The 576716-nt window shown below is 36.3% G+C and overlaps 2 protein-coding genes across 8 annotated transcripts; one reads left to right on the forward strand and one right to left on the reverse strand.

The window, feature by feature from the left end:
- Positions 1 to 77142: 77142 nt before the first annotated feature.
- CCDC102B (coiled-coil domain containing 102B) lies at positions 77143 to 363331 on the reverse strand. Of its 7 annotated transcripts, none has more exons than XM_070512883.1 (10): positions 363023 to 363215; positions 358455 to 358605; positions 320791 to 321412; positions 319214 to 319434; positions 310208 to 310316; positions 278189 to 278302; positions 243740 to 243949; positions 141500 to 141670; positions 107872 to 107975; positions 78968 to 80432 (listed from the first exon to the last, which is right to left on the reverse strand). In XM_070512883.1, the coding sequence occupies exons 3-10, from the start codon at positions 321394 to 321396 to the stop codon at positions 80429 to 80431; spliced, it is 1539 nt and encodes a 512-aa protein (XP_070368984.1). In that variant the 5' UTR covers positions 321397 to 321412; positions 358455 to 358605; positions 363023 to 363215; the 3' UTR covers positions 78968 to 80428. The 7 variants fall into 7 exon arrangements, with proteins under 7 accessions (XP_070368980.1, XP_014720624.2, XP_070368984.1 ...); XM_070512885.1 differs by having other exon boundaries at positions 319214 to 319356; positions 363023 to 363152; XM_070512879.1 differs by lacking the exon at positions 358455 to 358605 and having other exon boundaries at positions 77143 to 80432; positions 363023 to 363211.
- Positions 363332 to 421901: 58570 nt separating this feature from the next.
- Positions 421902 to 465849, forward strand: TMX3 (thioredoxin related transmembrane protein 3). Its single transcript, XM_014865137.3, has 16 exons — positions 421902 to 422147; positions 423185 to 423239; positions 429264 to 429303; positions 430533 to 430656; positions 438265 to 438310; positions 439886 to 439966; positions 442102 to 442201; positions 442877 to 442954; positions 447400 to 447466; positions 450696 to 450794; positions 453602 to 453659; positions 453846 to 453899; positions 454735 to 454791; positions 458756 to 458885; positions 460290 to 460358; positions 461865 to 465849. The coding sequence occupies exons 1-16, from the start codon at positions 422102 to 422104 to the stop codon at positions 462123 to 462125; spliced, it is 1365 nt and encodes a 454-aa protein (XP_014720623.1). The 5' UTR covers positions 421902 to 422101; the 3' UTR covers positions 462126 to 465849.
- Positions 465850 to 576716: the final 110867 nt, after the last annotated feature.

A 576716-nucleotide genomic window follows, 5' to 3' on the forward strand; every position in this document is an offset into this window, starting at 1 on the left:
CAGGCCTTCACCAATGCCAACTGTAGGTGGCTTTACCATTTTTTCAGCTATTGTGTGTGCTTCTCCAGCCAATACAATAACTTACTTTGTAAGATGCTTCGGTGGCTTTTTCATTTCTAGTTTGAAAGCTATAACAAATAATTTTTGAATTTTAAAGAGCTTATCACATCTCTGTTGGAGAAATTCAGTTCTTTTTCTTTAAGGTTTGGTCTCAAAATGATACCACAACTGAACTGGTGCAGTAATGCCATTCAAAAATGTTCTGTTCCATAACACACAATCAGTTACATTTTAACACTCGTAAAGCCTAGGGAAGAAGAGATTTTATTATACTTCTGTTTCTTGTTCAGAGTTTTGTTCATTTTCCTTGGAGTAGATTCTTCTCTTCCATGAGTCAGAGCACTCTGTTATCCCAGTTTCTTTTTCAGCATCTTTAGATGTTAATCAGAACGGTTGGGCTGAGAAAGCTGGTCGTCTACTCTCTTTTAAAAGTCTGCAATGCAACTTTAAATATAAAATAACCAAATTTTTTCATTTATTTTGTAGGGAAATATTAAATGTTAATACAATAATTGTGTAAGTATATAATATATGTTGTATAATTATATATGATAATTATATATTTTGGGGAAATTTTTGAAAAAATAAAAAATAATATTGAGAAACAAAACAACAGGGTATATGTGCTTTTTGTAAGACTAAATGATTAGTTTAGGTGTGGCTATTGGTTCAGGAACCAGTGAAGAGTTTTAGAATAGGATTCACATTTTATTGAATCTTATGTTCATATGGAAAGGGTATATTATTTCCTCCTTCATCTCTTCCTCTACAGAGAACAGACAGAAAATAAAGGCATACCTAACAAAATATCTACTCTAGGCCAAATGAAGGAGATGACGATTTTGTTTCCCATGGCCAGACTCACTTAAGTATATTAGCCAGAACAAAGTCATGCACATACACACATACCCATGAAATACACACACAAACAGATACACACACACTCACACACGTGCTCACAGGCATCAAGGATGCTCTGGTTCCCACTAGACATTGTTCTTAAGCAGCTGCCAACTCCTTCTCATTAATATGCTAAGTGATATCATTGATCCCTCAGATTCATCTCAGGAAAATCTATATGTAAGTACTGGATTCTTCCAACCTTAAAACATACTTGTGATGAAAGGAACATTTTATTTCCTAAAGTAGGATTTAGTAAGTGGGAACAAGTAGTGAGAACTTTTAATAGGCAAGTCTTTGAGCCTTTAGATGCAATGTTTATGTATAATTTTGATCAAAGAAGGGCTATCAATAAGAATATAAATTATATGTATGTTAATATATATATACATATATATGTGATTATGTCTAGTCACATATTTCTAAAAAAATGTTCTCCTGCTGTTGTTTCCTCATTTATCAATTTGATACGACTTATAGGAATTCCTGCTAAAACATGGGAATTTAGCTGCCTTTTTTCAACTCCACTCCAGATGACTTTTATTTTCTCAATACAACCTTTTGTTTTTAGTTCAGTTTATTATTTGACATATTATTTCTTATGTAACTTTTCATTTAAGAATTTGTTGTAGGGGGCCGGCCCTGAGGCCGAGTGGTTAAGTTCGCGTGCTCCGCTGCAGCGGCCCAGGGTTCCCCTGGTTCGGATCCTGGGTGCAGGCATGGCACTGCTCGTGGGGCCACGTTGAGGTGTTGTTAGCTCACATGCCAATCTTTGCAAAAAAAAAAATTTGTTGTAACATTTGCAGTTATTATCAAGACAAGGTTTACATTAATTATTCAGACTTTTTAATATTTTAAGTTTTCTGTGCTCAAAATTAGTTCTTTTATACAATGATTTCCCTATTTTGAAAATTAATATTGCCTTTTCTCTTCCCTGCTGGTAGTAAGTTTTAATAACTCTTTTTCCCCCTGTGAATATGATATGTATTCTACATTTTGATCATTGCATCTGAGAGTGTCTCTTTGTCAACAACATATATGAAAGTCGCCAAAATTTTATATTCTTCATTCATATTATTCCTCTTCAAACACTGAATGAATAGATCTATTGCCTTCTGGCATTTAGTTCTGCATGGAGACCTTTGAAACTAGTATACCCAAACCTCCTTCCCAACATCTAACAGAATCTTTATAGAATTCCTTTAATCTCATACATACAGTTCATAATTATGGATATCTTTAGATGTAACTTTTATATCTAATTTTGATCAACCCAGGGTCATTCTTTCATTTTGCTTAGATATGGCTTTCTTTAGCATAGAACTTTTCTTCAGACATGACTGAGATTATTTATTTTGCTCTATTTGATGAAATGACTCCACTGGGAATATAAATTATTTATTTGTTGGCTTTTTGTTCCCTGACTTTAATATTCATTTCTTTCTCATCAGTTGCATCTATTGTTCTTGTTCCTGTTTGTAAGAAATTTCATCTTCCACAATGTTGAGTCTATTTTTTAAATATTTTAATAATCTCATAACTATCAGTTGAACTTTAATTCTGCTTTTTGAACTTTTAGTTTCCTTGCAATGTTTTATTATTTCACCCTATTGCTTTTTATTTCAGTCCATGCCTTTTCACCTTGATCTGTGCTCACTCGGCTTTCTTGATTAACTTTACAGAGAACACATCCTTGTATACTTTTCAAGGATTCCAAACAACTTCCTGAAATTTTCTTCTAGATTTTTCAGAACACGAGTTTTAGAGAAACTTTTCTTTAATTCTTAGAGATAATCATTTACTTTAATTTATTCCACAGTACTTTCCCCCCCAGAGGCCAATGTTAATATTTTATCCTTATTTCTAATTCTTGAAAAATTGACATGTGTTAAGACTATTGTCTGTCAACAGACAATGACTCTCTTTCATTTATACTGCTGAAGGAAACATTTTTGAACTTTTTAAACACTCAATTTACAGTCTAATTTGAAATTATTTGTAAGCTGAACAAGGACACTTCTCTTTGAGAGCAATCATATCTTTTCTTGGCCTTATTCCCTAAATATTTTAAAAGTCATCTTTCATTGTAGTGTAACAAAGATTGTGGGTGTAAAGCTTAAAGAATTTATAGAATAAAGACACCCATAAACATAACTAGGAAATAAAACAGGAACATTAGTAAACCCTACAAGACTTCCTTGTGCCACTTTCTGGTCACTGATCCCCCAACAGAAAATATCTGACTTATAATGCCATACATAACTTTTGCCTATTTTTGAACTTTATATAAATGACATATTCTAGTTTAGATTCTTATATCTGGCTTCTTTGACTCAAAATTATCATTCTGACATGTTGCATGTGGGCGTACTTCATTTATTCTCATCACAGTGTGGTATTCCATTGTGTAATACGCTGTGGTGGACTGAATGTTTGAGTCCCTTACAATTCATGTGTTGAAGCCCTAATCTCTAATCTGATGGTATTCGGAGGTGGAGATTTGAGGAAGTAATTGGATTTGGATGAAGACATGGGGATGGGTCCCCAGTGATGAGCGTGGTGCCCATTTAAGGGGATGAAGGGATCAGAGCTGTCTCTCTCTCAGCCACTCGAGGAGACAGCTAGAATAGGGCTGTTTGTGAACCAGGAAGAGGGTCCTCACCATGCTGGCACCCTGATCTTGAACTTCCAGACTCTAGTACTCTGAGAAATAAATTTCTGTTGATTAAGCCATTCTGTCTATAATATTTTTGTTATAGCAGCCCCGGCTAACTAAAACAATACAATGATTTATTTTTTTAATCCATTTTTCTGCTGATGGACGTTTGAGTCATGTATAATTTGGGGTAGAAATGTTTGCTTTTCTTTTGGTTACATACCTAGGAGTTAATTTACCGAGTCATTGGGAATGTGTATATTTAGATTTAATAAGTGACTAATTAGTTTTAGCAACTTTTCTCATACTATTAGCAATTTGGATGTCTTCTTTTGTGAAATGTATTTTTAAGTCATATACCCATTGTTTTATGAACCTGCATCACTTTTACTCATGATTTCTGAAAGTTCTTTACGTGTCTTCAGTGTACTAGACACATGTATGGAAAATATCATCTCTTGGTCTGTGGTTTGTCCTTTCAATCTCTTAATCATAATGATGACTTTTGATAAGAAGTTGTTAATTTTAATACAATTCCATTTATCATTTTGCCTGTATGGGTAGTAATGTTTTCATCTTGTTTCTGAAATCTAGTCTGACCTCGCTCACGAGGTTTCCGTCATCATAGGCATTGCCGCATCGCACAGTATTTATCACGCTGCTGGCATTCTGCCCAATCAAAGCTGCTCTGCATCCTCAGTGTCCTAGATGCTGGTAACAATTGGCAGAAAACTTCTCAAATAATAGATGTTCCACTTTTTCTCATCTTACCCTTTACTTTCAGCCTAGTTATTTTGGGGAAGTTGCTGATAACAATTAATATTGTAAAATTGTGGGGACAATGGAAACATGGAGAGTATGCAAGGAGTTGGACATTATTGGCTGCCTCACAAATAAGTTCCTGCAGGGTAGGCTGATGATTATTCAATTTTTTAGTAGTTAAAGACCCTAGGTCTCCAAGTCGAAAATCAGGAAGGTATGAAGAATTTTAATACTGTGCTGTAAACTCTCTGAGTCAAATGAAACAAATCTTAAATACACTATTATGTAAATTTTGGGTAAAGTTATTTAAATCTTGTGCCTTCTTTTTACTGTAAATTTCTTACAGATATTCAAATTGTATGTTGGTATAGTTTCCACTGTATTTGAATTATATCTTAGTAGCACAGTTTCTGCCTGTTTATTTTTAAAATGTCCTTATAGTTATTTTAGTTGGAAATGTCTCCCCCATTTTCCTTAATGCCAACGATTTCTGTCTCTAAGGATCTCTGTGAAATATTGCAAAGCCTGAGGCACTTCGTGTGTGTGTATGTATTTGCCAGAACAGATTCTCAAGAAATGGTCTGATAGATGATGATGTGAGCCTGAATGAAAATCGGTCTTATAATTTTAGAAGTACCAAAGAGAAATTTAAGCATTACTTCATCAAGGTAATTTAGCAATAAAACTTTAGGGGAGGCTAGTGTCCCGGAAAGGAGTCTGACAAATGCCGTGAAGATATACAATTTAATGTAGCTTTTGATTGGATAAACCACATTAATGTCAACAAGGAAACACTCAGATTAGAGCCAATGCTTATTGAAAATCTAAAATGGCATTTAACCCATTTCTATGTATTTTTGCTCTGTCATTGAATTAAAACACTAAGCGATTGGAGGAGGTAATCAAGAAGATGTGACTGCTGGTTGATCCACAAGCTGGACCCCAGCAATCAGAGCCTCCTCCCTGGCTCCCCTGTGCTTGAAATGCACGCGCTGCCTACTGTCCCACAGTGGGAGCTGTTCAGAGAACATAGCCTTGAAAGAGTAAGTTGTTGAGACCATTTGGACTGCGTACCTGACTGAAGCCAGTTAAGGCCTCCATATAAACTTTTCAGATTCTGGAAGGCAAGTGTGGAGATCGATTTGTTTTGCCTCCGCCCAAGATAAGCCCTGTAAGTAAGTTCCCTTGCTTATTAAACCTGCCGCCTACCAGTCTGGAGTGGTCTGCCTCTTTCTTTGGTTTCTCCTTGCCCTCTGTGCAACGGGGCCAGTTTGCAAACCAAAATAAGCCAAGAAAGTTAAAATAGAAGTTTCCTCTATTTTTTTACAGGGTAGAGGAGGGTAAGTGAACATTAAAATGAATTATGTTTTATTTATGTTCTTTCACAGGAGACTGAATTAATTAAGACCAATAGATTGATTTTTAAGATTCTAATGTATGCAATAATATTAAACCAAGCAAGAATCAGTTTATGCTATTTGCCAATATTTTCTTTTTGTTTTCCAATACTTAGTATCCTATTCAGATCATGACTGCAATATATCTGATAACTGTTCCTTAAAAGAATATGAGAAATACAAAATCTAACTGCTGTGTATGTCTAAGGATTTTTATACATTTCTTTAAAATTTTTCCTCTAGATATAATATTTATTTGACTTTTAAATCAAAATCACGATGCATTTTACAAGAGGTTTGAAACAAGCTTCAGTTTAAATATGAATTTTGAAATTTTAAAAATATTTGCATTTGAAAGTTAGTTCAAATAAAAAATAGCATTGAACATTTATGGAATAACGCAACAGAGTCAATATTTGCTTGAAATATTCCATGGATAAGAGTTTACTTCTTCCAAGTTGATCTTTAGAGTAATGCGTTACTAGTTGAGCTGTGAGCCAATGCAGTGATAATCTCAGATCCATTACCTCTCTCTGAGAGACCAAACCAAGGCTTCTTGACAACCAAATGCCAATTACCACTCCACAAGGGCTGCTGATCCTTAAAAAATATTGGACACGTTCCATGAACTATTTGATTTTGCTGCTTTCTCGGTCAATTGCATTGATACCTCTCCTTATGCAAGCTGAAACACATTCAGAGTCGAATCCTCCAGAAAATTCCTCTATAAGCCTGCTTAGGAGGGTAAGTGAAAATTTTGAAATTTTAGAAAATTTTGAAGCCAGTAAAACTATGTGTTTTTCAACAATTTTAGAGTTTTCAAATTAATTGACTCAAAGTCACTTACTTTGATGTCTGATCCACTTGAACCATTTTAAGGATAAAATGTATTATTAGTGTTGAACAGACAAATAAATTGGATAATCAGAGTTAGAACAAGGAACAAAATTAATTGAAAAATAAAACATCCCCATAGCCCAAGTGTGTGGAGTTGTTGTTGTTGTTCTATTTATTTCTTCTTCTTCTTTATTAAAGGAATTAAAATGCTATCCTGGAAAATATTGACTTAATGCAAGAGAAAGCGGTTAATGACAGACAGAAGAACATAGAGGACAGGAGATATATACAAAATACAAACTAAACTACAAGCCATAAATCCAACTATATATATAATAACACTAAATGCGAATGGATTAAACAATCCAAACAAAAGGCAGAGTTTGTCAACATAGTTAAAGTAAACAATATCTGACTATATGCTGTCTGTAGGAGACACAATATGAATTAGAAGATACAAATAGGTTGAAAGTAAAATGATGGATGACATATACAAATAGAAAACTAGACTGGCTATACTAATATCAGACAAAATAGAGTATAAAACAAAAAATGTTACTAGAGATAAAGAAAAGGCAGATGAAAAGAATTCATCTGAACATCTGTGGGATCAGAGAAACAAAAATTGAAGTTCATGGTATACCTAGGCGTGAATGGTAAAGGCTTGGTAAAACTCCTAGAATTTTTGCTAGGAATGATTTATCTAAAGATTTCAGGTGTAACAGGAATAGACATGGCTCAAAGACTTAAATCCAACTTAGAACCTTCTCAATAGTTGTGTAGATTAAACTGATTGAGGGTTGCCAGAATCACTGGCCTCTAATGTGGAATGCAATATCATTGAGGGCCTAATAATTTTTTCCTACTGTTTTTCTTTGGCAATGCCTGCAACTCAATTAAAAAATCACACATACAAGGAGAGAAGGCAGCATGAACAAACTCAAAATAGATAATAGAGCAAGAGGAATCAGATAATAGTTTATAAGAACATATTTTGAGCTATTTTATGGCAACATATAGGAAATTTTAGATTTTTAAAAAATCTCTGGTAAAATATTAGTGAAACTTATGACAGGAGAAAGAAGAATCTGAATTATATCTAAAGCCAGATTCAATTAATAGTCAACAGTTTGTCCAAACAGAAAACTTCAGACAGTTGGATTCATTGATGAATTCTGTCAGACATCTGCATAAAAGTTATCCCAATCATATACAAACTTTCTAAGATTTAGAATAAAAATTGTAAAATTTCCTTTAAATATTTTATGATGCTAATCAGCACCTTCAAAAAACCTTAACAAGTACAGCAAAATCAAGAAAAATCCCAAAGCCTATAAATTTCAAGAATGCTCATACAGAAATCCTAAGCAAAATATTAGATAATAAAGTGAACAATGTATGAAGGATAATTCATCATGACTCAGCTGGGCTCATACAAGGAATGCATTAAAATTAATGTAATTTTGCCACACTGCAGAGTAAAGCAAAAAAATTATCTTTTCTACACAGTTTTCATTGCTTCCTATTCAGCCCATTGTTAAGGAAATAATTCCTGCTGTAGGGTTGTGGAGATGACCAAACACTGCTCGGGGAGGAGGACATGGCAACCCATGCAGGGGCACAAGGGTATTGTGCTTGGGAACAGTGAACAAGCAAGGCCTGTGGGAGGTGGGTTTTTGCAGTACCAAGAGGATGAGGTGCCTCCTGGTTCCCATGGGAAGATGTAATGGGCTTGTTTGAATAATGTCAGAAGCTTGCAGAGAACTCGCACCCACACTCCGGGATGTTTTTGGTAAGGAGGGTTGCTTGGCTAGACCTTATCCTTGGGAGCAGAGTGGGGACCTTGCAGTTAGGCCATTTGAAGCCCTTCTGATTTTACCAGATGACAAGATATAATATTGAAACTTAATTTTAGGCCTTATACCACAAATACATGAACAGGATGTTTATATAGAGTATCGTTATGGTAAGCTGTTTACTTAGAGTAAATCCTACAGCGATGAGTTATTTTTAGCTATAATATGAACCATCTTATTGAAACTCTATGTGATGCAGTTTTATTCTGAAGCAAGTGAGAAGGTCCAGATAGGGTTTAAAAGAAATGTGTAGGTTTCAACAATAAAATCATAACCTGTTGGTGCTTCTCCGCTCTTCACTTTTCTATCTCCATTTTATTCATTGTCAAGAGTTTCCGGTTTTATCAATATTTTCTGTAAAACTTCCTCTCATTTCGTAAAGTGTCTGTGACTCATGTAACCTGAAGTGGATGAAAATGAGAGCAGGTGAGGCTTGAAGACATCTGGTCCATGCCTTTTGATGTGTTGGACAGGACCAAATGTCTGCTACTCCAGATGAGGCAGGTAAACAATCTTCACTTTCTTTCTCTGACCTATAGACCAGGTGAGATATAACGTTACTACAGCACACTGACTGCAGACAAAACCACAGCCAGGTTTAAGCAAAATATTGAAGGAGATCAATTTTGATTTTCTCAATCCTTGCTAAATTGATCTCCTTAGGACACTCAGGACTGTCTCCACATACCAGCATCTCTTCTCTTCACTATTGTTAGGCTAATAATAGTTGAGGTCATCTGATCTTCCTAACCCCAAATTGATTAGTAAATCTTGGAGATGTGGTTTGGAGGATTAAGCATCAGCATTTTCAAGATATTTTAATAGTTTATAGGAGAGTGAGTAAGATTCCTTGAAATTTCTATTTCTTCTATTATTTGAGAACTTAGCATACCTGAATCCCAATAAATTGCCTCTTTACTTATCCTTATCAAAAATTAGCTGACCTGAGATTCGTAAACTAGAAATTAATATGAATAGAGAAACCTCAGTAAACATTACTGGTTGTAGGGCTTTCAGAACATTTAGAATATTTTACTTGTTAACTGTGCTGACTCTCTGATTTATGAAATTTATAACAAAGTGATGTTACAAAGCTGTGTTTTCCTGTGGTTAGAGGTTGAAATGTTTCCAAAGATAACTTTTTTCTTTTTTTTCTGGTGAGGAAGATTAGCCCTGAGCTAACATCTGTGCCCATCTTCCTCTGTTTGGTATGTGGGATGCTGCCACAGCATGGCTTGGTGAGTGGTGCATATATTCGTACCCAGGATTTGAACCTGTGAACCCTGGACCGCTGAAGTAGAGTCCATGAACTTAACCACTACGCCACTGGGCCAGCCCCTTAAAGATAACTTATATTTTATCTGACTTCACTAATATACATATCCCATTTCAAGAATGAGTTCATGAGTACTCCTTGACCCACAATTTTAAAAATTATCAAAATATTTATCCATTAAATATAGTTTTAAATTATTTTGTATGTAAATTCCTTTGGTTTTATTCCTTTAATAATCATAACCAGACATAGCTTTAAGGACTATCTAATTTTACAAAAGCGTGCTACAGAGTTTTTCTTCCTTTTAATGCATGTTTTATATGTTCACTTGAAAAATAATTAGATCAGTGATTAAATATTAATAATTAAAATGTTGAGAGGAGTACCATTGAGGACTAGAAGATGGTTTAATTTTTAAACAAAGACTTGCATATTTACTCTTGGGACAAAGAAGTATTCTTCAACTTATTTTTACTATGTATGAGGAAACTGAAAGCACTTTGAGTAATCACCATCCACTGTTTATTTGTAAAATCATGAATTGTTATAATGACTGGCAGAGATATGTTCAAATATACTGTGGATTATTGGTCTCTAAAATTGCCTTGAATTGGGTGCAAAATGCCAGATGAGGTTCATACAACATGCCACTATTAATTAGGTGGAAAATTCCTGCTGAGTAGCTTATTGTAGGCAAAATAAATGGTTTTCATTAACTAGTAATTAACCTGGCTACATTATGAAGGTCAAAAATTAGTCTATTGCATACAACACCTTACCCACAGGTTTCAAAAGATAAATTTATCAATCTAAATACTCTCTGGATAATACAAGTAATGACAGAGGCAGAATCACAGTAGGTCAATAAACAACAAGGGCAAAATTCCAAACGGAATAGAGTTACATGTTACATACAGTTGGAAGAAAATGAACTTTTGTTGACCACTCACTGTGTATCTGGTATTATCACGTCATTATCTTATTTAACTTTCTTTAGAAACATAAAAGATGATTCTGTTATTTCCAAGTTTAATCCAAGTAATTAGAGCTCCAAAGATGTCACTTTTCCTAAGTCACAAGCAATATAAGAACTAGCTGAGATATGATTCCTTTTGGCAGTCTACTAGCTGCCAAATTTGCGCTGTCTTAGTAGCAGGAAAGAAATAATTTAAAAAGGAAATAGATGCAAAGACTGGTATATGAGTACTTGATCTATGAATAAATGAGCAATATAATTAATGTATATGTTAATGTATAAGTTGACAAGCACACTTTTTCACAACCAATTGACCGCTAATTCTATAAATAAAATTTTAAGTAATGGAAATTACAGTGATGGGGAAAACTAGGGAAATGATAGAATAGAGAGAATGAGAGTTAATGCCATGGTTGTGCAACTATGAGAAAAGTGAACATTTGGGCATTGTTTTTAAGATTTAATCTAAAAATGGTGACTATAAATAACCTTAGAACTTATTGGTTTATTTGTTGAGACTACAGAAAACATGCATCTCTATTTGTTTGGAGTAGAATATTTTCATGATGTTAATTAAAAATATTATTCAACTTTTTCAAAGTTGCTAATTTTAGGAAAGAACTTAGGAAGGAGGGATTAGTTGTTTTCTCTGAGGTTAAGAAGGGTGATGGGAGTATTCACTGACAAGGAGAGAACTGAATTCTGGTATTGTGGATAAGCTAACTGTTCCTTGGTATGTGGGGAAAAGTGATGGCATCTTTATGAGTTTATTTTTCTGTGTGTCTGCACTATAATGGAAACAGAGGGAGTGGAGCTGCAGTAATAGTAAGCTGAACAGAGATTCAGCCCATAGTTTGAACATTCATTCCCTGAGGTTATAGTATTGAAGTCACTTAGCATCAGCAGGACCAGTTGGGCAGGGCATAAGTGTTGGTCCATCCTAGCACCCAGCAATAATGATCAGGCCAGAAACAGACTCCCCCTCCCCTCTGCAAAAGAGTGAGACTATGGAAAGGCAAATAAGGTATTCATGTTGGTGCAAAACTTAAGGGGCCCTGAATGATTCCAGCAGTCAAGACAAATAATATTTTAATGCATAATTTTAAAAAATCAAAATTAATGCAAGAAATCTAAAATCAAAAATTTAAAGGTTGAAGCTATTAAAAATTTTAATCAAGTTAATGAAAATTTAAAAAGTTAACTGCAATCTATTATTTTAAAAATACTTTGAAAAGTATTTCCTTCAGAAGAAAATAACATTATCCAGAATCTCTGTAATGTATCATTCACAATTTCAATGGTACAATTTGTATTAGCAGGGTTTTCCAGAGAAACAGACCAATAGGGTATATATAGACATATAAGAGATTTATCACAGGAATTGGTTCATGTGATTATGGAGGGTGAGAAGTTCCATGATATGCCATCTGCAAGCTGGAAAACTAGAAAAGCCAGTGGTATAATTCAGTTTGAGTCCAAAGGCCTGAGAACCAAGGGAGCTGATGATGTAACTCCCAGTGTGAGGCTGAAAGCCTGAGAACCAGGGGTCTGGTGGTATAAGTACCGCAGTCCAATGGCCCAAGAACCAGGACCTCCAATGTCCGAGGGCAGGAGAAGATGGATGTCCCAGCTCAAGACGAGAGAGAAGGAACTCCCCGTTTCTCTACCTTTTTGCTCTGTTCGGGCCTTCAGCTGAATGGATGATGACCACCAACACTGGTGAGGGTAGATCTTCTGTATTCACCCTATTGATTCAACTGCTAAACTGTTTTGCAAACACCCTCACAGATACACCCAGAAATAATGTTTTACCAGCTATCTTGGCATCCCTTAGCCCAGTCAAGTTGACACATAAAATTAACCATCACATTATCCAAAATCACTAGTCATATGAGCACTAAGAACAGATGATTCATGCTCAGGAGAACAAGCAATCAATGCAGACCATCCACAAGATGACCTTGACGTGGGAATTAGCAGACATGGGTTTTTATAACAGATAGTATAACTATGCATAAAAGTGTAAAGAAAAATATTCACAAAGTAAATGAAAATACAGGAAAATTCAGAAGTGAAATGGAAACTGGAGAAAGCAATTTAGTTTAAGGGATTGTTTCAGGTGTTATGGTGCCTGGCAAGTCCAAAATCTGTATGGCAAGCAGGCCGATGGGCTGGAAATTCAGGGAAGAGTTGGTGTTGCAGTCTTGAGTCTGAAATCTTTAGGCTGGAAACTCAGGTGGACTTATTATATTGTGATCTTGTGGCAGAATCACTTCTTACCCAGGAAACCCCAGTCTTTGCTCTTAAATTCTTTAACGGTTTGGATGAGGCCCAGTCACAAAAGGAGGGTAATTTGCCTTGCTCAAAATCTACTGATTTAAATGTTAATCACATCTAAAAAATACCTTCACAACAAAATCAAGAATGTATTTGACCAAACAGCTGGCACCATGGCCTAGCCGAGTTGACTCATATAGTTAATCACCACAAATTGTTGTCTTTATTTTTTTAAGTATAAATTTGAGCAATGTGCATCAGTGGAAGGGGTAAATAAATAACTGCCTGTTGGGGACAGTGTTCTGCTATTCTTTATCAACCTGATGTTTATTGATAGAGAAAAGACACACAAAAAGTGAAATTGGATAAAGGTGATTTTTTAATCGATCGTGTATTCAGTATATTTTTAAGATTTTAATCTTCAAATACATTTAATTGTCAAATCAGTTATTGACATCAAACACTGTTAAATTATATGGCTAAGAACACCCATCATTGGAGGTGTTAAACATACCCTAGACGGTGTTAGCTCTCATGCATCACTTTCTGACACGTTCAAGTTGAAAGTCCTAAGCAGTTTCTCTTGGAGAGAATGCAAATCTTAGAAAAAGCCGTTTCCTTTTTCTCCTCTTTGTATGTGTCTTGTCCTTTGCATGTGTAAGATGAGTACAGTGAAGTAACTGCTTGTAAGAGTCGTGCATTAGCATTAGGAGCTTTGCACTTCTAAAAGGCAGAGAAGAAATTCTCATTAACTAGATTGCTGGATGGGTCCATTACACTTCAGAAAACCTCACTGCCTTTTCTTTGTTTGTGAGGCAAGAGGAAAGAACATTTTTTTTTTTTCCTTTTTCTTCCCAAAGTCCCCGGGTACATAGTTGTATATTCTTCGTTGTGGGTCCTTCTAGTTGTGGCATGTGGCACGCTGCCTCAGCGTAGCTTGATGAGCAGTGCCATGTCCGCGCCCAGGATTCGAACCAAGGAAACACTGGGCCACCTGCAGTGGAGCAAGTGAACTTAACCACTCGGCCACAGGGCCAGCCCCAGGAAAAAACATTTTTAAAGAAGAAATAAGCTTACCCACAACCACAGAAAGGAATGCTGTATAATTTACCTCAGAAAAGTTTGCTATCTCCCTACAAGTCAGTTATTTGAAATTAATTATTCATTTATTTATTTGGTAATGACACAGAAGAGAATATATTATGAAGATAAAATTTTCATGCCCTTTTTGTTTATCAGAAGATTTAGCAGTTTTAGAAGCAGAAAGTAATGACCCTATGATCCAAGAATTCCCCAACTAGAGAAAACACGCTGTTGAGGAAATCATGTTTGCTTGTTTTAGGAGAAGTACGCAAAGATCTCCACCCAACATTGTTTTTAGTAATCTGGAGTTTAGTAATCCAAACATTCACCCATTGAAGAATAGATAAATTACAATGGTCAAATAATGGATTAAAGCAAAATAAATAAAGGGTACATTTATCAAAATCAGTAAACTTCAAATATATAATTTTAAGTGAATAAAAAGCCTGTTGCAAAATGATCAGACAGTGCTACATTACTTCTAAATTCTTGACAGACACACATATATGTAACTATATGTGTGTGTGTATATATGTCTGTGTGTATGAATATATATATATACCCATGCATATACATACGTACACATAACTGCAAATGGAGAAAAACACTCACTCAGCATCTCTGGCTAAAGATAGAAGAGAATATGATGGGGGGGGATAGAATTTCTGCACTATATCTGTAAAGCATTTTGTGTGTGTGTGTGTGAGGTTTGTGAGGAAGATTGGCCCTGAGCTAACATCTGTTGCCAATCTTCTTCTTTTTGCTTGAGGAAGATTGTCACTGAGCTGACATCTGTGCCAATCTTCCACTATTTTACACGAGATGCCGCTGCAGCATGGCTTGATGAGTGGTGTGTAGGTCCACTCCCAGGATCAGAACCTGTGATCCCCCGGCTGCTGAAGCAGAGCACACAAACTTAACCACTACACCACCAGGCTGGCCCCTGTAAAACGTTTTTTAATACATGGAAAATATATGAGAATATACATTATACTAGTTAAATCTGGGTAATCATTATATGGCTCTCTGCTATATTAATCTTTATACATTCTGATCTTTGCAGAAGATCACAGTAAAACAAAAAAAGATGATACTAAGATAAAATAAGCAGAGATAGCAGATGGCTGTTTGGGGAAGGAGAGTCGTAGCTACTAATTAGAGACATTTGCATCCTTTCACAAAGGAAATCAGCAACAGGCAGTTCTATTTTATTGTAAATCAACACTGCCTTCCTCCCTGAAAAATATTTATTTTGTTATCTATCAAAACTCCTTAAGCTTTCTAAAAAGAAAGGCTATGAATGCTACAGAGTAAATAAGATGTTTTGGAAATCTTAAAGTGTAACCAGTATACTTTATGACGCAAACTGGGTATGTTACACTGAGTAATAGTGACAAATTAGCAATCAATGTGCATTTATGATTCAATAATAAATTCAGGTGCATGTTAATATTTATTCCAATGTGTATCCTTAATTAAAACAAATAATTACAAGTATGTTCAAAAGCAGTGTAATGTTGTTCTCATAAACAGTACCATTCACAGAATTATAAAATAGATGTTTCTTGAGAAAAAAAATCAGCGTCCAAAGAAAATGTTTGCAATGAAGCAGAACTATCTAGATCCTTGTGCATACCTATAAGAAAGTGAAATTCTATAAACTGGAGGAAAAAACCTATAATGATGAAACTGATGAAATTTCTCAGCTTGCCTAATATAGAGTTGCCTGTAGAGAATGAGGATTGAAGCCTTATTTCTCCTACAAACATATACTTTAAAAATGGGATTACTTAATAGCTCCCTGCTGCTTTTATTGGAAAGGCAGTTAGAAATCATACAAATTCCACTTCATATTTCATCTCTGATGGTGCATTTAATAATATAATCTCAAATAAGGTCACATGATGGGGCATAATTCTGCTGCTCATAATAAAAAAAGTGCCATTTTCAGAACATAAAAGTGAAGTTATTCACATATACTCAAAGCTGGCTTTATGTATATATTTTTTGTTGCTGGAATATGGAGTAGGCAAAGCTCAAGCTATCATCAAAAAGGTGTAATCACTGGAAAAGAAATAAGGCATTTTCTTTGTAGACAAATTACTTAGAAATGCTATTAATGTGACTATTCTACTATTAGAAATTAGCTTAATAATCACAATATATTTGTGTTTTCTGTGTAAACGAAATGATTCACCAGATTAGAATAACAGAATGTAGAAATGAACAGAAAATAAATGGACAATAAATCAATAATTGGATATTTCCCAGGTGCTTTGTCACACTTCTCCAGAATATTGTTACAGTCCTAGAATATTTAGTCAAAAACCACCAGGAAATTATATATGAGTTCACAATCACACATAGCTTTTAGAAGTATTTACAATGTACTCTACCTTAATTTTCAGACTAGAATATTCTATTTGGATGGAATCTTAATCACCATCTGTCCATGTCTTTGATTTATAGATGAGGAAACTGAGGCCCAGATAAGTCCGTGGTCACAGGTGTTTGGAGGTGGAACCAAGAGCAGAAACATCTCAGGTTTGTGCTCATTCTGAAACATCTGGACAACTTTTCTCTTTAAGAAGCATGAAGAAAAAACAAGTCAATAGAACAAATCAACTATAAAGCTTATTAAAAAACAAATAGTTACTATATTATTAATGAAGGTCATTGTTATATAATAAGGGTCATGTCAAATTATCATATAGGAAGAATGTTAGAGAAAGATTTTGGAAGTCAGAAACAATAACAACAGTGAGTCTTGAAAATGTCATTCTTTAGTTATGTTTAATAACAATTTATAAAAGCTTTCATGTAAAAATAGTTTTATGCCAAGAATTGTGCTAGTCGTTGAGAATACAAAGATGAATAACACATTCCTTACTCTTAAGGCTGTCTAAAACTTTGGTGGAAGAGAGCAATATGTAAAAATATATTAAGGGCAATGAGGAAAGGCTATAAAGTTAGTAGAAATTGCTATGGGAATATTTTATTACAGGTGGAAATCACAGAAAACTTTACAGAGTAAGTAATAATTTAGTAGTCTTGAAAAGTGGGTAGTTAGCAAGGTGTAAAAAAGTTGATGTGCAGTTTAGGGAAGACTATAAATATGGAAAACCGAAGAGGGTTCTAGAAAAAGAGAGGAGGACAAGCAAGAGGGGTGTGAGAGACTGTGGAATTGGTGGTGCACAGTAATGGTTTGGCAGGTAGGCCAAGGATGGGAGAGGGCAATAGGAGATAAGACTGGAGACTAGATATCATATCCAATGGAGAGCACACGCATGCCAGCTCCTCTCCCAAGACTGGCATACAGTCAGAAGAACGGGGGCAAGGCCCCTGTCTCATCTCTTAAATGCTGCCCCCCATATTAAAGATTGTAATATATGTTGTGATGTATGAAGAGGAGTTGAATGAGTCTGGGTTGGGCAGTTACTTGATCAGGTTTGAGTTTTAGAAAGCTGATTCTGGCAGTTCTGATAAGGGTGAACTGAAGAAGGATGATGTTCCAAGCAGAGGAACTCAGTTCTCAGACTGAGAATTTCTTTTCAAAATAGTTCCATAGTCTCTAGGAAGTCTGACAGTGATTGGGATGCAGGAAATGCAGGCCATTCTTGCCCCCCACCACGCTCCATCCCCCAAAACCTCCCTGGATTGCAGGGAAAACCTTTGCTATTATTCTCTAAGAAGGTGTGGGAAAGGAGTGAATATAGTTTCCTAATGACAAAAAGGACTAAATGTTGGCGAAGAGGTAAACAGGGTCACTGTTTCTATCAGCTCTGGTATTAAGAAATGTTCTGTTGATCCCAGGAATGGGACATCCCACTCTGGTGATCGGCCTTCCTCTGCCACTTCTCAGTGGGTAAGTGCCTCGTTTGAGATTCAGTGGACAGTTCTTTGTCTGTCTCACTAAGCCATAATCTCCAGCAGAGACTTTGTAAGTTACAGAGCTGATGGTTTAGCCATCATATGCTGCTCTTTTTCACTTCTTTACTTGTTCAGAACAAAGGAAGCAGAATGCTATTTACTGGCCAGCTAGATACCTGCCACTTAATGAAGAGTAGGTATTCACTAGATTTTTGCTAAATGACTGGAGATAACACTTAATCGAACTCAGTAAGTGAGAGGAACATTTAATTAGCTTTAAAGTCTTATAAATACAGCTATACTTTTTTAAAAAATCTTTTTGCTTGCAAAAGCTGTTGATTTAATGAATCATTTTCTATGGAATGGGCTTTGTGAATATTTATCTCTTCACTATTATGCAGCAGGCATATTAGTAAAATAATGGACCACACAGATTTGGTGGCAAATCTAGAGATTTTAAATGATTATAATCATAAATGTAGGCAGCTAGGAAAACTTCTATGTTGAATGAGAAAGGAGAAAAAAGTGATGCCAATTTCAGAATAAGCCAATTATAGGGTATTCTGTCTTGGGACTGTCACAAAATCTTTTGTGCCTCACTGTCCTAAAAGATCCCTTTGAACCACATTCGGCCTTGATACATTTATTTTTAAGATAAAGTCCATTTTATTTACATGGTTGAAATTTTGGGGCTATTTCTATTTACCCATAATTTTACTGTTAGGATGTGTCTTGGCTTAGCAGGTGTCTACAGAGCCAACTTTTGTATCACTGAACGCTTTGAGGAAGACTCAAGGCAAACTGAAGTGTTGCTTTCACCTTAGGCACAAATTTTAAAATTCAGTTATTTAGCTCTTAAATAACACATTTAATTTTTACAAGTTTTTTTGAGAAAATATAACAGGTGCTAAGTTGAAATTAAGATTTGTTTTAAGAGACTAACATTCATATGAACTATATTTCACAGTTAGGAGATCAACTCAAATTTTTATATACAACTAAGCATGAAAATTCCTTGTGAATCTCCCAAGAATTAATGTTTCTTTTACATTCAGTCCAACTCTGAGGTTTACTTTATTTATTCCTTGTTGCTCTCTCAGATAATTTTGTGTTGCTCCTCATTAGTAACCACACACAAACACACACGCACACACAATGCACAGATGTTCTATAGACTGATTGTGTACTACTCTTCCTCTTCATGATCCACTTCCATGAAATCCTCACAGGTGTTCTTGGTACTTAGCTTCCAACAGAGATTTTTGTCACTTTTCTAATCTAAGAGAAGAAGGGAAAATATGACTAACAGACTAAGTACTGAAATCTAGAATAAACCAAAAATGCTCTATAGTAATCCAAATAGCTGAGAACACTTGGCATTTAAAGAAGTAAATATTATTTGAATGTGAATTATATTCCAAGCAAATGCTGCCAACCATGTACATTATTGGATTATTTGACCCTTGAAAAATTTCCTCCTGCTGAAAAGCTTTCCATTACTGTCAGTACAGTCAAAAAGTGGTCCATAGCTTCACTTAACAGAGGCTGATTGGGTTTCATTTTATCTCCCCCATGCTTATACGTCTCCCTCGCCACAATCATTTGGTGGAAGGGGCAGATCACCAAATATAACCATATTAAATTCCTAAGAGAGTTTTGTGGTTTAAAGTATTTAAATTCTCCAAAATTGTTGTATAACCAACTCACTATTTTTTTCAAATGGCTTGGACTTGATGTTTTTCAAGGCGTATTTCTCCCTTGCAGCTGTCAGATCCTTGAGCTCAGTTGCTAAGACCACCATGGAAAAGACCACCGTATATGCTGTGGTATAGGATTGTCTATGAAATGCAAGTTGAGCCAAGCACGAGGACATCAGAGTTAAATCTGTTTTTTGTTGTGGTTGTTGTTGGTTCCGTTCGTTCATTAGACAAATATGTGTTCAGAATGTACTGTGTTCCCAGTACTCTATCAGGCTCTGGATGGTTTTCTCGTGTAATGTAGATGAATTCTAAAATGAAGTCTTGTTTCTTCTGTCATGTCAGAGTAGGCTTGTTGAACATTTTAAAACCACAAACTATACTGTCTCTAAAACTACCCTTGACTACCCCTCACTTCCCTGTCTGCATTGTCACTGTGAGAGTGTGTGAGTGTGTGTGTGTAGACAAATGACATGTGCCTACTTTTTGTAAATTCATCTTTTCTTCTAGACTGTGAGCTATTTCAGAGCATGTACTTTTTATGCCCACCATTTAGTCAGTGACTAACATGTAATAGTTGCCCAGAAAATGTCTAGGAAAAGAATGAACCACTTCATTTGGTTAATAATTTAAACATATAAACCTATTTTAGTTGAAATAATAGACTAAATGTTACCCTACAACCATTAAATTTTAAAAATCAATTTGACTTATTAGAATTTATATGTGTTTTATAGTAATACATTTTTTAATATGAGTAGAGCTGATTTTCAAAGTAAATTACATAGTATCTGTCCCTGAAAGGCTGGACTTCATGTTCTCTACAATTCAATACAAATCATAGTTAATAATGTTTAATTAAAACATCTAGCAAAGTCATCAAATAGTGTCCTGGAGAACTTTATGAAAGCTTTAGTTTGCATTTCCATTAATATTTTAACTAGTACAAATCAATTTCAGGTGATGGTATGGAAATTTATTTCAAGTCATCAGAGTTCAGCTTCCAAGGCAACAAAACTCCGAATACACAGCACCATTCATCCTCTTCTCTGTCGCAAGAGATGCAGAAAATTAGAGAATTAAAAGGAAAATAGGCAACTGGAAACTCTACATAAAAATGATACACCCCAAATCCTGGCGAACGTTCTCCTTGGGGTACTTATAATCCATGTATTTCGCAGCAATTACCATTTTTTCTCTTTCTCTTTATTTTTTTCTGGTAATGATAACCCCCATTTAATGTTAACACCCAGACATTTTTAACAATAGTTATATCTTTCTGTTTTAAAATTTCAATTATTATGGTTAATATGCCCTCCCCTGGATAGAGGGGGTTAAAAAAAAAAGGGAGGTAAACATATATTTAGTGTCTCTGATTAATAGAGACACAAATTAATCTTAGTCAAATGTTAGTGGGGGGCTGTTAAATTCATGAACATGGCATATGTTGCATTTTGAAAACAACCATTCTTGATATTCTTTAATTGTATAACAGTCCTAGGTAATTGAACTTTTAGATTCAGTTGTATGAAAATAAATAAAAATTAGGAATCTACTGGAAAATAGTTCTGAGAGCAATCCATTTATTCTTTTCTGAGAGGGGAGTTAATAGTCTAATGCACTGAATACGCAGATTTCTGTTCCTTTTAACAATATGAAACAGGGCTATTATCTTAAAAAATACACTTCATGAAAACATCCACACTTCTTCCAAAGAGACAGCGACACACATGCACACAGCGTACACAGGATTCGGTTATTTATTTAGTCATTCAGAAAATATTTATTGAACGCTGACTCTGGGCCAGTGATGGTTGCAGTTACTCAGCTAAAACAGACCTGTTCTCTCCTTCCTGGAGTTTACAATCTAGTGAGCAAGATGGTGGGAGGGATACAAATGACTATCGACTTTTGCTGAAACTACAGAACAAAATGCTTCCAGATACCTAGAACCTTCCTCATGCTATACATATACGCATAACTAGTCTTTCTAAAAATATTTTTTCTTAATATGCCTGTGTTAAATTTTTTTAAACTATTTTCTGTGCAGACTAAAATCCAAACATGGTTATTCTGGTATTTAAGACCTTTCAAAATCTCATTAACCTACCTGACCTCTGACTACTCTCCTTCCTGACCTGTTACCTATTTTACCTTCTTTCACTTAATGTCATCAGGAGTTATTTGATTTACTAAAATGAAGCTCGTCAGGGCATAGACTTAGTTTCTCTTTTTCACTCCCACTTCCTAATGTCTTGGAGTGGATCAGGCACATAGGTAAGGCTCTTTAAATGTGCCCACCCGCTTCCTACCTTCCATAATCTCTCCTCCAGGTGGCTAGTGGTTGTTCCTGAAAATACCTAATTCTGTGCCGCCTCAACTTTCACGTACGCTGTAACTGCCTGGAAAACGTGTGCAGCAATTCTGAACTTGTTTTGTTCAAACTATCAAGTGTTTGCTCAATCACAACTTGAAATCACATTACCTTTAAGTAGTATTTCACAATTAATATTGTCCTACCTCATGAAAGCTTACTATTTTTTTCAATTGTTATTTGAATATGCTGTTACTCTGTCTGATTATGTTGTGGTTTCTAAACTAGAATATAATCCTTTAAGTCAGGGATAAGATACCACTTTATTTTAGTATTAACAACAAAACTAATTGTAAAATAATGTTTTCAGTATTGTATTTATTGTGTGATTGCTCTATATCAGGTTAATAAAGAGCCATTGAAATTGATCCCTAAGTGTTTGGCTTATCATATCACAGCATCTTCTAGTTTGTATTTCCCACCGTCTCAAGTAAGTCTTTTTTTTTTTAAAAGATTGGCACCTGAGCTAACAACTGTTGTCAATCTTGTTTTTTTTTTTTCTGCTTTATCTCCCAACGGCCCCCCCCCCCCCCATATATAGTTATATATCCCAGTTGCAGGTCCTTCTAGTTGTGGCATGTGGAATGCCGCCTCAACGTGGCCTGATGAGCAGTGCCATGTCTGTGCCCAGGATCCGAGCTGGTGAAACCCTTGTCCACCACAGCAGAGTGTGGGAACTTAACCACTTGGCCATGGGGCCGGCCCCTCAAGTGAGTATTTCTTAATGATTGATTTTGTTACAAAATAATATAGTAGAAGCCCTGCTGACAGTAGAAAAGAAGTAGCAGCTAACAGGTAAATAAGTAGAATTATATAATTATAACTATTTCAGACCACTTGGGGTGGGGAACATATTTGTATCCCTCAGAGTGGTGTGAATATCATACCACAATCATTAATGAGATGGGGTGGCTCTGCATCATTGGTAATTATGGCCATAGGGTTTAGTGTGCTCTGTTTAGATCATGGGATTATAGAACACATTTTTAAAGTTTTCTATTCAATAACATTTAATATATCAAGAAACAGTAAAGTCTGAAGGGACTATAAACTATGTAAAACAAAAAACTATGGAACCATGAACTATTGTAACAATCGGGATATCAAAGCTGAGCAGCAACAGCAGTAATACTTTATTGCCAAGTAGAACAACTCATTTCTGGACATACTGGATTTTCCAGTTACTTGTTCCTTCTCAGCTTCAAATCCCCCCTTTTTGTCTTGCTCTGTGATACAGATACAGGACCTGGATTCTGCAACTATGTCTTTCCTTTGTCCACTGTCTCCTTGTAAGTGTTTGCCTATAGGGGGTCCTCTGGGGAGACTGCGGGACTGGAGGAGGAAGGAAGGGTTTTCTCTTCTTCCCGCTTTGTTTTTGTTTTTGCATTTTCCAGTGTTGGGTGCTGCATCTCTTAGTGTTCCCGATGGCACCAGGCAGCTGTGGGGGTAGCCCCCCACCATAGCCTCAATACCCCACCAGTGAGTGGTGTGTTCCTACAGCAGCCACACCAGCCCCTAATTTAGGAGTTTCAGGCATCTCAATCTCTACCGTGAGGGCCCTCCTCTAAGTTTCTCAGACTTCCTTGTGAACATTTGCAACTGGTGTGCAAGAGGATCTCTTTGTGGTCTAACTCCAAGAAGCAATTCTTAGTTAGAACAAGTTTTTTGTTTGTTTATTTTCAACCTATCCTCTCAGTCCCACTGGCATTAGACTCCTAATCTAGACGTTGAAAATGGCAGGGTTTTGTCCCTGAGCACTAAATTAAGAAAGATGCAGCATGTCACTTGTTAATCTTGTGCCCACAAAACAGGTCGTGGCCCATGTACTTTTTTCTCTTCCTCCTCATACTCTGCTATCAAAAGAGGCGAAGACTGATGCTCAAGCAAATTCTGACCTTGTCTAGAATCTCCCTGGGGCTCTTTTTCAAAGAAAAGGATGGTAACTTCCGAGTCCTGTTAATTCATGCCTTCTGGAAAATTTGTAAAAGATATTTGTTCAGATTAGTTCTACTTAAGAACTTCTTTTAGCATTTTACATCTTGAAATCCAAAGATTGGAGAGAGGGCTTTATATTCTAATGTAGCATGGACAGCCATTAAGGAACTAAATAGCTTTATTCTTCAATTTTTTAAATTGCAGTCATACTAAAAGACCATATTTTAAACTATTGCTTAAGAGAGTATGCAAGTCACAGGTAACAGAATTCCTGTCACAAGTTGATGACAGTCAAGGAAGAGCATGTAAAATGTCCAAGAAGAGGTCCTTCTGTAGAGAAGGGTTTTATAATTACATCTTCATATTCACAGCTGGCAGCAGATTAATAGTAAATAACTGTCAACCAAGTGTAGGATGGAAAAGCACCACTAAGGAGGCAAAATACCATATGTCTTCCAATATTCAGGTACTACGAGGACATTAGGAGAATGATTAAGGTGCAACTGCACAGTGTCCAGGTGTAATATGGCATATGGCACATTTTGTGCCTAACTGTGCATCTCAGTGCTCTTGTCAGCTAAAACTGCTAATAAATTTTTATTGCCACTTGTGAATGTGCCAATATGGATTTGTTGTTTAAGTAAACTCTCAATATTGCGATGACTCCTTTCTTACTTATTTCATTACTGATCATCATAATAAAATTACTTTAAGGGGTATGAATATACAGAGATATTCATAAATTAAAAAATTTAAAAGTAATCATAATAGCTAATATCTATTGAATTTTTTCTAAGTCTTAGTCACTTTTCTAATTTTTTAACATGTATAAACACAGTTAATTTTCACATAAATGTCATTATTGTCCAGGATTTACAGAAGTAAAAAACTAAAGTAAGTAATTTGCGCATGGTTACATTTAATAAGTGGAAAGGTTGAGATTCATTATCAGATATTCTTAATTATAAGGGCTGTGCCCTTTCTACTATATCATCCTCAATTAAAATATTTCAGATATTTTTATAAATTATAACATCTATGAAAAGAAAACATACTATGTACACTGATTTTGCACTATTTCTGGTAATCAAAATAAGAAGTGAGTTAAAAATAATTTACTGTTGGTGATGATTTTTAAGACATCAACCAGTTCTTTGATACTTCTCCCTTCAAGAGACAGAGCTTAATTTCTCTATCCTTAAGAGTGGACTGTGCTTAGTGACTTACTTTTATTAAATAGAAATAGCAGAAATGATAGCATGCCACCTCTGAGATTAGGTTATAAGTAGGCTGTGGCTTCCATCTTGAGTGCACTCTCTCTCCCTCTGATCTAACTCAGAGGGAGCCCATGCAATCTGCAGGAGAGAGCCACATGGCAAGGAATTGAATCATCCAGCTAACAGCCACAGAATTGAGCTTGGAAGCAGAACCTCCTTAGCAGACTGAAGTGTTGAGACTGCAGCTCAGACCTACCGTTTGCCTATAACCTCCTGAGAGAGCCTGAGTCGGAACCACTAGATAATCTCATCCTCATAAACTAAGTGAAATAATAAATGTTTGATTTCTTTAAAGTGTTAAATTTTGAGGCAGTTCTTGCACAGCAATGTTCAATAATACACTCTGTATAGAATTTAAAATTTACCTCAACATAAATAAATCAGTTCATGATTGAATGAATGAATGAATGAATGAATATATGAATGAAAGCCCAGGGCATTGGAGAGGGGTAGCTTTTAAATTCCCAATATACAGAATGCATTCTCTTTATGAGGACATTAAACACATGTATATATGTATATGTGTATGTATATATATAGCAAATGTTTAAAATAAGTGTAGATATATAGAATGTATTCAAATTTATTCAAAATACATATATATACACACGTGTCGTACTAATATACAGAATGCATTCTCTTTATGAGGACATTAAACAAATATATATATATAATAAATGTGTTTAAAATAAATGTGTATATGTAGAATGTATTCAAATTTATTCAAAATATGTATATATGTGTCACATTATCTCAAGGGTCTAGGCAATGCTTAGCATAGTTTATGTTATCACATGTACTTGAAAATAATAAAATTGAATTTCTTTAAAGATGATCTTTCAATTCTGTTAAAAAAATGACATCTGTTGATTTTGTCACAGACGTCAGTTATATTTTTATATCTCAAAAGACACAAGAAGGAATTTAGAAAACTCTTGTTCTGTATTTAATTTTGGCTAATGAGGATGACTAAGTTCTTGTTGATGTAACTTAGTTGACTGACTTATTGATGATGCAAACTTGTAAAAAAGTTAATCTATATAAAGATCTGTGCTAGGGACTGAATTATGAACCCCTCAAAATTAATATGTTGAAGCCCTAACCAGCCCCACCCCCACCCCCATATGGTGGTATTTGGAGATGAGGTCTTTGGGAGATAAATAGGTTTAGATAAAGTCATGAGAGTGGGACCCTTGAGATGGGATTAGTGCCCTTAAAAGAAGAGACACCAGAGGGCTTTCTCTCTCCCCCCATTTGTGAGGAAAAAGAAGGTGGTAATCTGCAAGCCAGTAAGAGAGTCCTCACCAGAACCCAGCTATGCTGGCACCCCCATCTCTAACTTCCAGGTTTGAAAACAGTGAGAAAATCAACTTCTGTCGTTTAAGCCACTCAGTCTATGGTATTTTGCTATGGCAGCCTGAGTTGGCAAAGACACTAAGCACAGTTATTGACACATAGTAGTTTAAGTGATGGTAATGGTAGGAGTAGTAGAAGAATTAGTATTAGTAGTATCAACAGTATTAGTAATAGAATTAGTAGTAGTATTAACAGTATTAGTAGTAGAATTAGTAGTAGTAACAATAGTAGAAGACAGTATTAACAGTACGAGCAGTAGTAGTGGTAGAATTAATATGAGTAATAGAATTAGTAGTAGTAGTGTCATTATTATTTTTATATATCATTCCTCCACTAATGGAACAAATTCTGGCAGAAAAATGGATGTCAAATTAGTTATATCCCCTACCTTTCTTTCAGTTTTATTCCAAATTTCATGGCTCTGCTGATAGACACCTTCCCACAGCCTCGCAGACTCACGTGACTTGGTCATCCCTTCCTTCTCATCTCTGGTTCTATATAATATTCTTAGAGAAGCTCAGGAAAGAAAACACCTACTCCTGCTCCACCCTCACCCACTTCCTATACCCCTTAATTTGTTCCGCTTTTCTCCGTAGCACTATGACCATTTGAAATACTGTATGCTTATGTGCATGCGTTTCCTGTCATCCCTCACTAATGTAATGATTGGAGAATTCAGACTGTTTCTCTTTTGTTCACTGCTGTTGCCTCAAGGCCAAGAATATGCATAGCATGCGTTACCATTTTTTGAATTAATAACATATCTGGAACATCTATAAAATTCAGACTAATCTAGATCTACTTCATTCATTTTTAGTGGTTTTGCATTTTATGGAAGTATATTCATTTATTTACCTAATTTCATTTGGTTCTCATTTATCTTTATTCCTAACTTTAACTGAATTTTTAATTTATTTTAATTTATGTTTTCAGATTTAAAAGCTGTTCTCTGCTTCAGCTTTCCCACCTCTAATTCTTATTTTCCAGAAACAACTATTTTAATTTCTTAGCTTTTTCATTTGGTATTTACTTTCATAATTTTTTCCAAGAATTTGCTTATATTGATATTTTAATTTAATTTCTCATTTTTAATATTATTATGAAAAAATTGTGCACACGAGCACACACAGACACCATTCTATCTATTTTGTAGTTGGTTTTCTGAATTTATGGCTGTGGGCAAGCAGAATTCTAGTGCTTTTCTCTTAAATCAACATGTTCATTGATACTTATAGAAATATTTGGAGGAACTAAATATTTTTCTTCCTCTCCCATTAGGTTTTTTTGTTTTTTATTGTTGTTGTTTTTGTTTTTGAGAAAGATTAGCCCTGAGCTAATGTCTACCGCTAATCCTCCTCTTTTTGCTGAGGAAGATTGGCCCTGAGTTAACATCTATCCCCATCTTCCTCTGCTTTATATGTGGGATGCCTGCCACAGCATGGCTTGCCAAACTGTGCATATGTCTACACCTGGGATCCAAACCGGTGAACCCCGAGCTGCCAAAGCAGAAGGTGCGAACTTGACTGCTGCGCCTCTGGGCCAGCCCCAGCTCTTGATAAAAGGACAATGAGAAGTAAATCCTTCTAAATTTATCAGTAGAGGGAACATTCAAAATTGACATTGTGAAGATGTCTCCATTTATAGAACACAAGCTCTGCAGACATTACCTATGACTTGTAACACATTTTGGAATACACAGACTTGGGTAGGATTTAAATGAACAAATATTGGATTCTCCATCCAGATGTTACACAGTAAGATTCCAGGGAGCATTATCTCTAAGGTCATGAGGTAAAGATGATGTAATGTTGCTTCTATATGTGTGCAGTCAATCAAATGAGCATGCCTTTGTAAAATATAAGAAAAACCAATGTGCCTCATATTTTTATTATGTATATGCAGGCCTTGAGTACAGGTGTGTGTTGTCATGCACATTTTTCTTGTACATGACTCCTTGATTTAAATATGCATGGAAGGTACAAGTACTATTATCTTTTATTTGGCATCATTTGGTAATGAAGAAGGCTCAGATGCTACCCAACAACAGGAGAGGGACTTCCAAGGATAGCATCTGTCTCATTGGCAAAGCCTGCTCTGCTTGTGAGTTTAGGCTTGGAATTACCATTGGGTTTGGCATTTCTGAGATGGACTGACTTGGTGAATCTCTTTTTTTTTTTTTTAATTTGAAGAAATCACTGATTTCCGGGTCAGGTTCACGTTATAACAAACGTAATTGTGTTTTGAAAAAGGCAAGCAGGCCTTCTTTACATTCTTCTGCATCCCACCATAGAGTCAAGCCCTTTATTTGATATATGGTAATTGGAACAAGACAGACAATAGTTGCCACATTTTTTGCATAGAAATGTGCTGTGTGGGCTCGGTGCCACTCACTCTCCCACCTGGCTTAGCTATCTCTCCAACTCACTCATTTCCTTTCTTAATTAGAACTAAAATTTGCCAACAGTTTTCCTTGCTGTGAAAGTGTCTTTTTCTTTCTTCTTAGTGTGGGCATCTGCATGTTATCTTATTGTGAATAAAACCTTGGATCTTTTACTGAAATAAGGTCTTTCTGACAAGGAAATTGTATGCCTATCTAGCAACATATCTCATTATTTCAGGTATCTTACTTAATGATGTACCCCTATGCATATCTATTGAAAACTGAGGGGTTTTTTTCATAATGACAAAATTGAACCAAAGGAAGGATCTTTATATTCATCTTAGTTTACCTAAATACAGATTTCATAAACTTGGAATGAGCTGGATGTTACGAGAGAAAAACAGCAACAACAACAACGTGTAGCATTAGTTTCCTCAAGTCCTTTAAGGCATATGGAGTTTAAAAAAGAAATAGAGAACAATGATTAAAAACAAAAGTGTACAAGCTCATTTTAGCTCACTAGTATTTAGTAAGGAATGGTGACATAATACGAAATCTGGATTCTGGTTTAATCAAGTAACAAATAACAAATAATCTTGTGAAACCCCAAAACTAAGTCTAAATAATGTAGCCGAATGGCTTGGCTGATACTAAAGTCAGTTTTTCTCCAGAGGCAATTGTATAACAACATGGAAATACCAAGATGGTAAGTGACATATAAATTTGCATGTGGATCGTAGGTTCTTTTTGATAAGTTCTTAGCCATTAGGTACTTTGATATTTGGTTATGTGTTTTCCAGAAACCTGAGTATGCACCCTTCCACTAAGATGAATAGTCAAGAAAAGTGGTCTTTAACCTAATTGGAAGTCCACAAGCTTAAGAACAAATCATTACCTTTGGAAAGTACAACTTTGATCCACTTTTTAACCCAACTCCAACAGAGAATGCATTGCCTTGATCTATTTTGAGAAGAGGTGACTATAATATCAACTGCCACCTAATGATTTCTTGGGCAGAAAGAAGTGGAGAGAAAGAGTGGACAGACTTTTCAGAACTGGTTTTAAAGAGTGCAGATCTATAAAGTCCAGTTCAATTCATAAGGAGAGGAAGGTATTGAATCCATTCCAATTTCCACCAATGTATCACCTGATGTGCAGGCCAGAGCAGCTTTAAGACATTATCTCCATGGCCATTAGGAGCAATATTGGAATGGAATCCCTTGGAATATTGCAATAGAGTTTTTGATGGATGCTTTCAGTCCTAAAGACCAATTGAGTAATACTTTTAAAAAAGAAAGGCAACTAAGGATAGCCCTGCTGAAATGCTAGACATCAATAAATATTTGAAATGCTTAACGTGTGCAAGCATACTAAAATATCTTTGTTCCAAATAGGAGACAAACATAAATAATTGTCATCATTAGGCATAGGAACTAGGCAGAAATTGAACGTTTTTTGTTGGCTCTTTAAGAAGAAACTTGGAGCATTCTAAGTTTTCTGAGACTTCACAGAGATGATGTCCCTGAGGGACACGCTCATGTCATTAAACTGCTAAAATTATATAGGCAGGCCTATTTTTTTTAAGTCAAATTACCCTCCTCATCCCTGCATTTCAGCTGAGACTGTATCAGCTATCTGTTTGGATGTCTGGTCTAATGAAATTTGCTTTCCATTAAGTGGCTGGTGACAGCTTGAGAGTCATTGCACTGTGATGCAGAAAATGACCCTCTTTTAAATGGGTTAATGATCAAACATTAATGGGAAACTCATTGAAAGCAAGCCAAGTTCTATTAGCACTATTGACTGCACAATGGCCAACTGACCCCTTCCCACCTTCTAAAATAGAATGCTTCTTTTTTAACATCGAATTCTAAAATTTCTAACTTCCAGATTATTGTCCATTCCGTCCCTGTTTTAAATACTCTTATATTTTTAAACCAACCTACTTGTGCTCTTTCCTTTCACATGTGTATGTCTCCTTGCTGGAGTTCCTGCTCACCACCATGTTGAACAGGTCCCCCTCTTCATGTAAATCTTCCTGATTTGACTCCTCTCTAACCTTGCACATCTGGTTCCTTCTAGCATCTCCATTTGTTGGCATACCTAAGTAGCACTACCAGATTTTGACTCACAGGCTGCTATCCTTTCATTTGGCTGCACATCCAAAAGTCTGGAGAAAAAGCTCACACTGCTTTGATATGACCAGTGCTGATGACTCTAACTTGTGGATGTGTTTCTGACTTACGTTAACAAGGTAAACATCCAAATGAAATTTTCTTTTTCCGAACTTGCCATATTTTATACTTCCAAACACGGCGTTCTACCACACACACACCATTTCTCATCATTTTGCTTAAAATGCCCTTTTTAGGGTGAGAGACCTGGTGGAACAGGGAACAGAAGTCCTTGGTTGGGTGGTGGCAGGTGTGGGCTCAGACAGTTGGCTGCGCGGAAGCATTTAAGAGGCACAAGGTGGGGGCAAAAAAAAAGCAGCTTTTTTTTTAAAGCAAGTGAGCAAAAAGAGCACCCTTCTATGATCTCTTTCTAGAATGATATTTGAAAACTCTATTGTTCGAATGTCATTCCTCACTAAGAGAATTTCTGATGCTATACTGTGGTGAGAAAGTCAGTATTACCAGTGACTCCATTCTCCTGGTTTCCTAAAATATAGCAATCTCATTTTCAAATGGAGTTACTTTCATTAATAGATATGAAAGTTAAACCAGCACACTTACTTTCCTTTAATTAAATGCACCACGATACAAAGTATTTTAATATCTGGACTTATGATTTTGCCTTTTTAAAAATCATGCATACATGACCTCTAACTCACAGCTGTCTTTCCATTTTCATTCTGTATTATAAAAAATTTCCTTACTATATTTTTCGTTCTTTGTATCATAGAATATATATTCAAGAGTGGCTAAAATATGTTAGTAGATTCAACTCTTTTTTGTCTTCCTGCTAAATTAATTACTTCCTTGGATTTTGGGGTAAGAATAAATAGACTCAGCTATGCATCCTTGGTTGTAAACGTCGGATCCCTATTTTGGCTATTGTAAGCAGAGATGGAATTTATGTTAAGAATATCAGGATGCTCATAGAATCAGCAGAAAGCTGAAAAACCATGCTCAGAAAATGGGGAAAAACAAATAAACAAGAGACACTGGGCTACAGAAACCACATTCAACTCATGCTTCAGGAAACCTCTGAGGTCGCTAATGCCTGCATGCTGACATGGTGGCACTGCTAGTGACCACGGTCAGTAGGTCCTGGCAGGAGCAGGTCTGACTGTCAGAGAGTGGATTATATGGTTACAGCCTGGCCACCAGGGGGCAGAGTGAGGGAGTTACAGTCCGTAATAGAAAGTGGAAAATCCTTTTGTTGATAGTCTGCCTGTTGTCAAATATCCACCGCTATGAAAGGAGTTTATAGTATGAGAGGCAAACAAAGCAACTCATGACCAATGAATGTATACTAAGCAGTAGAAATCCTCGGGACCTTTCCTTTCCACCAAATAACACAAACTATGTGTTGTCCTGTTCATTGTGCACCAAGTTAAGAAAGGACTGACTTCTAACAATTTGATTCCCTAGACACTGTCTTCAAATAAGTATTTGAAAATATTTTCATAATGAATTTGTTCACTCATTTTCAAAAGCTTCTGATCCTAGGATAACACGTTAAAATGCTTTCTTGCTGTAGTAGGCAGAATAGTTCCCCCCCCACCCCCTTCAAAGATGTCTATGTCCTAATCTCCATACCCAGTGACTAATCTGACTTTACCAGCAAAAGGGATTTAGCAGATGGTGTTAATGTTAAGGACTTTGATATGGTGAGAGTACTCTGATTGTCTGGGTGGGCCATATCTAATCGGATGAACCCTTGAAAAGCAGAGAACCTTTCCCAGGTGTGGTCGGAGATGTGATGAGAGAAACAGGCTCAGATAGATGCAACAGTACTGGCTTTGGAGATGGAGGAGGGAAGCCATAATCCAACAAATGTGGGCAGCCTCTAGAAGTTGGAAAAGGCAGGGAAAAGGATTCTACCTAGAGCGGCCAGAAGGGAATACAGCTAAGCCCGGTGAGACTTGTTGAACTTCTGACCTCCCGAACAGTGAGATAATACATTTTTCTCTTTAAGATGCTAAGGTTGTGGTAATTTGTTACTGTGGTCAGTTGTTATGGCAGTAATAGAAAATAACACAATCGTTCTTCTGTGAGTAGTGGCAGCAAGTCTTTCTCTCCTCACTTTACATACGGACCAAGTGAGGCCCAGGAAGAGTAAAGGATTTAGTAACAAAATGAATTCAGCTGTTAAGCAGCTAACAACCTAATTCTCCTGCTTTCCAGCAACAAGTTTGCAAGAGATAGATAATAACAGTTATACTGCATACACATTATTGTGAAACTCTCAGTTTTGAGGATGACACATTACAGAGCATTAGAAAGATTTTCAGAAAAATAAATTTTGAAGTTGCTTATTACAAATCCAAAATTTCTAAGGATGAATATAAATGTTAACACCAAGAGAAAGGCATTGCTGATATGCATAGTGTGTCTTTGGTTTCTATTTGAAAACAAAATGTGCACACAAAAATCTTATCTGGAATCGAGGCTAGATTTTCGAAGTCCTAGTTATCTGATCATGGAAAGCTTACATCATTTGTTATGTAAGAATTTTCAAGCATATAAAATTGAGAGGAAATCTCCATCTCCGGGTGAAGGCTGCACTGCAGGTCACACTCTATAGGACAGGTAAAGAGAGTGGAAGTAATTCTCTAAAAGCTAGAAAAGGAAATATTAACGAACATTGCATTTAACCAATCCTAGAATTGGAAGGAAACTTAATGACAATTTGTTTTCAGTTCATCCCCATACTAAAATTATATTATAAATCAATAACTCTACTGTCCAAGAGAAATGGAATGTGGACAAGTAATCCTTCATGATTGTCAGTCTCGGATAATGTAAAATGTTGTGAATGGGTTCAACTTAACGCAATCCTATGTGATGGCATTGTTAACACTTGAGTCCATGAATTTCCATTCTGTTTTATGAATTGGTAGTTATACGCTTGTTTCTCAAACTCAGAGAAAATACACATGAAAAATACACATATTGAAGTTGTGGACTTTGCCTCATTGAAGAAAGAAAGGTAAACATATAGATGAAATATTGACATATGAACTCCATTCTTAATATAAAAATTAGTGTTCTAAAAAATCAAATTCCATTTAACAAAAGTTCACTTCCTTATAACTGAGAATAAATCTGTAGAAATTTAGTGAAATACACCAAAAGATTGTTGCTGACATATTTTTCCCACTGTAACAATTATACTGTCTGACGTGTCAAACCAACTTCCACAACATTGAAACAAATAATATTTTTGAACACATAGAGGCCTCTATACACTACAACAGCAACTACAATTTTTCCATCTGTACTATTTGACTTAACTGTACCATTAGTTTGATTGTCTTTTCCAGTTAATTGACTTAAAAGAATTTTAAAAGAGCTCTTATGTATAAATTCTGGGGAAATACCGTATGCCTCTGAGATACAGAATGCCAAGCACTTTATAGCTTCATATTTTAATAAACGTCTTTTGGAAGTATGATCTATATAGACACAAGAGCAGACATCATGGCTGTATAGCTCAAAGAATTCTAACAACAAAAAGACTATCTGGATCAAGGAGTAGAATATTTCAGCATCATATATCATCCCCACGCCTTCTTCCAGTTGTCGCTTTGCTCTTCCATAAAGGTACCCACCATCCTGATTTCTAATATCAGGGATGAATTTTGCTGATTTTTGAATATTGTATATATGTCATACATGTGTCCTCTCTCACATCTGTCATCTTAAATGGAATCTAGACATCATGTTGTTGCTTGTAGCAAAAGTTTTTAATTTCATTTTTATTGTTCTTATTCTATTTTATGAATACACCACAATATATTACCCATTCTACCTTAGTAGGCAATTGTGGTGTGTTCTATTCTTGGCTCTTGCTTTATAATCTTCTCAATCACATATGTCTTTTGGTACAAATAATATGTATTTCTGTGCATGTATAACCCGAGGTACAATTACTGGATCATAGGGTATATGTTCAGATTTAGTAGATATTGCTGACAGCTTCCTAAAATAGATGTAGTAATTTGCATTTCAACAGCAGTGCATAAGATTTCAGGTTACTCCATGCCCTGGGTGACACATATATTCTGTCTTTTTAATTTAGTCATTCTTTTGGTTGCATAGTGGAATTTTGTTATTAATTTAACTTACCTAATGGCTGAGTTTGAATGTCTTTTCATATGTTTATTTAGAAGCGCTGAGCAGAGTATTTAATTTAAGCCGGATAGTGGGTCATGGAAGGTTGAAGAAGATGCTTCAAGAAAGGCTGACTTTTTGAGTTGGCCATGGAAGAATAAATATAACAACTTGTCTGGTAGACAAAAATGAGGTTGAGGTGGAGAGAGAAGGAGGAATTTAAATGTTAGTTGGTTCAGAGTACTGATAATTGGCAGAAAAAGAAACAGAGTCCTGAAAATATGTTAATACATAGGACTACTGATGAGTCCAATGTACCTGGAGCATAAAATAAATGGAGGGGAGTAATGGAGGGAAAGACTGTGAAAGAAGATTCAGGCTACACTGGGAAAGGGATCTGAATGTCCTTAGTAAGGAGATGGGGCTCTATAATTTAGGAAATACATAAACATGTGAACTTTGATGTAGTTGTAAATAGCATCAATTATAAAAATAATCATGATTGAAACCTGATATAATTTCTAAAGAAGAAAGAACACATTTTATGTTTCTGAAATATTAGATGTAGTTTGCTGCATATAACATTTTTATCTTGTAGAAATCTGTGCATGCCCATAAAGTAGACAGATTTAGACCTCATTAATAATTAATGTTGCTTTAAAATTGAAATCCATGATTCATTGTTTGTACAGAAGTGAGCTCTAATATCATGAATGAATAATACAAAATATTACACAAAGGAATTCATACTCATTCTGTGAATAAAATGGTAGACAGCTTTTGGATAAGCTGCACAAATTATTTTACTGAGAAATCAGTCCGTATACAGAAAAGGCAATAGATTACAATCACGAAAGAAGTAGAATTTTATATTTTAAGAATATTTGGACAAGTCTTGCTTCCAGAAACAACATTATTTCATTTTAATTTGTCACGGAGCCACAGTTAGACAATCATGAATTCAGTTTGAAATGCCATGTGTCAGTCTATGACCTTTAAAAAGTTGTTTAATCCGCATAAGCCTCGTTAGTCCTATGTATAATGTGAGACCATCCCCATGTTACAGAAATTTTTTTAATTTTTAGAGAAGGAAGGTCTGGCACAAAATAATATTATCACATTAGTTGATGGTTCAGTTTTCTAATTGCTACTTATTTTCTCTGATTCTTCAGGCTACCTCCTGTCCCCTTTCAAATATTTGGGGATTCTTGTTTGAAAGGAAAATGACTGTACCTGTCCTTCTTCTCATTCCACAATGGAAGTGACAGACTGGATATGTTGAAATTTTAGGGCTTTCTATAAAATTCTGTAACTTTTTTTAAGTGTCATGGAAATACTGTAAGTTAAACACGTGTTGATATTTGCCTGAACTTAAAGGATTCATAAAAGTTCTAGGCAATTAATATGTTTTCTCATTTCCTTAAAATTCTTGACTAGTAAATAGCTGATGCTTAGTTTTGTACACTGATGAAGTGAATTTATAGATTTTCATTTTTAATTGCCAGTGACAGTGTTTTTTTATTTTCAAAAACAATGCGACCAAATGCTTCCCATTTTTTAACCACTGGCTTATATCAGCCTTAGGATCACATAGGTTTTAATATTTTGAAACCAACTTAATTTGTAATAAGTGAAAGTGACTTCTGCTGATGCATGGGAGTATTTATTGTTTCCTCATTATCGAAACACTTCTGGGTTTGTTTCTTTTCAATTTTCTAGCACACCTTCTCGGTGTTCTCTGCCCAGACCATCTATATTTGCCTCCTCTGAACTTGTATTCTCACTTTACATCATCCTGTGCAATCTCTTTTTTAGCAAATACACTTAACATCTATATACCAATGACCCTCAAAAATGCACTGACTCACTCCTTTCTCCTGGGATCCAGCCTTTATATATAGCTATCTTTGACACACATCCACCTGGGCAGAAGAGTCTAACTGAACATGTCCACAACAAGAGCATGACCTTTGCTCTTATTGGTGAAGATCTTTACTCCACTTGCATGGTTTCCTGCCTTAGTGAAGGACATCCTGTCTATCATGTGATTCAACATAGAAACCTTTGACCAGACTCTCTTCATCCCTGCCCTGTCCATCCCTGTCTGCTCCATTTTCTGAATCACTAACTCCCATCTGTGTCTCTTGGACCTCGCTGTAATTGGCCTAGTCTTCACTACACAATCCCTTATCAAGAATTTTGCAGTAGAACACTATCCATTATATGCATCCACACTTGGCATCCTACCCATATCTTCTCCTCTCAATAGCCTGAGTAATGGTTATTACCTGAACAATCAATGATCTATTCCTCAATTTAAAATATCTACAGTAATTTATTTTAAAACTATTATGACATATAACTAATGTACAAAAGTGTTTCAAACACTAAATAGAGGTAAAGAGCAGCAATAAAATAAATAGCTGTATACCTACCACCAAGTCAAAGCAGAGAACAGTGAGTGAAGCTTCCAGAATCCACTACCTGACCACTTCTTTTCTTCTTTCATCTCCCTATCAACCACCATCTTGAAATGTATACCCACAACTCCCTGCTTTTTCTATCATCTTCATTATCCAATTATGCATCCCTAATTAGAACTCTATTAAATGTCTATTTTGGACACCCTATTACTGGGAATCATATTGTATTTATTTTCTAAGATGTACTTCCTTCAGTTGGTATTATGTTTCTGAGAGTCATTGCTATTAATGCATGAGGTTTTATTTCATTTATTATGTTTTATTGAATATTTCACTATGATTTATCCATTCTGGATTAATGTACCTTCTGATCGTTTTCAGTACTTTGCTATCATGACCATCGCTACCAGTAACTTTCTTGTGATTGTCCTGTACACGTGCAAGAGATGCTCTAAGGTACGTTCTCTGTAGTGTGGGTCCAGCATCACAGAGAATGGCAGTGCTTCCCAAACATCACCGCCCTTGAGAATCACCTGGGGAGCTGCCCAAACTCCCAGTGCCCAGGTCTCACTTCATGTCAATTAAATCAAACTGGCTAAAGGTGGAGCTGGGCATCAGGAGCTTTTAAAGATCCCCAGGTGACTGCCCTACTCCCCGATTAGGCTAAGGTCCTCAGCTCTACTAGGTGATGCCAAAATGTTTTTTGAAGAGGTTAAAATCCGTTTCCCACCACCAGCTGCAGTGGGCGTTTCTGTTATTTTACACCTTCACCAAAATTTGATACTATCCGACTTAAAAAACGCTGACAAAGCTGGAAGATGAGAAATAGCATTTACTTGGGTTTTTTCAGTTTGTATTTCCCTTGGTTACCAGTGAGGTTGAACATTTATTTTAACTTTTATGTAAGTGGGCCACTTCTGTTTTTTTCATTTGTAAAAAGCCGTTTCATGTTTTTGCTTGAAACTGTTTATTTTTATAGGTTTATTTATTTTCCTCTTTTTAATTTTTTGGTAGAAAATGTTGATGTTTTCTTGAAAATCCTTTGGTAGATATACATCTTTGGCCATGAGAATTCTGCCGTATTCCTAGGTTGCAACTATGAACTTTAACACTTGTGTAGAGACAACAGCAACTCTTTGAGTTGATTATATGTTTTTTTCCCCTTTAATTCTCAATGGAGTCTAACAGTGTTTAATTGAACTATCCATGTATTCTTTGAATAAGCCCTCTGTGTTCAAGTTCTATTATTTCAATCTAAAGCTAGATTTAATTTGCTTTTTTTTTAAAAGAAATAACTCATTTTTTTTTTTTTTTTGGAAATCAGGAAGCTTGGCCTTGAGCCAACATCTGTTGCCAATCTTCCTCTTTTGTTTTTTCTCCTCCAAGTCCCCGTGCTTAGTTGTATCTATTAGTTGTAAGTCTTTCTAGTTTCTTCTATGTGGATGCCACCTCAGCATGGCCTGATAAGTGGTGTATAGGTTTGCATCTGGGATCCAAACTAGTGAACCCTGGGACACTGAAGCAGAGCATGTGACCTTAACCACCATGCCACCAGGCTGGCCCCTCAATTTACTAATGTTATATTTAGTAAATTTGCATCTGTTATTTTGAAGTGAAATGTGTTTATACTTTTCTGTGTATTTATGTGTGGTGTTACTTTTGTTCAGATTTATTTTAACGTGTATTTAATATTTTTTAACTTCAGAAAGTTTTTATTCTCTATTTTAAGAAAACATTTTCCCATGTGGAGTCGTTTTGTTTTTAAGGCAGTGCAGTCAAATAGTTAAGTCTGCCTCATAAGAAATGTCCTCACTCACTAGATATAAATCATCACTTTGCTATTGGCTGGTTGGGTAATCTTTGGCAATTAATAAACAGCTATGTGTGGGAGGGTGTGTTTTCTGATAACCAAGGAAGAATATTACTTAAAATTATTCCCCATGCAGGTTTCATTTTTATTTGTTCAATCTTGAAAGAGCAAGCAAAGATATAACCTGGCATATTTTAAGAAATGACTCCGTAGAAGCAGAATGGCCGAAGTTAAGAACACGGACAGTCCAGCCACGGTGCCTGATGTCAAATCCTGTCTCTGCCTGCAACAGGCTGTGTGATCTTGGGAGCTGGAAGACAAGTTCAAGTATGTGGCTTTTATGTCAAGTTCTATAGGCGTAGACCTACTAGGGACATTTTTTGTACCGAGATGAGTTGCTTTCTGACTTTGTTCTTTGGTTTTCTAAGCATTTTAGAGGCAAAATAATATCCTTCTTATATGATTCTTTTCTCCTTTCTTCCATTATTTCTTAACGATGCTATTAGTTCTGGGTGGTTATTCCCCTCTACTCTTTCTCACTTTTCTCCCTGAAAAGCACAATAAAAGTGTTCTGGCCATTTTTGTGACTTCTGAGTGTCCACAATCCATCGTTGATGCTGAAGAGCAACGGCTAGTTTGGAGAGAGATCCCACATCTTTCCACCTGGCCTGCGTCTCCACCCCTACTCCATTTAGTTTTCTTCCAAATTTAGAGATGGCATCATGGCATGTGTTAAAATTCCTTATCTTGGTATGCTCTCTGATGAGGGATTAGAGAAGCTGCTTGTTAGTTCTGTCAGCTTGATCCTGGGATAAAACCTGTATAAAGCACTTCCACTGTGAATAATGCATGGGAGATGCACAAACATGCACAAAGAAACCAGTTACAGGTGTGTAAAATATTAATTTTTATATCAGTTCCTCATTAAAAATGGCTAAATCTGATGATGTGTGTAGATGAAATTTTTACCTAATATATATGGAAAAGGAGATCTTTCTTTCCCAGTAGCTAATTGCTATGCTTAGTTTAAACTTAAATATGCACAAGTTTGTTGTCAGTCAAGAATAACAATATTCTTTTTTATCGATTATACCTCTAAATAGAGCAATGTCACAATAATATGGAGTTTCTGGCTCCCAGTGTATGATCCTGCAACTCACATTTTTTTTAACTCATACTATGGCTCATCCTGTGTGCATTTCATCCCAGAAATAGAAATATACCACATGAAAAATACCTTGCCTGCATTAGGCATCTTCAGAGTAAGGTATAATTATCTTTCATTGTTTCTTTTCTGAATTAAAAATAATATGAGCTCATCTACAAAAGCTCCAGAAATTTCCACTTAATGGTAAAGGTCAAGGAAACAAACAACCAAGAGAGAGATACTTAGATAAAAACAAAAACCTCTTTCACATGGGAAAGTAATCAAAACTTTCTATGATATGCCAACGGTTACAGAAAATAATCTGTTTTGAAAAGGAAAGAAGAGAAGTTTCATCATTTCAATTCTTACATGGCACAGTATATTATCAAGTCTTTTATAAAGTGTCTCACTAAAGTTCATTTTAATCTGTAGTCTAGATTTCAGTATTATTTCCATAGTTCTTGAATATGGGGGCCCTTTTTTCATTCTTAGCCTAAAAATGGAGTTTTCAGAACAGCAGAGAACATAGCAACTGACAGAAAAGTAGAAGCCAAAGTCATTTCATTAACTAAAAAAGCTCCCGCAGGTATAAAATTATGCATCGAAATCCCCTTGAGTGAAACTCTCCTCGGTCTGGACAGGAAGGAAAGTGAGGGCTCCCCCTGCTCTTTGAGGTGCAATTGATCTTTAGATATCCATTTTAAACAAAATAAGTGATTTTCTTGAAGACTCTCAGAGTTTAAAAGTTACTGTTACCTTTTTCAGTTCATGAACTACAGAGTTTGTTCTTCTTACAGATACACAAACAGCTTTTGTTTTAACTGCTCCGGGAACCAGACGCAGGGACCATGATGAAGCTCCCCCTAGGCTTTACATTTTAGAAATCAACAATGCTCTTGATTGGCTTAAATAAGGGCTCCATGGAGTTGCATATTTCAACTGTCTCACCACACAGCTGCAGGTTCTTTCAGGAATATTTTTCTACTCTAATCCCCAACCCCGGTCCACAGAAATAGTGAATGCCACAGGCAAGAAACATTGATCTGGGCTTCCAGAAAATGATGGGAGAAGTTCTTTTCTAAAAATCTCTATATTTGAAGACAGTTTTCTTATGTCACTATCTACACCATTTTGTATTTCCTCTTAAAATCTATTGGGGCCGGCCCAGTGGCATAGTGGTTAAGTTTGCACACTTCACTTCAGCAGCCTGGGGTTCATGAGTTTGGATCCTGGGAGTGAACCTCCACATTGTTCATCAAGCCATACTGTGGTGGTGTCCCACATACAAAATAGAGGAAGATTGACACAGATGTTTGCTCAGTGACAATCTTCCTCAAGCAAAAAGAGGAGGATTGGCAACAGATATAAAACCAGAGCCAATCTTCCTCACCAATATATACATATATTACTTGAGATTCATAAAAGTGAGTTTATATACACTTTAATGTTTATATAAAGTTCAAAAAAGACAAATGAATGGTTAGGAATACGTATTTAAATAAGAAAAACATAAAACAAGGAAGGGATCTATTAAAGATTAGGAGAGTGATTGTAATTTAGAGTCTGTATTTAGTAGGGGCAGGCTAGAATATTCTGGAATGAGAGCTGTTTCTACTTCTTGACTTGGGTCATATCATAATGATGTTCTCTGTGTACTAATTTGTTAAGATGCACTTTTTTATTTTGTTTTCCTCTATGGTATTTTCCCAATTAAAATTTTAATATTAACAAAAGATTACCTTGGCAGAAAAATTCTAATAAATGCAGAAGCAAAAGAAAGATTAAAAAATGTTGATATTTAAAATGTTTTATTGATTAAATGTAAGTATAAGATAGCACATTAATACTGAGATAAAATTTCCAGCTATATTTAATTTTAAAGAACAAGAAAAGTAATCAAATGCTCTTTTTTTCTCCAGTTGTTGCTGATCCTTAAAGTGAATTGGAAAAGTCAAATTTATAGATAGAGAACTAATAGGAAACAGAACCATTATTGTTGTTAATCTTGGCTATACATGTGCATATGAGATTCAATACGCCTAGACTGGAATTATGGGCCACAGTTTAATGATTTTCATAAGATAAGCATCTCTTATTATGGTTTAATTCCCAAGTCAAAAGAAAGAAGCTTAAATCTAGACAAATTTTGGTTAATATTTGTAAAAGCTTGTTCATTTAGCATCAGGTTTCTAGGAGCTAAACTGGAATGCCTCAAACATTTTTATATTTGTTTTCAATTGGTTTTTCATAACTATAACTTTTAACAGACAGGTTATTAAATTAGAGATCCCATGATTGATTAATAAAAAATGTAACAAGCATTTCCAAATGTATACATACTTTATAGATGATATTTAGAGTAGAAATTATTGGTTTATTTGAATTAGTTATTTGATGTTATTATTGCATATGTTATGGAATATTATTGATATCAAAATAGCACATTTTAACATTTTAAAATGAAAATATGGAATCAGTGATTTGTGACAATTTAGACATTGAATATTTTAAAAGTTAATGATTATCCTATGTTTAGATTCAAAGAGTAGGACACATTTTCCTTGGCTGACTCTGGTTCATGTATTTGCTTCTCTTGACTGAAAGCTGTAATTAACTCCTGAAGGATTTATAAAAGACAGTGAGGCAAACATAGTGTTTATACTTAAGCATTTTGGGCTGTTCCTACAGGCTATGTATTTTACTTGATATTCATTTAGGTAGGACTTCGAATAAGAATTTTTAAGTGAATTGAAGGATCTAAATTCAAAATATTAATTCGTTTTAAAGATTTTAAATTATATCATTGGTATGGACATCAAAAAACAGCTAATGACTAAATAGGAGACAATTAAGTCTGTTTGCCTTCTGCGACAACTGTCAGAGTAAAAATGAACTCTGCACACATTTTGGGAAAGGTTCACATGGAACACTGTACTTTCTAGTTTCATCCACAAACATAAGAAGCAAGACATGATCAGGAATAAATGAAGATATTTTCCCTATATTTAAGGACGATTTTTCCAAAAATGAAAGTCGCATTTTTACTTTCACTTGAAAAAATGATCTCCATGTCTTTCTTTAGTATGAAAATTAAGAGGAAAAAAAAAGGGGAGAAATATCAGTGTATTATTGAGACTGCCTAATACAACAGCAAATGCTAAAAGTTAACTGTATTATTGAAAAAAAGAGAATTTGCCTTGAGTCAAATCTGAGACATTTCAGCAGAGATGAAGGAATCTCCTTCTTTGAGACATCATGCTTAGAGGATACAGCCACCTCACGACCTGAATCGAATGTCCCAGAAGCAGTAACATTGCTGGTAAGACGGATGCTTACCTCAGTCTAGAGTAAGTAGCAATTAACTAACAACAAAAATAAAAGACAAATGAACAAAAGAACCCTGAAACATGAATGGGGTTCCTTACTTTTTTCCGTGCTTGCTTATTCTTTCAATCATGACAACTAATGCTAATTAGATAATAAATGCAAGTAGTTTATATCTAAAGAGAAGAGGTTTTTAATCCAGCAGAAAGGAATTGAGGTGGTGTTCATTTCTATTCTATTGCTTTGTGTCAAATTCTTCAATAATTTTCTAAAGCCTTTCACCGATACTCTTCATCTGCTATGACTAGTATCCTTATAAGAACAGGAGAAGACACAGGGACGGTGGCCACATGGAGACAGAGACAGAGATTAAACTCATGTGTCTACAAACCAAGGAATGCCAAGGCTGGCCAGGAACTGCCAGAAGCTAGGGCGAAGCAAGGAAGGATCTTCCCGTGGAAACTTCAGAGAAGGAACCAACCCCGCTGACACTCGTAGTTCAGATTTATAGCCTCCAGAATTCTGGGACAATACAATTCTGGTGTTTGAAGCCATCTAGGTTTTGGTACTTTGACTTTTTGTCCTCATTATGTGCCATATGAAACTAACCCAGCACTGACATGGCAGCCATAGGAAACTAGTACAATATATATGGGAAGATTATCATTGGGAGGAAAAAAGGCCCAGCAGGGTTGTGTGGATGCATCCCATCCCTTCGGTGTCTTGATCAGGCAGTAATTACATAAAGGAGGTCATCGTTGCTCTTTCAGCCCAAGCTTGAACGCTTACGATGACTGAGCTCCCCACAGGGTGAGCAACGCTATCATAGTTTTTTATTAAATAGATTTTCTGATATTTGTACCTATGTGCTCTTGTTCTGAGTTTGGAGCCACAGAGCATAAATTTACTGCCCATTTACAGCTCTTAAAATATTTGAAGGAGCACATTCCCTATGCTCTAAATCTTCTCTTTTTCTCAGAATATTTGAAATGTAAAGGATTGAAATGTTCATAGTCACGTGTTAAGAAAGGTAACTTTCTCTATCATTATTATAAGCACATTTTCACACACAAACACACACCCCCACACCCACATCCATCTGCTTTGTAAAGCAGATTTTGAAGGAAATTCATTCAGTCTTAACAAGCGATATGACAACATCTGAAGGGATGGCATGACGAAGCTTAAGTCACAAAATAAATTCTTAAAGGATGTTTCCAGTTATAAGAAGCTGCTGCTAGACTGAACAGCATGGAGTCAAGATTAAGACAAACCTTTGAAGAGCTCTTGGTGAGTATAATGGCTTGAACTGAGCAAGCTCTGCATAAACACTAGTTCAAATTGATTTATAATTTAGGTTGTAGTTGGGAAAAAAGAAACGCGAAGCAGTCTTAACTCTCTCCTTTGCATGATTATTTTTTAGAATCTATAAAGAATGAAACATCATTCAAACAAATCACAACACTCTTAAAATACATGGATATGGAAGTGCTACCAAGGCAAATCGAAGCCACGCTACTTTGCATTGTCCTTGGTGCAGGCAGCTGTGTCTCTGCTGCGTGGCACGTCCAGATGCAGAAACATAAAGTGTGAATGTGCATCTCTATTAACTACCAGATGGTGTTCCTTCACATTTTTTTTCATTTTTCTGTTTGAGATTCATGATATGTTCTCTCTTACTACATTAATCTCTTGTAAAAGTTCTTCAAATTAAGAAGAAAGAAACTGTGTGTGTGTGGGTGTGGATGGAGGGATGCGTCTGTGTTTTATGCAATAAATAGTCAAATAGTCTTTGTTACAAGCAGTTCCCTGCAGGTTTATTTTAGGACTGTCTGACTTGTGATCCACCCCCTGTATGGATCTGTGGTTTAATGTCACGTGCTCTGATAGTCCGTCCTGCCTCGCCTTCATAAGGTCTACTTCATTCTTAGGTTGTGCATTTTGACATTCCATCTGGTGTTAAAAGCTTTCACAGTGCTCACAATAGAAAAGCCTGTCTTTTTGGTAGCTGACAGTTTAGAATAATCTGTGTCTTCCCTTCTTCAACCTTTTGGATATTTGTTCCCCGTTCTCATAATGGTAGTAAGCCCTCAATAGCAAGGCCTGAGGATGGATCCTTATGGACCCTCACACATCCTATGTATCACACTGCTAAACAGCAGTTACCAACCCACCTTGGATTTCATGAAGAAGCATAAAACCCAGAGCCCTTGAAGGAAGCAGTCAATTAGGTATACACTGTAGATTTATCCTAGTTTCATATTATGGCATAATGGACGTTATTTCACAACAAATGCCAGATATTCATTAGCTATCAAAAAAGCATTTGTTAGAGGCTGGCCCTGTGGCCGAGTGATTAAGTTCGTGTGCTCTGCTTCGGTCGCCCTGGGTTTTGCTGGTTTGGATCCTGGGTGCGGAACTAGCACAGCTCCTCAGGCCATGTGGAGGGGGCATCTCATGTGGAAGAACTAGAAGGACCTACAACTAGAATATACAACGATGTACTGGGAAGCTTTGGGGAGAAGAAGAAGAAAACAAAGGATTGCCAACAGTTGTTAGCTCAGGGCCAATCTAAAAAACAATGCATTTGTTTCATAATTAATCTTTACTTCCTGGTTGAGGTCATACAGATCTTAGTTTAGATTGTTGATACATATGAATGGCAGACTGAAGTCTTTGATGATCTTTGGCTATTTTCTTTCATTATTGTATCAAAATATATAGGATGCATAATGTTCAGAATATTCACAATATTTTCTTTTATTCTTTGTGTACTTTTTAATTTTAAGACACGTTAACTAGCTATTCAATTCCATAATAAGTTGCAAGTTCGGATTTTTTATAACATACATTAAAAGAATTTGTTCTTTGCTTATTATCCTTTTAACCTTTGTCCATTGAATTGATTATTGCATTGAACCATTTCTGCAGAAACTTTGTTGGGATTTCAATACAAATGTTGCATACAGCTTGTCATTTAAAATTTACAAAGTTGCTGAGGGTATCCTTGCTTAATTTTACATGAAGAACGTCAGAGTTTGTCTTTTCATGAATTTTATATTTTAACCATTTGCCAAATAAAATGCTGCATGAGCTTTCTCAGGTTTTGCGTATTTCATTATATAAACATTAATAGAAATATATCAAGGATCAAAGGGATGTTTCAAAAGAAAGTGTTTTTATTATTTTTTATGTAGTTACAATGTTCTTGATTAAAAAATGTAACTGCAGAAATGCAAATGACATAAGTAAAAATTGTCCTGAATAGTTCCACTCAGTGTTTACCTCTATAAATCTTTTAGAAGAGTGTTTATTTTAATTGTATACACAAGTGTGTGTGTATCTCTATCTGTTTATATGTTTGTAATTCCGGACTCTTCTGAGTGCTTTAAGAACATTTACTTATGGGGCTAACAGCAGAAGTTAGTTAATAAAGCCTAAGCTAGAGATTTTGGACGCACAAAAAATCAATGATTATATGTCCTTAGAAGATCATTTATTTTCTTTCAATTTTGAAAAATTAATCCTTGTAGCTCAATATTTTTAATGGCTGGATAAGTGATATATGCGTACACTCATGCACACTGAGCGTCAGTCTTTGAAATCATCTGAACACATTTCTTGATGATTTGCTAGTGTTCTTTCACGGTACGTTTGAAGGAACACTGGCATCTCCATAACGACAGAAATCAGGAAGACCTGATATGGAACTGAAGCAAGTACTAGAGTTGTGCTTCCTAAACATGCGGATCACCTGGCCATTGTGTTAGAGTGAAGATTTTGATTCAGCAGGTCTAGGGAGGGAATGCAGATCTGACAAGCTCCCAATGATGCTCCTACTGATGGTCCTGATTCAAGGACCATATCTTAAATAACAAGGTGCTAGAGCAAAGAAGTCCTGTCTGATGGACGCTGGCGAGACATGCCATGCTCAACTCTCCTTATAACCTAAGGAGATAAATAAAGGTATCACAGGCATAGTTTTATAGATATAAGTGAGAATACAAATAAATGCAAAGTATAGTGATATTTCCTCATTTTTATTATAAACTATAAACAATGTAATAAGTTGGTACACATTGCATAATATGAAACATGGAAGTTAGATCTAGGTTTTATGTCTTACAAAAGGAACATTGTGGATACACATAAGCTAATTTTGCTGAATTTCCAGAAAGATTCAGTTGGAATCACAGTTGATCTAACAAACACCCTTTCAGTGGTTTTCATTTACCTGGTAGGACTTCATGCTGCGTAGAGAGAACGTCACTGAGATCCCCAGCAGCCTGCCTCCCGGCAAAAGCTAGGGATACTTGAGACATCAGGCTTCAGTAGCATCCTCCATCCAAATGGTATTTGAAAGAGTGCAGCCTTTGACTTTATCACAGTCAAGTATAACGTGTAGGTTTGTATGGCAGATGCTCAATTTTGGCAAGACTTAAATCCAGTTATTCAAGACACTTCATTAGAAAACCAAAAATGATCCCTTGGTTTAAGCACTAACAGGCTAAAAATAGAGAGGTGGCCTCCCAATTTTTGGAGTGGACATCAGTCTGAGACCTCTGATAGCTCAAGATCTTAGAGCCTTATTGGTACCATCTGGGGTGGAACAAAATGTATGTAGGTTATTTATGCTAGACACTCAGTGTGATGCCTTTTAACATGGATGTTCCCATTTAATATCCATAAGAGACATATGGATTTGGTTCTTTTTTTTTTTCTTCTTAAATTACTTGTCCAAACAGCATGCCAAGAATGAGGAGAGCCAGAACTTGATTCTCTGATGAAATGTTTCACATCACACATGCTAGTGCTTCTATAAATGCAGCATTCATTCCTTTGTTCATTCATTCAATCATTTGTTTGCTTGCTTGTTGTCTGTTTGCATATTTATTTATTCGTTTATCTGTTGGTTTGTATTAAGCTTTGCTGTCTTTCCCAATCTGATAGTTGAATAATTTTTGATGATATGTTTTTTTATCAGGGTACTAGTATGGTAGTTGGGTTCATTTAGAGGGAAATTGCAGTTTGCAAATCGCAAAACGACACTCATCCCTAAACGTAGTTATGTTACAGATACATTTTGTCTAGTTAGAATGTATGTGCTGCTTGGTTAAGGGTTTTCAGATGATCTGTTGAGTTGAGAGATTCTATGCATGCCTAAGACATCCAGAATAGGTATTTGGAAAAAAGTCATGAGGAAGCTCATCAGAGTTCCTTGGGCACCCAGCCGCCAGCCAGTGGGGTGAGAGAGACCAGGGAGATGTCCTCAGACAAGTGCTCCTGTGCCACTTGACCTTACCCTGAGGTGAGTAAAATGTGACGCTGGAACTCTGACAAAGGGCTGTGTGTGAGAGCCTTGTCATCAGTGTGCAGTCCTAGAGTCAGACCAACTCTGCCCTCTTTCTACTAGATTCCTTTTTAAACATTAAATGGTGCAGTATTAAAGTGTGTTGAGTGAAACATTTACCAAGAGGCTATATGTACAATGGAAAAAAGATAATGTGGGGAAGTACATTTGGCAAAAGTGTAGTAAAATAAACTCAATTTTCATAAATGGCTAGCATTCATTTACAGTGGTTTTATTCTCTTCAAATGCTGTAATGCCATTTCTTCCACAAGATTCAACATGTAAAAATTTGAAAGATGAGCTGGAATATTTGAGAGGCAGTTTGAAGTTTTAAAGGCAACTTTTGAAGGGAGCTGAAATAATTATATCTATTATCTGTACACTATTTAAGCAGAGAATAACGATCTCAGAAGAATGGTAAACTTGGAGTTTCAATGGCGTTATGGAAGCAAACAATATAAAATAAACTTCTGAGGTAAAATTCTTAATCAGGAAAATGTTACCAAATGGAAAAAATTATACACATTCTAAGGCTATTTTAAGTTTCTTCTATTAAAGTTTTTTTAAGAGCAGATAAAACTCAGATTCATCCATTTTGATATTTATTGCTATCTTTGATGAAATATCTAATAAAGAATATGACTGACAAAGTGAATTTTCAGATACTTTGTGACTATCAATTTGAAATTAGTAGAAGAAATAATTCCCTTAAATCAATTTAGAAAAGAGCATTGCATAATAAATATGCAAAATATATTTGACAGTTTTCATCAGTGGTGCTAAGAATTCAACTCGAATGAAAGTTCCTACCTGTGGTTTGAGTCTGCACGGAGGAATCCAAGCATCTGTTGTTTACAGTCAAGATATTTTTACTCAGAGAATATTAACAAAGTTAGTACTTCTTAAAAAACAATTTAGTACAAGTTGTGAACATTTTATTTTATACTGCCACACCATTTTTATACTTCTCAATCACAAAAATAATAAATTGTCATAAATGATTTCCAAAAATCTTGATTATTTTTTCTTACAGCAAGGAAGCACTTGCCCAAGCAAGAAAAACTTTCAATTTTTAATATTAATTCTAATGAGCAAGTGAACAAATCTAGGCACAAAAGTTCAAAAGTAATATGTTAGCAAGTAAGCACTGTGTTTAAAGAAGGACTGCAACTTTCCTAGGATACCAAGCAACGTTATACAGCCATAAAGGATTTAGATATCTCCATTGTAATGCTAGGAGTGCCTAGGAACCCTGTGACATTGGCTGTGTAGTAGAACATGATTCTTGTCATGTGGCAACTTTTCTCCATCTAGAAATGATAGATTTATTTTTATTTTATGTTTTCCAGCTTTATTGAGATATAATTCTCATATAACATTGTGTAAGTTTAAGGTATACAACACGATGATTTGACACATGTATATATTGTGAAATGATTACCACAATTAGGCTAGTTAACCCAAACTGATAGTTTTAGTAACTATCACTACAACATGGTGTTATGGCTTGAGCTAGTCCATTGTGTTCCAGTGGCTATAAAACAAATCACTCCCAAATTAGTGCCATAACACAACCATTTATTTTGCTCAGATACCATTGGTTAGAAATGCAAGAAGGGGACAGAAGGGTGGATTGTCTGTGCTCCGTGATGTCTGAGGCCTCATTGGAAGGCAGGAAGACTGAAGTATGTGATCTTCTGAAGGCTAACTCACTCTTGAGTTTGGTATCTGGCAGTTGATGCTGGGCAGACTAAACAGCTAGAAACTGGGCTGCTTGGGCATCTGTCTTTGTCTGTTACAGTCTCATGATCTCTCCAACAGGATGGCTTCAGGGTAGCTGGATGTTGACTCAGAGCTCCAAGGTCCTAAGTTGCAAAAGAGAGAGCAAGTCAGGAGGAACCTGTTTCGCCCTTTCTAACCTAGTCTTACAAGCTATACAAGATCACTTCTAGTGCTTTCTCTTTGATAGAAATGAGGCACTAAGGCTGGCCCATATTCACAGGGAGGAAAATCAGACTCCATTTCTTTATGAAAGGTGGGTCAGAGATTTTGTGGAATGTTTTCAAGCTATCATACATTGCTAAGAGAAAATTCATATATAATTACCAAAAAAAAAAAAAAAATGGGAACAAAGACATGAGATGTTTTTCAGTCTTTATAACGTGTTCTCTTTTTCACTCGACTGAAAAAGCAAAAGTAATTGCATGACATCACTGACAATCTTCTTGAGATAAAAGAGAGAGGCAAGTTATTTTGAGAGCAGAGAGCTGTGATTAGAGCATGCACAGGGAGAGGGCCGCGTTTCTGTCACTCCCTCCTAACAGGACTTGGGTGGGAGGATGGGAATCTCCAAATTCTGCTGGAAATCTTTTAAGAACATTTTAAGGAAAGCAGAGGCCTAAGAAGTCAGGAGAAGTAATATCTGATCCTTATCCTCTGTTACCCTGAAAAGAAAATAAAAGCAATTTATTCAAAAATCCTCCTGGCAGATGTACGTCTGACTTCCTGACTTTTTTATTCATTGCCTTTAAAAAATATACCGATCAATTAATTTGTAACTTGCCAGCTAGACTGGAGTTTCTCCTGAACTTTGGTGATAAATTTCCATAAAACATGAGGGAGATTGACTAACATATGTATCCAGAATTTCTCTCCAAAGTCAGCCATTTCTGGGACTCATTTTTAAATGTCCCAGACTTCACCTTTCTCCTCTGCTAGGCATTGTAGATCTATTTCCTGGTCAATTCTAAGTGTGCGTATGCTAAAATTATATAGTTAATTTGTATCTCAAACAAAATAAGCAGAAATATCTGGGAAGGGCTATAAGAGCATGGAAGCTGAAAAATTAAAAAATGGTAAAGACATTGTAGAGTTAAAAAGAAACAATCTTAAATGTAGATACATATACATTTACACAATTTAAAAGATAAGTTCAATATATGCCCTGATAGTAGAATAAGAACTTAGAAAAATAAATTAATCTCTTTAAGCAATTTATTAAGAAGAGTGAATTATACCCTTGAATTGAAATCCTATTAGACAAATGTTACAAGGAAGAAAAGGGATGCTTAAAGCATTTAAATGCAGATTATCAGGGAAGTGGCAGAGTTGTTACAGGAATAAAGTTTTTAAAAAAGTTCCCATATATGCACTGTTTCTAATGTGTTGTGTGCCCTCTGACATTCTAAATTAAATACCACAAACTTGGGTAATTTAAGCCCGTTAGTTTTGCTGAAAGAATATATGTGTACACATACTGTGGCCAAATATGTGTTTGTATGTTAACTTACTCTAAATAATTGCATTTGTTTAAATGAGTTTTATACTTATAAACAATTCTGTATTTTTTAACTGTCAACTTTTAGTTAAATGTAACAGCTAACAAATATAATAGTTAAAATAGTTTTACAAGAAGTCATGTTAAAAAATAGTACTCCTAATAAGAAGGGAGTACATTAGTCCTTTTGCCATTAAACTGTGGGAGCACAGACCAAAAATTACGGCACTTTTCCCTACACATGTTGAGTATACAGGAAAAAAATATAAAATTGGTATACTTCACCTTTGTTTTAAATCAGGATACAAAGTCTATAATGATCAAAATATTAGATAATGATACTCCTCATGCTAGTAATACTCTTTATGATGAAAACTTCTGGAAAATCCAGTATTTTAAAAGAGAATTCTCAGAGTAGCAAATGAACTAATGTAACCCACATGGCTTACTTTTCTACAAGCGTTACTTGACTGTTTGCTCAGAACCCACAGCTGTATTTTTACATCTAATTCCCACCCTTCAGTGAGCTGACAGAGACCTGAATAGCCACAGGAAGAACAAGTGTTTTCGTCTTAGATTACCTGGTGGCAAACACCTGTCTTGTTCTGGTATGCAGCCCGTCTCTTCCATTTTATCCTCACCACAATGATCCTATTCTTCAGCTTAATGGAGCACTTACAATTTTCCTGGAAAAAAATTAAATTGATAAGATTCAAAAACCCTTTAGAGGTGGCATTATTGCTAACAAATGCTTATTTGTATAAGCATTTAATGACTACACAAATATATTTAAAATTTAATGTATTAAGAATTATTACTAGTTTTCTGAACAGAGCTTGATTTGTTTAAAATGATTGTGTGTGTGTGCATGCGTGCGTGTGTATGCATGCGTGTGGTTTCCTCTAAAGATGACTTGCAACATTTCCTCCCATTCCTGTCTGAACAGCCCAATAAGTGCTGTCTGGTTCCTAGCCGTTGATACTTGGTTAGCCTCAGGGTTTGTTTGGACCTATAGCATATGGCAGAATTGACACACACTGTGTCGTTTTGGTGCCAGCCCCCTTAAAAAGCCTGGGAGCTTCCCAGTTTGCTTGGATTCCGGAGCTACCTTGCAAAAAGTTGAAGTGCTCTCTTGTAGAGAGAATCCCAGGCATTCTGGCTGTCCCTTCTGAGGAGTCAGATGTGTGAGTGAAGCTTCTTGGACTCAGCACCAGCTGAGCCCTCAAGTGATTGCAGACCCCTGTGTGCCCCATGTGAAACCATGTGCTGAAGAACCATCCTAATGACCCCTTCAACCCAGGGAAACATGAGGAATGATAAGTCAATGTTATTTTCAGCCACTTAGTTTTGTTTTCATTAGTTTCTTCAGCAGCAATAATATATATACATACAATATAATATATATATATCATAATAGATGTAGTAGATATTTTATATATATTTATATATCTAAACAGAATGTCCAAAGACACTAGTACAATGTATTTAAAGATTTTTGAACTTAAACACAGTGATAAAAATGGGCAGCATTCATAAATTTGCATTTGGGGAAATGAGGTAGAAATAGTCTCTGTTAAAGTTCCTTACCATGAAATTTCCTCTATCCGCATGTACTCCTGCTAATCTGCAAGCCTTAGCTCCCTGTTGGTTTTCTGCCTGGAACTTTCCTTTTCCAGATACTTGTATGGATTCTTCTCTCACTTCATTTAGATCCCTTGAAATCAGTCTTATCAGAATGTCCATGTCTCACCACCGTACACGAAATACTAGCTCCAATCACTTTCTCTCCCCTGTCTTACTTTTCTCTTCATAGCGCTGACCTATTGTTGCCAGGTAATATAATGCTGGTGCTTTTCCCCTCTCACCACCCCATGGGAATGTAAATTTCAAGAGAACCGGAATGCGATTGCTCACTGCTGTATCTGGTTGCATTGAACAATATCTGCCATATAGTATGAGGATATAAATGATTAAAAAACTGAGATGATTCTACAAATGAATCCTTTTATGTTTTCAATAACTCATTTTTACCTGATTAAACATTTCGGAAATTAGAGAGGCTGTTCAATGGAAATTTTTATTATGAAAACTTGAGCTGAATAATAAATTCCGGATTCCCCAATTCGAGCCTGGAGCAAGGTGTCTGGGCAGGGGTGCTGAGCATCAGGTAGACCCTAACAGTTATTGTAATTGAAACTGTGACCTTGTCAGATGACCAAAAGTTGAGCCGTCAATGAAATTCACCTAATGAATGTTTGCCCTAAGCGCATGCCTTTCTTGCTTTTACAGAATATGGACTCGATTATTCTTAGTTGTGTCTTTAATACAAACGAAGAGCAAGGACGTAGTGCAGCGTGGGCTTCAACAGGAGGCAGCGCTTCGACCGGGTGCTCAGTGGCCCTGTCACCATGAAGGTCACTTGATTCACATCAGGGGGTCCCAAAGGACTTGTTCTAGGCTTATAATTTAAAAAAAAAAACAAATTTAAATGATTGAGAAAATTGCCTGACCATAAAGTAGAAACGATATTTAAGATGATAACATATTATGTATGAAGATTTAGACCTTGAAATTTATTTTACAAAAAAAGTGAACAAAATAGGTATTTAGGGAAAACTGTGTCTCATATGTTGTCTCCCATGTGCTTTGTGCAGAATTAACTCAAACTGCTTCTTCAGATGTGGGGAGAGGTGTTCGTGCGTAATTAAAGACCAGAGATGTTTCCTGATAATAAAATGTTTGGATAGCTTCATTTTTGTCCTAAGCAGGGTGTCGTTTTAAACATTAAGGCATTCATTTCACATTTTAAAATTAATTTTGTTCCTGTTAGTGGTGATTCAAAAGCAAATAACACTTTTATGCAATATTAATCCATTGTGGAAATATTTGCTTTAGATACAGGCAATTCTTCATCAATTTTTTTTTTTTTTACCAAGTTATGAAGCAGGATGGTAAAGGACTAGAAGCCTCCTAAATAGAAAATAATATATGAAGATCAAGTATGTGTGTGAGCTGTTTACAGGTATTTGCCGATATTCTGTGGGGAAAGTATCTCAAACTCATCTAATCATATTTATAGTAAAAAGCAACTTATAGTTCCTCTGACTGCTATCCTAAATTAAGTGGCTGGATTGGACATGATATCATTTTAACTTTCTCAGCTGGAACTCTCAACCCTGTTACCTATTGACAAAAAATTCCCTTAAAGGGAAAGAGAGCAGTAAATTCCTTGATTATAGGGAAGACTTGACGAGTATATGCCAAAGAAAATTCACACATTGTATGAATACATTTTACTCACAGAGTAAAAATTCTGGAAGTGCTCTGTTGTCATGCGTATTAACTCATGGCAGGATACAGAAGGGGCAATTAAGGGGGAAATAATGAGTAAAGAAAGATTGGAAGTTCTGATAGATTACAAGGACTTCCCAATGTTCAACAATCTAAATCTGTGCAAATACTTTCTTCTTCATCATTGATCGATTTCTGTGAACACATGCACACACGCATCTGTAATGGTATTCAGCTGGTGTTTATAAAGATTATTTCTTGATGGTAGAATTTAAGTGTTACTTGTTCTCGGTGTGTCTCAGCTCAGAACTGCGTTGTAAGAAACATACACATTACTCTAAAATTGTATAATCTTATTACTCTTGAAAAAAAGTTTCATTTTAAAAAAGTTTGTTTCCCATTAACGTGTGCTAATTTTCATGCTACTACTCCCTAGAAGTTTTCATAAAACTAGCATAAAATTCATTGACAAGTACAGTTGGTACCAAACAGGACAATGAAGATGGTTTTATAAATTTGCGGAACTTTAAGTGCGCTTGGCTTTCAGTGAAATAGGCATGCCCCAATACCTCTGGTAATTAGAAATCTTGTAAGTGCCATTATAGTTATTTTGAAAATATCTTTATTAAGATAGAATAAAGCACAGAATAAAGCACATATTTAAATTTTAAATGACAGAATAAAGCACATATTTAAATTTTAAAACTTGACAAGTTTTGCCATATGTGTACACTTATAAAACCATCATAGCAATCAATTTAGTGAACATATCCATCATGGCAAAAAGTATCCTCATGCCCCTTCCTTCCAAACCTCCCCACCCTTCCACCACCAGGCAACCACTCATCTGCTATCTTTCATTATAGATTAGATTGCACCTTCTAGAATTTTATAGAAATAGAATGATACATGTGTAATTACATACAGTATGTGTGTAAAATTTAATGTCTTATTTCATTCACCAGTATTTAAAATAGGTTAGTGACACCTTTTTTTTTTTTTTTAAAGATTTTATTTTTTCCTTTTTCTCCCCAAAGCCCCCCAGTACATAGTTGTATATTCTTCGTTGTGGATCCTTCTAGTTGTGGCATGTGGGACGCTGCCTCAGCGTGGTTTGATGAGCAGTGCCATGTCCGCACCCAGGATTCGAACCAACGAAACACTGGGCCGCCTGCAGCGGAGCGCACGAACTTAACCACTCGGCCACGGGGCCAGCCCCTAGTGACACCTTTCTTAAAGCACGCCTTCAGTATTTTTGAAATAGCATAATGGTAACTTTATTCCCTATTCATGTTAGTTTTGTATATGTTGGATTTTGCACAGGCAGAAAAATATCATGATATATTATTCTCCTGGATAGAACAAAGTGTTGAAATACAACAGTTTTGTAGCTACATAACAGGTTATAATTATATTAAGAATAACATCAACTCTACCAGATGATGAAAGATTGGTTCACTTTATAGCAATGACTGTTTTTTTCTTAATTTAAAATCATAAGGTTTTTCAGAATAATGTGTGGTTTTGGAATTCTGTAATTAATTTATTGGAAGACCAACATATATGAATGTAATTTGATCAGGCTTATTTGATAATAAAACCCACAAATGTCTGAGAAATAATAAAGGATGCTGCCTATAACCCACAATTTCTGCCTGGTTATAATCCTATTATATACATAACATATTATGTGTAAGTATATATAGTACGTATAAATTAGTATCATATCGATTCTCAGTCTGTGCTCTGCTACCACACACTCTCTCTCCTTCAACGCCATCATAACCTTCCTACTGGTACCCCTTCTTCTGCATTTGTCTCCCATGCTCTGTCCTCAGACAGACCGGTTAGGTCATGTCACTGCTCTGCCCCAAATCCCGCCGCAGTAGCTCTTCTTTTCCCTCTGAGTAATAGTCAAATTTTGGCACTATCCTTACTTTCACCTATGTTAATTTTGGCAATAATATAGTTAGGTTTGACTGAACAATTTTGTCAAAAGATGTAAGGATCTTAAGCAAGGTTGACTAGCTAGTATCCTTTCCACCAGGTGAGATTTATTATTTTGTACTTTTCACGTGCACTTAAACAATGCAGAAACATAATTTAACTTCCAGAGAATTCTCTTGCGTTGCTCATGGAGGAATAGAAAAGTTCATTATGCAAATTAATTCACTTTTGATTCATATTAAGTATTTTTCCCATTTGCAGAACTTTGAAAGCTAGCTTGAGGTCATTAATGGTGACCTGGTTCTATCCCAGGGAAATGTCACATTATCAATGATTTATTGACAGAAGACAAGACTGAAAGCAGCCCTCATTAGAATTAACGCAGCCTTTACTGATGCTTTTCCTTTGTCTGATCAGGAGTCCGGGGCTCAGCAGCTACATGTTCATCCAGGCCAGCCCAGTTACAGGTGGGTAATGATGAAGCACTGCAATGGAAATATCACACTCCGGGAGAAAACCGTAATAGAAAATTTGCTTTTAGGTTTGTTTACCTCTTATGTATTATAAAGCTATACATCTGGGAGTAAGGAAAATATCAGCTTGTGAATGAAAAATGGAATCTATCTTCTCTAATTTCCATTTATTTACCTCTCAACACATACATGTGCACACATCATACACATCTGTTCAGACTCATATGTGCAAGGACATGCAGACTGAAAGTGGAAAGAATGAAATTTTCTTTAAGGAGCTTAATTTCATAGGGTCATTTCAAGGACTGAGGCGTACAAGCACAAAAAAAGCTCAATTTTGTCTTTTTATTTTTTGACTCATCTTCTTTTCAAAATTTCTCATTGCTATAATTCAAATTATTGAAAAGGACAACAAAACACAAATACATAAGAAACATTGACTAGTTAAAAAAAAATACTGTGGTAAAGCAGAGATTGGGATTTCATTAAAAGATGTGGGATTTTAAAGGACTAAGAACGGGGATCGTTGATGCCTCAGATGGCAGAAAGGGCTTTCACTTTTGAGCTCATAGAATATTTTCTAACCATGTGAAATCAGGGATGACTTTACATTCTACCTTTGCTTTTCAGTGTGTTTCAAATACAATTTTAAAAAGCCATCCCCTAGTTGCACTCTTGGTTTGTAGCATGTTCTGTGATGTTTAGTTTTCTGAGTCTTGGAGAGAGGAGCTATTTTCTTTATCCAGGGTGTAATCTCGCCGAGCTACACTATAGAATTCACGTGTGATGGGAAAGTGTCTTTTACCAAAGTCCTCAGTTTTGTCTTCAATGAGAGGTTAGATGAGCTCTAAGGTCGATAATCGAGACAGTGAAGGAGCCCTGGAGTCCAGTTTAAGCAAAGTGGCGATCCCACAAAATGCTTGAAATTTGCACAGGTCATTTAATTTCTCTAGGTCTTTGTTTTCTTACTGATAAACCTTAAATGATGAGGAACAAATGGTCTCTAAGGCGCCTTTCCAGTTGGAATACCCAGAAGTCCCTGATTGTGCTGAAGATTATCATGCCATTGATACTGGCTGTGCTGTGTCTCCCCAAAGGCTCGGGTTCTAATCTGCCGTGAAAGTTCTGTGTGTGTGCTGGGGGTCCTCTTCCTCCCTCATAATCCTTCTGATCAGGGCCAGAGCACCTCAGCGAGGATGCCCGCAGATATCCAGGCCTTCTTTTTATTGCTTACAAACAGATTGCTTGTTATTATGGGAAATGAGGGCATGGAGCTGAGAGAATTCATTAATTCTATCTCTGAATTAGAATTCACACGTCTGGATAGGGCTATTTTTTTATACAAATCTTCACATTTTCAGACAATCCCTATACCAGATTGTGTCAATGTCACTGACTGAAAAACATTCTTCTTCTTATTGGCTAAGCATTTTCAAGGATATATTGTATGCAAGATTCAAAGAGGTATGAAGCTGATCCTCCGAAAAGGATGTACAATTTAGTTACATTTTAGAGATTTTATATATCAATCCAATGTAGCTGCAGGAATAACAAAATCACAAGAATTACTTTCTTGTTTAGTTAAAATGATGAAGAATTTAAGAGTTGACACACCCTTAGAGGAGGTAGGTGCTGATAACGTGCTGTAATTCTAGCGTAACGTGCTAGTTACACTGTGTTGCAGATGGAAATTGACTTAGTCTGAGTTTAATATGGAAGACTTACTTTATATGCCATTATAGCAGGTTCACAATTACAATCCTAGTCTATAGTCACATTCTGAATTTAGATGGCTATCTCAATGAAGTCATCATTACGTCCAAAACTGATTCAGAAATGGCATATTTTCTTGTTTTTTGCTTTTGTATGATTATGTTATCTCTTAAAGGTCATAGATATTTCAAAAAAGAGGAACATTGAGAAGTCATCCAGAGTAAGCCAACCTCCCTCATTTTACAAACTGGAAAACTGAAGTGTCGAGACATAACTTAGTAATTACCTTATAGAGCTTGTTCCTGGAGTATGGGCCAGAACACAAACCCTGTCCAGAGACCTCACTAGTGCATGCATTCATGTGCGTGCCCCCACACACACACACAAATAGTCACACACATGGGCTAGTTTCCTTGGGTATTTTTTCCATATGCTTCATCTGCTTATATATATTTTATCTATAGCCATAGTTACCTATCTATAAATATAATATGTATATTTTTATCAGTACATTAAATATATTATTATACTTATACACATATATTTATTACTTCTAAATATTCACCATCTTACCTATTTTCTGAAAGATGCATTTACTTATACGTTTAATTTTACCACAAGCAGTATCTTCGTTAGAAACTTCTAAGCCACATGCAAATATAGGCTGACATAATATACCCTTAAGACTAATACATATTAAATATACATTATATATAATGCATCTATACATATGTGTATACACGTATACACACATGAATGCATTCACAATTATGAACCAGCTATCAAGAACAAGAGTAAAAATGCTTGATTTTACCAAACAACTCTCTGTATCAAGGTGCATAGCCAAGATTAATTCACACAGATACTTATAGTATCTGTTTTCTACAGACTTCCGCTGTAGCAGCAATGCAGAGCTACATAAGCTCTTAGACTGTACTGGGCTTACTTAGGGTTACTTTGCCCGCTTGGACATCCGCAGAGCCTGGGGTACTGTCTTATCCACACAAGAAAAACCACACACTGGATTCACTGGATTTTGGTGCTGAGGAATGATGATGAAACCGGTGCAAACCCTCTTCATCCTTTCCATTTTGTTCTCTTAAAAAAATGAGCACAGCAATGCTAAATACTCTCTGTTCTTTTACTAAGTTAAAGGCACAGATAGCAGAACAAACTTGAAGACACCAGGAACCCCATTCTCTGCTGTACAAACAGATGGGCAAGATTGTTTAGAATACATTAATTTTCAGAGGAAAGGGCATGAAAATTGCAGCCTTGAAAATCGTAGACTTTGATATTCCGCCAAATAGACCACAATGTCTTGTAGTTAAACATCCAGAGAAAGAGACCTAGAAAAGCAAATGGGGCACATTCTGGCTGGTAGAGAAAGGTAGTGGCAGAGACTGTTCGTGAGAGGCAGGATTTCCTTGCTGAATAGGAAGATGGGGAAGTTCTTATTTAAGCGAGGGTAGTGAAATTCTTTGGTGATAACAAAATGCGTATTCTTTATATGTGATACGGCAAAAGTAGGAACAACCTCAAACGTTAGTTGTGATTATTGTATTTTAATACTAATTTTAAATATGCCCAAATGGAATGAAATTGCTTTGGGAGTTTGATAAAGATTAACACTATATAATAAAAAGAGATACACTTTTGATTGTGCCAGAACTCCTGTTGCCTCTCGACAGTCATTTTCACTTTCTTCTTTAGTAATAATGTCCCATTTATTATTCCTGCACATTGTCACTTGTAAGGAGGACAGAATTTTCAAAATTTTCAGACTACCTTGCTGCTACATGTGGCTCTGTAACTAAAATCTGGCCCATGAGATATCTGCAGCGTCGTCTGGGAAGTTACCTTGGAATAGGGTACATTCTTCTTGCACCTCCAACCTCCTTCTCTGTGAAACAGACATACGAGAGCTGACTGTCTAGCAGTTATCAAAGATTATAAAGATGCAGAAATTTAGAAGCCTGGGTTCCTGCCAAGAATATGAAACTATCAGAACTGGACTGCCAACTTAGAGATTTGTTCTTATTGTAGAATGTCCTTTCTTGTTTAAGGAGCTTTTGTTCTTTCCCCTGAAGGCACACTTATCCTAATTAGGTGTTACTGTTGATATCTCAAAAGATACAACAATTATTCGGATGATGATAATTCTCTAACAACTTCATAGGAACACAAGGATAATATGGTAATTTATATTTTTATAGGACTCGAGAATTTTGGGAAACTGGTGAATACATAAACTTACGAAAATGCAATCAAGTTTTACAGACTCTGTTTCCCATCAAAAACACACCTCAGAAGGGGAATTCAACTCAAATCTGAATAATTACCTCTTTATGGTGTCAAGCGGATTCCATCTAGTAGATAAAGCACAGTTATCACAACTTGGACTTCTCTTTCTTGAATGCTCTAAAAATACCCGGTTTCCATGCAGTTGATGATGCCATTGTCAGAACAGCTGCACATCCCTACAGGTGGAGGGAATTGTCATTCCCTGTGGATACAGATCAAGTCTCTTGGGTCATCATATAGAACAAAATATGGTTTATTTGCATAACTAGGATTAACCAAACAGATGCTGACTCGTGACAAAACTCTAGGCACTAAGATATTTCTTGGTAAAAATTCAGTATAATCATGAAGCATAAGATATAATATAAACAAACAGCTTTGATACTAATGGGATTGATAGAGCGCTTTACGTGATTGTCTTATACGCAGTTTTGCCTGTCCCTGCTGGAGAATATTTTGCTTGAGATTTCAACTCAATGCAAAAGACAAAAGGGACTTTTGGACTTGATTAAAGTTAAATCTTCTCATATCACAGTACATTTACTATCATCATTAGGGTTGTTTTCAATACCTCAAGCAGAACATTTCCATCTTTGCTGGTTCTACAGAGGAGATCAATATTTTGGGTGCATATTTACATTTAAATTGACACTGTGGAAGGCAGAGACCCTATCACTGCTCAAGTATTCCTTTTACTAAAAACTCTTGTTATCTCTTTTCAATTACCATGGTGCCTGTGCCATTAGGAAAGTCGTACAGTTAATTAATTAGATATTTTAATAAAATGTGACTTTCTTAAAAGATAATTATTAAATGGAAAATCATGGCTTATCAGCAAAATATTAGCTTTTCCTCTTGACATTAATTTCAAAGTTGATTTGTCTTAATAAAAGATGCTCGAATACTTTTCATGTTCTTATGTGTTAGTTTTATTGTAATTTCCATTCTAAAATTAGACTAACTTTTTTATCCCTCCCTAATAGCAATTCAAAGGATGTAAAACTACTTAAAAACATACATATATTCAATCTCCTATATCTTTATTTTGTTGAACAATTATGTTTTCTAGTTGTACTAAAGTAAGCTTTCTTGAAAAACCAATGATTGGTTAATAGGCATGAAACTTGTTCTGTAGCCTTTGAAAATAATATTACTTTTTCCATTTTTGTCAAGTAAATATCTTAATTCCTTAACATTCAAAGATTTATTTCTGGTCATTCCAGTGATTACTAATGCATATCTACATTTAGGAAAAAAGTTATTCTATAACATTAAACACTGATTTTCCAAACTGGTAGAGCATAATATTTAAAGATGATAAAAAAAAATCCACTGATTCTATATCCAACTAAATTTGTCTACTTCTCTATTTTTTTAAACAACTTTACTGAGGTATAATTTACACCCTATAAATTCTCTCATTTGAAGAAAAATAATTCAATGATATTTAGTAAATGTGTAGAGTTATGTAACCATTTCCACAATCTGGCTTTATTTATCAACCCAAATGATAGAAGTAATGAGCGAGTGAAGGAACTGGGTGGTAGAAAGCCTTGTTAAAGCAAAGTGTAGACCTGGGGAGATGGGAAATCATTATCATTTGATAAGTCAATGCATCTAAATATTTGAAAGTTTTACTTCAGTTGATGCCAACTTTAAAAAAATAACGTTTTCATTATTAGAAAAATTCAGTGACCAAGTATTCTTTAATGATTAAAATACAAAATTAATCAAATGATGGACTTCCAGTTTCTGGTTCCTCATGTAAGGAGCTCAGAAACCGTCACTCCATCCTAACAACAAGTGAAAAGCTGAGCGGACTGAAAAATCAACAACCTTCTTGGATCAGTAAGAGAAAGGAGGACACAGGTCAAACCATTGCTCCCAAGATTGAAGAAACAGGTGAATACAGTGAGTCAAGGCTTCCAGGAACAGACTCAAGAGTGGAAACTCCCGTGGGAACTGGAGCTGGGAGATGAAAACCCACACAGTAATTGGCGAACTGCTGGAGGCTCAGTGCAGACAACTTGGAGTTATAAACTCCAGCGGACCCAGTCACAGCAGGTCCCAACAATGTAGTGAGATTTACCTCCAGGAGCTTGACCAGATTCCCACAGTAAAAAGTGGAGAAAAGTCCCCTCAGACTTCTGGCAGGGAGAGGGAAAAAGGAACCATTTGAAATATGCCAGAGCACTGGAAGATCCTAACAAGTCCTGCCTTTAGGGGAAATTAGGTAACCAGAGCCTAAACTGCTAGGGTATTATCAGAGCCTACCTGACCTGTGAAGGGAATAGGGAAATTCCCTGCTCTGGCCCACTCTAGCCACCTTGTCCCACCCAAGAGGGGAGAAAAAAAACCCTCAGAGACTCTTGCGAGGTTCACAGTCCGGAGGCGTAGGCTCCCTAAAGGACTGAGACCCAATCACAGGACTGTAGAACCATTCCATTCTCCCTACACCTCACCACCACATTACTACAGGCCTATTTACAGCAGTTCTTTTATCAGTACATCATGCCCGGCTATCAATAAGAATTACAAGGCATGCCAAAAGGCAAAACCCACAATTTGAAGAGATAGAGAAGGCATCAGACACAGACATGGCAAGGATGTCAGAATTATCAGACCACGAATCTAACACAATTAGGATTAATATAGTCAGGGCTCTAATGGATAAAGTAGACAGCATGGGAGAACAGGTGGGCAATGTAGCAGAGAGATGGGAATCCTAAGAAAGAACCAAAAAGAAATGCTAGAGATAAAAAAAATTGTAACTGAAATGAAGAATGCAGACTGGACACAGAAGAGGAAAGAATCTCTGAGCTAGAGACCATATCAAAAGAATCCTTGAAAACCAAAAAGCAAAGAACAAAAACTGAAGAAAAACCCAGAACCAGAATATCCAGGGACTACGAGACAACTACCAAAGGTGTTGCTACAAGTTAAAGGACTACCAGAGGGAGAAGAAAGAAAGGAACAGAAGAAATATATGAAACAATAATGATTGAGAATTGCCCCGAATTAATGTCAGATGCCAAACCACAGATCCGGGAAGCTCGGAGAACGTCAAGCAGGATATATGCCAAAAAACAAGAAGAACAACAAAATTACGCACAGCTCATACAGCGTAATGAAGTTACATAGAAGAAAGTGGGAAAATATTGATTTTCTGTGTATTTAATATCATATGTCCATTTCATAAAGGCAAATTTAATTTTATATAAGGAAGTTGAACCCCAAATCTTAAAATGTTGAACAATGGTCTAATCTGTGATACAGTGCTTTTAAATTATCACATGAAAATAGAAACGAATAAGTATCTTCACTCAACAGTTACCGTTCTAGTTTCTGGTTTCAGTGAGGCTCCTTGGATGTTGATAAATTAAATGACATTCATGCACTTTTAATTGATCATACTTGAGAGGGCTTTGTGCACCTGGTGAAATTCTAGGCAACATTTAAATGGTATGAATCTTCAAGAATATAAATTGACAAGCAGCTGCCTCCAAACACCACTTACTAACCAAGCTGATTCACAGAGTTCTAACACCTCCACTCTTTCCCAACTTTCCTGCTTGTCATTTATTCTCGTTATAATAAAGTAGATAAAAATAAATTAACACTTCATCTTCTAAATGTGAATTTACAGACTCTGTCCATGTGTGTCATATATTATTTAGATACCTCTATTTTAACATCTTGCATAAAACATGAACTGAATAAACATATGAGGAATTTAAATAGGATGTTATGAATAACCTCTTCCTTAATTGTACGTAGACAACTTTTGTTATAGGTGTTAATTCTTAAACATTATGAATATATCTGTGTTTATTTAAATGTGATTTATAAATGGACTTGGAAGATATTTATGTGCCATATTGGCTAGATCTCAAAATTAGAGAATTAGAAGTGTAGGTAATTATAAGAAAAGCAAAATAAAGTGCTGCGATGTAGGTTGAATCACAGAGTACATTTTGAGAAGCAAGACTGGGTGATGGGAAAAATAAACTTTGGACAGTTGACCTCGACTGTAAAACCTGGAAAAAAGACGTCAGGGCAGGAGGAAAGGGTGGATAAAGGAAGTAGCTTTGGGTTTGGGCTGGTTGTCTGAACACAGAGTCGTGGCAGATGGCAACCACAAAGGACGATATACTCCCAAGAAGGTTAAGATGGAATAACTTGGTTGAAAGTCAAAGCAGAGAAAGAATTTCAAAGAACCTATCTTTCTCAGCTGAATCTAACCAAGCAGGTTTCTATGACTAAAATACGAACTTTTATGGTTCATAGTGCAGTTTGTGTACCAAGAAAATGGCTTCTTATACTCTAAATAATTGCATGAAAGATAAAAATAAGCACTATACCTTCTAAATTTGAATTTATGAATTTCTGTCAATGTGTATCATAGGTTGTTTAGACACCCCTATGTTAAAACATGAGCCGAACAAACACAAAGGATGAACTGCGGTGGACAGTATCGCATTCCCGAAGGCTTCGGTTTTCTCTTGGGGAGTGTAGAGAGAACTCTGTTTGTATGGAAGCAGCTCTCATGTTTCCTAACAGGGAAATCATTTCTACTTGATTGTTTATGAGGCTGGCATTGTTTACAGGCTTCAAGCATTTCTGCATTTAATTAGACAGGTACATAAATGAAGAAAATGTAGGTGTATTGCTTGATGACTATTATTGGATATACTTATACACCATTCAGTGGAAATGGTAGAAAAGCAGTTAAATTTCAGAAATGATCTCTTATGACCCCATGAAAGGAACAGATGGCAGGTACTGTGTGAATTCATACTGATGCTTCTGACGGTTGACAATGACTGCTCAGTTTCGGGTTTTGAAGTAAACAATAATCACCAAAAATGCCTGCCCATTACAATAAGAGGATAAAGTGCAATGGGACAGAGCAACTTCATTTTCAGGAACAGCTGCAGACACTAATCAAACCAAACAGAGCTAATTAAAATTGGGAAGGAACAGAGCAGGGACCAAAAACTGGATTCTGTAGAATAACAACCATCGAAAACTGGACTCCAGCCGACAGAGGACAGAGAGGTAGCCAAAGACACCATATACCACAGGAGCACGGGAGACCAAGAAACATCTTTATGACAACTAAATGAAGGGGGTTAAGCAGTAGTTTGCAAGTGGAAAATTCTTTTGAAGACAATATTATACTCATTACCGAAGAAATTTTGAAGATTAAAAAATAAACTATTAAAAGATAGAATTCTATAAGCACTAAATGATGTCATCAGCAGGCTTTATAAGAGTAGGGGGAAGAGAGCCTTCAGGAGAATCATACAAGGAAGTTAAAATCTTCAATAAATATTGGAGCAATTCTCAGTTCTTAGATTCTCTGAAACTGTGCTATTCAAATCACGGTCTACAGATTAATGCTGGTCCTTCAACAAGATGAGGAGTTTGTGCTGGAATATAAAGCACCTGCAGAGAAAGCAACCAGTATAGTGTTTACTTCAGCTTTAAAAAATTATATACCTGTAGATATGAAGACTTTATGCTTGATATAGATGTTAGATGCAAATTTCAAGACTATATATATCAAGATAGATATCAAGACTCTATTGATGAAGAAATTAGTGTGTTAACTTACATTTCAGAGGAAGATCCAGATCTTGCTGCAGACCAGTTTCAAAGCAGTTGCCTTAGTAGTACCTCTTAAACTCATTCCACTTAGTAAGGACAGTAATAACACTAACATATGCTGCTTGCACTAAAATATAGTCTTGATTTTGAAATAGACCCATTAATAATACTTTAGATATTGTAGCTTTTGTCACTATGAAGATTCGTTACAAGGGCTCTGCTGTATGTTGTAAAGAAACAAACGAACAAAAGAGATCAGTAGTTAGAGAGAGCATTTATTGAATATATATATATACACTCACATCAGGTAAAAGCCAGTCAAGAGATAAAAACCACACCAGTATTTGTACAGGAAATTTAGGAATTCTAAATTTTTATATAAGTATAAAATAATATATATATATATAATATAAGTATAAAAACAACATTTTTAGGCAGTTACAAAAAAATTTAAAAATTTTGATATCTAATAAATTTAATTTTATAAGAAAAAATTCACCATAAAGTTTTCTGGTCACCTATGTTTCTGATACTTTTAGTTCCAAAGCTAATCATCATTGTAAAATGAATATTCAATTTCTGAGAGAAAACCAAGGTGACACTGTTTCAGTTCTGCTTCCAGGGTAAAACTTGGTAATTATCTGATTTACAATTTCCATGTGCCATATACTGAGCTTCACATTAAATACATGGTATCTCTCAGTCTTGCAATTATTTCTCCATTTTCACTTTGCTTTAGTTGGAAAATCCTGATAACTAAAGTCAATGACCACAGACCAGGCAGATCATTCTAGATCCAACAATGACATTCATTGTACCAACTCAATTCCCCACCTATTCAGAAGCAATCCATGGCATTCTAACTCAGTCCTTATGCTCCTTAATTACCCCAGATTTTGTACTGGAGCAGATAATTTATTCATAAACAATCTTCTACATATTTATTGTAATAAATCCATCATCAAGCCATACAAAATGAGTTTTCTATGACAAGATTTTTGATGGGAATATCCATCATGTTTAACTGATTCTCTTAGATTAAAAATTACCAAGTAAAACTTATGCATGTCAAGTGAGTAGAAAATTATCATCTTAGTTATGCAATCATTAATTATCACTATGTATATATATATAATACCTACTCTTTGACTGAAATATATGTAGAATTAGATCACTAGGCTTTCTTTTAAAATTAGTTACTGAATTAATATGCAAATATATAACTCATTCTCATGGTCTCATCTAAACCACACATAAGAATGGTGTCCACAGTTTCATAGTAAAAATAGGAACACATGGGATACCGTTCTTGCTCCAATCCACTTGCCTAAGGCTCACTCTTTGTTCAAGTCCCCGTTAAATTATTCACTCTTTATTGACCCTTGCCTGAGTACATCCATCCTTGACAATTTACCATCCCTTCACATTTTTAAAAATTTTTAAACTTCCTAAAAAGTTCTACTTTTTACTTACCAGACTAAGTCATGTGCCTTTTAAGGCTAGGGGTAATGTTATATGTCACATTGTCCCCTAAGGACCTGTGTCCTATGTAGTTTATATGTGGTAACCGTTATTGAGCAGAGCCTGGAGCAGACTATCACACAGCTAAGCCGCAGACTCAGGACCAACAGACCCTTTGATTTCCACACTGACACTGAGAGACATTGTGTGATGGGAGATACTATACCCATGGCAGACGAGCGGATATTTTTTGTCTACATACACAGTGACCTATATGTAGCCACTGCCACCGCCATTGTAAGTGCATGACAAGGAAAGGGAAACTGTTGTGTGTCACTAGTCATTGCTACATTACATGCATTTAAAGACTAGCAGTAGAAAAGGACAAGAAATAGAGGTAATTATCTCTGTGTAATCAAGGCAAAGAGCTTCTGTGTTAAGCAGTGAATTCTAAGCATTTAAACAATTCCCAGAACATTCTCATAGCATAGAGATTCCCTCAGAGCATCCCTTTATACAAAAATCGATTCTCTTTTCTAAACACAAAGGAACGTAGAGGAATATTTTGAACTGTTTTCGATACATGTTAGGTGCTATATAAACAAGAAGATCAAAGCAATGTGTTTTCATTTTTTTTGTAAAAGAGCACATAAAAGCAAACTTATTATGTTAGATATTGCAGACCTAAACCAATCAACCGATGAAACAAAAGCAAAATATTTACTGGCACTCATTATAGCGTGGATACCACTTACCAGTCATTGATTTACACGTGGATTTTCTTTTTATTTCTCTGAAAGGAGTTAAGATCTCCTATTTTGGGTTGGGTTTTATTTTTATATTACAACAAAAAGAAAAATATCTATGTTCAAAATATATAGACCTCTCAATATAACAATCTACAAAACAGTCAACGACATAACTCTAAGGTAACTATTTTAAAAGTAAGAAGAGGGGCCGGCCCCGCGGCTGAGTGGTTAAGTTTGCGCGCTCCGCTGGGGCCGCCCAGGGTTTTGCCGGTGCGGACATGGCACCACTCATCAGGCCACGTTGAGGCGGCATCCCACGTGCCACAACTAGAAGGACCTGCAACTAAGATATACAACTATGTACCGGGGGGATTTGGGGAGATAAAAGAAGAAAAAAAAGAAAAAACTTGCTCTACTTTTTGTATCCCTTTACACACACACACACACTCACGTAGTGCAATTGTGAAATGGGTGAATTATTCCTAATGCAGACTTCTCCCTTCTTTTTTCTCCCCACTCTCTCCCAATTCAGTGGTAATAGAGTTCAGGGCATTTCAACGCCTAAATATTTTCTGAACCCAATTTCCGAAGACGACTCTCTCTCTCCTAGAGGCTGTAACAGTCTTGTAAGTGGCAGCCTTCCTTTAAATTCCTCTCCCTTGACTGAGCCCTCATGATGCTAAACTTTCCCAGTCCTAAACCTGTACAACCGAGACCACATTTCATATTTTTCAGATTTCTAGGGTACAACAGAAAGCTAAAATGAAAAAAGAATGTGTCTCAGAGGTTTAACTGGCCTAAAATATGGGTTAGTAAAGTAAATTTGATATATTGCTCAATTTTGTCATGTTAAAGTTTTCTGAAATCATTTGAGTCAGAATTTACTGATGGAGGAGCAAACATGAAAAATTATATTGTTTTTTCATTAAGCTAGCTAAATTAATTGTAACAAGGAAGACTTCTAGCCACACAAGAAGTACCATGTGTTTTTCTTTCTATAATCTTTATTTTGTACTCCTGGGACCAAAGCCTTGAGACAGGATACCTTTTTATAAGTAAATCACATCAATTATGTGGGGATAAATTATTTGTCATTATTAAAAGTATAACAGAGCCATGTGGGAAAATGTTGATTTAGGAGCATTATGTATATTTAAAATCAGAGGCATATGTGTCTGCTTAATGGGCATTGCAATATAAGATTGGATTTTGTGATTGGAAAAATACATAATCTGAAAACTATGAAAAACTGGGGAAAATATGTTTTCTTACCTAGGGATATATGGAAACATGATAATAAGCGCAAATAACTGAAATATTTACAGTGCTCCTCCATTCTTTCATATATATAGTTTTATTCCCAAAAGAATATAGGGTTAATTCATAAAGTTCGTCTCCAGATATAAAAACCAGATTCTGGAGCCAGCCCCATGGCCAAGAGGTTAATTTTGTGCATTCCACTTCAGTGGCCTGGGGTTCGCCAGTTTGGATTCTGGGTGCAGACCTATGTACTGCTCGTCAAGCCATGCTGTGGTGGCGTCCCACACAGAAGAACTAGAATGACCTACAACTAGGATGTACAACTATGTACTGGGGCTTTGGGGAGGAAAAAGAAAAAAAAGAGGAAGATTGGCAACAGATGTTAGCTCAGGGCCAATCTTGTTTGCCAAAAATCGTGTTTGTTATATTAAATGTTAAAATAATATTGTTTAAACTATAATTAAAATTTGAGCAATGTGATTTAATTTCACATGAATTTAAATATTACCAAACATATTGCAACATAGCAATGAGCTTTAAAGGATCAAATATCTATTATAAGAAAAATAAGGAAACAACTTAAAAAAAAAGAGACTTTGATATTGCAATTGTTTTCAATTTGCACTTATTGTGAAAAAGGAAATAACCTGAGAAAAATAACCCCTAAATTGTTGATTACATCTTCTGCCATGTGCACCCACGTATGTGTATTTTGTCAACTCCCACTCTTACTGGCTTCTGCTCCTTAATTTGATTTATTTCACTTGTATTTATATAAGATAGAAGATATTTAAATACAAAGGATAAAATAAAATTGCTTAATGTTATTCTTCATTTGTTGATTCAACTAATGCCCAAATATATGGTGATTCTTACCACAAGATAATGACTTTGTTTAATTAAATCTCTGGGAAGGAATGTGCTCTGCAGCCACGCGGTTTGTACAGATCTGGGGGTGGAGAGAGCTTAGTATTGGAAAATGTATGGTATTCCATTTACAAATATCCTGTGGATAAAAAAATACATAATTTCAGGTCCACAGTATTCTGTGCAGATTTCTATCACATTTTACTGAAAATTTGTTTATATATCTTCCATCTCCACTAGAATATAAGTTCCAAAAGCATCAAAATTTGTCACTTTGTTCACTGTTCATTTCCTAGTGTCTAGAAAAATGCTTGGCTTATTGTAGTCTCGCAATAAATAGTTATAGAAGGATGAATGAATTAATGAATTAAATGTATTATGATGTACTCACAATCCAGATGTTTCCCACACATTGTGGCCAATAAACGTTTTTTGCACTGACGTTGGCACTTGTATCAAACTGCAGAATTCTGGGTTGATTATAAAATATTGAGCAGGACCTCAAAACACAGCTTTAATCTACTGTAATTGTTTACTTATTTAATTAATTGTTAAGTATTTATAGGGAAAATTTTGTTGCATATATAGTGTATTTTTTAATATACGTACATTATTATGAGAGATGTTGTTGAGTTAGGTATCTTTTGCTTATTTTCTTAGTGCCATCAATTAGTCCATTATAATCTGTAAGTTGGAATAGTGACTATTAAAATTATTAAAATTGGCATTTCACAAATGTTTTTTAAAGTAGATTTTAGCTGTTGAAGGAATATGTTCATTTATTTATTTTATTTAGTGTTGGCTTTACCAGTTTGCTTTTGTTTTTTTATCATTTACTCCAGTTGGAAGAATAGACAACGTATATTTGGGAAATTATGAAAAGATACAGAAAAAGCTCTGGCAACTTTTGGCTCAAATATTTGGAGATAAAAATAAGGAATAGAGGGAAATTGTATGTTTTATTGTATATGTTCAAAAATTGGATTTCCTGCTCATTTCCAGCTGCATATATTTTAAACAACATGTCTGTAACCAAATTATGATTCTGAGCCAAGCACACACTGCGAGGAAAGGTCATCCTGCGGAAATCATAGCATTTTAACTTCCTCTTCTCTGGGTGAGTAACGTCATGATGCAGATGCCGTCCCCATTTAGATAAGAGAAGATAAAGGAAATTGTGTTGCAATTTTAATGTTTCCTTTGTCACTTTGAATAAAATCCTTTAATGCTAAGGCTTTTACAAAGCTGTCCTATGTGAACAGAAAATACATCCAGGTTATTGCCTGGTGATAACAGACTCTTTGAGTCTCTATTTGACGCTTATTTAACTTCAAAAGGCTTTCAATTAGGACACCACATTTAAAGCAAGCAGGAAAATTATGCGTGGACATTTTTAACAAAAAGGTGACACTTTCATAAAACAGTACATATCATTTTAAAATACCAAACTCATACTTTCGTATTGTTTAAAAATGAAAGAACTTAATACATTTTTTGGTCCCCTGTGCCAAAAGGCATGAGGTAACTCAACATGCCCAAGCCTCAAATGCTGTGTAGAATACATACGCACAGAGTCATATTGCCCCTAATCCTAGTGAATCTGCCCAAACAATTCAGATGATGACTATAAATACAGTGCGTGCGTGTGTGTGTGTGTGTGTGTCTGTGTGTGTTCTGTGTTCCTGACAATGGAACATGCTAATTTGAACATTGACAAGTGAAAATATCATTCATTTTCTTTATAGGTCCGAAACTTAATCTTGAAGTCCTTAATCCAGAGCATTTTGCGTTCAATGATATCGTTCATATTTGGGTTTAGGGAGGGGTAAACCACGGTGGAGAGGCAGTGGTGATTAACAGAAGACTGCCTTCAACAGAGACCTGAGCCCAAGTCCCCAGCTCTATCAAACCACTTTCCTAAGGTAATAGTTTTGAGGGATTCCTCTGGGACAGGCACTCTTCTCAACACATGGTAGATACTATATCAGGAATTTAGGCACTCGTTTACTCTTTCTGGGTATGAGTCTCTTCTGGTACAAAGATATATAACGACATAGTTGTGGGAGAAGTTCTCATTAGTCTTACTCACCATGGTTCTTCCACTTTGCTGTTTTTTTTTTACCATTAAAGAGGAAACTTAATCTGATCAGTCCTCTGTGCAACCTCCATATTCAACAGAGACACTATATGTTCAGAGATCAGTTTGAGATTATGATTTCTCTTCCACTTGTGCCATCTCCTCCATTTACTGTTTCTTTCTTATGCGCCAGGCATCATGCTTATCAATGGATGAACCATGATGAACAAGATGACGCGGTCCTTGTTCTCATGTGTCTTGCAGTCTCCCTGTCTCTTTCTTCCTTACAGTGACACTGGTAAATTGACCCCTGAACTGTTTCTTTGGGATACAACTGATGGTAATCTTTCTTCTTTCCATTCCGTTCAGTAAGAAAACATGAAGGCCACTGATTCATCATGTTCCCTTTTTACCATGAGTGGGCCAGACCATGAAAGACAAATCTGAGAATCCTTATCTTTGGCAGGATTAACAAAATGAAGACATTTCTTAATAAATATTTCACACTTGAAATTGGTACATACAATTTTCCTGAGCCATAAAAATGAAAGGAAAACTATTTCTGAGCATTAGTTTGATACATTTTATTTCAAAATCGTTTTATGTTATGCTTTCCTTTTGAAATCTGATTTCAGCTTAGTATCATATCTTCATTTTCTTTCCAAGAGAGAGAATACGTGCTGCATTTTTCCAGCTGAACAACTTTAAATTTGAACAAACAGTAAAGTAGCTTCTGGTAATACCTAGAAGGGCACTTCTGAATCTTGTACAAAAAAGCCCCAAATCTCAAAGGAATTAGTCACAGCTTCTAGAACTGAGGATGAACATTCTAATATTTTAGGACTAGGGTAGATCTGTAAACCATTCCAGCCTGCTATTTTTGGAGAAAGCTTCTCCCCTCTCCCTTCCCACAAGCTTCTGGAGGGATTCTCAGCCCACCCTTAGAAGCAGAATAACCTATGACCTCCACCATCTGCCTTCAATTTCCTATTCACCAATTGCATGTCCTGCTATTTCCCAAGCACCACACTGAAACTATCTTCTGTTGCCTTGTCATGCCTTGTGTGTTCTTTCTTCATGTCTTTGCTAATGGTCCCATCTTTTTATTTATCCAAAACTTTGATGCTTAAGTGCATAGCTCAAGCTCACCTCTTCCACGTATCCTTTCTGAAACTGTCCATTTCGTATAGATTATCTTGTTGCTGAATTCCTCTAACACTCATTCCACGTATTTGACACACAATAATCTATTTCTCTGTGATATGTCTTCTTATTCTGCCTTGTAGTAGAGTTGCTGCACTGTGAAACTTACACACCTGTATATCTCCTCTCTACTACTATCAAACTCCTTGAATGCTTCAAATGAGTATCTAGAATATGGTGTGACACTATGATATTTCAGTGATTTTGAATTACTGATTCCAGATAACATTTTTCCAAGTCTTTTTGATGAGCCATTCTCATTATTCATATCATGCTTGTGAGAGTCAGGCATAAACTCTCACAGTCAACATGGAGGCAGAATTGATGCACATTTGTTAATTTACACACTCAAATAATACAATTTTCTAAACATTAATAAGAGCTAACATTTACTGAAAAGGGACAATGGGCCAAACTATTCTCCATTTTTAGGGTGAGGACGCTGAAGCTTAATACTGTTTAAGTTCCATTTCTAAGTCACTCAAGTAAAAGAGGAGTCAAGACTCCAAGGTAGGTCAGACTTTCTCCAAAATATTTGTTTCTCCTTAAAACTAGTTATTAAGGGAATAAATGTGTTGATTGGTAGAACACAGGACACCAAATTTCCTGCTAATATTTTAAGCCATTAAATCTGTCTAAAATCCAAGATAATATTTACAATATTGGCTGTTACTTCTTTAGTGGTAGCATGGACACCTATCATTAACCCAATTTTGTAGATGAGGAAACTGATCAAACAGTCAAAGAACATGCCTACTCTGACTTTGCAGTCTGAAATCTTTCCACAATTCTATGCATTCTTCCAGCAAATTGATGTACTTCCTGTATTTCAAATGTCTTTTTGCAATCTTACTTACCTAGCGATTGCCTCCTCATCCCAAAAGAACTAACCAGATATCATTTTCATTATGTAGCTTTTCCTGAACAATTTCTCTAAAAAGAACATGTTTCATTTATTTTTGTGTTGTCAGCATGTAGTAACTCCATAATAGGCTCTTTTGGTTAAAAATAATTTCAGTGTTGTATATTTAGTTAAAGTTCACATTTATCTTTTCTCATTTTTATTTATTTTTGTGGCAAAATCTTTCTTAATCACAGCTTTCAAATTTGAATTAAGGTTGTTATTTCCCTTTAAACATTACTAACATTTTATTCAGGGATATTTTTTCCCTTAGTGAGAAACAGTAGAAATTGGCATCACACCAAGCAGGCTGATTCAGCAAGAATGCACCTGGTAAATGCAAATGATTTTGTTTCATACTTTTAGGTTTTCTGCTGTGAAAAGCTATAATGGCTTACACAGTAGCTGGGGACAGAATGCTCATGCAAATTAGATTTTAATTCTTTACCGTCTTATGTCACCTATGCTGATTTTTTTGTAGATATAGAAGGCTTACATATCTCTTGGCTATATGAATCATGTAAGTAAGAGTTCTATTTCATTTTAATTATCTCCTTGTATGTTTCTTTATTTATAGAATTAAGAATTAAACCTGCACAGATAAGTCGATGGTTTGGCCAGATCACTATAGGTAGTTGATTTTAAAAACAGAAACATTGTTTTATAAATATAGGATTAAATTCAATAAGAGACCATGAATGCTTTAAAATACATTTATTTGGGAAAATTCCAAAAGTCAAAACCTTAAAAGCCATTATCTATCGTAACTACGTAAAATAGATCAAATATTTTTACCAGCTCTTGGCTGAGATATATGAGTTGTCCTTGTCCTCAGAATAATAGCAAACTAAAATTTATTGGGTTCTTACAATGTCCTAGCAATTATGCTAAATTTTATACATTTTTATGCATTTCACTCTCAATAATTCGATGTAGTGGATATGCTATCCATGTTATAGATACGGAAGCAGGAGCTAAGATCCACTTCTCCAAGTCACACATCTCGTAAATAATAAACCAGATGTGTTGGACTCTCTAATCTATGCTTAGTGTACGTCCTCAGTTTAGTAGAGAAAATGTGGTACAGTTGTGAGACTATTAGGACAATCTTTAGAGTTTTTTTTAATTTTTAAAAATTTTTTAAAGATTGACACCAGAGCTAACAACTGTTGCCAATCTTCCTTTTTCTCCCCAAATCCTCCCAGTACCTAGTTGTATACTTTAGCTGTGGGTCCTTCTAGTTGTGGCATGTGGGACGCCACCTCAGCATGGCTTGATAAGCAGTGCTATGTCCATGCCTAGGATCTGAACCAGCAAAACTCTGGGACGCTGAAGTGGAGCATGCGAACTTAACCACTGGGCCATGGGGCTGGCCCCTGGAGTTTTTATTTTATGTTTTATTTAGGTTTTATGAGCATAAAGACTATGACTCTATAAAATTATTTTTTTGGAAATATGACCCTCAGAATGGTCACATATGATATACATAAAACACCATCCTGCAAAATCCCATTATGTCTTTTCTGGGGGAAGAATAAATGTGGTTAAGAATGTCTTGGTCATCACTAAGAGTGCTTAGAGACAGTATGTCACAGAACCAGAAGCTTAATGAAATCCTAATATTACCCAAATAATTTAACTGTTAATAATTTTTACCATTTCCAAACAGAAGTGAGTGTGAAATGGTGGCTTAAAAATGTCCACCTTTCATGCGGCCGGCTCCGTGGCCGAGTGGTTGGGTTTGCGTGCTCCGCTGCGGCAGCCCAGGGTTCGGATCCTGGGCGCGGACATGGCACCGCTCGTCAGGCCACTTTGAGGCAGCGTCCCACATCCCACAACTGGAAGGACCTGCAACTAAGATATACAGCTGTGTACAGTGGGGGGAGCGGGGCGGGGGGGAGGTTGGGGAGATAAAGCAGAAAAAAAAAAGAAGATTAGCAACAGTTGTTAGCCCAGGTGCCCATCTTTACAAAAAAAAAAATGTCCACCTTTCCGAGTTTTTGTTTTTTAATGTATGTGAGGGTGCTGATAACATTGAGAGAGACTTCACGTTGGTATCAAAAATAGCAGGTCACTGTTTGCCATAGGGAAGAGAGGACATATATTTGGCCAATGGAAAAGAATGTTGATATATATTTTACTATCATACCCCTGCAGAAAAAAATGTCAGTTTGTCCAATTTTGAATAAACAAGGCAATCTTTGGTTTATGTTCCTTAAAAAATGACAAATAATGCTGTAAATAATAAAGTTACTCATAATTTTTTATCAACAATAATCCCAAACTTCTCTATCTGGACAAAAATACACTGATTTCAAAAATTTCTTCTGTAAGAAAACACTTAAGCAGAATGTAAACTGAATATAAATTTAACATTTTTTGCTAAGTTCTATTAAAAAATTTCCCTTTAATGTAATTTCCTTGATAAAACCCCATGTTTTTAAAAGATCATATATAAAAATACTAAAGAACGTGAAATTTCAAAAATAAAATTAAATGTGGTATAAATTAATATAAAACACCAAGGATTAACAATGTAAAGGATGATAAAATACCATTTATTATAATCCCTAATAGTGAAAATGAAATCTATGCTATGTATATTGCAATAGTTAAAATTTCAAGCCAGAAGTAATTATGCAATCTTAGTGCTGAAAGACTGTATAAATTTTGTATAGTTAAATGTTAAATGATAATTTTATAGGTTTAAAAGCAAAATAAAAACAAAATCACAGCTAAGATCCCAAGTATAATTCTCACCAAAAGTTATGACAAAGTATTTGCAATAACTATAAAATATTCTGAAGCAGAAGTAGATTTACTGAATTCAATGGTTACCATGTCGTAGGGGCATCTCTGATGAAAATAAAATTGAGCAGCAGACTTCCCACTATTCTCCTCCAAATATAGCAATCTTTATCCAAGAGCCCAGGATTTAGTGTAACAAGTGGATAGAAAATGGGCTGTAGGATCCAGCAGACATGAGCTTGAAAGTCAGTCCAGCTACGTTCTACCCATCTATAAACAGACAAGTTCCAAAACGTATGTACTTCAATTTGTGTGTCTACATAACATCAATAATAACCCCTCCCCATGAAACCCACCCAGTTCAGTGGACAGCACACAGAAAGAATTAAATAAGGGTAGTTATTTAAAATAATCCGTTGCAAAGTTATATGATGAGGTCAACTTGCTGCATGGACATTTCATAGTTATGACCCGTGTGAAAAGCACACAGAGGACTAACTTAGTCACCAGGCAAATTCCTAGTATGAAACTCTGTTCCCAAACCTTGACTTATAAATAAGATTTTTGTGAGTCTTTCTTGTAGAATATTATAAGTATACAGTGAGTTTTATGTTTATATTTGGCATGTGTAGCTGGACACGACTTCCAGAAACACCTCTGGGTCAGTTCAACTCAGCATCCTGTGATCCAGGGGGAAGGCAGAGAAATGGAAACCATATTATCCATTGATTAAACAATATACATATATAAAATCAAACACAGAGTTAACCGTATTCTGCTTTTAAAGCAATATGAGAACCGATGTAAAATCATTTAAATATAAATGTGATATACCATATGAAATAGACAATATCTGCTTTCGTGAGCAGAATAAAATGGTTAGAATAATTAAATACGAGAGAACCATGGAACCCTACATAAAATAAGATAGAAAACAAGATAAAATAGTAACAATAAAGTTCATTATTGAGACACTAACATAAATCATTAAGCACACAGTTAGAAAAACTCTCATGTAATTGATCAAAACTTCACCTAAATGCTTAGGTTGTCTGAAAAGAGTAAAATATTTGCATAGAAGAACGTTATTTGACACGCATGATTTACAAAATAGTGAATGTAGGAAGGTAACAATTCCGTAGGGCAGACAATGACAGCCAGGTAACAATCAAAATGAACAGAATTTAAGCTTTTCTATTCCACTTTTAAACTTTGCAGGATGACTGTCTTACAGGCGAAGGCATCATCTAAAATAAGAAAAAGAAAAATGACCATTAACATACACAGGAAGCCAAAACATTAGTAATAGACAAAAATATCATTTCTTTCCTTTATTGCCTTCATGAGTCAAGGAAAAACTGAATTTCACTGTAGCTTTAGCATATAAGTGGTCACAGGAACAATGGTTATCTCCATCTGGAAAATATTCTCTGACAGCGAATCTCACACAAATAACCTGAAAGACATTACTGAATATATTAATTCATAATTGTATATTTTGTGGATAAATGTACCTAACTTTGGATTTTAGCTGTGTCTAAAATCATGTGTCAGAACGAAGCATAATCTTATGCATACAGCCAGATTACTTGAATTTATGAATGCATCATAAAGACAGGAGTAAAGGAGGAGTGAGAAGTTGGGCCAGGGCACTCTGTCAGAGCTGCAGTGGCTTCTTGCTGCTTTGCTAGAAGAAATGCAGAGCTGCTGAGGCAGTAGTGTCAGAACATAGCAGGAGTCTGCTCAGCTACAATTCTGGCATCTCAACCTCTATCAAATGCTACTTACATCTAACCAAACCCTTAAATGCCTTAAACAGCACTGGGCAGCCTTGTGATACTACTCTGCTGGATGCTGGTGCTGCCAGGAGAGACAGCAGGAGAGCAAAGAGGCAGGGATCTAGGGAGGATACTGCTATGGTCTAAGTGCTTGTGTCTCCCCAAAATCACAGGTTGGAATCCTAAGGCCCAATGTGATAGTGTTAGAAGGCGGGGCCTTCGGGAGCTCATTAGGTCATGAGGGCAGAGTCCTTGTGAGTAGGATCAGTGCTCTCATAAGATACCCCAGCCAGAGAGCTCCCTAGCCCCTTCCACCACCGTGAGATACAAAGACAAAACTCTGCCATGGTAAGAGGGCCCTTTCCACATGGTGCTGGCATTCTGATCTCAGACTTCCAGCCTCCAAAACTGTAACAAAGATTTTTTTGTTTATAAGCCACCTAGTCTGTGGTAATTTGTTATAAGAGCCTGAACAGACGAAGACAGATCTAGAGGGGTGACTAAATGTATTTTCAGGAATAAAAGCAGATGGAAAATGGGATGCAATATAATTCGTGTTAGCTGGTGCCCCCCATCACCCCAGGATAGAAACAAACAAAAACAAGGGAAAAATGTACATTTTTAATGATACTAACTTTTTAAAATTAGTTTTCATCTTCACTTTAGATTGAAGAAAAACCTATTCATCTTGTTACTAGGATTTTTTTTAATACTCTAAGTAAGTAGTATCTGTTGATTCGAGAAATGTTAAGATCTTTAAACATTTCTGGTGTTAAGCCTATATGTTTTAGACAAAGACAATATAACTAGGAAAAAGCTGAGTAATAATATGGCTGATTCTGGACGATTGAGTAAATGAGTTTATAAACATTAACAGTGAGATCCTGTGTCCTAGTGGGACACCCACGAGGCACTCTTTCCTTTGGTTTGATTCAGACGGCTTGGATTCTTTTTGTAGTTCTGTGGTTCTCTCTCTCTCCCTCCCTCTCTCTCTCTTTTTCTCTGCCTCCCTGAAAAATAATTTCTTTATGCTCAGTCATGACACAATGTAATTTCCTTACAGATGGGAGCTTGTCTTCTGAAGAAATTAAAATATGTTGAGCAGATTCTCACCCATAATCAAAAGCTATCAGAATGTCAAACTGCAATAGTATACTTAAGGAAATAGATAAAGCACATATATCCTTTTCCAGCTTAGTATGGAAGTATCGAGAATAGTTTCTTGCTTCATAATTCTGAACATAAACACCATTTCCCTTTACAGAAGAAGCAGCATATTAAAAAAATTAAACATCACTTTTCGAAGAATTTTTGTGGTGGGCATTTTACTAGCCCCACAATGAATGTTTTACTCCCCTTGAATTATGTAACCACTTTCAGGGGATTTGAAAATAATTATTTCAGTAAAAGGGTGTAGAGCTCCTGAACTTGCATAATTTCCCTAAGAAAAATTAAATCAGAATTATGTAAGTACATCTCTACAAATCCAGCTGGCCCTGAGGCTCTGCCTGGAAGAAATAAGAATGCAGTAAGCTACAAAGGTCGGGTTAGCCTCTGGTCCTTCTTGTCCTCAGCAAACCTACCGCAATGATCATTTGGAGTAAGACCACAAGATACATAAACTATCCGCGGTGTGGAAAAGATTTAAAAATGAAAAGCAGTAGAATATTTTAGCAAGAACCCAAGCACAGGGGAAGAAAGTGAAGGGGAAGAAAATAAAAGCAAGAGAGGTTGAATAGTATCTAATGAGTTTAGGCTTGTCCTTCGGTGAAACTGAATGATTGATGGAAGAACAAAATTCGCAGTGAAACTAGGACGATCTCAGTGGGCAGTCTACATTTATCAAATTATTGGTAGGAGAGGAAATTTCTCCTATCCAAACAAAGATCCTTGGAAGGGCTTTATAGAAGCCCTTTACAATATTTAGAAGCACTTTAGATTTTCTGGTCAAACTATAGCTCTCAGCTATGATACTCTTTATATTATGACAAGTCGTAGAGGCCATAAAGTAGCCTCAATCATCCCACTACAGTCGATACAGTATCCTGACGTTTCCTATTGAGAGCTCAAAATAGTAGATAATTTTGTTCAATTTGCATCCCTTTTTTGCTGCCCTGCCCCCTATACACACACTCACAGTTATACTCAAATGTCCGTGACCTCGTTAGAGTACAATGTCTGCCACAGAGAAGGTGCCAATTACGTATTTGTTTATTTGAGAATGCCATATGATAGACCAAAGGCTAATGCCCTAATCTCAGTGGAAATTAAGACACTTTTTCTTGAGAGACTATTGATAATATGTGCCATAATTTATTAGCTGTTTCATCCTTCCAAGCAGAATTTTCATTTTTCCAGGAGTGTCTCTTAAGTTAATAATGAGAAATTAGAACACAAGTGTATACACACAGATGTTTATTGCAATAGTACTAATAATATTTAAAGATTTTAAAGCAGAAAAAATGTTTAACAATAGGAGAATAACTTCAAATAATAGTATATGTATACCTTAGAATATTATGAACCATTAAAATGGTGTTTAAAAATATTTTTAAATAGCAAAACATAATTTTAGTGAAAAAAGGGTGGCTCAAATCTGCACAGACATCATAATTGTGATTATAATATATTCATCATCATGTATTTAGCATATAGGTATATATTTAGCATATGTACGAGACTATGAGAGAGAGAGGGAGAGAGAGACAGAGAGAGAGTGTGTGTGTGTCTGTCTGTCCAGAGAGAGGTGATAGAGAATAGACATCAAGACATTATGAGTATGGACTCCAGAGTCAGGCGACCTGAAGGTGAATCCCAATTTTGCCACTTAATGAACAAATTAGTAATAAAATATAATATTTTTACAAGAAGCAAAGTATCTACACGTACTTTGCATTGAATCCTATCTAAATAAGTTTCTCCAATATATGACTAATTAGTAACGAATTTCAGAAATTAAATAGAAACATCAACTGGCCATCCATAACTTTTAATATCCTAATGTGATAAAGTCTCTTAGTATCCTAACCAGTGTTAATCAGATCTTCAAATATAGTGCTAATAAAATCCACCTGACACTCACTGGCCCTTCATTGAAAATATTTGTAGGAATTCTTGGATCTGTGAAATTACGTCTGCAAATTTTATTAATGCTGAGTCAACATTTCAAATATTTCTTTATTTAATATTTTTAAATTAATAAAGTATACACTAGATTTTAGATTCTATAGAAAAACCCTAAATTTTACATTCTGTGACTGCATTTAATCTTTGACTATATGATTTAAATGGATGAAAGCATTTATTTTTATGCACCCAGAAGTAATAGACTCAACTTTAATAAATCTGATAAATAAAGCCAACATTGCTAAAAAGTGTCTTTAAAAGAATAGAGTTCGGGTACATTTAATGGAATGAGGTATAATATAGCAGAAGATTTAATAGTATTAGTGGATTTTAATTTTTTATTTTACTATTTTAAAGAGGTTAAATAAAAGGAGCTTAGCTAATTTTTCCTCCCTTCCCTCTTTTTCTCACCCACCCATCATCACATTCCTTTCTTTGTTTCTGCACCACCAATTCTATAATACACAGATGAGGCACAAATATTGTAATATAGCTGACATTTTCCATAAAGAGATAAAAAGTGATAAGCTGAATAAAATACAATTTTGTGGGAGTTATATGACAAATCACTTCCATTTATGAGCTTATCATTATTTTCCACGAAAGGGGAAATTCAGGTTTTGTACACATCGCTGAGATCTTTCTTTTTTACTTAGTGTTAAAAATGCAAACTCTGTCATCAACTTCCTGTTCATAAATGTGCAAATTTACTACATAAGTAGGTCCACTATTTATTTATAAATGTATTTATAAATTTGCAAATTTATAGTACTTTCCTTTTACTTACTATCAACACTTTTCAAAGTGACAATTTCTAAAAATGGAAGACATGTTCTTAAAATTTGAATGCCATGTCACATTAATTTTTGCTATTTGAGGTTGTCAATTAGATATGTCATAGAAATGAGTAATTGCCGAAATTTAATAACCAGAAGTAAACATGGAACATCAACTGTGCTACTAGAAAATCATCTGTGATTGAATCAATATTTTTGTCCTCACATCTGACTACGTAAGTAAGTTTTACAGCTTGAGTTCTACAATGTTCTTGACAGATGTGGCAATAATAATGTTAAGATAATATTGCAAATTTTTAAGTAAAGAGCTGTATGACTATTGTACTCGAACTTTCCTTAAGCACCAACTCCGATGTGCCTATTGTTGATGTAAAAGTTAGAAATATGAATCTGTGTAGTATAAATGCCAAAGTTAAATATTAAACCATGAAAATATGCCAACAATGGAGATCACTTAAAATGGAAAAATCATCAACAGAAATATTTTAGTTCATTGACATGATCTGTATTTACTCCTACTCAGGGGAACTTTAATAGAAATACCTAAATTATAATTGAAGTTATTGAACAGTCATAGATATGGTAGGGAGAATATATCTTATAAAAAATATTTAAATAAGGTAAGAAAAAATGGAAACCTACACATAAAGGGCATTATCAAAGTACAGAGAATATGTGGAATTTATTGGGAAAATAAAAATTTATAGAGTTTCATTTTAAGAAGAAAACCAAATGTAATGAAAATATTGTCACAAATGTTATACAATATAATAGATTACAATTTAATAATCTACATTCTAAATTCCTTAAAGAAGGATAGATGCTGGGAAAAAAAGAAGGATAGAATATAGTTGAGTGAAAATAGTTTCTTTTTTTTTGATATTAGAATTGAAAAGCTATATAGAATCTAAATGTTTTATTACCCTGCATAATTTTCAGTTAGCTTAATCTGGTTATTGTGAAGGGCCAGACACTTATCCTTGAATTCAAGGCCCTGTCTCTCATCTTTAGAAATTGCTATCGGTACAACAATGGGGAGATACTTTTTCAAAAGATCAAATGCACATTCTGAAGCACATTTCTATGTAAAAATATAGTAATGAGCTAAGATATTATGAAAAACAATGAGAATAACATAGAGAGCAGTATTTAGAAGATATAACTAAATACCATATAACATATGACAACAATCTGACTGATAAATTAATTCTTCTATAGAAATATAAATTATATAGTAATTACATATATAAAGATTTTTTACCTGCCTCCTATCTCTCACTTCGCAACAAATTATACTTAACTTTTACGTGTTAAAAGAATAGAAGTAGTGACTACATGTGTGTGTACATTTCTGTAGTCTGAAAATAGAACATTTAAAAATACTCCTGGTAGCTGTGTTTTTGTTTTTTTCTGAAGATTGGCATCTGAGCTAACGATTGTTGCTAATCTTTTTTTTTTTTTCCTGCTTTGTTCTCTCCAAATCCCCCCAGTACATAGTTGTGTATATATATATATTTTTTAGTTGTGGATCCTTCTAGTTGTGGCATGTGGGACGCCACCTCAACATGGCCTAATGAGCGGTGCCATGTCTGTGCCCAGGATGCGAACTTAACCACTCAGCCATGGGGCTGGGCAATGGTAGCTGTGTTAAGAATGCTATGAAAAGTGTAGCTCCATCGTAGCTGTGATTATTAATTATTTGGCTATACTATAAAATAGCAATTAGATAAGATTTAACACACAATGTGGGTGTTCATTCGTGAGATTGATAAAATTTGGTTTTAATTTCCTTTTCCCCTGTACCATGAAGAATTAAACAATCATAGAGTGTTTGTATATTTTATAATCTTCTCATTCATGGAAATAAGAAAAGATTCAGAAATGTATAGACAACATGAAAAAGCAGATTTGCTCATTCACATTGAAATTTGTCTTCTCTAAATCAAAATAAGAAAAAGACTGAGAAAGTCTATGGAGAAACATTATAAATCAAAATATTAAATGCAAATAAATATATGAGGTGACCATCAGCTTATTTTTTAATACATAATGCAAACACACCCACACATCAAAAAAAATTAGAATGTTTGTTGTCTTTGAATTCCATCTTTTAAAATGTCAAGACTTTCCCATTACAATATTACCCTTGCCTCTAAAACTTAAATATATGGCTATGGTAACATTAATATTTTGATTCTTGACTCAGAAACAAAAGAACGAAGATCATACATTTATTTCTGTAGACCTTGCAGATACTATATTTTCAATCTGAATGGTGTATTTTTCAAAGATTCATTAATTTACAAGTCTAGAAAAATTGGCAAGCTGACTCATAGAATAATATTGCCTTGTTTCTACTCTATAAAAAGTCTTATTCAGTCCTCCTTCAAAGAAGTTATGTTTAAAAAATGGGAAATATGCCAAATGACTTCTTTTACATGTTTTCAATACAAAATTTTTTAATCCAGCTGCCATGACAAAGTGTTTTTAAATAAATGGAATGAAATTAAGGGAATCTACCTTATTGTTTTAATGGAAAGCTAGTAGTTTTCATTCAAGAAAATGTTTCTGATATGTGGAGTATGTTCCGGATATTGTTCTAGGTGTTGGTCACAAAGCAATGAGCAAGACAAACAATATCCTTGACATCATGGGGGTTACAGTCTGGAAATAGGTAGAAATATAGGCATATATATATGTACCATATGTGTACGTATAATTATTATTTTATCAAAACAGTGAAAACATTTCATCCACAATAAATTTGAAAAGACCATTGGTATTTTGGTAGTTGGTTATGCTTACTGTTATTAGGTCATTTATAAGGTAATATAAACTGGCAGAAGACATAAAACTCATTGCCTGACCTTGTTTCCAAATGTGAATTTTAAAATAGCTAAGAGAAAAGTTCCTAGAAAAATGTCACAGGAATTCTTATGATGTATTCAGTTTTATTTAATAGAAAATACTATTAAAAGGATGTTTCTCTATGAATTAACTTAAACACATTCTACTTGATATAAAATTTTCCACAATATCAGTAAACATGGCATAATATCCATGAAACCGATAGGCATTCTTAATCATCGTGGTGTTAAATGACTGTCTGTATCTAACGATGATTGAAGTAACCTCTTTTTTAAAAATATGCTTTCAAAAATAGCATAACTATTCTTGAAACTTTACTTTCTTTCCTCTCCTCAATGTGAATTTTAGTACAATATGACAAGTTTCATGCGTATTTCTGTGGCTATGCTGATTGGAAATACACAAATTTAAAGATTAGTTTGGAATTAAGTAACATCGTTATTATAACATATTATCCATGAATAATATAGCCCCTTATTTATTCAAGGGTCCTTCAGGACCTACAAAAAATTGTGTAAACTTCGCAAAAGGAATTTTGCATACATTTGATTTATTCAAAGACATCTTTTAAAATTTTTATTAATAGATATGGAATTATTTGAATTTTTCCATGTGTTTATAAGTTAGTTTGTTAAACTTCTACAGAGAAAATTTATTTAACTTTTCTTTTTATATAAATGTTCTGTACATTGTCTTGGATATGCATTTTGCCTATGTATAACAGCAAAATTGTCTCCTTTTTCCAGTATTTACATCTTTTTTTTCTTGCTTATCATATAATCTTGTTTTACCGAGGTACGACACTGCAGAGCAAATTTGCTGGTCACCTTTGATGTTTTTTGTTTGTTTCTGAACTCGATGAGGGGTTTGGTGTTTCACCAGAAGGATATTTGTATAATTTTCAGATAGAAATGCTAAGTAGTGAAGGACATTCTTTTATGTCTCCAGTTTTGATCATGAATAAGAATTAATAATTTTAAATTGTTTTATTATTGTTATGTAATAATGATACCATTTTTCTCAGTTGAAGTGTTGAAATAAATTAATACATTTCTGATAGAGGACCTTCGTTGAATTCTGAGAATAAACACCATATGGTCCTGATGAATATTTTATAACACTTCTAGATTCCACTTGCCAAGATTATCACAAGATTTTTGTGCCCATAATCATAGATCAATCTATAATTCTCCTTTCTTAGACTAGTTTCATCAAATTTGTTTCAATACTTTACTCTCTCATAAAATGTGTTGGGAAATGTGCTCTTTTGAACTTCTCTATAACATTTTTTTATCTGTTTCTCCAGATTTTGATAAAATAGCTATAAAACTCAGCTATAACACTTGGTTTATTTGTTTCAAGGAGGAATAGGGAATTTAATGCATAAGTGAAGTATTTAATAATAATTATTCTATCCGGTTCCCTTTTTATTTTTTATGGAGTACTGGAAATTATTTTCTAGAGAATTTCAAATATCTAAATTTATAATTTTTATGGATTAAAAATTTTCAGAATCTTCACTTGTATTTTATAAACGTCAACTATAACTCTGGTTATATTCTATTTCTAAATGCTTTTTAAGTTACTTGGGGGTGTTCCCTCTTTTTTTCTTGGTCAATTTTAGCTTTTGATTTGATGGGGAATTTGGGGGCGTCTGTGGTTGTTGTGAATGTCTTTCCCCCTTCCCTCACTCTGCTTTATAAGAAGCGACTTGGGTCCATGTCACACTGCCAAGCCCCATGGCCCACATTTGGATCCAGAGACAGGCGAACCCCTGGCCGCAGTGACACTGTCGTTTTGTGTTTCTGGCCCATGAAGAGTTCTGTTTGTGCCACTGAACATGCCCCTGTTTCTTAATGACTTTTTAAAAATAGGTCTGATTTCTTAGCTCAATGTTTAGAGCAAAGAAAAGATGATCAATGCATAATCTTACAGTATCCTTTTGACAAGGATTGCTTACATATTCTTCTGGCAGCAGTCATTTCATATATGAATGTAAAAATGAGTTGTCCTATTAGATTGTAGTGTAATGTGTAAACCGTTTTATCACATTTGGTTTCTATTTTTATTCAGCCAGAATTTTAAAAGGATCAAATATGTAATGAGACCACCAAACACTTCCATTTTCCTAGATTAATGATGGCCCATAGGCAGCAATTCGGAAACTGTAATTTACTGTGCTGAAACAATAACCCATGGAGTGATATCCGAGCGACCCATAAAAGTTAATGCAATTTTAGAGGTGTCGAATATAGTCCCAAAGAAGAGCTAGGAGAAAGTGGGTCACTCTGCAAGCAAACCTCTACATCTCAAAGAATAGTGGTAATAAAAATGATTCAGAAACAGGGACCAAAGGACCACAATAAAATAATTCAATTTTGCAAATTTCTTTATGCATATAAAAGTAACTGTGCCTGTGAGTGGTGTTTCATTTTATTTATATTCTTTAAATAATACCAGTTCTTTAAAATTATTTATGGCTACGATGTGCAGTATTAGGACAATTCACTTAAAATTTCTTTTAAATGCTTTCAAATATATTTTCTCATTTGATCGTCCTTACCATTCTGTGGCATATACGTGCATACACACATGCTGAGCTAAAGCGAGTAAGCGAATTTTCCACATTACATATGTCCTCTCATTCAAAACAGGTACTCTATTTACTCTAGTGTATACATTCACACAGGAAGATTTTCATTTCTTTTATGATAATAATATAAATGGGCAAATGTGAACACTATAACGACTTAAAACATTTGACATATCTTTCTTAATGTTAGCTAAAAGAAAAGAAGACTGCCTTCTTTCCATAAACTTGGTTTTTTAAAATCTATATTACTTTCATTTTGGCTGAAATTCAAAATTTTCTTTATTTGTAGTTCATGCAAATATGTGTCATTAACTGCACACAAGGATGATGATACAGATCTAATTCACAGCTTGAATAATTCCAATGATGATAAAGCATCCAAAATGGAATGTCATTCTTTAACATTCAACGAAATGTAAAAGTAATTTTTATTTTGATCTGTACCTTTGAATTTCAGAAGAAATCACAAGAGGAAAGAAAATGTATGTATCATGGTTTTCAGAAGTCTTCGGAAAAATGAGAGAACTATTTCTATAAGATTATAAGTAAAACAGTTCAATATCAGGCTTAAAATATTTTAAATGTAATGATAAAGACATTTTTTTAAATAACAGGAATTCTTTGAAAATAGACTATAATTCCTTGTGAAATAGTGAGTTCCCTCCCCCTGGAATGATTTAAGTGCTGGCGATGCTATCAGAGGGGCGATTCCGTCATCATGATGGGATAGGTAATCTGGATGGTTTCTTCAGTTCCAATGCTCTAAGATTCTTTGAAAATTTTGACTCTTTTTTGAATCCCCAAATGTTAATTTTGAAAACTTTTTCTCTGAAGTTAAATATGATATATTTCTTCATTAATTCAAGGAATATTTAACACCTATTATATGCCACATCCCATGTAGATGCACTGGGCATAGAGTGGTAAATTAAACAGAGCATGATGTCTGTCCTCGTGATGCTTACTTCTGGGAGAAAAAACAGGTGTGAAACAGAAGCCTATACCTGTCTAAACGGGGAAATCCTATTTTGGTATGTGACATGAATTAAAAGATCAGGTTGATGTGAGATTAAGGGTAAAGTTCTATGCCATCAGGGAATGCCTCACCAAGGAAGTGACATTTGAGTTGTCACCTAAAACAAGTGAAAGAAGTCAGGGGAAGAATGATGAACATAATGTCATGGTCATAAAAAACAGACTCTTCAAAGGATAGCTCTGGGTAGAGCTTTGCAGGTTCAGGAAATTAAAAAAAAAAATCGATGTTGCTGAAGCATAAACGAGGAACAGGGAAGAGAAGAGAAAACCACTTAGAAAGCTGACATCATCCCACGTTTTATAGGTCATTGCGAGGAGTTCAAATATTTATTCTACGTTTAATGAGAAGCTATTGAAAAGTTTTCACCTGGAGAGTGACATAATATAAATTGTGCTTGTAGAATACCGCTGTTCAATGGAGAGGATGTCGTGGAGCTGGAGCTAGGATTTGAAAGCCAGTGTAGGAATCCACGGAAGAGATCATGGTAATCTAGACGGCAGCAGTAACAGAAAGGTGGAGGCAGCTGTTTAGCCAAAAAGAGATTTAATTGAATTTTCTGATTTACTAGGGAGTGGCTGAAGCAGATGTCAAGAACTTAGTAGTTTCTGAACAAGAAAAAGAGCTGGTATCAGGCATACCCAACTGCTGTAAACAGTTATAAAAACAGGGCAAAATGTATGAAAAGTGTATGAAAACATATTTGAAAGCAACTGGCTATGATATGAATTTTAAGGGAAGGGGAGCGTATGGAGCAAGGTCCACATTCACCCAGAATTTCTCACTAGGATATTTTTCAAAATGCTGTGGGGAGGTAGAGGCAGGCAGGGAGCACTGGTTTCCCTGAGCGTAGAAGTGGGGTTCAGAGTCTGGGGCTGTGAAGGTGGCTGCGGTCTGGATGGCACAATATTAGAGGAGAAAAATAGAGAGAAGGGCTCCAAACAGCTGCGTGGAATGTGGCCTAGGTCCTGTGGCTGTTCCTGAGCTGACCGTGAGCAGGGCGAGATGCTCGAAGGGCAAGCAGCAAACATGAGGAGAACTGAAGCGTTTTCAGAGGTCTCCCGGGACTGGGGAAATGTTGCAGTTCCTTCCTAGTCATTCTGCAGGGACCTTGGTGCACACAGTAGGCTTTCAGTCGAGACACCAGAAACACTATTCCCCACAAGTAAAATCATGCCTTAGGAATAAGGGCTCTGCTCTAATGGGGGGATAATTAAAATACACCTGTGCTAACGTGGATTACAACCAGGCATCCACAGTGTCTTAGTCTGTTCGGGCTGTTAGAACAAAATGCCACAGACTGGGTAGCTTATAAACAGCAGAACTTACTGAAGTGGCTTATACTGCACCAACGTTATGAAATTTGAGAGGGGCACAAAACATGAAATGGAAAATATACTTAAATTTGAGTAACATAATTTAAATGATAATTCTGCATTTAAATAAGTATTTGTAAGTAATGCACTGCAAAATGCTATTGACATGCAAAATTTCCTTTTCCACACAGTATGTTTGTTTTACTCAGAAAACAGACATTCCAGAAAGTCACTGGTAACACTAAAACAATTAGAGTGGTGTTATGACTGATAATATTTCTCAATAGAAATAAAAGTAATTGCAAAATTTAGTTCTGTGTTTAAATTTTAGAGGGGGGCCACTGGATACAAAGTTTGGGAAAACAATGGCGGCTATTTTTAACTTGTGGCTTGGGATGAAAGACGACTATTTAAGTAGTCCAGATGGAAGCCAAAATAATAATAATAAAGGAACATAAAATTTAAAAGGTAGTCATAGCCAACAGACTTCCCAAACAGGAATGATCAAACTGTCAGAACGTAGGCCTCCGTCTCTCACTCTGTCAGTGCTAAAATAAGGCAAAGGTCACTTGAATCATAGAAGAGTTTAACAGGGAAAATATATTTCCACTTTATATCTTGACAATCTCTATTTAATATTGGTGAAAATACATATTCAACAGGAAATAATTAAGGGAAAACCATATAATAATGTGATATCCAAGGATATATTACAATTATGTTCAATAATTATTGACCCATAGACTTCCATTTCACATAAGTAATACATAAAATGAAGGAAGCATAGACAATATCTTTCATAAATTTATTTGTTAAACAGAGACAATTAGTTTTTAAGTTATTGTGAAGATTATTAAAGTTAATATACGTGAAGGCATTGGTGCACTGGCTCAGTACATAGTCAACAATACGTGGCTGCTGTTACTTCCTTCATTATATTTTCCCAGAGGCTCCACCATGTCAACAAACCATTTGTCAAGTTTCATCTTGATGTTGCCTTTCTTAATTTATTAGAGCTTTTGTGATGTAACAGGAGCTTTCTACTGTGTTAATTATCAAGTAAGTGCCCAAGACTGTGCCAGTTGGTATAGATATATTATTTCCAATCTCCATAACAACCCACAAAATCAGTAGCATTGCATTTTTAAAAAGATGTTAAGTAATTTGTCTAAGATCAAAGAATAGTAGCTGCTAGAATTGAAATGGCGATTAACTGAGATCCTTTTCATTACAGCCTGCCGTATACAAAGGAAGGTAAAATAAAGCTATTTGAAAGGGTCACAATTAATCACAGCTATATATGAGATTTTAAAATATGTGTGTGCGTTTTCCTATTACAAACGCCTAGAAGTACTGTAATATGCCATAAAATTATTTAACTTAGTTTATCTAAAATAGACATTGATGTATTTTTTGCTTTCTCTTTTATTAATTATAATCTGCTTAAATAGATAACTTTAGATGGAATATACAGAATTAGTATCAAAATAAATGATGCCAGGGCTGGCCCGGTGGTGTAGTGGTTAAATTTGCACACTCAGGTTCGGCTGCCCGGGGTTCATGGGTTTGGATCCTGGCTGTGGACCTCCACATTGCTCATCAAGCCATGCTGTGGCGGCATGCCACAGACAAAATAGAGGAAGATTGGCACAGATGTTAGCTCAGGGACAATTTTCCTCAAGCAAAAAGAGGAAGATTGGCAACAGATGTTAGCTCAGGACCAGTCTCCTTCACACACACACACACACACACACACACACACAAATAATAAATAAATAAATCAATCTTGCTTTTCCTCAAATGTTTATTACTATTTGTAGAAGGAAATAATTTAAATATTCTGTATCTCACATCTTATTTCTGCACTTTCCAATATGGTAGATGCTACCCGCATACGGCTACTGAGCAAGAGTAACGTGGGTAGTACAAATAGAGATGTGCTGCTCTAAGTGTAAAAGAAATACAAAAAACATGCTCAATTTTTTTGTTGTTGAGGTATGATTGACATATAACATATTAGTTTCAGGTGTACAATGTAATAATTCTATATTTGTACATACTGCAAAATGATCACCATAATAAATATAGTTAACAACTATCACCATACATAAGTTACAAAATTTTTTTCTTGAGATGAGAAATTTTAAGATCTATTTTCTTACAACTTTCAAATATGCAACACAGTATTGTTAACTATGGTCACCATGCTGGTCATTACATGCTCATGGTTTATTTACTTTTTAACTGGAAGTTTATACCTTTTGAATCATTTCATCCATTTTGCCCACCCCTCCCCCTTGCCTCTGGCAACCATTAATTTGTTCTCTGTATTTACCAGCTTGCTTGTTTGGATTCCACATGTAAGTGAGATTATATAGTAATTGTCTTTATCTTTCTGACTTATTTTACTTAGCATCATGCCCTTTAGGTCCATCCATGTTGTCACACATAGCAAGATTTCATTCTTTTCATGGCTAAATAATATTCCACTGTATATGTATACCGTATTTCCTTCATTCATTCATCTATCTGTCAATGGACACTAAGGTTGCTTATATGTCTTGGCTACTGTAAATAATGCTGCAACAAACATAGGGGTACCAGTATCTCTCTCTTTTTTTTTTTTGATGAGGAAGATTCTCCCTGAGCTAACATCTATTGTCAGTCTTGCTCTTTATTTTGCTAGAGAAAGATTAGCCCTGAGCTAACATCTGTTCCAGTCTTCCTTTATTTTGTATATAGGTGGCCAGCACAGCATGGATGATGAGTAGTTTGGGTTCACACCCAGGATCCAAATTCAGGAACCTGGGCTGCCAAAGCAGAGTGCATGAACTTAACCACTACTTTGGTTGCCTTCACTTTTGGTATCAGATCCAATAAATCATCACCAAGGCCAATGTCAAGGAGCTTACTGCCTATGTTTCCTTCTAGGAGTTTTATGGGTTCAGGTCTTACATTCAAGTCTTTAATCTATTTTGAGTTAATGTTTGTGTATAGTGTGAGACAGTGGTCCAATTTCCTTCTTTTGCCTGTGGCTGTCCAGTTTTCCCAACATTATTTATTGAAGAGACTGTCCTTTCCCCACCGTATATTCTTGGCTCCTCTGTCATAAAATAATTGACCATATATGTGTACTTATTCTGGGTTCTCTATTCTGTTTTATTGATCTGTATCTGTTTTAATGCCAGTACCACACTGTTTTGGTCACTATAGCTCTGTAATGTAATTTGAAATCAGGGATTGTGATTTGTGATCCAGCTTTGTTCTTCTTTCTCAAGATTACTTTGGCTATTTAGGGTCTTTTGTGGTTCCATGCAAATTTTAGGGTTTATTTCTATTTCTGTGAAACATGCCATTGGAATTTTGATAAGGATTGCATTGAATCTGCAGATTGCTTTGGGTAGTGTGAACATTTTAACAGTATTAATTCTTCCAATCCGTGAGCACAGAATATCTTTCCATTTATTTGTTTATATCATTTTTTATATTTATTGCATGTTAACAATGGTAATATGTTGGATATGTTAGGCTAAATAAGATATATTAATACATTAATTTCATCAACTTCTTTTTCCTTTGAAACATGGCTCACATGTGGCTCACATTTTATTTCTGTTGCACAGTGCTATTTGAAACTTTAATTTTCAATGCTGGAAACTGAGTAGAAGAGAGAATGGATATTATTCTGGTTAGCTCCTTTTCAGAGAACTCTTAATATTCTTTAGTAATGTAAATCTTCTGATCTAATCTACCGTAGAAGCCACAGGAAAAGTCCTCTTACAAAGAGATTATTATGTACATTGAACAATTTTTCTCTATTTGCTTTTAAGATAACTTATTACACTGTTTTATTAGCAATTATTCTGAATTGGCAATGCATTGTGTTAAATCCCAAGTAACATTTTATTGACCTATATCAACCACAGCACAATTCTAGACCGTAAACCAGTGAAAAAACACGTCTTTGCATAATATTTACACATTTATGGCCATAAAAGATTCAAAGGACAGAACTCAGATTATTATACGATTGTATAGAAATTGTGGTACAAAGCCTACCACAATCAGAGCCAAGTAGAAAACTTTTAACACAGAGAATCTGAAGTCAACTATTTACGCTATGTGTCCTGTGGTAGTTCATGTTCTTTTTCTTCCCTGCCAAGAGTTCCTGTCAGAACAGGAGGAGAGAATTACTTTGGCAGCAAAGGATAGAGAGCAAAGGTGGGAAGTGGAAACCATTCATTTGGTGATAGAAGAACTGCCAAACACAATGAGGTACGCTCTTCTGAAATAAAGGGTGAGGAGAAATTAAAAGTAGGACAGAGAATAGGGACGTATGTAGGACGGAACTAGAGAGAAGGAAACCAAGGATCCAGGTCATGCTTGAGTTGGACACTCAGGTCTGCCACTTCCTGACAGAAACCTTGTGCTTTCTCCATATCAAAACATTACAGCACACTACTTTCCAGTGCTGCTGAAGTGGGTTAAGCGTTTGCAGTGTTTAATAGGCATTTTAATAGGAAGGTGTCAGAGCATTTCAAATATGACTACCGTAGGGCTGCCAAATTGCTATATAGATCCCGGTGCTTGAAAATCAACAGCTGGAACAAATTTTATTCTTATCCCTAGTCCCTGTGACTCACTGTCTAAATTGTCAAGGTAACTGTCATTTTGTTATAAGTTTGAGCAAGTCATGTTTTCTCTATTCCATTAGGATCACATATTATGAATGCTACAAAATTTGTAAAAAAGGATTTTATAATGTAGGTAATTTGACCTGAATAAATATCTCCTCATATAAGAAAAATGAAATTGACAAAACAGTTAACAGAAAAAAATGAACAACAAGGACATTTGATAAAAGAAAAATGTAGTATCAGAAAAGGAAATGGAATAGTATTGTGAGAAGTCAGAATAAAGTAAACATTTGAAGAAAACTTAAATTTTGAAATCGTGTGTGTCTAATTCTGTTAGGCATCTCCTACAAGATGTAGCATGAAACGGCTTTGTGGCGGAGGCATGAGCCATGCCTGTGTAAGGAGAGGCTATGTTTACTTAATGACTAAAATGAAACAAGAGCTGTCTCATATAAGAGAAAGATAAAAAGAAACCCGTAAAACAGATTTTAAAATTGTCTTGAATGCAGAGTACTAGCAACAGTGAAAATTTAACAAACTTGAAAAGCTCTCCCAGAATTCAGAGGAAAAAAAACTCTAAGAACTTAAAATGCTTAGAGAGAATAGAATTGAGATAGCAAAAAAAAAAATGTCAAGGTAAACATATATTGCCGTTGCTGAAGAAATAATTGATGATTATGTGGTGGAAAGAAACAGAAAAATGAAAACATGTAAGAAATAACATTGTATCTGAAATCTCCCTCAGCTGAAATGTCAAGACTTTAGCACACAGATTGAATGTACTACTCACAATTAAAGTTATTAACTACAAATTTACATTAGGACATTGCTGTTCACATTCAAAGTTAAAGAATAAGACTAATTTTAGTACTTTTGTACAGAAAAAAAGCATATTTCAAGGGGCAAAAATTAAACTGATGACAGATATCTCTTCTGTAACACCAAGAGAGTAGAATGCACTAGAATTCTATGCGATCCAAGTTGTTGTTCACATGTAAAAGAAATTGCACCTGCTTATCATTCTTGGAAAAAATTACTGAAATATGTACATCAGATCACTGAGTGAGGAGCCAAAATAAAGAGGTCAATATAGCAAAAGCTAGATCAAAATGTCAATAAAGCTTTAAAACTAATTAAGAGTTCAAATTAGAATATTTAAATATGTTTTTATTTTTAAAATGCAAATACCAAAACCATCTTAAAAATATGTATGGTTACAAAAGAAAATACTAATCTGGGTTTAATCCCCACTAAATAAGTTAATAAATATGAATTGGGGGTAGAATCCTTATTAGAAGTGCAAATGTATAAGAAGTTATGACTTATTTTAACTGGAGAGAAAGGATAAAAAATTACTCAGGGAACTGTCCCCCACACACATACATGCACACAAAAATAGACTAACCACTTGAAAAGTGACAGAAATTTAGGGATTCAAGAATATGGAAATTGTGGTGCACGTTGACTATTTATGAACATAAAAAATGATTAATCATTGATTTAAATCTAAAGCATAACAGGTACTAACTGAAAGTCAGGATCAAACAAAATTTATTTAATAAAACTATGAATTTATATCTCCAGTTTATATATTTTTACTCACATAATTTCTAGAAGGGCAGGAAGAACAAAGGCAAATATTAAGATAAACATTCTTTATATAGAGGGATATTTAAAATGTAACTTTATTCTTAACCTTAATTACAGAGATGTAATTAAGAGATTCAAGATATTAAAAATAACTTAAATGACTCCTAGTAGAAACAAAACCAAGATACAGAGCTCCCAAACCAAGTGCAGAGGATAAAACACAAAAGCAGCCCTGCCCAGCGTAGTCCCTACAGGAAAAGGCAGCGTCATAGACAACATCAAGCATGCAAAGCAATGAAGAAAAGAAAGCATACTAATTTTTTATTTATGACACTTTTGTTAATATTTTATAAGAGATAAAACTCTTAGATTGACTTAAAGTAACATCCATTTCTATTCTGTATAAAAGAGGCACAGAAGTGAATTGGAGCAGTGGAAGGTGGTAATTGGAGCACAGAGCCTGTGCTGCTCCTCGTACCTGCCCCACATCTGCTCCCCCAGAACCCTCCCCTCTCTCTGTAATGGTACAACATTGTGGGCACAAATGTGGCACTCCTAGAGGGTGCTTCTTATGTTTTGATTTCCACCATAATCATGTGCGTGAAAACCAGTGTGGGACCACGTGGCTGATGGAACTGGGTGGATGCAGAAGGGAAAAGACGCAGACTGGCCTCCCTTCTGGGATTTTGGTTCCCTGCAGCAGGTCTCAGCTCAGCCACCTATGAATCCTTTAGTAGAAACTGTGTGTACCTCACTGTGGCTTTTGTTCATGAAAGGCCCTTCTAATCCTGAGGGTCTAGCGAATTGAAGGGGGATGTCGATGTTGTTGCCTGTCTCAAAGTGTCCATGGTTGGGAGGGGGACACAACGTGAGTGTATAGGCGCCTGAGAGCAAAGAGCTTTCTCCCTACGATTCACTCGTGTAAGAGTTTTCCTGTATCTCCACCATAACACACTGTTGGGCATTTCACGACCATCTGGTTTGCTACAGCTAAGAAACTCTGATATCCTCAAATAAACAGCTACTGAGGGGACAAAAAACTCGTATCCAAATGATGATCCAAATGAGTACTTTGATCAGTAGACAGAATAATCCTATGAGGATGAAATCAGAGTATAAAAATGAAATTTTGTAACAAAAAAATAGTCAAATCACATTATAATTTAAAATTTAATTGACGGGAACTGCTAAGAGACAATGGTCTCCCCAGGTCAACACTACATATCATTGTTCATTTGGAATTAATTCATAGAGTAATAAAAGTAGTCTGAAGGAAAAAAAATCAAAGATGGATACATAGAAAATTATACAAGGAAATAAAAATAGGCGATGATAAAGTTTTTTAAAAAAGAAACAGGTGCCGGACAGAACATTTAATTATAGCGCTAGGCTTTGCCATAAATAATCTTAATATTCTCATGAAAATTTACCTTTATTTGACCCCAAATTTGGCATCAACTGACTATGCTGGCACGATGAGATAGAAGAGTGGCGGAGCTTGCAGTGTTGTAAGAGTTAAATCTCCATTTACTATAAAGCGTTCTTAAAGGATAATATAAAAAGAATAGTAGGAAAAGTATATAATACAGAAACTTGAGCATATATGGCAGGAAAGCATTTAACATATTTAAAAGCAGTTCCCTTGGGGAATGAGTCTTTGATTAAAATGAAATATACTTTACCCTTTCATAAAATTAAGGATGTTGTAATTTATAGCTCCTGAGATTTGTGTTTGCTTAAAAAGGCCATCCCCAAAATGACAAGAATCTCATATTATATTATTGGCACAGTTTACTTTTGTTTGTTTGTTTGTTTTTTGCTTTTGAGGACGATTAGCCCTGAGCTAACATCTGTGCCCATCTTCCTCTGCTTTGTATGTGGGATGCCTGCCACAGCATGGCTTGACAAGCCATGTGTAGGTCTGCAACTGGGATCCGAACCAGCGAATTCTGGGCCACTGAAGTGGAACATGCGAACTTAACTGCTACACCACCAGGCCAGCCCGTACTTTTGTTTTTTAATGTTATCTCATTAATTTACTTGTAGTTTAATTTTGTATGATTTAATATTGATGGTTTAAAAAAATTTTTATCTAACTCTATACTTTTACAGATTTGCTTTTTAACATTACTAATTTAAATAAACCTAGGTAGAAGTCTAATGGACTCATGCACTGTGTTCAAAATCTTAACTCCATTATGTTGTAATGAGGGAAAATTATAAAAATTTATTTTTTAATGTTTTAGACACCATTTTCTAGATGTCTTAGATATCACAAAAGCCATTGTCATCCCCAGATAGAATTTAGTCAAATTAACAGATATTATATACTTCCTTTTCTACTTTTCGTAGTTATCATAAAAGCTTGAATTTTTAAAACTTAAAGGGAATTTCATACAAGAGGAATTAGTAGTTCTTCCTTAAATTAAAGGCTTTATTATAGTTCTTAATGCACTACTATAAAAGTTCCTCATATTGATTAAGTGTTGGTAGAATAATAAAATCTTACTGAAATGAGTATTATTCATACTTTCTCTCTAGACCTCATCCAATCTCTGAGACTGGGGCATTTGACAGCATTGCTAAATTGTCATGTCATAGTCATTGATATCCAAGCATGAGTTGTGCTAAGAACAATCCTATGCTCTGTGAATTCTGACAACAGGAAATGCATACTAGTAGGAAAGCATTGGTGCTTTTCAATTCTGAAATTCCTGTTGTTAAAGGATACTTTACACTTCATTTTTTAATGCTCTGATGAATTTCTGAAATAAAAAATACCAAGTTACCTTGGCATTAGTCAAGACATTTACCAAGTTACCTAGGAATTAGTCAAGACCTTTGTTAACCTCTCTCCTAGTTTTCAAATATTGGTAATAACTACTGAGCTTTTGATGATATAACTGAGATAAAGCACCAGCTTATAATTAGAATTACTAAGTTATTGGAGTCCCCTGAAATGATTCTCATTCCTACCCTTGATTTGAAATAAGTATTGTCTGCTCACATTTTCAGAAATTATCTCATCTTTCGTTAGTAATATCTGTGTAATATCTAGGCTCAAAAGAGGGGGGTTGTGATGTGTGTACGTGAGTATTTTGTAGCCTCCAAGTAAACATTATTTTTTCCCTTTTCTAAATAATGAGTCAGATTCTGGAAACATTAGCTTCATCATACCACCTCCGGAATCACTATTAAAATATGGCGTCAAAGTACTAAGTTCTCAACAGTGCGACTAACTCACCAGTTCAACTAAAGAAATCATTTCTTGAATATCACATTTAACATGAAAGAATTTGGCCCAAAATATATTTCATACCTAGGGAAATTAAGTCAATTCAGGATTTATGTAAAAAACCTGTATCTCCATTGAGCCATAATATTCTCTGAGCTATTACCCAATCATTCACAGAGAGTAAACATGTAATAGACCTAAAGGCAAGTTAAAGAGAACTGATCAAATCTGATTTCATGTAACTGAACGAATAAAAGGTCTAAGAGTATAGTAATATATTCATTCACAAAATTACAATTTATAAATATGAATATTATTTTCTCACTCTTTATCCCAAGTTATAGCTTAAAGTTAAAATGAAATATTTTACTTTTTCAGTTTTAAGTTCACATTCTTCTACTTCGTCATCTCTTGCTACAGACGTCTACCCAGGGTCTTTCTCTGAACGAAATTTGATTTGTTTGATGATAGTCAAATTGGAGCAACTGTTAAAGTTGTTCCTTTTAGCAGAACCTTAATTCTTTCTAATATCCCTTTATGGAAAATATTCTCAAACCTATTTATCATTGTCATTCTTCTTGAGATCCTGTTTTCATTTTTGGTGGCCAGAAGTGAAAAGTGTGGTCAATTTTAAGTAGTAAAGAAATACGTATTAAATGAATAAATAAAAAAATTATTAGTGAAATCCTGGCCAATGAAAAACATTTTATTGGTGTATTTCTCATCTTTATTTAATCTACCCTTAATTCAAGCCTCATAAAATAATCATTAAACACGTTGGCCTTCTTCAAAATGGCCCAGTTAGCATACAGTTAATTATGGCTGCAAGCTCATGATTAAACAGGTATTGTTATCTCCATTTTACATGTCAGAAAACAGAGACTTCAAAAGATCAAGTGATTTGCTCAATGACTTATGCATGACTGATGGTTTCCCAACCCTCTCCTCTACAATGCTGACAGGTCAAGGAAGCAGAGGTTCTTTCCAATCCACACACATGCATACAACTTGTGAGCAAATCATGTACTCATCAAAGCCACTGTTTCTCACTTGTAAGACGGAGATGCCAATTTCTACCTCATAACGCAGGTAGAATAGTGCCTGTCACATGGGGAGAAAAATGAGATCCACTGTTAATATCACATTTGTGCTTCAGCAGCCCTTTCTTATTTCACTATGTTTTATTATGTGAGTTATTCCGTAAAATTTTTCCTAATAAATTACATTCTCTTCCATTAGGACCATTTTTTGTTTCTGCTTCTCTTCTAACACAAAATAATATAGAATTATATAAGTGCTATTTCTTTATCCAAGTCATCAATGTGGCTATTGAATAGCTTATTTAGGACAAATCTCTTTCACATTACTTGTTGCCATAGATGGTACCTGACCCCCAGAATTTGGTTCAAGATGAACTCAGGAGCATTTTTTCCCAACAGAATACATTCAAATAAGAGATGTGTTCCTCTTGTGAATTGTACTTTGGAGGTCCAAATAAGAGCATTATTACATTCAATATAGAAACTGTTTTCCTAGTTAAACTTGCCAAGCTGTTATTGAAGAAAATAATTATGTTGGTCTGGTAGAGTTTGCTTTTGAATATGTCTCTTTATTGTTTATTAGATTTTTTTGGTGAATATAGTGGATAAAGATGTACTGAACACATTTCTAAAGACTACTCTCTTCTAATCAGCAGAATCATCTTCAATGAGAGTAGAAAATTTCAAATGTTCCTTCATTAGTTATGCCCCACAACGAATATAAAATTTAGCCTTCATTTGAAGATATAGAAACCAGATTTTTGGAGGTGATTTCAGAAAATATTACTATATTCACAACAATATCTAATGGGAAGAAAAATATCATGTGTTCTTTAGAAGTGGATCGTGTCAATAAGATTAAAATTAGAAATAACTGTTCTCATGCTTCCCACTCGTCTGGTGTGACGCACCCAAAGTTCGGCCACAGTGAGGAGAGCCGCGTGCTACCGAGGCAAGAATGCTTGGGGGTTAGTTCATTTCCCAGACTGCTCACAGCCTACATTTTTCTTCCTAAGAATAAGCTAGGGCCAGACCAGCTCAGGACACAAAAGGCCTTTGCATTTTGGAGGAAAACGTGCACAATATATGTGTTAGCTCTACACTAATCTTTAAAGTCTGTGTAACAGCTCCACTTGGGTTATGGAGAGAATACTGTATTTCAAAAGTCTGTTTCAAAATCAACTGTCTTTCAATCAGCTCTTTTCTTTCACATATTTTTATTAAACTCTATAAAAGCAATGTCATAAGATAGGCATTTTTGGAAATATGAGGATAAATAAAGGCAAATTATTTTCCGTATGCATTGCTTCACATTTTACATAAATCTCTGACACTTTGCAATAAAATATTAAATTTTCTCTATTGTGACATCTTTTTCTTTAGGTTGTTCAATATAAACTATGCTTAAGTTACTACTGTTGTATTTTAAAATGTTTATATTTCAAGTTGGTTGATCTACCAAAAATAATGCAAAGTGGTATATTTAAAACAATATTGGGATTTCTTCTTTAATATGGTTATGAATATTAATTCTAATTTAAGTAAAATATTTAGATTTCAATTTCCTTTTATTCTGAGAGTTCTCTAGTATTTATAATTCTAAACATTTTCCTTAAAATGATAGCTAATAACATTTAAAGAGAAAAATTCAGACATTTACTTTACTGGTTAATGCATATATTTTTATATCACAATATTCTGTCTCTGACTTTTTTTTAGTCTAATAAACAAGAGTTTCAGGTGTGTGATATCAGGATTATTATTATAAAATGCTTTTTAGTAGAAGTGTGAATAACTTTATAAAGAGATTTCAAAAGAGGTAAGAATGCATACCCAATAAAAGGATACAGGTTTAAGTAATTGAAGTCAAGGGCAAGCATCATTACAATTTTAAAATTTTCTGTAAGGCATTTCCAAGATTTCTTAAAAAGCACATTTTCCTTTTTGCATAGAAAATTTACTTTCTAAATCTATTTGCTCTGAAGGAAATTCTCTCTTAAAAAGTAGAGGGAGATAGTGTTTGTTGACTATTTATTAATGTCAGGTGCTGTGGCAGGTGTTTCTCATACATTATTTCACTCAGTCTTTGAGGGAGTATTACATAGTTCTTTTGTAAGTAACATGCTCAAGGTCAGAGAGATAACAAAGAGCAAAGCCTATCTTCTGATTTAACTGGAGGCATAGGGCATGCATAAAGGCTAATCAAAAGATATTGTATTTGTGGTGAATTGTCTGCAAAGACAGATGGCAGCAATATCTAGGATGTCCCTATAGAGCATATGGCTCTTTCCATAAAGCCATGGGTCAATTTTTTCTCCTCTTGAATGAATCCACATCCTCTGGGATGGCCTTGTGACCTACTATGACCAGTAGAATCTGGAGGAAGGGGAAATGTGTGACTCCCCAGAAATCCTCTTGGAAGCCAACATCCACGTGAAGAAACTCAAGCTTGACTACTGAGTATTGAGTGAATACTTGGAACAAGGGAGTGGCCCAGCCAATAACTGTCATTCCTCACTCCAGCTGAGGTGTCAGATATGTGGGTGGGCTCATCTTGCACATTCTGGCCCCAGTGAGAGCTCTCTGTGGAACACAGCTGCAGGAGTAACTGCAGCCACCTCCATTTAAAGCAGAAAAACCAGCCCAGTGAACCCAGAAAACCCACAGAACTGTGATACACAATTTACAAGTGTTCTAGGCAGTTAGATATTTGGGTAATTCATTTTTCAGCAACAGATATCTTGAACATATCTTGGTACCTGGAAGTGAGGTGTCGCTATAACAAAAACCTAAAATAAGTGGCATCAGTTTAAAGGCTGCGGACAAGTAGATGCTGGAAGGGCAGTGAAGAGATGGTTCGTGTTGGCTGCAGGGACAGTGACAAGATAGTATTGGAGGCTGGAAAAAGGGAAACTCGTGTTATGAACTGGGTCAACAATCAGCAGTGTGTCACCTGTGAGCCATGTGTGATAAGCGATTGTAAGAGAAAAATAAGTGTAATAAGTGAAAAAGTTAACTATTCAATTTTCAAGTAGATTTTACAGGAAATAGAGAAGGCAGTCTTGAAGTGAGAAATTGTGCCCAGGCAAAGATAAAATCAAATTGGCCATAAAACCTTTTTTTAACAACTAAGAAAGACTTAAGACAGGGTTTAATGGAAGTTTAAAAGTGGACCAAGAATGTAAAAATCCTGAGTATTGTGCATGACAACCTGACAAGCACAAAGGAGAGCTCCATCTCAAAAGGAATATAGATGTGGTTTGTGGGACATGGATGTAGTAAGTTCTGATAAGATTCATACAACTGTGAAAGGTTTAAAGAAAGTTCTACCAGGAAATTCACCACCAGGTTGAACTAAAATAAGCAGAGTTGAAAATGAAAGAGACCTCTGCCTCCCCATCATTCTATGTCTAGGATATGGGAGAAGAAAGCTCATTGACAGCCAACACGACCATGACCATTTCTTTTGAAGAAAGGATGACCAAGAGGGCAAGTAGGCATCAAGAGGGTAAAGCTGAAATCCATTTTACCCTCTTGGGAACCAGCTGGCCTTTAAGAAGCCTAGGCTGTACTACAGATTGAGGAGAAAGGAAGTTCATGGAGCGGAAGGCCCAGGATGCCGTCATTCTGGCCCATTCAGACATCAGAATGAAACCATCTTACACATTCCAGCCCCAGGTGAATTCCCAGCTGAATGCAACCTCAAGAGTGACACCAGCCAATATCACAGAACGGAAGGACCACCCTTTCAACATAGCCAACTCACTGAATCTCGAAGGGTAAGAAATCATTGTTTCAGCCGCTAAGTTTTGGCATAATTTGCTACACAGCAAGATATAACTGAAACAACATTTTTGTTCCCAATATTTAGTAGGGAAATCAGTGAGGCAGTTAAGTCTTAACCCATTACCTGTACAAACCAAATCCTACAACCCTGTCCACTTAACCTACTGCACCTCAATTTCCTCATTTGGTTTATGAAGATAACAATAGGTCCTATCACATAAGTCTTATGAAGGTTATTTGAGTTAACATATGTGAAGAACCTAGAATAATGCAAATCTTACAAATCTCACCTTGCCCCTTCAGTCTCTTTATAATACAGATCATATTGTTTGACGCCTCTGCCCAATTTTTGCCTTGTATCAAGAATTACGCCAAGTTTATTGTTACCACTCTCGGATGAAAACATTTTTCACACAACATACCACCGCTACCACATAGACAAAAAACACACGGGCACAGGTCTATCAATTACTTAAACAAATAGTTACTTTTACTCGAATACAATGGTTCTCTTAGCAACCACCCAGCACATTGTGTGGCTTACAACTGATTTTATTTTGCATTTATTCTCATTCAGCTTTACATGAAATGTATTCTGAAAATTCCGTTTGCCTTTCAGAAATTTAACACATTTCAGAATTAAAGTTTTAAATAATATTTAAATTGTCTTTACCATAACATGCAACATCCATTAGGCAAAAAAAAAAAAATAAGTTAAGAAATCCAACAATTCAAGTATTGAGTGTCTATAAGTTTCTTTCATTAATATTTCTAGTTAATGAAAATAATCTTACTGATATTTAAGAAAACGTGAAAAAAATTGGATATCAAGATTTTCTTATCTAAGGTCTTAATGTTGAATTCAATGTATTTTGTAAAATAATTACCGGTCTTGTAAGTGCCTGAGTTTAATCTCCAAGTTTTCATTTGCTTCTTTCTGCTCATCCAGAGATCTCTGGAGCTTACGGATCTGATTCAGGAAATTATCAAGCTGCAAAAAAACAAAATGCTTGAGTTAAAATGATTGAAATGAGGGACTGTTTTTAGAAACAAGCTTTCTTTTTTGCATGACATTCTTATCAGTAGTTCAAGCATGGGTTTCTTCCGTATATACGCATGAGTATACGGGACTTTTCAATAGTAGAATCAATGCATATATTCAATAATAAAACAAACATCTACGTGGACTCTACAACATTTGACAAAATCTTTTCTAGCTTGGCATTCTTCTCCCATTCCTACCCTTGCCTCCTCTTCCTATGTAAGTGACTGTACTGGAACTTGTGTTTATTATTCCCATGATTGGAAAATACATAATTTTAGCATATATATATGTATATATTTATATATTTAAACATAGCCTATGTGTATATATACATATATGCATGTACATATGCTAAGTGTATATATATTGATATAAATATAAATATTCTTTAAAATGTGGGGTTTCTTTTTAGTTGTTTTTAACTCAAACTTTAAAAAAAAATGGGTATTGTGCTGTATATAATCTTCTGATGCTTGCTTTTCTATTTGAATTGCTAAGATTCATCCATAACAGTGTCTCACTCTAGCCTATGTGTTCTGCGTTTTGTTATAGCATTGCATGAATATGCCGTGAATTACATCACCCTCCTGTCCATGAGTATTAGATTGTTTGCAGCCTTGTGCTGCTCTGAACATTCTTATATGTGCTTTCCGATGCATATGTGCAAAGTTTTCTCTTGAGATATACCTAGGAGGAGAATTGCCATACTTTTCTAATGTTTTATTTTACAAAATAATGCCAAAATGTCTCCCAAAATCGTTTACTAATTTACTTCCCAAAGGTGATTAGAAGGGATCTTGTTTGAGCGCATCTCCGCTGACACTTGATGCTGTGAGATAGTAAAACACGCCAATCCCTGATTAATAATGTTCAGTGTCTGTTTATATTTTTATTAGCTTAATGTTTTTGTTCTTTTGTGCATTTTCAGATCTCATTATTTTATTTGGAGCCTTTCCTTTTCTTTTCATCTGTACATTTATGTTATAAACTTGATATTAATCATTTGCCAATTATGTGTTCCCAGTATCTTTGGTAAATATGTATTAAGTTGATAACTTATTTTTCTATTTTATTTAAGATATCTTTAGATGAATAACAGTCATTTTATTAAGTAAAATTTATCAATATTTTCTCTTACAGTTGGGGTGTATTAATAATGCTGAAAAAATACATCCTTAATCAAAGTTTAGGGAAATATTAATCTATATTTTCAACTAAAATTTGTTAAAGTTTTGCATCGTTCATTTAAGTCTTTGATCAAGCTGGAGTTAATTTTTATAAATAATGTGAGGTAGATATCCAATTTTATTTTTTCTCTATAGAAATACCTTTTAATAGGTGTAAATATTGAATAAACTTTTCCCTATTGATCTGACATATCAAATCTGTCATATATCAACATTCTATATATTCTATGCATAAAGTTTCTTTTATAAAGTCTGATCGTAGGTCCTATTTTGGGGTGTAATTTATTTGGTCCTCCACAGTGTGAACTACTACAGCCTTCTTCATGAATCCTGATATGCAACAGGGCAAGCTCCCTTCCCCCAGCTCGTTTTCCTCAGAAGCATCAAGGATATTCTAGACTTTTCGTAATTTAGAAACAGCATAGTAAATTTCATGAAGAACTCTATTTGTATTTAGCCTGGAATTTCATTATTAATTCCATAGAATAATTTAAGTATATTTGACATCGTTTCAATATTTAATGTTTTGTCCATGAACATGATGTATTTTAAATTTTTTAGGTCATCCTTAAAGTCTCTCAATCATTATAATTTATTCACTAGAAGTTTTGTATTACATTTTATTAGATTTATTTCTAGTAATTTTATATTTATGATATTAAAAGGGATATTTAAATTTTCTAAATTTTGTTGTTTATGTATAGTAGTTAAATTGTCTTGTTAATTGAACTATTATTTCACAAAACTTATATCTCACTGAACACTCTTTGCATTCCTAAAAATTAATCTGTATTTTCCTTTTTGTTCCTGACCGACATAATTATTTTAAAATAAATTCTATTTTATTTTGAAATGTGACTTTAAGCTTTGAAATCAAACAATTAGAGTTCGTATTACAGTTTTCTGATTCGTGTCTTACAGCAAGTTTCTTATCCACAGTGAGTCTCAAATTCCTAATCTTTAAAATGGGTGTAATGCTAGCACTTATTTTACAGGCTAGTTGAGAACATGAAGTAAGATAACACATAGAGAGCACATTGTGCGGTACTGGGTATGTAGTAAGTATCCAATATATTGGAACTAATTTAAACTTGTTTTATTAGAAAGCTAATTAGGATTGAAGTCTAGGGTAATTCTGAGGACTGCAATTGTGAGCGATGCTTGGCTACACAGTGATGGCATCGTCACGATTCGGAATGTTAATGCAGTAAAATGAGCACATGCACCTAAAATGTGGAAGTCAATTTAAAGGCAGACTATTCAGCAAAGCAAAAGTCGAGAAAACAACATTTAACTTAACCTGAGGTGACGACTGGAATGTAACAGAAACGGTAGAAGCAGAAGTTACACGTTTTCAAAAAGTGCAGCGCACATGAGGATCTAAGCTTGTTGAAATGATATTTTCTCTCTATATTAGCAAGTTGGACTGTGCAAGCCTTGTGAGTTGGAGTAGCACGAACCGGTCTGCAGGACACTCCCTCCACTGCTGGTTATAGACCTATCAAGTTTCTGGAAATGCAAGTTGAAACAATGGACCCCAGCACAGTGTGAACAAGCTGAGGTCTTGGTTTTGAACGGCCCTTCTTGGGAAAAAATATCTTCCTCAAATATTGTTAATTGTGTTCCTCCAATTTGACCAGTAAATATTTCTAAAGTGTTTTATTTAAGTTGCCAAACTGTCTTCTTCTTAGCCTGAGTGGAAGTTCCGTGGGGAAGGTTTACATAGTTTTACTGTCCTCTCGTCCTCACAATAATTTCTAGCAACTATATCCCTCCAAGTGAATATTTTAAAATCTTACGGAAATCTCCATGCATATGCAGCTTCAAGACAGAAATTTTGCTTCTCCAAGAAGATTGCTGCCCTATGGCACCACAGTAAAATAAAATTAATAATTTTAGTTTTTAATAAAACTGTAAGGATAATCAAATCTTCCTTATTATGTAGAAAGGCAAACTACTACTCAGGATGAAACCTGGTCCCAATTCTCTCATCCCTAGGCCAGTGTGATTCAAGTTAAATAACTTTAAATATGGCAAAGAATTATAGTGAGTTAAGTTGGTGACATTATTTTCCAGGGAGAAAAAAAGATATTTTTCTTCATGCCGTCATGGAGGAATACCATTCTATAAACCCTTTTCACCAATTATTTGTGCCCATGTAATGAACATTTTATTAAAGTATATTAAATGAACACCCCAATATCATTAATTTTATTTCTGAGTTTCAAGTATTCAGATGTTTTGGTAATACCCACATTTTGTAGACATCCACAATTCTCAGGTTCACATACATCTAATAGAATTACTGTTGTATATATAATCCAAGTTTACTTTCTTACCATAAAAGCTCTCCCTTATCAAACTTGTACAGGTCTTTTTTAGAGCCTACTTTTCTTAGTTTCCACTTTATAAAGATAAATGTTGAATTAGAAATATACAAATCTTCTACACTTCTCCAGTTCACATTTTTTCTGCATTTTTTACTACAGTATAACATGTATTTATTAATATTAGGCTTATGTTGCATTTAATCATTATATATGACCTGAAGTTAATTCTTCAAGTTAATGGACAAAGACTGTTGTCTACTTTTGGATAACTATTATAAAAGTATTTATTAGAATACAATCATATCCTATCCATTGTTTAAAAGGTCTTATAAAATTCCAGGAGGCTAAATATACAGATTACTTTTTGCTTCTTTGGATATAGTCTTGCATATTTTCATTATTCGAGGAGGAATCAGAATGTTTAGCATTCATGCCTCATTAAAGATTAATTTTCAGAAAGATTTAAATTCTATTCTATATGATCAAAATAAAAATTACATCAAGAAAGCTAATAATAATGTTTAACTAATATTATTCTGGAACCTCAGATAATTTCACATTTTCATCTTTTTCCCTAAATATCTACTTGGAAAAAACTCACTTATTTGGCATTACAGTGCCAGTTCCAAGGACAGCTCCTAAATGATTTAATTTTGAATGAGAAATGTCATCTTTCAAATTTTTCTCTTCAATTTACAAATTTCCAGCTTCTACTCTAACATATTGGATTTTAATATATGAATACCAATATGAGATACATGATAACTACTTGGGAAGCTTAATCAAGCACAGACAGGTATTACTAGATATTTAAGGAATATTTTGGTCCAACTATATGAAAAAACAGTAGAGTTTGAATAGATTACGATACTTAAAATAAGTAAAAGATATTTACTATATTCAAAATTGGAGTAATTGGAATAAATTTTGTAATGTGTTTTGGAAGCATACCAAAAGTCTTAACATTCAGGTTTTTTCATTCATCATGTATTGAAGTATCTTTAAAATGATAGCAGAAACACATAAAAACTCTTTTTGTACAAATATTTTTCATTACAATCATGAAAAAGTCAAACTGACCTGAATGGTTACTAAAAGTACTAAGTTTAATTATAACCCATCACTCTAATAGAACGTTCTGTAGACATTAAAATGCTTATTTAGAGTTCATAACACTATTTTGTTACTTGGGTTGAGAAAAAAATTCTCACAAAATTCTAAGTAATGCATGACATTTCTTATATAAAATTACATATAAAGAAAAAACAAAAATAGTACCAAAATACTGGTGGACGTGTTTAGACCTTTTGATATTTTCTAAATCTGTGCCAAGCTTTCATAAAACTTACAATAAAAAATAAATGAACTTTCAAATGAACTTGAAGGATATTTTAAGCACAATGGAAAGTGCCCTAGGTGTGGTCTAGGCCTTCACAATCTCTCATCTGATTGCCTCCAAGACCTGGCTCAAATGCGATTCTGACCACATCATCGACTTGACAAAACCCTCAATAGCTCCCAGTGCCTACAGATTGAATCTCAGGGGCCAGATTAGCGTGTAAGCTCTTCTCTAACTTCCTCCCTTGTAGTACCTCTACCAGGGCAATCCTGATCTTGTATTCTCCAGCAACGCTGAGCTTTTTGTAATTCTCAGCATACAACAGAGTGGGTTTGGTGGTGGTGATATTCATTTTACTTTTTTCTTCCCGCATACCTTTGCTCACATTCTATCTTCTCTCTTAAATGGATGGTCGCTCTACTCCTCAAATCCTTTAAAATAGGCTTCTTAAAATTTAACATTCTTATGAATCATTTTAGGATATTAGTGCAAATAACGATTCAGTTGGTCTCAAGGGGTCTCAAGATTTTTGCGTTTTCTCAAGTTCCCAGGTGATGATTCGGAGCTGCTGGTCCTTGGAACACGCTGAGTAGAAGTCAGTCCAATGACCCTGGCCTGAATGACGTAGCTTTCCTCAGATACTCTGTTATACTGATTGCACACCTTTATCCTCAAACTTATTGCACTAAATTATTTATAACAGTTGTTTTCATTCTCTGTCTCATAGACTGTTAGCCTCTAGATAGTGCTGTAGCCATATATTCTATTCACACATGTATGTATATGTATATATGTGTGTGTAAATATATAAACTTTAATTTTCCCTGTCCTCACTAGTGCACCAGATCCTCTCCTCTTTCACCTGCTCAAGGACATCCATAGTTTCATCAATAGGCAATGCTCTCTCATATATCATCTGGTTTCTTTCTCTATTTGATCATCATTTTATCAAGGACTTTATATTGACCTCCCACTGCCTGGAACTCTCATTCAACAAATATCTGAATGATTAACTTTCTATAAAATCTTTCATATATTTACTCAAATCTGAAGCCAGACACCATATTTAATATTACAACCTGTCCCCAAAGCAAGAGCACTGATTTTTTTTCCCCTAACAATTACATGGTTTATATGTTACTTGCCTCAGTCTCTTTCCACTGGAATGCAAATTCCATGCAGAAAGGATATTCATTTTATTCATGCATGTATTTCAAGTGCTTGGAATAACGTTTGCATGTTAAAAAAGGGAAAGATTAAATGGATGTTGGATAGGCTAAAGCAACAGATGCCCTTCCACTTTCGTTAAAAATCTTTGCCAAGAATGTAGGCTATAATTTGAAAATTTTTATATCAATAGTATCCTAAAACTCTTACATGCCAGATAAATCCAATTCACTATTTACTGTGAGCACAGAGTAATTGCTTTGTTCCTGTTATTACTCTGGTAAGGCCCCAGGCGGCCTGGCTGAAATCTGGGTAGATTCCCCAAAATTTATGGTTCAAGAAAAATATATTCAAATATACTCAAACCATATCTTATAATCTGATCAAACTGGCAGTAAAACAAGGTCCTAGTTATCATCTGAGCCTTAGTGATATGGAGACAATGATTTTCACTAAAAAGGAGTTGCAATTCCTGAAAATATTAATTTCTATCATTGAAAAGAAAGGAAAATAAAATCAAACAGAAAAGATTAGAAATGGAGGCCTGTTAGATGCTGCTGATAACAGCACATAAATCCCCTTTTTTGTATTATAAATCTTTATCTAACTCTAAATGGAGACTGTTGATAATCAGTTTTGAACATCTTTCCATTAGCAATTGAACAGGACCCATTCCTGTCACAGAAATTGAAGCGACATGTTGAGCGTCGGGTATCCTGGCAAGTCCTTCTGGCCAATCTGCTCCAACTCTGCTCCAGGCATCTACAGTGGGGTGTCATTATAATCTCTCCAGCTTGGAATTTGATTAAGGTAATGAGCAATTATGGCACAAACTCAGATAAGTGTCCTGTTCACAAATTCCCTAAGCCCAACGCATGTGATGCAGAGCCTTTGTAAGGAATGAGTGGGCGTGACAACTTGCTGACTTCAAATAATTCACAGACTAAATTTTGCACAGATACTTATAATTGGAACTGAAATATTATGAACCATTTTATTAAGGATTATACTCTTGTAAGCTCTTCACCCAAAAAAACAGTCAGCAAATTCAATAGGAACATTTTACTAAAACGTCTTGGTGATCTCTGATGGAAAGTGGTTGCCTTTTGAGAAATTTGCTAAGTATATGGCTTTTGTTACATGAGTCTACTTATTTTTCAATGTCAGAATCAATTTCAAGTCTTTAAATATGATATCTTATTATTACCTATATGGAAATTATTGGATGAGTTAAATTCAGTGATTCCAAGTAATTATTACTAAGGTTTTCAAAAATAAGACATGATCTCATTTTAACAGAATATAAAATGTTCTGTGGTCTTGTGACCCATGATGATTTACCAGAATTATTTATTAGTTTCATTACTGGCTTTCTTTTTTTATACATACGTCATTGAATTTCATAAGACTCTCAAGCTTTCATGAAACTGGCTACAAAATTTCTACCAAGTACCTTCCATTTAAAGTAAGTAGCCTCCTTGTCTACTGGACAATTGTTAAAATGTTTAAGAAATGTTAAACAGCTAGCATTGGATAAATGTATTGCTGAAATAATTTATTGACCTTTGAGGTCTATAAACTAACTTTCCTAATAAACTAAGGTAACAATGCAGTTGTTGTACATATAGGGTTAATGAAACTAATATGAGTATATCTCAGCTGAATAATTCAATCTGTGAATTAAATTCTATACAGCAAAATGTATAATGTTTGCTTATAAGTGAATTGGTTTGAGTAATTTTATATAGAATGACACAAGGTTCAGATTTGAGAGATTCTCATTTTAAGGAACTATATTTTTGGAAACCTGGAGACAGTATTCTCTAAATGGACCTTACAGTGAATGGAATGATGAAAATTACATTCCCAATGATTTTAATCAATTATTTTCCCAAAGGTTTTATTGTCATCTTAGTGACAAAAAGCCAGAATAACTTTCCAAGTGGCTGTGCTTTACTGACGGTGTTTCTTTCTCTTTGAGAACACATGTAGGTAAATCTGTGGTAAAGCTCAACATTCTTAACCAAAATAAATTAAGTATGAAAACAAGAATTAGAAAAGAAAAACAAATTTGGAAAACTAACACTTCCTGATTTTAATACTTACTAAAAAGCTATAATAATCAAGAGAATATTTTTTTGGCAGAGAATAGACATTTAGGTTAATGGAATAAAATTCTGTCCAGACTCCAGAAAGAAACTCCTACATTTGTGGTCAACTGGATATTGACATGGGTGCCAAGATATTTCAATGGGGAAAGAATAATTTTTTCAACAATTAGTTGTGGGACAACTATATATCCATAAGCAAGAGATTGAAGTTGAACCCCTAGCTCACCTCATTTATAAAAATTAACTCAAAATGGATCATAGACCTAAATATAAGAGCTAAAACTATAAAACTTTTAGAATAAAACATGGAGGTAAATCTTCATGGCAATCAGTTAGGTAACGTATTTTATATACAACACCAAAAGCACAAGCAGCAAAAGAAAAAAACATAAATTGGCTTGCATCAGAATTATTTTAAAAAGTTTTAAGCCTCAAATAAAACTATCAAGAAGTTGAAATGACAATCTACGTAATGAGAAAAAACATTTGCAAACCATGTATCTTAGAAGTGTTGTGTATCCAGAATATATTAAAAAAAACACAACTCAATAACAAAACAACAAATAACCCAATTTAAAAAATGGGCAAAGGATCAGAATAAATATTTTACCCCAAGAAAGTATACTATTGGCCAATTAGTACATAAAAACATGATCGGTATCAGTAGTCACTAGGGTATTTCAAATCAAAACCACAATGAGACATCACTTCACCTCCCTGAGGATGGATATTATCTAGTGTTGGTGAAAATGTGGAGAAATTGGAACCCTTGAACATGGCTTATAATAATGTAAAATAGTGCAGCCACTTTAGGAAATAGTTTGGTGGCCCTTAAAGTGTAAACATAGAGTTACCATATGATCCAGGAATTCCAAGGGAAATAAAAACACAATCTACAGGAAAACTTGTACATGAATGTTCATAATAGCATGATTCATAATAGACAAAAAGTGGAAACAACCCAAATACCCATCAACTGAAGAGTGAAGAAAAATGTGGTTACATACAATGGAATGTTATTTGGCCATGAAAAGAATGAAAAATTGATCCGTGCTACAATGTAGATGAACCTTGAAAACAGTATACTAAGTGAAAGAACCCAGTCACAAAAAGTCATACATTCTATGATTGCATTTATATGAAATGTCCAAAATAGGTAAATCTATAGGGACAGAGAGTAGATTAGTGATTGCCAAGGGCCTGGGAGTAAAGGGAGAATGGGGAACGACTGCTCATGGATATGTGCTTTCTTTGGAGGATGATGAAAATGCTTTAAAATCAGACTGTAGTTGTTGCACAACACTAAGATTTTACTAAAAACTGTTGAATTGAACAGTTTAAATGGGTGAATTTTAAGGTAGGTGAATTATATCTCAAAGCTGTTAAAATAAACAAATAATAAAAACAAATATGACATGCATTTCAGTTGTTATAATACTTATATATTAAGCCAAATCAAAATTAATTCAAGGGTATCTACAAAAGAATTAAGTCAATTGAATATATGCAGTAATTTCAAAGTTCTTAAGATTATCTTAAGTAATTCCATCACTTGAATCTAGACTACTTCACTGCTTTATATCTATATAAAGAATTTTTAAAGTATTCTTTAAGAATTGGATGGATAAATGGATATTGATGTCTTAATAAGTCTAAAAAGTATTGATATTGCTTTAAAATGTATTAACCTAGATAATCTTCTGATTATTGATATTTATATACAAAGCATTCTATTAAACAGTTTATTCCAGTTCAGAGGTATTTTTCTTTTTCTTTCTTTTATTTTCAATAAATTAAAACAGCATCATGGCCAGTGGGAACTAAGCACTTGACATCCAACAATGCTGATGATTCTTAATTTATACCCTGAAGGACTAATACTGAGAATTCGTTCAGGGTACCATAGCAACTGCAGAATCAAAGCAATGATATCATGTGGCAAATTTGTAGCTGAGAACACTTCAGGATTCCATTGGATCACCTGGGGCAGCAATATTACAAGTGTTTATGGTGTGGCATCTTGATAAGGGACACTTAATTGGTGTTAATTTTATCCAAATTAAAGACAACTATAGAGCCCCTCTTTCTATGATGAGTAGAATATTCTCATCAAGATGTGTGACAAAATGTTAAGGGTGTTTAATTTGTAACCAGTATCTCACAATGGTTTTAATATGGATCTTTATTAAAACTGACTTCAAGTTGCATTAACCTGAGTAACATGCTAAAGAGTTTGCACAGAGAATAACAATATTGTCTAACATCAAAGGAAGACAAAACATTGTCAAATAATATTAATATTAATTTTCATGACAACAGCCCTAGTATTTGATCATCTCATGATATACATATTTCCCACTAGTCTCTTTGAGAATCTAAAGAGAAGAGAATGCTAATAAAGTACCCAGGGAACGAACATTCCTTCCTTCCTTATTTTATTTTACTCAATTAACATACAACAGATGTCTGCTTTCAGTAGGAAGCTTTTTAAGAGCACTGGGCTATGTGCCTCTTTGCCTTTGGATATTGGAATGAATTCCAGCATCATGAAACTCAATGAAAGAAATGAAATTGCTATTTTTGTCCCAACTTTCAATCTGTTATCACATGTTATGAACCACTGGGATTAATCTTCATCTAATGTTGAATATAGGTATAAAAATCCAGTTATTCCTCCTTATTATTTTAACCAAAAGAAAAGGAAATTGCAGAAATATCAGTTATAGAAATGCAAGGATGGAATGTGATTAAAATTATAAAACTCTTTAAAAGAATTGAAAAAGTAAGAACAAAAGATTCAGTACAAAACTACTCAGTTTTACTTATTATAACATGATTTGGAAACTCTTCCTCATGGCTCTGTACTCTAGCAATTGAGCCCAGTTATTATGACAGTGCCTGCCAGCCCACAGGCCCTCTACACAGGTGACAATCTGCTACTGAGTCAGAGAAGTCAGTTTCCACAAAGATGTGCTGAAACTTTCATAAAACACAGGAGATGGCAGTTTTATTAAGAGCCTCATGACCTGCATCCAGAAAAAAAAAATGAAAGGAAAACAAATTAGGACCTAATGAAATATTTAAAAACCAGTAAGTACTCTTGGTAATTGATTACAACTAAGACTCAAGCTATTATTAAAACAAAAAATTAGATATCCAAACTAGAAAGAAAAGCAATGTTATTTCAAAATAAAATTCATGAAAAAAATAAGCAGAAAAGAAAAAAAGTCTTCAAAAGGTGTTTTATAAATACACAGACTATGAGAATTAATACAGTAAGAAATACAAATTGTGTGACAGAGAAATAAGTGATATTGTGATTGGCTTAAAACTCAAAGGATTAATGCTTAATTTCCCACAGATAAAAGGGAAAACATTATAATCTAATATTTGACTTTTTTTTAATTTAGAAGAGAACCCCTAGCTCTCTAAAGAGTACTACAATGATAAGAAGGTTAATATATGATAAACAAGAAGAATTGTTTTCCTCTACAATGTAAATATTTGTCTAGATTACAATTTACAAAAATGACAAAAACATATGCAGGGGAAATTACTTATCCTGCAACTTCTTCATAAATGAAGACCTTTGGTTCATAGGCACCTAAAACCATTTATATGGGTTTCTGTCCTCCGATAGAAAATAAGACAAAAAAACCCTAAATCCTTGACTAAGATTCAAACAGAAAACCTTTCAACAAAACATATACTCTTCCATTTAAAGAGAAGATACGTACTGAGTTAGGTATAAACTTTTGTATATATTACATATAAGCATGGTTATTGGAATTTTCTTATGGAACTTTCAAAGAACCAGATTTCTAAAAATGTTTCTGAAACAGAAATGGGCACCTTATTATTTGTTGAATTATAGTTGAGCTTCTGATTTCCAAACTTCCTGCATATGTCTACTGTAATTTTAGTTATTTTGTAACTGGACCGACAGCCATATCTTTCCAGGTATCTCTGCACCAAGGAACTTCGGTTAATTTCCTCTGAATAATAATTTTGATGACTATTATCTGAAATAATCAGCAATTAAAGCAATAGCTGAATTGCTTAATATGAGAAAAAAGGAGTTAACTAGTACATTAGGATAAGTGTTTAAAATATAGTAAAAATATTTAAATATTTTATTTTACATACTTCCTATTGAAAATAAGTTTATGATCAAATTAGATTTTTCCCTATCATCACTATTAAGCTCTTTTAAATAACAGCAAGGAATAGTAAATGGAAATGTACTCATGATTTATACAATTTATGTAGTATCGAAATATAAAGAGAAAATTTCTTGCACTAAATAGTAAGTGAAATAACGTTGGCACACTCTTAGTTTAATTTAATTGCAGCATATCACTTCCAGTCATAGCATTAGTAATATTACAAAAGTCAAACGGGACTCATTAGTGCTGATGGGATGAAGATGGGTAACTAGTATTTAAAGCACATTCCTTAAAATGAAATCCCAATTCTGTACATATGAAAACTAATGAGAAATAGTAAGCATTCTTTCACTTGAGTAAAATTCAGATTCTAATATTTCAAAATATTTCTTTGCAACTTTCTTTAAATTTAGTTGTTGCCTACCATCTGAGTCACTGGAACCAGCTGTAAACAGCTTTATCTGCCATTTATTTTGCATGATCAATACAAAATCAATATAGTGAAAAAGGCAAAACAATCTTAAAATTATTATGAATGTAGTTTTGACCACACAGACCATACCTGGAAGCTGTGTAACCCAGAAACTCTCCAGCCAATGGGCAGGCGAGCAGAATGGATTATCCCCAGAACAAATCCAATGGCCCTGTTCTGACAGGGAACTTGGAGTATGGGCCAGCTTGAGTCAAGATCACAAACAAAAAGCATTAGTGGCCCTGGAGTTGTGTCTCCCACTGTACCCAGGAAAAGAAACTAATTCATAGCCCCACTTATTGCTGAATTCAGCTTTCAGCCTGACTGACCAGGGAACCTTATCAGAGTACTCAGGAAGCTGCATAGTCCATCCAACAGCCCTGCTTACCGCAACAGGGGAACAGACAGCACAGTCCATGGCTTCCCCCATCTGCAGAGCAAAACCAGTGGCCTCACCTGACCAGGATATTCAGTGCACTCTATTCTGATTTAGGTCTCCAAACAACAAGCTGTGCAGGCCCTGGGTCCTGTCCTGCTGCCATTCCAGGGCAGGCAAGCTCATTCATAGCCCCACCTACTGCTGAATAGGGTAGCTAGTCTTGACCATCTAGAAAGCCTAACCAGAGAATGCAGGCAACCATGAAGACCATCCTACCATCTCACTTGGTCAGGGAACCAAGCCAGCAGCCCTATCCAGCTGTTCTCAGCCAGTGGACACCCCACACCGCTGACCTTAGAGCTTGAACAGTTGCCTTGCCCAAAAACAGACCCTAACAGCAAGCCACAGTGACCCAAAGATGTTATAAGCAGACGTATCCAGAAACTCAAACTGAGCTGACTGGTGAAGAACTGTCTTTGCCAGAGTGAACCTAGAAAGTCTGGAAAAGGAGACCACTTACTCACCACAGATACCAATGTAAGAATCAAAGATTACGAAAAACCAGGTAAATAAGGCATGAGCAAAGAAAACTGATAAAGCTCTACTAACTGATCCTAAAGAAATGGAGATCTGTAAACTGTTAGACAAAGAATTCAGAATAATCCTCCTAAAGGACCCTAGTGAACTATAAGAACGCATGGACAACTAAACAAAATTAGGAAAAAAATACATGAACAAAATGAGTTCAAATAAGCAATTGAAACCATCAAAAGAAGAAAAACCCAGAAATACTAGAGCTGAAAAAAACAATAACTGAACTGGACAATTCAATAAAGAGTTTCAAAATAAACTTAACCATGCAGCAGAAAGAATCTGCAACCTGGAAGACAGGGCATTTGAAATTATCCAGTAAGAGGAACAAAAAGAAAAAAGAATGAAAAACAGTGAAGAAAGCCTATGGGAATTACAGAACACAATGAAAAGAAACAATATTCACATTATGAAAATTTCAGAAGAAGAGAAAGAGAAAGGGACAGAAAGTATATTTAAAGCAGTAATGGCTGAAAACTTCCCAAACATGGGGAAATAAATAGACATGCAGATCCAAGAAGCCCAAAGAATCCCAAATAGGTTGAAAACAAATACAGCCACACAGAGACACATTACAAGCGTCAAAAGTCAAAGACAATGTCAGGATTTTAAAAGCAAGAGAAGGGAGAAGTTACAAACAAGGGAACACCCATAAGACTGTCAGCGGATTTCTCAACAGAAACTTTTCAGGACAGAAGAGAATAGGATGACATATATAAACTCTAGTTTATGGTTAAACATAGCAAAAATAACCATAACTACTATAATCTGTTATTAGTTACACAATATAAAAGATATGTAAATTGTAAGATCAATAACCTAAAAAGTGAGGGGAGAGGAGAAGTAAAAGTGTAAAGCTTAGGAATTATATTGAAGTTAAGTTATTATCGTTAAAACAGAATGTTATAATTTTAAGATGTTTTATATAAGACTCATGGTAACTACAAGGGGAAAACCTGTGGATATTACACAAAAGAACATGACAAAGAAATCAAAGCATGCTGATATCAAAAGACATCAAAACACAAAAAAAAGACAGCAGGATAAGAAACAAGGTACAGTGGATCTACAAAGCAACCAGCAAACAATTAAGGAAATGGTAATAGTAAGTCTTTCCATACCAATAATTACTTTAAATGTAAACAGATTATATTCACCAATCAAGAGACACAGAAGGGATGAACAAGATCAAACAATATGCTGCCTGCCAAAGACTCGCTTTAGCCTTCCACACGTATGCTGAGAGTGAAAGGACAGAAAGATATTTCAAGCAAATCATAACCATAACGAAACTCAAAAGAGGAAGCTAGACTTATATCAGACAAAATAGACATTAAACTAAAAATAGTAAAAGAGACAAAGAAGGTCATTATATACTGATAAAGGAGTCAATACATCAAAAAAGACATAATAATTGAAATATTTATGCACCCAACATTGGAGCACCTAAATACATGAAGCAAAAACTAACACAGCTAAAAGAGAAGTAAACAATACAATTAATAGTTGGGGACTCTAATATCCCACTCTCAACAGTGAATAGATCATCCAGACAGAGAATTAATAAGGAAACAGCAGTTTTGAAAAACACTATAGACCATATGGACTTAACAGACATATGTAGAACATTCTACCCAACAACAGCAGAATACTCATTCTTCTCAAGCGCACATGAAACATTTTCTAGGATAGGCTATGTGTTAGGCCACAAAAGAAGTCTTAGAAAATTCAAGAAAACTGAAATCATACCAAGTATCTTCTCTGACCATGATGGTATGAAACTAGAAATCAATAACAAGAGAAAAACTGGAAAATCCATGAATATGTGGAAATTAGATAAACAAAACTGACAAACTTTTAGCTAGACTAAGGAAAAAAGAGAGGACTCAACTCAACAAAATTATAAATGAAAAGGAGACATTACAATTGATACCACAGAAATACAAAGGAGCATAAGAGGCTACTGCAAACAACTATACACCCAGAGAATGGCAACACAGAAGAAAAGGAAAAATTCTTAGAAACATTCAAATTACCAAGACTGAATTAGGAACAAATAAAAAAGTTTGAATAAAGCAATTACTAGTAAGGAGATTGAATCAGTAATCAAAAATCTCCCAATGAAGCAAAGCTCAATACCAGATGGCTTCACTGGTGAATTTTACCAAACATTTAAAGAAGAACAAACACCAATCCTCCTCAAACTCTTTCAAAAATTGAAGAGAAGGGAACACTCCCAAACTCATTTTACAAGGTCAGCATATCTTGATACCAAATCAAGAAAAGAACACTACCAGTAAAGAAAACTATAGACCAACATCTCTGATGAATATAGATGCAAAAATTCTCAATAAAATTCTAGCAAACTGAATTTAGCAGCACTTTAAAAGGATCATTCATTATGGTCAAATGGGATTTATACCTGGGATGCAAGGATGGTTCAACATCCACAAATCAACCAACATGATACATCACATTAATAGAGTGAAAGAAAAAATCATATGACCTCAATAGATGCAGAAAAAGCATCTGACAAAATTCAACATCTATTTATGATAAAAACTTGACAAATTAGGTATAGAAGGAATGGACCTCAACATAATAGAGGCCATATACGATAAGCCCACAGCTAACAACATACTCAATGGTAAAATGTTGAAAAATTTTCCTCTAAAATTAGGTAAAAGACAAGGGTGCCCACTCTCACCATTCCTATTCATCACAGTACTGGAAATCCTTGTCAGAGCAATCAGGCAAGAAAAAGAAATAACGGGCATCAGAATTGGAAAGGAAGAAGTAAAACTGTCTCTATTTGCAGATAACGTAATTTTATATATGGAAAATCCTAAAGACTCCACCAAAAATCTTTTCAATCTAATCCACAAATTCAGTAAAACTACAGGGCCTATCTTCCTCAGCAAAAAGGCGAGGATTGGTGGCAGATGTTAGCTCAGGGCTAATCTTCCTCAAAAAAAAAAAAAAAATGGACAAAAGACCTAATAGACATTTCTCTAAAAGACATACATTGAAAGACCAACAGGTACATGAAAAGATGTTTAGCATCACCAGTCATTAGAGAAATGCAAAACCACAATGAGGTATGACCTCACGCCTGTTAGAATGACTAGCATCAAAAAGACAAGAGATAACTGTTGGAAATGAAGTGGAGAAAAGGAAACACTTGCACCTTGTTGGTGGGAATGTAAACTGGTCCAGCCACTATGGAAAATAGTACAGAGGATCCTCAAAATATTAAAAATAGAACTACTGGGGCTGGCCCCGTGGCTGAGTGGTTAAGTTCTCATGCTTTGCTTCAGTGGCCCAGGGTTTCGACGGTTCGAATCCTGGGCGCGGACATGGCACTGCTCATCAAGCCATGCTGAGGCAGCATCCCATATGCCACAACTGGAAGGACCCACAACTGAAAAAAAATACACAACTATGTACCAGGGGGCTTTAGGGGAAAAAAGTAAAAATAAAATCTTTAAAAAAAAAATTCTCAAAAAAAAGAAAAAAAAATAGAACTACTATGATCCAGCAATTCCACTTCTGGAAATATATCCAAAGGAAATAAAAACACTAACTCAGAATCTTATCTGCACCCCCATGTTCATCACAACATTATTTACAATAGCTAAGACATAGAAACAACCTAAATGTCCATCAATGGATAAATGGATAAAGAAGTTGTGATATACACAGACACACACAGAGGAATATTATTCAGCCATAAAAAATGAGGAAATCCTGCCATTTCTCACATCGTGGATGAATCTTGAGGGCATTATGCTAAATGAGATAAGTCAGACAGAGAGAGAGAAATACTGTATCATCTCACTTACATGTGGAATAAAAAAACAAACAAAAAACCAAACTTGTGGAAAAGGGGTTAGACTTGTGGTTACAAGAGGCAGGGGGTGAGGGGAGGGGGAATAGGAGAAAAGGTGATCAGAAGGTACAAACTTCCAGCTACGAGATAAATAAATACTAAGGATGTAATGTACAGCATGATGACTTAGTTAACACCGCTGTATGATATATTTGAAAATTAAGAGAATAAATCCTACAAGTTATCGTCGCAAGGAAAAAATAAATTTTTTTCCTTTTCTATTTTTGCTTTCTCTTTTTATTGTATCTGTATAAGACAATGGATGCTAACTAAGCTTATAGCAATAATCATTTCACAATATATGTAAGTCAAACCATTATGCTCTACACCCTAAACTTATACAGCGATGTACGTCAATTATATCTTCATAAAACTAGGGGAACAAAAGAATAAATTAGGGCTAAAATCTCAGAGTGCTGGAGACTGACAATAGCTGTGTAAATAACAATAACGAGGAAGGGTGGTGAGTGCCATATCTATCTATTGTCTATCTACCTATTATCTATCTATCTATATCTATGCAGAGAAAAGGACAGAAGTCTGGAGGTAGACATGAATAGATAGATAGCAACGAGGTCACCTACCTCCCCTCCAGATCCAGGGCACAAGGGACTTGGGAAAGAACACAGTCATCACTGAGAGGTGGTAAACAGCCATATCTCAGACCTGCCCAAAATACTTCTGTGGTTTCCCTCCAGACAAGACTTACAATTCCCCTCACTTAGTTGTCAAGGCCTTGTGCTGGCTGTCCTAGGTTCCTCTTCCAAATTCTCTCCCCACCACCCCATTCCATTGCACTGAATTTCATGCACTTCTTCACATTGCCCACCACTCTTTCATCTTTTAGCCTTCACAGATGCTGCTCTTTCTCCCCATTCCCGTCATTCCCTCTTGCCCTGGCTAAATGCTCACTCCTATTTATTCTTTTTTTTTTTTAATTTTTTTTATTTTTTTTATTTTTTTTATTTTTTTTTAAAGATTTTATTTTTTCCTTTTTCTCCCCAAAGCCCCCAAGTACATAGTTGTATATTCTTCGTTGTGGGTCCTTCTAGTTGTAGCATGTGGGACGCTGCCTCAGCGTGGTTTGATGAGCAGTGCCATGTCCGTGCCCAGGATTCGAACCAACGAAACACTGGGCCGCCTGCAGCGGAGCGCACAGACTTAACCACTCGGCCACGGGGCCAGCCCCTGACTCCTATTTATTCTTAAAGTTTCAGTTTCTTCCTCAGTTTCTCATGTTTCTTCCAAGAAGCTTTCTGACTAGACTAAGCTAGCTGCCCCCAGTTTCCTCAATATGGTATTGATTCAACATATATTTGAGTGTCTTCTAAGTGCCAGTAACCAATGTTGCATTTTTATATAATCATTGTATTACTGCTACCTAATTAAAGACCTGGCACTTGTTAGGAACTCAGTACATGATATCCTTTCATTCAAAAATGTGTGTATAGGATGAATGATACAATTCCCTTCTTGGTATTTTACGTAGTAGTCACTGGTTAACTGGCAATCAAAGCAATATTGCACATACACATTCCTTAAGGAAAAAGAAATTCTATTTTTCTGACTATAGAATAGTTTTACTACAAAGTAGTTTCAGTTTGCCTAAAACTTAAAAAAAGATTACCTTCTCCATCAACATGTCAATAATCTAAAATTTTACTGATGTCATAATACATAAAACCAAACATTAAACAAGATTTTAAACTGTCGGAGCTTTAAACTGAATGTGTTAACGTTCCAAATGATTTGCACCTGGACAGAGCAAGCTAATCCATCAAAATTAACCTTTCCTGTTGCATCTGGAAAATTCCATTTCTAAAAGTACATACATTGACATCACACAAATTGGATGAGTGAAAAAAGATAACTATGTGCTTGTCTAATGCCCATCAAGAAAATGTGAAAATGCATTTTACATTGTTTTATGATTTATTAGATTTGGAAAACCATTTTGATAACGTCAAGAAGCAAAACTGTTTCCATAGAGTCATGGATATGAACATCACCTGCTGAGGTCGTCTAAAGCATCATATGGCCTCAAGGAATGGGTCCCCTAGTCCACCTCTAATGAAGGAACACTTGTCTTAAAGATCTTCCAAGCCCTATTTAAAATACACTACGGGACGTTACAAAAGGGACATCTGTGAAAACTTGATGATTTTTGAAGTTTGACTAGTATGTGTTTAAATTATATTATGCCTGAATAATAGACTTAAAGAATAGTGCTGGAGGTGAAAATTGAGCCTCATCTAATCCTACTCTGTCCGTTTCTGACTAAGGAAGATGAGGAACAGAAAGACCGAGTCATTTCTCCATCATAACCCAGCAAGCTGGGTGGGACTCTCCCAGACGACTTTCCTGATACCTTCCTATCTATGCTTGTTTATATTACTTATTTGGATGCTTACTACTTCTAGGCATCTATTGTCCTTTCATAGAACATAAGTTCTTAGAGAACTGGGACTTCAGATATGTTTCTCTGCTCAATACAAAGGAGATAAAATAGCAGATAAATACGCAGCAGAAAAAAATAAATGACATTATTTCTGGCATTTACAGCTGTCACGTTGGAGACCCTAACAGATTCTCAGTCTCTGTTTCCTTCTTCTCCCACCTCCAGGGTTATTACATCTCTAAATCTATTTCCTAGACCTTTTCCTGAGTTTAGTGAGGAGGATTTTAAGGAGACCAAGTTCAGCACTCTGGGACTTTTGCTGATCATCTGTCTTTAGGCTGAGCCTCAGAATACAGTGTTTTGCTTCATTCTGAGAGCAAGACATCACCTGTCTCCCAGCTTGGAGACCAGATTCCTCTCTTGATACACGGTAAGTATCTCAGTTCCTCTCACTGAGACCCTGAGGGAATCACAAAAGTCTTCTTAGAACCCCATCTGAATGACTGTATGAGGGTTCTATGATGGATGGTGATGATTGTACGCCAACTCAAAGGACTGCCTCCTCCTGGATTCTTCAGAATCATTCCGACAACACCCATTTTGGAGCTCTCTTTTGTAGACCGCCCTTCCAAATGTCTTCAATCTCGATTTGACATCCTGGCTCTGGCTTACCTCCATCCTAGCCTGTACATCAAGTTCTGGACCCCAACTCTCTCACTCAACTCTATTCTTCCATTGTTAATAGAGTCACACCTCATTGCGTTCTGAAACATGATTATCGCCTCAGGAACATACAAGTCAGACATTCAAGGCACTAATTTAACTCTTAAAAAGTGGTTCCTTCCAATCAAATGTGCTATTACCAAGTAGTGACAGAACTATCTTTCTCCCTTTCCTAAGCTAATCAGTTTCTTTAAACAAAAAAATCTCTGTCTGTGCGTTATTATTTATAGCTTTCACCAAAAATAAAATATTTCCTGCTTGCTAAAGCAATAAAATGTGTAGCTATAGTAAGAACATAGATTTTATATCATTAGGAGATGACTATAAAAGCAAATGTCGTATACACTCACATAGAAGCTCACCTGCTGTCAACACTGCCAAGCCTTAATAGCATTGAACAGTCATAGCCACAGCAATAGTCTTCCTTGGCCTTAAGGTAGGTGCCAGAGTCTCTCATGGCATCTTGCCTCTGAGCTCTGGATCCAGTTTCTTTAACTCTATTTCCTAATGAACGACATGGTCCCTTTGCTCTCCAAAGTAGTCTTTTGTTGTGGTTTTAAGGTTTCTGCCAATGTCTTTGTCTAATTCTATTCTGTTTCTTTAAAACAAATGAGTGTACATAGGTTCCTTGGCTATTATATTAATCTACTCTAAACTGCTGGATCTTTTTTCACACTATTAGAATTTATCTTTATGTATTAATACTTCCTTTCTATTACAAGCCAGATTACCTATTTACAACACCTCTAATAAGATTTCTCTTCTCTCTTTTCCTTTCCCTTTGGTGTCCATTCGTGGGAAATTGGCTTCTACTCCATGAATAATACTCCATCTTACCGCCTGTAAGAGGTAAGAGCCTCAAGCTCATAAGTGTGTCACAAATTCTACATGCTTGAGGTTTCTTCCACCCTGCCCTGACTACCTCACACACCTGTTTTCTGTTGCCTGGCTTCTGGCTCTAGGACATTTGACTGCTGACTTCAGATAGTTATGCTCAGCTCTGGCCTTTGGCAACCTCAGAACCAGTTGTACCTTGACTCTTGCAATCCAAAAATGACTCTCCTCACCCTTGCTGGTCTGCCTCCATTTTCTAGGAAATCTACTCTGAGGATCTGGAATTCCCTTAATTACAAGACCCACAGAAGATAGAGGACATCACAAAAGAGATATCCAAATGTTTCCTAATGATGACAACTGCACTTATTTTCCATGTTTTTTAACTTTGTTCCTCCACACCTGATATGGTGACAGACAAAAACCTAACTACTTTCAGTCTATATGAAGTAACATAGGTTAATTTAACAGACTGTTATGTTTTCTAAGCAATTACCATTTATGCGGACAATTGTTTGTAATAGAAATTGTGGAAGAATGTATGTGCATACACATATATACATATTTATTCACACACATATAAAATATGTAGTTATACTTTTAACACAAATTTATAATTCCATATTTTTAATATAAAGCCTGATTCCTGAAGACTTATTTGCAAATACACGACTCAATACAAATTAATAGAATAAATACCTATTCTCTTTCCCCTCGGTGTATTTTTCAAGTTGATTTATGTTTCCACTTCAGACCATGGAAGATAGTTCTTTAGATTGCAATTAGGGTGCATGTTATCTATAATTCTTTACTATTTCCAATGTGTTCTTTGGTAGTAGATGTACAGAAGAATTAAATAGCATTTTAAGCCTAAAGTGTCATTTTTTTGTATTTCCATGGCAACTGACATCAACACAACAAAACCACTTTTTCCATGACAATTTTGTCTGCCTGTGTAAGTGGTTTAAAATAATATTTATCTTATCAATACATATTGTTTAAAAATATTGCTATAAACCTTTATAATAACTATATAATGTTTATTCAATACTTCAAAAATATTTGAGCTTTTCTTAAAATTCTCAGTGTTACTGACTGATACAGGGGAAACCAAATACAGTCACCCCTCGGAATCCATGTGGGATTGGTTCCAGGGACATTCTCCCTCCCTGCCACCCCAGTGCCAAAATCCCCGGATGCTTGTGTCTTAGCTCTCCATACCGCAAATCCCTGGGTTGGCGGAATCCTCGGATGTGGAACCTGAGGATACAGGAGGGGTGCAGGCGATTGTACTTATAAATGTCTACTGTAGAAAACATGTATCATATGCTTGTAACTATTATTCTGATACCTTTATTCAAATATAATTAGCCCAATTTCTACATAATTCAAAAGCATAAAATTAGTTATGTTTATTCATCTTGAATCAAAAAACCTACTCACTCATTTTCCCTCCACAGAAAAGTTGATCTGTTTGTTGCGCCAACTGATAATTTTTGCCAACATAAATTTTAGTCTTGTATCTGTAGTTATTAAGTCAAAATGCATCAAATTACAAATGAAATTTTAAATATATCTAATTGTGCGGTTTATATTTATCATCTGATTTTTCTTTTCTTTTTTTTTGGTTTGAGGAAGATTAGCCCTGAGCTAACATCTGCTGCCAATCCTCCTCTTTTTGCTGAGGAAGACTGGCCCTGAGCTAACATCCGTGCCCATCTTCCTCTACTTTATATGTGGGACGCCTACCACAGCATGGCGTGCCAAGCAGTGCCACATCTGCACCTGAGATCCAAATTGGCAAACCCCAGGCCACCAAAGCAGAATGTGCGCACTTAACCACTGTGCCACCGGGCTGGCCCGTATCATCTGATTTTTCAACTATAGTAGAGCCACACAAATGAATAGTTATGGATCTGGCATATATATATATATTTTTTAAATTTCAAAAGTTTTCAATTTTATTGTAGCGGAATGCAGAAATGACTCATCTAAGAGTTTCATAGCCTTAGAGCTCTGAGGGTTTAAATATAGTCATTGCTTTCTTAATAGTTTCAGTTTGAGGAACCCTAAAAAAAATTTAACTTTCCACATTACAGTAGTTCCCCCTTATTTGGGGGATAGGTTCCAAGACTCCCAGTGGAGGCCTGAAACTGCAGATAGTACCGAAACTTACATTTACTATGCTTTTTCCTATACATACCCGCCTATGGGAAAGTTTAATTTATAATTTAGGCACAGTAAGAGATTAATAATAACTAATAATAAAACACAACAATTACAACAAGATACTATGATAAAAGTTACCATAGATCTTAGCAACCTCAGCATATGGTTTTTTCTTTCCTTATTAAGTAGAGAACTTTCACCGTTTCACTTAAAGGAAGCACTTTATGGCTTCTCTTTGGCATATCTTAATTGCCAGCATCGCTATTGAGCTTTGGGGCCACTATTAAATAAAATAAGGGTGACTTGAACACAAGGACTGCCTGTCGTCATGATGGTTGGATAACTGAGATGGCTACTAAGTGACTAATGGGCAGGTAGTATCTGGATACATTGGACAAGGGGATGATTCATGTCCCGGGCGGGATGGAGTGGGATGGCGTGAGATTTCATCATGCTACTCTGAACAGCACATAATTTAAAACTTATGAGTTGTTTATTTCTGGAATTTTCCATTTAATATTTTCAGATTGCAGGTAAGTGAAACCATGGAGAATTAAACCACAAATAAGGAGGGACTACTGTAGTCAGGTAGCCAAATTATCCTGTAATAAATGACGTGTCTGACAAATCTTCAAAAAAGACAGAATTTCAAATATTACTGGTGAAAACTAGTAATATGATTCTTATTTTAGAAAGTTAGAAAACATAGAAATCTAAAAATATAAGTCCACCTGACATTGGTTTTCTTCTCAACATAATTTTAATAACTTAAAAAGTCACTCTTTCCCATTATCATATATTGCATATAAAAAAAAATTGAGAAAGAATTTTACTTCCTTAAACAAAATAAAATGTCCCTTGTTTTATCTTCTTGGGACAGCGTTTGAAATATTTTACTATTGAACTCAATTCTTATTTTTGCATGAAGAGTACGTTCTAATTAGAGCAAAAAAAAATATTGTCCCTGAGTGTTCCCTTTGATATGGCTCACCAGGAAGTTGAAACACCAATCATTTATCAAGATGTTTAGTAATCCAACATGGAAGCCAAGATTCTAAATAAAATTTTCTCTTTAAATTTTCATTTGCAGGGAAAAATAGTTCTATGCACATAAGTATTGTCCTCATTGTGTAAAGAATATGATAATGTATAAAAACAGGATATGTTTTTAACATATATTTCAGTGCTTGAGCTGGTATCTTAGCTCTTTTCCCATCTGCGACTATGGTCATGTCATTTACTTAAGTCTCAAATTTCTATAATTACTGTAATTACGATACCTAATTTCAGGGTTATAGTAAGACTTACATGAGATAATAATATAATTATATTAATATTTATATTAATAAATCACTATAATAGCCAACATTTATACTTTATAATAAAGATTAGATAAAATATAACATTATATGTTAAATACTGGAACATTCAATTAAGCATTGTTATATACTGTGAGATTGAATTAAATGCTGAACATTCAACTCGAGACCTAGTTAGATAAATTATGCATAAATTTTCATATTTAAACACAGAGTGTTTCTTTACTTCCCTCAAAGGTTTCATTAAATCCACTACACACATTTTAATGGTTGAATGTATGGAATCCCGCTCATTCTTCTTCATTTCATAGGTGAGCAAAGTGTCTCCCAGAGTGGTGAAATGATTAGCCGAGATCACACCAGTGAATGCACAAGCCAGAGGTTACTTCCTGATCAGACTCCTTTCCTTTATCTTGCCCACTACACCAAACATTGTGTCAAAACTTCAGAAGCTAGGTTGAAATTACATTTTTCACCTGCCTCTTCTAACATTACTCAGTCATAGTCACAGATCAGAAAGATATTACTTTTTAAAAAGTCTCCAGCTTCTCTGTTTTCACTAACCACGGTTTTTAAGATCCCTCGGCATTATGATGTCTTCGCGGAATCTGCTGTAAAGTAGAGCACGCCATGGTGCATGTCCACAGAGTTGATCCCTCCGCTCTCCCAGTGACCAAAGGCCCGGATGCATCCATCTGTCAGCCTCAGACCCAATCCTGCAGCAAATATCCTGTACCCACCCTCTCATGGACCTATATGAGAAGTTCCCTGGGCTACAGACCAGGAACAGGGTGAACATTAATTAAAAGACATACACACAAAACGAAGGACATAGTGGGTGAAAACACATTTGAACAAAAAGATACACAAAATCTCATTGAAATGGCTGCACGTGGAAGAAGGGCATGGGACTGAGATGTGAATATAAAAGGGAATATATAAATAAAGAGAATGGATTGGCACGGAAGAATGAATGCGCCCAGGAATAAGTGAGATTAACTCAACTCTCAGCACCAGAGCGCCGAAGAGAGAAAAAGAAAGAAAACAAAAAAAGAAAGATATTTTTCTTTACTGAGTTTTCTATTGGCTTTTTTCCCCTAATATAATGAGGTCTATGTCTCTTCCATCATTTTTCAGAGCATAAAGGAGTGGACAACGACAAAGCTGGATGAAGAGAGGGAATAAAATATCAGATACTGTTAAATACACATATAAAAAGGCTAAAGGGCGGTGGTCTAATAAATGCTGCCTAGAGTTAAGAGGAAAAGCTAACAAACGATCACGGGCTAAACCTTTCCACATAACCTGTCCCTGAAACATCTTGATTTTACTCAGCCCCTATCTGAGGCTACATTTTCAACTCACACTCAATGCATAAAAGTTTTAGCTGAGAATACAGCACACACGTTGGGTGTGGTTTGTCATCAAATTCTGAGGCGGAGCAGAAGTGCTAGACAAGGGAGGCGGTTGGTGAAGTGAAGAGAAAGCAAAGACGTGATAAATGACTGCAGGAAATGATAACCTTCCAATTAGCCACAGAAGCGGGAATGAAATTATTAGAATGATTTAGATTAGAAATATAGAGAGACCAGGTTGCTGGACTTCTGTTTACATTGTTGTTGTGTCCCTGATGTCTTCATCATGGAGACATCTGAGACAGCTCTACTGAATGCTGGCACTGTTAGAGGCACAGACTGCGCCAGTCCTTGCCCATAGACTCCAGTTGGGGTGTCAGACAATAAATAATTAAAACAAACACATAATTACAAATAGCCATTAAGCCTTGGAAGGAAAAGAAACATGGCAAATTGTTTCTGGACATCCTCGGAATACCAGTCTTGACATTTATTTTGTTATGTTTAACTTCGTATATTTATGTTTGAATATCCCCTGCTCCACTAAAAATCTCTTCTTGGGAGTAACTCAAGTACATCCTAACATCTAACATAGATGTTAGGAAGCAATAAATATTAAATGAACTGGGCTGGTTTTTACAGTTCAGTTTGAATCCTGGGTCTGTGGTCACAGCTGTGTCCCCATGTGAACCAGCAGCTGGCCTCTTTCTTTGTTATTTCTTTTTAATATTACCTGAAACACTTACCACATCTTTTTCATAGATAAATGTGAATTTCAGTCTACCACTATTCTCACAATCTTAAAATTACCAGGGTGTAAACTAATGAAATTTTAAGAAAATATATTTAGGGCTAGGAAAGGATTTCTGAGTCCTTCTAAATAAAGACTTGCTTAAAAATCAGCAGTTAATTTAGATAATTAATGTTCTGTAGGTTTAACCAAAGTGTCTCTCACATTCATCATTGCTGATGACATCAGACTTGAAAAGATTCACCTTTGTGACACCAGAGGCATTAACATGTGAGGCCAGAATTAGCTAAGCTGTAATAATAAAGTGATAATTGCAAAGTGTAAAGCCACACCGACAATGCATTTAGCAAAACACTAACACTTTTGGTGTGAACTTACAGTGTTCACTAGTATCTTACTCTTTCCATTTGCTTAAGTGATTTTTCACCTTTTGAATTTCAAAACTAGAAGACGTTATATTAATTTTGCATTGTACCATACTAACAGGTACCAATTACAATGGAATACGAGCCTCTTTTTGGCAGCGTCATTTTGTTTATCCTCTACCTATACTGTTATCACAAATATATGTGTTCAATGGAGACCAAAGCTATGAATCTGAGACTCAATGGTGGCAGCCTTTTCTTATTAGATCAGTGGTTCTGACCTTTGGCTAGGCATTAGAATCATTTAGGAGCTTTAAAAAAATGCTAATGGACAGGGTCCACCCATAACAATTGACTCAGATTCTGGAGGTGAGACTTGAATATTAACATTTTTTTAAATCTTCCAAAGTGTTTCTATTGTGTAGCCAGGTTACAAAATCATTGCATTAGACTTTACCCCTCATGGTGGAAATATATTTTATGTATGTCTTTAATCTTGTACCTCGAGTTCTACTGAGGACCTAGATCAATAAATGTCAGCTCAATGAAGAAATCGATGAATTACTTAAAGCAAGAATGTCATCTTAAAGTTAGGCAATTCTTCCTCCCTTGACTATCGAGCCTTTACTTTTTAGTTACTATACGGTAACTCTCATCCTCTGTAGTTTGCTTTGTGAATTATAGGCATCTCTAGGCTAGGCTTACTTTACCTCTGATTTACTTCTCTTTTAAATGTTCACTGAATATTTCGAAAGTCCTCTTATTTACAGAAGCTATTACTAAACATAAACACAGAGAACAAGTCCTGAGTAAGTATTGAATTACGCTCAGGGAAAAGAGTTCAACATAAGGAAGAAACTGAAATGACAAGTAAACCTAATGAACAACTCAGCAAACTGAGTGATTAAACACTTGTTAATTTTATAAATAAATCATTTGAGGTTTAACTCACTTTCACATTTCACATCAGTTAAGGTGCAGTTAAGATTTTGTATTAGATGACTATCAATATTTCCACAATTTGACCTATCATTGAGAAGCATAGAAAATTGGTAATACTCTATATGTAAAGAGCCATATTATATTCATATCCTTTAACCAATCATTCCACTTAGAAAACTTCTTTCCAGTGGGAAAAAAAAGGTCTGTACATCAAAGCATTCACAGTAGAGGTATGTTGGGAGAGCAAAATCCAAGTGATCTTTAATAAGGGACGATTGGTTGATTAAATAAATTTATATCCAAGGAAATAAATATTACACCTCTCTTGAAAGACCAACTATGAAAACTACATAGCAACATGAAAATTGGTTATGGTAATTGATAAATTTGTAAATAATGACTGCAATTATGCATAAAAGTGCCTAGGTGTTTGAAGTCCATATACCAAAGTAATATGATACCACAGTGGGGTGATAGTTGAATTTTTCCCTCGATTTTTCCTTTTTTATGTGATATGGTGTTGCGTTACCAAATTTAAAATATCCTTTGGCAAACCTTTTCTCATTCTGTCCTTTATCCTTCCTGACACTAGTTCTACAGTGCAGAGCAGCCACAGGTCTTAGTAATCATTTATATTCTACTCCATGCTTCCTAAGTACTAGGGAGGCAGAAACTCTGGAGTTCAGTTTACACATGTTCTGTCTCGACCAACTTTGCTTATTGCATTATTATATTATTTATTAGACTTTTCCCACCATATTTATTAAAGCGGCCAATTATTTTGGTATTTTAATGTGGATACACTATATGTAATTGGTCCTGCATTATGGTAATGAAGTCTTAATTAAATTTTGCCATTATATAATGTAATACATATTCACAGAAAGACTTCAATGAAATGATGAGAAAAGAACGTTTAACTTCTAACAAATATACATCAAATTAGATTTTTTGGTGTGTCAATTGCTTGAAGAAAAGCATCTCATCCAAAAAAGAAATTTTTTAATTTGCTCATTTCTTTAATTAGACTCTGGGTTTTCTCTTATGGGCTCCAAATATCTATTCTCTCTACAGTATAGAGGATTAATATCTCATTTTCATTTATTTAAAATCTGTTGGCTTGTAGGAGTTAGAAAATTCGTATTTGACAGTTACAATTAAACATTAATTTTAACTAATTGCAATTTGAGCAATTTGCTACTATGAAATTAAAAAGTTGAGCAGTGAAACTGACAGAATTTTCTTTGCTTCTCAGTGATAAGTCAAATTGTGGAAATGTTGACTACTATCTAATGCAAAATCTTATTTCTGTCAGGAATATTTTCATTTGCAGCCATCAAAATCAGTGATGACCTTTAATCAGAGAAAACTGAAGATGTGACAACTGCAATCAAATAATCCAGATTACAATCCCATATAAATTGATAGTGCTTTGGGTGAGTCCTCTCTGTTGATCAACTGATTGGATGTAGAGGTGCAGAACATTGAAATATTTTGTGTGTTGAATGTATATTTCAAAGCATCTATTTATAGACTTCGAATATAAAACATACCCAAATACTTCTGCACATGGAGCTATGGTTCCAAAAGATTCTGTTTTAAAGCCACACAAATTCCATTTGTGAAGCAAGTCACAGGACTGTGCCCATCATTCATGCTTGGAAACTATATTCTTCCCACAGAAAATGGCAGCAAATATTAAAAGACACGCATGCTCACACACTCACTCATTCACACTCTCACCTACAGTATAACACAGCCCATCCTCTTGGTTACAAACTATTTGTCTTCCTCCTTTCTTTGTTCAAAAATTTTCACCCTTTCCCCAAGAGAAGTTCCCCAAGTGACTTTCCAATCACAGCATAGGTCTCAAAGTCAAAGATCTCGTGATAATATTTACATCAGATCTCAATATGTCTTCTCTTGCTCCAGAAATCTATGTGCTCAAAAGACAAGTAATTTACAACCCCCTGCACACCCAATATTCTGTAGTGAAACTAGGAGAATAAAATTGCAATAAAACTTCCATATAGAAAAAGAAATAGAAAATATTTACGAAATCTTAACCTGGCAGATGTTGCAAGGAACTTCTGTTCTGCCCAAGGGGGATGTTCCTTTCTTTACCTCAGGTTCTGCTCCTTGAAAATAGTTGCCTATCTGTAGTTTTCTATGGTCCTTGGCTTTGCTCTCTAGGAAGCCCTTCTTTTTTTGCCCATATTTGAATATGGCAATGGGCGTTATTCCCTCTCAGGGTGTAGACAGCATATTCAGCCAGCTCCCTGTCCATGGAAGTTGGGAGGAATGAAGGATCCTTTCAAATCTTAAGAAACCAGTCTCTTTCGTCCCAAGCTGGAAACTCATTTGCCAGTATAACTTTCACAAAAACTTAATAGTCTTTATTCTATTTGATTCCGGTAAATTACACAGGTCAACTATCACATCTGCAATTCTTTTGGAGACATTCCATTGTCACTGAGCTACCTGCAGTTACCCAGAATTCGTGAGATGTTCTGGTAGAGCCATAATCATGCTCCTTTCCCTGTGCCACGTTGTTTAAAGAATTTACAGGGAACAACCATAGTAGATTAGGAAGTTTTAACAACAGGCTTAATGGCCACATCATTGATTTGGTCCTTGCCAGAAAGCTCAACTTTAATTTATATCTATGTTTCAAAGGCATCCTCCACTTTATATTTTACTATTTGAAAATGAAAGTCAGACCCTGGAAGTCACAGAACTACTTACATTTCTATGTTTCCTTACATATCTCTTTGAAAATTGGCAGTTCTTTTCGGAGTTCATCTTCCTTCCAGGCACTTGTCAAATGGACCAATAGCAAACAAGAAATACCAGTCACATACCTATTCACCTAAAAACCACAAGCTCATGGTCTACACATTTGCTTTCCAAAGTACTATAGGAAATATGTACCAAACTTTTCAAGACTCCGTACAGTGGGTTGCCATCATTCTAGCCCCCAGTAAGTTTTCTCACCACCTACTTTGGGCACGGGAACCGATGTCATACAATTTCAAATTTTGTTGTCATTTAATGACCACATCAGTCAGCTTTAACTGAGTTTTCCTGTAGTAACAAACAAATCCAAAATTTCAGTGGCTTACCACAATAAATCTTGACGTTTTCCCCGTGTGGATCCATTTGTGTCAGCAAAGGCTCTGCTCTATGTCCTCTTCATCAGGATTCATGCTGACCGAATGTCTATTTTGGACATGCTGGCCTCACAACATGAGACACGGCAGAAAAGATATGTGGGGAAAGAGGCACAGCAGAGCCATTTTGGCTCTCAAAGCCCTGATGGTAAGTGGCACACATGGCTTCTGCTCATAAGGCATTGGCAGAGGAAATGTCACATGGCCAAGCCTGATGTTGATGATGTGGGAAGAATAAATCTCCTACACAGGAGGGCAAACAATATGACCATCCTGAAGACCACAGCCATTTAAATTACACGATTGGAGAGCTGAATCAGATCTTTGGAACTACTACTTCATTATCCCTTGAATCTTGCATGGTTTCACCATTTCCCTGCTGATGATTCAGTCACAAGCAATTTCTTAAAGCCTAGAGCAACAAACAGTGATTTATTTACCACCATCTCCAACAAATACTCACATATTAAAACTATTCACAGGAATAATGGCTATGATAAAATAAAAACCTAAAGCCATTCTCTTGAGCCTTTCTACTCAATTCCTCCCTGACTTACTCTTCCACAGTCCAGCCTCCCTACACAGGTACATTACTAAAAAGTGCATACATATCTTCATAAAAAGAGACACATCAAGAATGCAATGCCGACAGACAAGTCCACATTACTGGGATCAGGGGACTATGTATAAGCCTAGTTGGTCAAATGATTCTGTATTTACTTGATGCTATTGGAGAAAAGAATCAAGTTTGTTTGACCAGACTAGTTTTAATTAAAAATTAAATCTTAAAATATGGAATGTGTTCTGTTATTGAACCACCTCTTGGAAACACAATGCAGTTTTCTTCTTCAGTTTCCAACTGTTTGGCGTTATCTGGAAACAGTCTTTCTACCAAGGGAACTAATGATTTTTGCCTCAAAGTTGTCCAACAGGAACAGATGCAGTGATGGGAACGCCATCTGAGGTAACTGCCGCCATGTGGTGACAGTCGCACAATCTCACTGACATTTGAGATGGTTTTTTAAAAAAATGAAGCTCTTTGTTGCTTGTAATTGCAGCTGAAATCACTTCCCTATTGCAGGTGTGCTGTCAGGACATCACAGTGAGGCCTCTGCCTTCCAGAAACCTCTTAAATACTCCATACTCCATTAACAAGTGGACCTTACACAACCAAACAAGAGGCCTACATTCTTTTAAAGACCAGAGAGCACTGGGGAGAATATATATTGTAATATACAATTGTGATATATATCATACTTCTCTAATATACAGGCCCAAAACAGCAAGCTTTAATGATACCATCCCCATATATAAACACATACACACACACAGGCCCATGATGAAACATGTTTGAAGCTATAGAGTACACGTAAAAAATATACTATTAGCACCATAAGGATGAGCGTGTTGTCTATGAAATAGTTTTCTCTTTCCTTACACTTACAATTCTTTTATTTCCTTTTTTTTCCTGCTTTCTTTTGTCCCCAAGTGCCCCCAGTACATAGTTGTATATTTTAGTTGTGGGTACTCTAGTTGTGGTGTGTGGGACACTGCCTCAGCATGGCCTGAGTAGCAGTGCCATGTCCTTGTCCTGGATCCGAACTGGCGAAACCCCGGGCTGCTGAAGCAGAGCGTGCAAACCCCACCACTCAGCCACGGGGTCAGCCCCTTATAATTCTTTATTAATTTTAGGGTTTAAAGTGTGAAGTTTTTATCTCAATTAATGTGATATGTTAATAAAGGAGAAAATGCTTCATATATGCTATGACATGCTATTCTGAATCTATCCAGCGTCTGTTCGTTCATGAGATACCTCGTCTTCTTTTTGGATGAGTCCCTGTTTTAGGTCTTCCACTCGCAACCTCAGTTTCTTTACTTCGGCCTCGCTTTGATCCAGGAGGTTGTTTGCATGAGTCAGTTCTGCTGTTTTTGCTTGGTATTGTCTGCTTAGTTTCTGGTAGGCATGTTGAAGGTCCACCAGTTCCTTTCAAAAGAAAACAGGGATTCCATTATTGATAACTTACTCTGATACAGTCAGAACAACAGTAATTTCTTTTGACAAAGGAGAAAAGCATTTTAGGAAGAATTCCAATGAGGCATCTCTTCATCTGGAGCTCTACATTTCTGCAATTAAATATTATGATTAGCATATAACTGTAGATGGAAGATGTATTTGTATGTGGCTAAAATGGCTAAAACACAATGCAACTCTTTACGTTCTTGAGTGAATGATCCATTTTCCAAGTTATGAAAATTTAGTTTTTATGTATGCTTTCCAAAATGAGAAATAACATATCCACAAATGAAGAATAAAATATAATAAAAATAAGTGCAAGAAGAGCTATTCATCTGCTAAATCAGCGTGTGCTAAAAGTTAGCAAACTATCTGCTTTTAATAAATAAGTAAATAAATTATTCTTATTGTTTCGGTGAGGAGGATTGGCCCTGAGCTAACATCTGTTGCAATGCTTCTCTTTTTGTTTGAGGAAGATTGTCACTGAGCTAACATCTGTGCCAATCTTCCTCTATTTTATATGTGAGATGCTGCTGCAGCATGGCTTGATGAGCAGTGTGCAGGTCTGTGCCGGGATCTGAACCTGTGAACCTGAGCCACCAAAGCAAAATGGGGGAACTTAACCACTATACCACTGAGTTAGCTCTTTAATCGTTTGTTTAAGAGAAAAGGTTTTGTGCTGCTGGAATCTTGCTGGGAATGGCATCCTTCTGAAAACACTTGCATCTAGCTCAGAGACCTGGGGTAAGGGGTCCATCCTGCGAAGAAACAAAGTGAATCTATCACAAAATGACTGGATCTCCAGTCAATCTTGTTATACTCAATACCATTCAAGAGATGAATTAACAGGTTATATTAATTGGCCTCAGATTATTAATAATGTAGCTTCTTATTTTTAGTTAAAATTTGCTGTGCAAAATTAAAAGTACTGTCATTGTAGAAAACATCTTTATTAAAACCATAATAAAAGAATAAGCTCTAGTTCCTCCTAATGTTATAATACTTTAAGAAAATCCAAGGATATTTCTTTAATTTTCTGAAAGATATTGTCATAATACCTTATATATGAAAAATCACACGGAATGGCAGTAGTTAAAAATGTGTAGTTAACTACTTTTAGGACTAGTTAGACAATTGGAAATGAAATATGTCCTCACATCTTATACCAATAACAACAACAATAATAGTAAAAATGAATCAGAGATTCAAAAGTAAAAACTAAAAGCCATAAAATATAGGAAAACACTGGAAGAAAATTTTGGATACTGTTTTTTTAAATTACCAAGTAGGGAAAATTTTTCTACGTATGATCAAAAATCATGAGATCATAAAATGAAAAATTTAATCACAATGAGAATACGTTTTGTGTATAGCAAATAAAGTAGAACGTCCTACATGGAAGATGAAGAAGGACAAGTCTCACTATCGCAAGAGTGATATCAAGTCTGTACAAATTGACTTGTTAGAAAATGTGAAAGGACAGTGTTTACAGGAAAGATAATAGAATCTCTCAAACATTGAAGGTTATTCAGCTTCACTCAAAATAAGAGAAAAATCTTTCCAATTTACGTAATGTTTTTGACATGAGAAAATGTATAGAAGTGGAGAACAGGTTCGTGGCTGCAGGGGGTTAAGGATGTGGGCTGAGAGGAGTCTCAAGAAGGAAGTGGGCATGGTTAATCGCAAATGGGGATCCTTGTCCTGATGAAACATTCTGTGTTTTGACTGTATCAGTGTCAATATCCTGTTAATCATATCCTACACTACCGTGCTCTAGTTTTGTAAGATAAGATTATTGGAGAAACTGGAGAAAGGATGCACAGATCTCTCTGTGTTATTTCTTACAACTGCCTATGAATCTGCAATTATCAAAAATAAAAGTTTAATTAAAAGAAACACACCAAGATACCATTTCTCATATCTTCAGACTGGCTAGATTAAGTGTGATAACACAATCTGTTGGTAAAATGTGAAGAAACAGAGATTCATTTATGGAGGAATATTAGCCAAATTCTTTGAAATTAAAATGCACATAAACTCTGACCCAGCCATTCTGCTTCCAGGAATGTATCCTACAGGTATGCACAAGATTGTGTGAAATGCTGCATGTGTACGGTTATTTAGTGCAGCATTAGTTCCGTTTATTAATAGTGAATGATTGGAAACTAATATCCATCATAAGAAGCTGATTAAATAAAAATCATTAAGTAGAATATGGTAGCCTTTTGTATATTAATATAATGATATCTCCAAATATTCTATTAAGTAAATCAAAATGCAAAACAGTGTGAAGAGCAGGTTATTATAGGAAAAAAGCTGACGTAAAGTGAATTTTGATATAATGTCTTTGGTAACTGGCAGGCTCCTGGCATCTGTGAAAATCAGAACTCTAATCAGAGCGGTAGAAATCCTGCCGAGGTGGGAAGAAGATGTGGACAGGAGGGCAGGACCTGGTGAGAAAGTGCTGGCCACCACTCCCAGGAAGCCAGGAGGAGGACAATGCAGAGGAAGGCTCCCATTCGGACCAGCCACCACCACCCCTAACATCCAAAGATGCGCCTCCCAGTGTCTCCTGACAATGTGAGTGTCAAATAACTGAGGGATTCCTGGAATCTCACTGCTGTCCTGCAAACCTCAGCCCCTCATAGGAGTCAGATTCACACCCATTGATACTTAAACCTGAGTAGTGCCCATGGGCAGCTAGGAACAGACAGATTTGGACAGGCAGCTAGACCCCAGTGGGCTGGGCCATAGTCCTTTCACTTGCCTCCCAGTAACACTGCACCTCATAGCAGTGTTTTACCAAATTACATCACAAACCACATCTAAAATGTAAACAGATTTCTCCTTCTCTGCAGAATACAATTTTCTTTTTTTTCTTTTTTTTTTTTTTTATTAATGTTATGATGGATTACAAGCTTGTGAAATTTCAGTTGTACATTTTTGTTAGTCATGTTGTGGGTACACCACTTCCCCCTCCGTGCCCTCCCCCCACCCCCCCTTTTCCCTGGTAACCACCGATCAGATCTCCTTCTCAATATACTAATTTCCACCTATGAGTGGAGTCATATAGAGTTCGTCTTTCTCTGACTGACTTATTTCGCTTAACATAATGCCCTCGAGGTCCATCCACATTGTTGTGAATGGGCCAATTTCGTCTTTTTTTATGGCTGAGTAGTCGGAATACAATTTTCAAATGCCAAATTATAGGTCTTATTCTTTTACAGAGAGATATGTAATAGGGAACACAATTCTGTTATTTAGAATGACAATAGAGCATTTAATGAAAGATTTTCTTGATCTGTCAAACATAAAGAATTTGCCGCAAAAATAATGCAGAGCTTAATGGAAAAGTTATGACAAATTTGCAAAGTGATGGCTTTTTCTCAGGAGTTATGCACTTAGTTACAACTACTTAAATACCCTTGTGACTTAGCAAAGTTATTTCTCAGATACGTAATGCTGTGTCACTAGGCTTGTACAATTCACTTGGATTGGTTTAGATGTAGTTACCTAAACAAAACAACCTTTGAAAGTACAGGTAGGAAGGAAGACAGGGGGGAGGGAAGAAGAGGGGGAAGGAAAGAAGAAAAGAAGGAAGGAAGCAAAAACACTGTTGTTTGACAACATGAATTCCACCCCAACCATGTGTCATCCTTGCAGGCAGAGCCCTCGCATTCATGTTCTATTGCTTGGCCATTTGCTCAGGGAAGGTCACTTTATTCTCACGCCCAGGAGACAGATCTGTATTAGTCAAAGTCTATTCTCCATGAATGGTCCCCACGCCTGTAGCATCCACATCACATGGGACCTCCATCCGAGATCTACTGAATCAGAAACTCAGGGTTTCACTTCCAGGAACCTTGGCTTGAACAAGGCCTCCAGATGCTTCTGACTCAGTGTAAAGTTTGAGGACCACTAGTATATGCCACTTGTAGTAAGCTTTACCCTTGCCAGGAACTGTTTTAGGAAGATAGATGTAACCTAACTAAGCAATGAAATATAAGAAGTCTCCTTTGGTGGAAGGAGATGACCTAGAAGTTTTTTAGCACTTAAAAAGATGCAAGGAACAATTGGGCCAATAGGAAAATTCTGCTTACACTTGAAGTTGGCAGGCCTGGCCTGGCCATGTTTTGTTACTTGAGAAAATATATCAAATTTTATCTATACCCAAATATATTTTACTTATGTTCATGGGATACCTTTTACTTTCTATTCTAATAAAGACAAAAATTGGATTTCACTTTGGTGAAAATATTATTTCATTAATACAAAGATATTTTAATAAAATCAGTATAGGGTGGAAGGGATTAATATTAGTCACATACCAACTATACACTAAATTCCTCATATACCTTCTCTCTCTGCTGTATTTTCTATTTTCCCTGTTCAGTCTCGGAGCGGCTATGCAAATTGCTTACAGCCAACCTAGCTGTAAATTACCCCTGCACTTTTCATTTTATCAAAACTATATCCCACAGCTGGCTTTAATCTTGTTATGAGGCCTTATCTCCCAAAACTTCACAAGTTCTTTGACATTTTAATCCATTAATTCACCACCGCCTCCGTTTTACTTTCTGGAGAGAGATAGATTTCTTCTTTAATTCTCAAAGATATGACCTTTGCTACTATACACTCATTTTTTGTTATTCTTGTAATGAGATTTCCCCCCAACCAGTTCTTTCTTTAATACATGTTACAGGAAAGGATGAAGGCACTTAGGATCACAAACCATAGTCCTATGCATATGTTTGATGCTTTTACCTGAAATCTCAATTTGCACTGTAACTTGCTTATAGACATCCAATTGGGAGGCATCCAAAAGGATGTTCATTTGAGTTAATGACTTCTATTTGAAAAGAAAATTACATGGGTAATAAAGATCCACATGGACTTCTAGAGCAACTTATTCTACTATATTTTTAATGGTAGAAATACATAAAACCATGATGTGATATATTTGAATTTTATTTGGGCAGAGAAAAATCCAAATAGAAATTAAAAATACATAAAAAAATACACAGTACTACAGATTATACGTCAATGTGTAATCCTCCGCAAATCCAAAGCCATAAAACTGAAAAGTAAATATAACTCATAATCCTTTTATAAGTGGATATAAATAATGGTATTGGGCTTTGATATAGAAAATAAACATAGACAATGTGTTTATATACAGATATTTTTGGCAGGATATTAGTTTCTCAAATAGATTGACTCTCTGTTTCTAGTGATGTAAGGGATTTAATCGCAGGGTTTAAATTTTGTATATGGCTTATCAACTCAGCATTAGTTTATACGCTTATAAGTAAAGATAGTGTTTCTACCTAGAATTAATTTTGTAGCTGATAATCAAGTATTGAGGCTTAAATGATTTTGATCGTGCCAAGCTGACAGAACTAAAATACATCTTCTTACAACTTAAAATGACATAATGAGAGGCTAGTACAAATGAATCAAATATATTTATATGCATCTATTTAAAGGAAAAATAAGATTACATACAGGAAATTTAAAAGTATTATTGTATATGTTATTTCTGTTTGTTCACTTTTTTTTTTTTTTTTTGGAGGAAGATTAGCCCTCAGCCAACTACTGCCAGTCCTCCTCTCTTTGCCGAGGAAGCCTGGCTCTGAGCTAACATCCGTGCCCATCCCCCTCTAGTTTATACGTGGGACGCCTACCACAGCATGGCTGCCAAGCAGTGCCATGTCCGCACCCGGGATCCGAACCAGCGAACCCCAGGCCGCCGAGAAGCGGAACGTGCGAACCTAACCGCTGCGCCACCGGGCCGGCCCGTTTGTTCACTTTTTTAAAACATCTAGAGAAAATTAGAAGTTTCTACATCTGTAATTTCAAATGTGCATAACAATAGGGTATTGATATGTAGACAACCTGACATTCACAATATAACATATGGTCCAACTATGTTTAATAGAGAGAAGCACATAGAAAATTGGAAATAACTTGCTCAAGGTCTGTTGATGGCTTTGTTAGACTCCAGCTGTGCGTAATAATGCTATCAACAAGGGCATATTTTCTCTTCTCAAAAGTTGACTCAGATACATTGGATTGTGATCACAAAATCATTTTCTACTTAAATATGTTAAAGAACTCACAATCTCATCCAAATTAAGCATGTTATAAAAATATCTTGTACCACCTGCCTATTTCTTAGGATAAATGTTAATATCTATCTATCTATCTATATATATATAATAATTCTGACCTTAAGAAATACAGAAATTCAAAGGAAAGTATATTTCAACAGGAATAAATTCAACGTTATTTGTAAACATATTTATAATACTTGGCAACAGATAATAGCTTTAAAATGAGAGCATTTTGGTGGTTTTAAGTAGCATCTTTAGAGTGTTCATTTAATATCTTATATGTTAAAAACAAATTCAGTGATTTTAGTGCTAGCTATAGCTAGCTATAGTTGAGACATCTTCAGTCATGCATTCAACAAGCATTCACTGAGTGTCTGCCATGTGCCAATGACTGGGCTCTGCATGCTATACATAAAAGTAAACAAGGCAGATGTGACCTCTAACCTTATAGAACTTATCAAATTCAGTAGAGGTAATAGATTAAAGACAATAAGCAAATTTTTCAGTTGTGACAAGTACTAAGAAATAATCAAATGAATTGGTAAGATAAAGGATTGGGAATAAATCATGAGGGGTGGACAAGAAACAAGGATGATCTGGTGCTGAAAGATGTTGTCCTGTGTCTTCCAGATCTGCCTTCAGGATGGGAGGATACGTTCCACCAGCTGCTGGAAATGTTGAGTGATGACAGCCCTTTCCCTTTGGTTGCAAAGAGGCTCCTCCCTAACTCCACATCCCCTTTTTGGAGCAGCGAGTGCATTTTAGAAGTATAAAGAACTGCTCTTCTCACTAATTTGGGACAGCTCCACAGGTCTGGCTCAGCTTCAGAGATTTTCCGAGGATCAGCTGAAGTATTGTTATTATTTCACCCCAGCCCTACTTCTCCCGCTGCCCCGTGCTGCCTGTCCCTTTCCCCATAGATGTTGTACTCCCTAATAAACTTCCTGCATGTTGATATCTGTCTCAGAATCTGCTTCCCAGGCAACACAAACTTCAACATCCAGTGCCCCATGGCTATCATTTGGGGAGATCTACCCTACAGAATTAAATATCGTAGCAAAAAGCAATGGATGAAAAATAGACGATGGAAACTTTATAGAGAAAGAAATGTAAAAAGGGCGCGAAGCCACAATATTGTGTTCACAAATGGTATATATATGTAAATAACCCTAAGTGATTGAAGAATATACTTGAGTTTATTTGGAAAGGAATATTGGAACACAAATTATAAGTTCATCAAATATCATGCTAAGCCACTTGAGACTTAGTCCATAAGCAGAGAATCAGGTTTTTGAGGAAGAACAAAAATATTCCCACCAGAGATTCAAAGATAAATCTGATAAAGAGTGGAGGAAATGAGGCCAGTTAAAAATATATTGCAATGGTCAAGGTGAGAAATTAAGAAACAGTGAACTGGGGTAGGGAAATGTAGATAAATAGCAGTGGAAAATGTTAGAGATGTTTTTGAGGAAGGTTTTACAAATATGTGGTTAGTTCAGGGTAAAGAATAAGTCAAAATTAAATTTGTTTCCTATAAGATTGCAAAGATGTTGCTTAAATTATCTCAGGCAAGAATATTGGCAAAGAGACATGTTTGAGAAACGAGAAAAGCTAAGGAGTTCAACTTTGCCATGTGGTTTCAAGGTATTAGTAGGCCACCTACATGCATATTTATGTCAAGAGATAGGACTTCCCATCAATAAGTCTGAAGATGGCGTTAGTTTCTGGAACCTTCTAGGTAGAGATAATGCTTGACTATGTGTAAAGTGAGTCACATGTGCTAAAGCCTACAGATTGAAAATCAAACTTTAGAGTATGAATTTGTGTTTATTCAAGGCCATAGATAACCAAGCAGTTGACCAAAAAATGTTTGTCAACAATCCACTAATGTCTTATCTAGTCAGTTATGTCTCTATTACCAATAATATTCGTTTTGAGAAAATATAGAAAAGCTTCACTAATTTTAATTTCTTTCAAGTCATAGTTTCCTCATGTGTAAAAATGCATATAATAATAGCAACTTTACAGAATTGTAACTTTTAAGTGATACAATATGCGTCAGTCATCTGTGATACATTAATTACACATAATAGATTAATTAGACTGACTGGCTAGAATAGATAGGTTAGTTAGTTAGCTTGCTTTTATCAAATGCAATATTAAGGCTGGGCGTCAGTAACCCAGAGTAGACAGAGCATCTCAGCAAATGCCACCAGGAATGGGGCTCTCTTCATCTTTCTGATTTTCCATTCTTAGCTATACATGGCTTTGCCCTTCAACTTGTTGTATTATAATCACAAAATACCTCCTGAATCTTGCTGAGTCGAAAGTAGGAGGGAAAGGAATTAGGATAAAAGTGGTTTTCTCCTGGTGAGATTTTGCATTTTTGTTGATAAGATAACCTCCCAATGCTATGTTATTCAGGGAAAGAAGAAGGATAGAAAGAAAAACATCGTGCAAAATGTTGAGCAGAATATGTAAAAATATATTCAAAACCAGATATGTTATAAACAAACTGAGAAACAACAAAGACTAAGAGATTATTAAAGCACAAACAGATTGGGAGAAATGAAAACATATAAAGAAATGAACTAACAGTAAATTTATAATCTGCAACAGCAAGAAACCTTATTAAATAAAATAATGTCTTCAGTTGCTGAGTAACCTAGAATTCTAAACCCAGCTAAACTAATATGTAAGAGCCAGGGCAAAATCAATTTCAGTTTTAGGCAGAGGCAAGATTTTTCATTCCCATATTATTGATGAAAGAACTCAGATAGGATATTCTCCATGAATTCACCTTTTTACAGTTTGAATTCATCAAATCCTTCCCTGCCTCAGAGTGTTCAGACATGCTTTTCCTTTTGCCTACAAAGACCTTTTGCAACTCCACACTCATGTCACTCTTAATTATCATCCAGGTCGTAGTTTAAATATGATTTCTTCTGAGATGCTTTCTTGATTATCCATATGTGAATAATAATCCATTGTACTATTTTGAAATTATCTTTCATATAACCTGTTCATTTCCTTCATAGACTTTATCCCATGTTGAAATTTATACCCATTTATGCATTTATTTAAGATTCTTTTTCCTAATCAGTAAATATTTAATGCATCTATATATGCAAAGCAGAAATCATTTACAGTCATGTGGAAAAATGAAAATTAACCAAACTAGCTGTCAGATCAACAGAAAATTACAGCTCCTCTTGTAGAATTTTGGAAATAATAATGAAAATACTATAAAAACCTTAGAGAAAGAGAGTCAAAGCTGTTGCTAGCAGAAAAGATATGACCTCAATTTAACTACAATAAAAAATGGAGATAGATAGATACAGATATAGATATGTATGTGTGATATATATATCACAAGCATTCAACTCAAATCGTTGGATAAATATACCAACATTATCTGAAGAAAAGAGAAGGAAAGAATTATAAAAGATAAAAATAATTTATTAAAAACAAATACAGAAAATTGAACTGATGAAGAATTGGTCTGTTGGAAAACAAGCAGAACAATATAAAACAGAAAACCTATCAGTTAGTCTAATGAAGAAAGAAATACCTTGAAAATATACAAAATTGAACACTAACAGACATTTACATGACGTTAATAAAACAGAAGCAGTTCCGGTAAGCCTTGCTTGAGTAGGACACTGTGGCTAGAGTTCCTCCAGCTGATGGAATGTGAAAGGAAGTGGCTTCCATCTCCCCTGGATCTCGCAAGTAAACATCCGTTGGGAACTTCTATGCTGTCCCTCTTCCTAACCTGTGTGCCTGGAACTGAAGGACTATAAAATGATGAAGCTGAAAGCTGACAAGTATAGATCCCATGAGTCACCACATGGAGAAGAAACACCAAGGAGAGCTTCCAAATGAGCGAAAAAGTAAACTTGTGTGGCTGCAGCGACTGGAGTTTGTTAAAGAAGTCTATCCTTACTAATAGGCTAGTACAAGACTAGGTTAAACCTTTCGACATGCCTAAAAAACACCGTGATTGACTAATCCATTGGCAATTTTAGTGCACGTCAAAGGTTACTGGTTCTTAGTTTGTGTGTTAATCATTTTTAAATTGACTGTACTCTACAAAAAACACAAAATGATCTGTCTTTGTTTCTCCAATACACCATAAGGACAGGGCTTCTTTTTCTTCTAACTGTATAGTTCACCGATTATCCAAAGTATGTAAAATAATGCCTGGAATATGGAAGGTGCTTAATAAATGATATATGGATCTATGAATAAATACATATACTTACAATATTTCTTATTGAGTGCTTAAGCAAACAATAAAATGTTTGTGCTTTATACAGCATGCAGGCTAGATTGTACAGTATGTGGGCAAAAGGAAGAAGAGATTTCTTTAGAGGGAATGAGGCAAGTCAGCACGGAACTCGTTATTTGAAAGAAAGAAATTAAGAATGGGTACTTGGTAAATGATAGTAGAATGACAAACATTATGTTGGTTTTATTTTCCAGCACCAAATACATCGAACCATTTTTCTCAGGATGATCACTTTTCCAACTTGCCAGTACATAATTTAATATTATTTTCTAAAACATTGATTATTTTTAGGTTTTTAAACTAACCTTACTCTTCTTAAATTTTAATTCTCTTATCAATTCTCAATTATCTTAATTTTATCATTACCTAAAAAGATATTTTTAAGTCCATGACTGTTTATGAATACCTGAAATAATTATTCTTCTCCAGAGTCCAAAATATAAATAAGGTTTTTAAAATATCTTTTTTAGGTAGAAAACTAAATTAGGATTTTTCAAGTAATAAATAAAAAGAACAATTATGTTGCTTAAAATATATGCTTTCTGTACATATTTAAATAATCATAAATTGTTGAATTACTACTAAATTATGAGACCATAATAATATTTACTTATAGTTATATATCAACTGCTAATTATTTTTGTCATGTTCTGGAGTTAATTGAAAGACTTAAACTACTATCTTTGTGGAAAAATATATTGAGACAGATGCTTGGGGGAGTCTATTCTTTCTTACACACATTTTTTTATGGACAGGCTTCCATTAGAAAGCGAAAGGCTGAAGAAAGCACTGAATACAAGAGGACGTGAAGCTGACATATAGGAGGGAGGAGGGTATTACAGCATGTGGGGAGCTTTTAATAGAGTGAAAAAACAGCAGTAAGAATTGAGGAAAAGTGGGGAGAAGACAAGGTTATGGAGTTGTGGGCAGACGGGTAAAAATCTTAAAATCCTGGTATAAAGAGATTGAAATTCTAATTTGAGTTTTAATGCTGTGAGAGGGGCACATGGAAAGAGAAGGAAAATATTGATCAAGAGAATGAAATAGATACAGTTTCCAAAAGGAAAAATATCTTGTCTCACTTGAATATGTCATGACAGAAATAAAGAATCCAGTGAGGAGAAAATTACAATACATTTCAACCAGTTAACATATTTCAGTCTGAAACTAACAGGAAAAAACAAAACAAAAAAACAAGAACATGTTTTATCTTACATAATAAATCCAAGAGTAGAATGACTTGACGGTTGATTAATGTGACAGCTCAATAACCTCGTCAAGGACTGGGTTCTCTTCATACTTCTGTGTTGCTAACTTTGGTAACCTGTATTACTTTTCACAAAGGTTTGACATTCCTTTCTAAGAGGGTGATTGTCCATCCACTTCCTGTTGAACTCAGGTGTGGCCCTGGGACTTTCTTCGGGCCATGAACTTAAGTAGAAGGAGTGTGGTCACTTCCGGGTATCTGAAGCACGCTGGTTACCATGGCTCCTGTCTTCTGCCTTTGCATTTGTGCTGAAATGAACCCTTTGTTCTCCTGGTCCTCCGTCACTTTGTGTCATTGGAAGGACATGTGAGATGAACAAGAAACAGACTGTGCACTCTGAAGCCATTGTGCTTTTCAGGCTTCTTGTTGTTGTAGCACATCCCAACCTGTTCTAACCGATAGACTCTTCTTGCTGTGTGGGCTTTTCTTCAGCTGGAAATCACGTGTAGTTATGACAACATCCAGAGGGAAAAGGGAATTCTCTTCCTGTAGGAGCTTCTCAAACGTGAAAAAACCAATTTTTTTTAGTATCTCCCCAGGATTTCACTTCATGTTTAAATGGCTAAAATTGTGTCACATATTAATTCTTATACCTATGACTGATCAAGAATGCAAGTCTACGTGACCAGATTAGACTAAGTACACTCAGGTCTTGAGGCTGAGGATAGGCTGCTAAATGAAAGTCAGCAAAGCAAGGTGGAGGGAGAGCACATGAAAAATTAGGATTCCATCAAGAAACAGACAGTGGATAAGGGGCTAGATATTGAGCAACCAAGAACGCCTGCTCTCTGAGGTACCATTTCTCCATGTTTCCTCCTTCTCTCCTTCCTTCTCTCCTTCCCTCTATACCTCTCTGCTTCCCTTGTTCCCTCTTTTCCTCCTTCCCTCTCTCCATTAATTCAACAAATATTTATTGACAATGAGCTATGTACTTGGTAATATGATAAGCACCAATGATAGAAACATAAAACAACCTATAGGCTAGTTTACAGAGAAAATAAAAACCCAGAAAAATTAGATACTCACCTTAGAAAGGACTATGTTAGAGTTTAGCCAATGAAGAGATATACAAAGCAGCAAAAACAGCATGGGGAAATAAGGCAATATTTCCCAGAGAAAGGAACATGGAGTCTGACATTTGAGAGTTCAGTAAAAACACTACACGAGGAGGAAAGATTGGAAAAGTTTCACCAGACAGAAGTATCGGCACATGCCAAGACCGGAAGTGAGGAAGAGCATGGTGGCAAGGTGCATTGTGGAGATGACTGGATGTGTTGAGTGAATAGAACTTCATTCCATGTATTTCTTTTTTCAATTCCCAGAGGACATGTACTATATCCATAGGGAAAAACACATATTCTTGTCACCAATCTCAGACAAGTCTACCTACTAAAGTGATTTAAAAAACACATTTGAGCTTATTCTGTGTTGATGCACTGCTAGATGCTGGTGGTGTGAACCAAAGAGTCACTGTTTCTACCCTCATGGACAAGGTTTTAAATGCAGGCAACTGAACAAGCAACAGAAACAGAGTTCAGTGAATACAAGGATATCTGTAACACGGGCACATTTGAAGGTAATATAGGACAAACACAAAAGATTTGAGAAGCCTTAGATGTTCACTAATCACAACACTTACCTAAGAACCTTGCCTCAAAAAACAAAACAAAAACAAAAACCCAGAAAATTCATTTGATTTCATGGCCAATTCAAGATAGAGCTCATATTGCTATTTTCCTTCAAAGTAAAACTTTCTAAAAGAATTTTCTGTAGTTGTTTTGTCTACTTCATCACTAATTATTTCTTTAACTCCTTCCATTATTACTTTTTTACAGGATTCCAGAAAAACTGCTTTTGTCAAGGTCACGAATGGCTTCCAGATAGTCAAACACATTGCTCACCTCCGTGCCTTTATCTAACTTGAACTCTCAACGATGTTCTCTATTTTTTGAGCATCATAATACTATATATATCTATCTCCAATTCAATTGAATACTGAGCCCTAGACTTGTATACTCAACTATCTACTTGATAGCTACATTTGGATGTCTAATAGACATTTTAAATGTAACAAGATTTATTGTACTAATAATTCCCATGAAATGGGAAACTTAACCAACACCTTTTTTGCTACAAACACATGGAAATGTCATTATAACCCAAGAAAGTAAGGAACGGGACCAAGATATAAGCTCTAACATTTAGTGGTTGGATTTTAATGCTCATGTTAGTACAAGAGATGTGCTATTAAGCCAAAGTGAAAGAGCAAGCTCACTTCTCCTCATGACAGAGTATAAACAAATTACCCTCATAAAAAAAAAAATCAAAAATCAAAGTCTAGGGCAGGCACTGATATGAAGGAGCCAGTCGTCACCAAGCTGGAAAATCAACCTAATTGTTGAGTGAAAGCTTTGGAATACATGGAAGAAACAAACCCCAAATGACTCAAGAGCCCAAGGTTTATGGGCCCACAGAAACATCAACCTGATATGAAACCTAGCTCAAAAACAGTTTCAAATCTTAACATGTAATGATTCAATGTGAAGAGGAGTCAAAAAACACAACAGGAACATTAGCATCTCAAGAACTTGAGCTACAGCAATCTGAAAATGCTACAAAACAATCACAATATCTTTAAAATATAAAAAGGACTATAAATTATAATAAAATAACAGTAACCAGTGAAAACAGAAAGGGCAGGTTTGAAAAATAGCCAAGTAGAACTTCTTGAAAAGCCAAATAAAGTTCTGGAAATTAAAAAGTCAATGGATGAATTTAAAAGAAGTTTAGATACTACTGAGAAAGAAATTGATTAAGAATCCAGCAGATCAGAATTAAATTAAACAGAATACAGCAAATAATTATGAAGAAATTGTAACTATGATAGAAGGGTTAAAAGACAGATACGGAGGTCCAGCCTTGCCTAGCCGACTGTCTACTTGCTATATGCATTATAATAGTGTTTTACAAGCCCACGATGACCAGCCCTGAAGTGCAGCCATCACTTTCACCTACATCCGTTTGGCTACAACTCAGGAACATGATCACCTATAAGTGAAAAGTGACTGGGAAATTCATTCTACCTATGTGCCCAGGAAGAGGAGGAAATAGCTTCTATATCCACCTGCCAGTCTCTGCCAAGAGAACAACCACAATAAAATAGTAAATGTATGGAAAATTCAAATGACAAATTGTAAAGTTTGATCTACTATAAAACATATGTGTGGATGTGAGGATGTGTTTATAGATCCCCAAGAAAGAACCAATAAAGAGGGAGCATATTCTTTTTTAAATATAACATATTTTAGTTAATTGACTATTTACAAAATTGGCGATATACTTGCTCACAAAGGAAGTCTCAACAAATTCCAACAAACTTCTATCTGAACAAATTTCAACAAATTCTAGATGACGGTTTGTACTCACAAAGCAATTAAAGTAGAATTCAATTTTTAAAAAACAGTTTAAAAATTATTTGAAAATTTATGTGAGTTGAAGGAAATCACAATGAAAATTACAAATACAAGTTCTATATATATATATATATACACTGTGCAGGATTCAGCTAGATTAGCATGTAGAGGCCAATTTATAGCATTGGATAGATTTAGTAAATGAAATCAAGATTGAAAATAAATAGCTAAATGAGAAATCATGAAACTTGGGACAGTTGAACAGAATAGATTTTTAAAAATTGAAAGCACAAAATAAAGAATTAACAAAAATAAAGAGAATGAAGAATAAAAAATGTTCCTCTAAAAATTAAATATAAATTGAGCAAAATATGAACAAAATTGATTTGAAAAAGTGACAGAAGAAAAAAATACAAAATATCAGAAACAGATGCAGATAAATATTTATAAGTGATTTGAGAACACTATGAAGTATATTATGCCAACATATATGAAGATCTAAAACAAATGAATCATTTTTGGAAAAATACACATTTATCAAAAGTTGAACTGAGAAAAATCAGGAAATTAGAGTGAACGAACTGCTATTAAAAAGTTGAAAAAATAAGGCTCAGAAAATGTTTTAGGTAGGTTTTACGAAACCTTAGAGGATAGATAATCTGCTCCTATGTAAATTATTTCAGAGAATATCCAAAGATCTACCAAAATTGTATTTAAAAATATATGTAAAATATTTTAAATATCTATAAATATATATTTACATTTATATAGATATAAAATATCTACAAAATTATTTTTAAAATATAATAACTAATGTGGATGCCCAAAGCAGGAATATCAATTGTCATAAACACTTGCGAGAGCAGAGTGGTGATGTCCATCAAATCTGAAGGGGAGCATACACAACAGTTCCCAGGACCAAGTGAAAAGAAATGGAAGAAGCTGAAATTGACATGTGAGTCCAGTCAGAAGGCTTCTGAGCTCATCTAAGAGGTGACTCTGACCTTCTCCCTAAACTCATTGCCAGTATATTTCTGATTTGGCTTTCGCAAGGATAGTGGTTGATAACCATTCATTATCTGATGAATGACACAATGAATGAGCATAAGGGAAGTATTTGGGGCTCTATTCTATAGGATGGAGTCCAAATTTCTTTCCCAAGCAATTGTATAGATTATTTAGATGTTGGTACATAGTGACTGCTGGTTATTTCCTTTTAGTCAGAGAACCAAATCAAGGAGAAAGTAACAAGAAAAAGAAACAATCAAGTTATTCTAATTGGCAAAACAAGGCCTGTAGATTGGTGTTCATATGCACCTGGAAACATTGCAGAAAAAAATTATAGGGCCTAATCAGCAAGATTATATTTATTTTGACATCACATTTATGTATGTGTTTATATATCTGAGTGTATCTCATATGTATCTCATACACAGATATAAACTAGTTCTTATGATGTAAGCTAAATCAAAATAATGTCTCTTTAGACTCATTTTCTTTTCATAGCATGCATTAATCATCAATTAAATCTACAAATAATAAAGTTCTATAACAGTAGGCAATACAGTTCATCTGTTATAATACTTATTCTGACTATGATATTTAAAGATTTCTAGAGAATTGCAAATATGGCTATTAACCTTACAGTTAAACCATAACTATAAGTTACAAATACAATTTAGAGTTCATATAGCATTCTGTGTCTCAAGAGAGCATACAAACATTAAGTTAAACCCTTAGTGGTTAGTCACCAAATTGTAGATGGAATCACAAGCTCTTTTTCTATCTTACAGGTCCCCATGGGGAACAGAGAGAGAGATCACTGACTCATTCTCAGTGGGGAACGCGTAGTTTTACTCCTACACAGTTCTTTCTTAAAGCCATGCACACTTAGCTAAGTAATGCTTCATAACTAAAGTTTCCAACCTTTTCCCTACCCACACTCACAGCCCTGTAATTGCGCAAAGATACAAATGTTCAGAGAAAATACATTTTTTGTTGGAAATGCTTAATTTCCTTTGATAAATCAGGCTTTTCCAAGTCCTCCATGCAGCCTTTTTGTCTGAAAGTGGTTCTTCACAGAGCCAACTCTTCTGATAGATAAGGCTATTGCTTTTGCTCATAATTCTAGAGAAATAAATAATTTAAATAAAATAGACTCGTGTATCGAGTTTTACAGACCCAATATCCAAATAGTTCCTACTTCCATCTACATAAGAGAAAGAGCAGAAGGACCAATAAAGGAGAGAATAAGGAAGTGATCAGAGAGGCAAATAGAAATAAAACTGTATTAAGTGTTCATAAAAATTAACAAGAAATAATCCAGAGGTTAAGATAAACAAAGGAAAGAAAACTCACAGAAGAAGGAATATAGTAATCCAAAACATGAAAAAACTGCTAATAAGAATATTGATACGGAAATTGTAAGCAAGATGCTCTTCTACATTGCTGAAGGAAAATATACATTTTCATGACATTTTTGAGAGAGAGGATAATTTACCAAAATGTATCAACAATTCTTAAATCTTTCCTATGTCTCATAACAAGAAAATTATTCTAGAAAAATGTCAAGATATATTGAAAGTTTTATGTTCAAAAATATTCATTCCATGTTACTTCTAAGAATAACAAACATAATAAATATTGGGAATAATCTATATGATTTGGCCCTTATTGAATAAATTATAATTAATCCTTAAAGTGTAATATTATAAACTCCCAAATTATATGGGAAGAATTTTGACAACACAAAAATAATGAGGCTAATATAATGTGGAATAACAAAGCACAATGCACAATTTTACGTACATAATGATTCCAATTATGTATGTATACACCATGCAAACACATGGCAACAAGATATTTAAGGAATAGAGTTTTTCGTTTGGTCCGGTTTGACCTGGGCACTGAGAACAAAGGATTCTTAGGCTCCTTTCCTCCTAAAACAAGCAGATAACATGATGAACAGAAAGAAAAACAAAAGGATGGGAAGACAGAGAAATCTGGTCCTGTGCCCGTTATGTCCTCCCCACCTGGAAGTATGCAATGGATGGAGTAGACATTGATAAGGAGCTACTGGAAAGTCTTGTTATCTGAGCCCTGAGGCAGTTTCTCTCCTCTTTCCTGGAAACAGAGTAGGGTCACCTGCCCCAAGTGAAGCCAAATCAAGGTGGCTTCAGAGAACCATCTTAACATGTGTCACCTGGCATTTGGGGGACAGATGGGTGCCTCACTCATGCAAGAAAAAGTAAAAGCATCCTGTTGCCACAGAGCAGGGAGATGGCGCTGCATGGGTAACAGCCTGCACTTTCAGAATTTTGGGGAATAAGAAGGCTTGAGTGTTTGGGATGAGTCATGACTGGACCCTGCAGAGAGCAGCTAAACCTGGATCATTAAAAAACAAAACAAAACAAAACAAACCCTGCCGTGGATGGCCAAGATGATGCCAACAGAATGCTATACGGAAGGGATTATGGGAGAGCTCAGGCTGATGGTGGAGTGGTTAGTGGCTAACTGGAAGATGAGCGCTGTGGCAGACAGAGCCAGCACATGAGCATCTAATGACCAGTGGAGCACTCATGGCCGAAACAACTGTACCAGTCCATAGGACTTTCCCCTCCTCTTTCCTCTCCTCCAGCCAAATACTCCAGCCTTGAAAAATGTGAGGCAGCCTAGTGAGTGGGGGAGACGGGGTGGTAGAGCAACGTGGGAAAGAGTGAAGAAGCAGACACAGCTTATTCTCACTGCAAGCTTTCCAGGCTGAGGCCAAACTGAAGAAACGCAGAAGCTTTGACACAGATGAGAGATTGAAACTTTGATAATTTGTAGGATCGGATTTCTTAACAATTAATACAATAGACATTTATTGACATCCAATAATAATGCAAAACAGCTCTACTATTCCCAGATTTTAATCAGGAATGAAGAATAGAACTTGTCCCAGGCAGTACTACAAAAAAAAAAAAAAAAATTGCTTCCCTTCCCATTTGCAACTCGTTCAATTAACCAAACATTCCAACATGTAGACAGTTTTTTTCTATAGGTTTTAGAATTATGGTGATTTTTGTTTTACTTGATATGTTAATTTTCATTTTCAAAGGATTATAGGAGAACAAAAAAATCCAACATAGTTTTGTCCAAGGATGTCAGTCTTTCAAAGGGAGTCAATAATTTCAAATGATCCAGAAACGTAGAGAAATATAAAAACTGAAAAATGTGGGTTGCCTATGACACATAGGCATTCATTAGTGAACTGTGAGAGAAGCCTTTCAGAGGGATGGAATAAGACAAAACATGGATTTCCAAGGATTAAATAGTGCCAAGTAGTAAAGAATATTCAGTAAGTACAGTGTGTAAGAGTCAAGAATGGCCGTGAGAGGAAGCAATAGGAACAGTAGCCTGCCCTGGGAGAGAAAAACATTCAGGGAAAAAAACATTCTTAATATTATATGCATTACCCATCAAATGTAGCACCTAATAAAGTATTAGTTATCTTTTGATACAAATCCATGTGGATATCCTGCTACCATTTCTCACTCAACAGGTCCAAAACCAACCTGATTTTAATCTTTCCTAAACTATAAATTCATATTTCCAAGACAGAATGGTACAATTATTCTTCTGCATAAATTATGCTGAAACATGTTTGCAGGTATTGGTACCTAATCCCAAAATATCTTCAATGATGTAGTCATGTAGATTTTACTCTCAACTATATCATTGACTCCAGCTTTGTCTTTCTCAGGTATTACATTTTTGAATTTGTACCTATTGTCTTGGAGTAATTATTAAAAGTGCCAGCCTATATTCTTTAAACTTTTTTGGTTTAGATCGTAAATAATATGTTCACTTTAATCTTGATCCACGTCAAATGCTATCTACTCTATCAGTTTAAGTCTTATTTTTCATTTTATCACCTGAGTAATTGTTTTATTCTTCTCTCACAGCCTTTTCCATGCTCCGCTATCCTAGTGATTTGATCATTTGGGCTGACCCTTGCTGTTTGTACACTTGCTTATCTGCCCTCAGATCTCTTTCTCCCCCTTCCTGTTCTCTTTTGTTTTTCAGGGAAGTCTATTTCCCAGGCCCCTTGCCAGTGGGCTTCCAGGTAGCTTCCACCAATGGGAGATCCTGGCAGATCTTTTGAGGGCAAGTGGAGGGGTGGATCCAGAGCTCTTCTCTTGTTCTATCTAGAGTTGCATCTTTCGTGCAGTTGCTTATCCGCTGTGGCTCAAACTTCCATCTGAGAGCCCCACCTTCTGAGAAGGGAAGTATCAACAGTAGTTTTAGTTCTTATCAGAAAGCTCCAGCTGCAGGGCCTGGCAACACTGCTTCATCTCTTGTCTCTCTCCACCCTAGCAGCCTCTCACTGCTGTTGCTAATCTATGGGTGACCCTGCAGCAGTCTACCCAGCTTCTCAGCTCCTCAATTCCTGTGGAACCAATTCCCTATATTAAGTCCTCTCTGTTGGTAGACCTAGAGTATTTTCTATTTACCAGACTGGGCCCTCACTGGTAAAAAGTGTATGTTTCATCTTATTCGTTTTCATATCTTTTTCAGTACCTACAATGTATTACATGTGGATGATATCTCAAAAGGAGTATATCAAATTGACATATGAATTCCTGATGTAGAAAAGATTGAAAGAGTTGCTATTACAGTGAATCCAAGTGTTCCTAAGAATATTATGTAATTTGTTATTAAATAAATACCATCCTCTGAAATTTTACTCTTCCATGGAATACCAAAATGCACCATCATTTCTAACAGAGCATTTGCTTTGGGAACAAGATGAGAGATCACAGATATACAAATTGAGGGGGCCTCTCAGCCTTTTACTTTCTGTTGAAATAAACAAACAGATATAGAACCACACAGCTAACTCAATCTGATTTTTTCAATCTGATCCGAGAAAGACAGTACACATTTTGTTCACAAATTCAGATTCTCTCAGAACATGGGCATCAGATGCTCACTCATAGTATTTATTAACACTTAATTCTCCAGATAGTCTCCATATCCAGGAACCAATATCTATTAGTTAATGAAATTATCAAAACTATCCTGTAAGTCAACATGAATTGATATATTAAAGTGCTTTCATAGGGAATCTGAAATGTAAAATGGTTTAATGTGGTGATAAATTAAGGCACATTAGTAAGTTCTTCAATGTGGAACATTTGAGTTTCCTCTCTCCTCTCACTCTGTGCTGGTGTTTCTAAAAGAGAAGCACTGGAGGGCAAAGTTAGGCAAAACATAAAAACAAAATTAGGAAAACAAGTAAGTTTATCTAAAACTAAACATATCCCCACACTTCAGTTCCAAGGGTTGCCTGTTGTGCAAAGTGGGTCCCTTTGTGGTGCCATCTTCAGCTTTGCCCCAGGGCTAGTGGAGCAACAGTGAATGCAACAGTGTGGTATTGCATGGGGTGAGGAATAGAGTTTCTTGGGAAAAGAGCAAAGTTAGAAAGCCTGAGTTAGCAAGTGGAGAAAAGAAATCGGTCCCACATGTTTCAAGAAAAACTGCCAGAGCTTGATGCTCTGCTGGAAACACTGTCAGCCTGTCCTCCAGCAAAGCTCCGGACTCCTTCTTATTGCTCTACTCCAGCAGTGCCTGGTGATGAGAATCTGTGTGCTAGTTGTCCACACAAATATTAAAAGCCAGTTGCTCAGAACCTGGGACGCTTAGGGCCTGAAAGGACAAGGTTGTGTTGGAGCCAGCCTGGAGTGGCTCACAAAGAGCCGATGGTTGACTTTTCTGAATTTTGTGAGCCCTTGCATTACAAAACTAACACAGTCCTGGCCTTAGGGAGCTCACATTCTACCAGAAAGATAAAATGAGTTAAGCTACATTAGAATAGAACATGATGAATGCTATGTCAGGGCTGGGAATTGTTGCTATAGATAAACAAAGAGAGAAAAATCTTAACTTTCCTACAGAGGGAATTTAATCCAGCTCCTATTAATCATGTTAATTTTATCTGTGTAACTGGTAGCTATAATCCCTTTTGTCCTATTTATTTTTGACAGTAAAAACACAAATTTAAGAGATGTTACTATCCTCTATCACTACCTGCTTAATGCCCTTTATTTGGACATGTTCTCATCATCTTTGCCATATGAAAAGGGCTAAGTCTCTGGAGGGAAAAAGTCAATCTACAAATATATTCTTGATTTTTCTTGGCACCTCTAAGTATCCTCCCCAGTCCATGATTGACAATAAGGCCGAAGATATGGGTTTTGTATTCTTTTTTGTATTTCGATGCTGTGGCTTGTAAATACAGATCATTCATGCAAAGTTTATGTAGCAAACAAAACCCTTTACTTACAAAACTGAATAAGCCTAAAGAGTCATACACTAAACATTATAAGCATTCTGAGCTCTAAGTATTGCTTTATCTGCACTGTTTATATGGCATGTCATAAATATACATTCCCTTAAAATATTTGATAAATTTAGATAAACTGTCAGTAGATTCAATATTTATAATTTGTGTATTGAGTCTTGAGTAAACATATTTATTCCATAGTTTTAATGGAATTCTGCCCATGATTTTTAAATAAGTGAAATAAATTGGTGGTTATTTCAGTCTGCGTAAGCCCAAGTGTTACGCACACACACGCTGCCTAACATAGACTAATACAATAGCAAGAAGAAGTTCCTTTCATTGTGAAAACAGCACATTTCTGCACAAATGCACCTACAGATGCAAGAGTAAGGCAATGATAAACACAATTCTGTTACCCAAGAAGGAAATTTCCTTCTAAATTCTTTTATATGGAACTTTTTCTTGAAAAAGCTATAAAATTAATATCATTGGAATTTATTTTCTTATTTTGGTGTTATTCTCCAGAATAATTTTTTCACTCGTTAAAACATATAGCCATATCAAGAAATTTCCCATTTATTTCTCATTTGTTAAGGGCTTTTTATATGATTACACTTATATGTGGAGTCTGAGAAGGCTGAACTCATGGAAACAGAGGACTGGTTGGTGGTTGGCAGAGGTGGGATGTGGGAGCGTTGTGAAAATGGGTGAAGGTGGTCAAGGGGCACAGACACCCAGTTTAAAAAGAATAAAACTTTTGTCATGAATGAATATTGAAACTTCATCAAGTGATTTTTCTTCATCTATTTAGATAATCATATGCTTATTCTTCTTTATTCTGATCATGGTGAATCACATTAATTTGCTAATGTTACATCAATCTTGCAATTATTAAATAAACCTAAGTTAGTATGATATATTTTCCTTTTTTGAAAATATTTTCAGACTTTTTGCAGCTATGTTTATGAGTAAAATTGGCTTGTAATTTTCCTTTTTTTTTTTTTTTTTTTTGCTGAGGAAGCTTAGCCCTGAGCTAACATCTGTGCCAATCTTCCTCTACTTTATACATGGGTCACTGCCACAGCATGGCTGATGAGTGGTGTAGGTCCACACCTGGGATCTGAAGCTGTGTACCCAGGCTGCCAAAGCAGAACATGCCAAACTTAACCACTATGCCACAGGGCCAGCCCAAGTAATTTTCCTTTCTTTAAAAGTCCTTGTCAGGGGGCCAGCCCCGTGGCCGAGTGATTAAGTTTGTGTGTCTGCTGCAGCAGCACAGTGTTTCGTCGGTTCGAATCCTGGGCGTGGACATGGCACCACTCATCAAGTCATGCTGAGGCAGCATCCCACATGCCACAACTGGAAGGACCCACAACTAAAAATACAGAACTATGTACTGGCGGGCTTTGGGAGAAAAAGGAAAAGTAAAGTCTTTAAAAATGAAAAATTTACTTATCACAAAAAAAAAAAGTCCTTGTCAGATACTGATATGGTGTTCCTTCTAAGCTCTAAGATACTAGTTGAGAATATTCACACTTTTTCTATTCTCCAGAAGAGTTTGTGTAATATTTGTCTAACTTCTTCTTAAAATGTTCTGAAGAATTCATCAGATAAGCTATCTGAACCTGAGCATTTTTTATGAAAAAAGTTTCAAGTAAAGATTTGATTTTTAAATAAATATAAGAAAATACATTTTAAAAAACATACACTTATAATCATTCCCCAGTCAATAGTTGTACAAGATCAGTTTCACACCATCCAAAATTCAGATCACTAATTATCTAATATTTTGCTAAATTTACTTCAACCTGTAAATCGGAGGTAAAGTTCATCTTAAGCCTAAAATAAAATTCAGTCAAGAAATTTTCTGTTTATTCATCAAGAATAAATGTTAGCTCCTAGTAAACACCTTATAATGAGTATTTTAGCTGATACCTTCATAAATAATTTTTTTCAGACTTTTCAGTTCAAATCATGAAAGTAGAGATCTCTGTTATTATATTGTTACACATGCACTTGAGAAAAAATATGCATATCGTCACATGTGTAGTTGAGATGGATCCAATCTATCTGATGAAAGGCCTGTAAAATAATAAAGTTGAAAACATTTGCTTGATTTCATATGTCCAACTCCTCCCCTTTTCTGTGAGTTTCACAGGGTAAGTTCATACAAGGTAACTATCCCTCGGTTGCATCCAACCATTTGGTCCATTGACTTTACTTAAGCTGCCAAGTGACATTTTCTTCTGCATAATTTTTTTGGCATCTGCATTGATCAAATTAACTGGTAACTTGCCAAATGTCCACTTCACTCTGGCACATAGATAAAGATTATGGGAGGGAAAGAATGATTTACTAAATGTCTGAAAATTACTAAATGTCTGAAAGAGTCCATATATTCACCCAACTTACATAAATTCTACTCAAAAAATAACTTAATCACCCCTTAGGATTCCTCTCAAATTAATGAATACTTCCAATGATTGGGAAAAAAGCTGCTAAAAATGGAAATTGAATAATATTAACACAAATAATCAGATGAAAAAGCACTTATTTTAAAAACCATATTTTATTTATAGTGAAAATCTTTCTGTTTGTTATGCTAACTAGAAAAATTATGAATACATTTTAGAATTTCTATCTACAGAATAGTTACGTACAATTTTGGAAGAACACAAACATACATGAGACACATTATAAGATTAAGAAATAGGTTATTAAAATGTTCCTGTGATATTTCACTAGGTTATTAGTCATTCAACAAATATTTTTCATTAGCTATTACTCTGAAGACACTGTTTATTTCTTATGGAAGGAGATTATAGTCTAGAAGGAAAGATAACCTATATTCCAATGACTAAAATACAAGGAAAGCAAATTGGCTTTGTAACAAAATTGGAACCTATTTGCCAGTTTTATCCATATAAAATTTAAATATAATTACCTACTTTTTTATAAAAAGAACAAAAATGTACTTGAAAATAAAAACTGCATTGACATGTGGTTGGATAAGAGAATTAGATACATTTGTTGTCACTCCAAATGAGTATGTCTGGTTATAGTTGGAGGAAGAAAATATCACAACTAATGCATTTAGATATATACAGTAATATGTGTGTGTAATCCTTAAAATTATATATATACACACATACATATATAGAGAGAGACATATATGTATATATTAATTCAAATACATCATAAATAAAAATATCCATACATTGGACTTCAGTTTTTCTTATACTTTTATGGATAAATGAAAACAACATTTTTGAGAGTATATTTTAAGTGTCATATACTTTAACTGGAGAAAATTCTGCGTGGATTTTTCTCTAGAATAGGCTATAATCTTGTCATGAACAGATAATATTGATATATCACACCACATTACCTCTAGCTCACTGATTTTCTCATTCTCAAAAGAATCTCCTTTCTGTCTGAGAAGTTCTCTGATCTCCCCTCCTTTTTTTCTAAATGATGCTAGATCCTACTTATTCTAGAGCTCCAGCTTAAATGTCACTTTCTCATCTCCTTAGCAGGAGGAATAGGTTGTGATATAATCTCAGAAATGTCTGCACTGGTTCCTTAATACATTAATGGAACACCAAGCTTCATGAGACCAAGGGCCTGGTGGGTTTTCACTACCATGTGCCTGGCACCCAACACAGAAATGGTTGGAATAGGCACTAAAAGATGCTTGTCTTCTTAATGAGTTAATGGCTTTGTCATAATACATTTTTATTTTAAATATCTCTGGTCAACAGGTCCTAACTATTGACTTCAACTATTCTAGTATTCCCATGTCAACAGTTCTCTGCTTACATCAAGGCCTCCAAACTGTCTACTCTGTCAGTAATCAATAGTGTTTCCTTTATCCCTTGGCCTTCACATCTCTTCTTAAACACCGTAAGTGCAAATTAGTCCAGTAAATCTTCTCCCCTGCAAACAAGATTTATTACCAAATCTCTGTCCCTTGGTTCGACAAAATGCTAAACCAGACACACTGCACACTGCACACTACTGGCAAATTCGCTTTCTCAATTTCTAAGATGCTTTCCCATCAAATCTCCACTTGACCTCAGTTCCACTCTCACTGTCACCTAACTGGATATGTCACAGGAACAGAAGCAAACAGACAAGTCCCTCGTCTTTCTGCCCCCAATTCCAACACGCCTCCTGCCCCCATGTCCTCACCTTCTGTCTTCGCCTCTGTGACAAAGGCAGAAGGGTGGCTCTTCCTATTTAAGACTAATGTCTCCTTATTCATGGGGTCTTCCCAAGGACTTCACTCCTCAGCACACCCCTCTTCTCACCTGCAACAACAATTTCTTCATATCTCAGTGGACCAATCCCTTTGACATAGAGAATATCTTTAATACCTTTAAATATTTTAAGGATATTCAAATATAATTGATATCTTTACATATAGTAAAATCTTTATCATTAAATATCTTAAAATATCAAAACACCCCTCTAAGTACCACCATTGGTTCCCTTCCAATTTACAAGAAAACTCCCAGAAAATATTTATATACTCACTGCTACCACTTTCTTACCTCCAACTATGTTCTCAATCAGTGTTAATCACAGTTTATTCTCTGTTCTTCACCAAAACAACTCTTACCCAGATCACTAAAGTGTCACAGATAGCCAAGATTCTGGACAGTTATCTGTCCTCATTATAATCTCTTTAGTGGCAGAACTTGGTGATGGCCATGGTCCTTCTTAAAGGATCTTTCTTCCTTGGTTTCTAGGGCAGCCTTTTTGTCTGCTTTTCCTCTATTTTCCTGTCTCCTTCTCATTTACTCTTTATTCTTTCTCTACTCAAACTTTAAAGGTTGCAATGTTCACTAAGTTTCCCAGCCTGCCTTGCGGTCAGTTTGGCCATGGTCCTGGCCTAACGTTGTGTTAGCATGTGCAGAGGCAGGCGCCTGCTGCAGTGAGCCCCAAGGGAGCTTCACAGGAAGAGATGGGGACCCTCTGGGAGAGGGTCCCCAAGTGAATAGGAGAAGCAGACAGACCTCCACATTAAGTTTGTGGAATGAGCAAGTAGTATTTCTTTGTTTTGGTAAATCTCTGAGATTCTAAGTCCATCATTATTATTTTATTTTTTACCAGCACAGAGACCAGCATTCCCATATAAATGGAGAAGTTTTGTAGGGGGTTGTACTTTACGGTTATGAAGACCTTTCTTCCTTTCACCTTCCCATTGCTTCCCTTTCTCCCTCTCCCAACCTCTTTCTTTCTTCCTCCAGATGCTTTTATTTTATTTATTTTTTTTTTGGAGGAAGATTAGCCCTCAGCTAACTACTGCCAGTCTTCCTCTTTTTGCTGAGGAAGCCTGGCTCTGAGCCAACATCCGTGCCCATCCTCCTCTAGTCTATACGTGGGACGCCTACCACAGCATGGCTGCCAAGCAGTGCCATGTCTGCACCCGGGATCCGAACCAGCGAACCCCGGGCTGCCGAGAAGCGGAACGTGCGAACTTAATCGCTGCGCCACCGGGCCGGCCCCCCCTCCAGATGCTTTTAAATTGGAACTAAGTATACCTGTCTCCATTAGCCATTTTTCCTCTATCTTTTATCAACTGTAAATTTTAATTCATAAAAGAACTTTTAGTATTAAGTAAAGCAGGGTGATTCTAGAAAATTTGAAAGCAAAGAAAAGTAACAACAGAAACAAAACAGCCACTGGGTAACAACCATGTTACCTCTACTGCTGTCACTCCCTCCTGGACCCCAGCTACCACTCTCTCCTGGATCACTGCAATAGCCTCCTTATTGGGATGCATAATCTTGCCCATCTAGAACCTATTCTCAGCAGCAACAGTGATCCTTGGTCCTTCTAAGACATTGGTCACATGGTGCACTCGTCTGCTCAAAATCACAATGTCCCCCTTTTCTCTCATAGTAAAACCCAGTGTCATGATGATGACCTACAAGTTCCCTAATGACAGACCGCCTGTCACCTCTTTGGCCTCATCTTTTTCCACACTCTGCCTTGCCGCTGATTCAACCACAGAGCCTGGAACACTTCAGTTCCAGGAGCAGCACAGGACTTGGCTGAGCCTCTCCTCTGTCTCCAGATATTCATGTGGCTTTCTCTCTGACCTCCTACTAATCTTTGCTCAAGTGTCACCCTCTCAGTGAAACCTAATCTCACCGCCCTATTTAATGCTGAAACTCCACCCACGTCTTCCTGGATCCGTTTTATTTCTTTTTACCAAACAAAAAAAGCAACCTTTCTCAGGTAGTATACAGTTATGTATCATGATGACAAGACTGGAGCTGTTAACTCCACATTCTGCTTCTGGAAATGGACTAATTCAGAGCTTCCTGCAGGTAAGAATGGACTGATAGTTCACCAGGCTTGGTTCTCAACAGCTCATATGTGTGTATGTCTGCACCTGCAATTTGATGGCGTTCACTGTTTCCATTTGGGGTGATCCAGACAAAATGAAGATTAACAGACCTAAAGACTGTGTGCTTTTGCTAGATAAACAAATGATAAGATCCCCTCAATGCCCATGTTGAGTTTTACATTATTTCAAAGCATTTAACTGTATCTGTATTTTCACCCAAATCAATGATAAGTTCCAAAGGCCTGTAGCTAATCACAATAGAGTCTAAAGAAAGCTATATTACATTAACTCACTAAGTTATAAAAATCAAACCACAACCTCCTTCGTAAAAAGTCATCAAGTACATTAAGGAGTTAGTATAAATAGTATCTATCATTCTCCCACATTCAGAGTAAATTTGGTTGTTAATGAAATGATGAAATGCATTTCTAAGCTATTCAACAAATATTTCAAATAAAAATAAGCTTTTTCAACTGAATATGAAAAAATTAAGTATAAATTGATAAATCCTAAACAAAATAGCAAACAGAATTTGACAGTAAATTACAGTGAACAATAAAACATGACAAAGAAGTGCTTATTCTAGGATGGCAGAAATGTTATTGCTATTAGGAGGTTATTTATATAATTCATCCCATTAATACTAAATGGAAGGAAAAAAGCCCTAAATCTTCTCAATATAAGTCCAAAGGGCATTAGATTAAAATTTAAAAATATATTCAAAAAAATAAAAATTCAGTAAATTAGAATGAGCAAGATATTCACAGACTCATACAGTCTCCATAGTCCATCATCATCATCTTCATCATGCTTAACATTAAAACATACACCTTGCCTGTGAGATCAGGAAAAAGCCTAGGATATCTGTTTTCAAACTTATTTTTTAGTGTTGCTATTTAAATTTTGGCCAAGTCAACGTTTTAGAATATTTAAAAGTTACAAATATTAAAAATATGAGGACAAAATCATCATTCTTTACATAAGAGTATAGACAAGCTAACCCCAAGATATAAGCTAAAAAATATGAAAACACATTATGGTCAATCGGATTATATGTTACAGAATAAATACATACAAACAGTAGCATTTCTTATAGTCCAAAATTGACCTAAGAGAAACTATAATACAAAAGGAGATCCAATTAATATCAGCCAAAACAGGCATGAAATATCTAAGAATAATAGGAATAGGAAATTTATAGGAAGTATATGAAGAAAATAAAAAAACTTTTCTAAAGAGAAAAAAGACGTAAATAGTATAAAGAGTTATGAATGATGTACAGAGCCAATCTGTAAATTAATCACAAATTTAATGTCATCCATATGAAGGGGCTCATAATGGGACTTTCTTTAGGAACATAGAACAATAATTTAGAAAGCTATCTGCCAATATGAGTGTGAGAAAACAGGCAGGGACATTTGAAAAGGAAATACACTGCAATCCTCACTCTATGAATTACAATGCAGTAAACTTACAATATTTAACACCAGGCGGTATATGACAGAAATAGACAAACAGATGAATTTAAAGAAGGCACAAACACAGGAATATGTCTAAATTGTCATAGGATTTAGAAGTTAGTTGTCCATTACTAATGAAAGTAAATTGATACTACGTTTTTAGAGACAGTGTTGGCAATGCGAATATAATAATTAAAATGTGTCCTACTGGACCCAATGATTGCAAAAGCAACAAACAGCTGTGTGCTAAAGATGACCTAAATATCACTTCCTAAGCTTTAGTTAAGTGCATTACTCCGTATATATTATAATGCATCATTGAAAATTATTTTGCAGATGAAAATTTAATGATTTTATATTCTTTTTAATGTTTGTTATATTTTCTGTATTTTCCGAAATTTCTACATGAGTTCAAATCATTTTTGTTATCAAAATAAGACCAATAGCAGCTGTTTTAAAATAATTAGTATTCTGAGCATGTATAACTAATTTTTTTTTTAAAGATTTTATTTTTTCCTTTTTCTCCCCAAAGCCCCCCGGTACATAGTTGTGTATTCTTCGTTGTGGGTTCTTCTAGTTGTGGCATGTGGGACGCCGCCTCAGTGTGGTCCGATGAGCAGTGCCATGTCCGCACCCAGGATTTGAAGTGACGAAACACTGGGCCGCCTGCAGTGGAGCACGCGAACCTAACCACTAGGCCACGGGGCCAGCCCCTCTGAGCATGTATAACTAATTTTTAAATATTGATACTTTTAAGAATTTTGAAAATGTAATAAGTTTTTAATGGAATATTGAATATCATTAGTCAAATGGTTGTTTTTGTAGAGTTTATGTAAAGAATAAATAGAAATATAAGTATCAATTGCTTGAAATCTAAACCAAACCTAAGAGAAAAAATTTTATACTTTTTAAACTGTGGTATAATTTTAGCAAGAAAGAAAATGTCATTTACTGAAAAAAGGGAGTTTTCTATGGGTAATGTCTCCTCAGGGGAAACTTCTCTGAAAAGCATCTGGATTGCTATTGAATCCTATGAACAAAAACCTTCAATTATTGCTATATGTACAAATAAAGCCTAAATTCCCAGAAGAGAGAGGAAAACAAAATTGATTGTGAGGAAGTCTGAAGAGCCTGAGGTCCCCGGGGCTGGTCTACACAGATGTCGTGGTCGCGTGGGGAAAATTTTCAAAAATGAAAGTGCCACTGTGGGAGGCGGGTGTGTTTTCTGTCTGCACATAACAGGGACAGCATTTGTTGAGAGAATTACCAAATGAAAGAAATCACTTGTAGAATGGCCCAAGACAAGAGAGTACAAAGTCTCTAGGCAACTGTTCGTGAAATCATATTATTGGGTAACGATGGTACACCGAAAAGCAGGTCAACCTCAGAAAAATATTCCCAAACCACATGCTTTGACTTGGAAATGGACCCGCAGTTCATAGCCTTAATTCCTCATTTATTAGTGTTCTTTCAACAGAACAAATATCTGAAATGATGCTCCTCTAATGACTCAGCAAAAGTTTGACTATATCTATGGAAACAACTGTTGGAGAGAAAATCAGAAAAATTAATTCACAGAGAATTCCCAAACATTATATACTGCATGAGAGGTGTCAGCTTCCTGCCTCCAATATTTGGTCAGAGTTTATATATATATAACAGATTGCTCTATAATCTCATTATTGTTTTCTTAAGACAAAACTCATGCGCTAAATATTTAATAGCTGCACGTCTGCTTTGCTTTGACCTACGGAATTCTCATGAGAAAATAAAAGATTAGAAACTTGTGCTGTAAGACAAAGGGCCATGCAGAGTTCCCAGAATAATCAATCCTGAAAAATTCATTTCATAGTAATAAGTGCAGCTAGAATTGGAGTTGGTGCCTAAGGGAGGTGCCTATGCTGCCCGTTTGACGGTGGGTGTTGCTCCTTGTAATCTTTCCATGTGGACATGTTTTACATTCTCAAATAATTTGCATGTCTCTTGAGGGATGTGATGTTTTATGATTCTTTAAATTTCTCATAGCATTTAACACAGTGTTTTTCAACATAGTATAGGGTTGAAGGAGATAATTTTGATAGACTATTTTTCTGTCTATTAAGAAAAGCCTATCTAAATGTTTCAAATGATTTTTTTGTAAATTTTACTGTTAATAATGATTGGAGAAGAGAGCCACATATGTAATGATGTCATGTGGTTTTCTTATAGATCATAGTTATAAGAGATAATTCTGGTATACCAAGGTGAAAAAGCTTTCAAGAAAGTCAGCTGTTGCATATTTAAGGGTTTTACTGCATGTAAAAACTATAGCCAACAAGAATCATTTTTTTCTTATGTCGATAAAAGAAACAGGAAAAAAGATGGCCTCGAACAGCTAGACTTTAACTTTTTTTAATAAGAGGTATTCGGTTGTTGAATATTATTTCAAAACTTAGAAATAAAATGGTTAAATATAAATCACATTTCCAACATAATTACTGATAAAAGTTTGTAAGATCACGAAGGACTCATAGTTGGTTCCCTTATCTCAGCCTGAATATTTTTCACGTGACTCATATAGAGAGTGGCTCAGCCCTTGCAAAGATTTGATGCTGCAGCAGGTAAGATGCAATGGATTCAATATGGATTTTGCAAAACAGTGAGAAGCAGACCTGTGACTATTTTGTATTAGAAAAAAATTAGTCAGCATTGAAAAATCTGGTTGCAAAACAATAAGCATCTTTGCCATAATTTTGGAATCTCTTTTTCTGAAAAAATATGCTATTTATGCAAAAACAAAGGGCTGAAAGAATTACAAACATGGTATATTTGTGAGCACTAGCAATTTAATGTCTTGCTAAATAATAGTAAATAAGTTTTTAACAATGCTGTATATTAAAAAGTATATCTACAATCAGTTTTAAGCATTCTAGACTGACATCAGGTACCATGCCTTTGGTTGCTAAGCTTTATGTTATTCACTTCTTCTATCTAAATCAGAGACATTGCTGAATAAACAAGTATGTCAGCTTTGGGAGTGGGTGGGTTAAGCCCAGTCAACTACATCCTACAACGTCATCATTATTGTGAAGAAAACAAAAGTGACTTACTATTTCGTGACCAAGTAACCATTTATATATTTCCCTGGATCATATTTGATCCTTATCTTCTAGTTTGCTTTGTGTCCAGAATTAGACATTATCTCAATAAATGATAGGTTTGCTTGTTTTCAATTACATTGCCATTATATGAAAAACACTGGAGAGCTCTGCCCATGAAACAGGGACCTAAACAAAATGCAATCCTTAAATTACGAAGACAATCCATTATGTCTGTGGCCAGGCCATTTAAAGATTAAGTACTACATGCACACAGCAGCAAAATGCAAATCGATAAGTAGACTCAATGATTTGAGTGTATCACTGTTAGACTTTCCTACTCAAGTATCGCTACAAGAACATTAGAAATCTACTGTCTGTATGTTTAATCTTTTCTAAATGAAAGCATTCCATGATTAAAGAATTTACGAATATCCTATATGAAATTGCAAATGTGTTCCTTTTTCTTTACTATTGTTGATCCTTAGAAGTTATCTGTAACTTTTAAACAAAGGGAAAACATTTCTGTTAAAAGAGCTAAGAAAACTACACAAAGTGGTAACAAAGTTTTAAAAAGGAGCAAAATTCACCATGTCAATAATTTTTTATTAAATTCAAATTGAATCATTAAAAGATTCCTACAATTTTCATCAGAGTTAAAGTAATATGTATTATGTCATTAATATCCCATACCTTTTCATGCCTGTTTCTGAAGCCAAAGGTCAATTTACTGAAATTTATTCCTTAGTTTGTTCAAAAAGATTTACTGAGTACCTATTATGTCACCGTTGGGATTTTTTTTTTAAATTTTTTATTAATGTTATGATAGATTACAATCTTGTGAGATTTCAGTTGTACATTATTGTTAGTCATGTTGTGGGTATACCACTTCCCCCTTTGTGCCCTCCCCCCACCCCCCCTTTTCCCTGGTAACCACCGATCAAATCTCCTTGTCAATATGTTAACTTCCACCTATGAGTGGAGTCATATAGAGTTTGTCTTTCTCTGACTGGCTTATTTCACTTAACATAATACCCTTGAGGTCCATCCACGTTGCTGCGAATGGGCCAATTTTGTCTTTTTTATGGCTGAGTAGTATTCCATTGTGTATATATACCATATCTTCTTTATCCAATCATCAGTTTCTGGGCATGTAGGTTGGTTTCACGTCTTGGCTATTGTAAATAATGCTGCGATGAACATAGGGGTGCAAGGGACTCTTGGGATTTCTGATTTCAGGTTCTTAGGATAGATACCCAGTAATGGGATGGCTGGGTCATAGGGTATTTCTATTTTTAACTTTTTGAGAAATCTCCATACTATTTTCCATAGTGGCTGTACCAGTTTGCATTCCCACCAACAGTGTATGAGGGTTCCTTTTTCTCCACAACCTCTCCAACATTTGTTGCTCTTGGTTTTGGATGTTTTTGCCAATCTAACGGGTGTAAGGTGATATCTTAGTGTAGTTTTGATTTGCATTTCCCTGATGATTAGCGATGATGAACATCTTTTCATGTGTCTATTGGCCATATTCATATCTTCTTTTGAGAAATGTCTGTTCATGTCCTCTGCCCATTTTTTGATCGGGTTGTTTGTTTTTTTGTTGTTAAGCCGTGTGAGTTCTTTGTATATTATGGAGATTAACCCTTTGTCAGATAAGTGGCTTGTAAATATTTTTTCCCAATTAGTGAGCTGTTTTTTTGTTTCAATCCTGTTTTCCCTTGCCTTGAAGAAGCTCTTTAGTCTGATGAAGTCCCATTTGTTTATTCTTTCTATTGTTTCCCTCAACTGAGGAGTTATAGTGTCCGAAAAGATTCTTTTGAAACTGATGTCAAAGAGTGTACTGCCTATATTCTCTTCTAGAAGACTTATTGTTTCAGGCCTAACCTTTAGGTCTTTGATCCATTTTGAGTTTATTTTGGTGTGTGGTGAAAAAGAATGGTCAATTTTCAATCTTTTGCATGTGGCTGTCCAGTTTTCCCAGCACCATTTGTTGAAGAGACTTTCTTTTCTCCATTGTAAGCCCCCTGCTCCTTTGTCGAAGATTAGCTGTCCATAGATGTGTGGTTTTATCTCTGGGCTTTCAATTCTGTTCCATTGATCTGTGCACCTGTTTTTGTACCAGTACCATGCTGTTTTGATCACTGTAGCTTTGTAGTATGTTTTGAAATCGGGGATTGTGATTCCTCTGGCTTTGTTTTGCTTGCTCAGGATTGCTTTAGCAATTCGTGGTCTTTTGTTGCCCCAAATGAATTTTAGGATTCTTTGTTCAATTTCTGTAAAGAATGTTCTTGGGATTCTGATTGGGATAGCATTGAATCTGTAGATTGCTTTAGGTAGTATGGACATTTTAACTGTGTTTATTCTTCCAATCCATGTGCATGGAATGTCTTTCCATCTCTTTATATCGTTGTCAATTTCTTTCAAGAAAGTCTTGTAGTTTTCATTGTATAGATCCTTCACTTCCTTGGTTAAGTTTATCACAAGGTATTTTATTCTTTTCTTTGCGATTGTGAATGGGATTGAGTTCTTGAGTTCTTTTCCTGTTAGTTCACTGTTAGTGTATAGAAATGCTACTGATTTATGTATGTTCATTTTATACCCTGCTACTTTGCTGTAGTTGTTGATTATTTCTAATAGTTTTTCTATGGATTCTTTGGGGTTTTCTATATATAAGATCATGTCATCTGCAAACAGCGAGAGTTTTACTTCTTCATTACCTATTTGGATTCCTTTTATTTCTTTTTCCTGCCAAATTGCTCTGGCCAACACCTCCAGTACTGTGTTGAATAGGAGTGGTGAAAGTGGGCACCCTTGTCTTGTTCCTGTCCTCAGAGGGATGGCTTTCAGTTTTTGTCCATTGAGTATGATGTTGGCTGTGGGTCTGTCATATATGGCCTTTATTATGTTGAGGTACTTTCCTTCTATACCCATTTTATTGAGGGTTTTTATCATAAATGGGTGTTGGATCTTGTCGAATGCTTTCTCTGCATCTATTGAGATGATCATGTGGTTTTTGTTTTTCATTTTGTTGATGTAGTGTATCACGTTGATTGACTTGCGGATGTTGAACCATCCCTGTGTCCCTGGTATAAATCCCACTTGATCACGGTGTATAATCTTTTTGATGTATTGCTGTATTTGGTTTGCCAGAATTTTGTTGAGGATTTTTGCATCTATGTTCATTAGTGATATCGGCCTGTAGTTCTTCTTTGTGTTGTCCTTGTCAGGTTTGGGGATCAGAGTGATGTTGGCTTCATAGAATGTGTTAGGGAGTACTCCATCTTCCTCAATTTTCTGGAATAATTTGAGAAGAATAGGTATTAAGTCTTCTTTGACTGTTTGGTAGAATTCTCCAGAGAAGCTGTCTGGTCCTGGACTCTTATTTTTGGGGAGGTTTTTGATTACCGTTTCTATTTCCTTACTTGTGATTGGCCTATTCAGATTCTCCATTTCTTCCTGATTCAGTTTGGGGAGGTTGTAGGAGTCTAGGAAGTTGTCCATTTCTTCCAGGTTGTTCAATTTGTTGGCATATAGTTTTTCATAGTATTCTTTTATGATCCCTTGTATTTGCATTGGTATCTGTTGTGATTTCTCCTCTCTCATTCCTAATTTTATTTATTTGAGATTTCTCTCTTCTTTTCTTGGTGAGTCTGGCTAAAGGTTTGTCAATTTTGTTAATTTTTTCAAAGAACCAACTCTTTGTTTCATTGATCCTTTCTACTGTCTTTTTTGTTTCAATATCGTTTATTTCTGCTCTTATTTTTATTATTTCCCCCCTTCTACTGACTCTGGGCTTTGTTTGTTCTTCTTTTTCTAGTTCTGTTAGGTGTCGTTTGAGGTTGTTTATGTGAGCTTTTTCTTGTTTAGTGAGGTGAGCCTGTATTGCGATGAATTTCCCTCTTAGGACTGCTTTTGCTGCATCCCAAATGATTTGGTATGTCATGTTCTCATTTTCATTTATCTCCAGATAATATTTGATTTCTTCTTTAATTTCTTCAATAATCCATCATTTGTTCAGAAGCGTGTTGTTTAGTCTCCACATTTTTGCACCTTTCTCTGCTTTTTTCTTGTAGTTGATTTCTAGTTTCATAGCATTATGATCAGAAAAGATGCTTGATATTATTTCAACTCTCTTGTATTTATTGATGCTTGCTTTGTTTCCCAAAATATGGTCAGTCCTTGAGAATGTTCCATGTGCACTTGAGAAGAATGTGTAACCTGCTGTTTTTGGATGAAGTGTTCTATGTATATCTATTAAGTCCATCTGGTCTAATTTTTCATTTAATTCTATTATTTCCTTGTTGATTTTCTGTTTGGATGTTCTGTCCATTGGTGTTAATGGTGTGTTGAGGTCCCCTACTATTATTGTGTTGTTGTTGATGTCTTCTTTTAGTTCTGTTAAGAGTTACTTTACAAATTTTGGTGCTCCTGTGTTGGGTGCGTATATATTTATAAGTGTTATGTCTTCTTGGTGGAGAGTCCCTTTTATCATTATATACTGTCCCTCTTTGTCTTTCTTTATCTGTTTTGCTTTGAAGTCTACCTTGTCTGATATTAGTATAGCAACACCTGCTTTCTTTTGTTCATTATTAGCTTGGAGTATTGTTCTCCATCCCTTCACTCTGAGTCTGTATTTGTCTTTGGGGCTGAGGTGTGTTTCCTGGAGGCAGCATATTGTTGGGTCTTGTTCTTTGATCCATCCTGCCACTCTGTGTCTTTTGATTGCGGAGTTCAATCCATTTACATTTAGAGTGATTATTGAGATGTGGGGGCCTACCACTGCCATTTTATGTCTTGTTTTCCGGTTTTCTGCAATTTCCTTTGTTTCTCGTCCCATGGTATAATCTGTTCTGATGAAGAGCTGCTACTCTCTGTTGTTGTCCTTGTACTTATCTCCTCTGCTCTTGGTTTTGTAGCCCCTTTCCTTTTTTTGATTTTTCAGGAATGAGGGTTTTCCTGAGGATTTCCTGAAGAGGAGGTTTTGTGGCAATGAACTCCCTTAATTTTTGTTTATCTTGGAAAGTTTTTATTTCTCCATCGTATTTGAAGGATATTTTCACTGGGTAGAGGATTCTCGGCTGTAGGTTTTTGTCCTTCAGATTTTTGAATATATCATTCCATCTCTTCTAGCCTGTAAAGTTTCTGCTGAGAAATCTGCTGATAGCCTGATGGGGGTTCCTTTGTAGGTTAGTTTCTTCTGCCTGGCTGTCCTTAGTATTTTCTCCTTGTCGTTGACTTTTGCTAGCTTCACTACTATATGCTGTGGGGTTGGTCTTCTTGCATTGAAAAAGTTTGGAGATCTATTGGCTTCTGTCACCTGAAGATCCATCTCTCTCACCAGATTTGGGAAGTTCTCAGCCATTATTTCTTTGAATAGGCTTTCTGCCCCTTTCTCCTTCTCTTCTCCCTCTGGTATACCTATAATCCTTATGTTGCATCTCCTAATTGTGTCTGATAATTCTCGGAAAGTTCTTCATTTCTTTTTAGTCTTACTTCTCTCTCCTCCTCTGCCTGCAGCATTTCTATATTCCCATCTTCCAAATTGCTAATTCTTTCCTCCATATTATCTGCCCTACTGTTCAGTGCATCTAGATTTTTCTTAATCTCCTCTATTGTGTTCTTCATTTCCAGTATTTCTGTTCGGTTCTTCTTTATACTATCAAACTCCTTTGTGACATAGCTCCTGAACTCGTTGAGTTGTCTATCTGAATTCTCTCTTAACTCATTGAGTATTTTAATGATGTCTGTTTTGAAGTCACCGTCATTTAGGTTATATATTTCATTTTCTTTGGGATTGTTTTCTGTGTATTTGTTATTTTCCTTCTGTTCTGGAGATTTAATGTATTTTTTCATATTGCTTGATGTTGTAGATTTGTGCCTCCGCATAGAGATAGAGTTTAGTTGCTCCTTCCACTTGTTTCTGCTGGTGTGGTGGGGGAGCAGCTGTTTATACTGCACCAACCAGGAACCCTATCCGCAGTTGCTAACTGGGCCTGGGCCCCTCCTTGTAGTCACAGTGGTCCTGTGGATTCCCTCTTCTGCCGTGGGGGCCGTCACGGGGGGGCTTCAGGCTGCTGGTGCCTACTGTTGCAGCCTACCTAGACGTGCTCCCTCCTTGGGGTCTGCAACAGTGTTATGGGCTTTTCCAACAGCCAGGGATAGGATCACTTATATTTGCCACTCCATCTCTGTCGGCACCCACAAAATCTCACTTGTCCACTATGGGTCGCAGCAGAGCTATTGGCATCTTCTACAGTCTGTGGTTAGCTCACCTAGCTATGCCACTTTTGTCCCGGGGTCTTCCAGCCTTGTGGCTGCCAGATGGGTGCTCTCTACTAGTGCTGTGCAGAGGCTTTCACTGAGGCTGCTGTGAGCCTTAGGGTTTCCCCCTAGGCTACAGAGCCGGGTTTCTGGAACTCCACCCAGCCCCAGTCCTGTTCCCCAGGAACTCGGGGAGCCCTTTGCCCTGTCTGGGGGATAGCCTGAGATCCTGATTTCAGTGGTAGCTGGTCGGCTGCTGCCCTGCCTGATATTCTCCTCTCCGGGACCCTCCTGGTGTTGTGGATGCTGGGAGGAGCCCCTCCGCTAATGGCAGACAGAGAGTTTTGTCTGCTGCCCTGGCGGAACTCAGGAGCTTCCCCCCCAGGCCGCGGAGCCAGCCGCTGGAGCTCCACCCAGCCCTAGTCCTCTGCGAGATCTCCAGCAATCCCTTGCCCCTTGCCCTGCCAGGCAGGCAGCGGGAGTTGGGGCTCACCGTGCCCTCTTGGCTTCTCTCTGGGCAGGCAGCGGGAGTTGAGGGTCACCGCGCCCTCTGGGATTCTCTCCGGGACTTTCCCGGCATTGTGAATGCTGGGAATGGCCCCTCCGCTAATAGCAGACAGAGAGTTTTGTCTGCTGCCTGGGCGGAACTCTGGAGCTTCCCCCCCGGGCTGCGGAGCTGGCCTCTGGAGCTCCACCCAGCCCCAGTCCTCTCCGAGATCTCCAGGCAATCCCTTGCCCCACCGTGCAGGCAGTGGCAACCAGGGGGCCGCTGCTACCTCTGTGATTCTCTCTGGAACCCTCCGGGCGCCGTGGACACCAGACGGGATCTCCCCACCAATGGCAGGGTGAGACTCTCCCCGCGGGCTCAGGTGTGTAACTCTGGAGTTTCCCTCTGCATTTAGGAGTAATTGCGGGGGGTTTAGGTGGGGCTCTGGTCACCTGTTTCCACTGTCGCTCCTCTGGTGTGCGCTCGCTCCTGCCCTATGTGTGTGTTGATCTTCTGGGGGCATCCGTTGGACGAAAGCCACTTGCAGGTACTAGGCCGTTTGGTCGGGGTCGGAGAATTTTCATCTATCTCCACCTCCTCCCAGAGGGAAGTCTGTCCGCCTTCCGATGTATAGTTGCGTGGGTCTCTCAGACATCCTGAGATGCTATCTGGATATCCTTTGTTAAGCGATGAGTGTCCAAATGATTATAGACTCGAAGGGGGGAGAGACAAAGAGGACTACTCATGGTGCCATCTTGGATCTTCTACCGTTGGGATTTTAAGTGGCCTAATAGGTAACAAACCTTTTCCCAATGGTTCAGAGCCAGTTGAGAGAGCAAACTTGAACAGCTAGAAATTAAAATGTTAGAGAACGCTGTTAGGGAACCTGGTTTCGTTGCAGGGCAAGACTGGAATTCCTAGCATTTGCAGAAAGACAGCAGCACAGGGGGGCCATGCCTTCGGAAAAGTGTGTAGGCACGCCCCTTCAGCACCACACCAGAGCTCTGGAGACCCCCGCGCTCTGCAAGCAGATCAGAGGGGAGAGGCAGGCAAGACTGTAAATGTCTGCTTCCTGCTGCCAAAAATAGCATCATGTACCTTTTTCCTCTTCTTCTAAGGTCCAGGAAACTTACATGGAAACACGAAGTAATGAGAAAAAGTAATCCAGACCCCAAATTCCAACCTTGTCTTTGAAGGAAAGAATTCAGTATGCAATTCGAAAATCTAGTGTTTGTTTTTGCTTTTGTTTTTGTTTTTTTAAAGAATATATCTACCTTTCTAACTACTATTCTAATATTTCTAGTGATTTCTTGTGACTAAAGATATGCATGTTGTCTTGCTTTGGCCTTAGGGTGTGGGCATTAATTTTATCAGGTATACTTGCAGGAGACAACATATAGTCATCAAGGCAGATAGAAGTAAGGGGAGCGAGGGGGGAAAACACTATGTTTCACAGCAGGTGATCATAAATTTTAATAATTGGAGCAAATTTCAAAATATTGACTTTTTCCTTTAGAAGTATTTGTATATATGTAGATGTGAATGTAGCTTCATTAGACAATGGCTGGGGGAGGGGAACAAAATGGATGAATGTGAGGAAGGGAAAGTGGAAGGAAGTGGAACTGAGCATGCGCCTGCACAGTCACAGTGATAACCAGCTCCATAAAGCCATGGGGAGATGGAGGCAGGATCCTAATTACGTATCATAATTTTGCCAGCACACTTTTATGTCTACATCCAGTAACAAAAAGAAACATGGAAAAATTGGAATTACACAAAATGAATTTGATTAAAAAGATCATTAAGAATAATTTTTTTTTTTTGAGGAAGATTAGCCCTGAGCTAACTACTGCCAATCTTCTTCTTTTTGCTGAGGAAGACTGGCCCTGAGCTAACATCCATGTCTGTCTTCCTCTACTTTATATGTGGGACACCTACCACAGCATGGCTTTTGCCAAGTGGTGCCATGTCCGCACCCGGGATCCAAACCAGGGAACCCTGGGCCACTGAGAAGCAGAATGTGTGAACTTAATTGCTGCACCACCAGACTGGCCCAAGAATAAATTTTGATGAAAGATATTTTTTAATATGATTTATTACTATTCCTAAGGACAGTGTTCTCTGTGAAAGTAATCTTTTTCTATTTGGGATATTTATTTCACATTGGTTTTCTTGAATATTACTACCTTGACTATGACCAAATATTTGTTTTCAGATTTGTACATATATACATATATATGTGCATATATACATATATCCACACAAACACCCACATATATATATTGCTGCATAATGAAATCACATTTAGTTTATTTATCCCTTGAGTCAAACTATGAGTCTTATGTTCATAGCAAGACATTTTTAAATATAGCACCTATAATCTAGGATGCAAGCATTACCCTAGTTCCTGACTGCCAAAATTATTGCAGATTCCATGTGTTATATTTAACTTATTGTAATATTTTAGGTTAAATAATGTTATTCGAAAGAGAATGATAAAGCATATTGCATTCAGAAAATAATAATATCAATATAGTATTAATGACCCATGGGCTAAAGGCTGTTCTGTGTTATTAATAAATGTGAAATCACAGAAGTCTCCAAACAATATTGGTACTACTATATTACCCTTTTACAGATGAAGAAACTGAGGGGAAAACAAGTTAAATGTTCCCAAGGGCACACTGTGAATATGTGAGAAAAATGGGATTAGTAACTAGGCAGAAAAAAGAAAAGTAGCTAATAATTGGAATGATGACGTCCTCACCTACATATTTTTAAAGAATCACATAAGAACAAGTAATTCTCAAAGCATATCACTTCCCCAAGTTTGGCATGACACAGAAGCATCAGTTGTTTTTCTAACAAATATTTTTAAAAGAAGAATTATGTAAGAGAAAAAAATCATGAATATTTATGCTACTTCTAATTTATAGTAGAAGTTCTTGTTCTTTATATTTTGATTTATTTCATCTAAAAATAAAGTCCTAGCTACATTCTTCCTGTAGGCAATAAAGTAATATCCAAATAACTTGAAAGATAAAGAAATAAATGCTCTTTAAAGATTTACTACTAATTTTGTATCTCTGTTTACTACTGAAATACAGTCAGTCTATGATTACCATAGCAATAAATATACCATTTCTCATTCGCTAGTATATTTAATGAAACTCTCTCATTCTGACAGCTTAAAAGGAACCTAAATTTCTCATTCTCAAATTCAATAAGGAAAATAGCCATGGCTGATGGATTTACATGATGTAAGATTTGCTGAAATGTAATGAAATTATATTTCAAAGGTATGTAATTTGCTCTTACCAGAATAAATATCTATATGTACATTACAAAATATTTTTACTCTTGGTCAATTAAATAATTTTATAACTATTGATAATGGGGGCTCTAATATTTTTGATTGTTGTATAATTTTCACAGTGGTAGATAAAAAATGGAAAGATAATTCATCGAAAAATGTCTTGTAATACAAATTGATAATGCAGAAGTAAAAGATTATAGTTTACTAAGAATAGTTTTGTTATCCTATAATATGGAAGAATAAATATGACCCTGAAAAAAAACACCAAAAAAAGTGAACTTCGTGGCACATATTTTATGACTGTATATATTATGGTAATGAAGATACACTATTTACCGAGTCAACAAATATCTGGGCAACTACTGTGTCCTAGGCCCTGTACAGTCACAAACAAAATACAAGAGTTGACCTTATTGCACTAATGGTTGCCAATAGGGGATCAGGAAAGAAAAAAAAACAACAAAACACAAAACTCTACTCCTGTGGGAGAGGCAGGAATACACGCCACATCCAGCATTATGTTTGGATAAAGCGCAAGGACACTTGAGCAGGCCACTTCCCTGATACCCAGTCCACACTACCTGCCTAACACTGAGGCTCAGTGAGAACATCCCAGAATATTTCCCTCTCTCATCCCCTCGACAAATTAACAAAATAACAGTCAAACACTGCAGGGATGGCTGCAAGACACAGGCTCTCACTGGGGAGCAGGGATGAACCAAAGTCAAAGGGTGACCAGATATTGACATGAACCCTCTGACATTAACCAGCACCCGAAACACCCAAAATCTGATTAGATCAACACGAACTCACACTCTAAAGGCTTAATAAAAAGAAATGCTTTCTTATCTCCAGACATTAAAAGAAAATTACTTATGTATTTTATTGTGCTATACAACTTGTCCAGCTTTCAATGAAAGATTATGAGGTCTATAAAATGGCAAGAGAACACAGTCTGGAAAGGTAAAACAATCATCAGAACCTGACTCAGCCATGACACAGCTGTTGGAACTATCAGACAGAGATCACCAGTAGACTGAGCAGAGTCCTGGGAAGAAGCATAGCATTGAAGACAGGTCATTGGAAATTTACCAAACTGAAACAGAAGGATAAAATAAAGTGGAAAAACAGAACAGAGTATTCAAGAGCTGTGGGAAAGTATCAGACAGTGTAAAACCATACCAAAGTGTCAGTGGAGACCACGCGGTAGGCAGTAACAAGGAACCCCTTCACCTCTCTGTGAGATAATACCAGAAGGGGCCCAGTGGGGAGCCTGAACTAGTACCTCTGCCCACAGTCACGAGGAGCCTCTTACCCGTGAGTGATAACAGAGGCTGAGTGGAGAAACTGGACTCTCACCAAAACCTGGAAGTACCAAGGTGGTATAGCCCTTCACCTACTGGGGTAGGTGATAAAACAAAAGCTTTAAACGAGATCCAGAGTCTCATAACATAAGACCCCAAACGTTCAGATTTCAATGAAAAATTACTCATCATACCAGGAACCTGGAAAATCTCAATTTGAATGAGAAAAGATAATCAACAGACATCAGTACTGGGATGACTTAGAAGTTGAAATTATCTGACAGGGAGTTTAAAGATGCCGTAAAAAAATACTCAACAAGCAATTACAAATGCTTGAAACAAATAAAAATAGAGAAATTCTCAGTAAGAAATAGAAAGTCTCAATAAAGAAATAAAAGATAGGGCTGGCCTAGTGGCACAGCGGCTAAGCACACACGTTCCACTTTGGTGGCCCAGGGTTCGCTGGTTCAGATAGCAGGTGCAGATGTGGCACTGCTTGGCACACCATGCTGTGGTAGGCATCCCACACATAAAGTAGAGGAAGATGGGCATGGATGTTAGCTCAGGGCCAGTCTTCCACAGAAAAAAGAGGAGGATTGACATATGTTAGCTCAGGGCTAATCTTCCTTGGAAAAAAAAATATACAGAAGAATCAAATAGAAATTTTAGAAAAGTACAATGACCAAAATTTTTAAAAAGTCACTGGATGGGCTCAACAGCAGAACAGAGGGGACAGAGGGGAGAAAAGCATTGCCCTTTAAGATAGAACAATAGAAGTTACACATTGAACAGAAGAGAGAAAAGACACTGGGAAGAAATGAACGGAGCCTCTGAGACTTGTCGAACTGGTATTAAAAGTCTAACATTCATGTCATTGGAGTCTCGGAAGAAGAGGAGAAAGAGATTGGGGCTGAAAAAGCACTAGTAGGAATATAACGGCAATACAGTAATTCCCCCTTTTCCAGGGTTTCGCTTTTTGAGGTTTCAGATACCCTCAGTCAACCGAGGTCCAGGAGCAGGTGATCCTCTTTCTAACATATCGTCAGAAGGTCAACAGTAGTCAAACGCTGTGTCACAATGCCTACATCATTCACCTCACTTTCTCGTCACATAGGCATTGCATCATCTCATATCATTAGAAGTGTGAGTACAGAAGAGAGAGAGAGAGAGGCCACATTCACATAGCTTTTATTAAAGTCTGTCATTACAATTGTTCTATTTTATTAGTTGTTGTTGTTAATCTCTCACTATGCCTAATTTATAAATTAAAATTTATCACAGGGATGCATGTAAATTGGAAAGTGTAGTATATATAGGGTTCAGTACTATTCGTGGTTTCAGGCATTGAGTGGGAGTCAACTATAGTCATAAACTTATGGATTCAAGAAGGTGAGCAAACACCAAACAAGATAAACTCAAAGCGATGCATGCCAGGACACGTCACAGTGAAACTGCTGAAAATTAAAGACACAGAGAAAACCTTAAAAGCGGCCACAGTAAAGAACTCCTCACCTATAGGGGAAAAACAATTCAAATGGCAGCAGATTTCTCATAAGAAACCTTTAAAGCTGATAAGATATGGCTCAACATTTTTCAAGTGCTGGGGAAAGAAAAGAATTGTCAGTCTAAAACTCTATTTCAAGCAAACTTATTCTTCAGGAATGAAGTTGGAAATGAAGACATTTTCAGATGAAAGAAAACTAAGAGAATTTGTCAGCAATAAACCTATGCTAAAAGAATGGTTAAAAGAAGTTCTTTAAAAAGAATGAAAGAAGTAATCTTGGAGCATCAAGAAAAAATAAAGAAAGGGTAAAAGTATGGGTAAATGTCATGGACTTTCCTTTTCCTCTTGAGTTTTTCCAATTATGTTTGATAGTTAAAGAAAAAATTATAACACTATCTGATGAGGTTCTCAAGGTTTACAGAGGAAATATTTAAGATGGTTCTATTATAAACGGGGGAGAGTACAGAGATGCAAAGAGTGGTTTCCATACCACTTGAACTGGTTAAATGGTGACACCAGTAGAGCATGTCATATATTTACAACGTGATTTTACTATATGATGCCAAATTGTTCTCCAAAATGAGTTAGTTCGCATTTCTCTACATCTTGTCATACTTGCACTGTTAGACTTTTAATTTTTGCTAATCTAATAAGCAGGGAAAGCTATTGAATAATCATTGGAATATGCATGTTCCAGATGACCATTAAAGTTATGTTTTTCTCACATGTTGATTAGTTTTCTTTTATGCAGAATCCTTATTCAAGCATTCCACTTTCCAAAACAGACTGAAGGGGTATTTATTGCCTGGGTGATATGAATGTACTGGGAGCTCTAGAATCTGAAAATACGAGTTTGGGATTATTAAGAATTTGAATAAAGTTTTTGTATCCCTGAATACCCGATTTCTGCCTCAAGCTATAGTTCACAGCAGCATCAGAATTTTCCAGATGAAATAATTCTTGTTTTAGGTTAAATGCTCCTGTTGGTTAATAGATTATTTTTAATACTGTGCAAATTATATAACAACCTATGATTCATGATCTTGAAGAAAATGGAGGAGCTTGAGCCCCAAATTGATGCTACCATTAATAAAAGAACAGGATTGGCCTATCTCAGACTAGATTAGGAATATGGGTTTACAAATCCTTTCCTCTGCTGGGCTTCAAGCTCCCTGAGGATAAGACTGAGTCTCCTTCATTGCCAATCCCCACGATGCTAAAGTGTACTGCCTGAGATTCGTTTGTATATAATCACAGATATAACAAATGAATATATGGACGCATGAAGAAAGGAGTGAATCAATGCAGCAATGCCTTAAAAAATAGGAAGAATAGTTTAGATTCTTCTCTTTAATAGAAAAGAGGGAGTCATAGAATATCTTTGATTAGGGGAAAACAATCAGAACTGTAGGAATCATTGAAAGCAAGCCTAGAGATTGCCAGCATATATGGGCTTGAATTATTGATGGGAAAATAATGGAAATTTAGGAGATGGATATCAGACATATTCATATGGAAAACATCCACAGGATTTGAATTGCATTTTCCTATTTACTTGATGCTAAGGTCCATGAAGGCAATGACTTTGTTGGATTTACGACTATTTATACAGTGCCTAACCTGCCCTTTTGGTCTAGTGGTTAAGATTCAGTGCTGTCACCACTACAGCCCGGGTTCATTTTCCCATCAGGGAACCACACCATCTGCCTGTCGGTTGTCATACTGTGGTGGCTGCTTGTTGTTGTGATGCTGAAAGCTATACCACCAGGACTTCAAACAACAGCAGGGTCACCCGTGGTGGACAGGTTTCAGCAGAGCTTCCAGACTAAGACAGACCAGGAAGAAGGACCTGGCCACTCACTTCCAAAAAAATTGGCCGTGAAAACCAAATGAATCTCAGCAGTGCATTGTCTAATACTGCACTGGAAGGTGAGACGATGGCACAAAAAGACCAGGTAGGGTTCCGCTCTGCTGTGCACAGAGTCTGTAAGAGTGGGAATTGACTCAATGGCACTAACAACAGCAATACGATGCCCAGTTCAGGACCTAAATATAAGTGGTCAATACATAATTATTGAATGTTCACTGGAAGAATGGATAGACTGGAAAATGCATAAAATAATAGTCAACCAATAAACCAATCAAAAATTCAATCAATTTCTGAACACAGGCAATGATATAAAAATGGTGGTACAATAATAACTAAATGTTTTGAGTGTGGAATGAAGGAGAATATTATTACTACTGAAAAGCACGATTTGTCTGGAACTAGAAATAAAGAGTGGATGCTGTGTGGAGGTGTTAGTGAGTCACCCAAGGGCGTTCACTTCTTGGATATTTGGAGGCAGAGGGCTGAACATAAGGGAACCAGACCAAAGACACAGATTTATAAGCTGCCATGTAGAGTTAAGAGCGAAATCCAAAGAGACTCCTCAAAAGGTAAATGGAGGAAAACTTTATTTACTTTTCAAAACTACATCATAAAACTAAAGAAACATATTGCCTCAACATAATTAAAAAAAACTGAAAACAAATCAAAGGATGGAATATATTCCAGAATATATTAGAAAATATTGCAATTCTTAGGATGATATTTCCAAATACTAATTTGGCTGCTCTTTGGGAAAGCAGGAGCTAACTCTCCAGGATACCTTAGCAAAAATATCTAGTGGAAAAATTTTTATTTTATAATACATATACTCAGTATATGAAAATAATACCTGCAGTAAAATGTTCAGAAGTCCTACATCTTAATGAAATTTAAAAATAAATGTATAGATTCCCAGAGAAGATGAATATGTAAAAGCACTTACAATTCTATTAAAACTCACAAAGTGGCATGTTAGTTAGTGTCAAGTTATACCCTTTTAGAGCACTTAAATTACCATAATATGTCTATAAAAATGCTATTTTTATATGTGCATACATATAACACCAGAGGCACAGAACATTCAAAGTGAAAAAAACTTACAATTTGTAGAATGAGAAAGTTTAAGAAGAATTTCAAAGCCTCGTTATTAATTTCCCAATACCAATTTTGTTAGGAAAATAGCTTGATTATTTTATAGGTATATTCTAACTTTTACAACAAATAATATCCTAAAAATGCCCGTAAATTTAGTCATATACTAAGTATTACATAAAAGACTATTATTGTAAATTCATTTTAAAGAAATGCAATGGTTTTTCTTATTAACAAAAAAAGCATGAACATTTTATACTATCTAAAATAGAAAATTTTCTCATAATCCCATAATCTCATCATATCTAATTTTGTTTGAAAATATAAGATTGAATGATATAAATGCCTTCTATCACCACTGTTTCCATGTTAATGTGAATGATTTTGTATATAAAACAATTTTGTATGTAAAGTACTCTCTTCTTTAAAAGTTCTGAGAAAATACAAATTTGCATTAATCATGCATGTCTATGTGTGGCAATTTATTTAACACATCCCTTTAATTTAACATTAAAATACATTTGTTTTATAACATTGATAAAGTTTTAATACATTTGTTTGTTTTCTAATATTTCAAACCCAGATAAAGACTTTCACATCTTAAAAGGCAATGGAATATGTGTGTTACTGGGCTTAGTTCAGAGAGGTGAAGTCTGCAAGAGGAAAACAGTGTGTCATCATGTTTTCCTCCACTAATGGAAAACGTGGCCTGTGCTCCTGTGAGGAGAAGCAAATGACAGTCACTGTCAAGGAACAAATCCAAAGGCGGATGATTCTGCCAAGATCCAGGGCAGTCACCATATTCATTACTAAAGGACCCAGCAACTTAGTTAATATTTCACTCTCAAGATGTTTCAGGAATTCAATGAAACCCACGAGAATATTTCCCATTTAAATAAAAACTTAAAAGTTACCTGAAACTCCTAAAGAATTAAATGGAATTTCTATTACTTAATATTCTCAATATAGAATGTTGAGAGTAGAGACATGGAAGGAGGAATTAATTTCCTACATAAGTAGCCAACTGGAATCTATCCTCCACGGGAAGCATACATACAGCCTACTGCACAAAATGAATTGGTAATTGATAACACATAATACAAACATACACATAGATTTTTTTATTTTAGTCTATAAAAGGCTGACTATATTGAATCCAAACTTTGAAAATATTTCTCGTTGACTTTAGATATACTTCCCTCCATTATTCTTGACATGCACACACCTTCTCAAGTAGTTATGAAAGCATTACAAGTATGGATTCACGTTTCCTCTGGAATACTATACAGTCAGGAAAATGTCAAATGAATTTAATGCCACTACAAAATAACTCAAATTTACTGAGGATTATTTTGCAAAGAAATAAATTTCTTGTTTTCAAATAATAGAAAATAATTCTAATCTGCCAATAGGAGAGTGTAAGGTGGTAGAATGCAATGTGTTGAGAGGAAGCAGGATTTCTCAGAGACTAAGAATTCCAAACATATTAAGAAATTCTGCAGCAGGGAAAATTGTCCTTCCTCTGCATGGAAGCTAGTGGTTTATCTTCAGCACAGACAAAGTCACTGAGAGGCCATGGATCAGCCTTCTTAGTCAGATACATCATAAAAGAATGAAAATTAATACTGCTGCTTCCCTTCTGGAAGAAGTAGAGGGGAACAGGATAAATGGAGAGAACCAGCAACGTGAAGAGGCAAAAACAGAAGGAAATACTCTTGAATACTAGAAAAATAATGAATATGTTTTAAGTACTCTAATTTAATGAATTCCACTCCATTTATGTTCCTACATGTGCTTTAATATGGAAAGTAATCTCTTCTCCATGACCCTATGCTGTCTTCTGAATAAACGCAGATTTTCACACACTATGTTTTCCTAAAGGGAGGTCTCCCTCTGTGTGGCTGTCTGTCTATAGCACCCCTATTAGGTAAACTCACTTTAAAATAATGTTGATTTTAAACAATTAATAAAGGACCAACATGTGCTTTAAGAATACATCTCTAAGTCAACATTTGCTGGAAAGACAAGAGACTTTTCAAATTCCAAATTCAAGGCCCTATACTATAGGCACTGCTTTTCTGATGGAAAAGAAGAGAGTGATAATATTAGATGTGTTTAAGTTTGTCTTTGCAGGAGGAGTCTTGTCTTATATATAAACATCAACTGATCTCAAGTAGAGATTCTGGAAAATATTCCATGCGGCAACAAAGTTCTTCACCAAGTTCAAAAAGAAGATTTAAAAATTCGGTCACTAATATTAAAATCTCCATAGATAAATTATAAAGGCTTTCTTTCATCAGCAACATTTGGCAGTGCTGAGCTTTAACAAATGGTTACCATGGTAGGGCAGATGGTAACTAAAGCATTAAAAAACGCTGAAGAAATTTAAATTTCTGAATTCCTTAATCAGAAGTGAATTCCAACAACTTACAGATCATGCTCATGGAAATGGCCCAGATTGTCATGTGTGCTGGATCTCCTGTCACAGTGGCATGGCGACGCAGAATCCTAACTGGCTTTAGTAGGAAAAGTTTCATTCAAATTATTATTTTTCCGCTGTGTGAGTGCTGTTGGCACAGGTCATTTAATGTCTCCAAATCTCAAGTCTTCCCTTTGTAAATCAGACTGTGAATAACAGTTCTACAGGGTTACTGCAGCTTCATAAATATTAACTCATATAACATATGCAAAACGCCTAACAAAATATAGAAAATAATAGATGTCTGAGAGTGTGATTTTCCTATTCTTTTTTCCTTCTTCCGTGTAATTATTACTTTTGTATTACCAAAATGTAAATTTAGCTTTGTCATAGTCCTCATGCCTACGAAAGGAATAAATTGAGATATATTTTTATAATTTCTTAAACTAAATATAAATATAATGCTCACACTGCTTGAAAGTAATGATGTTTGATCATGTTTAGTGATGTAGAAATTGTCTAGTGCATTGTCATCCGACAGTTTTCAGACAAGTGGAAAAAGTGAAGTAAAGCTGTGAGAGCAGTTCTAATCTTTGTGTGAACAGCTGGCAAGATATTCCCATGGATCAGCATTTCCTGTGGATGTCGTGTCATCGCTGGAAAGCAGCGCGTCATGCAGACTTGGTGTTGCTGATGTGATTGTGCTCAAGGGTTACCATGTTTTCATACTGAAAAGGTACATAAGTGACCCTGCAAATATTCAAGAATGCCAAAGATGAAGCAATGGTATAAGTCAGACATTGAAGAGAGAAGCAATTCAATGAGAATCACTTGAGCATTTTAATGCCATGTAAATAGACTCAAATAACGCTCCAGAAGTTATGAAATTATCCTAAAAGTCCAGTTGCTTGTTAAAGCTTCATGAAATCTCTAGTGATAATGGCAGCAAATATTCATAGGAAAGTCAGATTTCTTCAGGTGTCATCTGGTCCTCTTACCTCCCATGTATAAGCACTAGTCCTTCTGGGGAATCATTTTTATGTTCATTTAAATAATACCACAATATAAAATAAAGGAATATAAAACAAGATTTTTTAGACAAAAATAATGAACCCAATTGGTTTAAGCAGAGAATAAAATAGATCCCCAAAAAGCTTTTTAATTACTTATTTCATTCTATTTTTTTCTTAAGACAGGGAAATCGGTCATTGAAACAAAAATCAATTCCTAAAGTTAAACATGACTTCCTTTTAATAAAGACTGTTACCCAGTAAATAAAAATTCCCCTTCTCCCATATAAAATGATACATAGATAAATATAACATAGTCTCTCCTGTGACATTTATTCTGGCCACTAAAAAGACATTCACTTTAAACTCATGACTTTTCATCTAATTTTTTAATGTAATGTCAGATTCATTCAAAACATATAAAAGATATGAAGCATATAATGAAATGAATACCCATGAACCCAACAACAGATTTAAGAATGAGAACACTACCAACACTGTTATGTCTACCTGTGTGTTTGTCCCATTTCCCATCTGTCTGCCTTCTCTCCAAAGTCAACACGATGCTGAATTTTATATTTATCTTCCTTAAGATTTTTAAGCACCAATTTATCTGATGTGTATATTACACATTACTAACAATATATACTATTTTGATTTTTGTCTTTGATACTTGTAAAAATAGAATTATCCTCAATGTAGTAATCTGAGAATTGCTTTTCACTCAATGTTATGTTTCTAAGATTCACTGACATTGGCGCACACAGCTGTAGTTTATTCATTTTCATCCCTCTAAAATAGGCCATTTAGTAACTGTATCACTATTTTCCCATTGCATTTTTGATAGGCCCTTGGGTTGTTTCTGTGTTTTGCTACTTCATATAGTACTTCCAGGTCTTTGGTCTACATGTACAAGAGTGTTAGTAAGTCTTGATGTCTAATGCTAGAATTGATGATACATGAGCAACGCAAATTCAAACAAGATAATGAAAAATTTTTTCCAAAGTAGTTGCATCAATTTAGCTCCCCAACAACAATATCTAGCAGTTTTTGCTGATACAAATCCTTAATTACACTGGCATTATTAAGCTTTATAATTTTTGCCAAGTGGTGATAATACTTGTATCTCATTGGGGTTCACTAAGGGCTTACAATTGCCCGTTACTTTTCCACTGAACTTTGCCCTGAGTAAACTTTAGTTCAGCTTCTCTCCTTCATCATAGGCTTCTAACCGTTGGCTTGTCAGCAAGTTGGATCAAGCACCAAAGGTCTAAGGCAGCAAATCATCCCCCCTCAAGAGCCCACTCTGAGAACTACTTCTTCCTTCCTGATTCATTTATTCCAGACAGAAACCTACTCTATAGTTTCTGCTCATTCTTGCCACTGTTTTAACTGATAAGTAATATATTGATAAGTGCTTAGAAGTAGATTAAACATATAAAATCGTAAACTCCATCAGTAGAGTTAAATGGAAAGAGAGAGAAAAACACCGGAAAAACCACTAAGAAATTGCTTGGAAAAAACAAACCTTTTTAGTCTATATGGTTATGGTTGACATTTCTTAACAATGGAGTCAAGTTGTTGAGAAGATTGATAATCAGTATTTTATGTATTGATGTACTTAATGCTAAGATGAATTTGAGTGAAGCAAATTCCCATTAAATAGGATGACACTGATTTCTTCTTTTTCTTATCAGACTTGGTGAATTTCCACAGTTAGGGAAAAAATTGCACATTTAATATCATCTCTGTAAGAAATGTTCAGGTCAAGACCAATTTTTCAAAGGATGTGCTAAAACTACAATCCAAGCTTATACAAACACACAAAATTGTTGGAGAGAAGAGGGTTTACAAAGCGACATTTTTTCCTTAATATTCTTGCAGTTTAAAATTAAAATCTGGAGATTTTAAGCTGCTTCAAAATGATAAAGTATTTTCTTTCCATCCCTATTGAATGACCTCATCACTACATCATTAGATTTCAGACTTAGAGATGAAAATTGGTCCAAGATTCTTAATATACACTATTACAAATTATTGGGTAAAAGGGATCCAATATCTCTCTAAACCTAAACTACAAAATATTTTATATTTGTAAAACAACTTATGATTTTCAACGTTTTAATTATTTGATTGTCAAAACTTTGAAGAGTCGAAGTTAGTTGTAATTAACCCTATTGTAAAGAGGGGTATACAATTTGCCGTCTTTAAAGTTACGCAATTTGCCCAAAAATCACTTCATGGTCAGTGGAGGATGAGAACTGAGAGCCAAGTCGTCTGCTTCCTAATCTAATTGATGTATTATAGAGTAGTGGAACACAGAAGAATTTGTTTTTAAAGTTCACATATATCTGTGGATACAGATGGAAAGGAAATTAAATGATAAGAATTAGTATCTTCCTCTGACCAAAACTCAGAATTGAAGTAAATTTTTAAAGAAATTCATGTGCATGCATCCAATTTTGTTTTTCATGAGTAGAAAAATACCTGTCAATTTTATGAGGTAAAAAGAGAAAACATTAAATATTTTGTATGAGAAGTATTTAATCTTTTCAAAATAGGTGAGTAAGGAGACGTACAATCATCCTTGTTTTAAAATACTTTACCCTTTGCAAGTGAAATATGTGTTTTGAGTGACGCATTCATTAATCAGAAAATGAAAATCTGAGGTATACTTACCACTCAAATTTTATTTCTCAAGATGGACTCTGAATCCTCAGCTAGTATCAAAAAGGCCACTGCTTCCCAAACACTTTCTGTGAATTCTCATTTCTGCTTCTTTCTTCATATTGTCAATTTCTTTCTGGGCCCCTCTTCCTACCATCTGTGTTTATTTAAATTCTATGCATTCCCCCACACAGCTAAAATTGCCTCCTCAACAAAATCTTGCCGCTGACTCTCTGAAACTCTGTTCCTTCTCTACGATGTCTGAATTCTACATAATCAATCTCTCTCTATCCAATTAATAATTCCTTGAAAATTCTAACTCTGTCCCACATATATTTACATTTCCAGTTCTAAGAGTCCCTTCATTTGGTTGGTGATGTTTTTCCATAACACATTTTATTTTGTGAAAGTACATATGACTTGAATTAACGTTACGTCTTATGTTTATAATTTATCATTAGCATGTTTAATTTTCACATAAAAACATACTACTGAAAAAGCAAGTCTGTTCTCTTAGGTGATCAACACATCACTTCCACAATAAATTAACCAATTTAGAATTTGTTGTGTATTTATAAACATATGAGGTTTATGCACAATGTTTTTTCAGAAAGTGAACAGGCTGCAAGTTGGGTGTACTTCTTCCTTCACTTCCAACATGTGTTTAAAAAAGTATATGTCTACACAAAACTTTGTACACATATATACACATAAGTTATCATGAACGTCTCCATAATCTAGTGAGCCAAGTGGGAGTCAGATTTAGAATATACTAAAAATGCTATTACATAGAAATAGAAATTCCAGACAAGACAAAATTACAGAGCACACATTTAAAAAATGTTATATATCTCAAATACATTTTTTACAAATTCTGAGCTTTATCAATCAATGTATATATCATATACTTTCTTTTAGCCTATTTTCATTTTACCACTTACATAAGCTATACTATAGAAACAAAGTTTCCTGGGCATAATGGAGAAGGGTTGCAGCTTTTCAAATGCTGCAGAGGCCCAAGTATAAAGTCTTGTAGACTGCAGCTTTTAGCACTTGATATTTTGAAATTTGCTACTGCTCACATATTAACATTTCCACAGATGCAGATGTATACATTTTGAAGTATTTCTAGAGTTTGTGAAACTTTCTCATGTCATGTCTACATCAGATAACAGTATTTCAAAATAAAAACACGCCAAGAGCTTCCAGCAAGTACCCATCATACTCAACTCCTAAAACTAAAGATTGCAAGGCTTTATCTCATATCTCTTGTGTAGAAATCACAGACTTTAATTAACTTAAATATGTGGAAGCTTTGGGCTTCTTAGGTACATTCATGTAATTATAAATTGACAGAAAAATCCAAATATTACTTTTTTCTCTATTTTGTGTGTGTGTGTGTGTGTGTGTGAGGAAGATTGTCCCTGAGCTAACATCTATGCCCGTCTTCCTCTACTTTACATGGGATGCCGCCACAGCATGGCTTGAGGAGCAGTGCTAGGTCCACACCCTGGATCTGAACCCGTGAACCCCGGGCCCCCGAAGCAGAGTGTATGAACTTAACCACTAAGCCACTGGGCCAGCCCCAACAAATATTTTAGCAATGACAAAACCAGCCATCTGGTTAGTGGTATTTCTTAGATTTGGTAACTAGAAATGCTTCCTCTCCTTAAACTAGGACTTGGAGCTAGCATTTAATGCAAAACATATATGTTTATTCAAGTAATTTATTATTTATTAGCCACAATTTTATAATGAATGCTTTCTTAGAAGTGCAACAGGTAGGAGATATAAGCTTGGTGTAAACTTCTTAACATTTTGTCCTATCTTACTTTTAGGACAAGAGCATGTTAATGGGAAATATACAGTAGAAGATTGGATAAAATACATAGGACAGAGAGAGAATGACATGGGGGCAAGAATTCTTAGTACATGGAGATAGTATTCCTGTTGGGGGAGTAGGCTTCTAATAGGAGAAGGGTTCTTCTGTCATCATGGCAGGAACCAAGGAGGAGAGACTGGATGGACTATTATAAACTTGGGAAATGAAAAGATGATTAAATACTAACCCAAGGGATTGTGCTTCCTCTATGAAATATAACATCTTGTGCTTGTTATTCAAATAAACCAAGCATACTCTCACCTCATAGTATTAGTACTTGCTGCTTCTTCCACACCAAAACTCCCTTACCTGGGTATCTGTGTGGGTCACTCCTTCCCTTCTTGCCATCTGTACTCAAGTGCCAGATGCTTTCCCTAACCATCTTATCCAAAGGACCTAATAGTCATTTTCTCTTCTCTCATAACTTGCGTTAGTCTTTTCTAATTTATCACCACCTAGCATATTGAATACTTCTTTATTTAGTGACTACAATCTCTACAAGAAAATGAGCTCTGCATGCTTTGTTCACAGTTATACCTAGCACCCAGAACCACCAGGGCCTGGTCCATAGGTGCTCAATAAATATTTGGGGGAAAACATATGTTGATTCTGCTAGAGATAGTGGGGATTCAGAAAGGAGGGAAGAGAGAGTAGGTATATCGGAGGTTTCAGAAGAGTTGAAAAGCTTTGAAATGGAAAGATGTGGAGAGAGTGCAGAAGCAGTGTGGCCAGAGGCCAGCGGCAATTAGAGGACCTATTTGTGAACTCCTGGTGATGTAGTGATCATGAATTTATGGTACTACCATATTCTGTTTCATTAACTTCTTCAGATATATTTCAATTATTTGGCCCAGCTTAGAAAAAGCCGTAAATTGAATAAAATAACTTAAAAATATAATACAAGACAGCATATGTTAGATAGCAAATAAGAGAAATATGCGATATTGAACACTAAGCCTTCAATAAAGCTTGTAGAGTGGGTACAACTTCACTAGTGCCTTAAAGGAAGTTATCCATTTTAATTACACTAGAGGAAGGAGATTGGTATTCTAGGTTTAAGGGGAAAAATAAATTAAGCAAACAGGTGCAAAGCAATTACCCTGTACATCAACAATGTGTTTGAATTGTAATTCCAATTTATTTCCATTATTGTTACCATGAAAACAAATGTGCTAACTTCTTTCATATTGTCATGTGACATTTAGAAACCATAAATTTCTAATTAGCTTAAACATACACAGACAGGCTCTAATTAATCAAAAATAAGTTAAAACATGTCAAGCTTCTCTTCTTGCAGAATGAGAAAAAGAAATATGTGTGGGGTTGGGGGGGACTTGCAGAGGAAAGGCTGAAAAATGGAATTTACCTATTAGTTAAAAGGAACCCACTTCAGCAAAGATATCACAATTAATTTCCTGAATTTTATATGAACAATCAGTAACTGTTGGCCAAACACAGAACACAAAAACTACTGGATCCACTACAAAATAAAGAGACATGACCATCTTATTTCTCCATTTCCTTAAGACAAAAGTTTGAACTAGAAGCTCCCTAAGGTAACTGCAATGTATGTGCAGCCACTATATTTTGGGCTCTCTATGCAAGTACTGGGCATATTGCAAATATGAGCTTCAAATTCCATTCAAAGTCTCTAACTTTAAATCTCTTTACTTTGATTATTCTCTCTCTGACTTGATCACCTATATGAAGAAGTGTATGTAAATGACAGGTAACTAACTTGATGAAACAGTTGTTCCAGAAATTGTAAGCCACCGACGCTCCTTTTTCTCTAGGGGGATGCAAAAACGGATTACTGCAAGTTCTTGGAGAAATAAATGCTTTACTCCACATAAAAATGTCATAGCCACACTCACTGCTTATCTCAAATTGTTTTGAAAATTCATGTTAAGGCATTTTCCTCTTATGTTTACATAATACTGTGATTTTTGTCCTGGGACATACATTATATATCTAACTCTCCATTTCTCGTAAAAATACTGCATCTTATATATCCTAAGAGCTTTGCTGTGCCATGATGCATTCATTGGGAATTATTATTGTAATAATTATATATATGGAAACAAAATTACTAAAGCATGATTCCAGTCACAGAATAATACAATTTCCATGTAAATGGTGTACAATTAGGTGGTCCAAGAAATATTTATCCTAGTAGTTAAATTAGTTTTAAGAAATCATACTGAAATACAATTGAACAACTATTTTACTTTTAGAGCTCTTAGATTTGGCTAAATAATAACTCATTGGATGGGAACCGAAAATATAATTTTGCGCTGCTTCAGGTAATTGGCACTATCTGACTTTGATCAATTATATGAAAAATTGAGAAAATCTTAGCTATATACTGTCTGTAATTTGTAGATTGAGACGATAGAAAATTATTTCAAATGATATTAAAATAAAGATGCAAGATCAATTTATATTTATATATATTTGAGTGTGTGTGTATATATGTGTGAATGTATATAAAGCAAGTATGATGATGTGGATGCACGTTGGTTAACATGAATACCTATTGCTAAGTAGAAAACAGAGGCTAAACTCTACAGGTCTTTTTGAGTATGTGCATATGTACGCGTGAGAGAATTTGTATGCGTAAACACAGAAAAAGGCCCAAAAAACATGTATAAGAAGATTAACAGTGGCTTGGCCTAGATGGGGAACTGTAGATGAGCTTCAGTTTCACTTCAATAAATTCTGGTTTTCTTTTGCTATAATCTTGGGATATGAAAAATAAAGCTACAGAAAAGCTACAGAGTGCACAGCAGCAAAAGATATTTAAGCACAACTAAGCCAATAAACCAGAAACTCAATGAAATGTATTAGAAAAGAACAAATAGGAAAATGAATACACACAATGTATGTTAGAAAAGCAGATAATAAAGTGATCATTTTAGGGAAGGCTGTAATTAAAAATGCCTTTCTCCCAAGCCAATAGTGTGCAAGGTCCATTGGTTTAATATCTATGAATTAGATCAGAAAGTGGAGTGGCATCAACAATAACAGGCCGCGATTACAATATCAACATTAAAAAGACAATTCTTAGAGGATCCTATCAGAAGAGCAAAGTCTGTGAATACCCTCTCCCGGGAATAAACAAGGACAAATTGCTTCACTGTTGTTCTGCAAGAGATTTTCCACCACATTTATGAGGGATACCTTGAGGTTACATTGTAACAGCATGCTTCAGTAACCAGCACTATTAAAAACAGTTTCGATCCATTATCTACTGGAAATCAACAAACTATAAAATACTCTGCCAACCAGCAAAACAAAGTCAGGTCAAATAAACCAGGTGGCTAACTTTTATATGAATCTTCCTTAATTGGGGAATTCAAATTGTCAGGACATTATTGGTTCTATATCATAGATGTGGGTGGTTGAGCGAAGATAGCTTTTAAAATTTTGATTTGTTCATGATAAGCAATTCATATCTTTTATATGACCTTGAAAATATTAACTTTGTAATTTGTGATTGGTTATTTAAATTGGTTATTAGATTTATTTAAACAAACTAGTGCTTACAATGAAGACTATTCACTGAGCAACTTTTTATCAAAAAGAAAGTAATTTTATCACATTTTTCCCATGGTAAGTAAAAGAAAAAAGTAATTATCATTTATTCGTCTTTTTATCAAAATCATATAAGTAAATGAACAAACAAGTAAACTGCATGAGGGGGAGCTGGGTGAGTGTGGGACTATGTGCGGGTGGGTGTGAAAGACAGAGGGAGGGGATGGGAGGGAGCGGGGAGTGGAAAAGAGAGAAAGGAAAGGGCAAAGGAAGGGGAGAGGGAGAAAAGGAGAGCAGGAAGCGGTAAGAGGGAGAGGGAGGGACAGCATTAACACCTGTGGCATGTGTGTCACTATGAATGACACCAAGGCCGTCTGCAGCCAAGCAAGTGTCTCTGGTGGTGTGGTGTCAGTGAAACTGAACTCACCAGGGATTACTGGTCACAACTTTTATAAGCAGGATGGAGGTAAAAGGGTGAATTTTGTTCTATTTGAGAGCAGTATCTTGGAGAACTGGCCAGGCTTTGGAGTCAGACATGGGTATAAACCTCAGTCTGGAACTTGCCAGCTCTATGACTATAACCTAACTATAACCTTGCTAAAACTCGCATTTCACATCTATGAAATGCGATACTAATACTGATCTCATGGTTATTATGAGTATAATTATATTAGATGATTAAATCTCTGCAATGTACTAATTCAATGGCTGGTGCTCAGTAAACTGTTGGATGAATGGCAGCTTTCATTAATGCGCATGACTCAAAATGTCTGTTTTGTTCAAATTTTTGGGTGAATCCATGTCATGATGTTACAGAAGAAACATTTTCCACCCAAATTTTAACTGTTTATTTACAATAGCTATAAATTAAACAGAAAAAGGTGCTCTGAGAGTGTAGAAACAGTCTAGAACCTAGAAAAGTGCCATAATAAGCATTCGATAAAAGATTGAGAAGTGACAACAAAATTGTTTGCACAAAGATATGGATAATATTGGCCCAGAAATATAACAGGTAGGACACTCAATTAAAAATCAACCTAATAATATGTGTTTTGATTCTATCAAAAACTTTGTAAGTCATTTATGTAGTTTATGAACACTAAAAGTTGAAACACTAGTGAGTTTTAAATTATTTGGTGTGAAAAAATTGTCCCTACAAAATCAAGACATCTCCAAAGAAAATTTAAATTGCTCCTGGTTTTTAAATGTGATGTCTACAAAATCATTTCATGCCTACATAGTTCACTCCACTATGACTGCAGTTATTTTAACAAATAGTAAGTGACCATATTCAGTATGAACTGGCAAGTTTAGGAGACATCTTCTTTTCTGTTTTTTGTTTTTTGTTTTTTTTTTTTTTTTGATGAGGAAGATTGGCCCTGAGCTAACATCTGTGCCAATCTTCCTCTATTTTTTGTATGTGGGATGCTGCCACACCATGGCTTGACAAGTGGCATGTAGGTTTGTGCCGGGGATCCAAACCCACGAACCCCAGGCTGCAGAAGTGGAGCCCATGAACTTAACCACTATGCCACTGGGCCTGCCCCAGGAGTCTTCTTTTACGGAAAGAGGGAGAAGAATTAATAAGACATCATCCTTACCTACAGTAGCCCCCACACCAGTGGGAGAGAAGAAAATATACAAACTGTTTAATGTCTTATATGGTTAAAATCAAGACATATTAAGGAAATATGAAATATTTCCTTCCACAAATCATCCTATTGAATATAAAATACTGTTATGCTTGTTATACTAGATTCGGAGAAAATGGGACAGTTCCTCAGTATTTTTCACTTACCTTATAACAATGTTACATTGCATTTTGACATTTCTGCATCAAATCCTTGATCTCTCAGAAATATTTATGCTTTCTACTGAGTAGTCAACAAGTAGGTATGTCAATACTGAGCATCTATCTGAATTAAAACTAACTTAAAACGGTGACTTCTTAAATATAAAATAGGTCTCCATTCACGGTCAACTAGTTTCCAACAAGTTTTGCCGCCTTGTGAATCAACACAAGAGACAAATAGCATGGGCAGGAACTATCTACATTAGGGCTAACAGATACATTTTATAGCTATTTTTCTCATACTTTCATTATTATACAGAAATATGTTTGGAAACAATTAAAATTTAGCTTTCACTGTGTACTCTCTTGGTCCACATCTTCAACAAAGAAAACAAATCTAATATAATTAATATACTAAATATTATATTATGATTTACCTGTCAAATGAATTTTTAATTATCTGACTAAAAATAGTGTTTTAAATTTCTGCATTCTTGGACTCTTCGGCTCACCATAGTTGTAAGTGAATTTCTTCATTTTCCTCACCTCTCTACCACCTACTTTAAAAGTTATGCTTTCCTAAATAGAGGTTAGCTAATAGGCCCACGTCTCTGGATTTTTTTTTCTATTAAAAAAAATATATACATATCTATATAACCAATGCTAAGTGAAAGGCCCCATGACTACTGTTATGATTTGATGCAGAAGAGGACAGCAGATATTTCTTCTCTCTACTTCTCTATTTCAGAATCTACTTGTTAAATATAATATGATTATAGCACTCTGTGGTCAGGAAAGTTGGCTGTCTTGACGGTTGATCTAACCTAGATGAATCACCAAGCCCTTGAACATAAGGTTCATCCTGAGGAAACACACGAGCTCCGAGGTAGGTTTGCTTCTGTTGAATTCAGTCACCCGTGCTTTCCGTTTTCTGTGAAGGTACTTTGTTAATTACTACATGCCAAAGGAATTACCTGATTTGTAATAAACGTAATAAAATGGCATTGTGTACCTCAATTCCAGCCCTCTAGTTGTTTTTCTTCTTTTTAGGTGCCTTACATAAATTCGTTACTATAAAGTTCAGCGTATATCCTGCTTTCAATACTGGCTTACCTACAAAGATCTTTTTCAAATGTCTACATGAAATCATGTTTAAGCTCTTCTCCAAGTTTATGAAAACAAAGAATATTCTTATGTAGTGAGAAATGTGATCATTCCTAATAAGAATTCATTAACTTGTATATCACAACCTTTTTTTGAGATTTTTCCAGAGGAAATTCATATATAATCAAAGGGTTGGTAAGCATTTCATGTAATGGACCATGAAATAATGTTAGCTTTCATAAGATGATTTTCCCTATGTGCAATGTAATTCATTAATGTAAAGAAATAGCCTGTGCAGAAAGACAGAGGCATCTGTGGGATACTTGTGGCTGCTGGGAAAAAAAAAAAAGGAAACAAAAAACCAAACAAATATGAGAGGTATGTTTTCTGCTTTTACTTGCAATACATTTGAAAATTCAAGCATTTCACAAATATATATTTCCAAGTGACAAATATTTATAATAAGAAAAGCTTACTATCTGGAACTTTATTTCCTATGGCAAGCAAATATTCACTAAATCATGATTAAATATACTCAAGAAGAAAACATTATGCCTCTTTGTAGTAGAATTATCTCACTATTTTTTCAAATATTTCTAAATTCCCTTACTTAGTATAATCTAATGCTTCTTGTTTTTCCTCTGTTCTCCAGGAATATCATATCTAAAAGATGGAAAACTGAAAAAATGGTGCTGGAATTTTGATCTGGAAAAATGGAAACCAACATTAGACTTTGTTAGAAATAATGTTGTCAATATGATCACTGAATGTATAGATATACTGTGGTAGGCAAAAAAATACATCAGAATTGGCAAGCCCACATGTTCAAATGATTCATTATTACTCATGGGTTTATGTACCTTAATGGAGTAAATTATCTAATACTGCCACTTAATCATAGACTATTAAGAGTATGCATGTTTAGTGTATTGGGTTAACTTCATTAGAGTTTTAATCTGCTGAAAAGAAAACAACAAAAAATGATTGACAGGATGAGGAGACACATCACTTAAATGCAAAAGAAATAAAATGAAAGAAATCATTATTTGTCATATATAGCATATATCTGTGACATATGCTAACCTTCTATAATTTATTTTAATCTAGCAGTACCTTATAACATATGATATGTGACTTCTATAGTAAAAACAGCTTTCCTTTCCACGAAAAAACTAATACCCTTGATGTCAGGCACCAAATGGAAACTATAAGAAAAGATGGAATGTTCTGGATTATAGATAAAATTTTACTTTTAGATATGTCTGGATCAACAGGACATCTTCATCAAGAATAGTGTTTAGAGGAATAGAAACGTTGTTTTCCCCTAAATTTATGACAAGCTATATGTAAAAAAGTACCCTTGAAATGGTAGTAAAAAATATAAATTGCATTTGAAAAATACATAGAGAGATATGTAATACTATGTGATTTTTCGCTTTTTAAAAAAGAGTTTCATCAACAGAAATAAAGCCCCTGAAATGAGAATAACCAAAGGCAACATCTGGTAGGCAGAAATATTTATTTGCTGTCTCACAACTATAACCTCAGGAGTGTTAATTACTTACTGGGATGGCTATGTTGGTTAATATCCGCATATAATGAGCTGACTCAAGTCACTTGAGGAAAAAGTGAGGTATAAATGCAAAAATATCATTAATAGATTACTTCTTCTTTTTCCTATTTCCCACGTATCACAATATCATGAGGGAGGTTTAACTCTAAAAAACTAAAATAATACCATTGTTTTTAAACTGAAAATATAATATAGTTATTTATGTCATAATATTTTCTGTAAAATAATACAGAACTTGATCTATAATAAGGAATTCAGGAGAAGGAAAGAGTATATATAATCCTTAATTACTACCTTATTGGATCCAATAGCCTTTTTTAGAGTAAGCCTTGATTATTGTGATGTGCATTGAGTATATGTTTTATATATATGCAATATATACATTTTATTATATACATAAATATATATATATATATGTTTTTGGCAGTGAAAGTAGTATAAAGTGACTGGATTCTAAGTATTTTTTTAATGTAAAGTCGACCAGATATGATATTGGATTGGAAGTGGGGTGTGAAAGAAAGCATGGGGTCAAGAACAACTCCAAGAACAAGAGGAAAGGTGGACTTGCCATTAACTGAGATAGGGAATATATATATTTTTGTCTATTTTTTTTCTATTCAATTGCATCCACATCTTAAAACAGTGTATAGCATAAATAGGTGCTAAATAAATATTGGTTTAATGAATGAACAAAAATCTAAGAGACATTTAAAACTGTACACAAAGATCATAATTATATTATAAAATGTATTTGGATATAGTATTTGCTGAAAACAAAAGCATACCGTCATGTTCCTATTAACTGCCATCTGACTTCTAATTACTGAATATTCTATATATTTTTCATACATGTATAAAAATTATTTCCTTGTAGTACAGATATAGAATAAGATTTTCCTTCAATTAAATGCCTAGGTCAAACTTAGATCTATTTTCTTAAAAAGTTGAAAACATTGAAGGTCCTCAGAAACTATCATGAGTAGGATTAGTTATTCCAGCTTAAATATAGCTTCCAGCTTTAAAGTGATCCTATCCATGCTACAGTTGAAGATTATTTCTGAAAACAAGGTTCAGAAGAACTTATTGAAGATTTGTGTTCCTTACTTAAGAGAGATATCCAGTCGGTTCAACATACAAATCAAGAAAGCTGAATTTATCAGACAATTTCCTAAAATCAAAAAACAAAAATAAAACTCTCAGCCTCTTAAAGCTTGCCAACAACTATCTTAGTAGGTAGCTCATCTTAATTTAAAATGTACAACTTAAAGTATCTCCCAAATTATTTCCTATTACACTAAAACATTTAGTTAAATTTCTTCTCTGCTCTAAGGATAGAGCCCACAATGCTGATGAAGAATGTGGGCACAGCAGAAACCAGCTGCTTCAGTGACATAATTTTTCATCAGTAATAACTAATCATAGGTGAAAGGATATTTATCTAGTGGCAAGTGAAAAAAATTACTGCCTCATTTAAAAAGAAGCCTAATTTTACTTATTATAATACATAAATAGCTATCTCTGGCTGTCAATATTCCTTTAAATACATAGGTAGTAGGTAGAAACCACATTCTTATGGATTTTTGTTGGTTTGTCTTGTTTCCGCTTTTGTTCTTTAGAAATTTTTTTAATTCAAATTTGAGGGGATTATAAGCATTTCAGCTAATGGCAAACATCCTAATTACGTTTACGTTGTCATATTGTGGGACTCACAACACCTCAGCTCCTTCTACAATTTGAAACTAATGCGACTGCATAGCGTCTGATGCTGTGCAAAACAACAAGTTCCAAACTGACGCTCAGCTCCGCTAATTCATCACAGAATAGTCTTAAACAATCTAAGGAAATTAGAGCTCCAGAATTAACAACTATATACACACACATCAAGTATTTCCAAACTTCTTCAAATTCATGAATGACTGCCCCAGTAGCAAGGCCCTACGGATTTGACTACAGTCTCCGTCAAGATAATCTACTTTTCCCAGGAAAGTCAAATGTTGCCAGTTAAAATGATGTTAAAATGTCTAGAAATGTTTTATGGGGAAAATGAAAATTATACATCATTATGTTTAAAATTAAGAATATGTGGTCTCCAAAATCTTTGAGAAAAAGTATAAATGATAGGTAAAAATAAATTTATCTCCTTAAAATTCAACTTCAAACTGGGAACAAATTAGCAAGAAGACACATGAGACTTTCCTTTGTTACGTGTTTATGACCAGGTTATGAAGTAACAATTCAGAGGTGAGTCGGGGTGGGACTTTGGAGTCAGCCAGCCCTGGATCCAAAACTAATTCTCCACTGACAAGCTTTGAGCACGCCTTCCACCTCAATTTCCTCCTTTGTAAAACAGGAACAGTAAGAGAACAGCCTCTTCATAAGATTTTTGAGAGGTGGAACTAAAATAATACTTTTAAAGTACTTAACATAGAGTTGAAAAAATCATAATTATTCAACATATACTGGGCAGGAATACAAAATAAAAAATGAATGTTTACTATACCTTCAGCTGGAAAAACTGAAATGAAAAAACTGAAATGAATACCCAGTTTAATAAAACCCAGTGTCTGCTCTCAAGATGCCTAGTGGACATTAGACGTACCTGTGTTATCATCCAGGAGCAGAAAGGAGATTTAGAAAGAGAAGAGCCTTTCTGCATCATTTGTCAATGAAGTGGAAGGGATTATAAAGGTCACCCAAGGAAGGCCTTGCCTTTACTTATGAAGAAATTAAGACACAGAGTGGTTTAACGATCTGTATGTTTCATGGTGAGGGAAAGTCTAGAAACAAGGTTTCTTGCTTCTCTTATTTTTTCTCCTCCCCAAACCCTATTACCTCATATCTAATCCTGAACTGAGCAATTTTTCAAATGGATAGAATTAGTCTCTAGGAATTTTTTCAGAAGATTGTATTACGTAAAAGAGAATAAAGGAAAAAGAAATACTAATCCAAAGAATACACTAAAATTGATTGTATGCACCAAGTTTGCATCTTAAGGTAGTCCATGTGTCTTTACCTACGATCCTCTCCAACAAAAGCAACCCAAAACTACATTGTGGTATAGAAAATTTTGTCATTTGGTTATTGTAAAGGAAAGTACTACTTCTCCATTCAAAATGATTTATCATATGTCTATACATATAATCGTTCGAAAGGTGATTTTTTAAATAATTCAAGATGTTTAAAGATTAGTAATAAGAGCCACTTCATATAATAAGAGAAATTAATATTTAAATTTCAAGATAACATTGTACAAAAAAAGAAACACAGCAAAAACCTAGCTTACTCACAGAAATACTGGTAGATTACATAGTGTCTACACTGAATAAGGAAGGATCCCATAAAAGTGAAACAGACTCACAATTCTCCCTAATGGTCAAAAATAAACTGACAAGATCTACTGAGTTGGGATCTGAGTTATCTTAGGAGTTGACACAGAGATCCATACATTAGCTCAGCAAACAGTTCAGGAAACATTGACTAAACATCCACTCTGTCATATGTACACACTCATGAATTAGAATTTCAAGACCACTAGCTAGCTATTCACCAAAATATGTCTTTGTCTTATTCCTGGACACACAGCTAGACTACATTTCCCAGCTTCCCTTGCAGTTGGCTATAGTCATGTGACTCCATTTTAACCAATGTTTATGGGTGGGAGTGTTTTGGGTTACTTCCATGCATGGTGATAAAGCCCTTCTATACATACTCCTCTGCTTTCTATCATCTTCTGTCAGATGGAAGCAAAAGACAAGAGCAAGGCCCTAGGATAGTGTTTCTCAAATCCTCCTCTCCATTGCTACCTTCCCCAAAGAGCCTTTTTAGACATCCTTTTTTTCCTAATCCTCCCTCCCAATGAAATTGTAGTATCATGTATATACACTATATATCTGTCTACATACTGTGGCCCTTTGGAGGACCACAAACTATTGTAATATCCAAAATCATTTTCATCCCCATGCCCCCAAAAAACAACTTTTATCCCCTTGGATGATATGGCCCATGTTGAGAATTTATGCCCTAGGGAACCATGAAATGACAATGATGGAAGGTCTCAGGGTCCAAGTTAGATGGCTATATGAGCACAATATAAATTCCAATATGTCACGCCTTTTACATTTTGGTTCTAATATGCTACCGCAGTTTAGCTTATCCTAAGTGATACAGATGTCTTAAAATGTATTTGTACAAAATGTAGTAATATGCCTTGCCTGCTTAGCTGAAGAATCCAACAGCTGGCAAAAATCAATAATGAGCTAAAAAGCCCCTATTATACAAAACAATTTCTTTAGATATTACAATAGTGACTTACAGATCATATTTCCCTTTAAAAGATAAAATCTGAGCAGAATGTCATCAGGTTATTAGTTTATTCTATTCAATCATAGAACTCCCTCCAAAACAAACATAAGTGTGTGTGTGTGGCGGGGGGGCAATGAGGGGCTTAATTACCACGCAGTAACCTCCTTAATTTCACTGTCCTCAGGGCCATCTCTCTAGACCAGTGTTGATCAAGTGTTGATCATTTCATAGGATATCCAAAGACCAGATTATTTTTTACTTTAAAGACATAGTAAACATAGTAATAAAAACATTCTGCAGTCCAAATATTCTACTTCTGTGTACAGAAGCTTATCAAAATGAAATAAAGAATCCTTCAAGTTCATATTGACATTAATTAGTTTGGGAATATAAAATAAATGCAACATTTTATGTCGATCATAGAAAAGCAAAGTAACTTGTAATAATAATTATTTTAAAATTTTAAATTAAATTGTATAATGGAAATACAGTGAATACTGCCTGAATACAAATTGTCATCTGATATATTTAATTAGGTAATGAAACAGTATATAATTCTTATTACTTCCAACAATTAAATTTCTCTCCACTATTAATGTTTTCTTGCAATCATTTTAATTTTTCAAACGTATAGGCAACTGAAGATTCAGATGAGATTCTGTCAACTAATGATAATTTATGTCATTTTTTTCATTGGAAGACAGGCATGGCACATTTCCTAATTCATCTCTTACAGCTTCATGAGTGTAAAAAAACATATTCAGCTTAATAGTATGGGTCAATTAAGGGGATCAAATTTGTTGAATAAAAGTGATTTCTTTGATTTCTCAAGTGTACGAAAGTGGAGTCAGATTAAAATAAGCATAAGAAAAATCTATACCAAGAATTTGCATTATGACTGAGAAAACTGACACTCTCAAAAACAAATTATAAAACCTACCTTCAATTTTAAGGTGTCTGAATTATTGAAACATAAAGACCTAAATTTAGGGGCTGGCCCCATTGTCAAGTGGTTAAGTTCATGTACTCTGCTTCGGCGGCCCAGGGTTTCACCAGTTTGGATCCTGGGTGCAGACATGGCACCGCTCATCAAGCTATGCTGAGGTGGCGTCCAACATAGCACAACCACAGGGACCTACAACTAGAATATACAACTATGTACTGGGGGGCTTTTGGGAGAAGAAGAAGAAGAAAAAAAACAAGATTGGCAACAGATGTTAGCTCAGGGCGAATCTTTAAAAAAAAAAAGACATTTATTCTTAAAAAAAAAAAATCTAAATTTATTGACCATGTTTTTAAATGAGAGCTGTAATATAAAGTAAAATCAGAATAATTGGAGGGTTCTCTAGCACCTGAAATAAAATAGGATTTTCAAACAATTTCACTTCTTCATTTGAAATAAAAGTCTGTGTGTGTGTATGTGTGTATACAATTGCTGTTATGATCTTGTGTTTTCTATAGATTTCTTGATATTGCATCTTATTAATATTTACTTTTTAACCAAGCTTTACTGACATAATATCCATAAATTTGACAAAGGAGCCATTTGTGGGCTACAGAACATTAGGGTAACCATCCCAAATGCTGATTTCTGACAATTTTCAAAGGAAATCTCTCAGTCAGTTCTAAAATGTTTATAACTGTATACAATTTGCCAGTTACGGCAGGTAGCTCACATGCTGCCTTCTCCCAGATTTAAAAAGTCATTCCCCAGAAGACACACAGCGGAAGACCAGAGCCCATGCATGAGGAACTCAGCACATCCTTAATTTCCGCCCCACCGTTGCCCGGGTGAGGTGTCCTTCTGCAGAACCCACTCTGCACGACCACATGCAGTAGACCTGACTGCCTGTCATTCATTTGTGACTGTTCTACAGTGGTGCCATTTACGGAATTATTTTCCTTGTGATATTTACCGTTATTGTTAATGACATCGTATATTACTAGCATCCTGAGAACACTTGTAACAAAGAATAGCCTATAAAAGTCTATGGAGAGATCTTGCATACTTATATACCATATAATTGTTAATCAAAGTATCTGGATCCTTTACAGTTTGCATTGCCTTAGGTTTGCTTGTAGGTCTTCCAAGTGAGTTCGTGTGATTATCAAAATTCAGCCCTAGAAAACTTGTGATGTTAGAGGAGAGATGAAAGAGGAACAAAATGAAAAACATAAGCCAAACAAATAAAATAATAATGCTGGTATAGAAGGCAATTACTCTTTTGATTTTTAAGATTGCATGGTAATTAACTATTTCTTCCTTATAATAATAAATTATGTCATAAAAATATTAAAGATAGGGTAGATTTGGTAATTCTAGATGCATGATATACAAACACACATAATTTGTTCACTTTTAGTAACTAAATTACATTCCATGTACTCCAACTCTACTTGGTCTAACAAAGGTAGAACCCAAGAAAATTTTTTTGGATTATCAAAAACTTATTCTCTGAATTGGCCAGCCCCGTGGCATAGTGGTTAAGTTCAGCATGCTCCACTTAAGTGGTCTGGGTTTGTAGGTTCAAATCCTGGGGTGGACCTACACCACTCCTCAGCCATGCTGTGGCAGTGACCCACATATAAAATGGAGGCAGATTGACACAGATGTTCGCTCAGGACCAATCTTCCTCAGGAAAAAAAAAATTTCTGAAAGACAGAAGCTGTTGAGATGGTTGATATTCGAAATATTAAAATCAAACTAAATAAAAAAAACAGACCCATTAACTTCAGAAATTTTAAAGCAAGATGAAAAGGAGAATTTAAGTTGAAAAACCAACTTAAATTTTGCACTGCTTTTAATGCTTAACAGGCTCTGGTCTCCTGGTATTTCTGCCTTGCTGAGGGAAAACTGAAACTTCGGAGAGCCCACCAGCGGGAGCTTCCATAAAAGCCATTTTCTTTCCTCAGCAAAACCAATGCAAAGGCAGTCTGTTGGAAAACTGATGCTTTCGTAAAGTGGAAAACTCAGTAGAAGGATAAAATTGTTCCATTTCGGGTAGAAAACTCTTTATGCAGCCTTTCCAACCGTTTGGTCAAAATTGAAGTGTTTAGTCTTATGAGACACTGAAGGGTGAAATTAAGTCTGTACTACCTTTGACACCTCTGCTGTGTGGAATTTCTGAGAGAGAAAAGGCCTGTGTTAGACAACTATTTCTGCTCAAATTATTAAGACTTCTACTCTAACACAATGAAACTGACAGTTTTCAATGTCCGTTAAAGGTGTGAAAATATGTAACTTTATAACTACTGATCTTTAGTTGTGTTGATTTAAAATATGTTTGATTAAAATCCTAAATAACTCACTGAATACAAATTCCTAATCTTCTGGCGCAGCTGCTTCATTGCTCCCATCACCACGTCCTAAACACACACCTGTTCTGCTTCCATCACCACCTCCCACCCATCCCCCGTCACTTCTCCATCACTTCTCTCACTATTGACCTTAAATACCAAGATTCATCATTTCAACTACTTTCTTGCCTCACAACAATCCATTGATCCCCTCTATCCGAAATCCACCTGTCCATAAAAGCATCATTCTTACTCTTGACACAAAAAGATTCCTGCATCAGCACACATCTGCTCTTTCTCCTGACGTATTGCACTAGGAGAGGTGACACTGTCCTGTTGTAGCCAATACATCCATCTTTGTTCAGAAAACTTGAATTATGGCTACCTGCTTTCTGCCCCGTGATTTCAAACTCTACCTCTCTCCTCATCAGTATTAAAAAGGCTTGTGTCTCAGAAAAAAGAAAAAAAAAAAAAGACTCCACTACCCAATATATTATTCTATTTCTCACTTTCTTTTAAATTTTACAATCAAGTATCTTTCTTTGTAAGATTGGCACCTGAGCTAACATCTGTTGCCAATATTTTTCTTTTTTCCTTCTTCTTCTTCTCCCTGAAGCCCCCCAGTACATAGTTGTATATTCTAGTTATAGGTCTTTCTGGCTCAGCTATGTGGGGCGCCAACTCAGCGTGGCCTGATGAGCAGTGCTAGGTCTGCGCCTGGGATCCGAACCAGTGAAACTCTGAGCCACCAAAGCAGGGTGTGCAAACTAAACCATCTGGCCATGGGGCCAGCCCCTCAAGTATCTTAAAATAATAGTTTCTTCAATTTCTTCACCTTCCACTCTAATCTATTCCTTTTCCATGCCAGTCTGGTTTCTTCCTCTTCTTGGGTACCTCTCTGAAAAGCTCCCACCAAGATCACCATCAACTCCCATGTCACAAATCCACAGGCTATCTTTATTCCCCATGTTATTGCTCAGCAGTGCTTGGCAGAGGTGACCACTTCCTCTTCTTGGAATCAGGGTTTTGCAAGCAACATCACCTTCTTCTGTTTTTCTCCTACTTCTTTTGACGCTCCTTCTCGGCCTTCTTGGCCAGCTCTACGTTATCTAGCTACTTATCACATATTATTTCTATGGAATCAGTACCAGTCTCTTATTTTTTCTTCCTCCACTGACAATTATTAACCTTTTCACTTTCCCATAGAATCAATTATCACCTGTGGGTCTAAGATTCTGAAGTCCGTACTTATAATCCAGGCATCACTTCTGATGTCTAGGCCCATATAATACTCATAATCATAACTTAATAACTGAAATGTTCTGAGCCCTTACTATGTGCTAACCTTAAGGGCAAGCACTCTACCTCAATTACGTCATGCAATTCTCATGAATGCCCTATAAGGGAAAGGCTGTTACTATCACCACTTGACAAATGAAAAAACTGAGGCTTAGATCAAAGAGGAGCTCAAGGTCACAGCTGGCAGGAGGAGAAGTCAGAACTCAAACCCAGTCCCAGATCTGAGTTCTTAACTATTACCTAACTGCCCATATATTGGCTGCAAATGAGATATTTGGTGTATTCCAAACCAAACATAACTGACGGAGATGTGACGAATGCCTTAATTCACCCCTCCCCTCACTCCCTCTAAAAAGTCCATTGCATGCTCAGTTCTCTCCCTGACACACTTCTAATCCTTCAATTATCTGCGGTTACGTAAAACCTCTCTTCTCTAGCAGGCTTTAGAAACCATTAGAGTACTTTCTGTCTTGGACACTACTGTATCCCCAAAGGCAGGGGAAAAAATACTTGATATTACTTTATTTTCAAAAAAAATCTAGTTACGTAACTGTATTAACTATTAGTGTTCTATCGTGTGTAATTATTGAAATTTAGAACTACAAACCTCTTGTTGTCAATGTCATTTCTGAGAATTATTAGGTCACTTCTCAGGTACAGAAATTTCTACCCAATATGATATCATATACTGAATAAAATAGACCACTTATATGAGGACAGGAAATAAGGGAGGAAAAAACATTGAACATTAGCGTCTAAACTGTATTAGATAGAAACTGTTTACCTTATTAACACAAGATCTTTTGTGCCTGCAATTACAGGTGTTCATGAGATATTTGTTGAATAAATGAATACATGCTGAAATAATTAAATGAAACAAATTTAATGTGTCAAGCATTATCATGTGTTATAGATATGATCTTATTTAATGTTCATAATATTTTTACGAGAAATTTTAATCAGGAATCTGGAACTTGATGATGTTTACAAATCTATCCAGATTCTCAAATCAATATGTGTCTGACTCTGAAGTCCACACTCTTTTTCCTGCACAATACTACTTTCCACTACACACGTTGACTCTGCATATCTTACACTGAAATATTTTCAGGAAATATAAACAACTGAAGTGTCAAACAAACTCTAACATTTGACTCATTTATTGTATGAGCTTTATATAAGCCATTGGTAGGAGAATATTGACATATAAAAATCATAAAGAATGAGCTAAAATTTAGTATTTCCCTGATTCATTTACACTTGATTTTCTAAATATCGCTAAGGCAATAATTTTGAATTTTTAATTTAGAAACAAGTGTCCATAAGGTACTTTAATAAATAAATAGACACCTATAAAGAATGATGAACATAAATTAAACTTGAATGAACCTTGGAAGGAAAATCATTTCAAAAGAGAAATGCATCTTGAAACAGATATGTAAAAAAGGCAGAGCCATGAAGATATTCATTACATAATGAGGTTTAATAATATTACAAGTCGTCTCTGGAAATGATGACAAGCATAGTCATTGTGGAAATGTTTTCATCGTACCTTTGGTATCCATGACTTTTAATGTATGTGAAATAACAGTCAGACGTTTACTAACTCTAAATCAATGGAACAATTATGTCTATTGTAGTTATTCTAAAAGACAATTATATTCTATTTAGCTCCTATCTCCTTCAAAATCAGACTTTTTAAAAATTTATATTAGTAGATGTCAAGAGCAAGTCAAAGAAAAAATAATGTTTATAATCTATTTTGCCCTAATGCATATTTTATAAATAATTATAGGCATTTGATCTCATAATTTGATTCATCATTGCTGGTCCAAAGAAATAATAGACATTTTAAAGGCAGAAGCACTGGTTAACATAAAATTGTAAATATTGGAATCCTATTTGATTAAACAGTTTAAAAATTTAAAAAATAAATTTATATTTTCTGTGAGTTACTTTCCAGATTATATTTTGAAACTTTCTTAGCCCTTACATATGTAAAAGTAATGTTATAGTTATTGTCATATATTCAATATTTAAGAAAAGATCACAAAATATTGCTGTACGACCTTTCTCACCAAATTTTAGCAAAAGCCATTATACCCATCTTGGGTTTTTTAATTTTTCATCCTGATTTTTCACCCAATTTTAACAATATTTCACTAATTTATTATTCCTGTTAGAGGAAACTCAAATTAATTTATAAGTGTAGTATCAGTCAGAATATTTCTGTCTTGAATGAGTTGTTTTTAAAAAACACAGAAGGGGGCCAGCCCCAGGGGCTCAGCGGGTAAGTTCAGCATGCTCTGCTTTGGCCCAGCTTCAATTCAGGGGCAGACCTACACCACTCTTCTGTCAGCCGCCATGCTCTGGGAGCAGCTCACATACGAAAGGAGGAAGATTGGCAACAGATGTCAGCTCAGGGCGAATCTTCCTCAGGAAAAGCAAAATTATAATAATAATAATAATATTAGTAATAATAAAAAGCGAAGAAGTGTTTGAGGTTGGTGTTTTATTAATCCAGTCTTTAAAAATGTCTCAAGGCTTTTGTGTTGATAATATGCTACCAAAAATGACTGAATTATTGGAACTGACAAGTGCCCACCGTAAGGGTGCTCCCCGATTGAACCGTTCATAGGTGGGCTTTGTGGCAGGGGATGATAATTGGTAGGTATGTTTATGGACCTCTGTGATATCTTCTAGACATATACCAGCTCAGAGGGATATCTTCCTTCCACCTTGTAAAAGATCAGTCATGTTCATCTGAGTTAGTAACTAGACATAAATACAAGATGAAATAATTGATGCTATAGCCTGGAGAAATGCTGACAAATAGTAGATGCTTATGAAACAGGAACAGAGGTGTGATTAACATTATAAAAGAGAGGAGGCTTCATGGTCAAGAACATCATGAATAGAAGCTGAGATGAGAAAATGGCTTACCTGGTGCTCCATTTTCTGATTTGAGGAAGCTCCCAGCCCCCAGTGGAGGATGTGACTCTTCTGTGTCATCCAGAAGAGGGATAAACATCTAGAGGAAGCTCACCTCAGAAGAAGGGTGGAGGGAGGATGAAAATGGAGACCTGCTTCGTTAATTCCTTTCCACTCCCACCTGCACTTCACTGCCTATATGACTTGTGGGTATTCTGATGGGAGTGGCATTGTAAATGTTAAAATCAAAAACAAATGGAGACCGACCTTGAGAACTTCCTGAGCAGACAAAACCAATTTAGCCATTCAAAGCTTAATTTAGCTTATTTTGCAAGACTAACTTGACCTGGGTCATTTTTTTGCTTATGCCTCTGGAAATCATAAGCAAAACTTAAACTGTTTCCCAAAACTGGTCTGAGGTAACCACTAACCAATGCCCTATCATTTAAGAAAATTCTAGTATTATGATGAACCACTGTGCAGAATAATAGTCCCTGCCTCCTCATTCTATCAGCTGCCTTATGACAATATACCGGACAGCCTTGTTCCATGTTTGGTTTGAGTGTTCCCGGTTCATGAACTGTCTTCCTGGTGTGTGCACAATAACCTTTTTCTAATTACTATTTCAGTGATTCCTTGGCTTTTACTTCTGCTATTTCTGAACTTTTGACATAACACATGGTTCCATCTTCTCTGATTGGCTATGCACTGAGCAGGGGGCAGGGTCTCATTTTGAAGTCATTAATTGTGTCATGCTTTAGGGAAGAAGCACCACTAGGCAGCGAATGAAGAACAAGTGAAATGAACCTCAGCTTAGGGAAACCCTGCATCTTTGGGCCATTATGATGGGAGGGGACCATGAAAGTACATCCAGGACATAGGAATGAGAGGGTGGTTGCCAGGTGCCTGCCAACCTGGGCCCCCCCTCTTGGGCTTGCAGTGAGTGGTTCTACGCCCTGGCTGCACATTAGCATCACTTGTGTGTGGGGGGGCTTTAAAAAAAAATGATACTACCCCAGCAGGCCAGATTGGTTTAACCAGAATATCTGGAGAGTGGTATCTGCGTATTTCTTAATAATTTGTCCAGGTGATTTAATATGAAGTTAGGGTCAACAACCAATGGGGTATACTTAGCTCTCTCAGAGAGGCTGTGGACGGGTATAGAATGGAAGACTTTAATAGAATGCTTATCCACAGTGGAATCAGAGAGCTGCTATTTTTGGAAACATTTGTTCTTCCTGATTTTCCATGCTTCCTTTGTGAGTGCCTTAGCATATGGTAGCGGTTCCTAAGGTGTGGTCTCCAGACCAGCAGCCTCAGCGTCACCTGGGAACTTGTTAGAAATGCAAACACTCAGGCCCCACCACAGACCTACCCAATCTACAAGTCTGGGGGTGGGGACTAGTAATCTGTGTTTTAATAAGTCCTCTGGGTGCTTCTGGAAACTCGATAAAACTTGAGAACCATTTCAGCATAAGTACGGTGTTATCACCTCAGCTAAATTAAGGGGGTTATTTCTTCAGTGCTTGACAAGAGCCTTAAATCGAGGACTAGCATGTACATGCCGTGGGACTGAGAGCGAGAGAACGACGGTTAGGTGATCTACCTGCTTCCTCTCACCGGGAAATTTTCTTTCCAATTTGCAAAGCATGTTTTGATGTTGCACTTTTGTTGATATCTCCAACCAAATCTGGGTGTATAAGGAAAAAGTGAGGAACGAGTCAGTGGACATAGAGAAACCTGGTAAGTTTTGGAGGGAAGGAGAGAGAGGGCAGAGAGGCAGGCTGTACCAGAAGTTATAAAACTAATTTTAGTAAAACAGGCAATTTAACAATTTCAGTCCTGGGGGAGGTCCTTGGTTGGTAATGATGCCACCTACAGCAGCAAACATGGAGCAAAACAAGCATTCCTTGAAGGTAGCTCCGGGACAAAGCAAATTGTGTGCTGATAATAGCTAGTGATTCCTTGTCATAGTTAATAAATTAAAAGCATACCCCTAGGATCCACATATTCATTACCATGAATCCATCCACTGCAAACACAGGCAAATCATGTCCAAGGATGCCGTGTGCGCTGTGTTGGTGGCTACTCATGTGTGATGTTATTTTCTAGGTGACATAAAGACAACAAGCTTAATGCAATTATGTTACCAAGGTCGCATCTGTCTTTAATTTCTGGTTCACAGGAAGGCAACATGATTCAAATAATGCTTTTCTTCACTTTTCCTGCAAACCAGCATTTGAATGCAAGCTCCTTTACTTATTGGCTGTGTTCCTTAACCTCATAGGATTTCAGGTTTCTCAGTTATAAAATGCAAATGACAAAAATACCTAGCAGCAGATTTTATATGATGCCATATTTGTACCATACCCAGCACAAGGTGTGGTACATGCTGTGTGCTCAACTAGTGGGAGCTGCTTTCTGTAAATTATTCGAGTCTCACACACACTTTGCATAGTTTTACTATAGAGATATTAAACTGTATGTTTATTGTGCAATACAGAAATAAAAGATCTGGAAAAAAATCATTTTGAGAGTCCAATACATTGTTAAATGATTCCCTAAGTTTTTATTAAAACAGGACATAATGGGGAGAAAAAGAAAAACAAAATAGTGGGTGGTTTGTTTTTTTAATTTAACAGAGACTCTCCATTTTTCTTTCTTTGGATCAGAAGGTAGTGTGACATGAGGCATGGGACATGGGATTCTGCATCATATAGACATGCATTGGCCCCTGACGCAGTCAGTTTAATAGATCAAGTATTTCTCGATTGGGAGCCGTCTGCAGAGACACGAGAGTGCAAGCTTTAGGAGTGTCAGCCTCGAGCCTCTGACTTTCAGCTTTCGCCTTTGTAAAATACCAATAATAAAATCTGTATCTCAAGATTATGGTTAAGATAAACCTACACTGTCAATATAAGCACATAGTAGGTGCTCAGTAAATAACTCTTTCCCCCGTGGGAAGCTTATTTGTGCTCCAGCTCCCGTGACCTCTGACTCAGCTGGACAAAAGTTCTGGCCCAGGGGAGGGATAGGTGGCCTGAGGGAGCATTAGTAGCTACTGCTTGGATAAATGGACTATGTGGCCATGGAAGAGCAACTGAGAGAGCAGGGACCCCAGCACCTGGCAGGGAGGGGACACCTGAGACTTCAGGAGCCACAAGGAGGGAGGATTCATGCTCTCACTGCAGCTGGAAAGACAATCGCCTGGTCCACCTGAGTCAAGCAGCAGCTGCAGGTGGCCAGCTGACTCACTGGAGGATTTGTCTTCCCCATCCAGACTCGACAGGAGCAGAAAAGCTCAGATGGACACAGCTGGGGCTGCTGCGCCTGAGGCCCTCACTGGCTACTCATGAAGGCACATCGCCCTCCCACATGCACAACACACAGCCTGGGACACCTTTGTTTCATTTGGACTGAGACGAATGTAAACGCTTCTCCTGGCCCCCAAGTGGCCTTGAGTTTTGCTATGCCTGACTATTGAAGCTGCAAATATTTGGTGATACTGATCTTGCGGCTTAATCAACCCAATACAATACTGACCCAGAGCAAGTTCAACAGAGAATCCCAAACTGGAGTAACCTGTGTCCCCAGTGAGATAGCACGAGCCGTAGAAGAATGGTAACCCTTGTAGGGCTTGTAGTGAATAACCCGTAAGCTAAATCCTGGCTGAAGAAGGAGATGGAGGGTCACCAACACTTCCTCTTATGTCCAGATTCAGACCACTATTGGGGTCTAGTGACGCCTATATGCCTTAAGAAAAGAAAGTTAAATGGTTATCTTAAATAAGACTCAGTATTCCCCTCCAGGGCTTATTCAGTAGGCCAAGTGTCCATCCTGGGGTGCATGGCTGAGGTCAATATTTCTGGTTGACCTCATCCTGCTGATTAGAATTCTGTTGATAACAGCACTTATCAAGTGTTGTATGAGACAAATTGAATGGAATTGACCCCAGCCCCTATCAGAGCATCAAATCCAAGTTGCAGAGCAGTAGCATTGTGTTAGTTGCCTATTGTTGCTGTAACAAATTACAACAAATTTAGCGGTTTAAACAAGACAAATGTATTTAGAAGTTTGGAGAAGAATTTAGAAGTCTGACGTGGTCTCACTTGGCTAAAACCAAGATGTCATCAGAACTGCATTGGTTTTTTTGTAGGTTCTAGGGGAGATTTATTTCTTTGATCATTCATGTTGTTGGCGGAAGTTAGTCTCTTGCAGTTGTGGGACAGAGGTGCCCATTTTCTTGCTAGCTGTTAGCTAAGGGCCTTTCTTAGGCTCCAGACGCTGCCACAGTCCTTAGCTCATGGCCCTCTTCCTCCATCTTCAAGACAGCAACGGCTGGTCAAGTCCTTATTCTGCATCTCTCTGACCAACTCTCCTGCTCTACTTTTCCACATAAGTGCCCTTATGACTATGTTGGCCCCATGGAGATAATCCAGGATAATCTCCCTGTTTAATTTCGGCTAATTAGCCTTAATTCCAATGGCAAAATTTTTGTCATAAAAGGTAACACATTCACAAGTTCCAGGGCATAAAGTGTAGCTATTTTGGGGGCCATTATTCTACCTACCTCCAGCATACACTTGTAAAAATTTAAACTTGGTCAAGAATACGTAGGATCAAGGGGTTGATTGTTGGAAGAGGCAGTCTACATGGTCCTGAATGTCCCTGCACATCACTGCTGAGGGCATCTCTAAAGTAGCTAGTCATGTGAGTAACTAAGTTCATCAAGGTGACAACAACAAGACTCCTTTACCATTCAATCTCAATATAAGGGCAACTGGCTCAGCCGCCACACCACCGAGGGCATGTGGACCACCTGTGGTCCATACCTCACTCAGTGGGCCCTGGGGACAAGGGAACCCGCACTACCATGCTGCTAGTCCTGCTCTTTGCTGTGCTGTAATACTCTCGCTCTGACTCATTGACTTCTGTTGTCCACTTGCAGCACATGTGAAGTAACCTGTTCATTTGTGTAATCATTGGAGGGGATTGAATTGTATCCCAAAAAAGATATGTCCAAGTCCTAGCCCCAGTAACTATGAATGTGATTTGGAAATAGCGTCTTTAGAGATGTAATTTAGTTAAGGATCTCATGATGAGATCATCTCATGATGAGATTTAGGATGTGTCCTAAATGCAATGGCTGTTGCCTTTATAAGAGAATGGAGAGGAACATCTGAGAGACAGAAATACAGGGAATAAGACCATGCGAAGATGGAGGCAGAGATTGAATGATGCTGCCAAAAGTCAAGGAGTGACAAGAGACAACAGAGGCTGGATGAGGCCAGGAAGGATGCTCCCCAAGAGGCTTGGAGGGAGTATGGTTCTGTCAACGCCTTGATTTAGAACTTCTAGCCACAAGAACTGTGAGAGAATAAATTTCTGTTCCTTAGGCCCCCAGGTTTATGGCGATGTTTTCTGACAGCCCTAGAAAATAAACACAGCCTTCTCCTTTGGAATCTTGTTACTGCTCACTATCCTTCATGAGGTTGGGGTCCTTCCTCACAAAGAATATGTGCTCACTTATATATTGTATATTGTTATCTCTATTACTCTCTAAAATGCAACATCCATCAGGACAGGGATTTTTTAAATTATTTGTTTGCTTTTCCTTCCACAGTACCTAAAAGATGACCTGATGACTTTTTCATGTTTAATAATATGGCTTCTCAGGATACAGCATCATTCAGATTCTTGCCAAACTTCAAGTAAAATTTGAAATACCCATAGCGTCTTGGTAATTAAGCCCTTGTTATAAAATAAGACTGCAGGAATACATGCAAAATTCACAACAAATGTTAAAGTTATTCTCTAACAGACCGATCTTGGAACTAGAGATATGAATAAATTATCTTGCTTGACACTGTTTTTATTGAAGAAATTGTATAATGTCCTCACCTTCACATCCACCAACACTAAGAGAATTGTCATAACTACTCTGGGCTTAAATAAGAAGACAAAATTTTCCTTTGGCAGTAACTTTGCAGCAGAGTTCAACTTTATACTGTGCATCTCTAGAAGAATGAAAGAACTTTCAGGGGAACACAGTTGTGTATGTTGAATCTCCATAAATCCCAGGATAGTTGTACTGCAGCAAGACAAATACTTTTTCTAAACCTGAAATGCTGCTTCTGAATTTCCAAATTTTGTATAATTAATTAGTGAAACACACCTGGTAGAGTTTATGAGGAAGCTGATGTTTTTCAGCTCAGCATGGGTAAAAATAGACAAGAAAGCTTTCGTATCTGTCTTCGGTGTGCCATAGAGGAGCCTGGATTTCTACTCATATGACCATGGTCAATACAAGACACTTTTTACTCCCTCTTCTATCATGTGCATTCCTTCCAAATGTTTACATATATATTGAATAACCTAGTTTCATTATCACTAAATATATTAAGTGTTGGTGATTAATAGTTGGGGAAATTATTTAATATTATGACATTTATAAGTAATAAAAATGTAATATAGGGGCTGGCCTGGTGGTGTAGTGGTTAAGTTTACATGCTACACTTCGGTGGTCCAGCGTTTATGGATTTGGATCCCAGGTGCAGACCTATACACCGCTTATCAAGCCATGCTGTGGCAACATCCCAAACACAAAATAGAGGAAGACTGGAACAGATGTTAGCTCAGTGACAATCTTCCTCAAGCAAAAAGAGGAAGATGGGCAACAGATGTTAGCTCAGGCCCAATGTTCTTCACACACACACACACACACACAAAAATTACGTAATATACATCATGGAATACATCTCTCCAAATAGATAAGAGATAAAGCTATAAAATAATTAGGAGTATTTCTACAACACAGATGTGAAAAACATTTAGCACAGTCCACATGTGTAATTAACCACACCTGAGTATATAGATATGCTCCTATCTATATCTTTCCCTTTTCTGTTTTACATACAATACACACGATAACTAACAGCTAAACACGACTTGTCCATCCTAATAATGATTAACAAACTCAGAGATCCATGCTCTGTTTTCTCTTGAAATAAGTTCATTTTTTTATTTACTTAAACTATACTTTCCTTTAAAAACTGCTTATGGTAAAGAATATATTTGTTATTAATATTGCAACTCTTTGGATAACAGCTAGAAAGTAATTTATTGGAAAATAAATTTTAGTTTATTGGAATTTATTGGAAAATCAATTCAAATTTTCTTAAATGAAGAATAAAATTCCTTGACACAAATAATTTAAAACCCCAGAGGCATCTAAATCCAGGCCATGCTCAAGCCAGAGGCTCATTATGTCTCCCCGTCAGGTCCCCTCTATGCTTCAGCTCTCTCTTTCTCATGTAGCTCCAAGTGATGGTAAGATGCCTCTTACAGCTCTAAATCTATATTTTCTCAGGTTTAGTTTTAGCAGAGAAGAAAATGTGTCTCCTTAAAAAGTCTGAGCATCATTACACTTAATTGTCTCTGATGTAGTTACCTGCCCTTCTAGTGTGTGTGCCCAGAAAACTTAAATGTTTTGTTAGCGAAGCATGAATCACCTACCCACCCTGGAGGGAGAGGTGGTGTCAGCCCTAACCACAAGATATGGCCTGAAATTGGGGGATGGAGTTGATCCTAAAGGAAAATCACTGCATGTTAAGTAGAAGCCAGGTGAACAGAGGTTAGGGGCCCCCAAAACCATTCGCTAGGCTTTATAATGCAAATGGGTATTGAATCTCCAAAAGTATTTAATTTTATAAATTTTGCTTTGATAAAATAGAGATTTATGTGCAGATTTTATATTTCTAATCTCAGATGACCAGACTGTTATTCTAATAAAAAATTTAAAAACTTTCTAATTGCCTGCATCATCTTGGATTTCTCAATATTTAGCCTATCACATTGGCATATATATCTTGTATATATGTAGCTCTTCATATCTGTGTGTGTAAAGAGAGGAAAAAATGTTATATATATATGTATTTCTATAATATGAAAATGACAAGTAAAATAGTTGGGCACATTCTTATATAAAGTATCACCTTATCCATTTTTTACTTGAAGGTGAGATTTATTTTCAGGTTGTATCCCAATAAAAATAATTTTGTTTCTATGGTGAGGTAAACGTTATTATTGTATAGAATGTTTGGAATAAAAAGAGATAAAGCTACAAAGTAAAATGTAGCCATTCTAGGGTAAATTAGTAATCAACAAGTATTTTGCAGAGCATGCTAACAGAAAACTTCCAAAACAACAATTTGACACAGTCTTGATAATTAAAGAAACTAAGCTACGTCATTAGCACACACCAAGAATAATCTGAATTGATGGACAAAGTCCCTACAAACAACATAGAAAGGTACTTTAACTTCAGTGTAAATAAATTTGGACAGAGAAGAACAACAGGATCTAAGCATAAAGCCGCTAGAACAAGGATAAAGCCTTTGGGTCATGATATGACAATTCCTTTAGCTGCACCAGCTACATATAACCGCCATCCTGCCAGGAGAGTAGTTAGTAGTTAGTGATTTCAGAGATCCTGTGACTCCTTTCTTTGTGCTTGCCCTACCATTTCTACAGCACATGAACTTCCGCCGGGCATGTCTCCTCCTCAGGCTCACCAGCAGTCGTGAAATCCTTCCTTGAGATTCTAGCACCAACCCAGGGACTTATGGGGTAGTAGACACAGATTGTAGTCTCAGAACCTCAGCTTTCTTCCAAGTATCTCTCCCCTAAAGCCGCTGCTCTCCCCCAACCCCTGAGACACTTAAATAACCTCAGAAAAGAAAAGAAAATTAGTGGTTTTCAAGAAACTTGTTTTCCCCAAAGAGGAACAAACTTTACTGGAAGCAAATGAGCCCTTGCCCTTATCCACTGGGTATGGAAGCCTCTTATATCACTCTTTTCCAGGTGACTATTTCCTTTCATCTTTCTGATCTCAATCCGAATCATCATTTCCCAGGAGGAAGCAATGACAAGAATCTACTAATTTGCAGCATTTAGCAGAGTCATCATAATATACTTCTTTGTTGGTCATTTAATTTGACTGTAGGCTTCATGAGGACAGCTGTTACATAAAGTGTCTTGCCAGCCTTATATCCCCTATTACGTTGTGCATGTCTGAAACATACAGTAGATTGGCTATCTCAACATTTATTACAGATTCCTTCTAGTTTTCCCTCTTGTAATGCCAAACATCTACATTTTCCTGAATCTCTTGTAGCTAGAGATCCAGATAAGATTTGAATGCTGGAAAACAGATGCTCTTAAGCAAGGCCTGGATTTGGAGCTGATTTCAGTGGGAAGAGAGGTAACAAGGAGTTACAGAGCTAGCAGGCCTAGTCCTATGGGTGACTTCCTTATCCCCAGCTTGTAGCTAAGGTGGAGAGATCCTGGAGCCAGTGGATGGAACAGCGGCGTCTGGTCCCTGTATCTTCCAGATACCTTCCCCAGAGGGAACCCCTTCTTTAGCTGCCTGTTCTGTGGCAGTCTACCAGGAGTCATTCCTGTATATTCGATGTAGATCTGCTCCCCCAATCCTTCCAAATCATCTGACTCCTTGGACTATATACCTTTCTTTTATTTATCTGTTTTCTGACGCCTACAGCCAAACTCTGAGCGAGACAGCATTCACTAAATGTTTGTTGAATAAATCAATAGACAAATGAAAGAGTAGATACTATCTGACTTTAGATGAAATTTCTTATACCTATAATAGATAAGACGAGATAACTTGCACCTTTCATAAAATTATGTCTTAATATTCTTCTTCTGTTCTTTGTAAATTATGTTACAAACACATGTAAAATAAGTAATGAGATGGACTGCAACATTTGAAAACTCATACTGCCTACAGCACAGAAAAAATGGACAATCCTTCTACTTTGTTTTGAAAAAATTCTTCATTTATATTTCCTTTACAACTATTAACACAAAAAACTTAATGAAATTGATGTTTTTCTTAAAATGGATTACATGCTAATAAGCAAAAAGTGGATAAGACAAATCCAATGAGAAGAAAGAATGAAGAGGCATTCCTCATTCCATTCAAGTTAGGCTAAGAAGCAGTGACTCATCTAAATACAAAGACCAGAAAACATTAAAACTCAGATAATCATCTGGGGAGAAGGACACATTTGGCTTCCAAAAATTTGTAAATCCAAATTTTCTCTTTTTCCCTATACTCTATATAGAACCAAAAGACATGGTATGGATTATGAGATGCTCATTAATATGGATAAAAACCATTCCAGCTATATCCACCCAAATTGTGCCAAATAAACAGTTTCTTTCAGAGAAATTGAATTAACCCTATCTGGCTTAAGGTAGGATAATTAATTTTAACTGGCTTAAGGTAAAATTGTTCTTGTATTACAGACTCAGCCAGCTAATTATTTCTCCATATGCTGCTGCTCCCCCACACCTGCCTCACCTTGGCATGGCAGACCTCACACATTTCACTGCTCATTCCCCCTGCCATCAAGGACGTGCCACTAACACAGACATCAACCTGCCTCCAGTGCAAAGAGAAGCAGGTTTTCAAGCGTTAGTGCGGTAGATTGGAAAAGAAATTTCATTTGAAAAATTTATTTAAATTATCTATGAAGGGTGTAAAAATCCTTGAAAATAAATGATTTGAAATTACCATTAACAAAAGATATTTATCCTAATCACTGCCTTCCCTAAAGTTATACACACACACACACTTCAATAATGCCAAGTGAGAAATAACCTAAAGTCATTTACAGTTATCGCAAAGAGTGTTACATGTATTTTGGGAACCTCAAGGTTGACTTGTGGTTTTCCAAATTGTAGCACACATAAAAATCACCTAGCTACTTGTTTTAAAATAGGTACATTCCTGGTTCCCAAGTTACATGCCTACTAATTCAGAATTTTTATTTTCAGAAAGTACTCTATCTGGTACAGGCAGGACCATGATCCTCCTTTGAGAAACACTGCTCCAGGAGATGAAAACATCTAAACTATTTTTAAATTTCTTCTCTTCACCATGTAAATTCTATCAAACATACGTGAAGTAACATGATTTCAGAATAATAGGAAAGGAGCCGAATGTGAAATATAAACGTGATTTGCAATTACTCTTTCTTGACTTCCTATTCACTTTGTCCTAAAATAGAACCACCCTCACAAAAGAGAAAAAGGGAAAAGTGTAATGGAAAATTAAATCAAAGTCGGTTAAAAACAAAGAGATGATTCTTGTTCGTTACTGATGTATTGCTGCTTCCTCTCCGCTGTTTTCCTAGAATTTAGAGAGAATTAGCAAGACTGCCAAATGCTGTGGGGATTTAAAACCATTAAATTAAGCACAATAAAATGATAGGGAAACAGAAGGTGATGGCCAGCAGCAGAGAAATATGAGATGAAAAAGCTCTCAATTATGTCAACAACCATATTAAATTTAACTGTGTAAATTAAAAAGAAATAAATCCAGAAAGTGGAAAGAGTACACTAAGCTGTGTTGGAAGCCAACAGCTATTTTAGTGAAAATAAACTGAAAATCCAAAAAAAATTACATTGTCCTCATCATCCCCCAAGTTAGTGTCTTTATTTAAACCTAGTAGCTAAATTTTGGAAAACATAATAGGACCACGGAATTTGGGTGCTGGACGAATCTCAGTTATTTATTCCAAATTCTTCTCTTAAAAGTTATCAAACTAAAGCACAAAGAGGATTGCGTGGCCAAAGTCACTCAAATATTGAGCATGGACCTTGGATAAAGGTTTCATTCTTTCATTCTCTAGTCTCCAGTCCCATTTCCTGTTGTATACGGTTTGAACCACACATTTAGCAGTTACCATTTTCATGGCATAATAATATGGCATACTCTCTGGGGCCTATTTTATGAAGGCACTAATTCCATTCATGAGGCTCCGCACTCAGACCTAGTCACTTTCCAAAAGCCCCACCTCGAAATACCATCCTTTTAGGGATTGGGTCTCAATATATGAATTTTGGAGGGACACAAACATTCGGCAGATCTCAACACTTCCAAAAGTCATCTACAATTTCAACAGAGTCCCTATCAAAATCCCTATCACATTTTTTGAGGAAAACCTGATCCTTAAATTCATATGGAATTGCAACTGGCCCTGAATATCCAAAATCATATTGAAAAAGAAGAACAAAGTTGGAGGACTCACATTTACTAATTTCAAAACTTACTACAAAGGTCAGTAACCAAAACAATGTGGTACGGGAATATTTGTAAACATGTAAACCAATGGAGTAGAAATGAGAGTCTGGAAATAAACCCATACACCTATGAACAACTTATTTCAACAAAGGTGCCATGACCATTCAATAGGAGAAAAGTAGTCTCTTCAACAAATGATGCTGGGGCAACTGGATATCCATATGTAAAATAATGAAGTTGGACCCCTATCTTACACCACATACAAAAATTAACTCAAAATCGATCACTGATCTAAAATATAACAGTTAAAACTATAAAAGTCTTAGAAGAAAAAATAGGGGTAAATCTTCATAACTGTGAATTTAGCAATAGATTATTAGAAGTGACACCTTAAAAGCAGAAACAACAAAAGAAAAAATAAACTTTAATTCATCAAAATTAAAAATTACATGCATTAGAGACATTATTAAGAAAGTGAAAAGATAACCTAAAGAATGGTAGAAAATGTCTGCAAACCATGCATCTGATGAGGGTTTAGTATCCAGAATATATAAAGAACACTTAAAACTCAACAATAAAAAGGCAAACAACTCTATCAAAAAAATGGGCAATGGGCCTGAATAGAGATTTCTCTGAAGAAGATGTACAGTGGCCAACAAGCACATAGAAAGATTTTCAACATCATTAGTCACGATAGAAATGCAAATCAAAACCACAATAAAATACCACTTCACACCCACTAGGACAGGTATAATTTAAGAAAAGACAAAAACCAGAAAGAGTAAGTGTTGCTGAGAATATGGAGAAATAGAAACTCTCATACATTGTGTTGGGGTTGTAATGGTTCAGCTACTATGAAAAAAAAATCTGCTGGTCCCTCCAAAAGTTAAACACAGAATTACCACATGACCCAGAAATTCTACGACTAGACATACCCCTAAAATAATTGAAAGCAGGCACTCAAATAAATGCATGTACATGCATGCTCATAATAGCACTGCTCGAAAGAGCCAAAAGATGGAAACAACCCAAGTGTCCATCAGAGCACGGATGGATGAACAAATTGTGGTATATCCATGTAATCAAATACTATGCAACCCCAAAAGGAATGAAGTGCTGATGCTTCTACAATGTGCATGAACCTTGAAAACCTCATGTTAAGTTAAAGAAGCCAGACGCCAAAGGGTACATGTTGTATGATTCCGTTCACATGAAATATGCACAGTAGGTAAACCCATAAAGACAGAAAGCAGATTTGTGGTTGCTGGAGGCTCAGGGGAGAGAGAGGAGTGGGGAGCTACTGTATAAGGCTTACTGGGTTTTCTTTGGGGATGATGAAAATGTTTTGGAATCAGAGGTCATGGTTGTACAACATCATGAATGTACTAAATGCTACTAAGTTATTCACTTTAAAATGGCTAATACTAATACTATGTAACGTGCTTTCACTTTAAGAAAACAAAAAGAAAAAGAAAGAAAAGAATACTGAATGTCTCAGACCTATTAAAGTTATCTCAATTTTTTACTAATCTTATAGTTTTATTTTTAATTTGCATTTTCGTTTTAACTTTAAAGAAATGGCATAACCATATTGTTTTATGTCATTTTAAATAAGAAGCTAAATATTATTTTTTATCACTGCTTTAAATCAAGCTAATATAAATCAACTGATAGCAGCTATGTGAACTGCCAATCATTTTATAATAATATAGTGGATTATTAGTATGCTAGCCATATCAAACACGAAATGATCTAATTTCATATCTGAATGTTACAATTTATACTATAAATTTCATGAAGTTCTAATTCTGTAAAATATAAGTGACCTAAAGTATCAAAACATGTATCTTTGTTTTAATTGGCTATGGGATAAAATTCCATTTATCTGATACACAAGAAGGAGATGTTAAAAGATAATATAAACCTCCAATAACCTTACAGATCTTGCTGCTCTCTAACATTTGCCTTGTTAATAGAATAAAGAGAATATAAGAATTAAAGATAAATCAAAGATAAAAAGATATACAATGAAATTTAAATAATTAAAATGGAAGCACAAATACACAGATTTCTGTATCCATTTGACACACATCTATGTGGATGTACCAAACACTGTAGGAGAGACAGAGATTTAATATTAATAATTTTAATTTAACAGGACATGACAGAATTTGGTGTTTTAGTAAGAGAAAGTGAAACTCCACCCAATAATAATTTATTCCTAGAAATAATCCTTCATATATATAAAATCTTATTTTTGTAACTTTGCTTCAGTGGAGAATCACAAAACTGGAAGAAAAATAAAACTCTTACTTTATAATTAAATTTGTAAAAATCAATTCATTGTGTGTGTGCGCATGTATGTGTGTATTTGAGAGTGGGTGAGCACAGTCATAGGAGAGTAAACATCACCCTATTTTGTAGTATGTTGATTTATTTCAATCCAGTGGAGGAATTTCTAGTAGATAACTTCCGTACGTCATTAATAAATGGTACGTAAGAGTCTGTTTCTGGTAACTTAGGAAATTCTAGGACAAAAGAACATTGTTCTGCTCAACTCACAGTCTTATTAACTTTTGTTAAAATGTATACAAAATCATGGATGTTTTCTAAGTTTTTTGAAATAACTAAATTATCAATTCACAAAAGACATCTAGCCTAGTGTTTTGCTACAAAAAAAGATGGAATTCTTTAAAATAAATTCTTTTCATTTTTATAAACAAAATATAACATATTTCACATACAAAAGGGTTAAATTTTTCCACAGATCTAAAAGTCTCTGAAGACACACAAAATTTTACTAATAGCTATATTGAAAATTAAAATTTCTAGTGTGTCTCATATAGCAAAGATATATAAGAACAATTAAAGAAAAAACATGAAATGATCCTATTTACATCAAATTATACTATTCTATATTTAAATTATTACTATTTTACAGCAGTAAGAGCATAGACATAATTATTGTTTATTCTTAAGTTATTTAATAATGTTATGAGTAAGAGAAGAATTTGGAAGAAAGATAATGAATGAAGAAAACAAAACCGTCCGGTTGGCTGCTAAGCCACCAAATGGAAATAAAATGTATTTGAAGACAAAGTTCTAAACAAAATAAATATAATGTCATTCCTTGAATCTTTACTGTCAGTAAAGCAAATTCATTAGGAATTGACTTTGATGGCCTTTCCACTTTCAGATTAATTCATCATTTTCCTGAGACACATCAATTACCACCATGTCACATTAACTTTCTGAAAATGACCCATTACGTGACCTGAATGAAGGGACTCAGTTGCCAGAATGATTTAAGAAAACAAGCTTCCAAAGCGTGTCCCCAGAGGCATGTTGACCACTTCATGGTGCTTTACACGATCCAGTACTGACCAATTTCTCCAATAACTTTTCACTTCAAAGAAGTGTTATTTACAATGGGAAATGCATACGCTGCATATCAACAGACGAATTAAGGCTGAACAAATACAAGAATCTGTGCCATACACTGAATAAAGCAAATCGACATTTATGGGATAGGCATCACACTTAGAAAAATGCTTGGGAATGGCAATTCTTTTTTTTTTCTTTTTAAAGCTTGCACCTGAACTAACAACTGTTGCCAATTTTTCTTTTTTCTTTTTCTTCTTCTCCCCAAAGCCCCCAAGTACATAGTTGTATATTCTAGTTGTAGGTCCTTCTGGTTGTGCTATATGGGTCCTGCCCCAGCATGGCCTGATGAGCTGTGCCATGTTTGCACCCAGGATCCGAACCAACGAAACCTGGGGCCACGGAAGTGGAGCACGAGAATTTAATCACTTGGCCATAAGGCCAGCCCCCTAGGGAACAGCAATTCTCCTTTTCTCCACTACAGCAAACTCAGGATGTATTCTGATAAATATTAGGCTATATATGTTTGTTCCCTCTTTGGTTATTTTATGTCTTCTCGGTGGATAGTGGGCACAAACCCCACTTTTCATTTCCTTTTCTCTCATTTGTCTTTTCTTATCTTATTCTTCGTCTTCCTGAAAGTTCAAAGAAGTGAACAAAGAGGAACAGGAAGGGAAAGAGCTCAGGAAGGGTTTAGGATTAACAAAGTCCTTAGAGTTTGGTTGTTTTCTTTTCACCAAGCCCAGGGGAAGATGTTCTTTTCTTAACCCCAAAATTACCCTTTTTCTTGAAACTCCCTTTTCTCTCTGATTCTCTCTTAGGCATGGTCCGTCTTCTCATATGTTAATGTGAGATATCTGTTTATACTGATTTCAGGAGGCTGGCTTTCCCTCTCTCAATGCCTGTCCAGGGAGAATCATGCACCCTTAGCTCTCCAGTACTGTGGTTCATACGCACAACTGATTACTTATACTACAAAGACCTGCATTCCTTTTTTTTCTTTTAATTCATTCATTTCATGAATATTTTGAGGGCCTCATATGTGAAAGGAAGTGTGCTAGGTTGTGGGGATACATAGTTCAGCTATAGAAACACCATCTTTCCTGGATCTCCTAGTCACCTGCAGCAGAAATATGAATCAAACTATCTCATGACAAATAATTGCAAAAACGGCAAGGGCTATCTGACCCAGCCAGGTTGATCAGGAAAGGCTTTCCTGAGGAAGCAAAACCCTGGTTAATGTCTGAAGGATTATTAGTGAAGAAGGCCAAGGGCAGAAGGGAGGACAGTAGCAGTCTGCCCGAGAAGGGAGGCTGGAAACAGAACCCGGGGCAGGGCTTCAGACAGGGAAACAGGCTGTAGGAGAGCACTGGGCTCAGAATGTATCATATGCTGCTCTCTCAAACACGGTGCCGGCTGTACTCCAGATTAATATGTGCCTGTTGGATATAACTACCGGTTTGAATGTAGGAAAAGGGCCTGTATGTATAGGAGGTTGTCAAAGGGAGATAATGGCTCAAAACACTGGCCAATATAGCGTTTAGGACGGAAAGACCAAGAAGCCATGCTGCTCTTTGCATTTCCCATCTCTGCAGAGTTGTAGTGTTGTCTAAATGGACACATCCACCTAAGTTAATTGTTGGCTGAACTGACAGGTGCGTGAGCTTGATCATCTCAGAGAAATCTGGTGATAGAATAAATCGATACAGGAAATGAGACTGTTCTCCCTTGAAAGGGTGGTCTATGCAAAAGCCCTGGGGTAGGGGGTCAGAGAAAGCACAAAGAGGTTCAGGCACTAAGAGGCAAGAGTGGGTAGAGAAAAGTAAGCAAAGAAGAAAAATAACTCTGATAGCAGATTAGAAATGAATTCTAAGAGGGAAATTGCTGCAAAGGCACAGAGAAACCACTAATAATTGCCATCGTCTAGGCCCTTGCTAGGGTTCAAGTGCTCAGTGGACCACGAGCATCAGCATCACCTGGAAGCTTCATAGAAACGCAGAATCTCAGGTCTTACCCAAGATCTGCTGAGTCAGAAAGAATCAGGACAGGGTTGAGGGTGCAGTGTATTTGTATCTTTCGTTGATAACAGGAAGCTATCCGTGAACTTCCAGAAAATATGATCTGAGCTACTTCCTGGCCTGAGGGTGATTAAAGTGAAGTGTTTATGAGAAACGTGGTCTATTGAGTTCAGAGTCACGGCCATGGTGGCCAGACCCTCCGCGAGTTTCAGGAAAGAACTGCGAGTAACGCTCCAATAAATTAGAGGCAAGAAAAAAAAACAAAAGGGACTGAGAATAAGACATGAACACACCTAAATAATACGGAAGAAACACTGAGAATTTGGATAAAATTGGATTAAAAAATTTGGATAAAAATACAGAAACAGAGGATACAGGAGAACGTAGGGAATGTTGCAGTCCTAGCGGAGGGCAGGATTCTTCTCTGGACAACAAGTATTTCACCTGTCTTTTCTTCTGTTAACCCCCTGACAGTCACCACCTGGCCTCACCTCCTACTTGGTGTGCTTTTCTCCAGCATCTCCTACTCCGGATCGGGAGCTAAACCAACAGCACTGGAAGTACCAAGAACCTTGAGAAGTATTCAGAATCCCAGGTCCCACCCCAGACCTACTGAGCCAGAATCTGCATTTTAAGATATCTCGAGGTTATTCTTTTGTATATGACATTAGGGTTTGCAGATTAAAATATCTCAAATGCAATTGCTAATCCCTGAATTCCAGATAAATAAATATAAACTAATTCTCACATGAAAATTTGTGATCCCTTGTATGAATGATATAATGCTAACAACGCAATTGTTCAGAAATCTAATCATTCTTAATGAGCCAATCCCATGTAAATACCAATGTAGCTCATATTTCTTATGCTGCTGGTTATGATAGAAATATGCTACTAATGTATGTCAAGGAAACCCTAGGGGCTGGCCCCATGGCTGAGTGGTTAAATTCACGCGCTCCGCTTCGGAGGCCCACGGTTCGGACCTGGGCACGGACATGGCACCGCTCATTAGGCCGCAGTGAGGTGGTGTCCCACATGCCACAACTAGAAGGACCCACAACTAAAATATACAACTATGCACTGGGGGGATTTTGGGAGCAAAAAAAAAACAGCAGGAGGAAAAAAGAAAAGAAAAAAAGATTGGCAACAGTTGTTAGCTCAGGTGCCAATCAAAAAAAAAGGAAAGCCTAACTAATTTATACTTTTATAACTTCTCCAATGAATGAGTACTTTATGACTCATAACCTAAACCCTATACAGTATAAACTTCTTGGGAGTCCCCTGATGTTTCATAAATTTATTTTTGACAGTTTATCAACATTACAGTGGTAGACAAAGAACTAGTCACACTATAAGTATTATAATTTATAATATATGCAATCAAGTTAATTATTAGTAAATGAGATATAATTCCAGCTATAGCATGACTTCAGTGGTCTTTTCTAGTCCCTATCTTTAGAATTTTTCATTATGGATAAATTCCTTCCTCTGGATGTTAGGACTTTTCTGATTTTCAGCTTACCATTAAGCATCTATTTCTGGCCTGTTCCCACCTAACTCCAGAGAAAATCAGTGACCTCAGGTTGTAGATTCTAGGATCCATACTTTGAACAATGGAACATGAACCCCTGGAAGTTTGTGCCAAAGAATTTCCCCTCTTGTTTCCATGCCTACCTCAACAAGAATAGTGCCATGAAATAGTATCTTAGTTTTGAGCTTCATTAGTTTTGGGCTGTTTTCAGCAAATATTTTAAAAATAGTTTAGGATTGATCATTACTATTATTTTAATTCTCTTTGTAGTATAAACACCATAAATGGTTTTCTCCGTGTTGAATTCATTTGTTTTTATCTCTATCATACATGGTATACTGATTCTCCTCACTACTATAAATTCACTTATTTACGATTTTCATCTTTGTGCAAAACTCTCCTTGTTAGACTCAAGTGTTTAAAAGAAGACCCTGTTATATAAAATGACTAATAAAAAGTAGAAATCTTCCAAATAATATAAAAATTTAACACTATGACTGCTTCTAGATACTAAATCTTAGATATCTAACATGGTAGTAGTGCATATTTTTTTTAACTTTAAAAAAATCTAAAGGTTTTTTTCTTTTTCTAAATAGGCAATGATATAATACATAATTCCCCAATAGAACTACCATCTAACATCGGAATGTTTTAATCTCAATAAAATTCATAACTTTGATGTAGTTTCTGTTTATGATTAATACTTAACTTTCAAATGGTTATTTTAATCTGTATGTCTCTTTTTCAAAGCTAAGTACAAATATTAATATCAGCTAACCTTAATTATTTTTGTATCTAGCAGATTCGTTTCAAACAAAAACTTCTTAACACTATATCTAATTTCTGTACCGCTCTACAGTCTCAAACAATCATTTCCCTATTTTTTGAATTATAATGCCAGGAGATGGTCAGGTGTTTTTTTCAAAGAAACAAATAAGGCCATTTGGCAAATGTCTATTATCAGCTGCATTCAGAGAACTAATCAGTTATGTCCTCAAATTGTGCTGAAACCCTCAGCCGAAATGTAATGGACACACCTATAGATATACTGTTAAAAAACTTGAGGCTGACCCAATGGTGTAGTGGTTAAATTCTCCCAGTCCGCCTTTTTGTGGCCCAGGGTTCACGGGTTTGGATCCCAGGCATGGAACTAGTATTGCTCATCAAGCCATGCTGTGGTGGCACAGATATTAGCTCAGTGACAATCTTCCTCAAGCACATAGAGGAAGATTGGCACAGATGTTGGCTCAGTGACAATCTTCCTCAAGCAAAAAGAGGAGGATTGGCAACAGATGTTAGCTCAGGACCAATCTTCATCACACACACACACACAAATTATGTTTTGTGGTTCATCAACTTATTTTCATTCAAAAATTATTTACTCCATATGTGCCGTATACCAAGCAAAGGAGGTATCAATGAGGTCCCACAAGAAATGACAATTGTTTCCCTATAGGGAAATAGGACTAGTAAAGAGATACCTGTATAATAATCGACAGGGGGAATCTTACTGAGGAATCAAAACGATGATTTCCTAAGCATTTTAAAATGATCGCTGTTACTTAGAGTGGACTGTCTTGACCACATTAGAAACCCAAGCGGAAGATCCAGCCCAGAGGGTTTCGTGTGGCCAGAACGATGTTTTTAATACTTTGAATATATTTTCCCTCTGGACAGGCACTGGTCTCCAGCCAGGCCAAGGTCCTGCTGTCACCTCTGGCCCTGCACCTGGCTCCCTCACATTTTCATGCTCGGCTCCTGCCATGCCTTTAACCACATGGACCACTGGTCCGGAGCAGGGGTCAGCAAGCTATGACCCATGGGTGGAATCTGGCTCCAGATCTGTTTGTGTGCCCTCTGTGAACTAAAGATCTTTTCTACATTTCAAAAGGGTTATACATTTTTAAAAATACGTGACATAGACATATGTGGCCTAAATCCCTTAAGATGTTTACAATCTTGACCTTTGCAGAAAAAGTCTGTCCATCCCTAGTCTAGAGTAAAGCTGCCCAGGTGTTGATGCATGCATACATAGAGAGTTATTAAGCGTGCACATGAATTACTTTACGTTGTCATAAATTGTGACAGGGAAAATTGTGGAAGACATAGGAAGGGGCAACAAAGATTCCTGGTAGTTGTTTCTAACGCATTCCTCCAGGTAGGATTTTCTGATTCTATAGGCATTGCAACTTTCAGTGTCTTTAAGCTATTTTACAGACAACTCTGTGATTCTAATCCACAGCAATGAAAATGACTCTTGTCCATAGAGGTGCAGATTAATTTTGTCTGGCAGTGGCACAATTGTCTCTCCTCATTGTGGAAAAGCCAGTTTTGCATCTATTTAGCAAATTCTTTTCAGCATTCCAGGTTGCCCAGTTGTCTGATATGTAGCTCCTTCTTTCAGCTGCTGCAACATCTTATGGTTTCTTCAGTAATAAATGGGTTAAATAAAATCTTTGTCATAGGTTCATTTCATGTTTACCATTTTTAAAATTACCATTAATGATATATTAATTTAATTAGGTTATATAGATATGCTATTGTGCTAATATGACATATATAATAAACCATAATAAGGTGGAAAAAATGTAGTCTTTTCATACCACATTGGGAGATGTACATCCCACTTTACATATCACTATAATTTTTAATGCACTTCAATATTTTGGTTACTTTGATATTATAAAAGAAAACACAGAACATTTTTAACAAATATTTCAGGTAATTAAATTCAAATTCGTTGAATGCACTGAAGATTTTTTTAAAAATATTAAATCATATTAGTTATCCCAACGTGTGTATTTCTGCATATTCATAAGTGGATTTTTTTAAAATGTTGGATGGAAATGTACAGACTAATGATTAAGCATCATAAGTATAATGAACTATTGGCTACCGAGGGGGCTGGCCTGGTGACCCAGTGGTGTAGTAATTAAGTTCACACGCTCTGCTTCGGGGGCCCAGGGTTCACAGGTTCAAATCCTGGGTGTGGGATCCATACACCCCTCGTCAAGCCATGATGTGGTGGCATCCCACATACACAATAGAGGAATATTGCCCCAGATTTGCTCAGGGACGATCTTCCTCAAGCAAAGAGAGGGAGATTGGCAACAGATGCCAGCTCAGGGCCCATCTTCCTTACCAAAAAAAAACCCAAAAAACAAAAAACAGACCTACATTTTTGTTCATTTATGTTTTCATAAAGCTAGTTCTCAAGTATCTTTCCTATCATTTAAAATACAGCTTCCTTCTGAGAAGAGCACCCAGTACCTCCACAGAAGGTTATCATATGTCCGTTGTCTTGTCAATTACACTAATGCCATGGAACTTCGGAATGGTGCCACTATTACACAAAGCAATAACAAACCAAAAGATATACATGCAGAGGTTGTTCTAGAAAAGTCTATGGCAGTGCTTTATGCTTTAAAAATAAACTGCTACTATTGGAGTGGTAATTATATGATGTATCCATTAAAAGTTCAGGTGCACTGCTGTTTTTTTCCTAATTGTAAAAGGTTGATGCACACATATCCTTAAACATAGGCTATAAAAGCAACTACCAGATGGGGATTTATGTGACGAGGTCACTAGTGTAGAGAATAATCTGTCTTTCAATTAATAGGCAATTTAAGATTGAAAGGCATTTTCCTTATAAAGGTATTCCCTATAACACTAAAGCCAAAAAAAAAAAAAATACGCAATGCCATGTGAAAGCTCTCCCCTCCTGTGTAAGTGGGGATTTATAAAAATTTCATTGAACAATGAGATTGTTAAAACTCAAGAAATTAACAAAATTTATTGATATGAAGATTTCTATGAGTAACAGGTAGATTTGTGTCTGCCACAAACATTTGTTAAATGTCATGAGATGTATATATAAGGTGGTAAGACATCTTACATCTCTTACAGAGACTGATGATGAGTGGAGCTTACAGCTCTTTCTCTTACATGCCAGCACCTATTTCCACTGCCTCCCTCATATACAGTACTTATGTACATATAGATATATGGTACTTCTCTGCATTTATACACGTTACTCCTATGTGGCACTTATACAGGTAATTTATATACATATACATTAGTTTTTGTTGGGATAATATTACAACTACAGTTTGGCTTTGTGATAGAATAACATTAACATTAGTTCCTGGACTTTGGCATGTTCTATATGCAGCTTTGATTCCTCTGGCATTTGGATTTCTGAATCTTGAATTTGATCTTCTGCACAGATCACTCTGGTACTAAGGACTGATCTACAGCTTCTCCATCATAGGTAATTATTTTGGTTCAAGTGTGAGTCTGAATTCTTAATGAAGAGGGTAGAAATCACTAACGCCTCCTTCCTGCCATCAAAATGATATGCACTTAAGAAATAGTCTACTGACTTAGTCTGACCTTCCAGAATCTTCCCAGTTGTCAAGTTCTGTCTAGTTCTAGGCTGAAGAGCTACATTGGTCCCAAAGAGCCCAGGTCTGAACTCAGTGTGCCCTCTTGACAGGCCAAGCCAACTGGCATATATGTCAGCTCCAAACAGGCTCCAATCAGCCAACATATCCTAAGTTACACACTTTGTTATGACATTTTGATATAAATAGAAAGGCATCGAAATGAAATAGAATGAACTTCTTCTTCACTTGTATTCCAATTCCACTTTATTCTTAACAACCATCACAATGTATTTTGATAATAATTTATGCATATACCTCCCTATATAGACTCTAAGCCCATGCTGGGAAGGGATAATGATTCTCTAATCTTCACATCACCAACATCTAGAGCAGGGACTGACACAGGCCATGATACAAATAAATGTTTATTCTGTTCAAATGAATCAAATGAAAGAGGTATTTTGATGATCAAAACTTGTTCCATAATTGAAAGAATTCTGTGCTTTCACAAGTAGAAATCTGCAAAATATTCTCAATAGATTTACCTGTTGTATATGTGTCAGAACCAAATACACCATTACGGGTGGTTTAGGAATCCATATAATAGAAAATTATGATCACTGACTATAACATTTAACTTCAGATATTTGCATTGCTAGGTCATGAAACACCAATGCAATTTTATCTTGTATTTGCAACAAATCCCTAGAATCACAAAGAATAAAGAAAGGTGATCTGGAATTCAATTTTTAAGGCCATTTAGCTTTCAGAGCTCATATGAGTATGAACTACTTATATAACTCAAAAATATGAACTTATCAAATTCACTTTTAACTCACTGCTAAAGGAATTGAGTTAAAAAATGTATTGTACACTTAGGTGCTATAGGTACTTTAATGGAAGAAACAGAAATGAAATAGTTATATTTTGCAGCATGTTGACACTAAAACACATAAATTACAACTGCCATTAAGACAACAATACAAAACCTAAAAACTATGTACCAGAAAAATCCCATCTATAGCAGTAACTACATCTATCAGCTCTAAGATAAAACAATTCCGAAACAACCTAAATTTCCCAAAGTCAAATTTTGAATTCTAGTTTTAACTTTTATGTTGTAGCCTACAAAAGCTATTTGAAACATAATGCATTTAACTGACTCAAAAATAATTTTTCTGAGATCCACTAAAAAGTAACTAGAGCGGAGTAAACTTCAGCAAATGTAAGTGTTTACACAGATAGGTACCATAGCCACCAACAAATGCTTATTGTGTGGTTGCTCAGACTAGTGGAGAAACATGCGACTGAAAATAAGATCAATTGCTTGGAAAACACTGAGATACAGCTATAACAAGAAACCAAAACCCCAAAGATCCATCCCTTACTTCAGTTTTTTTCTTCCTTTTGGAAAAGCTTGAAACTGTCAGATTTGTGACATTCTAACATTTTCATACAAAATGTATCACCTTCCATTTCCACATACATGAAGAACATTCATTTATCTTATAATGGGAAAAAGAGCAACCCGTAAGATATTAGGTAGCACAAAAGGAAATATCTAGATTGGGAGGTGTGCAAAAGTGGAGGCAGCGTCCACCTAGGCATCAGAGAGGAAGCACAGTGAGTGAGAAGATTTGCTCCAAGGAGCACCCATACCTTGTTTGTTTCCTGCAGTCCAATTTGTGATGTCTTGAAAGCAGGACCTTGAGAGTTTGCACTTAATCTGTTTTTCCTATCCAGGAGCTCTTCCATGTCTTTCACCTGGACCTTTAGCCTTCTATTTTCTCTCTCCAGTCCGTGTTTTTCTGTTTCAAGTACTTCCCTCTTGTCCCACTCTGAGGTGTTTTCAGCCTGTAGTCTCTCTAGCTAAACACAGAAAACACAAAGAAGCAGCATGTAGCGTTTGTAATTGCCAAAAAGCAACGCCCCAACAAACAGGCCCCTGCTAAGAAAAGTTCACAGATATGTCCATTTATACAACTTTTAAAAAGAAAACTGTATTTATCTGAAAAGTTGAGAATAACATGAAGGTACTAAATACCAGGCCGTACCCTAGACGAATGCATCTTTCCTCTTGGTTCTTATGACTCTTTATAACCATACGAACGATATTTGTCAAATAAATATGTTAAATGAAAAACATGATATTTTGCCAACAATCTCCACTCATCTTATGAACCATTTATCACTTGAGAAGGCACAAAATCGTTTCTTGAGCAGCTTTAATTGGATGGATAGAGTTCACGTGTTCATTCAGTCATTCATTTATTTACTGTACCTTTCAACTTCCAGGCACTCTGCTACTTACTGAGAATAAAGAAAATGAATGAGATAAAATATTATAAACTGTGATTAGAGTTCTACAAAATACAAACTCACGTGAGTGAGTAGCCAGTTTGATTTATAGGGAATAGAGGTTTGCAAACCATGGCCAGTGAGCTGAACCTGGCCCACCTATTTTGGTACATTCCACAATAATGATTTTCTTTTTTTAATAGTTGAAAAAAGGCAAAAGAAGAATAGTGTTTCTGACACATTATCATTATATGAAATTCAAATATCAGTGCCACGGAACCGTACTGGAACAAACCACACTCATTTGTTTACATATCCTTGTGACTGTTTGACACCACAATGGCAGAGTTGAGCTGTTGGGACAGAGACCACATGGCCAGCAAAGCCTAAAATATTTACTGTCTGGCGCCTTATGGAAAAAGCTTGCTCACCTCTGCCTTCGTCCCATGGTGCCCAGCCAAGCCTGCACATCAGATTCTCTTGGGGAGGTAGCTATAATTACCAGCGACCAGAACCGACTTCTAGAGGTTCAGATTTAATTGATTATGAGTAATGTTAATGTCTCCCTTGGTCAGCTTTCATTACTTTAACTTTTTTATAGTTAGATTTTAAAGAGGCAATATCAAATGGGTTTATTTTCTCAAGTTTTATTATGTTTGAATGTTTGCTCATTATTATAGTGAGGTTGGTTTTTTTTTTTCTTGTTCTGGATTTTGTAAGTCGAAATGATTCGCAGCTTTTTAGCTATAAATTCTGATCTTGAGCCTGAATTCCAATCCTGATTTCATCATTTATTCTGTGGATAAATTCAGTCAGGTAACTTCATCTCCCCGATGTGGATGATTTATTTGCTAATCTGACAGGGTTTCTGAAAAGAAAAATTAAAGTTATTCGTGGCATAAATCTGTATAGTGAGGCAACTCTTCATAGTAGTAAAACTAGTCGACTCTAGCCCCAGTTCTGTCACTTACTCACTGGTTGATTCTAGACATTTATTCTTTCTGTTCTTCAGTTTTCATAGTAAAATTACGATGACAATAGCAGACCCATCAAATCTGTGGCATTGTAAGGATTGAATGAGATCAATTATTTGAAATGCTTTGTAAACTATGTAACATGATTAAAATAAAAGGCATTTTAAAACTATTTGTTAAGGATAAAAATTGGAAATTACTTGTTTTTGCATCATTAATTTTAAATGGCTTGATTACAAAATATTGAATATATCATATATTTTTCACATCATTTTAAATGCTAAAAGAAAAATCAACTTAGTCAACATTAGGAAAAGTGTTAGATTTCACTAATATCTTTGGAAATGAATTTTGATTAAAAAGAGTCTAAAATCTGCTTTTTCATATACATATAATTGCACCATTATTGTAGGAAATGTTCTGTTCTCAAATCAAAGAGAGGCTCTTGCTTTTAAAAAACAGGAAGCCGAAATTGTGTTCTTGGCACTAGACCTTGCTTATCAATTAAATCTAATAAACTAAGGGATCAAATTTTAGATGATGTGGTTTGACATTTGGAATGCCTATTTGGAGATAAAAGGTGAAAAATAGTATTTCACAACTCAATTTAGAACATGACATTACTTTAATTATTACGATTAACACAAACTTTCTCACTATCATCACATCACTTATCAGAATGAAAATAATAAATCTGTAACAAAAGTCATCAACCTAGGGATGAAAAATTAATTTTAGGAGAATAAATGTCTTTTTGGCCAAGGACAAATATGACATTATGTCAAGGCTTTATAAAATTGCAGGCATTAAAAAGAAATTGCTGAAGTCAATTTTATACCTAATAACAGATAACAGGTAGAAGTAAAGTTTTAAGTAAGTAATATATGGTCTGAACGAATATACTCTAAATCTTAAAAAAAAAAAAAGGGATGATTTTAACAGTAGTAACTACAAAGCTTAAATAATTATGTCAGATTATTTACTACTTGCAGTTTTTTAATTGAAATACCTATTGTCTGATAAATTTATATATTCAACACGTATCAAAAAAGGTAAAGGTTCTGTGAAATTGGAACATCATAAAACATTTAAGCAGTTATTTTTGTTTTCATTTTTCAAAATTCTTTCTTATCAGATTATTCTTTTCCAAGAATTATATGAAAATCCACCACCTTAAAAGCCATTCAACTGAATGCAACTTAAAATTATGAAAGAAAAATCAGGTACTATTTTAGCTTTTAGAGTTTATCATAAGAAATTCTAATAATTTTATCTAATTGAAATGGAATTCCTTTGATTTGCTTCCAACAATCAAGAGAAAAATCCTAAAATATTTTAATTCTAACTCTAATATACTATGAATTTTAACTAATAGTAGGTACTAGTGTGAAATGAATTTCAGGTAATACAGGAATTATTGAAAAATATTTTCCAAGATTTTTAATGTAAATGTATCTTCTAGTCAGAGTAATCACTAAAATACTTGATTAATTACTTCCAATTTTCCACATATTGGACATTAAAAAACATACAAATGTTCAAACATTTAACTATTTAACAGATATTTATTGAGTTCCATTTATATGTGAGGAACTAAAGAGCACTGAATGTACTATTATCAAAATACAAAGAAATACATAAGTACAAACTGGGCAGTGTTTCATGAAGGAGGAAAAGCCCTGGGTGCTACGAGAAAGACCTGTAATAAATTAGGTAACCAGAGAAGGTTATGCAAAGACACAACATTTAAGAGGAAACCTGAAGTCCAAGAATACAGAGAAGCAGAATCAAGGCAAGAGTGTTCCCATGAAAGAAGCAGGCAATAGGTTTGAACATTATGGGAACCAAGAGTCCAATAATGAAGTATTGGAATTTGGGGAGGAGATGGTATGAAAGGAAATTGGAAAAACAAGCAGTGGTTCTCAAAAGTAAATGTGACTATAAGAATCACTTGAGTTGCTTGTGAAAAATGTAATATAGGGATTATTACTCAGGATTGAATATTGGGTCATTTCTATACATATTCATCTATTAACTCAATCTTTGTCACTTGTCGTTGCCTGACACTGTTGAAAGGACGTCAAAGATTCTAATCAATACAATAACTAGAATGTAGGTTTTATAAAACCAGAACCATGTCATTTTGCTCATCAGCCTGGCACCTGACTCATGCCATGTAAGTGCCCCCTAAATACCTATTGAATGACAGAGGAAGTACATAATGTTAGTGTCTAGGAAGAAGCTTCTCTGTATTTCAATTACAGCAATTAGACGCAAAGTGAAATTAAGATCGAATCCTAGAAGAGCCAGTGATTTAACTTACCATTGCCTAACACCAATATGGTTTCTCACTACATTCACTCTGAATTCATATCACTCTTGTCATAGCTGCAGTGCATTTCATGGTTGGTGAATAAAGTGAGAGAAAGAGAGGATTTTCAGTAAAATGACCTAGAACTGAGTCCCAATTCTTATTATCCTGAGAGCCTCAATTTTTCATTTATAAAATATGAAAAGCATTTCCTATAGCCTAGTGTTGTGAGACAGAAATTATATTATTTAGGAGAAATATTTATTTAAGATTCTAAACTCAACACAAATATTTCTTTTTGTAAATTTGTTTTCTAAAGAACAAACATATCAACAGCCAATTCAAATAGTGACAGATGAAAACAGTTTATTAATTTTTCATCATTTTTTATCAAGGTGACAATCATTTTGTAAATGGACCTTGTCAACTGAGAAAATCCCCCAACAGAATGCACCATATGGCGTTGTGCAGGCCAGTGATGAGTCAGCTAAAACCAATGTAGATGTTGCAATAATAGCTTTGCAAATATTAACAATTTTCATTTCAGATAAGTCAGCCATAAAACGTCATTACAAACACTGATTTTGGAAGTACGGGGTAAAATGCAGGAAGCTTGTTATTTTCTAGCAGTAAGAGATTACTACCTTTTTACAGAGAACCTAATATACTCCCAGTAAAGAGCTATATGGGTTATTTCTTATCCTTATAATAATCCTGTAACTTTGGACTTGCCACACATAAAGAAATAGGGTTCTAAGCATAGAAGTAATTCTCAAAGAGGGTAAAGAATCCAAGCCATAGTTCACCTAAAGTTCCTCTCTGATTCTAATCCTGAGCTCAATCCACCCACAACCATGCTAATGAGGGCAATTAGTGTATGCGGATCCCCTTGCAATAGTAAGTAACCACCACATTCTGAATCCACAGTACTACACTATAGCAAAGGTTTTTTAAATGTTTTTGTTTTGTTTTGATATACTTTGGGGTTTTGATCCTTGTGTTGGCTCTCTCTAGCAGCAGATTAATTCAGAGGAGAGGCCATCCTGTAGACTCACATACAAAAGTCTGGAAACTCAAAACTAAATGCAGGCTGTATATTATTGATGTCACCCACTGGATCTTTTAGCATTCTTTCTCTAACCAAGTCTTAGAATCACAAATAAGAATTTGAGGAACTCCCTCCCAAATCAAAGTCTCCTCCCACCTGTTCAATACAGCTCAAGGACAGCTCACTCCCTCTTTTGCCAAAAGTCAGCAGAACAATGAATGATTTTAGTTATAGGTAATGACACATGTCTTTTAGTTACTTTGAATTTCATCTTAAATCCCTGGAGAATTTCTAAAATGAAAGAGCCCCAGAACTAATTTGAAACAAAATGTGTGCCAAAGTTAAATAAAAGAAGAGGGATACACATGCAAAAGAATTAATCTAGGCAGAGACATTACACCCTTAACAAAAATGAACTCAAAATGAATCATAGACCTGAATGTAAAGCACAAAACCATAAAACTCATAGAAGATAGATAGTATAGGAGAAAATCTGGATGATGTTAGGTTTGCAATGGCTTTTTAGATACATCACCAAAAACATGACCGATGAAAGAAATAATTGATAACCTAGACTTGATTAAAATTAAAAACTTCTGCTCTATGAAAGGCAATGTCAAGAGAATGACCCCTAGATAACAGACATCTCACCAAAGAAGACATGTAGATATCAAATAAGCACATAAAAAGATACCCCATATCATACGTCATCAGGAAAATGCAAATTAAAACAACAAGATATCACTACACAGCTATTAGAATGGCCCAAATCCAGAACACTGACAACACCAAACGCTGGTGAGGATGTAGAGAAACAGGAACTCTCATTCATTGCTGGTGGGAATGCAAAATGGTGCAGCTACGTTGGAGGAGAGTTCAGTAGTTTCTTAGAAAACAAAACATACTCTTTCCATCCTATCTAGGAATTTGCTCAGTGGTATTTACCCAAAGGAGGTGAAAATTTATGTCCACATAAAAACCTGCACATGGATGTTTATAGCAGCTTTTAATGTTGGAAGCAACCAAGATGTCCTTCAGTAGGTGAATGCATAAACTGTGGTATGTCCAGACAATAGAATATTATTCAGCACTAAAAAGAAATGAATTATCAAACTAGGAAAAGACATGAAGGAACCTTGAACGCATATTACTAAGTGAAAGGAGCCAATTTGAAAAGATTACATAGTGTGTGATTCCAACTATATGGCATTCTAGAAAAGGCAAAATTATCGCGACATTGAAAATTATTAGTGGTTGCAAGAAGTTGCAGGAGGCATAAGGGGAAATTAAAAGCAGGGAAGGAGAAATAGGAGGAGCACAGAGGATTTTTAGGGCAGTGAAAATATTCTGTCTGGCACTATAATGATGGATACATGTCATTATACATTTGTCTAAATCCATATGATACAACACCAATAGTGAATCTTAATGTATACTATGGACTTTGGGTGACAATCATGTATCAGTGTATCATCAGTTGTAACAAATGTACCGCTCTGTGAGAGATTTGATAGTGGGAGAGGCTATCCACATTGGGGGGTAGCAGATATATGGGAAATCTCTGAACCTTCCCCTCAATTTTATGTTGAACCTAAAACTTCTTTAAAAAATAAAGTCTAATAAAAAAGTTTTTTTAAACAGAGACCTTTTCATATTTTGGATATGCATCTTTTATCAGATATTTGTTTTGGAAATATTTACTCCTAGTCTTTGGCTTCTGTTTTCATGACCTTAACAGTGTCTTTCACATTGTAAAAGTTGTCAATTTTAATAAAGTTTAAATTAACATTTTTTCCCACAGAAAAAGAGGGAGGCCAACACACATAGATTATGAATCAAAAGCAATGCAACCAAATTAAAAACAGAAAATCTGTGTCTAAATAAGTCAGTATATATTAGAATGAGAAGAGAAAATGCACTTATTAAGACTTAAGTCCTGGTAGAGAAAACTTATAGATTTCACAAGTAAGAACTCTAAATAAGTATTTCGGACCCTTGATTTTGCAACAGTCAGCCAGTCTCAAAAATTCTTGATGGTGATAAAAAATTTCATATGAAAATACTATCTCCATTTCCCTGTGGAAGCTACTAATTATCTATACATATCCTAGTAACTATTAAGATAAAAATATGAATAGACATGTTGCTATTATCCCAAACAATAGGACTTATTTTATGAGTGTGTCCTAGACCACCAGAGAAAAGCATTAATCTGAAATGAAAACAGTGAAAAGCTTTTGCTCTGCAAGTCTCCTGCCCAGCTTGGCTACAGTGGATTTCTTATAAGCATAGTAAGGCATGAAACTTTACAGAATCAGCACTCACAGAATTTGAGAAGTGAAACACAGTAGAGCTTTTAAAATGCAGATTTTGTTCCAATGATAATAGGAACCAGAGTTTTATATAAGATATATGGAACAGGACTTAATTTTGCCAGGCACTAGCTACATCTTCACATGTGCTCTACTCCTAGGAAAAACTGTGTAAATACACAATGCTTAACAAGACCTGCATTAGGAAAATGAATACATTATAAGAAAGTTGTAATTAAGCAAGCCATGAAAGGTAGACCTTTTTTATTTCCAAAATCTCTCCTAAAAGTAGTATAAAAATTACACAAACTATTTTGTCCCCAGAGTTGCCAAACACATCTTCTCAGAGATTTTGGAATCCGAAGAACATGAAACTGGCTGATAAGCAAGGTTTTCCACTCAAGTGAGACTATGCCTTGTGTTAATCCATATATTTACTTTTCTAAAGGATTAACAGTCATTTTACTTAGAAGTTACATTGACTAATTGTATGTACTCTGATGGTTCAGATAAAGTAGAGCTTTGAAAAAGTTAACTTTTTTTATTTTGGTGAGGAAAATTGGCCCTGAGCTAACATCTGTGCCAACCTCCTCCACTTCATATGTGGGACTCCACCACGCATAGCCTGATGAGTGGTGTGTAGGTCCACACCCAGGATCTGAACCCATGAACCCCCGGGACACCAAAGCAGAGTGTGTGAACTTAACCACTAAGCCACTGGGCCAGCCCCTAAAAAAGTTAACTTTAATTAACACTGAGCGGTAAGGGGGAAAAAAGTGTAGACGTGATTTACAAGGGGCAACATAGCAGGCAAGATGATGGTGGAATGAATTAAATCTAGAGAATGATGTTAAAAATGAGATAGTGGCAAGATATTAACAAGCATCCCCTAAATCACCACTTTACATCAAGAATGACTTGGGGTAAACATTTTTATGTTTTAAATATATTGCTTTTTAATATTTGTTTTTTGGGGAAATTTTACAAAAGAGATATATTGATGAATTCTTAAAAAAAAAACAGCGAAGAACAAAAATTAGTTTCTCTTGTTGACCAAACTAGAACTACACAATCTTTTTATACATTAAAATTAGATTGTTCCAGGATCAGCTCAGTGGCATAGTGGTTAAGTTTACACATTCCACTTTGGCAGCCCAGGGTTTGTGGCTTCAAATCCCAGGCATGGACCCATGCACTGCTTGTCAAGCCATGCTGTGGGGGCACCCCACATACAAAAAGGAGGAGGATTGCCAGAGATGTTAGCTCAGGGCCAATCTTCCTTACCAAAAAAATAAAATTAGACTGTTCATTAAAAAGATTAATATTATAATGGGGCAAGTTAATTCCTTCCATTCACCTTTAACCTAAAGTCAGTACTTTCTACTGGCTCCTCTATTTACTACTGGCTGGCAGTGACAACTCTGCTGATAGACCAACTGTCCACATGTGTCTGGCTCTGATTCTGGGCTCTTGTTCTGTTGTTTCCTTGATCTACCAATCATTGCCCAAACACTCCTCTCTTTAGTGTATATACATATATATATACACATTTTGTGCTAGTGTATACATATGGAATTGATCTTATATTCAGCAATATCCCTAAATTCTCATGAATTATATTTTGTAGATTGCTTTGGGTTTTCTAGATAATCAATTATATCATCTGTGATAATTACACTTTTGTATCTTTCCAGTTCTTATAATTTTATTTATTTTTCTTCTTTTGTTGAACTGTCTGGCATCTGGAGTAGAATATTATGTAAAAAATGAGAGTATGCTTCTAATACATCATCATTAAATAAAATATTTGCTCCAAAGTTTTGCCACTCTATCAAGTTTAAAAAGCCCACTTGTATTCCTAGTGTGCTAAAATGTTTTTCCCTATGATCATGAATTGAGTGGTAGCAACTATTTTTTATGTAACCTTTGAGATAACCTCATAATTGATTTTTTTGTACTCTTCTGAGTGTGCTGACTTACATAATAGATGATCTAATGTTATAGTAGACCTGTGACAAATCCATTTTTGTATTCACTATGAGATTAAGATTACTTGAATTTGGTTCATATTTTTGCCGCTACATTGATATGTGAGATTGACTGTAATTTTCCCTTCTTATAGTATCGTCCAGATGTGGTATAAGAATTTAACACACTGGAAAGGGTTGGAAAGTGTTTTCTCTTTCTATTCTCTGGAATGTGTTCCATAAAACTGCAATTATCTACTCTGAATGGTAGAACTTAACCATAAAGCATTCTGATACTAGACTTTTACTGTAAGAAGAGTTTTAATTTGTTAATTTTTAATTTTCTGTATTTAATTTTATAAATCCATTCAGGCATTCTATTTCTACAAGAGTCATACAGGTTAAGTCATATTTTTCTGGTCAATGATTCATTTCCTGTCAGATTTTATTTTGAGTAGCATCATCTCTTCATAGGTTTCTTTATCTTGCAAATTTCTGCCCTATCTAAAGCTGTGTCTCTTTCTATTACTAGTATCTTCTAATTATAGCCCTCAATTAATTTTGCCTGAAGTTTTTTTTTCAAAGAATCACCTCTGGCTTTGCTGACTATCTCTATTGAACTTTGTTTTGTATTTTATTTAGTATCAATTCCTAATAGTGTTTTTCTTTCCCTCTTTCTACATTGTTTGCTTTCTGCTCAAATATTAGCTTGTTAACTTTTTTTGTCTTTGTTATTGTATTCTTCTGGTTACTCTAAGAAGCAACTTTATAATGGGATTAAAAATGCAATAAATTGGGGGCCAGGGCCAGCCTGGAGACATAGTGGTTAAATTTGTGTGCTCCACTTTGGTGGCCTGTGGTTTGCAAGTTTGAATCCTGGGCATGGACCTAGCATGGCTTGTCAAGCCACACTGTGGCAGCATCCCACATAAAATAGAGGAAGATTAGCACAGATGTTAGCTCAGGGCCAATCCTCCTCACACACAGAAAAAAAGGCAATAAATTTACTAGGGGGAATGCAATTGAGAGAAAATTAGCAGGGAGTCAGGAGAGGCTCAGAGCAGCATACTGTGATCAGAACTGACTTTGAGCAAGGGAGAGACAGGGAAGGAAGGAAAGTTGAGTAGAATCATCTTACAGGTCAGTGTCGTCCAAGGAAAGTCAGGAAAACCTTGGACGAGCTCTTGAGTCAAAGCCCCTAGTAAGGAAGGTCACATCTCCCAGTAGCAGAGAGGCCTGACTTTGGCTGGGGGTAGCCTATGGGAAGTGTGGTCTCATTGCCTAGATTTCCAAGTAGGGCAACTGGGGTTCTGGGTTAATGACATTCCCTGTAATTGAGATCTGAGAGGCACGATCCCATGGCCTACAACTGTTTTCTAATACAGACATTGATGTTATAAACATCCCTGAGTTTTGCAGATATCTCAAGATTTCAATGTTTTTATCTTTCAGTCTTAAGTTCTTTCTTTGACCTATGAGTTACTTAGATGTCTGTTTTCCAGTATCCAAATAAATGAGTTTCTTAAAGTTATTTTCTGTAATTAATATTACAATAAATGACCACTTATGGTCAAAAAATAGTATCCTTTGGGAATCATATAGTTTAGAACATGACCCCAGACTAAATCTGTCTCTCTCAACACAATCTTCAAAAATAAAAATTGAGAAGAAATAAAATCACCCACTTTGTAAACATCATTAAGAGACTTACTCTAACAGAAACCTTGATTCACGCGTAAGAGGAAAAATAAAATATCCAAGAGCAGCAAGCATTCACTGGAGACCACATGGGAGCAGAGGCAGATGGGAATTGAGCAGAAGAGGGGACACAAACGAGGGCGGACCTCCTCCAGGACACTCACTCGCTCTACAGAGGGAAATGCTGAGAACAGATTTGAGACCGAGAGGATCAGAACACTGGCTACATAAGAAATGTAATAAAGGAGCTTAGAAAGTACAAGGGACAATAGTTTTTGGTCCTGGGGTGCTACAACTTAATGGGGGAGGCGTACCTTGGAAAGCAGAGTGTCATTTGGATATTTGGAGGTAAAGGAAATTGGAAAGCAAGAACTTGATATTAAGCCCCTATCATTTATCAAAGAATCACAAGCCAGATTGGTCTACATTCTTCTCCCCAAAAGCTTTCACTAAAAACAAAAACAAAATAAAAAACAAAACAGTCCCTTCACTCTATCAACAAAAGGGGCCGCTCTGGAACTGAGAAATTAAGTAGACAATCCCCACTCTTGGTTATTCTACCCTCCCCCATAGAACCAGCTGCCATTGCTTTTCTTGCTTGTCTAGGAAAATCCTACCCACTTTGTCACCAACAGAAAAAGGAATGCAACACCCATACGAAGCTACTAAAAGTAGAAAATAAAATGAGAATCAAAACTTTTCAGCTGCTGAAAATACTCATGAAACTACCACATGACAAAGAAAAACTATAATGCCACACTCCAACATGAATTGCAGCAAATCAAAAAGAAAAAGAAACTAAAGCCTAACACTGGATATGCTGAACTAATTAACTGCATATCAAATTGATTACATAACCAGAATATAGTTTCTTCAGGTGACTTTTGAACACGGAACACTCATTTAACATCCAGTGGGATATGTTCTCAGCACACGGAGGATTCCACAGAAATCTTTAACTTCACTCAAGAGGATTGTTATGGGTAGTAATACTGAAGTTGTAAGTTTGCAACCATATTATGTATATTTTAAGATAAACCAGACAAATAATTATATATATTAACATTGTTAGGAAACAAAATTTAAAAAAGAAAAGAGATGCAAATTCCACTCCCAAGATTAATAAAAACATGATCACAAAACATAATTACATTAAAATATATTAAAAGCTGCATCCACTGTAGTTAAACTCTGGAAAGAAAAAACCAAATGTTTGGGGCTGGCCCGGTGGCACAGTAGTTAAGTGGGCACGTTCCGCTTCAGCGGCCCGGGGGTTCGCCGGTTTGGATCCTGGGTGCGGACACGGCACCGCTTGGCACGCCATGCTGTGGTAGGCATCCCACATACACAGTAGAGGAAGATGAGCATGGATGTTACCTCAGGGCCAGTCTTCCTCAGAAAAAAAGAGGAGGATTGGCAGCAGTTAACTCAGGGCTAATCTTCCTCAAAAAAATAAAACAAAACAAATGTTCATCAATAGGAGAATGAATAAACAACTTTCAATATATTTACACAGTGGAATACTATTATATCATTACTAAATAAAAAGGAACAAACTACGGATACGTAAAACACTGCATAGGAAACAGAACACAATATGATGAGAAAAGAAGCCTGGTACAATTGAGTATTTATGGTATGTTTCAATTTATATGAAGTTCTAGAAGGGTAAAAATTAATCTGTGGTACCTCTAAGGTAGGAAATTGACTGGAAGGGGGCATTAATAAACTTGAGAACGTTTCAGGGTGGTGGAAATGTACCACACCTTCATAAGAATGTGCATTATACAGATGCTCTCATAGTCCATGATGCATTGACCAGTATCACTCAATATCTGTGCATTAAATTCTGTGTAAATTATACCTCAGTAGAAAAGGTCAGCAATAAATACTTAATGCTAAATTTAAATAGGAAATTTGAAATATGAACGTGAATGCAGTTTTCTATCTCTGTCCACTGACAGGACGTGGGAGTAATTACACTGCAAGGCAAATGAACATCCCCAGCACCCAAATCTTTCCAATAAGATAAACCACTGCTCTTTGAGAAATGCTTGATCCCAGTGCTGGAGCTAGTTTAATTGTGTCTGAAAATGATGAAGCACTCAGTGATTAATGGAAAAATGTCAGAGGGACGCCAGTTCCAGGTTAAAAGGGATTCAAGTGGCTAAAGTTGGGACAAATTGAATATCAGAAATGAAAACAATATTAATTTATAATGTATTGAATGAAAACAAATTCATGAGTCTATAATATAACCCAAAGAGGGAAAGAGACAAAGAGAAAAGTTTTTAAAAACTGGGGTTTTTTTGGGCCAGCCCAGTGGTGCAGCAGTTAAGTCCACATGTTCTGCTTGGGTAGCCCTGGGTTCACTCGTTTGGATCCGGGGTGTGGACCTATGCACTGCTTGGCAAGCCATACTGTGACAGGTATATGACATATAAAGTAGAGGAAGATGGGTGCTGATGTTAGCTCAGGGCCAGCCTTCCTCAGCAAAAAAGAAGAGGATTGGTGGCAGATGTTAGCTCAGGGCTAACCTTCCTCAAAAAAACCCAGAAAAAAACAAAAGAAAAATCTGTTGGTGTTTTTGCAGAATAATAACAGCTAATAAATGGAAAAGGATAGTAGAATCAGAAATTTGCAACTATCAATTATAATAATTATAATCAGCTCACATAAATATTATCAGTGGGTGCCAAAATCATTAGATAAAAGGTGTTTGGAGAACAGGATATTTTCAGAATGTCAGAGAATTATCTCAAAGGTCGTTACAAATTACTAATTTCAAAGTGAGTATTATATTAGAGAAGGCGGTACACTTTAACCAAGCAATCACATTCAGCATCACTAAAAGAACAACATAGCATTGTGTTTCTCTTGGGGTAAAGCATAAGGAATCTATGTACAAAGTGCATGTTATTTTTGCTAAAAATGTTTAACCTGAGTGTAAACTAGCCTGCCAAAGAGTGATTCTCAACCAGGGTGACATGCCCCGAGGCAACATTTGGCAAAGTCTGGAAAGGTCTTTTGTTGTTGCATCTGAAGAGGTGCTACTGGCATATGGTGGGTAGAAGCCAGGGATACTGACAGACATCTTACAATACACGGACAGCACCCCACAACAACATGCCAATAGTGCCAAGCTTGAGAAATCCTGCTCCAAACCAACCTCCTTGTTTACGGCAAACACAGTACATGGAAGAATAAAGGATACCATTAGCAAGCAATTAGACAAATCCAGAATGTGGTATATTCTACTGCAGAACTGATCTGAATTTTTAAAACATCAGTTTTTGAGGAAATAATGGGAGAAGTTTTCTAGACTGAAAAGATGATTAATAAGATATCTATGCACCAATAAAACTAGATTAGATTAAAACAAATAGACATGAAAGATATTCTTAGAAAATAGAGGAAATTTGAAAATGGACCAGATAGTGATAATATTAATGATGTATTAATTTCTCAGGTTTGATCATTGTGGTCATGTAGGAAAATGTCCTTATTCTAGGAGATGCATCCTAAAGCATGTAAGAGAGAAATGTTACAATGAATACAACTTGTGTTCAAATATAGTCATATACTGCATAACAACGTTTCAGTCAAAAACGGACTGCATATACAATGGTGATCCCACAAGATCAGTAACATATAGCTTAGGTGTATAGTAGGCTATGTCATTGAAGCTTGTGTAAGTAAATTCCGTGACTTTCGCACAACAATGAAATTGCCTAACCATTTCTCAGAACATTTCTCTGTCATTAAGCAACTCATGACTGTAGTACACAAATGATAGAGATTAAGCTTGAAAGATAAAAGATAGTGCTGAATTTAAAAAGTAATAAACAGAATGAGATATACATCATCTGCAAAAGTTTAAAATGCCCATTTTCCAAGAGCATATATAAAAATAGGTACATCTTGCAATAGTTGCCTATGGATGGAATGAGTACAAGAAAGAGATATGCAGACAATAGAAAAATAAAAGAATGAATAAATCAATGAATGAATGCAAAGGAGAGAGGGGCTCTGCAGAGACCCATGGTGACAATGCACCATGAACGAAGGCAGCTTGCATAATAAACTTCTCTGCATCTGAGTATAAAAAAGAAGTAAATCATATATCAAAATTAAATATTAGTGTATGCATGAGTGCCGAGACATAATTTAAAGAGATAATTGTATTACAAAAAAGAAGCTGATAAATATGGTTGACCCTGGCAAAGAAATTAAAAGGGAGAGAAGATAAAAAGAAATTCCTTTTCTTAAAAGACTCAACTTAAGAGAATTATATTAATAGTTGCCCTGAAAAACAGAGCTTCTGGATGTGATTCTGGTACTTGAACACTTGCTGGTTGGAAGGTAGCAAAGACCTCATCACTGGTGGTAGCTGGATAGAAACTATGAATCTCACTTGTGGTGGAGTAGGATAAAGTTGAGGGGAAGCACAGAGTTGAAGGGGAAACATTTATGCAGTAGCTTTGCACTTAAATGATATAGAGGCAATGGACGTGGCTGGATTTCATTAAATGACTTGGAAGCCGTAAAGAAAGTGACGGACAAGCTCATGTCAGCCAACTTTGAAATCAGCGAATGTTATTAAAGCCAGAAGTTGTCTTTAATTGTTTTTAAAGAAACTCTTATCTCTTGAATACAGAGGGCAGACAGAGTGCCCCAGCCTAGGAATCGATTCTATGTGGAAGAGCTGCAAGAGAAATGGAATACTGTCTTGACAGCTCTCCTGAGCTAAGTCAGGGCTCCAAGAGGGCAGCAGTGGGACCCTCAAACCTGGTAAGAGCTTATTTTAGAGGATGCACTTGAACACCTGGAAGCAATATACCATCCCAGTGGGACTGCTAAAATGAGTGCCTCAAAGAACATATAGATACAATTGACCTGTATGGCACTTAGAAACATCTGATGAGTAGTGGATAATGACGGGCAATTGTAAATGTAACCTAGTGGCAGCCCAATCTCACCTTCCAGATGCAATATCTTTACTGGATCTCCAAAGACCTTGACATTCTTCAGAACATCCCATTGGTCCATTACATTGAAGACATCATGCTAATCAGACCTGATGAGTAAGAGTGGCAAGTACTCTGGATGCCCTAATTAGTCATGGATTCCTGCAAAACATCATCCAAAAGCTTCAGTGCACCTAACAACAAAGGAGATAAACAATGTGTGCACTGCCAAGGGATGCACCAGTCCTCCTAATACCAATCACACTTGTCAGCTACTTGCCTGATAGAACGAGAATCATTTGTTAAATCACATGTCAGGGAGTGGGAAATTCACCCCACACAGGTTAAGGATCCTACCACTCCAATAAAATGTTTAGGGACCCAATTTTCTGAAGCATGTACAATGATCACCTCTAATGTAAGGGACAAGTTATAGTACTAAGAAAGAGCCAGAGTGCTTGGCCAGTCTCTCTTTTTTTTTTTTTTTTTTGGAGACTGGATATACTGCACTTGTAAATAAGATTCTGACCCATTTGTGGGCTGATTTGAAAGCATGGCATTTTGGAGTGAGGTCTAGAGCAAGAGAGGGAACAGCGGTTCCAAGCTGTAGTGCAGGCTTCCCTGCCACTCAATCCACTTGACCCAGCAAGTCCAACAACGTCAGCACATCATAGATAAGAATGCACTGTGTAGACTTTGGTAAACCCCTATAGAAGAGTCACGGAATATACCCCTAGAGTTCTCGAACAAGGCAATGCCATCTGCAGAAGTAAACTATTCTCCATTTGAAAACCAGCTCCTTGTATGCTAAAACCAGTTCCTAGCAGAGAATGAGCTCCTGACCATGGAACATAAGTGACTATGTGTCTGGAGTTGCCCATCATGGTCTGGGTATTATCACATCTACCAAGCTATAAAATCAGGCAGACTTAACAGCTATTCTTCATATAGCAGAACTAATATATTCAAGATCAGGTCAAACAGGTCAAGAGGACAACAGTAAATTACACAGATAGATGGACAAAGCCCTCAAGTTACCTACCTATGTTATATGGATGCCTCTCTCTTAGCACACACCTATGACCTCATGGGCAGTATGTTTCAATGAGCTAATGCAGGAGGACAAAACTCAGGTGTGATCCATTGGGGTCATTTTGATATGTTAGCATGAAATGAAAATGGAAGCTGCTTTACTACATACCAGCTCAGTGGTGGCCCTGAAAGACAGTGGTGAGAAAAAAAAATCCTCCCAGTACTTGAGAAATATACTGGTCATCAACATTGAATGAAGGGACAAGTAACCTAAGGTAAGGATATATACAAATGACTAGAAACTGGTGAATCATTTCGCTTCTGACCATGGGCCTTGACAGAGCAAGACTGAAAGACTAAAGACAAAGAGGTCTGTGCAAGAGGCATAGGGATGGACATTATAGATGTGGGCATAAAAAGTGTGATCTTTGGCTCCTGTGTCATATCTGCTAGAGAGTTTCCAACACAAGAGGCATTTAGCAACCATATGGACAGGATGACGTATTCAGTCAACATTAGCCATTCTTGGTTCTCCACCAGGCCAAGGCTTGAATAAGGGGTGATAGATGGAGTTGTCATAGTGTCAGAGTTAGAGGCTATGACTGGGTCCAAGGTGTGGGCTTCCTCTCAGCAAACCTGATCTAGCTATTCCCCTCCTGAATGCCTGATCTGTGAGTATCAGAGAGCAGCCACTTGGTGACAAGTTGAGTACACCAGGCCCTTTCTGAAGAGGGCAGCAGTAGTCTTCTCTAGAATTGAAAAGTACTCTGTAAGTTTGTCTTCTCTTTCCTTGTCTCTGCCAGTGCCAAGATCTAAAGGATTATCGAGAAAGTGGTTTATCCACACGGATCCCTGCAAAACATCACCCAAAAGCTTGGGCATATTTAGTAACAAAGGAGATAAACATTGTGTGCATTGATAAGTCCTCCAAATACCAATCACACATATCAGCAAGTCACTGATAAAGTGGGAATGGTTTGTTAAATGACACCAACTTAACGAAGGCACTCTACAATAGTGAGACATTGTCCCCAATTTGTGGTTTATACATTAGACCAATGGCCAACGTAAGGAGCTGTGGCCCAGTACATTGAATATGTATGTCCAGGAGCCAATGGATGAAAGTAGGATTGACTCTTCTCACCACTATTCCCAATGCCTGCAGAATATTTCTACTCTGGCAGAAATAGATTCAATGCCAGGTAAAATATGCTTTTCCACTGTTCACAGTAAATAGTAATGATTTTGGGGTGTTTTGATGTTTTTAGTCACTTGGTAAGGTTAAAAGTTTAAAATACTTGATAAAAATATTGTTTTGAGTTTTGATAGCAACAACAGAGGTGCTCTTAACTGCTGCTATACATCTGTAGTCTAAGTTTTCTTTTCTCAAAGAGGAAAGATATTTCTCAAGTGTGAGTCAGTAAAGAGGATCGATTACTCAAATATGTCAGTGAGCCAAAGTCCAACACGAACATTTGTCCAAATTCAAAAACAAATGTCAATGCCTATGGATCGATACGTGAGAATCTTCAACTCACTTGACCTTTTTACTGAAAAATTCTTAGGCATTTATGGTAGAGGAAAGAATTTCCCAGAAGATTTGATAAAGGTCAAAGTATAGACTTGAGTATTGTTTGAAGTTTAGTTTCCAGTAATTGTTTATGACCAGAATTCAAAATCACTTGCAAGGAAAACTTTAGGCTCTCATCTGGAACCAGGCAAATTTCCTTTGAGTTTCATAATATGCTTGTTTTTACCTCAGCTCTCCACCTCGCACTTCCCCACCTCCTCACCTCCAGGAAATAAAACAGATGGGAAAAGGGGAGATCTCCTTCCTTTTCTGCTCAGGGGCAGTCAAAGCGTCAAATACGGAGGAGTTTCAAACAATGGTTTCTACTAAACTTGGATTAATAGATATGACTTTTATGAGGAAAACCCTTAGTAGAGGCCAGGACTTGACCTAGAAGAGAAAATGCAGAACAAGTACAGACAATTTTAAAGACCCAGAGGTTAAAAACACCAGTGGTCAGAACTGTGAGATAACCTTATAAAAGGCAGTGGAACCAAAAAAATAACAAAGGTTTGAAACCTAAACGTCAGGAAAATGACTAGCTTCCATGAGAAGATTATTAAAGGAGAATAAAACTAGTTTGCTGGGCTTTGTGTGAAATGGATGAACATCAAACTAGGTAAAAAAATAAATAAATAAATACCGTGTCAGTAAGCATGACAGTAGAAAATATATTGTGAAGAACTCTTCTGACTAGTTAGTATGATTACTGGATAGTCAGTGCCAGGATTTAAATGACATAAATGGCATCCCTTAGAGATATATTATCAGCTACCTGCAATCCTTTTTAAAACAAGAATTTCCATTGTCTTTGAGAAAATATGACTGCATTAACTTCATTTGAAGAACAAGCACTGAAAATGTAAAATGATTCAGTCACCTTACAAAATAAATCAAGGATATTTTTTAAGCCAATAAAAAATGTAGGTTTCCATTCAACAAAGTGGGCTTCTCTTGAAAATGTGTAAATCTCTTTGTTGTGTTTGTAAAGACAAGCAGTTTTATATACCAGATAGAAGGAAAAAGCCTAAAAAAAGTATGAGTTGGAAATAATGGTTATAATCTGGTCTATTTAGGAGCTAAATTACATAAATTGATTAAGTATCTTTCATTTGTCCAATTTACATCAAATGACTTCCACGGACCACTCTAGATTCTAGAAACATATCAATGGATAGCATAGGAAATAATCAATCCCCTAAAATCCAAAGCTTGATATGAAAGGAAAAATATTGAGATATTTCACCATCAGTTGTCTCTTGCTATGCTCCTTTCTTCTGCCAGTATTTGGGACTTGAAAATAAAGCAAATAAGAAAGATCAGAGACTTGCTTAGGAAGGGGAGCATGACACTAAAGTCGTGGCAAGGAAAGACATCAGATGTTCTGACGCCTATCATCTCCCATTTTATTTCTCTGTGCTATAGGGTATGAACTTGCCATGTGTGAGTGATAATAACTGTCTTCTTTATTTACATTCTTACTCAAGTGGCTCAGACTCAAACTTCCTAAAATGCAGCGATGCAAAATCTACCCTTGTAATGCAAATAATCGTTGCCTTTTTAAGGATGTTTGATGATTTCTTAAATTTTTAGAATGATAATTATGGTTACATTTTTTTTAATCTATTAAAAAATGAAGTGTTTCTAAAGTCATGTATTGATCATTATTTAGCCACATTACATAGCTAGTTTTGCTTGATTTGTATATTTTTACTTAGCATTCCAGCATAGGAGAGTTATGTTCCCAAAAATATGCAAAAAAATTAAGTTCAAAATAATAAGAGGAAGAAATGCTTAAAATATTTAGCTGATTTATGACGGCATAAGGCAGCATCACATAGTGGTCAAAGATGTGAGGTTGAATTCTAACTGTGCCATTTCCTGGCTGTGAACGCTGGGGCACCTTCCTTAAACTTTCTGAGCCTGCCTTCTGATCTGTAAAAAGAAAAATTATGATAATGCTTCTCTTATAGCGTTGACGTGCTGATTAAATGAAATCAAGTATGTTAAAGGCTTATAAGTCACAAGAACCCTACAAAGGATTTGTAAACATTAGCTGTAAATACCTAGTGATCCTCAATCTGAAAGAAAACAGAGGGATGTATTTTAATAGATACATGCACACCTTCCATTACTTTTCAGTATTTAACGCGAGGATGCATACATTAAATGACTTTTCTTCTTCCTTTCGCCTTTGGCCTATTTTTTTCCTTTGATCCTTGCTCATCTCCAAAGGTCACCCTCCCCTTTTTTTAACACACAATCTCGTTACTTGATAAAACACTTTGGAAGAACCGTTGTCTTGATTTATCACCTGTCTGATTTATCACTTTAGTAAAGCAATTATTGTTGTGGTGTTTACCAGAAAGCGTAAAGTCAGGGACTCAAATATGAACTAAAAATAACTGTTCTCTTTTCCAAGACATTTGAATCCTTCCTAAATATACAGGAAAAAAGCCCTCAGGCTATAAGACTCATAATTCCATAACAACTGTTTGGAACTTTAACAGATCAATACTGAAAATAAAAATCAATATGGTCTATCACTGTTAAAAATAATTGTTCCAATAACCACCCCCACTTACTAGGATTGAAAATAAACACAAGAAAGTTTTACTAACTCATAAATTTATAGAAGTTACCTAATTAACAGCATTTCCACTGCTTAAATATTTAAAATAGTGGAGAACTTCTAACAATTTTCAAGAGAAACATCTTACTCCATTAAAGAAATAACTGAATTCAGTGAGAAGTTCAGAGGGCACTAAATTTCTTCCATTAAGTCCTGAAAGTAGGGGGCCGGTCTGTGGCCAAATGGTTAAATTTGTGTGCTCAACTTTGGAGGCCCAGTGTTTGCTGCTTTGGATGCTGGGTGTGGACCTATGCACCACTTATCAGGCCATGCTGTGGTAGCATCCTATGTCTAGCAACTAGAATGACCTACAACTAGGATATACAACTATGTACTGGGGCTTTGGGGAAAAAAAAGAGGAAGATTGGCAACAGATGTTAGCTCAGGGCCAATCTCCTCAAAAAAACAAGTCCTAAAAGTAGAGCTATAATATGAAAATTGGGCTTATCTTATGACTTAGATGATCAGCCACTAGTTTCTTGGTAGTCTTGTCCTGTAAGACTTTACACTCACCAATCGGTATTAGCGGGCACATCTGAAACCAACGTTTTTGAAACACATCAAATATAGTAAAATATAGTACACATCAAATCATATTCCAAATGAGTATAGACAGTTACACCTTCTTTTGTCTTGGGAGGAAGATTGGCCCTGAGCTAACATCTGTGCCAATCTTTCTCTGCTTTATGTGGGACGCCACCACAGCGTGGCTGGATGAGTGGTGCTAGGTCCGTGGCCCTGATCTGAACCTGGGAACCCCGGCCACTGAAGCGGAGCGTGCAAACTTAACTACTACACCCCCAGCCGGCCCCCGGTTATACCCTTTTAGATTTTACTTTTTTCTTTCAATGTCATAGATGGTTGAAATAGAAACCTCTCTTCTTTTTGATCTGTACTTTGTCTTTCCCCTCATTCATTCAGTCAACACCCATTTCTTGGGCCCCTACTATGAGCAGAATGAAACTAAGATTGCCACCATCTAAACTGATTGACAGGCCTCTTTACTTTTTATGTCATGTTCATACTAACCTGGGATTTTGACAGAAGAAGATAAGTATGACTCCTCCTTCAGTTTAAGGCATATGTTTCCAGAAGGTCTCTGCTCATATGAAAACATGTTTCCTAAGCGAAACATTTTGAGGATGATAATAGGAAAATTCTAAGTCAAATACCTCTTAAGTAAAGCAGAATATTTCTCTTTCTCTGAGATCCTTGTTAAATGCAACTATACTCTGTTTTAGTAAAGCAGTTTTGAATTAGGAGCATTGAGAGCAATAATCGCTATGATGATGTGAGAATGTAAACAGCATATTAATATGAATCCGCTAAGTTCACTTATTGTCCCCATAGAAAGCAGTACAGGATCTTGAAAAACTGGACAGAACTTATGGGCCAGAGGGCTAGGAAAAGTCCCGAATGTATGTGTGCACCCTGAAGAGGACAAGACCGGGAGCGCATGATGGTGGAGGCCTCAGTTGGCCTGAGGACAGCAAGGAAACACGAGGTGCCTTGGGATTGGCATGAAAATGTGAAGGGATTTCTGAAGAAGAGAGGTGGGCTGATGCTCCGACAAGCTAACATTTCATGGTTTTCATTAGTACAGTCCCTTCTACTCCCACCCACATCGCAGTCTTCAGTAGACTGCTCTCTATCCAACAGAAGATAGTAAGCAAGTTATTGTTAAAAAACAAATCTCATATTGTAATTAAATCATTCCTCTAATGTGGCTAGAAAGCTCTTCTGAAGACCTGGCCACCAGGTGGGCTATCCCAGCAAAAGAACTATACATATTTTATTCCACCCCACAAAATTCAAAATCTTTTTTGAAAAAGAAATCTGTTATTCAAGGCACTTAATACTTCCTGGATAAATGATCACAGGCTTTCATCCATTATTCAATTTTATATTTACCAATTTTCTCAAAATGCAGGAAAAGTGACAGTTTTACTCTCTGATAATTGGCCTATTTAGACTTATGTTTATCTCAATGACTAGAATGCATATCCATGTGTGACAGTTTGATTTTCACTTTTCCTAGAATATTATTTTTCTCTAATGGTTCATATCAAATACTTTTTATAGATTCTGTTCCCTGAGTTTCGTCAATATAAACTCAGAATGTTGCCAGAATGCTTAAAGCCATATCCCTAAAAGACTTGTGAATTATGCTGCTTGCAACCATCAATACCCTGTTTCAAAATTATATGACCATTTCTGATAGATTCATAGTACTCTCAGAAATCTAACTCTCTTTGCTAGAACATGTAAACTCAATAAGAGGTATGAAATACAAGAGATTTAAATCAATTCAGATCAACAACCATCGTGGCAATCTTAGAAAATTAAATTATGATGGCACTGGATTTCTAATTATACAACACACCCTTCTTAGCAAAGATAATACTATTTAACTGTGTCAGTAAATAAAATATCAAGTATTTCTTCATCTAAAATTTCTGTCGACTCCCCCAGCATCACGCACACCTACTCTGTAGCTCCCATACAGCTGGAAACAGGCACTTAACTGTACGGTTTTTGGCAGATTCTGTGTCCCTCACTGAAGGCACTTCTGTGAGGGCAGGGCCATTTCTACAAAAATCACCATTGAATTACTAGGTCCTATAGTACATAGTATACAATACATGCAGAAGGAAAGATCGAATATATAATTTAAGAAAACATCTTGAAAATATTTTTTTGTTTGTTTTTTAATAAAGAACAAAAGATTTTTCTGACCTCTGTGTTTTCCCCTACCTTACCCTAAAAAAATCTGGCGATGAATTGTTCCCTGTTAAAACATGTTGTTCTTCTGGTGATCAAAATATTCCCCCCAAATCCACATAATTCCTGAGGGAAAGCAGGAATTTTATGCTTCATTGTCAATATCAAAAAAACCTTTTTAATATATTCCTCTACTCAACAGAAATGGTCTGAACTTTTTACAGATCAGACCACCCTTTTTATTACGTTTATTACCTGCCAATACTGCAGTCTCTTACGGTCTCACCTGCTGTGCTCCTTTTCACTCATACTCCCTATCTCTTCCTTTGCTCTTTACCTGGCTAGCTGCTGTCCATCTTTCCCATCTCTTTCTCAACATCTTTTCTATCAGTTGCATACAGCACTATACTTTACCTGTCAGAGTAAGTAACACACTGAATCTAACTGTCTGGGTTTGCTTGTTCGTTTCCCACTGTGGCCATTTCTACAACACCATTGAATCATCAGTGTTTAACCCTAGTGCCAAGCACACTGGAGATGGATGATAAATATTTATCAAATAAACGATTGAATAAGATAATGAAGTAATGCCTGAATGAGCATATGAATTATTTATTTTTGTTGTCTTGTTTTGTTTTCCACTTCACCATTATGGCATTTTGTCTATGCAGAGAGAATACAGTTGGTGCTCAATAAAGAAAAGTTCCCTTTTTAAACTCCAATCAATAATACAATTTCTGGGTGTGAAAAAATTACACAACAAAATGTCTGTTTTATCTTGCATAAGCAAAATAAAGAGGACTACTTATCCAATCATTAGTTAAATTGAACATTTCAGCGACCTGGGCCTTTTTTTCATAATTAGGAAGCAGAATTTTAAAAGTGAGTAAATATATATATCCTGAGGGAGAGGGAAAAAAACGAATATATTTGATCCCTTTAATTTATATCATATTGCGTTCAATTAGGATGAGGAAGAAAAAGAAATTATTTTAAGAGCATTTTCTTGTACTATACGGGAAGATTTTAATCCTAATGCAGTGGCAGAGGCAATATGTGTTGATTACTAAACGAAGCTTAGTACGCTAAGCTAGAGCACTAATCTAGAGCCGGAAGAGCCCATCGCGGGTAATTCGCTAACATCAGAAAGGGAATGGGTGAAATGAGGGACTAGAATATGGTATATTTTCAGGTTCTTTCCAGCTCAAGACTTTCATGGTCTTTGTCTGTATGGTTGACAAAGATTTGCCTAAGCTTCAATGCTTGAGGAGATATATGCAACATTGTAGATGAATCGGGACTGGGAAAAGATATTCTTCTTCCCTTGGAAAATCTTACAGTCTAATTTTGGAGTCAGATTATTCACATCAAAAGATGCATTCCCTCCATCAAACATTTATTGGAAACCTACTTGGCGCCAGAAACCGTGGAAGGTGCACTTGCTATAAGATAGTATTCTGAAACACAGAAGCCTTTACAATTAAGGAGAGAAAGAACACACACATGTGGAAGTATTCTGAATTCTTTATGGGATATGACAGAACTATGTACAGTATTACTAAGATCTAAAAGTCTAGACGGTCAGTTCAATATAAGATACACTAAATGAAATTTGAATGGCAAGGGATAAACATGTATTCTTCAGTGCCCACTACATGTAATGTATAATTTTTAGTACTTTACATATACAAATGGATTAATCCTTTTGATAAGCTGTTACTTAAACACTACTTTGCAGAAAATCAAACAGACTCAGAAAACCTATTGCAAGGAGATCAGAGAGCAAGATAATGCCAGGATAAGAATTTGGGCCTGGGTCTCTTGGATCCCCAAAATGGAAATAAAATGGGGGATGCCTATTTTCAGAGGAGTGTATGGAAAAGTTGGAATTTATCATACATATTGAAAGAGGATTAGGATTTTTAAATTGAACTTTTATTTTAAGATAATTGTAGATTCTTAAGCAGCTGTTAAGAAATAACTAAAATAAATCTCATGTGCCCTCTACCCTGTTTTCCCCAATGGTAACATCTCGCACCCCTAGAGTACAATGTCATGACTAGATATCAACAATGATATAGCCGAAGTATAGACTATTTCCATCATGACAAGGATGTATCTTGTTGCCATTTCATAGCCACACTCACTCCTCTCTCATCACTCCTCAATCCCAGCAACCACTAATTTTGTCATTTCAATAATGTTATATAAATGGAATCATAGACTACATAGTTTTTTAAAATTGGAATTTTTCACTCAACATATTTCTCTGAAGATTCATCCAGATTATTGCATGAACCAAGGTTCATTCCTTTTCATTGCTGAGGAGTATCCCAAGGTATGGGTGTTATGGCTTAATTACTCACCCATAGAAGATTATCAATATTGTTTCCAAATTTTGGCATTGACAAATAAAACTAAAGATTGATGTATAGGTTTTGTGTTAATATAAGTTTTCATTTCTCTGAGAGAAATACCCGGAAGTGCATTTCTTGGTCACATGATAGTTGCTATTTGGGAACTTGCCAAACTGCTTTCCAGTGTGATTCTATCCTTTACATTCCTTTTAGCAATAGGTGGGTGATCCAGCAGCTCTGCATCCTCCCCAGCGTTGCTGTTGTTGCTATCTCTTATTTAGCCATATGGTAGGTGTGTGGTGATAGCTCACTGTGATTTTAATTTGCATTTCCCTGATAGCTAATATGTTGAACATCTTTTCATGTACTTATTTGCTGGAGACAAATCTCCTTAGTTTTCCTTCATCTGAGAATGTCCTGACATATCATTGTTGATATCTAGTCATGACATTGTTCTCTAGAGGTGCAAGATGTTACCATTGGGGAAAACAGGGTAGAGGGCACATGAGATTTATTTTAGTTATTTCTTACAACTGCTTTTGGATTGACAATTATTTTACAACTTGGATAATTGTGTGCTACTTCTTTCTGGCTTCCGTGGTTTCTGATGAGATATTCACTATTATTTGGATTTTTTTTTTCCCTATAGGTCAGGTGTAATTTTTTTCTTGATGCTGTCAAGATTATTTTTTCTTAATTTTCCATAAGGTTTGACTGATGTGTCTTGATGTGGATATCTTTGAGTTTATGCTGTTTGGGGTTTACTAAGCTTCTGGACTGTAGATTTGACCCTTTTCCTAAATTTGGAAAATTTTCACCCATTATTCCTTTGAGTGCTATTCAGCCCCAAACTATTTCTCCTCTCATACTGGCCACCAATGGCAAAACCATTTGCTCTTTTATCATCCCACAGGCCCCTACCTCAACCCCTGTTAGCAAAGGCTGTTTTTCTTCCAGCCCATTTCCATTCTATCACGCAGATTGAATAATTTCTATTGTTCTCTCTTCAAGGTCACTGATTCTTTCCTCTGTCCCCTCCATTCATATACTTTTTAAAATTTTAGTTACTGAGTTTTTCAGTTCTAACTTTTCCATTTGTTTTTTCTTTGTATTTTCTATTTCTCGGCTGAGAATGTCTATTTCTTTACAGAAAATTCCTATTTTTTTCATTTGTTTCAAGGGTGTTTGCAATCGCTCATTAAAGCATTTTTATCATGGCCACTTCAAAATCTTTCACAGGTAATTAAAACATCTCTGTCATCTATAGGCGGTCTTCTTTCATTCACTTTTAAGATATTTTGGTTCTTAATATAAGTAATGTTCAATTGTATCCTGGATATTTTGGATAGTATGGGACTCTAGACCTTATCTAAACATTCTGTTTTAGATGACTTCCTTTGACACTGCTCTGAAAGGTGAAGGGGCATCATTGTATTATTACTTCCAGGTGAAGGTGGGAGTCCAGCTTCCCCACTAGACTGCCATTGATATCTGATTGAGGGTGCTCCTTGTTATTGCTGAGTAAGGATGGGAGTTCCAACTACCCACTAGACTTCCCCAGCTGAGAGAGGGTAGAGGTGCAAGTACAGGCTCCGTACCTGATTTCCACTGACTCCATCAGGGTCTAGGGGCCTCATTACTGACAGAGGTGAAAGTCCTGGCTCCAATTCAGCCTTCCCTGCCCCCACTTCAGTAGGGAGGATTGGATGCCTCCTTTGTAGACTGGAAAGGCTGGAAGTCTAGGCTCCCTACACAGCTTTGTGAGCGGGGGTTGAGGTGGGGCACCATTGTTTTCTGTGATAGTTGGCTGAATTAGAGCAGTTTTCTGTCTTGCTAAGCTGACCAGTCCCCAGTCCTTCAGCTAGAGAAAGCCATCTTTTGCTGTATTGCTTTGTTTTTTGTTTTTCATCTGGGCCTGTTGGTGTTTACAGGTTGCTGGCTTTTTCAGCTTCAATTCTGGGATATATGCAGCAAAAAGAAAACCTGGAAAACTCACTACCATGTCATTTCTTAAATCTCAAGTTACCTATGTGGTATGCCTCTTCTCTTCAACTTTGAGATTCTTTTTATGTTTGCTTTATATATAATGCTCAGAGTTCTTAGTTGTACTTATTGGGTTAAGCAGGGGAAAGTATGTCCAGTCCACCTTCCCAAACTGCAAAAGGAACAGGATGAAATGTGTGGACAGGTGAGAAGAGAAAAGAACAAACCACAAATAAGAAATACGAAATCAAAATTCCTAAAAATTTGAAACTGAAATGTTGATGATATATTTTTCGGAATAATGCAAGATAAAATAATTAGTTTCTCTTAGGAAATGTTCATTCCAAAAATTTTGGTGTAAAAAATGTAGAAGGAGTGTTTCCTGATGATGGGTTTGCTTTCAAGCAGCAGCCACATTGTGGAAAGAAGCAATGATTCCCTGACTCAAAATGCCAGTTGATTTCCATTCTAAACAAACTTCTCATTCCCGGGTCAAGGGACTTTGATCTTAAATACGGAGTAAAGATCAAATGTATCCTTTAGGCATATGTGTATATGCATATATTGAGATATATTCATTTATCAAGTGACTTTGTGTTCAGAGAATCCACCTCATTACACATTACCAAGAAGAGCCAGTTACTTAAATATTCTGGAGCCTTTTTGTCGGGGCTGCACTTTCCACTTCTCTGACCAATCTGATTTCCAAAATAGAAAGATCACCATCAAACTACTTCTGAAAGAGATTGGGAGGATTAAGAAATAAGTAGGACACCCTCGTCAAGAGAAAATAATACTATTATCAGATTGGTAGACGTTAGTAACAGACAATTTAAAAAAGTTCTCCACCATACCTGGGGATGATCAGTGGTTAAAAAATGTGATGCTTGATATTAAAATACTATTTTTTTCCCTAATTCAAACAATATTCTTTGAAAATCCATCCTGTTTCTGGAGTCACTGCTTTGTAAACTCACAAGATGACGATAGACTAAGTTAGCAATGTTAGAAACCGATTGTGGCAGCATTTGGTTTCTGGATTTGAACCTCATTAGCTGGGTGGTGTTTGGTAAGTTAAGATGACTTGCTTAACAGTCTGAGCCTGAGGGTGTACCTCTGAGAAACTGGAACTAAATGAGAACGTTAGTAAAAAATTATTTCAACAACGTTTGAGGGGCTGGCCCCACGGCTGAGTGGTTAAAGTTCTGCGTGTTCCACTTTGGCGGCCTGGGTGCACAGGTTTGGATCCCAGATGCAGACCTACTCCACTCACCAGCCACGCTGTGGGAGCATCCACATAGAAAGTAGAGGAATATTGGCACAAATGTTAGCTCAGGGCTAATCTTCCTCAAGCGAAAACAGAGGAGGACTAGCAATGGATGTTAGCTTGGGGTGAATCTTCCTCACACACATAAAAATAAAATAAAATAAAAAATAATGCTTGAGGTTATTTTGTAACCTTGAGCAAGATAAGTTCTCTAAGGCCAAGTTTCCTTTAATATGGGTAAGAATACGTAGATCATAAGGGTGTCAAAATATTAAATGAGATCTTATATTTCAATGGCCCAACACTATGTGTGTGATGTTCTCAGTGAATGATAGCTATTATAATCAACATTATATCAAGAAAAATCGGCAAATTACTAGAAAATGTATGTTTAGACCAATAAAACACATATTAAAATGACAGTTTTTGTATTAGCTAGGCAAATATTAAAAATAATAATGTCTACCATTGCCTCTAGAAGTAAAACGAGCATGTTTATACACTGCAGGCGAGTTAGAATATAAATTGAAACAATTTTTCTAATGGACAATTTGGCAATGTGTATAAAAGCTTCTAAAAATAAAAATTATCTTGACCAAGCCATACCATTTCTAGGAATTTACCCAAGCCATTTTTAAATGTCCAAAGATGTATGCACACATGCAACTTACTGCAATGTCGATTATAGAGCTAACAATAAAAATAAACAGACTTTAAAAAATAGGTTACATTTTTAATTAAACTAGGGTACAATCACACAATGAGTTTTATGGTTCAACATCCACAAATCAATCAATGTGATACACCACATTAACAAAATGAAAGATAAAATTCATGTAATTATCTCAATAGATGCAGAGAAAGCATTTGACAAAATTTGACATCCATTTATGATAAAAACTCTCAATAAAGTGGGTATGGAAGAAATGTACCTCAGTACAATAAAGGCCATATATAACAAGCCCACAGCTAACATCATACTCAAGGATGAAATGCTAAAAGCTTTTCCTCTAAGATCAGGAACAAGACAAGGATGCCGACTCTCACCACTTTTATTCGTCAGTATGGAAGTCTTAGCCAGAGCAATTGGACAGGAAAAATAAATAAAAAGCTTCCAAATTGGAAAGGAAGAAGTAAAACTGTCACTCTGTGCATATGACATGATATTACGTATAGAAAACCCTAAAGACCCCACCAAAAAACTGTTAGAACTAATAAATGAACAAATGAATTGTTGCAGGATACAAAATCCATAAACAAAAATATGTTGCAGTTCTATACACTAATAATGAGCTATCAGAAAGAGAAATAGAGAAAACAATCCCATTGACAATTGCACGACAAAGAGTAAAATGCTGAGGAATAAATAAATAACCAAAGAGGTGAAAGACCTATATACTGAAAACTACAAGACATTAAGGAAAGAAATTCAAGAATAGACAAATAACTGGAAAGGTATTCTGTGCTCATGGATTGGAAGAATTAATTTTGTTAAAATGTCCATACTACCCTGTAGAAATCAATCTACAGATTGAATGCAAGCGCTATCAAAATTCCAACGGCATTTTTCACAGAAAGAGAATAAACAATCTTAAGGTTTGTATGCAACCACAAAAGATCCCAAACAGGCAAAGCAATATTGCGAAAAAGAACAAAGCTGGAGGCATCATGCTCCCTGATTTCAAACTCTATTACAAAGCTATAGTTAACAAGACAGCATGATACTGGCATAAAAACAGACATATATCAATGGAACAAAGTAGAGAGCCCAGAAATAAACCCAGGCATATATGGTCAATTAAATTAAAACAAAGGATAGGAAAGGGCAGTCTCTTCAATAAATGGTGTTGAGAAAACTGGGCAGCCACACACAAAAGAATGAAACTGAACAACTGTCTTACACCATACACAAAAATTAACTCAAAATGAATTAAAAACTTGAACATAAGACCTGAAACCATAAAGCTCCTAGAAGAAAACGTAGGTGGTAAGCTTCCTGACATAGGTCTTGGCAATAAGTTTTTGAATATTACACCAAAAGAAAAAGCAACAAAAGCAAAAATAAACAAGTGGGCATACATGAAACAAAAAGGTTCTGCACAGCAAAGGGAACCATCAACAAAATAAAAAGGCAAACTACTGAATGGGAGAAAATATTTGCAAATCATCTATCTGATGAGAGGTTAACATCCAAAATATATAAAGAACGTATACCACTCAGTAGCAAAAAAAATAACAATCTAATTAAAAAATGGGCAGAAGATCTGAATAGACAATTTTCTGAAGATGACATACAGATGGCCAAAAGGTACATGAAAAAGTGTTCCACATCACTAATCATCAGGGAAATGCAAATCAAAGCCCAGATGAAATATCACCTCACACCTGCTAGCACAGCTATTATCAAAAAGCTAAGAAATAACAAGTGTTGATGAGAATGTGGAGGAAAGAGAACCCTTGTGCACTGTGACTGGGAATGTAAATTGGTGCAGCCACCGTGAAAAGCAGTATGGAAGTTTTTCAAAAAATTTAAAATAGAACTACCATATTATGCAGCAATTCCACTTCTGGGTATTTATCTGAAGAAAGCAAAAACACTAACTCAAAAAGATATATGTACCCCATATTCATTGCAGCACTATTGACAATAGGTAAGATATTGAAAACAACCTGTGTCCATCAATAGATGAATCAATAAGGAAATTGTGTCAGATATATATACACACACACACACAAACATATATATATATGTACAAATAGAACATATATGCAATGGAATATTATTCAGCCAATAAAAGAATGAATTTTCACCATTTGCAACAACATGGATTGACTTTGAGAGCATTATGCTAAATGAAATAAGTCCGACAGAGAAAGACAAATATCAAATATCGTATGAACTCTTTTATATGTGTAATCTGAAAAAAAAACAAACCAAGCTCATAGATACAGAGAACAGATTGGTGGTTGCCAGAGGCAGAGAATGGAAGAAATGTATGAAGGGGGAAATAAACTGAGTTATTAAAAAAAGTTATGATATGATTTTAAGACCTAAACATAGCCAGTGTACGAAATAAAATAATACCAACAGAGAGTGGTCATTTGTTTTCTTTTCCAAGGAAAAGAGGTAGTTTCTATCCTAATTTAAAATTTAAATGCACATATATATACTCACATACACAACACACACACACAAACACAGGCTCATTGTATCTATATCTGTCCAATATTTGTTTTCTTTTGCATAACAACTTCTGTCTGCAGTCATTCAATTGACTATACCATTCAAGTGGACATAGTAAAAGAAACAGCCAATTCATGTCTATATTTGCTTTCAGCTTTCAGAGCTTCCTTAAGAATTTTAAAATCCTAAAATCATGTGTCATAGTACTTGAATGTCTTGTGAGAGATTGTCTTTAGGTGGGTCAAAGGTTTGTATCCTAATTTAAGGAAAACAATTGAGCTGTGTAGATATTAAATAGCTTACTCAAGGCCACATAACCAATAAATGAGTCTCAGAACTTTTTATTAAATCAAACTTAAAAAGTAACACATCAGAGATCCTATACTGCTATGGCTTCCGATGCATCCTGGAAATGAAGATATGAAGACAATATAATATACAGGCTTAAGTGCCTTCCTCTGTTTTTGTCTCTAACTGCTAAATAAGTTTTTATACATGTTGTGCAAGGCTTGATCAAAGATGCTTCCCAGACCTCAGAGCCAAGAAAAAGTGGTACTTATCCTGATGGTTTGATTCCTCTTAGAAAACAAAAGATACAAAAGCCATCATTTTTTTCTTTTTGACTTAACTGCTAGCAAGAGTTGTTTTTAACAGTTCAGTCTTTCTTATTATGGATCTCTCCATATGTCCTTCCTCACCCCAGCATCCCTTACATGACTCATAGAAGAGGTGGCAAGGGATGGCATTGATGCAATCAGGAACAACACAGGAAGAGCTAGTTCTGAGGAGCTTAGGTAATTCATGACACTAAAGCACTCTGCCAGGGGCAATTTTTCCCTTGCAGTATGTAATCTTTTCAAAAAGTCTGTGTGATAACTATTATTATTCTTATTTTCATTATTTCAATCTGTAAACTGAGACTCAGAGAGGCTTAAGGAGTTGACTAGAACACAGTAATCAGTAGTGATGCAGCTGCTTCTGGCTTCAAAATCTATGCATTTTCCATCACACTATGTTCATCTGATATAAAATATGCTGTGTTCTGAGTTCAATCTTTACAGAGTTTTCTAAGGAAGAAACCATCAAATACAAATCACTTTACTCCCAGCCTATATTTTCACTAACATTTCCATTTCCTGAATTGTTCCTACACATTTGTATTCAAGACATCTTCCAGAATTACCTGTTACAAAATAAATAATTTATGATCTCCCACATTTAATGCACTAACACAATTTCCTATGAAGTGCCAATAACTCAATTCCCCGCTCCTGTCTCTAAAGATGATAATTCCTCCTTTATCAACAAGACAGAGGAAACAGAGTTTAAAATCTGTGAAAATCAATTTGTCATTGGTGGTAACAGGAGTGGAAAATAAATGTTTGCACTATTTTACTTGGCATAACTGAGAAATGAATTAGCTATAATGCAGTGAGGTTACCCTGCCTGTTGCTAGCTGCCAATGGCCGTGTTAATTCCGCCAGAGGCTACACGTGGCACATCTTGTATGTCATTGGTCCTGATGATATATTACATCAGATCCAGCAGCTGACTGAATGCTTCATAAGTATTTACTCACAGTAAGATTTGTAATGGGCCAAAGTGGTTTTTCAGTCAAATATTTTGTCTTTATAATATTCAGATAATTCAGATCTAGTGATGAGCCAATATCATTCCATAGTTTTAAAAAGTAACTACAGATGCCTCAGTTATACTTCTTAGAATACTAGATCATTTAATAATTGTTAGATCTGTTTTGGTATGACACTCTTTATCCAATATCTTACCTCTGCTCTTAACTCATAGATCACTCTATCCTTGTTTTGAGATTTCAATCCTTCCTTTACATCTTCTGGTATTTCTTCCATTTCATTTTCATGTTGACCATGAGGAATGTTAAGCTGAAAAAAAAGTAAAATTATAATCACCTGATGCTACAAGGGTCAGTTCCACGATAATCCACACTAGTCTTTCATTTTGCTTTTAGTTATTTTTTTTTCTATGCAGATTCTGGCAAGTTTTGTTGTTGCTATTGTAATTATTGTGGGTGAGCCATTTATATTTATACTTGTAGCCGAAAAACCCTAAGTTGTTAGGAAACAAATCAGAAAATCCCCATAAATCCAATTCGTTATTGAAAATTGGGCAAAACTCAGTTACTTCCACAGACTCCTGGTAACTGACCAAGTGGATTCTAAACTAATCCAATTAACTCTGATCTTTCAGCCTTGAATATTAGTACCACAGTACTCTACTTATGTCTATTTTTTATGAAGCACAATGAGTTTATAGATTCTAGCAGAGACAAACTTGGGCAATGGAACGACAAATCTATATGATGCTAGAGCTGGAAAAATATGTGGAGAACATCTCCAAAAGATGCCAATAAGTTGCCATAGTTTCGAAACTACTGCCAAAAAAATAAACAAACTCTAGTACATCCAGACAATGGAGTATCATTCAGTGCTAAAAAGAAATAAATTATCAAGCCATGAAAAGACATGGAGGAACCTTAAATGCATAATACTAAATGAAAGAAGTCAATCTGAAAAGGCTACATACTGTATGATTCCAACAATGTGACATTCCGGAAAAGGGCACAACACTATAGAGATAACAAAGAATCAGTGGTTTACAGGGGTTGAGGGAAAGAAGGGATGAATGGGTGGAGCACAGAGGATTTTTAGGGCAGTGAAACTACTCTGTATGACACTCTAGTGGTGGATGCATGTCATTACACATTTGTCTAAATCCATAGAATGTACAACACCAAGAGTGAGCCCCAATGTAAACTATGGACTTCGGGTGATGATGATGTGTCAATGCAGGTCCATCAATTGTAACAAACATACCACTGTGGTGGAGGACCTTGATAATGGGGGAGGCTATACATCAGTGATGGCAGGAGGCATATGGAAAATCTATGTACCTTTCATTTAATTTTGCTGTGAACCTAAAACTGCTCTGAAAAATAAAGTCTATAAAGAGAAACATAGGACAATGCAAAAAAATCCTATAAATGCAAACAGTGGTTTTCCTCCAGAGCTGTTCTTATAATTAGAAATTTTCAGCAGAAGCATGAAATTTGATAGATATAGAAAACATGTAGACACATACACCTATGCTATTTTGTTTTATTAACTTATATTTTTCCCTAAAATATGTAGGTAAATGTTTCCAGAATTTATTTTATATAATTTATGTGTAATCCTGCAATAAATTAGAATATAAAAACTAACATTGCACAACCTATTTAAAATTAAAAAATAATATTAATCATAATGTTATTGTTAATAGTAGTATTAAGCATGTGCTAGTCTCCAGGAACTGGACTTGATATACATTTCCCTAGTTAATGCTAACAGTAATCCTACATGTTGATAGGTATTATTATCACTCCTACTTTAAAGAAGAGTAAAATATTTTTCTTAGGCTTAAGCAGCTTTCCCAAATTCACAAAGTTAATAACTGAAGGAAGAAAATTTTAAGAATGTTCTTGCCAAATTCTTTACATGAGTTCTTAATAATAAAGCAAGACTGCATCTATAATTATAAAACCAAAAGCCATGGTAATAATCTTCAGAAAGGCAATAAGATCATAGAAATAGACAACATAGGGAGAATAACAGAAGATACCATAGCCCCAGCATACCAGAAACGGACTACAGTGGAGCTAGGAGCTGATTCGCCAACTACAGAAAGGCTCCATGTTCAGAGTTGGTAACATGGAGGCACACATGGATGGCAAGAATGGAATAGGACCTATGCCACTGAGTTCATTGAAAGCCTGTCTAGGCATGGTTCACCCACTTTCATATGAGTTAAATAGACAGTGCAGTGTGGCATTAATCTGTGGCCAAAATGAAATTTTTAAAAAGTCACTTTGCTATAGAAAATAACAAATTGCAAGAATAATATGATAACAACAGGTTTTGTTTTGGGTTCACCAAAGCAAAATCCAACTCATTCTGGTAATTGAATACCCCCAGCTTAACTTTGGAAATATTGGTCATGAATTCTCAGGGAACTAGGTCAATCAATAAATCTTTCCATTGTTAACAGAACTTTCAATCGAGCCTACACTGAAAGGAAGGAAGAGGCAGGAAAACAAATTTTCATATACAACAGTGAAGGGAATTCACACCAATTACCAAAAATAATTCATTTTCATTCATCATTGTGAGTGGGAAATTGAGGATCTGTGGACATATGAAGAACCAAAAAATGAAAATAAATGGCTAAGATTAAGAAGCTACATGTTTGATAGAAAACAAACAAACAAAAAGCAGAAAAATGGTATGATTTAAGGTATGAAAGAATGTTATTTCAAAAAAAACACAACTATCTTCAGGAAAAAACAAATATATCTTGCATTCATAAACTAAGGAAAGAGCAGTTTCAAAATTTTAAAGAATAATAAAGGATGATCCTTTGGGAAACTTAAAAAACTGTCTAGTCATTCTTCCTTTAGAAATATTTACTAGAAAAGTTGGAAGACAGCCTTGAATGTCAGAGTGTCCCAAAGCTCAGTCCTGTACCTGCTCTCTGTGTATTCTCTCCTTTGGACAGCTCCTGTGTACACATGGCATTGCATACTGATCAAAATGCTGATCATCTCCAAAAGTCTAGTTCCATCCTCAGGTTCTCCCCTACACTCTGGAACCATGTTCCAATTTCCTACTTATCACGTCTATAGGCATCCAAAACTTAACACATCAGAAAGACAAAGTAGGCACTTGTTCCTCAAATCTGTTTCTCTGTCAATCTCTGCCGTCTCAATAAATATCCACTCCATCCTTCCATTTGATCAGCCCAAAAATAATGGATTTATTCTTACCCCCCCTTTCTCTGACATGCCACATCCAAACTGAAAACCAAATCAACTCAACTAAGCATTCAAAATACATAGTAAATTCAACCACTTCACACTACCTACACCACTAGTACGTTGATCAAAAACTGCTATGGTCTCTCACTTTTGTTAATTAATAGCTGCCAGACACTCTGTTTCTCCAAGTGGCTCCATACTCTCTTTCTCAAAACAGCAATTAAATAATGCTCTTTAAAAAGTAATTCAGATCATCCGACTCTGCTTCAGATCATCTAAACCTTTCCAGTGGCTTCTCAATCTCTTCAGAGTATAAGTCAAAGTCCTTGTTATCTGCTTGGTCCTGTTACCCCTCAGTTCTCACCTCCTACTCTTATCTCTTATTCTACTCCAGCTGCTCTGGCCTGCCCACTGTTCCTACATACTCCAGGAAGGCAAGAGCAAAAGAGGTAATAAAAACAATAAATGAAATATTGTCCAGCTGAAGCAAGTCAAACAATATATCAGGAAAAAAATTGATGAAAAGATTAATTACTGATGAACAGAAACAACTATTCTCCCTCTTATAAAAGTTTGAGTTATTTAGACCATTTTAAACTTATACTTTGGTCTCAAAATTACCTTAATTTTGCCACTTACCTCTTCAACTTTATGTTGAGATGAATGGATTTGTAACTAAAATCTATTTAGCAGATGTAAAGTTGAAAGCTGTGGACATGTAGATACTAAAGATTATTAATTTAGCAGAATTATAAATGTCATCCACAAATGATGTATCACATTAGTTAAATTGAAAGTGCCAGAAATAGGAGGTATCTGATGATGTGAATGAGTCAGCATTAGAAAGCATTTTCCAAGTTCGTGTTCTTTTATTTAATATTTATTTAAGTGTCATCCCTTGTAAGACTTTTTTTCTGAAATTGCACCATAATATAATTCCAAAATTCCTCCTTCCATACCGCAGTATTTGTGAAAGGTTAAACCAGGCAACTTGTCATATCTCTGACTTCAGAAATATCTGCCATAATTTGCTTCTGGAAAATTAGCAACACTATATGTAAATATTTATTCTTCTACATTCAGATTAGTATGGAGTGGAAAATCTTTCTGAAGATGTCTAGAAAATAAAAATATTGTGTAACTTATAAATAAAAGTATTTTCTTATTCAGATAATGTAGGAAAAGAAAAGCTTATTTCAAAAAGGGCACAAAATAGAATCTAACATCCCCTGTTATGTTAATTTTGCCTCACATTTCATCCTTCAAAACAATCGAAAATGACTAAGTGGTTAACACTGATTCCAAAGATCTGGTCCTTGTGAAATATTGTGTTAAATATTTATGTTAATATTATTAACAATGCAGCATAATTCAAACTCTCCTGAACACCAAACCGACCGTTTCTCCCATAACTCTCAGCAAATGATCTTGCGGCTTCCTTCATGGAGAAATAGAAGCTTCGCATGGAAAAGATCTTCAACTTCTCTTAACAAAATCTACAAATCTGCATGCATCTACACAAATCTTTCCTCTTTCCTCTTGTTAAACAACTTAAATATCCTTCCTACAGTGAAAGGCTAATCATTCCATTTTTTCACAGGATTTGGTACCTTCGGCACTTGGTAAACTCATTCTAAGAATTGTACCACTCCTATATGTTCAAGATCTCTTGGCTTCTCCCCCATCAACATTTAATTGCTCAATACTTTCCATTTGGGTTGAAGAAGAAGATGTGAGAGATCAAGGGTAGAAGATCTTCCTTTTTTCCAGTCCTGGAGCTTCCATTCCAGCTCTTTGTTGCTTATATTCACCTTTTTCACAGGCTCCTCTCTCACTCATTCCTCCACTGGCTTCTGCTACCTCCATTTCCAGTACTTTCCAATATATTGTCTTGACTTGAATCCTTAGCAGAATTTCACATTGCTGCCAAAGTCCTTGTTCAAACACTCTCTTCATCTGGCTTATGGAAAGAAAGGCTTTCCTGACCCCATCCTTCCCAACCATTCTGACTTCTGTGCAGTTTCCCCTTCTTTAGCTGGTGCTAATCCTCCAAGCCCTCTTTTGTTTCGTTCAATACACCAATACTTAGGTATGATTCCATTTACCCCCATGGTTTCAGCCATTGTCTCACTGCTCACTGTTCAAATTTCTTTTCTGCACTCATAAATCCAAAATCCTACCAAACATTTGCACCTCAAACTCAACACGTTCAGAACTGAATTCATTGTCTTTTCTCCTGAAGTTTCTCTTCCTCATGATGAATGCTGACCCAATAGGCAAGGTCAGAAATCTATAATTTCTTCTCTCTAACCTCTCTAGCATTCCCACATGTTTATAATACTCAATCACCAAGCATCTCAACTTCTTTCACTTGTATATTTCTCAACTCTCTATATCTCTTCACATCCTCCACCAAGCTTGGGACACCTGATATTTTTTTCTGGATTATCATGACAGACTCATAACAGTTTCCTCATCACCATACCCCCCAAATCCCTTCTTCACACTGAAGTTTGAGTCATTTTTTTCATTATAATCTAATTGTCCCTGGTCAACACACTTCAATAATGTCCCTTCCCATTGCCTTCATGTTTATGCATACACTTATAATTTGACTCATGGAATAAGTCTTGAATATCAATTAGTTCAGAGTATATGACCAAGAATTTAACAGTTAGGCAGGTTCTAGTAGCAATACCGTGTTCCTATGAAAGTTGAGGAATGTAAGAAGGAAATGTGCCCAAACAGAAGACCACTCACATACGGTGGATCCAGGGATAGCTAATAAGGTTAAGACTCCAAATAATCTGAATTAACTCTGAGTGCACAGAGAAGCCTCCAAAATTTCATGCCTTATATCATAGCTCCAAAAATTTTAGCCAAAATTTTTTAAACTTTCCTTCCTTAACCTTAAAGAATGGTAATAAAGACAGTAAAGAATGTTTAACTATGATAAATGGAAATTTTATTATAATCTTCAAGTCAAAATAAGAACACTAAATACCTTATCTTAGTGATCTTTAAACTATTTTGCTCTCATGCTGATGTTTCCTTTACATTTGTAAAATTTGTCTTAAAATAGTCAGTTACATTCAAAAGATGAAATTTCTGGTGAATTTTAAATGTTGATACTTTAAATAAAATAGTTGTATCACACTTTACTGTATGCAATGATATATAAAAACTATGTAAATTTAATATTCACCATCATATATTCAAAATAATTTGTATTTTTAATTTTATTTCTTGAAGTTTTATTCCTATTCCATCTCCTCCAGATCATCATATTGTAACATATGTTTATACTTGAAAATGTCTTTTACTCTGCAATATTCAATAAAATATGGATATAAAATATGTACGTATATATTACGGCTTAAAGCTCCCAATGTTGAAAAGTTTCTTTTGGATTGAGTTATCCTAACAATTATTACAGGTACATGGTTGCTTAAAAATAAGATAAGATAGCACATACTGTGATAAGTAATTATTAAATATAAACTAATCATTTACTGGAAATGTATTTCTTAATGAGATGGATAGATACATTTTTTCAATTAGTTTGTGTATTCATGGATGAAATTACTTATTGATAGAATAAAACAAGAATTATCATCAGTTTTATTTATTCTTTTTAAAATGTAGACACTGATAAAGTTGATCACACATGCTGATAGAAATGGAAGATGTTTTGTTACAGCACAGCCATTGTTTGTGTTGCCATTTTAATGTCCTTCTAAATATATGGTAAACCCCTATTTTGATCTGATATCAAAATCTATTTTTTACTATCTATAAATTGACCAATCAATTAGATCGTATTCTAGTACCTTTATGAAAAGGAAAAGTAGACACCACTGAATTGTCACAGGTTTTGTGACCCACTGATTAGTTTCTTTCTCAACACCAATATTTCAAAATATCTCTTTGTTTAGTACTCCTGAGTTTTTCCCACTGTGGCAAAACTCCTAAAATAACAATGGGATGGGATCCTTGTCATCTGAGAAGTGGATGGAGGCTAATGTGGGAGAAGAGAACTTGCTTGCAAAGTACTTCCTTATGCAGATCAATTTCTGAAGGCCACATATGGAAGTTGGGAATCTGGAGTTGAAAACCAAACGACTATCCCTGTGGGGAATTGTGGGAAGATGGTAATGATGTGGTGGTAGTAATTATTTCAATGCCTGCAAATCTCTCCATGAAAACATGCAAAGCTATGAGAATAAAAAAATCAAAAATCTACGGATGTCCACAGCAAAATTATGTCACAAGTTTTCCCTATAAGCCCTAAGATACAGGTCAGTTAATACAATCCATTCACAGCTTCAAGAACTGTAGCACCTGTTGGAGAAAATTAAAGGGAAGCAACTTGCCCCAAGAACAAGAGAACCTCAAATAGACAACAGACATTCCCTGAAAGTGTGTCAGGTCAATGTGACAACAATAGATGAAACTGGGGAGTTTTACACAGTCTGATTGGTGAGTGAATGCAAGAGGCCCATAGAAAAGTCCGAAGAACCATAACGAACTGTATCCTATATACTTTAAAAAAAACAGAAAAAATTTCCTCCAAAAACACACCCCACTCTGAGAGGGAAATGCTGACAATAGAATTCATAGTAAAAGGAACAGTAGCCATAAAAGCAGAGAAAAGAAGGGGTCCAAAGGCAGTTAGGGAACAGAGCCAGGAGTTTTAGAAAAGCACGAGGCCATAATTTAGGGCACTTTACACAAGTATTAAGAGTAGTGAGCTCCAGAGCAGTGAAGCTAGGAAACATTTCTTGATCCATCCACTTTGTATTATAAGAAAAAGAAACTAAATCCATGTAAGAATGAGCAACAGAAAAGGATTGTAGTTGAATCACATGTAATGTTATTAAAAGAATAAGAGGCCGACTAGTGTTCTTACAGACAATGAAAGTATGCTACAGATAATGACAGCATTCTAATACATGCTCACTAGAGAACAAGAAAACAGGAATCACATTTTTCAATTTATCTAAACAAAATTAATAAAATTACAAATAATACAAAACAGCAACACAACCAAGAATTAGAAAGACTGAGAAATGTTATAGTACTGAGGAAAAAATTAAAAATTAAAAATATTCATTTCAGAATAAACTAGAAGGAACACACGACCAAACAAATATAACAGACAATGCCTTAAGAGATAAAGTAAAAAGAAATGACACTAAAAATCCACAGATAATAAACAAAAAAGATTAAAAAGGATACCATAAACTTGCAAATAGAGGAACGTGACAAAGAAAAGTCAACATATTTACAAATTGTCCAGTTCTTTCCACTGAAATGGCCCAGAAATAATGACCATCTCCAGAGGAATGCACATACCTAAACACAGATTGTGGTCTTGAGATATTTCCCACTATAAGAACCCAGGACTCTTTGAAGAAATGGTTTATTCCAGGTCTAAAGAAAGGATAATCCTGGTCTATCTTGTCATACCATAAAGTAAAGAAACTATAAAAGATTAGTAAGATTGCATCAAATGTCCTGAGTAGCCAATATAAAGAAGCTTCTACTCTCTAAATATGGTATCTTATGAACATCAGTGAAGATCATAACTGCAGTGGATTAAAGCAAATCCAACAAATTTAAATTCATGAATTCACAGTGTTACTGAAAAAAAACTCATTTGATTAACACTGGGGAATACTAGTGATTTAATTCATTATTTTGTACATTGGTAAAGAAAGGGAAAATAATCTATCATGTATCCTGACTATATCCAAATGAACAGAGCATTATATGAGAAGAAGTTCCTTTTATTTAGATATTCCAACTAATAAGCAGAAATAATACAGTTAGGATATCACAATTTTGCAGCTTCTAATTAATCAATGGTTCTAGGCAATAAGCACCAAAAAGAGACAGCAAATACCATAAGCTTCCTAATGGAAGAAGACACCATCTAGGAGATAGCCATGAAACTGAACCAAATCATACCTCTTGATCCAGCTAGCCTTTAACAGGAAATATAGAGGACAAAGTAACATTTAACCATACCATAGGATGCAATCTATAAAATTCAAAATAAAACTTACAGGATAAAAGAACTATTTTTTCAATAAGTGAATTATAAGAAGAAAAAAAGAAGAAAGAGATATAAAGAAAAAATATACATATTAAAACACACCTAAAAAGATATATCCAATTAAAATGTCTAAGCTTTATTTGATTTTTTATTTAAATAAGTAAACTGTGAAAATAAAATTTATATTTATTAGAAAATATGAAATCTGAACACTGAATATCTGATATTAGCAAATTATTGTTAATTTTTTAGGTTTGAAAATCTTACTGCTATATACATATATATATATATTTTTTGGCAGATAAAGAGATTTTTTCTTCTCTTTTTTCCAGAGAATGATTCACCCTGAGCCAACATCTGTTACCAATCTTCCTCTTTTATTTTTTCCTCCGCAAAGCCCCAGTGCATGGTTGTATATCCTAGCTGTAAATCCTTCTGGTTCTTCTACGTGAGCTGCCGCCACAGCATGGCAACTGACAGGCGGGTGGTGTGGTTCAATGACCCAGAAAAAATCCCAGGGCCCCTGAAGCAGTGAGAGCGACAAACTTTAACCACTAGACCATCAGGGCTGGCTCAGTACTGCTATATTTAACAAAAAAGAGTCCTTATGTTTTGAGATACCTACAGAAATACTTCCAGATAGTATAATCCAAAGTGGGAATGAGGGTGGATATGGTATGGGTAGAAAAGATTGGCCATAAGAAGATAATTATTAAACATAGCTGATGAAAACATCAAGGTTCCTTAGAGTATTATTTCTATTTTTGTATATAGTTGAAATTTTCCATAATAAAAAGTTAAAAAACAGGAAAGAATAACACCCTGGCTTGTAAAATCCATCTCCTATCACTGTGCGTGAGCGTACTTGGAAAGTAGCCCAGTGCAAAGATTTCAGACTTACCTTAAAGTATAAGATCTATTAATTTGTAGCCCTATTTCTGTTAGAAGTTCAGCTATAGAACCTGATCTGTTAAAGACATTATCAGTCTTTCATATAGAAACAATGCAATGTACCTGTAACAGGAGGCTGACTTTTCTTGTATATGTGGCTGTGGGAGTGCAGGTGAATATGCGTGGTAGCTCACCCAAGAGTAATATCGTCATAAAATTATAAACCAGAAACATGAAAAATAGCATATCCCTATTGTGTCCATTGGAAATTATTGAAAAGGCTTTTTTGAATACCACTGTTTTGTAATAAACTACCTGACTCTCCCAGTTGCATCAAAGTGCAGGCTCCATATTTGCTGCAATAATCTGAGGTTTCACATTTTGGCTGATAGATGATTTCTGTTCACAAAGTCACTCCAAAGCAGGGGAAAACCAATTAGAGTCCCAAAGACTAATTTATTATTCTTAGCAGATTTATGCACAAGGTAATAAAGGCTATCACAATGGTCAATAAAGGATCAATCATGACCTGTGGAGAACGTTGATCTGAGAAATTTAATTTGTATTTCATCAAAAGTTAACTAGCATGTATTTTGCATAAAGCATTTAATAAGGGAATACAATGGGGTATATTTCTTTAGGTGGGTGTTTATCAATCTATGTAGTATATACTTATAGAGAAGTGTTTGTACAAACTTGTTTGATCAGTAGAAAGGAGTTATTTTGTACAATGATTGACACACAGGGAAATGAATCACTTTCCTATATTCCACTTTCAATCTGGAAATGTTGCTTTTTTCCCCCCTTAAATTTTGAGTTATCCACTTCTAACAACTTCAGAAACTAAATTATGATAAAAAAATTGTATTTCTTAGTCACAGTCTCCAAATAAAATTTCCAGCATTTTTCTAAAAGACTAACAGCAGAGTGGTCAAAAGGACACTGGGAAAGGATCGGCTGTGTGGTAGGCCTGGGCCTGCTGAAGCCATTCTGTGCACTTGGACAATCAGACTCTCAAGCCTCAAGTCACTTTACTTTCCACAAAAGGAGGAAGATGAGATAGCTTTTAGTCTAAGTAACTTTCCAATGTAAATATTACATGAAAGTGAGAGACTGAAACTGATAAGTTAGCAAAAGAAAGAATGATTCACAGCTTAGAAACCATGTAAAAATAAAATGTCACACACAAGAGGGTAAGGACCTTTGTTCTTGTAATTCAGAAAAAAGAAAATATCCTTGATAAAAATATAACATTATTGTTTTAAAACAAGTAGTCATAATTTACCAAAACACAAAATATACGTAAAATATAGTCTAAATAAAAATTGACTGCTTTTTTTAAAAAGTCATTTTATGGGAAGCAAGATGGAAAGTCATACTTCTAGTAAGTGATCGATACTGACTGCTGGCCAAGATGGATGAACAGAGGCAAAGTCTGTCAACCTGAAACCACTAAAAGGCAGGACAAAATAGAGGATATACTGTTGAAAAGACATTGAATTTCAGGCAATCCCTGAGAAATGGGAAACAAGCAAAAACAGCCCTAAAATTGCCCAGCTTCCTGCCTGGAGGTGGTCTTCAGTCCGGAGTAGGGAGGGGAAGCCAGGAGACCCCGGTGGTCTCCCTGAGTTGAGGAGGTGGAGCTGGGAGTGAGAGGGCCGAGGTGGAGGAGACGAGAGCACCAGAGGGGAGAAAATTGAGCCAAGCGAGAGCCCTGGGGGTCTCCAGAGTGCTCACCAACGTGTTGCTCAGAGTATGCTCATGAGGAAACTGACCCCCAAAAGAAACAACCACTAGGACTCAAATTAGGCCAGGAATAATAAGTCCTATTCCCAACTGCCAGAGTGGAAAATCCTCATAAGTCAATTAGGAAAAGGACTCAGAACGATTTTGCCTCAACCCTCAGTAGGAAATATAGCCCCAGACTAAATGCTTCTCTGGTCTCACCTAACAAGGCTTACAATCTTCAAGACACAAAGGATCAAAAAGTTTCCAAGTGACAGAACCAGTCTCAGAACAAAGCTGGAGAATAATGACTAAAATACGAAAATGTGCAGCACCCAAAAAGGTAAAATTCCTAATGACAGGAGGCCAGTCAAAAACTACATGTCATGATGGGCTGGCTCTGTGGCCTAGTGCTTGAGTTTGGCATGCTCCATGTCCGTGGCCTGGGTTTGCGGGTTTGGATCCCGGACGCAGACCTACACCACTCGTCACCTATGCTGTGGCAGCAACCCACATATACAATAGAGAAAGATTGGCATAGATGTTAGCTCAGGGCTAATCTTCCTCAAGCAAAAAAAAAAAAAAAAGAAAAGGGAGATTGAGCTCAGGGCTAATCTTCCTCACAAAAAAAAACAAAAAAATTAGAAAGCTGGACAGCCACATGCAAAAGAATGAAAGTAGACCATTCCCTTACACCACGCACAAAAATCAACTCAAAATGGGTTAAAGACTTGAATGTAAGACCTGAAATCATGAAACTTCTAGAAGAAAACATAGGCAGTACACTCTTTGACATCGGTCTGAGCAGCATATTTTCAAGTCCCATGTCTGACCGGGCAAGGGAAACAAAAGAATAAATGAACAAATAGGACTACATTAAACTAAAAAGTCTCTGCACAGCAAAGGAAGCCATCAACAAAACGAAAAGACAACCTAACAATTGGGGGAAGATTTTTGCAAATCATATATCAGATAAGGGGTTAATATCCAAAATATACAAAGAGCTGATACCACTCAACAACAAAGAAACAACAATTCAATTAGAAAATGGGCAAAAGATCTGAACAGAGATTTCTCCAAAGAAGATATATGGATGGGCCAACAGGCATATGAAAAGCTGCTCAACATCATTAGCTATCAGGGCAAATCAAAACTACAATGAGGTATCACCTCACTCTGGTCAGAACGGCTATAATTAACAAGACAGGAAACAACAAGTGTTGGAGAGGATGTGGAGAGAAGGGAACCCTTGTTCACTGCTGGTGACAGTGCAAACTGGTGCAGCCACTATGGAAAGCAGTATGGAGTATCCTCAGAAAATTAAGAATAGATCTACCATATGATCCAGCTATCCCACTGCTGGGTATTTATCCAAAGAACTTGAAAACACACAGGCATAAAGACACCTGCACCCCTATGTTCATTGCGGCATTATACACAATAGCCAAGACTTTGAAGCAACCTAGGTGCCCATCAAGGGACGAATGGATAAAGAAGATGTGGTATTTATACACAATGGACTACTACTCAGCCATAAGAAATGATGACATCTGGCCATTTGTGACAACATGGATGGACCTTGAGGGTATTAGGCTGAGTGAAATAAGTCAGAGGGAGAAAGTCAAATACCATATGATCTCACTCATAAGTAGAAGAGAAAAACAATGACAAACAAACACATAGCACTGGAGATTGGATTGGTGGTTACCATAGGGGAAGGGGGGAGGGGGGAGGGCAAAAGGGGTGATTAGGCTCACATGTGAGGGGATGCACTATAATTAGTTTTCAGGTGGTGAACATGATGTAATCTACACAGAATTCGAAATATACTATGATGAACATCTGAAAATAAACATATAAATGAAAAAAAAATAAATTAAATGCGTAGATAAGTAAACTTGACCTTATAACCAGAAAAAAAAATTATGTGTCATGCAAACAAATGGGAACACATGACCAATAATGATGAGAGAAGTCAAGCAACTGAAACTGGCTCAGAAATAACACAGATGATAGACTTAGAAGTGACCAAGAGGGCCTTGACATTCTCCTCAGCTTGAATAAACTTGAAACTGGCTTATTCGTGATTGCATGCCCTTGACTTTCACTTTTTTAGAGTATTTACTTTGGAAAAAGCAAACTTGTAAATTCTTTCTCTTACGTTTTGAGGCATAAATCTTGTCCCAGCCTTCAGCCAGCTCTATAAGGCAGGGATGTCCATCTCTAGGACCTGGCAACCATCTCTGAAATGTGAAAGTTGAAGCAGAGAGCACCCCATCACCCAGTCTCTGTGGGAGGGGGCAGCCAACTTCAGTGGTGCAAGTCAGCAAACACTCATGACCTAATCAACTGTAGAGAAGAGGGTTCAAAAACAGAATAATCAAGATTCTCAATGGGTCCCACTGATCAAACCTCCTCTCCCCAAATCCTCCAGTAGCTGCCCATCGGCTCACCCCGGCAGGACTGCAATGGGTTCCAGTTGGCAAACACTGGGACAACTTCGAGCAGCTTAATGTACTGTAATAGGAGTCCCTGACAAAGCAGTGGGGACAAATATTTGAAAAATATCATGAGAAAAAATTTTCCAAATTTAATAAAAAGTACAAATACCCAGATTCAAGAAATTCAACAAACCCTGAGCACAAAGGTATATAAGGAAGATTATATCAACACACATCAAAATCAAATTGCTCAAAGCCAGTAGTGAAGAGAAAGTCTTTTTTTTTCATCACTATGACTATAAAATGTGTCTTAAGTGGTCTTTTTGTATTTTTTTCCCAGCTTATTGGGATATAATTGACCTATAACACTGTACAATTTTAAGGTGATACGATGTGATGATTTGATACACGTATGTATTGTGAAATGTTTACCACAATAACATTAGTTACCACATCTTTCACCTCACATAATTACAATTTTGTTTTTGTTGTTGTTATGGTGAGAACATAAAAGCTCTACTCTCATAGCGACTCTTGAGTATAAAATACAATATTGTTACGTATAGTCGCCATGCTGCCTTCCAACGTGGCTGTACCATTTTGCATGCCCACCAGCAATGAATAAGAATTCCTGTTGCTCCACATCCTCACTAGCACTTGGGGCTGTCAGTGTTCTGGATTTTGGCCATTCTAATAGGCGAGTACTGGTGTTTCATCATTGCTTAGTTTGCATTTCCTGTGACAGAGGAGGCAGAGCATCATTTCATATGTCTACTTGCCATCTGTATATCTCCTCTGCTGAGGGGTCTGTTCAGACCTGTGGCCCTTTTTTAAACCCAGTTGCTTGTGTTCTTATTGTTGAGCTGTAAGAGTTTTGTATATTTTGGATGACAGTCATTTATCTGATGTGTCCTTTGCAAATAAGTCTGCGGCTTATCTTGACATTCTCTTGACATTGTCTCTGGCAGAGCAGAAGTTTTAATGATGTCCAGCTTATCCATTATTTCACTCATAGATCATACCTTTGATGTTGTGTCTAGAAAGGCATCACCATACCCAAAGTCATCTAGGTTTTCTCCTATTATCTTCTAGGCATTTGATAGTTTCGTGTTTTATATTTAGGTCTATGATCCATTTTGAGTTATTTTTTTGTGAAGAGTTGTAAGGTATGTTTCTAGATTCATCTTTTTGTATGTGGATGTCCAGTTGTTCCAGCAACATTTGTTGAAAAGACTATCTTTGTTCCATTGTGTTGTCTTTGGTCCTTTGTCAAAGATCAGTTGCCTGTATTTGCGTGGGTCTATTTCTGGGCTCTATATTCTGCTCCATTGATCTATTTGTCTATTCTTTCACCAATATCACACTGTCTTGATTATTGTAGATTTATAGTAAGCCTTGAAGTCTGGTGGTGTCAGTCCTTCAATTTGTTCTTTTTATTCAGTATTGTGTTGGCTATTCTGGCTCTTTCTCCTCTCCACATAAACTTCAAAACCAGTTTGTCAACATCCGCAAAACAACTTGCTTGGATTTTGATTGGGATTGCATTGAATCTATAGATCAAGTTGGGAAGAGGTGACATCTTGACAATACTGAGTCTTCCTATGCATGAATAGAAGCATCTTTATGGTATGTTTTTGAATGTGATAGCATTTCAGTTATTGTTTTTAAGCCTTTTCAACTTCACAGGATTTTGTCCTCTAAGTCCACACACAGAGCCTCAAATCCTTTAGCTCACAAAAAACGTGAAATTATAGAACATCAAAGTTCTTGAAGAAAAAAAATGTGTGTTAGATTTTTACTTTTAGATAAATAGGGTTTTTAAAGGATTAGCATGATTTAATTCTTAATTAAATATTGCCTGAAGCTGCATATAATTACTGTAGTATAAAACTCAGAAAAATCAAATACTCATGTTTGAATATATTTTATTGGAGCTATAGTATGTGATTTAGCTTAACCAAGTAAAAAATTAGTGCCAACTTTGGTAATAAAGAAAGAATATCTTACATTTTTGCAAAGCCTTACAAATTGAAATGTTTTTCTTTGTTTTCCAACTTAGTTCTTCTTTATTAAACATGAGATAATGGCCTGCACTTCTGTCAAAACCAGAGTTTTCATATAAGGAAAATAACATTTTTGAATGTTTATCTCTTACTTCAGATGTGCATAAAACAGCTCAATGTTAGTGGTTTTCTTATGGGAAACAGAAAATTATACCTCCTAATATTTTTTTTTCTAATGAGGTTTTCATTAAAATAATCAGCACAGTGTTTATATTTTTTATTGAGTTTTGACTGGAATAGCTGGTAGGATAGCAGATTACAGAAACTCTACGCAAAAACCTGTATAAATTGAAAGAAGCCAGTCATGAAATTCCATTTATATGAAGCGTCCAGAATAGGCAACTCTACAGCATGAGATGAGATTAGCGATTACCTAAGTTGTGGGTGTTGGAGGCAAGAGACAAGAGATGGGCACACGACTCCTTTTTGGACTCAGGAAATGTTCTAAGTGGACTGTGTTTGCACAGCTCCGTGAATATATTAAAAACTACTGAATTGTACTCTTTAAATGGATGAATTATACAGTATGTGAGTTATATCTCAACAAAGTTGTTAAAAATATGTAAAGAGCAAAGATTGTTTTAATCAGAAGAATTACAGCAATTATGCCTTCTAACTTAATTTTAAATCTCAAAGAACTTCTGTGAGGAGCATTCTTCATCAATCTGAAGCACAATATGAGCTTTCACCTCTTAATTTGTGTCATTCGCACCCCTGTCTTAGGGAGAAGCAAAAAGCCTACTCACTCGCTTCTCTGTGTATTTCATAATTTAATATTAAGAATGTGGTTCAAAGTGAATTTGAGAATTTCACACTTCCCAAACTCCCTCTTTCTCTGTCGATATTACAATGGCACTTATACTTATGATTTAAGTTTAATTAAATGCATATGATGCTGTTTACTTTTTATGTAAATAAGTTACTCTTGGAAACACTCTGTCTTATAGGATTTTTCGCTAATTTGGTGACTCGAAATCTGTTAATACATTCTTACTCACCCCTAACATATGGCACTCCGAAATCTTTAGAGATTGAAGCCTAACCTGCACAAATCTTTCCTACAAGCAAATAGCTGACAAAACTACTTTTCTTCTCTGGGACTTTGTGCCTTTTAGTGTAAACAATTCAATATCTGGAATCAGCAAAAAACGTTTATATAGCCAAAAAAAAAAGTCAGAACAACGGAAAATAGGCCAAAAGTAAGGAGTCCTAATCCTCTAGCAACTACCCTTCCCTTGTCCTAGGACGCTCACATCCACCTCCGTTAAGTCCATCTGCAAGTATCTACTGATCACTTCTCACTGAGAGTCAGACACTGGGTGAGTGGAGGAGCCCCGAGGTGTCTGCATCCTCATGGTGATCACTGTCTAGGGGAGGAGACAGAAGGAAACCGACACTTGGAAGAAGTGATGCAACCACAGCGCGGACGCGCAGGACCAGCGCCGCCCCGCAGAGAGCCACGTGCTGGAGTCTTGGAGGTTGAGCCAATGGAAGGCAGAGGAACCTGAGTAAATTCAGATTTACTGGAGCCTGAATTTTCTCCAATTTGGGGACAAAGAAAAACTAGGAACGAAAGTAAATATTTATTTAGAATGAGGAAACAACATTCACAAATTTTGGAAAGCTGAAAAATACCATAAAATATCACAAAATCCTGAAAAATACTATAAACTTCCAGTAATAGCTACTAAATAATTAATAAAAAAAATTCCTACATTTTTGACTATACACACTTTGAGTAACTTCTTAGTATGAGTGACTTTGTGATACCATTTTTTTGTAGAGAGGATTTCGTCTTTCTTCCCAAATAGTTGGTCATCTTTTTGCAAATGAAATTTGGATAATAAGCTCATAGCATGACACATAAGCCTATTTGCTGTTTGGAATATTCAATCTTTAAAATTTGTACCCTACAAATATAGGTATCCCAAAAAACTATCTTTCATATGATTTTCACTTAAAAGTATGGTGCATTATTACCTACGTTTCTGAGAGGAGAGAACTTCCATATTGACCAGGTACACATAATAAACACGTCCAAAAATATATTCCACTACAGTAGTCCTCTCTTATCCTCTGTTTGGCTTTCCACGGCTTTAGCTACAAGTGGTGAACTGCAGTCTGAAAATATTAAATGGAAAATTCCAGAAATAAACAATTCATAAGTTTTAAATTGCATGCTGTTCTGAGTCCTGTGCTGAAATCTGGTGCTGTCCTGCTGTCCCCTCGAATGTGAATCATCCTTTGTCCAGCGGCTCCACGCTGTATCTGCTCCCTGCCCATTAGTCACTTAGGAGCTGACTCAGTTATCAGATGAACTGTCACAGTATCACAGTGCTTGTGGTCAAGTCACCCTTATTTTACTCTACAATGGCCCCAAAGTGCAAGAGTAGTGATGCTGGCAATTCGGATATGCCAAAGAGAAACTATAAAGTGCTTCCTGTATGTGAAAAGGTGAAAGTTCTCAACTTAATAAGGAAAGAAAAAAAATCATATGCTCAGCTTGCCAAGATCTACAGTAACTTTTATTACAGTATATTGTTGTAATTGTTCTATTTTATTATTAGTTATTGTTGCTAATCTCTTACTGTGCCTAATTTATAAATTAAACTTTATCATAGGTATGTACATATAGGAAAAAACAGTATATGTAGGATCTGGTGCTCTCTGTGGTTTCAGGCATCCACTGGGGGGGTCTTGGAATGTAAGCTCCACGAATAAGGAGGAACCACTGTGTATACAAATTGTATGTATCCTCAACTCAACTTCAACTTGACAAGATCCAAAAGATTTCCACAGCTACTCCTCGTCCAAAAGAGAAGAGGTCAAGAGTGTTGGAGAAAAAGTCAGGGTGGAAAGAGGCAGAGGTTCAAAAATGTGTCTCAATTATCTTACTGCTCCAAACCACACAGGAACATGTGACCATATTCACATCTTGCTGGGATGGCTGCTAAGGTCCTGTAAGGGGCCCATGCAGGACAGGGGCCTGGAACGGCAGCTTCTTCAGCTTGCCTGTAGCTCGACATCTGCAGAGGAGCCAGCGCGCTCCTTCTCCTTTGCAGGATGGAGAGCGGTGTAGTTCAAACCCAAACCACCAAATACCGAGTATCTTTCTTTTAGCACAATATTTTTTCTATAATACATAAAGAAATCATTTTTAAGTCAGTCTACCAATTGATATGAAAAAATAAGCAAAATAAAGTATGGATTTCATTTCATAATTGATGTTACTAACTAGAAGCACATGCAGCTCTTTTGGTGCCAATAATACAGCTGATGAAAGAGGAAAAATCAATGAGTGGGAAGAAACCAGGACTTGTAGTGACAGGGTCTGGTCTGGTTATGGCTCTTTCAGGAAGGTCAATGTGTTAGGGTTCTTCAGAGAAACAGACCAACAGAAGATATATATAATACTATATTATGTTGTATATAAATATCCTTCCATACATGTTTTTATTTTATTTTTATTTTCCATAAAGAGATTTATCATAAGGAGTTGACTCACGTGATTATGGAGGCTAACAACTCCCAAGATTGGCAGTTGGCAAGCTGGAGACAAAGCCAGCCAGAGGTAAAAGTTCCAGTCCAGGTGGAAAGGCCTGAGAACCAGAAAAACTGATGGAGCTTCAATCCGAGTCCAACAGGCTTGAGACCCTGGAAGAGCCGATGTTTCAGTTCAAGTCCAAAAGCAAGAAAAGAACTGATGTCCCAGCTTGAAGAGAATCAGACAGGAGGAGTTCCCCCGTACTTGCAGGAAGGTCAGCCTTTTTTGTTCTATTCAGGTCTTCAGCTGATTATATGAGGCCCACCTACATTAGGAAGGGCCACCTCCTCCATTCAGTCTGATAGAAATGTTAGTCTCGTTCAAAAACACCCTCACAGACACACTTAGAATAATGTTTGACCAAGTTTCTGGGCACACAGAGGTTGAGCCAAGTTGATCTTTAACATAAAATTAATGATTGGTTTTGAGAATCTCTGCACCCTCCCCACCCCCACCTAGGGTGCACATCAGAATAATGAGCTTCTCAAAACACAGATATGTGATAAGCGCTCCTAACCAGTTAAATCAAAATCTCCAAAGAGAGACTTGGACATATGAATTTAAAAACAAATTCTTAGGTGAATCTAATGGATTCTGCTAATTCTATACAATTGCATTAAAGGATTATTTACCATTTTTTACAATATTCAGATTATCCATGTGAGAACCCTCATGAGATTTCATCAGCACCTCATTTTGTACACATTAGAAGATATTTTCATGTGAATATGGAATTATACCTTCCATTGGCTTTGATCATAACTTCAGAACTAATTACAAAGGAAAATTGCCTCAAGCGACAATTGCACATTGTAAAATGCATTTCAAAGAATACTCTCTGTTCCAGTATGTCATCTGTGCCTTTTCAGTCCTCTTATATGATCCCTGTAAAAACATCAGATAAAGGAGCCTTCTGTCTTTATGATTTCTTAACTCTCATTAAACTACTGATGCTAATTAGGATGCACCACGGCTCTGGAGAGGAGTTGGTGACACTCTGCATTTCCACCACTCTCTTTCTCATCAGAGTGCTAAATGGAGTTCCTTCCAGACAGCTTGCCATACTTTGAGCTGTTATCCTGGACACAACCCTGATCATGCTTAATTCAAATGCTGCTTTCTAGAGAGAAGCCAGTGACCTATGAAATAACCCAAGGCAGGAACTCATTTCAGCAGGGATAATAAATAAATGAAAAGAGACTGAAAACCCCACAAAAAATCTGCACAGAGATGTTTATAGCAGCCTTATTCATAATGGCTAAAAGTTGAAAGCAACCAAGATGTCCTTCTGTGGGTGATGCATAAAGAAACTCTGGTATATCGAGACAATGGAATATTATTCAGCACTAAAAAGAAATGAACTGCCAAGCCACGAAAAGACATGGAGGGAACTTAAATGCCTATTATTAGGTGAAAAAAGCCAATCTGAAAAGATTATATACTATTTGATTCCAACTATATGACATTCTGGAAAAGGCAAATTTATGGAGACAATAGAAAGATCAGTGGTTGCCAAAGGTTGTGGGGCAAAGAGGATGTTTAAGATGGTAAAAATACTCTGTATGATAGCGTAATGATACAGGCATGTCATTATCCATTTGTCTAAACCCATACAATGCACAACACCAAGAATGAACCCTAAGGTACACCGTCAACTTTGGGTGATTATGATGCGTCAATGTGGGTTCATCTTGGTAAAAAATGCACCATTCTGGTGGGAGATATTGATAATTGAGGAGGATTGTATGGGTAGGGGCAGGAGGTATATGAGAAATCTTCACTGTGAAGAACAGTAAAGAGGTGCCTCAAAAAAATAAAAATAGAATTACTATAGAATCCAGCAATTCCATTTCTTGGAATATATCCAAAATAATTGGAATCTGGATCTTGAAGAGCTATCTGCATCCTCATGTTAATTGCAGCATTATTCACAATAGCCAAGATATGGAAACAACCCAAATGTCCATGTAAAGAAACATGTGATGTATACATACAGAAAAGAAAATGTGATGCATACATGCAAAGGAATGTCATTCAAACTTAAAAGGAAAGAAATCCTGCTATGTGCAATAACTTGGATGAACCGAGAGGACAGTATGCTAAGTGAAATAAGTCAGTGACAGAAAGACAAATGCTGCATGAGTCCAGTTAAATGAAGTATTCAAAACAGTCAAATTTATAGAAGCAGAGAATACAATGGTGGTTGCCAGGGGATGGGGAGAAGGGGAAATGGGGAATTATTTTTAAATGGGTATAAAATTTCTTTTATGCAAGATAAGTTCTAGAGATCTGTTTTACAACATAATACTTATAGTTATTGTGTACTTTAAATTGTGTTAAAAGGATAGGCCTCATGTTAAATGTTCTTACCACAAAACACACACACACACACACAAACACACACACACACAAAAGAACACAAGGAAATTTCTGGAGGTGATGGATATGTTTAGTACCTTGGTTGTGATGACAGTATCACGCTGTATGCATATGTCCAAACTCATCAAAATGTACACATTAAATGTGGACAATCTTTTGCATATCAATTATACTTCAATAAAGCTAAAAAATTCATTGGAAACACTTGGAACCCCCCAAAAAATATACCACCTCCAAACCCTCCCAAAATTTTGCATTCATAGTTCTAAAGTCCTTGTCTTTAAATTATACGTTTGAAAAAAAAATAAAAGGGACGTTTATAGAGTAAAAAATCTGTAATGTATATGAGAAGAATGGACAAGTTTAAATTTGTCATTCCAGATTTTTATATAATAGAGAAGTTTTAAATTTTATACTATACATTCCTGTTTTAAATATGATTTTTCCACTCGGTAGTACGCAGTTAATACCTTTGGTGTCAGTACACGGCGAGAGGGAGATGAGCATACTCTTAGGGAAAAGGAAAGAAGACAGGTGCCTCGTCCAATCTCCTCTTCAACATGAACACTGCTCCTGCAGGTAAAATAAACTAATGCTATTTACTAAAAGGAGTATCCTTATCTCCAGAATATTCTTAACTGAATATCCTTGTATAGGAATTTCTTTTAGGGGAAAAAAAAAAGAATGTTTGGATTTATGAGACATTCAATGTTGGAAAATGTTCCATGGCTGGGATGTAAAAGAAAGATGTTCCATAGACCAAATGCTCCCCACCACGTGGGATCATCGCCACTGTGTAACTCACTTAGAGGTCTTATCTTTGTTCTTTTTAATCCACTTTTACCATTATTCTCAAACTATATATTTGTATAGATTAATTAAATACGAGCTGATTCCTTTGTGCTATATTTTAAATTTTAAAATAGTATTTCTTAAGTTAAATAGATGTTATAACACCTGATTTCAACCTATCTTTTTCTTTATCATATTACATTTCTACAAGTAGAGTGGATTCTGAATAGCTTAATTTTCTTTCAGAATTCTTATGGCAGCCTTAGAGTTAAATCAGTCATCTCAGTGTTCTGAGGGTTACCTTGGCAATGTCTATAAATTATCCACTAGTAGTTCAATGAATTCTGACTTAGGTAATTTAGTGCTTATATTATTCTTAATTACGTTTATTTAAAAGGTCTTGAAGGCACTTATATCAGCAAAGTAGCATCCCATATGCTTAATTGTTCTTATACATTTACAGAATTCTAATATGGTATTTGATCAGCCTCCCTCTTTGGCCTGATGAACTAATTTATGTCTTGCAAGGAACAAGCTGAACAGATTTTCATGATGGATAGGATCTTGGGGTGAAGGTTCGCTCCAGCGCCCTGGGAGATCTAAGATCCTGAGGGACGTGGAACAGTAGTCTCATCAGGCTAATGAAAGACAGGTCCAGGATTTCAATTACTCTCCTCACACTATAGCTGCAGCCACTGTTCAGAAACATAAGTATATAGAGCTGGGAAAACAGTGGGGGTCACCACAAATTATAACCATGTTTGTTCAGCACTGGACAGAGGGAGACCGAGAAAGGAGACAGAGCCTATATTAGGATGAAGCTGAAGTTCAATGGGAAAGGCACACAGGAAACAAACACAAAGATCACTACAAGTCTGATGAGATCTTTTAAAATCTTGCATATTTCCTTGAGGGAAAATAGTCAAGGAAGCATTTTTTGGCCTGAAGCCCTTCCTGTTTATAAAGTGATGTGTAAAATGAAGTTAAGGGCAAGATGTGACTGGCTGGTAGGAGGTGAAAGAGCTGTGTGCGACTGTTCTAGACAGAGAAAACAGTGTGGACCTAGATGTATTAGTCAGGGTTTGAAACAGAACCAGAACCAACAGGATATATATCTATATATCTCTATCTTTATAGAGAGAAAAATTGGTTTATTACAGGAGTTGGCTCTTGCAGTTACGGAGACCGAGAGTCCCAGGATCTACAGTCTGCAATCTGGAGAGCCTGGAGAGCTGATGGTGTAATTCAGTCCAAATCTGAAGGTCTGAGAACCACGGGAGCCAATGAAGTCAGTTCTAATCCAATCCCAGAGATGTGAGAATCGAGGGCTCACACTGTAAGTCCTAGTCCACCTCTGAAAGCCGGAGAATTGAGAGTGGCGATGTTCGAAGGCTGAAGAAGATGGACATTCCAGGCAAGCAGGGAGCAAATCCGCCCTTCCTCTGCCTTTTCATTCCATTCAGGCCCTCAGTGGACTGGATGATGCCATCTGCATTGGTGAGGGTGCTCTTCCTTACTCAGTCTACCAAGCCAATGCTAATTTCTTCTGGGAACACCCTCACAGAAACACCCATAAATAATGTTTGACTAGCAAGCTTGGCATCACTTACCCCAGGCAAGTTGACACATAAAATTAACCATCAGAAGTCTACTCCTTTCAAGCTGGCACCCATATGCATGTCTTTAAGCCATACTTAATCTTCAAATAAAGATAATAATAAGGTCACAATTCCACCTACCATGATACAACTATCCTGCATATAACCAAAAATTAACCCCTTCCCCATAAGAGGAGATGAAGTCTTTAGGTGATGTTTACTCTTCTCCTTGATATTGTATAACGTAAATACTCTGATGTAAAATTAATAATACTTAAATATCGATATAAAGACAATACATTTCATATTAATGATAAGGGAATAAGAGAGGAAAGAAAACAAGGATATATAGAGATAGATAGAGAGACATACAAACATATTTATGGTAAAATAAGGAAGAAATACTCAGTAGAGTGTCAGGTCACATGGTCATAGCTACATTCTTCAACTGTCTATTCCACATTCCTTTTGAAGAACAAGCACCTCGGCTGGTCATGATTCTTTGCCTGGTGGGATGACCCAAACTTTCATTCCTGAAGGCTCTGAGCCTTTAGTAATCCTGCCTGCACTGGGTCGTTGTAGTTTTCCATTGACCTTAATCATAGGGCATGGTAATACTAAGCCTCCCTAAGGAATGTCCTCCATTGCATATATACTCTTCTTCACCTCCATTGTGGAGTAGCAGTCCAATTGTCCCCGGTAGTCAGGGTCAGTCACCCCAGCCAGCACAGTAACTCCCTTCTTGGCATATTCAGAGGCAAGAGGTGTTCAAAGTGAGAGGGTGCCAGACTTAACTTCCAGCTCAATGGAATCCTTGCTGTGTCTCCTAGCAGAAATATTCTCCTTTTGGAACTCAGATCTGTAGGCCAGTAGAGCATAATCTCGTGAGAACAGGAAGCAAACGTTTTGCTAGTGGGTCACTAGGCGTAATAGTGCGTCGTGCCGCTCTCATTTCCACTCCTTGATTCCTGGATCTGTGAATCCTGGATCTCAGAGAAACAGCCCCATATACTAGACTCTGATTCAGAGCGTATACAGACTTCCAGAGAACCTTGCCCCATCTCTGCAAGGTACTGCCACCTAGTCGCTGCTGTAATGAGTGTTCAAAAAGCCAGTTCACTGTTCTATCAAGCCAGTGGCTTCAGGACAGTAGAGACATTCGTAAGGTCAGAGAGCCCATGAGCAAAGGCTTCTTACCACGTTTCTTTTGCTGAGAAGTGAGCTCCTTGATCAGAAGCAATGCTGTGTAGAATACCATGGCAGTGGATAAAGCATTCTGTAAGTCCACAGATGGCAGTTTTGACAGAAGCATTGTCTTCAGGGAAGGCAACTCCATATCTCAAGGAAGCGTCTATTCCAGTAAGCTGCCCCTTCTATGATGGAAGCGGTCCAATGTAATCAACCTGCCCCCAGGTAGCTGGCTGAGCATCCCAGGGAATGGTGCCATATTGGGGCTCAGTGTTGGTTTCTGTGTCTGGCAGATTGGGATTGAGCAGGAAAATTTTGGTTCCTTTGATGAAATGAAAGAAAGGCAGTGTAGCTGCAGGTTCACGCGAATAGGCGAGAATAACAAAGAGCAGACAGGAGAGGCATTCAGAAGTGAAATCACACTGTCCTGGTTTAGAACAGAGAAATCCTCCCGGTGGCCACCTCATGTCCCCTCCCTCTGCCTTCTTGGTAGTTAGGTGATGCTATGCTTGTAGGTGAAGGAGGCTGGGCAAGAGAGCTCTGGGAAGTATCCCACCAGCTTTTCCAAAAAACAGTGAAATCCTGTAGGCTCTGGTAGGTAGTAAAGGGAGGGAAGCTTTTCTCTACTCAAAGTATCCAGCCCTGTGGTCGGCCAGCTATTTGCCTAAGACTCCAGGTCTCTCTCCTTCTGTTACTCCTTCTTACCCAGGAGAAGGAGGAGTTATCTGATTGGTGAGTTTCAAAGGGGAAATTGGGCACATGGCTCTGTCTCTTCCTCTCTTCCCTTGCTTTGGGGAAGAGATATCTGCAAGAAGCACACTTTGCACAACCTTTCTCAAGTACGTAGGATGAGGAGGGAAAGGGTCCCATGTGAAAGAAGCTTCCATCTGCCCAGGACAGCTGTATGGATGCACACCAAGCTCTCAAGCTCTTTAATATGGATTTCAGAATTAGGAAGCTCACTTTCCCTTAAATATAAGCCAAAGTCTTCACAATATGTTTATCAGTAACAATACAAGCAATATTTTAATATATTTATTCACAGGAAATATCAATAAGTAAATATTGCTATGTTATGTAATATAATGATGCCTGCAGCAGAAACTGGTTAGATGGCTACAAATTCCATTTTCTTTTTCTTTTTAAGTTTTTTTTTTTTTTTTTTGGTGAGGAAGATTGGCCCTGAGTTAACATCTGTTGCCCATCTTCCTCTTATTTTTTTTCTCCTCAAAGCCCCAGTACATAGCTGTATTTCCCAGTTGTAGGTCATTCTAGTTCTTCTATGTGGGATACCACCACATCATGGCTTAAGGAGCAGTGGGTAGATCTGAACCAGCAAAACCCGGGCCATCAAAGCAGAGCTCACGAACTTAACCACTCAGCCATGAGGCTGGCCCCTATTTTTCTTTTTGAGGATACATCTTGAATACATTTCCCAACATCCCTTACAATTAGGTGTCACTATGCAAATGAGTACTTGTCTTTGGATCATAAGTGGAAATGATGTACACTACTCCCAAGCCTGGTCCATATAAGTCGTCCCTATGTGACACCCCATTCTCTCTTTTTTCTAATCTCTGCTCAGATGCAGAGTGTCCAGCTGCATGACCTATGAGAGCTCAGGAGACAGCAGAGTCACTGGATGGGAGAAGGCTGCCCTTCAATCACATGTAGGGAATGTATGTGAGTCAAAAATAATTTTCTATTGGCTACTATCTACTGAAATTTGGGGCACTGCTTGTTAGAACAGTTAAGGTAGAAAAAAGTGGTGTCATTATTGGGCATCCATTGACCTGTCAACATCTGGGGTTTAGCCAGTGGATCTGGATTTCCTTGGGCTTCCAGAGTACTTGGAAGGCAGCTATACTATCAGTAAAAGGCAAGTCACTGAAGTGTTTGTAATCCAACGTACACTTTTAGAAATATCACCCTGGTCGCTGGGTGGAAAAATGAATAGGTCAAAAGTGATGGGCAGGAGACCTGAAGGGGAGGGCAAAGCAAGAGATTAAGATGGCTCTGACTGTGGAGGCGGCAGAGCTGGCAGGGATGGTACGAGCTACAGCTGGAGTGAGAACTGACAGGACACATTAATGTTGTTGGTCACTTCTATGGAGTAATTTATTAAAGCTACAAAAATAGCAATAAGATACAGTATTTCAAAATCAGCTCACAAGTATATTAATCCTCCACCATAATGTATTTCTTACAAATATCTTCAAGGAGACTCTCTGTATGTTTGTAGAATAACTCCTATATGGCATAATCCTTCTCAAAGTGAAGATATCAGTGCAGAATTTTAGCTACATAACTCCTAATTTTAACCTTCTGTTTCTGCCAAATCAGAAAGATGTTTTGGGGTGTTTGAGTTAAGGCTTCAATGTAAGCTATTAGAATCATAAAGAACCCCCACGAAGCCCGCATCTCTATAAATATTTAACATAAATATTTATTTAAAAACCCTGTAAATTGTAAACTACTAGAAACGTTATTACTATCACAAAAATGTAGAAGATTTCTCAATAAATCCTTAAAAAAGATGCCAGGTAAAAGTAGAAAATTTTCAAAAAATGATTAAAAAGTTATTTTTCAGCTTGAGACCAATTTTAAAATGTTAGCAGTATTCTCTACTTATGGTAAAAAATATCTTCCATTATGGAAAGAATCAGGGTCATTTCTTGTTAAAGCAAGGTGCCACAATTATTTGTAATCAATATTCCTACATGACCATTAGATTCTCTAGACCATACGATTTCATGAAAAAGATCATTTCGGTACACTTGGAATTCATAATCTAATTCCAAATCAATATTCACAGACTTGCAAAGGAAAAGCTGAATACGTATTAAATTCAGCAAGGGAACAACACTTTGAATATAATCATCTCTACTACTCATTGTCTTGGTTGCATTTTAAATACTTACTAGATTTTACAATTAAATCCTTATATTTGCTCTTCTCTAAATGTCACTGATTTAAGACTGATTCCCTCTAAAGCACAGCAAAGTTTCAAATATATTTTAAAAAATCTGGCTCCATTAAGCACATCTGTTTCCAGCTTTAAGAATTGCTGATCTTCCCACCAGCAGTTCTTAGCCAGGCACGGATTTGCTTGCAGCAGTTTCAGGCATCCAACAAAGAATTACATTGCATTGAAAATTTTTTATAGATGAAGAATTACAGTGAAAATGAAGGTCATTCGTCAGAATTTTTGAGGAGTGGAGTGAGAAAGGAGATTCATATGAAGTTCCAAAGGAGGTGTCACGACACAGCTTTTTCTGGTTGTCCATCAACTGGATGGGAATGTTGAATATTATATACTTATAATTACTCTATAATGCCATTTCTAAATGTACCGTAAAATTCTTGTTCTATTATAATCTATTATTAAATTAAACAGGGGCGAGCCCCATGGCATAGTGGTTAAGTTTGGCATGCTCCACTCCAGCGACGTGGGTTCATGGGTTCAGATCCCAGACCCAGACCTACACCACTTGTCAGCCATGATGTGGCAACCCACATATAAAGCGGAGGAAGATTGGCATAGATGTTAGCTCAGGGCTAATCTTCCTTAGCAAAAAAAAAAATTAAACACTGTATGTATAATTATGTGACCAAGTAATTTTCTTCAGTTTTTAAATATTTTTAAACATTCCATCATATTTTGTGAAAACTACTTAAACATATGTGCATACCACGTCTCTTCAAAAAGGCTCCAAGAGGGGCTGACCCTGTGGCCTCATGGTTAAGTTCAGCAGCACGTGCTGCTTTGGCAGCCTGGGTTCAGATCCCAGGCACAGACCTACACCACTCAGTATCCATGCTGTGGTGGTGACCCACACACAAAATAGAAGACTGGCACAGATGTTAGCTCAGAACAAATCTTCCTCAAGCAAAAAAGAGGAGGATTGGCAGCAGATGTTAGCTCAGGGTGAATCTTCCTCAGCAAAAAAAAAGCTCTAAGAATATCACAAATTCCTTTTTAGGAGGTGGGAAGAGATATTTTAAAAAATAATCCCATATAAAATTCAAACAATGTTTTTTGCTTTATCTCTATTTGTCATAACTTTCCATCATCTGCAATAAAAGCTCTTTTTTTCATTCATTGCCATTTTCATTCACTGCCCATATCTGAAGTTCATCTAACTGAAATGTATACTCAAAAGTTGAAATAGTTGAGGGTCCGGCCCCATGACCGAGTGGTTAAATTTGGCATACTCTACTTCGGTGGCCCAACATCCGTTCCCAGGAGCACACCTATACCACTGGTTGGCAGCCATGTTGTGGCAGCAACCTACATCCAAATAGAGGAAGACTGGCAATGTATGTTAGCTCAGGGTGGAAAAAAAAGTTGAAGTAGCTGGACAAATTTTCCACAACAATTTTGAGATTTCCTTTGTTCTGAAACCATATCATCATTTTATCTAGTAAAAGTGTCATATATGTATTAATATATATTTCCGTATGGGTATCAAAATGCAGACCCAATTTATGATGTTAAAATGCTTCATTGGTTTTATTTCTTCTCATCTACAAAGCTTTGTTAAGCAATTTAAAGTAAGCATTTTCCCATTTGATATCAAAAATACCTTTGAATATAAAACACTAAACCTTTTAAAATATACATATCACTTTGTAGACCAATTCAAAACCATGACTTTTTTCAAAAACAGTTGCTACATAAATGTTAAACTGCTTGAATAAAAAGCTGTAGGAGACTAATGTTATCAAGTCTGCACTGCCCACTAGTGGCAGTAGATAGTAAATGTATGTTCTCTTAAAAATCAAATTTAAGACCAATTCTATCTTAAATATTAGCTTTCTCAATCAAATTTAGAGCCCGTTATATTATAGAGCAAACACACATACACTCTAGGCATAACGTGGTTTTTGTGTTGTGAACTATTTTTCCATATAACATTGATATACTGCTAGTGTTCATACCCGGAGACATAGTGTTCAGTTAGGTACCTGGGAATACAGACACTATGCATGTAAAGGCATGATGCACACTATACACACACACACACACAACCCCCCAAAGTTTAAGCTAGAAACAGAACCACTCTGAAAATCTAACACAAATCCATAGAGGAGAAATAAACTTAATCTAGCTTGTTAGCTTTGTTTAGTTTACCCCTCAATGACAAATGCTCTCAAACTAACCTGCTGTGGTTCTCACTGAAGTGACCTTTCATTAGTAAACGATTTTTAAACAAGAGATATTTGCTTAAGAATATTAGGAGAAGCTCCCCCTCCTTTCAGACCTCAGCAGTCCACAGAGTTAATAGCTGACTATTTCTGAACTCGTGCACAGCGATTGCTATGCTCTATGGATATCGGGATGGCCACGTATGGTCCAGAAGTTAAGGCATATGCTGGCAACTAAGGTTCTTGAACATTTCATCATGTGATTTCAGTAAACTTAAGTTAGTGACTCTAATCTTTATTACTTCCTGGAAACAAACTTGAAACAACATTCATATAGGATTTCACAAACAAAGAGGAATATTGCTCATCACTTTTTAACAACTGATGGAAGAGTGCTTCCAATTAAGGCACGATTACGCGATTGACTTAGACACTCAGCTTCTTTAGACAGCTGTCACATACATATGGTCTGTATGTGTGTATGTGTGTTTATTGCACACACACAGGTAAATGTTAACTCACTTGATGGCATTTAGCTTGTCATTATTTTTGCTCAGTGTCTTTCTTTTCTTTGCTTTGCTCATTATTCTATCCCACATACTTACCTAGCACAATGTGTTAGTACAGAGAATATGTACAATTAATATTGTTTAAATAATTAATATTAATAAATCATTGAAATGGAAAGCATTCATGACAGACATTTATGGGTGAAAATGCAAAGGAAAAGTATAAAAGTGAGTGGCTGATCCCAAATACTTATAATGCCAATGTGAAAAACCCTAAATACACTTGAGATAAATTGATATTTTCAGACTGCTTCATTACAGAATAAGATAAAATTATTTGTTACAGATCTGATGATATATGACATCTTCAGCAGTCCCCTCGCATGTGACTGGAATGGATAGTTAATGATGTCATGTGGTTTATCATTAAAAATATGCATTATTTATAACAAGATACCTTATGGCCTGAGATTAACTGAGTCCACTATTGACATGTGAATTCAAATATTCCTCTTACAGAAGACATTCAGTTTTTTAACCTCCTTTCCTCTTATCTATCGAGACTTCTGCCCACTAGGTTACACATCCAAACAAAGCAAACCATCAGTTTCATTCCTTCCTTTCCATCGTCTGTCTCCATACCTCTTTCATATTTTTTGTCTTCGATTCTTTCAGTTCTTCATACTTCCATTTCCATACAGACAAAGCTGACTCCAGTCGTCCTATTTCTTTTTCCAAAGATAAGCGCATTCTAAATCAAGAATTAAAAGAAAGCAAAGTAGACTTACAATTTAAAAATAATTTTAGAAATGCATTCAATTTTAGATTTTCTTTTTTCAGAATTTTTGATAATTGTATATGATCATTGTAACGATAGAAATGTTTTTCACCTTATTAAAAATTACAAATATTGACTAAAATTTGGTTTAATTTATTATTCTGTCAATTAGCTTTACAACAGATTAAACATATTTAATTTAGCCTTGCCAGTATCCAGATAAGTGACTTTCTGCCTACTTTCTCCTGTACTATCCATGCATTTCTCACAATGCCTCTTATTCATATAATTTCCTTATATAAGAGGATGTACATGTTTCTAATTTTAACATGGCTTTTATCCAACTTCATATTGTCACTGTATATGATTGAAGAATCCTTTGATATGATAGAGAGTACCAAGGAGCCCACCTGACAATGAAAGAAATCTCTCATTTATTGGGGATATAAAAATAATTTTTAAATATTTGCAATTTTGTTTTAATGAAGCGATTTCACTGGGATCTTTCTTTAAATTATTTAAAATAATTGAAATTAATTTCTCCAATTGTAGAATAAGTGACAGAACAAAGATTAAAATCTAGTCCTTTAATATCTCAATCATTCACTTTTTTTCTATGCCCATATGTCTATTAGAATCATTGGAAATAAGTGTTTATTTCTGGTTATAATTAGTATGTATCAACCTTTGCAAATGGCCAGTCCTCATCTGTATGGTAGATTAGATTACTGTTCAAAAATACTCATTCCCTTTCCTCTACTTCCATGCAGTGTTGCTTTCCCCATCCCGTCATTCTAGGCCTTGACAATGGGCTATTAGCAGATTTGACAGATGGAGAAGTTTGAAAAGACTGGTGTGGTTGGTCTTCTTCTCTTATGCCACAGCCATCACTGTGAAAAGAGTTTCCCCCCAAAACTGCTGTCCCCAAATAAACATGTGAAGCAGATCTGAGCCCAACCTTACCAGCTTTACCAAACCCAGCAGGTCCAGTGAAGGTCAGCTGACCCCAGCTTCCTTGCCTCCACATGGGCAAAATAAATCATTGTTTTAAGCCACTGAATTTGGGGGGTTTTTTATGCAGCAAAAGATAACTGATACAGAAAATGGTACTTAAAAGTGGGATGCTGCAATAACAAAAACAAAAAAATATGTAGACTTCACTTAGTGACTAGATGGTGGGCAGAGGCTGGAAAAATGGTGATAAAATATAAGAAGCTGGAAAAATGGTGATATGTAGTGGTGAAACGCTTGGTGGAATTGTTATTTGCAGTGTCTTGAAAAATAGAAGTGTCCCTGACATTACCAATAGAATGCTGGTGAGCACAACGTGGCCAGGACTTGAAAAGTATTTGTACAGTTGGGCTTGCTCTCTTGTATTTTGTCCATTACTATGAGAAATATATACTAGTGCAGGCCCACTGCTCCCAGTGGGAAGAAGAGAGACGTGGGACGTAATCAAGTCTCTCTTGCAGACCCCAGTCCAGGTCAACCAGCCTCTGGCTCAGAGACTTTAATAAATTCTGATTGTTATATGCCACTGAGATTCCGCAGTTGTCAGTTACAGCCTTATTGCATTTATAATTAACTAATACATATATGGATCTATTTCAGTGATAATGTCATTAGAAAGATCTTAGAAACCTATTCACAGGACTAGAAGATGTATGCAGAAGCAAAACTGAATGCCATTTACATATTTATAAGAAATGTGACTCTTCCAGGTAGCAGTATTATGAAAATAATTCAAAATAGGTTTAAGCCATAAATATATTAGTTTAATCCAATCAATGGATAAGCAGCCCATTAAGGAGTTACATAATGATATTTGCATGAATCAAGCCATAAAATTGAAAGAGGATATTAAAAAATTAGTTAGAGATTAACTTAACCTCAAAAGACTCAGGCTGCAAAAAATACCAGCACCCTTTATATGACCATAATTTGGACCCCTTATTAACACAGTAAATATATTAAAATTAACAAACAAAAGGGCTCAATATAGAAGTCTAAGTCCTACAAACACTATAGATGTCCACACCTCCAGATTAACAAGCTCAGCCAAGAATTCTGATATGTAAGCAAACCCAGCCAGCTGGACACTCCAGTTGCTTACAGTGCTGTCATTTTTGTCCTTGGTGGCTGCGTGGGATTTCAAGAGGAATAAGATTAAGTATAGAAATAATGAACAAATTGCCAAATACTAATATTTTGTGTTAAATTTAGAAAGAATAGGAAAAAATCATTGTACACTAAAATATGTTATACATTTGGCATCTGGGTATTTCTAAAGTTTTGGATAAGGCATATTTGAATAATTAAAAGCAATTGAGTATTGAAAGACCTGAATTTAAGGTAAAAAAATACAATAAAATTGTACTAATTTGTAACTTAATTGGAATGTTTAAGAATCACCATATTTATAATTTTCATTTATTAGAGTTACATGAGTAGAATGTGGAAATGTTTTTTGTCAGTAATTGAAAAATTTAAAAAGGAAAAGGAATATATTGAATTAATAAAAGAATTTTATTAAAGGATATTAACTACATTTATGTAATGAAGCATACATTGATTAATTTTGATAATTTTATTTATAAATAGAATAATATAAAATGTGTACTTAAAATTTGACAAATGTTTATGTTTTTAAATTTATAAATTCAAAATCATACATGTTGAGGCAACAGCGTCAGTTTTTAACATTACACTTTAATAAATCAAATGATAATGTTAGCAAAAAAACATGTTAACATAAAAATGATTGACTATTAATGGAGAATAAATGCTGATCCTCAAAAATGTCATCAACATTATTGGAGTAACTAGTCCTTTAAGGATTTTCTAAGAAGTTCAAGAGGAACATTTCAAACAATAAATTTACTGAACTTTTAATCTTAGTTACATGTAAATGTAGACACATTCTAAAGATGTAATCATGTCTAAACTTAGAATAAGCATTGAAAGCCAGTTCATGAAATAAAAATAATATAATTTTGCCAAAGTATATTAAAATGAATGGATAGCTATTTGTATTCCTTATTTCAGGCAAATTAGCAACATTTAAAATATGGTACTATTTGTCTCCTTAAGTATACATCTTAAATAAAATAACTCACATTTATTAGTTTTCTATAAGAAGATTATGTATTTTCATTATGTAAAAAAGTCCTATTTAGTCAGAGAAGAGAGACGACAGGCAAGTTATAAAAATTTATTTGATACCAATGGGATGCTTGGATATTTTTTAGTATGGCCTCATCAAAAAACTTTTGGGACTCTTTTTATGCAAGCAAGCATTAAAGACATGAGGACATTGCACATTTAAATTTATGCAGCAGAGGGCACTCTTTAAATATTTAATTTTCTGGCCTAATCAATTTATTCTATATTTTAGAGAGATTTTCAAAGTTGATTAATTATAAAGTTAAATTTGTGATTGAAATTTAAACTATTATCATACTATTTGAACTACAAGAAAGCAAAGGAAATAAACCTAATTTTACTCTAAAGAATATTGCATATTTTATGCACAAATTCTTTTCAAAAACAAAATTAATAAAGATAAATCTCAGGAAATATATAATGTTTTAACATGATATAAACATTAAAAATTAGATTGTTAAAATATATAAAATTTGCATAATCTAAAAGATAAATTGTGAACTAAAATGATTGATATGGAAAGATATGGTTACATTTCTCTACAATTTTTTAATGCTTTGTTAACTATCATGATCCCATAATTGGGCATAAAATTTTGACATGTAGACAGGAAGATGAATCAAAATATTTTTCAGGAATGAAAATTCCTGAAACATTAATATTTGGAAATAAAAATTAATCATGTTTGAACTGTGTGAAATTTCATTGTAAAATATTTAATAAGTAACTTCTTAAAAGTCCAATGGCAAATGTTTTTGCCAGTCAAAAATAATTAACTTGTAATAATATGTAGTTATCCATTCTTCTGTTAGTTCAAAATCTAGAGTTAGTATTAAACTATGAATAATAAAAATGTTTACAAATACACTTTCTTTTTGGCAAGGAAGAGTGGCCCTAAGCTAATATCTGTGCCTGTCCTCCTCTATTTTGTATATGGGACGTCACCACAACATGGCTTGGTGAGTGCTGTAGTTTGCACCCGGAATCAAAACCCGCGAAGCCTGAGCCACCAAAGCAGAGCACACTGAACTTAACCACTATGACACCAGGCTGGCCCCACAAATACACTTTTAATGAGCAACATATTTGTCATTTTTTGATTCTACTCTCAACTATTTATAATTACATCTTTCAGCAGTAACATCTTTCATTTTCCTCATCTTCCAGCCTTTTCAGTATCTTTTCAGCAAATAGCCAAAGCCGTATATGGTTAATTTAACTAGAAAAGAGGTGAATGTAAAGAATGCTGTAAAGCTCAGAGACATCCAGGAACATCAGAGACCAACACTTGGAGGCAATGCAGCCAGCAACAAGGCCGGCTCTCACACCACAGAATCAGCCCTGTGAAAACCCCACTGCCTGTTGTCTTCACTGCCCATTGCCTGTACACTCTCCTGCTGTCAACTATGTGTCTGACAAGCAAATATATTCAAATTAGCTAATTTAAGTAGAAAAGGACATTCATAGCTCAGAGAATCTGTGGGAGAGCCAGAGAAGCAAGTGAGGAACCTGCACAGCCAGAAATACCAAAGAGAAAGCCCCAGAAATTATCTCCTCAGCACCTCACTGGGGCCACCCTTTAGGGACAGACATCACAGCATGACCTCACACCACCAACTCGAGACAGCAGGTGATGGTACTGGAGACCAGAGACCACTCCTGCCTCTGGAAACAAGATACAGCTACGGCCAGCCTTCCGTCTCACCAGCATGGCTTCTGGGTGCTCTCTTCTTGAAGCACTAGCTTCTGCTAGTCTAGGCTACCTCTGAATAGTTGTCCCCAGATCAGCGTCTGCACCCTCCCTGCGCGGAGACTGAGCTAGAGACTTACCCGCGTTTGTAGTCTGTGGAGAGAAACAGACTCTGTCTCATTAGGTAGCGGATTGTCCAAACACAAAATAGATACTAGCGAGTCAAAAAACAGCCAAAATACACAAAACGAATTTGGAACAAATTAAAGACTTAAACATAAGACTAGAAACTGTAAAACTCCTAAAGAAAACAAAGTGGTAAAGTTCCCAGACATTCGTCTTGGTCATGATTTTTTGGATTCAAAACAAAAAGCACAGACAAGAAAACAAAAATAAACGAACAGCACTACAACAAATGAAAATCCTTCTGCACATCAAAGGAAATTTGTGTAACGGGAGAAAATATTTGCAAAGCACACTCCAATAAGGGGTCAATTATGAGGAACTCATACAACTCAATAGCAAAACAACAAATAACCCAAGAAGGGGCAAAGACCTAAAGAGACGTTTTTTCCAAAGAAGACATACAAATGGCCAAAAAGGACATGAAAATGTGCTCAACATCACTAGTTATCAAGAAAATGCAAATCAAAATCACAATGAGGTATCACCTCACATCTGGTAGCACGGCTGTCATCAAAAAGACAACAGGTAAGTGTTGGCGAGGACGTAGAGGAAAGGGAACCCGCGAACTCTGTTGGTGGGAATGTACATTGGTGCAGCCAGTGTGGAAAAAGGCACAGAGCCTCCTCAAAAAATTAAAAATAGAGCTACCGTATGATCCAGCAATCCCACTTCTGAGTGTATATCCGAAGGAATGAAGTCAGTACCTAAAAGAAATATCTGCACTCCCATGTTCATTGCAGAATTGTTCACAATAGCCAAGATGTGAAACGACCTAAGCGTCCATCGACAGATGACTAAGTAAAGAAAATGTAGGAGATATATATATATACAGTAGAAAAAATGTTCAGCCATAAAAATAAGAAAATCCTGCCGTTTGTGACGACATGGATGAACTGGGAGGACATTATGCTAAGTGAACAATAAGGTAGAAAAAGAAAGACAAATACTGTATGATCTTAGTTATATGTGGAATCTTAAAAATTTGAACCTATAGAACTAGAGAGTGGAGTGGTGGTTGGCAGGGGCAGGGGAGTGGGGAAAATGAGGAGATGTTGGTCAAAGGGTACAAAGTTTCAGTTATAAAATGAGTAAGTTATGGGGATCTAACATACAGCATAGTAACTATAGTTAATGCTGTGCTGTATGCTTGAAATCTGATAAGAGGGTAGATCATAAGCGTTCTCATTGCACACACAAAAATAATAACTATGTGAGGTGATGGATATGTTAATTAGTTTAATTGTGTTAATAATTTCACAATATATACGTATATCAAAACGTCACATTGTACACCTTAAATATATACAAATTTTATTTGTTAATTATACCTCAATAAAGCTGGGGAAATAATAAATAAATAAATACTAAAAATTACTTTTAAGAAATGGCAAATGTTTACTGCGTATCCCATTAGTTACAATGAATAAAAACTAAAATAGGTCTGAATTTCTAATTTTTAACAATACTATATTAAATAATATTAACCAGACTTGCAAGCTTGCATGCCAATATGTTCATTGTGTTAACTGAGAAATATATATATACATTATATATATATTATATATATACATGATGTATACAATATATGGATTTCTACTAATGCTAATCTTTGAAGAATTTTTCTGTACCTCCTTACCAAGATTTTAAATCTCATTTTATTAAGAAAAAATTCAACATTTTATGAAGCAAAACAAAATAATTAAAGCATACTACTTCTCTTTAAATCACACAAAGGAAATATTTTCTACAGGATACAGCTGCCATCTGTACTTTAATTTGAGAAATAATTCTAAATGTTAAAACAGTTCACTAAAATGTTTTACCTCATCCTCTCTCTTACTTAAGACTTGATATTGCCAAAGTTCTTCCTAAATGTTAGGTGCACCTAGCTTTATAACAGGACCAGGTTTCCCACCCTCACCTCAAATTTTCAGCCTGGGAAGTCTTTATCTGAGAGATCAGAAATACACAAATTCTCAGTCCTTGAGCAGCTTCCAGATACTGGGCAATATCACATAAAACTGAACAGTACCCCAAGTATGAATCATATAAGAATGTGTAGTGTATTCGAAGAAGAGGTTCTAGTCAGTGACAATGGTGGAAATGATTCCCTAAGTTCTCTCGGCTGATTCCCATGCTCTAGTCAAGAGAATTTTCCCACTAGCTGGGAACATGGGAAAAATTACATTCACATCTTCTCTACTCTAGCCACCCACTTGTTGAGATTCCGGGAGAAAGAATTTAAAAGATTAGACAGATTTATAGTAACAGTATATCCTATATCCTTGGGAAATATCCTCTAGTGAAAGAAAAAAGGTTTTGCAATCGTCTCATGTGGATCGCATGCTAATGTTGATTCATGGACACATGACACCCAGGGGATGGTTTCTTAAAGAGGAGAATGAGAAGAGAAAGTGGAGTCAAAGGCCTATTCTCTCTGATTCTCTGGCATGTCTGTGGCTTATATATTGAAGTTGCTGAGAATTGAAGAATTTACTTACTATTGGGATTATTAATTTATTCCAAAGAAGCATAATATATATGTATATGTATATGTATGTAAGTAACAGTGTAAGGATACACATGCATATCCTTAAAACTGGCACCTGAGAGGCTCACATCTAGGAAGCAGTTTCATATGGCTCCTATCACATTACGTCAGTGAAGCAACGCTGTGCGTGGGTTTGAGAGAAGTCTATAACTACTAAAAAGTTAAATCCTTCAAGAAATAAAACACAGAGGTTAGAACTTGGCTGAGACCCATAGTTGCAGATAAAATTAATTGTTAATATGGATACAGGCCTAAAAATTAATTCAAATTTATTCCCTTTTCTACTAATGCTGATTGCCTCTATTAGGAATTTATATTCGATGGCAGAATAATAAATATTTATTCTATACACAGATGCTTGTATTATCACAATCTATTCATATGGTGAGATATAGACAAAAAATCTGAAAAAGATGATTAGTGGTATGAATAAATTTCAGAGGAACAAATGAGAAACTTCTAGCAGACAGAAAAAGAATGGCAGACAAAGCTTATAGCATTTAAGAAAGGTTTGTGTGCATACTTATCACCATTTCAGTCCATTTAAACCAGGGAAATTGAAACTTTACATAATATATAATAATAAAAATATAATTATATTCATACTTATATTTTATATATATTTATATACGTATTACTCTCGGTTTTTTTATTCTGCCCATTAAGAGGCTTTAGATGGCCTCTTCGACCCTGGCTCTAAGGCACAAGTTACAAAGAATATGTTCTGCATCATGTTCCTTGTCTGGGTTGGCCACCCCAACTGGCACCTGACTGGACTTTAGAAACACCCCATCCATGGGAACAAAAAAGACAGAAGCACCCCATCCATGGGAACAAGAAGAAATAACTCAAAGTATCTAAATGTCTAAAACTCTGAGTCAGAACCTAGAGAAACCTTAGGGTAAAAGGGAGTCACAGGCATAGAACCATTGGGAGCCTCACTGAGAAAAGGACTCTTTGCCTCAGACCTGGACAGTCGGCATCCCGCCCACTGTACAAACTATTGGGACTTCCCCGGCTGATTGTGGTGTGGATGTCATAAGTACCGATTTGTTGTTCCTCTTTATCCCTGCCCCTCGTTCTGTTTCCCTTTATCAATAAACTCTGATTGCTTAAACAACCAAGTAGCCTTGGTGGTACCTGTCATTCCTTGCCCTTTGTGGCTGCGGACAACACTAATCATGGGAAAATACATTATCATATGGCCAGTATACTAGAGGTAATCATTTTAAGAAGTTTGAAAATCAGACTTGGTTAAAGGAGACAATGTTTAGCACTCACTCTCTTTCTTTCCATAAGATTTTTTGGAACTCATCCAAATGCACCTGCAGAGCTGACATTTCAGGCACTTCATTCTCCAAAGGCAGATTTATTGCTTGCAGTGTTAATCTAGGTTTCATGGCACAGTTTTCAGAACCACCATTCTTGAATAAATCAGAACAATCTAGATTGAGTTTCATTTCCTCATTTAATCTTAATGAGTCAAGAATCAAACTTTCTTCCTGAAAGGAAAAATATAAAACAATTCTTATTGTTCAACTTTTAAATTTAGTATAGAAAAATCATGAAGAAAGCATATTTTTGGAAGGAAATAAATGCTATGATCCAGAATCAAATCCATATTTTTATTTCTTTCTCATTCTCTCATGGTGTTATATGACCAAACTTTAACCCGTATTCTTCCAGCTTTTTTTTTCTTTCTATATTCTATCTTATTATAATAAAATACATTTCTCTTTGCTCTTTTAAAATTTTCACTTGCAGTGGAACCTAGGTTCTATCTACCATAAATCCACACATCATGGAAAGGCTTAAAATTTTAGATGGAATTGTAGAAAGGCAAGATATTAACTGATTTTGCTTTGACAGATGGAATTAAACAGAAAGGAGTGACAATATAAACTGATGCCATTTAAAGAGACAACATGAATTCCTAGTTTCGCAAAATACGTTTCATGGGTTGTTAACAGCATTTACAAGATTTAACAACGAAAAATGGGCAGGAAGGAGGCTCTTCATGGGTAAATTAGTATACGAACTGTTGGATTAAATGTTTTAAAAAAGTTTACTTTGTGCAGAATTCTCAGAAACTTCAAGATCCCAAGTATACCAAGAAATTCCAAGAGCGGGAATGTGAAGCGTTCTTTAAAGGTATTTGCCTGTGGTACCCATTTTACAGGAATTATTGTGAGGCCAGAGTCCTAAACCTTGACAAATGTTTATACTACTGTATGGATGATTTACTATTATTGGCATAATTAGGGTAAATAGCAAGAAATCTCTCCAAATATTTTCTTTTCACATAAAAAAGTGCTTAGTTAATTTTTGCTAAACATCTTAGTAAGATCAGCAATGTGGGCTGAATTGTGTCCCCTCAACAAAACTCATTTATTGAAGTCCTCATCCCCCTCCAGCACCTAAGAAAGTGACTATATTTGGGGATATGGTCTTTAAACGGATAATTAAGTTAAAACAAGGTGATTAGGCTGGGCTTAATGATAGTATCCTTATAAGAAGAGAATCTTGCACACAGATACATACAGAGAAAAGACTATGTGAAGACATGGGGAGAAGATAGCCATCGATGAGCTAAGGAGAGAGGCCTCAGAAGAAACCAACTCTACAGACACCTTGATCTCAGACTTCCAGCCTCTAGAACTAGAAATGCAAGTTTCTAGAAATGAAAATATACATTTCTGTTCCTGAAGCCGCCCAGTCTGTGGTACTTAATTATGGCGGTCTGAGCACACAAATATGGTCACCCTTGGGTTTGTCATTTTTCCCTTCCTCCCCATCACCATGTAAGGTGTTCAAATACGCACGTAATCTCTAGATTCCACTGTGGGTTTTTTCCTTACCTTACTATTTGTGCTCTCTTTTCTAGGAAATTCTCTTCTTAACAAACACTCTTTGATAGATTCACACATTTCTGAACCAATTTGAAATTGGTCTCTTTGTGCATAGGACACTTCTATGAAACTAGGACACTTCAGGTCTCGGGTAACACTAGCTTCTGATGCCTCCTTTTGATGTGGCAGACTCTGTTTCTTCTTCAGTGTACTCAATTCTTTCATTGTCATCTCTAATTTTATTCTGAGTTGTCTTCCCTCCTCCCTGGCACTGTTCCTTTCGGCTCGAACTTTACTCCACTTTTCTCTCCAGTTGGCGGTGCAATCTGACCACCACCGCATGGTCTTCTCCATCTGAGCAGCTCTGGCCTTGACTTCTTCAAGTTCCCGCAGGCGAAGTTCCTCACAGATGTCCCATTCACTGGTGTTGCAGGAGTGAGCATGGAAGTTGTGAGCGGCATGAGATTGCAGCCCATAAAGTGGTAAACAGGAATTCCAGGGGTCCCTGTGGGATGAGGCGGGTGCCACCACGTCACAAGGTGGTTTCACTGAGGATTGCTGCATCTGGAAGATTTGTGTTTCCTCAATTAGCTCATGAATGGAATCTAAATTCATATTTATCTTTTCAGGCCTAAGAAAAGACAGAAAGCACAATTAACATTTGAATTTCTTTGCAATTATAAGAGCAAGACCTACATTTGAAAAAGAAAGTTGATGAAAACATGGGGCCAGCCTGGTGGCATGGTGATGAAGTTCATGCACTCTGCTTTGGCAGCGCAGGGTTCACAGGTTTCGATCCTGGGCGAAGGCCTACACACTGCTTATCAAGCCATGCTGTGGCAGTGTCCCACACACAAAATAGAGGAAGATTGGCACAGGTGTTAACTCAGGGCCAATCTTGCTCATCAAAAAGGAAAGAAAGCTGATGAAAACAACGCATCTTTTCAATATTGCATATTTTCCTTTCTAATGTAACTAAAAATATAGAGGACTGTATGTGTATGTAATTATCTTCAAAGAATCAGAAATTGCTTATATTAAAATTTGCCAAACAAATACAAATAAAAATATAAAGATGCAATTGGGGATAGCATATAACATGAATAATTCTTTTTAATAAACCCAATTATTTTCACGTAATATTTATTGTAACACATATTGTCCATTAGCTACTCATTGGTCCCTTTTCTCCTGCTAACTAAAGCACAGTTGTCCAGGTGGGATGCAGAATCTATTAATCTCTGGGAGGATAAGCCCCCATCCCAATCCCAGGGGCTAACTCATGTTTGCTCTAAATCTTCCACGATGACCTCCATTTCATTGATCATTCACTAGTCTCCAGGCAGCACATGACCTGCTTCTGGCTGATGAGATGTGAGGGGAAGTCTGCTCAGGAAGTTTCCTGTCTAGAAAAACATGAAAACATCAGAATGAGAAACCCTTTCTGCTCTGCTTTCTTCCTGCCTGAAAAAAGGCGGCGGCAAGTGCAACAGTCATCCTGTAACATTTAAAATAGTGGAACAGAAAGACGAAAAGAGTTTGATTTAAGGACTGAGCTGCTGCACCGAACCTGGAATGTCTACCTCTGGCTTCCCTGTTTTGTGAGAATGATTACCTATATTTACTTAAGCTATGATTATTGAGTGTTCTCTTACTTGCAGTCAGAATGACATCCAACTGCTACATGAATTAATTTCCTACTATGGTTAATAGTATGATAGGTTCTAAAAATAAAATATTATGAATCAGACATGGTCTTTGTACTTAAAGATTTTATAGTCCAGTGGATGAAACAAGCACATATAACTTAAAAATACGTAACTCATACTATAAAAATATATTTATATAATCAATCTTTTTGTAGCACATATTACATGCCAAATCAGTGTTAGCGTCCTATGGTATGTATGAGATACTCTAAGGAGCTAAAGAGGTGAACAGCTGGGCCGACCTGGTGGCCCAGCGGTTAAGTGTGCAAGCTCCGCTTCGCTGGCCCAGGGTTCGCTGGTTCGGATCCCGGGTGCCGACATGGCAACGCTTGGCAAGCCATGCTGTGGTAGGCTTCCCACATATAAAGTAGAGGAAGATGGGCATGGATGTTAGCTCAGGGCCAGTCTTCTTCAGCAAAAAGAGGAGGATTGGCAGCAGTTAGCTCAGGGCTAATCTTCCTCAAAAAAAAAGAGGTGAACAGCTGTCTCTTAGAAATGATGAGGCTTCACAGTGTAAGCAACACTGAACACAGTCTTAGCAATTTCAAAGCTTTATAAAGGAATTAAAAATAGCTTTCCATATAAACAGCAGAGACAAATTAATTGGTAAATGCAAACCTTTCTTATCAGTATGTACACACATGACTTTATTCGTTATAGCAACATAGCTATATTGAGGATATAGCAAGTGGAAACTTGTCTTTAAAATAAATGCTTAAAACATGCAGGTTAATCTATAAATTAATAATTTCTGTGGTTGTATAAGATTAATTATTTTTGTTATCAAATAAGATTTTCTGGTGTAAATAATCTTAGATAACATTTTATATATATGACATTAATTCCTCTCATTTTTTTCATTTGCATTTATATAGTTACAGATCATAAACTGCTTCCTTATAAACCATCCATTTAATCAACTGAAGGGATTTCATTATACCAATAACTTACAAAATAAGTCTCCAGTCACTGAAAAAAAATGACTACATAATATTAAATGTACAGTACTTTCAGTTGTAGAAAAAAACACATTTTAATAAGCGCTCTGTAGAGGTGCCAAAGCAATTCACTCCTTATTATACTACTTATTATACTAATATAGATTCATGGCTGTAATTATTTTTGTTAGCATTGGTGTATGTCCAATCATATTTGAATTAATGCTGATTTGGAGTAATTGTTCCCTTCATTTTCGGTAATTCAGAGGGCAATGATAATATAACTGACCAAATTTCTCGGACCATTAGTAAACCAAGACCAATATTTAAAAAGAACAAAAGGAACTCATAATTTATACCAAATATTTTATACGTATGTTCATATATATATATATATATTCATTTTCACTATTTAGTGATATTTTCTTTGGTTGGAATTCCAAATTGAAGACAGAAAATTTATTTCAGTATATTAAACAAATTTATTCTTGCCGTTTTTCAAAATAAATCAGCATCATAAAATTGTAATGTCTTTAAAAACTTCTCATTAACTTTTATTTCACTAGTGTTATGAAGACTCTGTAATCGGATTCTGGTACATTGAGATCTTGCCTACCAATTAATTACATATTTTTTCACATCTGACTAAAGAAAATTGGGTTGGGTTTAATCATTCAGTCTTTGAATAGCATTTCCTGTTCTAAAGTATTTCTCAAGCAAGTGTAAATGGGGATATTTACTCCTCATGTGTATTTATTAAAGTGTTCATTTTCCCTATACATATGTGGGTACTCTTCATGCTTTATTTCAGATGACTGTGAAAGTATTTGTCAGTGGTTGTAGCACAAAGGTTTTCATGTATGTGAAAATATTTTAATGCTGTCAACTCTTTGGTTTCTTATATTGATTTTTGCATTGTTCTTACCACAAAAAACGGGATCCACAACAAAATTCTTAAAAGTGATGCAGACATTTATTACCTTGATTAAGGTGATGGTTTCACAGGTGCACGCATATGTCCATATTCATCAATTGCACACATTAAATATGTGCAGTATTTCATATCAATTACACCTCAGTAAAGCTGTTAAAGCAAGTTCATGCAATCAGGCTACCATGATGATGGCAAGCATTTTTGAATATAGCACTTAACAAAATAAAATTTGATGGGTCTACAATGTGTAGATAATATTACTAAGCATATTATTTCTTGCTAAAGAGGAGCTTAATGTGTAAGACATTGGGCTCCAGACTCTCTTGGTTCAAGTTCTGACTCTGCCACTTTCTAGACAGGTGATCTTGGACAAATTACATAGACTGCCTTTGACTCATATCCTTAGTTGTAAAAGGAGGCAGAAATATCATGCGTGTCGCTGAGTCCTTGTGACCATTAAATAGGAAAAAGCCTGCTCATTGGCTGGCCCAGGATCCCTCCTAGGCAAGGTGACAGTTTTCCTCAGTGCGATACAAGTCACTAATATGTCACCTTGGACTATTTTACTATTTATTTTCAGTTTCTTTTCTCTCTTTTGAAAGAAAAATGGTATACTTAAAAAACACGGATAGCAACATATAAATGAGGTTTACAAAAAATCTCTAAATTTCATGTAAGAAAGGTATAACATCAATTTCCACATCATTTTAATATTATTCAGTGATATATTCAGTAGTAGTATCAACTCCATGCTAGAGATGAAGAAACTAGGGCTTAGGGTTATAATGTAACTAGCTCAAGTCACGCACTTAGAAGGAGTCAACCCAGTTTGGGAATTAAGGAAATTTGAACACAGAGCCACTGCCTCCTCATTTCAAAAATCTACAGCTTCAAAATATCTATTTTCACCGTAGTAAGATCATCTTTTACATTATTTCAGAAATATATTTAGCAGACTTCCATTTTGGATATTTTTACGCTCAAATGTCTCTCATTAAATCATACCACAATTAGTCAACTGATCCTGACATTGAGCTCTGAGTGAATTCAATCTCCTCCTCATAGCTTAAAGGAACTGTATATAAGGTCTGGGGCTTGTCCACCCCTCCTCTCTGTCATCCTGCTTCCACGGTCCATGCTTTGGACCCTGGTGTGCCCATTCCTTGTACAAACCTTGCCTCGATGGTCTCCTGTGCGCAATCTGATTGCTATGCAGGAGCACTCCCCTCTCTCCACACGCCTGCCTCTCCCTGGTTTCCCTTCCTTCAGGTAGCAGCTAGGGGGACCTATGTCTGACTCGCCTACATCCTTAGAGGCCCTACATCTGAGTGGAAAATCTACCTTTGGCCTCCTGTGTGATAGTGAACAAAAGAGGCACGGCTTCTACCATCCTAGACAATTGCTTATAACCAAAAACAATAAATCAAACTAACGATCACAGATTTTAACTGTCTTTGAAAGATATAGTGTATTGTGATTCAACGCATACCTATATACTTAGAGAAGTCTCTATGAAGTGACATCATGTGTATTATCTGAAGAATGAGGTGAACCAGAAATAAAAGCATTTTTGGCAGAAGTTAAACTATCAGGGCAGACTAAAATAGGGTCCAAAGGGATTTTTGTTTTATTGTTTATACTTACTGCTTTCCATTAATATATAGGAAATGAATTCTGAACGAAACCCTGCTTGGATTTTTTTTTCCCTAAGAAGCACATGACCTCTAACGCACACACATAATGTTAATAAAAGACATCAGCAAGGAGAACATAGATTCATACAGATTCAGAACATAGTGCTAAGGAACAGTTGTTACTATAGATATGACACCATACACGCTGATAAAAAGAGAAAAAGAAGGATCAGTTTTCAATATTCAGGAAAGTACAATGTCATATCGTATTTTAAAATGTGGCTTGCCAAACACACACAAATGATTACTATAAAACGTATGCACTTTGTATGGGTCTAAAGTAGAAAAAAATAATGTATTTTTAGGACTGTTTTGCAAGAGAGCACTAAATATTCAATGTGAAAACTGCAGTTATGACAGGGAGGTAAGTGAAACAATGATAGTGAATGTCCACATGACGTCACTTCGATAGAGTTCAAGTTTTGCCCATGGTTAAATATTGTATTTAAAAACTACACACCTGTCGCAAGTTATACAGACAGTTACAGTCTGTGTTTGTTGATGTGAATGTGAGATTTGGAATCATACAGAAGCAGGAAACGCTTGCACAAAGAAGGCAACGGGAATAATATAAAATACATTTGTAAAGGTTGCCAGTTATTTAAAACTTAGATACTTTATGTTCCAAAAGCATTGTAGTATAAGATAAGCATAAATGTAAACATTTTAAAACATATATATTTATGTTTGCCCAAGTCATCATTAAATTATAAATTGCATTATCTGATGAGATGGAAATTACCTTTGAAGAATTGGCTTGGAATTCATATGATAAGCCTGCTTGTTTTGGCCGACTCTTCGTTGCTTCCTCTTTAACTTAACTCTTACCATTACCTCGTATCGCTGAAGCCATGTATCACTGTTTCAAATCCAATGTTATGTCATCTCTTCTAGGTTTTCAGTAAAAAAAAATTACTTAAAAAAATAATGTTTCTTAGATAATGCTCAATGATAGAACATTAACTCCATTTCTTTTAAAATAAACTGTTTCAGAATAACCTCTCTACCTCGTAGCTTGATGTTATCGCTACCATTCCCAGACAATAGCAATGCTTTCTATGCTTTAAGAAGCAAAAAATAAAACAAAATAAATACTACATTAAAATTAAAACCTTATAGGTCAGAGGTAGAAAGTGATGTCCTACTTATTTGGAATATGAATAAAGAAAGAAAGATGCATCCAAAATCCACAAGCCATTTTCTGAAGTGCCAATGCATCCTTTGTAAGGAGCCCTGGAAAAACAAAATTTCTGTTTTCTGGCAGGCTGATCATCTTGAAGTTTTTATAGTGCTTTGTCTGCCAAGTACAAATTTAGGTTCAGATGATTTAGAATTTTTTGGAGGATATAACATAATTTAATTACTCATGTAATACTTGGGGTGTCAATCAGGTTCAAGAAAGTTCTGTTTTAAAATATTGCTGAAATGTCTCATCAGCGAACAAATATTAAGACATAAAGATATTTTATCTAAGATTTGAATTTACAGCTTAAGTATATTTCTCCTAACGATATATGTAAAATCTGTGCCAATTATTACCCATTGTACGGAAGTCTGACATTTGAATTCCACAGCATTTCTTAATATATATGTTTATTTCAAAGATCCAGTCAACAAAACCTCAAACTATACCAATTTTGTCATGCAATCTAATCCAACTTGACAGCGCCAAACAAATAAACTAAAATATTCATTGAGACCTTAAGCCAAAAATGAAATTAGTTTTAACTATGGTGGAAATATAGAGCGCTGTCAAATCTTATTTTCAAATAATAATAATCTTGCTACTATTTCCAGGTGGCTAACAGTCAGAGTGCACAATTTATTGGAAAGAACACCACAAAAACCTGGTCATGTCAAAGATCCTGCCACTTTCCAAAGCTGGACAGGTGACCCTGAATCTGGAATTTACGCCGCTACGTAAATATCACTTTGTATAATTTCATAGAGATTAAGTAACATAGACAATGTAACTGTGCCCATAAATGTTAGTTAAAAAGAAATTAAAATAAAATCCAGACAATCACATAAGCAACAACTCAAAATTAAAATTATTATTACTTAATAATGTGAAGGTAAATTACCCTATGAAGTAATTCCTATCACAGTTCCATGACAGACCAGGTGGTGCTAAGAGGGAGGGGTTATGCTTTCCATATTTTATGTTTATTTGTTATTTAAAAGCTATTTATTTGTTAAAAGAATAGATTTTCTTTAATATTGAATTCATCAACATTTTCCAATACTTATGTCCGTTTCAGGGTTTTAGTAAGCAAAACTACAAAGTATTCCAATTTTCCTATGCATTTCCTGAGCAAAATTCCTAAGCCAATTACCCCATTCACACTTGCTCTTTAAGAATGTATGAGGCTAAATCAGAAATTCTTCACATATCAGGTTACATTTTATACTGAAAAAGAGAAAACCCTTTCATGTCAGTACGATTCAGTAATATTTTCTCACACCCATTTGATGGACTGTGCATAGCTGCCAAACTGTGCTAGCTGACTAGAAAGTTTTCTCAGGCTTAATAATGAAGTTTGAAGAATACCGCCCAAAAGATGATCATATTTACTTTTGAAAAGCGTTATAAAAGTTTTGAATAAAAAAAATTATTGTTAAATTCTGTTTCAATTTCCCAACACTACATTCTTTACATTAATAATCCAAATTGGCTAAAATGTATCCCACATCAAAAAGCTAAGAGAAAAAATTGGAATCAGAAGCAGAAATGTTATAATGTACTTAGGCCTTTGTGAGCTATAGCTACATATAGTATTTCCAAATACTTTACTTCATTTCACCCTACTTCTTACTAAAGCAAAGTAATATTCATATAAAGACATAGATGATATTGTTTGCTAGCTTTATTTCCTATGTATGATCTGGAATTTAACTTCAGTACAAAGAGCTATGACCATATTGGTGGCAGAGAATAAAATTCACCCTTTTGAATTATAAATCAGATCAAAGAAAAAGTCTTTAAAAAGCCCCGCTCACCAAAATCCCAAGATTACTGGTTCACCAGATGCTACAGAGAACATCTAGGAAAGATGGACAAGACAGGTTTTTTTCTGGACAAGAGAAAGACCAGATTTAAGGAACCCACATCCATCAGAGTCCAAGAGGCACCTTGGCAGCCCTTGAATTTGCAGCTCCTCTCTGCCAAGGGCAACTGAGGGCCTAGTACCCAAAATATTTGCCACAGTAATCTTCAGAAATTTCAAAAATACCCTTCAAAAGTACTGTAAGATTGTCATCCTTGTCTTGATGGTCAAATAAAGCAATATTTTGAATGTAGAAGTTAGTATTTAATTTATTTATTCAGTGCAATCATTAGACAGTGCCATGATAAACACACGTAACTTGAGCTTAAGGGCAATAAACAATTCTGCAAATAACTAACTAACATAGTAAAGGTGATGTATTTGTTTTCTATTGCTGTTGAAGCAATTTACCACAAACTCAACAGCTGAAAGTAACACAAATTTATTATCTTACGCTTCTGAAGTTCAGAGCCCAAAATAAATCTCCTTCGGCTAAAATTGAAGAGTAGGCAGGGCTGGTTTCTCCTAGAGGCTCTGAGGGGAGAATACCCTGTTCTAGCATTTGTCAGCTTCCAAAGGCTACCTGTATTCCTTGGCTCATGGCCTCTTCATCACATCACTCCAACGGTTTGCTCCCATCATCACATCTCCCGCTGCTCACACTGATCTTCCTCTCTTCTCCTAAAAGGACCCTTGTGATTATATTGGGCCCACCTGGATAATCTCCCCATCTCAAAATGCTTAACTTAATCACACTTGCAAAATCTCTTTTGCCAAATAAGATAACATATTGCAGGTTCCAAAGATTAGGATGTGGGCATCTCTGGGTGGGTTGGGGTGGTGAGGGGCATTATTCAGCCTACAACAGGTGACATGGTGAAAAGAGATTGGACTTTGAAACCACATAGGTACAAGTTCAAATTCTTGCTTTGTCATTTACCATCTTGTGACCTTAGCAACTTCATTAACCTGTGTGAAAAAGTTTCTTCATCTATAAAATGAAGACGTTAATAATTCTGTCATATGGTTGTTTCAAGAGTGTCACATGGATCTGCCCTCTCTGCTGGATCAGTCCCTTCAGCATACCAACTGACTGCATCATTGCCACCTTCTCCGCCAAACAGTGCCCCAGCTCCCAGGACAAAAGAGACAACTTATCCAATGTGTTATTTTCAATGCTTTTGTTTCCTCACATTCCATTCTCTTATCAACCCATTTCAAGTGGAAGTCTGTATACTCCTTTCCACAGAAATCCCACTTGTCAAGATCACAAGTCACCTCAATATTGCCAAAGATACTCATTTTCATCCTTGCCTGACTTGACCTCAGCAATATTCAAAACACTTGAAAATTCCTTGCTCCTTAAACACATTTGTCTTTTGTTTCCTTCTCACCACACTCTTCTGATTATTCCTCTGCCTCATCCTTCTTGGTGTCTATTTCCCTCTGCTGCTCCTGTGTAAATATTGGAGGGCCCAAAGCTTGACAACACTAAATAGAATGTTTTTGCCATTGACTGCCAAATCCATATCCCCAGCCCTTTAGTCTCTCCTTGGCTCTTGACTCACATAGAGCAGTATGCTTCTATATCTTCTCTTGGATGTCTAATAGGAATCTCCACCTCTACCTTAACATTGACCAAATTGAACTCCTATCCCCAGCCCTCTGAAAATGTAGTTTTTTTCCCTTTGTTAACATCACAGTAAACAGCACCACCACCCATCCAACAGATCAAGTCAAAAACCTAGTTTCTCTCTGACTCACTTTAGTCAGCACATTTTATTATCTCATTACTTCAAATTACTTCCTAGATCCATGTACTTCTTTTCACCATCATTTTCTCTTTCCTGTGGAAACAACTACCACCTGTCTCAACATTACTACTGCTGAAATGCCTGCTAATACTTCTGTCTAGTTAGTATGCAGCAGCCAATCTTTTCAAATTTTTAAATAAAATGACATAACTCTCTAATTAAAACTAACTTATCAATGCTTGCCTATTAATTAGAATAAAATGAAAACATTTAACCACAATCTCAGTTTCACATGATCTGGCCCCAGCCTCCCTCTCTGACTTTGTTCCCAACATTCTATCCTTTCTTTACCTTCCCTTCTTGCTCGGGTCGTACTGACTTTCCTCCTGTTCTCTGAAGAGGCCACATTCATTCCTGCCTTAGGACCTTGTGAATGGAATGCTCTTCCCTCGGATCCTTGGATTTCACTATATTCCACTGCTCTGAGTATTTAAAAAAACTAAGAGGATAAAATGCTAACAGTAGAATTTCAAACATCAACCTCCAGATGTAATAATTCTTTACATTGGCATAAAATATCTATTTTAAAAACTCTTTTATATACATTTTGCATGATGGTTATAGAAATTCTGTTAAGTAGCTCTGGATGCCCGGACCAATGTAAGGAAACCTGATAAGTGGCAGAGAGAAGGCTTAACTCAGATCTTCCATTTCAAAGTTCGGAGCTATTTCCATTATACGGAATTGTCTCTTTCACAAATGTTCAGGGTAAATATCAGCATCCTGACCCAAACACCACAGCAAAGTACATGGTCTCATTGCCCCTTAACTTAGGGAAAGTAAGGGCCAAGGGAAAGAATTTCGTTTCAACCTTCTGAACCATACAGAAGCCTACAGAATTTAGCAGCCAATACCACGTTTTTGTGTTTCTTATAAAAGAAAAATCTAAGGAGGACTGGCCCACGAAGTAGGTAATGGCACCAACACTCCACGCCCTGTTTTCACCTACCTGCCTCAGAATAAGATACTCTTTTGTAGCCCAGCCTTCCTCTGTGAACACAGCATTCAACTGCCTGTTCAAAATGAGGAAATTTAAGGAACTAAGGTTTCAGTACCCTAAGTTCCTTCTAAACCACATCAAAAAACATATACCACACAAGTGTGTGTATGTGTATAGACATATATAAACGTGTCTGTGTATGCGCAAGGTATGTATATGCGTGCAGTACACATGCATACTTTTACATGGGTTGTATATGATTTTAATGTTATTATTTAGCAGATTGAGCTAAACTGTTGTGTATATTTAGGAATGTCAGCAATACTTAGAGAAAATAATTCCTGCATGCCAAATCTCTTTTCTGTTTAATCCATTTTCACCACAATTATTCAGGAGCAAACGAAGGCTTAAGGGGAAACCATGTTTAGTTCCAATGTATTCTGGATACGAATTTCTATGTTTCATTAATTTTTCCAAGGTTCATGTCACATGCTTATGAGGTGTTTTTCAGATTCAAAAAATACACAGTGTCTCCACAGATTAACAAGTTCTCAAATGTTCATTGAGCTGCAGACCTAAGTTAATAATCACTAGATACACTAAGATTGTATTTTTCCATCCACATCATGCATGTTTACTAAGCACCATTCATGCTGTGATAGAAAGGAACAGGGGCTGTTTTAAAAGACTAGACATTTAGAAATTGTTTTACAGATCTGCTCGAGTAGACGAGGGTGTGCAGTTGAAATAGCTGAACATTCTCTCTTCATTAAATAGTAAATAGTAAGAGAAAGAAATTTTTTTTTTAAAGATTGGCACCTAAGCTAACAAGCGTCGTCAATCTTCTTTTTGTGTGTGTGTGTGTGCTCTATCTCTCCAAACCCCTCCGTACATAGTTGTATATCTTAGTTGCAGGTCCTTCTAGTTGTGGCATGTGGGACACTGCCTGGACGTGGCCTGATGAGCAGTGCCGTGTCCGCGCCCAGGATGTGAACCAGCGAAACCCTGGGCCGCCGCAGCAAAGCGCGCAAACTTAACCACGAGGCCAGCCCCCTCCAAAATAAAGTACAATTCAAGAATAAGAAAATGTATTGACTCTGAGTTGACATTAACCAGAATTATTTTCAATGTCCATCAATGCCACTGAGTAATCTTCAACTCTATCTTTACGGTGTTTAGAGTCAAAGTGAGAAAACTTTTAGGTATTGTTCAGAATCTACACTTATTGATATATGTTGAATTCCAGACTGAAATTTCTGGTTTGTGATTTAGTCTAATCTTGCCAAAAGATCCCTGAAAGAAACAGTTCGAGAGAGTTCTTGTACATCAAATATAAAAAAGTAAAAGAAAAACCAGCCTAACATATTAAATTATAAACATATGGATGGAATTTCCTCTAAATTACTCTTGAGTCTAAACCTTAAGGGTAAAGAATTTAACAAAACACATTTGAGGTTTCCATAACACAAAACACTTGAAAAGTTAGACAAGGAATTCAACTACCCCAAAGACAGATGAGATTTCCACTCTAATACTGAGTAAACTGAACCTTCTCTCCTACTATTTTGAAATGTTTGTGCTCTCCAATTAAAATGTCAATCTTTACTATGTATCTTTGTAATAAATAGTAATGAGTCTATATATTAGACAATTGAGAAGTTCTTGTTTTTTATTCATTTTTATACTCTGGAGCCAGAAAAACTGAGCAATCGAGAGAAAATGCAAAATAAGAAAGATAAATATTTTAAAACAGTAATTCTCCCATGCTTTGACCTATCCTTTCTCACCTAAATGCTAGCAATCTTTGTCAAATGGTCATGCTTTTGACAGGTAAGTACTTCATAGTATATGAGTACATAGAAACAGGGCAGACAGACATATTATGCAGCAAGTTACAGCATTTTTATGCTCAAGTCCACTGCTTTCTCAGTGATGACTTCTTTTTTTTGGTATTATCTTCATAACAGTCAAATTTTTAAAAAGAGTGCCTATCAATGTATATTAAATAATAATGTAAATTTCAATGTTGAAAAATATAGATAAAATATTAAGATAGTAAAAATTGCATAAAAACTATATTTTTACCTACCTAATTTTAAAGTAATTATGATTGCAGTGAAAAATTTTGAACTTCTGAGGGTTTATATCTAGATTATGTGTGACTGTAATTTTTTTATAGTGCTTTCTAATATATATAGCATACTTTTTCGTATATAAAAATATACACGCGTATGTCTGTATGACCACTCAAATGACAATCCAATAATGTACAAAATGGAGATTTTGAATTAAATTCTAAATTTGAATATATTTGCATCTAAAACACTCAACAAATGGTAGAGTTGGAGAACACTGTGAGAATCATCAGAAGGACCAAAAATGATAATGAGACTATGAAGATTTTAGATACTGTAAAGCAATGATATATCAGGTATATTCAACGATAAGAAAAGATGTGGCAACAGACTGGAATGAATACTACAGAAATAAAAGGGGGCTAGGTCAAATGTAAGTCTGCTCTGATTCCTAACTTCTCTCTTGGATTAGAACATTCTATTAGAGTGCTTACTGTGAGCACAGCACTGTGGAAGTGAGGGTGAGGCGAAATGCCTAAGGTTTTGTGTGAAAGTGTAAGGATTTCACATATTCACAGGGTATGTGGATTTCCACCTTTACTGCTGAGAACTTTAATTAGACCACACTGCCATTTTTGTTGGGTTAATAGTGACCATTTTATTTCCTGATCTTTGACTAGACTATACTTTCTTTTTTTGGTAAAATTACATTGGAAGGCTTTAATTCGTCTCAATAGTAAGACTAACACTTGTTAGAACCTAAGTGTTGATTCTTGTTTGACTGTTTATAATTGAATTTTTGTTGAGATAATTGTAGATTCACATGCAGTTGTAGGAAAGATAGCCCAAGGTAGCCCATGTCCTCTTCAGCCAGTTTCCCCCAATAGTAACATCTTCCCAAACTATAGTCCGATATCCGAACCAGGAGAATAAAATCAATAGAATTCACTCACCTTATTCAGATTTTCCCAGTTTGTTTTATACGCATTTGGTTTGTCTGTGTATTTTGTTCTATACGGTTTTATCACGTGTACAGTTTTGTGTATCCGCCACCACAGTCAAGACAGAGCCCACCTCCTTCATGTTCCCCCACCCTGTCCCTAATCCTTGGAAACCGCTAAAGTGTCTCCATTTCTAAAATTTTTTCATTTCAAAAATATTATGGAAACTGAATAAGGCACCATGTAATCTTGGAGATTGGCTCTGTCAGCCATCACTCAGCATAGTGCTCTGGAAATCATCCAAGTTGCTGCATATATGAATAGTCCAGTTTGGGGGTTTTGTTTGTTTTTATTGCTGAGGAGTGTTTCATGGTAGGTAGGTACCACAGTTTGTTTTACCTGCTAACCTGCTGAAGGACCTCTGAGCTGTTTACAGTTTTTGGCTATTACAAATAAAGCATCTATGAACATTGGTATACATGTTTTCGAGTGAACATAAGCTTCCATTTCTCTAGGATAAACATTCATGAGTTCAACTGCTGGGTCATATAGTAAGAGCACATTTAGTTTTATAAGAAACTGTCAAACTGTTTTCCAGAGTGACTATACCATTTTACGTTGCTATCTTCTCCAGCGTTCAGGGTCATCACTATCTTTTTATTTTAGTCATTCTGATAGGAGCATAGGTCATTGTGGTTTTAATTTGTGTTTCCCTGATAGCTAAGAACATCTTTGCCATGTGTTTACATACTTATATGTATATCATTTTTCGTGAAATGTCTTTTCATGTCTTTGACCATTTTCTATTTGTATTTTTGGTTTTTACTGCTGGGTTTTCAGAGGTACAGTCTTTGGTGGCAAATATGTGGTTTGCAAATATTTTCTCTGAATATGTAGCTTCTCTTTTCACTCTCTTAACATGGTCTTTCACAGAGCAACAGTTTCTAACTTACATGGTGTCCAATTTATCAATATGCTTTATGGATTGTGGTTTTGGTGTCCAGTCTAAGAATTTACCTGCTCCTAGATGCTGAAGATTTTCTCCTATATTTATTTCTAAAAGTTGTATAGTGTAATGTTTAAGTTAAGTCCATAATCCCTTTTGAGTTAATTTTTATATCAAGTGTGAGGTTCAGGACAAGACTCAGTTTTTTGCCTACAGAGGTCCAGTTGCTCTAATACCCTTTGTTGATAGGCTATCCTTCCTCAATTGAATTTCTTTTTCATCTTTGTCAAAAGTCAGGTGAGCATATTTTTCTGGGTCTGTTTCTGCGTTGTCTATTCTGTTCCACTGATCTATATGTCCATCAGTCCCCCTCTACAAGTACAACACTATCTTGATTATTGTGCTGGATAGTAAGACTATATCTGGTGGAGCAATTCCTCCCACTTTATTCTTCTTTGTCAAGATTTCTTTAGCTGTTCTAGAGCTTGTGCTTTTCTCTATAAATTTTAGAATAAGCTTATATATTTGCACAGGGAAAAACTTATAGTGTTTTGGTAGGAATTTCATTAAAGCTATGTTTCAGTTTTGGGAGAGATGGCATCTTTATCATGTTGCTCTTCACACCCATGAATACAGTATGACTCTCCAGGAATTTAGATCTTCTTTCAGTTCTGTCAGCAGAATTTTGCAATTATCAGCATACAGGGCCTGTATATGTTTTGCTAAGTGGCATTTTTTTTGGAGTGATTATACAGGATATTGTGTTTTTAATTTCTTTTTCTACATACTGATGTTAGAGGATAGAAATATGAGTAATATTTTGTGTGGTGCTCTTGTATCCTACAATCTTGCTGAATTTATTAATTCTAGGAGTTTCGTTTTTTTTGTTTTTTGTTTATGGTGATTCCTTGGGATTTTTCTATGTAAACATTCATGTCATCTGTAAATGGAGACAGTTTTATAACTTCCTTTTTGATCTAAGTGCCCTTTATTTCTTTTTCTTGTATTATTGCAGTGGCTAGGACTTCGGGTACTATGTTAAATAAGAATAGTGATAGTAGATATTCTTGCCATGTTCCCAGACTTAGGGGGAAAGCATACAATCTTCAGCATTAAGTATGATGACAGCTGCAGGGTTTTTCTAGATGCTTTTTATCAAGTTGAGGCATTTCCCTCTATTCATATGTATTCCTATATTCTATATTCATATTATATATATTCATATATACCCTATGTTCATATAATTATGTGATTTTTATTCTTTAGAGTATTGATTACACTGATTGATTTCTCAAATGTTGAAACAGCCTTGCATATCTGGAATAAGTTCATCTCGGTCATGGTATATAATTATTTTTATACATTTTTAAACTTATACTAAGATTTTAGGATTATTTATTTATTATAGTTATTTATTTTAGGATTTGGAGGATTATTATGTATGTTCATGCAAAATATTGGTCTGCAATTTTTGTTCTTGTACTGTCTTTGTCTGGTTTTGAGATCAGGGTAAGAATAGCCTCATAAAATAAATTGGGAAATACTCTCTTATTGATTTTCATGAGGAATATGTATAAAATTGGTGTTAACACTTTAAATATTTGGTAGTGCTATGGCTGAATGTTTGTGTCCCCCCAATTATCATGTATTGAAATCCTAATGCCCGATGTGATGGTATTAGGAAGTGGGGCCTTCGCGAGGTGCTTAAATCATGAGGGTGAAGACCTCATGAGTGGGATTACTGCCCTTGTAAAAGAGGCCCCAGAAAGCCTTCTCCCACCTTCCACAGGTGAGGACATGGCGAGAAGGAGGTACCAGCTGTGAACCAGGAAGAAGGCCCTCACCAAAACACGACCATGCTGGCACCTTGATCAGACTTCCTAGACTCCAGAACTGTGAGAAATAAATTCCTGTGGTTTATAAGCTACCCATTCTGTGGTATTTTGTTACAGCAGCATGAACACACTAAAACAGGTAGAATTCTCCAGTGAAGCCAGATGAGATTGGATTTAAACTTTGGAAGATTTCTAATTATAAATTCAAATTTCTTTAATGTGAGTAAGACTATTTAACTATTATCTGCTTCATCTTGGTTGAGTTTTGATAATTTATAGTTTCAACGAGTTGGTCCATTTCTCCTAGGTTGTCAATTTATGATCATAAAAATTTTTGTAATATTCATCTATTTTCCTTTTAATGGCTACAGGATCTTTAGTTATGTCACCTATTTAAATGCTGGTATTGGTGGTTTATGTCTACTCTCCTTTTCTTTTTGTCAGTATTTGTAGATGTTTAATTATTCTTACTTTTTTTGAAGAACCAGCTTTGTTTTCATTAATTTTCTCTATTGCTTTCCTGTTTTCAATATAATTGATTTCTGCTCTTACCTTTATTGTTTCTTTCCTTCTTCTTTCTTTGGGATATTTTGTCTTCTTTTTCTAGTTTCTTCAAGTAGGAGCTGGGATTATTGTTTTCAGGCCCTTCCTTGTTTCTAATGTAATAACTTAGTGCTATAAATTTCCTTCTCTGCAGTACTTTAGCTGTCTCCTAAATATTTGATATGGTATATTTTCATTTCATTCAACTATCTATCAGTTTTATTTCCTTTGAGAAGTCTTCATTGATCCATGGATTATTTAGACATGTGCTGTTTAATTTCTACTTCTTTAGAAATATTTCTATCGTTGATGTCTGGTTCATTCCATTATGGTAAGAGAACACACCCTGCATGACTTCAATTGTTTAAGTTTGTTGAAGGTTGTTTTTGGCCTGGGATATGATCTATACTGATGAATATTCCATGGCACTTGACAATATGCATATTCTGCAGTTTGGTTTGAAATGTTCCATATATGACAATTAGATCTCTTTGGTTGATTTTGTTATTCAGATCTCCTATATCTTTGTTGATTTTCGGTCTAGTAATTTGCTAGACTCATCAGTTAAACAATCAGTTGCTGAGAGGAGTTGTTAAAGTCCCCAGCTATAATTTTTGATTTGTCTATTTCTCCTTTCAGCTCTCAGGTTTTGCTTCATGCATTTAAAAACTGTGTTGCTTTGATGTGTACTCATTTAGCTTCATTGTGTGTTCCTGATGGATTGATCCTTTTATCATTATGAAATTTCTCTCTTTGTCTGTAGGTCTGTGGTGTTATTCTTTGTTTTGTTTTGCTCTAAACTACGTTCTCTGATATTAATGTAACCACTCTAGGGTTTCTTTAAACAAATGTATGCATAGTATGCTTTTCCATTCTTTTCTTTTCAACTTATATATGTCACTGAATTTACAATGAATTTCTGTTAAGTTTCTTGTTAATAGCGTATAGTTTGTTCATGGTTTTTTTTTTTTTTTTAAAGATTGGCATCTGGGCTAACAAGTGTTGCCAATCTTTTTCTTTTTCTTTTTTTTTTTTTTTTAAGGATTGGCACCTGGGCTAACAACTGATGCCAATCTTTTTTTTTTTTTCTGCTTTATCTCCCCAAACCCTGCCTGTACATAGTTGTATATCTTAGTTGCAGATCCTTCTAGTTGTGGGATGTGGGACGCCACCTCAACGTGGCCTGACGAGCACTGCCATGTCCACGCCCAGGATCCGAACCCTGAGCCGCTGCAGCAGAGCGCGCGAGCTTAACCACTCGGCCACGGAGCCGGCCCCTGTTCATGGTTTTTGCTTGTTTTATTTTGTTTCGTTTGTTCATTTGTTTTATCTACTCTGCCAATCTCTGCCTTTTAATTGGTGTAGTTAGCCATTTACATTTAAGGTAATCATTGATATGTTAAAGCTTAAGTCTGTCGTTTTACTACATGTTTTCTGTTTGTTTCCTCTGTTTTATTCCTGTTTCTCTTTTTTTCCCTTCCTGTGGGTCACTTGAACATATTTTAGGATTCCATCTGTTTGATGTATTTATAGTGCTTTTGAGTGTATCATTTTGTACAATTTTCAAACTGGTTACTCTAGGAATTGAAATATACAGATGTGACATCATAGTCTACTAGAATCAACATTTCACTACTTTGAGTAAAATGAGGAAAACTTACTTCCCTTTGGGTCCTTCTACCTCCTGTGTTCTTAAGTACCACTTTCTTGTGTATAAGATGGTACTGTAATTCTTATTTCAATCATCAAATGAGATTTATAAAACCTATGAGGAGAAAGACATTCTAGTATACGTAATCATATTCTGGTGTTTGATTTTTCTTTCTTGTTTTCTGAAGCTCCAAGATTCTTTTTTTTATCATTTCCTTTCTGTTTGAAAGAATGGATCTTTAGCCAATCTATAAGGGTAGGTCTACTAATGACATCTTTTAGTTTTCCTTCATCTGGTATCTTTATGTCCCCTTCTTTCCTGAAGGATACTTTCACCAGGTATATAATTTGACGGTTCTTTTCTTTCAACACTTGAAAATGTGTCACATTGTGGCTTTCATAGATTCAGGTGAAAAATTCACTGCCATTCAAATTGGTGTTCCAAGTGTTGATATTTTGTATTAGGAATTCAGCATTGGTTACTAAGTAACACAAACATTATGACATATAATTTTTTTCATTTTAAATTTCAATTTCATTAAACTCTAGATAGATAGCATATAGATAGTAGCTTTATAGCATTGTGATCAACCAGATATTAATAAATGCCAATAAGAAGCAAGATTATGGCTATGACTTCAAGCCACATAACTATGTTTTCTTCTATGGCTTCAAATGTTTCCTTAACCTCAGGATAATTGGATAAAATGGTACAGAAAGACAATTCAAAATGTTTCCTCCCAATACGCATGAATAACTTAAAATTATTATTATAAAATAGAAAGTATAGTAGGCACATTCTAAAATGTTCCCCAGCTCTCCCATGTTTTGGTAGTCATAACCTTGTGTACTTTCCTCCTTTCGTTGTGGGCTGGCACTAGTGACATGATTCTAATGAACATCATATGGCAAAAGTGATAGGATGTCATTTCTTAAATTAGGTTATGAAAGAATGAGACTTCTTTATTACTAGCACTCTCTCTATTGCCTCCTCTCTTGGTAACTCGGATGAAGCCAAGAATCACGTTATAAGCTTTCCTGTGGAGAGCTTCACATGCAAGGAACCGAGGGAAGCCTCTGGTCAATGGCTCAAAAGAAATGAAATCCTGCCCACAAGCATTTGAGGGAGTTGAAAGCAGATCCATCCCATGCTGAACTTAAAGACCACTGAGCCCTGACTGACACTTTGATTGAAGCCCTTTGAGAGACCCAGAAACAGGGCGCAACTAAGCCACGCCTGATTCCTAACCCACAAAAACTGTGAGACAATAAATGCTGTTTTAAGCCACTACATTTTAATGTAATTTGTTACACAGCAATACAGAAAGACAATATCTGACTATTAAAATCACTTGCTCAAATTATCAATTGTCATTTCCATCCATCACAATTTAGCCTAATGTCATGCAAAAGGGCAAGTATTTAGGAAACAAAATGTTAACATTTACTAATTAAACTCGAGTTCAATAGGAAAGTCAAATGGCATAAAATGAGGAAATAGAAAACAGTAATTCTCAATACAAAGGCCAATCATAGGATTAATAATAAACAAATTTCATGATGTCCTTTCAGATAATCTTGAAATGTAAAGGGTCCATGGCACTAAAGATAGGTTGTATTCAAGGAAATAAATGCAGGAAATATTATAGTATCCTGTTTAAATTAGATATGTTGACATAAAGCTGGCTGGTCTTTTTGAGAGCCATCACAAGGGATGGCTAAACATGCCATTAGTTTCTAGTAAGAACATTACGTAACCAATCCAAAAAGGAAGAAAGCCGTCGCTAACCAAGCAAATCACATATGTAATCAGGGCGACAGCCACAAATTAATAAAATTGCCTTTTAGTCTGTTTTTTGCTTATTATACTTAAACTAATTGAAATCCAAATACAATTTTGAGTCTACAGACAGCCTCAGTTTATTAATCTCTCTTCTAAAACTTCTGATATATTAGTTTGACAGTGCAGACAAGTTTCTCTTCAGATTAGTTTAAAATAGCTGAAAGAGTGCAGTCTTCACAAAAAAATGTGAATTGTCAGAAAAATCCATTTTTAGTCTCTGTTGATATTTGGGAAATCAAAAACCAACAAGAGAGAAATATTCTGGATTTTTGTGGTACATTTTGACCCTGCGAAGAGGTAACAGTAACAGGAAATATAAATTGACATGCAACGATGCCTTTAACAACTTAAAATTGGAAAATGAGGACGGTGTGCAGAGTCACTTTCCTAAAATTTTTCTCAAGAGCATATGCTACAATTACAGAAGATTTGAAGTTGCTATATTCTAGAGCACATTTAATTCAGTGCATATGATTTTCCTCTCTCGTGATAAGTAAAATTGGACATGCTCATTTTTACATTTTGATATTCTAATAATTTACTGAAAATTTATTTTTTTACAATCAACAAGCAAGATAGTCTTTTGTTTCTGGAGCAAGGGAAATTGTCTACTAATTATTTAGATTTTTTTTCTCTCCCATTTCTGAATGCAAGATACAAGAGTGTGAGAAAGCTTTCTATTCAAACAGCCCTTCTTGAAGTTCAGCAGTGCTGTTTTGAACACATAAAATGACAAAAATCTTGAAGTTTTTCAGTTTCATCAAGTCACTTTGAGCATAATTCCTTTTTTTAATGTTTATCGACTAATATATTTTGTAACATTTATCTTTCTTTAAGAATAATTTATGCACATCAAATGATAGATAAACTGAACTGTTTGGCAACTTACAAGGACATTTCGAGACAGAGAGCGGAAAAGAGAGAAAGAGTGAGAGAACTTATCAGGCATCTTCCTAGGCCTTTCACATATATCAACCTTTTTACTTCTCACCATAACCCAAGAGTTATGTCTGATTGTATTTACCTGTCTATGCCTCTCTATTTTCCATTTATTCTAAGTGCATGTGTGTGTGTGTGTGTGTGTGTGTGTATGATAGACAAATTCTACAGATCAGCAAAAGTCTATTTCAATATTTTTATTACTATAAATTCTTTTCATTAGTTGTAATTTCACAGAGCCTCTGGCCTAACAAAAAAGATTGTCAAATATTTATAATATCACTTGAGTCTCACTATTCTATGTTATTCAAATGATGACATGCACATTTCAATATTTTCATTTCTCTGGCTATATTTTTTCCAATGAAATCTTTTTTTAGGAATGTGATTAAAATTCATAATTTTAAAATGCCCCATTTCAAACTAAAATACCAATTTGATGTGTTGAACATTTATCCATCTGCATCTGTAAAATCTTACTGTTAAATAAGAAAAAAATTGCAAGAGAACACTTAGTAGTTTTTGTGGTATTTAGAATGGGTTCCAATTTCATAGTTTACAAGTTTTTGGGTTAAAGCGACATTTGATCTAGCATATTTAGTAAAACCTCTACACTAACTATGTCTCAAATAGAAGAATTCAAATCCTGAAACTCTTTGACAGCTGTCGCCTAAGGGAAATTTGAAATTATTTTTGGACGTTTTATTTTATTTTACGTACAATTGCATTAAATAGTGTTTATATTCTTACTCAAAATGGCATATTATATGTTTTTAAATTTAAAACAACTTGTTTTATTTATTAATTAAATACTACTGATTTTCCCCTAGAAAATCTAAAAGGAAGTTTACAACATACTGTGTGTATTATCCTGCTGCCTGTGTTTGGCATGGTTTCATATTGCATTAGCTACCTTCCCACACAGAATGAAACTTAGTATTTTTCTTTATTGAGAAGAATTTTGCAGACTCAAGATTTGCTTTCTCTCTATGGCATTCAAGCACTGTACTTGAGTTCAATAAAAGAGTGAAGAAAGAGATGGTAATGGTGCATCCTAACAACAGTTAACATAAAATATAAATACAACATTTATGAAATTAATAAAAAAGTTTATAAAATACATCCAGGAAAATGCAAACTTAAGTATCTTTGTAGACAAGTAAAAATGATAGGGAAAAGGACTGCACTGAATTCAAGAGAAGCAGCAGGTATTTATTAGAATCATTGCTATGAAGGGCCCAGTGAGGCTTATATATTGTCAGCATTTTTCCTTTTTTTGACTTAAATATGTAATCTTTCTGCCAGATTTTAATTTAGTGTGAAGGACATGAATTTGCTTCTGGATTGCCAAACTCCTCTATGTTGGGAAATCCTCTCCAAAACAGAAAATGAGCCACACTGGACAGTCATTCTCATTTACAGCATTCTAACCATGTGAATTAGATGTCAGTTCAAATGAGAGAAAGGAAATTAATTGATGTATTTCTTACTATTAGCTTCCTCAGGAAGCCCCCAGAATCGAGTGTTAGATCAGATTCCCTGCTGTGATCTCTGAACACTGGTACTCATTCTTCGTAAATGTGTAAGAGTCTTGGTCCATGTATTAAAATTACTTGATCACCCTTTTTCTCCCCCACTGACTAAGCTGTGAGCTCAGTTGGATGAGGACCGTGGGTGTTTCTGCTCACCCTCCATCCCCAGGGGCTAGCACACTGCCGAGTTAGACTGGATATTAAGCAAATATTTGTTATATGAATGAATGAATAAATGAATGAGTGGGAGATATTGCAGAGAAAAGAGTCTGTTAAATCCAGCAAAGATTATTCATATAGGTATGTAAATAAAATATTTTCATACCAGAAAATGATGCAAATTTTTCCAGATAAAGAAAAGAGTGAACACAGCCCAACTCATTTTACAAGGTCAAAACAATCTTGACACCAAATCTGACAAGAACTTTATGACAAATATCTCCCAATAACATAGGTATAAAAATGCGAACAGAAACATTAGCAAGAAAAATCTAGTGATTAAAAATATTAATATATCACAAAGAGGTTGAATATATTTCAGGAATATAAAATTGGTTTAGCATTTGATTATTAATCATTGAAATTCACTTAATAAACCATATTAACAAAATAAACCAAAAAATCTCAGTAGATAAAATGCATTTGAGAAAATTGAAAACCAGTTTATGATTTTAAAAAACTTAGCAAAACAAAAATAGAAAGGAAAATGTGTGATATGGTAACAGTTATCTGCAGAAAACCTAAAGTAATAATCCTTAATGGTGAATTGTTGAAAGCTTTTCCCACAAAATCAGAAATGAGAAAGGGGTATCTGCTAATATTACTACTGTTCAGTGTTGTACAAGACGAGACGTTTTAACCAGTGAAAGGGACGTTAAGTTAAATAAGAAAACAAAGGAAGAAATAAAACTGTCGTTTTCGTACAATATGATTATGTAACTAGAGAATTCAAATCAATCCACAAACTATTGGAACTAATAAATGAAGTTAGAAAGGTTACTGGATATAAAGTCAATGTACACAATCGTGTATTTCTATATTCTGGAAACAAATACATATCAAATATCAATTTTTTTTCTGGGAAAGATTCACTGTGAGCTAACATCTGTTGCCAATCTTCCTCTTTTTTCTTCTTCTTTTCCCCCCACCCCACCCTAAGACCCAGTGCATGGTTGTGTACCATAGTTGTAAGTCCTTCTATTTCTTTTATCTGAGCCACTGCCACAGCATGGCACCTGACAGACAAGTGGTGGTTCCACAACCAGGAACTGAACCTGGGCCTCTGGAGTGGTGAGAGCATCGAACTTTAACCACTAGGCCATCAGGGTTGGCTTTCAAATATCAAATTTTAAAAACCAATACCATTTTATAATAGCATCCAATACATCAAAATAGTTAGATATATAACAGAAGATGTGTAAACTTACGTTATATAAACTGCAACATGTTATTGAGAGAAACTAAAGAATACCTAAATAAATGGAGGGATATATCATGTTTATGGATCAGAAGCTCATAATTGTAAAGATGACACCTTTAACCAAATCGACCTATAGATTCAATGCAATTCCAGTGAAAACCTCAGAAAGTTTATTTTGTGGAAACTGACAAGTTGAGTCTAACATTCATTTGGAAATGCCAAATGTAAAAAATAGCCAGGAACATGTTAGAGAAGAACAAAGTTAGAGGAACTATTTGACGAGATCTGAACAACAATATAAAGCTACAGTAATGAAGACAATGAGATTTTGGCACAAGGAGAGACAGAAAGACTAATGGAAGAGAACAGAGAACAAATATAGACCCACACCTTGGTGATACCTGATTTATGACAGTTCGGTATGGGAAATTACTTTTCCTTTTTTTAACAAAAGGTGCCAGCTCAACCATATAAGCATATGGAACTAACTCCTACATCACAACATATGAAAAGACCACTTTCAAAGAGAGCACTGACTAAAAGAGTAAGACGAAATAATGAAAATCCTACATGTCAACTAAGAAAAATCTCCCAATTTCCTTACAACAAGCAAAGATTTCCAAAGGGGATAGCAAGCATTAACCATAAGGTAAATACTTATAAATTGAACTTTATTAAAACTAAGAATTTCTGTTCATGAGAAGATACTGTCAACAGAATGAAAATGTAAATGATTGCCTGGGAGAAGGTCTTATCACACTTGTGCCCACTGAGGATTCATATCTAGAATGTACAAAGAATTGCTACAAATCGTCGAGAAAAAGTTAACATGATTTCTTTTAAAACATGCTAGACATTTTAAAATATTCTTTATGAGAGATGATATTCACATAGTCAATAAACATTTGGGATGTTCTTGCATCATTACATATCAAGGAAATGCAAATTAAAACCACAATGTAAAACCACTACCCATAAGAATGATTATAGCAGCATTATTCCCAATGGCTCAAAACTGAACTTATCCATTGTCTATAAACTAAAAATGGATACATACATTTTGCTATAGTCATGTAATGTTATACTGTATAACAATAAACGTGGGTGCACTGGTGCTATAGAGGGACGTATCTCACAAACAAAATGATAAGCGAAAGGAGTGGGCACAAAATGATACATTCTGCGTGATCCCATTCATAACAAGTTTAAAAAGAGGCAGAGCCACACCTTATGATGGGGAGCAGGATAATGTTTACCTTTGGATAGAGTAGTAATGGCAGGGAGAAGTTACGAAAAAGGCTTCTAGAATGCTAACAAGATTCTATTATTTGACTTGGATGGTGGTTACATGGGTGTGTCCTTCTAAAAATTCATTGAGTGGTATATGTTTACGGTTTGCTCACTTTGCATGAAGCCATCAACATTGAATCTTATCATTTAGATAATAAGAAAACAGCCAGTTGCCAGGCGCTGTCTTTACAGATACTCCATCTACCCAGATTTTTAGCTCTCAAGAAGAAGTTTTCATATTAGGCAGGAGAATACACGGAAAATTAATATTATGGCAATGTAGTAATGTGTGCTCTGATGGAAGCACAGGGTGCAGGGGCAGCATAGAAGACGGGAAATGTCCATCTGCTTGCTGGCTGAGGTAAAAGTATCAATGTGTGAGTACACAAGGGGAAGACGTGAAACAAGTGGAAGAAGAATGTGGTAACAGGACTGGTCCGTGTAGTTTATAGTGCTCAGCAAATTGTAGCTCATTCAGCTCTGCCTGAAAGGAGATATCTTCCTTGAAGGACAATGCCTTGCTTGAACTCAGTGATTCCCAATTTGTTGTAGAGAAATAGTGTGGTTTATTACGGAGATTTTGGATGGGCATAAAATACAAAAATTCCCAGTAAAGTCACTGTGTTTAATTCCAATAAAACATTTGATGAAATTTGTACATATAATATATAACTAAAACTTTAGCTTTTCTCCCCTCTAATCATCTTTCTTTAGTACGAGGGAACATACCATAATGCACTAGTCGATTCATGCTTTAGTTATCCAACCACCCAGATTAAATTCTCCAGATGTTTCCTTGTTTTATGAAATTAATGCTCACTAAAACAGTTGCATTCAGATGATCAGAATTTGATCATCAAATATACCTTTCTTAACGGAAATGAAGGCATGAGTCTCAGCAAACAAACGGCCTGTAAAGCCCTTAACAAGTCTTATGACAGAGTAGTCCATTGTCCTGTTTCCCTACACACACACACACACACACATGCACGTGTGCACGCACACACACTCGCACACACACGCAGAGAACTATGATCATTTGCTTGATAACATCTCTATTCACAGGTTTCTTGCATTATATATTTACGTTGAATTTTAAGTAATCAACAAGATTTTCTGGGCCTGCTTCAAAATAATGAGCATTAACAACACAAAGATAATTGGACCTGGGGGGAAAAAAAGCAAATCCAGCCACTTCCTCCACCTTCTTTGAACATATTTCCATTTCCAAAATTTAGGACACAAAACAGAATCAAGATAATTATTTTGCTATCCAAATGCTAAAATTAAAGTGGAAAATGGAAAAAAGAAAGTAACTGATATTTTGGAAGAAGGCTAAATTCAAATGTTGAGTTCCGCTGTTTAATGTGTTTATGAAAGCCAGATCTACTTTTAAATTGCTCACAATGTTTGGCAGCGTAAAAGATCTGACCTCAGAGACCCCAAACTCCCACTAAGTTCTGTTGCATAAAATCTAGGAAAAAAACCCATATTCAAATTTCTTATATGCTTTAAGATAATCTGTACTATTATAAGTCAAAAGGATTCTCAGACAAATATAATCATGTCAATTAAGCATTTTATAAAAGTAGTAATAAACTGAAATAAAAAATAGAAAAACACATAACACTTTACAACACCAGATTACCCCTACTAATAAAAAAAGTGAGGATAGATTTTTTTTTCTAAACAGCAAAGGAGTAAGTGTTCTGATTACCTTGAGACTGTTCTGTCTTGAAAACTCATGGCTTTTTTTTCTCCCAGAATGTAAAACAAAAAAGCAGGCAAGTGCATCTTGTTAATTATAATGGAAGTTAACTTGAATACAAAAACATTTTCTTTCTCATTTTGTTATATATTAAAGTCAGACAAACTGATCTTTTCCCTATTTACTGCTGCTTTTAGCCATCATTCCTGATTTTAAAACAGCTAATAGCTCTTCAAAGAAAATTCCAGCAATTTCTTTGGTTACTCCAAAGCAAAAAGGGAATAGTGAAAAGGGACTTGATTTAACTTTTCCCAGACTCAGTTTTAATAATAACCCTGGAATGATCATACCACCTCATCAGTTTGCCTTGAGAATGCAATGCTATAATATCTATGAAGATCCAGGCACAACATAGACATTCAATAAATGGTATATATTCTTTTATAATTCTCTTTACTACACAAATTCGTTCCCTGTACATCATGAATTTGTGCCTGAAATTAAAATACATGGTATAAAGCCAATGTTCACACATTTCTAATTACTATACCAAATCTTAGTGAAGGGAGAGTACATTATCTTGAGAATCAGCTCTTTGAACAATTTATTCTGTTTTCTATCCCTCCTCGGGAGAATGAAATATCTGCTGAAACGAAATCAAGGGGCAATGAGATTAATAAAATTTAGAGAGCAAAATGCTTACAGATAAAACAAAGAACAAGATATAGGAACGTAAACAATCCCACTTCCAAATTATCTGAACCTGTGGGAACGATGAAAAGAGAAATTGAAGTAAACAACTGACAGTGATTTTTCGTTGGTTCCTGTCCAAATAGGATGCACATTTCACAGAGCCCATATGAATACAGGCAAGTCATTCCATTATTCTATTCTCATCCTGTCATCAACTCTTAGCTTACACTTACAGTATATGAGGTACATAGTATACATAAAAAGACATAGATCTCATGCCTATAAAAAGATGTTGGTACAGAAACTATTTGAAAACCAAAATAGAGTTCAATTTGTTAATGTGTGTGTGTGTGCTTGCGTGCTCATGTGCAATGGGGGTGAAGAGTGGCTAATAATGAAAGAAATGACAGATCTGTACTATGTCTCCTGGCTAATTTGTTCCTTTTTCATCTGTGGCCCCATACTCTGGATAATTACTTTATTCTGGATTTATGACACCACATAATAATTTTAATATATCTGTTTTTACCGCCAGTCTATGAGCTTCTTATGGGCAGAAATTCCATCTTATTTATCTTTGTCCTCACAGTAGAAGGCACTCAACTAATGAATGTAAAGGAAACTAAAACTATCATTCAATCAAAATAGAGTTTACAACTGCCAAAATGCATGTGCATGCAGTTATATTTATGTATGTCCACTGGGCCATAACAAATTAATCTTATTTCGTTAATTTGAAATCCTCAGGGTTGCTGGAAATGAAAAGTCTATTTGTTGTGTGTGTGATTACGCGGAAAGGGAAAGCATGAATTTTGCTGCTTCAGGGGGTTCAGGGAAAGCTCTTTCCATTTCTCATTCTACAAAGATTAACTCTGACTTTCCTCTAGTTTTTTCCTATTAATAAAAGTCATCACCATCCTGTCAGTCTGTATAAGCCAAAAATTTAGTCTTCCCTTACTAATCATTCTTGATCATCCCCTGTATCCAATCAATGACCAAGTCCTGTTCATCACACTTGTCTCCATCTCAGCCACCTCGGTCCGAGTAGTCATCTCACTCTTAGATTACTGACCCTGCCCTCCCTCCCAATGCTGTTCACCACTCAACAACTGGGGAGATATTTCTTATATTTTTAATTGTATTATTTCCTCTGTGCTAAAATGCTTTCCATTGCTTTCCCATAATTCTTAAGATTAAGTTCAAGGTCCTTATTACAGCTACACCAGACTTACTGGCTGGCCTCCTCTCCTTTTCCTTCCATTTCAGCATCTCCAAGCTTCCTCTGCTCAGATACCTGGATATCACACTTCTCATTCTAGCCAAGCTTTTAGTCTCGAATTACCAAAATAATTCAACTTCATTTGATTGACTCTTCCTACATGTTAATTCTTCAGAAGGAATATTTCTTCCATGAAAAATATAGAAGTTCCAGCTTGAACTAAAATATGTATATTTCATATTTTAAAAATAGAAAATTCTTGAATATTCATTAGAGTCTTGATTTCTTTTTCTTCCTCTTTGTATTTTACTCCCTCTTGATTTAGTCAAAACATCAACTTACTCAGTTAATACTCAACATTTGAAAGACATAACTTATGCTCTAGAGACATTCAATGCTAAGCTGTAGAGAGGCTACTCAAGTTTATTACTATGTTCTTTAAAATCCTTTTCTATTATTTAAACTGAATCACTACATGAAAGTTGTTTTTCACTGCTTTATAGTTTCCATAACCCAGTGATCACATACAGCCACGATTTCATGATGATTATAAAGCTCAAAGGACCTAAAATGACATTTTTCTCTGAAATAAATGCTTTGGTTAACATTTAAATTTTTATCACAAAAAGTATTTTTTAAAAATTTAACACTTTTCATAAAGTAGAACAAAGACTATTTGACATACTAATGTGATTTGAATCTATTTTTAAGTAAAATTATTCCGTTATCTCCCAGTTAAAATATTGATACTTCCTAAGGGAAATATGAAAAGCTCATTTTCCTTTCTGTAAACCCAACTATGACTTATGGCTCTTGCAACCTCCTTATTTTCAACAATAGAGTGTTTAACAATAAAAGATTAAAGTACTGATCATGTAGTAGTGAAAATCTAACACATAAGTATGTTTATGCTTATATCTTACGAGAATTTTAACTCATTCAGTGGCAATAGGAGACTCTTATGTTTATTTCCAATTTGGATAATTTAAAAGGTATCCACATTTGCTGACTGAAGCGTTTATCTATTTAAGTGAATATGCTCAGTGAATTAAATCCAAGCTCAGTCTAATATTTGTCTCTTCCAACTGCAGACATTCACTCTCTAACTCAGCTTCTGTCTCTGCCTGTGAGAGACAGAATGGTGTCCTTCATGCTTCATGAAACCTCAAGATCACGGCCTGTCATCCCTGCCAACTTGATGTTCCCGCCTTCCTGAAGGACCTCTACCTTTCAATCACTTGATCACCTTGGCACCCCTTTCAAAACTCCCTCTTTCTTAACATCTCCCCTGTCTGCCTAAATTGCTCCTGTTCTTAAGTTTGCATTGCATCAACACAGAAAGCAAACCGTTTTCTTGAAAGTTTCCATGGTTTTCTAGTCTTTCTCATTAAAAAATTCCTCAGTATAGAACCTTTCTAAAAATCACTAAATTTACAAATACTCAGAGGGTAACCTGCATTTAGAAAGCATTCAAAAATAATGCAGACTGAGACACACTAACAATAGAGATTTTATTTTCTAGATCGTTAAGGCAGATTGGGGAAAATTTCCCCTTGATTTTTTTCTAATGACATATAGAACTGCAAAAACAAATAACTTTGGGGTTTTTCTGTTGTGGCATTTTCATTTTACTCAAATAGAAGTCATATGTGTCATGCATAGCTACACCTAAACAGGGCTTTACCACCTGTTGAGTATGTTTATGCAAATGATTGTCCATTTATGAAAGTTCTTCACTGAGGTTTACAAACAACTTCCCTGGTCAAAAAAAAAAAAAAAAAGGGAAAAAGCTGTTCATACCTCTTTCCAAATTTTTGGTCCTATTAGGTTTTCGTTTGTTTTTTGTATTTTTTAAACTAATGTGCCTTGTACATCATGCACCCTATTCAGAGATGCACACTCTGTACGAATCTCCCTGTTGCTCTAAATTTGACTGAAAAATTATGATAGTAACCAAAATATGCATAAGCAAATGCAAGCAGTAGTAAATATACAATGTTAAAAGATAAACTGGGGCATATTAAAAATTTTAAGAGTTTATTTGAGCAAAAATCCATTCCAATCAGGCAGCACTAAACAGAAGTGGCTAGGAGCGCTCCACCCACAGCTAGCAAAGTAAGGACATGATTGATGGGCTAAGGCTTAAAGCTTAGTTGGCTGTTTGGGATTGGTCATCCTTAAGTTTTGATTTCATAACCTTGAGGCATTTACAGGCTTAGATTTTGGTTTGCTTATATGGGCCACCAGGGCTGTAGAGCGACCTCAATCTAATGGTCTCCTTGTTTAATTAATTTAACAATAGCAGTTTTAAGATTTTTAAAGTGCCTATATTTATTTCCATTCATCTTTATTTCTAGTTTCATCCAGTTTAGGGTTTTAAAATCATTTCAGTAACTCACGTGAAATAAAGGCAAAATAAGAGACACACCAACCAGCAAATGTATGTAAAACAATGCATTGTGATGACCATTTTATTAGAACTACACACATGCATGTACAATAATGTCTACTGATTTCATCTTGTTGCTAAAGTAGAATAAGGATAAATATTTCTTAGATTTTGAGATTGAATATTCATGTATTCATTCTACAAATATTTATTGAATTTCTGCTATGTGCCAGGCACACTGTTATCGGGGTTGAAGGCGCATCAGTGAATAAATAGATTTAAATGTCCATCTTCATGGAGTTTAATTCTCATTACATGTGGAATATGACTCACAGAAATTCAAGGCAAATTCAAGCATACTAAAACAATGGTTTTTCTCCGAAGATTCACTTGTAGCAAATTACCAAGATGTTTTCATATTTTTAAATGGAATAAAAATTTTTATTTTGAAAGAATCAAAACAAATTATTTTGAACATATTGGAAGAACTAGAAATAACAAAGTTGCCTAAGCTATAACACAAACAAACTAATCCAGCTTTTGGAGTTTAATCACATATTCTTGATTAATCTTCCAAATATAAATATTTACACATGTTCAGCTCTCTTTCTGAAGGAACTCTGGGCTGAGCATGAACTGAACTTTTGAAAAGTTCCCAAAAATATTTTAAACAGGAAACCAGCTGCCTCCACCCACCCATGGCAACATGTTCAAAGCGCAGTACCACAGGAGTTCACGTGAGTCCTTGAATACTCCACACTGCCGCAGGTCAGATTGAGTCCTGGAATTACGTGTCCTTACAAATGTGATTACACAGGAAGTTGGGAAAATAAAATTATTAGTGAATATGGACCCACCCAAGTTTCATAATTATGTTTTTTCTTAAAGTACATGATTAATCTATTTTGAAGTCACAAGGCTACCTACCTCTGATAGGAATAGCATAAGTTTTGGAAAGTGTATTGTACCTCTTATGACATAAATGGGAAAAATATAAAAGGAACATGTAAAATTGATTTTGTGTATAATTAAAACTATATTTATTTATAGTACTATATTCATTTACAGTACTATAAAGATATTAAATCAATTATTTTTATCTTGCTAAGGAGCATTTTAATTTTCAGAAAAACTGAAATAAAATAACATAGAAAAAGCAGAGGAGAAACAGTGGAATGGTTTAAAACTGAATGTTCTTAGACTATTTTAAAAAAAGAAATATTAATATGTACATATATATCACCACAAATTATCAAAACAATAGCTAATAATATGTTGATATTTAGACAAAATGATGACTTCTTGTTTTAGTTGCTGGTATTTGATTTATAACCTCATTATATATCCGTGGACTCTTCTAAGATTAAAATAATATCGATCACATATTTTGTTCTAATTCTTTTAATTTTAATGTAAAATAAAACAAGTAATCAAGTAATCAGTTTTCATATACATTATTTGGAGGAAAATACCTTCCCCAGAAAAACAAATATGGTGGTTGTGCAGTACTTAAGCAACTTCTTATAATAATGAGATCCAGAATCTTGATTTCACTGAGAAAATTTCATTCATAAAGTTGCATAATCTTAAGAAAGAAAAGACATGAAATACTAAAAAATGTAAATGTTAGATTTTGGTTTGAAGATCATTTACTATATATGCCAGTGAAACTATTTCCCTGTCCGTATTTTCTCCATTTTAGCCAAAATATTTAGTAATTTGTTTAGACATAAGAGTCTCCCAACTTGTCCGATCATCTTTGAAAGTGTTGTTTTGGGTTTTTGTCCTTTGGTGTAAAAGAAGGTAACACTAAGGAGAAAAGCGATTTAACAAAGCAAAGTTCCTGACACAATTGTTAATTGATCTGGAATCAGTTTTCGTCTGTTTGTTTTTATTCTAGGCAGTGTTTTATTTCCTTAGTAAAGACAAGTAAAGGACTTGGATTAAAAATGTCAAAATAACAGGAAGCGAAGAGTGTTTATATTTCTCAAAAGATTTGGCTTTCCAGTCCCTCAAATAGAAAATGTAAGACATGTGCAGGGAAAACTGCAGAGTTGAAGACCAGATTAAATGCACACATTTCTGAAAATTTGCTTTGTTTTTATTTACCCTCTCAACCATATATATACTTTCTTTTCAAGTCTATCCCAAGCAATCCTATAATGATAAAATTTTAAATCTTCCTGAAAAACTCTTATTTTACTTTTTTTCTCGCTATGCTTTCACAGATTTGTATCTTTGATTTAATTTATTAAAAAAGAAAAAAAAATACTAAGAGATGTATGGATTACTAAAATTGGGTCTCGTCATTGCCTGCTTTTCACACCAGTTAGGATGTCTTGAAGTAGAGCAAGGAGAGAACATATTGGTACCAGTTATTTCCACAGTCATCATATTTGTCATACTTCTCAGCATCAATATAACCTCAGAATGGTATAGTGGAACCCAGAGAAGTCTGGGTTCAGAATCAGAAAATCTACAGTAAATCTGTTGCTTGGGAAGGTCACTCAGACACATATATTCATTTACTACAAGGAGATAAATCTAATGCCTTCAATATGATCTCTGGTTGCTTTGAGAATGCTTTGTAATTGTTTATATTCTGGAATATTATAGCCCGTGCTATCCAATATAGTAGTCACAAGCCAGATGGAGCTGGTGAACTCTTGAAATGAGAATCATCTCAATTGAGATGTACTGTTACGTGCAAATTTGTCACAGTGTGGAACGTGAAATGTAAAATACCTCATTAATAATTTTATCATTTTTAAATGATAATATTTTTAATAAATTAGGTTAAGTAAAATACATTATTAAAATTAATTTCAGGGTTTTTAAAAAATTTTCAATGTAACTTTAAATTGTAAATGTTGCTTGAATTGTATTTTTATTGGATAGCTCTACTCCAGAGCATCCAAAAAATTTAAGGAGTTTTCTTTTTCATGGAGATTTCTACAGAAATAGAAAACTTTGTTTTGATTTTTTAAAAATATATTTGGTGTGTTTGGGCAATATTTCTGCCTCTATCTTTCAGAGGCTTCCTATCTATATTTCAAATTAAGATGATTACTAATAACATTATTTGCAAATATATGCTTGAGAAATGCTTTCCATTGATAGTGGAAATACGTACCAGAGTCACGCCTGCCCTTCCAATATAACTGAACAGGACATTTTCATTCTCTGCCACACGCTCACATAATGCAGAGAGGCGAGGCTGCAATAGCCACAGCAAAATAAAATAGACATCATTGAACACATTGGACATGACTGTCCTCTCCCTCCTGCTTAATCAATTTATCAAGAAATTGATTATCAAAGTAATCAAGAAGTTGCTTAATCAACTTCTCTCCTAGAGCATTCTTATCAGCAAATGGGCATGCTGTAGACAATACCTTCAACTGTAGAAAAAATTGTCTTGATCACCATCCCATTTCTCTGGCATTTTTTATAATGAAAATCTTTAAGAGATATTTCCACTCATCCTGTTCTCTCTTGGACTCAATCAGTATTCAAGCTTAGATCTCCACAAAAACAATGAATGACTACTCCAGACAGTCAATGACTACTACCTTGCTAAATCTAATTAGCGGTTAATTCCAGGTTTCAAATTCTTGTCTTCCTTGACCAATCAGTAGCATTTTATTATCATTGACTGTTCTATCTTTCTGGAATCACTCATTTATTTGCCTTCCAAGAGACTCCTCTCTCATGGTTCTCCCTCCTACCTTGCTGATGCTGCTTCTCATTCTGTTTCAATGGGTTCATCTTGCCTCACACCTTTGATGTGGAAGTGCTCCAGCTCAGAGTCGTCACACCTCTTCTCTTCCCCAGTGGTTATAGCTGTAGCTGAATGCATCCACTCCTTTGCCTATAAATCCACGTATTTGCTGAGGCTTGCCAAAATTATTTCTGCATTCTAAGATCTTCCTTTAACTCTGGACTCATGTATCCAGCTGCGAACTTAACATCACCACTTCAATATTTAATTGGCATCTCAAATTTCACATGTTCAAAAAAACAAATTCTTGAACACTACCCACATCCCTCCACCTAAACAACTCCCCCCACTGTCTTCCCTTGATCAATAAATGGATATTTCATTTTTCTAATTTCTCAGGTCAAGCCTAGAGAAAATCTTTGATTCCTCTTTTTTTCACACTGCACGTTATAGTTTTTGGAAAATTCTGTCAGGGGAATGTGAAATATATCCATCATCTCACCAACTTCATCTCTAGTACCTACTTCAAACCACCTCTCTCTTGCCTGGAGGGCTGTATTTAATGGGTCTCCCTGGTTCTATCGTTTCCCTACTCCAACGAGTTCTCCACAATACAGCCAGAGTTATCCTGTTAAAACTCAACTTATTATGTCACTTCCATGATCATAACACTTAAATAGCTTCCCATCAGTCTCAGAATAAAAGAAAAAGTTAAGACTGTGCCCTACGGGGTTCTCATGATCTGGGCACACATTACTTCCCCAAACTCTTTGCCAAGATCCAAGGTTTCTGGACCTGAGGTTCACACAATTGAGGTATGAGGCGGCCTTTTTTAAGTAAAAGATTATCTTGAAACTTAAACTAGATTAGCTTCAAAGCAGAACTACCTCTGCCTTGCTCACTTGCTGCAACTGCTGGCCTTCTGGCCATTCCTTGAATAGACAACACTCTCCTGACTAGAGACTTCGGTGTTTATTTTCTCCGCCTGTAGCCTTTTCCCCTAAGATTCCTCATGGTAGATTCTTTACTTCATTCACCTTGGCAGTTGGGCATTCTCTGATTATACCAGAAGGAACACATTCTCCAGCCCCTCCTGGCGTGACTTTTTTTTTTCTTCAAGCTCTTATCATCACTTAATATACAATTACATAGAATTTGTGGATTCTATTGATTCACCAGCTAGAATATATGCTTGATGAAAGCAGGAGATTTTTAGTTTTGTTCACACCTCTATTTCCATTGCTAGAACAGTGTCTGAGACACAGTAGACATCCACTGCTGAACGAATAAACTTGTGAGAAAATAGTGATTTAGAACTATTATTTTTCTCTCAAAACACAGGTGTTACAAGTTTTACTAAATAAGTCAGACTCCTCTGAAGAAGGATGCTGAAAGACTTTTGAAAATTGGATGCTGATAGACTTTTAAAATTATCCTAGAATAAGTTTTCAATGAGCTTAACTTCCATTTTAATTGTGATCAGGAAATTAATTCTCCCATATGCCTTTAATTATATACACACACACTTATAGTAAATATCTATATCTACAAAAGACATATATTTACGCTTACTTAGCCAAGAGTCTTTTTGAAATAGTGTGGAAAGTGGATGGGGGATTATAGAGGAAAAGCCATGTATATCCCTTCTACAAGAGAATCAAGAGGTTGCACAAGACTGGGAAGTTAAGAAAGAGAAGGAATGAAGGAATACATAACAGAAGTTATTTATATTTCAGATACTGTTTCTGACGAACGTCTGTGTTTCTGGATTGTGTCATTTTCATTAATTTATATAGATGAACACTCTACTCAGTAATACGACTTCTACGAACAAGTAGACAATGACTACTCACCTCAAGTGAATACATTACTGTTAAGATCTGGGAGCAGAAATTTGCTGTCAACCAGGTTTAGGTCCTGGCCTTCCATGAGAAGTCTACAGCCAAGGTGTAGATGCTTAGAACTGCTTAGAACTCCATGAATACTGGAATGTCTCTCACCAGTCTGCAGTATTAGATCAAATTTATTTTACTCCCACATCAAAAGTTTAGATTTTTATAGCATCAACATCTTTAGAGTCCACTTATGCCATAATCACCATCGTCAATGTTTTCAATCCACACAATCATACATTTTATGAGTTAAGCTTTGTCACTAAAAAAACAGAACAGAGAAGCCTGGGCAGCGTCAGAGAATGGGATGAGAGAAATTCTAAGTAGCCTGGCTTTGACCCAACTCAGTCCTGCTGTTGAATATGCTCACAAGAAGGTTCTGAATTAAAGACGAAATAAAGCATGTCTGAACCCTTAGAAAATCCCTGAAATTACTCTAGCTCCTAACCAGGAATAGTTTACAAATAGAACTTTCCAGAATGACTAAGGATTTCCACGTCTCCCTCTCCTCTCCTTTGCTAACAAGTATTGTCATCCCACTGAGTGCTTATAATTCTCACTCTTCATTTGTAAATTAGAGTTTCATCTCATCCAGAAGTTGAGCAAAGAGAAGTTAGAAATCCATGAATATGCACTGAGTAATAAAGCCATTTGATAGTTTGCAGCCATCATAAATTCAACTTTTAAAATAATGCCTTCATAATCCTAAATTCACTAAGGGAGAGATGAAAGATTGTATAAAAAGCCCTCAAAACCATTTCCACATAAAAAGTAGTCTAGAGTTGTTTCAGGCTCTTCCTCATTGAAATATTGCCACTTCACCTTGTGTTGCATTTCTAAATGATTACTGCATCCTAGGAACATATGTTCATAAGTCAGTGACTGAAAGAATCCCTTCTCTTTTTTTTAAGCTTTAATTCTACAAATTAAAAACAGGCATAATGATAAGACGCCATTTGTAAGTTCTGCAATGAACATATGTTTTCTACTCAATACTAAGAATATCTCTGACTTCAGTTACCAAAAAACAGAATACTTCCAAGAGAAGTTTAACATCAAATATATTTTTACCTTTGCTTCACATAACAGCAATTCTTAGCAAATATCATTGAATATAAATCATCCAGATAATATTTAAATATATAATAATATTATTAATCCTCTTCAAAGCTATGACTTCATGGAATGGCCTTGAGCACAAACTCTCTTCTCTTTGACGGGCTGATTTCCTCCAAGAAAATACCCAGATCCCCGCTCCTCCTTTTTTTTTGGTGAGGAGGATTGGCCCTGAGCTAGCATCTGTTGCCAATCTTCCTTTGTTTGCTTAGGGAAGATTGTCACTGAGCTAACGTCGTGCCAATCTTCCTCTATTTTGTATGTGAGATGCTGCCACAGCGTGTTTTGATAAGCGATGTGTACCATCTATCCACGGAATCCAGACCTGAGAACCCTGGGCCACCGAAGCAGAGCATGGAAACTTCACCATACGCCACTGGGCCAGCCTGCTAGTTCTCCTTTTCACAATCGGTCAGGGCACTGGGTAAACAAAGGCCCTCTAGGGAATAAAATCTTGGAATACAGCCTAGACCTGTGTAATTAAAATAAAATGGCATAAGGTCTGTGACCAAAGTATTAAAAATGACAAATGTAGTTATTGTTTTAGTAGTGATAAATTTAAAATGATGAATCTTTAAATTTCAACTATCCTCATCTGTTTGGGTACGTGGCAAAAAGACACGACTTAAATGACAGGAAGCTTCTAAAATAATAGAAAGTTTATAATGTGAGGTAGTTTTATTTCATTGAAAACACTAAAAAATAGTAAAGAAGCAAATGAATACTATTCCAGATACTACTCTTATTCTATTTAGAGAAAATGTAAAATAATATGTTTAAGGTTTGGAAACATGGGGGGGAAAGTGTTAATAAACAGCTTCTCTTCTTTTTACTATGGATATACTGTACTACACTTTACCTGTTAGCAACATAAATTCTATACATGCTCTTCACTCGTTGAAATAACACTTAGATGATACTTTTCTTTGATAATAACTGACTCTCTCTGTAATTTTAAGAAGGTGTGGGCACTAAGCATTCATCCATACCACATGTCAAGAGGAAACAAAGGAAAGTCAGTATGTTCCTAACAGAATTTCCAGTCACCACACATATTTCATTTGTGAATAAATAATATATGATGAAAATCAGTGATGAAATTTCCTCTGAGAAATCAAAAAACATCTTCTTGGACTACAACATTGAAGAAAATAAGAGACAGAGGAAAGCATAAGGGTTGAATATGAGAACAGCCAATTTAAATGTAAAAACTGCTTATTTTCAGTACCAATTTCTTCATTTTATTCCCAAAGGAAAGAGTGGGCACCTGAGAGAATTGTGATTAGCTTGGACTTACAGATTTTGGAATTGATCTCTGGCTTGTCTCACCGCCTCCTCCCTGAACTCTGATACCCCCACGCCTATTCCAAACCATCCTGCTTAACTTCTGCCAGATTTACATTCCTAAAATACCAGTGCAGCATACTGGAAATAGCTCTGGAGCCAGAAAGACATGGTTTGGAATCCTAGCTGCAGCACTTACTATGTCTGTGGCTTTAAAGAATCATTTAAGATTTTTAAATGTCAGATTCCTTCATGTGTAAAATGAAGATAATATGTAAAATGAAGTTCATTTTATTGCACAGGTTTCAAAATTTTAGATATGTGTGCAAATTATCTTGCATATAGGAAACATGATTATATGTTGGCAGTATGGTGATGATGAAGAAAAAAGAGGGGAACAAATGCTCCATCTCTTCAGAAACGTGCAGTTACCCCCGTTGTATAACATGTAAGGACAAAATTTGTGTGAATTTTAAGACCTCAAAACCGTTTGTCCAACTGCTTCTACAAAGTAGAATAGTCCTTTTGCTTTTCAGCAACTATTCAAGTTCCACTGGTTTTTCAAGATTCAGCTCAGGAAGTTGGATTTTTCTTTCAAGATTTCTCTCAAATCTTCTAAAAAGGGAATTTTTGAAGGTTTTGGCATTATGGCAGAATTCAGTTGACCTTGCAATATCAACATAGGAGATAGGCTTCTTCTTCGAATAGAAGTGACCTGAGGTCATTTTTCAATTCCAAAAAATTACTGCCATTATATCTGTGGCTCTCCTACTTAGATGGAACCCTCATAAATTTCAAAGCCACACCCATAGTGAGACACCAAGAAGCTTTGTCTCAGAGATTAAGCAATTACTGAATCCAATGAAAACATATGAAAACGTATGAAGAATGCAGAAGAAAGACCATTAAATGATCCGTTATTTCACAATAAAATCGTTAATGTTTTGAGAAAAAGCAATTCACATAAAGAATTTTTCTAAATATCATTCAAATAGATTTATTGATATTTTAAATCAATATTGCCAAACCACAAAAAACTTAAACAAATATTGTATCAGTAGATTTTCAAGATTCCTTTCTAATCTAATGCTTATAAGAATGGATAAAAGTCTGAATTCAAGAATAATTAATGTATATGTGGAGATACTTGACAATAAAATCATTAACAACAAAACATTTAATCAAAAGTTGTAACGACATCCTATCCCACAAAATCATTAGCAAAAGTGTATTCATCTAATTTTAGAAAATGTAAAGACTAGTGTTGATGTAAATGAGAACATCAAGAAATATCATTGTGTATTTCAACGCCATATGTTACTTATATTCTTCTAATTATATTAAGAACATCTTCCTTACATTTTCATTTAATAGACCTAATCACTCAACATTCATTTTGTAATTTATCCCTGCAGGAAACATAAGCAAACACTTCCCAATGTTTTCCAGAGATCTTTTTTCCTTCAGTTCTGTAATTACTTCCTATATAGTTAAACATCCATGTCCTTTGTATCACGTACAGGATTTTATTATTTTATTCTATGTCACTATCTCCTCCACACCACCCAGGTAACTCATACAAAGAAATCAAAATTCATGTTAAGTTTGAAGTATACTTTCTATTAACAATGACAGGAATTCAGCATGAGGACTAGCAGAATGACAAGAACTCTAAATGTATGAAGCACAAATATGAGGGTTTGTGAAACAATTTTACTCTTTTTTACTCTAAGAATATACCTTACATCAAACATATTGACTAACTCACACTCATTTGGAACTTCAAAACAAGGTTTTAATATTAACATATTATATTACTGACTAAATTTAGAGTTGAAATTCTTACCTGAGTTTTGTTTAGTATACAGTTATTTTTTAAAGACAGGACATGTATGACAAGCTGTCAGGATAAATAATACCAACAGTGGGAAAATGGCAGAGGGAGGGAAGAAATCAAGTCCATTTTAAGAAGAAGATCCAAGTCCCTCTGTTTCCCAGACCTACAGTAGTTTTGCTCTGCATTTTATAAGCAACTGTCTCTCTCTTTGCTCCGAGAACAGCACATGCTCTGCCTCAGCAGGAAAATATAAAAACTAAATAGAAAACCACAAGGTTATTAAGCATCTTACCCTTTGGGCTTGCTGGGCTGCTCGAGCGGCTCAGTGTTACAGACACGTGTAAACAACAGAATTTCCTGCATCCTTTTCTCATCTGTATAGCTCTGGGGTCCTGGCCAACAGGATTATTTCCAGCATTAAGGCCACTCCACACTAACTCAAAAAAGATTCCCATTGGTTGTGAAGTTTTATCAAAACCAATCTCACAACAGCCTCTGTGGATCACAAGTGAGCTAACCAAAATAAAATCATGTTAGCATTCCCTAAGCATGGGGATCCAACACTTTCCGTGCAACCCATTTGAAACTATGTACTGTGAGTGGAAAAAGGAAGAAAACACACAACCCTTCATCTACAAATTTGTTTAATGTTTAATAACAATAGGTGTGACTTGCAATAGTAATAGAAAAAATAAAATGGCAACGCAAAAGAAAAAAGTACTAATAAAGTATCTATCTGCCAAAAACTAAAGGGAGATCATACTACAGATCACAGGAACAAAAGGGACTATCACGGGTCCAAACTGATTCTCATTAGATTGCCGATAAAAAAGAAAAAAAATCATACTTAATAAAATATTTGAGTATACAAATCATGATATAAAACCGTATGTCAAAACCTTTGATTTCAGTCACGTTGGCAGGAATTGAGAGCTACCATCTCCAGGGACCCCAGCGAGAGCTCTCTGGCCCTTTTCTCTGGGGGAAAAAAAACAGAGTGACTTTCCAGTGACATGACACAGCTGTCAGGAAGTGTTCTGATGAAGGGGTGATGGCAGATCACATGAAATAGAGCTTCTCTGCCTGAAACTAACCCTGAATGCCCCCCAAAAAAAGAGGAGAAGGCAGAAGAAACACAGTCACTATATTCCTTATAAATAGCATGAAAAAAGCATTTGAAGTCAGGGAGTTAATGTCTTCAAACTGTGTTATTCTTCTTCCCTTTTAATTTGGAGGATTATTCTTAGCTGAATAACATGTCCCTCATTTATTTCTACTTAACAATATCCTTTCCTCCTTACTCCCTGATACAACGGAGAGGGTCATCATTCTCCCATAGAAAGTGAACTAACCTTTTGAGGTTTCATTTCCACCTGTCTTTTCAGGACACGTGCTCAGTCACCATTCTCTCTTTGAACTCTCCCTTTTGTCTAGATTTTCCAATGATATTTTAAACACAATAAATTCCTCAGCCAATTTCACCTGCGCCAATGAATTTCACTTTCAATTCAATGGTTTTCACTTGTAGGTACCATGTTCCTCTCCTTCATGGTAAGATGATTGAAAGGGCTCTCTCCAGCCAAGAACCCCATTTAATCTGCCATCTACTCCCTGTAATGCACCAAAGTGACTGTCTCTGAAAACACACACACACAAGCACATTTTGCTTTTTTAAAGTTTATAAACTCCTCTCAACCCTCATTCTACTTATCATCTATACAGCCTTTGACGCTGTTCATAAACCCACTGGCGTTAAGACTCTCTTCTCATATCTTAGCACGACACTCTCCTGGTCTTCCTCTTGACTACTCTTGCTGCCTTTTCCACTGTCCTTGGTGGTGCCTCTTTTCCCTCCCATCCCTCCATGTACGCCAGGTATACTCCCACATAAATCTATTTTATCTCTAGAAAATGTCACCCATTCTCATGGTTTCAATTATCACCTCTTTTTTCAGGTGACTCTCAATCCTCTTCTGAGTCCCTAACACGTACATGCATCAGCACACTGTATCCTGCCGCTAGAAAATACCACAAATCTATCATTAAAGTATTTAAAACTGAAATTATCATCTCTCCATGGACTTGCTGTGTTGTTTATCTCAATAACGCCAATCAGTCTTACAGTTTGCTGAAGAAAAATCCCGGAGGTCATCCTTAATTCCTTTTCTATTCTACGTCCAATCTAGCATGACTTCCTTTTGATTTTACTTCAATAATCTGCCCAGTCTTCTCTCCTCCCACTGCCACTATCCTCGTTCAGGCAACTGTCATCATCTGTCTGGATAACTCCAGGGTTTTCCTAAATTATCTACCTGCCCCAAACTTGTTCCTCTCCAACCTTAGCACGAATTACAGTGGTCCATTTCCAGTACTCACGCTACTTGAAATCTCTGAAGATTTTTAACTCTCTTATCAAATCTCTTCTTCACAATACATTTGCCAGAATGCAACTTTTCTGGCTAATTTTTTTCTGTCTTGTTGGCCATTTCATGTCCTTCTTCCTTCCTTTATTATTTTCTCTCCTTTCAAGGTGGAATATCTCCAATGGACTATGGCTGGCCCTATTCTCGCTCTGCGTCTTCAGTCAGGGTGATCACATTTATATTTTTGGCTCCTTTCACTATACACATTGTTACAGATTGAATTGTGTCCTCCAAAGAGATGTGTTGAAGTCTTAACCCCTGCTACCTGTGAATGAGTCGTTATTTGGAAATAGAGTCTTTACAAATGTAATCAGGTTAAGAGGAGGTCATACTGGATTAGGGTGGCCCTTAATCCAATGATTGATGTCCTTATAAAAAGGGAAATTTAGATACAGACACACAGGGGAGAACACTATGAGAAGACAGAGGCACAGATTGGAGTGATGCACCTACAAGCCAAGGATTGCTGGCAACCACCAGAATCTAGTGAGAGTCCGGGAAGGATTCTCCCCTAGAGTCTTCAGAGAGAAAGTATGGCCTTGCCAATACCTTGATTTTGGACTTCCAGCCTCCAGACAAATATCGATTGTTTTAAGCCACAAAGTTTACAGTAATTTGTTATGGCAGCCCCAGCAAATACACTAATGCACATATAATTCCCAAATATATATGGCCAGCCCATAGGAGTTTTTCAGTCTTCAGATTTGTATTTCTAACAGTCTAATGAGAATATTCACTAGCAGTCATTCAAATTACTCAATAATCTCCAAACACCAAATCTTTTATGTTTCTTCCAAAATATCTACTATATTTTATATTCTCAATCTTCAATAACGATATTACCATCCATCCAGCTAGAAACTTTTTTTATTATTTCTGAATCCTTACTCCTCTTCATCCTTAAAATATGTCACTTTTAAAGTACAATCTGAAAGAATTGTCCATATTTCTGTCTCCACGTCATTTCCTTCCATCTTTTTAAAACCCACACTAATCAGATTTTTGTTTCTCCACATCAATTTTTTACTGGCAAGTTTATAAATTACTGATCAGCAAAATCTGGCTATATGTAGAGGGCACTGTCTCACTTGAAGCTTTGTCAAATGAAGGCTCTTTTCTCCCACACAAACCTGCTTCCCTAGAGGTAAGAAAGTGGAGTAGGTGTCCTGCTTTGTCCTCATTGCCAAGTCTGGCTCAAAAATGCTTTGTTGATTGATAGCATGGAACCTGCTATCGTCATGGAGACAAAGTTATCCAGTGTCAGGGCTGGCTCAGTGGCATAAGGGTTAAGTTTATGAGCTCCACTTCAGCAGCCCAGAGTTCGTGGGTTCAGATCCTGAATGTTGACCTACACATTGCTCATCAAGCCATGCTGTGGCCGCGTCCCACATACAAAATAGAGGAAGATTGGCACAGATGTTAGTTCAGGGCCACTCTTCCTCAAGCAAAAAGAGGAAGATTTGCAAGAGATGTTAGCTCAGGGCCAACCTTCCTTACCAAAAAAACACAATAACAAACAAACAGATTACCCAGCATCTCCATCTTAGTGCAAAGGATACATTGCCACCACGGCTTATAACACACACACACATACACACACACAAAGCATGAGTGTACAAACATCTTCATTATCTTAACACTCAATATCCCATAACAAGTAATGGAAATACAAGAAAAAGAAAGGAGAAAATTCAGCTTTGGAGCTTTCATAACTTGTTGGCAAGTTCACAATATCTTAAGGCACTCAGCACACATCAATGAGGGCTGATTTTGTGTGTCGGGGGGGGGGATTCCAATTTCATTCTGTATATTAGGTCCTCCCTGTGAATTCTATTTGCTCAACCAGTATCAATTTTCTGCCTGCCTCCTACAAAAATAATTTTGATTTTTGTTTGGGGAAACCATGTGGTCAGCTGAAAAAAAATAAAGCTATGTTACCAAAACTCTCATTAAAAGCACACAGCTACATGGTACAATTTCACCTGCGAAACCTAAGTGAAAGCCTGATGAGCATTTTGGGAACGTTTTGTCTTCCTGATATGGATGCCAGTCCGTTTCATTTCTTTCTTCTTCTTCCTTCCTTGAACAAGGACAGGAGGCTGCAGACGGAGAAGAATTCTTTAACTGACCATGAGGTTATGATTCAGTGGAAGCCACATTAAGAGTGGCAAAGGACGCGGGACCATGACTGGCCACATGCAGGCTTCTGGTGATGGGAGGAAAAGAGAACTTCTCTGGTTAAACCATTGTCATTAGTTTCTTCCTGTGGCCTTATTTATTAGATCGGGAGCTGCAGACCAATAGAAAGTTATAAGAGTTTTTTAACTGGAGAAACAATAGGAAATAAATATCAATCAAAACTAATTTGACTCCAAATCCTTATCAACTGGGGAGTCCAGAAGAAACCATGAAATTGAAAACTCCAGAAGCAAGTTTTCCCCTATTTTACATCTCTCTCCCACCATTTCTATGAGGTTTCTCCTGATTCCCACAGAAAGAGTTAATGATACTGTCAAAGACTGTATCTGTGTACTTATTTACATGTCTGTTTCCTCAAAGAACCGTGAATATCTTAAAGAGATAATATTGTATTTGTCTTTGAATCTTTTGGAAATAAGCAGATAAATTAATGGATAAGTGAATGAAGGTATAAATGGATATTCTATGAAAGCCATTGAAGAAAACCAAAATAATGAGAGTACAAGTTGTAGAGAAAATAAATTAGAAAGATGTATCTTTAAAACACAAAATAAGTGTATGGTGATATTTAAACTTCTCCTAATACTGTTTTTTTCCTACTTTTACGGATTCAAAAAATTAATAGGGCCAACGTCACATATACGTGCCTCTCACTGACAAAGTAAGAAAAATAGAAATACTGATAAAGACAAATAGGAAAGATTTCCTGTGGACTGTAGTAACTATTTGAATTTAGCTGTACTGTTATATCTTAATTGCTACAATTTTAGTGGCTTTAACAATATTTGTGGAATTATTCTAAAACAACATATGACTATCTCAGCAATTGAAATTTCTTGCAAGGAAGCCAATTTTGGTTTTGATTGAAATGTACTAGGTGATTTGAAAGCACAGATTAGAAATACCTATGCATAAAACCACAGAGTATATTGTGATTGTACAAATACACCCTTTATTAGTCAGGAGAGACCAGCCAGGAGCCACCATCTTTTATTAAACTAACTTATACCTACTCACATTCATCGGTTGCATAAACCTGAATGTCAATGTATGAGTCTTATTGCAGCATTATAGAAAATACTTTCTTCCTTCTCACTATATTAGAAATGTGAATTATGTCTCATGATGTCCAGGATTTCTTTACAAACACAACGTATATTTTTTATGAAAATGTTTAAGGTGTAACACAAAGCTAACTTTATTTATATTTTGTTAACTGGGGAAAAAGTTAAGAAAAAATTGTAAGAAAAATAAATCTGATATACAATATAACGTCCTTAAAAAAGAAAGATCCTGGTCTCCAACAGACCTGGGTTTGAGCACCAGTGTGCTCCAAGTTATATCTCCGAGTCTCAGTTCCTTCATTTATAAAATGGATGTTATAATCTTTGGAGAAATTCTAAGGGTTAAGAGATAATGAATGCAAAGTGCCTAAGCAGTACCCAAGACTAAATAAATTAAAGCTATCATTAGAGGTAATTATTTCAAAAAGTAATTATGTCAACCTAACTGCAATGTCTACAAAATAGTTTTAAAGCAAATTTTTATATTCTGAGTAGGAACATGAAGCAAATTCAGCTTGGCCCAGTGTAACGATATGACTAATTTCATTACCTCCGTAAATGGTCGCTTTGTACTTGTGATCTTGTTCTGTCACCCAACACTTGGGCCCTGACAAGACGATTAGACATATTACTTATGCTTATAATAAGCATATGATGAATTTATCTTTGTAAGACTTTGAACATTTAAGAACATTCCTTGGGAATATCTACCTATGAAAAAATGGCCCAGAGAGAAATACTTTCTTTTCAAATAATCAGATACATTTTACATAATTAGGAATAAAAATTTAGTCATCGGATTTTGATCAAGCTCACAGCAGAAGTGAATGGTCAACTGTTCTTTCCTTGGTTAGTAATGGTGTGATGTGTTTCACTTTTTGGAAGGATTTCTCAAACTCAGCACTGTTGACATTTGGACCAAATAACTCTTTGTTATGTGGGGCTGTCTTGTGCGTTGTAAGGTGTTTAGCAGCGTCTCTGGCCTCTACCCACTAGTTACCAGTGGTACACTCAAGTTGTGACAACCAGAAATGTTTCAAAACATTGCCAAATATTCCATGAGGGGCAAAATCACTATCAGTTGAGATCCATTGTTAGAGTGATGGAGTAGCGGGAAGGTTATGCTAAGACATGGCTTAGCTCTGCTAATAACCAGCTATCAACTATGGCCTTGCATAAGTCACTTGAATAAAGTGACTCCATCATTTTAAGCCTTATTTTCCCATATATTCAGTCACAAAGTTAGACTAGATAATCTCAAAAGCTTATCTTACTAAAATATTAAATGCCTTAACCTCTTTTTCTCTCTCTCTCACATACACACAGACACACAAATACACACACACACACCACTCTACTCACATCTTTCAAACATAGTCAGTCATATATTCTGTATGCATTAGGGTGCCAAATGCACAAAGAATGAAAACAAAAATGTTAAAAAACCCATTTCTAACACAGGGAAGCAGTCTCACAGTGCTATAATTAATTTTTCTTAGCAACATCAACTCCAGGATTACCACATACTCAAAAACAAAAAAGTTTCTTCTTGATACATCTAAATTGATAAGGCCAAGCATTGTTTTCTCTTGGAAGAACACAACCCAACATCCACAACATTGATGAAAGTGCTTTTTCCCCCTCAGGAACTATATGAATTTACAATTTAACATGTCGACTAAACTGAGGAAAGGCAGTTCGCACAGAGAAAAATTAATTTTACTGAGTTGATTTAGAAAACACATCTCATTTCTTAATAAACTATAACCTTTGGACATCCCTTGCTATATAATCTCATTCAACATAGAACTAAGCCTCCTCGGTGGGTAACAGTTTTGATTAGTGTTAACAAATATTCTTGGTATCAGCAGTAAACTACCACTTGCTAAGGCTTATGAATAGATTTTCCTCACACATAGAGCGAGTTTCCTTCAATATTTTCAAAGTATGTTTTTTGCAAATCTATCCTTTTGGAATTCTTATAAAAAAGAATTACCTGCACCATGTGAAAGAAAAAAAATTATTTCCTTACATTGTAGGGAGTTTCCATTTTATAGTAATACATCCCAGCTATGAACAAAAATGCCAAAAAAATCACCAAAACAAGCAATGCTTCATAGCATAGTCTACTGTTTTAAAGAAAATATGAATTAAGTCCTAAGAGATCTGGGTTTGTTCTTGATACCGACATGTTGCCTATGTTGGACCATATACTTAACTCCACTGAAGGACAATTTGGGAAATAAAAATGTATATGTATAGAAAATTATAATTTTTCTCATCTTATATAAGGATCTCTATAAAGGGTAAAACATGTTCTTTAATAAAGGAAATATCATTTATTATAATTATGAGGCATGAACTCTTAAAGTACTATATTCAACTAGCCTTTAAATTCATTGTAACATGCAGTATCATCAAAATATTAACCAGGCTTGAAGACTCTTAATAAATATTTAAAATTCAGAGTATATTTGAGGTAAACCAGTGCATTTCAAGGATTAAAAATTCCTATGAGATAGAAGAAAATAAATCATGATTATCAAACTACTAAATTACTAAGTATTACTTAGATTGCTAATACTATTAGATTAATACTAGATTAATAATCATGACTATCAAAATATTAGAATAGTTATAAAATTTCCTTTCTAAAAAGAGCAAAACATGGAGTTTAGTTTCACAATCAATTTTTAAACCTGTGACAACGTATTTCACAAAACTTAAATGGTGTCAGCAGATTTTAGTTTAATATAGTGGGCTCCACATGCATGTTTTCCTCTCTTCATACCCTATCTCTCACTGACATAACATAAAAGTGACGTTGTTGTTGTTCTTATTTTAAAAATAAGTCTATAACAGTGCTGAAATCAAGAAAGAATGCTACAAAAGAAAGTACAAAACTCAACCTCCATTAGAGACGGCTGCCACAAGGTAAAATTCACTATTCCCAGAGTGCCTGGCAGAAAACCCACACTGATGGAGTATTCATCCCCAGGATCATCATGCGCTACCTGCCTGAGCACAGGGCCTGGACGTCCTGCTTCTCCTTCTCACACATGCAGCAGCTGCTTGGAAGACAGAGTCAAATGCCTAAAGAAATTACTTTTAAATCCACAAGAAAACTATTAGAAATAATCAACAACCGCAGCAAAGCTGCAGGGTACAAAATCAACATACAGAACTAAGTTGCATTTCTATACACTAATTATAAACTAGCACAAAGAGAAGTCAAGAATATAATCCCATTTACTATTGCAACAAAAAGAATCAAATATCTAGGAATAAATTTAATCAAGGAAGTAGAATAGTTATACACTGAAAACTATAAGATTATTGAAAGAAATTGAAGAATACAAAAAAATGGAAAGATATTCCATGCTCATGGATTGGAAGAATTAACATAGTTAAAATGTCTATACTACCTAAAACAATCTACAGATTCAAGGCAATCCCAATGAAATTCTTAACGGAAATAGAGTAAAGAATCCTAAAATTTATGTGGAACAACAAAAGACCCTGAATAGCCAAAGCGATTCTGAGAAAAAAGAACAAAGCTGGAGGCATCACAATCCCTTACTTCAAAATATACTACAAAGCTATAGTAATCAAAACAGCACATTACTGGCAGAAAAACGGACACACAGATCAATGGAGCAGAATGGAAAGTCTGTAAATAAAACCACACATCTATGGACAGCTAATCTTCAACAAGGGAGCCAAGAGCTACAATGGAGAAAGAAGAGGCTCTTCAATAAATGGTGTTGGGGAAACTGTACAGCCATGTGCAAAAGAATGATAGCAGACCATTGTCTTATACCACATACAAAAATTAACTCAAAATGGATTAAAGACTTGAATGTAAGACCTGAAATAATAAAACTCTTACAAGAAAATATAGGCACTAGACTATTTGACATCATCTTAGCAGTATCTTTTCAAATGCCATGTCTACTCTGTCAAGGGAAACAAAAGAAAAAATAAACAAATGGGATTACATCAAACTAAAGAGCTTCTCCAAAGCAAAGGAAATCATGAACAAAATGAAAAGACAACCCATCAACTGGGAGAAAATATTTGGAAATCATACATCTGACAAATAGTTAATTTCCAAAATATATAAAGAAATTGTACAACTCAGCAACAAAAAAACAAGCAACCCGATTAAAAAGTGGGCAGAGGATATGAACAGACATTTTCCCAAAGAAGATATACAGATGCCAACATACATATGAAAAGATGATTAACATCACTAATTATTAGGGAAAGGTAAATCAAAACTACAATGAGATATCACCTTATACCCATCAGACTGACTATAATTAACAAGACAAAAATAACAAATGTTGGAGAGGATGTGGAGAAAAGGGAAACCTCTTACACTGCTAGTGGGAATGCAAACTGGTGCACCCTCTATGGAAAACAGTATGGAGATTTCTCAAAAACTTAAAAATAGAAATACCATACAATCCAGCTATCCCACTATTGGGTATTTATCCAAAGAACATGAAATCAACAATTGAAAGAAATTTGTGTATCCATATGTTCATTGCAGCATTATTCACAACAGCCAAGGCATGGAAGCAACCCAAGTGCCCATCAACTGAGGAATGGATAAAGAAGATGTGTATATATGTATATACACATAATGGAGTACTATTTAGCCATAAAAAAGACAAAATTGTGCCATTTGCAACAACATGGATGGACCTTGAGGGTATTATGTATGTTAAGTGAAATAAACCAGACAGTGAAAAAAACACTGTATGATTTCACTCATATGTGGAAGATAAACTCATGGATAAGGGGAACAGATTAGTGGTTACCTGAGAAGAAAGGGGTTTGGGGTAGGGTGAAAGGGGCAAAGCAGCACATATATATGGTGACAGATAAAAACTAGACTATTAAGGGGCCAGCTCTCTGGCTGAGTGGTTAAGTTCATGCTCTCCGCTGCGGCGGCCCAGGGTTCAGATCCTGGGAGTGGACATGGCACTGCTCATCAGGCCACGTCCAGGCAGCATCCCACATCACACAACTAAAAGGACCTGCAACTAAGATATACAACTATGTACGGGGGGTTTGGGGAGATAAAGCAGAAAAAAAAAAAAAAAAGAGATTGGCCGCAGTTGTTAGCCCGGTGCCAATCTTTAAAAAAAAAACTAGACTATTAAGGTTGAGTAAAATGCAGTCTATACAGAAACTGATATATAATAATGTACACCTGAAATTACGCAGTTATAAACCATATGACCTCAATAAAATAATTAAATAAAACAAACAAAATGACTTTTAAATAAGGTAAATCATCTCGCTGAGGAAGGTTCCCAGCATGGGCACCAGGCACAGGGAGAGAAGTATAACAAAGCTTCACTAAAATGCAAGACTACAAAAGTTACTGAAGGATAAAGAGGTTCCACTGGTGGTGAAAGACACTAAAAGAATCCACTCAAAAATAAAAGACTTCTTTTTTAAGACTGTGGATATCTACAGCTTACTTTCTTGCTCTCCATCCACACACCACAATGGAAAACCGGCCTAGAAAAAGCTTCGTCCTCCCTCACAAAACTCTCCTCAGGGGTCCTTTCAGGGACCAGGTCTGCTGGGTAAACAAATGCACCCACTACACCAACCTACCCTGAGGCCCAGTCACTTCAGCTGCAAAAGAAGGCCCATAGTTGTTGTAAGGATTATTGTGAGCCTGCAGAATGGAATCCAGAGTGTGGCAGATAGCAAGAACTCAAACGGCAGGTATAATAATAATAGTAATGATAATAATACATAGTATAGATTTAATTATGCAACAAACATAAAAAAATGAATGATATTCTTTTCATTCTGACATTTAAAAGGACCAAGTTTATCTCAGGATTTCATTTAAATTCTGTTTCATCAATATCAATGAATTCATATCTCTTTTATTTCTGACTATTGGAAATTAGAGAGTTAAAATGGCATCTGTGAATTGTGGGAGAGGAATATTCCTCTGGTCCAGATTGAGCAGGACTGAAAATATTAAAATTCAAATGCAAAAGCAAAAGATATACAAAAACATCCTTTTAATTTAAATTAAAATGAATATGTAGTACCACTAGCCAACTAAGTAAAGGCACTAATATTTTCATGACACATCTCTCATTATCCAGGCAAAACTTCTACTGACTTTGAAAAACTATTCAAGAGAAGAAAAATAGGAATAGAGATTCATATTTCAAAAAAAAGAAATTTTTGAAAGGCAATTTTATTTTGGTATATTCCTACACATAGAAATGCATATGTTGATTTTTTTCATGAATTTTAAAACGTCCAAATCAATAAAAATAGAAACTTTTTGGTGATGAGCCAAACAAAAATGTATAATTTCATCCCAATCCTACAGGTATAAACATAAAAATATGTAAAACTGGGGCCTATAAACATTAAGAAATACATTTTCAAATGAATTCAATGATGATGATGTGTGGTAGGATAGTATAAGAACAGGGTTACATTGTCCCTTCAAATAGAAATTGCTTCCTTATTGGTTCAAACTAGTGAAAATTTATCTTTATGGTTAAAAGATAGAAATTAACAAAAGATAGCTATAATAAACATAGCTTATCTGTTGATTTCTAGAAACCCTTGAAAATACCTCAATGACTATTACTCTATTTGTAATATCTCTTAGATCTTAAAAACTAAAATTAATATACTTTATCACTTTAAAATAATCTACAAGGACTCAGCAATACATGTTATTATAAAAACTTTTAAAATATCTGTAACCCAATACTTTTGTCTTTTACTTATTCCCCAAATCACTGTACAGGGCAAGCTCAGATGACATTCCAGGTAATTTGAAAATAACAAAATAAAAGGTAGGTTTTAATACTTTGACAGAATATAGTCAGAATTAACCTAAGAAATTATTTTTCACACTGGCTTTCAAAATGTTTTTAAAGTAATAGAGTCCTTTCTTTTAAGAATAAGAATATATGCATATTGCACACAGGTCACATAAGTCAAAGGGGAGCTTCTCCCATCAATGCTTGTAGGAAGACTTGGATACCTGCCCACTTGGAAATTCTGCTCACATGTGAGTTCCTCCAACAATGGTCCTTGGAGGTCATCCACAGACTCCCTAGGCTCTAGAGAGAACTTTGGAAAACAACTAATATAATAAAATCATTATTTTACAGATAAAGAATCTTGACTTCAGCGTGGAAAAATTACATGTCCAATTTTTTTCTGTCCACCCACTCATTCTTCTCATTAATTTCCTGAGAACTTAAATATGTTTTTGTCTGAAAATAATATTTATTACATATGTAGTGGTTGTTTATTTTAAAGAGATCAGGAAATATCAATAAGCATGAATAAGACTGTTATCCACAATCAGATAAGTAATGAAGACATCTTGTTATGTACCATTCACAACATAGTCAAATCATTACTACAGATGATAAATAGACAAGTTATGCTTCCTCTATCTTGGTGGGAGATGCCAGATACACTAATCAGAATGCGTTATCCTGTGTACCTAACTTTTACTGATGTGGTAGGGTTTTTCCTTGACCGTTTGTAGGGCATGTGTCTTAGCAAGGCCATCAACGCACTAGCCACGTCTTCCTCACCTGGTGTAATTAGTATTATGTCACTGTTCTGACACTGGTCCAGGTCTCTTCAGACTACATTATGACAGAAGACGGAAGAGTTAACATAGATCTGTGGTAAGACTGTCCATTCTAAGTGAGTGCAAAGTATTTCTGATCCAAATTACATCAGCAAGAATGAGGGAGTAGGCAAATCTGGAGCTCAGAGATGCTGAAATCTTGTTAAAACTGTCAGAACCCACTTATTGGAACTCTGAAAGATAGGCAAAAGCCTACAGCAACCAAGCAGTATGTAACCGTGAGAAAGTCCACTGAAACAGAGTAGGAGACGTTTGTGACTCAAAGCAATAAACTAACTTTGCTCCTTAAGGGACTATTTAATGAAAAGAAAACTAAACCCAAAGCTGGCAGAAGAAGAAAACAGGAAGAATAGAGCAGGGATAAACAATGGAACAGAAAAACAACACAGAGCATCAACAAAACCAAAAGTTTGTTCTTTAAAAGATCGACAAAACTGATGAAGCTTTAGTCAGATTAATGAGAGAGAGAGAGAATAATTATATTCACAGAAAAGAAATGAAAGTGAGGACATTTCTAGGAAACTTACAGAAATAAAAAAAGATTATAAAAAGAATGCTATGAAGATAGTATAAAAGAATACTATGAAGATTATAAAATAATACTATGAGCAATTATATGCCAACATATTATATAGATACAATTATAGGTAGGTATAAATACATGTCAATAGGTAGAGAAAAAGCAGTTTGCAAAGTCCAACAAGCTTTTATGATAGAAACACGCAACAAACTAGGAATAGAAAGGAATATCCTCAACATGATAAAGGGCACATATGAAAAACACACAGCTAACATAAAACTCAACTAGGATTTGAACAGACATATCTTTAAAAACGACATACAGATGGCTAAGAAGCACATGAAAAGATCCTCAATATCTTAGTCATTATGAAATGCAAATCAAAACCATGATGACATATTATTTTACATCCACTAGGATGGCTATTATCAAAAGAACATATAATAACAAGTGTTGGCAAAGATGTGTAAGAAATAGAGCATCATCTGTTGCTAGTAGGAATATAATATGGTACAGCTGCTTTGGAAAATAGTTCCTCAAAATGTTAAACAAAATGTTTCATATGACCCAGTGATTCCACTCTTAGGTATATATGCAATTGAAATAAAAACCTATATCCACACAAAAACTTGTACTCAAATATTTATAGCAATGTTATTCATAATAGTCACAAAATGAGGGGAAAAAACAATGCCTATTGAATGAGAAATGCGTAAGCAAAATGTAGTATATCCGTACATTGGAATACTATTTAGCAATAAAAAAGAATGAAGTACTGATACGTGCTATAACATTGAGGAAACTTGAGAACATTATACTTAGTAAAAGAAGCCAGATAACATGGTATACTGTTATGATTCCGTTTGTATGAAATATCCGGAATGGGAAAATCTAGAGGGACAGAAAGTATATTATTGATTGCCCTAGAATTGAGGTTGGAGGGAAGTGGGGAGTGATTGCTATAGGAGGCAGTGTTCTTTCTTGGTTTTCTTGTATCTCACAAGATAAAAATGTTCTACAACTGATTGTGATGATGGCTCTGTGAATATGCTAAAGCCGCTGAATTATACACTTTAAATGGGAGAACTATACAGCATGGGAATTCCATCACAATAAAGCTGTTTGATTAAAAAAAAAAAAAAGCAGCCCATGTGTGAGGGAGCAAGTTTGCCTAAGTTATCAGAGCTCCTTAAAATCAATAGCAAGTCTCTCTAGAATTAATAATACAACTCATTTCTATAGTCGGCTATATTTCTCATTGCCTTTTTCCTTCTCCCACTGCATGATTTTCTGCTTCTCTATTTTAGCAGTCTCAAAACACTTTTGATTACGCAACCATTAGCAAATTATATTCGGTATGAACCCACAATATGAGAATATGTATTCATTTATAAAATATATTCATGTACTATTGTGCCAATGTGTGATATATATTATTATACTAAAAAAATACAAATTTAAGAAAGATGATATTTTAAAATGTAAATAATTATTTCTATTCTGTTTATACTTCTAATTGCCTTAAGCAATCCACCCACATAGTACACGGAAAGGATATAACCCCCAGTATGCACTGCCACTACCTTTCCTATTTTCATACTCCCTCATAATTCTTTTCTGATGAGGACTATGCATTTTACAATTTCCTGCAACACTGCCTGGTCACACACCCATAAAAAGACATGAACACGTGTGAGCTCAAAAGTTTCTGCCTGAGAAGGTTTTTGGCATTTACATTCTTTATTTACCAAGCTACTGCCTGTGGGATGAGAGCAAGGTATTTGGGAAGAACCAATCAGACCCATAGGAAAACACTTGAGAGTGGCTGTCTTGTTCTCTGGGCGGTGTATGTCATTAAACAGGAACAATAAAGCATCTTCGTACTATTATTTAGAATAACTTCTACCGAACTTAGGATCAGTCAGATGGGGAAGATTAGTCATTCACATACCCACCCTATCCGCCCTATAATTGTCTTCAATTCTTCAAAATTCTGGCAGTAGGTTTTCTCAGTTTTTGTTAAGTTCTGGTGTTTCCTTGAGTTTTCCCCCTTTTTCATCTTTGCAGTGACAAATTTGGAAAGGATTTGGAAAGCATTGAAGGCTATAACTAGAAACCACTTTGACCAGCAGTCATAACTATTTCTTTACAATTCCACTCCTCCAACTCTGTGGATGGATTTCTTCAGAGCTGTTCCCATGCCTCGTTCACTTTATCCCCAGTTTCCAGGACATTGGCTTAGTAAGTACTGGGTTTTTAACAAACATATTTTGAATAAGAATATGATTCAATCAGTTATGCAGCAGGGATTTGGATAGTTTTTTTTTTAACATAAACACGTCAATTAATGAGTGACTTTGGGGAAAGTTTCTCAAATCACTGTAACTTGGTCTTTTTTTGTACGTTTTTTATTTATTAAAAAAAAGATTTGGCCTGATGATATCCTAAATCCTGTTCATCTCTGACTTGGCTACATCTGGTGAGACTGCAAACTAAAACTGGGTACGTCTCACAAGTGGTGACAGCTACTCAATTATAAATACAAGATTGCCAGAGGTAAAAGAAGGCATTCTTGGCAACCTGACTCATACGAAATTGGTAGATATTCAATATGAACTCAGAAAGGGTAAATCAGTTGATGAAAAAGAAATGACAAAACGTAGATAAAGCTAGATGATGTTATACTTGGAATATTAATCAAGAAAACTCCTTCACTGGCAAATAAAGATTTTGGACCCAGTAAACAGTAACTTTTGTCATTAATTAAAAGAAATATGCTAGGACAGTTAGGCATATGGGGAGAGAAAATGTTGATTACCTCAAGATCCCCAAATACATCAAACTATCATAAAGTTGTTTTTCTGCTATTAGATTGTAGGTGCAAATATCTTGAATTGTGTCTCTCATTTCCTTGCCAGAAAGTGCTATGGATCAGTGGTTTAATTAACATCCTCACACCAGCCATATCATTTCTAAACTCGTTTTTAATCTAGTACCTCTAACATACCAGCAAATGACCACTTCGATTTTTCCTTTAAAAGAATTTTAATATGAATTTTCCTTTAAAAGATCAAAGAAATATTTCCATTTAATTCATTGCAGTATGCTTGTCAACCTTGAATCTTTCTTTTGCCCCGTGAGAATCAAACAGTTGTAACAACTGTGTTTGATGTATTTAGGAAACTGTTCTTCATTTTTGTTTGCTTTTTTTACTTCCAGGCAAGGAATTCTTAGAGTTACTCCTTAATCTGGTTAATTTGAGGCACATGACATTGAGTCTTTGTTTTGGATAGTTTATCATTTACACCAACTTTAAAATTCTATGTACCAGTAAATAGTTTTCTCTTTCTGGCAGCATAGTGATCTAAGTACTCCCTTAAAACTGTACGAACGATCAGATTTTAAATAGTTGGTATAAACAAGAAACAATGTTTTGCTGAACTGTAAGGAAAGTAAGAAATATCAGGCCAAACATGAAGAGAAAGTTAGAAATCAAGGAGAAAACAAGTGCTAACCTCAGCTTGCCTTGTGAGAGAATTTTCTCCATTTTGAGGATTTCTCAGGGCACAGGACAGAGGAAAACGTCGAACCTGTCAAGGTGGGGATTTAATGGCATAGCCTTCACACTGAACTGGGATTCCAAATAACTATCACTTCAGCTTAAAAATAAATGATCCACTAGCCTGCTGTGCAGAATGTAAATGATCAATTAACATCTGCCTGTCTTGAGTTTGGGTTGAATGTTGGAGGTGGAAATATTCTCTGAAAATCTGGAAGCATAAGCTGGATCTGCCTGAGTTTGCAACTCAACTTCCCATGACCTACTTAGTCTAAAAATTCTCAGTCAATTTATTTTAAAATGGTTCTGAGTTGAAAGTACTCCCAAGACCCCAAACAGTTCTCACAGATAAAGTTCCAAGGGAAATGATCTGGACACACACATACACAGAGCACAAAATATCAGTATACATGATGTCATGAGTAGAACCAAACTACTACACTGTAATAAAAACTAGAAAGACTTCATGTATTAGAATTATTTGAGACAAATCAAAAGCAAGTTATGTTCAATGTGGGCCAATGTCTTAAAAATATAGGCAAAATCAAGAGATTATGAAAGTTGTCCAAGTAGTTTTTAAGTAAACAAAGAGACATTCTAAATATAAAAGCTAAATGATTGAAATTTTTTAAATTCATCGGAAGTGGTTACCCAACAGACTAAACCCAGCTGAAGTAACAATTGGTGAACTTGAAAATAGAAGCAAAAGAAAAAATCTAGAAAGCACTCCAGAAATAAAACATATGTAGAATATGAAATAGAGATCAAGAAATACACAGGATGATGTGGCCATATAAAATATGTATGTGATCACACTTCCAGAAATAGAACACAGAGAGAATGGGTGAAAGAAATAATCAAAGAAATATTATGATCGAATTAGACTATGGTCACTCTGTGTATCACTAATTAATAATGAATCCAGGAAATAGATATGACTGGCTATGAACATCACACAAGGAGAGCCATTCAGTTATTACCCTCTCCTGATGGAAGATATTTATTATCTATTATTATTTATATAATTATTATTTATTATTTATTAAATATTTATATTATTATATAATAAATATATGCATTATTATAATATTTTTATATATGACATACTAAAAATAAATGGATAAACTATATTAAATAACAACTATGAGTGGTATTGATTATATAACCAATTTATATCAAAAATTAAAGCATAAACCACAGTATTTTTTAAATGACAACTATTTGGGTTATTAGATGGAGAGAATAGGATAGAAGTTAAACTTCTTTGAGTGCATCTTGTTTAGTAGATTTGACTTTGGGACCATGGAAAATGAAATAAAAAAGCAATCAACCTCTAAAATAAATGAACAAAATGAAACAAATAAACTTATAATGTATATTTGGTCACTGATTAACTATTCTGAGTTATTAAATCATGATAATTTGACCAAAAAAAAGCAAAAAATTTAAACTATTTTCAGTTATCATATTCTTGGTGGTTGGTATTGTTATTCTGACACTGTTGTGTTTATATTGTAAATAAAGCAAACGAGAAATTATGTGATCTGTGATATGCTAATGTTATCATTCTCAGTGTCTTCAGGAACAAGGATTTCCAACATGGGAGAAAAGAGATGCAGATGGAAATGGTCAGTAGAAATCCTAGTCCTGATTACTAATGGAAGCATCAGTGAGAATTCACTTAGCATTTTATATAAATCTATATAGAATTATTATATATAAAACTATATAGTTTACAAACTATATATGCATATGTATACACACACACATATATATGTTTATCCTAGCTTTGTTAAACGAAAGGGTCTAGGAATCATGGCAACCCTGGTAGCAGAGATTCTCTCTAACACAAAAAAAATGGTCTTCAAATACAATTTCCCATTCAAAGGAAGCAGAATAAAAAAATGGAACAATGTAAGCATCAACACAAATAATAACTTCAATGTTGCCTATTGGAGGATTCTAGTCAACCATCTGCCTGAGTTTAAATTTTATTGTGTTTTCATGTTTCCTTTTATATCAGATTTTTAAACTAATAATATCATGGTGACATTTACTTGATCCTTTAACAAATAGAAAGTACCATTTAAAGAAAAGGTGCACATTTTTGCAGACTTTTTTTCTCTTAAGCGTAAGCAAAATTTCAAGCACAGGCAAAATTCATGACTGAATCGATGGATATAGTATTCGTGCGACATTATTACTGTTTTTATTGTTCAAAGAAAGGGACAGATGTTTGAAGAAAATATTTAGTCAAAACTAAGTATGTGCTAACGTGAAAATCAGTTATGCCATCTTAGTGTTTTTCCAATCAAATATTTTAATATCAGTCAAAATCAAACATGCTTGTGTTTCAAACAACTATCTTTAAAATAAAAGAATGTTTTCACTTTTCTCAAAATTTTTACCCTTAATGATATCCCAAAAATAATATGCTTTACATTTTTATATACTTGAAAAATATAGTTTTATTAGCAAACATTATATTCAATTTGAAGAAATTAAATTGTTTTAAGCATAGCTGCTGGAAAACAATCATACTTTAGTATTGATTTACTATCAAGATAAATTTATATTAGGATGCTATGTAGCAAAGGCTTTTTACAAATTCCACTAGATATCTGTAAATATAAACATTATGGGAAAAAATTAAGATACAGAGGATTAACTTTAAAAACTTTTATTTTGGGTAAATTTCACCTGCTCTTTACCATATACAAAGTAAACTAACTTCTTGGATCCTGCAGGACACATCAAATTAACCTTCCCTTTTTCCCTGGCTCCTCTCCAGAGTTACCAGTACTTCACTCTGCCCCATTCTTATCACTTTTGGAGTGCAAATTTTTTACAGCCTAAGACATCTTCTAACGTTGTAAACAATGACCAGGTTTAAGGGATTTAATTTAAGGGAGAAACTCAAGCCAATTCCTCTGTCTTGGCACATTTTTCTAGTTATGAAGAGATTACTTCCAAGAAGCAAAATATATTACTTTGGAAGAAGTTCTTATAGCTAATGACACAATTTTGAGTACATGTTGATATTGATTCAATCCTTTCCTTCATTTTGTAATTTTTCTTTTAGATTCTACCTTTCATGGTCCATGTCCCAGGAATTTAAACTCTGTAACATTAATTTGCCTTTTTTTCCACTTACCAGAAAGCTTTAACTCTCTTCTCCAGACTCATACCAATTTCATCTCTCTATCTCTCTCTCATATATATGTATTCATCTTCTTTATATCCTTTCTTGGAGAAATTTTTATGTTAAACTATAAAGCTCTCTGGGAATGTGTACCAGCTAGCTCCCCCAAAGAAAATATTAAATCTGTTCTTTTAATTAGTCTGTTTGGAATGACCAAGAAAAATCTGGCTATACTCCAGTGTTAACATTCCTTCTTTCCTTGGACTAGACAAATTATTTCTAAATCTCAGTTTCAAAATAAACATAAAATTAATATTTTGATTATTTAAACCATTTACCAAGAGATAGCATATCTCAATGAATAATAAATGACTTGTTAAATAGTTCAGCTTTATTTTACAAAATTATCCAGTTTCTTAGCAGTCCAGATTTTACCCAAGCCTGTAAAGCACAAAGCAAAATGGAAAGTTGGCCATAATGCTTGTAGAAAGAGCCAAGCCAGACAGTTTGGGTCAAAAAGTAAAATATTTACCCACTGCTTAAATATTAGAAATTATTTGCAGCTGCAGATAATTTGTACTCCACAAGTTCTAAGAATGTGGTGCTGAGTATGGCTGTGTCCTAATTATCTGGTTTGGCTGCCTACACTGACCAGCTTTTCAGGCTTATTTCCAATTTTCCATTTCACCTTGTGCTGGCAACAGAAAGATTTCACTAAAATAAATCCATTTGAGTGAATAAATCTTCATTCTGTTGAATGGTCTTAGATTGTGTACAAGGCTCTGGCAGTTTGTGACTCTGATAGTCAAGCCAAGGTGTTCACATTTGGGGTCAAGAACTCTTGGATCTTTGGCTGATGTCATGGGAGAAGAAACTGATTCTCTTCCTCATTACATTTGATGCTTCATTTTCCTACATTAATCTCTAACCTTGGAAATGTGTGGAACTGAAACAATAAAAATCAAAACAACTGCACGGTGAAACAATAATTCTCGAGAATTACAAAACAGGAGAGATCTATTTACCTTAAGAGACTCTGACCAGACATTTAAGCGCCAAGAATCTTGAGAATTCTTATTTCCAAATGGTGTGTGTGTGTGTTTGTATTTCACAGTAACAACTCATATGTGCAGAAATGTAAATTTCCCTCCTTTTTATGAATAAGCTCAACTTCTGGGTGACCTCAATTTTGACCTCCAGTTCCACCGACGGCAGAAGGCTCTTATTTTTCCCAATTCAAGGTAACAGTCACTTCCAGGTTGAAATTTTAGGCTCTGTTGGTAAATATCCAAATGCACTCACAGCCATGTGTGCACAGCTCCAAAGGCCCTGCTCCCCTGACACCACCCCTCGTCGTTCTACAGAGAAAGATGTCCCACCACCCCCTGTTTTACAAGCTTGCCTCATGCAACGGGAGCATTTGAAAAACTGTATTCAAGGTTTCTCCAAACCTCCTTCTCCTTTCTTTTTTAATAAGGGTTACCTAAATCTCAGGGAGCAAGAGGTAAGGGAGGCAGTCAAATAAAGGATGTGCGATTTGCATTCATCCTAAATGGAGATGTGAGCACCTAATCCCTGAGCCATCTTTAGTCATTGCTCTCTGCCCTGACATACATCATCCCTGATGATCTCAGGTGTTTAGAAGTGGTGTCTTCCATGGGTGTCACCAGTCCCTTATGGCTGCTCATCTTGACTTGTCATACATTCTACAATTTCTCATTCTGACTTAAGGTCGCTTCTAAGGTCTTCCTCTCCCCTATACAGGACTTGGGAACTCTTGGCTGCTTTGACCACAGCACCCTGGAGTATATCAAATTCTACACAGCTATCTTCAGGCGTTCTGTCTAAACACCATCCCTCAGCTACTTATCATTTAAATAAATTTTATGCTTTGCCCTTTGCAATCTGGAAGGCCAGACACAAAACCCCCAATCTGCAAATCCCCCAAATCTATCACTTTGCCACTCAGAGGCTTCTCACCCTACCAGCATTAATACCAAGCTCGGTCCCCTCAGAACCATCTCGCCTAACCTACTGACTAAACTTTTCTTTTTTTCACTGTGAAGCAGTATGTATTTTACAATAGCAAATATTTTTCCTTTGGTAGTGTAAAACTCTATGCTCAGTACTTTGGGTTTGGCTCTCAATTTTTAAAACTTAGTGTTTTAAGATCACAGAAAATTCTTTCTGCCTTCTACAAAGCCTGGCTTCTATGAATCAAAATATATTTGACTTCCCAAATGTCATTACAACTTTGCATTTTAGAAAAACCTTACAAAATTACATAGAGTTTTTGTAAAAGAATTTATCAACCATCCCTTTAAGAACATTGTACACAGAAAGGAACAACTTTTGAGTGGAGAATTGTAGTAAAAGAAATTGTCAAAAATCTTCCAAGTTTTATTGGACAGAATGTGATCTAGTTTAGTTTTATGACAAGTTGAATTATTAGCCACAACTGTCCTCTCCGCTATAATAGTAGCGTGCCTCTCCATCCTTGTGTTGGCCTCATGGAAGCAGTGTCCATTTCCCCAACTCACTGATAGTGGTCTTCACTGCGAAACTTGCTTAGTTCATTGGGACATGGGAAGAAGTAGTACCCTGTCACTTCTAGGCCTCAGAAGCATGAATTATTTCTTCTTATGCTTCTGTCTTCGCCACAGAAAGGGCTTTCCCTGAGTAGCTGTGGCAACTGCAACTTGGGTCTCAGAATGATTACTCATGAATCATACCTAAATCTAATCCCAGAGGGGATTCACGCCTGACCAGACTTGTGCCTTGAAGCAGAAACCACAGCTGAGCCTAGCCAAGGTCAGCTGACCCCAGCTGGCACACAGCTGCAAAAGAAATAAACACTTATTGTTGTTTGCTACCGAGATGTTGTGGCGTCTGTTAAGCAGACTGATACTGTTTATAGTGGAGAAATGTGGGTATTGTTTTCCTTGTACTTATCAATGAGTAGAGATTTAAAAGCAAATGGAAACTGAGGAAATCATGATTTTTAATAAGAAGTTTCTTACCTTTTAGTGAAATAATCAGACAATCTCTCAAAGGAGTATTCAGAGGAACCACTATAGTGAACTGGTCAAATCTTTCATTAAATGCAGAAATGATCTCTTAAAATACCAGGCAAGGTCCCTACGGTCTCTGCTTTCCATCTCCTCATCCAAGTTACCACCCTTTCTGACCTGGACTAATGCCATAGCCTCTAAACCCATCTCCTGGCATCTGCTCTTGTCACCAACCACCCCTTTCTAGTCTGTTCTTCGTGCTGATACGTTCAGTGCAAATATGACCAAGTTGCTCCACAGCTTACAATCTTTCAATGCTTTCCCATTTGTTTTAGGAAAAGGACCCAACTGTTCAACATGTCCTACCAGGACCAGCCTGATCTGGCCCCACTCTACACCTCCAGCCTCAGTTCTTGATCTCAGCCATGCTCCATGCATCCCAGCCATAATGGTACTATCATTTCCTGAAACAGAACTGTCTCTTTTTGCCTCACGGCCTTCACTTACCATTAGCCACAGTCTTCTTGACTATTAGCCGGTGAGTTCCACAATCCCATCCTGAGTTTGCTCTCCAGTGCTAACTCCTTAGTCTCAGTTCCTGTTGAAAACAGAACCTGAGACAAAAGTTTGAGTACAGTTAACTTATCTGGGGATGATTACGGGAGCAAGAGTAGGACTAGAGAGAAAGGCGGAAAATGGAAAGTAGGGTGTGCTATGGAGTAAATTGCATCCCCCCAAAATTCCTATGCTGCAGCCCTATCCTCCAATATGACAACATTTAGAGACTGAGTGTTTGGGAGGTAATTAAATTTAGATGAGGTCATGGAGGCGGGGCTCTTATCTTAGGATTAGTGTTCAGATCAGGAGAGAGAGAAGGGAACATGCTTCCTCTGTCTCTCTACCACGTGAGGACACAGCGGGAAGGGGGCCATCTGCAAGCTAGGAGGAGGCCCTCGCCAGGGAATCGAATCAGCCAGAGCCTTTATCTTGGACTTCCCAGCCTCCAGAACTGTGAAAAAGAAATTCTTATTGTTTAAGCCACCCACTCTATAGTATTTTGTTATGGCAGCCCGAGTTCACTAATACTGGGAGCTGTCAAATTTGTAATTACTGTAGATTTTTAGTAGTATTACATTTATCAATATTTTCTTTTTAGTTGGATGGAGATTTTTATGTCTTAAGACCTACCTTGTCATGTAGATATGTTGTCTATCACTAAAAGTCTTTTGCTTTGGCTTTTCATATGTATCCCTGTAATCTACTCAGATGTTTTTTAAAGACCTGAGGTACAAGTCCAATTACATTTTTTCCTATATGGGTATTCAATTCACTCTGGAATTACTCCCAAAGTTCATTTACATACTGCTCTATGCTAGTAATGTAGTTATAAAGTAAGCTTTACCAGGTTGCTCTCTTGCTTAGAAACCTTCAATGGTTCCCCATTGCTTATCAAATAAAGTCCAAGCTCCTCGGTATTTCCTGTGAAGTTGATTATAGTGGCAGCTCTCTAATTCCATGTGTTCTAAGCACAGTTAATTATTAATTCCCCAAATATAACACATATTCTTTTCCCAGTGAACTACCCTTGACTCATCTTCATTTCTAACTTATAGTTTGTTTCATGTATGTCATCCTGTACTTCAGAATTAATACACGTCAATCTCTGTTCCCCTTTGTCTTTGATTACTCTCCCCTCACTCTGCAATAGCTTTAGTTCACTTCTGCTCGTAGGAGAAACAAGTCCATCTTTACATTTTACCTTATTTCTCTTTATCCCAGTTGAAATTATGCCTTTGTAATAACTTCTACAGCATGTGACTGTGTTTTAATGAATTCTTTATGCGCGTTTCCCTCTTTAGCTTGAAAGGTACTTGAAGGTGATAACACTCTGTCTCATGTGTTGATTGCACAGTAATACAATGACTATTAATTGAATTAATCTAGAAATGAATGTTAATATATCTAATTCTACTCATCGAACCTAGAGGCACAGATTGCATGACATTTTGAGGCATAAAAAAATAGTTTATATATATTTACCTTGCATTTAACAAAAACACTGAACGCCTCCTCATTGAAATTTTATTCTTTTGATTTTTGTTATCTAAATTCTTTCGTTTCCCATTTGGTAGCCACATGCTAAATAATTTATAAAAGTTTGCAGTGTTCCCAAGGAAAGTAATCAGTAACACAAAATAAGAGCAAATAAGACCAATGAGGCACTCAGCTTCATGACTCTGGATAAGAGACAAATAATGAAGCCATGACTGTAGATGTGTAGGTATAGGAAGGCTATCGTAAGTGATACTTACTAGCTGCTCTTCCTTTCTGAAAAGAAGAGCATGAATTTGGCAAGACTGAAAAAGAATTCGCTGGCTGAATATGTGATTAAACCCTGAAAAAAGCTATCACAAGGGAGCAACTACTGTCCCTGTGATAATGAAACCCATCCTTGCTGGTTTAAGCATAATCCTTTGAAGTAGGAAACTGGGCCCATCGCCCTATCACGTAATGGGAAATCAACAACTCCATTTGGTAAAGTCTTTCTTCTCCAATTATAAATCCCTGTAGACTCTCATTAGAGTATGGATTTGTAATGCTATCAATGTGATTTCCATTTGTAATAAATTAGCCTGATAGTTTAAACTGATTATTGAGGATGGCAAACCACAAAAAGATTCTGAAAAAGGTCAATCTCCAAAAATAAGGGTTTATTTAAATACCATTATTTTTATTTTGGTTTATTCTTAAAATGTATACAAGTATAATAATGATAACTTGAAATCTCAAATTTAATTCTCAATTCAATATGCTAGAGATAAGTATGTAATGATTTTTAAAATGCTTGCACATATTGTATCATATATGATTTCTCTTACTAAAATGTTGTATTTTGTGAAAGAATAAATTTGAATATTTAACATTAATTTTGCTCATTTTTGTTGAAAATTTTAAATGATCATAAACTATTATTACATTATTCTTTGTAAATTACATGTAATGATTAGAATGAGCTTTTCAGAGCATTACTATGATCTTGTAATATTTTAATACAACATTGTGAATGTACTCAATGCCAGTGAACTATACACTTTAAAATGCTGAAATGGTGAATTTAATGATATGTGTATTTTCCCACAATAAAAAATTACATTGTGCTTCATGAATTGTGGATTTATGTTTTTTATTTTCCTGTAAATGTTGCTGTTACTGTTTCTTTTAATAATTCTCTCTTCTCTTCCTCTAGAAGTCGAGTCATTATTCCATACTTCACATCTCTTCACCTCTTTCAGGTCTTCCCACCATCTCATCCTCTTTGCTACATTCTGGATTATGACACATGGTTCTGAGTTCTGAGTTCACTAGTTCTTTTCTCAACTGTATATAATCTGCTATCCAACCTCTTCATTGGGTTTTTACTTCACTACTTACTTAATTTTCATTTCTAAAAGTTCCATTTGTGTTCTTTTTAAAATTTATCTGTTCAAATTCTTCACTGTATAAATACACTTTTAGCCATATCCTTTATTACTTTAAATATTTTATACATATTTTTCTCATATTCTGTATTTGACAGTTCCAATACCTAGAATTCTTACATTATTAAATCTGTTACTTCTTGTTATTGTTGAACACATGACTTGTTATCTCACTAATTTTCAGAGCCAAGCTTTTTTTAATTCTCTTGGATTACATCAAGGACTTACTTGCAAATGAACCTGGGAAATGGAAATGTAGCGGAGAGTGTGTGTGTGTGTGTGTGTGTGTCTGTGTGTGCGTGCTTCTAGCACATAGCCCCCTACCTCAAAAAGAAATGGAATTCTGTCACTAAGAAAGAAGAAAATTGTCTCTGCCACAGTGTTCCTGAAAAGTTCCATGCTATTTCCGCTTTCTGGGCATCTACAGTTTTCTCAGTCACCTGGCATATCATTCTCCATATTCTTCATATGGATAATTCCTACTTCTACCTCCCAGGCGATCACAGGCATATCCTTCAGAAAGCCTTTCCTGACACTCCATCCATTCCTCCAAAGTGCTCCTGGGCACCTCAGTCCTACTTCTATAGAAAGGCTCATTTCCTTGCATGATGATTTCCTGTTTTGTAGTCTAACTCCTTCACTCAACTATGGAATCCCTGAAAGGATGTGCTACCTTTTTTCCTCCTGATTCACAGTCCCTATCTCAGCATTAGGCACTCAGCAAACATTTGCTGAATAAAAGACTGAATAAAACAAAAATCTGGAAAGTTGAAAAAATGAGTTTGTCTACCAGGGTATTTGTTAATTCTGCTGGATATTTTCTTCTCTCCCTTCTGCCCTTCCAGATGCGCTTTCCATTCTTCTTGCTCTGTGCCCGAGAGATTGACACTTATGGACTCTTTCAAACTCACTTGCTCTCTGGCTTCCTGCTGGATTAAGTCAATGAGAAGCAGGAATCAAAGATGGGGAGCAGGAGCGTGTTTGTTTCCCCAGTTTCCTCCTGGTGGAGGCAGCACATGTTAACTATGTGACCTTCCACCAAAGACCACAGCTCCTTCGTAAAGTCTTGTCCATTCAGCTATTTTCCTTTGGATTCTGTGTTACCCCTCCCGTTCCTCCATCTGAACTGGGAATGGTAACACCACTCCACTGTGGCTACTTCCAGCAACCTGTGTTATCTCTTGTTAGGTCCATTATACTTTGCCAATGCCTTTTCAAATATTCCCTTTAAACTCTTATCAAGTTACACAATTAAAGAGTGCTTGCACTTGACTGATAATACGTAACACTGAAGAATTTCTTGTGATTGGGGGGGAAAAAAGCCACCTTCCCTTATGAAAGATAATATAATTCCAGAAGAATTCTTAGAATGTAGTGCACAAAATTAAAATAAAATGTTCAAAACAACAGGATGAACCTGGAGGACTTTATGTTAAGTGAAATAAGCCAGTTGCAGAAGGACAAACACTGCACAGCCCCACTTTTATGAGGTATCTGAAATTGTCAGACTCATAGAAGCAAAGAATAGAGTGGCGATTTCCAGCGGATGGAAGTAGGAGAAATGTGAGTCGTTATTCAATGGATATAAAGTGCCAGTTAGGCTAGATGAATAAGTTCTAGAGATCTGCTGTAACCTAGTGCCTATAGTTGGCAATATTGTATTGTGAACTGCAAAATTTGTTAAGAGGGTAGATCTCATGCTAAGTGTTCTCACCACCAATAAAAAGCAGTAGGGACACAGGAAACTGTGAGAGATACTGGATGTGACTGTTATGTTGATTGTGGTGATGGTATCATGGGTGTTGGCATATGTCCAAACTTATCAAATCATATACATTAAAAGTGTTTGGTTCTTTGTATATCAATAACTCCTCAGTAAAGCGGTTAAAAATGGTATAAATTATTCAAGGTTTACTTTTAAGGCAGAACTAAAGATAATGGCAATTGCTTTTTTTAAAAAAGATGAAAACCTTGTAACGGTATAGATTCTGTGGGACTAAAGAGAAAAAATAAGCAGCTAATTTAAGGGATAATATTCGTAGGAACGGAGTATAAAACCAAACACTCAGAAGGAGAATTTCAGAGGTAAATTTTTGCCTATAGAGGTAAAAGTTTCAAAGTTGTATTTTTCTTAAGATCAATTGCTAGTTCTGAAGCCATACCAGCACCGTTACTCCAAAATTCTATGACTAGGGACTTTGTCATTCCTCTGCGCAATCTCAGTATGGTTTGGATGACGAAAGAAGCTGATCTCATTGAGTAACAAATTGTTTAAGATTTCTTTCTGAGAAAAACCTAATAAGTCCTCCAAAAGCCCTTTGAAATTTCTTTTTCTTTTTTTTGAGGAAGATTAGCCCTGAGCTAACATCTGACACCAACCCTCCTCTTTTTTCTGAGGAAGACCGGCCGTGAGCTAACATCTGTGCCCATCTTCCTCTATTTATCTGGGACACCTGCCACAGCATGGCTTGATCAGCAGTGCATAGGTCCACATCCAGGATTTGAACTGGCAAACCCCAGCCGCCAAAGCAGAAGGTGTGAACTTAACCACTTCACCACCAGGCCAGCCCCTTGAAATTTCTTTTAGATAGACTAAGATTCCCAGTTGAAAACACTTAAAGTGTCTTTTTAGTAATCTCCAAATGTTTTGTCACCTCTTCAGGTGGTGAATTGCATTCAGAAATAGTTGAAGTATGGGTTAACTCTAAGGGCCCAGAAACTATGCAAAGTTCAGTTCTTTTAAAAGAAGCTCTTAATATGGTAGTAATATATTGAGAGACCAGTTTCCAAGAATACATGTGGAGTCTGTTTTAAGGATTAGAACAAGATGTCTACATTGCATATATTTTTAAAATTTGCTATAGGTTAGCAAAAACATTAGAGGTCTACTCCGTCCTGTATTAGATATTTCACAGGACAGTGTAAACAATATGACTGAGTGTATGATATAAATACATAGGAATTGTCTTGGCATCTTAAGGAAGCCCAATAAATGGCACCTTTCAGCCCTACTTGCATTCTGAACATGATAAAAATTAGGCTAGGAATAAAGCATTTGGAGGATAAAACATAATGTTTATTATTCATAAAAGTAAGTTTTAGGAGGTGGCACACAGTAGGGGGTGAAATACGCTATCTGATGTGCAGACTTAGCCCCAGTCACAGAAAAAGTCAGAACACCACATGCTTTCCTTCCAAGAACTGGGCCCCCCAAGCGTCAGACATGATCAAAGGAGCAGAGAATGCATGTCGCCTGTGGCCAGGCTGGCTCCCAAAGAGAAAAGCAGAGGATCTGAGCTGAAACAAGCATGGTCCATTTCTTCTTCTCAAATTTCCAACAATGACATCACTCCCTCCCACCTCCAAGGGAGTGACTGAGAAGGTAGGGAGATCAGGAGTGTGGAAGGAAAGTCACTCCTCCTGACTCCGAAATAAGGAAGGATAGGTCTGCCCCAACAGCGCTCAGCTCATCATTCCCTTAGCTCACTGGGCCAACCCCACGGTCAATCGGGTTGTGGCTATTCTTCTTGAGGAAGGAAACCAAAAGTTAATCAGGATGTCCTGCTTCAACCTTAATTGGATTGCATCCCCAATACCAACTACTCCTCCCTTGGATAGACTTCTGAGTCCATGTGCTGGTTATAGCCGCTGGGTAACTAATCACTCAAAACATAGCGGCTTACAGGCAACTTGACAGCTGGGGGTAACTGGATAAGATGGGAATCATTTGGAGGCGTCTTCACGCACATGTCTGGTGATTGACGCTAAGTGGTTAAAGATGTTGGATGGGACCTCAGCTGGCACCATTGTCCAGAGCGCTACACACTGCCACCGATGTGATCTGAACATCTCATCCTGGAGACCTCAGTGCGGGTGGACTTCTTACACAGCAGCACAAGGCTGCAAAACAAGTGTCCTGAGAGAAGCAGATGGAAGCTGGATAGCTTTTCCTGACCTGGTCTCAGAATTGAGGCACTTCAGTTCTGCTGCATTCTATTCTCCACAAGCAAGCCTCTGAAAAGGTCCAGACTCAGGAGGAGGGAACATAAACCCCCAACTCGCACGAGAGGAATATCAAAAGATTTTCAGACATGTTTTAAACCTCCATAGTCCAACAGATGTTAGTGTTGATTTTCTCTCATCCGGATCTGAAAGTAGAAGAATATATTAACTCCAAGACAAGTCTTGAGTGAAAATTGTCTCTGTTCTATTTCCTATCCAAACTGTGTTCCGTTAAGTAATACTCATATTACTTAAGCAGAGCATGTCAGAAGACCTGTAATGAGATTAGATTACAACAAGATATTCTAATAAGTTGCAGAAAGATAGCCCCACAGTAAAATTCCAACAATATGTAAATATTGTAGACGTTGAATACAGTTTCTCATTAATAAAATTCTCAGGAAGAAGTCAAATGCTAATACTAAAAGTTTTCAAGTTCAAAGACTTCAAAGTCCAAAGGAATTAAAATCCCAAATAAAAATTTCTTGCACTCGTAAGTTAAAAGTTCAAAGACACTAATTCCTCCCCGATTTCTTTTTCTGCTCAGTCTCTGTTAAAAATGATTCTGAATAACCGGATAGATTCGAGGTTCTTTCAGCAGCAGCAGGCTGAGGAATCGCTCCCTGAAATGACTGAAGTTCCCTCAGGCGTCAAAACTTGTACTAATTCAATCCCAAATCTTCCAGGGGCCTCTGCAGAGACCTCAGCTCTTACTCACAGGAGGCTTATTTAAAGGCAAAGGAAACGATCCATTAAGAGAAAGAGAATGGACTGTAGGCAAGCATTGAGGCTCAGAGACATCCGGGTGCTAACTCCTCAGGGTACTTACATGCACATGACTTTCTCTCTGGATTGAACCATCGAAATGTATGCGAGGAATCTAAGCTTCCAGAGAGCTCAAGGCAGAAGCTCCAAGAGAGATTTTTAACGTACCTCTGATCACATAGTCAGGCCCGATTGTCTAAGCCATCATGCCAGGTGAAAAACATAAGTAAACAAACTGGCTCTAAGCGTCAGAATTTAAACAGCACATTATAAATTCTATTTTCCTTATCTTGGCCAAGAGTCAAAGCCAGGCATCAGACATCCCCAGAAATAAAGATAGAGCTATTACAGACCAGCTGTAGAGTTCCTTAATCCTATATAGTCTCTCTTTCAAAGAGTTCAAGGATGATCACTACACTGTCCCTATACCCAGCAAATTTAGAAAACAAAGAAATCTGCAGCCCCCAAAGCAGTTAAGTAGGCAAAATTTTGTTCATATTACCCAATACTTAGTGATGCCAAAGAACATAGTAGCAACTCGATGGCATTGGGGGAAGGAGGGTAGATGGAGAAAATTATTGCTTTCAGCTCTGCCAGAACACCCACCAATCTGTGGTAGTAGAACATGACCAATTAACTTAGACTTACAGTAAGGAGAAGTTAGCCATCAAGAAGTTAATTCTGCCATTATTTTACCTTATAGCCCGGCATAAATAGCTCTGTCAAAGAGTGGCATATGGTATTTAATAGTCTGTTGTGGGTTGAACTGTGTTTCCAACAAGACATACTGACACCTTAACCCCTGGTATCAGTGAATGTGACCTTATTCAGAAATAAAGTCTTTGACGAAGTACTTAAGATGTGAGTTAAGATGAGGTCTTATAGGGTTACGGTGGGCTTCTATCCTAACATAACTGGTGTCCTTATAAGAAGAGGAGAAGAGACAGACACTTAAGGAGAACGCCATGTGAAGACAAAGGCAGAGATGTGAGGGATGCATCTAAAAGCCGAGAAATGCCAAAGATTGCCAGCCATCACCAAAAATTAGGAAAGAGGCAAGACACAAATTTCTCCTTCAGAGCCTCCAGAAGGAACAACCCTACAGACCTCGAGGTATTGGATTTCCAGCCTGTGCAGCTGAGAGACAATCAATTCCTGTCATGGAAGCCCTCAGTTTTGGTCATTCGTCACAGCAGCCCTGGGAAACAATACACAGCCCGACTTTAGTGTCTGATGTTTGACTGCTGACAGGTTTTGAACCTCACTCTCCTGCCCACATCCAGGAAAGCAGGTAAGAAAGCCCAGGCGCTTCCTCCATTGGCACCAGCCGGCACGTGAAACCACCTGCAGGGACAATTGCTCTGGCCCCACTGCTAACCACAACAAAAACCCCACACCAGTCTCCTTTCACTGCTCTGTGGAGCCATTTTGGGACCTGCTATGGAGTCGCCCTGCTCTCACAAGAAAGCCTCATTAGGTGAGTAGTAAACATTTTTATACCTTCATTGTGTGTTTATGGTGTCATCATTCTTGACATCTGGGCCAAATTTTGGATAGAGGTCCTTTCTCTTTGCTCAGGATGGCAAATATGAAATGTATCTGCCTCATTGCAAAGTTGAGACGTTTGCAACATGGGCAATCCTATCTCTGAGTCTTGTTTGTAGCACAGTTCTCCCCCATTCACCACATGAAAACCTCTTCATTTCTGTTTCCCTCATAGCCCCATGTTTCTGCTGTCCCAGGACTGCACTCAAAGTAGGTTCTGTTTAGTGACAGAGGCATCAGGTTCCCTTGAGGAAGAAATTTACTCCCTGGCTCAGTCACGCCTGCTCAGGAAATGTGCCTCTCATTGGTTCAGCCCATGAACGTTTGCTAAAACGGGCATGAGTCCCTGGGTATAAGTTACAGCATTGCGACCAACTCTGCAGCAGGGGCTATCGTTGGTCCCACTACCCCTCCTCTTACAGTTTTTCCGTAAAATGTAACCAACTAGAATCCTGGGAAATCATAGGCTGCACTGAAAGAATTAATGTGAGAAGCCGGTATATGTGAGCAGTGCTGGGACTGTAGCACACACTTTGTTGAACACCCAGACCCTCTCACAGCAGGCACACCCAGCCCCCAGCTGGCAAACTCACAGAGGCCACCTTCACCTGAGACTTGCTCTCAGTCAAACAGGAGCCACTGCGCCTTCCAGGATATTCCTCCTAACTCTCTGAGAGCAGATTATAGCCAGTAACTGACTGAAATGGAAGATAGAAAGGGCGCCTCCTTTGACTCAAGATACAGCCAAGTTTTGTGCAACTGATGACCCGGAGCTGTGTTGGTGAATGTGGTAGCCACTAGCCTCATGTGGCTATTGTGTCCTTGAAATCAGATATGCTGTTTATACATTGAAGTCAAAGATTTAGTATGAAAAAAGTATGTAAGATATGTCATCAATATGTTTAATATTGACACATGCTTAAATGACAATATTTTGGATGTACTACTTTAAGTAAAATGTGTTTAAACCATCTGTTTCTTTTTACCTTTTTAAATACGTCTACTAGACAGTTTGAAATTGCATACATATATGGCATGCATCATATTTAATCTATTTGCTCTGGAAAGCTTTGCTCTAGAGCTTTCCTGTGGAATCAGTCTGACTTATCTGATTTGTCTCCAGCTAGGACCACATTCTTGCTGAGCTGGATTCTCCCAGTGCTCTTCCCAGAGGACACCCTCACTAAATCAGAGAAACAGAATCCCACCTCAGGCTCTGCGAGGAACCAAACCTGGAACACTTGATGTTTTGTGTAAATTAGGTCTTTGGTGCTCTGTAAATAACTAGGTATGATGTAAATAATAAAGATAAAAATATATGAAGAAATAGTGCAAATATGATAACTGGCACTATTGCATCAAGAAAAGCTTCCATCAGAACAATCCGCTTAACTCATGGCATTAGGACATGGTGCTAACTGACATGCCTGGAGCAACGACATTAATAATGGTTTTGATCAGAAGGCTAGAAAAACACTATTTAAACGACACAAGTCTTATGGTGGCTCATACTCAGTTCATGTTAATTCACTCTCAAACTGGGGAGAGGCCTTTGTGTTTTACAGATGCCCTTCTTGGGCTTGATATTTAAGATAATCATCGCTGCTTTTGATGAGCAAATAAAAATTCACACTTCTTTAAAAATGTGGGAACTCATAGGATAAGATGTGATTAGGATTCAAATTATAAATGACCCTAAATTTAAGACCTTCTCAAACATGACATCCACTGGGGAGTTAAGTACTTTCGATGGGAGTTTGTTCTAGGACAGTCTTTAGAACTGTTACTCTAAACACTTATTTCAAAAACACTTTTTTAAAAATCTTGAAAATTCCTGTCCAATTTAACTCTATTATACAGTGATAAAGTATTGTTTTTTAATAAAAAGTTATGGTATTCGACGCAAAAGAGCTGTTGGAAAAGTGTGTCCAGTCACTGAAGAGTTGATCTCGCGAGAAAAGCGATTAAAGGAGAAACGTTGCTAACAAGCCTGCCTGCATAACCTCGGACCACCACATGATGTCGCTCTAACGTAAGGCTCTGAGGATCTAGAAAGACCTTTACAAGAAATTGTCAAAACACATACTTTGCAGCTAAAAATGTTCAGTTAGAACTTTGTGAGCAACACAGATCTTACAACATTAGGTGCATCTAATTGGTGAGTTTATACTGAATCTCATGTCTCACTTATCAAAAAAAGGACTTCTTGTCGGAGAGTTCTGGACACACGGTGAGGACACCCGGTAAGAAGTGCCAGCAGTTCAGGAAAGCCAGGGTGTGCGCACGCAAGTTTCTTTACCAGATCTGCCTTCACACCAAACAGGAAACATTAAAAAAAAAGAAAAAAAGAAAGAAAGAAAACCTACTCCTGGAAATGCTAGAGGGAAATTTAAGAACATCAAAGACGTGGAGAAATAGATAAAGCAGTGAATTAGAGCTGATCATGTACAAAATAACACGGATCAGAACATCAGACATCACAACAAAAATGGATGCAAGAAAACAAGGAGTAGGATGGGTTTAAATATTTAAAGAAAGAATTTTGGATATAAAATTATATACCCAAGCAAATGTCCTTTTAAATAGGTCGTTTATAATAAAAATTTATGTCACCAACATAAGGCTTCAGAAATGTTTATACATAAAGAAGCCCTTTATAAACATTCATGAAAGAAATACTAAAATAATTTGCTCCAAGAGATAGGGGAAGGGTGATGACGTGACATCATAAAGTGCTGTGTGGTCTACAAAACCAAATGGCAAAGAAACTCAAAAGAAAGAATAGCCATAAACACTCAGTTCTAAATTCTAGAAAACATCAGGAGGTTGCAGAGGAAGAAGATAAAGTAACTATTCAGACCTTCCACGCACTCTGTCTTTATTCTGCCAAGTTGTGGAAAATAAGATGGAAAATGTCTGGAGAATGAGAACTAAAATGATCAAGTGTTTCTTTCAGGAAATGCACTTAAATGGTTGCAATCTTTAGCCTGAAAAAATATTTGAAAAGGTTGCCTTCGTAACAGTCTGAAAGGAAATGATTGGGGGAATTCATTTTCGGAATACTGAATGAGGAATCATTGCTTTAAATCTGAAATAGACTTAAAATTGTGAATTTTGGGTCACTACATATAAACTCTTTGGCATTTATGGAGTCCTATTTGTGGTGTAAATATACATGATACACAAAATTTTTCCCTAAGCAAGGTGATGACAGTAATCTCTTGCTATTGTCATCCTGTGACATTCAAGACATACTGCATCGTTCTGACTGTAAAATGCAGCTTGGACTTGAAAATCATACGTACGTCAGTGCCCTGCTGTTTGGGCGAATCTCTACTCTCTGATGCAGCAGCCTCGTTCAATAAACGTACTTACAGACAGACCCTTCTCTAGCTGTTTGTCTTTTCCGAGCTAGGTATCTCCTGTCGCCCTGGGCCTCTTAATGAGCCCAGAAACCAGCTTCCCCAGGGGCAGCTCACCATTCTTTTCTGTTCTTCCCGGAGGACAGGTTTACTTTCACTTCTAGAGAAACTACTGATAACTGCTTTCTCTCTGAATTTTTAAGCTTCTTAGTAGTGGGGTTTCTTTGCAAAGATAGTCTAGAGGCCTTCAGCTCTTTTAAAATCTTGACTTAAAGAGCTTGCCTTTGTCCGTAATAAATCTCTGTTATAAATAAAGCATAGACTTCATTATTTCTCCGTGTGCGTGTGTATCTGTAACCTCTCCTGGGAAATGCAGGCATGACTTGAATCAGATTAGTTAGTTGCTCAGACCTAGCTAGCTCTTTGATGCTGAAACACTTGACTCCAGCAGGTGTCGCCATTCTTATTACTAACAAAAATTCCAGCCTAAAGCTCCTTCCAGGCTGACACAAACAATCTTAGCTCATGTGAGGGGTATATCATCACAAAATAGAAGGAGTAAACACATGCAATCAAGTGTAAATTTCCTTTTGAATAATTGAATTTACAGAGGCGGTTGGTTGGAAGGCCTCTGAGGTAAGTTCCCGTTTGGGCCAACTTATTGGTAGTTTATTTCTTAAATCTCAGTTTCCTCATCTATAAAGAAGGGTTACCAGTTTATAACACTTGAAATTGTTATGAGAGGGCTGTACAGTAACATATGTGATGTGTCTGTCATACGGTGCACCTTCAACGAATCTGCTTTGCTTCAAGAGTATAAGGATTTATTTGGCAAAAACAAATTACGAAGAACTTGGCCCCTAGGTAGTCAGTAGTTTGAGCAAGATAGAGTCTCAGCAAAATCATGCATCCTTAATATTTTATTAGAAAAAACATACGATCCCACTGAAATCTATATTTTCGATGCCTCTTTCAAAAAGCTTCTTGAAGTCCTAACTTATAACTGGAAGTTCAGCCTTCCTCTCTGGTGGTTGGTATCGCAATACCTTCTCTTCCCTGTCTACGCGCCGTTGACCACAGGTAGTTCTCAAAGGGACTTAAATAACCAGACTTGTAATTTTGATATATCAAAGAGCCAACTATGTGATGTGTATTCCTCTCCTCTCATTTATTTATTTATCATGCAGTTCTTAACCACTTATTTTTAGTTCTAGGTCTGTGGTCTTATTTGCCAGGACAAAGATAGAGTACATGAGAGGTACAAGTTACGGGTGTCTCACTTTCAGACCCATCTCATTATCTCCCTTTGCCAGCTGGGGCTGGCCTGGCTGGCTCTGGCTCCATTTCTGCACTGTTTTAGTTCAGAAAGTCTTTTGAATTCACGGAAGAATCACAAACTGAGTCTGTTTAGTCTCTGCATAATCTCTCCCCCAGCTCTTACATCCTCTCTTGATAGTTCTCCTTATACATTGGATGTCTTCCTCTTGCCTGTCCCTAGGCTAGGTTACTCTATGGGAGGTCCTCAGTCCAAGGATTGGGAAGCAGTTGGGGGCCAGCCCCGTGGCCGAGTGGTTAAGTGCGCGCGCTCTGCTGTGGTGGCCCAGGGTTTCACCGGTTTGGATCCTAGGCACGGACATGGCACCGCTCATTAGGCCACACTGAGGTGGCATCCCACATGCCACAACTAAAGGTCCCCACAACTAAAATATACAACTATGTACTTGGGGGTTTTGGGGGTAAAAAGCAGAAAAAAAGAAAAAAAAAAAGAAAAGGAAAGAAGATTGGCAACAGTTGGTAGCTCAGGTGCCCAATCTTTAAAAAAAAAATAGCATTGGGAAGGAGGCCCTGCTCTTGTTTCACTGACGTTAAATCATTATGGTCCCTAGTCTGTAAACTTGCAACTAGCAGGGCAGGGATGACTCAAAATTACAGTTTTCTATCCACGGTTCTGGGAACCATGATATCCTAAAACATTTAAAAGAAAACCGGAAAACTTCAACCCTGAGTAGATTAAATCATGTTATCTGTGGGCAGGCGAGAGTTACGAAAGAAAGATGACCAGCACACATTCCTATGGAAAGTCCTCAAGAAATGCCCAACACCCATGTAGAGGACTAAGACCTCAAGGTAAGATTGCTATTTCCTGAGCCCTTTGTGGGGCCCAACCTAGAAATACATAAAATACACAGGATACTCACATAAAAGCACTGTACTTCAATAAATTCTGTCTGGCCCACATAAAAGAGATTCAAGATCCCTTCCCTGAAGCAGTATATTTTATTGAAATTAACTCTTCCACTCTCCAAACTTGAACGTTTGAGTAACTGAACATATATCAAAGTGGAGAAAGTTCCTCAGACTGATCTTAGAATAATAAAGTCAGAGGATTGAGAAATTCTTTTTATTTGAAAGAAAAATTGCAGGAAATTTTAAGCAGATACGAAAACTTAAATCTGGCAAACTGTAAACTATTCTCCTTTGATGTGAGATGTAATCACAGTTTTATATTTAAAAAAATTCTTTCCTCTAAAAAAGAGCTTGGACTATACTGATTCCCATAACTTTCTGAATTTTAAGTGAGTGGAAATGGTGTTCAGAGATTTCAGAGTCTTAAGAACAATTGTCTGTTTGAAGAGCATCCTTTCAAATGAAATTGACAGTTGATATATACCTAAATTAACATTATTGTGTAGCAGATTATGTAACAGAGATGTATTTCTATATAAATATATGTAATTATTAATAAAATTGTTTCTCCCTCTGTCCACTGAAATGACCTAGAGGCAATGGCACCTCAGATGGGACCAGACTAATATGTAAACGTAAAGCTCACATTATAGTTTCTAAAATCAATTTTCTATGAAAAGGAAGTAAGGTTTTTCAGGATGATAGCTGCTTCTATGTCTAGGGGAGGAAGGTACAAAAAAATGTAGAACTTCTTTGTCAGAAGCCAAGGTTTCATTTAAAGGTTAGTGGAACCATGTCCTAAGGACACAGGAACCAAATTATAGAGGTTTGATTATGACAATATGAGCATAAAAAATGAAATAATGACTGTGGTTAATTAAAATACATTAAATCTATTAAAGTCCTGAGTCCATGATACACAAAAAAATAATAATTTAAATACACCAAGAAAGGTCAAGAGATCAGATTATATTCCTACTGGATCTTATTACTCAATCCTTTTGGTATTGTTGACACATTTATTGTATTGATGAATGATATACAATCTAGTAAGTATTTAATACATCATTTGAAAGACTTTTTCTCACTCAGGGGAGTGGCCTCAGAAGTGTGACATCCAGTCAGATAAAGATATATGTCATCATTTTTAAAATCAGTAAGATTTGCATGTTTTTAAGAATATGAATGAGAACAAGATTGTATTAATGTTTAAAAGTCTTTAAAATTTAGGGGAAAACTTATTTAAAGATCTAAATGTTCCAATCAGCAGTTTATTCTAGGTGGTGCTACAGATTTGTGTGAACAGACAGAATTATCACGTGAGGCACTCCTATGTTGAAATTATGAAGAAATCGGCGTAATAAGTAAAGGTAAGGTTCAAAGTGTTTCTTCAGAGTCACAGACAAGAATCTGAGTTATTCCCCTGGGCTAACTCTCTAGAAGAGAATAAGCTAATTAATTGAAATATTAACTGATTGCCATAATTGGGTTAGCACCTCTCAACGCTAGAGAGACTCAGAAGTAAATATAGATATTTTTATAAAAAGAAAATAGAGCATTAATATTTTTGTATTTTTATGTTTGTAATGGGTAAGAGAGTCTGACCTATTATAATGATAGCCTGGAATCTAATCTGAAATATGTAATCAAAGAATTTATTTAGATGAAATCTTACATTTTATATTTAGTATTAAAATATCGAAGAGAAACTTAGGCGGACTGCATTCATAAATATAAATTTTACTAACAACAATAGTGTGTGAGAATTTCCAATGTTCTACAACCACATACAAAAAGAAAGTCAAATTGTGTGCCAGTGAGGTCCTATTTTGAATGTAACAAATGTTAATAAAGTAGAGCATCTTTGCATATTGTTTGGTATTTATGTTCCCACTTTGGTAAAATGCCAGTTCATGTATTTCGCTCTTGTCATGTCTTTGTCATGTGCTTTGTAATTTTTTCTTATTGATTTTTTAATTAACTAATCCTTTTTTAGTTATGTATGTTCCACATAACAGTTCCAGTTCTGTTGCTTGTCTTTCCACTTCACTTGCTCCCTGATGTCTTTCAACAAATTTATCAATCTTTTTCTTTTGACTAATTTTTGTTTGACAAATTCTTTTCTACACCAAAGTATCAAAGATATTCTCATATGTTCTTCTAAAGATTTGATATTTCTCTTGTCTGTCTTCTTTCTCACTGGAGTTGATTTTTGTCACTGTGTAAGATCTAGATCAAAATCAATTGTATTGGGGCCAGTCCTGCGGCCAAGTGGTTAAAGTTCCATGTGCTCCACTTCAGTGGCCCAGGGTCGCAGGTTCGAATCCTGGGCACAGACCTACTCCACTCATCACCCATGCTATAGAGGCGTCCCACATACAAAAAATAGAGGAAGATTGGCGCAGAAGTTAGCTCAGGGCAAATCTTTCTCACTAAAAAAAAAAAAAAAAAAATCAATTGTATTGTCTCAGTGCAATATATTCTTTTCTCCAGTTTTCTCCATTGTGATCTTTGTCACAGTCAAGTTTCTATTTATGCATGAGTCTGTTTATGAGTTGTCTATTTTATTCCATTGGTCAATTTGTCTATCCCTGTGCCAATACCATGTTGTCCTCATTATTATCATTATAAGTCTTGATATCTAGTAGAATAAGTTCTCTCACCTTATTCTTTTTCTGGATGAATGTCTTGGCTATAGTTGGATGCTTGCTCTTCTAAATAAATTTTTAAATGTCAAGGTCCTTGGAAAAGCAACATTTCAATGACATGTCATTGAGTCTAAAGATAATCCAGGAAATAACAGATACTTGCATCATGTTGAGTTTTCTATCCACTCAAGTGTTTTATCTCTCCATTTATTGATGTCTTGTTTCATTTATTTAACTGATATTTATAATTCTCTTCATTTGGCTGGCACACACCTTTAGTTTATTACAAGGCAACATTTTTTGCTAGTAATGTTAATGATATGTTTTTAAAATATATGTTTTCTCCTTATTGCTATTTTAAAGAAATACAAATTTTGCATAGTAATCTTATATATAGCTGCTTTGATAAACCTTTATTAGTGCTAATAATTTGCATCTGACTTTTTAAAATTTCCAGTGTTTTAATTTTTTAAATATTTATTTATGTTTTTATTGAGGTAACATTGGTTTATACTATTACATAAATTTCAAGTGCACATCATAATATTTCCGTTTCTGTGAAGACTACATCGTGTTCACCACCTAAAGTCTAATTACCATCTATCACTGTACACATGTGTCCTTTTACCTCTTTGACTCTCCCCCCTCCTTGCTTCCCCTCTGGTAACCACCAACCTATTCTCTGTGTACATCTCTTTGTTTGTTGTTGTTGTTTGTATCTTCTGCATATGGTTGAAATCACATAATATTTGACTTTCTCTGTCTGACTTGTTTCACTTAGCATAATGCCCTCCAGGTCCATCCGTGTTGTCACAAATGGCAAGATTTCATCTTTTTTATGGCTGAGTAGTATTCCATTGTTTGTGTGTGTGTGTGTGTGTGTGTGTGTGTGTGTGTGTGTGTGTATACCACATCTTCTTTATCCATTCATCCATTGATGGGCACATAGGTTGTTTCTAAGTCTTGGCTATTGTGAATAATGCTACAAAGAACATAGGGGTAAAAATATCCTTTTGAACTATTGTTTTCATGTTCTTTGGATAAATATCCAGAAGTAGCTGGGCCGTACGCTGGTTCTAGTCTTAATATTTTGAGGAATCTCCATAGTGTTTTCCACAGTGGCTGCACCAGTTTACATTAAGACCAGCAATGTATGAGGGTTCCCTTTCCTCCACATCCTCTACAACACTTATTTATTATCTTTTTAATTATAGCCATTCTGATAGGCGTGAGGTGATATCTCATTGTGGTTTTCATTTGCATTTCCCTAATAATTAGTGATGCTGAACACTTTATCTTGTGCCTGCTGGCCATCTGTATATCCTTTTAGGAAAAATGTCTGTTCAGACCTTCTGCCCATTTTCTAATGAGGTTGTTTTGTTTGTTATTGAGTTGTATGAGTTCTTTATATATTTTGAGTGTTAACCTCTTATCAGATACATGATCTGCAACTACTTTCTCCGAGTTGTTAGGTTGTCTTTTCATTTTGTTGATGGTTTCTTTTGCTGTGCTAAAGCTTTTTTTCCCTTGCCTGAGGAGACATAATATTCAAAAACATACTTCCAAGACTGATGTTAAAGAGCTCTCTGCCTATGTTTTCTTCCAGGAGTTTTATGGTTTCAGGTCTTAGATTTAAGTATTTAACACATTTTGAGTTAATTTTAGCATATGGTGTAAGAGAATGGTCTACTTTCATTAGTTTCCCTGCGGCTGTCCAGTTTTCCCAACAGTATTTATCAAAGAGAGTTTCTCCATTGTATGTTCATGACTTCTTTGTCAAAATTTAGTTGTCCATAGTTGTGTGAGTTTATTTCTGGGCTCTTAATGCTGTCCCATTGATTTCTGTGTCTGTTTTTCTGCCAGTACCATGCTATTTTGATTACCGTAGCTTTGTAGTATATTTTGAAATCAGAGAGTGTGATCCCTCCAGCTTTGTTCCTTTTTCTCAGGATTGCTTTGGCTTTCCGGGATCTTTTGTTGTTCAATGTGAATTTTAGGATTCTTTGTTCTATTTCCATGAAAAATGTCATTGGGACATTGATAGGGATTGCATTGAATCTGTATATTGCTTTAGGAAGTATGGATGTTTTAACCATATTAATTCTTCCAATACATGAGAACAGAATATCTTTCCATTTCTTTGGGTATTCTTTAATTTCTTTCAACAATGTTTCATAGTTTTCAGTATACAAACCTTTCACCTTCTTGGTAAAATTTGTTCCTAGGTATTTTATTCTTTTTTTGTAATTGTAAGTGGGATTGTATTCTTGATTTTCTGCTATTTTGTTGTTAGTGTATAGAAACATAACTGATTTCTGAACATTGATTTTGTACCCCATAACTTTACTGTATTCATTTATTATTTCCAAAAGTTTTTTTGGTGGATTCCTCAGGGTTTTCTGTATATAAAATCCTGTCATCTGCAAATAGTGACAGTTTTACTTCTTCCTTTTCAATTTGGACCCCTTTTATTTCTTTTTCTTGCCTGATTGCTCAGGGTAGGATTTCCAATGCCATGTCAAATAAGAATGGTGATAGTAGGCATTCTTGTCTTGTTCCTGTTCTTAGAGGACTAATTTTCAGCTTTTCACCATAGAGTATGATGTTAGCTGTGGGTCTGTCATACATGGCCTTTATTGCATTGAGATACTTTCCTATTATACCCATTTTATTCAGAGTTTTTATCATATATGGATGCTGTATCTTGTCAAATGATTTCTCTGCATCTATTGAGATGACCATATGATCTTTATTTTCATTTTGTTAATGTGGTGTATCACCTTGATTGATTTGCTGATGTTGAACCATCCTTGCATCTCTGGAGTAAATCTCACTTGGTCGTGATTTATGATCCTTTTAATGTATTGTTGTATTTGGTTTGCCAAATTTCATTGAGGATTTTTGCATCTATATCCATCAATGATACTGGCCTAAAATTTTCTTTTTGAGTATTGTCCTTGTCTGGTTTTGGTATCAGGGTAATGTTGGCCTCATAGAATGAGTAGGAAATGTCCCACCCTCTTCAATTTTTTGGAATAGTTTGAGAAGGATAGGCATTAAATCTTCTTTGAAAGTTTGGTAGAATTCACTCACGACGTCGTCTGGCCCTGGACTTTTGTTTTTGGGGAGGTTTTGGATTACTGTTTTAATCTCTTTACTTGTGATTGGTCTATTCAGATTCTCTATTTCTTTTAGATTCAGTTTTAGAAGGTTGCATGATTATAAGGACTTATCAATTTCTTCTAGGTTATTCAATTTGTTGGTGTATAGCTATTCATAGTATCCTCTTATAATCCTTTGTATTTCTGTGGCATCTGTTATAATAGCTCCTCTTTCATTTCTGATTTTATTGATTTGAGCCTTCTGTCTTTTTTTGTTGGTGAGTTTAGCTAAAGGTTTCCCAATTTTGTTTATCTTTTCAAAGAATCAGGTCTTAGTTTTATTGACCTTTTCTGTTTTTCTGTCTAGTCTCTCTTTCATTTATTTGTTATTTTTACTATTTCCTTCCTTCCACTCATTTTGGGCTGTTTGTTCTTCTTTTTCTAGTTCCTTTAGTTGTATTGCTAGGTTGTTTATTTGATATTTTTCTTATTTGTTGAGGTAGGCCTGTATCACCACAAACTTCCCTCGGAGTACCACACTTACTGTATCCCATAAACTTTGGTAAGTTGTATTTTCATTTTCATTTTGTGGTCAGAAAAGAGGCTTGGCATTATTTCAATCTTTTTAAGTTTATTGAGACTTGTTTCATGTCCTAATATGTGATCTATCCTAGAGAATATTCTACATGCATTTGAAAAGAATATATATTCTGCAGTTTGGGGATGGAATGTTCTATTTGTATCTACTATGTCCAACTGGTCTATTGTGTCATTTAAGGCCAATGTTTCCTTATTGATCTTCTGTCTGGATGATCTATTGATTGATGTAAGTGGAGTGTTAAAGTCTCCTATTATTATTGTTTTATTGTTAATTTGTCATTTTATATTTGTTAATATTTGCCTTATATATTTAGGTGCTCCTATGTTGGGCACATAGATATTTATGTTCTCTTGTTGGATTGTCCCCTTTATCATTATGTAATGCCCTTCTTTGTCTCTTGTTATCCTTTTTTTTAAGTCAATTTTTTCTGATATAAGTATTGCTACTTCAGCTTTCTTTTCATTTCCATTTGCATGGAATACCTTTCTCCATCTCTTGACTTTCAGTTTATGACAGTCTTTAGGTCTAAAGTGTGTCTCTTGTATGCAAGATATATACGGGTCTTGTTTTTTATCCATTCACCCACTCTATATCTTTTAGTTAGAGCATTTAGCCCATTTATATTTAAAGTAACTGTTGATAAGTGTGTACTTATTGCCATTTTGTTACTTTTTTTGGATGTTTTTGTAGTTCTTCTCTGTTCTTTTCTTCTCTTGCTCTCTCTCTTGCAGTTTGATAGCTATCTTTAGTGTCATCTTTGGGTTCCTTTTTCTTTATTTTTTTGTGCATTTATTATAGATTTCTGGTTTGTGGTTACCATGAAATTCACATATAATAACCTATGTAAATAGCAATCTATATTAAGCTGATAGTCGCTTAAATTTGACCCCTTACTAGAATCCCTACACTTTTACTCTCCTCCCACTAATTTGTGATATAGTCTTTTTTTTCCCTAAATACTAGTCTTTTTTGAAGAAGAAGAAGACTGGCCCTGTGGTAACATCTGTTGCCAATCTTTGGGGTTTTTTTCTCCCTAAGCCCCAGTACATAGTTGTATATCTGAGTAGTAAGTTCTTCTAGTTCTTTTATGAGGGGTGCTGCACAGCATGGCTTGAAGAGCAGTGCATAGGTCCACACTCAGGATCCAAACTGGCAAACCCCAGGCCACCGAAGCAGAGCACATGAACTTATTCAATATGCCACCAGGCTTGCCCCTCAATATCAATAGTCTTATCTATGATTAAGGCGTTTCCTTTTTCCTATCACTTTTTCTTCTTTACTTTACTATGTGATCCAGGACTTTCTGTGCAATATTTAATAGACATGGTAATAATAATCTTCTCATCTGGATCCTGATATTAAAGTAAATTCTTTTATTTCTTTTTTTTACCTTTAACATTAATGTTTGATGTAAGTTACTGATCCTTATTATATATACTGGTACTTCCCATCCCTTTGAGCATGATAACACCAATAGAAAATGATAAATTTTAAGGATGCATTGATGTAAATGGATGAGGCTGCTCAAGATAGCAGACAACAGACTAGATTGTTCTGCCTAGTCCAGGCCACACCTACTGCACCTAAGACTGAGGAGATAATATGGTAGCACAGCCATAACATATTCTTGGTGAACCGGTTGAAAGCTTTGCCTTGATCTGAGGAATGTAACTAGGAGGACCAAGATGGCCCAATATTTTTCTTTCTGTTGTTGTTCAGGAATAGGGAAAGAGTCAATATAATTTACCTGCCTGCTATGAGCTGGATGTTCTCCCCTAGGAATATTTTTCAGAAACAACTGCAAATTTTACCTTTCCTGTTGGCTGGAAGTGTAATTTTATTAACGATTTGAGCTTAAATAAAGTTCAGTGTTGTATGTCACCATTCAGCCCATCACTGCATGACTTGAGTTCGCTATTTTCATGGGCCCACACTGCTGCTTCAAGAGACAGAACTAGAACATCAACTTGATTCCAGTTACCTTCAGAAACTGGAATAGTAGTTCTTTGGTGAGCAACAGTGTGTTCTACTTTGATTTGCGCTCAGAATTGCCATAGCAAATTCCAAAGAGCAGTGCCTGACACAGGGGCCCCTTTATTGTTCATTTATTTGCCAGACCAAATCACAAGTCCATAAGCAACCATCCAAGAGTCAATATGGACCCAAAGGTGGAGATTTTATTTGTGTCCAGTTCTCAAAGTGCCAGAAACAGGGCCTGTAACTCAGCCCACTGGGTGGCTTACTTGCTTTTGCCTTCTTCTGAGAAGAGTTTACTATCTGCTGGACACAGGACAACTGCTTTCCCTATGGTGCCATGGCATTCCATTCTGGAACCACCACCTGTGAACCAGGTCAATTCTCTTATATCCTCAAGAAATTGATGAAAAGGCAAGGCCCATCAGTGTAAGCAGAAGGCAATTCTTCAGATGGCTTTTTATGAGCACCTAGTGGAAAATAGGCTACTTGCTCATGAATATGTTGAGTTCCACTGTGTATTATGGTAGAGTGCTTCTGTAATATCATTTCCATTTTATGATGGAAGTTCCTTTGAGATTTCTCTCCTTGTTGCATTGCTTTTTTGACATTACCTATGACATGAGGGCTAATTCAAGAGTTGATATAATTGTAGGTCCTTCAATTTTCAGTTAATGGAGTTGTCTTAGTAAATTCCAAACAACTAGCTAGTAACTATGTTTAAAAGAAATTTACCGAAGTGCAGTATCAAATATTTTTCTTGTCTAAAAACCCAGAGGTCACTGTTGACCACAATTATGAACTTTTGCCAAAGACTTGAGTCTGCATGAAGGCAGGTGCTTGATATTTTGAATATCACTTCAGCATTAGCACCTGTATTAGTCAGCTCAGGCTGCTATAACAAAATACGATAGACTGGGTGGCTTAAACAACAGACGTTTATTTCTGGAGGTTCTGGGAGGTTTGAAAGTCAGAGATTAGGATGCCAGCATGGTCAGTTTCTAGTGAGGGCTCTCTTTCTGGCTTGCAGAAAACTGCCTTCTTGCTATATCTTTATATGGGTGAGAAGAGAAAGTTCTCCTGTCTGTTCCTCTTCTTATAAGGACACCACTTCCATCATGGGGGGGTCCCACCAACCCATGACCTCATCTAATTACCTTCCAAAGATCCCACCTCCAAATACTATCACATTGAGAGTTAGGGCTTCAACATATGAATGGGGGGGGACACAAATATTCAGTCCAGAAATCTATGCTTTTGGCTCCCCCAAATTCATGTCCTTCTCATATACAAAATACCTTCATTCCAATAGCCCCCAAAATCTTAATTCCTTCCAGCATCAACTCTAAAATCTAAAGTCCAAAGTCTCATCTAAATGCCATCAGATTTGAGTGAGGTGAGGTATGATTCATCCAGAGGCAAAATTCCTCTCCACTGGGAACCTGTAAAGCCAGATGTTTCAGTTAGTTCAGGCTGCTATAACAAAATATAACAGACTAGATGGCTTAAACAACTTATTTTATACAGTTCTGGAGGCTTTAAGTCCAAGATTAGAGTGCCAGTATGGTTGGGCTTTGGTACAGCCCTCTTTCTGGCTTTCAGATGGCTGCCTTCTCTCTGTAACATCACATGGAGGAGAGAGCGAGCTCTGGTCTCTTCCTAGTCTTACAAGGACACTAATCCCATCATGACCTCATTTAAACATAATTGCCTCCCAAACATCCCACCTCAAAATACCACCACACTGCAGGGGCTGGCCTGGTAGCATAGTGGTTAAGTCTGTGCACTCCACTTCAGTAGCCCAGGGTTCACCAGTCTGGATCCTGGGCATGGACCTATGCACTGCTTATCAAGCCATGCTGTGGCAGGTGTCCTACTTATAAAATAGAGGAAGATGGGCACAGATGTTAGCTCGGGGCTAATCTTCTTCAATAAATAAACAAATAAAAATACCATCACATTGGGAATTAGAGCTCAGCATATGAATTTTGGGGGACACAATTCAGTCCATAACAACAACATATGGTCCAAACAGGATAGCTTGAGCTACAACATCTGCAGTTCCAAGACTTCTTGTTGTTCAGGCTTCCAATCAAATATTGCCTTTTCCCAAGTGATTTAAATGGATTGGGCTGAAGAGTATCCTTAAGTAAGGGATATGATTTCTCCAAAAGCGAGGTAGGCCTGTCAGGCATTAGGCTTCTTGTTTAGTCTGTGGGGTAAGAGCATGAACATTTATTCCTAGTGGTCTGCAGTGTATCACAAGACATTCCAGCCCATGTAATCCTCCTAAATTTTATGATCTATGCAAGGTTCTGGATTTTCTTCAGGATTCATTAACATCCTTGATCAGTCATATGACTCATGATCATAGTAAAGTTCCTTTTAGCTTGATTCTCAGTTTCGGAAATAATCATATCATCAATATAGTGCACTAGAACACTATACACTTGTAGTACCCTAGATCAGCCTCACTAGATTGTGACAATGCACAGGGGAACTCAAATACCTAGAGGCAAATGTATGTTGGAAGCCATTCCACACGAATGCACATTGGTGTTGACTCTCCCTAGCAACTAATATTGAAAAAAGGCATCAGCCAGGTCAGCTGCAGAAAACTGGTCACCTTTAGCTTTTGAATTGATCTGTTTAGCAGTTGAATAGTCTGGATCATATTGGGGACTGTTGAAGCTATTAGGGTTACTGTTTAAAGGAGTCCCCTATAGTCCATGGTCAGCCTCCACAATCCATCAGCCTTCCTCACTGGCAACATTAGTTCACTGTAGAGTGAGTGTGTGGGCATTAACACACCTGCATCTAACATGTCCTCAATTAAGGCAGTAATTTTTCATTGATATAGGCCTATAATAGTGTTTCAAATTAACTATTTGAGTAGGCTTAGGTAACTATAACAGTTCCCATGATTCATACTCAATTATTACTGAATCTAGGGTAGATCTAGAAGTTATTTCTTTTTCTCATTTTACTCAGTAGAGGGAGGAACTTTTAGCCAACCGTTATATCCATACCAATTTTACATTCAGGTAAGGGAGACATCCCCACAGTATATTTTTTTAAATCATATATTTCAACTTTTAATAAGGCTTTAATTTTTATTCATTTTACAGTAGCATCTCCCTGTCCCCATAAATTAATACTATCACCCGTAGGCGGCTCATTAGTAGGTCTAGGCAATGCTCCTGTATGCAGAAGATCTAAAAGAGTTTCTTCTCCATCTGCAGGCCATTTCACCCAAACATTTGTAAAAGGCCTTGATTCTCCCACAGGGACTTGGTGAGGAGACCCTGTCTCTCATGTCATGCTCTTTCTCCATTACTGCTTATGGTAGGCAGAATTCTGAAGATGTCCTCTCAAGGTTCTCATACCCTGCTTATCCACTCAAAAGCTGATCGAGGTACTGCTCTGAAGGGACTTCGCAGATGGAAGGAAGGTTACTAACAGGTGATTTTAAGATAGAGAGAGCATCCCGGATTATCCAGGTGCACCCAATGTATCTACATGATCCCTTAAAAACAGAAGAGGAAGGGGGCTGGCCCCGTGGCCGAGTGGTTGAGTTCGCGCACTCCACTGCAGGCGGCCCAGGGTTTCGTTGGTTTGAATCCTCAGCGCTGACATGGCACTGCTCATCAAACCATGCTGAGGCAACGTCCCACATGCCACAACTAGAAGGACCCACAACGAAGAATATACAACTATGAACTAGGGGGCTTTGGGGGAAAAGAAAAAAAATAAAATCTTAAAAAAAAAAAAAAAAACAGAAGAGGAAGGAAGAGGAGTCAGAGAGCTCCAGCAGAAGGGAACGTTAGAGAGCTCTGAAGCCTGAAAAGGACATCATCTACTGTTGCTGGGTTTGAAGGGGGCCATACTCAGGGAACGTAGGTGGTCTCTAGAAGCTGAGAAGAGCCCCTAGCCACCAGTCAGCAAGGAAACAAGGGCTGTAGTCCTACAACTACATGGAAGTGAATTCTACTAAGCAACTTGAATGAGCCTGGAATGGGTTCTTTCCCAGAGTCTTCTGACACCCTGATTTTGGCTTTGTGAGACCTAGGGCACAGAAACTAGCTCAGCTGACTGGACTTCTAATCTAAGAGCTGTGAGATAATAAATTTCTGCTGTTTCAAGCTGTAGAAATAGAAAACTGATAGCTTGCAGTAGTATTAAAAGTGGGTATTTTGGAGATGCTGTAGGCTCATGAGAACCTTTCTCTAACTGAAATTCCTCTAATCTTGGGCAAGACAAGCATATCTGCTTTGAGATTTGTATATCTTGGGAAATTTGAGAGGAGGCAGTGTGTTTCCTCGGCTTCCTATAAAATTCTATCAAAGTTTCGGTGGGAGTTTAGCCAGTTTCCTCCTTCTCAACGCCATTTTAAATTAACCGTCTAATGATTTCCACAGCATTAGGTCCTGAATTATTGCCCTCTTCTTGTTTTGATTCCTTTCTTTTGTAAAACTGTAACCTTTGTATTATCTTGAAGTCTCATAGGAGGAAGCTGGGATAAAAGACCCCAGATTGCATCTTTTACATCCTCTGAGGTCCTAGGAGCAAAATCACAAATGGTGTTCATAGTGGTGGCGCTCCTTTCATCGTAACCTGGGTGAGAGGCATCCCCGGGGAGTTTGTCACTTAGCAAGTCCACTAACGGCTCATTGTCATATAGCCAGTCTGCTACTGTCTGCATCAGCAGCATTTCTGCAGCTTTAGTAGACATTAGCACTTAAATGACATGGGAGGGGCAGAGCAGTTAACCTGCTCTATTACGAATGTCCCTGTCTTAATCCATTCTGGTCAGCAAGGACTTTTCCTTGAACTGTCCCCACAAAGACAGCAGCCGAAAAGGGATCCAGGATGAGTGCAAACATCCCCTTCTACTCAACAGTGTTCAAAGCCAGAGGCACTGCTCCTTGAGCTAAGATTCTCAGGATCCATTTTAACAGGGTCACCAGGACAATGCTTGTAACAGTCTACAAACTGCCTCCAATTCATTGCTGCACAATTCCTCACTTCACTGGTTTCTAGTCCTCCATCTGCAACTTGCCCGACTTGAGTTATCTCCTTAGTTGTAGTAGGTATCACAGGCTAAGCTGACCCATCAAAAGTTTGTGCCCAGGTTTCTTTGGCTGGGGCTCCATTTGCCAACCAGAGAGGATGAAGCTCCATCAAAGGAGACTGTGGATTGTCACTTTGCTAATACTGAAAGGAGCAACCAGGAACTGATTTAGCCAATCTGCCAACAGTTGGCAAATTGTCTTCTAATTTTGCTAGCTCCTGGCATTCAGGTTCTGTCATTTCTACATTGCAGTGGAAAGTCTTATAATCAGTAACTGATTTCAAAGCCTGTGTTACTTCACACCAAGCACAGCTTGGCAACCACCTCTGCATCAATAGTTCATTTGCATCCCCTTTATCAGAACCATTCTTTTTCTTTCTAAATAATGTCTAACCCATGTTTTTAGCAAAAAAATGCGTCAGAAGTCTTCTAAGAAATCCTACCTCTAATGCAAACTGTATGTACTAAAATAGGCTTTGATTGCTAAAGAAGACTGTTAGGGCCCCAAATAACAATACTTACAAATCTATAACTTATTCGAGAAAATGGATACAATATAACAACAGTGTAGAAGTAAGGATTTAGATGCCTGTCAAAGGCTGTCTCACGGCAAGGGGTCTGGGGAGGTCTGGTACAAGTTTTTACCTTCTACTTTCTATAAGGGTCATGTTTTAGAGCACTTTCTCTCTTGGATCAGGAACCACCTACATGTGCTTAGAACTCCTTGGAACTAGGGAGCCCAGGAATCTCACTGGGTTTTTAAATATCTTTCTGGTCACATATACATATTCCTGCTACAAAGTCAGTCTCAACAGTTGCAAATCAGGACTCTCACTCCTACAATAAACAATGCTGGTAGGCTCGTAAAAACCAACCGAAAACTCCTTGGATGCATGGTTACAAAAGTGACATTAATAATCAGCTTGTTTGAGGTACTCGGACCAGAGCTTAATGAAATGCAGGAACTTTAGCAAAACAGCTCAGGCTAATTCCAGGACTGCTGGAAATTAACCTGCACAGCACATGATGTTGAAGAATCGTCCTTCTATTCCTGGTTTACTGTCATGATTGGGGGTTGATATCTATCAAATTCTTTTACTGCATTTATTTAAGTGATTACGTATTTTTCATCTTTTATCTGTTACTGTGGAAAATTTACATCAATTTTCCCCTTAATGTTAAACCATGCTTGCATTTCTGGGAAAAAACCCAAGTTTATCTTTTGTTGTGCATTACTAGATCTGGTTTGATAATATTTTATTTGGAATTTTTCCCACTTTTTGTTCATGAATGAAATTGACCTGTATAATTCCTTTCTCACACGTGCCTCCTCTGGTATTGTTACTGAGTTTATACTAGCTTCATGGAACAAATTGAGAAGTGTTCTTTTTTTTCTATTCTCTGGAAGATTTGTAACAGATGTTTTTTTTTCATAAAAGTCAGATAGCACATTTTCTTTATGAGATAATTTCAAATTTCTGATTCAATTTCTTTAATGACTATCCAATTATTCTCTTTGCAGTTCGTGAATCGATCTTGGTAAGTTATATTTTTATAACTTTTTGATTTTAACTTTTCATATATGTCGTGACAATGTTCTTTACCTTTTTAACCTCCACTGTCTATATTTATGTCCATCTTTTGGTCCTAATTTTATTAATGTAATTAATATACTGAATAAACAATAATGGCAAGATAATCAAAATACAACTGATTGTTGTCCCATCATTCTGTTAAACATTTTTCAGTGTGAGTATTCTACTCCTGTCCCAGTATGAAAATTCTAACGTGCCCACTTGGATAATAGATAGTTCTAACTAACCTTAAGTTGCAGACGCAGTCTAATAATTTGCATATCCATTCCTAATATTAACCAAAATTCTGAACTAGATTTCCCATCAAAAATTTTTCCCCTTGCCTCCTAGAGACTGTTTTAGGCTGGAAACTTGCAGTGGGATAGGTTAGGGGGTCTTGATCTGCCTTCTCTCATTTGCCTTCTCCGGCTAGCTGCCTGGGGCTTTACTCTTCCAGGGTGGGTATGTAGAGACAGAGAAGGGGATGGTGCTACAGCTGTTCTGCTTGGACTGGTCCAATATTAAATTGGCTTCCACGTCTCTGGGCCTGAAGGATGATTCAGCCCGCCTCTCCGAAGGTGTCTTGGTGATTTCTGGATGTTAGATGTTTTCTCATTTCTTCCTTCTCTCTTATACGCTCTCACTCTATTTCTGGATTCACTATAACAACCAATTTGTCCATTGTATTGGTTGCTTCAAAAAACACACTTTGGGACTTACGTCTTTGAGTCTACTGTGTCTTCTTCCTGTCTCTCTAAGTGAGTTAATGTAGGTAAAGCATTCAGAAGCTTGTCCGACTACATATACACCGTACAAGTGATAACTCTTATAACCCACTAGGAAGTGAACTGCACGAGCTTCCATTTTGTTCACAGCACATAGAACAGTTGCTGGCACAATAAAGTAAACGTCCCTGTTTATTTTTTGTGCCTCCCTTCTTTTCTATTGTTTCTCCCACTTCTTAAGGAGAATATTTAGTTCACTGATTTGCACTTTCTTCAGTCTAAAATAAAAAAGCATTTATGTTTATAAGTTTCTCTGAATGTACAGATTTTGCTACATCCTACAATTTTAATAGGCGTATTTTCTTTCTTGTTTCGTTCTGAGTATATTTTAGTTCCTATTATTATTTTTTACAAAGATGTTATTTATAAGTATGTTTTGAAAATCCAGATTTGGGGGTATTTAACTAATTAGGGTATTATGGATTTATAACCTAACTGCATTATGGTCAGAGAATATATTGATAAAACTACATTTTTTTCAGTCTGTTGAGTCTTAATGATATGTTAGATATACGAATTTCTTTTACTTCTTCCATGTGTGTTAGAGAAGAGTATGTACTCCCTGCTTGTTGAATGTAGAGTTCTGCAAATGTCCACTTTGTTTTCAAACTTTTGTTCTCAGGACCACTGTACGTTCTTAAAAATATATTGAGGACTTCAGAGATTTTTTTTAACGTGGGTTATATCTAACAATATTTACCATATTAGAAATTAAAACTGAGACATTTAAAAATATGTAATGTTATTTATTTACTTTTTTGAGGAAGATTAGCCCTGAGCTAACTGCTGCCAATCCTCCTCTTTTTGCGGAGGAAGACTGGCCTAGAGTTAACATCCGTGCCCATCCTCCTCTATTTTATACGTGGGATGCCTACCACAGCATGGCTTGCCAAGCGGTGCCATGTCTGCACCCAGGATCCGAACCAGCGAACCCCTGGCCGCTGAGAAGCGGAACGTGCGCACTTAACCACTGTACCACCGGGCCAGTCCTGTAAGGTTATTTACAATTAACAAAACCATTATGCACCATCAAGACATAACAATTATAAAAAAATTGATTTTCATTTCTAGATTTGTTTTTACCTCATGTATTTTACACAAAGCAATCTAAAAATGAATGGTATTTTCTGGATTTATTTTTCCTCAACACCACTGAGATCTGCAGGATAGTGCAACAGCATCCCCTGGGAACTTACAAATGCAAATCCAGGCCTACTGGATCAGATTCTGTAAGGATTGGTCGGAAACTGCTTTGTCAAGTTCTCTAGGTAACTGATGGTTAGTACGGTTTGAGAAGGACTGCTTCACACTGTATAATGACCATCTTTCCATTACAAAACTTATATAACTTTATTTGTTTTTATTTTTCAACTTTTGTTACAGTCTCTATACAGAAAAGTACAAAACCATAAGGGCAGAGCTCAATGCATTTTCACAAAGTGAACAAATCTGTGTAGCCAGCACTCAGATCAAGAAACAAAACGTTACCTGTACCCCGACTTTTAACACTATTGGTTAATTTGCCTGGGTTTGAGCTTATGTACATAAAATCATACAGTGAGTACCTTTCTTTGGTTTCTCACTTCTTTTGCTCGACATTTCATTCGTGATATACATCCACCTAGTTCCCTGACAATAGTTCATTCATTCTCATTGCTATGGAGTATTCTGCTACAGGAAAACAGCACAACTCATCCAGTCTACCAAGACATTTGAGTAGTTTAGCTTTTCACAATCACAAACAGACCTGCTATAGACATCCTTGAACACGCCTTTTGGTGAGGATATGTATGCATGATATATGAGGCATATACATGTATAATATGCAGTTCACTTAAAAGCCTTTTGTTAAAACACTTGTTACATTTAATGCAGAACTTTCCAAATCTCAATTCATAACCACTAGAGACAGACAAGCAGGAAAAACACAATTTTTCATTAGTTAAAAATGTATGCCATATTGTACTATGAACTTACTAAATATAAGTTTTAGCATATGCAAATTTACCTTATTTTCTATACAAAAACTCTAAGAAATTTGCTTTTGTTTGATCATTTACAGATTCTCCAGGTCCATGATATGCAACGGAAATACAATGCAAGCCACATATGTAATTTTAAATTTTCTAGTAGTCACATTGAAAAAGAAAAAGAAACAGGTGATACTAATTTTAATAATATACTTTACTTGCATCTAAAATATTATAATTTCAACATATAATCAATATAAAAATATTTAGAAATTTTACATTATTTTTTATGTCTTCAAAATCCAATGGAAACTTTACATTTATAGTACATATCATTCCAGACTCTAAAATTTCATCAGAAATACTTATTCAGTATTTAGATTTAATTTACAGTTGAAAAAGGAGATTTACATAACCGGGTTTTGCCAGCTATACTTAAAGTTTTCCAATAACTGAATCAAGTATCAGTTTTAACACTTCACTTTATTAAGATTAAATTATTCAGTTACTCAGTCACACTAACCACATCTGCAGAGCTTAAAAGCCACATGTAGCTGCTGGTTACAGTATTGGAAAGCTTATGTCTAGGTCAAGAGTGGTTTATGTTGTGCTCCACATGCTAATTGAAGCCATGATGCAAATTCTAAAGGAGCATTTTCTTTTATATGCTGTGGAAGATGGAGAATTTTGAAATAGATGAGAATGAGAATTTTTTTAGTCTACTTTTTTTGGGATATCTTTATACTTTTCTCTGAATTTTGCTGTGAACCTAAAACTGCTCTTAAAAAGTAAGGCTTTTTAAAAAGAAAATGTAACATAGAAGATTTTTGCTAAAACAGCAAAAATGCTGATGGTAATAACATTCAATCTAGCTGATGATGAAGATTACAAAATGTACAGGGCATGGAAACAGCATGGCTGGTTCAGCAGGGAACTGTCCCTAGGGAAGCATAGTTAGGGGAGAATGGACTAATGGAGAGAAGGTTGAGAAAACAACAGATGATGACCGTACTTGCAGACAGTATAAATCCATGATTTTTTCCTGTACTCCAGGATGTAATATGAAAGTTTAAAGTGATCTGTTTTGAATTGTATTTTTGAAACACCAATCTAGCAAGTGATGGACATGATGGCTTGGGGTTAAACTAGAGGCTAGGAGCCCAGTTAAGAGGCTATTTCAACTATCCAAGCAAGAGAAGATGAGAATCTGCCCAGGGAGTAATGGAGATGGAGAAAATGGGGACAGATTCAAGAGATATTTAGGCAATAAAAGATGTGGTGACCAGTTGGATAAAATATTAGGTTGGGAAATACCTAGCATAACTCCCAGGGAAATGCACTGCTCAAACATTTGGACCATTAGCCAAAATAGGATGACTGAAAAGGGGACAAGGAAGAGGGAAGGGGATAATTCCAGGGCAGAAAGAAATCCTGCCAGGCACTGTTGTGTTACAGAAAGAACACCAGCTCTGGGGTCTGAGACTCTTTCAAATAGCAGCTCCATCATTTATAGTTATTAAGCAAATTACCTTCTCTGAGATCCTGGATCCTAATCTATAATATTTCCTACTTTGAGAACTTCTATGAGGATTAAATATTTATGTATGTTAAGCTCTTCGAATAAGCCAGATGCTCAATTAAAAAATATATCTGAATCTGCAGAAGGCCTGCTCTGGATATTACGCCATATGCATAAAAAGGATGAAACCTAGGGCCTGTTCTCAATCAGATTATAATTTAATCTTCTTGTCGTTAGGAATAGCAACGTTTTGAGATTTCTGCCTGTTGGAATTTTGAACCTAAGGTGAACTGGCTGACATCATAATCCATTTCTATTCTCATAACACACGTTCAGTAACTGACTTAAATCTAAATCTTCTGGTCTTTTATGTCCCATAAACATTTTGTCTAGGTCAGATGCAGTGACTGCTGGAAGAACCATCACAGAAAACTGTATCGCTTTTCTAAGTAATTTTTATAAATGTTTTATAATGCTTATTTCAAACATAAAAAACAGGAACAAATCAACAAAAAATTATATCCCACGATCAACTTCATTTTTTCAGGTTTCAAAAGAAACAATTTTTAAAAAGGGAATTCTTTAGTTGGCAAAACTACATTAATGGGGCTTAGGACTATAAGACATCTCCCCTTTTGCAAACAGGTTCAAGGAAAATTCCAAATTCATTGGAAATATATGGAGGGTCACACAGCAATCCATAGCCTCCCATCTTTCTACCGCCGCTAACATCCACCTCTTTCCACGAATTTGATCGCTCATTACACACGAACAGGAAGTGGAAGAGCTGGCGGAATTCAACCTCAAGATGCGTCGGTGGAGTCTAATGCATCTTCCAAGGGTAGCGGGCATTTAACTTGCGGAAAACGCCCCCCCAATCTACGCAGCCTGCTCCACTCCAACACGAAAACACCCCCTCCCTAGGTTCCCACGCTCCTCGCGGCAGCTGAGAGGGCCAAGTTTAAAAACGCGACCGCGCGTGCGCCGCACTTGCGCGCATGCGCCGCAGTTACGCGCATGCTCATTGGCGGAGACCGGCCGGGTCCTGGGAGGGTGCGAGGCAGGCCCGCCCCGCCCCCGCCCTCAACGCCGAGCTTCCGTTCCGCGCTGTGCAGCTGGGCTTCCCTTTCCGAGAGTGCCGGTGGCGACCGCCGGGTTCTGTGTCCTCTCCGCAGAGTCTACCCCCTTTCCTGCAGTGAGCATGGCAGCTTGGAGACGCGGGGTTGCCCTGCGGCTCTGCGCCACAGGTAAGGGCCGTGCGTGGGCGAGGGGGGCGGGCGCGGGACCCTCCCTGAAGGGGTCGGGCCTGGGCAGGGGTCTCGGGCCCCGGTGGGGAGAGGCTGCGGGGTTCGCCGAGATGTCCCTCTGCTCCCGGGTCCCCCTAACTGAGCGGATGCCTTTAAGGTCCTTCCCCCAACGGGCCCTGCGGGGATCCGCGGCAGCCACCCGAGAGATGCGGCTGTCTTCCGTTCCTCCTTTGCTGAGTGTGGCAGGAAGTTTCAGGAGCGCCGACTCCCATCGATCGGCTTGAAGGATGTTGCCACCTTCCCAGCTTGTGGCCAAGCCTTGCTTTGGCTTTAGGTTCCGAGTCTTGTCACGTCTGAAGAATTTTTACCCACCGGGCTCCAGGAGGCATGGCCAAGGAAGGATCATGGTCAGGTCGCCGAGGTTGTGCGATATGAGAAGTGATCTGAGTACGTGTTGGCCTTTCTCGGCCTCCTCGTGCCAGCATCGGGAACCCTGGTCCTCACTGTGGTGTGTTCACTTACTCAGCGACCGTTTACCTCTCACTACGTGCCAGGCACTCTTCTGAAATAAGTGTTAGACGTGTAGCTCATTTTGTTTCTATCAATCAGTTTGGGGGAAAGAAACCTAATAGTATTTTGATGGCATTTGGAGTTTATACTTAGGAGATAATTACTATTAGAGAAAAAGGAGAAATACCAGAAAAACGATTTCTATCTCTACTCCAAAAATATGGACTGGTAAAAAAGGAAAGAATAGGATGAGAGAAAAAGTATATGTAAAAGGAATTTCTGTGCCTTAGACTTACCAGCCTACATAGAACTTACCTGTCACATTATGGTTGCACGAGGAGTAAATGTTTATTAAATGGATGAACTACTTATGCTTGCATTGTTTTTGCCCTGGGATGGATCAGTGATGTATATTTTGGTAGGTTGTAAAAAATCAAAAACATTTTTTAGGTGACTAAGCATAAGGTACAAGCCAAGTGATAAATCAGCACTTATTGTATTGTGTATATTTGTCTTTTCTTTTTCAGTTGTTTTACTTGATATGGCTTTCTGTAAAGGGTTTGTAGAAGATTTAGATGAATCGTGAGTATATTTATTTTTAAATAGTATCTTAACTTCTTCCAACTCTAATATTATTTGAATATTTGCATAAATATAATCTTTTAATAATAGAGACAGTGATGACCAATGCTAGTATACCACTCATTTTCATTCATTTCATTCAGAGTTGCCCTAAGTGCTGTGTGTGTACAAAATGGGGTTATGTTCAAAGAGTTGCTAACAGTTATGAGATCAGAAAACTGGCAAACTTTCTATATTCTACTTTATCATTTTACCTTGTATTTGTTATGTTTTTCTGCTGTAGACTACGGAGTGGGTACTGAAATTCTGTAACGGCGCTGTGTATTTATCTTTATAGTAGCCCAGCACTAATCACAAGGCCTTGCCTATGGACCAGAATCCTATGGGTGATCTTTCAGGCCTGACCGTAGGCAATTACAAGGTTTTGCCGGGCAGGCCTCGAGAGAGAAGCTGCCCTCCCCACACCAGACTTGGTGTACAGCCAGTGCACTGCAGTGTCTGGAGGGAGTTGTAGTCATAGCCTCAGGCCCTCTGGGCCAGCCATGATCCTGTGGATGTCTGCATTCCTAGCCTGGTTGCTCTTTTGGAGACCTCCTGACTGCTGGCCTCACCTAAGGCATTTCCTGGGCACCTCTGCTGAGACCTCCTTGCCGAGGGGCTGGCCGAGGTTCTTTTCTCCCCTTGGAGTCTGTACCTTTCCGCTCCTGTCCCTTATCCTTCTCCTTCCCTCTGCCCACGGGTCCATAAAGAGGCAGAAGCCTCTGGTTCAGTGCTCCTCAGCAGTGAGATGAAGTCCTCCGTCTGTCCTGCAGTACCTGCCCTTCTCCTGTGGCTCTTCCACTCAGAAAAATGGAGCACTAAGGAGCTGGTGCCTTTTGTTTGTCCTCTTGGCTTGCATTGTTGCTGTAAGTGATTCAAGGCTTGATTCTTACTTTTAGTTTGGCTGTTGTCCTAATTAACCACCTCTACACAACAAAATTGATGTAGCAGCAAGGTGGTCAATTGAGCACAATGCTGTTCTGGAAAAGCAAAAAGCCTGAGAGTCCTTTGGGGCACTTCACCAGCCAAGTACTGATGGGTATTGGGGAGTGCTAGTGGATCCCTGGCGGAAACTTTTTGATTCTGCAGAGACCCGTTGTTCACAGGGAGATAACCTTGTTAAACTTAGTGGTACCTAGAGGGGTGTGTCACTACAGGCCTCCTCCTCTAGGATGCCCTGATGGCATGACTTTGTGTGAGGCGGGGGTAGGGGGAGGATGAGCAGGTACAGACACCCAGGACCCTCACCTTCCTCAGTTGGGTGCTGTGTGGACTCTCACAGGTTTGGCCCACCCATGATGGGTTTCCTATCATTGGAAAACATGTCTAGCCCACCCTCACAGAGGCTATAGTGGTCCTGCAAGCCCTCCTGGTGATCCTCGGGTGTACAGTGAGGGATTGGGAACAGAGGATAATGAAACTGTTAACCAGACTCAGATTTCTAGGTTTGTCTTTGCTGGTCCTGCTTTGTACCCAGTTAAGCCTCCTCATGAAGCCAGATTGGTTGGTCTATGACACAGTTCAAGTCTTAACTGACAAGTTTCCAGACATGGAAAAGCAGCTACCACCAAGATAGCAAACATTGACCAGCACAAAGAGTGACAGTAAGAGTGAGAACTGGGCACTCTCTCCTGGGTGACCCATGCAAAAGACTTTCTGAAAAGGTCTCCAGCTGTGGTAAGTCAGTAATGGAGTCTCAAAGGAGGAGATTAATAAGCTCTTCACCAAGGACCTCATGGTCAGGTAGCAAGCCATGAGGGACTGGACTGGTGGCCCCACTATGATCGGCATGATGGCAGCCCCGTGAGTATCACAAGTACTGTCCCCACCATCCTGCACACTGAGTCTGGAGATGAGTCGAAGAGCCTTGACATCTTTACCCACACCTTGATAATGTGTTCAGTTGAGGCCCCTATATCCGCAGGCAGGGCTGGAGATCCTATGCCAAGGGTCAGAGTTCGTTGGGAGGTGGGGAGAATTGCACTTCTTGGGCCTTTTGGATATCAGTGCACAGGTGCGTGTGATCCCTATAGTCCCTGTTACCAGGGTGAGGAGGATCCATATAATACTCTCTGGTTCTGAGTTTGTGACAACCAGTACCAGCACTGTTGCCCAGTCCTGGCTCTGTGCACTCTCGCTCACCTTTGTCCCCAAGCCCCAGTGGGAATTGCTGTAGTGAGGGCTATCTTAGTCAAGCATGTGGGAGACTGACCACCAGACTACCAGCTCCTGGTGCCATTGTCTCCCCAAAACAATATTTGCTGCCTGGCGAGTAAAAGAAATAACTGCAGTAATTGCTGAGCTGGAGGAAGCCATAGTGCTCTGTGAGACTGTTTCTCCATTCAGTAGTCCTGTCTGGCCTGTGCACAAGGCCTTGGGTACTTGGAAACTCACCATTGATTATAGCTAGCTCAGAACCGTAGTGCTGTGCTTGACACTAGTGGTAGCTGATATCAGGAAGATGCTACTGGACGGAGCTTGGTCTGTAGCATTTGACATTGCAAGTGCCTTTTCTGGCATCCCTCTCTACTGGGCCGATCAGAATCAATTTCCTTTCTGTGGAATGGATTCCAGTACACCTTTAATGTCCTTCTACAAGGCTATCTAAATTCCCCACGTATCTGCCGTCAATGGGTAGGCCATGACCTACAAAAACTCCTCCTAGAGGAGGCCTTCCACTATGCTGATAACCTAGAGGGCCTAGGCAAGGGCGCTGCCCAAAAGGACTGGACACCATAAAGACTCACAAGTGACAACATGGCTGGGCTGTTAATACAGACAGGGGACACGGACCTGTACCCAGCTGAAATTCCTGGGTGTGATCTGGGAAGCAGTACAACATCTCATTCCAGAGAAGATCATTTCCAAACTTTGAGCCTTTCTGACCCAAAAAAAAAGAGGCCCAGGGATTGATGGGCCTATTTGGCTGCTGATGCTGTCATATAACCCATGCAGGGATCTTGATGGTACCCATCTACCGGGTTACCAGAAAGGCCACCACCTTTGACTGGGGCCCTAACCAGCGCAATACCCTGGAGGCCCTCTAGCAGGCCACCAGGCCTCCCTTCTTGTGCACCCTGCTGATCCACATCTGCCATTCGAGTTACATATCTCAGCACCCTCTCAGTTCACTGGAGCTCATTGTAGAAGGACACCACCAGAGGCTAATGTGGACCTGTAAGTTCCCCAGGTTGGCTGAAAGATAACACACCCCTTGAGATGCAGTTGTTGACCTGTTGGGCCTTGGTGGATGAGTGCAGTGGTAGGCTCACGAGCAGAAATTCCAGGCATGTTGCTGAATAGGGACAGCTCTGGAATCTCTAGTGAAGTGGAGATGGCACATACAGCAGCCCTGCTGGAGTCTCACAGCTCCCTGCAAAGGTCTCACAGGTGCCCCTCCACCTCCCAGGAATAACAGACAAGGAACCGCTGCTTCCTCTTGCCCAATGGGGACCACCCATGGGCCTGGTTCACTGATGGCTCCTCCTGCTTAGCTTATAGTGGGATGGAATTGGGTGTGGCTGCCATCCAACCTGAAAGAGACCTGTCCTTCACCACATGTGGTAAAGGACCTTTGCACAGTGGGCAGTTTCATGCAGTGTGGAAGACTGTAAGATTATCAGCCTCTCTGTTCCCCTATCGCCTACTCCTTGCTCCAGCCCCAGCAAGTGAGCCCTGCCATATTTTCGCTGACTCATGGGCTGTGGCCAATGGCTTTGTTCTTTGATTGTGTGGCATATAAAACAGGAGCCCCTGTGAAGATGAGACATTTGGATAAAGATGAGTTCTGCTCCTAGTAAGCATTTTGTTGCATATGTGGATGCTTGCTGGAAAGACCCCTGTGCTGACAAAGGGAAACAACCAATGAGCATACTATGCTTGTCAGCTAAATGGGGAAACTGAATTGTTCTTCACCCCAGAGCAGTCAGATGTGCAACTAATTGCTTCCTGGATCCACAAGAGGATGGCCCCTGAAAATTCAGATGCTATCCTAGATTGGGCTGGCATGCTTGGACTGCAGTCTTGTGAGAAGATACCAAACCAGCATGAAAAAGCTGTCCCATTTGTCAGACCCTGCTCAAGCCTAAAAATACTGTCCAAGAACAGATTATTTCAAGTCAGTGAGCCAGGGCATTCTCAGGAGGCAGAACACACTGGACCCCTCATTCCATCCATAGTGTTCCCCTGGATCTTAATTGCAGTTGACACTGTCTCTGGATTGGGCCTAGCCATCCCCATGCATCGCACTGACTCAGGCCACATCATCCAGGCCCTGCAAGACCATATTTGTTTTCTGTTCGGATTCCTGGAGAACACTGCATCTCATAACGGGCCTGGATTTGCAGCCCAAGCTCCCCATCAATGGGCCTAGTCATGGGGCATACAATAGACTGTTCGTGCTCTGTATCACCCCTAATCCACAGAGGTAGTTGAGCATTTTAATGAACAATTAAAGGACAAGCTTAATCAGCTGATGGGCAGCCCATGTGATGGTTATCAGTATATAGAATAAAACTTTTAACTAAAAAAGGGGAACAAAGCCAAAAGATGTAGGTTCACCAACGTGGGGGATTGGTTAAGGGTGCTATCCTTGCCCCTGGTATAGGACAATGTTACATTTGGATAGATGTGGACACCTTTGGACCTGAGAGCTCAGATTTAGGGGGGATATGCTCTCTTTGTCTTAACTACAGGTTTTCAGATCTTACTAAAATATCCTCCTCATAGAGAACTTTTGTCATCCAGCCAGTATAGATTAAATATAGATCACTGGAAAACACTAGCAGATGAAACAAATATATTTCTTCCCTGAATTAGCATATTTATGGTTGGATAACTACAACATATGGGAATTGATAAGAATCATAAAGAGGATAAAGATGATATGGGAAGATTGACTGCAGCTGTGAAAAATTTAGGACATTATTATGGAGTAAGCGGTGCTTTTAGCTGGATAGGATTTGAACCTGAAAGAATGTAGAAAGTCAAATAAACATGAATTTAGCTGTGATAAACATCATAGTCTGGAAATTGTAGGGTGCTCATATTTGAGTGGAAAGATATGTTGGAACCAGATAAAACAGCAATTTGTACTTTTTTTGTAGTTGGTGGGAGAGGGCCAAAAGATGTCAAGAGTCACATGGTCAGAACTGTTTTCTGAAAATTCTTTGACTGTATTGTGTCAGTGTCCCCAAAAGCTCCTCCAGGTTTGGTGATTGACTAGGAGCACTCACAGGACTCAGCCTGTAGTCGAAGTCACAGCCGTGATCTATTACCGTGAAAGGACATGAGGCAAAATCAGCAAAGGAAAAGGCACGGGCAAGTTCCAGGGGAAACCAGGAACAAGTTTCCATGAGTCCTCTCCTAGTAGAGTCACAAAGGATGTGCTTAATTCGTCCATCAGGAGTTGTGACCACATGTGTGAAATGTTATCTACCAAGGATGCTCATAAGAGACTCAGCGCTAGGATTTTTTATTGAGAGTTGGTCATGAAAGCACCCTTCTGCCTAACCTGTACCAAAATTCAGGTTCCCAGAAGGAACGTAGCTGTTTGTCACAAAACCTTGTTGTTTACACAGTGTAGGACCAATGGTGGGAGCCCTCCTGAAATTCAGGTTCCCAGATGCCAACTCAGGGCCAGTCTTGCCAGTAGACCTTTTTAAGGAAAGCCTCAGGCCTGCTCTTAACTTTAATGTACAGGTGTAAGTGGAATAGAGGGCTAGGAGCTGGCTATATAGCTGTGGTTCTCCCAAGTCCCACTTTAATTTTTTTGGATTTTTTATTCCTGGTTACTTTATCAGTACTCTACTTTTATTAAATAGATGTTTAATCGATAAGATTTAGAGGTCACTGAGTAAAACTTTTACATAAAAATTTATTTAAAGAATTTGTTCCATGCTCCTATATTTATCAATTTATTATCCCCACCTATCCTATTCAATTGCAAAGTGGAAATATACAAAGATTTGTTTTCTTGTTTTTTAGGTTTAAAGACAGTCGAAAAGATGACATTTGGCTTGTAGATGTGAGTATGTAAATTTTTTGTACTCATTAACCACCCCTCCCATTGTAAGTGTTATTTTCTATTTTCCGCCCAAACATGGTAATATACAATCAGTGCTTATGTATATTACTTAATGTGTTTTCTTAGGTAGTACTCTTTGGGTCTTTGCATTAAAATCAACCTCAGAGCTTTAAGGTTCCTGGCAAGGGAACTGCTTTTGATGAAATTTTGATGAGGTCAACTTGTGGTTTATGTCTGAGGGGGAGATTATGGTATGATTTTATAACAGAATTCACTATGTTGTTTTTTCATATTATCCTAGAGATTGAGTATGTTAATATCACTTGGCAGTCAAAATCATATTTTCATCTTAAGAGTGAACAAAATCAAATTTTCATCTTCCTTTCCTCACTTTCAAGTTTGGAATGTATTTAAACTTCACAGTGTTTGGCATTCGTTTTAACGTGCCTCAGTGAAAAAGAAGTGGAGTGGCAACAAAAGAGATGAAGTGAGACTGGCAGAGTTGACAATTATTGAAACCAGGCGATGGACATGAGGGCCCATTGTTTAATTCTTTCTTTCTCCTTTTGTGTATATTTCAACATTTCCATAGTATAATGTTGAAAAATAGGTAAATCTCATTTCATGAACCTACAACAAGCAGTTTGTTACACCATTTCACTAGAGAAACCTAAGCACCGCCCCAGTCATCTGGTGATTCAGGAGGAAAAGCTGTGGTTTTCATTTAAGCAGCCTGACTTGTCCCTCTGCCAAGCCAGTCATCCTAATGATCTCCTATGTCTTACCGGTGGTTATGCTTAAAGTAGCAAAGGTACCTGCTGTGTTGGAATTTTTGTAATAGAAGTAGATTGATATTGTTCATTAACTCTTAAGGGGTGTACATATGATGTGTGTATGTGTATTTAGTGGTTTCATTTTATATATATCATAGACACACTCACTTGGAAGCCAAGATGTTTTTATTGTAAACCATATCTCTATTTTAAGTAGGTATCAGCAGTCATCTTAAATGAACTTAGAGTAGTATCAGTGTTGAGAATATGTTAGGAGTAAACTTATCCAGGTTTATGTGTGTGTGTTTTATCTTTGATTATATAATCACTTTAATTAGACTTTTTATCTAAAACAGATTATTATCAGATCATTTAGTCAAAGAGATTCTTTAAAAATTAAGATTGATATCCATAGTAACACAACATTTTAGTGGTTATCTTTTTTTTTTAAACAAGTTTTATGCACCATGGTGTGGCCACTGTAAAAAACTGGAACCGATTTGGAATGAAGTTGGTCTTGAGATGAAAAGCATTGGCTCTCCGGTTAAAGTCGGAAAGATGGATGCTACTTCCTATTCTAGTAAGCGTTATTCACTTTATTTTACCATTCTCATAATGAAAATGCTTTAATTACATGAAACAGTATTCAAGGTAAGAAGGGTTTTTTTTTGCTTATGTAAAATTAAAGTTCTCTTAATAATTTAAAACTGTATACTTTACAGTTAAAGAATTAGTTGTTGAATGTTAAATATGCAGTATATGTTAATTGTATGCCTAACAAAGAAGTATAAACCATTCCTCCAACTTTGAGCCCGCTTGAGATAATCAATTTCCCTGAGGCATAAATACAGAAATTGGACTGTTAAACTCTTGATGTTGCTATGTGGATTAAGATTGAGGGTTTGTTGTCTGAGTAGCCTGTGACGGCATAGTAGAGGAGTAAATGGGAACTTGAAAGATGAGTTGAGTTGAAATAATTACAAGTGAAGATCAGAAAAATATTCACATTAGAGAGAATATTAGAGCAAAATCTTAGAGTTAAGAATGAGCTTAATAAGTATGTACCAGAGAATAGAATGTCTCAAAGCAGAGGTTGGCAAAAAAACTACAGCCCATGGACAAAATCTGGCCTACTGCCCATTTTTGTAATTATAGTTATTGGAACACAGCCACACTCATTTGTTCACTGTTGTTTATGGATGCTTTTGTGTTCCAATGGTAGAGGTTACTAGTTGTAACAGAGACTGTATACCCCACAAAGCCTAAAATATTTATTATCTGACCCTTTACAGAGAAGATTGACTAATGCCTATCTGAAAGGGTTTGAGAAAAGAAGAAATTAAGTTTAGAGAAGTATGATGTGTCCTAGAAATGTGGAAAGAGCATGTCTTTGGAAAGGAGACCTGGATTCAGTTGCTGACTCTGCCTGCTACTTTTGCTGTGTAGCGCAGAGAAAATTTCTTAACATCTCTAAGCTTTGGTGTCCACATTGGTAGATATGTATTTGTAATGTGTCTTTTATTGACTGTTCTGAGGTTTTAATGATGTAGCACATATGAAGTCCCTTGTAGTATTCAGTGAATGTTAGTTCCTTTTTCTTTTAATTAATGAAGAAAGTGGAAGTATGTAATGTGTATTTCTTTTTAGGAAATCAGTACTGTACTCATGATACAACTTTGGCCCGGGCCACACCTAGGTGTTTTAATCCCAGCTCTACCATGTTCTACTTTTGTGGCTTTGGGGAAGTGCTTGACCTCTCTTAATTTTAGTTTCCATGTCTGTAAACAGAACAGTGATAATCTTCAAGGTTGTGAGGATTGTATTAATATTTTGTGTTCAAAATCCTTGGCACATGGCTAGCACATATTAGATGCTACAGGGTAAGACCAAATTTTAAGGGCCTCCCAGATCAGAGGGTTTTGGATTTTATCAATTCTCAATTGAGAGGTAGTACACATTTTTGAGAAAGGCAAATGACTTGATTAAAATATTTTTGGCAGCAATATATAGGGTAGAAAAGAAGAGCAGTTAGAGACAAGAAGATCATCTAAGTTGACCTTTGTATGCATCTTGGTGTAGGATGCTGGGAGCCCAGACTTGGGTGGCGGCAGTGGAGTCAAGGGGAAGCATTTTCAAGGGTGAAATCACACATGTGATAAATTGGTATAAAGAAGAATAATCGAAAATAATGTCACATGTAAGAATCTTAGCGTAGTTACTGAACAACACTACTGTTGGTCATATGGAAAAGAATAATTTTGTGTGCATTTTCTTGTTAGCAGCTGTTTTGAATTTATAGTATTTTGCTTTATGGATGTTTGGGAATAGGGAAATAGAATGCAGGTGAGATGTTAGAGCTGGAATTATTGTCACTCAAATGAATTGTTAGAACCTTGAGAGGAGAAAAGATCAGTGGCAGGAAGTTATTGTAGAGAGAGGGTGAGAATAATATGCTTGAGTTGGCATTTCTTAAAATAAACTTTTAACAATGCTTAAGAAATTACGCCTTTAAACTGTTGTTCATGAAAGTAACTTCTTGTGTCTAGACGTGTGTGTTCAGTAGACATGCATACGCATACATTTATATTTATTCATATAGTCATCCATTCATATTCACTCAATCAGTATATATTTACTAACTACTATTTGTCAAACCCTGTGCTAGTCTCTAGAGATTGAAGAAAAACCAAAATAATCCTTCTTGTCTTGGAAATGCTTACAGTCTAATAGCGGGAGAAAGAGGAATGAACCAACAAGTGCAGTAGAGTCTTACACATGGCAATTCTTGTGACCACTTGAATCATTCAATGGAATAATAAAGTAAAATAATGTATAAAGGAATGTGAAAGTATGAAGAAACATAATCAATGAGAAAAGTAGTACCTATAAATCAGTAAAAATAATGGGTTACTTATGTGATGCTACAGTGATAATAACAGTTTACAGCAAGTCACATTCTTTTTTATAATATCTAATTCATTAGTTTATTATTCAGTATGTTTTAAGTGCCCCTGTGTGCCACTATTTATTAAGTGGCACTGTGATTTGGGAAAAAATAGCCAAGACTTTTTTCCTGAGTACCTTAGAGGAGATGGTGTTTTGAATACTGTGATTAAAAAGCAATAGTATTCTTTCAGGACTTAAGACTTCATATACAGTTTGTAGCCTTTTAGGTACTTTATGGTGGGACTTTTTTTTCTAATTCACTTTTCATAAACCATTAAGAGGTTTAAATTTTTGCCTCTGATAGATGATTATCGTGTTCTCTTAGCATTGTGTAATACATTATGTTAAATTAATAGGAGGAAAATGCCCCTATAGAGGATGCATAGCACATTATCTCAAGCATCTGGCTTTGGGAAAAGAGGAAAGGGAACTGGTATGTACTGAGGCCTGCCCTCTGCCAAGCATTGTGTTAGGTGCTTCATATGGAATAAACTTCCTCTGCCTACTTACCCAACCCATAGCCCAACCTGCATGGCAATGCTTGCTTGTAAATCCTTGTGACTACTTGAATCATGTAAGCATAGTTTATTGGAAAACTATTCTTTTGCCAAAGAGCTGTAGAGTCAACATTCATTCAGCAGATATGTAATAAGTGCTTACCATATGCCAGGATGTACCAGGCATGTTCTAGGCATTGATGACACATCCATGAGCAAAACAGACAAAAATTTCTACTCTCATGGAATTTATGTTCTAGTGGGCAGAGAGAAACAATAACCAATAAACATAAGTAAGTTTGTGTTATTTAGTGTTTGATGTCAGGGATTGATGCATTTTCCACTTTGTTATAGAATCAAGGAGATGTTTTATGTACTGCGGAGAAAACGAATGTTATCTTCCTAATATTTAAAACAAAATTTAAGTATTTAAAAACTACTGTCTAGGGATTATGAATAGATTTGTTTCCTTAAATACTTCAAAACAGCTCCCATACAGGCATTTTAGTAGAACTTGGAATCAAACAGTTAAGAAATAGAATTTTTTTTTCAAGCTAGCTCTCAGCATTATTCTAGGCCTAACTATAGAATACGAAAAGATTAGCTGTTGCATGGGTATCTCTTCTATCCCCTTAAGTCGCTTTTCAGGCAGTCACAGCATCAGTCTTTCTCAGTGTTTAGTCTACAGACTAGTTGCATTAGGACTACTTGAGGTGCCCAGTATAAATTCAGATTCTGAAGACCCACACCAGCCCTACCAAATGAAGTCTTTGAGGTTGGGTCATAAGAATCTGTATTTTTAGCATGGACTTCAGGTGTTTCTGCTGCACACTTAAGTTGGAGAATCACAGAGTAAAGTATTATTTTAATGGGTAGTTATTTATGGGATTTTGGTTTTGGGGTGGGATAGAATTATTCAGTGATGAAATGTAGAATATCTAGAGTATTTGAGGGTAGTGTATTTCTCAATCATGGAATTGCAGTGATTGGGACCAAATGCCATCACACTCAGTCCAATGAATCTCTGTGTATAGAATTCCTCAACTAGAGAAATTTGAACTATCATGATTTATCCTACCCTGTATGTTTGGAATTGTACCAAAAATTTCATGATGTGTGGTTTTAACTAATAATACTATTTATCAACATAAAAAGTTGTATAATGTCCAATGTAAATTCAGACATATATTTTAGCCTCTTTTGTACATATCCCTTCAAAAACGAGTACTAAAATGATTTCTCATTTGGAAATTAAAATATGTTATGATGCTACTTGTAATGGTGTACTGATTTCCGTTATGAAACCACTGAAATTCTGTTTATTCCTCAACCTAAGTATGACATCATTTTATGATAAATCATTCTCTTTGATGTATTAATTTGCAACAGTGGCCAGTAACATTCTTATTCTGATTTCTTGTTCACAGATTATATTTGCAAATTAGTTTTACCTTTCTAGATTATAAGCCCTTTTGGTCAGTGTCTATATTTCGGGGTTGCTCATCCCTGACATTTTGGGCCAGATAAGTCTTTGTTTTTTGGGGGCAAAGGGGTTCCTGTGCATTGTAGGATATTTAGCAGCATCCTTAGCCTCTACCCATTAGATACCAGTAGCACCCTTCTCTTCCTCCTCAAGTTGTGGCAAGCAAAAATGTCTCCAGACATTGCCCCGTGTCTCCTGGAGGGCAAAATTGCCCCTAGTTGAGAACCACTGCTATATTTTATTTCCTTTTGATGTTAGATACATAGTGACACTCAGTAAATACTAAGAAAAATAGTATTTCGAGCTGAAAAGGACTTCAGATAAAGTCCAACCCCTCACTTCTTCCCACCTCCCGTTGTGTAGATGAAGTCACAAAAGGTAATCAGTGGTGAAATGACGTTGAATAATTTCAGACAAAGTTAGAGGCAGAATTAGGCCCAGAATCCAAGATCACCAAGATTCACATCCAAGTCTGTCACTACCATCAAGTTGTTAACATTTTCAAGGAGAAATGAAATCTAGGGCTTCATGTTTGACCTCATTTTATGAGCATTTAAAATTACAAAACTTCAGGGGAAGTTATTTGCCTGTTACAAATGGATTCTTCAGTTGATGAAGGAATTGATCTTAGGTTTCTAAATACTTTTCTTTTCTTTCTAATATTATTTTCTAATATGTGAAAAAAACAAAACATTTAAACTCAGACTTGAATTTGTCTCAGCCCTGCTGCGTAATCAATGCTTGCTCTCAAACAAGTTACCGAATCCCCCTAAGTTTTAGTTTCTTTATCGGAAAAATAGCATTAGCACCCTTTTCATCCTTCACAAAATTGTTTTGAGGTGAAGTTGAAGGGATGTTAAAGCCAGTTATAAGATATTCTAACGTGGTAATTCTTGTTAATATTATCTAGACATTGATGTGTCAGCAGATACTCACCTAAAGATGAAATTAGGATCAAGAAGAGAAAGGAAGGGACCCGGCGTTAGAGGATCTCTGTTTGCCAGACTCTGCTAGATTCTTTTCCACATGCTTCTCATTTTAAAATCTCACCCATAGCCCTTCAAGATGAGTGGTATCCTCAGAAGAGAAGGCAGAATAAAAGAAGTTAAGAAACTTATGCAGAGCTGCATGGGTAATAAATGGAGAAGTTGGAATCCTGACCTGGGTCATTATTTGTCTGTAACCCATGTTTTGCTTTTGTGCTTTTTTAAAAATTATTATACAACCATTTTCCTCTGGGAAAACCTAAGTTTGAAGTTTTAGAAGTTGTCAGTTGAAATTATCTCAGAAATGAAGGTTAATGCTCAAGGAGCCAAGGGACCATAGAGTGGGTGGTATGCTACATCTCCGTCTTATAGATATGAAAACTGAGGTCAAGTAATTAAGTGCTAGGGTTAAGTGTGGAGCTGTTTTTGCCCTCTCTGAAGCCTATTATGAGAACTACACCATCAGGCTTTAAAATACCACTACTGCATTTCTCATTGAGTGCTTGTTACCTTTTCTATATTTGATTTGTGTAAAGAAATTCTACAGTAAACTGTATAAAGAATTGCTAGTGCAGTATACTGCCCTCTCTAGTCATTTATATTAGTCTTTATGTTATAGCAGTTTTTAATGAGTTTTAGTTGAAGGGAATAAGGGTTTGTATTTACCTGCCTCCTTAATTTGGGGAGAGGGGCATTAGGAACATACTTTATTGTCTCCCCTAAATGATTTCTGTGTTTGTATTTTTTTTATTTTGATGAGAAAGATTGGCCCTGAACTAGCATCCATGCCAGTCTTCCTCTATTTTATATATGGGAAGCTGCCATAGCATGGCTTGATGAGCCGTGTGTAGGTCCATGCCGGGATCCAAACCCGTGAACTCCAGGCCGCTGAAGTGAAACACATGAACTTAACCGCTACGCCACTGGGCCAGCCCCTCATTTCTATGTTTTTACTGAGAAGAAGGCAGTCTCAATAATAGCAGTCTTTAATTAGAATGTAGCAGACAGAATTAAGTCCTAAATTAGAGATGGGCACAAATATTCAAAGATAGGACCTATATCTTCAGAACCTGAGTTATTTTTGTTACCTCTGCTGTTTGTGTTGCCTCTAATAAAAACCAGTGTTGATCACTCTCCAGACCCTGTTGGTCACCTGTCTCCATACGTTTAAGAGAGGAGCTCTAGAGCGACAAAGCAAGGCGGAGAGATTTGGGATATTATTTGGCGACAATTCACTTTGTCATCATTCTTGTGTATTGGTGGGGAGTGATGAGAAGGCAAAGATTAATGATTACTAAAGTCATTGGTAAACCAGAACCCATGTACATAGAAGTAGTTTTCTTATACCCAACTGTGATAAGAAAATATCCTATAAATAAAGAAAATCGACAAAGGGAGTGCTCATATGAGTAAATACTGTATACTTTGCGTGTAGTAGTATAGTTGTGTAGATATTTTGTATATTGTCTGTAAACTAAGAATATTTTATTATTTCCTGTTCCAGTTGCCTGGAATCTGGAAAGCAGTTTAGGATTAATTTGCTATATGATTTATGTCCTCTTAAAGTCTTAATTCTCTGTTGTTTGATTGTTTCTATTTTCGTTTCTTCTTTCCCTTAAAAAGATGCCATTGTAGCAACTATATCTTATTTTAATTAATGTGAAAATTTCAGAATACTCTTTGAGACAATTGGAATTATTCTAGGTTATTACAAAAGCAGAAACTTCTAACACAAGTCAAGTTGCTTTTAGATCATATATTGACTGCAGAAATTAATTTTGTAAATACCATTTATGTTTTTAAAATTAAAATACACTACAGTTCTTTTAAGCCTCAGAAAACACTAAAGGAAGAGATGGGCTTTTGCCGGTTGTTTGTTTTTAAGAGAAGTCAGTGAGATCTAGATGAAATATTTGTCCTGGAAAATGAAGTCAAATGAGAAATGAGAGTTTATTTATATATATATATTTTAACAAGAATACCTTTTAAAATAAGTACTTTAGAGATAACATTTTAACTATTCTTTCTACATTTCATATTTTGTCAGTGCTTTGTGCAGGCCATAGGTTGGATTATTAAGTGGTTGTTTTGTATGGAAATAATGATGTTTTTTCTCTTTTGTGTGTGAGTTTATATTCTTTCTAAGACTTAAAAACAACATATCTAAATGGGTTTGTATAAATATATCTATATTTTTTAAACTAAAACGCTCATTTATTACCTAGTTTCTCATTTTTAAAAAAAATTTAGAATTATTTATTCTTTTTCTTATCAAGGCATTGCTTCAGAGTTTGGAGTTCGAGGTTATCCAACAATTAAGCTGTAAGTTGAGTGTTGTATGTTTATGTGTGTATTTTTATTAGTTCACTCTACTTACGTTTTATTACATTAATTTCTAGTAACTTTGGAGGATTGAAGATTTGGGTTCAGCAATGCTTTCTAGGTGCAGTATGTGGCCAAAGGAGAGGGCCTATCTGTATGCTTTTCTTTGTATTTAAGTGAATGTGTTGTTGATGGCTAATTCACTAAACATGTTTTGTGTGCTTACTGTGCGACAGGCACTGTGCAGGACAAGGGTTACAGTTGTAAATTTTATGAAAGGGCTTTTACCCTTGAGGGGTTCAAGAGTGTATTCTGTTTTATCTTGCCTCCTAAGAAATTTTATTTTCCTATAATTAAAATAGACTTCTTTCATTAGAGCTGAAAGGAAGAGAATCAAACTGATGAATGTTAATTCTAATCAGTACCTGCTGATCAAGTTTGATCTAGAGTGTGTAAGTTGGGAGAAATGGTGTGATAGTTCTAAAGGACCTAGAATCATGATTTTATTGAATTTTCTCATCGGTATCATCCTTACTTTGGTAATGTGGGGGTTGAGGAATTACTTTGAAGCTTATTTTTATAGTAAAATAAGTTTTTATTTCAGTGTTAAAGTATCAAATTTCAAAATTTGACTAAGTTTAACTTTTTATTTCTTGGGTTTGCTGTTGACCTCCCTCCTTCCCCCACTTTTTAAAAGTGCTAAGTCTCTTTTACTTTCTTGTGTTAAGTAAATTATCCATTCTCTTCTTATGCTTAGTTATAAATGTTCTGTTGTTTAAAATCTCAGTTACTTGGACACAATTTATTGGCAGGCTTTTGGAAAATTATCTAATTTTCTAACAGAAGTGCTTTTATGCATTGTTTTACTGTGTAGTCTTGCAGCATCTGTCAAGTTACTGTGATATTGTATTGCTTAAAATTTGTTTTACCTCTACCAAAATACATTTAATTCCCTACCCTTTAACTTACTTTTTAAAGTATAGTGAGAATTATAATGCTTTGGCTAGCTCTTGACGATGAGTGTGTAAATTATTCCATTTTCAGAAGGCACAGAACAGACACATGGAACTATCAAATGCAGTCATGCATCACCTAACACTGGGATATCTTCTGAGAACTGCATCATTAGGCGATTTTGTCATTGTGTGAATATTGTAGGGTGTACTTACACAAACCTAGATAGTATAGCATACTACACATCTGGGCTATATAATACTAATTTTATAGGACCACCATTGTATATGTGGTCCGTCGTTGACCGAAACATCGTTAGGCGGTGCATGACTGTAAACTATTTTCATGTTTACTCTGTACATTTTTAATATATTAATAAATATAATAATAAATATTTGTATTAAATATTAATATTTTAATAAAATATAACCTTTTCTTTATATTTTGAGTTGTTACTCCCTTGAAGCCAGTTGCCTACTGTGTTTAATGTAGTCATGCTGCTTGTAAAACTCCTCTGCATTAACTGTGTACTATAACTTTATGTAATAATAGTGATTAGCATTAAATATTAAAACAGTTGAAATAATCCAAGCTTTTATCCTTCTTTTTTTTCTTTTTAAGATTAAAGGGGGACTTGGCATATAATTATAGAGGACCACGAACTAAAAATGATATTATTGAGTTTGCTCACAGAGTATCTGGGTAAGTTCTTACTAGGAAAGGGCTTTACTGTATAATATTAGGATTTATATTAATATTAATACTTATAGTAATAATATTAATATTTGAAAATTAAATGTATTTTAATAGACATATTGAACATATATTTTTAGGGACCTAACCTAAATAAAATTTGTCTACTTATTTATGAGAAAAGATAGGGTTATATAGCATATGCAAAGAGATCCTTTAAAGAAACAAAAGGGACTGTGATTTGTGTTATATACTTGTTTACCTCACATGTAAATTCATTTAGTATATAGAAGAATTCCCCCAATGAATTTTTAAGATGTTTTCAAAATATTACTTCTAACAATTTTATGATCTTAATTTTTATTTTATTATAATTTTACTTTTTTACTGCCTAGTTTACGTCAGTTTATTTTTCATGTTACCTAATTTCAGAGTTTTCAGGGAAACCCCTTCATATTGTTGTTCTGGATAGACTTGGGTTTTCCTCCCTCTCCTGCAATACTGGAGAATGCTTTGTAGATAAATGCTTTACCTGATCTATCACGTGCTGCTTTATGCCGACTGGGAGGTATTATTGCACATTTTGCTTAGACTGTGGCATAACTGGAACCCAGAGATTGTTTGCCTTAAGGATCTCTGAGGTTTTACTGAGAAGGAGACAGAAATTCTTCTGTAAGCATTTCCTGTCGGTTTGAATGTGGTGATGTTTTTTAATGTACATCTTGCTGGGAACTAAAGAAAGTTGATGCTTATTTAGTGTGATTATGTGGAACTTCTTGAAGAGAAAATTTATCAACGTGGCTTAACCTGTGTTGACTTTGAAAGTACAGGCACTTATGAGCTTTACAGGGTATATTGATAGCTTTAACTAGCTTTAAGGTAAATTGAAATTTCGGGGTGGATTTGTTGGGTGGCATGCTACTATCCAGCTTAAATTATTTGAGAACAGGCACAGAATAGGAATCTTTATATATTAAAGTTTACGAAGCTTATTAATGTAATTTTTACTGTATTTTCTCATTGCATATTTCATTTTCTTTATTTGCTTTGTGAATAAATAAATTTTGAGATAACTTTATATGAGGGGATTGCTAGTGGGGTGTGCGTTATTCCCCATGACCTAGATCCGTCTTTATGTTTTGGCAATTTTTAATGAGTTTTAGTTTAAGCCTCAGACAACTCTCCTGATGTAACTAGGGGTGACTGTAGCAAGTGAAGTTGCAGAGTCAGTTCTGGAGTTGCATCACTTACCAGTTAATTACGGAATATTGAATAGAGGCCAGAGTAGAGTGATGCAATGCGTTTAAAGAATTGTGCATTTTGAAAATATTTTTGCCTTTGCAAAGTATGTTTTGTTCTTTTTGCAAATTTGATGGAGTAAACGTCTGATAAGATAGACCACATTTAAAAGAAGGCTGCCTGTTCTTTTAGTTTTTTGGTAATATTGTGTAAGTGGTGTGTTTTATAGTAGCCTTTGATGTACTTCGTTTCTCAGTCTGTTTGGCTTAAAATATGCCTGTGGAGTAAAACTCTTTGTTGCGATTTGTTTGCTCTTTATGAGGTTCTTATGGACTGTTACGACTACTGTTTTCCATTTTATTTTTTCTGAAAAGAACAACATACTTATGAAACATTTTAGGTTTTAACCTCTGTAGGGTATTTTAAAACTTTATCACGTTTAAATGGACAGAGTAATACGTAAATATTCTTAACATAGTGTTATAAACTCCTGGGATAGTATTTCATAGTGTGTTTATGTGAATGATCTTTTGGAAGGAAGAAAAAATAATTCTCATATGGATTGTTTTGTTTTGATCTGAGGATTCTAAATGGATTATAGTTCTGTTTTTGCCTGTCAAAATATTGGCTAAGAAGGTACTCTCTAAAGGGATGTATTTGAAACTTATTTTTTAAACTGATAATTAAATTGTGGGTACTATATTTTTATTATATGGATATAATAGTGATCAGGGGCTATAGTTTTATTAGATTTATATATATTGGGTGATACACTTAAAATGCAGTTAATGCAACATTAAAACTTTATAACTTTAGACATGGTAGGCTATCATATAAATAGGAGTAAATCGTGTACTATCTTTAGTTCAGTTGCAAGTTTGCTTGTTTGTTTTGTTTTCAAACAGGGCTCTGATTCGGCCACTTCCAAGTCAGCAAATGTTTGAACATGTGCAGAAGAGACATCGTGTATTTTTCGTTTATATAGGTGGAGAGTCACCTTTGAAGGTATCAAATGATTTTATTTTTTTACTCTGCAAATGCAGGTATATCGTAATTTAATAATCTCTATAGCCAAAACTTCACCAAAAACTCAAAATTTCTTCACTCTTATTGGAAACACTTTAGTTCAATCTAAGTATTTTTATAATAAAAGTCCTTTCTTATATAGTCTTTATGGTGTTTGCCTTCATGAAACGGAAGTGAGTAAAAAGTGGATAGATGTTGCCTGCCTTAGTATTTCTTCTATTATTGATCTGGTTATTTAAATGTTGTATTGCTTTTTAGTGTTTTGAGCTTTTGAGACTGCAAAATGCAATTTGAGTGTAAACTTTTTAAAGGCAAAACATCGTCTTAAGATTAGTTTATGTAGGTGTGTGTGCATATCACATATCTCTTCCTATAATCATCAAATTAAATGAATAAATATGAATTGAGCTTATATTGTACTTAATGAACTTCACTTAAAGGAGTATAGAAACACTTAGTTACAATGGCCTTTTGCCATAGACACAATTTATTTCATTTGCTTATGTTCCATCTTTTCACAAAAAAGGACTCAAGGCAGCAAATCGTGCTGATGCTACTTAGTGATAATACTACTTGCTGTGAGTGTTTAATGAGGAGTGACTTGATCTTACTTAATACTTGAAAGTCACTTTTTTTCTGTTTGTGTCTTCACAGGAGAAATACATAGATGCTGCTTCAGAATTAATTGTATATACATACTTCTTCTCTGCCTCAGAAGAAGTGGTTCCTGAGGTAATATTTAAAATTAGATTTTAATGACTTAATTTCATTTTTTAAATTATTTGCTGATTTTATCTGTCAGATTTATTTACTGTGATATGTCTGGAAACAGTAAACACGTTAACTCTTTGCTGCTGGTACCAGATTGCCTATTGTTAATAAGCAGATATCACTAGATTCATAGCATTTAGGGATTATGATTATTACATTAGTGGTTTTTTTCTCTTTAAAAGCTGTAATGAGAAGTGATACCTCAAACCCTAAATTGGTTTATAAATAGTGGATTAAGTAATATATATTATAATATGTGTAATATGTATTAATAATAAAATATATATATATAAAAATTAAACAACTGCTTCTTATCCTCTAATCATGTTCTGCGCACTGTTTTAAGTCCTGGATAATTGAAGACAAGCAAGGTCATCAGAATCCTGATAGGATAGTGCTTACATTCTTGTGGGTGGAGGAAGTAGACTGAATTTTAGTGTTGCAGGGGAGGTCTTCTGTTGGGTCCTCAGACTGAGATAGTGATCCTCAGTAAACATATCAATAAATAGGATATCATAACTGCTATGAAAAAAAATAAAAGAGTAATGTGATAGTAGGGACATTTAGAGGTGGAATGGCTTCTCTAGCTTGGTTGATAAAGATATGTCTGTCTGAGAAGAAAATATTTGAATTACATGATATGAAGGAGCCACGGAAAGATCTGTGGCCAGAGTAAATCAGAAATGGAACAAATGCTACAAATGCCCAGGATGAGAACATGACTGGTATATTTGAGGAACAGTGTAGTAGGCCAGTGTGGCTCTAATGCAGTGAGAAAGCAGGTAGGAGGTAGACAGAGGCCAGTGGAGGCCTTGCAGGTCATGGCCATGCATATGGTGGGTTGGACTTGGTGTCATGTTCATTTTAAGGACATTACTCTCTGCTAAGCAAAGAATGAATTGGATAGAGATGAGAATGGATCCAGAGAGAACAGTTGAACTTTTGAAGTAATGTAGGAAGTTTGAGCTTGGAGGTTAGTAAGAGAAATGGGGAGAAGTGAAAGAATTATTGCGTTTGGAGATAGAATTATTTGAGCTTGCTGATATGGAGGAAAGGGATGAATCAAGTATGACACCTGGGTTTTTGATTTGAATAACTGGATAGATGGTGGTGTTATTCATGAGCTTGGGAATATTGTGGAAGGAACAAGTTGGGGAGTGGGGGAGTGATCAAGAATTTTGAATTGTTCATTTTAATTTGATTCACTGTATTAGACATTCAAGTCCAAGCATCAAATATGCAGTTGGATATAGGGGTCTAGAGTTAAGGCTGTACAGAGAAAATTCTTAGACATGGGATGCAAATTTATAAAGAAATAAGAAGGCCCAGGACTAAAGGCAGCAAAGGAAAATGAGAAGTAGGAAAACAAGATGAGTGGAAAGATAAAAAAGTGTTTACAAAAGGAGTGGCCGTTTGTGTAAGAGGCTTGCGAAGTGATCAAGATGAAAAGGGGACAGTAACCATGGTATTTGCCCACATGGAGGTTGTTGGTGATTTTAAGAGAAACAATTTGAGCATAATGGGGACAGGTGCCTCATTGTTGTCATTTGAGAATGCAGGTAGGAAATTGGAGCCCACAAGTATAGACTTCTCTTCAGAAAAGTTTTACTGAGAAGGGGACCTGAAAAATTTGGTGATAGCTGAAGCCTTTGAAATATGAAATAAATCAAGGGAGGTTTTTCTTTTTAATCAGTCTAAGTTATAAAAAATTGAAACAAGTGTTTTTCACAAAGGTATGTCATATTACGCATTTGATTACTTTTTTGTTCAATGTTTGTTAATGGTTAAATATTTGAAGAAGATTATGCAGTTGCCTAGAGTATGTGTTTAATGCTCCTGCAAATATACATGGATGTTTATCGTATAAAATTATTCTAAAATGATTTTCAGCTCCTTGGGGAATCGCAGATAATTTCTGGTGAGCCTAAACTCATTTAGGTTTACTTAGTTTGTGTAAGAAGTTATTTTGCAGTATTCTGTGTATGTGCATTACTTTTGATGGGGGGGGAATAGAAGAAGAGCCATACTTGACATCAGATTCTCAACGGATGCCCCAAAAAGTTATGAACCACTGTTCTGGAATGTTACCTTAATGTGATTTAAAGGCCTATAGTGGAGTAGAACTAGAACTCTTAATCCACTTTTGTCTCCTAAGTCCAGTGGACCACCTTTTCGTATTAGAGGTGGGTATGTATACTGCACTCTCATCGGCGAAACTTTCCGAGCAGTTTCATTTGGAGTGCACCAGAGGGTTTGCTGCGTTCTGGGCCCAGACACCATCTCAGTCCTCATATAAGGATGGGATGTCTTAGGTCAAAATCCAAGAACCCAGGACATCTGGGTGGGCACAAACAGCATCTGCTACATGGGCCTACTTCCTAGTTATTATGTATTATTTTTATTATTATTATTAGCCTTCTCAACTAATTTCTTTAAGCATTCTTTAATTATTTTGGCAAATATCATTATTTGTCGTCATCTTCTTAGTTCTGAGTATGTGGTTGCAGAAGTCTGCTGGGAGGATAATAGTTATTTAAGAATGATATGGGGATTTTATTCTCTCATAGAAAATTCTCAAATAAGGACAAAGCCCATGATTTTGTGTTCTCATATTTTGAATTTTAATGTTTGGTCATGCAAAAACTTCCTTAGCTTTACAAGTAGTATTTATGAAAAACGCAGTAAGTGTAACAAGGGGATGTAAAGATAAATTAAGACAATTTCTGACTTCAGGATACTTAAAGATGAATGGAGAAGATTGGCATTTAGACACATAACTGTAATATAAGATAGTGAGTTTAAAGGAACCCCAGGAAAGGGGAGAAGAGATTCAGAATTTGTAGAAATAGAGGCTGCCAGGTTTCAGCTATTTAGTAAGGTTATAGTGTGGTCCACTCAGGGATATTCTTGAAAGAGAGAGATGCTGAAGGTTAAAAAATCCTTCTGAAGCACCTTTGTGGAAGAGTTGCCAAGAGCAGATGAATCTAGGCATACTTGATGATAGAACCTCACCTGAGAGCTTTACCACTGCCCTGAAAATAGTTGTTTTCATGGTGCTGTACCAAGTTTTACTAGTAATGTAACCAGATCATTCTGTGCTACCTGAGATATGCCTCCCCCACTTTTTATTTATTTATTTTGTGGAAGATTAACCCTGAGCTAACATCTACCATGACTCCTCCTCTTTTTGCTGAGGAAGATTGGCCCTGAGCTAACATCTATGCCCATCTTCCCGTACTTTATATGTGGGATGCCTGCCACAGCATGGCTTGACAAGCAGTGTGTAGGTCCACACCTGGGATCCGAACCAGCGAACCCCAGGCTGCCGAAGTGAAACGTGCGAATTTAACTGCTGCACTGCTGGGCTGGCCCCTGCTGCCCCACTTTTTAATCTTTTCAGGACAACTGTGTTTTTATTTTATTGTTGTCATTTTTATTTTATTAGTTATCTACTGATCTGTTTATTTGTTGTTGCTTTCAGTATTACCACACTCGTGTAATAATTCTGTGGTTTACCCAAATTATATCTCTTCTGCTCTGATACTGATTTCTCTGCTATAATTTTACTACTTTGAAATAATTACAACACAGGTATAAGAAGCAGGTACCTCCTGAATGAATCCCTTGTAACTAATTACCATTGTGAGTTCCCGTGTATAGAGCAGTTTACAGTGTAAACCTGCTCTCGTGTGTGTTAATGGGTCTGACTCCCTGTGAGGTGGGGGCGCAGTGTTCTTGTACAGAGGGCGAGGCTGAATCCCCAGGTAAAGTGATGGACTCATTGTCACGCAGCCCAGGAGTAGGGAGGGAAGGACTCGCACCTACCTGTGCTGACTGATACTGTAGCCCCTGCTCTTCTGCCACTTCAGAGTGCCTTTTATCCATTGCCTCCCATGATATCTTTGGTATGTTATCAACTTTGAGAATATTCCATGGTTTTCATCATAGCAAACAGGGCACATCCAGAGGATGTATAAAGAGATATCAGACCTAATCCTTGGATAAGTTTGAGATTGATTGTGCTCTTTTTAACTTTTTGTAACAATTTTGTTATTGTTGTGGTTTTTTTCTGGTATCTTCCAATACTTTTGAAATCACAGCTACCAATTGAAATTTTTTGTTTGGTGAGGAAGATTGGCCCTGAGCTAACATCCGTTGCCAGTCTTCCTCTTTTTGTTTGAGGAACGTTGTCACTGAGCTAACATCTGTGCCAGACTTCCTCTGTTTTGTATGTGGGTTGCCACAGCTGGCCTGATGAGCAGTGTGTAGGTCTGTGCCTGGGATCCAAACCCACAAACCCCTGGCCACTAAAGTGGAGTGCATGAACTTAACCACTATGCCACCAGGCCAACCCCTTGAAATTTTTGTGATGATAATAAAAGTTATTTATACTTTTTATTTTTCAGTATGTGACACTGAAAGAGATGCCTGCTGTGCTTGTTTTCAAAGATGAAACTTACTTTGTTTATGATGGTAAGTTCCAAAGTTTTAACTCCTATAAAACATCTTAAAATGCTGTGTCTATTGTAAGACTTAAATGTTGGTGAAAAATTTAGTAAACGCAGCTACTGCGTACAATTCCCATTAGTTGAATGAATGATGGGGTTTTCTTACCCTTTAACTTTAGTTTTTCCATCTAGTGTTCTTTCATTCTGAGTTTTGCTTACAATGAATTTGTTTTTTAATCAGGTCATTTGCGTTTTTGAGAAGTGAACCCTATGCAATTTTTATACATTACTTTAAACTATTCTAAATTAATTTTTAAAAAGACTTAACATTTCAGACACACAGAAAGGTAAAGAAAGAAAATATCTTCAATAGTGGTGATGTCCCGATATATTCTTCACCAGCTCCATCTTTCTCTCCCTGACAGCAGTAACCACTCACCTGCTATTCAACACTGCTTCGTTGAAGCAAATACTTGGTGTATGTTTAAGATATTTTTGTTATATCAAACATACATCATTGTAAAGAAAATGCTAAAATAATAAAACCCGACGTACATACCCATCACCCAGGTTAGGCGGTTAGCTAGGTTTAACCACATTTGCTTCAGTGAGTTTTTTCTTTGTTCAAGTATTTTAAAGCAAATCTCGGTGGCATTTCATCACTGTATGCTTCATTATGCATCTCCACTACATCTTCATTATACATCTCTTAAGAAGTGTGGACTTCTTTCTTTTTAGATAACCACATGCTCTTACGACAAAACTAACAATTCCTTGGCATTATCTACTCCCACAGTTCCCAGACTATGCTCTGAGGTACCTCAGGGCAGTGCAGCAAACTCACAGGGGCACCAGGACATGTTTTAAATTTTACGGGAAACAGTGAAACTCGACATCATTGGACACTACACAGCCACTCAAAATCAAAAGTGAATGCAGAGTCCTGCCGACATTCTGAAGTACAGTTTAACAAAATAAATTCGGTGTCCCCTTCTCACCAGTTACATTTCAAATGCTCAGTGGCCTCGTGTGGCTTTTGGTTACCGTGTTGGAGAGCACAGATGTGGAACATTTTATTCACTGCAGAAACATTCTAGAGTGTTGTTGTTTTATATCAGAAAAGAAAGAAGAACTACTTGAAAGCTGTAGGGTTTGAATTACTTAATAATTCTAATGAATAGAAGAAGATCTAATAAAGGATATGTTGGTTGTTTCATTTTGATAAAAGGAACGTGTTAATTGTTTTGACAGTCATGTTTGAAGACAAAGCATTTCTAAAATCTTGTATTTTCAGTATCTTTAAATAAATGTGAGGACTGAATTTTATTTCTTGCCATAGTATAACTACTACCATTTATTTGCTCTGTTTTATATAGCAGAAACTATATACTTAACTTGATATTTTCATTTTATCCTCCCCATAAGCTATGAGGTAGGTAGCAAGGCAGATAGATGAATATCCTGAGGTTACAAAGGAGAGAACTAAGGGATGTTAGATAAAGAGATAGATGTGTAATTAAGTCGCAGGTTGGTTCATTGCTCATTCATTCACTCACTCATTCATTCTTTGAATATTTGTTGAATGTCTGTATTAGACATTGGACTTAAAAAGGAAGTTAAGTGAAATTTGCATATATGAAAATAGGAGAAGGAAAATAATGCATACCTGCACGGATTCCAGCCACATGCTCTTTGATTATGACACTCCTAGTATGATAAGCACCTAGTGTATATTGTCTTATTTGATGATTACAACAATCCTTTGAAATCAGTATTCTTACTATTTTACTAATAAAGAAACAGGACTAAAGAGATTTTTTTTCCAAGTTAAAACAGTCAGTGGTATAATCAAGCTTCAGCTTTCAAACCTCTTGTTCTAGTTCTATTCTGAGTTTCTTAACAACTCAGAGAGCCACTTGATTTCTTTTTGGAAAAAACCTGATCATATCTGTTTAGACTTAAATGTATTGGTTAAGCAGAATAAGAACGTGCCGCTCCTCAAATGTGGCGGCTTGTCAGTAAGAAAGACAGGAGTCACCTGTTAAGCATCTACAGCTGTCATAAAGGTCGGCATTTTCTAACGTGCACCTGTCAGTACTTAGAACAAGCTCCAAGGCTTCACATACCCCACAGGGTTTCCTTTGAATCTTTTTTCTAATGTTTAGTAGTTACTAAGTGTAGAAGCATTGAGGTAGGGGCTCAGGAGGCTAGTTTATTTTCCAGTGAGTTTAAGATTTATCAACTTTGTACCATCATTAGAAAATTTACTTTTGACCTCGAGTGGAGAGTGTAGCCAATAATCTCAACTTCTGGTTTTGTGTTTGTTTTTCTAATTTGTAAATCCAAATCCATAAATACTTTCAAATTTGCATTATATCACTTATTTTATAGGTTTGGTAACTTGAAAATGTTTTGTTTAGCAATGCAAGTGACAGAAAAAGCACATCTTTCAAGAAATCAGTAAAATCCAGTCTTCAACCAGACATGTTGGTAGGCTTTTAGTCAGCTTCTTTTTCATGCAGTTGTAGTAATTTTTCGGAATTACTTCAGAATTATGTTTCTAATCAAGACATACTATTTCTCTTGGATATTATAAATATTTTCTAGCTACTTAGCAGAAGTATTTGATTACTTTTGGCTAAAATACTATGGCTTTATATGTGTGTTTGTGTTAGTTTTACATACGAGAGAGGGTTGTAAACTGAGGTAAAAATGTCATGAAATAGAGAAGAGCAAAACAATTCTAATGAAAAATTACCTGTAATGCCATCATCTGAGGATAACTATCAACCCAGGATAACCCTTTAGTAGGAATATATATGCCTTCATTTTATCATTCTCTCAGTTTTTTTCATACTTTATTTTTTATGAAGTTACAGTCATGCTGTAATATTGTTTTGTAACCTGCTTTACCACTTAATTATTACAATTTTTAAAAAAATCTATAAACGATCTTCTTCCATATGTACCATAATTATTTAAATTACTTCATGTTTAGAATATTTCAATTATTTCCTTTATTTTTATTTATCTTTTTGCTGTGTTTAACGATGCTGTAGTGAAGAATTGCTTTATGCATTAATCCTTTTGTATATCTGATTGTTTGCTTAGATTAGATTCCTAAAAATAAAATTTTTAAATTTAAGCTTATGTTCCTCTGTCAGGCATGTTATACATATTGCTAGGTTAGAACATCATAAACATTTTAAAGGCATATTTACAGTATAATTTATCAACTTTGTTTTGTTTTTAAGAGTATGAAGATGGTGATCTGTCATCTTGGATCAACAGGGAGAGATTTCAGAATTATCTTACAGTGGATGGTTTCCTCTTGTATGAACTTGGAGATACTGGTAACAAGCATGCATACAACTCTATCACTATAGAATTTTTCCTTAATTGATTATTTAAATGTGATTCTATAGGAAATGAATTTTAACATCTAATTCGTAGTTTTATTCCTTCTTTCAATCCTGAATTCCAGTTCTGCTTTATGAGAATATAGATTAATACTGCCAAAGAATATACCTTTGTGTGTAGATCAGAGATTAAATAGAGACGTTTTACTAATAGAACTGATGGTGACAGGGAAAACAGAGCCTGAATAATAAAGAAATGAGAAAAAATAACCAACCAGGAAGCTATACTAAAAAGGCTGATTTTTTAGTAAGAGTTGGACTACAACTTATCACAATCTTTTAAGGCCAGCTTTTACTTGTGAGGAAAATATGGGCATCAAGTTGGCATGGTTTCTGAAAGTTACATGATTGAAAATGACAGGCAAAGCAAATATAGATGCAAAAATGAAAGCTGTAAAAAGCGAACTGTATGGTCTCAAATGGATGCAAACTATAAAAATTATAAGAAGCTAATCATGTAAGTTTTAAGAGGGAGTGTTTTGTAAATTTATAATGAGTTACAAATGAGAGATGAATCATAGATACTGTTGCCACATTTGCTTCCATTCACCGCTTTATGATAAGCAGGATAGCAGTATAGTTTTACATGAAAAGAATGGGAAAACTTTATCCAAGGTTCAGTTTTTATGTAAGTTATGAGTATAGAGTTTCCTTTTCATGATTTCTTGATCTTGAATCTGATTAATAATACAAATTAGAAATGTTTGAACACATCGCCCTGTCACTTTGTAACTCTTTCTTAGGATCCATTTCTGGTTCCCGAGCCTGCTTTTTATGCGCTATGTCTGGTGATGTTTCTGCCTTTGCTTTTCCTTACAGAGGGAGGCGTGCGTTAGAGTTAGTATTGGAAGTTGACATGGATACTGCCAAAGATTGTGGGTTTACCTTCTGATTCTTTCAGGCCCACGGGAAGTTAGGGGGAAAGATGTAAGCATACTGTAATTCTGCTTTCAGTGCAGTAATCATAGGAGACACCTGGAGGTAATTAAAATAGACAGCTTTGCTCTATTCAATTTCTTCTCCCAGATAAATTTGGAAAGAACTTGGCGGTGGCAGTATTCCTTTTGTGTGTCCAACATAATTGCCCCTGTTAAGTATCAGCCATGGTCCTGCTGGTCATCGCATCTGCCACTTGCCTTACAAGCGCTGCTTTGGACTCCTGGCTCTCTGTGGCTTCAGACACTTGGTGTTTTTCTCCGTAGTTCTGGTGACCTCAGGTCTCTCCTCTTCGGACTCCTGCCTGAATCTCTGGTCTTATTTCCCTTGAGTCTTTCCCCAGCCTCTTCCTTCTCCAGCCACACTATTTAATTTCCTCAAAGGGCCCTGTGCTGTGCATCAAAGCACCTTTATATGTTCTGTTTTCTTTGCCTGGAAATGTGTAATTAATTTATATTCATCTGTCAAGCTCAGACCAAACATTGCATCCTTAGGAAAATCTTTTACTGAGCCCCTCAAACTGCATTAGTTTAGTCTGTACTGCTCTTCTTCAACAGCACGTTCCTTTCCTTCAGAACGCTCCTAGTTGTTAACCGTCCATCTGTTTGTGTGACTGTCTTCCCTGCTAGCCTGTGCTTCCCTCGAGTGCAGAGCTGTGTCTGCGTGTGCTCCTCCCTGTGCTCGGGAGCTAGCCTAGTACTGGGTACGTTGCTTGGTGCTCAGTAATTGTGAAATTAATACATGAGAAACCGCCTGTGTTGGCCTGTGGGAAGATGCTTTACACGTTGTAGGCATTTTGAAAAAAGCTCATGAAGCACTTGAAAATTAAAGAAGCACAATAAAAAACCCAACATTGAACATGAATAATATTTCTAGAATGGAAATAATCATTGTGAACTAGTGTTTCTAGCTGAAGGTTAAAAGAACAGTCAAGATTGTGTAGAGTTTAAAGATATGTTTGAGCAGTATGGAATTAGGGAAGAAGCATTAAAATGTGGGGATGATATTGAAAGACTGTTGATTTAATCCTACATTTATATACCTACTCTGAGCCAGAAACTACCCCATATTTTTGAGCATATAATCTCATCCAACTCTCGCAATACCTTTGAAATAGATATTAGGTTCTAAAATAAGTTGTTTACTGAGGTGAAGTCACATAGCTGATAAATGACGGCGCTTCACCGTTCTTCTCCCAGGCCTAGAACATCAGAGATGCTGCTGGAGTGCAGTGTCTGGTGTTCTGACTCCAATACCAGTGCTTTGGTTATTATGGCATGCTGCCTTCCTGGAGGATATCGGAGATGAATATGAATTATGTTCTATTTAAGGTTAAGTAAATTGGAGTCAATTTTATATTGCCTATTGTTACTGGCAGGTAGTGACCCATGGTACTGAAGGGAATAGCAATGTAAAAATCATTTTCTTCTTGTTATGTGCCATTCTTTTAGAGCTACAGTAATTAGTAGTGAATTTCTTTTCTTTGCTTGTTCCTTACGGTTTTAGCTTTTAATGAAATAACTTATTTTAGTCAGTTTGTGGGTTAGGTGGAAAAAAATACAATTTGAGTATATGAATTGTTAAATATTTGGTATTATTTACATTTTGGGGATGGAAGGTAGGAAGGAACTTAACCCTTGGAGTTACCTAATTCACTGATTGACTCTACTAAGTATGACATGAGGGTAATTGGAATTAAATTCTAGAAACACTATTTACTAATTCCCTGTTTACAGCTACAATAATAATTGAAAAGCTTGTGTAATAAGGGTTATTGAATCTAGACTTGTCCTTCTTAATTTCAGGGAAGCTAGTGGCCATTGCAGTAATTGATGAGAAAAACACATCAACAGAACACACCAGGTATAGTGCCTTGAAATAGTTTTATGCTTCAAATATCATCTAATTCAGACCGTACATGGCTTCAGATAAACGTGATATAGTGTCTTACTTTTCCTGCAGTATTAGACAGGGCCACAGGTATTATAACTGAATAATTGTATTTTTGAAATGAAGAGATGAAATTTTCATGTGTTTGTTCTTCCACAGATTGAAGTCAATAATTCAGGAAGTTGCTAGAGATTACAGAGACCAGTTCCACAGGTAGGTGCTTGCATTCTGGAAGATTCCTTTATCATTGTTTAATTATGTTTTATAATATAGTAAAGCAAAAGAGCTAGTATTTCATACTTCCAAAGGTAAATAAAGGGAGCTAAGGTGAATTACAGCATGTTGCATTTCAGTTTGAAATATCTGGACTTGAAATTTGTTGATAAATGTCCTACAAGTAAAAAAGTATGTATATATTTTATTTATAATTTGTATCATACTTGCTTGATAGGATTCGGGATAAGTTTGCGGTAGGAAAATATGCAGGTACACAATTGAAATAAAGTCACGTGAGCAATCACAAGTCAGATATGGACAGATAATGATTGCGATAGGAACTCAAAGAATAATAAAATGTAAAAAATAAGTGAAATTTTTGCTGAGTGCTAAATCCTTCTGTTTGTTGCTGCCATGAGACAATCAATATAAATTTGTTATATTATTTAATTATTATTCCATTTTTATTCTGAGTCTTCTAATGATGTGTCAGTGATATATATTTATATTTCTCCTATTACATAGTGTCAACATTTTCTGATTAGTCCTTTTTTGGAGTAAGTGGGTAATTTTTCTTAAATATGTTTTAGTTAGAAAAGCTTATATTGTCCTGCATTTTAAGTACATGTAAACAAAGTAGAAATGTCTTAGAATTTGTGTGAACCTGTGCATGTGCGTCTCAAAGCCAGTAGAATTCACACTCTCTTCTGCATTTATTGTATATGATTTATATGTTAAACGTTTACAGTGTTTACATGCTTACCAAGCCCTGAAGTTTAGCTTTTTATATTTACCTTTTTTCTGTCTTTTTTTTTTGGTTGTTGTTGGTTAGGGATTTTCAGTTTGGCCATATGGATGGAAATGACTATATAAATACCTTGCTGATGGAGTAAGTAAAGTGCTAAATGATTAAATGATTCTGATGTCAATTTTTAAATTTCTGTTTTTGAGATAGCCAGAAGGACTAATAACTGAAAAAGACAAATCTTTGGGATCTGCTGATGCAGATATTCTCCCATTAAATATTTTACTTTAGTTTTTAAGTCTCTATTTGAAACTTACTGAACTTTAATATTGCTCTATCCTAAAAAAAGTTTATCTCTCAATTCACTGTTAATAATTTATAGTATTTTGAAAAGACATCGTTGAGAAACTTGTGAATTTTGCAGTTTCTGTTTAATACACACTTTAAGTTCAGTTTTAATGACTAAATGTAACTTAAATAGAAAATTTTTAGCATTCAAGAATTAATTGCCATTCTAGAAGAATTTAGTTTAAGAGACTGAAATAACCTTTAAGAGACTGAAATAACCTTGTGGGAAAAATATGCACTTTTAATATAATTTCATCGATTGTGTTTATGATGTAAAGATCTGATTTGTCACTTCAGAAAGTTGATATTAAAATAACGTTTACCATACCTAAACTGAATTAATAAATTTTAAATAAGAACCTACTCTGAGTACTCAATGGACATTTAGTGAGTATTTTATGTATGTTATACACAGTGTTTGGCACTGTTGATGCAAAAAATGAGTAAATTAGAGTCCCTGTCTTCAAATGCTTCTAGTCTGCTGGGTAAGACAACATGTTGATTATGGTACTGTGTGAAAAAGGTCTGTGTGGTAGAAAGCTCTGGAAGCATAGAGACTCCCACGCCCACCCCAGTCCCCAGTGCATGCTAAGGTGGAGGGGCTCAGAAAACACCTGCCAGAGGAGGCAGTAATTAAGAGAAGTTCTGAAGAATGAGAAGTTAGCTGAATGAAGAGTGCAGAGAGCCTAATTCAGGCTGAGTGTAGAGCCAACACAAGAGGTTGTAGGACCGTGGGGCTTAGGAGAGTGGTGGAGCTTTAAAATAAGCCCCTGAGGAGAAGATAGGGAATGCTCGCCAGAGACAGATGAACGTGTCCAGCGGCACTGAGGGCCCAGGTAAAGTTAGTTAGCAACATTATGCTGTATTTTGGTCTTCTTTAGCTTTGCTTAGTAGCATAGGTGTAACACATCCCTTCATCATTGTTGCAGTGTGTTAGGTTAAATTAGTGTCTTCCATTTTTCAAGTAAGAACACTGGGGAAATAAAAGCAAAACTTATAAACCCAGAGTAACATTCATTATTTTCGTTTAAAAGCCTGAAATTGTAGTGTTACCTTTATTCATTTATCTTTAATTTATTATCCCTCTTATTCCAATAAGGACTTGAGAGGGTTTACCAAATATAAAATATATAAAGTGCCAGCTATAATGTATAATGAAGAAATCAAGACAAATGAAAATAAAATAAAGGATCTATGCAATTATTAAAGGTACTTGAAAAAATTTTAATACTCAAGAAAAAGTAAAAAGCATTATTTATACCTTTCCCTTGCCTATAAAATAACTTGCTTACAGGAGTATGGTTGACCTTGTAGAAACCTAAGAGAAATTGCTATGCTATAGAATCTCATAACAGGGGACACTCTGACACAGGAGTGTATTTTTACAGTATGTATAGTAGGCACTTTGATACACTCATTTCTTAGAGTGTCCTTTTGGCAAGTCAATACAGTGCTTCAGTAAAACAGTTTTGCCTGAAGCCAAAGCAGTTTGGGTCCAGTGAAGAACTCCTTGATACAGGATAATATGCAGAACGTCTGGAGATGGGTGGATATTCCTTCATGAGTGTTACTTCTAATGTGATGTTGTCAGGTAGAAATTTTGAGCTACAGTTATGGTCAGAGAATAACAACAGTCTCTACCACCAACCATGTATTGTTTTGTTTTTAATTCCTACTTTGTTTTTGGTTTTTCTGAGAGAAGGGAGAAGGCATATAATGATGGTTATATAATAATAATTGAAAGTCCTCATCGAGCCCTTACCCTGTGACCAGCACTGGACTAAGTGGTCAATGTGTATTTTTAACTTTTACAATAACTCACTAAGGTGTAAGTACTATTATCATCTCCATTTTATATAGATGAGGAAATTGAAATTTCTTAGAAGAAACTCAAGGAAGTTAAATAATTTGCCAAAGGATGCCCAACAAGTAAGTTAAAGAGATCCATCCTCAAATCCAGATCTCTCTTACTGCAAAAGCTAACTACCGTAACATTAATATTGACACATAAATTAGTGGAATTTATTAGGTATTGATGCCTAAAATGTTTCTAACTTAAGGCAATTACATGATATTATGTAAGATAATTATACTTCAGCATTGAGTATGTTTTTTTACTTTTGCTCAAAATAAAATACTATCAGACCTTTGGTCTAAGTTATTTTGTTTTGGGTTTTTGTGAGTGTAATTAAGAGAGGATAGGATCAGATGTTATACATTCCATCCTTATTCAGATTGAATTATTTCAAAACAGATTGTTTCTAGTTCAACTGTGTATTTAACTTCTTCATAAGATATATTTTTAAAGCAAGGCAAGGTTCTAATTCATTCTATAAAAAGATTTTTTTTGCTACTCATGCATTATGATAACTAATAACTAAACTACTATAAATCAAAAAGTTGCCTATGGTGTTTTTATGAATGAGAACGAAGCTAACATGTTTTTATTGTACAATCAGTTAACTACTGCCTAATAATACTGGATAATAAACAACCCTGAAACCTAGTGGCTTAAAACAGTGATCCTTTATTCTGTCTTACTTGTCTGGGCTTGGCTCACCCTGGCCGGGCTCAGCTAGATGTGGCTCCAAACAGCCAGTTAGGTTTAGGTCCACTCCCTCATGTCTTCCATGTTCTTGATCCCAGCAGGGTATTTTCCTGGGGGTCATTCTTCTCATGACAGTCGCAGGAACACAAGAAGGCAAGCCCAGCCACACATACACATTTCAAAACTCTGCTTCTGTCACTTCTGCTACCTTTCCATTGACCATGTCACACTGCCGAGCCCAGCATCAGGGGTCAGATGAGCATGTTTTGCTTCACTGGGAAAGGGCGTGGCATGGAGAGGGATCCAGCATTGTGAGCAATAAAGTAATCTACTGAACTCAGGTAGTGATAACGTAGTGGTGTAAATTGTTTCTACCGTAGAGTTTTGTGCTTTTGCATAATACTTTCATATAGACATACAAGTAACCATGAACTGATGTGTAGGTGACTTACTGAATTAAGCTCCCTCCTTTTATGGTTATGCAGAAGTCTATCCTTGAAAGAAAGCTTTTTAATTATTTCAATTAAATGACATATTGAATTGACGTCTGCTATATCACTGACTTACTTCCTGATGATGAGGTGGAATATATAGATGGATAGTGGGAATTCAGAGAATTTGGAATAGGATTTGTTGAACCTGTATTATGTATAAGGTACTGCAGTGAATATTTAACTTGAATTTTCTCATTTAATTTTTATAACAAGATAGGTGCCCCCACCCACCTTTTATTCATTTATAAGTGAAAAACATTAGGCTTAAAAAAGTAAATTATGGGAAAGCTCCACATTTGAACACAGCAGTGTGACTCCAGAGACCATGCTCTTCCCTGTCTAGTTACCTGAGTACTGTTTAACTGAGGTGGGTGTGTGTGATTAGCAGTGGTATTTAAAACAAATTTGTGGCAAGGGGTAATATGGCCCAGAAATTGATACTTCGTACATAATAATTTGTATCCTTAAGTTTAACCATGAATACTCAGCTGTCTAATATTGTATATTAAATGCTTTTCATATAATCTTAATTTAGCTATTTTCTAAATTGATGCACCATTTGAAATTTTCTTCATATAGGCAAAAGGAAGAAAAGCTATAAATATAGCTGCCTTCTTTTGTAATTATAGCTACTTAGATATAACATAAATAAATATTAGAATATTCGTTATCTCTGTTTGTGTTTAATGGGTATTTTGATTTGTTTTTCTATTGTCAGTGAATTGAAAGTCCCAACTGTGGTTGTACTGAATACTTCAAACCAACAATACTTTTTACTAGACAGACAGATCACAAATGCTGAAGACATGGTCCAGTTTATTAATAACATTTTGGATGGCACAGTGGAAGTAAGTTGTTCACTTTCAGTTCAAAGGGATGGTGGGAGGAGGTAGAGAAGTGAGCTCTTCTGATCCTGAATGGAAGAGTCACCATCCCCTGAGGCGAGGGCAGGCTGCGGTGCCTTGCTTCTCTCACTCCATGGACATTGTCACCTTCTCCAAGGTATAGAAGGTTCTTCTGTGGCAGAGGCTGCTCAGGGGTGGAAATGTCTCCTTAAGAGTTATTTGGAGGGCATTGTTGGCTGTCACAGTGATTGGGGGATGCTGCTGGCGTTTAGAGTCGGGGCTGGCAATGCTGAGAGGTCTGCCACGTACAAGGACCCTGACAGTGAGCTTCCTGGTTCTTAGCACCTTTCTGGGCTCAAGAGGACAATTGGATTAAGTTATTCAGATTTGGTTTTCTAAGAGAACCTGTGAATAAGACCATAGTTTCTTTAAAAGACAAGGAAATATATTGAGAATCAGAGTCCCAATGGAGAGTTCCAAATATAATCCTGTAAAATATTTCTCAGAAATAATGAAGCATAGTTTTAACTTTCTATTTTTTTTCTATAAATCTTACTGCAGTGTTTTTCAAACTGTGGGTTGCAACCCATGTTAGAGGGTTGTGAAATCACTTGAGCAGGTTGTGACCAGCATGCATCTCAATTCAATAGACTAGAATAAAATAGAAAAGATGGGACTTCTGTGCTTAATTTGTTTTTTGTGTTTAATTATTATTTTGTGAGACTTTTATTTCAGTTTAACACAAACTTTATTTGAAAGTTGGCTCACAGAGTAACAAATATTTCTGCTTTGAAACACTGTTAGTCACATAGGAGGTATTCTCTATTTGTGAAAATAGCACTTGTTGAAATGAAACACACCTGTATGAGTGAGAACCCTTACATCTGTAAGTTAGTGAAACCCAACTCAAACTTTGATGATTAAGAGGTCTTACTGGCTCATATGACTTAGAAATTGAAGGACTGAGCCAGACTTCAGGGATGACTGAGAGCAGGGATTTGACTAATCTTCATCAGGCATTTTTCTCTCTCTGCCTTTCAGCACTTTTTTCTTTTCTGAGCTTCATCCTCTGGGACTCTCCCTACACAGTAGCAAAGATATCCTGCTGCCACTTTAGTTTAACAACCTCAGCTAAACTCAAAAATGGGGCAGACCTGGACTCGGCCTGGATTGTGGACAGGGAGGATGAATTCTTCAGAGGGGAATCAGAGGGCATCACCCGAGAAAGCAGAAAGAAGGTGGGAGGGACAGGAAAGAAACAGTCAATATTTACTACATGGCTTTCAGGTGCTTTTAGTAACCTTTTGTAGTCAGCTCTTGACCTGCAGTTGTAAGGTTACGTAACGGGAAAATGAAGTGATAGTACTGAAATAACAATTTAATTGTTTTCTTCTTGTGACATTTAAGGCCCAAGGAGGTGATAGCATTTTGCAGAGATTGAAAAGAATAGTATTTGATGCCAAATCTACTATTGTGGTAAGTTGTGACTGTTTGTTTAGTGTCATTCATATTTGAGAATATGTAGGTTCTTTATGTCTAACTAAGGCAAAATCTGGAATTTCAAAGGATTAGGTAAAAACGTGTCTTTTTAATTTGCAAGTTAAAAACTAGTCCATATTTACATTAAATATATTCATTAGGTGGAAATTAAGTTTTTCTAGTTATTCGTTTCTGTATAGTTGATGAGTTAACTGAAATTCAGAATCAGCTAACTTGATAGCATGATGTTTTCACAGTGTCTTTCCTCCTTCTGCCCTTTTCAGTCTGAAGCTCATGAACCCTTCTTGCTTAGAACCTCTAGGAAATCTTCCTTACCATCCCACCTTCAGCTGTCAATCAGCTTGATGGCAGAGGCATTCCTAAATTTGTTTGAGCCTTAAACTTAGTTCTAGTTGTCTATCTTGAGCTACTCCCTGGGTATTTTTCTTCATTATGGCCAAAAGCAGTCATTGAAATAGAGCTAACCTTCTTCTGTTGGTGAGAAATAAGTTCTGATAACCTTTGACTTGTTCCCTGCATCCTTCAGTTTATCAGCGACCAACGTGGATTGGCTCTTATCACATTATGTCTGTCTCTTGCTCTGGCTTCCACTCAGTTTCCTCTTGCTTTGTCTCCGATCCCTTCGGCACACTACTACACAATTAGTATTCTAAAATAATCAGTTTGAGCACTTGCCTTCTCTTTTCCAGTGATGCACATCCGAGTGCTCTGTTCATCTCATGTATGTTCTCCTCCTTAGTCTTTGAACCCTGTGTGAGCTTCCCTGGTGCTTCTTGCTAGTGCTCACACTGTGCCTTGGTCTGCCTTGTTTCTCAAGCTTAGATTTCCGCCTGCAAACACCTTTATTCTGTGAAGACCTCTTCCATTACCTCAACCCAGAGTGATCTCGCTCTCCTATGGATTTATCCATGTAGTTATCAAGGGTTATAGTCTCAACCCATAGGACATAGAATAGCGGAAAAGCCTATTCACTGAAATTGCTTTGACTTTCCTGGGAGCTGAGGAGACAGAATATAACCTGAGGGAAATTATTAAGTTAATGTGGCTTTACTCCTAAGGAGATAAGTAAAAAGTATTAAAAAACGTCATGTGAAGAGAATATGTGTACACCTTCATGATGGTAAATAACCAGCCTTCTCAGTGAGCACACTCCTGTAGCCCAGGATACAACTCTGAACCTCTTGGGCACATAGCAGCTGTTTTAAAGAGACCTTGGTGGATAATGTGAGAAAAATAAATGTCTTTAGAAAAGGTTATAGAGTATTTGGTGCCATTAGCTGGTTACACACACACAAATATAAAATTTCTCTTATGATGTCTTTAACATGATAATTACTGCAGAAAAACTGACACTGATTCATTGGAACTAAAAGCATGTTGGATGGCAGCAAGAGGAAGAAATCTGTAGTGGTTTAAATTCATTTATGTATTTTATATTAGAATACATCTGAGGGGAACTGAGTTGTAATTGTCTTTCCACAGTCTATATTCAAGAGCTCTCCACTTATGGGCTGCTTTCTCTTTGGCCTGCCACTGGGTGTCATCAGTATCATGTGCTATGGAATCTACACAGCTGATGCAGATGGAGGTTATATAGAAGAACGCTATGAAGTGTCCAGAAGTGAAATTGAAAACCCAGAACAAATAGAAGAGAGCAAAGCACAGCAGGAGCCAAGGACTGGGGACTCGCCAGTGCCTGCAGTGCAAGAACCCAAAGATGTATTGGAAAAGAAGAAGGATTGAGACTCACTAGTATAAAATGTTTGATAGGATTTCAAATGACGACAGAGTCTATTTATTGAATTTAGACATTTAATCATGATCTTTACAGAAGAGAACGTGTTATTTGTATTTTGCTAATCTCCACTGCATGGGTTAAAGTAGTCCTTCCATAAATGGAGAGATATTTGGAGCAAAGAGATGAAATGTTTGTCTAAAACAAGCAAAATCAAAGCACTCCATCAAAGTTTACCTTGCACATGTTGTCATAAGAGATCCGTTCTGTGTGCATGTTTCTCTATCTGAATATTCTGTGACAAAATTAAGATTCTTGGGCAGAATATTTAAATTGGTCAGTCAGGTAGAAGATACATGTTTGATAGAGAAAAATAATACCTCCACCTCCTACCATCCATTCCCCTCATATATTTTGGATAAGATTTATACGGACAAAATTAAGTCTTTAAAATTTAGGCACTTTAAGGAGAACTAGTAACTTTTTCCACAGATTAATATTATGAGATTAAAAATAATTTGGTTTTATATAGCATAGTGATTTTATTTTGTTATTATTTTTAAAGGAGAGGAAATGTTACTTTTTAACTTTATACTCAGTTGCATTATAAAATTTTCATATGGGCCTGTACAGTGGGAAAAAAATAGTCTTATGTTTAATCTTTGAAACATAAACAGGATTTACTTGGAGCAGTGACCTCAAACCAGCCCCGGGACACTGTTAGCAGGTGTCTCAGTGGTCACTACAGGAAGGGGATGGTCATTGTCACTCCTGCCCTGCTTTAGCCAGAACAGCCTCCCTTTTTTCTATTTTATATATTTGGATTCCTTATAAAAATTTCCTTTGATAAAAAGCTCCTGCTACATTTTAAAACGTAATATTTATCATATTTTTATGTTTATTAAATGGTAACTTATGATCTGATGTGTATGTGTATATATGTATATATAAACACACATACATATATACGTATAAAATTTATTGACATCTGTTATGTAATATTATGGCCATGTCTCTGTTCATAATGAGTAATAAGTGACATAATCAGCCTGTCAACTAAATTCATGTCCAGTGATTAAAGAGATCTGCCAGTTGCCTTCTCCATAATCTCAATTCTGTCAGCCATTTCAGGCCAGTGACCTCTCATCTTCTCTCCATAATGAAGTAACACAGGAATTCTACCCCAAGTAATGTATAAAAGTTGTGTTTTCTTTTTTAAGTAATAATATGGTGTGTTTTGTAGATTAGTTTATTTTTGAAGCCGTAATTTTAGGTAAGTTTAGGATTTTTATTAGGTAACTTTTATTTGGGTGATTTTTTCATTGAGTTATTGAGTTATCCAATATTAAAGATTTTATTAAACATTTAAAAATGTTTAATCACTTCAGAGCCAACCCTGATGGCCTAGTGGTTAAAGTTTGGCATTCTGCTTCGGTGGCCCAGGTTCGGTTCCTGGGCGCAGAACCACATACCGCCTGTCTGTCGGTAGCCATGCTGTGGCAGTGGCTCTCATTGAAGAGCTAGAAGGACTTACAACTAGAGTATACGACCATGTACTGGGAGAGAAAAAAAAAAGAGAGGAAGATTGGCAACAGATGTTAGGTCAGGGCAAATCTTTCCCAGCAAAAAAAAGAAAAAGAAAATGTTTAATCACTTTAAAAATACAATTCATGGTCCTGATACTGAAGTTGTTTAGTGCTTTGATCTCTAAGGGCAGCCTTTTTAATTTCTGGTGCCAGGCTGATCACGACTGAACTGAAACTCATATCTTAAGTTCTAAGGAGTTTCAGTAATTGTTTTATTGTATCTATCTACTCTTTTAGTATATAATGAGTACTTATTCTTAATATGTGGCACCCCATTATTATTTTTAATAATGAAGCAGATATGCAGCCACAGGGAATTTCAGAAAATACTGGAATGAAATGCTCTTAAATGTAAATTGGTGATAAATGTTGTTACTGTAACAAGTAGAGGCCTCTCCAGAGAGGACTGAGGGATTCTTTTGGAAGATAAATGCCAGTGTTCCCAGTGGCCAAGCTTGCTTTGCAGTTCGAGCACCTTGGGTGAGAGGAGCCGCGCTTGAGTCTCCGTCCAGTAAGGAAGGCAAAGCTTAGCTAGAGACTGGAGAGAATTGTGGTAGGAGTGTCATTGCTGTTTCCTTGGCGTTTATCACTCTCTGACGTCTGTCAGCTGCATGTTTCTCTCTCTCATCAAGCATCACCTGTAAATGAAAGACATCAAGAGAGAAGAAAAAGTGAAACCCAGTGTGTATTGGCCACAAGGTCCATGAGCTTTATGTTGAGAGTCCTGTGTCTATAAACTAAGGCCTAATGCTCTGTTATCTTTTCCGCAACGCCATACTGCTGCCCCATATGCTCTTTGGGTTTTCAAAGTGTGTCTATTGGGAAAACAATGTGTAGATGGTTTGCAAGTGAAAAATTTTATTTCTTCCTTTTTGTATTAAAATTTTTGCTTTTTACTTTTTGCTTTAGGATGTTGTCAGACTCCTCAAAAAGCACATTTAAAGTTTTTGCTCACTAGAATTCTCTTCCCTTTAGTGTGATGTTACAGCTTACTGGTGATGGTGTTTTCAGGAAAAATTACTTCAGGGGCCAGCCTGGTGTCATAGAGGTTAAATTCATGTACTCCGCTTCAGCGGCCTTGGGTTCACCGGTTCAGATCCCAAGCACAGACCTACACGCCATTCAGCAAGCCATGCTGAGGTGGCGTCCCACATACAAAATAGAGGAAGATTGGCATAGACCTTAGCTCACGGCAAATCTTCCTCACCAAAAAGAAGAAAAATAATTACTTCAGAATAAAGGATCTCTTAAGGAATCTGATAGAAGAACATCATCATCATCCTAATTCACTGGTGACTCTCACTTTTATTACATCTCAGTAAAGGGAATATCCTTCCGTGAGTTGGAGTTTTGCCTTCTCTTTCAGTTGCAATAGAGTTCTATTGCTAAGTTCTAAAATTCAAAATCCTAGATGCTTGCTCTTGCTGGATTTGGTGCTCAGACAGTATTTAAAGATATTTCAGAGAGAAAGGGCATGTTTTTATCAAGCTGTGCACACCCCATTATAGCTTGCAATCTTTTTGTTTGTTTCATTGTGTACATTAATATTTGTTTAGCTACTGCTATCTGAAACTTATTTGAGGTGAATTAGACCTGGAATTTTTGTTTTTGTCTTCACACATAGTCCTTGTTGGTATCTGATTTAGAAAATAACATAAAGAGCCAACTGTCTAGAGGCTGAAGGAAGGGTGTATATGAGTAGTTAAAAGCTAGCTGTATTATTTTTGTTTAGTGGTTTTTTGTTGTGGTTGATGTTTTTTGTGTTTTATTTCAGGGGCTTTTTTTGGTTTGGATTTTGCAAAAAGTAATTTAAATAGTTTCACCATTGATTCATATGATATGGAGGTAGGATAGGGAAAAATCACTCAGCTATTCTTATTATGCAGAAATTACTCAAATAAACAGTTTGAGATGTTAAGATTATCAATTAATTGGTGGGATTAGGTTTGCCATTTTATTTTTATAAATATATATTTTTTCTGAATGTGTCTGAGTCCAAGAGTGGGCAAAAATAATTTTCTACTTTGGCCTAATCTATAAAGGTTTTTGAAAGTCTGTGTTACTAACTTGTTGAATGCATGATACCCTGCCTTAAGGCCCCAATTGTAAACCTTTGTTTTTCTAAAATAAATTAATTGAAAACATATGTAATCATTTATTATTTTTACTATTTATCTTTTGGTTGTTTACGACGTGAATAGTTCTCTGTGCAATGAAGAGGAGGGCCGAGGCGTTGTTTCCTTGTATTTATTTAATTGTAAGTTATTTATCATTATAGAAATGTAGAATTTGAGAGTTTAAACAGACTTCAGAGAGACCAGATTGTAATCTCATCCCCTTATATTATAGATGAAGAATCCGAGATTCATAGGTTTGATATATTTTATATTTGTAAAACCTTATAATTTTAAAATACTAATTACAGAGTTTAAAGTTAGAATAATTGGATTGAGTCCTTGATCAAGTGCTAAATTGTGATCTTGGACATAACCACCCCTGAGTTTCATTGTCAGTAGAATGGGAGCTAAAGCCTCAAGACTTTCTTTTTTAAGATAGCATCACTTGGGGAGAGTATATTATGAAAAAACAAAAATTTAAATAAATGTTAATTTTTTAATAATTTGTATTTCATACTTTTTACCATGTGCATATCTTTTAATGAGAATTACTCTGGCACAGAAATAACCAAAAATTGGTCCCACACGTGTGAATGTGTACAGAATAACTTGTTACAATGGGCCACTTCTGATAAGAGGGACAAAGTGCATCAGCTGTGTACAGGTTCCATGGGAGTATGACAGACTCCCCTGGCCGTGCTGAGCGGCTGTATCACATTGCGTGTGGGGAACCCTTGGTGGCACGAGCCTGGATTCCTGTCCTCGCTCCATCACTCTCCTGTGTAAAGTTGGTGAGACTCTGAACCTGTCTGCTTCTGCGTTGTCTGTAATTCAAGGATGATGACCGTTGCCTCATTGGATTGTGAAGAGTGAGTTGCATGTGAAGCATGTTTAGAACATGACTGGCACACAGTAATGGCTCAAAAATTATAGTGTTTATTTATCCACTTTAATTTATTTCTCTTCTCACTTCATTTAGCATTAACATTGTTTACCACGGAGAAAAGCCAAGGCATTAGGAATGTGAAATCCTAATATGTCTGTTTGCTTTGCTATTTACTGCAATTTAAGTTCTGACATTTTGGATAGAAGTGAAAAAGTTATTTCTTCAACATTGAATTTTCACTTAATTACAAATACTTAGATTCACAAACAACTCTGAAAATCCTTTGTATTTTGTGCTTTTAGTGAGAATAAATAAGCATAAGAGGACATACATCCAGTAGGATCATTGGTGTGTGTGAATAGTTTAGATAGACATACATGTGATTTAGACACAGATTTAGTGTACTAATAGACGTTGAATAGAGATAGGAAAATTATTGGATTTTCCTTCATGCCTTCCTGGCAATAGGCACAAGCCATCAATTTTTGTCTAAGCCCATCTCCTATGAGGTGTTTTAAACAACTAGTGAAAAAGTGGCAGTTATTTTCTTGCAATTTATTCTTTCAATAAATGTTTATTAAATGTCTTCTATGTACTACTGAGGATACGACAGTAAAAGGTGGTCATGGCCTCAGTCACGGAGTTTTAAGGCTACTGTAACTGATACTCAATTTTTACTTAAAATGCTCAATTGCGAGTCTTCTAGTTTTCTTGTTTTCTTAGCTTTCCTTCTCGTATATCTGTTATTCAACATAAAATCGTTGCTATTAGATCTTTGGAATCTTTGGGACTCGGAGGGTAAGAGACCAGGACAAGACAGGAGAACACATCTCTTCCTTCAAATTTGTGAAGGGATCGGATTTCCTCAGCATGTGTGCAGCTGTGACAGTGCTGTGGGTGGGTAACGGAATGGAATGCTGGTCAAGCTAAGGGAACACTCAGGGAAAGAAGTCTCCAGAGGCAGAATGGGCTGTCCTAGGGGGCCAGAGTTCCCACAGTGAAAAAGTTTAAACATGAGCCAGACAGCCCTTTGGTATCAAGTTTCATTGTGAGGCCCAGATTCTGTGAGGCCACAAATGTAAGCTCTGAAGCCACCCTCTATGCCCAAGTTTATGCCAGTCCCTTCTCTTTCCTATAAAAAATCCCCAAAAATCTTGGCCAGCTTTTATGTGTTAAATTTTAGTTGGATGGGTGAAGCAGTCAAGTGAAACTGAAGAATACATAGTAGAAACCAAGGATATTTTTCCACTCGTTCCAAGTTTTCACGTGACTACATCACTGTCTTCATCACTATGCTCACCAGTGGATTTATGTAATAGTGGTTTTATCCCATTAAAGTTGTTTGATATTCTGCAGTTTCTGTACATATGTTTGATGCTCTCGCTAGAAATTCTATACCACACCATAGAAATGCAGTCAAAAATATAGTAAATGATTAGATTTTAATGAATCATAAAATGACACTTAATATTTTGATGTTGCACACAAAATAATCTGAGTAACTAATTAATCATGTTAAAGTCATTCGTGTTGTTCTTATTCTTGAACTGTTAAGGGAAATTTGTAAGATTCTGATTTGGCATTATTGATATTTCAAAATCATATGACTTCTCCAAATAACACTTTATTGTTCTAAATCAAATAATTGAGAGAGTGACTTAAAATAATCTGAAAGATTTTTATAAGGTCAAAGGTGCTCCCTTTTCTACAAGGGGTAATTTTGGAAGGGATAAAAGAATTCACAAAATTCCCTTTGTATTTAGACATAGGTTGATTCACATTTTTCACGAAAGACTAATTGGATAACTTAGTTTCCAAGATTATCATTTAAACTTCTTGGGCCCAAATTACTGCACTTAGTACAATCTATTCTCAGTTGTTGGTAGTACAATCTCAAATTCTGAATTGCTAGCCTTCAAAGTACTGAGTTTTTTTCTAGCGTTCTTTTAAATACATAGAGTCATTCAAAGATTAGTGTGTGAAGCATAATGGTAATTTTCACAGGGGCCAAACAACCTCTAGGAGGATACACCAGGAACATTTTTTTTTCCCATCAGATTCATAGTTATTTATGAAATTATGAGGTATTCCTCAGATATATTACAGAGGAAAAGTTGATGATTATTTTTTAAGATGTATAATAAGTACAGTTCAAAAGAGCCTTTGGAGATACACTCTGGTTGAGATCTGAGTAGAATCACTCAAAAATTGCGTAAATCTGAACAAATCACTTAACCACCCTTACTCATTATCTCAATGGCCGAGACAAAATGGGATGGGGGCGTCAGTGACTTGTCCCGCATTCCCTTCTCACCAGTGGAGTTGGAACCTTAACCTGTTGATGGTGTTATCATGTATGTCCATGAAAAGGCTGAAGTTTTATGAGACTTGGTAGAAAAATGTCAGGATGTTAGGTGTGTGGCCACTCCCTGTGATCTTCAGGAAGGTCCTTACAGGAAAGACCCCTTGGGAAATCAAGAAGGGAACATACAGCTTTGAGCCCTTTGCCTGGAGCCAACAGTACGTGACTAAGAGCTAGCCATTTTCCTTGCGAAAAACAAATTCCTTGCTCCAAGCTTAACTGAAGTGTCACTCTCATATGTAGCTGTGGGGAACAATAGATACATGAAAGAATCCTGACCGCGTAACTCCCTCTGCTGCCAAGTGTTGATCTCCTCGCCAGCTGTCTGGTAAAACATGATACTTCCAGGAAGTGGTAACTGCTGTATGTTGTTTTCTGATCTAACTTTCTGTGGGGGAAAGGATTTCAATAAATGGTGCTGAATCAATTGGCTACCCCCATGGGGGAAAAAAGGGAACGTTGATCCCTAACAGCATACACAAAAATTAATTCAAAATGGATCATAGACCTAAATATGAACAATAAAACAATAAATTTTCATATAGAAATTCTTCATGATCTTTGGAGTAGGACAATTACTTAAAGAGGACACAAATAGCACCACTAAACATGAAAAAAGTATTGATTTTATTAAAATTAGGAATTTCTGTTTATCAAAAGACACAGAGAGTGAAAAGGGAAAGATATTCATAATACTTGGATCTATCAAAGGACTTATATCCAGAATATATAAAGAACACTTGGAAATCAATAAGGAAAAGACAACCCAATGTAAACAATGATCAAATGACACGCATAGGAACCTTGCAAAAGAGAATATCCAAATGGTCAATAACCTCTGTTAACAGGTGCTCAACATCATTACTCACTCAGTCTCTTGATTCTACAAATCCAAGCATGGACATCTCACAAATTTGTATCTCCAGCTTGAACTCCAGTCTTGTAAATCCAACGTGACATCTATGCTTGGGTGGTTAATAGGCAACTCGAACAACATATCCAAAACTTTAATTCTAATTTTCCACCAAATATTTGCTTCTATTCAGTCTTTCCCGTCTCAGTAAATTGTATTTTAAATACTCAAGCCAAAAACCTTGCAAATCTCTGACTTCTTTCCTTCAACGCCTGTATGTAATCTGAGAAATTCTTGTTAGTTATGTCTTTAAAATATACTTAGAAGCCAAACTTGACACTGCTTTCCAGGTTAGCAGCTCAGTTCAAGCCGCTGTAACCCGTTACCCGGCTTCTCAACTTCTGCCATCGCCTGCCTGAGTCTGCTATCAAAAGAGAAGTTGAAGAAATCTTTTTATAGTATAAGGCAGATCGTGGAATCTTCCTGCTCCAAACATTCCAGTGGCTTCTTATCTTACGCAGCTTAATAGCTGAGGTCCTTACCATGGCCTCTGTTAACTGGTCGAAATGTGTCCCCCCAGATACCTATGTTGAAGTTGTAACTCCTAGTACCTCAGAGTGTGACCTTTTTTGGAAATAGGTTTGCTGCAGACAGAATTAGGTAGCATGAGGTCATACTGGAGTAGAGTGGATCCTAATCCAATACGACTGTGTCCTTATAAAAAGGGGAAATTTGCAGATAGACACACGTACAGAGAGAATGCCATATGAAGATGAAGGCAGAGATTGGGGTGATTTCTCTGCAAGTTGAGGAATGCTGAAGATTGCCAAGAAACCGCCAGAAGCTAGGAGTGAGGCGTGGAACAGATTCTCGCTCACAGCCCTCAGAAGGAACTAACTCTGCTCACACCTTGATCTTGGACTTCTGGCCTCCAGAACTGTGAGACAATAAGTCTCTGTTATTTAAGCCAGCCGCTTTGTGATACTTGCGATAGCCGCTCTAGGAAATTGACGGAGCCTGTGGTGCTTGCTACAAACTCCCGACTGGCACTCATTACCGCTTGTATCTCCTATCTGCCGCCACCCCCCCCTCCCCTGCCCCTCTTGCTCTTCCATTACAGTGTCTGCCCCCTTGCTGTGCCCCGAGCACACCGAGCGTGCTCCTTTGCGCTTGCTGTTCCCTCTGACTAGAAGAATGTTCTCCTGGTTATCCTCATGGCTCACTCCCCCCTTACTTTAGGTCGCCTTATCATTAACACCGTTACATCCATTCTATATAAATTAGATCTCTGGCCTCCAGTTCTCCCTAGCCCTTTACTCTGCTGCTTTATTTTTTATAAGCACTTCTTTATAACATTATATATCAATTGTTTGTTTACTCCCATCTTCCCTCTCAAATACACACTAAATGTAAGCTCTGAATGATCAGAGACTTTATTTTTTTGAAGGCTATATTCCCAGTTCCTAAAACATGCTTGGCATGAAGTATGCATTCAATAAATATTTGTAGAATGAATGAATATGTAATTGAATATATTGTTCTTATGTAATGATATATCTATCACTAGTGTGTTAGAGTTGAAAGTTTCTGACTTTTAAAAAGTCAAAAGCATAGATTTTATTTCAACTGAAGATTTTAAATGCATGTTCCAAAAGTATCTAACTGCTTAATGATTAAGCAATAAGAAAGATAATTAACATATGGTCATAAGTTTTGGAAATATTTTATGTTTTCATACAAAAGATTTTTATATTATTTAGCTTAGGATCCAGAATCTTAAAATCTATACAGTGTTTGAAAATAAGAGTAGAAGTCAAGAACTGTGGAAACTTTTAGATAACCAAATATTCTCCATCCCTTAAATACTAGGGAAAAATAAATAATGGGCTCCTTTGCAAATGTCAGGCTAAGATTGTTAGCCTTTTTGGTAATGATTAAAGCCTTTTAAGTCGTGGATTCTTAACCAGCAGTCCTTATCAGAATTATGAGAGCCTTGATCGCCTCAAATAATTTATAAAAATACACATGAACCCTAGAAAATCTATCTGGTGGTCTTGGATGAACTTCTGCTTGAAGCCGGAACAAAGGAAAAACCTGCCCTAGTTGATTTTGATGTATACACCAAGTTGGAACCAATGGTTTTAACGATCTGAGGAGGAGCAAAAGTGTCAGTGCCTTTGAGAGGAGTATTTTTTTGCGATTTCCTTGTCAGCATTCAGGGGTCAAGAACAGTCCAAGAGCATGCTATGCTTCAATACCCCATCTTGACCCCTCGGCCTCAGCCCACGGTGAGGCTGGCACAACAGTAGCTGCTTGAAGAAAGTGCTTTTGATTCTTGTAAACAAGAAAGTGGGTTATGTGCAGCTGGGGTTATTTACCTCTCTTTTCCTTCTACCATCCTTCCTCTGCAGATGGGCGATGGCTCAGGGGCTGAAAGCAGCCTTTGCTGTTGGGGACGTGCGTGATGGGGGAGCACCAGTGAGGTGTGACCATCAAAGGTCCAGACTTTCTGGCTTCATCCTCATGGGTCATTTGTACAGAAAATGAAATTTAAAATACAAAAGTATATTCACAGTTTTGCTTCTTTCTTCTACAGTGTCTAATGTAAAACAAGATTTTACGTAACCAGTGCCAAATATAAAACCTGTCTCAAGACGTCTGCTTAGGAATGGAGGACAAAACGCCCAGAAGTACAGCTCTATAGGAAAGCATTTCCATTCAACTATCTTGTAGTAATCAGGTGCGGGTCTTTCTACGTAGTTGGACTTTTGTGATCTAAAGAAGTTTCTTCCCTAGGAAGCTGGATTGTGTAACTTCAGAAGAAGAAAACAAGGGATTGCCCAAAATCCCCAGTCTCTACTGGAGTGATGCTCGTTAGAAAGGGAGAAGGGATGGCACCATGGCTTTGACTCCGATCGCTCTGCTTTTCATCACTTATTGAAAAACAACGTTATAAGGACTTCTTATTGTATATATTTAGGGGGAAAAATAGGTAAAGCAAATGCGGCTAAATGTTTATTTACCACTGGGGACTCTAAGTAAAGGGCATGTGAGTATCACAGACCCTTCACCTAGAATCCCCAATCGTACTATTCTTCAACTTTGATGTGGGTTTGGAAAGTTTCAAAATAAATGTTGAGAGGAAAAAATAGAGTAAGCATTATAGTAAAATCTTGTTTCATGGTGATAATGTTGAACAGACACCCAGAGATTTTTTCCAAACAGTCATAAATTTCTTCCCCAAACCTGCTTTTATCCCAGGTCCCAAGTTTCAGTAAAATTTGCTCAGAGAGCCCTCACAGTGCAGAAACATAGAAATATTTTCTTTAAGGCCCCACAAGGGGTCAGCAAACTTTGTTCTATGCAGGGCCAGATAAGAAATGATTTAGGCTTTGAGGACCATGTATGGACTCTGTCACATACTCTTTTCTATTTTTTTTAACTCTTTAAAAAAGTAAACGTCTTTCTTAGCTTAAGACCTCTTCAAAAACAGGCTACAGGCTGGATTTGGCCAGCAAGCCATAGTTCGCCTGGTAGAGAGATGAAAAGTATTCACCTGATCGATAGCTACATACCAGATATAAGGGGATGTGTTCATTTGCTCCAGCAAAGAAACCACATCTGGACCAGCTGCAGTTGGAGTCTCCATCTGATTAATTTTTCAATAATCTGCTTTCATTCTTCAATACCCGTCTGTTGTCTATACAGGCAAAAACAGATGAGTTGAATGGAATCACCACGCCTCATCTTTTAAGTCCTGTTGAAGGCAATAATTCCCGCAGGCCCTCCCGGAATGTGCTACGGCGTTTGGTTTACTATTTTCAAAGGTAGAGGGAGTTCCAGTGGCTTCCATTTTACTCTCCCTGTCATAGCCCTCACTCCATGGTTGGGTAACATGGAAATTCTGCAAGTTGCTATACACATATTCTAATCGTCCCTTCTGGACCTAGGAAAATAATCAGAGGGTGGGCCCACTATGAGGTGGACTTGAGCTCAAACTCCAAAGGATTATCTGACCTTCATATGTTTCTATTCTGACTGGTGGACCATCAGAAGTGCTGTGGGTTTTGAGCCAACATCTATAAATCCTCAATATCTGATCATTTTTCCTTCCCCAAAGCTGTCACCCTGATAAATGTCTGCAGTACCCTTTAGAGGAGGCTAAGGAGGATGATTCACAGTGTTTTGGATTTTCTTTTTTGCTGTGTAGCAACGTCTTTTTCTCAGTAGGACCTGGCCTTCCCTTTACTTGAGGCTCTGGATGTGTGAACTGGGAACTGATTCGGGGGCATGACTTTCTTTTTTGGTGATTCAATTCAAACTTCAGTTCACCAGACCTACAGTTTTTCCATTTATATAGATCAAGACTTTACTGGACCGTCCTTTGGTTTCAGATCTAGTTTGACTAATTGGAATCAAACTACTGGTTCTTACAGTAACCACACTCGCCTTGCCTTTGGTGATTAAGTCCCTCACTTGGCACCTACTACTTGGGGATTGTATTACCCCATTTGTTAGAAATGTAGTAGCTTCAGTGTAGCAGATCCCTTGTAGCTTGTCACTTATGGAGAAGAGAGACCACACAACTCTTCAAAACTCCTGGAGCTCCCCTCATCAATTTATTTCTCACAGCTCTGGGGAAAGATGTGCCTTCTGGGCCTTCCCAGAGTGGATCTTACAAGATAAATTCACTCTAACATCCCAATGTCCTGAAACCTTTTTATTGGACACTTTATTGAAAGACAATTCATATACCATAAAATTCATTTCTTTAAATTGTACAATACAATTTTTAAAAATATTCACATAGTTATGCAACTATCAACACTACCTAATTTTAGGATATTTTCATCACACCAAAAAGAACCTGCATCCATTAGCAGTCACTTTCCATTCCACCCACTCCCCAGCCAGCCCTAAGCAACCACTAATCTACATACGGTATGAAGGTTCCAATATCTTCACATCCTTGTCAGCAGTTGTTATTGTTTGTCTCTTTTATTTTAGCCATCTTACAAGGTATGAAATGATATCTCACTGTGGTTTTAATATGCATTTCCTTAATCACTAATGATCTTGGGTGCCTTTTCATGTGCTTCTTGGCCACTTGTATATCTTCTTTGGATAAATGTCTATTCAGATCCTTTGCCCATTTTTTAAAAATTAGGTTATTTGTCTTTTAATTATTGAGTTTTAAGAGTTATTTATATATTCTGATGCAAGTCCCTTGGTTTCCATAAATATGAGCTGGCAAAACCATGCAGCTCTTTCAATCTGCGTTGTACCTCCTTATGGGTCACGCTTAGTTTCTCATGATGTGGGCCTGTTGGCAGCTACCTCAAGGAAGATCACAGCAGGTTGATGGGCAGAGAGACTGACCTGCTTCTGCCGGCCAAGAGCACTTGGTGGGATTTAGGTGTTTGAAGTACCCCCTTTCATCAGAATCTGCCCACACGTCTTCATACCAATTTCCAGGATTTCATTCATTTCCAGTCAATATCCCAACTTCAACAAAAGAGACTCTGCAAGGTTGAGGATTCAGTTTGTGTTGGAATCCAGACATTTGCAAGATAAAACTCTGGTTTGCTGTTTAGACATCTCAGCTCTGTGGCTGCAGGAGGCAAGGTTTCTCTCAGGATGGTGATGGAAGCTTCACGGGTCCTTTACATAGACGTTGAACTGGGACTTTAAGGCCTTGAGCTCGTCGTTTTCTTCCTCCAATTTCTTCAACACAGTTAGAAGCAATAAACCAATCCATTATACTCCTTGTTTTCACTAAAATAAACTAAGACAACAAACACTTGGTTGCCTAGAGCTTCCCTTGTATCAATCAGGGGCTTGATTATAAGTATCTCAATGGTTGTGCCGCTGCATGCCGTGGATTACTAATGCCCAATTAGCCCTGGAAATCAGGTCATTTGTGCCTGTAAATCTGTTTAGATGAGAGAACCAATTCCAGACAACCCGGAACCAGTTCACAGAACTTATCTTGAAGATTCTGTTCCTCTGGAACCATTCTCAGTACCAAATTCTGTATCATTCTGACTCAGTAGAATTCAATCAGTGAAGCAAAAACACTAGAAGATATATATGTATATATAAAAAGACTCACACTCATATATACAGATTAGTTGCAGGGATTTCTTGGAGCTGGTTAAGCAATTAAGTAGTCTAAGGCCGCTGTGTTCACTTCTAATGCTGGAGCTTCAAGTTCACAGGTAGGCAGTTTGGAAGGAAAGATGAATGTAAGGTGATGGAGATCAAGGAATGAGACCTGGGTTAGTTCTTGTTGCCTTGACCTTGTGGTATAAGCATCATGCATCCCATTCATTGAGGACTTGGCCTATGAGTCCTAGAAGCAGGAGCACCCGGAGAATGGCTGAGCTTTTGCAGGCTTAGCAGCTACCTCATGCCAACGACGAGAGTCAGCAGCACAGCAACACAAGGGTGAGTTACAGATGTCCACTACTTGCTTCTTTCTACCCTCCAAATGTCACTCAAAACATTCTTTTATGGCCCATCCTAATGGGAAACATACAGGAAAGGGAATTCTGGGAAATGTTTGTTAGCCTAGCCAAGTAGACACACGACAAAGCCATCTCATGTGCTTATATAATTTATTTTTTTTGACAGCTTTATTGAGGTACAATTGATCTACAAAATTCTCACAGCTTTATTGTACACTAAGATTTTCAAACCATTGTATCATTCCTAATTTCCTTTGACATTAACAAAGTGAAAAGGAGCAGAAGTCTTGTCATATTTTTGAAATGAGAGTAGTACAGCTCCAGAATGTTTAGTGATGTGGATAATAAAATTAAACAAGAAATTTTTTGACTTGTCAACTTTGTAAAGTTCATCTTTCATAATAATTCCAATCTGAGAGCACTCAGAACACTTTAACTCTGAACATATCATTATTACCTTCCATGTTATTGTATCATCAGATGTGAAGAAAACAGCTTTACCCGAAATTATTATTACAGAGATTATTTATTAGTGGTCTAGGAATGCAGTATTTTAGATGCCACAAAATCATTCACTGTTATTGATCTTATATAGTCAATGGTTAGATTTACCTATATGTTTACTAATCTCTTTGCTCACAAGAATTCTGTGTCTCATGCCTTTCTTGTGTATTTATTGTGTACTACCATTACATTTTTAAAGTAGCTCCTTTTGTGGCATCCTGGGAGGAGTAAACACCATCAATTTAGCTGAAAATATCTGTTTTATGTCTACTATTTTATGACATATAGAATATGGGTTTGAACAAATTGTGGTGCCAAGTCTCCACTGTGATGGTATCATACAGAGTACTTTCACTGCCGCAAACATCCTCTGTGCTCTCCTGTTCGTCCCTCCCTCCCCCAACCTCTAACCCCACCACTGATCATTTACTGTTCTCCATAGTTTTGACTTGTCCAGAATGTCAAACAGTTGGAATTATACAGTGTTGTAGCCTTTTCAGATTTTTTTTTTCACTCAGTAATACGCATTTAAGATTTCTTTTCATGACTTGATAGCACCTTTCTTTTTAGTGCTGAATAATATTCCCTTGTCTGGATGTATCAAAGTTTACTTATCCATTCACCTACTGAAAGCCATCTTAGCTGCTTCCAAGTTTGGGCAATTATGACTAAAGCTGCTATAAACCTTCATGTGCAGGTTTTTGTGTGCACACAATTTTCATCTCCTTTGCGTAAATGCCAAGGAGTGTGATTACTGAATCATATGTGAGGAGTAAGTTCAGTTCTGTAAGAAATTGCTAAACTGTCTTCAAGGTGGCTGTGCCACTTTACCTTCCTACCAGAGGTGAGTGAGAGTTCCTGTTGCCCCACATCCCCCCAGCATCAGGTGTTATCTGTGTTATGGATTTTGGCCATTCTTTTAGGTGTGTACTGGTATCTTGTTGTTTTAATTTACATGTTCCTGATGACATATGACGGGGAGCATCTTTTCATATGTTTCTTTGCTGATGATCATATCTGATTTTTTATATAATAGGAATAACTTCAATCCTCTTGGTACTCTGTTTGGAATTAAACCCCAATCTGTATGTGTGTGTATGCTATAAACATGATATCTCTATGTAATTGATACCTTCTTTGTGCATTTTGGAGTATAATAGTCCTATTCAGTATTGCAATTCAATTCTTATATTACATATCTACCAAATGAAGACTGTAATTTTATAACATAATTATTAAATTGCTTTTCTATTAAAAATTGGAAAAGATTTGGTCGTTACGGGAATTGAAATAATGCACTTTAGAAAGCCTCTAGCACTTCAAGCTCGAACAAAATAGTTCTATCTATGGATTCTTGCTGGAAAGTCATACTTCATGGGAGGGAATCCTTGTTCAATTACTTCCTCTGCTTGTACCTTGAGGGGGTTACTTATCTGTAAAATGGAGACAATTCATATTATGGACTTGAGGAATAAATGATATAATGTATCATTTGGCGTTTACTTGGCACATATTAAAACAGAATATATATTAGCTGTTCGCATCAACATCGTCATGATCATCAAATTCACCACAACTACTATCTCCTCCCCCTCGTCAGTTTCAACTTACACAAAATAAAACATTCTATTTTCCCAGAGAATGTAAGGAAAGATAGAAAAATGGTAGCTTGAAATGCTATATTTTTGCATTGCTTGTTGTCAATATTTAATATGAAAATTGAATGTGATTAAGAGTTTTGAGTAATAATTCACTTTTTTCATTTTGTTAAGCTCAGCTTCCTTCCCACCCTTTAACCAGCTTACATTACAGCATAGCAAATATAGTGAGTAATATTGTAGTAACTTTGTATGATGCTAGATGGTCACTAGATAGCGTGGTGATCAGTTTGTAATGTGTATAAATATATAATCACTATGATGTACACCTGAAATGAATAGGATATTGTATGTCAATTATACTTGAATAAAAAATATTTTAAAAATAATTAAGTTGTGCCTGAAATAGAATCAACACACTGGAATTAAAACTAGATTTTTTGTGTGTCAACTTCTAGTATTTATTTTCATTACACCTTATCAAGGAGGAACTAGTAACTATAACTTTAATACTCCACTTTGCCTAACTGGCACAGATTTGCAATGGGGTAATAGTCTGTTGATCACATTTTCTACTCTTCCTAGGAAGTAGATGACAGCTGCTGTGCATTTATGTTTTTGGAGAAATTGAATTTAATCAGAGTTCATTTCTCTGATACTTAGTACGGTTATTATATTTGAAGAGACTAAAAAATACTTTGTAAATTGAAAGACATACAAGAAAAGGAAACAAAGACAGGAACAAGTTACTCTAAAATCAAAGTAACTTAAATTATAATTTTATTTAATTTATACATATATCTGAATCGACTGTGACTTGTTCAAACATGAGAGACATGAAAGGCATTCAATGTCTAACCAATCTCTCACTCATAACGGGTACATTTGAATCAAATGAATGATCGTGTTATGGGCTCATTGGTAGGCTTACCAGATTTGGGAAAAACGAAACAAAAGAGAATGTCCAATTAAATTTGGATTTCAGATAATCAACAAATAATATTTTAGTTTAGGTATATCCCATGCAATATTGGAATACATTAAGTAAAGAACATAAAAAATATATATATCTTACTGGGCTAAAAGAGATAAATAAAATGCATGTCACCAGCCTAAAGTGAGAGGGACATACTTATAGTAGGGATATAATTATATGAAAATATTATTTGTGGTTTACCTTAAATTCAAATGTAACTGACATCGTGTGTTTTTTCTGAAAAACTTCATCAGGCGAGCGCTTCTGGGTGCTCCTTGTGTGTTGATTCTCTCCTTGGATGGCACCCATTTAGAAACACTAAGTCGCAGATGCAGCCCAGAAGTCCGTAAATACTCGGTTGCAATTCAAGGAGTTAAGCTGATACCTACTTTATTTATCTCTTTTAGCTCACTGGGATATTTTTTTTATGTCCTTTTCTTGATGTATTCATTTTAAAATGACGTATTATTTCATTCATTTTTTTTTCACTTAAAATTCTATTTTTGAGATTCAGTGTGTTAGTTCTGGTTCTGCCAGAAGCAGACCTTGAAACAGCAATTTGAATGAAAGTAGTTTTGATGGAATCTTCTGGAAACACCAGTGGGTAAATATGGGAATGATACAGGAAGGGAGAGGCAGTCAATACAGGATGCATGTTGAAGCATCAAGCACAGTGCCTGACTGTGGCTTTATTCTGCAGGGCGACACCTGCCGTGTCTGCAGAGAGAGACACTGGCAGCTGGAAGCTGGCTGAAGCAAAGCCCGCTGAACAACTGAGAGAAATCTTGAGAGTACAAGTGAATAAAATTTATTTCTCCCTAGAGAACCAAATGCTGTAACATGCAAAGGCTAAAATTTAAAAATTTTGACTCCAGGCTCCACTACTTACTGTAAAAACATTGATTAACCTATTTGAATTTGTCCATTTTCTCCTGTGCAATATGGGGGCATTAATTATATTTACATCATGGGGTTATTAGGAAAATTAAACATGGTCATCAATGTATAACATGCTACACGCGTGTCAAAGAGTCCATCTATGTCTGTGTTGTCCTCTTGCTGGAGCAGAACCAGGCTCCTTCCCCAGCCACGCCCTGTGGTTAGCTGTGACTCCATGACTGAGTTCTAACCAGTGGGATGTGAGTAAGAATGACTTGTAAATTTTCCAAGCAGGATCGGTAAGATTCTCCCATGCCATGTGCCCATTCCAGCAGATGGGAGAGAGAGAATCTCTAGGGAAAACTAAATAAAGGTGAGTTTAGTTAACTGGAAATTAAAGATGGCACAACCTTTCTTATCTTCGGTCCAGAAATGACTGCATGAAAGCGGGCCACACAACTGGCGTTACCTGACAGGTATTGCTAGGCAGACAAGAAATCAACTGCTATTTCTTTCTTTATACATTTGGGGACTAACTGTTACAGTAGCTTGTGTTCACTGAAACAAAACACTATTTATTATTTCAAAGTTCCTGACTGGAGGCAGGGTTCTTATGCCAAATCCTAGAGAGAGTATTTTATTGATGAGTTACTGAGTTACAATATAATGAATTACAAAAAAGGCTTATTGCATATTTACTTTGCATAGACTGAAAATACATACAGGTGTAAATAGATTATCTTCAAAAGAAAGGATTTTGAGATTTAGTATGCAAAACCAAATGTAAAAAGGGTACATAAAATTAACAGCATGTGACCACGAACAATTAAACGCTATGTCTCAGTTGTTTAGTATAATTTGCTTCTCAGAATCCAGAATGCTTGCTTTATACCTTGGAGCCGCCAAAGGATTTTGGTTGTTTGGAGATGCTGGAGAATGACCCGGAACAATAACTGTGTTCCATTTCATCTCATTTATATGTGGAATCTAAAAAAGTGGAATTGACAAAAGCAGAGAGTAGAACGGTGGTGGCCAGGGGCTGCGCAGTGGAGGAAACAGAGGGATGTTGGTCAAGGGTACAAAGTTTTGGTTACGCAGGATGAATACGTTCTAGGGATCTAACGGCTGCATGCTGACTATAGTTAACAACACTGCATTGTATGCTTGAACTTTGCTAAGAGAGTAGATCTTAACTATTCTCACCACTCACACAAAAAGGCAACTATGTAAGGTGACGGATGTGTTAATCAGTTGATTGTGGTAATCATTTCACAATGTATACATATATCAAAATATCACTTCTTATACCTTAAATACATCCAATGTTTATTTGCCAATACCTCAGTAAAGCTGAGGAAAAAACTGCCTCAGTTCCAGAACAGCCAGTGGCAGTGCCTGCAGAATTTATTCCTAGGAAAAGAGGTTGATTTATTCCTACATCCAACTTCACTTGTGTCCCCAAGTCAATCATGGCAATCCAATTTCCCCTGCCAGTGACTGATTGTACATCAGTGACTGGGGCATATTTTCTGTCAACTCTCCCTTCAGAATGCTTCCTGTCAGAACAAAAGACATACAGGAAGATGTTCCATCTTTTTCTGCTAGCTGTTGTCAAATCAGCATGAGATGACTGGAACTCTGGCATCCATCTTGTGACTGTGAGACACTAAGCTGAGGTCCAAGCAGGCAGTGTGGAAGGATGAAGGGAACCTTGTGTTTAAGTTCAAGCTATTTCCTCACTGAAGCCGGGAGCTGTTCTCCTCAGGACTTCCTGTTATGTGAGAGTATGTATTTCTCTCAATGTTTAAATTAGTATGGGATGTGGTTTTCTGTTACTGTCAGCTGTATGCATCAGAAATCTTCCACCACTTTCAAAAAGTTTATGAAAAACATTGAGGAACAAAGAAAATCCAAACACTTGTTCTTGAAATTTTATGAACTGCTTCTCACTTAATCCTATTCTCTAGTATTTGAATAAAGAAGGGGAAAATCCTTGAAGTGTGGGACGTTTAAGAAAATAAAACTTTCATACTCTTACTCTTAAGTTAGTGTGGAAAGAATGTGTTGTAAGAAGTCACTTCACAGGATGAAGGTATAAGCAATCACTGTCAGACTGATCAAGTGAGACACCAACTATGTATTTACGGATGTGTTTCTGCTTTATGATTCTCCAACACGAACTGGCAAGTTTAGAATTCCTGACAATGGAGTCAAAGCTGAGCAATCCTCTTAATTTGCATGTGAATAAAGCAAGTCATTTTTCAGAAAGAAAACCAATGCCTAACATACTTATTAAACGTGTAACATTATTTTTCCAACACATCTTTTTGAACTTAGCTTTTAAACAAATCAGCCCTTGCTCAGGTCTCAATGAAGACAGAAACTAAAGCTCTAATGCCTATGTGTGTGAATGTGTGTATTTCTCTTTGCTGCTGGTGTCATTTCTATTAATTGGTTATAATTATTTTGAATATATATTGATATATAATGCAAAGTATACAGTATCTAATTTCCTAACAGTTCTTCAGTCTGCTTTAACAGATTACTGTCATTTTATATTTTAATACAGTATAAATGTGTTATTTTTGAAAATAAAAGTTAATCTGAAAGTATTTAGAAGTGGCTTAAATTTAACCTTTTTGAGACATAGAGGAGCACCATCTAAATATATATTTGCCATACTCTGGTTTATGCCAAGGGAAGGGGCCAGGGTTTTTACGGCTCAGTTCTTTTGAGTTAAACAGAGACAAGATACAGCCATGAACCAAAACCAGAGCAATAGAAATGGAGTTACATGAGTTGGAATCAGGTTAGGATGGGTGTGGAAATAAGGAATTTGAAAACCAATTTTTAAAAAGCCTGCAAGCAAGAACAAGGTCCCTATAAAGACGGTTGGAGAGAGGAGGGTTAGGGAAGTAAGAGTTTCATTGAACAGAAACTAGAAAGGCGTGGAAGAACCTACACGACCTGACAATCCTGGTCTTGTCTCCTTCATCTGACTCGAGCTCAAGTGTTAACTTTCAGCATAACTAGTGTCTTAAAAGTCATTAACAATTTATACATTTTTATACCTCTCTAGATGATTTAAGTTTTCTAAAAAATATATTTTATTTTTTAGAGCAGTTTTAGGTTCGCAGAAAAACTGAGTGGTAAGTATGGAGATTTCCCATTTACTCCCTGGCCCCACACATGCACAGCCTCCCCCATTATCAACATCCCCCACCAGAGTGGTACGTGTCTTACCAAGGATGTCTGTACACTGATACGTCGTAATGGCCCAACGTCCATACTTTCCCTTAGGGTTCACTCTTAGTGTTGTACATTCTGTGGGTTTGGACAAATGTATACGGACAGGTTTCCATCATTATGGCATCATACAGAGTAGTTTCCCTGCCCTAAAAATCCTCTATGCTCTGCCTATTCATCCCTACTTCCCCGATAACCCCTGGCAACCACTATCTTTTTACTGTCTCCATAGTTTTGCCTCTTCCAGAGTGTTATATAGTTGGAATCATACAGCATGTAGCCTTTCAGGTTGGTTTCTTTCACTTAGTAATGTCCATTTAAGGTTCCTTCATTTCTTTTTGTGGCTTGATAGCTCATTTCTTTTTAGCTTTGAATAATATCCCTTTGTCTGGATGTACGAAAGTTTATTTATCCATTCATCTACTGACAGACATCTTGGTTCCTTCCAAGTTGTGGCAATTGTGAATAAAGCTGCAATAAACCTTCATGTGTTGGATCAACCTTTTTGTGCAGACATAAATTTTAAAATTCCTTAAGTAAATACCAAGGATTGCAATTGCTATATAGTATGATAAGAGTATGCTTAGTTTTGTAGGAAACCACAAAACTGTCTTCCTATGTGGCTGTGTCATTTTGCGTTCCCACCAGCAATGAATGAGTTCCTGTTGCTCCACATCCTCTCCAGCAAGTAGTGTTGTCAGTGTTTTGGATTCCACATTCTAATACGTGTGTAGTTTTAATCTTTAATTGTTTTACTTTGCATTTCCTTGATGACATATGATGTTGAGTATCTTTTCATATGTTTATTCACTGTCTATATATCTTCTTTGGTGAGTATCTGTTCAGATCTTTTACCCACTTTTAAACTGGGTTGTTCAGTTTTTATTTTTGAGTTTTAAGAGTTCTTTGCATATTTTGGATATAAGTCCTTTATCAGATATGTCTTTCGCAAATATTTTCTCCCAGTCTGTAGCTTTTCTTCTCATTCTATTGATGGTATCTTTAATGAAGCGGAAGTTTTTAATTTTAATGAAGTCCAATTTACCCATTCTTTCTTTCATGAATTATGCCTTTGTGTTGTATCTAAAGAGTCATCATCGTTCCCGAGGTCATCTAAAGTTTTTTCTATGTTATCTTTTAGGAGTTTTATAATTTTATATTTTACATTTAGATCTATGATCTATTTTGACTTAGTTTTCATGAATGGTGTAATCTAATGCAATTTTAATAGAGATTTTTGTATTTTATTACATGAAATCATTACAGATTGCTGCATAGTTTATTTGGTATAAGAAATTGGTTTTTAGAAAGAAATACTACATATATAAGAGAGACAGGTTTAGTTTTAAGTTAGTCATGAAGAAATATCAAAACCCCAGGTAACTGCTTAATTATATTAGTTAATTGCCTATTCAGATTTGATCACTCTAGTCACTCCTCCTGTTTTAGAGAAAATTCTCCAAAGTTAGAGAACCAGAGAGCTTGCTTTTTGATAAAATTAACAATTGCTAAGAATTGTTCCCTGCTCTCATGAACCAGGTGTTATTATGCCCCATTTTATAGATGAGGAAACTTGTAATCAGAGTCTAGCCTACGTGTGCGCAGTCTCAAAGCTGGAAGGTGACGCTCACTAAAACTCATTCTTTGGCTGCAGCTGCACGACTGTGTCAGCGTGCAGGACGTAGAGTTGTCTTTGGCAGATCATTCTCAAATTCCTCTATTCCCTCTCTTGGCTCTCAGCTAACTTCTACTCCCGTTCAGTTCTTCTCAGTGCATGTAATCTTCTTTTCAACAATTTTTATTACTGCTTTATGCTAAAACAATGTTTCATTTTCACTTTCAAAAGAGTATGCCTGTTTTTTAATTATTTCCTCCAAGGTTTTGTTCCAGAAAGAAACTCTCTTAAACAAATGACACAAATGCCTTAATCATTTTTGAAGAAAAGAAATAATGAAATGTCAAATGAGATCCATCAAGTTAGATTCATTTTGTTGATTTAACTGTTTAGTCATCTGGTTGAACGAATAAGAGAAAGAACCATTCCATCTACAGTCAAATTTTACGGAATCACGTGTGTGACCAGCGCCGGACTACAATGCCATGAAGAACACAATCAAATGACTGCACACACTATTTAGCCTCACAAAGCTTGCAATCTGTTCTGGGAGGTGAGACAGGAAATGATGTGCTATTCGACTGCTAGGTGATATGCGTAGAGTTCGAGCGTAGTAGTAGCTTGTGCAAATTTGAAAACAATTTACACTTTATAACGTTGGTGATTACTTTTTTTCAGTTATTTCACTTTAGAATAATTGTGCAATTTATAAATAGGCATAGTTATTATCCGCTTTCACAAAGGAAGAATCTGAGGGTAAGTGAAATAAAAGATGTGCCTGGTGTTATAGGAGTAACAAACACTTACCCAGGAGTCAAAACCATGTCTTCTCACTATTTTTTCATTACACACTCCTGAAGAAATCTGTGCATTATGATGGTTGGGGTAGGTTCTTGAAGTAAATATTGGATATGAAATGACTGCTGGGGTTTAAAGAAGCATTGATAACAGGGAAAGAAAACGACGATCATAGAATAGAATTCCAGCAAGTGATGAATCAATGTGTTGTTTGTAATAAGTGTATCAGTGTGCACAGCCTGAGGGTTTGAGAGTAATGGTGATTAGTACTGGATTGCACAAACAGCATTCAATACTGGTTGTTGATTTGCAGTTTCTGCTTGTAATATTGTGTCATTTACCGCTTCTGAATTCCAAGATATATTGACATATAACTTGGGTATATATAAGCAAATGATGCTTAAAAATGCTAAAGGCATCATCATTCACAACTGATATGTGTCTGAAACAGTGGACTTATTGAAAACCAAGAAAAATCTAAATGCAGTCTTTATATACCCAGGTTTTTATTCTTTCTTTAGTTAAAGATGAAACGTGACTATCTCAAGGGATCCAGAGACCACGATGTGACAGAAAAGAAGAAAAAGATCCATAGAACCTGAGAAATCATCAGCGGATCAGTGATTTACTGACAGGTCTGATTCAGCAGAAAGCTGGCTTTGGAAGGTTGAGTCTCCGGGAGGAGGCTCAGCAGTTTCACATGAGTAATAATAAATCTAAATTATAGGAAAGTAATGTGTGAATCCAATTCACACAATGCTATGTATTCCAAAGTTTCCACTTGATTGAAATATTAATACTCTGAATAAAACTCTCAAACTAACATTGTGCAAGGGCATCCTGGTAGACCTCTGATTTCTCCTCTTTAGTGATGGATAGAAGCAACCAGAAAGTAATAAAGTACATTTGGAATATGGTTACTCATCAAAAGCATGATGGCCAAGAGAATAAAAATTATTACAAAGCACTTAGCAAATCCAAAGTGCTGCAGGAATGCTAATAAATGGGGCAAAGCTTGCCAGGTGGGTGACTGTAATCTGCTAAGCAATTCAGAATGTATTACATTCTTAAGAGAGAATCAAATGGGCATAAGAAGTAGAATTCAGAGGGAATTAGGGTGATATAAAGAAAGACATAGGATGTTGGTTTGTGTGTGTGTGTTTTTGGCTGTGCCTATGATAACACACAGAAAAGAAATAGATAAACAATTTCAGTTATTTTATTTAAAAAATCTGTATCTAAATAAGGGGGGGGTGTAGCTTGAATTGAATTCAATTCAACTAGGCCTTATTTGTCATTCACTATATACCAAATGCTATGTTTGGTAACTAAAATAAAAAAAAAAATGTAATGCGGTGGCGGCATCCCACATACAAAATAGAGGACGACTGGCACAGATGTTAGCTCAGGGACAATCTTCCTCAAGCAAAAAGAGGAAGACTGGCAATGGATGTTAGATCAGGGCCAATCTTCCTCATCAAAAATAAAAAATGAAAAAATAAAAATAAAATAAAATAAAACGATGTAGACATTAGGGATCCCTCTTAGTCTTGAGGGGGGAAACATAAATATGGGAAAATGATAACAGGGTGCTGTTACGACTGTGAGGTGATTCTTCAGCTGAGGGAGCACAGAAACCAGTACTACCCTAACCCACCCTCGTGCCCACCCCCAGGAAGCATGAACTGGGGGTGAATCATGCTTTAGGGTCTGTTGTGGTTGTTGGGCTGCTGTTTTTGTGGTCTCTTAAAACCATGTTTAGTTGAGATTGCTGAAATTGTACCTTAGTGATAATTTTGAGGGTAAGAAAATACTTGTCACAGATATTAGAATAAACTGTGAGAAGCTTATATTTATAAACATGGACTTAGCTCCAAGAAAATCTGGAATTATAAATTGTTAATATTCTGGTTGCTTGTGTGAGTTGGAGCAGAGAGCTTATCTAAACTAAGCATTTTGAAAAAGTAGAAAGACCCCTTAGTGCTTCCTTTGTGTACAGCACAGAGGATATATTTTGCTGGATGACATGATATTGTTTTTTTCCTCCTTACGCATTCTACAGACTGCTACACTGACATGTTGTGTAGCTTGTTACTTATCCAGCTATAGAAATAGGATAAATGTGGGTCTGGCCTGGTGGCTGAGTGGCTAAGTTTGTGCGTTCTGCTTTGGCGGTGCAGGGTTTCACTGGTTCGGATCCTGGGCCTGCAGATGGCACGACTCGTCAGGCCACGCTGAAGCACCATCCCACACAGCACAACCAGGAGGCCCTACGACTAGACTATACAACTATGTATCAGGGGGCTTTGGGGAGAAGAAGGAAAAAAAAAAAGAAGAAGATTGGCAACAGATGTTAGCTCAGGTGCCAATCTTTAAAAAGAAAAAGAAACAGGATAAATAGAATTTTCTCAGCTTTCCAAAGAGGAAAAGAAATCTCTTCAAGGTCATTCCTTAATATTTAACGAAAGGTAATTACTTAATATTTAACTAAAAATCTCCTAATTGCTAATAAATGGAAAGTCATTTTTATAGCTTGTATTTCATATTTTTCTTTCTACATCCGGGAGCCTAACTTTATAATAAAATAGATTGTTAACTTATGGTCCAATTAATAAGTATATCATTAAATTTTAGTCTTTTGTCAATAAAAATGATCGATATTTAGTTACTCTGGCATTGGTCTTAAATCATAAAGAAATTCATTCTAGTAACTTTCCTTACTCTATGCAATTATTTCAGTCTTATCATTTGCCACTCATTTGGATCCAACTTGAAATTTTAGGGATTGACTCTTGGCATCTGATTAATTAAAAACCAGAGATGCAGCTTATGTTATTTTCAAGAGGAAAGAAACTCTCTGGTGAGCTAAAAATTTCCTCCTGTTGTTTATACTTATTTTTAAAAATGGAATCCTGGCAGCAAATAGTACCACAATCTGTAAGTAATAACCTGCTAGGATGGCTGGAGGGGCAGCAAATTGACGACGACCATTGTAATCAATAGTGTGGGAGTCAGTAAAATTACATGAATTATTTAGTTTTATGTTTCTTCCTTAAGAAAAAAAAAACACAGTGGTTGAGCAAACAAATGTTCTCATTATATGCTGTCACTCATCTCGAACCACACATTATTGGGCGATTATTTAGAGAAAGATTCTATCTGGAGGAACAAGCACCAACTCTGTGACTCTCCAATAAAACACAGCAAAACTTTGAAAGAGCAGGTTCCCAGGGACAAATCAACCCTCTTGGCTCCCCAGTGAAGTTTATTATCTCTAAGCCATGCTGAACAATATTTCTTAAACAAGATGGTAGCTCTGCACAGATCCTCTTGAAAGAGTCGGCAGAATCAGTGGGGTAATGTGAAACCAGAGTGTGCTGACCTATGGGTGACGAGCTCTATTTGAGATTACGAATTCATCGTGAATGAGCAAACCCGAGGTGCCTCGCCTTCAATCATTTCTCCCCAGCTCTCTAACCAGCTACTGAGGACCAAGAGGGAACATAAAAAACAATTAAGAAAGGCAACTCCTGATGTCACTTATGTGTAGAATCTGGAAAAGCTGAACTCGTAAAAACAGAGAGCAGAATGGTGGTTCCCAGGGACTGGGGAGTGGGGGGATTGGGGAGATGTTGTTTAAGGGGACAAACTTGGAAATAGCAGATAAATAAGTCCTGGAGATCTCATGCACAGTATTGCGATTATACAGAACAATATTATATTATAAACTTCAAAGTTGCCAAAAGACTAAATCTAAATTGTTCCTACTACAAAAAAGAAAGAATAATTACATGACGTGATAGAGGTGTCAGGAGATGTTTGCTAACACTGTGGTGGTAATCGTACTGCAGTCTGCAAACATATCAAATCAATGGGCTGTGTGCCTCAAATTTACACAACGTTGTATGTCAATTCTATCTCAATACAAAGATAAAGGCAACTCCTCTCCTCTCCTTCTTTTTGACAAGACGAGTTCACCTACTCTGTCCCAGGATTAAAAAATAAGACCAACAAACGAAAGGGGCAGGAGGGTAACATCTTCAGGGTTTGGCAGAAAAAAGTTTTTATATCCTTCTCTGCATCTTTGTTAAAGAAGCAAAGAAAAGAATGAGAGAGAGTGTTGAGAACCCAAGAAGAAGTGATTTAGCTGGATCCAGCCGTCAACCTCCTCTGATAGTCACATGATGACCGCATACCAAAGTAGATGTCCAGGTGCCTAACAACCACAAACCGAACCTCACGTCACACAAGCAAGCCATGCACAGCACAGTGAATTGCAGAAGAAAGGCAGTTTCCTTTTTAATACTAATTGGTGCCAAAAAAGGCTGAGTGTGTCTATACCTCCTGAGGATCTCCATCTCCATCCTAAAATAAACGTGTCGTTACAGTGGAAGAGAGTCCAGATAAATTCCTTAGCTATCCCATCCATCCCTCCCAACCAAATTATGACCCCTAATTCCCTCTATGATAGAAATTCTGGAGCCACTGCTTCCCCAAATTGGATATCGCACTTGAATTGAAAAGATTCTACATAGCGGTGGGAGTAAAGAGTGAGTCAATGTATCTTACTTTAGAATTATGGGACCAAGCAGCCACTCAGCTGAGTCAAATGGAGGGTGCAGGGTAAATGGAGCCACCTCTAGAGGTGCAGATTCTGGCACAAACCCCACTCTGTGCTACCTTGTTCTTACCCCATATGTTAGCCAAGTGAAAATTCATAAAATGAGAATCAGGGGCTACTGCCAGGAAAAAGATCACCAAAAGGAGCCTGGAGGACGTCCATGAAAGGGAGGGTGGGCAGCCTCTCTATTCTGTCTTGGGAATCGTGGTGGGGTGCGTGTGTAGGGGGAGGATCCGGGGAGGTTGTCAGCAGGGGCGAGGGGGGAGAAACGGTCAACAAACTGCAGGTTCTAGTCATGGTGTAGTGGCGCAGCCTCTCCCCTCTACCCACCTCATTGAATTGCCACCTGTCTTAGTCCTTTTGGGCCACTATGACAAAATACCACAGACCGGTAGCTTATAAACAGAAGTTTATAACACAGTTCTGGAGGCTGGAAATCTGCGATCAGGGTGTCAGTATGACGGGGAGAGGGGCCTCTTCCTGATTCACAGCCAGTGCCTTCTGCTGTGTCCTCACATGGTGGAATTTCTCCATGAGCTAGGAATCTCTCTGGAGCCTCTTTTATAAGAACACTAATCCCATGCATGAGGGCTCCACCCTCATGACCTAAGCACCTCCAAAAGGCCCCACCTCCTAATACGACCACATTAAGATTTCAGCACATGAATTTTAGGGGGGACATAAACATTGGGAGTATAGGTAAGCATCCAGAGGAGAGGTAAAGCACAGCCCTGGCCACTGAGTCAGCAGTCAGCTCTCTCTGAAGAGTGGAGACACTGTGACAAGGTTTAGGGAAAGAGACCAGGTGTAGGAGCAGGATTTCTTGCCTTTAGATGAGGTCAGCTCTCTGGAACAGTAGAATTTGCATGTGACCATATTTCTGCAGATGTGATCAAAGTAACATCATTGTTATTCAATAGGGAATGGCCTTTTCCAACTCACCTCCTGCTGACATACCTTGTAACAGCATATTTATTCTGTGATCAAACTCGTAAATATTTCTAAGTCTGTTTCACCTAAAACTCAGTCTCTGATATTGAACAGAAATTCTTAGTTAGAAGTCAAGATATTTTTATAGTCCAGTGAGATATGGTTGCTAACATATGAATAGAGGCTAGTCTTTCATGACAATTGGCAGAGACAATTAAGAGAAACTTAACTGAAATGCTAAAAAATATATTTCCACTAATTTCCTGTAAAAATAGCAAATATTAAGGGTTACCCTGAAGTGTATCCAGGCAAATCATTTCTATATTTGGAAAATAAGCAACACTGGTTTTAAGAGAAACTGAAAACTGAATATGAATCAATTCTAATCTATTTAGCCCACGTCATAGTATTTCTTAATTAGCATATTGTTCAAAATGATAAGTGCTGAGTTTTAATACACAGGAAGATAGCTGAAAGACATTCATTCTGTATTAGGAGCTATGAGTCTTGATATAAAAAGCTTTCACTGTCTTTCAAGTGATTTGGTTATGTTTATTATTCATTTTTAGTGGGCACTTGTTCTGCAGTAGGTAGGAGCCACATTTCTTTTTTTTTTTTGTGAGGAAGATTGTTGCTGAACTAACATCTGTGCCAATCTTCCTCTATTTTATGTGGGGTGCCACCACAGCATGGCTTGAAGAGTGGTGCTGAGTCCACATCCAGTATCTGAATCTGCGAACCCCAGGCTACTGAAGCAGAGCATGCGAACTTAATCACTATGCCACCAGGCCGTGGAGCTACATTTCTTTATAATCCATTGACTAATGGATTATACGTATTTAATTGTTTTACATGATGTTAATATATCCACTTAGCAAAAGGGCCTATGGTCAAAAAAGTTGGAAAATAACTGTATCACAATAATTCTTTTTTTAACTGCAAATTTCATAGAGACTTTTATATGCTAATGTGAATTATAAATCCATAAAGTATATACACACACTCTTTAGATTTTATTTCATAACAATTTATTAGAGAGCTAGTTTCCCACATTTTCATCTTAAGAATGTTAATCTAATGTGAGAAAAGTAAACCTCATTTTATTTTGCAGATGAGGTTAAATATCACTTATTATGCTTATTAGCTATTCTTATTTCTTCTTCTGTTCATTTTTCTCTTGACTTGTTTGTATTTTTCTGTTTAAATTCCATTATTTTCAACCTTATTATATCCTGATTTGATACATCACTGGTAAAGGGAATGCAACTGAATATTTTAACCTTGTTTAATGCTTTGTGTTACTTGATATGGTAATTTGATACTTTTACATTTATTAGATTGTTGATAACCATCATTGGTCTTATTGATATTTACTTGATATTCTCTGTTTGCTATATTTTTTATTTAATATTTTTCCTTCCATTGCAGCTTTTTGCTCAATTGCTAATTTTCTCTGTTCTTTTTGAATCCTCTAATGATCTGGATACTCTTCATCCTATTTCAATTATTTTGGAAGATGACCTCAAATTTTTAAAAAGCTGATTTAAACATACTTATCTATCAAATAAAGAACCATCTTGGATTTTAATCTAATCCCTTTAATTTTAAGGATTAATTTTCCAACACTGGCAATAATAATTCCAGCTATAATTGCTGTTGTGCTGTATTTCTTATATTATCTGTCATATTTCATGCTTTCCTCTCTTGGAGTCATTTCTCATCTTGATAAAATAGTAAAATGTTATTTTAAGTTATTTCTTTCAAGTTCTTTTTTTCTTCTTTTTTCCAAAATAGGTAATGGATGGTAATATTTCTTAGTCTTTTACATCTGAGAAGGTCATAATTTTGTCCTCACATTTCAGGGAGAATTCAAACATAAAATTCTAGATTCAACATTATTTTCCTTCATGTGACCTCAGCTTCATGGTGGAGTGAATTGTTCCTTTTGTCTCTCCCCTCTAAGTTACAACTAAATAGACATCCGTTAATCAACCGAGGATTCCCTACACAACACAACAGGATTCCTGAGAGATCCACCCAACTATATGTCTGAAAGTGGGTGGAGTAGACCCCTGTGAAGCAGTAAAACTAAGAGAGTGGACACTTTCCACCCACAGCAGTGATCTAGGTCATAGATCCTCACACAGTGGCTGGCAGCAACTGTGAGTGGAGACAGGGGCAGCCTGGCCCACATGCGAACACTTTTGGAGTGGTAGCCTGGCCTGTGGGTGCACCCACTTACCAAATGCAGTGCCCAGCCTGTGTGAAGGTGCCCTGCCCACAGAACACAGCAGCCCCACCCATGTGAGTGTGACCTGCCAAGAGGCTGTGGCTGGCCCATGAAAACACAGAGCAAACAGAGAGATACAACTACCAGTAGATGGGGCAGGAACAGAAAACACAGCCCTTGCCCCCATCCCCAGTGGTGGTAGGTGGAATCTTCAATCAGATACTATCACAAATGTGTCAACAGAGGATCACTTCATGAAGCACCATGAAGAACTAGAGTAACACTGCAGAATGGAAGGAAAATGATAACTCTCTAGAAACCAAACCCAAAGTCATAGAAGATTGCAGTCTAAATGACAGAGAATTCAAAATAGCAGCCATAAAGAAATTCAATGAGTCACAAGAAAACACACAAAGACGGTTCAATGAGCTCAGGAATAAAATTAATGAACAGAAGGAGTACTTCAGCAAATAGATCAAAGACCTTTAAAAAAACTATATGGAAATTCTAGATATGAAGAACTCAATTAATGAGATAAAAAATAGTGTAGAAAGCATAGAAAATGGAGCAGACTTTATGGAGGAGAGAATAACTGACACAGAAGTACAAATCTAGAAATACTTCATGTGCAGGAGGGGAGAGAACTAAGATTTTAAAAAAATGAAGAAATTCTTCAAGAAATATCTGACTCAATTAGGAAGAGTAACATAAGGATTATAGGTATCCCATAGGGAGACGAGTGGGAGAAAGGATTAGAGAGCTTATTCAAAGGAATAATAGCTGATAACATCGAAAACCTGGGGAAAGAACTAGACATACAAGTACATGAAGCCAATAGAACTCCTAATTAAAGCAATGTGAAAAGACCCTCTCCAAGGCATATAATATTAAAACTGTCAAAATTCAATGACAAAGAAAAAATATTAAGGGCAGCAAAACAGAAGAAAATAAGCTATAAAGGAATCCCTCTCAGGCTTTCAGCAGATTTCTTAGCAGAAGCCTTACAGGCTAGGAGAGAATGGAATGATGTATTAAAAATACTGAAAGATAAAAACTATTAGCCAAGAATACTCTATCCAGTGAAATTTTCCATCAGATATGATGGATAAGTAAATCTTTCCCAGGTAAACAAAAGCTTAGGGAGTTCATCACCACTAGACCTCTCCTACGAGAAATGATTAAGGATGCCCTCACACCTGAAACAAAAAGCCAAAGGTTTACAAAGCCATAAGCAAGGAGATAAATAGATGGACAAAACCCAGAAAATTACAACTCCATATACCTGTAAAGAATAGATTAGCAAACAATTACAACATAGATGATAAAGGGAAAGAAAGCATCAAAAAAAAAAAACTATAGACACTTCAATTTAGTCACAAACACAACACATAAAAGAATAATTTGTGATATGAATAACACAGAAGGTGAAGAGGACAGGGATGGAACCTGCTTAGGCTAATGAAGATAAGTGGCTATCAGAAAATGGACTATCTCATCTGTGAGATCTTTTATACAGAACTCATAGTAACCACTAAACAAAATCAGAGCAGAGTCACAAATCATAAATAAAGAGAAAACTGAGAAAACCACCAAACTGACATGGCAGTCAGAAATACAAGAGAACAGAAACAATGGAAATATAGAACAATAAAAAAACAAGAGGTAAAATTGCAGTATTAGGCACTCATATATCAATAATCACCCTACATGTAAATGGATTGAATTCACCAATCAAAAGATACAGAATGGCTGGATGGATTAAACAACAAGACCCAATAATATGCTGCCTCCAGAAAACAAATCTTAGCTCTAAAGACAAACACAAGGTCAGAGTGAAGAGATGGAAGATGATACTCCAAGCAAATGGCAAGCAAAAGAAAGCAGGTGTAGCTATACTTATACAAGAAAAAACAGACTTCAAGCTAAAAAAGATAAAAAGAGAGAAAGAGGGGCAGTATAGAATGATACAAGGGACACTCCACCAAGAGGACATAACACTTATAAATATATATGCACCTGATACAGGAGCATCCAAGTATATAAAGGAACTATTGACAGACCTAAAGGGAGAAATTGACAGCAACACAATAATAGTAGGGGACCTCAATACCCTACTTACATCGATGGATAGATCATCCAGACAGGAAGTCAACAAGAAATCAGTGGCCTTAAATTAAACACTAGATCAGATGGACTTAATAGACGTATATAAACATTCCACCACAAAACAGCAGAATACACATTCTTCTCAAGTACAAATGGAACATTCTCAAAGATAGAGCATTTGTTAGGAAACAAGTCAAGCCTCAACAAATTTAAGAAGGTTGAAACCATATCAAGCATCTTTTCTGACCACATGCTATGAAACTAGAAATCAACTACAAGAAAAAGGCTGGGAAAGACAAAAATATGTAGAGACTAAACAACAGGTTACTGAACAACCAAAGGATCAATGAAGAAATCAAAGGAGAAATCAAAAAATACCTGGAGACAAATGAAAATGAAAACACAACACACCAACTCTAATGGGATGCAACAAAAGCTAAAAGGGGAAATTTATAGCAATACAGGCCTACCTCAACAAATGAGAAGAGTCTCAAATAAGTAATCTTAAACTACACCTAACAGAACTAAAAAAAGAAGAGCCATCAAAGCCCAAAGTCGGGAGAAAGAGGAAAATAATAAACATTAGAGCAAAAATAAGTGAAATAGAGACTAAAAACACAATAGATAGGATAAATGAAAGTAAGAGCTGGTTCTTGGAGAAGATAAACAAAACTGGCAAACCCTTACCCAGACTCACCAAGAAAAAAAGAGAGAAGTTTCAAATAAATAAAATTATAAATGAAAGAGGAAAAATTACAGCGGATACCACAGAAAAACAAAGGATTATAAAAGAATACTGTGATAAATTATATGCCAATACATTGGATAACATAGGAGAAAGGGATAAAATCTTAGAATCATAACCTCCCCAAACTGAATCAAGATGAAATGGAGAATCACACCAATCACCAATCACAAGTAAAGAGACTGAAACAATAATCCTCTGGAGAATTCTACCACACATTGAAAGAAGATTTAATACCAATCCTTCTCTAAATATTCCAAAAAATTGAAGAAGACAGACACTTCCTAACTCATTCTATGAGGCCCACATTACGGTGATACCAAAACCAGAAGAAGACAACACAAAAAAGGAAAATTACAGGCCAATATTGCTGATGAACACAGATGCAAAAATCCTCAGTAAAATATTAGCAAATAGAATACAGCAGTACTTTAAAAGGATCATACACCATGATCAAGTGGGATTTAATCTAGGGGTGCAAGGACGGTTCAACATCCACAAATCAATCAATGTGATATACCACATTAACAAAATGAGGTATAAAAATCACATGATCATCTCAATAAATGCAGAGAAAGCATTTGACAAAATCCAACATCCATTTATGATAAAAATTCTAATAAGATAGAAGGAGAGCACCTCAACATAATAAAGGCCGTATATGACAAACCCACAGCCAACATCATACTTAATGATGAAAAGCTGAAAGCCATCCCTCTGAGAACCTGAAGAAGACAAGGGTGCCCACTGTCACTACTCTTATTCAACACAGTACTGGAAGTTTTGGCCAGAACAATTAGGCAAGAAAAATAAATAAAAGGTATCCAAATTGGGAAGGAAGAAGTAAAACTTTCACTGTTTGTGGATGACATGATCCTATATATAGAAAACCCTAAAATATCCTCCAGAAAACTATCAGAAATAATCAGCAACTACAGCAAAGTTGGAGTACAAAATCAACATACAAAAATTAGTTGCATTTCTATACACTAATAACCAGCTAGCAGAAAGAGAAGTCAAGAATACAATCCCATTTACAATTCCAACAAAAAGAATAAAATATCTAAAAAATTTAACCAAAGAGGTGAAAGACTTAAATACTGAAAACTATAAGACATTATTGAAATAAATCAAAGAAGACATAAGGAAATGGAAAGATATTACATGCTCATAGATTGGAAGAATAAACATAGTTAAAATATCCATACTACCTAAAGCAATCTACAGATTCAATGCAATCCCAATCAAAATCCCAGTGAGATTCTTCAGGGAAATGGAATAAAGAATCCTAAAATTTATGTGGAACAACAAAAGACCCCAAACAGCCAAAGGAGTCATGAGAAAAAAGAACAAAGCTGGAGGCATCACAATACCTGACTTCAAAATATACTCCAAAGCTATAGTAATCAAAACAGCGTAGTACTAAGAGAAAAACAGACACATGGATCAATGGAACAGAATTGAAAGCCTAAAAATAAAACCACACATCTATGGACAGCTAATCTTTGACAAGGGCACCAAGAACATACAACGAAGAAAGATATCTGTCTTCAATAAATGGTGTTTGGAAAACTGGACAGCCATGTGCAAAAGAATGAAAGTAGACCATTATCTGACACCATAAACAAAAATTAACACAAAATGGATTAAAAACTTGAATGTAAGACCTGAAACCATAAAACTCTTAGAAGAAAATATAGGCAGCACACTCTTTGACATTAGTCTCAGCAGTATCCTTTCAAATACCATGTCTACTCAGGCAAGAGACACAAAAGAAAAAATAAACAAATAGGATTAACTCAGACCAAAAAGCTTCTGCAAGTCAAAGGAAACCACGAACAAAAGGAAAAGACAACCCATCAACTGGGGGAAAATATTTGCAAATCATATATCTGACAAGTGACTACCTTCCAAAATATATAAAGAACTCATACAACTAAACAACAACAAAAAAACAACCTGATCAAAAAATGGGCTGAGTTGGGGCTGGCCCCATGGCCTAGTGATTGAGTTTGCATACTCAGGGGTCCAGGTTCACAGGTTTGGATCCTGGTTACAGACCTACGCCACTCATCAACCATGCTGTGGCGTTGACCCACATACAAAATAGAGGAAGACTGGGACAGATGTTAGCTCAGGGCAAATCTTCCTTAAAATGAAAAAGTGGAAGATTGTCATTAGCAACAGACGTTAGCTCAGGGTGAATCTTTCTCAGCAAAAAAAAATTTAAAAAGTGCAGAGGCTAAGAACAGACATTTTCCATAGAAGATATAAAGATGGCTGACAGGCACATGCAAAGATGTTCAACGTCACTAATTATTAGGGAAATGCAAATCAAAAGTACAATTAGGTATCACCTTACACCAATCAGAATAGCTGTAGTTAACAAGACAAAAAATAACAAGTGTTGGAGAGGATGTGGAGAAAAGGAAACCCTCATACACTGCTGGTGGGAATGCAAACTGCTGCAGCCACTATGGAAAACAGTATGGAGATTTCTCAAAAAATTAAAAATAGAAATATCCTACAATCTAGCTATCCCACTACTGGGTATTTATTCAAAGAACATAAAATCAGCAATGCAAAGAGATTTATACCTCCCTATGTTCATTGCAGCATTATTCACAATAGCCAAGAAGTGGAAGTAACCCAAGCGCCCATCATCTGATGATGGATGAAGAAGATGTGGTATCTATATACAATAGAATTCTACTCAGACAAAAAAAAAAAAGACAAATCGTGTCATTTGCGACAACATAGATGGACTTTGAGGCTAAGTGAAATAAGCCAGACAGACCCCGTATTATTTCACTTTTATGTGGAAGATAAACATATAGATAAGGAGAACAGATTAGTAGTTACTAGAACAGGAGCAGGTTGGGGGATTGATGAAAGAGGTCAAGGGGCACATACGTACGGTGACAGATAAAAACTAGCCTATTGTTGCCGAGCGCTATGCAGTCTATACAGAAACTGATATATAATAATGGACACCTGAAATGACACAATGTTATAAGCCAATATGACCTCAATAAAATAATTAAATTTAAAAAAGATTATTTTCCTTCAGAATCAAACACATTGCTTCTTTTCCCTAAGTTTTCTTTATTACAGATAGGAAATATCATTCTTGTGCTTTGGAGTAACTTATCTTTCTAACTAAACTTTTTATTTGAGGTTATTGTAGAGTTGTGTGCAGTTAAAAGAAATGAGAGAGATTCGTCTACCTTTACTCGATTTATCCCAAAGATAATATCTTGTAAAACTGTAATAAAATATTACAACCAAGATATGACACGGATACAATCTACGAATCCTCTTCAGACAGCCTGTTTTACATGTGTATGTGTGTACATCTATTTCTATGAGATTTTTCTACACTGTTAACCCAACACAGGCATGCACCCTAAGGAAAGATTTAAAAAAGTAAAAGGAACTCAGCAAACACAAACTCCGCCTGTTTGCCAAAAACATCACCTCTAGCATTCTCAGCATTAGAGGCACTGCCTGCCCCGTGACATTTGTTTAAACAGCTGCGGTATCCTAACCACGCAAAGGTAGTATAATCACTCGTTCTCTAAATAAGGACTTGTATGAATGGACACATGAGGGTTTTATTGTCTCTTACTTTTAATCAGTCAAATTGACCTTCCCGTGAAGAGGTGGGAATAATTTAATAAGACAAGAAGATCCTATGGAGCCTTAACTAACTAATTCACGAAGAACAAAATTTCAACCTACATTCAAGGGATAACAAAACTATCTGAATTGCCAATTTTGGCTGGGGTGACCTCGGAGAATAAAATAACCTCTGAGTGATTAAAATTCAGACCAACTAGTTAAAATATGACAATCACTTATTGATCCAAGCTATTGATCAACGGAGCAAGTTACCTTAGGGATAACAGTGCAATCCTATTTTAGAGTTCATCTCGACAATAGGGTTCACAACCTCGAGGTTGGATCAGGACATTCTAATAGTATCACCACTATTAATGTTTCATTGGTTCAACGGTTAAAGTCCTATGTGATCTGAGTTCAAACTGGAGTAATCTAGGTCGGCTTCTACCTATTTTACACTATTCCCAGTACCAAAGGACAAGAGAAATAATACGCACTTCACAAAAGTGCCTTCAAACTAATAGATGATATAATCTAAATCTAAGTAATTTATACATGTACCCTATCCTAGAGCAGGGTTGGTTAGGATGGCAGAGCCCTAGTCATTGCGTAAAACTTAAACCTTTATGATTAGAGGTTCAACTCCTCAACTCCTCTTCCTAACGTATTGTTAAGAAGGTTTGTGTGTAAATCCCCACAGTCAAGGTGTGAGTCAGTTCCAGCACCAAAAGGAAGCCTGATTTTGTGCCTTTATACCACCATCCCTGCCTCTTCCCCTACCCCATTCTTAACCATTGATGACTACTAATCTGTTCTCTCATTCTTAATTTTGTCATTAAAAGAGTGTTAGGTAAGAAAGAATACAGTGCATAACCTTTTGAGATTAGTTTTCACTCAGCATAATTCTCAACAGATTCATCCGGGTTGTCACCTGTGTCAACAGTTAGTTCCGTCTTATCGTTGAGTAATATTGCATGGTATGAAGGTACCACAGTTTGTTGAACTATTTACCAACAGAAGGACATCTAGGTTGTTTCTAGTTTTTGGCTATTATGCACAAAGCTGCTATGAATATTGGCATAAGGCTTTTGCTTGGTTTTATTTCTCTGGGCTATATGCCAGAGAGTACAGTTTCTGGGTCATATGGTAATTGCCATTAGTTTAGTGTTATAAGAAACCGCCAATCTGTTTTCCAGAGTGGTTGTGCCATTTTACATCCATACCATTAACGCATGAGAGATCCGGTTTCTTTGCATCCTCATCAGCATTTGGTGTTGTCGCCATGTTGAAAGGTTTCTAGGATATATCATTGTGATTTTAACTTACATGTCTCTGATGGCTAATGAAATTGAACATCTTTTCTTGTGCTTATTTGCCTTCTGTATGTCCTATTTGGTAAAATGTCTGTGCATGTCTTTTGTCCATTTTTGAATTGGATTTGTTGTTATTTTTACTGTTGAGTTTTGAGAGCCTTTATATATTCCAGATACTAGTCTTTTATTCCAGATACTTGTCAGATAGGTGGTTTACAACTATTTTCACCAGTCTGTAACTTGTCTTTTCATCCTCTTAACAGGGCCTTTTGCAGAGCAAATTTTAAAATTTTGATTAGATACAACATTACAGTTTTTTCTTTTTTATCAAGTTTTTGGTGTCAACTCTAAGATCTTTTTGCCTAGCCCTAAACCCTAGATCATGAGGTTTTTCTCCTATTTTTTTTATAAAAGTGTTACAGTGTTACATTTTACAGTTAATTCTATGATCCAGTTTGAATTAGCTTTTAAATAAACTGTGAGGTTTAGGTTGAGGTTAACATTTTTTTTTTAGACCTGTTGATGTTCAGTTGCACCAACACCATTTGTTGAAAAGACTGACTTTCTCTGTTGAATTACTTTTGCATCTTTGTCAAAAGTCATTTGGGTGCATTTGTGTGGACGGCTTTCTTGATTTTCTATTCTGTTTCTGTTTCATTGACTGTTGCATCAATCCCTCTGCCAATACTATACTGTCTTGATCACTGTGGCTAATTGTAAACCATAGTATTGGGTACAGTGGTTCTTCCCACTTCATTCTTCCATTTCAAAGTGATTTTAATTATTCTAGAGTTTGTGCCGTTTCATTTAGATTTTAGAATAATTGTGTCTATTCTCTAAAATCGGATCACCTATTGTTACTTCTATCCTACACTCTGTGTTGGTGAGGGGAGGTGGTAGGTCCTTTCTTTCCAGGTAGCTGCTTTAACAAATGCTGGTAAGTTGAGTTTTTCTTTGGATTATAATATTTTCACACATCGTTTCTATTTTTTCTTTCTTGCAATGCACTCTTTTTGGAAAGCTTGTCTAATGAAGTTTAAGCTAATACTTAGGATGTAGAGGTTAACTTCTGTACGTCATCTTCATTATGAATGTTATAACCAGTTTAATTTCCATTTTCTCCCTTTAACATTTTCTTTTACTCATTTAATCTCATTTCTTCCCTCTTCTTATATCTTCTGGAGACTATTTTAAAAGAATTAAGTGAATAAAGAGGAAATAAAAATAATAGTGGTAATAATAATGATAATTATAAACCACAGTCTTTTAAAAATCCTATACAAGCACTGAGCCTATTGCTTTAAATGTATTAAATATTTACTCAATAACCTTACGAGGTAAATATTATTATAAATATTTTTTATTCAAGATTTTCATGTCTTGATAACAGATTAAATCCAACTCCCATTGGCTTAATACACAGAGTTTTATCTCTTGCTTATAGTCCATATCCAGCTGGGGTCAATAGGTGGAAAGCTCTGTTATATATATAATTACTCTGCGGCCCAGACTGTGGGAGACTTTGCTATCTTGTGCTAAACCGTCTCAAACAGGGGGATTGCTTGGTTGCCAAAGCAACTTATGTTCATAGCCAATTGGTAAGGACCAGTTATATGGTCATGCTCTATTTTAGGGGCGGAAAAAAAACAATTTGACTACATACCAAAATGAGAGAAGAACTGGTATGGATAAATACTGGATGTCTCTACACACTCTATTTGACAGTTTGGAAATGAGTTTTAGTGAGACTAGGTAATCTTCCAAAGTGCACATATCCAGTATGTAGCCTACATATCCAGTAAATTTACAATTTTAGTAAATTGAGCTGCTAAGATTTGAACATGAGTCTGTCTGCATTTAAGGTGTGACTACTTAATAGAGTTTAGGGACAATTATAGTAGCAGAATTTTTAAAAATGTGGTTTCCACTGGGGAATTTAAGGTGGATCTGCTAACACTTTTATATATTTTGAGATAGAGCAATGAGAATTACCAAGTTCTTCATCTGGAATGACACTATCAAATCAATGTTTGTCCAAGGTTTTACACTTATTTCCAATGGATAGTACATTCTTTTGGTCAACCATAGCACATATCTTGCACAAACTGTAGGTTTTGTAATCATTTCAATATCAGAATCAATTACAGCCACAGATTTCATTTTTAGAAAGTGCTTTCATGAAAAAATTTAAGGACATTCTTAATGTAATGTGGCTAAACTAAAAATGATGACTCCTCCTAGAAACAATAGCTTCCTTCTAAAATATATCTGTATGTCAGATAACTTATGGTTATAGCTTGTGAATTCATGCGTTCAATTTGTTTATATTTAGTGAGCTTCACTAAAAATATTCGGTGAGCTTCAAATATGTCACAGTCACATTTCTAGGTTCTGGAAGTACAGTAGTAAACACAAATGAAGTCCTCCATCACTGAATGTATATACTGGTGGGGAAGACAGGCAATAAATAAGATAAATAAGTGGAATATAGAATGTTGTGAGAGCTAAAGATAAGGAAGACAGCAGGAAAGAAGGATGAGTAATTTGGGGGTTGTTTGGTGCTGGTCCAGGGACAGTTTGCATCTCTCAGGCAGCCATCTGCATGTCAAATTGCCTAGTAAAGGAACTAATATTGCACGTATTTCTCCCAGGTCCACAGGCAGGCATTTAGTCCTCCAGGGCCAATAGTGATGGCATAGTCATCCCTAGAGTCCTTCCCCTAGTAAAGTCAATTCCTAAAGATGCTTGTTTCAATAAAACTGTACTGATATCATCATAGAAGTATTTATTAAAGTCCTAGTCTCCAGCAGGAATATATTTAAAAAAGTAATGTGCCCATTAGTTTCATGTTCCAGTAGATAATTTTACTTTTGAGTAGTAAACTTGATTTTAGCGTCACGTAGGATCGTGCAGCAAAATGTCACTGCAAAGAGACAATGATTTATGTTTATCATATCAGACTCATGTGTCAATATCAGTTCAACATACCATTACACATGGGTTCATGCCATGGATTGCATTTTTTTCTAAGAGGTGATTGTATGATTCATCTATGATTGCCTATTGATGAAAATGGACACTATAAAAATTGGATAGGTTCCTAGAAGCCCAGAGATGCTTCCTTTGCTGTTTTGAGCTTTTATTTGAAGTGAATAATAATATTATTTTTCTTTTTGGAATGGATATTAACTTTTCCTTTTTCTAAGTTTTATTTTATTGTGGTAAGAACTTCCATATATACAATTTTAAACAATAAGTATAAAATTATTTTTCCCAAATCTTCATATGAATCTGTAGGAGTAGATGAAATTCAGAAAAATGTTTTCATGATAAGAGATATTATTTCCCGAGAGATTCCTTTCAAGTTAAGAACAAAGATTACAAATAACATTGGAGGAGGTTAGAGTCAGTTAATGACTATTAAAATTAGACATGTCTACTGACTCCTTATGAAAAATGAAGAAATCAATCTATTTACACTTCGTCCCACATCCATCCTCCTAAACTATTGATTCTGTTACGTTTTTATTTTTAATCAGGTTTATAATTTTTACATTCTGTTTTGTAACCATGGTTCCCAGAGTTGTTTAGTTACAGTTTTACATATAAATCAATGTAATGCTCATTCCCAATCCATTTATCACAGATTCCTTTCCTGAGTTCTTTGTTTTATATCTGCTCTGGGTTGAGTGGATTTCACCTTAAAATAGATTTTTCTTTTCAACAAGAGCTCATGGGTGCTATATTCCCTGAGTTATATGTGCTTGAAAATGAATATTTATTTCCTTAATACATTTAGGAAAAAATGAATAGGAATAAAATTCTCTTTTTCACACTTTTTTTTACTCAAACTTTGCTGACATTAGAAGTTCAGTGGAACACTCTCAGATACTTGATTTTTCCTTCTTGCAAAATTATATTTTCCTTCTTCACCTCAATATCAGTTTTTGGAATTAGTAGTTCTTTACCACATTTTCCTCTTTGAATATGGAAATTCAAAACTGTGTTTCAGAAAGTTAATTTTGCTTATTGTATATCTAAAGATAATTTTTCTCTTCAATTTTAAAATTTATTCTCCAGAGCCCCAATTATGTATGTGTATGGACCATTCTGTTCTATACATATAATATTTCTTTCTAATTCTTTCTTTCTTCTTTCAGGACCACAGAATTGAAATAAATATGATTCTAAAAAGTTTCTCATCTTGATTCTTATGTGGCTTACTTTCATTATCTATTAATTGATTTGGACATTTTTCCAAAGACATACAATGGCCATTAGGTATATGAAAAGATGCTCAACATCACTGATTATCAGGGAAACAAACATCAAAACCACAATGAGATATCACCCCACAGCTCTTATCTGTGTGACTGTTATCAAAAAGACAAGAGGTAGTAAGTTTTGGCAAGTGTTGTACACTGTTGGTGGGAATGTAAACTGATATAGGCTTTACAGAAAACAGTATGGAGGTTCCTCAAAAAATTAAAAATAGAACTACCATATGATTCAGCAATTCACTTGAGTACTTATCTAAAGGAAATGAGATCACTGTCTTGAAGAGATATCTACCCTCCCATGTTCACTGCAGCATTATTCACAATAGCCAAGATATGAAAACAACCTAAGTGTCCATCCACAGATGAATGGATAAAGAAGATGTGGTATGCATATAATGGAGTATTATTTCACCATAAAAAAAGAAGGAAATCCTGCCATTTATCAACACGGATGAACCTGGAGAACATTATGCTAAGTGAAACAAGCCAGACACAGAAAGACAAAATACTGCATGTGAAATCTTAAAAAATCAAACTCGCAGAAACAAAGAGAAAATGGTGGTTGCCAGGGGCTAGGAGTGGAGGAAAAGGGGAGTAGTTGGTCAAAGGACACAACTTTCAGTTATAAGACAGATAAGTTCTAGGGATCTAATGTATATCGTGGTGACTATAGTTAATAATAAAATACAGTGAATAATAATAACAATATTGAAATTTGCTGAGAGTAGATCTTAAGTGCTCTCGCCACAAAAAAAGGTAACTGTGAAATGATGGATGTCTTAAGTAAATTGATTGTAGCAATCATTTCAAAATGTACGCATATATTAAATCATCACATAGTACACCTTAAATATATATGTTTAGCAATTATACTTCAATAAAGCTGGAAAAAATTTAAAAAACAAAGTTTTAAAAAAATAGTTTGCTCAAGGTGTAGAATTCTATGTTCTAAGAATGGAAAATGGGGGCAGATCTTATTTTATTATCATATTTAGGGCCTTGCAACATATACTAATCAGTAATACTTTTGTAGATTTAAAATAGATTTTTTAAAATAATACCTCTCATTTCACATGGATGGAAAAATACATTTAAGGGCCCGTTGGCAACATGGGTTTGTTGTGAGGACAAATCGGGGGTATCCGGCTCTGCGAACCGCCCATGTGGGCCTGAGATTCTTTTCAGGCTGTGACAATGGCCTTAGGGGCCCAATCATCTGCACCCTCAGAGCTGAGCATCTGTTGCTTGTTCAACATATGAACTCTCGCTGTGAACTCTTTTTCTTTTTGCTTTTTAAATTTTGTGTTTTCTCTGGCCTTCTTATCTCTTTTTGTGACAATCTCTGCTTTTGACAGTAACCTGCTGCTTCTCTTTCTTCCCATACTGCTCTTCGTGTGTCCTGTAGAGTTATTTAATGATCTTTCATCATGAAGCTCTTTTATTGTGCAGTTTTGTGTGGGATGTCTACCATACAGGCTAATTTGTGCCGACCCTGCCAACGGCCGCCGTGGTTAGGAAGCCCGAGGGGCGGGTGCCATCAGGTAGCACAGAGAAGACAAGAGCACCGCGGGATCCTCCACGCCCGCTTTCCCCGTGGGGACCGCAGGGTGGGGCGGCTGTAGAGTCTAGGATCCCTCTACAAAGGTGATTTTATACACCACACAAACTGTCCTTGGAAGTATTTTAGGCTCAATCCCTTTTAGTTTTTCCTTTTTAACGCCTTTTTTATTTTTGCGTCCCACTTCTGCAACGACCGACAGGGGGCAGCAAACCCTCTTGAGAAGAGAAAACCAGCGCCAACGCCGCAGTGTGTGTTAGCCGGTTACGGGTCTACTCACCGCCTGACATTTTCATTCTTCTCTCCTTATTTTGAAAAATAAGGCTTGAATCTTTAGAATGATCAACCTCCCCTCTTTCCATGCATGCTTACTTTCAAATCTGTAATGTTAAAAATCACGTGCCTGTTTTCTGCAGAGTAGAATTAACAAATTTGGATTGTGAAACTTGATCCAGATAGAAAAAAATGCAAGTATAAGATAATTTAGGTAATTTTCTGTAAAATGACCTTTCTTTTAGAAGAAGGCTTTGAATCACAGCTATACCTTTCTAAAATCATGTTGCTTGGGTAAAATATGGTATAGATTCATGATCTAGATTTCTAGAAGAATATTTTAAATAAATTTAAGATAGAAAGGACGTTTTGGTTAATTAAAAAAAGAAACTAATTAATCTTTCATTTTCCCTTTAGCCTAATTTAGTTTTTGCCACAGGTTTCATTATTTTACGAAAAGGAAAAAGAAGACAGAGTGAGAGAGAGCAAGAATGAGAAAGGGAGAGAGAGAAGAAAGGAAAATAATCCCAGGCAAATATTAAAAATAGAAGTTTTGGCAATATCATTCCACAACATAGAATTTGATATTGAAAGCATTTAAAAGGAATCTAGGAGATATTTCATATGGAAATTAGATTTCACTATATTTCAGACAGAATATAAAATCCAACAAAGGAGAATAAAAGTCATGAATGTTTATGTACATTGCAACTTTGAAATATCTGAAATAGAAATTGGTGAAAATACAAGAATACGAAAACAAAGCAATCGGAGTGGGAAAGTTTAAAAATTCTCTGGGCAATGGCTAGATCAAGTAGAGTAGAATTAAGTAAGAATACTTTGGTTTGAATCATGCAACAAAGAAGCTCGAGCATTCATGAAAACAAATATCCGAGAGACTGCACATTATTTTCAAACATTGCTGATAGTCACAGTTTACCTCATCAAATTCCCAAAGAAAAACTTATACAATCGCTATTCTCTGACTATTCTGGAATCAATTTATAATCAACAACAAATGAATAACACAAGTAAAGCCTATGCACTCTGTTTAAAATACATTTCTAAAAATACTGTTTTACAGAGTTTATCTAATTAAGAGCTCCAAGCTATAAATTGCAGACAATAATGATAGGACTACAAGTTAAGAACTGTGGAATGTGATCAAACTGGTACTAAGAAGAAATTGTGTAGCCTTAAATAAATTTTTTGAAAAGCAAAAAGGTGAAACTAAGTGCTCAATTCAACAAACAAGTAAAACCACAAAAATAAATCCTACAAAATTAGAATGTCTAAGTTAATATGGAGAAAAGCAGAAGTGAATGAAATAGAAAATAGACAATTGCAAAAATGCAAAGAACAAACTTACATAGTTAAAGCAAGAGCCGATTCCCTTAAAAAAAAAGATCTTAACAAACAAAAATGATCAGGGGAGGGAGGAAGAAATGCAATGCTTAGAAAGGGAAAGATATTAAATTTAATATATGGTTACTTGAAAAAAAGATTAGAGAATCATATTGAATATTATGCCACTTATTTGGAATTTCAGATTTTTAGATGAAATGGGCAATTTCTAAGGAAATACAAGGTATGAAAATAGAATAAACGTGTCAAGCTTATGGAGCTAAAAATCATAGAAGATATTGAAAAAGTAATCCAATTTTGGTGTTAATGGAAATTCGCTAAGTTAACTTAAAGGAAAGATTCTATCAAACTTTCAAGTACAGCTAATTCCAGTGTTATTTACTCCTCCAGATGATAGAAAAAGACAGAAATATTCTCAATCTGGTATGTGATACTGGCGTACCCCTAATCCCCAAACTGAACCAAGAATGAAATTAATAAAAAAAAATGCAATCCATGCTTAATTCTAAACAACGATGTAAATTCACTTATGCATTTAAAGAATTACATAATGGCAAAATAAAGTTTACCCCATTAGTCATTTCCCTCTCACCCCCTGAAATCACCTAACCCTTTGCAACTATTTTATGAAAATATTTTGTCCAGTTTCTGTGCCTCCTACTCAGTGATTCCTTTTCACCCTTTGGTCATATTATCTGTGCACGCGCTTGCTATCATGTCATTTTGCTTTACCTCTAAGTGGTAAATGGGAGGAACTTGCCCTTCTTTGTTATATGTTAGACGATATATGTGTGTATTTGTCTTCCTGCAAAATTATATTCTTCTTGAGGATGAAGATACATTTCTATATGCTTTCATATCACTTCTAATAACCAGCAGGGGTTCTCGTATATGGTAGTGCTTGCTAAGTTTAATTGAATTGAAAGTTTGCAACGTTTTTTTTTTTTTTTTGTATAAAGGGGAAAAAAAGGTCACAGAAGAGAAAAAGAGAAGAGAGAATGAATTCATGACTTCATAATGGTGTTTCTTAAGGCCAGGGGACATAAGTGGGCATCCTGAGTGCCTGAAACTTTGTAAATGTCCAATGAATAAGTGAATATTAAGCAGGAGTTAAAGCAAATTATTTTTCTCTCCCATCATTTCTCATGAAGCATTAAGCACAACTAAAAACATTGTATCTTTGTGTATATATTTTATTAGTAGAGTTTTCCATTGTTTTCTAACCATATGGAAATGAAGAAGCTGGAACATGTGAAAATGACTAGAAAACAAGATATCTTCCCTTCATTTCTGAATGCCATTGCGGCTAAGGCCTACTAAATAAAAATGGGTAGAAATCTAAGCACAAAATCCACTTGGCGTTATTTGGGTTCCCATAAAGAACACAACTCTTGCTTTCAGTCCCAATCTTAAAAAGTGCTATGTGCTATTTCAATGTGCTATGATGCTCTGTAATCTTTTTAAATTAATATTCTTTATTTTTGAGCAGTTTTAGATTTATAGAAAAACTGAGCAGAAAGTAAAGAGAGTCTTCATATACCCCTCTCCACCACCACCCCAATGTAGTTTTCCCCATTGTTCACGTCTTGCATTAATGTGGCACATTATTATGTCCATAGTTTACATTAGGGTTTGCTTTTGCATCATGTGTTCCATGAGTTTGGACAAATGTATAAGGACATGTATCCACGATTACAGTATCCTACAGGGTAGTTTCACTGCCCTAAAAATCCCCCGTGCTCCCCCTACTCATTCCTCCCTCTCTCTCCCCCAATCCCTGGCAACTACTCATCTGTTTTTACTGTCTCCATAGTTTTGTCTTTCCCAGAATGTCACATAGTTGGAATCATACAGTGTGCAGCCTTTTCAGATTGGCTTCTTTCACTCAGCAATGTGCATTTAGGGTTCCTCCATGTTTTGTTTATGGCTTGATAGCTCATTTCTTTTTAGCACTGAATGGTATCCCATTCCCTGGATGTACCACAGCTTGCTTATCCATTCACTTACTGGAAGGCATCTTGGATGCTTTCAAATTTTGGCAATTATAAAGTTTCTGTAAAATTTTACTACAGGTTTTTGTGTGGACATAAATTTTCAACAATTTGGGTAAATACCAAGAAGCACAATTGCTGGATCAGATGGTAAGAATATATTTAGTTCTGTAAGAAACTATCCAACTGTCTTCCAAAGTGGCTTTTCCATTCGTTTTCCCAGCAGCAATGAGTGAGAGTTCCTGTTGCTCCACATTCTCGTCAGCATTTGGTGGTGTCAATGTTTTGGATGTTAGCCACTCCAATAGATGTGTAGCAGTATTTCATCACTGTTTTCATATGCAACTTCCTGATGACATGATATTGAGGATCTGTTAATGTGCCTATTTACTATGGGTATATCTTTTTTAGTGAGGTGCCTGTGCGAATCTTTTCCTCATTTTTAAATTGGGTTGTTCATTTTCTTGTTGTGGAGTTTTAAGAATTCTTTGTATATTTTGAACACCAGTTCTTTATTACACAGTACATGTGTATTGCAGAATGATTTCTCCCAGTCTTTTCATTCTCTTAACAGCGTCTTTTGTATGCAGAACTGTGTATTTAAAACAAAATTTTAGTAAGACAATTTTTTAGAGCAGTTTCAAGTTCACAAAAATGAGAGGAAGGTACAGAGATTTCTCATATACTCCCTGGAACTGTGTGTTTTTAAATAATAATATTTATAGGCAAATAGGGTCTAGACCCAAGGTCATATCTCACAGGGATGTGGTGAGGTCCACCAAGCCACTAGGGTGCTTGTCTACAGAAGCAGTGACCCCACACTAATGGCTACCAACTTCTGTCTGGTTTTCCATTGGTTGGGTTTTCCCTTTGTCAGCAAAATGAACTAATTAGAGTATTACTCTAAAACTGGTTTTAAGCCCAAATTTGTTAGAGATTTTTACTTGCAATTTTACTGTTTCCTTTTTCTTTTTGGACCAATTCCAAGTGAATTTTTTATATTCATTAGCTCTAGGTGTGACTGGAAGCAGAAAAAAAACCTATGGGGGAAAGACCCATTAACTTTCTTACTATTTTGCCATCAGCAGTAATGTCATGTCGTGAGGCAAGCTTGAAAACTCACATTACATTAAGGGAGGACACTTGCTGAGGTGTGTCAATGTAATTGCACCTACATCTTATCAAAGAAACTAAAGATTAAACCATCTAACCCTTAAGTATTAAAAAATATGCAAAATAGAGCCAGCAACATAAGCTAGTCCCTTCCAGCCAAATGCATTTGATTTGCAAAGTGTATAAAATGTTTTCACACTCTGAAATCATTTTCAGATATTATATTCAACAATATCCTGAAATGGTTAGCAGTTCCTTTAAAGAGATAATCAGCAGCCCTTGAGCTGTATGGCATAAAAATATGTATATACAAGAACTACTTCAAAGGACAGAATACAAATAGATCTGCTTGTGTCCCACACATCATCAAACAATTGCTTTTTCCTAATACATATTCTCCTACTGGGGAAAGGCACACGACTTTAGTCTGTTCTATGATATATTTCAGATGACTCACTCCTATCTCAAAACTTCGGAAATGAATAATACATTTAAGGGCAATTACAGAAGTAAATATATATTTGTACCATTTAATTTTAGTTACAATGTGTTGAGCTTTCCGTTTGGAAATGGCACGAAATAGAGTCCTTCTTTTTGATGCATGCAGTAACTAAACGCTTTATTTATTAACATGAAGATAGCACAAGTCTCCTGACGTTTCCAGAAAAAAAAATCTACATTAACAGAAAAAATCCATAACGCGATTTTGTTACTAAATGGTTTCTCTTTTTGTTTCCATATCTACATCTACCGTTTATAATTACATAATTGCCTCATATCTTATAACCCCTACATGAACGTCTGTTTTTGTCTTTCATGTGGATACTGTCCCAACAAGGTTTCAGGCATGAATAATGCCTGTTAAAAAATTGCCATTTGGACTAAAACATTGCTCAGCCCTGGCATTAGTCTGCTAGGGCTGCTGTAAGAAAGTACCACAGATTAGATGGCTTAAACAATACAACTTTATTTTCTTACAATTCTGGAAACTAGAAGTCTGAGATCAAGATGTCAGCAGAGTTGGCTCTTTCTGAGGACCGCGAGGGAAGCATCCGTTCTCTCTGCTTGGCTTGTAGATGGCCATGTTTTCTCAGTGTCTTCCCATCATTTTCCCTCTGCCTGCATCTTTGTCCAAGTTTCCTATTCCTGTAAGAATATCAGTCATATTGGATTAGAGCACACCCTAGTGACTCATCTCACCTTAATTACCTCTGCAAAGACCTTATCTCCAAACTGTCACATTCTGAAGTACTAGGGGTTAGGATTTCAACATATGCATTTCCAGAGAGGCTACTGTCACGGGGGTCTTGTGGGGGTAACCTCTGAATAGGGCCTGAAAGTTTTGATACTAACACGAAATTATTTTTCCTTCTCGGTGGAGCACAGCACTAAATCAATTATAACTCTTGTTCTCAAGCATGGTTGGTATGGTCTTTACGTTCTTTATTAAAACACAATTGCATATTGACACTGAGAGTGAATGAAACCTGCCAATTGCTTGGTTAAATCCCTTTTGTTTAGGAACCAACTCGATTCTGTTTTTGGTTTGTATGTCTTTAATGAGGGATGCTTTCTGCTTTATATTTCAAATAACACAAAAGAAAATCCTACTGGGATTTCACCATGAGTCCTCAGCCTTGGTTATTTTCCCCAAGGAAAGGAAGAGAATATGAATAAATTTAGTCACAAGAATATAGCTAAAGGAAATTGCCATCAATCATCAGAGTCATGATATGGTATCCTGGCAACCTCCAGTAGTGGCCAATTAGTTTCTTCACTATTATTAGTAGTAATAATAAGAACTCACGCATTTTAACATCTCTGATATTTTTTAATCCTTGCCATCATCATTCTTTCTGATGCTTTAATTAATTAATTTATTTATACAGCTTTATTGAGGTATAGTTGACAAATAAAATTGTAAGATATTTTAAAGTGTTCACCATGATGATTTGATAAATGTGAAGACTGTGACAGGATTCCCCCCATTGAGGTAATTAACACATCTCTCATTTCACACATTTACCCTTTTGTTTTCGGTAAGAACATTTAAGGTCTACTCTCTTAGCAAATTTCAGTTGTACAATATAGTGCTATTAACCATAGTCACCATGTTACCCATTAGATCCTCAGACCCGATTCATTTTATAACTGAAAGTGTACCCTTTACCAACCTCTCCCTATTTCCCTCACCCCCCAGCCTGTGGCAACCACTTTTCTGCTCTCTGTTCCCATGAGCTCGAGGTTTTGTTTTTTTTACGTTCCATATGTAAGTGATACCGCTTATATTATATTAAAACCTAAGAAGTAGATACTAGTGTCTTGATTTCACAACTGAAGAAACTGAGCCACAGAAACGCTCAGAGAAGTTCACTCTCCTTCACTGAGTTGAGACCTGAATTAGTTATGTCTGACTCTGAAGTCCATGCTCAACCTGGTACAATGTTTTGTCTTCCAGAGTCCTCTGTTTAGTTAGCGGTCAAAAGATAGGGATTTGAGTAGCTATTGTGTAATTATGTAGTGTTAAAACCATAAATCACTGGACAAGTGCAAAGTATTGTAGCCCACAACATCATATAAAGCTGTCAAATGTTTTACATTTGTGATCGATCTTATGACTTTGCCTGTCATGTTTACTACTATGTGAAGATTTTTTATTCTTCAATTATGTAACCATGCTAGTCTATCTTTTTTTCTCATTGCTTCTGGTGTGGTGATATTGTGATGTGTATTTACTTTCATGTGAGAAAGGGGCTTTTCTGAACATGCATGATGTTGTAATATTTAAAACTTGAAATAAAGTTGAAAGCAACATAAATATGGGATAAAAGTGAGCAGAGTTTGCAAAAAATGCAAAAACTCACAAAGAGAATTACTTACTTTCTAAGATTAGAATGATGTGGCAGGAAAAGTATGTGAGTGGAACATCCTTGTGATGGTTAGAAGAGAAAAAGGAAGTGAAAATACCAACAACTGTACCTTCGAGGCACTGTGAGGTTAACTACCTGAAGAATATGTTAAAATGGTAAATCACTCTACAAATGCGGAGTGTTGTAACTCACAATGTCACATGAAGGTGATGTCTTGAGATAGATCCTCCTAGTGGTTCTACATGGTGCTGACTGTGCATTTCCTCCAAAGGGATAGAAAATAAAGATGGAGGTAAATTGCGCTCTTTCTATGGCATGTTTTTCGCATGAATATAATCTATCAAAGAATTGGGTGCGGTGAGAAGCCATATGCATAACAACAAAGGAGTCCTTGCTATAACTCTTTCATCCGAGTTCCACTTAGAGTGAGATTCTGCTGTCTGACTTCATAGTTGTGCCACACTAAGAGTACTCAGCATCCTCACAAGTCTTTGTTTTCCAGCTTTGGCCTTGAATGAGTTTTGATCATCTTCAAACATCACATCCACTTTCAGAAGATGAGAATGCCCCAATTTCACAAGCATGATATTTTCTTTTACACAAATTGGGAGGAAACTGTGGGTTGAGAGTTTGAAAATAAACTGCATTGTAATACTTGAAATACACAAGTGACTTTCCTAAGAATACAAAAGATTACTTTGAGTCAAATGTTTATTTAGATACAAAACTTTACTCTTTTATTTATTAAACACTTACTGAGCTCTCAATGAGTCAGCCAAGCATAGAGAATGCAAAAACTGAATAATTCAGAGTTGCGACCCGTGGTGCAGTTTATTCTGATATGATTGTGAAAATTCTTGCATGTATGTTAAAAACCTCTTGCTACGTTGTAGTCAGTATTCTGGGCAGTAAAAGAAACACAAACAGATTAGATATTTACTAGCCCTGTTACTTGCCTCTCTAAGCCTTAATTTGACATCTGTAAAGTAAGGTTATTCATGGCTTGGTGTTGAGGGTACGTGAGGTGAAATAATGAATTCCTCACCCCAGGAATGCTGAGCACACAGTAAGCACTCAATAAATAACAGTATGAGAGCTATTCATTTTTCTTTTTAGATTTTTTGTCACATTATTTTATATGCTCATATTTTTGTGATTTTTTTTATTTCTTGGAAGCAACAATTTACTCTTTTTTGTATTCTTAAGTCTCATTTTCATATACACATGCCACCTTAATCATTTCACACAGACCTAAACGTTTCATTCATTTGTTCATTACATGTTTAACGAGCAACCGCTTAGTGGAAGAAAACTTTACATATGTTACATTATTAATCCTCTCAAGAAACCTAAGAAGTAGACAGTAGTGGCTTTATTTTACAAGTGGGGAAATTGAGCCACAGAGAAGTCACCTGGCTCAGCCTGTCTCACAGAGGTGAGACTTGAAGTAGGTGTGTCTAACTCCAAAGTCTGTGTTTTACCCAGTACAACATATTGTCTTCCATAGTCCTTTGGGTAGTTGGGGATCGAGTCAAAACCTATGGATTTGAATAACAATTATGTAATTGTTCCTTTATATCTCCCACTAACACTGTAGTTCCAAGAAGGAAAGAATTTTTACGTGCCCTATATGCCCCTAGTAACTCCTTAATAAAATTTTGTTGAATGCATACCTAGAATATAATAGGAAGCTACATATGATCCCCAACTTTTTATGAAGTTGGTATAAAAACCTGTCCCATAAGGAATTAAAGTAGGGAGGAGAATGATGCCAGGTGGAGCGTTCAGAGAAGACAGTGTGAAAGAGGTAGCAGGACATGATGCTTGGGGAGAATTGAGGAGGGAAGAGAATGGAGAGGACTTTCCATGAACTGCATGTGCAAAGGCAAGGAGTTAGCAAGGTAGACCAGATGGCTTAAATAATTCCCACATGTGGCTAGAGAAAACAATATCACGTAGTTATCTGCAGCCCAGTTTCACAGGGCCTTGAACTTGAAGCAAAGGGGGTTGACAGTATCCTGTAGAAGATTGAGGATGGAACTAAATACTGAGCAGAGGAATTTAACTGTCATTCAGAGCCTTTGGAGCAAGCTTCTTTCTCTGACCTACTGCTTTGGCATTGTAAATCTACACAATCTAAGAGTGCTGGTTATATGTTCTATTAATACAGATGACCAGTACCCTCCAGAAGTTCAGAGAAATGAAATGATGCAACTGCCTTCAAAAGAACCGGGAAAGGCAGTGGTTTCTTTACCCACTGTGGAGTTATCTTTCTGTCCAAGGGAAAGGATTCCTTGTCATTATTTATGATACAGTTTTTCTGAGGAAGAACTGACTGAGAGATCAAACCACTGGCGTTTTGTTGGGCCATGCATTGCCGACAGCGGTTGTGCTGCGCCTCAGGGCTATTTTCCCGTTTGCAGAGGTTCCTGCTTTCCTTTGCTTGCAGGAGTGTCGTGGCACTGTCTGCGGAAGCATGACTGCTCCTTGGCTAGCACCTGCTCTGAGTGGAAAATCAGGACAGAGAAGGTGTTATCTTTGTGAAAATGCAATAGGTTACATTGATTATGCAGAACACAAAGAGAAGCAAAATCCTGAATGCTAATTCGTTGTGATCTGCTTGAATGTATGTTTCTTAAGGGCATGTTTAGTGCCTCTTGGCTAGAATATTCTGGGCTACTTAGTGGTTGCAAAATGTGCTGTTCACTTGAGTTATTTACAAGTCTCTTCTATCTTAATAAAAATAAAGTCCTCCTTCAACTATATGTCTTTGTCCAGCTAGACCTCTCTCACTGCTGCCTTTCACAGTGGAGTTTATGCAAATGCACATTTGTTCACTTGAAAATGCATCCTGTCAACACAAGGAAGTCACCAGTCATGTGGAGAGTCAGTGGAAATAGTCTCCCAAGATGGTTAATATGCGTGCTCTTTCTCTCTCCATTCTCTCTGAATCAAATAGGTAATTTTCATATTTAGTTTAGTTGATCTCCTCATGGTATTTCTTGATTTTTCTTTTATATTCTTTTCCCTCGATTCCTTGCTGCCACCTTCCCCAGGTCTTCCACCTGTCTGACTACTCTTTTCCAGTCTCTGTGGTGCTTCTTACTGCTCCGCTCCTAAATGTTGGTGTGCCTTGGGGTTCCCTCTCCGACTCCTTCACTCCTCATAGTCTTTCAGGTTAACCCTTTTTCCTTCTGTGTGCTACTAATTTCCAAAGCCCTCCTCAGACTCCCGATTTATCTCCTGCTGTCCCAAAGACAAAGGAACACAGTATTTCCAAATTTTAGCTCACTTTTTTTTCTTCAGTCCAGCTGATATTCCTGCTTCCTAACTCATAATGTTTTCCTAGCTGTACTACACACATCCCAAGAATCGTTTTTTTAGCCCTTTCAATCTCTTCGTCCACATGCCCATCCCCTCCATATCCCCCCACGAACCCAGCTAGGTGGAACACCTTTCCAAAACATTCTTTACACTGTAGCTAGAGTCATCTTTCTTTTTATTATTATCACCCAGCTTTAAAAATCTTTAATGTCTTCCTTTTGCTTCAGGATAAAGTCTCAACTCCTTAAAATTCCTTTCAATGCCTACCTTCACACTTTTGATCTCACATTCTACGTTCTGGTCACTTTTAAGGTCACTGCGTATTACTCTGCTTCAAATAGCTCCACCTCCTACCACAATCCTTCAGGTTTGGGTCAGGGGCTTGTGGCAGACATCATGATGTCCTCCTTCCGGAATCATGCTATTGCCCTCCAATGTCATGCAGTTTGGGGTACTGTCCCTGCCTCCTGGGTGGACCCTGATAAATCCAAACTACTGCAGTTCACCCCTCAGAAAGTGCACCATTGGTCAGTCATAAAATAAACTCAGTTTTTGGTGAGCAGAATGTTTTAAAAATGAAAGAGAATAGAAAACAACAGAGTGCATTACATGTCATTGTAAGCAGTGTTTCTTAAAACTTTTGTTGAAATCCACTTATAAAGAGTGCTAGTCTCATCCGTCTTGCCAGCAATATTTTCTCTGCTACTTTTAGACATTGTTCCTTTTGAATGTGCACCCCATAACTGCTGTGGCTTCCCGTTACCAGCGGAAGATGAATCCAACACACAAAGGAGGGCAGAGCTAGGAGAATCACAGAGGAAGGAGACACAGTTGCAGGATTAAGAAAGTCATGACACTTGCCATTCCTCTGAACTCCCAGTTATGTGACACAGTATATGTCCTTATTTTTTAAGCCATAAGAACTAATATTTTTTACTTGCAGATAAAACATTCCAGTTGATACAGGACTCATACATATTCTGTTATCACCATACACCACTTCCCTTAGGTCTTTATTATACTGTAATAACTTCTCCTTGTTTGTCTGTGATGTCCATTACTACAACACAGTGCTTGGTGCAGAGAAGGCACTCAGTTAACACTCATCATACAAAAGAATGAGAATCCAGTGTGAAAAAAGGAAAATAAACACACTTTATTAGGTGCCTAATATTGACTAAGTTTGGGGGCTAAAAATTAAGTACACAAAGCAGTGCTAAGAGGAAAGTTTATAGCTGTAAATGTGTACATTAAAAAAGAAGAAAGATCTTAAATCAACAAGCTAACTTTACATCTTAAGAAACTAAAAAAAGAATAAACTAAATCTAAAGCTAGAAGAAAGAAGGAGATATTAAAGATTATTAGAAATAAGCTAAATGAGAGTAGAAAAAAATAAAACTAACAGTTGGATTGTTGAAAAGATTAACAAAATTAGAAAACCCTTAGCTAGAAAAAGAGATGACTCAAGCAACTAAAATCAGAAATTAAAGAGAGAACATTACAACCAATGCCACAGAAATTGAAAAATGTGCATACAAGAATTCTTTGAACAATTGTATACAAACAAATTGAACAATTTAGAAGAAATGGATAAATTCCCAGAAACACACAACCTACCAAGACTGACTCATGAAGAAATAGAAACCCTGAATACATCAATAACAAATAAAGAGATTCAATCAGGAATCAAAAACTTCTCAACAAAGAGAAGTCCAGGACCAGATTGGCACTGGAGAAGTCCATCAAACATTTACACAAGAATGAAGAATGAATGCCAATCCTCCTGAGACTCTTCACAAAAAGTTGAAGAGGAGGGAACACGTCTAAGCTCATTCTATGAGCCCTGCACTATCCTGATACCAGAGTCAGACAAAGACTCTACAGGAAAAAGAAAACTATAGACCAATATTCCTGATGAATATTAATGCAAAAACCCTCAAAAAATACTATCAAACTCATTTTAAGAGCATGTTAAAAAGATTATACACTGTGACCAAGTAGGATTCATTCCTGGAATGCAAGAATAATTCAACATACAAAAGTCAATAAAAGGCCAGCTCCAGTGGCCTAGTGGTTAAGTTTGGTGTGTTCCATTTTGGCAGCCTGGATTTGGGTCCCAGGTGTGGACATACACCACTGGTTGGTGACCATGCTGTTGTGGCAGCCCATATACAAAATAGAGGAAGATTTGCAATAGATATTACTTCAGGGCAAATCTCCCTCAAGCAAAAAGAGGAGGATTGGCCATGGATGTTAGCTCAGGGCTAGTCTTCCTCAGCAAAAAAAGAAAAGAAAAGAAAAGAAAAAGTCAATTAATGTATTACGTCACATTCATGGAATGAAGGATAAAACTACATGATTATCTAAATTGATGGATAAAACACGTTTGGCTAAATTCAACACCTTTCCTGATGAAAATGCTCAACAAACTAGGAATAGAAGGAAACTACTGAAACATGATAAAGGCTATATATGAAAAGTCCATAGCTAACATCATACTCTACAGTGAAAGACTGAAAGCTTTTCCTCTGAGATCTGATACAAGGAAAGGATGCTCCTTCTTGCTACTTCTATTCAATGTAAAACCAGAAGTCTTAGCCAGAGAAATTAGGCAAGACAAAGTAGTAAAAGGCATCAAATTGGAAAAGAAAATGAAAGTGATTATTGTTTGCAGATGACATGATCTTATATGTAGAAAACCCTATTGCTAAAGATTCCACAAAGAAAAAATCCCTATTGGAAGTAATAAACAAATTCATCAAAGTTATAGGATAGAAAATTTATAGTCAAAAATTAGTTGCAGGAGCTGGCCCTGTGGCCTAATGGTTAAGTTTGATGTGCTCCACTTTGGCAGCCTAGGTTCTGTTCCCAGGCGTGGACCTACACCACTCATCAGCAGCCATGCTGTGGAGGTGACTCACATACCAAATAGAGAAATGTTGGCACAGATATTAGCTCAAGGTGAATCTTCCAAAAGCAAAAAGAGAAAGATTGGCAACTGATGTTAGCTCAGGGTAAATCTTCCTCAGGGAAAAAAAAAAAATTAGTTGAATTTCTGTAAACTAACAATGAACAATCTGAAAAAAATTAAGACAGTAATCCCATTTACAATAGCATCAAAAATAATAAAATACTTAGGAATAAATATAACTAAGGAGGTGAAAGACTTGTACACTGAAAAATATAAAATATTGTTTAAAGAAATTAAAGAAGACACACAAAAAATTGGAAAGACGTCCCATGTTCATAGATTGGAAAACTTAATTATTGTTAAGATGTCCATAGCACGCAAAGTCATCTACATATCAAAGGAGCTCAAGCAGCCAAAACAATTTCTAAAAGAAGAATGAAATTGGGGAGTTCACACTTCCTGCTTTAAAAACATATTACAAAGCTACAGTAATCAAAACAGTGTGGTACTAGTATAAAGACAAATAGACCAATGGAATAGAATAGAGAGCTCAGAAATCAACTTTATGTTTGTGGTCAAATGATCTTCAACAAGGCTGCCAAGACCACTCAATGGGAAAAGGACAGTCTCTTTAATAATTGTATATCCACTGCAAAAGAATGAGTGGAACTCTTATCTTACACTGTATAAACAATTAAATCAAAATGGATTGAAGTTGTAAACATAAGACCCAAAACTACAAAACTCCTAGAAGAAAACATAGGAGAAAGCTTCATGATATCAGATTTCCATAATTTCTTTGATATGACACCAAAAGCACAGGTAACAACAGAAAAAATAGGCAAACTAGACTATATATTTTATATATATATTTTAAATCAATAATATATAATAATATATGATAATATATAAAATCAATAATATATAATATGTAAGTCAAAAATAAATCTGATTAAAAACTGGATGAAGGACTTAAATAGATATTTCTCCAAAGAAGATATACAAATGGCCAATAAGCATATGAAAAGATGCTCAAGATCACTAATCATCAGAGAAATGCAAATCGAAATCACAGTGAGTTATTACCTCACACCTATTAGGAGGGCTACTATTAAAAAAACAAAAAAACAAAATAAGCACTGGTGAGGATGTGAAGAAATTGAAACCCTGGTGCACTGTTGGTGGCAGTGTAAAATGGTGCAACCATTAGGGAAAACAGTTATGGAAGTTGCTCAAAAAGTTGACTACTGTTAAGAGACAACAAATACATTTTTGGGTATAAAACCAAGAGAATTGAAAGCAAGGTCTTGCGATATTTGTAAATCCACGTTTATGGAAGCTCTATTCACAACAAGCAAGAGGTGGAAATAACCCAAATGTCTATCAACAGATGAATGGATAAACAAAATGTGGCATATACATACAACGGAATACTCTTTGCCCTTAAAAATGGAGAAAATTCTGTCGTATGCTGCAACATGGATGAACCTCCTTGAGGATATTATCCTAAGTGGAATAAGCCAATCACAACAAGACAAATACTCCATGACTCCACTTATATGAGGCATCTAAAGTAGTCAAGTTCAAGGAAACAGAGAGCAGAATGGTGGTTACCAGGAACTGAAGGGAGGGGGAGAAAGGGAGGTTATTTAGTGGGTATAGAGTTTAAATTTGCAACATGAAAAAGTGCTGGAGATCTGTTTCACAACTATGTGAATACACTTAACATTGCTGAAGTGTACACTTAAAAATGGTTAAGATGGTAAAAAAAAAGGATATGCAAGGCTATTGCTACATTACTACAGAGATTATTTTAAAGATGCAGCTTCAACTAAAAGTTACACTGTCTGGCACTGCTGCAGACTAATTGCCCCAGGAATATCACACTGGCCCAGAGACTCGCCGCAGTGAGATCTGGGGTCAAGGGATTATTGGGGTTTCTGGATTGACAGGAGTAGATTCTGACATGATGGCCCTCTCCAGAGTGGCTTGAGCATGGACAGTCTTCTCTCAACCAGGGCACGTCACACACTCCTGTGCTTTCCTAGAGGGTAGACTGGGCTGAGAAAGCTTCTCCATGGATGCTCACTCTTAGCTCCATTCTTAGCTCGCTCTTAGCTGTGTTTGGGCAGCTGCTCATGATAGTCCACGGTCCATCTCTGAATCTCAGCATCGCCACCTGCAACCTGTAGCTGGTGAGTCACCACAGCATAGGCTCTATTTAGTAAAAATAAGTGTGTAGACAGAGAGTCCACTCCGCATGGCTGTAATTCATACATAGCAGGAGGCAATAAAATGCTAGGTAAGGCATATGTTTAGAAGTCAATGGAAATTCCTCAAATGCCACAAGATTTCCACTGAAAGGATATTTTGAATTATGATGTATGAGAGATAAATTAAGCAGAAATAGTTGAACAATGGTATCTGGACAAAATATGCCAGTAATTAAAGTACACGATAGCAGTTACACATTTTAAAACATGATTATTGGGGCCAGCCCGGTGGCGCAGTGGTTAAGTTCGCACATTCCGCTTCAGCAGCCTGAGGGTCGCCAGTTCGGATCCCAGGTGCGGACATGGCACCGCTTGGCAAAGCCATGCTGTGGTAGGCATCCCACGTATAAAGTAGAGGAAGATGGGCATGGATGTTAGCTCTCAGGGCCAGTCTCCCTCAGCAAAAAGAGGAGGATTGACCAATGTTAGCTCAAGGCTAATTTTCCTTAAAAAGAATAAATAAATAAAATAAAACAAAAAAATAAAACATGATTACTGTTGTAGGGTTACAAGGCTATCCACCACTATTTATTGAATAGTGTGTTCAAATTTCACAGAGGGTTAATTTATTTTAAATAACATTTTTATCACTATAAATGTGCTGTATATTTATTGTTGAAAACTCAAGAAATGTAGTAAGTTTTAGACAAGAAAACATAAATAATTATTCTTCCTGGAGAATAGGGGCTATATTACAGTTCTGAGTGAAAATAGGGTTTTTCTTCAAAGGAACAAGGATGCTTTATTGTCAATCAGGCAGGAAAGGCAATGGGCCTTCAAATTGGTGGAAGGAAGGCCCCACTCATCCTCCTGGAGGGAAATTGTTGTTGGATGTAGATTCTAATGCAGATAGATGCTAGTAGATTCCTATTGGGGATTGAAACCAACCTCTGTCCCATGAGACCTGCCTTAATCTATGTAGGGATTTGTTCTTTTAGGCCCCCAAAGTAGCTCTTTACGCTAGTAGTTGTAAACATTTATTATATATTTATATGAGAGAGAGATTTATTTTAATGAATTGGCTCATATGGTTATGGAGGCTGGAAAGTCCAAAATCTGCAGGATGGATGGACCATCAGGCTGGAGATCCAGGGAAGAGCTGATGTTGCAGGTCAAGTCTGAAGGCAGTCTGCTTCAGAATCCCTTCTTGCTTAGGGGAGATAAGTCTTTGATCTATTCAGGCCTTCAACTGATTGGATGATGCCCACCCATATTATGGAGGGCAATCCCCTTTACTCAAAGTCTGCCCATTTAAATGTTAATTTCATCCAAAAGAAACACCCTCAGAGAAACACCTGGACTAGTGTTTGACTAAATATGTGGGCAATGTGGCCCAACCAACTTGACACAAAATTAGCCATCACAGCACCTGAAGAGAAGCCGTGCAGAGAAAGCAGTTGTGGTCTCGAGAAGAACCAGGTAGTTTGAGGGCTCCAGCTAGTCAGAGGTCTGGAGAGACAGCGGCTGGAGAAAATGGCAAGTGGCTGCTGGGATGGGTTTGTGGAACAGGAAAGCAATCCAATGTGGGGTACTTGATAGAAAAACAAACTTCTGAACAGAAGGATAAAAACTTAAACAGATTTTGTTCTCAGTCATCCAGCTAACCACGTTGTATATGATTATTAATTTTGGTATTATTTTAACAATCTCAAGCTTACAGAAAAAACTACAAGAACAGTAAACCCAGAGCCATTTTGGAGTAGATTGTAACATGATGCTCCATCATCCCTCCAAACTAATGTTATTTCCTATAAACATGGGCATTCTCCTGCGTAGCTACAATTTAGCCATTATCATCAGGAAATTAGCATAGATAATTACTACTACCTAGTCCTCAGACACCACTCAAGTTTTGCTACTTTTTGATATAATGTCCTTTATCACAAAAGGATCCAAGTCCAGAATCTTGTGTTATATTTGTCAGTTTCCTTTAGCTGCCTTTGGTTTGTAACACTTTTTCAACTTTCCCTTGATTTTCTTGACCTTGACACTTACAGATTATACTCCAGTCAGTTTATTGAGAGTCCCTCAATTTGGGTTTCCCTGCTATTCCATCAGGACGAGATCCAGGTTATGAATGTTTGCAGGTAGGTCAGAGAAGGGATGCTGTGTTCTCCCAACAGGTGACACATTTTGTTTTGCCTCATTATAGAACACGATTAAGGTGATTTATGCCCAGCTTCTCCATTGTAAAATTACTATGTTCCCCTTTTTAATCAAATAAGTATTACATTTTCTTTGAGTAGTGCTTGTTTTCACTACATATTGTATTGCCAACATTTTTCAGGACATTAATATTCCTACAATTTTTTAAAGCTGTGTAATATTCTATTGTGTGAATATACCATTATATTTGTGTGTGTATTCCTATCTATATTGTTTTTAACTTACCAATGTATTATCACTATTAATAATAGGGTGATGAACATATTTTTAATATTGATTTTTACCTGTAATTCTCGTTTTAAAGCAGGAGTGTTTTTAATTTTAATGTTTCTATGTAAGATGACACAATTGCAGAAAGACAGTAAAATATAATTAATGGATTATAAAACTAGGCTTCCCAGGACTGTCAAAAGAAGCTTTAAAAGTTATTAGATGTATGAAACATTAGATATCATTAAAACCCTTGAGTGACCAATTTTGCCTTTAAAATATATGCTCCAAAACATTAGGGAAATTCACTTAGAAAAAAAGTAGGGGATAATTCTTAATTCAAAGAAAAAAATAAACCCATACCAATTTATCATTATTAGGAAGGTATACCACAAACCCTTTAATAACATCTTATAATTATGCATATGTTGCAGAATGTGAGAGTTTTGTAGACTAAGGTTATTTGAAGGGGGGACCTCTTGTGTCGGTTTACGGTCACCAGAATCAGAAAGCAATTCTATAGGCTCATCTCTAGATGTTATTGCGCTAGCTTACAACACTGCTGGGAGCTTTTCATCTCCTCTCTAAGACTATGACAAAGCTGCTAGCTATTGCTGCAGGCCACATACTGGATGAAATTGTTCTGTGTCAGGGGTTAAGTATTGAAAGTTTTACAAACAAAGAGGCTGGCAGAATTTTCTTTATGTAAATCCCTGTGCGCTTAGAAGTTTTTTTTGTTTAAATAACAAAGGGATACAGGGAAATTAGGTATCTCATAAAAGGATTTAAAGATACATGTATGAAAAATAGCATTCAGTTTATGTAAGGAGAGACATAATACAAAGGAGAAGAATAATAAGATTATTAATCTTTAGAATGTTAATTAGGATTTGAAATATTAAGTACTCCTTTATGCATAATACTTTCATATTTTTTCTTGTGTTTTTTCATAAATGTAACATACACATTTTAAAACCAGGGCATTTATATCTGTGAAATAGTACAATACACAATGACTTTTAGTAGGTAAAAGAAATAAATAGCAATGAAAAGATCTGTTTAGAGGATTATCCTTTGTATTTTCTGGAAAACTATGCATGTTAGAAAGCCACAAATGTTTACAAGGAAGTATTTTAGTTTCATATTTCAACTGCTAGTAAGTTTCATCTAATACGATTTCAGATATTGCACTTCTCCATAACACATGAGCGTTTCTTCATCCAGCTTCCTGTGGCTGCCTGGTGAAGAACAATGTCTCACTGGAAATCTAGTGGGTAACCACACTGTGAAGGTATTCTTCAAAGGATTTGACCATTCAAACTTCCCAACCCAAATATTTATTTTTCCTAATAAACAAAATAAAATTTTCCAGACTGCAATATCATCCTTAAAATTTCTATGATAGAAATAGATTTTTCTCTGAAATATAGGAGACTGACTGTTTCAAGTGCTGGTGGCTGCCTCAGGAGAGCACCACTGTTAACAGTCAAGCTAATTTTGGTTGGATGTATCCTGAATCAAACCATAATCCCCAACTCATTATATACATATTGAATTTATATAATTTTATTATCCTGTAGGACATTTGTTAAACTTACAGGCTTTTCTCTATAAGTTTCATTTTTAAAGGCTGTCATTAATTTCAGCTGATCATAAATATTTTGGGTCAATTCAAAGTTAAATGAGCCATTGGAGTATAAATAATATATAGATCTTATTCCTCTCTCTTTACTAATTAATACATTTTTGAATAAATAATCTTCCTTTCTCATATCTCTATCTGACAAAGTGCTTGAGAAGCGAAATTAGCAGGAGACATATACAGTACAATTACTATTCAACTTCATCTGCTTGAGGTAAAAATATTTGGAAATTCAGTCATGGATTGTTTTATCATTGCTCTTAAATTTCCTAAAGAATGGGAAAGAATAGCTGTATTAGAGAAATTCCTGCACCTCTGTTAATGAACTAGGTGGGTCCTATTGCACATTTTACTCTTAAAATGGTAATTAGTTTCAGGGGCCCATTCTAATACAATCAAAGCTCATGGATGCAGGGCTGGGCTTCGACAAGCTGCCTGGGGCAAATGTCATCTTCAATTCATTAAAAATTTACCCTTTGCAGAGCATGGTGCTATACATTCTTCAAACAGGTCAAACTAATGATACACTGTGTAATAATACGCCTTGTAACAACGGACATGTAAGTAACCGCTTTTACATTTATTCATATTTGTTGCTTAATTTTAGGGGTGCACTAGACCAAAATTCTAAAACAGCGTGGACGCTTGTTCACCTGTTGCTAAACAGTATTTTCTCGTTGCTTCTAGTGTGTCTCTCACATAGATTATAAACCCCTCAAGGAAAAAGTCATTATATTCTACTTCATTATAGTCTTCTCTAACCTCCCAAGTCCATAGTCGGACATTTGAGATTCATTAAGATTGTTTAACAAATGAGTGAAAGGATTGAATCTTCATGAAAACTTAATTTTAAAAAAGCCCAGTCATCTGATCAGTAGTTATGAATCTCTATGCCAGTCTGCTGTCTTCCTTGCCTTGCCACATTAAGTAGTAACACCTTAAAGCAGAGACTGCCAATTATTCCTGAATATCCGTTCTCCATTTTTCCTGTTGTGATAGGATCTCCAATTAGTGGTTAGTTAGATGGCTGCTCAGGATAGGGACTACTCTTCCCAGGCTCCTTTGCAGCGCCGTGCGGCCATGTGACTAAGTTCTGGATGTGAGATGATGTGACGTGCAATTTTAGGTCATGTCCTTAGGGTATCTGTTACAACAAAGTTATATCCTAACTACTAATAATATGCATCGTATGGATCATTTTATAAGCAAACACTAAATGCTAGGCTGGGATGTTTGATGCTATACACACTTTATCTTTAACCCTCAGAAGATAATAAGGTTGGTATCATTATTCAAAATTTTCAAACAATAAAAAAAGGTTCATAAATGTTGGATAATTTGCCTAAGATCACCCAATCTGTGAATAATGGAACTGAAATTAAAAGCTTGGTTGGTCTTCTTCTAAAATGTTTTCCTCTACAGTGAGCCAGGCAAGAACTGCTTTTGATTAAAAAATAAAAGGAAGATTGAGAAAATCTACATCCCAGCGATGTGAAACCTCTCTGGATAATTTGTTTAACATCTTTATACATGGAACATAAAACAAAAAGGGTGTTATCAGTGGGTCCCATAGTGTTCTTCCTTGTTTTGTTAACCACTCTAGAGAAAGGACAAGGAAAATATTACTTAATTTAAAAAAATTCTTTTTTGACATATCTTTAGAAGAAATTTAAATCTATCATAGAAGAGATTAATTTAATCAAGCAATATATGTAATTATTATGTATTGATTATGGTATTCACCTGATGAAATAAAACCTGATTCATGGCTTCTGTGCTGGATGATAAGGTTTCTGATTTTGTGCAAACATTTTCTTGTAGTAAAATAAGAAGCCCCAGGAAAGTGCATAAGTGTCCAGCTTAAAGAATTGCTTCAAAGAATTGAAAATATATCACCAGTATGCCAGAAGCCCCCTTTGTCTCAATTACAATGCCATCTGTCCCTTGTAGAGGTTAGCACTACCCTGCTTTTATGGCAATTCTTTCTTGCTTTGCTTTATAATTTCACCATCTAAGTATGCATTCATAAGCACTCTAGATTAACGTTTCCTGACATAGACTCATCCTCAATGTGTCTAGCTTCTTTTCTGTAATATATTTGGTGTGAATTTCTCCTTGTTGTTTTATATCAATGTAGTGTGTTCTTTTTCATTGTGTTGGAGGAAGTCATCAAGAGGACGTGAACACAGGTTGACCTGTAAGCTGAACCTCGCAATCAGAGGCTCCTCACCCCTCATCTGTCCTTGTGATGTGTGTTCTGCCTGCCGGTCCTACAGTGGGAGCCATTTTCAAGGATGCAGCCAGGATGCAACAATGTGTTAGTGAGACCATCTGAACTGTGTGCATGACTGAACCTCATTAAGGCCCCTCCATAAACTTTTAAGATGCTGGTGGGTGGGTGCAAAGATCTACTCATCTTGTGGCTGCCCAAGACAAGCCTCATAAGTAAGTTCCCTTGCTTATTAAAGCTGCCACCCACCCACATGGAGTGGTCTGCCTCTTTCTTTGGTCTCTCCTCGCCCTCCATGTATGGGAGCCATTTTGTGGACCAATACATTCCTGTATAGTATTCCTTTGTATGAAAATGAATTTATTTCTTCAGTCTGTGATTGATGAACATTTGAAGTTTTTTCAGTTTTAAATCACTACAGACAATACTTCCATGAAGATTCTTTGCTTTGTGTCTTGGTGCACATGTGCATGCATATTTCTGTGTCTAGTAGTTGAATCGCTAGCTCAACTCTAGTGGATAATGTCAAACTACTTTCTGGTTTATACTCTTGCCAGCAATCTGTGACAATTTTACTTATTCCATATCCTTGATAATATCTGATAACAGCAGTCTTTTTAAATTAAGACTTTCTGGAGGTGTCAGTAGTATTTCATTATGGTTTTAATTTTCACCTCCCTGATGAGTTATGATGTCTAGAACTTTTTATATGGTTATTTTCCATTTAAATATCCTCTTTTGTGAAGTGTCTGTGCAAGTCTTATACCTATTTGTTAATATTGGGTTGTCTCACGTTTTTATTTTTGATTTGTGGGAGTTCTTTCATATTCTAGATATTGCACACTTGTTATCTACATATGACTTGTCTTCACTACAGCCTGTTTTCTCACTACCTTAATAGTGTATTCACTTGTTTAGGTGTTCTAGCCAACGTGGAGTAACAGAGACTGGATATACCCTGCCACCGGAAATAATGCAAACATTAGCCAAAATATATGAAACTTTTCAAGACATTTGGCATCAGGCCATGAAGTGCAGTGATCCCTGAGAAACAGGAAACACAGTAAGTGAGCCTACGAGTGCCCCAGCTTACTGATATGAGCTTCCGGGATCTTTTGTAGGGAGAGGAAGCTGGGAGAAGCCTAGAAGACTCCTTGAGTCAAGGAGATAAATCTGAGAATCCAGAGACACTAAGTGGCTAAAGTTTGTGGGGCAGACAGAGTATCATAGAGGAGGGAGCAGCATAGAGAGAGAACTCTGGAGACACTCAAAGGGCCTCACTCAAGTATTTAGTACAGTACTGAGCAGTGCATGGATGTGAGAAAACTGCCCGAGAACCAGGAAAGACTCATACAAAAACGTTGGTAGCAAACTATCTAGAGCTCACGTGGGACAAATAATAGAACCTGTTCTCAGGAGCCAGACTGGAAAATACCATAATTGATGGGGTATAATTCAGACAGGTCTTGACTCCACAGTAATAAATAATTTGTCAAATAAACTACAGTATCCTCAACTAAATCTGAATTTCAGATTAACAGCAAATAACTATTTAATATCCAGGTGTCCCCCAAATTGCCTGGCCGTTACAAATAATGCAGTTAGGAATCTAAATAGTCTGCTATACTATAAGCATATCCTAATGTGGTGCGGGACATCCTCATACTAAAACATTATTTGTTACTTAAGTTAAAATTTACCTGGGTGTGCTATACTTCTATTTGCTAAATTTGACAACCCTACAGATCATTAGCCCTAGAATCTGTGCTACTCTGGTCCTGCCTAACAAATCTTAAAAGCAACATTCTAAAGAATCAAACTGTTTCCAAGAAAGTTAATGGCATCCCAGAAAAAAACTCAAGAGTTTCTGTAGGGATACAAAAATACCCAACACCCAACAAAGTAAAATATGTAATGCCTGGCATCTAATTGGAAATTGTCACACATGCAAAAAAGTGGGAAATTATGACCATGAGGAAAAAAATTAATTGATTAAAACCAATGCATAAGGGCAAAGACGTAAGAATTAGCAGCCAAGGCCATTAAACAGTTGTTTTAACTATACTACGTATAAAAGAAGTAGAGGAAAGATTGAGAGTGTTAAGTAGCGCATCAAAGGTATAAAAAAAGACCCTAATCAAACTGCTAGAGGTGAACATTACAATATCTGAGATGAAAAACACACTGGATTGGATTAACAGTAGAATAGACGTTACAGAAGGAAAGGTTAGTGAACTTAGAGACATAACAATAGAAACCATCCAATATGAAGCACAGAGATTAAAAAAAGACAAAAAATACACATGAACAGTGCATCATTGAGCTGTGCAGCTTCAAGCAGCCTAAATATGTGCAGTTGGAGTCCCCGAAGGAAGGGGGTGGGGATAAAAAATTGAATATTAAGAAAAAAGGATTGACTCTAGGTAGAGATTTTAATGGATTGTAAGGAAGAATTTCTATCAGATACATAAGATTGAGTTAGGAGATAGTATGTTCTATTTCCTTGATTTGTTAAAGGAAAACACTTAAAAATAGATTCAAGAATTCCACGGATGGTTGGACTTAGTGACCTTTAATAATTACAGAATCATTTCTTGTTCTTCCTACAGTTTGTGGACATTTTATCTATGACTTTGGCTATCATTGCTGTGTGCCCAAATGATTTTCTCCAGGCCTATATGTCTATCTCGCTATGATCATCACCAAACAGATATTTCAGCAGCACCTCAGACTCAGCATGTTGCAAACTAAATTTGCCATTTCCCCCAATAGACCTCCATTCTTCTTATGTTTGATATCTCAGTGAATAGCACTGCTCTTTAACCAATTTTTGAAGTTAGTTATTTTAGATGAATCTTTTTCTCAGCTTCCTACCACCATCCAAGTAGCCACAAAGTGTTATAAGTCATATCTTTGAAGGAGCTCCAGATTCTATCCTCGTTTCTCATTGCCAATTGCCATCTTGTTAACCTGGGTTGTCATTCTCCCATTCTTCAACTATTGCTACAGTATCATATGGTCACACCTGTTTTTGCCATAGTTGGATCTTCTCATTAGCTGGGTGTTTGAATGAGCTCTTCTCCTGCCTGAGCTGCCTATTTTCTACCTTGCCAATTCTCTTTTCTGTTTTTGTATTCTCATCCCAAATATTCCCTCCTGGGACACCTCCTTTACCACTGAACAAAGTGTTCCTACTCTATGTAGTCAGAGCATACAAATTTATCCCACGGTTCTTTTTTCAGTATAATTTCTTCCAGCTTTCTTTAGGTATAATTAACAGAAGTTTATATTTAAGGTGTACAATGTGATGTTTTGATAGGATTGCACAGAATCTGTAAATCGCTTTGGGTAGCAAGTACATTTTAACAATTAATTCTTCCAATCCAAGAACACAGGATATCTTTCCATTTATTTGCATGTTCTTTACTTTCTTTTCTCAGTGTTTAACTCTATATATAATCACAGAAAATTCATGAGTTTTTAGCATTTAGATCTTTCATTTCTTTGGTTAAATTTATTCCTAAGTATTTTATTCTTTTTGATGCTGTTATAAATGGGATTGTTTTCTTAATTTCTTTCTTTAGATAGTTCATTTTTAGTGAACGGAACTGCAACTGATTTTTGTATGTTGACTTTGTATCCTGCAACTTTACTGAAATCGTTTATTATTTCTAACTGATGGGGCTGAAAACTTCTATTCTGCCGTCTTGCTGACATCACTCTTCTCTGCCTATCCTGTTTAATTCTGAGTTTTATGTCTGTATCCTCCCTCAGATAGAACATTTCTCCAAAGAAGGCACAGTGTCCTCTTCGTCCTCAGGACTGAGCACAAGTCCCCAAATGATAATCATTGTGAAATGAAGATTACAGAACCCAAGGATTCCCTATTTCTGTTCTTGTAAGTGATGTTGTGAATAGACTCCTTTATGTCTAATTCACGACGCTATGAATATATGATTGGTGCCACTGGGTAAGTATTTCCAGGGGCAGACAGTGATTTCCTACTGAGGTGGATAATGCTAATAGTTCATATATAATTTGGAAGTTTACACTACAAATTAAATTTTTAAAAAGATTGAATTTTATTTGAATGAGAAAGGGTAGTATTGTCCTCTTAATTTGTTAGCATAATCTTAAATATAGTATCTTCCAAACAGTTTAGTCAATATATTTTCTTCTAACTCATGAAAGAACAGACGAGTTCACACTTGAGTTTTTTAATTCATGAATTTTCTGTGATTATATATAGAGTTCTAACATACTTGTATTGCAGCAAATGGATAGGCAAGTATCCTCAGATAAAGTTGAGCATAATTAGTGAAATAACAGCATGATTAAGTTCAACTAACAAGGCCTAAGTGGGGCTTTTTTTAAAAAAAAATCTTAAACTGGCATTACAACTAATAGTCTCCAGACTTTCTTTAGATTTGAAGGTACAAAAACATGAATAAAGCAATATATGATTCTCTTTAATTAGCAGAGTATGAGATAACAAACTGGAACAAAGGTTCTAGAATATTTTTTGTTTGTTTTGGTTTTTACTCCATGGTTTATATTCAAAATGCAATGCCTCTAGTCCAATTCAGGGGGACATTCTCTGATAATAAACGGTCACCACTGCATTTGCTCCACCCTCGATGTTGTAATATGATATACTAAATGGAGAAGTAAAAAAACCCTCAGAGCTACACATTTTCATTGACAATATTTTGCTTCTTGCACAATATTTTTCAGAATTGACTACACTAACTCGTACTTATTTGGGGAAAATACTGTCTTGAGGTAAACTGTAGAGTGTGAATTGAGCTCTCACAAGCAATCCCAAGATGTTGATTCTCCTTCTCCTTTAAATACAACTCTTGGTTGTCTGAAAGTTAATATTTAAATCTTACCTCTCTATGTTTAATTAATGCTCCATCTTTAATATTTCAAAGTGACATTGAAATAAAGTTAAAAGCTCCAGGGTTCTTTTGTAATCAAGTATCTTTACTTCCAGGAGCAACCTTTATTTTATCTAATGAAATGCAAGTCTCTGTAGCAACAAAATATTGTGAGAATTCTATTAATTTCCCAAGGAAATTTTTCCTGTTCTACGTAGTTTTTTTTAACAGCCATGGAATTTTTATCAAGTGCATTTCAGCATCCATTGGCATCATCACATAGTTTTTCTTCTTGAATGTGTTGCTGTGATAAAATGTGCTACACAATTTCTGACCTTGTATAAATCTTGCAGACCTGATACACCACATAATGAGTTTTTGCATCTTCTTGGATATTTTTGCCCATATTTGTTTGTTATATCTGTGTATCTACTTTTAACTAAGGCAGATTAGTTTTTGGTATTGCTTTTATCAGGTTTGGGGTATGTTATAATCATAAAATAAATTAGGAGTTTATAATTTTTTTCATGTCCTGGAATATTGTAAATAATACTGGAGTTATCTGTTCTTTAAGAGAGAGAAATAACCCATTTGTTCTTGGTGTCCTTTCCAACGGCAAAGCTCTAAAAATCTTTTCCAATTTTGTTAGTGGTAAGTGGCTTATTCATCTTTTCCTATTTTCTTGATTTGACTTTGATAACTTGTATTTTGCTAAGAAATCATAACTTTTTTCTAAATTTTTAAATTTACTGCTATATAGTTCACTAAGAGTTTGCCTATAATTGCCCTACTTTCTTGTATATTTATTCTGCTGGTTCCTATTTGCTCCCTGATCTTGTGATTTCTGCTCACTAGCTTTTGCCTTGGTAAGGTTCAAATGTAGTTAATCTATTTTATTAATATTTTCAAAGTGTCATATTTTAGATTTATTTAGTTTTTCAAATAGCTTTTGTTTCATGTTTGTTTACATCAGCTTTATCTTTATTACTTTCCTATTTTCTAGTTGCCCTTTTTTTAACTGTTATTCTAATTTCTTAAAATAAAAAAATTCAATTTCTTATTTTTCACCTTTATCTTTGCTAATTAAGATATTTAGGCTATACAGTTTAATTTCAATACAGTTTTTTCTGGGTATCATACGTTACGGTATTAAGCACTGTTCTTTTTATGTTTTTCTTAATATTTTTAAGTTCTGTCAGCCATTAGCATTAACTAATATGTTTTGAGTTTGCATTAAATATTCAAGGTGGATACCAGACGTATTATTAGTTATTAATTTTTAAAACACTCTGTTTTGCTTCATTCGTACATAGTTTTCGTACATATCATTTACAATTTTTTACTGTTTTTCGATAGAAATAAGCATAGACCTTAGTAAATATTGCTGCATTTTGCCCTTTAGTTCACATCCTAGAATCCCTTATATATATATTTTTTTCCTTCTTGGTGAGGAAGATGGGTCCTGAGCTAGCATCTGTGCCAATCTTCCTCCGTTTTGTATGTGGGATGCCTCCACTACATGGCCTGATGAGTGGTATGTAGGTCCTCACCCAGGGTCTGAGCTGGTGAAGCCCAGGCCACAGAAGCAGAGTGCGTGAACTTAACCACTATGCCACCTATCCCATCTAAGTGTTAGTCACAGGCCTACACTTGTTTGCTCTTGAATCTACTGCATTTGTATGTAATGGTAAAAAGTGCCAACACATACAGTACCTATTGTATCCTGGGTTCTATTCTAATTTAAATGCTTTCATACCCACATCATTCACACAACCACACTCTCAGGTGAATACTGTTATGACTCTAGTTCCCAGGTGAATAAACTGAGGCACAGAGACATTAAATAAATTGTTCAAATTACGCCGTTAGTCAGTGGTGGAGCTGAGACCCAAACCCATGTAGCCTAGCTCTGGAGGCCCTAGAAAATACACCTCTGTAAGACTCAAACATTTAAAAAATTGTCAGCACACACAAATTTATGGAAGTGGAGGTAAGAAACTTTTTCTTTTTGGCTTTTGTTCTGAAATTTTAAATTTTTTATAGAGTAGTGACATCAATGCCTTCCTTCTCTAGCATCCCAGCTCTGGCATATTGTGAATGGCCCATTTCCACTTTCTTTGCACTTGATTCTCTAAGTATATACTAATTAATCTACCGCTTACATTGTCACAACCAACTGAAGGGCAGTTATCATATTATATAATATCCAGAAGGGTTACCATTTAGGGTAAGCATTCTCTCCCTAAGATAAGTAGGACAGAAAATCATCCAGTCCTTAGAAAATGGGTTGTACCTGGTTTTAATTTTCTGTTCACATCACTTCACCCTTCTCAGCTTTAATCACAGGCCTGCTCGCATGGGCTCCCCAGTGCTGCTGTGTGAAGTGAGGCTCAGATCTGACCTACTTGGCCTCCAGGTTCTGGTAATTTCAAGTGCCTTAGAGTCATTCACTTTCAAAGGTTTATGTACTCATGAGGGAGTTGGTTGTACTAAAAAAACACAATTCTAAATCATTTTGCTTTAGAAATTACATGAATGGTAAATATGAAAGCCAGTCTTAAATATAATTTTATTGCTTTATTGCTTTTCAATTATTTGGGAAGCTATTCTTGATCCTGAGGATTTCTCTTCAAGCATAAAAGTTACCTGGGTCAAGAATCCCTCTAATGAAAAGTGAGGTTTTTATCCACTTAGTGGGTAAAAAGTTAGAGTTTATGCTTAAAAGGACAAAAATGCATTCTAATATTATATAGCTAAATGACTATTGAAAGTTATATTGAAAGGAGACATTAGAGTTGTTGTCTGCATGTCCTTGAAGTTCTGATGTATAGTCATTCCTCATTTTCCTGTGCAGTTACCGCCCAACCTTCTCGGACCTGCTCTGTGAATCAAAAGGTGGGGATTTATGAACTACATTAGTGCTGCTCCCTTGCCCTGGGCTTCCCGTAGGTTTTGTCCACAGGGATGCACTGGCAGGAGGCTGGCGTGCGGTGGGAAAGAGGGACGAGGGAGGGTATTTATCCCTACAGCTAGCTGACTGCCAAGCCGAGTCCCATGGCTCTTTCAGATGGCCCGCTTGAGTCTTGAGAAGGCAAGCAGCTATCCCCTATTGGCCCATTCAGTCCTAGGTGAAGCTTCTCGTGGTGCTAGCCTTGGGATGCTTCACCTTGTTTGTTTCTCTTAACCCTTTTTACACCTTTATGATTATAGTCACTGCATTAAACTCTTGTTAGTCATTAATTTTTTGTTGACATGTATGTTCTGCTGGAACCCTAACTGATAAAATAATGGATACTAAGAGTGCCCATAAATGGGTAGGGTGGGAATCTCAAAGTGGAACTTTGGGACTGGGTTGCACAAATATTTGATGAGCATTAGCGTGTAGATAACTTACTTGCCAGGAAAAATGTGACACGCATTAATGTATGTCATGTGATAGTTTCAATAATTACTCCAATTGTCACTGTTGATGGTATGGGATGCAGTGTAGGTGGAGGGCAGCTAATGGGAAGATAATGTGGCTGCAGCACTTATCTGCTGTGGTGATATCATCACAGTGTAGTGTGGTCAGCTGCTTCTGATGGCCCGAGAAAAAGACAAATTGAGATTTTAAAATTTCTCAGCATACAAGAGGAAACCAGTAACAAGAGGAAAATCAGATCTTCTATGTCAGCTTCAGAAATGTCCCGTAACTCATGCAGCTGCAGGGGAAGTTATGTTTGAGCCTCAGGCTCAGGCCCTGACTAAAACTGTTGCAGAGCTTCAGTACCAATTCATGCACAACATCACCGGGTCTCTAAGGGAAGGGCATTAAGGGTCTTGGGGGGTCAACGTGGGCACCTAAATCATCAGATGGGGAAAGTAGGAAGACACAAGTACAACTGAAAACTCTGAACTTCCAAATTTCTTAAATATTTCTTGCTAGAGAAAGTCACCTACTACCCTCCTCCGACACCTCCACCCTCTACCATCCCTGTCTCTAAAACAAGAGCTCACCTTCCCAAAAGTTTCAACGGTTACATTTGGACAGTAGTTTAGCGAAAGGATAGCAATTGTGTCAGGGCTAAATCCTGGCCCTCCACACTACGTTACCTCCATGGATGCCAGAGTTGTCCTGATCTGCAGGGTCTGGTAAGGAAGGAGATAGCTCAAGCACAGAAATACTTGCAGGATCTTGCCTACCAGGTGTCTTGGGCATATTAATGAGAGTAGATACTGAAGGTATTATACTAAGTAAACTGAAGTCTAAGATGATAACAACTGAATTTATTGACTTGGGCGTACTGTCCTAGGATGCAAGATTGAATATTTTATTTCTGAGCACCTGGCGGTATCTCAAACAGTTTGTGTGGATCATTCATTAAAGATATGTCTCAGAAGGATTTCTAATTTCCATTCTCCTTTATTTATTTGTTGTTTCAGATTCTTTGTATCTCAAGGGGACACCTACCATTGATAGAAACTTTGGTCCACATACAGGTTAAAGTGAAATAAATGTACAGCATTAATTCTCTCTATAGCATCTTATGATAAGCTGCATTTTTGAGGTGTAATTATTCATATTCATGTATGTTATTAAGATTACATTGTTCTTCTCTTGAGACCAGAACAAAGACTATGTCCTATTCATTTTTTAAAAATCCCTGAAATCTAATATCTGTCATAATCAAAGTAGGTGTTAAATATTGGTTAGTTGGTTGATTGGTTATTTTGAATCTAACCCCCAAATTCCTTGATTGTATATATGCCTGAGTAACTTTAATTTTTCTGTTACAATTGACATAAATTTTTTTTTTAAGTTTTTTTTAAATTTTTCCTTTTTCTCCCAAAGCCCTCCGGTACATAGTTGTGTATTTTTAATTGTGGGGCCTTCTAGTTGTGGCATGTGGGACGCCGCCTCAGCATGGCCTGATGAGTGGCGCTACGTCCGCGCCCAGGATTTGAACCAGTGAAACCCTGGGCCGCTGCAGTGGAACGCACGAACTTAACCATTCAGCCACAGGGCCGATGCCACAATTGACATAAATTTATTGGTAATAGTCTCTATCCTTAGCCAGCTTGTAGCCAGTAAGAGACAATACATATACATAAAAATCAATATTATAATATACCATTAATAAAAGCCAGATGACAAGGCAGACGAGTGTGTAGGAGTTTGTGAAGGAAGATATCACTAAAAGATGTGGTTATAACCTTCACTGCAGTGTGGAATTGGTTCGACTTTGAAGAAAGGTAGACGTTGATGAGGAGAAAGATTATTTAAGGCAGTAAAATTTTGAGGGACTGGAAATATGTATAACATTCTTTCAATGTTTGCTAAAAGACAAGTTCAGAAGCATAGAGTTTCTTGTAGGAAAGTAGTGGAAGTAGTTTAGCAAATAACTTAGGACTCGATCATGGAAGAGCCTTGAGCATCTAGTTTACCAGTTAGAACTGTATTTTATAGGTAAGAATAAAGCATGATGTTCGAGAGCTAAAACCTAGTAAATGCAAAGGGGTATTTTAGGAAGACCTCTGTGGTGGTAGTGTACATAATGAACCGAGGGATGACGAGCTTGGAGATAGAGAGATGAAGAAATTGCAGAAATGTGGGCAGAAGATAAGAAAGGCCTAGACTAGGCTGGCGAAAGGGGAATTTCCCTCTCTGGGCTCCTTGAGAAAGGAGAACTGTGTGATGGTGACGGACAATAATGGCTGTCTGTCCCCAAAATGGTAAACTGGACAATGTCTCTGCACTTTCAAAGTTTTCGCGAGTGAGAACTCAATTTAAGTGGACAACATGCATGACGTGTTAGAATTGTCAGAACTCCACGTGACCATCAAGAGTTCTCTAGTTTTGTGGATGGAGACACACATGGCACCAGTTGCAGGCAGAGGTTTTCTACCATCCTCCAGCTAGCTGGTAGCTCATGAAGAGGAGTTGGTCAGAATGGAGTAATTACTTAAAGGGAAGATTGGGAGGTTGGAAAGACACATGGAGGAATTTAATAGATATGGATCTTGCATGATAAGTAGGAAAGTATGGGAAGTTGCAAAGAAGTTAAAAATGAGAGATCACAATATAACTGCAGTGGAGGTCGGAGGAAGGAGGGGGTGGGGACTGACAGGTTTCTCTCACAGCTTTATGCTCTGAGCTAACCACATCTCAAATTTGGCCATTAAATTTAGTGCTATAAATTTTAATTGGTATGCAAAGCCCTCAGTCCATTTTTTAAAGTGTTGGTTTTTAGCTATGCTAAATGTCTGATATATGAAATGCTTATCATCTTAAAATAGCCAACGTAATGTGTGCAGCACAAGCTTAAGAAATACATACACATTTTTTTTTGAAGATTGGCACATGAACTAACAACCGTTGCCAATCTTTTTTTTTTCCTGCTTCTTCCTCCCCAAATCCCCCCAGTGCATAGTCGTATATTTTAGTTGTGGGTCCTTTCTAGTTGTGGCATGTGGGACGCTGCCTCAGTGTGGCCTGATGAGTGGTGCCATGTCCGTGCCCATGATCCCAACTGGGGAAACCTTGGGCCGCCGAATCGGAGTGCATGAACTTAACCACTCGGCCACAGGGCCGACCCCAGGAAATATTTTTTTAATTTTAGCAGAAAAATAAAAAATACCTCAGAGGTTACAGAGATTAAACAGCAGTCTTACTTTTAAAAAATGTAAATGCTTTAGATTTTTGCTTTTTTTCCACTCTTATCTATGACACACAACCAAATGTAATATAGTAGACCGAAATGTCATTTATTTAAAATTTTTTCATTACCTGGAAGACAAAAATATTGAATTTCATAATTTGATGAACTAAACTCATACTGCACATTACTTAGAAGCAAATGAAATTCACTATAATATGTCAAGTTTCAAGATTAAATTAAAGATATGGAGAATTCAGTTTATTCCTTGTGTGCAAATTTACCACGCATCTCAAAAAACCAAAATGAAAAGAGTAAATCTAAGATAAGAGGTTTTAATACTGAGTATAGCAAGAGATGCTTTATTTTGTACTTTTCTTTGTACTTTTCATTATAGACACAAATAATAACATAATTACTTGTGTTTTCAAGTGATTATCTTTTCTCCAATTTGTTTATAATTTTTAAATTACAAAATGCTGTGTTAAAGCTTTAGTCCATACAGAATATTGGAAAAAGCACAAGCACTAGAGTGCTAATCCTTTCTCTAACTATATATTATATCATATAATTATATATTGTTAGTATATTATTTATTATTTATTATTGATTAATATATGTTATATATCATATAGTGTAGCAGTATATAATGCATACATATATATTAACATTATAATGTTATGTTATATTAAATGTAATGTATAATAATTACATAATATTATATAAATATAAAATCTTGAGAAATTTAACTCTGATGCTCTGGACTTTAGCTTTCTCCCCTCCAAATGGGATCCTAGTAATAACATAATAGAATGTTGTAAAGATACAATACCGTATTAAATTGCCCAATGCAAAGCCTTAGCTAATACCAGGAGCATGAGTAGTGTATTTTGAAGATTCTTATATTTGCTTCTTGTTCATTTACTCACAGGCAGTGTTGCACATAATTTCTACCCATAGTCAACATATTAGCACCTTAAGTGCTTTTGCCACTCTATTGATAAGATCATAGCTGTGAGACAGTGCTACAATGAAAACATCATGAATTTGTTGGCTTATATTTATTCATCTCAACTCTCTAGACACATAGGTGAAAATCATCGAGAACAATGGAGATCATATTCTACTCCTTTCATTTCTGAATCTGTAAAATGTGGCCCCAGAAGAAAGCGACTTCTCCAATTTCACAGTTACATATTCATCAGTTTTAATATCCACATATATTTTCAGATATGTGTGTATGATATGCAAGGCAACGTTTTCAAGTATGGTACTTTCAGAAAATCAGGCCTGGGCATTCACTCTTAACTTCTCAGAGGGGACACTATTTCATGAATTCATGCACACACAGTAATTCTATTAATAGGATCTGATTTGGTTAGAGTTTTAGAATTTTTATAATTTCAATTCAGTATAATAATTATATAGTAATGTGCAGTATATATATATATATATATATATATATATACATAGGGTAATATAATATATATATGGTATACAAAAAAAAATTTTCTATTTCTTCCTCTCCATGAATTTTATCCTAATATCTTTGATATAACAGCTACAAAAATAGATATAATGCTCTTTAGACTGTAATAATTATTATACAGTTTAACAAAAATGAATTCTATACATATGGAAAAAGAGCAAATGATGATGATCTCATTTTAGATCAATGTATTAGTAAAGTCAGGTCACCATAGCAGAATACCAAAGACTGAGTGGCTTAAACAAAGAAATGTCTTTTCTCACAGTTCTGGAGATTGAAAGTCCGAGATGAAGTTTCCAGCAGGACTGGCTTTCTGGTGAGAGCTCTCTGCTGTGTTTGCAGAAGGCCTCTTGGAACTCACAGGGCCTTTCCTCTGCGTGCTTGCTCACTCTCTCTCTCTCGCTCTTCTTACAGGGCTAACAGTCCTATTGAATTATGACCTCCTTTAACCTTAATTATCTCCTAGAAACCCTATCTCCAAATAGGATCACGCAGGAGATCAGAGCTTCACCATATGAATATGGCAGGGAGACAATTCAGTCCACAGAAATCACAAAAAGTTTGCTGAGGAAAGCAGCACTTGCGATGGGGCAGACGTGTATGTTAGAACGCAGAACACGGCTGTGGAGTGTTACTCTGAACTAAGCGGCAGAAAGACCATGAATGTACAGAAGCTTGAACGTTCAGCCATATTTGCAGAATAGTAATATTACAATTTTGCAATAACACAGAGTATATGTTGGGAGCAGTCAGAGAATAAATGGGGAGTAGTATTTACTTCATATGTTGGAGGACCTTGAGGCCTAGTCTGAAAAATTTTACCTATTTTAGACGTTGCAATGAAGTCATCCATATGTTTGAGAAAGGGGGTGTTACTATTTGATCTTTGCATTAGAAAGATTCCTAAAATGAAATGCTTAGAACAAATTCAAATGAGAAGTCTGGAGTAGGGGAGACAGATTTGGAGAAGTGTTGCAAGAGACTTTATTGAGATTACATAAAATCATGGCTGGGATAAGAGTTTTCTCTCCTTTTCACTGTCAAAATTCCTGACCTATGCCTTTCCTCACTGGTTAAGCAATTTGACTTTCACTTGCATCTCTCCACAGAAATCTGTTTCTTAAATTTTCACGGTTGGACTCCTAATCCCCAAAGCCAAAGGTCCTGTCTTGGTTTTCCTTATCCTTGGCTTGTCTTTAGTCTCAGTGAAGTATTTTTCCTAAACTCACTTTAGTAACTTCTTTCTCCCTGTTGCTTTGTCACTTTTATTAGCTCTTCTTCCCTCCACGCTTTTCACAAGATGCATGTTTATCTAGGGTTAGGGTTTTCATTTGGGTTTCTCTTCTTTGTTACTTTCCATCCATTGGTAAAGTCAGCTGTACTCTACTTTGAGAGAGTCACTAAAAAATTAATTTCATCCATATTTACCCATCACATGCACCCCACCTCTACCTCGATCCCAGTGTTCTCGAGAATTCCAGAGTCCTCTGGCACCTTTCCACTCAGTCCACCATCACCTGTAATTCATTTTCCCTCTAAAAGCAATCTCTGGGTGCACTATTTTTTTTTTTTTTTTTTTTATATATTGACCTTTCTTTGGTACTTAGGCTCAAAACCTCAATGTAACTCCACCATTTGAGAATCCCTCTACTATTCCCCACTTATTTACTGACATTCAGCTCTTACTTGCATTGTTCTGTTTTGCAATGCTCTTGTTTTTATTGTTACTATGCTCATTTTTAAACATTGCTCATGCTTCCTTTTATGCTGCATTCTTCTCCAGTCAAAGGAAGCATTCAGCCTCTGGCCTCCTGTCGAGGCTGATGTATTTGTCTTCTATTTGCCTAAATTAGAAGCCACCCCACCTGTGCTGCCACAGGATCCTTTTACTGCACCTCAATATATTTCCTTTTTTTTACATTTCTTCAAATTACTTCATCAAAGCTAATTAGTCTGCCTGTAAAAGATACGAAGAGGAGAAAAAAAAAAAAAAGAAGATTGGGGGGCCGGCTTCATGGCCAAGTGGTTAAGTTCTCGTGCTCTGCTGCGGCGGCCCAGGGTTCGGATCCTGGGCGTGGATGTGACACCGCTCGTCAGGTCACGTTGAGGCGGCGTCCCACAACCCACAACTAGAAGGACCTGCAACTAAGATATACAACTATGACTGGGGGGTTTGGGAAGATAAAGCAGAGGAAAAAAAAAAAAAGAAGATTGGCAACAGTTGTTAGCTCAGGTGCCAATCTTTAAAAACAAAAAAAAAGATACAAAGAGACTAAAAACAGCAATAACAAGAAAAACAATAATTAAAAATAGCTAACAGAAATTGATTGTTTTCTATGTAACAAGTTGTTCTGTTAATACTACTTATGTATTAACTCATTTAATCCTCACATCTGAAATGAAATAGTTATTACTATCCCCATCCCTGGAATTCAATGGCATCCTTTTTTTTTTTAAAGGAACTTACATGGTTTGTGAAATCTTTATCGTGGTCAATTTGGCACACTGTCTACCTTATAGTATTCAAGATGTGTCTGTCCCTCCTGACACTTGTGTAAAGCGTAATTGGCAGATGTGGTGGAGAAAATGTCCTGAGGATGGGTGGGAAGCGTTATTACTGAGTGACTCTCTTGTCTTTGAGGAAGATGGCACGTGGATGGAATTGTTAAAAGATAAACGGAGGCATATTAAAAATTTTAAGAGTTTATTTGAGCAAAAATTGATTCGAATCAGGCAGCACCATACTGGATGTGGTTAGGAGTGCTCCAGCCACAGGAACTTGAGAGAGACTTATAGAGAAGAGGCAGAAGCAAAGTGAGGAAATGATTGATTGGCTCAACTTAAAGGCTAGTTGGCTGTTCATGACTGGTCATCCTTAGTGTTTTAATTTTGTAGCCTTGAGGCATTTACAGGCTGAGGTTTGGGTTTGCTTACATAGGCGGCACAGCATTAGAGCCACCTGTCTAATGGCCTCCTTGTTTAATGTTAACGTCAGCCCTTTTGATGATCCTCTCATACAGGAGAGATTGACCAAAAATTTGGTTTAGCGCCACTCTTGGTCACCATCAGAGTTAAGTTGCTCTTGTCTCATTGTGAAATTCATAGGCTGTGATGTCAGATCCGTGGGAGAATTGTTTTTGCTGTTCATCTCGTGTCCGTCTCTCCAAGTGCAGTGAAGCCATCTGTGAACTGCTGATGCTTGTGAACATCCAAGACCTTTGAGAGAACGAAGCACACCAGGGAGACAACAATGCTGACTGTCAGGTGCATAATACCAAGAGACGGAACTACACTCCTTAGCCAGGGCCCCCATGGACCAGACCAGTTGGTATCAAATAAATCAAAGAATTTTCCTGAAGGGGCATCATCAACTTGTTTTAACCAAGTGGCTTATTTGTTAATTTCTGGTATTTGCTACAACACCAGAGGTGTTGATCCAGATACAGTGGGAAGTATTTGCTATGGCACAGCCGCCTCCTTGTTTAGCCAATAAGTAATCTAAGGTAATTCTATTGTCTAAAACCACCTTAGCAAGAAAGTCTGGGGATTTCTGCAGTGCAGCCATGGCCTTAGCGCTACATTCAGAGATAGGTGCCAGAGTTAAGGAGGGTTGTCTTCCCTTGCATTAATAGAAAGAAAAAAGTAAGTAGCAAAAAGACAAAAGGAATGAAGTTCCCATATTGGAGATGAAGATGTTGATCTGAGATCTCGGAAGAGCTGACCACCTCAAGATGTCCCCTGCTTCTGGGGAGGACCCTCCCTAGTAGATTTTAATTTTAGATCTTTAGCTGGTGTGCAGTTCCTAGAAGAGCTGGAAGAGCTCTTTTTAGTTGGGGGTGTGGACCCAAGGTTCAAGTCCCTGAAGTCTGGCTGTTGTCTGGATAGTGAGGAGGACTTGTTATGGTCCCTTCCAGGGAGGTTCAAGGGCAGTCTTTGTTGTTAGTGATTCCAAATCAGAAGGGTGGGAGAAAATCAAAAATGTTAGTTTGGAGAGTTGTGCCCACATATTTGAGGAAACTAGAACTAGAATTCAGGATTCAGTTCAGTTTAAAAATATATAACACAGCCTTAAAGACAATGAATAGGACTATAATCTGACATCCACAAAGAGGTTATGTCATAATTTTCTAATAAAACATAATTTTTTCCTCTACAATCACCCTCGTTTCTATCAGAGATAATCACAGCAAGACTAATTTGTTTTCAGAATAAGTCTAATCTCATTCAATTTGGCCTGATTATTTATATAAGTGCAGCAAGAATAGTGATTAACTATATAAGGCTCTTTAAATATCTGCTTTGCCTGAACTTTTCACAAGGAATCTTAGATTAGACTTTTTTTTTTGCAGGGGAAGATTTAACCTAAGCTAACATCTGTTGCCAATCTTCCTCCTTTTTCTTCCTTTTTTTCCCTCCAAAGGCCCCTGTACATAGTTGTGTATAATTGTAAGTTCTTTTGATTTTTCTGTGAGCTGCTGGCACACCATGGCTACTGACAGATGCGTGGCATGGTTCCACACCCGGGAACCACATTCAGGAACCAAACCCAGGCTGCCGAAGCAGAGCACACAGAACTGTAATCACTAGGCCATCAGGGCTGGCTCAGATACATAGTATCACACATCCATAACATACCTTCACAATATAGCCAAATGTACAGACAGATGCAAACAGAGATCTCACAGCTGTTGTTCTAACACTTCAGCCACAAGACAGATATGATAATGCAAAACTTACTAGCCTATACAAGAACAATTGGATTCAAATTGTATTTCTGATAGATGGCATAAGTTAAGTTTACCTGCTTAAATGGCTTAAAGTTTTTAGTAATGTTTCTGGAGACTTTTAAGGTTTTTTTAATTCACCTAGGTTCCAAATAGCATTTCCCTTTTTTTCCCTTCTGATAAGAATTACCTCCCTTAAGTTTGTATTTCAGAGGTGGCCTTCAGTGCCTGAAGCAGACGGAGTAGAACATTTAGGTCTCAAAGGTACAGGAAAAGAATGCACGTTCCTCCAAGGACTTTTGTTTCCTAAATCCAGAATTTTACAATACCTACAAACCTTCTGTGACGAATAGGGGCAATTTTGAGATTGGTGAACAGGATTGGTGGGCTTTGAATTGTTTCTAAAGCCACATTTCCTGTAAAAACACAATGTGTAAGACAAGCACAGGTTTTTTTTTTTTTGAGGAAGATGAGCCCTGAGTTAACAGCTGCCCACCAATCCTCCTCTTTTTGCTGAGGATGACTGGCCCTGAGCTAACATCCGTGCCCACCTTCCTCTACTTTATATGTGGGATGCCTACCACAGCATAGCGTGCCAAGTGGTGCCACATCCACACCCGGGATTGGAACAGGCGGACCCTGGGCCGCCAAAGCGGAACAAGCGCACTTAACCGCTGCGCCACCAGAATGGCCCAAGTACAGTTGTTTTTAATTCCTTAAAGAACTGGGTTGCAACCTGACCCAGCCATCCAACTACATCATCCTCAATTTTCTTCTTTATATCCGGCCGATTTCTTCAACTGAGATGGAAATCAAAACATTTCTATGATCTTGATTTAGAGATGTTTGTCTTCAGAATGTTTTTCTTTCCATCTGGGTACATAGTTTTATTTTACCTTAGGGTAGAAGGCCTAAAAAGAAAGTTCCTATCTGACTCTGGCTATCAGCTTCCAATTTGGCCAACTTCTGACCACTGAGCTACTTTGAAAATAAAAGTCCTTTCAAATATCTTGTCAGGTTTCAGCCAGGACAAAGAGTAAATATTCCTGGCAACATTAAACAACCCCATGGACACAAGAGGAATCCCCAATGAGGGTGCAAAAGATATGAGCCCCCTCAGATCCAGATCCCCTCCCAAAGATAACCGAAAGAAAGATGTACATAGCTCTCCGAGAGATGGCACAGTCAGTGGGGCCCTAGCAGCAAATGGAGAGCAGTCCACACTTCTGTCTGGCCATATTTTGGAGGCCTCCAACCTGACGGTTGCTCAGCCACATTCTCAGGACACAAAATGACACTAACAAGAGGCAATGTCTATCCCTTGGAGAGAAAGAATCAATCACCAATGTTTTTTCCTGGCAATCTGAATTTGGAAGGAAGGGATGATGTGAAATGTGACCTTCCTCTCTGGAGGGGGTACCACAGACAGAGATCTGGGGGACCTGCCTTCGGGAGGAATTCTTACCCTCTCTCCACTCCAACCAGTTTTCCCAGGGTGCCGTCCGCTGGCTCCAGAGCAAGTGGGGTGTCCCAGCGGGTCCCATCCTGGTCACCAGAAGCTGTAGAGGAGGAAAAATAACTTTCCCTGCACCCTTTATAGTGAGCGCCTGGCTGAGGCCCCTGTTTCTCCAGGACACCCCCTGAATGGGTGAGCTTAGCTAAGACGGCGAAGAATTCTCTCCTGGGGCTGCTGTAATCCAAGATTACCCTTGTAAGGTTAACCTGCTTGTTCAGACTTAAAATGTTATTCACCTGAGGCCTCACACTGGACCCGGTCCAGTGGAAGTCAGACCTATCTGACTCAGACCTGGTCTGGTGTTTAAGTCAGACCTCGTCAGACCCCAGAACTGACCAATTTCTAAGTTGGATTCAGTCGGACCGTGAACCTGGTCTGGTTTCCAAGTCGGACCTAGTCCTGCTCCAGGCAGTTTTGGACCCATTCGAGAAAAAGAAAAGCCCAAATAAAGTCTAAAGTTCACAACACAGAAGCTACGGAGCTGGGATGCAGGATGGACAGGGACTTAGCCACGACCTCAGAGACAGCAGAGAGCAGGGAGCGCAAGGGATCAGCAGGTACCGCCTCCTAGTTGCTGGTTATCCCTCCTTCGGTTCTCCCTTCTGACACCAGAACTGTTAAAAGATAAACTGAGGCATATGAAACATTTGAAGAGTTTGAGCAAAAATCTATTTGAATCAGGCAGCACCAAACTGGAAGCATTTAGGAGTGCTCCACCCCCAGGAGCTGGGGAGAGGCTTTTATAGAGAAGGTGCAGAGGCAAAGAAAGGAAATGATTGGTGGGCTGTGGCTTAAGGCCTGGTTGGCTGTGTGTGATTGGTTCTCCTTGGCGTTTTGAGTTCCTAACCTTAAGGCATTTACTGGCTTAGGTTTGGATTTGCTTACATAAGTCCCCATAGCGTTAGAGCCGCCTCAGTCTGATGGCCTCCTTGTTTGGCTAGTTTAACAGATCCAAGCTTTATGGCTCCAAAAGCTGATGCAATTTTGATGTTGTCTTTAAGAAAAATGAGGCACATTTTTGAATAGACAAGGGGTATATCTAATGGCTTCTGAAGCTTAAGCTCCATGATCATCTTGATCAGTGCATTTCTGAAGCAAAACATGACTTAATCTATGTGAAAAAGATCTTGGGTGAGGGCTCAGCTTATCGAAGTTGGTATTTCATAGTTGAGAGCTGCAGACTGCCATTTCAGTTAGAGTCTTTTTTTTTTTTTCCTGTGGTGATGAAGATTGGCCCTGAGCTAACATCTGTGCCAATCTTCCTCTATTTTGTATGTGGGATGCCACCACAGCATAGCTTGATGTGTGGTGTGTAGGTTCATACTGGGGATCTGAATGAACGAACCTGGGCTGCTGACGTGGAGGGTGCGAGCCCAGCCACTATACCACTGGGCCGGCCCTCACTTAGAGTCTTCTTTATGTGCAAAGACTGATTATCTTTTTCAGGCTCTGGGAACTTTAAGCAAGGAGACCCATAAAATGAGGATGATAGATTCTTGGGCACTGGCTCAGGCAGCTGACTGGATTGTCACCTCCTCCCTTTGTATTGTCTCTTCAATACAATTTCCTAAATTTTATAATCCTCTAACTCAAAGGAACCCAATTGTAGTGATTCCAAAGTGTATAGATTCCACAGAAATCTCTTCTTATAACCAATCTACATATGCAGACACTTTTAAATTAAAAGTTTTTATTATTCTGTTTTGCATAAAAAAGAAAAAACTAGTGTGATGCTGTTGATACAGAATTAAGAAGTGCTAACATATTATGTCTTACTGGGACTTATCTCGTTATTAATGTCTGGACTTCCTGCTGATCTGCTACTTGCTTTGATGGTCTGGTATAATTTTATTTTGATGTTTTTGGTCTCCTATTTGGGGCAGATTTGGCAGTCAAAATATAATTAAGTAGATGCTTTTCATATGCAAATATCCATGTGATTACTACATCAAGCCATTATATTTATTCTGGAAAGAAAGAAGTGTAAAATTTAAAAGGTTGGCGATAACAACATGATTTCAAAATCTCTCTCTTTTTGTCTCTGAGTAAATGAATTTTTAATATAATGGTACTAATTGATAAGGATCCTTCTGTCTTCAGATCATTCCAGCTCATATTCTCTTGTTGAAGTCCTGTGTTAGAAGTTAGAAAAATGCAAGAGGCATTCACTATGCAATTATATGTCTGAACCCTTATGTATTATACTGTTGGTCTACACAAAAGAAAATATTATTCTGTGATATTGTGTGTACCAAAATTATAAACACGGCTTCAATTTGATAAAAGGTTAAAGAAGAAAGAGTTAAAGTGAAACAAATTTTTTAGGCCTTGATTGATCTTGAAATGCGATTCCATGTTTTTCTTAGCTGTTTTTGTTTCTGTCCTCCATTAGCAAAATGGAAGCTTCACGTATTATTTTCCTTTCAAATTACAATGAAATATGATCTCCTTTTCCCATTTCGTTATTCATGTTTCTCCTGTCCCATCATAAACAGTTATTATACACTGTTTGATCTGTATCCTTCTATTAGCAAGTGTCCTTGTAAAATGTGGTAGCATTCTGTGTGCATGTTTTTAAAGTTTGCTTTGTTTATGTGTAAAACTTACAGACCTACCAAATGTTGAAAGATGCATAAAACAAAGAACTTAGATTTACAATTGTTGGCATGTCGCCTGTTTTCTCTGTCTCATTCCCTCAGTCTCTAATTACCTTGGGAGCTGCAAGACAATTATTTTCTAACTATGATTCCTAACTTTCATCTGTAAAGAAGAGCTCTTCCTTTCTCTATTCCTTTCTCTTTTGATCCATTGATTTTTTAAAAATTCAATGTGTCAAAATCCCTTGCTATCATTTTTCTTCTTCATGTTCGAATTGACCTGAATTTGGACTGTGCAATCCCTTCAGATGATTCCTACATGCTTTTGAAATGACCCTATTATCTTCTCAAACACTTTCAGGCTTTCTAGATCAACAAGTCATTGTACTTTTACTTATTCATCTTGTGCTTTCTCTGCCGCAGACCTGGAATTACTCCAAGGAGCCCTGGTTTCTTTTGGTGAGGAATGGACTTGGGCACCAGGATCTGGATTTGTTCTTGGCTCCTGGGATCTTATTGCTCCTGGGGTGTTTCTGTGGACAGAAGTAAAATATACACATGTTTTAGAAAATATGAGTTCATACCGTTACCTGTAATTAAAATTCAAAACTAGGTATTTCTCACCATCTTCTGTTCTACCTTGATTTCTCCCTTCTTCCCCAATGAAAACCCTCACACCCAAAAATATATTATTCATTTGCTCAATAACAAATGTAATTTCAGAATTAAACCACAATATCACCAATAATATGCCTATTAAGTTCAACATTTCTTTGTAATTTGAGTTGTCCCATCCAGATACAAGCTATATATATCCATTTGTTCGTATTCCTGGAGTCTTCCAGGCATGTGTTAAAGTTTTCCTCATGAAAATGTTGATGTGCCTGTATTTACAATTAAAGTATGTTGTTGTGATATGATCTCAGTTCATTTCTTACTTTTTCCAATCAAGATTATATTAAATCATTTTAAGATAAGCAATGTTGCTGGGTTCCTCTAGTTCTCTGCTTCTACCTCTTTCATGGTATTCCAAACTGTGCATCCACTTTCTTTTGCTTCACCCTTCCTCTCAGAAATGGACAAGTGGATTGCTTCAAACCTTCTGATATTGCATACAAAGCTGCTGTTAACAGGCCAATAGTGTCTCCTTTTGAAGCTCTCTGAGACTTTCTCTGGAATATATGCTCAGGAATAGGTTTGATAAATTACTAAATACAAATATACTTACTTTGGCCATCAAATTATTCTCTAGCATTGATATTCATATTATACTTCCACAAGGAGTGTTTGGGAATACCTTTGTCCCATCTTACTACGATTAATTGATATTATCCTGCCTTCTGCTTTCTTCAGTTTGTTGATGTGGCAGTTATATAGTAGTGCCTCATTGTTGTTTTAGTGGCTTATTTCTGGATATTAATGACTTTGAATATCTCTTCATATGTTTGTTAGCAATTTGCATTTCATCTTCTACGAACTGCATATTCTTACTCACTGCTCATATTTCTATTGGATTTCCCATCTTGCTCTGATGGGAAATGATCTCTTTAGAGTTAGTTTTCATGGACTAAACATTGAAGGTGATTCTAATGTTAACAAAAAGTGATTTATTTTCTCATTAGTGTGGATAATTTGACTACTAGGATAACATGGAAGTTTGTTTAACTGTCACAAGAGACAGAGAAGGTCATTTCATAATGATAAATGTGTCATTTCATTAGGAAGATATAACAATTATAAGTATATATGCTCCCAACATCAGAGCACCTAAATATATAAAGCAAACATTGAAAAATCTGAAAGGAGAAAGAGACAGAAATACAATAGTAGTAGGAGACTTCAATACACCACTCTCAACAATGGATAGATCATCCAGACAGAAAATCAATACAAAAACAGTAGACTTGAACAACACTGTAGACCAAATGGACTTAACAGACATATACAGAACATTCCATCAAACAGCAGCAGAATACACGTTCCTCTCAAGCATACATGGAACACACTCCAAGATATATCATGTTACATCAAAAACAAGTCTTGACAGAATTAAAAAGGTTTTTATTTATTTTTAAAAATTTTCTGTAAATAAGTCCTTTTTTTTTTTTTCAAAGACTAGCACAATTGCTATTTCCGACTTTTATTTATTTATTTATATGCTGAGGAAGATTCACCCTGAGCTAACATCTGTTACCAATCTTCCTCTTTTTTGTTTGAGGAAGATTTGCTCTGAGCTAACATCTGTGACAATCTTCCTGTATTTTGTATGTGGGTCCTGTCACAGCATGGCTGCAGAGTGATGTAGGACTGCTCCAGGGAACTGAACCCAGGCCGCCAAAGCAGAGTGCACCAAACAACCTCTAGCCATAGGGCTGGCCCCTGACTTCATATTTAAATGTTGAATTAACTATTAATAAATTATTATACTTAGATCTACTTTTTACTAGTTTCAACTGATCAAATATTTGTATAATTAATAAATTATCTCATCAAGCATCATCTTGAAAGAAAAACAGAATTTCCTGAAGGTTGAGTTATTATGTTACTACTCTAAAATATTTTCATTTAATTAAACATTGTAATGACATACAAAGTTTCTAAAATTGTTAAAATATTGGTACTGTAGGAGTAACACAACAAATACTATATATATGTGTGTGTGTGTGTGTGTATATATATGCATATGTATATATGTAAAATTTTAAATCTAATTCCCTGTTGATAAGAAGTATTTGACAAAGAAATGGTCTTTAATTTATATATTGATGCATCCAAAAATTATATTTAATAGAAATCTTTTGTGAATCCTGTTTTCTCAATGTTTTTCTCCTAGAAAGGGAGTGGTTTTGTGTTGTTTTGTTTTGTTTTGTTGGTGAAATAAGAAATGGAAAGCAACAGTAAATCATTGGTCAGAATGTGTCAGTAGCTTTTGTTTTTGATGTGAGGAGGATTGGCCCTGAGCTAACATCTCTTGCCAATCCTCTTCTTTTTGCTTGAGGAAGATTGTCACTGAGCTAACATCTGTGCCAATGCCAATCTTCCTCCAGTTTATGTGAGATGCTGCCACAGCATGGCTTGATGAGTGGTGCTAGGTCTGCGTCCAAGATCTGAAGCTGTGAACCCTGGGCTGCCAAAGCGGAGCACATGAACTCAACCACTACACCACCGGGCTGGCCCCAGTAGCATTTTTAAAGAGCTTTAATTCCTAATCAAATATTGAGACTAAACTAAGATATCTCATATATGCCTAGATATAAGGTATAGTTTCTTCCCCCCCCAAACTTTCCTCAGGAAAGGGGAAAGTGCCTCATACAAGATTCCTCAAAAAGTTATTCATATTAAAGAATGAACTGTCAATAACCTTTTGTTAATAACAAAGTACAGTTTGGAGAAGATGAATTAGCCTAAAACTATCTCATTAGTAATTTTTGGTTACTTATAAAAGTCACTTGAAGTAACTGGTAAAAATACAAGACAAAGAAATTTAACCTAGATTTAGTGATTATTACTGAGAACATGTTTATTATGTTAATAAATAATAAAGCTTGGATGTGATTGTGAACACGAGAATGGTTAAGTGGAGATATGAGTTGGATAGGGGAGATTTTGGCTTTGGGTGAAACTTCTAGTGACAGCATCCACGCCTCTATTCATAAGATTATCTGGACAACTTACATGGAAATAATGGTGATGTGCACTGGGAAAATGGGTTAGATAACTCAAATATTTTATCTTTAGTGATGAAAAATAGTTGATGTGAAAGGTGCGTTTGAAGAGTTTAAATAAATTGTTGCACAGATGAAAAGTAATATTTTATATTAATGTATTATTTTACATTGTAGGTATATATTACTAAAATAATATAGCAAACTTTATAAGGTGGCATTATATTTCACCCACATCCCTAAAATTTGATTTACTCAAATTGATCCAAAAAGTCTTCTCATTGGGAAAAGAGATTATCTAATATTCATTCCCTATTATATTCAACCATAAAACATAGATGCAAATAATATGCTAATTAAAACTTAAATAAAATTACAAATATTCATGAGTTATAAGTTTGTTAGGACGTCTCAATTCATTAGGGGTACAATCATATAACTATTTTATTGGTTCAAATAATTCCTTTCATCTATGTTTAAGAGATTCATCTTTTTCTCATCACTTAGTGTCATTTTAGGAGAGATTCTAAAATATCCCAGTCCAGTTTAAAATTTCATTCTCATATTCTTTTCAAAGTTCCTTCTCTGTGCTTTCCTGGTGTAGGCTTGAGATTGAACCCTTGCTTGCACACACTTGTGTGCACGTGTGTGTGTGTGTGAGAGAGAGTGTGAGTCAGAGAGGGAAGAGAAAGCATGTGTGTGTTTTTCTAAGTGAAAGAAGTTTAAAAGTTCTCTCCATTATCATATCCCATATGGAATGTTGTTGGCTGCAGAGAGAATAAAAGATGGAATATACAAATTCAAGGACACTACAGGGTCAAGTAAACAGAAGAATCCTGATTAGGGTAAATAATTGAAATAACAGTCAACATTTTGCAGCTCACATTAGAAGGAAGAGACATCTCCATGTAGATTGTGCTTGTGGTAAATTATGAAGATCTGAAGAAGAAGAATTTTAAAACAGAAATAATTGCAAGCATATATTTTTAACTATGTAACAGCCACTCTTCTATATAATTTACTTTAATCCTCATAAAAATTCTTTAGGGTGAATAATCTTATCTCTTATTGTTTCAGATTAGGGTACTGGGGAACAGTGATATTACTGGTCTATAACTTGTTCAAAAGTTGAGGTACTGGGATTCAAATGCTAGTGCTCTAAGTCCTGTGTGTATGCTCTTAATTACTATGCAATACTGTCCTTTAGTATTCTGGAAAGGCAGTTAAATGAGAACGTGCCATGTAGAATGACATGGGGAAAATACTGCAGGATACCGGATCTGGGACAAAGCAATGAGAAGATTTCAGAACTTGCTCTTTCCTTCCAGCCCAGAGCTTCCCTGCTTGGGCCACAGCACAAGATGGCACTGGAGCCCGCTCCACACCCAGGCATCACAATCCCAAAGCATGGGAAGTTAATGCTCCACGGGCTTAAAACTTTCACATTGGGGGTGCAGGAGCCAACGGATAAATATTTCCTCCTTTCTTCTCCCCACAAAACAGAAAGTTCTGAGACACTTTTTCCATAGCTTTGCAGATGGTCCCAAGGAAGTGAGTAAGCATTCACCCGTGAAAGTGGCTAATTTAGCAATGCACCCTTATGTTGGTTCTTCTTGCTTTACAGCTTTGCTCCCTTTGTCCTTCACTCCAGCTCCCTGGAATCAAACTGCCCCAGTAAATTGCTCATGCATTAGCCTTCGTCACGTGCTCTAAGGGAAACTAGGACCAAGGCAGTCAATAATGGGTCTATTTCAGGAAATTAGCTGTGAAAGTGGGAAGATGGGCTTGTGTGTTAATGAGAGATTTTTAAAGTGTGAAAAGACTAGATCATTGATTCTCAGCCTTGGCTGCATATAAGAATTATCTGGAGAGATTTTTTTTTAAAGACTTTGACTTTGTAGAGCAGGTTAATTTCCCAGCAAAATTGAAAGGAAGTTGCAGGGGTTTCCCATATGTCCCTTCCCTCACACGTGCATAGCCGCCCCCATTATCAACATCTCTGTCCAAAGTGGTACATTTGTTACAATCGATGACCTACATTGACACATCATAATCCATAGTTTCCACTAGAGTTCACTCTTAGTTTTATACTTTCTATGCATTTGGACAAATGTGTAACGATGTGTATCCATCACTATAGTGTATAGAGTATTTTCATTGCCCTAAACACCCTCTGTGCTCCACCTGTTTATCCTTGTCCTTCCCCTGCTTTCCCCCTACCCCTCAACCCCTGGCAACCACTGATCTTTTCACTGTCTCTGGAAAGAGTTTTCAGAATAATTATATCTGTGTTCTACCTTCAGAAATTCTGATTTAATTGCTCTGGAGTTGGTCTGAGCATCAAAAGTTTTTGAAAGTTTCTGGATGATGGTAATATGCAGCCAGGATTGAGAAATCTGGACTAAATCATGCTTAAATTATTAAGGAAAGTATTCAAAAGAGAAGGAGCAATTCAAGTGGAATATTTCATAGTCCATAGCTTTTCAGAAAGGCAGAGAATTGAATTCAAGGTACATGTGGAGAGATTGATTTTGGTTTTTTTTTTGGTGAGGAAGATTAGCCCTGAGCTAACATCTGTGCCAATCTCCCTCTATTTTTTTTGTATGTGGGATGCCTCCACAGCATGGCTGGTTAGTGGAGTAGGTCTGCACCCGGGATCCGAACTGCAAACCTGGGCTGCCACAGCGAAGCACACAGAACTTTAACCACTCAGCCACAGGGCTGGCTCTAGAGAGATTAATTTTTGAAAGACAGCAGAGTACCTATATGGTAAGGGCCCAGGAATTTGTTTTAATAACACTCTTCTGCTCATGAATTGCCTGGGGAGCTTGTTAAAATGCAGATTCTGATTCTCTAGATCTGGGGTGGAACCTGAAATTCTACATGTCTAACAAACTCCTAAGTGATACCAATGCTGTTGCTCTGTTACTCACACTTTTATTGGCAAGGATTTGGGGTTTGCATTTTTTCAGCTGTGTGTGACAAAAGAGCAAAGAGGAAAAGTTTAAGGTGTATTTTAAATAATTATTATATGATCCTTAACTTATGCTCTATGTAATCTAAGCTCAGTCAAAAGGGAAGTGAAGAGAAAGAGGACTCATGAATAGGATGCAAGCAGGGTGTCAATGAACTAAAGGGTTTGATGCCATTGAAACACGATTGCAGTGAAGAGACTGGAGCGATCAATTTGGAAAGATAGGAAGGTATGGTGGTCTAGGAGTGGGATGTTTGCATTAATGGTGTGGGGTAGGAATAAATTTCAGGTGATGAAAAAGTCAAGGGAGGAAATTAAGAGGGCTGAGACAGAGTAAAGGAGATCACTGAAAAGGAGGAGATAAAGGAATTGTGAGGCCACGATGTTCAAGTTGGAGTGGAGAGGAAATCATGATTCAGACAACAGTCTTCAGTGAATGAAAGGGACTCACTGATAAATTATAACGAGGGAGGGTAATGTAGTTTAGGTTAGTTGTCATGAGTCTCAGAGGTGCAGACAATTTTTAGGAGCAGTAGTTTCCCTTCCAATGTAGTATTAGGAAACAGAGAGGATATAACTACGCTGTTTTGATTCAGAAGTACTTAAGATGCAAGAGAATAGACTGTGCTTACAGGCCTACAGAGATGTAGGTTATAAAAAGGAAGATGGAGCATGAGAAGTAGTTGAGGATAGAGGAAAGTTTTCCAATCACAGAAAACAAGTTCTAGCATCACAGCTTGGGGTGAAAGCAGTAGGAGGATTAAGGTTAAGAGAGAAATTATAGATAAATATTGGAGAGATAATTCAATAAGAAAGAGAAGTCTAGAAGGCTACTTTGGGCAGTAACCAAGAGAAACGTGATTTGGGTTGGGGATGGTTATCTTCTCATATCCTCCTGGAGAAAGACACACTCTTGGGCAAAATAGAAATCATACGTGTTTTTGGAAAGGAATCCCCTACTACTTTTCCCCAAAGAGTTGTGGGAGTGGGCCAGAAAATTCCATTCCTTAATCTGCTAATTTTGGCAACTGTAATCTGTGCAGCACTAGATGGTGGCATGGAGAAAGTGGATACAAACCAAGAAGTCATTATTTCCAGCATCTCAGGACCTAGTTGTCTCCGCATGAAAATGTCTTATTTTCTCTTAAGATCTCATGACAAATTTTCAAAATGGTTCCTTTCCCCTCCCTCTGCTAGAGACTTTTTCAGATATTTACAGTGGGAACTTGGTCAGCTCCTACAGGTAAATCTCACAATATTGGGGCCGCTCCTATGACTGGTTCTGGAGTTTTTAATTCTCAGACTCGTCCACACTGAGCCTCCAGTAAATAGTTAGCCATTGATGATTGGGTAGCTAGTAACAAAGATTTTTCTTTTTTTAAATTACTGATTATAGCTTTTAGTTGCTCACCTGCCCATTGTTAACTGTGCTGTTTAGGCAATATACAATCTAACTCCTGCTAGGTTCCTATAGATAGCATCTCCCTGGCCCCTAAGTCACCATAGTAATGGATGCTTGAGCTGTTTTTCAGGAATTAGGACCCCCTTGTCCAGTTCAGGCCGGTTTAGACCACCAACTCATCAACTAGGCTTGTGTGGGTGCCTGAGAAGTGACCTTTTTGATATCAAGACTCTAAAAACTCCACCCTCAGATCATGCTAATTCCATCATTTGGTTAACAAGTGTCCTATGAAGAAGCATGAAGTTTGACTACATTTGTGCAGGTCATCAATTACCTCACTTCTCTTTACTTCCAATCATCTATCTCCACTTCAGACCATGTTGTCCCCTACACAGTAAATATCCTGAAGTCCATACTTTGGGGAGGTGAATTTGAGACTCATTCTCCCACTTGCTGCTTCGCTGCCTTGTGATTAAATCCTTTCTCTTTGCAAACTCGTCACGGCAATTGGCATAATCATGTGGCGGGCAAAACAAAACTGGTTCAATAGCAATTTGTTGAGCCAGCCAGGAGAAAAGTCCGGATTGACTCTTTTGCCTGTAGTTCATCAATCCTTTGCCAGTGTAGAGAACCCATGGATAAGTCCAGCAGCTGCCCAGGACCACTTGTCCCAGAGATCATTCTGAGACTTTTTAGTGCTGCTGACTGTGGTGGATAACTTCACTTTGCAATAGAGAAACGGTTTCTGGGTTTGGAAGACGTCTTTTTTGGTAAGCAAACTTCCATACGAGTGACTAGATTCTTATTTCTTATTTCTTCTTCCTTCTAGTTTGACTTCTTTAAAGGAAGCCTTGGTTTGGCCTTCATTGTGAGGATCTTGGTTTGTGGGATGCCCAATATTAAGGAAGAATTAGGGTATCTGTTCACAGAAGTTCTCATGGCTTGGTTTGGTTTTGAGATCTGGTTCTAGCTGCAACATAAGTATGCTTTTGACCCCCTGTGTCTAAATTCTGAAACAAGGGGAAACTGCTACCCTTAAACAGTCAGGAGGAAACTAAAATTAAGAAACATTAATGGAGTTCTTTAATGCTGTCAGGAATAGTTAATATTTGTCCCAGCTGAAACTTGACCAAGATATTTGAAAGGATGTAGTAGTTTATGATCAGAAATTTGGCCAATTGGAAGCTGATATTTAAAGCCTGATAAGAATTTTTTTTAGGCTTTCTTCCCTAATTTAGGATAAAGCTATGTACCTGAGAGAAAGCAGTAAATTTAGGATAACATAACTGGATGGACATTTCAATAAGTAACTAACCTCCCTTGTTAATCTAAAAAATTTGTGACCTCTCAGGGAGCTGTTATCTAGACCATCCCAGATTCCTGAGACTGAAAGGAGGAGAAAACAAAACAAAACAAAAAATGGGAAAAGAAGCTTTTGGAGATGCAGACTACTATGAAAGCACCCTTTCCCAAAAATCTAAGGAAGGGAAACTTTTGAAACAGAGGCTATAAAATCTTTGTTGCATCCGTCTCTTGTTTATGTGTATCTGCATATATATATATATATATATATGTTATAAACTACATATATATATGTTATAAACGTGGGCTTTTTTTTTTTTTACCTCTTTATGGTATGACAATGATTAAGATTTCTCTTTAATTGGCTTAAAGTAAATGCTTACATAAATTATTTCTAAATGTAACTAACCCAAATGTCTTTCAAGTTAACATGATACAAAATAATCTTTGTAAATAAAAGCTTAAGTTCGTTGCTTTGATTAAAATGGGCATGTCCTTAAAGTTATCAGCATTGGGTATAAGGCAGACATGCAGTCTTTGTTCTACATTTATTGGTCAAATAAGCTGATGTTATCTCTATTACAAAACTGGTTAGCAAAAATAACTTAAAATGATAGCTAATTTTGTCTAATGTCTCATAAAGTTTTAAAGACAATGGACATAATTATTGGGAACTAGTAAACTAATAGATGTGAAAAAGATAAAAGCATTGGGTGCATTTTTTAACAGCAACTGTGTTTTATGGCATGCTTATTTAAAGATAACTTCAAAATCTCTTTGGTAACTGGAAACTTTCAAGTTTTGCTAAGTTAAATTAAATGATAAAAATTCATTGAGTATCTAGATCATTTCCAAATAACATAAAATATTAGATGTTAATTATTAAATATAGATTTATCTGCTTTTGGTTTCTTATTACAGAGAAACTAAAATATGTTTGAGTATATTAGCAAACATATTTTATATTTTGTTAAAAGATTGTACTATGAAGTAACATGTTTCTAGAAATTAAGAAAAATGTTTATAAACATGCCAAGCCACTGAATGCTAATGTAAAAGACAGTTTATGGTTGCTTACTTCTTAGTCTTCACTAAAATTAATGTCTGCAAGGGTTAGGAATTTCAATTAATATATATAATTAAAAGTACTAAAAATTAATAAGGAAAACATCTTTATGTTCAAGGAAAATAAGATATATATTTTCAGTAAAGAAGGTAAAAAGAATGGAAATATTTTTGTTTGTTTTGTTAAGAAAAATAAATTTGCCCTAAAGTATGAGGAGGGGTAAAAGAAGTTATGAGACAAATACTGAATGTAAAAAAGAAAGCTATAGAAGATTTGCGGAGGAGGAACCTTCAGGAAAGGGTTGCATCTAGTCAACTTGGCTAAGATCAAAAAGACTTCAGTTAAATAAATGAGTTTTAATGTCAAAAGTAAGCCAGTGCAAAAGTTAGAGTTTGTTTTTCTCTCTCTTAAACGGATAATTTTCTCGCACTTTTTAGTCTGCTCTTGATAAAGAGATTTTGAAATATTTTCTTTATTTTTGAGTAAGTCTACCTAAAAGACACAAATTCTATGTTTTATCAAAATAATTTCCTATGTTTAAAAAGCTCAGGTCTCTCTATTTAGAAAACAAAGGTTTTTAAAAATTTCTCTTTGTTTACCTTAACATCTTCTGTTGTCACTTTGGTTAAATCGATAACTAAGCATTGTTTCACAGTGAGCATTGTTTCCGATTTGACTGTTTTAAAATCTTTTGATATTTTTGACAAGAATCCCACAAAATTTGAATCCTAAATGAAATCTTTCTTTTGACCTGAAGAAAAGAAAACATTTTTTGAGAATTTTCAGAGGGCCCTTTGACTTCTCAAAGAGTTTCTTCTCTCCTGCTAAAAAAGAAGAAGATGTTAAACTAATTAGACCTTTTTAGTGTGTTAAATTAGATGGGAAGATTATCAAATAAATGATGATAAACTTTCCTAGGTTATATTGTGGGAGTAAATGTTGTTAATATAAGTGTTTAAAAAATTATATAACATTGCAAAAATTCTGATCTGTCCTGACTGTCAGTCATAGTTCTAGTTCTTATCTCAAAGTGTTGTATGTCATAGCAATATCCAAGTGTCTTTGCCAGTTGTGATTTTTGAGTGTTTTGTTGTTTGCAGACAGTTGTTTTACTCTAATGTTTTTCCAAATATGTTTCCTCTTCAGAGAGATTCATATAAAGGACTCTGAGACTTGCTCTAGAATACAGGTTTCTGATAAACTTTCAGATCATTAAGACTGAGTTGGGTAAGAAATTACTGAACTCTAACAGAGAAACTGATGACTTCATGAAACTGCTTAATGAACTATCAAAAGCAAGAGTTGGTTACATGAAAATTAATGAAGTGATGAGGATTGTTAGAATTGTTTTATAACTTTTGTTTGAAATGTTGCTGATGTTTTAAATGTTTTGTTTTTCCAGATTAAGGAAACTTTTTTCTTTTAACCTAACTATAACATAGCAATTTGGTAAATTATATCTTTGGAAGGAGAATTGAAACATTTATCTTTTTCTCTCTACCTGATGCCTCCAGAATTTGGAAATTCTTAGTGAGTAAATATTCTTATTTTCATGGCAATGTAGTTATTTGCATAAGTTCAATAAGAATCTGATATCCTAACAGAACACAATTGGGAACATTGGTTATATTACCAAGGATTTAATTGGAATGTCATATTTTAGAGAAAAATGAAGACTCAGAAATGACAAGGCAGCTTTTGAGGAACAAATGTTGACTTTATGGAATAAAACCACGTGGAAATATTGGCCTGGTACCTTTCTTACAGGCTTCCCAGCAACCTTACCTGGTGAATAAAGAAGGTCACTTTCCTGGTGGTTGCAAAGAACCTCAGAATATTTTGGGGAACATCAAGAGAAGAGAGGAATTCACCCAAATCTATAGGTATTGCAGGCAGAGTCTGATGACAAGTCCTTGGTTTGGTTTTCCAGGCCTCAAGAGGCCTCTGGATTTCAATCTGAGATTCCTTATAAAAAGTTCCAGCAGAGAAGGTTTGAAAAGAGCATATATGGTCGATTTCTATTTTTACTGTATTTATGTAAAGAATTGGGCCAAGTTTACTGAACCTAGACTTATTTTACAAACCAATGAGTCTTAGTTTAGGTATTGTTGGTAAAAATGAGGGTGATTTTAGAGAGAAAAAATATGTTTCAATAGAAACTATAGTACACATTCATGGATATTAGATTCTAGCTCTGTTAACTATCTTTGAGATTTTTTTTTTTATCTGTAAACTAGAATACATCCTGAATTCTTCTAGTTTCCTTAAATATCTGGCTACAAATCTCAAAATGAATGTTTTCAATTTTTTTCCCATCATTTTCATTTGGAATCCTTGAGAATTAAAACTGCCTTTTTTTCTGAAGCCCTGGTAACTGAAGCTGGATGCTTTGATATAAACTTAAGAAAGATTCATACCTGTTGCTGTGTAAATGCCTGTTCCTGTGTAAGTCACTCAGAAAGATACCTGAACACCCAATGACACCATCAGAGACATTTCAAACTGCAAAAGTTGCTTTGACCCTGACGTCTAGAAATCTTTTTGACTGGCTTTCCTCTAGGCTTAGAAACTGGTTTATAATTTGCTCCAACCATTAACCATTTTTCTTTTTGTTTCCCTAGAAATGCTTCTTCTTATATACCTGGTTACTTACTTACACAATATAGGCCTAACTTTGGGAGCCGGCCTGCATCTCGCCCTTACCAAGAGACTTGTTCAATAAGATGGAACAACCTACACCCTTTATCAGCAGATATCCCCAGAGGTACCAGGTCCAGATTGGTTTTAAAGACCATTTTCTTGGATTCCCTAAAGGATTAGGTCTGTTTTTCAGGGACTGTTAAAATTTGCTTTGTTTATACTTATATTTCTGTTTGGATACTTGATTATAAAATTTTGGTTTAGATGTTGTTCCAAAACTGTTGAGCAATGTACAAAAATTCTAATAATGTGAAATGTCAATCTGAAGCTAGGAAAAAGAGAATATTTCCAAATGAGTGCTTAACAGTTTCATCCCTCTAACCCAGATCTATCCTCCAATTTAGCAGGAAGTAGCTAGATCAGTCATTGCCTCAAATCCGTAAAGAATGAGGAATGACCAAAGAATAGGGGAGACTTAAGCTGGTAAACAGTTAGCCATTGATGTTTAGGTACCTATTAACTAAAGTTATTTTCTTTTTTGCAATTACCAATTACAGCTTTCAGTTCTTCACCTGTCCATTGTTAACTGTATTTCTTAGGCAATATGCTATCTGACTCCCACTAGGTTCCTATAGATAACGTCCCTGGTGCCAAGATCACCATGACAATGGGGATTTGAGCTTTTTTCAGGAATTAGGACCCCCTTGTCCAGTTCAGGCCAGTTGACACCACCAACCCATCAACTGGGCCTGTGCAGGTGTCAATAAGTGAACTTTTTGACATCAAGAGGCTAAAAACTCCACCCTCAGATCATGCTAATGCCATCATTTGGTGAACATGCATCCTATGAAGAAGCATGAAGTTTGACTACTCTTACACAGATCATCAATTACTTCACTTCTCTTTATTTCTGATCATTTATCTCCACACTTCATACCACCTTGCCTCCTACACCATAATTATCCCTGAGTCCACATTTTTGAGGAGGTGAATTTGAGACTCATTTTCTTGCTTCCTCACTTGGTCGCCTTATGATTAAATCCTTTCTCTTTGCAAACTTTTTGTCGTGTGGCAGGCAAAACAAACCTGGTTCAGTAACACCTCTTGCAGTGCCTCAATTACAGCATAGGCCTTCCTACCTGGACATTCCTTCCAGCAGCCATTTCTACTCTTGAGTCTCTGCTCAGGAGGTTCTTGTTCAAGATGGTGACATAGGAAGATCCTAAACTCATCCCCTCCCACAGACACACTGAATCTGCAGCTATGTATGGAACACTTCCCTAAAAACTAGCAGAGTGACCCCTGCTTATCTGGCAAGTGAGAGGGAAACCACATTAAAGCACGTACAAAAAGGCTGAGACAAAAACTTGCCATAAAGTCCATCCTCTGGCCCAGCGACCCTCAATCAGGAGGGAACTCAAAACCTGGGGCTTCTCCCTGAGGAGAAAAAGAAAACTAATATAAACTCGTGAGTTCTCTTTAGATAGTAGGGACAAATTTCAATTATTTTTGACTTTAGATAATTACTTGATAATGCTCACTAACCTGGAAGTGCTTCGGATTTGGCCATCTTGGCAATTGCTCAATTCCTAACATCTAAGGAAAAGCCTGGTGTATTTTTCAGGGTTCTCCAGAGACATGAAGGGTTTCTCTGAGGAGCCAAGTTTCAACCCCACATCAGGAACCCCAGCTTTTAAGACCCACACTTGAGAGGCCAGTTTCAAGAGCATCCAGCTTTGAAAACCAACAGGGCTCACAATCAGGAGACCCACAAGACTGTAGCAAATGGAGAAACAGCTCTTAAAGGGCTTGTGAAGAGACTGAGTCATCCCGGAGCACAGCACAGAAGCAATTGTTTGAAAATCCACCGGACTTTATGTCAAGGAGCTTCATTTACAAACCTTAAGGTGGAGGCTGAGGGTCGGGGGCCTGCTGGGATGGCTGCAGTGATGGAGACTGCTGTGGTTTCCCTCTACCTTGCTAAAACCTGTGCGTGCAATCCATTTATTTTTTTTTTCTAGCAGCAAGTGTCATCTATGCCATAAACTCGTAAAAGTGATGTAGCACGATGGCTAGAGATATAGTTCCTAGAACCAGGCTAATTAAGTTCAAATCCTGGTTCCACCTTTACTTCCTGGCCTTGGACACATTGCTTAACCTCTCTGTGCTTCAGGTTCCTTATCCATAAAATGAGAGTAGTTGTAGCACCCAACTCGCAGGTCTGTTGTGAGGAGTCAGTAAATTAATATACGTAATTCATTAAGAACGGTGACTAACACATGATAAGTGCTTTACAAATGTTTTATGTTTTTACTTATTTAAATAACTGCTGGGCTTATAATATTTTATTTTCATTAAAAAAAGTTAGAAATTTTCGTTGAAGATAATAATGCTAACAGCATGATACCAAGGAGATAATGAGTCCTTACTACTCATTTTTTCATTTAACAGTTAAACAACAACTGAAAATTGCATAGACATATGCACACACTTCTTTTTATCCTCTAGATAAAATGAAAGCAGTTCAAGTGTACCAGTAGAAAATGTTGCAAAACGGAGATTGAGACTAGGTCAGATAAAGCTGTGAAAAGAAGAAACTGTAACGAGCTACAGGAGCTGTTATTTAAAACACAGTCACGGTGTGAGAAGACGACCTGAAAGTTTTGCAAATAAATCGGATTTCTCCCTACATGTGGGAGTTTCCACCATTCCAAGGTTGGTTATAGAATCCCATGGGAGGCAGAGTTCTCAGGTGGAAATAAACTGAACACAGTTTTAATTACAGTGTTCCTGGGCTTGTTACTGAGGACAGCAGCCTGCTGCTTGTGAAGAGACTGGTGAATTGTGTTCTGCTTGTGTTCCCTTCCTCAGTGGAAGTTTGATACCTCATAGCTACGTGCTATCTGGAATGGAGGAGCCAGGCAGGAACCAAACAGTGAGGCATGTACTCCATAGGCTCAAGAGAAGGAAAAATTAACTTCCCAAGCCACTTGATCATCATTTGCGAGAATCAGGAAGCTCAGACTATTATGGTTCCATTAATATTTGTTATTAGTTTCTTTTTCTTTCTTTTTTTTGGTGAGGAAGATTGGCTCTGAGGTAACATTTGTTGCCAATCTTCCTCTTTTTGTGTGAAGAGGATTGTTGCTGAGCTAACATCTGTGCCAATCTTGCTCTACTTTGTATGTGGGTCACTGCCACAGCATGCATGGCCTGATGAGCAGTGTGTAGGTCTGCGCCTGGATGTGAACCTGTGACCCCCCTGGCTGCTGAAGTGAAGCACATGAATTTAACCACTACACCATTGTGCTGGCCCCCTTTATTAGCTTTTTTTGATTAAAGATCCTTTCTTTTCTATTAGGGAGAAATTACATTTTTCCAATCCGGCACCTAAATACAACTTTGTCTTTACACATTTTTCTTGTCTATTTTCATGGCTTTCTTCATTTATTCAAGCAATGTTGATTGGTTTTTATTGTTACCTGGTGACGCTGTTTCTGGATGATATTAACACTTGAACTGTTAAACCCAGTAAAGCAGGTTTCCTTCCCTGTGTGGGTGCCTCCCACAAGTAAGAGGAAATTCCTCCTGTCTGACTATCTTGAGCTGTAACATTGCCTGTATTTTTCCAGCCTTCAGACAGGAACTGAAACATCGGCTCTTCTTGAGTCTCCAGCCTGCTGACTTTCAGACTGGAACTGCCACCATTGGCTGTCCTGGGTCTCAGGCCATCGGACTTGGACTAGAACTACACCATCAGCTCTCCTGGGTCTCAACTTGCCAACTGCAGATCTTGGGACCTCTTAGCTTCCATAATTGCTTCTGCTAATTATTCATAATAAAGCTCTTTCTATATAATATATACATCCTATTGGTTTTGTTTCTTTGGAGAACCCTAAATTCTGCACCAGGCTTTTCGTTAGATGTTAGGAATAGAACAATTGACAAGATGGTCAATTCCCAAGCACTTCCAGGATGGTGAGCATTATCAATAATTATATAAAATCAGAAATAGTTTAAATTTGTTCCCACTGTCAAAAAAGAACTCACATATCTATTAATTTTTTCTCTTTCCTTTGAGAAAGAGATAAAGTTTTAGAATAATAGCATTTTTTTTTGACTGGTAGGGATATTTCAATATGTGTGAGTTACTAAATATTCTGTACTAAATGCTTTCCATGTTGGATATTTAATTCTGTTAATTTATTTCAAATTTCCCCAGGTTTGAACTTGATAACATTCTAATCCTTGCATTGACAGAGTAATTCTCTATTCTAATGAAAATTCAGATCTGATGCTATTTTGAAAATGAGAAGATTTTTAATTTATCTGTTGAAAGATATGGCACTAGAATGAGCAAAAGCATAAAAAATGATGGAAAAATCTTCAGACTTCCATATAACAAAAAATAAGTCTATAGTTCAAATCCCACTGCTGACATTAGCCAAGTGGGTAACCTTTGATCATTCACTTCTCTGTCTTTTGAACTTATAACAATAGGATTTTACTCCTCTGAAGATTTTGTTTTTCTGGACTCAAGAAGGCAGACTTAATCACTTCCCCCTTTGTATATGTCTGTACTGCTTATTAACTTTTATAACGAGAGGTCTCTGCCTTGGGACTGTGCTTATGAGTCCTTGTCCTGTATACTTCAGGAGGGTTGAGGTTCCTCAGGGCAGCCAGCACTCACTCATTCTCCTTTCTATCTCTTGTAATCAGCGGAGTCTGTCACACTGTAGATGTGCTAGAAATGTTGGTTGAACTAAACTGAACGCTAAGGTCCTTTAAGTCCCACCACTCAGTGATACGATGACTGACAAGACATTCCAGGTTTAGCAACAGCATTTCCCACTTCTTCTTGAGAGGCTGAGCTCCTTCTGATTGCTTATGAATGTTGTATGTTCTTCCTGATCCTTTTTTGTTTTGATTATCTTTTTGGCACAGATGGAACAGTCAGAATATAATTAACTAGATGCTTTTTATATGTAAATATCACAGTGATTACAATACCAAACTTCACTGGGTATCAGAGAGAATGACTTTTTGCTACAAGAAGATTCAAAGATTAGATAAAATTACCATGACTTTTGGATTTCTTTTATTCTTTCCTGTGGACAATCTTATCTCTCCTTTTTCTTTTTCTTTTGAATAGACATTCTACTTAGTAAGAAAACTCCTTCCCATCTCCTGGCCCTTAATACATTCTCTTCCGATGCTATCTGAGGGGCCATCTGCCAAGCTTGATGAAAATGCTAATGGAGCTTCCTCTGGGCCTGCCAAGTGATTCTTTGTTCCTTTGTGATCTCATATTCAAAACAAATATCCTGATGAAAAATAATAGCAGAAGATTCAAGAATAAAGAAGGGCAACGAATTTTTTCAGTAGCTGAAGATTCTGTAGCTCCAAATCAGCTTTTCAGCATAACTAGTACTGATTTCCCTAAGTAAAATGAATCTTGGAGATAGCAGTGACTCTCTGCCAAACTGAAAGCACTATTCTTGTATGCTACAGATATTAATCCACTTAATGTTCAGAACAAACATCTCTAAAAATGCTGTCATTATGTACATTTTACAGATTAGGAAATGGAGGCAGAGTGAGGCTTAGCTACTTGGCCAAAGTAATGTCCCCAATAAGCAGCCTAACTGAGGTTCAAATTCTAAGTGGTGATAACCAACTTATATAACCACTGCAGATGCTGAAGAAATTCTATTTCTTTGCATCCCTCGTGTTGCGAGCTCATCGTTCATCAGTGGCTGCTTTATTCCAGGGTGAAGGAACTTCTGTCTGAAACATTGTCAGTCTTGTGGCAGAGGGAAAAGGATTTCACAGCTGTGAGCTGGCTCCTAAAGCTTCTTCTCAGAAGTGACATACATCACTTTTGTCCACATTTCATTTTACAAAGCAAGGCACATGACCACTCTTGAAGTCAACAGATTGATCATACATAATTCTCCCTCAAGGCACACTCCACATGGCTGAGCTCGATGTCAGGGAGAGACTCTGTAAGTCACACACAATTTCAAGTCGCATCTCAAGCCTGTCATCAATGAGATAGCAAAGCAGGCTCTTCTTCCAGGAGGAGAGGTACATATTGTAAACAAGAATATAATCTACTGCTCTTGTGACACTCATGCCTATAAAATGGTATCTCATTGGGTGTCTTTTTGTATGTTTAGTGGCTATTAGAATTTTGTCTTCTGTGAATGTCCTGTCATATCATTTGCCTATTTTTCTGTTGGTTTGCTTTCTTTTATTATTGAAGTTCTAAATATTTTTCCTATTTTATGTGTGGTAAAAATGGCTATATTTTAAAAATGAGGACAATGATTAAATTATATGGCTATAGTAAGGACTACATAATAAATATAAGAATTTGATCATACCTGGCATATGGTAAATTCTCAATAAATGAGTTATTATGTTTTAATATTGTCTAGATTGCAGGTCAGCAAACTACAATCTGTGGGCCAAATCTGGAACACAGCCATAGTCATTTGTTTAGGTATTGTCTAGGGTGCTTTGTGTTACAAAGGCTGAGTTGAGTGATTGTGACAGACTGTATGTCCCCAAAAGCCTAAAATATTTACTATCTGTTCCTTTACAGAAAAAGTTTGCCAACTGCTGATCGCAACCAATGAGTTAAATGGGGATGTAATGGGAAACATCACCGCAGTAACCTTTAGATCCTAAAGACTGGTTCTAACCTCTAACCTAGACCCCAGGATGCAGTATAATGTTTGATTTACTATCTTGGCAGCAGGGGATGGGAGTGGTTTCAAAGTCTTCCTCCTGGTCTTTCCCACCGTGAGAAATCTTACCTCACCACACCAAGGAACTGTATTAAAGTTCTGCCAACTACTAAATATGTCCAAATCCACCAGTAAATTCTTTGATCCCAGTAAACCCATTATGAACTGCACTTGGGCCAGGAGTCCATTTATTACCTGGCCTGCATATGTCTACTACTGTCTCCTACAGGGACATGATGGTGCATCTTATTCCCAAATATCAGTGACTACTCAGACCTTGTGCCTAACAGACCTCAGAATGTAGAGTATTTCCTTTTTAGGAATATACAGTTACCTGAATAAGTGCCCATAGGTCTGTTGGGGGTGAACTGGGGAAATCCTTATGTTATGCACTTACCCTGGTGTTTCAGGGTCCATCCTGCTTAACAACCAGCCTCTCCTTCAGGAAATGGGTTCCAGACTTGAAAACTGGCTCATGTCCAGAAAGTAGGCAAGGAATTGTGACTTTTCATGGGAGTGGTTGCCTTCAGCCACCTAATTATCCATTTTTTAATGCTTTTAATTGTATAGTTTGGACAATATCCTTTCTGATGCCCTTTCTATCAGGAAAGATCAACTTCTGTTAGCTATTTCATTAGCTCCTGCCACTCAAGGTGGCTGCCATGTCATTTTGGCTGATCATCATGATAACGGCACCCATGGAGGCTGAATACCTCCACCTGTCCTCTATTATTTTGGCATCTGATTATTCCCTTTGCTATTAGGGAGCCTGGTTCTGGAAGAGCCTCTCCAACCCTCATCCCTGGTCTACAGAAGATAGCCCCCACTTCTTAGTGGTGTTGCTAAGGTGTATACTCCTTGTTGCTCTGGTAAACTGAGAAACATTCCTTGCTGCTTTGATAGGGAGAGAATTAGGCAGATCCTTCTGACAAGCAGGATGAATTGGTAGCTATTTGGACCTCATATAGATAGACAACTCAGCAAGCCTTCTTCAGCAAACCTTTAGATTCCATCCTACACACTTTGCCACTGCAGTTCTGTCGTTTAACTGCACTTAATAGGGGCTGTCGCTTTTTCTAAGCTTCCACGTGTCATCGAGCAGTAACATTAAAAAAGTTTCCTCAGACATCTATTAGGGGTTAAATCCCATCTCCTGGGAATGTTCCTGTAATGAAAAATTCTCTTATCAAGCTCTATGTTCTCCTCCTGTTGATCCACCATTCTCAGATTCTCTCTAGGCTCACACATGTTCCTGCGGTTGATCTTAGCCATGTCCTGCAGCTCCTCTGACATATGGCTTGTCTCCCTTAGCAGACCCAGCGGTTCCCTTGTCAGTTATTGATGTGGTGTCCAGGAGAGGGGAGGGGCTGAACTGAGGACGAAATTACTAGAGAATTATAATTAAAAACAAAATTTCCTTCCCACCCAGAAAACTTCTCCACAAAGGTGAAAGAGGAAGAGACAACTTTATTAGCGAATAAGCATTAGAATAGAATGTGATGTGCATCACAGGAAATCCATTAAGAGATTGTCAAGACAGAAAGAAATCTCACCCTTTTATAGAGCCAAGCAGATACTGTCATTATACACATGCTGTCAAGATAAACAATAACTAGTTCAAGTCAGAGGACTTGACAGCCCATTTGCTCAGCCTAGATTCACCTAGTAATTGGAGCGGTCATCTGTGTTTGCTGTTTGGCATTATCCAAAGGACAAATGTGCCTCTCATACTGATCCACTTGCAACTTGTAGTTTTGCAACTTGGAGGCCAAAGGGTTAGGCTCCCAGCCTCCCACAGATACAGGAAGATGAGGGAACTATCTTCCTTGAAGATTACATTTCAAAGAGATGGGTCTGAGATTCTTGAGAAAGACATTATAGGGTAGTAAAGCTGACAAGAGACTTATTTAGCTTTTAAAAAGATTTACATGCATTTCAAAGTGATGGGGAAAAAATTTACAAGTTTTCTAAAGTCAATGCTCTAAGAAAAGGGAGTTGGGGAGTTTCCTCCTTTATTTTAATAGGGAGAATTGAGCCTCTTATTTTTCGTTTGTATTTGCCCTTACAAGGCTACATATATATCTGCAAAGCAGAGTTTACCTTATCTTCAAGCAAGAGCTAGGAGGTGGGGAGAGGGGAAGCACTACCCTTTAATCTGAAGCAGTGGCCAATTCGACAGGCCTAGAGGATCTAGGGATATCTGGGAATTTGTGTGTTTTGAGTGCATCAACACAGACGCCCCACTTCTTGACTGATGCTGCCACTCCTCATTCAGGGTTCTGACCTTGGTATAGAAGACCTTCCAGAGCTGAGAATCCAACATTTTCTTCAGCTCTGCTCCTCGTGTGATAAAGTCCTGGGCCTCAGCCTTTTCTGTTTTCAAATGCTGCTAACAAGGCTCTCCAACTTCCACCTTGAACCTTGATGGCTAACCTCAGCCTTCCACTGTCCTTTCCCCAAAACATCTATTACTCTCAGCAACAGCCATCCAAGTCCATCTTCCTCTTAGTTACTCTTCCCTGTCCTTCAAACTTAAATGCCTAATACTTTCTCCATCCAGTGCATCCTTTTCCACAGGTTTGCCATCCCAGTTTACTACAGGTTAAAGTACTAACAATTGTTTAACTACTGTTTGCAAAGGTCTATTAATACCCCACCTACCACCAGTGATGTGACTGTCACTGCCAATCACTGGGGGGCAATTCTGTTCCAAAAGCTCACTTTAGAGTCTGTTGCTCAAACCACCCCCGACACCAGCTTTCTTAGTCAGAGTTCCTTAGAAGCAGATGCAGATGGAGATTTGCGTGCAAAAGTTTTACTGGAGAGCAGTCTCATGGATACCAGCTTGTGAAGAATGAAAGAATCAGGATTGGGCAGAAGCAGAAGCTGGATTACTGGGAAGTCACAATAGGCGCCTCAGCCGATCACACATGGGGCTCGGGAGCTGGGTTACTTCTGCATAATTGTCTTTACATAAGGTGAGGAGGTTGGGCTTAATACCCCTGTATTGACCAGTTGTTGGATGCAGGCTTCTTCCAGAAAGAGGATGTGACTTTGAGTAAGTGGCTTATTGACCAACATCAGTCATAGGAGTGAGGACTCAGCTGTGAGCTCTTACTCTCAACACTCTCAGTTTCAGTCCTGAAAGGAGGAGAGGGCTCCTGTAACACACTGCGTTGTCCACTATAATGCTGCTCACTGTGTGGCCCTTGAATCAATTTGTTTTCTCTGAAATTTTTGAATGCATGACTAGACATTGGTGGTCTTTGTTTTGAAATATTACATTGCATCTGATATTTATACAGGTCTTGTCAAGTGCCAGGAACTGTGCAAATAGTTATAATCCCTTAAGATCATAAGAACTTTATAGGTTAAGTATTGTTGTTATTATCCTGTTTTATACACTTATTGAATAAGTATGAGTTGGGCACCATTCCAGGCATTTGGGATATATCATTGACAAAAAGAGACAATAATTTTAAGGGTTTCATTCTAATGGAGAAAGTAAACAAGTAATGATATTAATTATTATACTAATGTATTATGATATTATTTATATAGTGATGAGAAGTATCATGGAGAAAAATAAAAAGTCAAACAATAAGAGGGATCTGGAGTGATGGAGAGTTGAGTGTGTTGCACGTGGTCAATTTTATTATAAATGATACATCTGAGACTTAAAGGAAATGAGAGAAAGAACAATGTGTATATTCTGAAAGAACTGATGTTTAAGCTGGAACTTGCAGAGCGATTGGGAAGACAGGACAGCAAGTACAAATTCATAGAATTCCATTCAAAGGACAGAAAGTGTCTGATAGCTTCTAGATAGAGCAGGGTGTGTGTGAGCACCAGGCAGGTGTGTGTGGAGGAAAACTAGAGAGAGAAGGAACCAAGGAGATAAAGAGGGGTGAGAACATAAAGGACCTTATAAGCCAACTGAAGGCATAGGAGATACTCTAAGGCAAATGGGGGATCACGGATCCATTTTATGCAAGAAAGAAAACACATATTCACATTGAAGTTTCAGAAAGATCTCTGTCTGATTGTAGAGAATGGATTTGGGGAAGGGGGTTGGTTAAGGTATGCAAGAATCAAGGAATGAGGAACCAATTAGGAAAATATTTCATTATTTAAGTAAAACTGATAGATGCCCTAAAATATGGCAGCAGCAGTAGTAGTGCAGTAGTAATAGAAAGTTGAATATGAGAAATACAAAAAAAGTAGAATGGATAGTTCATGGTAATTATTGGATGAGGACATAAGGGAAAGGAATTGGTAAAAGATGATATTTAATTGTTTGACTCCAACCAGGTGGATAGTAGCATGCAATTTCCTAGAAAGAATGCACACTTTGGAAAGTAAGTATAAGGTCACGGTGATAATTGCACTTTGGATATGTTAATTTGAAGATCACTGATCCATTTAACAACTATTTTTTAAGTGGCAGGGTGATATATACTGACATTTAGGAAGTATGAGGTAGTAGGTGTGCTATCAGGAACACAGGGTCTCTTTTATGCAGCTTATCATTTAAGGGAGAAGATAAAGTAAATAACATGAAAACATAAATAAATATATAGTTATAAATTATAATAAAATCTATGATGGAAATTCTATGCTGTGAGAGAGGAAAAAAATGGTGTTGGGGAAAGAGATCATTTAGATTGGTTAGTTATGGTCGACTTTGAAGAAATTACATTAAAGCCAAGACCTGAATAGTGTGTAGGAATTAACCGAACTGTTGTGGTCCAATACCTGGAAGAAGGCCATCGGACTTGGAAACCAAAGATCAAGGGGAGAGGGGAAAGAAAGTACACTGGAGAAGTAGGTAGGGTTTAAATCGTCTAGGGTCTTCATGGCTCTGTTAAGGAACTTGAGTTTTATCCTAAATACATTGGAAAGCAATTAAAGGATTTACCTAGGGAGTGACATGATTCTACGAGTGATTTTAAAATGATACTCTGTTGTGTGGAGAATAAAAGTCCAGAACTCTGAAAAGAGATGCAGAAGTTATTGTTATAAGGATGTTATTAAATCCAAAAGAGTGAATGATATTGGCAAGAATTGTGAGTGAAAAAAAGAGGTTCTAAGAGAGAGCACCTAGAAATGCTAACTCCTAATTGATGGGAGGGAGGAGAGGAAGTCTTCAATGGAGATGGAGAAGTGGCCAAGCTGGTTTGAATAAAGCAAAACAGAGTGGGTACAGTCATAAAATCCAAGAGACAAGAGGTTTATGAAAGAAGTCTTGATTAACACCATCAGATGCTGCTGAAGGTCAGGTACGGGCCATTGGATTTG

This window comes from Equus asinus, chromosome 7 (assembly GCF_041296235.1).
Source record: "Equus asinus isolate D_3611 breed Donkey chromosome 7, EquAss-T2T_v2, whole genome shotgun sequence".
NCBI classification, from domain to species: domain Eukaryota; kingdom Metazoa; phylum Chordata; class Mammalia; order Perissodactyla; family Equidae; genus Equus; species Equus asinus.

Coding starts and splice junctions, on each gene's coding strand:
- CCDC102B (XM_014865138.3), bottom strand. CDS start 326,887: ATGGTAAGAGTTAAGTTAAAGAGGAAGCAACGAAGAGTCGGCCAAAAC. Junction 321,413..326,798: donor TCCAAGCCAATTCTTCAAAG/GTAATTTCCATC, acceptor GTCTTTTCTTAG/GCCTGAAAAGATAAATATGA. Junction 107,976..141,499: donor TCATCCAAAAAGAAGACGAG/GTATCTCATGAA, acceptor GTTTTTTTGCAG/CTTGATAATTTCCTGAATCA.
- TMX3 (XM_014865137.3), top strand. CDS start 422,102: ATGGCAGCTTGGAGACGCGGGGTTGCCCTGCGGCTCTGCGCCACAG. Junction 430,657..438,264: donor GGATGCTACTTCCTATTCTA/GTAAGCGTTATT, acceptor TTTCTTATCAAG/GCATTGCTTCAGAGTTTGGA. Junction 453,660..453,845: donor ACATCAACAGAACACACCAG/GTATAGTGCCTT, acceptor GTTCTTCCACAG/ATTGAAGTCAATAATTCAGG.